Below are 576,716 nucleotides of genomic sequence, written 5' to 3'. Positions count from 1 at the left end.
GCTATAGGGCGAAGTTATGGATAAGCAAAGTTATCCTTAACTTCGCCTGTGCATATTTAATCCTATATAAAGGTCAACTTGGTCAACTGTTTACACATTTTCTCAACCCAGGCGAACTTATCACTCATCAACCTCGGCGAACTTATTTTCTCGAATCAAACCTCATTCTTATTCGTTTTAAACCCGTGTTAAATGTGTGTAGGGTCGATATAACGTTTAATTCTTGTATTTTGGTTCGATTCGGGGCCTCGTTCATGCTAACCGTTATACACCCGCTTGTCAAACTCGTTTTTAACGTGTTCGTAAACAACTTGATCGTCTAGATCTCCATAAAAACATGTTTTTTAGAGTCTACAATCATCAAATTATCCAAAAGATATCTCGTTTGGACGTCTAAACCTTTGCCGTTTCAGTTCAGGCGAAGTTATAGTTTAGGCGAAGTTGTTCTCAACTTTGCCTAAGGCTTAACTTCGCCTGTTACTTTAAATTTTAAATTAATCAGGGGCGAAGTTATTCAAGGGGCGAAGTTATGATTAGGCGAAGTTATCCTTAACTTCGCCTTAGGCTTAACTTCGCCTGATGCTTTAAATATTATTTAAAAGTTAATCTGTTGTCAGGCGAAGTTATTGTATAGGCGAAGTTGTGCTCAACTTCGCCCTATGTCTAACTTCGCTTGCCCACTAATGTTTATCTTAACTTCGCTCATGGTAATAAGCGAAGTTACGATCTGCCTTGACGATTCTCTAACTTAGACCGTTTGTGGTGCAGTTATGGCAGCTGTAGCAGGAGCCGGTGGTGCCGGTGGTGACGAAGGTGGTGATAACAACCGCCAATTCTTTCCGGGGCACAATATGTACATAACACTGGACCCGGATGCTAGCGGTGTTGATGATTATCGCGAGATCATCACTTTTCTGATTCGCTAGCGTATCTTCCATGCTATTACTACAACTCTGCCCGTTTCTCTGCCGAACATAGAAGACTTCTGGCAGACGGTTGAGTATGATTGCAGAGTCGAGCCCTCAGTAATGCGCGCCACCGTTAACAATCAAGTGGTGCAGTTCTCTTCTGAGTAGATAAGGGTTGCCTTGCAGTTCGGGAACGAAACGAGAGATGACCCTACGGACTTTGTTGCTCCATTCAGAGATGGTGCATTTTTAAGAATGGGCTATTCTGGTCCATTGGGTGACACTCAGAGGCGCAAGGGATTTTTGTTGGATCAATGGCGCTTTCTCATGCACGTGATGATCGTGTTCATGTCGGGTAGAAAGGCTGGTACGGACGGTATGGGTGCCACGATGCAATCGGCAATGACAGCACTGACTTACCACAAGCGTTACAGCTTCAGTCAGATGGTGTTCTATGAAATAGACCGTCAGAGACGAGCGGTGGTTCGTGAAAGATTCTTGATGTATCCTCGGTTTTTACAAATGATCTTGAATCATGTAGCTCCTACGCTACCTCAACGCCGTCCGATTCGTTATGTGGAGAGTGTCAGCAAGAGAATTTTTGCACAGTGCAGAGCGTCGAGTGCTAGAAGTAAACCAGAGCTTCGTCCTCGACATACTCCGCTATTTGGGTATTTGATAAATCCAGCGTATGTTGCTCCTAGTGGAGACGAGTTTCGGGATCCGGCACCGCAACAGGCTGCTGTTTCTCAACCACCACCTGTGGTACAGCAAGCACTACCTGCTGCTCCTGTTGTGGCACCGGAGGATCAAGTAGACCTTGAAGCTGCTTTTGGTGGCCAAGGATTTTTCGATATGGAACGTGTTGACCCTGAGGCAGAGGTTCAGATCTCAGTTGCAGAGGTATCTGGTGTTGACGTGTCTTTGGTAGCTACGTCGGTAGCTGATTCTGAAAGAACCGATTCTGACTCCTCAGCTGATGATGTTGCTGAAGCAAGACAAATTCTGGTTGCCCAAGAAAGAATTCACGGAAAGAGAAAAAAAGATACTGATGACAGTGAATCTGATTATGAGGAGGAGTTAGATCAGTTGGTTCGTCGATCGAAACGGGTAAGAACGGGTGAAGGATCGAGAGCTGGTGAAAGCTCGAGGGTGGTACGCTTCTCTCCGCCCGCTCTATCTGGTATGACTATGGTCCCTGCATCGTTGCCTGTGACAGGACCGATCACCTCAGGTGCCCCCGTGTTGACAACATCATCTTCTTTTGGCATTCCACCTACCACATTTCAGCTTTCGGCTCCAGAAATTGTTTCCTTGCCACCTCCTACACTTACTCCATCGGAGGTGGTTGCTAGATTCGTTGAGTCGACGTTGGTTGCCACCGCAGGGTTATCTGTTACAATACCACCTGCGGTTACGTTTCAACCTGTTTCTGATGTCCCGGCTACTTTGGGGATCCCTTCACCATATGCTCAAGACACCTCTCATATGAGTTTTGATTTTGATGCAACCTTATCTGACTCGGACAGAATAGCAGCTCTTGAAAGGGCCGTGGCAGAACAGTCGAGAATAAATATGATCCAGACTCACGCTATTCAGCGCCTTGTTGCAGAGAATCAGATTCAGTCGTCCCTCCTGATTGAGCACGGTAAACTTTTTGACGCCTTGAAACAGTTCTTGGCATCTCAGGGGGAGACGAGCTGCAAAGGGGATAAGTTGAGGACGAAGAAGAGGAATGATCGAGACGATGATCCCAATGCATCGAAAGGTGCAGGTGGTGAGTTGCCAAGAACTGAACAAGCTCTTGGGACTTCCACATCTCAGGGGGAGTCTACTGGTGCAACTGGTGAATCTGGGAGTGATGATGTAGTGGTAGTGGATGATGTGGAAAGTTTGGATGTTGATATTGCAGGTGACGACGATGTGTTACCGATTGAAAAGATAGGGGCTGATATTGTAATTGATAGTGAGATTGAAGAGGGAGAGATTGTGGAAGAAAACGTTGAGCATGAAATTCCCGAAGTTGATAAGTCAGATATGGGCCAAGATATGGGAAGCGATGAGACTGAATGGGAAGAGCAGCCAAGATGGAAAGAAGGCTACGCTCAATGGTTCGTAAAGACAAAGAAACCGGTGGTTCCTACTATGTTCAAGAAGAGTTACAACATCAAAGGATATGTTGAATCGAAGAAGGGGATTATATGCTGGTTATATGATGAGCAGTTGAGGTTGTTTGTGATTAAACGTTTTGACGGAGTTCAGTATTTCAAGAGATTGTTGAGATCGTTGAATACCTTGCCGGAGTGTGAGGTGAAGGACTTAGCCAAGTTGGGGTTGATAAACAGGAGTGATGATAATATGGCTAGGATTATTGGGAAGATCGTTTGGAAAGAAAGTATAAAAGATAAAAAGTTCGAGTTATTAAAGCCGCAGAAAGGAAAGCTCGTTGAAGATAAAGGTAGAGGTATGAGAGCTGATGGCAAACCTTGGATGATAATGAAGTATAAGCCGATCCGGTGTTTAAAAGAAGTGCCGATAAAACAAATGCCCAAGGATGTTTTAAAGAATCTGAAATGGTGGTATGTTGATAGTGAAACAGCTGAAGCGGTGATGGAGGATGAAGATGAACAAGAGTTGCTGAGAGTGTATGATCCAATGCACTTGGTGAATTTGTCTCAAGCTGACTTGCAGGTGCTGAACGAGAAAAAGATATTCTATATTCCGGCATGGAAAGAAGAAGGCAAGAAATATCAGAGAGTAGTTTCCGTTTGTGTCAGAGAAGGAGTTCATGCTTGAAGACGGGTGACTCGAGTTTTGGGGTTACAAGACACGTGATTGAAGTTAGAGATATGAAGCTACTGCCAAGGGGGAGTCTGTTGGTACATGATGTCAGTAGTTCAGTATCTAGTGTCTGTAATCGTGTTAGTTGGTTTTGTTTTGTTTTAGTTAAGTTGTCTCACAAGTTCGCCTGTTATAAGCGAACTTGTGGAACAAGCGAAGTTATTGACAACTTCGCCTAGCATGTTAGGCGAAGTTGTCGAAGGGTATATATGTTTAGGCTACGGCTTGTTTTGGATACAGTAGTTCAGTACGTGTAATTGTGATTTGGCTATCACGTGTTAAAGGAGTTGCAATACAACGTGTCTATTGAGTATTGTAACGTGTCTTTGTACTTGGGTTTAACGTATATCACGTCTAACACTCGTATCGTCTTACGTAGGGATTCCGCACCTACGTAATACGAGATATTTCCGTGTAGATCCGGCTGGGAACCTACAACACCATAACTATGTTTTTTACTCTCCAATCCTAACATCTCAGTATTCTCGTCACATTACCACGTATGTGATAAAGTTCATACGTTCTGATACACTTAAACGGCCTGATACACTTACTATGGCGATATTTGTTTTTGATAACAATGTCCCTACTCCAGAACCGCAAATAGAAGTATCATTTGGATCATCACTAGATGTGTTCATGATTTGGTTCGAAACCGCAAAACTGCCCAAAGTGGTCACTGGTTTGGTTTGGCGGTTAGTTTTTTTTTATCGTAACTTTTAGTCGGCCGGTTTCAAAAATTTCAAACTGTAACCAACGGCAGGGATGGATCATTTAAGGGCCAAAGCGGACCTCGGCTGATCCAACTTTTTCGCTTAGTAAGGTAATTTTTTCCCAAAAAGTAAAAATATATATATATTTATTGAGTCCGACCCATCTATATTATTTGTGTTCGACCCACACTTGAATTATTTTTAAAAATAAATTCCTTAAACCCGAAGAACTAAGAAATTGTTTACCTAATAAATGTAAAGAAACCCCATAAGCCCATTTAAAAAAACAATGCCTATATGATTTTAAAAGAAAAAAAAACAACAATAAGTCCACACTGCCAACCCTACCCTGATCGAACAATTGAAGCAGAAGAGTTTTTGTCTGGATGCTAAGGTGTGAAAATTGAAATCGAACATAAGCAAAAGTAGATATTTCAAATAAGACTAGGCTTCTAGACCAGGAGGTCGAGTTATGAGTGCTCACGCAAAACAATTCATACATTAGGCAAGTAACATGTTTCTCTCTCTCTCTCTACAATTTGGTTTGGTAGTGTTTGGAATTATTGGAAGAATTAGTGCTAAACTTGGTCTCCTTTCATGAATCAGGAATATGCGTGTTCTGATTAAGTGAATTCGGTATTGGAATGTGAATTTGAGGTACCAATATCTCTTCTCGCATCTTGTCTTTTTCAAATACTCATCTTTCCCTTGTATGTTGTCTTTGTTTATTTAAAAAAATGATTTTTATATGTAGGAACGGTAATTAGTGTTTTAGCTGAATAATTGAATATAGAGTTTTTATTGTTTCAATTGACTCGATCCGAACCGGATGGCCCACCGGAAACTTAGAAGTAGAAAAAAATTGTTACGTCTTGTGACATTCGGCTCATCCATACTAGACATTGGAGATCCACTAACCAACGATATGGTTTATGATTTGTGCCGAAAACCAACCGCATAAAACCTGCCAGACCGTATGATTTAACTGTAGTTAATTTTTAAATACATTGTGTTTAAACCAGACACATTGTACTTTGTTTCTAAAAAAACTTTGTGCTTGCTTACCTTAAACAACTTGTGTTTAAACTTGAATGTGGACAACTTGTGTATTAACTTAAATTTTGCAAATTCTTAACAACACTTCTATAAATATATCATACCTTATTATAAACATCTTGTATAAAAACACGCTACCAAGTACATATGATGTTGTTCCTTATCAAGATTTATTAACACACATTCTCATCTTCTGTTGTTGCTCCCGGACACAATTATCGGCTTTGTTGGTTAAATATATAAAATATACGATGAAATGACTGCATAGGTTATGTTTGGATTGATATGTTAAGAATATTATCGCTGAAACCCTAAAATTGTTTGTGTTATTTTGTAGGTCTTGTTGGAAATAATTTCAGACTTCAAGTCACAAGTTGGTGAACTTGAGGGACCAATATTGACAAGTAGGTCATAGTGGTTATGTTTCCTAATTGTATTATAATTATAATAGGTAATGTCTTGGCTAGCAAGTTAGGTTAGTCCTATATAAACCGATGTATGGTTTGACATTAGAGATGGTGTGGTGTGAGATGCAACCGAGTTAGGGTTCATCCAGATACACACCTGATGTAACCGAGTTAGGGTTCATCTAGGGTGAGTTTGGTGTAACCGAGTTAGGGTTCATCAAGAGTTAAACCGAGTTAGGGTTTGAGGGTTTGTAATCAGTTTTTAGAGTGAGATTTTCTGATTAATATAAGCGAGAGTTATTCGTTTAATTCGTGTGTTGATTATCTAGGGTGAGTTTGGTGTAACCGAGTTAGGGTTCATCAAGAGTTAATTTGTGTGGGGATTCAGTACAGCGCCCCGTATACTCCGCAACAAAATGGGTAGCTGAGAGGAAGAATAGAACGCTAATCGAAGGAGCCAGAACCATGCTGGCAGATGCTAAACTTCCCGTGGTGTTCTGGGCTGAAGCTGTTGCCACAGCTTGTTATATCCTTAATCGTGTTTTAACTATTAAAAGATTAAATAAAACCTGTTATGAACTTATGCATGGTAGAAAGCCAAACTTGAATGGTCTCGAACCATTCGGGTCCCCATGTTCGATACTAAAGACAAACTCAAAATTTGGTGAGAAAGCCGACGAAGGTATCTTAGTCGGATATGTTGTTGGGACACCCAACAGAAGAGTCTTTAATTTATCGAACAGCAAGGTTGAGGTGGTATGTAAAACTGACATTACGAGTTACAAATCACCAAAGCCTAGCATGGGACCCGCTGAAGCTTTCGACTATGATAAACTGTTCAAATCTTTTAATATGCCTTACTTGGATTTTGCAGAAGTTGATGAGAAAATTGCTTCACAGATTCTGTATGACGAGGAGGAAAATATTTTGCAACGTCCGCGATATGATGAAAGTCAACCTTCCTCGTCAAGTGCAGTTGATACTCCTGCTGCCTCTACTGAAGAAGAATTCTACAATCCATTTCACTCTCAACATCAATCACCCATTGATGAACTCTCTTCGAATTTAGAAAACAATCTCGAAGTCGGTCCAGTTCAGACTACTGGAATTCACAAAAATCACCCTTTGGAGAACGTGATAGGTAATCTGTCTGACGGTGTTCAAACAAGAAGGAGTTTGGATGAACACACATGTGTTTACGCAAGCATTAAAGACACGGGGATCATAAATGAATGCTTGTACACCTGCTTCATCAGCCAGATTGAACCGAAGAATTATCAAATGGCTCTAAAGGATAGCTCGTGGGTCGAAGCCATGCAAGAAGAGTTAGCATAGTTCGAGAAGATGGAAGTATGGAAATTAGTTGAAAAACCAAAGAATGTAAATGCTATTGGTACAAAGTGGGTTTTTAAATTTAAGAGAGATGAGAAAGGGATAATCATACGGAACAAGGCAAGGCTGGTAGTAAAAGGGTTCAATCAGCAAAAGGAATCAACTACAACGAAGTGTTTGCTCCTGTGGCAAGATTGGAGGCAATTCGACTATTTTTGGCATTTGCTGCACACAAAGAGATGAAAGTGTTCCAGTTAGATGTGAAAAGTGCCTTTCTTAATGGTAAAGTCGATAAGGTGGTGTATGTTGAACAACCTCCAGGATTTCCTGACCCTGATTTTCCTGATCATGTGTACAAACTGAATAAAGCTTTATATGGGCTACATCAGGCACCTCGTGCCTGGTACGCAACCTTGTCCTATTACTTGATTGAGAATGGGTTCGAAAGAGGAAAGATCGACAGCACGCTGTTTTTCAAGAGAAAAGGGGGAGATTTTCTACTAGTGCAAGTCTATGTGGACGACATCATTTTTGCTGCATCAAAAGTCGCCATGTGTCAGGAATTTGAAGCAGTCATGAAAAAGAGGTTTGAAATGAGCGCCATGGGCGAATTAACTTTCTTTTTGGGATTGCAGGTAGATCAGAAGAAAGATGGGATGTTTATTCATCAAACAAAATATGTCCATGATGTGCTCAAGCGCTTCAAGATAGAAGAAACCACCCCATTTGATACTCCAGTTTGCGTCAACCACAAAATGGGTGCTGATTCGGACAGTGATGAAGACGTGGATCCCACCCAATATCGAGCAATCATAGGTTCTTTAATGTATTTAACTGCATCTAGACCTGATATTATGTTTGCAGTTTGTCTTTGTGCTCGTTTTCAGGCAAGCCCGAAGGAATCTCACATGAAGGGAGTGAAGAGAATATTGTGGTATCTCAAAGGCAAGCCTAAGTTGGGATTTTGGTACACGAAAGGGGGAGAACTGGATTTGGTAGCTTACACAGATTCTGACTATGGAGGTTGCAATCAGAACAGGAAGTCAACAACCGGTGGATGTCAGTTTCTGGGAGGAAGATTGGTGTCGTGGCAGTGCAAGAAGCAGACCTCAGTAGCCATTTCCACCTGCGAAGCAGAGTACATGGCAGCATCAAACTGCTGCTCCCAGGTTCTATGGATACAACAACAATTGCGCGACTACGGTCTGAAGTTCACTCAAACTCCTATTTGCATAGATAACACTGCTGCAATCTCAGTAACTAACAATCCCGTCAAACACAGCAAAACTAAACATATTGACATTCGTCATCATTTTATACGGGATTGTGCTGAGAAGAAATTGATTGTGCTTGAAAAGATTGATTCTTTGGATAATTTCGCCGATCTTTTTACTAAAGCGTTTGACCGATCCCGTTTTCAAAATCTTGTTGAGCTTAATGGGATGATCAATCCCGAGTAACCTTGTTTTTCTTTATGATTTAAAAAAAAACATCACTATCGCTTAGAATTATGTCGGTTGCTTCAGTTTGATGGACACATCTTCGGATATGTTTGGTCCTTACTTCTAACAGTAGATTATGAGGATAGCCATTAACCAGATGACTGAAAGTGACCGGGGCGGTTTATGATGGGTTTTTATTCTTTCGCTGAAAATCAGTCGTTCATACTTAGTTATAAGGACACATACTCGTATGTGGTCGGTCCAGCTGATCCACTGGATCTTCAGGATAGCCGTTTACCTGAAGACTTTGACTTGATCGGGGTGATAGAATTTTAAATTTTTTTTAGGGAGATGATATAATTTTTCAAGTCTATAACTTCGTAAGACGTTTCAATACAATGTATAAAAGAAAATTGATCCAACCTTGGAAAGTGATAGAAAAACTAATTATGTGTGCTTAACTAGTGAAGTTATTAGGCCTAAAAGACTCTAGAACAGCCATTGTAAGTTATGGTAGCTTTATATGGTGCGTAAAAGTAGAAGTGATACAAACTAAATCTCCTCGATTTAATGTGGAGAATCATTCTGAGTTGTGCATGTCTCCATATACATCTTTCCGAATGATAGGCAGAAAAGTGATTACCCAGTCATACAAGAGCCCGTGAGTGTTCTGATTCCCGAGAAGATGGTGTGTCAAGTACCTGCAGTGATCCAGATTCGGGACTTGCAGTCGTCTATTATTTGAAGCTGTATTAATATCTTTATTAAAAAAAATGTTGTTAAGCCTTCTGAAGCTTATGTTGTTACAAATATCAATCAAGAGGCAAGAAAGAGAACGGGAAGATGACTCTAAAGATTGATATGTACTTACTGTTTAATCAGACACTACAGGTCGAAGTCAACTCGGGGTGACTTGGGGAAAGCCAAATACGCTTTGAGAATAGATAGGAGGCATCACAATCTCTCATGTGATGTCCATCTAAAGTTTGAGCTTAATTGAACCTAATCCGTATCACACAGGCGATGAAAACCATACTAAGTTTTATACCTGCTTACAACCTGTTTCTTTATGTCATAATACCGCTGAACATGGATCTATGTGACAGCCACTTAATTAGCATGATTCCTGTTCGGATCTTTTCTAAAACATGCAGGTTCTCGTCAAGACTGAAATTTGATCCCGTTTATTTAATTACTAAAATTTTCATTGCATATTTTGTTTTATGGTTTAAAACTTGGTTACTTGGTTCTTTGATCGTAATTTTTAAATCTTTAACGGAGGATATTAAAAGACAGTTGCATTTTGATCAAATTTATAAGGACCTGTTTTGTAAATTAAGTTAGGCGAACTTACTGGCAAGGTTTATGGGCGAAGTTGTTCAGGGGCGAAGTTAAAGGTAAGCGAAGTTAACCTTAACTTCGCCTGAGTATTTTCAAACCTATAAAAGGTGAAACAAGGGTCAACTTGGTCAAACACTTTCCAACATACATACACTCTGCGAACTTATACCTTCGTTTCTAACCCTCGGCGAACTTAATCATTGAATCGAATCTTAGTATTATCTGTTTCTAGTCCGTGTTAAAGGTGTGTAGGATCGGTATAACATGTAATTCATATTAATGGTGATAATCAGAGGTCTTGGTGATCCGATTTGTGACATAGTTTGTGCTAACCTTTAAACTCTCGATAAACTATGTGTTTTTACGGTGTTTGTAACCCATTTGGTCCTCTAGGATCTCGATAGAACTATCCTTTCATGCTTTAATTCTCGAATACTTCTGAAAACACCCTGGTTGGATCAATATAATATGCCGTTTCAGTTGCAGGCGAAGTTAGGGTTAGGCGAAGTTGTTCTCAACTTCGCCCGTTCAAAATTATTTTTTAATCAGGTGTTCTGGTTTGTTCACAGGCGAAGTTATACTCAACTTTGCCATAGGCTTAACTTCGCTTGCTACACCTAATTTTATTTATAAGTTCTGGTTTGTTATCAGGCGAAGTTAGAGTTTAGGGCGAAGTTGTACTCAACTTCGCCATATACTTAACTTCGCCTGCACACTACATGTTATCATAACTTCGCTCATGGTAACAGGCGAAGTTATGATCTGCTACGTCGATGTTCTAACTTGGACCGTTTGTTGTGCAGATATGGCTGCTGTAGCAGGCGCTGGTGGTGATGGTGGTGACGAAGGTGGTGACAACAACCGACAGTTCTTTCCGTGTCACAATATGTATATCACTTTGGATCCGGATGCTAGTGGTGTCGACGACTATCGCGAGATCATCTCCTTCCTCATTCGCTCACGTATTTTTCACGCCATCACTACAACTCTCCCAATTTCTCTACCGAATATTGAAGATTTCTGGCGAACGGTAGAATATAACTGTAGAGTTGATCCTCCGGTTATGCGCGCTACAGTAAACCATCAGGTCGTACAGTTCTCGGCAAATCAAATAAGGGTCGCGTTGCAGTTCGGGGCTGAAACTACAGATGATCCAACAGATTTTCCGGCTCCATTCAGAGATGGTGCATTTCTACGTATGGGCTATTCGGGTCCTTTGGGTGACACTCAAAGGCGAAAGGGATTCTTACTGGATCAGTGGCGTTTTCTGATGCACGTGATGATTGTGTGCATGTCGGGTCGTAAAGCTGGTACTGACGGTATGAGGGCAACGATGCAATCTGCTATGACAGCCCTGACTTACAACAAGCCCTACAGCTTTAGTCAGATGGTGTTTTATGAAATTGATCGTCAGAGACGCGCGGTCGCCAGGGAAAGATTTTTAATGTACCCGAGATTTTTACAGATGATTTTGAATCATGTGGCACCTACGCTACCTCAATGACGTCTCATCCGTTATGTTGAGAGTGTAAGTAAGAGGATCTTTGCGCAATGTAGGTCGTCAAGCGCTCGTAGCAAACCAGAGCTTCGTCCGCGGCACACTCCATTGTTTGGTTATTTGGTGAACCCTGCTTATATTGCTCCTCTTGGAGATGAATTTCGGGACCCGGCATCGCAACAGGCTGATGTTCCTCAACCACCAGTACAGCAAGCACTGCCTGCTGATCCTGTTGCAGCTCCGGAGGAACAGGTCGATCTTGAAGCTGCTTTTGGTGGCCAAGGGTTCTTTGACACGGAACAAATTGATCCAGCTGCTGAGGTTCGAGCCCCAGTAGCTGAAGCATCTGGTGTGAATGTTTCAATGGTAGCTACGTCTGTAGCAGATTCTGGGAGAACCGACTCTGACTCCTCTGCTGATGATATCACTGAAGCACAACAGATTCTGGTCAGACAAGAAAGAATGCATGGAAAGAGAAAGAAAGACTCGGATGACAGTGAATCTGACTTCGAGGAGGAGTTAGACCAGTTGATACGACGATCGAAGAGGGTCAGAACTGGTGAGGGTTCCGGAGTTGGTGAAAGCTCAAGGGTGGTTCGTTTCTCTCCACCCTCTTTATCTGGTATGACTATGATTCCTGCTTCGATGACTGTAACAGTACCGATTACCTCTAGTGTTCCCGTGGTGACAACATCATCATCATTTGGTATTCCACCAACCACGTTTCAGTTTTCGGCTCCGGAGATAGTTTCCTTGCCACCTCCTACTGTTACTCCATCGGAGGTTGTTGCAAGATTTGTTGAGTCAACGCCGGTTGCTACCGTAGGGTTAACTGTCACAATACCACCCGCGGTTACTATTCAGCCTGCTTCTGATACTCCAGCCAGTTTGGGAATACCTCCACCGTATGCTCAAGACGTTTCTCACATGCGTTTTGATTTTGATGCTACCTTATCCGATTATGAAAGGATAGAGGCTCTTGAAAGGGTGGTTGCTGAACAGTCAAGAATCAATCTAATCCAGACTCAAGCTATCCAGCGCCTTGTAGCAGAAAATCAGATCCAATCGTCCCTCCTTGTTGAGCACGGTAAACTTTTTGATGCTTTAAAACAGTTCTTAGCATCTCAGGGGGAGACGAGCTGCAAGTGCGACAAGTTGAGAACCAAGAAAAGACAAGATGGAGACGATGATCCCAATGCATCGAAAGGTGCAGGTGGTGAGTTGCCAAGAACTGAACAAACTCTTAGGACTTCCACATCTCAGGGGGAGTCAACTGGTACGGCAGGTGGATCAGGTGGTGAAGATGTCGTGGTTGTGGATGATGATGATGTGGGTGATGATGATGTGTTACCTGTTGAGGAGATTGAAAAGATAGGAGAACAGATTGTGATTGATAGTGATATTGAAGAGGGAGAGATTGTGGATGACAGTGTAGAACATGATATTCCAGACGTTGATAAGGTGAATGTGAGTCAAGATATGGATGTGTCTGATGAGTCTGAGTGGGAAGAACAGTCGAGATGGAAAGAAGGCTACGCTCAGTGGTTTGTTAAGACAAAGAAGCCAGTGGTTCCAACAATGTTCAAAAAGAGTTACAATATCAAAGGGTATGCTGAGTCGAAGAAGGGTATTATTTGCTGGCTGTATGATGAGCAGTTGAGGTTACTTGTGATTAAACGCTTTGATGGGATTCAGTATTTTAAGAGGATATTGAGATCTCTCAATACCTTGCCTGAATGTGAGGTGAAGGACTTGGCTAAATTGGGTTTGATTAATAGGAGTGATGAAAATATGGCCAGAATAATTGGGAAGATTGTGTGGAAAGAAAGTGTGAAAGAGAAGAAGTTTGAATTGTTAAAGCCGGAGAAAGGGAAGCTAGTTGAAGATAAGGAAAGAGGAATGTGAGCTGATGGCAAACCTTGGATGGTGATGAAATATAAACCTGTTCGGTGTTTGAAAGAAGTGCCGATGAAGACAATGCCCAAGGATGTCTTAAAGAATCTCAAGTGGTGGTACGTTGATAGTCAAACAGCTGAAGCAGTTATGGAAGATGAAGACGAACAGGAGATTCTAAGAGTGTATGATCCCATGCACTTGGTAAATTTGTCTCAAGCTGACTTGCAGGTATTAAACGATAAGAAGATATTCTATATTCCTGCGTGGAAAGATGAAGCCAAGAAGTACCAGAGGGTGGTCTCTGTTTGTGTCAGACAGGGCGTTCATGCTTGAAGACGGGTGACATGAGATTTTTGGGATTACTAGACACGAGAATGAAGATAGAGATATGAAGCTACTGCCAAGGGGGAGTCTGTTGGTGCATAATGTCAGTAGTTCAGTATCTCGTGTTTTGTATGTGTCTGTAATCGTGTTAGATTGTTTGTTTTGGTTTTGAATATTGGTTTACACAAGTTCGCCTGGGATGTAGGCGAACTTGGAGACAAGCGAAGTTATGACAACTTCGCCTAGTATGTTAAGCGAAGTTGTCGAGGCTTATATAACCTCACTTCGGCTTGGTTTTAAAAAAAGTTTTTACGAACGTGTATTTGTGATTATAGAGATCACGTGTTGAAGGGTTGCAATACAAACGTGTTTATTAGTATTGTAACGTGTGTTTGTGTATCGTCTCAACGTATTATATATCTTACGCTCGTATCGTATTACGTGGGGATTCCGCACCCTCGTGTTACGAGATACTCCTGTGTAGATCCGGCTGGGAACCTACAATCTCTTGTAAGTCCCCCCGGGGCGTCGCTGATCGATAAGAGATCCGCACGAGGTCTAGGAGTGCGGAATCCTCCTAGACTCGTTTAATGGTGTGGAAGACGAAGAACACGATCACACACAAACAAATACACGAACAAACACACGAATGGAATAAACGAATATGCAGATCCTTTATATAATAACCAAACCACGTTACAAACCGAACAAAAACAAAGACACGGCCGACCCGAGGTGAGCTCTACCTCGGGCCGTCCCACACGAATCTCCCTCTCTGTTTCTCTCTAGACAATTGAATTAAACACAAAATACTCTAACTTTCTGGATACTAAACCCTAAACAAGACACACATATATATAGATAAACCAACTTCGCGGGCTTGGGCTTGGGCCTGTAGGCGAAGTAACTTCGCCTATGGCGAAGTTGTTCTAACTTCGCCACTTCGTCTCGGCTGGTCAGGATTGCATAGCGACGGTCACAAAATGCACCAACAGACTCCCCTTTGACCGTTGCTCTCAATTCTAACAAACACAAAAGATCATCTGTTACAGAACATGCACCAACAGACTCCCTCTTAACTGATGATCTTATGTTTTCTTCTTCTTGTAGGACTCGATTCACTGTTATCTTCAAGCTTGAACTTCACATATACATGCAACATCCATCCTGTCTTCAACCAGCCGTGTCTGAAACTGTCTTGTAGCTTCACAAATCTACCAATCACCCGGCGTCTTCCATATCAGATCTCCCCTTCAGTGTAAGCTCCTCCGACTATATCGATCGAGATCTTTGACATGCATCCCCGTGCCTAATTGATCATCTCAACCAATCACGTGAAGTTCTTCTAACTTCACCAACAAATGAAGTTGTGCTCCCTTCACAACTTCACCAACACGTGGAATTGTATAGTAAGATAAGGTTCAATCTTCAACTACTTAATATCAAGTGATCAATTTCATCACAAAACCACCTTGACAGAATCTAACACATATGACCATTAATTAATCCGAAGCATCTTCAATCACCAGGGATAACGTTCAAGAACATAAACACTTTAATTCCCGATTAAATCCAACTTGTTCCAAAATTTTCACTTTAATAAATAAGCATCACGTTTCAGGATCCAATTCTCGAACGCCTTGAAAATAACATAAATAATATGCTCTGACCGCAATCCAGTAATGACGAAAACCCGAACAAAATTTGACTTTCTTCAGTTGGTCAACCTTGAACAACAATAATTTCTTTGCCCAAAAACACCCAAATATGTGTCAATATCCAGTTTCAATCAATATCTCATTCACAACTTCAACTCCATATCCAGAGTTGACCCGTATTTGTTCACACGTAAGACCAAGAGATACCAAGTTTCACTCAATGCGGGAACAACGTCTTCGGTCTCACAATAACCGTGTACACCTGGCCATTCGGACGAAAACTCTAAACAATTTTTTATTTATTTTTTTAAAATTTTTTTTTAACTTCGCCTAAAAGTCAACTTCGCCCCTCATTAACTTCGCCTGGCTATAACTTCGCCTGGCTTTAACTTCGCCACCTACTAACTTCGCCAAAACCCTAAAATTTTAGTGACAACTTCGCCTGAACCCAATAACTTCGCCTACGGCGGCTGTTCGGCCAAAAACACATCAGAAACGTGCCAGAAACACCAAAACGCAGATCTCGAACCATAGCATAAGAGCCTAAGGCTCTGATACCACTTGTAAGTCCCCCCGGGGCATCGCTGATCGATACGAGATCCGCACGAGGTCTAGGAGTGCGGAATCCTCCTATACTCGCTTATGGTGTTGGAAAACGAAGAACACGATTACACATAAACAAATACACGAACAAACACACGAATGGAATAAACGAATCTGCAGATCCTTTATATAATAACCAAACCATGTTACAAACCGAACAAAAACAAAGACACGGCCGACTCGAGGTGAGCTCTACCTCGGGCCGTCCCACACGAATCTCCCTTTCAGTTTCTCTCTAGACAATTGAATTGAACACAAAATACTCTAACTTTCTGGATACTAAACCCTAAACAAGACACACATATATATAGATAAACCAACTTCGCAGGCTTGGGCTTGGGCCTGTAGGCGAAGTTGTTCTAACTTCGCCTATGGCGAAGTTGTTCTAACTTCACCACTTCGTCTCGGCTGGTCAGGATTGCATAGCGACGGTCACAAAATGCACCAACAGATACGGGACTTGAATTGGTATCAAGAGCTACGGTTAAGGTTCTGTACCAGCGGCGACGGTGAGGATTACCGATCAAGAAAGCCCGGCAAGAAAGGCAAATCGTTTAGATATTGCAGGTTCTTGCAACGGGTTTTAATAAGCACCGACAATCAAGAGTCAGCGGCAAAGAACCAAATTCCGGTGACTTGCGTGTTGGATATCCGGCGGCTAAGAACAATAATCTGACGACGAGTTCGGAGTCTCTTATCGCACGACAGTAGCATAATCCGATCTGAAGGAGAGTTACGATTTAGTTTGTTTCTCTTTGGCCATAACAATTTTCAAAGTTGTTGAATTGTTTGGGTTATGTGAAAAGTCACGAAAGTTGAAGATAAGAGAAAGGGTTTTAGTTTCTTGAAGTTTTGAAAGAATATTTTGATTCTTGTGAAGGTGGTCTACGAAGAAGCAGATAAGAATAAGAATATTTTCTTATTAATTAAACTTATTATTTGTGTCTTTTACAAATAATTGTCTGGGTTTTTTTTCGTAACAAGATTACAAGGTTTTGAACCGAATAAAATTTTGGTTCAAGAAAAGTGAATCAAGGTTTCGTTTAAAGTATCAACGCACAAGAAAGAAGATGAGTGATCAACCAAATAATCATGTTGGAGGGCCAACTAATCAAGTCGGTTATCCTAAAGAACCAAGTTCCCTCTCGATTCAGTTTCCGATTCTTACGTCCACTAATTATACAATTTGGACGGTAAAAATCAAGGCCATCTTCAAGGTTCAAGGGTTGTTGGAGGCTATCGAACCAAGAACGGGAATGGTAGTTGATCCAAAGATAGATGGGTTGGCGATTGTATATCTTTATCAAGGCATGCCGGAGGCTTTGGTGATGCAAGTGGCTCACCTTTCCACCGCTAAAGAGATATGGGATGCACTTAAGACTCGTTTCGTTGGGGTTGATAGGGTTCGACAAACAACTTATCAATCAATACAATAAAGGTTTAGAACTCTTGTTTTATTTTTATTTCCGATTACTATTGGTGCTAAAAAAAACAAGGGTCATCAAAGTCAAGGTTTGTTTGTGGACAATTTTTGTTTTGCACAGGCCACGAACAAAGAGAAAGCAAAGCAAGGTGCATTAATTATTTTTTTAAGGAATTCAAGAAAATAAAAACAAGCTGGTTCGATTTACTTTCTTGGTTCAATAAGTTCGGGTTTTCTTATTTGGGTTGGATAAGCGGGTTCAATTCGGAGTTCGTTTTTTTTACGGGTTGAGCGAGTTATGTTCTGACCTAAGGGTTTGATATGTTGGATCGAACCGGGTACTCACTAAGAAGATCAAGAAGATTGATGTTCGCTCAATCAGATGACCAGAATCGTAGACAAAGGAGTGTTATGCGAGTTCATACGACTGAGTGAATGGTCGGGGACATGGTTACAGAGGAAGTCGAGTTCGGGGGAGCTGAAGAACACATATATGGATCAAGAAAAGTTCCGGGGAGATCAAAGCCAAGATGGTTGTGAAAACCAAGAAGGTCAAGTTCATGGGTCAAATCAAACAAGGCAAAAGAGACATGCTAGGAGGTGAAGAACCACTTATTTTGAGTCCGAAATTAGGGGGTGATTGTTGGAAATAATTTCAGACTTCAAGTCACAAGTTGGTGAACTTGAGGGACCAATAGTGACAAGTAGGTCATAGTGGTTATGTTTCCTAATTGTATTATAATTATAATAGGTAATGTCTTGGCTAGCAAGTTAGGTTAGTCCTATATAAACCTATGTATGGTTTGACATTAGAGATGGTGTGGTGTGAGATGCAACCGAGTTAGGGTTCATCCAGATACACACATCAGATGTAACCGAGTTAGGGTTCATCTAGGGTGAGTTTGGTGTAACCGAGTTAGGATTCATCAAGAGTTAAACCGAGTTAGGATTTGAGGGTTTGTAATCAGTTTTTTAGAGTGAGATTTTCTGATTAATATAAACGAGAGTTATTCGTTTAATTCGTGTGTTGATTATCGATACGGGACTTGAGGTCTTTTTCATGAAAATAAAAAAGCATGCCCATATTATTATGGTGTCAGCTGGAGTGATTTTAAAATGCAACTAACCTGAATATCCCGAATAACCCGATGCTGGAGTGATTTCAAAATACAACTAACCTGAATAACCCTATTGCAAAAGACACAAGCCACAATTGTCAACTCAGGCTCATAGTTAAAGTAAAGTTTCCAAGAAACATGACGATTATGACCTAAAGAACCATGATACAGCTTATGATCCCCACAAACAAACGGTTTTTAGTAACTCCTTTTGAAAACATTCATTTTATAGGTTTCCTCGCATTAATAACATTGAAAATATGTCAATACAATAGTTAGTAACTTGTTATAGTCAATTCCCAACATAAAATCTAGCATAAGTTGAAATAATTACGTGAGAAAAGACAAAGACGGTTGAATATGAGAGTATTTTTCTCTTTAGTAGCATACACATTAGGTTCATACGGTGAATGTAAAATTTCTCTGCCTCGGAAATTATTTTTATTGAGTACATGAGTTGTTATTATTGAAACGATAAAGGTTTCTGTCTTTGATTCTTTGTAGAGGAAGGAGTGACACATGAGTTGCTGACCAATTTAAGGGTACCGAGATTTATGGATATACAATTAGGAAGTTTCATCTACCAATAATGTTGTAATATTTTGTTGTACAAGATCTTATTAATAATGTGTTAAGAGCTCTGATATGATTAGTTATATATTCATTATATACTAAAGTTAATAAGTTATGGTACACCTTTCTTGGGTAAGACGTGCTCTATGTATCATGTATTAGTTTTACTTATATTATATAAGTTTAATGATTCAATTCATGTCGTTTATAAATAATTAGTGAATTTGTCCCTTTTGCTATCTGAAAATATAAAAATATTTAATCTGGAGATGATTAATATAGTTTATTAATATGATAAATTGGTAACTTTAAAGTTTTCTTAACATATATGTTACTTGTTAGAGAGTACGAGTCACAAGTTTTATAAAGAAAAGGTATGATTTTTGTATTTTAACATTTATTTGTTCTTTTGTTTGAGAAGTTAGTCTTTCTTGTCAAGTTATGGTATGCAAACCAGTGTTCCACTCCATCAACCTTCAAGGACAATGCCATATTTCAAGACAAAAGTTATTGTCTATGGACTACTGTCTTCTGAGGATATAAGAGAGTTTCCATATTAGAAGGCATGTGAGGTCGGTGGAGGGTTTTGGTCCAAACCTGTTCGGGTTGAAACCAGGTGGTTGGATCAAAGCAAGTAAAAAAAAGGTTTGGTGCCAAACCCATTTTTTCGGGGTAAAGGATAGGACATGACCGGTTTGGAATTGTGTAATTGTTTATAGGGCAATCATTCACATAAGTAAATTAAAATAAAGTCCAGCGTTTGACGGTTGCTACTTTATTGGGAGTGGCCCTCCCAAGGCTAGAGTTGTGTTTGTATATTTCACTGTCTTTTAAACAAAAATAGTTGTCGGCTAGTGAGGTAAGGGTTACAAGTCTTGTTCACATTTTAGAACACGTGGTTTTCAAATTAAACCAATGTTTTGGTTGCATCAAAAACCGTCGTAAGTAAATAAACAAAAAAGGGGGGACAAAATAAGGATAAATATGGGAAGAAAGAATACGAGTTACAACCTACTAATGGTTATAAGTGTCGTGCCGTACTAGTAGGAAAATGACGAATCGCCAGAATAGACGGGAAGTCAAAAGAATTATATCATAATAAAGTTGTTCAAATATCTTTGGTGATGAGAGTTAAAGAAACAAGGGAGGTGAGTTAATAAAAAGACAAAAAGTGGTCCTGAAAATGACATGTAACAACCATTATGAAATCGTACCAACAAATATCTCCTGGATAGCGACAGGGGACGGTCCCCTCCAAGACCATTGGAAGTATAATGCATGTATATGTGACATGTATGACTATTTATGTACTGAACGTTTGTAATAAGGTTAGTAGAATGATCTAGTTTGCACCATGACGTTGTTTATTACTCGATTGATAGTTTTCTTGTCAATCGAGTCATCACATTACCACATATTTGATAAGGTTCATATGGTCTGATACACTTAGTATGACGATATTTTCTTTATCACAACAATGTTCCTACTCCGGAATCACAAATAGAAGTATCATTTGGATGATTACTACGGGTGTTCATGATTTGGTTCAAAACCGTAAAAGTGCACAACCGGTCACTGGTTTGATTTGACGGTGAGAATAATTGTGGTGAAAAGTGATGATACTTCATATTGCACAAAGGGAATAAATACAAGTATAAGGATGCAACTAAATCTCCTATTCTATTGGAGATATACACCATATCAATTATACATTAAATGCAATATATTTCAATTAATATCATCTAATACCCCCCTTTAATCTGCATGTTGGAGGACCGAGACGTAGCAGTGTCCGAAAAGACTCAAAAGAGGTACGAGAAAGACTTTTAGTAAAAATATGTGCCACCTGAAGATTGGTCGGAACAAACTTGGTGTAAAGTTTGCCAGAACTAACTAGCTCGCGAATGAGGTGATAATCCAAATCAATACACTTCGCCCGTTTATGAGAAACAGGGTTTTGAGTCATGAACAATGCACTTTTATTATCACAAAGAAGAGTTGGTCTATCTGGAGGTAACACATAGAGCTCACGGAGCAGATAAGTGATCCACACGATCTCGGCTGCAGTATTTGCCATGGCACGATATTATGATTCACAGCTAGATCGCGAAACAGTTGGTTGCTTTTTTGCGCTCCAAGAGACAAGATTCCACCGAGAAAAATAGAGTAACCATAAGTGGAGTATCTGGCTCATTGCATAAACGAAATATGCTACCGATATCTTGAAGAGGGCAGAACTTTTATACTCTAAACCGGCAGCCACACCCCTGGCTCCTCATGCGTCCTTCACAACCGATGGTGATCCCTTCCCGGATACAACCTTATATCGGTATTCAGTGGGTGCCTTGCAGTAGTTGACCATCACAAGACCTAATTTATCCTACGCTGTGAATCAGGTTAGTTAGTTTCTTCATGCTCCAACCGTGATGCATTTTCAGTGAGTTAAGCGGATTATTAGATATGTCAAGGGCACGGTTTTACTTGGCCTCCACTTTACTCGGCCTAAGAAGAATTCGATTCTTTGTTACTAGATGCCGATTGGGCTCATTGCATTGACGGTTGGAGCATGAAGAAACTAACTAACCTGATTCACAGCGTAGGATAAATTAGGTCTTGTGATGGTCAAGTACTGCAAGGCACCCACTGAAGACCGATATAAGGTTGTATCCGGGAAGGGATCACCATCGGCTGTGATGGATGCATGAGGAGCCACGGGTGTGGCTGCCGGTTTAGAGTATAAAAGTTCTGCCCTCTTCAAGATATCGGTAGCATATTTCATTTAAGCCAAAAACAAACCATCATCAGTATAAGCAACTTCCAACCCCAAAAAATAATTCGGGTTACCAAGATCTTTAATTACAAACTCACTATTTAAGCGATCAACAAAACCACGAATCATGTCCTCACAATTACCAGTAACGATAAGATCATCCACATATACGAGAAGCTACATAAGACGTGACCCACGATTATAGACGAACAAAGAAGTGTCTGCCCTACTGCAAATGAAACAGAAAGCAAGAAGAAAGGAGCTCACGCGTTGGAACCATGCTCTAGGGGCTTGTTTTAAACCATAAAGAGCCTTAGAGAGTTTGCAAACATGGTTCGGATGATCCTTGCTCGTAAAATCTGGAGGTTGTTCCATAAACACCGTCTCATTCAAGTGACCATTTAAAAAGGCGTTCTTGACGTCTATTTGGTGAAGACCCCATTTATTAAGTACAACAATAGATAGCACAATACGAACTGTTGAGGCTTTTACAACTGGACTGAACATATAGTACATGAGAGTATCCTTGGGCCACAAGACGCGATTTATAGCGTTTAATAGAGCCATCGGAGTTATACTTGATACGACACACCCATTTGGAACCAACCACATTTGCATTGGAAGGACGAGGAACAAGAGTCCACGTACCATTTTGTTGTAGAGCATCGAGCTCTTCGTTCATTGCCGCTAACCAAGAAGGATTTTTAGCGGTAGTCTTGACCCCTTTTGGAATGAACTCAGCGTAAAGAGCGACGTGAAGTTTATGCTGAGATAATGAAGCAAAATATGCTAAGTGTTTGGGTTTGAAAATACCGGACTTGGCTCGGGTGACCATCGGGTGGTTGTTGGAAGCCGTGGGTATTGGGTCGGGGGCAGTGGGTTAGATTCAGGTGTAAGAGGATTAAGATTGGGTGATTGGGCCGAGGGGTTCGAATGATCTTGTGGAGGGTGGGCTGTGTGAGGAGAATCCGATGGGGATTGGGCTGATGATAGTGGGCTAGTAGATGGAGGTGGATGGGAATTCGAAGGTGTGTGTTGGGCCTGGCTAGGTGGTGGACTGGCTGAGGGAGTGGGTTGGCATAAGTCACAGGGGATGGGTTGGATGTTGGCAGGGATAGTAGGGTGTGATGGAATATTAGTTGGTGAGTGGTATTTCATAGTAGTTGGTGTATCATCAAGGAAACCAGTGAGTTGAAGTGAGGTCGAATGTGGGTGGGATTTAATGCCTTGAAAAGGAAAATCAAGTTCATTAAAACGCGCATGTCGAGTGACATAGACATGTGATGTGGTCGGGTCAAGACATCGATACCCTTTGTGTTGGGTACCATAGCCAATAAAGATGCACAAATACTTCTCGGGGCAAGCTTATGTGGCGAATAGTCTCGAAGATACGGATACACACGACAACCAAAGACACGAAAGTTTTCATATGTTAGTGAGTGTGAATAAATAAGCTCAAAGGGAGTCTTATTTTCGAGAATGGACGTGGGTAGCCGATTGATTATATAAACCGCCGAGGAGAAAGCATCGGTCCAATATGAGACAGGTACATGAGCATTAAAGAGCATGGAAAGTCCAGTTTCGACAATATGTCGATGTTTACACTCAGCTCGTCCGTTTTGCTTTGGTGTGTACGGACACGAAATTCGATGAAATGTACCGTTATCCTCAAAATCTTCCGAACGGTGTGATTAATGAACTCAAAACCACCATCGGATTGAAACACCTTAATTTTTCGGGAACACTGTGTTTTCGCTAGCTTAATAAAAGCACTAATGACCGAATAAAAACCGTTTTTGTCTTCAAGGGATACAACCAAGTAAACTGAGAGTGGTCGTCCACAAAAACCACATAATAACGGTAACCATCAATAGACGTGATCGAGGGATTAAGTCTAATGGATATAGAGACCTTTTATTATTAGACTCAAACGGTAATTTATGTGACTTGGAAAGTTGACAAAACTCACAAACAATTGGTTTAGGTAATAAAGAAGTAACATTCAGCACACCAAGTTTTTGCAACAAAGAAACAATCTCAAAAGAAACATGTCCAAGGCAATTATGCCAAGTCTCAAAAGAAACTTTATTTAAAACACCATGACGCGAAAGTAAGGCTTGAGGTCCTTCTTTTAACACGTATAACCCGTTCTCACAACGTCCGCTAGCTATGACCCGTTTCGTGTGGCAGTCCTGAATAGTAAAAAAAGGTTGAGAACGTAAGACATCAACCGGAAGATCGAACATTAATTTACTAATGGAAAGTAAATTGGTTGTGAGATTAGGCACGAATAAGACATCACGCAAAGGTAAATTCTAATTAATAAATGATGTTCCAGTTTTAGTGACAGGTAAGGTGTGGCCATTTGCAAAAATGACATGTAAATTACCGTGGTTGTGATGATCGGTGTGATGAAGATGACCCAAACCAGAGGTCATGTGAGCTGTGGCACCCGAGTCCACTTTCCAGTCCGGCGTGTCATGGGTAACATGGCACTTGGCATGGAAAGCTTTAGCAATTTCATCCTCAGTGGGAGACGACCGAGCCGTAAAAGTCTATTTTGGTCATTCGGAGGCGTAGTGACCAAAGGTACGACACAATTGACATTTGGGAGTTCGAGAGCCTATTCCTTTACCACAGTTCTGATTGTTTGAACCACCTCAGCCACGGTAAGTGTTGTATCGACCAAGGTTGTGAGCTTCAGTTGGAGAGGACCAATTGTGGTTGGCCTTAAAGGCAGCAACCGGTGGAGAGGAAGCATGAATGGATTTGAGAAACATCTCGTGACTTTCAACCTGAGAAACGAGATTTCGAAAGGCTGGTCCGGGCTTGACCGTTTTGATAGATATGGAAAAGGACTCGAACGAAGGGCCAATGCCACATAAAAACCAGTGTAGTTTGTCTATGTCATGGACAGGTTGGCCGATGGCAGCTAATTGATCACACAACAACTTGAATTGGCGACCATAATCGACAACAGTGGAGTTACCTTTGGTTAATTGTCCAAGCAAGTCATGAAGTGTATAAGCACACTCAATGGAAGTGTTGCTGTAAGCATGTTCTAACGCGACCCAGATTTCCCTCTCTGTGGACAACCCAAGGACTTCACTTGCAGCCTCTTCGGAAAGCGAGGAATTGAGAATGATAACTGCACATTGGTCACGTTTAATCCATGAGAGAAAAGCCGAATTTTCGATGACTTTGTCGATCGAAGGAACCGTGGGATCGGGTTTTGAGGAAGAGCCATCAAGGTGTGAGAGTAGTTTTTAGTATGCAAAAACCGGTGTTACGTGATTCTTCCATACTAGATAGTTGGTCGAGGTTAGTTTGACCAGAATTAAGTGAAGTAGAGTATTCATGGGGAGGGTGTTATCGAATGAGGAAGATGAAGCCATGAAAGAACAGATCAAGAGGAGAGGAACGGTGGTGGGAGAGGAGGAGGATGGCGGACCAAAAAAAGGGTTTAGAAACCTGCTCTGATACCACGAGAATTGCACAAAGGGAATAAATACAAGTATAAGGAGACAACTAAATCTCCTATTCTAGTGGAGATATACACCATATCAATTATAGACAGAATTACATAAATTGTCCTTTATGTTTATACTAAATTTCAGTGGTTGTCCTTTATCTTTAAAAATAACATATTTTATACTTTACGTTTCCAAATGTTACACTGTTTGTCCTTTAGCCCTAACCCAGTTAGTTTTTATCGTTAATTCTGGTCATGTACCTTGCATGTGAGGGTAAATTGGTCATTTTATGCACTTATTAAAAAACATTTTAAAAAATAAAAGAATATAAATGCAAAAATATCTCTCTCTCTCTCTCTTTCTCTCTTCCGTTCATACACCATCACCACCACCGTTTCTCCGGCGAGCCTCCACAGCCACCGAAACCCACCACCAGGTATGGAAAGTTACATATATTTTTAACCAAATTCACCCTCTACCCCCACCAAACTCTCTCCTTCCTTTTAAACGTTGGCCGGAACCACCACCACCGGAAACCGCCGTCGCACCGTCGTCGTACCCACCTCCGCCATGACCTACTTTCATTAAACCAATTTCTTTCTCTCACTCTTTTCGAAAACTTTCACCATCAACAAACCTTATCATCACCATCCATCACCAAACCAATCACAGATCACCTCCACAGATCAAGCCGACCTCCACAAATCACCTCCACAAATCTGGCTGACTTCCATAGATCACCACCCATCGGGTCATCAACCACCACCACCTCCACAGACCTAGTCGACGGCGGTGATTAGGGCTGGCGAGTCAGCCCTATAACGATTACGACTCAGATCTAGACTATGGTGGAGTGTGGAAGATCTAGCGGCGCCGGCGACGGTCTAATTCCCAACGGAGTGAGATTACAAGTGTTGATTGGGACACTGGTGGTGAAGATTGATGTTAACAGTGGTGGTAAGTGTCGATCGTGATGGTGGTACGGTGGTGACGATGGTGTTGTTGTGTGGTTGTGGTGGTGAGTTTGTGGCAGAAGATATAAAAGAAGAGAGAGAGAGGGTGGGGGAGGGATGGAGGGCTTGAGATAGATATCTTAATTTGTTTTATATATTATATATTTACATATTTTTTAGTTTATTTATTATTAATTTTGTTAAGTAAATAGGTTGATTGACTAATTTGCCCTCATGTAAGGCATGTGATCTGAGTTAATGAAAAATACTAACAGAGTTAGGGCCAAAGGACAAACGGTGTAACATTTGGAAACGTAAAGTACAAATTATGTTACTTTTAAAGATAAGGGATAACCACTGAAATTTGGTGTAAACATAAAGGACAATTTCTGTAATTCTATATCAATTATACATTAAATACAATATATTTCAATTAATATCATCTAATAGACGTTTGACTTGTCTTTATCGTAACTTTTAGTCGATCGGTTTCAAAATTTCAAACCTTAACCAACGGTATGGTTTATGGTTTGTGCTGAAAACCAATCGGACCAAACCGTATGATTTACTTGTATTTAATTTTTAAATACTTTGTGTTTAAAGCAGACACATTGTACTTTGTTTATTTCTAAAAAAAACTTTTGTGTTTGCTTATCTTAAACAACTTGCGTTTAAACTTGAATGTGGATAAATTGTGTATTAACTTATCAAATTTTGCAAATTATTGACAACACTACAACACATATATCATGCCTTATTGTAGACATCTTATATAATAACCCAACAAGTCGAACTATCATACCTTATTATTGACAACACTACTACACATATATCATACCTTAATATTTTTTTTATTTTGTGTATTCTCGCTTTCATGTCTTCCTCGTATTAAAAATTATTAACAGTCGATTTTTAATTGGACATATCTTAAGCACAATTAGAATTTTACCAAACACGTTATATTAAATTTACATCCTTTTAACTTTGCTATACATACGTCCTCGTATTCTCCTCAATGGAGATATAATTTGTTTTGCCGATGAAACATTTTTAAATGTAGAAGAATTAAATGAGTCAAGAATCATATTGGTAGCTTAGATACAACAAAATAAAAGGCACACGTCAAAACAAGAAACTACAAGTAAAAAATCAATGTTCTTACGTCTCTTCTATAGCCATTGAAGCCTTCGTATCATCTAGCAGCGTTGGTTAACAATGTCTTAGTCTCTCAGACCCTAACAACCTTTGTTACTAGCAACTTTGCAATTTCTGTGATATATGTCCATGTTGTGTGATTTTTCATTATCACCATGAAAAAAGAGGAAACACGTGTGGGTAGAGGACGGGTAGATTAATGTTATTATTAAAATAAATAAATAAATAAAATTAGGAGAGCGGATATATTATGCGAGAGGATGATTGCACTTCTATTTGCATTCTTTTAGCTTATAAATTTGTCGATAATGATTAATTAACAAGGCTTGTTTTTTTACTTTAGTTTCTTTTTCAATATGTTACACCTAATTAAATACAATAAGTTGATTATTAAAACCTAAAAAGGTTATCCGTTTACAATTATGGTACATTAATTTTTTTATCTCGAGTTTATAATGATATTAGTGGCATGCTGAGTTTATGAAGCTTATAAAGAATGCCACCAACCAATGAGGAATGCCACCTCATATTTATAAAATTCCATGGAGATTATGAAGATTCATTAATTGAGACTATAAAGTATGAAACACACTTGTTCTAACCAATCACAACACACAATAATTTCATTCTTCTTAAACCATTTGGGCTTCTTAAACTAAACGAAGAACCCAATTCACGAGGAATGCCTTGTTGGATTAAGCCAATGAAAACCCGTTTAAATCTAAAGGTGTACTTAACTCATAATTTATCTGTAACACGTGTTAAAACCGTATATTAATTACATATCTTTTCGAATATATCTCTTATCATATCACACACTTAATAACAACGAATTACATTCACATTTCACTCAAAAAAAAATTATTATTTACTTATTAATAATAATAATAATAATAAAGAAGCCCAAATACACCCTCGTCGTCGACGTCTGCATGTCCAGCCCACTACTCACAGACAGACAGACAGACGACGAAATAGTTTTTGCAAATCATAGAGAGAGAAACACACAAGAACCAGAACTACAACATTATATATTTATATATATATACACACAGTCACACACCAATCCAATCCTCACATTCATATCATCTATACACATACACATGCTAATTTAATTTATTTCTAGGGCAAACTCTCGTGTCCTGTATTTTCTAGGGCAAATTTCGCTATTGCTTTCAAAATTCATCCATTTCACACTCGACAACGATCCAATACGATAGGGCAAACGTTTCTAAGCTCCTGATTTTTCCTCTGCTCTCTGCAATTCAGGTATTTCTCAACCAAACCCTAGAAAATGGTATTTGCTATGTAAACCCTAGAATTTGAATTTTTTAATTTGAGTTGGTTATTGGTTTATGAATGCGTGATTGTGTAATTGAAGTGCTGAATTGATGCATTTTGCTTGAATGCATGCTAGAAACTAAGTAAGTGTTGAGTAAATTCAAAACAGTAGGGTTTTTTGTTTGATGGATCATGTTTATGATGGTGATTGCTTATGTGAATTGAACTGCTCTGTTGTGCATGTAGACTTCTTTGACTGAACTTGAACCCTAGATTAGTTGTGATAAACAGGAAACTAGTGCTGATTGGATTCGTGATACGAAACGTATTTACGGTTATGGTAAACAGTTATTATCTGTATATAGATTGTTTCCTTGTACGATTTATTCGTTTATTTTAAAATCAAGGTTGCGCGTGTGCATACCGTAAATATTTTCCTTTTTCATCTTTATAGACGCCGATCCTATCGTTTATTCACTTACAAGTCACAAGACGTAAGTAACTAGTTGGTACAAATGTGTCCTTGAAAAAATAATGCAAAGGCTTCTTTATACCTTCCTAGTATTAATTATGTGTTGTAGTTTCTTGTGGTAAGTATTTGGTCAGATGCTTGATGTTCCTGTGCTACCTTACATAGGTCTTGTGACCTGCTATTATCTTGATAGTTAGGGTATATTTGGTTGTTATAAGAGCTAGTTATATACCATGTGATCTCACCCTACTCTGTTTCAAGCTCTTCTCAGATTTTAGTCTGTGCATTGTTGTTTTTATTAACCAGTTGACTTCTCAGCTTTAGTTTATACCTCATTAAATATTTTGCTCTTTTAAGGAAATCTTGAATTAAATTACAATTGCTTGAGCACCAACAACTTTTATCAGTTATTAGATCACCATGCTACTTCTTTTATTTGGTATATATATTATATAAAGATTCATATTTTTGGCTGTCTTATACTCTAAAATTTTTTGGTATGACTGCTAATCATGCCTTTATATCCTTTTTCCTCTGTCATCAGATTTAGTTTTTGAATCAATGGCACGAACAGACTTATAGGTGCTTTAATTGGTTATGCTTGGATGTACTTCAGGATATATGCCTGTAGTCAATGCTGAACTGGATTCCATGGGAGGAGTTGGGATTCCTTCAACAACGTCTCTTTTGCAATCATCCGATCTTGAGAAAACTCAAGCCGAACTTAGGTAACTTTGGTGCTCTTTTGTATACTGCATATTAATATCACTATCATCGCCGCAATAAAGGATAATTTTGATTCAGGCAATCATTCACTGCTGCTGAGAAGTTTAAAGAGAATTAGAATTTCTACAAAAAGTAAGCCAATGCAATTCTTTTTTGCCATCATCACCATCTTTATTTTACAAAGGATTTTGAGCATAAATATGTGATCAATTGTTTGCTATTTGCAGGGTGGAGATCCATTAGACTTAAAACCTGGGAATGCAGCATCAGTCAGCTTCCAGTCCACATCGTTAAAAGATCGACATCCTGAGCAGTTTGTAACAAGGTCTGTATCTAGTGTGATCTAATGATATCATTGGTTATTATTATTTCTTAATATTATCTATATTAAACTAATCTTTTCTTTGTTTATTATGATTTTCTTACGGTGCTGTAGTGAAGCAAAAGGTAGTTTTGCAATTACTGCTTCACCCCATGGAGATTCTGTTGAAAGTAGTGGTAGATTAGGGGCTCCTTCAGTTTGTGAACCAAACAGTGCAGATAATCTTATGCTGCTGAAAGAATCAGGCGATTCTGCTGGTCTAGAACTGCCCAAAAAGTCATATAAACGCAGAGTTAGATCTCGTCCGAGCCGTGATCTTATTCGACAAGCATCCAGGGATTTTAAAGTTTTAACACATGATGCTGTAAAATATCCCATCAGTCATCTAGAAAAAGAATTAGATGGTGTGCCAGCTGTACAATCAACCCTTGGCCCTGAACATGGTCCGCATTCTGCTGTTTCAGAGACTAATGAGAATCACCATGGTTTACCCACAAAATCTGATGGTGGGGAAACTCCACTTATAACACCTTCAAAGGACCCTGAATCTTTAAAGGGTACAGATCAGGTTCCTTTGACAGATTTCAAGGGTCCCACCAATGGAAATACAGAGGAGATAAAAAGCGTACCTGGCCCCACAAAGGTCTTGGACTCTGAGTCATCATGCACCCAAACTGGTCAACATTTTGAAGACTATAATGGGAATGGTCTTCCGATGGAACATAATTTGGAAAGTGATAAATTTGGTGCAGAAAAGACTGATAAGATATTAAATATTGACCCGATATGCAATGAGAATGGCCCTGCTGTTAAGGAAGAGGAAAGCTTCAAAGAATTCGAATCTGTCAAAGGAGTTGGTTTGGATGGCTGCACTGATGCAGTGGGACCCAAATTTATTTCTGGAGATGGAAATGCTAATGACGCCTCATTACAGGAGTCTACATTGGCTGTTAAGCATTCCACTGATGGTGCAGATCAAAGTACATGTTCCGCTGATAACTTAAAGTTGGCAACCAAAGAGCATGAAGACTCAATTTTAGAAGAGGCTCGAATTATAGAGGCTGGTTTTTCATTTTCATTTATTAATTTAAACCTAGCTGCATTTGATTGGAGCAATATAAAAGTGTCCTCAATAGCTAATTTGAAATTTGTTATGAACAGGCAAAACGCAAGAGAATAGCTGGATTATCTGTTAGAAACTCGCCTTTGGAGAGAGGTGTAAAATCACATTGGGATTTCGTTCTTGTGGAAATGTCATGGTTGGCTAATGATTTTGCTCAGGTTTGTTTTTGTTGATACAAGTCAGAGTCAATACTGTTTTGTATTGTTCTTCCTTGTTAATAAAACATATAATTACACAGGAGCGCCTATGGAAAATAACCGCAGCTTCTCAAGTTTCTAGAAGAGTTGCTTTTGCTTCACGGTTAAGACTCCAACAACAAAGTTTTATGCAGAAGCAAAAGGAAGTATGTCACACTTTAGCAGAAGCTGTCATGCAGTTTTGGCACATAATACAGGTCTTTCACTCCGCAATTTTCAAATGTTCTTATATTTATATGTGAGTAATTTTATATTTTACAAATGTTCGTGTTACATTTGACAGGTGAAATGCAAGGGACCTGAGTTGCAATCCACTGAAAAGGAGCATGCAGTTGGGATTCAGGGATACGCAATGAGATTTATGGAGTATAATAGCTCTCAAGCTCAGTGCAATGCAGTTCAAGCACCTATGACTCATGATGTTATATCTGATTTAGCTGTCATGGATCATTCATGGGAGGATAACTTAACAGAGGTATGGACTCACGACGTGTATCTTAACACATAAGTTTAATCACTATCACACCACATTTAACTTCCTTTTTTATATTTAATACTATAGCTATAGGTGGCAGTTTTGATCTATGAATAATGAATGTGTCAATTCGGGTTATGTGTTGTCAACCTGTTTTTACGAGTTACTTTACCTCTCAACCCATTTTTCCATATTAACAAAAACACTCGGATACTTCAATACAAAGCTAATGGATATAACAATGATATATTTACTTGGATTGGTATCTCTGTTTAAATTTTGATTTTCTTCTTTTCAGGAGAACCTCTTTTATACAGTACCACCTGGTGCAATTGAAGCCTACAGGAAAGCTATTGATTCTCACTTGCAACAGATTAAGGTAAACACATGCAAACGATTATACTATGTTATTTTTGTTAGCATTGTAAAACTTTTCCTGCTTTGTCACTCTCTTAGTTTGCTTTTTATGTGAATTGAGGGATTATTAAAAATATGAGAATTATGAAGCATTCTTATATTATATATCAATCAATCAATCATACCCAGTGAAGTCCCACCAACAGCAAAGCTATAAGTAGGGTCTGGGGAGGGTTGGATGTAGGCACACCGTACCTCTATCCAAAGGGATAAAGAGGTGGCTTCCAGAGAGACCCTCAACTCTAAAGTGCATATGTATAAAGCAATACAAAGGAAATCAAAGTTCAACAGTAATATAAAATACTAATAATAATTATAATAGTAATAATAATAATACTATATATATGTAAAGAGAATATCATTCTGGTGTGTGACCAAAATAAGGAAAATAGAAGCCCTAAGGTATTCCTTTCTCCCTAAAAATTCTTAACTTTAATTCTACTTCTCCAAGAATTCCTATCATCAACCATGTCCTCGGAGAGGTTTAGGTCTATCAAATCATGCCTAATCCTCTCGTCCCAAGTCAATTTAGGTCGTCCTCTACCCCTCCTCCCTTCTATAGTAATGCTTTCTACGGATCTAACAGGATTCGTCGTCTGTCTTCTCTTCACATGTCCAAACCATCTCAATCTCCACTCTCTTATCTTGTCTGCTATGTTCGCTACCCCTAATCTCTCCCGAAACACAACGTTTGTTATTCGGTCTAACCTTGTGTGCCCACACATCCAACGTAGCATTCTCATTTCTGCTACCTCCATCTTCCGCACTTGTGCCTTCTTGATGGCCCAATAATCTGCTCCGTATAGCATTGCAGGTCTAACTGCAATCCTATAAAATTTTCCCTTTAGTTTAGTTGGGAAACTTTTGTCGCACAATATACCTGTGGCTGCTTTCCATCTACACCATCCTACCTGAACTCGATGGGTCACATCACTGTCTAATTCCTCATCACTCTGAACAAATGACCCTAGATACTTGAACTTCTTTACCTGCGGAACCTCCTGCCCTTCAATGGTGATCTGTATGTCCTCATTGTCATTTACCCCCCCAAAATCACAGTGAAGGTACTCCGTCTTAGAGCGACTAATCCTTAAACCTTTTGTCTCTAAGGTTGTTCGCCACTCCTCAAGCCTCATGTTTAGATCTTGTTTCCTCTCAGCAAGTAATACAATATCGTCTGCGAATATCATGCACCACGGGAGCGTCCCCTGAATCGACTTTGACAACTCATCCAAGACTACTGCAAAAAGAAACGGACTCAACGCTGACCCTTGGTGAAGACCTACCTCTACAGGGAAGAAATCAGTATCCCCCACTGGTGCACGGACACTTGTTGCACTCCTGGTATACATATCCATAATTATCTCTATGTATTTCCTGGGTACTCCTCTACCCTCCAAGCACTCCCAAAGCATCTGTCGAGGCACACAGTGTTGTTAGGTTCGGAGTCACACACAAACACGAATACAATAGTAAAACCGAAAGAATAAACGAAAGAGACACAAGGATTTAAGTGGTTCGGTCACGGTGTATGACTTACGTCCACTGTCGATAACTAGGGTTTTCTTATTATTGAGTGATACCAACTTACAAGTACAGGAGAGAATATATAGACTAGACAATTAGGGTTTAACCCTTTAACTAAACTGGGCCTGATTAGAGCTTTTGGGCTTGGCCAAAACTCAAACAGCTTAATCTCCTAATTCTGTCTATTCGTCTAAACCGGACCCGACCCATGATGGATCGGAGACCACAACATAACAATCTCCCACTTGGGCTTCGAGACATCTTCTCTAAACCACCACTTGGATGCGTCAAACAATTCAACCTGCTCCCATTTGGAGACGTAAAATGTCTTCACCTGCATTGCCTTGTACATGTAAAATAAAACCCATCTGGTTTTGCACCTCCTAGTTACCCTTCGCCTTCTCAACATTATTCCTGAAGGCCTGCTGAAGCTCTGCACAGCTTCAGCTTATCCAGCATCACCGGCTTGGTGAACATATCTGCTGGATTCTTAGCACCTGAGATATTTTTCAAACTGAAAACACCATCACTGATCAAATCTCTGACAAAGTGATATCTCCTCCCGATGTGCTTAGTCTTCGAATGATAGACTGGATTCTTCGCAAGTTTCACTGCACTCTCATTGTCACAATATAAGAAGAACTCTGCCTGTTTCTTCCCAACTCTTCAAGAAAAGTTCTCAACCATACTAATTCTTTACTTGCTTCGGCTGCTGCCATATATTCTGCCTCAGTGGTTGATAAAGCAACACTTTTCTGAAGTCTGGACATCCAACATACTGCTGTTCCCCCAACTGTGAAAACATAACCAGTAGTGCTTTTAAACGTCTTCTTACATCCACCCAGATCAGCATCTGAATAACCCCTGAGAATTGTATCCTTCCCCTTAAAACATAACCCCAAACTGGAAGTACCCTTTAAGTATCTGAGTAACCATTTCACCGCTTCCCAATGTTCCTTTCCCGGATCCGACATAAAACGACTAACTACCCCGACAGCATGAGCAATGTCTGGCCGTGTACAAACCATGGCGTACAGAAACTGAAGAAACCACAGTTCCTGAATTTGAAGATGATGATAATGGTGGAAATGAAGAGTCAGAGGGAGTCTCTGACAGTGGGAGTTCAGAGTCTTGAGGATGAACAAGAAGGGAATTGATTATAATGAAATATTCTCTCCAGTTGTGAAGATGACCACCATCAGATTGATCTTAAGTATTGTTGCTGCAGAAAATTTACATCTAGAGCAATTAGATGTTAAGACAGCATTTTTACATGGTGATCTTGACGAGGAGATCTATATGGCACAACCTGAGGGATTTCAGGTTGCCGGGAAAGAAAAATGGGTCTGCAAATTGAAGAAAAGCTTGTATGGTCTGAAGCAGGCACCTAGGCAATGGTACCTAAAGTTTGATGATTTTATGGTGAGAACTGGGTACAAGAAATGCGAGGCCGACCATTGCTGCTACTTAAAGAAGTTTAAAGGCTCATATATCATTCTACTTCTTTATGTAGATGATATGTTAATTGCAGGATCTGATATGAAGGAGATTCGCAAGTTGAAGAAACAGTTGTCTGATGAATTTGAGATGAAAGATCTTGGTCCAGCCAAACAGATTTTGGGGATGAGTATATCCAGAAAGAAAGATGGCTCCATAACACTATCCCAAGAGAAATACATAGGGAAAGTGTTAGAAAGATTCAGGATGAATGATGAGAAGACTAAACCGAGAAACACACCTTTGGGAAGTCATTTCAAACTTACCAAAGACCAGTCTCCCAGAACAGAGGAAGAAAGAACAGAGATGGCTAAAGTTGCATCTGCTGCTGGCAGTCTCATGTACGCCATGGTTTGTACACGGCCAGACATTGCTCATGCTGTCGGGGTAGTTAGTCGTTTTATGTCGGATCCGGGAAAGGAACATTGGGAAGCGGTGAAATGGTTACTCAGATACTTAAAGGGTACTTCCAGTTTGGGGTTATGTTTTAAGGGGAAGGATACAATTCTCAGGGGTTATTCAGATGCTGATCTGGGTGGATGTAAGAAGACGTTTAAAAGCACTACTGGTTATGTTTTCACAGTTGGGGGAACAGCAGTATGTTGGATGTCCAGACTTCAGAAAAGCGTTGCTTTATCAACCACTGAGGCAGAATATATGGCAGCAGCCGAAGCAAGTAAAGAATTAGTATGGTTGAGAACTTTTCTTGAAGAGTTGGGAAGAAACAGGCAGAGTTCTTCTTATATTGTGACAATGAGAGTGCAGTGAAACTTGCGAAGAATCCAGTCTATCATTCGAAGACTAAGCACATCGGGAGGAGATATCACTTTGTCAGAGATTTGATCAGTGATGGTGTTTTCAGTTTGAAAAATATCTCAGGTGCTAAGAATCCAGCAGATATGTTCACCAAGCCGGTGATGCTGGATAAGCTGAAGCTGTGCAGAGCTTCAGCAGGCCTTCAGGAATAATGTTGAGAAGGCGAAGGGTAACTAGGAGGTGCAAAACCAGATGGGTTTTATTTTACATGTACAAGGCAATGCAGGTGAAGACATTTTACGTCTCCAAATGGGAGCAGGTTGAATTGTTTGACGCATCCAAGTGGTGGTTTAGAGAAGATGTCTCGAAGCCCAAGTGGGAGATTGTTATGTTGTGGTCTCCGATCCATCATGGGTCGGGTCCGGTTTAGACGAATAGACAGAATTAGGAGATTAAGCTGTTTGAGTTTTGGCCAAGCCCAAAAGCTCTAATCAGGCCCAGTTTAGTTAAAGGGTTAAACCCTAATTGTCTAGTCTATATATTCTCTCCTGTACTTGTAAGTTGGTATCACTCAATAATAAGAAAACCCTAGTTATCGACAGTGGACGTAAGTCATACACCGTGACCGAACCACTTGTTAGGTTCGGAGTCACACACAAACACGAATACAATAGTAAAACCGAAAGAATAAACGAAAGAGACACAAGGATTTAAGTGGTTCGGTCACGGTGTATGACCTACGTCCACTGTCGATAACTAGGGTTTTCTTATTATTAAGTGATACCAACTTACAAGTACAGAAGAGAATATATAGACTAGACAATTAGGGTTTAACCCTTTAACTAAACTGGGCCTGATTAGAGCTTTTGGGCTTGGCCAAAACTCAAACAGCTTAATCTCCTAATTCTGTCTATTCGTCTAAACCGGACCCGACCCATGATGGATCGGAGACCACAACATAACAACTGAAGGTTTGTAACGTACCGGCTGTTTAGAAACTCTGGTGGACCTCCTAACCCAGTGCTGAGGCGGGTCAGGTTCTTGTGGAGACTGTTCATCCTCAGACTCTGAACTCCCACTGTCAGAGACTCCCTCTGACTCTTCATTTCCACCATTATCATCATCTTCAAATTCAGGAACTGTGGTTTCTTCAGTTTCTGTCTCGGGTTCGGTAGCTGACTCAACTGTCTTTTTCTGAGCATCAATTTCATATTCAACCTGCTCTTTCTGAACCCTTGATTTTGAAGTGTTTCTATCTTTGTATAACTCAGCCTCATTAAAAGTTGCATGCTTGCTTCTGACTACTTTTCTGCTTTCTAAATCCCAAAGCCTGTAGCCCATTTCGTTTGACCCATATCCAATGAAAACATATTTTTTAGCTTTAGCATCAAGCTTGTCATTTTTCACTAGATCATAAGCGCTACACCCAAAGACTTTCAAATGCTTATAATCTGCAGCTTTACCTTTCCACTCTTCTTCTGGTGTCTTGAAACCCAACGGTACTGACAATCCCCGGTTAATTAAATAAGCTGCAGTGTTAACTGCATCTGCCCAGAACGTCTTTGGAAGCCCGGCATTAAGTCTCATACTTCTTGCCCTTTCATTTAACGTCCTGTTCATTCGTTCTGCCACTCCATTTTGTTGAGGAGTGCCAGGGACTGTAAAGATCATCCGAATACCGTACTCTTCACAATAATCACGGAATTCTTTGCTAACGTATTCACCACCGTTATTCGACTTCAAGCATTTCACCTTCAAATCAGTTTCCAATTCAACAGCAGTTTTCCATTTCTTAAAAGTATCAAAAACATCAGATTTATTTTTAAGAAAGTAAACCCATACCTTGCGTGTCGAATCATCAATGAAGGTGACATGATAGTGCGATCCTCCCAAAGAAGAGACTGAAGTTGGTCCATAGACATCAGAGTGAATAAGCTCCAATTTCTGAGCTTTCGGTTGTTTTCCGGTCTTCACAAAAGATACTTTCTTCTTTTTACCGAAAACACATGGTTCACAAAATTCAGATTCAACCTTCTTCAGTTCTGGAATTTTTCCTCTAGCAACGAGCATTTTCATCCCTTTTTCACTCATGTGGCCGAGTCGTTGGTGCCACAAACTAGACTGACTCGGTCCACTGGTCACTGCATTTACCCCATCAGCTGGAATTTCAACCATGTATAAAGTGCCCTTCTTTTTACCTCTGGCGATCACAAGATTCCCTTTCACAACTTTCCATTTACCCCCACCAAACATAACATCATATCCTTGGTCATCTAACTGCCCAACAGAAATTAGCTTTCTTCTAAGGCTAGGAACGACCCGAACATCCTTTAGAGTCCATGAGGTGCCCAATGAAGTTTTTAGTTCAATATCCCCCATCCCCGTGATATCAACAGCATGATTATTAGCCAAACGAACTTTACCAAAATTACCTGTTCGGAGATTCTTCATCTTCTTCGTGCTATAAGTGGCATGAAAAGATGCACCAGAATCCATAATCCATGAATCTGTTGATTCTTCAACACAGCAGATAAGAGTCTCTTCTGAACCTTCTGAATCATCTGAACCGGTGGCCAGATTAACTTCCTTCTTAGATTCTTTCTTTTCTTTTGAAATTGAGGGGTTAGGGCATTGGTTTCTGAAATGCCCCATTTCTTTGCAATTCCAACACTCAATGTCTTTTCTGGGCTTTGACTGACTTCTTCTTCTAGACTTTGACCTACCCCTGCCATTACCTTTCTCTCTTCTCCTACCTCTCCCTTCGGTGCTCAATATAGAACTAGATGTCTCACCAGAATTCCTTCTTCTTATGTCCTCCCCTAAAATCAAATCCCGGACTCCTTCAAAAGTAAGCTTAGTATTCCCAGAAGAACTACTAACTGCAGTAACAGTCCCTGACCAACTTTCGGGTAACGAGGATAACAAGAGTAACGCTTGAACTTCATCATCAAACTTGATATCAACAGAAGACAAACGAGAAATAATAGTGTTGAAGTCATTAACATGAGAGGTAACAGATGCCCCTTCCTTCATTCTGGTGTTAACTAGCTGTCTAATCAGAAATACCTTGTTTGATGCAGAAGGCTTTTCATACATATTTGACAAGGCTTTCATAAGACCATACGTGTAGTTTCATTTACAATATTGAATGCCACATTCTTAGCTAGTGAGAGTCTAATAACAGCTATGGCTTTTCTGTCAAGTACCTTCCACTCATCATCTTTCATACTTTCCGGTTTCCTCTCTTCTAGTGCTTCCATTAAGTCTTTCTGACATAGCAAATCCTCAATTTGCATTTTCCACCATCCAAAATCCTGACCATCAAACTTCTCAATCTTGATCTTTCCGTCCTCAGCCATTATCCAAACTGAATTTTTAATAACAGAAAACAACCAAACTACCCAAGGAATAAAAGGACTGGAAACTGATCAGAAAAAACGAACCAGCAGCTGCGGAACCCTAATCAGCGGCGGCGGAACTGTAGCAGCGGCGGCGGAACTGTAGCGGCGGCGCGGTACTGTAGCGGCGGCGGCGGTACTGTAGCGGCGGAGCAGCGGCGGCGGAACTGTGTGTATAATCGAGAACCAGGCTCTGATGCCAATTGTTAGGTTCGGAGTCACACACAAACACGAATACAATAGTAAAACCGAAAGAATAAACGAAAGAGACACAAGGATTTAAGTGGTTCGGTCACGGTGTATGACTTACGTCCACTGTCGATAACTAGGGTTTTCTTATTATTGAGTGATACCAACTTACAAGTACAGGAGAGAATATATAGACTAGACAATTAGGGTTTAACCCTTTAACTAAACTGGGCCTGATTAGAGCTTTTGGGCTTGGCCAAAACTCAAACAGCTTAATCTCCTAATTCTGTCTATTCGTCTAAACCGGACCCGACCCATGATGGATCGGAGACCACAACATAACAACTGTCGTAGGCCTTTTCTAGGTTAATAAACACCACATGCAGGTCACGCTTCTTCTCCCTATACTTTTCCATCAATCTTCTTAATAGGTGTATTGCCTCTGTGGTGGAACGACCCGGCATGAAGCCAAATTGGTTCACCGTAACCTGAGTTTCTCGTCTAAGTCTAACCTCAATCACTCTTTCCCATAGCTTCATAGTATGGCTTAGTAGTTTGATTCCTCAATAGTTACCACAACATTGGGCGTCTCCTTTGTTCTTATAGATAGGAACTACAACGCTACTCCTCCACTGGTCTGGCATCTTACCAGATTTGAGGATGCTATTGAAGAGAGTAGTTAACCACATGGCTCCTTCCTCTCCCAGGCACTTCCACACCTCGATGGGTATGTTGTCTGGGCCAACCGCCTTAGCCCTTCCCATCCTCCTAAGTGCAGTCTGCACCTCTTCTCGTGTGATTCGTCGGCAGTAGCAGTTATTCGGTTGTTGTCGTTGGTAGGTTGTGTTGTCATGTTCTTCTTGGTAAGCTCTCCCATTGTTATAATAAAATATTATAACAATGTTAATAATAACATTTGCTGTTAATTATAGTAGATTATGTACACTATATATTCATGTTTATTGGTCAATAGTAAAGAGAAGTAATGTTAATACTTGTGAAAATTAATCAAATAACTATTATGGTAATATATTAGTAACAAGTAACATGTTGAAATAGTTTTGTGGGTTATACAGGATCCACTGCCGGAACTAGTGCAAGATGTGCAACCGTACATGGCCTATATATTGAGTCGGTTTTTAATCGACTGCTCACTAATTATCCTTCTCATATTTGTTTCAATTGCACCATTTCTTCAGTACTTCCCTAATGTTGATTCTCAATATAATATTGTTTAATAATCACTTTGCAGCTATTACATTGCTTTTTCTAAATCGCCTTCTTTTTTTTTCTTTCATGTACATTACTAAACAAAAATTATTGATGCCCTAAAAGTGTACGTCACTATATATCTAGTTGTGGCTACAATGAGTATTTTATTATTTACAACTCCGACTATTCTTTGCATCAATATTTTATATGTGATTTTCCTCCCTTCTTTCGAAATCGTTGATTTTGTTGTCGTTTTTTATTTCTCGTATTGACGTTCTTTCTTTTTATGAACGACTAAAATTTTACATTTTATAGTGTTTGAACCTTGACCTCTTATTTCACCTTAATCACCATATCACCCCGCCAAAGTGGGAACGGCCATATTGACGTTCTTTCACTAGTATGGCTTAGTAGTTTGATTCCTCGATAGTTACCACAACATTGGGCGTCTCCTTTGTTCTTATAGATAGGAACTACAACGCTACTCCTCCACTGGTCTGGCATCTTACCAGATTTGAGGATGCTATTGAAGAGAGTAGTTAACCACATGGCTCCTTCCTCTCCCAGGCACTTCCACACCTCGATGGGTATGTTGTCTGGGCCAACCGCCTTAGCCCTTCCCATCCTCCTAAGTGCAGTCTGCACCTCTTCTCGTGTGATTCGTCGGCAGTAGCAGTTATTCGGTTGTTGTCGTTGGTAGGTTGTGTTGTCATGTTCTTCTTGGTAAGCTCTCCCATTGTTAAAAAGATTGTGCTATATCTTGGTAAGCATTCTTATATTATCTTTACCTTTTTTGAACAATAGTTGGAACATTATTACGTGTATATAAACATTGTGGCAATTTAGAAATTTATGCTGACATTGGTAGTATGTGCTAGATCTTATGCATTTAATGGCTTAGATCACATGCATGATAGATCATGCAGATCTTCATTAAATACCGGATCATCATTTAAACGATATGCTATAAGGGTATCTGTAAGCACGTATCTATGAAATTCAAGATATCTAGATACCATAAAATTTTTTGTTCGTTTGAACAAATTTGATGACTACACGCTATATTAGTCATTGAACATGGTTACGTTTTCTTTCATTACCAGCTAACTAAAAGAAACCATATATTATTCTTCCTTGTTCTCTCATGCTTTTCTCTTTGACTTTGGTTGACTAATGGTGTTTTTTACTCTTTTTAGAGAACTGGCACTAGCATGCAAGAGGAAGTGGATACATCTTGCTATGATGCTGTTGCAGGTATTAGTCTGTTATAGACCGGATGTTATTTTTCAGACCCTGTTCAGGAGTTATTCAAATTAAATTATAAGTCTAACTGTGTGTACATCAAATCTTTCAAGATAATGCATTTGATGAGGATGAAGGAGAAACAAACACCTATTACTTTCCAGGTGGATTTGAAGGTAGCAAATCAACAAAAGCCGCTCAGAAAAGAAGGAATAACTTCAAATTATACGGCCCAAGGTCATATGAAACCGGAGCTGATATGTCATTCATGCCATCTGCTGAAAGAACTGTTGGAAATCAACCATCTGTGCTAAGTGGAAAACGACCTGGAAGTAGTTTAAACGTTACATTTCCAACAAAACGTGTGCGCACGGCTTCTTCTAGACAGAGGGTTATAAGTTCATTCAATGCAGGGACTTCTAGCCACATTCAGGCACTGAATAGAACGGATGCTTCAAGTGCTGATACCAATTCCTTTCAGGATGAACAAAGTACTCTACATGGTGGACCCGGCCCCCAAATACCGAACAATATGGAAGCTGAGTCAGCTGGAGACTATGAAAAGCATTTACAGTTTGACTCCATGGAAGTTTCAAATAGACCTAAAAAGAAAAAGAAAGAAAAGCATCCTGTATGTGAACATTACTCGAGTCATTTATGTGTTTTACTTTTTTTGACTAAATTTTGTTATGGTGTTGCAGGGATCCACTTTTGATCATCGTTGGCAACTTGATTCTAATTTTCAGAATGACCAGGTGAAGTTTTTACATTTATTTTAATATAAAATGAAAATACAAGGTTTGAAAATAAAAAAAAAGAAGTCTAATATATTCCACGTTCATGAGTATGCAGAAGGATCACATAAGAAGGAGACTGGATGGACATCAATTTGACTCTAATGGAAGTAGTGGTATGGCTCTTGTACTTCTTGAAAACTAATTAACTTTAAAAAAAAAGGTTTTCCTAATTGACCTAATTACATTTGACAATCTTTATATAAAGATGTATACACTAATGAGTAACTCCCTTGACTGGTCTATTTTCTTTTCCAGTTGCTTCTCAAATGAGTAATATGGCCAACCCAAATAAGTTTATGAAATTATTGGTTCGCGATCACAGTAGAAAAGTCAAAGCACATAAGGTATTGTATGTTAATATAATAGGATTCTTTTTGCATGATGGATTGATGTAAAAACATTTTTGCAGAGCAATGTTGGGCAACCAGGTTCGGGAAGTTCATGGTCATTATTGGTCATTATTTGAAGATCAGGTTAAACTTTTTTACTTTCACCTTTTGGTTGCCATTTTATTTAATATGTTTTTTAAGAAATAGTGTTTGTAAGGTATCATATAGAATTCTCTCCTCCACAGGCCCTTGTTGTGCTGGTACATGATATGGGTCCAAATTGGGAGCTCATAAGTGATGCCATGAACAGCAGTTTGCAGTTTAAGGTATTATTCACCTAGCTTGACTGACTACATCAAACACATTAATGTTTTATTGGTGTAATATATAAATAACTGTTTTAAATATACAACATGTGCAGTGCATCTTTCGAAAGGCTAACGAATGCAAAGAACGCCACAAAATGTTAATGGATATGAATACTGGTGATGGAGCTGATAGTGCTGAGGATTCTGGATCTTCTCAGCCTTATCAATCTACTTTACCTGGAATTCCCGAGGCAATATTCATTTATTATATTTTATTTTATTTTCTGTATTTTAAAATCTATTAACGTCTATAGTAAACTAAATAATAGTTTCTCTCATGCAGGGCAGTGCTAGACAGTTATTTCAGCGGTTGCAGGGACCAATGGAAGAGGAGACTCTCAAATCTCATTTTGAAAAAATTATTATGATTGGACAAAAACAGCATTACAGAAGGTCACATGTGAGTTGTATTCAGTTGGTATAGATTTTAATCTTTTTTGAAATCTGAATGGATATGACTGCTATTTCTATGTTGACTCACATGATCCTTTTCTTTTCCTTTCTTTTTTCCTGAAAGAATGATCATCAGCATCCAAAACAATCGCAGCCGCCTCATAGTTCTCATGCACTTGCTCTTTCTCAAGTCTGCCCAAATAACATCAATGGTGGTCCCGTCCTTACGTGAGTTATCTGTTTTATTCTGATTCAGTTATCACCCTTATTTTTGCTTTCTTCCTGAATCCCTGATACATTTCTTTTTTGCTTATTTTGCCTTTAGGCCTCTTGAACTGTCAGAAGCAATCTCATCTAGCTCAGATGGTCTTCCAGCTGGCTATCAGGGTCCACATAATGGTGGGTTACCCGCTCCGAACCACAGTCCCACAGCATCCATGCTTCCTGGTTCTGGTTCTGGGTCCACCTCATCAGCACCTGGTTCATCCAATTCGGTTCATGCATCTGCTTCACTTAATGCACCTGTTAGGGAGGGAAGACATGGTATCTCTAGAACAGGGTCGTTGTCGGTAGATGAGCAGCAACGAATGCAACAATATAATCGAATGTTGGCAGCAAGGAAAGCCCAGCAGGCCAATTTGCCACCTGGGTCCCACTCGGCAACCGATCGTGGGGTCCGCTTATTACCTGCTGGAAGTGGTATGGGTGCTATGTGTGGGGTTAATAGAAACATGAAGATGACTAGACCAGGCTTTCCAGGTGCTCATCCACCAACTTCAAGTCCTTCCGGCATGCACCCTGGACCCGGGCCTGGAAACTCGATGCTGAGGCTGCGTGATCCTATGCATCTGGTTCGGGTGAGTTTTTATTGGTTCTTGTAATTGTAAGTAGTAACTTTGTGTACTTATTTAATATATATTGTTGCAGGCTAATCAGAACACAGACCAAAAGGTGTCACAAAGTGGGACCGCTCAAGGAGTACCTCCTTTTGGTACTAATATTGTTTCCCCGCAACAGTCGCCACATATGCTTAATCATCCACATCATTTCCAAGGGCCTCCAAATCCAGCTTTTGCAATGAGACTGGCTAAAGAGAGACAGCAACTTCATCAACAACATTTACTGCAACAACAGCAGCAACAGCAGTTTTCTGCATCCAATCCCGGGATGCCACATGCACAACCACAAGAGTCTCAACTTCCTCCTGTTTCATCTCCACAAAGTACTACTGCTGCACATTCTTCATCTCCACCAGTGCCCATTTCACCATCCATGGGTTCAAAACCTCCCGGGCTTGTGAGGAACCCTCAAACGAGTGGAAACCAGTTAGTAAAGCAGCCAAGACCGCGCCCACCTCAGCAGTATCTGCCACATCAGCAGCAGCAGGCTAAGCTTATGAAAGGTGGAAGGGGAAATTTGATGATTCATCAGAATCTTCCCACTGGTTTTCCTGGTTCATCTAGTGGCAAGCAGTCTGTATCGAATTCTTCTTTAACTCAAACTCACTAGCAGAAGGCTTTTTCTGGTCAAACACAAGCTACTTCGTCAAAGAACCCGAACCCTTTTGATTCATCTGATAATAGCAAGAATCAACATCATGGTTCACCAGCTGTTGCTGGTTCACGTAACCACCAACCGCAGCTAAACCAGAAGTTGGTCAATCAAAAACAAGCCACAGCTTCACAAAAACTGTTGCTGCTTAACCGGAAGGTCAACTCATCTGACCAGACGAGCAAGCCAACTGAATCAAGTACACCTGTTGTAAATCCCAATGCACCTTGTAATAATGCAAATAATACCGAAATCCCTGTTTCTTCGTCTGCACCTGCAGATAACACAGGTGCAGCTGTAGTTAAGAACCCTGTGAGGGTGTCTCCACCTAAACTGAGCAGCGTAGGGACAGATAGTGAACAGTCTGGACCACCCATGAACCAGGTTAAGTTTCATAAGAAGTCTCCATCAGACAATTTGGCTAATCCAGTTGAGCATGATGTGGGTGTATAGCAGCAGCTGCAGCAGCAACCACCTTCATAACTACTATTCCTCCTTTACCTGCTAATTTTAGATGGGAAAGTGGTTATGTGCCATACCTTTTGGGTTGAGCTGTCGTTCCCATGTAGGATCAATCTAGAGGTTAGTTTCCGCTTATGATTTCCCTTCCTCATTATCCGTTAATATATTCTGTTCTCTACTTATCTGTCGCAATCTGGAGTATTTTGAACATCTTATAACTAAGGCTGACAAAATAGTCGGGTCGAAACAGGTTTCGACCAAAGTGGCCTCTGGTCAAACAAGTTCTGACCAAAATGTGCCCGGTTGAAACAAGTCGTTTTAGAAAAAAGTTACCAAATTGGAAGAGGTGTTTGCAAATAACATTTGGTTTTAAATATCTTGCAGATGAAGGTCAGTTCCATGATGGGAAGAGGCTGCAATTTGTTATCTAAATGTTAGTTAGCATAGGTTAACTGAAGAGAAGAGAAGTTAAAGTAATGTTGACAGGGGTTATTGTTGGTTGTTTGTCTCATGTGGGTGGGGAGATAAAGAAAGAAAGAGGGAGGTATGTGTACAGACAGACAAATAGACAGGACTTCCATCTCCAGTCTTTTTTTTAGTTCAGACTAGCCCTGTCTGTGTATTATTATTATTATTATTATTATTATTATTATTATTATTATTATTATTAGTACCCTTTTGTAATAGGTGGCTGTTGTTATTGGCTGGGGAAAATTTTGTGAATACTACCCTTTTACTCTATACTTAGATCACCCACCTCTTTTGTTTTATTTTAAAAAAGAACTAAATCTATCTTTAGCTGGTCATTGTGGTTTAGGCCTTTAGGGTGTATAAGCATCTTGCGATATTTTTAACATATGCATAAGTTAATAAAGATGAAAATAAATGATCATTTGATGTTATGTAAAATAGGACTTAATAGCAATAAGAAATCATTTTTCAGCGACTAGGTGGTTGGATACAGTAAACAATTACGAGACTCCTCTCATCATGACGGTTACTGGACGACTTAAGAAAGCCGTGAGTATGCATATGCTGCTGTTAGACTGTATCGATAACCCTGGCAAAATGGTTAATTTATTACAAGATTGAGTAAAACTGGGCTTCGTCAAAACGGACTGTTGTATAAAAGGTATTCCTTTGCATCGAATGAAAAAGGATATGAACTAAAATTCTTTGGTTAATTAGTGATTTTAGGAAGAAAAGGGCATCAAAACAGGTGTATTCCCTATATATATATTTTGTGGTAACTAGCGTTGACTGGCAGTTGCATCAGTGGAGGAGGTGACCATTAGGTGTTGAAATCAATCAATCAATCAATCATGCCCAGTAAAATCCCACCGACAGCAAAGCTATAAGTAGGGTCTGGGGAGGGTGGGATGTAGGCACACCGTACCTCTATCCAAAGGAATAAAGAGGTGGCTTCCAGAGAGACCATCGGCTCTAAGTACATGTGTATGAAGCAAAATAAAGGAAATCAAAGTTTAACAGTTATATAAAAACTACTACTAATTATAATAATATTAATAATAAGATCACAGTTTAACAGCTATATAAGCTAATAATAATTATAATAATAATAATATATCTAAGGGAAATACCATTATGGTATGTGACCTAAATAAGTTAAGTCTAAGCCCTAAGGTATTCAAATCTCTCTAAAAATCCTTGACTTTAATTCTACTTCTCCACGAATTCCTATCCTCAACCATGTCCTCGGAGAGGTTTAGGTCTATCAAATCATGCCTAATCCTCTCATCCCAAGTCAATTTCGGTCGTCCTCTACCCCTCCTCCCCTCTATAGTAATGTTTTCTACGGATCTAACAGGATTCGTCGTCTGTCTTCTCTTTACATGTCCAAACCATCTCAATCTCCACTCTCTTATCTTGTCTGCTATGTTCGCCACCCCTAATCTCTCGCGAAACACAACGTTTCTTATTCGGTCTAGCCTTATGTGCCCACACATCCAACGTAGCATTCTCATTTCTGCTACCTCCATCTTTCGCACTTGTGCCTTCTTGATGGCCCAACAATCTGTTCCATATAGCATTGCAGGTCTAACTGCCACCCTATAGAATTTTCCCTTTAGTTTAGTCGGGAAACTCTTGTCGCACAATATACATGTGGCTGCTTTCCATCTACACCATCCTACCTGAACTCGGTGGGTCACATCACTGTCTAATTCCCCATCGCTCTGTACAAATGATCCTAAATACTTGAACTTCGTTACCTGCGGGACCACCTGCCCTTCAATTGTGATCTGTGTGTCTTCATTGTCGTTTATCCCACCAAAATCACAGTGGAGGTACTCCGTCTTAGATCGGCTAATCTTTAAACCTTTTGTCTCTAAGGTTGTTCGCCACTCCTCAAGCCTCATGTTTAGATCTTGTTTTTTCTCAGCAAGTAGGACAATATCGTCTGCGAACATCATGCACCACGGGAGAGTCCCCTGAATCGACTTTGACAACTCATCCAAGACTACTGCAAAAAGAAACGGGCTCAACGCTGACCCCTGGTGAAGACCTACCTCTACAGGAAAGAAATCAGTATCCCCCACTGGCGCACGGACACTTGTTTCACTCCTGGTATACATATCCATAATTATCTCTATGTATTTCCTGGGCACTCTTCTACCCTCCAAGCACTCCCAGAGCACCTGTCGTGGCACACTGTCGTAGGCCTTTTCTAGGTCAATAAACACCATATGTAGATCACGCTTCTTCTCCCTATACTTTTCCATTAATCTTCTTATAAGGTGTATTGCCTCTGTGGTGGAACGCCCCAGCATGAAGCCAAATTGGTTGACCGTAACCTGAGTTTCTCGTCTAAGTCTAACCTCAATCACTCTTTCCCATAGCTTCATAGTATAACTTAGTAGTTTGATTCCTCGGTAGTTACCACAACATTGGGCGTCTCCTTTGTTCTTATAGATAGAAACTACAACGTTGCTCCTCCACTGGTCTGGCATCTTACCTGATTTGAGAATACTATTGAACAGAGTAGTTAACCACATGACTCCTTCCTCCCCCAGACACTTCCACACCTCAATGGGTATGTTGTCTGGGCCAACCGCCTTAAACCTTCCCATCCTCCTAAGTGCATCCTTCACCTCTTCTCGTGTGATCCGTCGGCAGTAGCAGTTATTCGATTGTTGTCGTTGAAAGTTTGTGTTGTCATGTTCTTCTTGGTAAGCTCTCCCATTGTTAAAAAGATTGTGGAAGTAGGTTTGCCATCTTAGCTTGATTTCCTGCTCCTTGACCAGTACATGCCCATCTGTATCCTTTATGAACTTCACCGGTCCTAGATCTTGCCTTCTACGCTCCCTGGCTTTGGCAATCTTAAACATAGCATGTTCCCCCTCTTTGTTTCTAGACTTTCATACATCCGTTTAAAGGCCGCCTTCTTTGCTTCCGCCACTGCCTTCTTCGCCTCTATCTTGGCCGTTTTGTAGTTGTCCCTCAAATCCACTCGCTCCTCCTCATTCGTGCACCTCATTAGCTCCCTAAAACATCCTTATTTGCCCCTTATCTTGTCTTGCACTGCGTCATTCCACCACCAAGACTCCTTATGCCCACTTGTCTTTCCTGTTGTGACCCCGAGAGTCTCCTTTGCTACTTGGATGATCTTTGTCTCCATAGCTTCCCATATATGAGTTGAGTCCCCATTTAGTCGAGCCCGCGTATGCAGTATGAGTTTATCCTTAAACAGTAGGAGATTTTCGTCCCTCAAATTTCCCCATCGAATTCTCGGTGTACCTTTCTTCTGTCGAACAGTCAGCTTATTTCTGAAGGCTATATCTGTCACTAGTAGTCGATGTTGAGTCACAACTGCCTCCCCAGGTATGACTTTGCAGTCCTTCCACCATTGTCGGTCTCCTTACCTCATCAAAAGGTAGTCAATTTGCGTGTCGCGTCCGCCACTGCTAAAAGTGATTAAATGAGAATCTTGTTTCCTAAAATAAGAATTTATAATACCTAGGTCATGTGCCACCGCGAACTCTAGAAGATCTGTTCCGGTCTCATTCCTATCACCAAAACCGAAACCCCCATGTACGGCTTGAAAACCATCGTTAGCCTTACCAATGTGTCCATTAAAATCACCTCCTATGCAAATCCTCTCCCCCCTAGGTATGCCCCCTACCACTGCGTCTAGGCAATCCCAAAATTCTCTCTTTTCCTGATCCCCTAGGCCTACATGAGGCGCGTAGGCGGAGACTACTGCCACAACTTCCTCTCCTAGTACTAATTTCAACACCATAATCCTGTCATTATGTCTTATCACCTCCACCACACTAGTGTGTATTTCCTTAGCCACTAGAAACCCCACTCCATTCCTAGCTCCATCAGACCCCGAGTACCACAACTTATACCCATTACACTCAGCCCCTCTATGTCCTTTCCACTTAGTCTCCTGGAGGCATGCTATCTGAACCCTACGTCTTTTAAGCACATCTACCAATTCTAGCAACTTACCATTTAATGTTCCTACATTCCAAGAAGCCAAACGTAAAATACGCTCCTTATCTTTACTCTTTCCTACACCCCTCGTTTCAGGACATGGTCTCAAGTAATAGTCATGGTTCCTACGCTCTATGGTTGCAACTAATCACACAAACACAAGCAATAGAGCACCAAATCAATAATAATAATAATAATAATAATAATAATAATAGTAACAAAAACTAATAATAATAATAATAATAATAATAATAATAATAGTGTGTAGCAATAACAATAATAGTCAAGAGATCTTAAAATGAAAATAAACTCCAAAGATCCGGATCACGTATGTTCTAATGATAATAATAATAATAATAATAATAATAATAGTGAGAAAGGAACGAGTATACCGTGAAGATGATGAAGGCAGATACAGCGAAACAACGGGTCAAAAAGGTGACTGGAAACTGTTGGAATAAGAAACAGGTGCAGCTAGTGGCCGGAGACGGATTCCGGCAGGGGCTGGAGGTGGAAGACGGCGAAGACGACGACAAGGACAGGATAGGTAGGTATCCCCGTGGCTGGAGCAGGATGGCTATCACAACGGTTCCGGGGTGAGTCTTCACTTGCCGGAAAAAGGAGCAGATCTGGATATCTCCGTCGGCGCGTGACGGCGAAAGCTAATAAATGTTGATGATAAACGACCGTCGGTTACTCACCTGTTTGGACCCACTTATGTTAGCAAGTGTTTTAACAGTGATCCATTTTGACATGATATCTTTTGTGTGATCTGAGTAGACCCAAATGAATTGGAATGCAATGTTTTCGTAACAGTTCTAAATTTTGTGTCAATTTCAAGTTTATAAAAGCAATAACCATTCTACTTATACTTCTTAAGATCATATAAGACGTGGGTAAATAGCTTCATGTAATTAGACGGATCATGAGTCCGAGTCCCAAACCCATCAAAAGTAAGTCATTCCACAAGTCATTAGTTCATGACCAGTCGACTCTCTTTAACTAAACAGGCAATCACATTCTCCTTCACCCTGGTTCCCTCCCTTATAGGCTACATGATTTGAAGCGGAAACACAAACTATATATACAAAAAACGTGAAACTATTTTATAAAGTTCTTTTTAAAAGCCAAATCTCATTTGTCAGGTCAAATCAAATTATTAAAAATTGAAATTAACCGGCTAGAGATTATATTATTTGCTTAAATAAATGTGTAAACCATTTAAACCGAAACATTCATGTTTCTTTATCAAAGAAAATAGATTTAAAATTTCTAACTTAAATAGTCTTTGATTTTGAAACTGAGGCTCTATACGATATCATACTCTTTAAATTATTTACAACATTCAGAAAACAACATTTTATACATGTAGCAGCTGAAACTCAAGTTACATAAAAGTTTGTGTATCCCATCATGTTCTTGTCACATGTTAAATAGTCTAATATAAGTAATAACAGGACTTAAGGATTTCAAAGTAGTTTTAGATCTACAAAGTCTCAACAATAAACTTATTAACTCAAAGCAATATATAGTTTCAGTGCCTACACAAGGAAAAAAAAAAAGCTTGAAACTTTAACCCTTGCAATCTCCAGTTGCTGTCAATTTGCAGAAAGCTTGTTTGTTTTAAGAGAGCTACTGAAAGCTTTGTTAACAGTCTCCACAAGCATCTGCTGTGATTCAAGTATCATTTGCATCCTCTTATTCTCCATTTCCAATCTGTACCTCTCTACATCTCTTATCATCTCTATCTTCTTATTCTCCATCTTTACAAACTTCTCTGCAAAACCCTTTATTTCCGCAGCCAGTTGCGTCGCCACCCCTTCTTCTCCACCGTTAATGTCACCGCCCTCTTCTTCTTCCTCCTCTTCCTCTTGTTTAAACACTTTACGCTTATGGACCACTGGCGTCCTCAACCCCCGCACCACCCTACTTCCACTATCCACATATCTAAGATTTCTAGCTAAATATCCATTAGGCACATGAGGACTATACTTCTTAGACCCGCTGCTGCTGCGGCTGCGGCTAGTTCTCTTATTAACAACATATTCATCATCCCCATCATCGTTGTTCTCATCATCATTATCATCATCATCATCAATATCATCGTCTTCGCGATAAACAACTTTCCTCTTCTTCCCATTCGAACTGCTCGGTTTCTGATACTCAACCAACGCCATAGACTGCGACGACGAAATCGGCAACGGCCCTTTCTCCAAATTATCCATAAGCTTAAAAAAATTCCACGCATTCGCTTTAGACCTCGGTTTTCCCCGCTCTGCACGGTACCGTTTACGCAGCTTCTCAAGCTTGTGTCGACACTGTTTCGATGTTTTGGTCGGCTCGTCATATCCGCAACGCGCAGCCACGGTAATAGCCACTTCCTCCCACTGACCGGCTTTCAACGGTCCTTTCTTTAACGAGTACCATTTTTCTTGGTAAGCTTGGATTAAGTTTACGGTTTCCTGGTGAGTCCATGGTGAGATTTGTGGTTTGAGTGGCGATGAAGTGGCGGGTGCGGGGAGGAGTGGGATTCCTAGTGGTGGTGTTACGGTGGTGATCGGTTCTAGCGTGTAATCGCCCGGTGGTGATCGGGTTGTTGGTGGTGGTGAAGAGTTTTTGGGTGATTGATTAGGGTTAGGGCTAGGGTTTGATTGAATTGGGGATTTTGCAGGTGAAGATTGAGATGGTGATTGGTGATCTAAATTAGGGTTAGGGTTGGTTTGTGAGGTAGGCTCAGGTTTAATAATAATGGGATAATTAGGGCTTTCTTCTTCTTCTACAGGTGCAGTTGGTGGTGTTGACGGTGATGGTGATGGTGATGGTTGTTGTGTTGGAAGTGGATATTCGTGGTTTTGGATAAAGTTTTCCGGTGGTTGTTCGGTGGCTGTCGGTGGCGGTGATGTGGTTGGTGGTGGTGGTTGATGGTAGAATTTGTGTTCGGGTGGAGATGGAGGTGGGACCGTCGGTTGGTGTTGGTGTTCAATGGCTTCTGGTGGTGGAAATTGGTAGAGGTCAGCTGGGTTTTGTGGAGGTGAAGAAGAAGGTGAGATTGAGGTTGTGAATTGGTGGTTTAAGTATTCAATTGGTGGTGATGGAACGAAGGCCTGAGGCGGTGAATTGGTGATCGGTGGTTGGTGGTTGTCTGGTTGTTGTTCGTGTGATGAAATTGGTGGTGGTGGTGGAGATGGAGTGGTGGTCGCCATACATACGGTGGAAAGCTGTGCGTGAATTAGGTGGAATATGTGGTGGGTGGTGGTTGTAGGTGGTGGTTGATGATAAAAAAACCAAAACCAAGTGATTGGTTGGTGGGTGGTTCTAAAGTGCGCTAGGTAGCAGTAGTGGTGGTGGTGGTGGTAGGTGCTCCTATTTTCTTATATCCACCCTTTTAAATATGTATAAACAAATATAAACTAGTGTTTTTTCTATCGGGCATGTTGGTAAAACCTGACTATGGTAAAACCCAAGGGTTTTCATGTTAATTCAGTTACGTGCGTTATTATACCGAAACCAAGACAAAAAGTAAAACAAAAATTTATAAAATTGGGGTGGACTAATGGTGCGTCGTCGACCGGTAAAACTCGATCATTGACAAAATTCTCTCATTATCGATCCCGGACGTTGATGCGGCGAGTCTACACGAATTCGGGTGGTTTTTTTGTTGTGTTTGTTACGGTATCGAAACCGAAAAACAAATCAGCATTCGGTCGGTTTTCGTTACGGTACTGAAACTAAAACAAAATACGAAGAGTCTACGCGAATTCGTTCAGGTTCTATTCCATTCATCACGGTACCTTAACTAAAACAAAATAATAAAATAATAAAAACAAAATTGACATTCCGTCAATTTCGTTATGTTTAGTACGAGCCAACACTCACAAAACAAAACAAAAACAATAATAAAATACCTCCAATATGATGTCGTAAATTATCCTATGACTTTGGGTCAACAAATTGTTATATATAATAATTATTATATTACAGTATATAATAAAATAATAATTAAATGCTAATTTGATCTCTAAATTAGTTGAGGTTATTAATGATAAAGTAAGAAATTTAAAATTTATTAAAGGTATATTGATTTTTATTAATCTCAATTATCGTCTTTGGTCATTACCGGTCTCATCTAACGAGTCACCGGAAAAACGCTTTTGCCAGGGAAAGTCGCATTTTTTGTCGGAAAACACCACACGAACACTGCCACCACCAACCAACCACCACCACTTGAGCATCACCAACCGATTGACGATGGTTCTAGGGTTCCGGCGAACTCAATAATTGGGTTTTTTTACTAGAAAAGATTCATAAAGGTTAGATACAAAGTTACCAAGATGTTTGGGACGAAAATGTTGAGTTTTTTGGGAAAATGTGAGTTTTCCGGCAAAAATGTTTTTCCGACGAACTACAACTAACAGCGTTATGATTCTGTTAATCACGGACTGTTAGAAACAAATACGTTAAAAGTTGGGACCGTCAGCAACCAATTCGTTAGTTAGAACTGACAATGACCTAAAGATGATTGTTAGAATTAATAAAAACCAATATAAAGAAATTTTTTAAAGGATAAAGCGGAGTTCTATTTTTCTTAAAATTTTAGGGGCATATTTGGACAACTTAATCTCCATAAACTAGTTATGAGTGGGTACTATATTCCTTAACTAAAGTTTTTTAGATTAGGTCAAATACATAAAATAGAATTAGAAAATAAAACTAAAATCTCATAGGAGCTAAGCGTAGTGGCTTTCACAAAATATAATAATTGTTTTATATTGTTTGTTCTAATATTTATTTTTTTTTTGAATTTATATTTTTTTATTGTATGAAAGTTAATAATATATTTATAGTTTGCTTTCACAAAATATAATAATTGTTTTATATTGTTTGTTCTAATATTTATTTATTTTTGAATTCATGAAAGTTAATAATATACTTATAGTTTGATAATAAATTGTTTCACAAATAAATAAAATGTTATAATCTGGCTTAAAAGCCACATGGTTTTGATGAGACCCAAGACCCGTTTATTTTTTTACTATAAAATTGGTTTTCTTAATTATAAATAATATTTATGAAAGTTAATAATATACTTATGGTTTGATGAGACCCAAGACTCGTTTATTTTTTTACTATAAAATTGGTTTTTTAATTTAAATATTAAATATATATCTTTTTTAAAATAAATAAGATATTAATTTTTAGTATATCCTATTTTATAAGATTTTTCATCAATAATTTGGTGAGAATATTTTTTATTTAATGAGATGTTATAACCCATTTAAGGCATATCTGGGTTTGGTAAGACCCATACCCATGAATTCGGGTCAAATGCATGAGAAACATCCATTTAAAAATCAAGCAAATCTGGTAACTCCAAAAAAATGGGGAGCGACCACATCGCGACACGTAGGATTTTTATGTTTTCGTTTATATATATTATAGATAGATATTTTGGATTTTGCTTGCAACAACATTTGACTGTGTTTTCGAGTTCCACACTTAAGTAAAGAAAAAAAAAAGTAATGACTAACAAGTGTGTTTCTGAGATTTTTTATAGAAAGAAAGAGGAGGTATATAAATATTATGTTCTCGAATCCCGAGTTTGAAGAAAATAAAAAGGGAAGGTAAGAATGACAAATGCTTTCATTTCCTTTCCTTAAATGAACTCGAGAACAAATTAAATTGAGGAAGATAAAGAAAGTGCAAGAGAACAACTTGTCTTTACAGTTTTTTATTAAAAATTGATAATCAAATTAAGTTATTGGTTCATTGGTTAGACTTAAAGCTTATAACTTGTACGTCTTAAGTTATAACCTTGCACCCATTTTAATTTCTTATACACAAACCTTTTTTTTCATAATAAAAATTAAATACAAATAAACTGAAAGAAAAAAAAATCCGAGTCATGCTTGTAATTACAATATTACACGGCATGTCATCAATAATAAATGGAGTTAAAGGTATAGAGCTAGACTGTGATTTGTGATTGTTAGTGGCAACATAACTGAAATTTGAGATTTCCACTAATTTGATTGTTAGTAGCGATTAATGCTGACCAATAATTAATAACTAGTATATTTACCTGCGCGCTTTGCGTCGCGTGGCAATGTTTGTCATGCATAAGATGTTTTTTTCCTATGTTTACATCATATAAAATGCCAATCCAAAACCTTCTAATAAATTGACATGTAAAATGAAATCAAACACTTCTCAAGATTATCCATTTGTTTCTAACTATGAGATCCACACAACTTAAGCTTCTCTATTTCTAACTATGAGACATCTAAGGAGAAAACTTTCTAAACCCTGCACCACAAATTTACAACCATATTCAAGTTTATAAATAGATACAATCTTTCAAGTTTTAGGAGAAAAGAAGCCAAATTCAATACCTCTGCAAACGATATGCGCATAGCTCCTCATCATTTTTTGATTTGTTCGTGCGGTATATTGATTTAAATTTGAATTATATCTCCAAGATGTGGGGAAACTTTCCAACGTGTCTGCAATTAATTGAGATACATATCAGTTGTTGTCTATACAATGAATATAAAAAGGGTAAATGTATGAAATATTATTAAAGCATAAATGAATTAGCTACAAATATAAAAACATAATTGGTCGATGATTAGACTGAATGTTCTGGACTAACGTTAGGGGCGTTTGCTAGTCCGACATCACGGAGAAAAAATGCCCAAACATCGCTCCGGAGGGCTGTTACAGGGGCGGTATTGGTTTAACTGTGGAAGGTGCTGATGGGCGGTGTTATAATCAGTGGCCGACGTGGAGGGGGTGTTAACCCACAACAAACAGCCTTACCAGGAGATTTTTTGAAGCATAAACTAAGTTCTAATTGAAGTGATTTTATAACATGATGGGTCAATGTACCGAAAATTAATGATATAGAAGTTTTTTCGCCTTGAACTGCACATAACGGGGCATTGGGTATTATGACAATGTATTGGTTCGACTTGTTTTTGTTAAGTAATCACTATCAACCCTTTGTCTGCCTTTTTTGGAAGTGAACAATAGGTTAATATTAGCTTCTATATAATGTATTGCTATTGTGGTAGTGTTAAGTTTTTGTTGCATAGTTACAGTAGTTACTGCAACTTTTTACATTGTTGCAGACTTGCATCAACCTAATAAGAATGGCATACCTCTTTAATATTTTTTTCTTTTATGTAAACAATGCACACAGTAATCAGATTCAAGATAACCACAACATTTGTAGCGTTTTATGTGGCTTTCCTATCTCGCCCAGCTAGATTAATAAAAATGAAATGTTTTGAGAGTTAATATCTAAACTAAAAAGTAAAAGTTAGACCTGATAACTTAACACTTATGGCTAATAAATTAAGTAAAAACGTAAAATTTAAATTTAAATTTAAATTTGAACAAATAACATAAAGCTAAAGTAAGACTTTAAACAGCTAACAAAGATATTTGTTGAAACTAAAACAAAACTATGTAGTTTGTCTAACAACACCTGTCTGCGATGAACAAAAGTAACAAACCAAATAGCAAGAAAATGTTAATGACTTTGTGATTAAAGATTAGTCCCTATGTAAGTTACCAATTATGTGTGTTGGTATTGATGATTGTAAGATGTTGGTTTTAGTCACGACAGAACACCTACTTTGCAAAACCCATGGCCAATAGTTGGTTAACGATTCTCTTCCCGGTCTTTCCAATGACTCCCCATACAAATATCCTCTTTGTTTTCGCTTGAATTTCACTAATTAAAATTCCCATCTGTAAACACCAAGAAAACACTGAGGTCAATTACAAAACCTAAAATCGAAACCCTAGACATCAAAATCGCAAACTTTGAGAGCAAATCCACCAGCCAAAGTAAAGGCAAATCGAAGAGAAAGATTTTACAAACGAAACTACACAAACCTTGCTTTGTAAGTCAGCTCAACCACTTTCAGTTCTAAGCAGAGACAGTTTTTGTTCCGGCGACTTGGTGTCGAGCTGCAGGAGGGATGTAAGTGATGCCGGAGTTCTGCACTTTATATCGTAGCTATGGCTTGAAATTCACTGTGTAACTGCCGATTTTGAAATCCGTGATGGTTTGCATACGTGTTAAAAAGCGTTTGGCTGAAGTGATGAATAGTAAGAGATAACCGTCAGATGCCTTTTAATATATATATATAATATAATTTAAATTATTAAAATTCATTTGAAAAAAAACAAAAAGTGTTACTTACGACCAAAATAAAGCCCAAATATGATGGACTCAATGGCCCATAACTCCACAAGCATCTAAAGACGAGTCACTCCAAATACTCAAACTCATCATCTCAGACACACTTCCTGTGCACTGCACGGTGACCACCAACCTGTTGGCTGACGTCCGCCACACGCCTTCGTCAATTGCAGTGGTTCTTACCATTGGAAACTTATCATTGCACCACCGTAACCCTTCACAACCGTCCGCCAAGTCCTGCTTCAATAATTTCTCAAACAGTAATATTAATTTGGTCTCGCAAAATGCAAAACTCGGCCTTAACAGTGCGCTAATAATTTTGATCAGCGTTCGAAGTTTCGGTAATTATTATTATTCTGTTGTATAATTTTGTGTGTATATGATAATATTTCTTCATGCTGTTATACAGTACCTTTTGTCAGCATTCTCATTGTTATTAGTCGTTTGTCACGTGATTTGTTGCTAATTAGAGCTGCAGATGCTGAAATTAAGTCACGTGATCTTAATTTTCTCGTATTGTATGGTTTAGAGTCATACTTGAAGACTGTATTAAGAATTAAAGACACAATTAATAGAAAACAGCATTTTATCCTGTTTAATAGTGTAACTGTGTAAACGAACTGAACGTACAGTGAACTATTCGTGAACCGTTCGGCGGGAAGTTCGTTTATTTAATCAACGAACGAACATGAACAAAAAAATTTAATTAAGCGAATGAACATGAACACATGTTCCGTTCGTTCATTTATGTTCGTTTACTTGTTATTTGTTAAATGAAAATATTTAACTATTATCTGGACGAGTCATCTACTTAATGCTTTTATATTTGTTTGTTTGTGTTCATCTAAGTGTGTTCATTAATGTTAGTTTATGTTTGTTTGTGTTCATTTACGTTTGTTCATATATATTCATTACTTCATATATCTTTGTTCGGTTATGTTAGTGAACTGTTCGTTTAGATTTTAAACAAATGATGAAATGAACACGAATATGTTCATTTTTTAAACGAACAAACATGAACACAAATATTTGTTCGATTAAGTGTTCGTGTCCGTTTAAAGTTAAATGAGCAAACACAAACATGCCCTTGTTCGTGTTGGTTTGGTTCGATTCGATTCGATTACAGGCCTACTGTTTAATGCTTGATTGAAATCAGGCCTCTAAACGAACCAAACAGATACTAACAGAGGCATGTTCATTCATTTAACTTTAACCGAACACGGACATATAATTGAAAATCTTTTTTGGTTCATGAACACTTGGTTCGTTTACTGGCCTAGATATGAATTTTGCTTCAACTGATGAGAAGTGAAGAACATATATGATATATATGTTAACCCAATGTATTTTATCTAAAAATTCACAATTGCATTATTTTACTAACCGTTTATGTATACATTTTAACATTTTGTTCTTTATATTTAGTTTTAGAAGCTTTAAGCAAGACGATGAAGAACATTCTGACACTTCAAGCAACATAGATAACTCTGAGAGACGAGATGAAGTCGCTGATGTCATACTTGGGAGTACAGAAACTAAAACCGCTGATACAAGGAGTTCATTTCTGGCAATACTAGCAATACTTTTAGGTATAGCTGCAACGGTTACACTGTTTTCTATATGTCTCAAGCAGCCCAGTCAGGGGCCCATTTCTGGAATTCAAATACTGGCTAAGGGCGCATCTACGTCTTCTATACCTGCTGTTGGTTTTTCTTTCAATGCTTTTGGATACAAAGTCATACTTCCAGAATACACTCCAGGGTATATTAGAATATATATAAATTTCATCTTTCAAATAACCGAGTTCCACTTTGTTGATGATTATATTCCTCAGAACACAATCAGAGATTGTTTTATAATAAATTTCTAAATTTTGCGTGGCAGATGGGTCTATTTTTGGCTGTTAATGGCTGCTGGATGTGGACTTTTCATCAGTGAAGAGGCTTTGAATATATGGGTGCGTGATTTTTCTTCCATATATTTAATCAGACATTTTTAACAATTTCTATTGTTTATAAATATCTGACCTTGAATTTGTAGGTTGGCATTTCCTTAGCACGAATGTTGTCATTAGATGGGACGAGGCAGGCTTCTGTTGAATCATTTTCTAAAAGCGGCCCACACATATTATCCACTGTTTTGTGGGGTATACTGGTTAGTGAGTGCGTATATTTTAGCATAAATCTCACAATTTATTGTTCTCAAACTTATATGGCATTTTTATTGAAAATTGCATAATAACTATAAACGTAAACTTCAGGGGAGTCTGTATTAGTGATATGATTCCGTTTTACCTTGGGAGGCTGTTTAAGAAATCTGGTGCATCTGATGATGTTTATTCAAAGGTTTATTTCTTCCTAGTACCTTTACTATTTTCACATTTATCTTGCTTTGTGTATATTATGAAATATGTTAATTAAAGCTTAACAATGATTGTAGTTAGGAATTAGCAGAGAAAAAGCTGTTGCCCTTGCCCGCCTTGTTCAAAGATATGGGAATCTCATCGGTTTTGGTTAGCTCAGTCCATACATATTTAACATATTGGAGTAATAGTTGTTTATATTTAGATCTCCTTTTTGGTGACTCTTTTCACATTATAATGTGCAGTTGAGCGGTTTTCACTTGGAGTGAGAAATCCAACGGCTTTTATTGCTGGGGCACTGGTTAGTGAACATCTGTTTTTATGCAATGACAATTTACTTTCCAACATCATAAAAACATAGTTGTGTTCATTAACGTATATTACTATTTAAAGCAGAATTTTGTAAAAATAGCTTCTTGTATATTTCAGGATGTATCTCCCGAGTGTTTCTTTGCTGGAGTTTGCTGCGGTGGCTTGATTACTCTTCTGATTCAGGTTATTAAACTTCTTTGTTCACATAATTGACATCTTTTAAACAGTTAGCAAGAATTACACTGTATTCTGTTTTTTCTCTTCATCTCAGCTTGCAATTGGTTTCTTGCTGAGAGGACGCCCTGTATTCGCCCTAGCCACTGTTGCCACAGTAGTGGTAAGAGTTTATCTTTTATCTAGAATTATTGCTTCTTTTCAGTACCAAGTATGCTGATAATTTGTATAATTTAACAGGGAATATGGACAATTTTTCCGTATGCTATAGCAGCTTCAACAGCATTGTTCTTGTACCTGCGAAAACGCTACTCTAGTTAACCCTATCATCATTTCATCTCAATTCATGAGAGGTACCATGGATTAGATAACAAAACTTTATAGTTATATAAAACATCATAATATTAGGAATGTAGAGTATGCTGTAGATAAGAAATCTGGAAAGAAGTAAAAATCAGTGTATAGCTCATTTTTCATATTACAGGAGCTGTAGGTCCTTTGTAATTTTATACTCTTTGAATATTTTATATGAAATGGTAATAGATTCAAGAGACATAATACTGTTATTTTATAACGCTGATTAAATTTCTCTGTTTTTATTTTATATATTGTGCCGATGCTTAGTAAGATATATATCCAATAAATAATACACATGATTCTCTACAAAGTTAATGCTTCTCGTAAATTATTCTCTCTCAAGTGGGAAGTCCAGCAGTTGCAAGATATGAAAGCTGGATGCTGTAGGATTCTTTAAGAACAGAAACTACTTCAGAAATATTTGGTCTCTGTGATGCATCTCTATCTACAGACCTGGATGCTATAGTAGCTGCTTTTCTCATACTTTCCTCATCATATGTTCCTTTTAAGCTCTCGTCTACTATCTCAAATGCACCCGCCTGCAGATAGGGTCTCGCCTGTCAAATTCTCAGTTTAGTCAAACGGGTCAAATTAAAAGTTTGCTAAAATCTGAGCTGGTCAAGCAGGGTGAAAGTCTCCCCAAAGTTTATTTTTATTGCATACAACACCCTAATCATATTTCTTCAAAACTTAGATTGTTATTGTAATGGTATTGTTTTCAGATCCATAGTTAACACATTAATTATTTATATTGTTTTTTCTTTCTATAGCCCTGCTTGTGGTGCGCACATATGATGTATATATGTGTGAACCCTCGGGTGGGCAAAAGTGAAATTGCACTAATTTTGACGTTATTTTACTAATCTCGTGAAAATAACGTTAAAAGTGACGGACGGTTAATCAGGCATCATGTAGTGGCGTTGATAGCCGAAAGACAAGGGTACATGCACCGATCAGCCGGTGTCCCGATGATTGAGTGCTATGTGTCTTATGTCCAAGGCTTGATGCAAAACTACTATCGAGCCGGGGGTCTCACCGAAAGCAGCCTCTCTATCCTTATAGGGTAGAGGTAAGGCTGTCTACATCTTACCCTCCTCAGACCCTACCATAGCTTTGCTATTGGTGGGATATACTGAGTACGATGATGATGATGATGATGATGTTTTTTCTTCTACCCAACCGTAGAAGGCATTGAGAAGAATTTTGAATACCCATAAAACCAAGTTGAATGAGTCTGGTGATCCGGTTCGTGTTAATGGTGCTCTACCGCAAATGAGCTCCAAAAGAACAACTCCAAAACTATAAACATCACTCTTCCCAGTCAATTGCTGGGTTGAATAATATCTGCATAGCTTTAAAATGTCATATTCTTGTTACCGTATAGACTTGGTTGATATGGAGTTTGACAAAAAAGAAAACATACTCGGGATCAAGATAGCCAGTAGTGCCTTTAACCATAATGGTCACATGACTTGCATCTGCCTGAGTTACTTGCTTAGATAGACCAAAGTCACAAACTTTAGCATTTAAATCTCCATCCAACAATATATTGCTAGACTTCACATCACGGTGGATGACCCGGGGCTCACTCCTATTGTGCAGGTAGTCCAAACCTTTTTAAAGAAGTCAACAATATGAGTTTGAACTTTACATGACATACCAGTTGTAATAATGGATAACGAGTTTGTACCTTTTGCAGCATCAATGGCAATCTTGAGTCTACGGGCCCAACTTAATGTTGCTCTTTTGCTTTTTGCTCCTGAAAAAAAGAGCAGCATAAATGATAGGAATGTAGGGCTTATACTTTATAGGCAGAACTTGAATAGTTGATAAGTGGATGGCTTACCATAAAGATTCTCGGTTAAGGATCCACCAGTTAGATATTCATAGACCAGAATTTGCTGCTTTGATTCATTACAGTATCCTTCCAAAGATACAAGATTTTGGTGACGAATTGACGACAAAATGGACACCTAAAACACCAGTCCTTGAATTTGTGAGAATCATGTACAGGTCGTTAATTAACAGTTTCCTGAATAAGTTTAGATAATTAACGGACCTCATTGATGAAAGAATCGGAGCCAAGTTGTGTTTTATCAGATCTAACTTTGACAGCTATCAGTTTGCCATCTGAAAGCTTTCCAAGGTAAACTGACCCGAAGCTACCACGGCCTAAAGCCTGCTTAAAGTTGCGAGTGGCTACTTTGATTTCTCTGTAGGAAAAGACTTTTGCTGTATTACAGTCCATCATCTGCAGGTCAGCTTGCAAACTCTCTTTGTTTTTTAATTCTGCTTTATTTTTATTCCTCCTTGTGTATAAGAAAACAAAAATGAATACAATAATAATAACTAGAAGTACTCCTCCAAGTGCACTAAGTACAACTGCTAAATGACTATGGAGATTTTGCTTCTTCTTGTCAAAGACAGAGACTTTTGGTGCATCAATTGTAGAATTAGCTGTAGCATTATGGCATTTTGACATCGAGAAGCTAAGACATAGATTCCCTGAGGTTCTGCACAAAACCTTCGTGTTAGGTCTAGTTTCTAAATAAAATAGGTGGATTGTGTAACCGGGTCTAACGCGTCATTTGGGTTGGCCTGAACTTGTTAAGAATTTTTAGCTTTCTGTAACAAATGGTTACTGACAAATACACATACAAAATTCATTTTTTTAATAAAACAATTTACGACGTTTTATGCACTAAGCCAATAAATTTACATTTTGGGGAACTTTCAACCCGTTCAACTAGAGGTGTAAGTGAGCCGAGTGTGAGCTCGCCTATGCTCGGCCTTGCTGTTTAATTTACAAAAACTCGATCTTGGCTCTTTTGTTATTATTATTTTTTTTTTGAAAAGGCCAAATATATTAAAAATAAAAAGGGAAACTTCTTGCTAGACGCAAGAAGCCTTGCTGTTTAATTCGGGCTCTTTTGTTATTTGCTAATCAATAAAATCCATTTATAATTATTTTATACACATATATTTATAAAAATAATTTTTATTTATAACATAATATATATAATTAGCTATTTTTATCATAGTTTTATATATAATAATTATTATATGAATGTATTTTAAAAATATTAAATAAACATTATATAAATAATAGCCTCGTTTACGCTCGCGAGTTGGCTTGAGCTCGATAAGTGAAGCGCTAGCTTGGGCTCGTTTATTAAACAAGCTTAGTTTTAGGTGTTAAAGCTCCATACCTTTTTAGTACTCAACTCATATATGGGAAGCTATGGAGACAAAGATCATCCAAGTAGCAAAGGAGACTCTCGGGGTCACAACAGGAAAGTCAAGTGGGCATAAGGAGTCTTGGTGGTGGAATGACGCAGTGCAAGACAAGATAAGGGACAAACAAGGATGTTTTAGGGAGCTAATGAGGTGCACGAATGAGGAGGAGCGAGTGGATTTGAGGGACAACTACAAAACGGCCAAGATAGAGGCAAAGAAGGCAGTGGCGGAAGCAAAGAAGGCGGCCTTTAAACGGATGTATGAAAGTCTAGAAACAAAATAGGGGGAACATGCTATGTTTAAGATTGCCAAAGCCAGGGAGCGTAGAAGGCAAGATCTAGGACCGGTGAAGTTCATAAAGGATACAGATGGGCATGTACTGGTCAAGGAGCAGGACATCAAGCTAAGATGGCAAACCTACTTCCACAATCTTTTTAACAATGGGAGAGCTTACCAAGAAGAACATGACAACACAAACTTTCATCGACAACAATCGAATAACTGCTACTGCCGACGGATCACACGAGAAGAGGTGAAGGACGCACTTAGGAGGATGGGAAGGTCTAAGGCGGTTGGCCCAGACAACATACCCATCGAGGTGTGGAAGTGTCTGGGGGAGGAAGGAGTCATGTGGTTAACTACTCTGTTCAATAGTATTCTCAAATCAGGTAAGATGCCAGACCAGTGGAGGAGCAGCGTTGTAGTTCCTATCTGTAAGAACAAAGGAGACGCCCAATGTTGTGGTAACTACCGAGGAATCAAACTACTAAGTCATACTATGAAGCTATGGGAAAGAGTGATTGAGGTTAGACTTAGACGAGAAACTCAGGTTACGGTCAACCAATTTGGCTTCATGCCGGGGCGTTCCACCACAGAGGCAATACACCTTATAAGAAGATTAATGGAAAAGTATAGGGAGAAGAAGCGTGATCTACATATGGTGTTTATTGACCTAGAAAAGGCCTACGACAGTGTGCCACGACAGGTGCTCTGGGAGTGCTTGGAGGGTAGAAGAGTGCCCAGGAAATACATAGAGATAATTATGGATATGTATACCAGGAGTGAAACAAGTGTCCGTGCGCCAGTGGGGGATACTGATTTCTTTCCTGTAGAGGTAGGTCTTCACCAGGGGTCAGCGTTGAGCCCGTTTCTTTTTGCAGTAGTCTTGGATGAGTTGTCAAAGTCGATTCAGGGGACTCTCCCGTGGTGCATGATGTTCGCAGACGATATTGTGTTACTTGCTGAGAAAAAACAAGATCTAAACATGAGGCTTGAGGAGTGGCGAACAACCTTAGAGACAAAAGGTTCAAAGATTAGCCGATCTAAGACGGAGTACCTCCACTGTGATTTTGGTGAGATAAACGACAGTGAAGACGCACACATCACAATTGAAGGGCAGGTGATCCCGCAGGTAACGAAGTTCAAGTATTTAGGATCATTTGTACAGAGCGATGGGGAATTAGACAGTGATGTGACCCACCGAGTTCAGGTAGGATGGTGTAGATGGAAAGCAGCCACCGGTATATTATGCGACAAGAGTTTCCCGACTAATCTGAAGGGAAAATTCTATAGGGTGGCAGTTAGACCTGCAATGCTATATGGAACAGATTGTTGGGCCATCAAGAAGGCACAAGTGCGGAAGATGGAGGTAGCAGAAATGAGAATGCTACGTTGGATGTGTGGGCACACAAGGCTAGACAGAATAAGAAACGTTGTGCTTCGCGAGAGATTAGGGGTGGCGAACATAGCAGACAAGATAAGAGAGTGGAGATTGAGATGGTTTGGACATGTAAAGAGAAGACAGACGACGAATCCTGTTAGATCCGTAGAAAACATTACTATAGAGGGGAGGAGGGGTAGAGGACGACCGAAATTGACTTGGGATGAGAGGATTAGGCATGATTTGATAGACCTAAACCTCTCCGAGGACATGGTTGAGGATAGGAATTCGTGGAGAAGTAGAATTAAAGTTAAGGATTTTTAGAGAGAATTGAATACCTTAAGGCTTAGACTTAACTTATTTAGGTCACATACCATAATGGTATTTCCCTTACATATTTTATTATTATTATTATTAGCTTTTATATTGCGGTTAAACTGTGACCTTTTTATTAATATTATTATAATTAGTAGTAGTTTTTTATATAACTGTTAAACTTTGATTTCCTTTTTTTTGCTTCATACACATGTTCTTAGAGCCGAGGGTCTCTCTGGAAGCCACCTCTTTATTCCTTTGGATAGAGGTACGGTGTGCCTACATCCCACCCTCCCCAGACCCTACCTATAGCTCTGCTGTCGGTGGGATTTTACTGGGTATGATTGATTGATTGATTGATTGATATCTAAAATATTTTTACTTGTTTGACTCCATAACCCGTTAAAGCTACTATTAAAGAACATACCTTATTTCAAGACTATCTTTATTTAATGCCTTCGGGAGCGTGCCATGTAATTGGTTGTTTTCCAGAACCCTAGTAATCCATAAAAGCTAGTGGAAGTAAGATAGATTTCCTCTTAGTTAATTAATTGAAAAAAACAATACTAATGAGTAATGATTAACTTACAATAGGTGAAGATTCTTCATGCCTCCAAGGCTTGCAGGAACTAAACCTTCTAGACTGTTATTTTTGAGATCCCTACATAAAAATAAAGAAACTAACACTTTAGATAAATGATCATATAAGAACGCTTTATAACCATCCTTTTAGTTAATTTATAATGAAACTTACAGAATTTGAAGGCTAATTAAGCCACCTAGATCAGTGCCAAATGATGTTAGCTTATTGTAGCTCAGATTCCTGCAATTTTTTAGCAAAAAAATTTCTTGATTATTGTTCTTAGATTTAGGAAACAATTAAGAATCAGAACTTAAGTTACGAGCATTACAGATTTTCAAGACTCTTTAAGCTGCCAATGTTTTCTATTTCTCCTGTAAGTGACGTATTATGCAGATTCCTGCCAATATAATGAAATGTTAAAACTTACATATAACAAAACCAAATTATTTACTTGCATACTGTTTTCTAGTTCCTCACAGTGTTTTTAGATCGAATAGGTCGCTAAATGTAGGGCTGATTGACCTCAAATTGATATCAAATAGTTCCCTACATAATAAGTCAAGAGAAAAAAAACATGGGAATTATAAATTACAATGAAAAAGAAAATCCAAATAAAGTCAACTTTGATGTTAATCTTAACACATTTATTTCATACAATGATGTGACTGAACTCCCTTCACATTGTATGTGTTCCCAAGGCGTTGGAGAACACGGGTCATCTTCCCATTCTAGATCCAACCCGGTTGACTGTTGAATTACTTGAAGAGCTGACACTGTTAAAGTAAAAGTACGTTATAATAATTTTATGACATGCTTCATAATGCTGTACTAAACAATAACCGACTGTTTGGTTTTCTGTTTTTGTAAAAACTGAATTCTCGGTTGTAATTGAAACTGTAGTAACTGAACCGAAATATTTTTAGGTTCAAGTGTTAAGTACTTTATAAAATTTAACAAATAGTGCAACCTACATATTTTAGGCCCAAATGTATAATAATTAACTAATCATTAACTAACAAAAAGATTTAGACCCAGCCCATTAATTTGGGCCCAAAATTTTGAACCCCAAATGGTAAAACCGAACCGAACCCAAACTGAAGAATCCAGAACCAACGGTTTCCAAAAACTCAAAAACTGAAAATATTGGAGGATGAGGCTAACCTACGGTTGTAGATGATTCTGGAGGTATGTTAACAATCTCATACACCTCAATTGCATTTACAAGTGGATAGAAGTTAATATCTTTGAAAGTAATATTCAAGTTCTCTATTCCTCTCCTTAAGAAATACAAACTCCTGACTTGCCAGCTTTCTACACTATAGTTTGATTCAACAACTTCCCCATTAATCAACACATCAAATGTAGGAGAAACCGGAAGAATCCCAGCAAAGTATAGGACTAGATAATAATCTCCATTATTCTTGAGGGCAAAGTTGTAACTTAACCCTTCTCTCCTAGCCAAAACTCGGCCCGTTTGAAGAACCGACTGAGGAGGACTCTCGTTTAGACCCCATGTATTAAAAGTCCCCATGTTCTTAAATCCGGTTGATGTGTGAAAAGGCGAAAAATCTTGATCCGGATCCCATATCCTATCATATTGATCCAAAGGGTACCTGAAATTAAGGGTGATCACATTTTAGAAAATTATCAAGAATAATTTGGTTATTAAGGCAATTCAGTCGTATAATATCACCACCGGCTCAAATGGGCCAAATAAAAAAAAGATATGCTATAAGAGGAACAGGTCAAATGAGTTGAACCCTTTAGATCAAGTGAAAGTTATCCAAATGTTAACTCTCTTAATACATACAACCTTCTAAATTTTTTATTTAAAGCTCATCAATGTAACAATTTTGTTCTGCTAATCATGCTTAACATTATAATTGCTGTAAAAAAATGAACAAAATTCTTTTGTGGCTCAAAACAACCCAATTTTGCCTGTTTTTACCCATACTAATAAAATGCTACAAAAAGAGCGATCCAAACGGGTCGGTCCGCACCCTTCAAAATTCAAATAGAGTGAAAGTTGTGCAATGCATAAATCTCCTAAATTGTTATATATAGAGATTTAAACTACAAGTGCAACAATTTACTTCTGTAATCACATATTAATTATCTAAAATACTAAAAACGAACAAAATTGTTTGTGGGGATCTGTTTCACAACCCAAACATATTCTGATCTGTCCAACCGCTCATATTGTCATCTCTAATCATAAGCATAGTAAAGAGATCATACCGAATAGAGCCATTAGTGTAACCACAATTAATCCGGTAGCGTTTCCTAAGCAACTTATTTTCAAAACCCTCCATCCCACTGTAGTAACCTCCTTGTGGGACCGGCCGGATTTCAATGGAAGAAATGATGGGAACCCCACCATTTGGGACCGAGTTTAGACACAACAAAAGAATCTCCTTGTTGTCGGGTTGCCATATGAACTCTTCAACCCATGGATCTTTAACCGCAAGGTTAATATTAGCACCAATGGCTGTTCCTAAAGAAACATAGAACAATGGCGGTTGTTGAAGCCCGTCATAGTTTTTATACACGAAATTAACCCGAATAAGGATCAAAGACGATATGGAGTTGTAGTTTATCGGTAGCTTATAACACTTGCGGGTTCCTGGATCAGGGAAAAACCGAAGAGGTGTTGATGATGTGGCACTGTCGTTGAGGTTAACCGTTGTAGTGTTGCCTTTGGTGATGTAATTGTTGTCGGGTTCCCACGAAATGTTGGATGAATCAATAAAATTCGTAGCTCCTCCGCATGATAAACTCGAAAAACCTGGTTAAAAGTTGCATGATTATGAACAAATACAATAGTTTTAATATTATAAGGTGTAATTGAAATGAAGTGAGCATTACTGCATTAGTGTACCTTCTTGATCACATGAAGTGAGTTTTGAGTATACTAGAAATAGGAAAGCAATGAAGAAACACCTATGGCGGTCCATGAGATTCAAAGGTTTGATTAAGGAGTTGGAGATAACACAGGTTAATAAATGAATGGGCTAAAAAAATATGTGTATGTTATTATGAAATAAATAGAATAACCATATAACTTTGGGTAGAAACATATATATTTTATTGGTTTTATTTTTCTTTTTGGAAGAGTAAAGAAGGGAGAGTGATAATGAAAGCGTGCTAGTGATTTTACTATTTCAATCATCTAACGTTCACTTTATCGTTACAAGAAACGTCTCTCACCTTTTCTTTATGTTAATAAAAAATTAAAAATGATAGTAATTCATCTTCAATAAAAATAGACCATCTGTTCCTTTTTTTTTTTTTTTTTGAAAAACTGAGTTTTAGAGTTTGATTAGTGTTCATTAGAGCATTCTCATTCCCTCCATTAAAATGCCCCCTATCCTTAAAATTTAGAAAAATCAGCCAATAATTCTCTTCATCCCCTTCCCTATCTTTATACCCCAACTCTAAAATATGGAAATATGCTACAGTAACTCTTCATATATAAAAAGCTACTGTAGCACCCCATCTCAACAAAGTCAGTACTTTCACCCGCCCTCTCATTTCTTTCCCGCTCATATTTCTAGGGTTCATCTACCATCTTTAAGCAAATAGAAGAAATCGAAGCAAATAGAAGGCAATTGATTCCCTTTGAAGAAAATCACCGGCCCTCTCTACTGTCTTCATTCCCTTTGAAGCACCAAAATCAAAGAGTTATTGTTCAAATCGAAGCAATTGTGTTCATCGATACAACCTGCAATAGGTACTTTTCTCTCTTTATCTCTCAATTTCGTTATGTTTTAAAAGGTATCTTAAGATCTATGTAAGAGTCTACAAAATATGCACAACATCAAATTTTTCTTGGATCTGCATATTTTTTTATTTTGGGTTATGGGTCATTTATTGTGGTGCCTTGTTTATAAAGATTTCTAAACGGGCCAGGTAGCATAAAGGTTTCGTGTTTGATAAAGATGGGAAATGGATATTACAAGGATGGAAAGGTATGATATTGTATGCGAGTTCATGTTGGGTACTTGCTTAGAAGCTGAAATAGTCATGTTTTGTCATTGTGTTTGCATTGTTATTTTAATATCTTAGTTTCTTTAAAATTGTGATTAGATGTATAAATTATGTAGTTGGTTTTTTTTATGGTGTAGTTAAAGTTGTGTTCATGTGGTTTTTTTGGTTGTTGTTTGCCCTCTCCTGCACTAGTTTTTGAATGACTTTGACTGGGATCAGACGAGCACATACACATGTTTAATTATTATGACCTGTGTTATTTGGTAGGAACACAAAGGGGTTGCAGGTCATGACTCATGAACATGTGACATTCGGTACGGTAACCCATTCTAACCGAATAACATTAACGTATTCAATGGATTAGAGTGTTCCCCTGCTTGCACTATCCTCTTAATGAATATGTGGTGCAAGTTGAATTTGTATTAGTCTTACACAATTATTGATTATATTAATTGATATGTGAATGATGGGATCGGAATTGGAGATGTCAAATGTTGTTTTAGTAATAATTTCTTCATCCACCACCTTATGTGTTTGTTGCATTTCAACTTTTTTTTATTTGTCGTTTGTTTCGCAGGTCATAAGCGGAGGTTCATAAGTATTCGCTCACAAGTTTCAATCAGTGTTTGTTTTATGGTCTTATCAATTAGTTCTTGACATTCAAATGTATGATATTGAGTTCCCTGGAAATACATATACTATTCTGTTTAAATTATGTGAAATCAAAGTACTAATTTGTCCATTTTACTTAGATTTCCTTTGTGTTTCACTTTTTCTTTTTATTGGCAGGTGAAGAAAGGAATGTGTGCCTCTTCTATCTCAATTTTTGCATATTGAAACTGGAAGAAGGTAAACTTTCTATTTTGAAAAAGAGTTAGTTGTGGTGGTAACCATCCAAAACCGGGTTGAAACATTTAAACATAGGTTCGGGTCAATAATGAGCCAGAAGCTAGATTTAAGAAGCAAAATGCATAGAGTGAAGCAAGTGTTCGAGGCTGCATTGTTTGGAAAAGGAGCATATAGAAAACGAGTATAGGAAAAAGGCAAATGGGTGGATGAAATTAAGCAAAGAAATTAAAGCAGTGTTGAAAAATGATTTACTTGCTTTGTTGTATGTAATATTGTTATCCATTCTAATCGAAGCTAGATAACCAAACATGCCCGTGCGCCGCAACGTGCGGGGTATAAAACCTTGTTTATTATTAATTTGAGTCCTTATGGGTCACATTTATAATTATTTTATCTTGCATTATGCAAATGAATATTTCAATTTGGGTTGTTTATTGTTAATATAATAAGATAAAATAGTTAGTAGTTGTGATTGTATGTAGAAGAAAGAGAAAGAATTAATAAAAAAATAATATAGGGATAAATATAGAGAATTGGATGTGGAAAGTTTTTAGAAGATAATCAAATATTAGAGAAAAGTGTGTTTTTAGTTAAATTATAGGGATAGAGATGGTGTATGGAATGAGAATGCTCTTAGAGCATTCCCATTCCATTCCCTATCTCCAAACCAAAAATTACACTAAAACTTATTTTATTTTCTATCTTTATTTCAATTAAATAATACTTTTTATATCTTTTATCATTACTTTTTCTCTTTCCTTCACTCACAATCACTTTCAAAATATATTAAAAAATTATAGGGGATGAACAGTAAATTTTCAAATATACAGAAAAATCACTACTTTTTTTAAAATATAAAAACTGTTCACTCACAACATCCTAAATCACTCTCTAAATTATAAAAACACCCCTCACATAATATGAGGGGTTGGATGAGAATGCTCTTAGGGCTCGTCTTTGAGATTTCGGTGGTCTCATATGACTAGTAATATATAATTTTTGCCACTAATAAGACGGGTCCTTTCGGGTGCTCATTTTTATTTTAACCTCAAAACTTCATATTTACCTATATTTAATTTTTAATACATCTGGTGTAATATAACACAATAAAATCAACATAATCTTAAAAAAAGAAAGTTTTTCAGTTTATCCTATAAAATATTGATGCAAAGAATAGTCGGAGTTGTAAATAATAAAATACTCATTGTAGCCACAACTAGATATATAGTGACGTACACTTTTAGGGCATCAATAATTTTTGTTTAGTAATGTACATGAAAGAAAAAAAAAGAAGGCGATTTAGAAAAACAATGTAATAGCTGCAAAGTGATTATTAAACAATATTATATTGAGAATCAACATTAGGGAAGTACTGAAGAAATGGTGCAATTGAAACAAATATGAGAAGGATAATTAGTGAGTAGTCGATTAAAAACCGACTCAATGTATAGGCCATGTACGGTTGCACATCTTGCACTAGTTCCGGCAGTGATCCTGTATAACCCACAAAACGATTTCAACATGTTACTTGTTACTAATATATTACCATAATAGTTATTTGATTAATTTTCACAAGTATTAACATTACTTCTCTTTACTATTGACCAATAAACATGAATATATAGTGTACATAATCTACTATAATTAACAGCAAATGTTAACAAATAAACATATTATATGTGATTTTCCTCCCTTCTTTCGAAATCGTTGATTTTGTGGTCGTTTTTTATTTCTCGTATTGACGTTCTTTCTTTTTATGAACGACTAAAATTTTACATTTTATAGTGTTTGAACCCAAGGCCTCTTATTTCACCTTAATCACCTTATCACCCCGCCAAAGTGGGAACGGCCATATTGATGTTCTTTCACTTTTTAGCCTTTTAGATGTACACTTTGGTTTGGGCCTTGAGACTGTATAAATCCAATTTAACACTACATGTATATATCTTCACATAATAAATTATTGAAATTGAAAATCGCAATAGTTAAAACACTAACTAACCAAGAAGTATTAAAACCCATTTGATTTTGTTGCTGTTGACGTTTTAGTCATTCTTTTGTAATGTAATTTAAAATGTAAAATTACAAAAACAAATGTTATATCATTGCTAATAAAGTTATTATTTTCACTAATAACCTTTAGTTGTATTAGGGAGATAAGATTGACCATTGATGAATGGGATGGGATGCTTCAATCACCAGCAAATTTCTTTGTGTATGATTGTAGTTTCACTTTTTCACCATTACCTTTTGGATGATAGTTGTAACGGAATTCTTAATTACAAAAGTTAATTGCCCCATTAGATAAATTAACAAATATTTTTTAAAGTGAATTTGGTGTTACGTTTGTTTTTCTTATAATAACGCATTTGAATCGCAGTCAATATCTTATTTCGTAAGCGTGACTCACAAACTTTTAGATTGTGTATTGTGAAATACCGAAAATATAGCAGGGGCGAAGTTTACACTAGATGAGGTCGGAACTGATAGGTACAGGTTGACTAATATTCAATGAGTGCATTTTTAAGTTCATAAATCATAATGATTCTCTTTATATTAATGTTTTATGTTAACCAAAATTCTTAAAATCAAAAAGTTATTTTACCTTTTATAAACTTGAATCATTTTTGGTTGTTCCATTCTCATAATTACTCGGTCCATACAATAATTATGTCTTTACCTCATATAATATAACCACATGTTATCATCTCAATCACTTGCTACAATCATGCCCTCATATCATACAAAATAAGTGCGTCCAATGTATCCGTTAAAATTCATTCACAAAAAAACATGGGAATAACTAATAATTAGAGTGCTACTAAAGCTACTTTGAGATAGTTATTTAATCAACGAATAAAACATGGTTATCAGGGGTAACCTAATTGAAAAAAACGGCCTCATACATTCGCTATTGCAGACAGCGCTGGGTAATCCAAGTCCACCATCTATTGTTCCGGAAAAATCCGCCACCAAAGGCCTACTATGATAAACCCAGTTGGGATCATATTCAAACTTGGGAGAAGCCTAAAGCCTCACTTTCCCTTTAATACCAATTAAGCTAAAGTTCATTGACACTTTGAGTTATTTTATACCTTATTTATAGGGTAATTTTGTTTACATCTAACTTTTTTACTATTTGCATCAATTGATGTGATACTAATTTACTTATATATTTTGGCTTCCTTTTAGAAGTTTTAATATATTGTGTTTTATAAAAAAATAGACATCAGGTTATGATGTGTTTATTTTTATCTACTTTTTAAAATTATAAATATAAAGTCTTATAACTCGTTATATAACTTTATAGTCGACACGGCTCCGTTTTTAACAATATTTTTATCAAAACGTAGCAAAAAGTATTTATATTGTAACGTAATATTAATTTTTTTATAAACCATAATTTGTTAAAACCTTTTAAAGAAAAACAAATTTTCAAAAATTAATCAATGTCATGTCATTTGGTGCAAATAGAAAAAAAGTTATGAGTAAATATATAGGAGGACCCTTATTGATATTACCCTTATTATCTATAATATATATAAACGAAAACATAAAATTCCTACATGTGTCGCGATGTGGTCGCTCCCTCTTTTTTTTTGAGTTACCAGATTTGCTTGATTTTCAAATGGAGGCTTCTCATGCATTTGACCCGAATTCATGGGTACGAGTCTTATCAAACCCAAATATTCCTTAAACGGGTTACATCTCATTAAATTAAAAATTATTCTCACCAAATTATTGATAACATCCTATATAGGATATACTAAAAATTAATATCTTATTTATTTTTAAAAAGATATATATATTATTTAAATTAAAAAACCAATTTTATACTAAAAAATAACGGGTATTGGGTCTCATCAAACCATAAGTATATAATTAACTTTCATAAATATTATTTATAATAAAAAAATCAATTTTATAGTAAAAGAAATAAACGGGTCTTGGGTCTCATCAAAACCATATAGTTGTTTAACCGGGTTATAACATCTCATTTATTTATGAAACAGTTTATCATTAAACAATAAGTGTATTATTAACTTTCATACAATAAAAAAATATAAATTCAAAAATAAATAAATATTAAAACAAATAATATAAAACAACCCCGTAATACAGAGGATAAAAATTAGTGTATCATATTTATCAAATTAAATATTTTATTTTGTATATAACGAGGTATCAACAAATAACTATACCAGAAGTCGAGCACGTTGTTAATAGCTTAGAAATTGAAGTACATTATGATATGGAAAATTCGAAATAAAGTGCATATTCCATTCTAATGTCATGCAAATAAAATTGGAATTTACTTCTACATGTTGAAGACAATTGGGGTGTATAGGTATAAGCACTCGCACTCGGTGGTGAAACCATTGCCATGGTGGCTGTGGGCGCACCCAAGTGAGTCAGTGACGTAGTCCCGACAAAGCGAAGGATTTGGGAGTTCCAATTTTTGTTCCTCATGGTCTAAATTTAACATTATGTAAACACACAAGCACGCCCGCACGTGTGGGTCAAAAAAACTTGTTATTAATTAAGTACAAAATTGATAAAAGGATAGAAATCTCAATAAAAAGTACATGTTGCCCGCTTGTATTAATTAAGGAAAAATACAAAGCTTCAAACTTATGCAATGGCAACAACTACTTTGCATCTTGGGGTTGCTTGAGTTCCGTTTAAACAAAGTGGTAAATAACTTGTTCGACCGAATAAAACAGAAATATAAAACACATGAACATTGAGATAATTTTTTGACTACCTATTCAAAAACAATTGTTAGTACTCAAAACACTACTTAAGAACAAAATTATATCAACAAGATGAAGATCAAAATAATAGCATAATAACAAATTCAAAACCATTTGTTAGTACGTACTCAACAAAATCTTAAAATCAATCTCAAAAACCTCTAAATGCAACTGCCCCAGCACACCACCACTGCGGCCACCACAAATCACCGATCAACAACCCACCGAGTGCCCCCCACCCCCCCCAAGCAAACCTGCCTCTTCCAAACCCAAAACCCATACTAGAAGTTCCGAACCCAAACCCTATACTAGAGCATCTACGAGGTTGAACTACAGGCCGTGGTGTGGATAATAAATGTGCCATGGGTGTTGGTTCTGTTAACCATATCCAGCCGATTGCTCCCTGTAGGTGTAGGGTACGTCAAATCCGGCACGACCTTTTATTTATTATGTTTATTACATTATTATTGTCTACTAATTAGGCCCATTGGGCTCGGGGTTTGTGGAGGTAACCCCTAACCGGGCCTGGCCCAATAAAGGTTAGGGTTTTATGATGGTAGCCATGAGGTTTCTATATAAGGAGCCTTCATCATTCATTTGAAGGACATTCTCTTAGACCCTTGGCCTTCAACATATTTTTGTGTCTGTAAATAAGAGGAAACTCTTAGCAGTTAGTAGTCACCTCCACTCCCCCATTTTTCCATGGCAGATTTCGAGCAACCGGAGAAGAAGATCAAGGCGTTGGTTCGTTCATCTCGAAGACCGGGGGACATCGACTTGGATCCGACCTGGATTCATTCCATGTTTCTTCATTGGAGCCATCCGTTGTCGGATACCCGGAAGCCATCCCTATCGCCATCCCATGAGGAGGATATGCAGACTTCTCCCCAAACTCATACTTGAAACCAATGCTGTAAAAATCGCTAGGCGGTCCCTTAGGCGGCCGACCCCCTTGTAGGGAGTACTCGGCTTGTACTTGGACATGATAATTATAACATAAAATAATTATTAGATATTATATATATGTCAAAATAAGCATAATTCATATGAAAAAAAACATAATTCAAAAAATTCATGTTTTGCTGTTATTTTTAATTTTTTTTACTAAAAAATAAAAATTAAAAAATTAATGAAAATAAAAAAAGTGTGACCGAGTTGACCTTGGAGGCCGAGTAATCCCGAGTACTCCGACTTTTGACCGAATTGGACCTTGGCGAGTAAGGGTGGCCGAGTTGGGAAAAAACGGCATGGCTGATGTCCGAGGACCCTTGAATCGCCGATTCCAAGGACTTGGAATCCGAATTTTACAACACTGCTTGAAACTTAAAACCCCTTTCGGTTTATCGGACGACGTTCTAACTTGATAACTAATAGTCTAAACCTCCTTTCCGTTACCCTTGACCCCTTGAAGAAGCTCCTTAACCGGAACATGAACCTCTCCTAAATTCTTCCCACCGAACATCCCCTCCGCCTTTATCTTCACAACCAGCGTCACACCCGAGACTTCATCGATAAGAAACTGCATGGGAAAGTTCCATGTGGGTTGGAATCATCGTGTTTGTCCATGCTAGTTCTTTGCTTTTGATCTTTGCTGATGGTACCAGAGATGAAAACCACGGCGTAGACGTGCATTTTACCAATGAATCTTCATTATTTGAGGCCTTTTGAAGAGACGAGAGTGAGGCTTAAACTTCGGTACTCCATGAGTGAATTTGTGATCTTGGTGAATAGACTTCGGTGGGGATTTATATTTATAGTGAAACTAAATGACTCTAGGGTTTGTTTCACTTATTTAGCCTATCCTTAACCCACGTGATCACTCAAAAGTTTGAAAGTAAATACCTGGATGAATTATTTTAAATTATAGGGTGTGGATACTGTAGAAAACAACATTTCCCTAAGAAACGTAAGAAACAATCTCATGCGTCCATTTTCCTAATCAAGGGATGGTAATATTGACACATCAACAAATCTAAACTATTGCATTTTCTAAAGAGTCTTAAGGGTATAATTGGCATTGAAATTATTTAAGTGAAAGAACCCCCCACCATTGTTCCTGAAAAACCTCACATTCAATTACTTGGTCTTTGCAATTATTAAGAAAACCAAAATTCAACAAACTATAAGTAAAGTATTATATTAAAAGTTTCAAATATAAAACAAATCTAAATATAATTCGTAAACAATAGCACATTTTTATCTTCTTCTAAAATATCTAATTTCAAGTAAATATATTACGGTAATTATAGTTATAATTATAATTATAATTATAATAACAAATAATTGTAACAAAAATTATATGTGCTTAAACACAAAATACATTGTGTTGTTATGTATAGATACACGAAATTTAATGTGTTGTTATGTGCAAATACACAAAAACACCATGTTGTTATGTGCATATACGCAAATAAGTTGTGCTAGCATGTTGAACGAGTATAAAAAGACACTCATAAACAACATACTCGTTAATAGCACACTAGTTTAAGAATGCACTTGTTAACAACACATTCGTTAACAGCACACTCATAACAACACACCCGTTAACAGCACACTCGTTCAACAATCAACAAAATAGTCAGTCTAGAAAGATGGAGAATTAAACCAACACAAGTTGGGATTGTATTAAACGAGCACAATATGGGCTTATCATGTACATAGGAACAACACCTTGAATGTTGAACGATAATAAATGTCGACGCTTTGATTTTTGATATTGATTATTTTATTGATGCATTAAATTAGGAATTAACAATAATGAATTCACTTAAAGAAATACTGGTCAACGAAATAAATAGGTCTTTAACATAAATAAGATCATGGATGTCAATTACCATAATATTCTTTCTAATTAATTTTTAAACTAAATTTTGATTGGTTCTTACAATTCTCACCAAGAATATAGTTTCAATTTGATCCTATCTCTTAAATTATAATTATCTGAATTATTATGATCAGACTTTGTAAATTACAATAACTTTTTACAGTAACCTGAATGTTTAAATTTTATAAATGTTGATATATATAAGTTAAAATATCCATTCTTCTTCCATACATTCCAAACCTAACTTCTTGAACCGAATCGAGGTTTTGAATTCAATTTAACTTTAGACAGAATTACAAACTTTGTCCTTTAAACAAAGCCAATTTATGGATCGTGCCCCTTTTTTAGTTTGTTTACAGGCGTTGTCTTTTAAACATTTTTCCCTACACGTTATGCCCTTTACGCTAACTGGGTTAAAAAAACTCATTTAAATATCGTCACGTGAGTCGCATGTGAGGGCTTTTTGATCTTTTCATCTATACCTGCAAATTTATAATTCCTCCCCCCTCCTTTTTGCACCATCACCACCACACCTCCCTTTTTCACCCCTCCCCTTTTATTATTTTTTTAACTTGGTTATTTTAGTTAAGCTTTTGTTGCTTTTTCTTTTTTGTTTCTTTTTTTCATTTTTTAACCTAACTAGATTACTTTTTAAGTGTTAAAGTTTTTAAATTGTAATTATATATTAACTAAATAATAAAAGAGAGGGTTAGGCTAAACGTACCCCCTTGTGTATTTGTCATACCCCATCCCCTAGACTTTCAATACCTTTTACAATTTTATTTGGTAAATTACTACCCTCTAATATTTGTTGTTATTTTAAGTCTCTTTTTAAAATATCAAATATAAAACCTTACAATTTATTATTATGTTTTTTTTTTCATTTTCTCTGTTTGTGTGTTTATTGTTCTTTATCATAATAATAATATTTATTATTAAACTCTTTCGTATTTAAAGAATAATGATATAACGTCTTTATAAGAACAATAAAACGTTTTGTATATTTTTATCTTATCATATGTCTTTCACGGACAAAGAAAATCATTTGAATATTTTTTTTGTTAGGTTTGGGTGCATAAAATAAATGTGACATGACATGAGAAACAAACCAACTTGTTGATCAATTCGTATGCTGTTTGATCTCTTTTATTGATTAAAAAATGTGATTTTTATTTAAGAAATAACTATTTTTTAAAAACACTAAAACATAAAAAATATTCTTGTTAATTAAAGAAACGTTTTTTTTGCATAAACAATTATTTTGGTTATTTTTAAAAACTAAAAAAAACCGTTTTATAATATGAAAAGAAAATAATAATAATAATAATAATAATAATAATAATAATAATAATAAATAAAGAAAAAACTCTTTAAAGTATAAAAAAACTATTTTTAAATAATAATGATTATAAAAGATAACAAAATGACAAAGGAAAAACAAAAATATTTAAATCGTATTAATGTAAAACTTTAGGGAGGGGGTATGTTTAGTAAAACTGAATACGTTTAGCAACACCTTTGATGAATGGTGCATTTTTCAAGATAACTGCTATTTCCTCTTAAAATATTAAATTTGGAAAAGTAGGTAGCGTGGCTTAATAACAGCCACAAAATGATGAATAGTTAAGTTATGTGAGTAAACTAGCACTTCCCTATAGAATGAGTATAATGCAAATCCTATCGTTTTTGGATCTTTCTAATTAGGTAAACTGGATCTTTCTAATTAGGTACAATGAATGATCAGATAACTTGATGTGTTAATTTTTAAATGCTTGTAATTTTGTGAGGGGATCAGATCAAAAGCTACGTTATCGAACATGGACTAGAAAAAATGGTAACCGTCTGCTTATCTTTCATGGAGGTATAATGTTGTGAAGTCAAGTGGGTTTCTTTTTGTACCTCTACTCTTACTACTGTTATACCAATACGTTTTAAGTGCATATACGTTTGTTTTTAAAAAGGAGGGGGGTGTTAATTTAAACCTAAAATTAATGAAATCAAATTATTATAAAAACGTGAATTCAAATATTTGAAAACTAATTCCAACACTATGACAATTTCTTGATTCAATTCTAGTTTATGATAACTAACAATTATGATACAATAATTTTTTTATCTGAATGATTTGTATCAATATATACTAGACGTCACACCGTTCGGACATATGCTCTATCTAATGTCAAAGCACAGGTCGTTCGGTGATTAGAGCCAAGCCGCTACTCCAAGCTCACGCAATTCGGATCTTAGTGTGCAGGTTACGTGATAGAAGTATCAATTATAATCAAACACTGACGCCGTTCGGAATGTTTAACTAGATCATGTGACTTTATATCAATCTCTGGTTCATAGACAACAAGAATTATTTGTTCCTTTTATCAAAACTTAAAATTTGGTTAGGGTTTTAAATATTGATGAACTTTATCATAAAAAAATAATAAGGTGATCAAGTTTATTAACAATCTAATATATACCGGAGTGGAATCGAGTTTAAGCACAAGAATCAAACAAACAAATCACATAACCGCTTCACATATGTTTCGAATACGATCAAAGATACCCTAGTGTTTAGCCGTGCATGGTAGCTAAATCAATCGAAGTAACACACAAAACAAAACATTAAAATTTTACTAAAAAAGAACCAAAACTCAAAATCCAAATCGCGTGGTTTCTACCATCAACTCCTTGATGCCGTCAAGATTGTTTCTCCCCCTTAATTACCGAATAATTTCTTTTATATCAACTCCGTGACCTCCTTTTCTTTTGTGTAGGCTTTTTAATAATTAACTAGTAAAATTACCAGCACGATGCGGCAGGGCTCCTCGAAAATGACTTCTTTTAAGAAATTAAGAAAACAAACAGATATACATTTCCATCTCCATTATCTATTTTAATTGCTAGTATGAAAGTAAGATATAATACATGGAACTTGTTTGTATATAATAATATGCTCGAGAAAACACATTTAAAGGGATGAATGACTGTGCTTGGCATTTGTAAAAAAACATTCATTTTCTGTGATACAGTTTCACTCTTCTTTCTATCCTCCTTTACCTGCTTAAAAGTAAGAAAACGAAATTAGTTAGTCCTTACAAACTGCCAACTTTAGAAAACAAACTAACATACTGAATATTTAAAGTTTTAAGTAATACCACCTCAACAGTTTTTTCTCTCAGTCATTTATATAGCAATAGCATTTTGATCTCAATTTGTAATTCACCTAATTCTCGATCCTCACCTGCAGAAATTTCAAAAGAGTTGGTAAAACCTAGATGGTTAACAGCGAAAAGGAACATAAAGTAATTTATTATGGTAAATATTATTCAATGAACACTATTTAGGGAATTATTTTTCCCACTAACACCCTTTTAATTTGGTGGAAAAAATAATTAAAAGGGTGTTGGTGGGAAAAATAATTCCCTAAATAGTGTTCATTGAATAATATTTACCATAATGGTATTATTGAAAGTTTTTTTGGTTTCTCACTTCAAAACTTATTGGATAAACCTAAGATAGGATCAAGACATGTCTTCTTTTTGTAAAAAAAATAATAATAATGTTAATTAAAATCTAAAATAAATAATCAACAGTTATATATTTTCTTCTTTTTTTAATTAATAATCACCTCTTTAAATAAATTCTAAAATATTATATAAAATTGATGGTCAACATTTTTTTTAATTAAACTCACTTCTGTATTAAAATTATTAAAAAAAAGTGGTCGTATACAAAATCTTATTAGAACTTTGTCAAGTTTGTTTTTAGCTATACTAAAAACTAATATTATTTTTTGGTATGCATTAACATAAGTTAATTATAGTTTTGTGCGTTTTGAAAATATAAAATAAATATTTTTAGTTTTAGGAGCACTAGAACGTATCGATTAACTTTATAATTACATAATTTAAATTAGTTTTACTTTAATAATGCATTCTTTACTTTTAATAGATTAAGATAATATGCATGAAGTGTAGATTGAATTAGGGATGAGCTCCGTACCAATACCAAAATTTACAAAAAAATGGGTACCGATTTGGTACCGGTAACAAAGAAAAAAATAAGTAAAATACCGGTATCATACTAAACCGTAGTGTACCGGTACTTTATCGATCCCGGAGCCTCCAAGTACTAGCGGTACCCAATTCGATACTGGTTCGGTTCGATATTTGGTACCATTACTCATCCATGAATCTAAATAAAAAAACAAAAAAAAAGTAAGTGTAAATTGTTTTGGACAAAAATCACTCAAGGATAATGTATCCAAATCTGTAAAGTGAGGTAAGGTACTATGTTGATAATAACGAATATGTAATCGAAATCTTGATGTACACAATGATTTGATCACGAGGGAAAAAGCCCTTAACCAAAATAGTCTTACTTCGGTCAAAACTTATCAAGGTAATCTTTGGTAAAATAACTCGGTCAAGGATTAATAAGATAATCTTTGGTCGAATTACTTTAGTCAATGATTAACAAGGTAACCTTTGGTCAATAAGTATATGATTATCGTGGTCTCCGGCACAAAAAACCCTCGGACGGTGAAAACTATCACCGTCGGTTATATTGATAATAAAAGGTGGTTACAAGTGTTGTAGAGTATATGATCGAGATTACAAAGTAAGCTAGTATGTAGAGAGAATGTTTGCTTCTGCTCTAGTGTGTGTGTTCGTACATGTGTTTACCTACTCGATAAAATCTTGTTTAAATAAGATAATAACAATAACAATATTTCCTATTTTAAGCCGCCAATCAAGCCATTCCTTCCTTGTAACTGTTTCCTTAATTATCCACGCGGTTTGTTGACTTTATTGCGAGATTATAGGTTAGACTTGGTAACTAGCCGTTATATATGCCCAAAATATCAAGATAACAAAGGAAAATCGTTAATAAATAATAAGTACTGAGGATCATTGATCCTGACAGGGTCCGCAACATATTCTAAGGATAATCGATCCATATTATATGCCAGGATAACATATCCACAGTGTCAAATTTCCGTGCACTAACATAAATGATGAATTTTATCTTAATAACTACATAATGGGGGGTGAAAAATATTAAAATTTATTTTTTATTTATATGATAGTGTACAAAATAAAATAGAGATATTGAGTGTAATTATATTTTATTTGCTGTTTGCATACCATTTTTGAGTTTGCATAAAAAGACGGCTATTAATTAAAAAAAAGGAAGAAAAATTATTTAAGAAAATTATTTATTTTAGATTTTAATTAACATTATTATTTTTCTTTTTTTACAAAAAGAAAACATGACTTGGTCCCATCTTAGGTTTATCCAATAAGTTTTGGAGTGAGAAACCAAAAAAATTTTCAACAACATCATTATGGTAAATATTATTCAATGAACACCATTTAAGTAATTATTTTTCCCACCAACACCCTTTTGAGAAAAAACTCAATCACCTCTGACTTCAATTTCCCATAATTATTATAATGTTTAACAAATAAATAAAAAGCACGCAATTGATTACATAAGAAGAACATAAAATTAACCAAGAGAAAGCTGCATAAACGTAAATACTATCCTTCCTCATAAACTCGTTTAATATTCTTTGTAAAATTACAGAAAGAAATATCTATATGTTATTAAAGAAAGTGTGCAAATCTATTAACAACTTAAGACAGTGTCTGAAGATGGGCCTAAAATAATTACTCGAATAGTTGAATCCAGTCTGAAAATAATAGTGGGAAAAACCTTTAGTTAGCAAAATTGAACCAAAAGGCCTGAACATTAGCTTAACTATAATTCGAACCACCGTTGTCCGTCACTTGAAGCATGGCAGGAAGTGTAACATTCGTTATTTTTCAAACCCGAAACCTGACACATTTGTTATTATTATTTTCTTTCTTTTCTTTTGTCTCTTTAATTATTTGAACGTTCAATGCTAAAATTCCCGCGTCGTTTAAACATATGTATATTCTTTTATTGATTTAACTATGAATTATGTGCAAATATACCTCCTACCAAAACTTATGCCCACCTATGTACCCAAACCCATTGTCTAGGGACCAATTGGTAAATTTTGTTCAAAATATGATCTCCCTTCATCCTCACCATCGTCCTCCCCTATCCCACGCCATTACCATCTTTAATCCGTCAATTCCGGCCCGAATCAAGGTAACTGATATCACAAAATCCTTCCTTGACCCACAAACGCGTTAACCGACAACCTAATTATAGTAAACCATAGTGATTTGACAGCTAATTCAAATGATAATGAACCGCGGCTGACTCATCCTCGTTCTTCTATAAATACTCGATTATAATTCAATTAATCCATACCACACCATCATCATAACAGGGTCACTCCAAACCCTAACTCAATTGCGATATCCGAAGACGTCAAGGTCAGCTTGAAAATCAAGCATGGCCGCAAGCCCTAGTTTGTCAATCTATACCCTTTCGTCACCCAATCCGGTAATTAAAACATGCATTTAGTTTGTTTTTAACTTAGGATCATTAACCCTAAACCAGTTTTTAATCATCTTCAGTGTATTGTTAATCCATTGGAACGAAATGGATCTAGGGTTAATTTTGAGATGGGTTATGTTTTTAGCTGTCTTTTTATATATTTTTCTGTTTAAGTATCTTTCACAAGTGAGAACACCTAGTGGTTGGTTTGTGGGTGTTAAAACACTTAGAACCGGTCCAGGCGCTAGTTCAAACCCCCTGGACCCGGTTTTTATTTTTTTTTATTTTTTTGATTAATATTATTTGATAATGTTACAATTAGATATCACTAAATAAACACTATCTTGTTAAACCGAACCTCCGGCTTTGTGTTATTTTGTATTTTTGAACTTCTGACTCCTATCTATACTAAATTATAATACATACGGGCAGTCTTTCAAATTCCTATACTCTCTCCATCATGAGACGCCTGAACATTAAATACCCTCACCTCCTCCTCCTCACGGCGACTTCCAACTCCGACGCCCACTTCAACCAATCCAGTGCCCACTTCAATTAATCCGGCGGAACTTCAATTCTGTCTTTTAATTCCTCTCCTTCTCTCTCCATACGTTACAGCCTATCAATTTCTCAATCAATTTATTATTCAAAACCCAATCAATTCTTCAATCAATCTCTTTTAATTTATGTTAATTTCTATGTAATATAATGCAAACAATAACACCAGATTCCTCACCAGACTCTACATCAGGTATGTTATCTCTTCCTTTGTATTATAATTCCCATGATTCTTCATCATTCATATTCTCTTGATTTAACCCGGGTTTGCACCTAATTCACTTTTTAATTAGGTTTATTTGTGGCTGTTCTTTGCTTTGGTAATCTATATCATTCATATTCTCTTGATTTAACCCGGGTTTGAACCTAATTCACTTTTAAATTAGGTTTAATTGTGGCTTTTTGGTGGATGATTAGGTTAAATTTTCTTAGGTTCTTTGATTTGGTAATTTATACAAGAAAATTGATGTTATAGATTTTGTCTGTATTGTATATGCAGCCTATTCACTTTTAAATTCGATTTAATTGTGGCTTATTGCTGAATAATTAGGTTAAATTTTGTTAGCTTATTTGATTTGGTAATTTATACAATCCAAGCACACACCAGCAGGTCCAACTTCACCTGATGAAACACGGGTATCGGTTATGTTTCATATATCTAAAGTAAACCGACACGTTTTGACCAGTTAAAATGTACAGTTTTGACATTAACCCGTGCCGAAAGTCAACCAGACACAGTTTGACCAGTAAAAACCAGACACATTTTGACCAGTAAAAATATTTTTTAATCTGAACACACTACTAAAGTCAACCTAATCCGTTTTGGCCAGTAAAGTGGTCTGTACGTTGACCAGGGCTCATAACTCAGCAGGCCCGTTTAGCTAACAACATGTTTTAAGTTGGACCCGTGTGTCTGGTTGACTTTAGCTACGGGTTAACGCCAAAACATGTGCTTTATTTACTGGTCAAAACGTGTTCTTGACTTCAGACTTATCGAACGTAACCGCTACCCGGGTTTTATCTGCTTAAGTCAGACCCGTTGGATCCAGTATAAAACTAAATGAACCGAAAGTCGGTTAACTGAAATTAACTGAACTGAACCATTAATATTTTCATATATTTCTTGCTTATATGCCTCCGTTTCATGTAATTCTAAGCAAAAGTTAGCTCAAGTTTGGTTTGGGTTATTAACCGAACCGAAAACCGACTGGTTATTAAACTGAAAACTGACTGGTTATTAAAATCGATTAATTGATGATTTCGGTTTCGGCTAATAACCGAACTGAACTGAACCGTGCACGCCTCAAGTTCGTACATTAAGAAAATGGGTATGTTCTTGTTCGTTCATTTAAAACTTAAACGAACAGTTCATGAACATAAGTGAACAAACAAAACGCGTGTTCATGTTCGTTCGTTTAATTAAATGAACAAACTTTCCGCTGAACGGTTTCCTAAACATTTGGTTCATTTAAAGGCCTAGCGCTAAGAATTAGAAAATGAGATTTGTTTTCATATTCGCAGATCTTCCGATCGTTAAGGATTCAATGGAGACTGCTAATGTATTAAACAGCAAATGGAAGGTAAAACTTGTGAAACATACGTTACTTTTATAATCTGTTATTTAAAACCTTTAATATCAACTAATTTATTGTTCTTTTGGTGGCATAGGCAAGAGGAGTTGTACATAATTATCTATGACATTCTTTTTGGACAGGTAGCATAATCTTTTGTTTTTGTTTTTCAGCATTTGCGGTTGACAAGGTAGAATATGTACCCAAATAATTCATTTCTGTAAATTGATTATTTTGATTTCAATGCTTGATATGATGCATCTCTAACAGGGGACGCAAAAAGGTATCTCTTGCTCAGGAAAAGTCCGTTACAGTCTGCTCTTGCGAAGATTTTAGTGAAAAAGGGAGCAAAACGCATAGAGGATTTGATGGCTCAGTATCAGATTTATGGTCTGTGTTCTAAGTTCTTTAATTTTGCTTACTTGTTTTATATTCTTCGATGTTCATGACATGGGAATTTGGATTTATCACGCTGCAGATGTTAAGAAGCCTCGCTATGTTCGTGTTAATACTCTGAAACCGGATGTTGAAATTGCTATGTTTGAGTTAGGAAAAGAGAATGAGGTAACCTATTTAAATATACGAATATTACGATCATCATTATTTTATTTTCAACTTATTTTGCTTGCTTACATCTTTTGCTTATTCTTAAAGGTTCTGAAGGATGACTTGATTCCCGATTTACTGGTGCTCCCACCAGGCACTGATTTGCGCAATCATCCGTTGGTCACAGATGGGAGTGTATTTATGCAAGTAACATTTCCCAGGTTCTTTTTGCTTATAGCTTTTGATCTATGATTACATAAATTTATTGATATAATTTACGGTGCTTAGGGTAAGGCAAGCTCCATGGTAGCAGCTGCCCTTGGCCCAAACCAGGATGGGAGGTTTGTATTATTTGGATTATATTTATGTATATTAACTAACCGTTAGAAATTCTTCTCTAATTTTAATAATCTGCAAATCTTTAATGTAGTTCCTTGTTAAAGGTTATTGATGCATGTGCTGCACCTGGAAACAAAACAGTACATCTTGCTGCTCTTATGAAAGGAGAGGGAAAAATGGTATAAATACTTATTTTGCTTAGTTATTTATTGCTTTTAAATTTGCTCATCTGTTTATTTAGGATATAAGCAAGCTACTTATGAAATAATGCTTTTTTTTCCCCAATTATAATTAGTAATCGGGCACTTTTAAGTTATCTATACTTGACTTCCACTATGTTGTCTCTACTAATTGAAACGGGTTAAACGGGCCAAAGTCAATTATACACGTACTTAACTGACTCACACCCATTTTGGTATGTTCTTTTTTCATCTTAATTAAAGTTTGTCCATAAAACGAGTTGTACTTGCCCGAACCTGACATGCCCCAATAACCAACATCACCCGAGCTGCCCATCAATCCAAAAGATTTATAGAGCAGGGTATGTTTAAATATTTATCTTTTCACATGCATATGCATCCAATAATATCATGATTCTTTGAATATGATCACTCTCAGTTTATTGTAGTTAAATAAGAACAAAAAGCGCACGCGTTACACACAAAACCACAACATAAAAGTAAACAGCCAAAATAAAAAATAACAGAATTTGGGGGTGTTTGGGTAGGGTCTAAACAAAAAGCACACGGGTCACCAACTATGAGTATTGCTCTTTGTTTTATTGTAATAATGTAATTGATGAGTTACATTTTGTTTGTTATCAAAAAAGGCAAACTTGGCTTGATAGAACTTGCATCAACAATTTCTAGAATAAAAAGTAATGAATGTGAAACACTATGTGGCCCCCCGTGGTTAAAGGTATGTTTTACAAATTTAGCAATGACAATGACGCCATGTTATCGTCACCAGGTTTTGAAAAGCTTGGTCCAAGTTTTTATGAATTTCTAGGCCAAAAACTATTATTAACTTAGTCGAGAGAGTTTTTCAAAAGTCGAATAATGGCAGCCTAAACCGTTACTATTAACTTGTCCTTTTAAGTTGAAACGGGCCAAGATCTGGTGTATTAAAATGAAACAGGCCAGAACATAGTGAATTAAAATGGAAGGAGTCAAAAGTATAGTTAACTGGTATATAAACGATTTCATATATGGTTTATCAAAGTGAAACGGTTCAACATATGAACGGGTAAAATTACAGGGAAACGAAATTAAACAGCTCAAAATAAATTTGTTAAAATGAAACGAGCCAAAATATCCCGTCTTAAGCTGAAACGGGCCAAACTCGGGTGAATTAAACATATCAAAACATAGTGAATTAAATCCCGACTGACCTATTATCAACTGTCGCAACAACTGAGCTCGTGCGACCCTTGAGCATCTTTTTATATAATCAAAACTCACGTTAAAATCCCGACTGACTTATTATCAACAGTCGCAACAGTTGAGTTTATACATGAACCATATCTGTACTAATGATACTGGATTTGTGATCACATTATGATACTTAAATTTAATTTACAAAATACACAAGTATGATCTGGTTCAACTTATCACTCTTGGTATGCTTCCTCTAAACAACCCCTTTTGACCTTCAATCAGGCATATGCTTACAAAAGTTTCTTTTTTAGATTCATCTTCTTTGTTATGGTTAAGACTTTCAATTATTTATACATCTTTTAGTTCAACTACAACCTATAACATGTTCTTTAAACAAATGTTTAATTAAAACAACATTTGATATGTTAATCAAACGCAATCAAACAAAAAAAAAATACAAATGCATGTATAATGCTTTTTTTAACAATTTATTTTGCGCTAATATTGTTGTCTAAAATTATTGGTATCATAAACTATACGGAAACCAAATTTTACTATCGTAAATTACATGGAACAAAATTTTACTAGCGAAAATGTCGGTAACACAACGAGCCCCACACTAACTGAATCACAATTGTGTCCCCGCTGCAATGCGCGGGCACTCTTACTAGTTTATTCTAATACATACATACATACATATTATATACAATATCTATTTTTTTATTTAAGTATCTAACGTAAATAATAATGGTATTAATAACAATAACAATAATAATACTAATCATAAAAATAGTAATAGCGTAAACTATAAAAGACTCTAAAATTCTTTTAAACTGATTTGTAACCATTATGTCGTGTCGTATTATTGTTTTTTTTAACTATTTCTACCCTCTAGTTATATTATTTACAAATTTATGATAATTAAACTAATAATATTAAAAACTTGTATTTAAACCCTATCATATCCCATATCGGTCATATGCCTTGTTATTATTTCTTTAATCTTAATTAATTATATTAATATTAACTAGGAACTTTTGTCGACGTATTCCGAGGACTTTATCTTATTTTCTTACCGCCGTCTCATCATTTATTTCCACTCGTTAAGGTCAGTTTACATATCCCCTTTTTTCGTCTTTATATTTTTGGGGTAGTATGTATACCTTATTCACTTTTACTCATGTTTTATTACCACATCTATTCAAGATGCAATTCAATATATGTTTATGTGTGATTATTGTTTGCTCTATTATTATGCTCTATGCGCTTAAATGCTTATTTTATGTTTGGTGGTTGGTATCTCATTCTCATTTATTCTCATCTAGTATGATCATACATTACCCAAGTACATTGATTTTGTATCAATAGGAACGGGTCCACATCTATTTAGTTATTTACATTTTCATAGAAATTGTAATGCTCAGCATTATAATATATGAATTGTATTATATATATATATATATATATATATATATATATATATATATCTCAACTAAAACTTATGTATTCTCACCAACATTCGTGTTGACAAACTCTATTTTTATACATGCTACAGGTACAAGTAATTTACATTGTTCAAGATCGAAGAAGTTAGTTTTTTCTTAGGATATTATTCAAAATACAAAAGTATGATGTACTTGTTCTGTTTGTTGAATTTGTGTACTTGTTTTAATGTTAATGAAATTAAATAATTATTGTCGCTTTAATTAGTGTCTTTTAAGCTACGCCCCGACATGTTCCACCTTTGATCGGGGTGTGACAGGAAGTTGTGAATAGTTGTTCGCAACCAACGAAACCCTAACCTGAAATATCACCGACCGTCAGAGGAGAATATACAATTGATATGGTCTAAAAGATACATAATTTATATAATTATTTCCTACATTTTCAAGTATTTTGAGCTAGTTTTTTATTGAATATATTTTTATTTAGCTCATAATTGGATTTTAAAGGTTTCATAAGACTACGAGTTAAAATAAAGTATTTTTACTAACTTGAAACCGACAACAAATGAGTGAGTCATATCTATTAGTTTTTACATTAAAACTTAACTTTAGATAAAGAAATGTAATTTATATTTTTATGGTTTGTATAAAAAAATTAATAATAAAAATAAAGAGGTTTAATTAGTTGAAGTTGTTTTAAGTAAAATGCCATAGTTCACGTTATTCCCTGTGTTGACTTTTGAGAATTAGAGCATTATTACTTTACTGACTTTGTTATTTCTATGCTTTAACAGATGTAAACAATTTCAAAAGATGGTGTGTTACAAAATTCAGTTGGGCATTTATGAAGGTTAAAAAAATATATGTTTTAATCTACTAGTGGGCCGAAGGTGGATTTGACATGAAGAGATAGAAGAATATTTTTCTTGTAACCCTACGATATATATATATATATATTAATAGAGAGGGTGCGGTGGAGATGAGAGCAGAACATAAGAAAAGAGATTATTATTATTTTTTTTGGGTGGAGTTTTTGTGTTTGTGATCACGTGAAGCCAGAAGAGAAATATATTTTCTTGGGGTTTTGGTTTTTGGTGAAGTCTACGAGAAGCGGAAGAATATAATTAAGTTTTATTGGCTAGCTACTGTGCTACGACACAAGTCAAACGAAGAAAATTACAAAAAGGCACGTGATTTGTTTGCTCAATTAATTTAAACTTTATTTTATGAACCGTATATTATGTGTGTTTTTTGTTTCGTACTTTATCATGAGTAGCTAAATCTTTAGACTGCCTAAGTTTTGGTTTAACGCTATGTTAGATTTGATGGTTTGACGAACTACTATTGACGTTGGTTGATTTATTATTATAGTAAAGTTTTTAATTGGTTTGTTCACAATATTGTTGAGTAATTCAATCTAGTTTCTTAATTTAATATTTATTCCACTTGTGTTTAATAGTTTTTTTTTGTGATTGTTAGACACATGATTAGGTTGTCTACTTTATGTTTTCAACTTGTTTGCGGTTTATGGTCGAAACAACCGTAGGAGTAATTTATTAAAATTTTATTAGATTTTATTATTCTTTCACTAGAGAGACCGGGAGGTGATCTAGTGTTGTGTCATCTTTGTCTTTTGCGGGTTTGGGTAATAATTGCACGGGAGTGAGTTATCCTAGGTCTCTAAGATTATTGTGATACAAGTTGTGTTCAAGTTAATTAAAAATACCCTCTTTATATTAATATATATTGTATTCGAAGAGACCGGGAGGTGATTTGGGTTTTGGGGTACCATAATATTATTAGGCAAGGTGAGACCGGGAGGTGATCCAAACCTTTAACAATTGAGCTTCACATGTCATTAGAATTCTAGGGTGTCGTTGGTGAGGCCGGGAGGCGATCTAGCGTACTTTAGTGTTTTTTAGTGTCATATTTTTAAGATATTGTTTTTCAACCAAGTCAAATTCGTTAACTATTAATTTAACTAGTGGGATTCCATTACCTAGGTAGTCGTTTCTCATATTTGTTTTAAACCCGATTTTTTATAAAGTTTTATTTTTTGTTAATTTTTAATTAGTTAAGTATTACTAGTATGATAATTATTTTAAAAATTAAAAAAAAATCAAAAGAATGTCTTGATTAGTAATCTTTTAGGTTTAATAATAAGAGTTTACCCATAGTGTCCTAGGTTCAATATCCGTTCTTACTTGCTAGCTACATTGCGTCCGGTACACTTGCCGATTGTGTGTGGTTTTTTAGGTGAATTCGGTAAAACTTGGTTTTTAATATTATATACGATTTTCACACATCAAGTTTTTGGCGCCGTTGCCGGGGGCACTGGCAAATTCTTTGTTTAAGCCGAGTTGATTATCTGATCTGTTTATTTGTTTATTTTCTTTTTATTTGTCAATTTTTCTTTATGTGCCTTACTTGTTATTTGTGCCTTTAGGTTTAGTTTTCCTTAAAAAATAAAAAATAAAAAATAGATATGGGCGACGCCGTTCCGCCACCGAGACAAACCGTATATGCTAGAGCCAACGATGGCATAGTGGGAGCCCGATCTGCAATTGTCCGACCTGCTGCGACTAATACCCAAAACTGGCAAATTCCCTCTCACGTCATGAACTGTATCACCAATTCTGCTCAGTATCACGACTTGGATGACGAAGATGCTCCGGGACACCTGTTCCGATTCGTGCGGATCTGCGAAACATTTAATATAAATAATATCTCGTCCGACGTCATTCATCTTAAGTTATTCCCACTCTCACTTTCCGGTCGTGCTGCTACATGGTTTGACTCTCTTCCGAACGCCTCAATCGCCACATGGGCCGACTTGCAGTCCAAGTTCCTTAGGAAGTATTTCCCTCCATCGAAGGCCGGGCGTCTACGCGAGCAAATCCGTTCTTTTCATATGGACCTCGATGAGTCTTACTATTCCGTGTGGGAGCGTTTCCAAACTCTTATAAGCCGTTGTCCTCAGCATGGCCTAAACGATTGGGCTGTGGTTGAAAATTTTTATAACGGTCTTACTCCCGAAACCCAACAGCGGTTCAATACCGCCGCCGGAGGAAACATGCTCGATAAACTCACCATAGAGGAGGCTGAAGAAATGTTCTAGAGCATTGCATTAGGGGATCAGCATACACCGAGTAGAAGGTCCGTCTCGGTTACCAAGGCCGCAGCCATCTCAGCGTCACGTGAAGTGCATCATGTTGATCAGAATACGAGTGTGTCGGCAGATGTGGAGGCACTGAAGAGGGAAGTCAGAGAGCTTAGGTTGCAAGCTCTTAGGTGTGAGATATGTCGTGGAAATCACGAGACCGCCGATTGTCCCGTTGATTCTCAGGAGGAGGTAGATTTTCTTGCTAATCAAAACTGTACCTTCAATTCTGGGTGGCGAAACAATAATTCTAACTCTAATTGGCGGGCAGGTAACACCGGTTATCAGCAACGCCAGAATCTGTTCCAAGAACCAGCCCCCGAATCTGCTCCTGTACCAAATAGTACTTCTAAGATCGAGGAGATGTTGGCTAACCAATCTCAATTGTTAATCAGCTCTTACAAAATGATGCCAACACCAAATCCACTCTTATGCAGCATGAGACGTTTATGAAGGGACAACAGGTCGCATTTCAGAATCTCGAGGCTAAGTTTGGTGAGTTGTCCGCAAAGATTGATCAACGACCCTCGGGGAGTCTTCCAAGTAACACCGTCCCTAATCCCGGTCCCATCTATTCTAAACCATTTCAAAATGCTCAGGCCAAGGCAGTGACTACCCGAAGTGGGAGAGGGGTCGTTAGAGATACACCAAGAGAGGAAGAGGAAGTTGACGAGGAGCTGGAGTTAGAGGCACCGCCTGATACGGTGAACCAGAGGCGAGGCCCAGCAAGTACCTCACGGTCAGGCGGAACGTCAGGTGAGAAGGAGAAGCAGGTTGAACAGGAACCGGTGCGCGTTTATAAGCCTAAACCGCCATATCCCGGTCGATTGGTGAAGAAGAATGATTCGGAGCAGTACTCTAGGTTTCTCGACATGCTTAAGAAGCTCCATGTGAACATTCCGTTTATTAAAGCTCTCGCGAACATGCCAAAACACACCAAGTTTCTTAAAGATTTACTCACAAATAAGAAGAAACTTGAGGAGCTTTTTACTGTTACTCTTAGTGAGGAGTGTTCTGTTGCCGTACAGAACAATCTTCCTAGGAAGATGACAGATCCGGGAAACTTTACCATTTCTTGCTTGATTGGTAATCTTCATGTTAGCAATGCTTTGGCCGACCTCGGTGCAAGCATTAACCTCATGCCATATTCTGTGTTTGCCAAACTTAACGTGGGAGAGCTGCTTCCCACCCGAATGAGTATCCAGCTGGCAGACCGATCTGTGAAGTTCCCAAGGGGCATTGTGGAGAACATGTTAGTGCAGGTGGACAAATTCATCTTTCCGGTCGACTTTGTTATTCTCGATATGGATGAGGACTCGAATGTTCCGCTCATCCTCGGTCGCCCTTTCTTAGCCACCGCACGCGCTCTCATTGATGTTGCCGATGGCAAATTGACTATTCGAGTTCATGATGACACGGTCACATTCGACGTGCAGAAATCCATAAGGCATACCCAGCAGCAGGATGACACTCTCTACTTCATCGACACTTTCATGATGCATGTAGGCGACTATCTTACGAAGGTCTGCCAGAGAGACACGTCCGACACCCAGATCATCGATGTGGAAAATCAATCATTCGAGATGACAGAATTTGATTTTGAGTTGCAGGAGAAGGAGGAGTTGCAATTACTCGAGACAGGAGGACACGGGCCGATCATGAGTTACCAAATATTTTCTAATGTCCTTGCGGTTGAAGAGCGAGAATTTCCGATTGAAAAACCATCTGTTGAGAACCCCCCATCTTTAGAGCTAAAATATTTACCATCTCATATCGAGTATGCGTTTTTAGGGGAGGGATCTTAACTTCCCATCATCATCTCTTCGAGTTTGGAGACGGAGGAGAAGGAGAAGTTGATGGTTGTTCTGAAATCTCATAAGCATGCCATCGCCTGGAAGCTTATGGATATAAAAGGTATAAACCCGTCGTTCTGCACGCATAAAATTTTATGGAGGACGAGTTTAAACATGTGGTTCAACCACAGAGGAGGCTTAACCCGAACATGCAGGAGGTTGTCAAAAAGGAGGTTATTAAGTTGCTCGATGCTGGTTTGATTTTTCCGATCTCCGACTCCATGTGGGTTAGTCCAGTCCAGGTGGTCCCTAAAAAGGGCGGTATGACAGTTATCACGAATGAAAAGAATGAGCTCATACCGACACGGACTGTTACAGGGTGGCGAGTTTGCATCGACTACCGCAGTATTAAAGCACTCGGATTGAAAGGGAAGCGTTAAGAACCCTTAGATTAATTTTTAATCAACGGTTCTCATCAACCCCAAATCTCGTATAAATCCATTGCTTTTTACACAACGTTCATCACTCACTCACCACAGATCATCCCAATTTCAATCAAAATGTAAAAGGGGAAATCCCCATTTTGTCCATTGTCTTTCCTCATGTCAAAGATTTGTCTACAAGGTGTAAAAACCCCCCAAACTGTCCATGAAAAAACATGCGTTCCCTTCCTTAATATTTCTAAGCCAACAATCAAGCAACATGTATCCGTGTTAGGGGCGAATTTGACGGTAAGTTTTGACAAAAGTGAGACGGCGACCCTTTTGAGATCCATATGTCCCCGTCTGAACCGAAGGTCAGAGACCATGTCTCCGTCGGAACCGAGGGTATCCTTTTTTTGACAATAAACCCTGCTATGCCATGTAAGCAACATTTATCTGTGTTAGGGGCGAATTTGACGGTAAGTTTTGACAAAAGTGAGACGGCGACCCTTTTGAGATCCATATGTCCCCGTCTGAACCGAAGGTCAGAGACCATGTCTCCGTCGGAACCGAGGGTATCCTTTTTTTGACAATAAACCCTGCTATGCCATGTTTTCCGGCGGGGTTGGTTCTTGGTATCTACGTTCATGTTTTCTAATTCCAGTAATAAAGATAACGACCATGTATTCTGGTGGCCTTTCATGTACTCGGGTATGTATTTCAGCGACCATATTTCACAATTAAAAAGGCCGGTGACGGGGCCGTATTCCGCCGTCCCGACTTATTTATAACCTACCCCATGTATTAGTTAGATGTTCCCTCTTTTAGTATTTAAACTTAAAAGAAAGTAGTTACAAAGAGACCGGTCGACGATCGGTAACAGCGCGATCAAGAGGGCTGAGGAAATGTGGTAGGGATTTGAAAGGGAAGCGTTGGGAATTTACTAATTATTTAATTGTGAATTATGATTGGTTAGTAATAAAGCACTAGGATCGAAAAGGAAGCGTTGAGAGCCGTTAGATTAATTTTTAATAATTGTGAATTATGATTGGTTAGTAATAAAGCACTCGGATTGAAAGGGAAGCGTTGAAAACCGTTAGATTAGTTTTTAATCAACGGTTCTCATCAACCCCAAATCTCGTATAAATCCATTGCTTTTTACACGGTGTTCATCTGTCACTCACCATGGATCATCCCAATTTCAATCAAAATGTAAAAGGGGAAATCCCCATTTTGTCCATTGTCTTTCCTCGTGTCAAAGATTTGTCTACAAGGTGTGAAACCCCCCTCCCCCCCCCCCCCTAAAAAAAAATCCTTAGTGAGTAGTGACTAATAACAAAATAGCAGTCAGAGATCAAAGGAGACGATGGAAGAGATAACAGTTTACGATTGAAAAGGGTTGATCGAGGAAAAGGGCGACTATTGAGATTGAAGCTTGATTGTGAGGAACAACTGAGTAACCGGCGATCAAGGGGGCTGAGGAAATGTGGTAGGGATTTGAAAGGGAAGCGTTGAGAATTTACTCATTATTTAATTGTGAATTATGATTGGTTAGAAATATATCACTCGGATCGAAAGGGAAGCGTTGAGAGCCGTTAGATTAATTTTTAATAATTGTGAATTATGATTGGTTAGTAATAAAGCACTCGGATTGAAAGGGAAGCGTTGAAAACCGTTTGATTAATTTTTAATAATTGTGAATTATGATTGGTTAGTTATAAAGCACTCGGATTAAAAGGGAAGCGTTGAAAACCGTTAGATTAATTTTTAATCAACGGTTCTCATCAACCCCAAATCTCGTATGAATCCATTGCTTTTTACACAGTGTTCATCAGTCACTCACCATGGATCATCCCAATTTCAATCAAAATGTAAAAGGGGAAATCCCCATTTTGTCCATTGTTTTTCCTCATGTCAAAGATTTGTCTACAAGGTGTAAAAACCCCCAAAAATTGTCCATGAAAAAACATGCGGTTCCCTTCCTTAATTTCCTTACACCTGAGGGTTTTTCTAAGCCAACAATCAAGCAACACGTATCCGTGTTAGGGGCGAATCCGACGGTAAGTTTTGACAAAAGTGAGACTGCGACCCTTTTGAGATCCATATGTCCGCGTTGGAACCGACGGTCAGAGACTGTGTCTCCGTCGGAACCGACGGTATCCTTTTTCCGGCAAAAAACCCTGCTATGCCATGTTTTCCAGCGGGGTTGGTTCTTGGTATCTACCTTCATGTTTTCTAATTCCAGTAATAAAGATAACGACCATGTATTCCGGTGGCCTTTCATGTACTTTAGTATGTATTTAAGAGACCATATTTCCCAAAAAAAGGCCGGTGACGGTGCCATATTCCGCCATCCCGACTTATTCATAACCTACCCCATGTATTAGTCAGATATTCTCTCTTTTAGTATTTAAACTTAAAAGAAAGTAGTTTCAAAGAGACCAGTCGGCGATCGGTGACAGCGCTATGGTGGTCCGACGGTTAGAACAAGAGAATTGAGAAGGGGAGTGCTTAATTAATTTATTTTTATAACTTCTTTGAAAGCTTAGCTAACCACAACCACTCAATTTTTTTTTGGAAAACTAATGAAATAATAAAAAATCTGAATCAATCTGATAAAATTTGACATATGTTAGTTAATCGTTGATTGACAAAAGGTCGTGTAACATGACATAAGTTAGAGACCTAGGGAATTAAGTGTAGACATTTTTGGAATTTTGGTGAGCTGTAGACATTTTGTTGATATGAGGTGAAAAAAATGGATACTTTTGGGATTGTCCAAATGTAAAAACTAACTGGAAAACCTGACGACTTCCTTGAAACAAAGGTACGCGGCAATTCTGATTTCAATTGCTTGGCTCCATACCCAAAAAATCTCAGGGGCCAATCATATGTTGGCGTTATTTGGTACGATGTTGATTGTGAGCTATTTACTTTGGATTAAGTTATAGTTTAAGATTATGCATGTTTTTGAAGGAAGGTGTGGCTCACTTAGTGATGATAAATCTTTCCAGATAATGTTCTTTGCATGCTTTGGCTTAGCAGTCATGACATTTCTTGGTACCCTTGCATTTCAAGTGTATAATGCGGCCGTTGCTTGGACTTTATATTTAATCATGTTGTTAGTTTTCCTAATATATGTTGGAGGGAAGTTGAAAGATCTTCAAAAACCAAAAATGTTTTCAAGTAGAGCCCCTGCTTAAGGGATAGTATAGGAGCGAAGGGTGTGATTTGCATCGGTTGTTTTTGTTTAGTTACGAGTGTAATGTGAAGAATGCAGAATTGTTTGATGTGTTTTTTTGTTTCACTTTCTATCAATTACACTTTCTAGGGTTTAATGTAGTTGTGGTAAGTAGAAGTTGCATGTGTGTTTGAGAATGCCCAAACTATCTTCATGTAAACAGTACTTAACCTTTGTGGTGTACGAGTTATTCCTCTGCTTACTTCACGAATCAGTATTTTTACGTGTTTTCATTACTGTAATGAGATTCGCTGTTCAATTTACGCTTATTGTGTATTTCTCAATGCGTTATGGTTCGATTAGGTTATTAGGTTAAGTGATGATACAATATTACGATGCCAAACATTTGTTTTTGTGTGTTTTTGTGGTGTACAAGTTAATGTAGGGTTTTAATATATGTATCAATGTATTACATCAATTGTTATGTTTTGATTGAGTTGATTTGTTATTATATTGAGGATCTGGATCTTATGATTCCAATCTAATAGTGCATGTCTAATGAAGATTGATTTTACTCATTTTTCGTGGTTATGACTTATAAACATTGTTTGATTCTGTTTGTAGGTATTGTTTGGTTTAGAGTGTAACGTGAAGAATGCATAGTTGTTTGATTTGTTTTTCTTTTTTTTTCATTTAATTAAGCTTTCTAGGGTCTATACAACGATAAACGTTTTTTCCTCAATATAGTTGGGGTAGGTAAAAGTTGCATGTGTGTTTAAGAAGGCCCAACTTATCTCCATGTTAACTGTACTTCTTTAACCTCATTTGTGGCCATATAAGTATATGTTTCTGATATCTTCATCTTCTTGTTTGCCTTTTGTGTTTCTCAATATGTTGACTTAAGAAATCATGTTGATATTGTAAAAAGATCTGTGGGTTTATAAAACAATGGGTGGAGTGATGTAGTCTGCATCTAATTTTGGCACTGAGCCCTGCAAGATGGTTTGTGGGCCTTAAGTCTGTAATTTGGGCTTGTTTTTGTGTGTACTATTTTGAGTATTAGTTTATTAGTCTCTCACTATTTTGTAGCTTGCTATCTTTTGTAGCCAACATAGCTATAAATACCAGTTGTATTGGAAACTTACTTTGTTGAAATACGCGACAACATTGTTTTTCTAATCACTGTCCTTTTTTAACACACATGAAATTATTTATAACAAGCATTACTGCAGTGGTTGCATCAGTTTTGATCTCCGTCTATCATCTTGTTGAATCTTTTTGTTTTAAGTCTTAAGTTTGCTTCATTGACAATCATGTGCGAGTAAATAATCTTGGCCTTGTAGTGTGTTGTATCCAACTGCATGTTGTTGGTGGTGTTGATAATTTTGTTTGCCATGATTAGCAAAATTTGGCTTTGAAAAGATAAGTTGTCTTGATAAAGATGAAATTTAAGTAGGAAATTATATATTACTGTTAAGCTATGCAGTAATCTCTATATATTGACCTGGTCAGTTGATATTAATGTGTTATAAGCAGTAGGTACATCCTTGCTTATGTACATGGTTATTTAAGTCATTGTCATATTGTTTATGTGAAGAATCTAACTCAGAATGTTACTATAGGAGAGACGTGGGAAAGAGATTGTCTTGAAAGCAATGGGACAAGCTATCAGCACGACAGTAGCGATTGCTGAATTCCTTAAGGTTCACTACTCAAACCACCTGCGTACATTTCATTGCCCTGTTTTTAGTTTTTCATGCGCATAATAAATAAGTTGCGCTAATTTCAAACAGAGAAACATTCCTCGATTGCATCAAGATACTGCCATCAGTTCAGTAAGCATAACTGATATATGGGAGCCGATTGAAGAGGGCCTTTTACCTTAAGCTTCAAAATTGTTACACTACACAAATTAATTATATGGGCTAAAAAACCTGTTAGATCATTTTGTCAAATAAAATGCAAAGCGGAGATGACACGCCATGTGTCCATGATTTCCATTACCTTGTCAACAAAGGAGTTAAACACGACTTCACCAGGGTCAGTTTACAGCTTAACTTGTAATTGATTACTTTTAAAACAGTTAAACAAATATTACAAAGATTATTAGTCTTCTTGGTTTTCTTCCTTTTTTTAATTAATATTTTCTATTACAAATATGCATTTTTCATGGCTCAGGTACCAAGCTCCAGTTTATGTGGAGAGATCAGAACCGCCGTTTAACAGTTATCAGAGGCAACACCCAAGAGTCCAAGACAGACACAACAGTCATACAATGAAGGTGAGGTGTTTCACTACCAAGGTGGCGGCAAAGGATATGGTAATGATAACTGCCGAGGCGGCAGGGGTATGGACCTATGGTTACTACCTAGGCAGCGACAATGTCTGTTACTACCTAGGCAGCTACAATGTCTGGTAATGGAAATGGGAGCTCTGCAAAGTTCAATGAAGATTTTAAGAGGTGACATGTGAATCTTTTCTTTGAATCAAAGTGTTTTATATTTGCTTAGTTTTATACATATTTGATGCAGTTTTGGAAGCAATCAATGGCTCGAGAGACTCATGATTAATCAAAGACGATAAAACGAACCGAGTTCTAAGAACATTGTTCTTTTAATAATAAACTGAATAACAAAGAAACCCTAGCACCCTATTTATACTAAAAGAAAAGGAGATAAACATGGAAACGAGATAAACGTAAAAATAATAAAAGATAAACTAATAATAAAAAAGATTCTCTGATGCTCCTGCATCATACTCTCAGTCTTCGAAAAAAGAAACTCGTCCTCGAGTTTTATCTTCGGACCAAAGCCGTCTGGGTCGAAAGGAACATCAACACGGTTCCTATCCATTATAACCATGACCCGCCCAAACCGTTTAACTTCACGGGTCGTCTCACTCGTTATCTCACCCGCATCTAAATTTATACCAGCTGGATCTATTGGGTTCCCGGGTTTCTTAACCTTCTTCTCCCCGTCTTCGAAAAAGACTCGTCCTCGAGTCTTGAGAACGTTGAAACGATCATTGACAACCCAAAATAAAATATTGAATCCATGTCCAATAGTGTTGTCGCACGAACGACTTGTTGGCATATGTCGAATAGCCTTAGAAAGCTCCTTTGAAACGTAACCATTTTCCAGATTCCTTGATGGCCCGTCATCCTCTACTTGTGGCACCTTTAAATTCAGCCTATCCATCTCAACAACATTTAACCCAGACCATTTTAAGTTTAGCGTTTGCATATTTGTTGATGACCCACCACCTTTAAAATTTAAGTCTTCCACTATACTGATTAACTGTACACCCTCACACGATTTTGTTAGAGAAATATCCTCATGCACACGTGACAATTGAGGATTAATTCCACCTTTTATTTGGGAAGCACAAACTCCAACATTATTCCCATTTAAGTTATAAAATTTAGTTACAAAATCACAATTCCAAAATTATCAATAAAGATTTTAAACGTCCCTTATATATCGGTTTAGAAATTTGACTTACCAAATTAGATTGACAAGAATCCTGATCAACAAAAGTAGGAACTTTATCACTACCATCTACGACCATATCACGATCCATAGCCACTTTATATTCTTCTTCATCACCTTAGTTATCAAACACTGGCGGAGACGCATAGATAAAACCATCGACAAAAGGTTGCTCCTCCTCCCCTCCAGCTTCATCGAATAACCTCAGCTCTTCATCGAACCTCGGCCCGTCTTCTTCCGATAAAAACTTTGGACCATCTTCCGAGACACACTCGTAATAGATCGGTTCGTCGAACCGAGGTGGGTGATAGTAAAACGGATGCTGCTCTCCGTCGCCACCTTCGTCCCAGACGACGGTGCTTGACTCGGTTTCCGCCTTGCGCATCTCCCGTTGTAACTCGAGATCACGAACTCGTTTTCGGAGCCGTTCAATCTCTGTAAGATCGCGGACTCGTTGTCAGAGTCGTTTGATCTTCATAGGATCTCGTGGGTCTGAACAGACTCCATCGCTACCTCGGTCGGCGAATCTGCCAACAGGAGGTCGATCTTCTCCACGAGCACATGAATAGAAACCCCTCTATTTGTTGCCTCTGTCGGCGATTCTACGAGCAAAAAAGTATTCATCTTCATGTCGAGCCATTTGAGAACCAAAAGCTCTGATACCAACTGATGCAGTTTCGAAAGCAATCAATGGCTCGGGAGACTCATGATTAATCAAAGACGATAAAACGAACCGAAGTTCCAAGAACAATGTTCTTTTAATAATAAACTAAATAACAAAGATACCCTAGTACCCTATTTATACTAAAAGAAAAAGAGATAAACATGGAAACGAAATAAACGTAAAATAATAAAAAATAAACTAATAATAAAAAAGATTCTCCGATGCTCCTGCATCAATATTAATTAGGGTTATTCGTTAGATCTAACTAAGGAAATGTATTGCTTCATGGTCTTACTAAGGATATAGGATAGACCTATGGCAATTGGAAAGTTTTATTCGTTTTCCAATCTGTTGATATTATTTTGATATAAGTACAAGAAACAGTAGTCGTCATACAATCTTTTATCAATTTGCCATACAATCCTTTTTTTACTATGGTCATAACTTACATACAATAAAAAATCATAAAGGCCCCAATTAATAAATAGTTTAATCATGATCACTTTCAGCCAATGACCCAAACACTTTAAAGTGATCACCGTGTTTTAAGTTTAAACACGCATTGAACACTTCAATAATGAAAACGTTGTCACAAAAGAGAATATATTCTAGCTTAAGGCGTTAAGCAACTCTTGAGATCATTTCTCAATATACAAGTCTTACCCTTTGTAATAATATTGAAAATGTTGGTGTTGATTTTGTTTAAACTTATTCACTTAATGAACATAATTTGAAAATACGAGTCATGTGGCGATTAAGCAAAGGTTACATCTCAGCAAATGTTAGTTGCTGCAGAATCTTAAACTGGTGATCTCAGGCATTAATTGGAAATATCTAAAAGGTAGTTAATTTGGTGTAACCGGTTTTAGTTCTAAGATTGTTGGTTAATTGTTTTTGCTTTTTCATTAAGAATTGGAAGTATCTAAAAGGTAGTTAATTTGGTGTAATTCTTGTGTAACCGGTTTTATTTCTAACATTGTTAGTTAATTGTTTTTGATTTTTCAGTTAATTTGATTTTCTGAAGCTAATTAGTGTTGGGTGTGGATTTTTATCCTCGGAATTGAGCTTAACTTAAGGATGTCGACTTAAACGGTTATTCTGAGGAAGGTACGTTGACTAATTCAATTGTCAATATATTATCTAACTGTTTTGCATATAAGAGCACGTGTTAAAATATGTTTATAAGAACGTGGATTGCAACGGGATACTACTTGAACTTCGTCAACAAACAACGTGGGCAGTAACGGCTTATTGAAGAAGTAGTCTAGGTTTCCGGAATAATCGGAATAACAGTTGTAATCTTCTTATTATATATTGAGCTGATAATATCGATAGGTCACACATACTTTTACTCATCTAGCTACTAGCATACATTGTAACACTTAGTTTGCGATCACTTGTCAGCTCCAACCTTTGTAATCACCGATTTTGTTATTAATAATATTGACGATGATAGTTTTCACCGTCCGGGGGTTTTTTGTGCCGGAGATCATAATAATCAAGCGTTAATTCGACCAAAAGTTAAGTTCATAATCCTTAACCGAAGCAATTCGACTAAGGATTAAGTTGTAAACTCTTGACCGAAACGAAGATTTTCATAATCAAGGGTTCTTTTTCCCTCGTAATCATATCTTTGTGTTCGATATCACCATCATCAAGCACTCCACCTCACGCACTAATTTGATCAAAAGTTTCTTTGTCAATTTTTGACCGAAACAATTTGGCGCCCACCGTGGGGCAAACGGTGCTTTGATCATTATTCACTCTCAAACTAAACCCTACTCTCAATATCCACAACATGTCTTCACAACCCAAGATTGTTTCATCTTCTGCCGCAACCTTAGAATCCTCAGCGAGGCCGCCCATGCCTCCTCCTGCTGGTGGTATCTCGAAGAAGCCTGATAACATCCAAAAGAAGACTGCTACTCCTGTGTTCTCGGGATCGAAACCATCTTCCCAGGATCCCATCATGGTGTCCAACAACGACCTTTTGTCTCTGTACAGACGGCTACAGGAACAGATGGATTGCCAGAACAAGACCAACCAGATTCTCGTAAGGGAACTAGAAGATTTTAAGAAAGCCAAGAAGCCGGAGGAAGAATTCACACCACTAATCCCGAGATCTTTGGATTTCACTCCTCCAGGATCCTCAGGATTGGTGTATCCATAGCCAACCACGGCGTACAACTCTGGACCCCCATCTTTCCAGCATTTGGGGTCAGCGGGATTGCACTTATCTGGATCTCAAGGATACCCGTATGCATCATTTGCTGGGCCTTTTCAACATGCAGGATCCTCAGGATCGTCGCAGCCGGGAGGACCCTCTGGATTGTTCCAACAGTCTGGATCCTCAGGATTGTTTCAACAATCCGGATCCTCAGGATTGTTCCATTAGGCTGGTCCTTATCAGCAGGCGGTATCTTCAGGATTAGCTCAAGCTCAGCAGCCCTCAGGATCCTCTGATGTGCACCAGAGAGACTTTATCCAGATGCAGGCTAACACTCCAACTGCTCCGCTTACCTACCCTGGAAATACTATGTTTGGGAATACGAGCTACAACACCCAGACCGCTCCTCAGAATATTAATCAGGGTAACTCTTTCAATACGATTCCTTTTAATGCTAATCAAGGATTTTTGCAGGATGCAGGCATAAGTTCGAGTTTTGCCCGAGAATTACAAAAACTTAAGGGCATGATATCGAATGTCCCCGGCGTAATCCGTCCCATAGCTGAAGTCCCCACTGATAGTCACAGGATATCCCGGTTTGTGCCATCAATTAGCAACGTACAGATCCCAAAACGGTTTCAAACCCCAAATATGAAACTATATGATGGCTCAACGGATCCTGAGGAACACGTCGCACAATATAGAAAACATATGGAGATCAATCCAATCCCTATGGAAATCTAAGAGGTATGTCTTTGCAAAGGGTTTGGGTCTACTTTGACCGGAGCAGCCATGAAATGGCTACTGAGTATTCCTCCTAACACTATCAATTCTTTTTCTTATTTAGTTAACATGTTTAATAACCAGTTTTCTTGCAGTAGAACTTTTGAGAAAATGACAGGTGATCTTTATAGGGTTACCCAGAATCCTGGGGAATCCTTGAGAGATTTTATTACCAGGTTTAGTAAGGAGTCGCTGGAAATCCCGAATCTGAACCCAGCTTCAGTAGTGGAAGCTCTCAAGTTGGGGTTAGAAAAAGGCTCATCTTTCTATGATGATCTCGTTATGACTCCATGCAGGTCTTTAGACGAAGCAAGAAGCAGAGCTTTGAGGTTTATCAGGCTAGAAGATGACAAGAAAAACTCTAAGGCCGATATCCCGAAGTATGATCAGACGAACAGGAAATTCGAATCCCCGGGAAAATCATATCGAGCAAAGCCTTACTACAAGCCTGATAACCCTAAGATTAATGCGGTAGATGAGGAAAATGATGAAGAATATCCTAAGATATCTGAATATTGTTTTTCCGTTGATATTGGTGGATTAATGTGTGCCATGCAGGATTTAGGTGAGAAAGCCAGGTGGCCAAGGAAAGTGGAGAAGCCAGGATCCTGGAAGGACAAATCAAAATGGTGTGCTTTCCACAAAGACTTTGGGCACTTGACCGATGACTGCCTTGCACTCAGAAGGGAGATCAACCATCTTCTCAGCAAGAGCCACTTGAAAGAGCTACTTGGCAAGAAGAAGGGAAGAGAGCAGGATCCCGAGAAAATTCCTGAAAAGCCAACTCCTCCACCAATAGATGCAAGAACAATGATGTTCATATCCGGAGGATCCGACATCTGTGGAACCTCTTATTCTGCTGCAAAGAGAAATGCTGACCAAAGAAAGTTAGAAGTGGCTGACAGGCCAACAAAGACATCTATTCTCACTAAAGAGAGGATTATATCCTTTGATGAAAATGATAGAGTCGATGGTCAGGATCCTCACCACGATAGTCTGGTAATAACTTTATATGTGGCTAACCATTATATGCGCAAGATCCTCATAAATGGCGGGAGCTCTATCAACATTATTCAATTAGACGTGCTGAAAAAGATGAATATTCCTGATGATGAGATCGTCCCCAGTTCCTCAGTATTGGTTGGATTCAGTGGAGAAACTAAGAACACTATTGGGGAGATTAAACTCCCAATATATGTCGAAGGGGTAAATAAAATGCAAAAATTTTGTGTTATTGACTGTTTATCTTGTTGCAATATTATATTAGGCAGGCCCTGGATACACGAGATGAAAGCAGTTCCCTCCATTTATCACCAATGTGTGAAACTCCCAAGTCCGTGGGGAGTTATCAAAATCATCAGTGACCAACAAGACGCCAAGAATTGCTACACCTCTTCCATGAAGTGTACTGCCAAACCCCAGCAGGCGTAGCAATTACAGAAACCAGCACGAGGCGTAATGGAGGCCAGGGAAAAAGAAATTAAAAAAGTACCTCTTTATCCCGAGGATCCTGAAGTCAAAGTGCTGATAGGAACTAGCATCCCTGAAGATATCGAGTCGAGATTGCTCGATTTCCTCAAATCAAAGCTGTCAACATTTGCATGGAAACATGAAGATATGATAGGTATTTCCAAAGATATTATAACACATAAACTTGGAATTGATAATTCTTTCAGTCCAATCCATCAAAAAAGAAGAAAATTTGCACCTGAAAGAAACATAATTATTCAAGAAGAAGTAGAAAGACTCTTGAAGGCAAAAATGATTAGGGAAGTTCAATATCCATGATGGTTAGCAAATGTGGTGGTTGTACAGAAAAAGAATGGCAAATGGAGAGTTTGTGTAGATTTCACAGACTTGGATAAAGCTTGTCCTAAAGATCCATTACCTCTACCACACATCGATTCAATGGTGGATGCTACAGCCGGCCACGAGATGCTGACATTTATGGATGCATCCTCAGGATTTCAGCAAATCCAGATGGAGCCCTCAGATCAAGAAGATACGGCCTTCATGACTCCCACATGTATTTATTGTTATATTGCTATGCCCTTTGGACTTAGAAACAGGTGCAACCTATCAGAGGTTAGTTAACATGATGTTCAAAGAGCAACTGCGGGACACAATGGAGGTCTATATTGATGATATGGTGGTGAAGTCCAAGAAAGCTGAAGATCACCTTCAAGATCTCAAGACAGCATTTGATATCCTCGACAAATACAACATGAAGTTGAATCCTTCAAAATGCCAGTTCGGAGTAAAGGCTGGCAAATTCTTGGGATATATGGTCACCAAAAGGGGGATAGAGGCGAGTCCAGAGCAGATACAAGCTATCCTAAATCTGAAATCCCCAGAATCAGTCAAAGATGTTCAAAGGCTAACCGGCAGGATAGCGGCGCTCAACAGATTCATATCCAAATCCTCAGAAAAGTGCAAAGAATTTTATGATATCCTGAAGAAAAATAAGAGGTTCGAATGGACCAGTAAGCATGAGGAAGCTTTAGCATCCTTAAAAGCTTATCTTTCTTCTGCTCCTCTACTGGTTAAACCTGAGGAAGGTGAGTCTCTATCTCTATATCTTGTTGTATCAAATAATGTTATAAGTGTAGTTTTGGCTAAGGATCTCGAAGGTCAACAACATCCAATATATTATGTAAGTAAAAGTCTCTTGGATGCTGAAACCAGGTATTCTTATCTTGAGAAATTAATTTTAGCACTTATTATGGCATCTACTAAACTTAGACATTATTTTGAAACTCACCCTATATGTGTTAAAACTAACTATCCTATTAAGTCTGTTTTGAGAAAACCAGAAATGTCAGGTAGAATGGCAAAATGGGCAGTAAAGTTAAGTGCATATGATATAACATATGAACCTAGGACTGCTATCAAATCCCAGGCATTAGCAGACTTTGTGGCTGATTTCACCAGTGAACTTAAAGAAAAGGCAGACTTGGAAGTCTAAAAACTTGAAGAAACCAAAGATAAGTGGACTCTATACACTGATGGTGCTTCAAATGTTAGAGGAACAGGTCTCGGGATTCTGCTGAAATCCCCACAGGGGGACATTATACCTCAATCCATATCCTGCGGATTTCAAGCCACAAATAATGAGGCAGAATACGAAGCTTTGATAGCAGGATTACAACTTGCAATCGACATGAAAATAAGGTTTATTCAAGTACATGTTGATTCATTATTATTAACTAATCATTTTAAAGGTTCTTACACTGTTAGAGGAGAAAGACTAATGAAATATCTAGAGCTAGTTAAAAAACTAGCAAAGTGTTTCGAAATGTTTGATATTTCGCAGGTACTTAGGGAAGAGAATGTTGAAGCAGACGCCCTAGCATATTTTTGGCTTCATCCTTCAGGATACCAGAAGGTTTCAAGATCCCTATCGTACATATCCTAAGCCCAGCAATAGAAGAGCAAGGTGTCAATAAAATACCAAAAGATGATGAAGATGTGGGAGCCAAGAATCCTGAGAATAGTGAAAATTCTTGGATTATCCCAATCAAAGAATATATTCAGGATGGGGTTATCCCCAAGGATGAAAACCCAAGAGCTTTTCGCACAAAGGTAATCCCATATACTATAATGAATGATATATTATACAGAAAATATCTTGCAGGACCATATCTTAGGTGCTTGGAGAAGGCAGAAGCTCAAGAAGTTCTTCAAGATATCCATGATGGAGATTGTGGGAACCACACTGGGGGCAGAGCTCTATTCTCTAAAATCCTGAGGACGGGGTATTTCTGGCCAACGATGAAGAGGGATGCTATGAATTATTCTCAGAAATGTGATGCATGCCAGAGACATAGCAACATTCTGCACCAGCCAGCAGAACCATTATATCCTATTATCCCCTTGGCCTTTCATAAAGTGGGGAATGGATATTGTGGGGAAACTACCAAGAGCTCCAGGAGGAAAAGTCTTTATGTTGGCTATGACAGATTATTTCTCGAAGTGGATCGAAGCGGAAGCCTTTGTTCAAGTCCGAGAGAAAGAAGTTATCTCATTCATCAAGCGCAATATCCTGACAAGATTTGGGATCCCGGCAGAGATAGTGTGTGACAATGGCTCGCAATTCATCGGTAAGAGGACAACTAACTTTTATGCCAGTTGGGGAATCAAGATGATCACATCAACACCTGTCCACCCTCAGGCTAATGGATAGGCCGAATCAAGCAACAAAATCATCATTAATAACCTGAAGAAAAAGTTGGGGTCTAAAAAAGGAAAGTGGGCCGAGGAACTTCCTTTCGTTCTTTGGGCAGATAGAACCACTTCGAAGAATGCTACTGGTCAGACTCCTTTCTCATTAGTGTTTGGAGCTGAATCAGTTATCCCCACAGAAATGGTTATCCCAACGGCCAGAGTCACTCATCAAAATCCCAAGGATAACACTCGAAGTCTACTTGAAGACTTGGATGCGGTAGAAGAACTCCGGGATTTGGCAAAAATCATAATGGCTTCTTATCAACAGAAGATAGCAAAGTCCTACAACAAGAATATCAGAGTTCGAAGGTTTCAAGAAGGGGATTTGGTTCTTCTTAAAGCTTTTCAGAATACTACCAATCCTACGGATGGCAAGCTCGCACCAAAGTGGGAAGGTCCTTACCTGATCGATTCGGAAGCAGGAAAAGGGGCATACAAATTATCTACTTTTGATGGTGACTTACTACCAAGGGCTTGGAATGCTATACATCTCAAAAAATATTTCATGTAAGATTTCTATTCCGAGGATAACTGTTATACTAAACAGTCAAGGTATGTACTCAAACTTATACTTTTATTCATTTTTAATATTATTATTCTTCACATAAGGTACTGACTTAAGCATCGGAGGGGTGTTAGCAAGGCTAACACCCACCCCTCACTTAGAGTTGACTGTTTTGTAGACATGAGAGAATAAAGTTGAATTCGACCTTCGTCGCCAGTATCTGAAGGCCTCGTCGCCAGGTTATCCTTAAGGTATAAGGGGTTTTCACCTCTCTAAGGTTTAAGGGATCTTCATCTCTTCTTAAGTCGCCTGTAGAGCATGATTATTCAGCCTTAGTTTGAGAGGCGGGGGCAGCACATGAAATATAGTGACTTGTTACCTCGTTATCCTCGGCTAATGGTGTGGATCTTGAGGTTTAAGGGATCATCATCTCTTCTTAAGACGCCTGTAGCGCATGATTTATTCGGCCTTAGTTTGAGAGGCGGGGCCAGCACATGAAATATAGTGACTTGTTACCTCGTTATCATCGGCTATTGGTTTGAATCACAAGTTTATGATAGACATACCATAATCTAAGGTTAAAGAGATTTACATCTCTTCTAAAGGGCCTCGTCGCCATTCATTCTTAAGGTTAAAGAGATTTACATCTCTTCTAAAAGGCCTAGTCGCAAGTTCGTTTATAATGGTTTAAGAGATTTTTCATCTCTTCTAAAGGGCCTTGTCGCCAGTTTATTTGGGCCTTGTTGCCAAAATTTCTAAAATTATTTTCAGGATAATGCTAATGTTAGAATTCTATATCCCCAGGATAAGAAGAATATTCTAAACAATGATCTTATTGCAAGGATAAGGCGATCTGGACAATTTCCAGATTAATTAATACGCGGTTCTAGTATGATTTACTATTTGCAAGTATTATCTTTCATATTATTTTAAGTTTATGACTTGATATTGGTTTATTGATAAAACTTAAACTATTACTTAAAGATTTTTCATAAAACTTAGAATTTTCTAAGAGTGGAAACAGTAAAAGGATGCAAATATAAGTCATAAAAAGCAGTACTAATATTATAATGAACGAAGAGATATTCCGGGTTTCACTCAAAACGAAGCCCATCCACCCGAACTATCATAATTGTTCTAAATGCAGAAAGTAAAAGACAGTTTGGGCTTCGTCCTGAACCAGGATCCCTCCACCCAAACCATTATCCTAAGCATACTACATTATCCATACATAACCAAAATAGAAATTGTTCAGAACAACCAATCAAAACACATAGAAACAACCTGGAAACCAGGTTCAAACCTTCCCACCTTCAGCATTGTCACCTTCCTTCTTCTCCAAATCCGTCGCCTCCCCAGCCTTAGTCTCCTTCACATTCTCACTAGCTCCAGCATCCTTGACCACCTCAGAAGTCCCAGCCATCTCATCCTCTTCAATATTCTCCCCCCTTAGCATCTTGAGCTTTTTCTTCCAAGCTACGGAATTCAAAGACTCCATCACATGACCCTTCACTTGTGCTTCCTCGGACATCTTGATCATCGACTCCAGAATGCTGGCGGCTGCACACTTCTTAGCATCCTCAAGAAACTCAGTCTTCTCTTATTCAAATGAGGCTTTGAGATCCGAAATCTCTTTGTCCTTCTTTTTGAGCAGCTTGTCCTTGGTGTTAATAGCCTGTAGAAGATCGGTGAGCTTGGCTTTGGCCTCTTTCTTGGACAATTCAGCATCTTGGGATATCTGACGGTAACTTTCGGTTTTCTGTTATTCCCAAATTAATATTAGTTTTTCTGCAGATTACTATTTTCAGGATAAGCAAAAAGTACTTACTGTTCCAAGAAAGTTAGAAAGAGCTTGAAGTTTCTCTACAACATCGGAGGTGGTCATATAAGCAAAGGGCTCGGTCTCAGCTGAAGTGGTGGCTTTTCTCTTCTTTTGTGCGGCACTTTTTTGGCGAGTAGTTGGAATTCTCACCGAAGTAGGTGGGTTCGAAGGTTATAAGTTGCGGCAATCTCAGGCACACCTATGGATAGTCCACGGGTTTTGTTCAGACGATCTACTGTTGCCAAAACCCTCCACACCATTGGCATGACTTGTGAGTACGAGAATCCGGTCACGTCAAAGAACTCTTGTATAAGCGGGGGAAACGGATATGAAAGGCCAATCGAAAAGGGGTAATAAAAGAAGCAGGTCCAAGTTTTGGAAGAAAAATCAGCCTTGACATTGGGATCATATGGCCTAATAACAGTTCCGGCAGGTAGCAAACCCGTCTCTTTCAGAAACCTAATATCAAGATCGTTGAAAAGACACTGATCTTCATCGGTAGCCGGAAGGAGATTCTGATCGACGAAGTCATCCGAGGTTGCGAAAGAAAAAGGATTGGGTGCACGAGGGGTTCTTTTCCTCATTTTTTGTCTGGATCGAAAGAAAATGTAGGTTCCCAGCCGGATCTACACGAGATATCGCGTACTACGCAGGTGCGGAATCCCTACGTAAGACGTTACGAGTATAGAAAACAATACGAGCTAACACACGATACGATAACCAAACACACGTTGTATTCCAACCGTAAGCACGTGATACAATGACCACTGAATACAAAACTCTCTAACTCGAATACACGAATAAACTCTTAATCTATTCTATAAGCCATAAACAAATAGCTTATATAGACACGACAACTTCGCCTGGTATGTTCAGGCGAAGTTGTCCCTAACTTCGCTTGTCTAACAAGTTCGCCCATACAAGCGAACTTGTTAGTAACTTCGCTTACATACTAAACTCAAATCTAACTAACACGATTACAGACACTCGACACTGAACTACTGACATCATGCACCAACAGACTCCCCCTTGGCAGTAGCTTCATCTCTTTAGCTTCAAACACGTGTCTTGTAATCTTCAATCTTCTATCTTCAAGCATGCACTCCTTCTCGAACACAAACCAAGACAACTCTTTGATATTTCCTTGCTTCGTCTTTCCAAGCAGGAATATAAAATATCTTTTTGTCATTTAACACCTGCAAATCAGCTTGCGATAAGTTTACCAAGTGCATCGTGTTGGTGCATGTTTTGTGGCCGTCGCTTGGCGAATAGTTTAGAATGTTTATGTTGTATGCTGTACACCTAGATAGTGGTCCACGCCGAAAGTCATCCATTCGAAAGAGCATTTTCAAATGGATACTCATTCGATCGAACCAGTCTCTGATTCGATCGAATGAGTCTGCTATTCGATCGAATAGGACTCATTCGATCGAATGAGTCCTGATCGAATAGCAGTGGGTATAAATACCCAGCTTTCAGGCGTGGTTTGCAGAAAGGATTTGCGTGCCCGGGGCCCAGGTGCTGTCCGGATGAGGGGGGAGGCCATGCTCGACCTCCCCCTGCCATAGATCGTGATTTCAGTGTTTAACAAGCATGTAATCTTTCGTTTTTATCAATGAAATCGTTTGTTTCGTGTTTGTTTCTATCCGTCTTTGGTTTTCAAACCTTCCGTCTCGAACCGGCTCGGATCGTCTCAGTCCCGGCTGAACCAACAATTGGTATCAGAGCCACGGTTACCGCTAGAAGGGTCTAACAACCGATCTAGGAAGCCGAGCTCTTGATTTTATGCGTTCTGGACGTTAAACTGTTGGTGTGTTCTTCGTGTTCTTCGCGTTTTCTGGGCTGGCGATGAAGGAGTCGAATCTGCCATTCGATCGAATAGGCCTATTCGATTGGCTGATTCGATCGAATCAGATTGTATTCGATCGAACTGGTCTTCCCGCTCAAAAGTGTCAAATTCAAACGCCGGTTTTCCCGCCCATTCGATTGACTTCATTCGATCGAATCAGATTGTATTCGATCGAACTGGTTTTCCCGCTCAAAGTGTCAAATTCAAATAGCTGATCGAACCAGTTCTTCATTCGACCGAATGAGCCCTATTCGATCGAACATGTTCCAGACGAAAAAAAAAAAAAAAAAAAAGTCTGGAACGCCCGCTTACACGAAAATTTGCCCAAGCCATTTTTATCAGTCGGGAAGTCTTCTGAAAAAGTTTGGCAAAAATAAAATTTTTTCGACAAAATTTCCGGGAAATTTTCGGTTAATTTTCGGGTCAGTGATGAAGATTTTTCTGGACATCCTCTACAAGTTGATCACATTCCAGAAAAGTTTTGGTGATAGTGAAATTTTTCACTGATATTTGCCGGGAAAGTCAGAGCGTTTAAATGTTTAACGGTTAAAGCGGCAAATTTGGAGATGAACAAAGCACAATCACCTGAAGGAATTATCGTCTACAAGTTTAATGGATAACCCTTGTTCATTGAGCTTCTACAATGGTGATTGCTAGAAGAACACAAAAGAGAGTAGTGAAGAGATCAGCAGTTGGTGCTGATATTGTGGGGTAGTCAGGAGCATCTGACTATTTATGGGCCAATCATTGTTATATTTATCTTCCGCATGTGAGGATTCCGCTTCGTGGAGGGAATCAGTCTGTGATTATCTGGTGATACCTAAGGGTCTGCTTGGAGTGTATTGCTTACGTTAATCTTCTTGCATTCCTCGGTTTTCTCTAAATATTCGGCTTGATCCGCTTCAGAAGGCTGTTCCATATTGTTTGACCTTTCTTCAGCCTTTTTCTGTATTTCTTCCTCTGTTACATTTTGGAAGAAACTTGCAGAGTTAGGAAGATCGTCATTTTGAGACGTATAGTATTCAGGATACTCATCCTTTGACAAGTCTTCCATTTCAACGTCATCAAATTGAGAGGGATCGACGTGTGAGGGATCAGTGGCTGTAGATGATGATGAATCAGGTGTAGCAGCAGAAGAAGACGTTTGTTCTGTTGGAGGCAAAGCCAGATACTTGCCTGTTTCTACGTTGGATAACTCAAACATTTGTTCCAATTCTTCTTCTGTGAAGTTATGAGAAATTTCACCTTCTTCCAAGTCTCCACTTGCGAAGTTTCGCTGCTCATTTGGATTGTCCAGTAGAAACGTGAAAAATTCTGCTGCTGTTTTTGATTGCAGCGGTTGGACATTAAACGGATCATCATCACCTGTTTGATTAAACAAACACAATGTAACAACAATGTTAAGTAAACATATGTAATATCATAAACATTAAATACAATATCATTACATATGAAACTGAGTTTATACAAAAATCATAATTTAACAAGATTTAACATTTAAATCCTCACTACATTCACTCAACTCACTCTTTAGTACCTTCACCTCCATCATCTGAAGAGTCAAGTTCGTCTGTGTCCACATCAACATTTGTTGGACCTTCCAAACGTAGAACATCTCCTTTCAATTCTGTTACTTTCGCCTCAAGGCTTAGATTCGACTCTCGTAGTTCCTTGATAGAAGAGCCCTGTTCGGCGACAGTCGCATTCAGCTGAGTGTTTTCAATTCTGAGCATGTCGTTTTCGGCTTGAAGTTTGGCAATCTGCTCATCTTTCAGTCGATTTTGTTCTTCTTGCCGTCTATTCAGCTCTTCTTGCTCAGTCTTGAACATGAACATCTTCATCATAGCCTTGTGAAGATCAGCTAGTTCTGTTGCAACCTGAGGAGGTATAGACATTTCTGGTTGAGGTTGAGTAGTCGGTTGTGGTGCTGATTGTGGTGCTGGTTGCTGTGTTGGTGGCGGTGTTTGTTGAACGGGAGGAGCAGCAGACGAAGTCCCAACTGATTGTAACGTTGGAGGACGTGGGAGATCAGAAAATAAATTCCGATACTTCCTTGTAACCTTCTTCTTTTGCCTCTTCGCAGGCCTTTCTTCGCCCTCAACATCCTCGGCCCTAACCTCACCAGCAAAGTGCACATCTGATGCACTTGCTTGATCACCAGCATCCAGATCCTCAACGTTAAAGAATGAATCAGCCTCTTTTTCGGCATCTGTTCTGGTGTCTGCCAGTACCGTCTCCTCCTCAGTGTCAGACTCGTCACTGGTTTTCTGATAAGGTAAGTTCTCGACGTCTGAATCACTGGCGGCATTCCTCCACTTCCTCTTCGGAGGAGCCTTGTAAGACGGATTTGCCACGTGCCCAAAACACCTTTTGTGTGGTGGTCTTGTGGGGCGGTCCTTGTATGATTTTAAACGATTGAGGGTTTCGTTCTTCATGTGGTCCAGTTTCACCACATCACCCTCATTTTCTTTCAGTAAACCCGGAGCTTGACTATCGACGATCATTTGCACAAATCTCGGGTACTGTAGAAACTTCTCGCCCGCCCCTTGTTTTATTGTCAGATTTTCCACCATATGGCTGAAGGTCATCTGCGAGAAGTTGTAGGGGCGGTTCATTACTAATGCAGCCATTGTAAACTGCATGCTTTCCCTCAATTTGTCAAAACTTGTTCTTTGAGGCCCTAAGCAGTGCATCACCACGTGTGCCAGATATTTGAACTCTGGACACAGATTGGCTTTATGTAGTAGACCGGCATTCAGGTCACCGTCGTACTTCATTCTGGCAAAACATCCTCTGGTTCCAGCAGGATGTAACACAGTAGGGTCTGAATCAGAATCAACAAACCCACAGACTTCCCTGAGGATTTGGGCAGATACGATAATTTCGTGCCCTCTAACAATGGAGCGAATTACCGACGGCACAACAGTTTTGTCGTGCGAGGCATTCCTCCAGAATTCCTGTTGAACTGACAAGATGGGTTCAACTACCCTAGAGATAGGTCCGTGAATCCTGGACCGTTTCAGGAATTTGATCATGGTTGCAAAGTCTTTCCCATGGCTTGCCTTTTCGTCAAGAAAGGCTACAATGTTGTGCTTGATTGATGTTTTGAAGGGAACGAAAACTTCTGCAACTTCAGCCATTTATCTGCAAACATAAACGTGTTAGAACGAACAGATATCGAAAAGACTGAATGCGTTTAACATTTTCAAACTTTCTGGACTGGTTCAATCGAATGAGCAATGATTCGATCGAATGAGCTACTCATTCGATCGAGTGAGATCTAGTTCGATCACAGACAGTCGAATGAGATAGATATCACCTTTGACCTCTGATTCGATCGAACTACTGATCGAATAAGTCTCATTCGATCGAACAAGAGACTCGTTCGACCGAATAGACTGATTCGACTCCTTCAAATATCAGCCCAGAATGTGAAGAATCCCGATCGACATTTTCGATCGGTTAAAGATACACAACACACAGATAACATCGGTTGAGGTTTGTGAACATGTATCAACATTAAACTACAAGACTTAAACGGTTAAAAACAGTTTAATGTGTGTTTCGTTCTAATGTCCGTTTCTGAGAACAAAAACGACCAAAAACTTGATCAAAACACGGTTAAAATCCAAAAAATCTTACATTTTAGTGATGTACGTGAAAAATCGAATAAGATGAATGGATCAAAACGAGGGTTTCGCGTAAACAATTTTGAGAGAAATTTGCTGGATTTTTTTTTCGAACTAAACTGACAGATCGAATGAGTCTGAGTATTTATACTGTTTCTGGACTCATTCGATCGAATGGACTTGTTCGATTGGACCAATCGATCGAATGAGAGTCTATTCGATCGAATAAGTCTCTCGCAACAATTCTCATTTTTGCAACAACTGACTCGATCGAATCGGCTTATTCGATCAATTTACTCGATCGAATAGCAACATATTCAACCGAATGAGGGAAAACTTTGAAAAAAATAAACTTTTAAACTTTTTATTCCCCGCCATCGATCGTGGTGCCTTTGAACCTGCAAGAAAACATAAACTTTTGACACTTGGTTAGTTTTCTTAGACATTTTCCGATAATGAGAGCTTAGTTCTTACAGAACATATAGACCATAAAACATTAGTAAGCACACGGAAAAATATCAGGCACAACCATCTTTGGGTTTTCTTGTCACATCTTCTTTCTTTCATGCACAGCCGGTTGCGCAGATAAACATTTAGCAACCTGCATGAAATTTTCTTTCATTCCTACACACTGAATAAACATTTAGTAGGAACAGACAGGGATAAGACTGCCTGTCACGATGATTTCTCATCGATTTTCAAACAAACAAAACTAAATAAAATGAAAAATAAATAGAAACAAAATCCTTTTTTTTTTTTAAGTATTTACAGGGAGGGACAGGGATCAGACTACCTGTCACTGGATGATTTCTCATCAACATTAAAGCAGAATAAAAATAAAAATAATTCAGAATAAAAATCTTTTTGAATTTTTATAATATTCAAACTGAAATAAGCAACTGTACAAAATTTAAAGTACAATATTTTTGGTTGAGAAGGAACTATAATAAGAAATCATACAGACTTATTTGACTATCCACTGAGACTTTTCGAGATTTTTCCTATGTTTTTTTTTTTCTTAATAAGAGAGTATATAATATTAAACTAGACATAATGAACATTCTTTTTGTGAGAAAGATCCGAACATGGGATCAGTACTGACATTGTAGCACTCAGTAAGTTCAATATAATTTCTTTTGGTCGATGCATATTACCGATGCGATTATGGGTATATTTGTCCATTTAAACTTATACAAACATCCTCTCGTCTGTCAATGACCATTTGATAATTGCTTGTGATCACAGCTATGTATCCCACCATATTTTGATTGACTCATGTAGGACCTCACAACATATTGAACAGTCAAATCGGCGCATCTTATTTTTGACAAACGACCATAAGCTAATAGGATCCCCTTTGTTCGCTTTTCATCAAATTTTGTTGCTTTTCACATTCTTGCGAATTTAATTAGCAACTTGATGATTTCATCATGTTTTCACATACATGTTCGGTATTCATCTACTTGTCCCAAAATCATTTATTTTATATTTTTTTCAGGAGATATCCAAGTTATCAGCGCTGTCCAGGTCGATACTTACGTATCACAGAGGGAGATAATAACTTTAGATATACCAGTATGGAAGAGCGCTGTCCAGGTCGATACTTACGTATCACAGAGGGAGATCAATCCAAAACCGGTGGAGCATAAGATATTTAATACAGATATTCAAGTTATCAGCGCTGTCCAGGTCGATACTTACGTATCACAGAGGGAGATAATAACTTTAGATATCACAACATGGAAGAGCGCTGTCCAGGTCGATACTTACGTATCAAAGAGGGAGATCATTCCAAAGCCGGTGAAGTATAAAATATTTAATACTCCTCCTTAATCAACGTTTAAAGTATATGATTTAGAAGGGACTTTCGATGAAAGCAGACCTGCAACACGAAGATCTAACATTCTTTAAGCATTTAGCTTTTGGGGGAACCAATTTGGGCCGATGGTAATTCGTGTACGCGTGATAAGACATATCCTCAATTGATATTGGTCTTTAGACAGTGACGTCTCGTCAATTTATCTTAGATGTACACCCATAGTTGACAATCTAAATGATTTAGATAGGTCAAATCCAGACTCAATTCAGTAAGATAAGCCTACCAATATATCACATTAGTACTATGCATGACCAATTTTTCACTTTATATCTTTTTAACATCATGCTACTGTCAGTGTGCCATCACTTCCCAAAGGTTGGATACAATTTCTCATTTTCTGAATATATGAATGTTTTTGGATAAAAAAAAAAAATTTAAATTATTTCGCCCCGATCAAGTCAAAGTCTTCAGGTAAACGGCTATCCAGACGATCCAATGGATCAGCTGGACCGACCACATACGAGTATGTGTCCTTCTAACTAAGTATGAACGACTATTTTTCAGCGAAATAATAAAAACCCATCATAAACCGCCCCGGTCACTTTCAGTCATCTAGTTAATGGTTATCCTCATAATCTACTAGTAGAAGTAAGGACCAAACATATCCGAAGATATGTCCTTCAAACTGAAGCAACCGACATAATTCTAAGCGATAGTGACGGTTTTTTTTTTTTTTTTTTAATATAAGGAAAAATGAGAATAAGCTATACAGAAATAAAAATCTTTTTGACGTCTCAGTATGATAGCGTCTGTGTACTATCATCTTTCTTGTAACAAGATCAACTTCTCAAAATTTTAAAATTTTTGATGTTTTTGGGGTTTTGTATTTTATATTGTTTTTGGTTTTTCTTGAAACCTTTCTCCCCCTAAAAATTATAAAAACAAAATCTTTTTGGATTTTTCAAATTTTTTAAGAAAAGAAAAAATGAAAAACAATTTAAATGATATCTTCAGGAACATCATCTGATTGACGTTTAACGCCGTTGATCTCTAGTAAATATAAAAACCGTGGTTTGTCAAATGCTTTAGTGAAGAGATCATCGCGTTGTTCCTGAGTGGGGATTTTTACCACATCGATTAACTTCTTTTCGTAACAGTCACGAAGGAAGTGATATCGAATTTCGATGTGCTTCGTTTTGCTAAATTGGACAGGATTTTTGGTAATTGAAATTGCAGCAGAATTATCAAGATATATTGGAGTAGTAGAACATTCAATACCGTAGTCACGCATCTGTTGCTGAATCCAAATAACTTGAGAACAGCAACTGGCAGCCGCAATATATTCCGCCTCAGCTGTTGAAGTGGAAACTGACGTCTGCTTTTTGCATTGCCACGTTACTAAACGACTTCCAAAGAACTGACATCCTGCTGTTGCTGATTTGTAATCGAGTTTACAACCACCATAGTCCGAATCACTATACGCATGTAGCTCAAAGTTATCATCGTGAGGATACCAAAGACCCCAATCTGGAGTACCCTTCAGATAACGCAAAATTCTTTTGACTGCAATAAGATGGGAGACCTTCGGCTTTGACTGGTAACGTGCACAGAGACACGTAGCAAACATTATGTCCGGTCGAGAAGCAGTCAGGTACATTAGAGATCCGATGATCCCTCTATAGTGAGTTGGATTGATCAATTCACCCTTCTCGTCAGGATTAATCCCGTGATTAACCGCTAACGGAGTTCCCTGTGAAGAGGAACTCAACATCTCGAACCGTTTCAAGATGTCATTGACGTATTTTGTCTGGTGAATGAAGACACCAGAGTCTGTTTGATCAACCTGAAGTCCTAAGAAGAACTTCATCTCACCCATGGAGCTCATTTCAAAATTTTCTTGCATCACTTGTTCAAACTCCTTGCATAGTGTTTTATTCGTGGACCCGAAAATGATGTCGTCCACGTACACTTGTACCATAATGAGATCTCCTTCTTTCTCCTTTGTAAATAACGTGCAGTCGATCGTTCCTCTTCTGAACCCGTTGTTCAGAAGGTGTTTGGATAGTTCCTTGTACCAAGCTCTCGGGGATTGGTGAAGACCGTACAAAGCCTTGTTGAGCAGATAGGCTTTGTCCTTGTGATTTGGGTCTTCAAAACCTGGAGGTTGTGCCACATATACGGTCTCTTCGATGTGACCGTACAAAAAGGCACTCTTGACGTCCATCTGATATACTTTGAATCTCTTGAAAGACGCATACGCCAAGAACATCCGGATTGCCTCCAAACGCGCAACTGGAGCATACACCTCATTGTAGTCTAGGCCTTCGATTTGCCTAAACCCTTGGACCACCAGGCGGGCTTTGTTGCGAACAATCACTCCACGATCGTCGCGTTTACATTTGAGTACCCACTTAGTGCCAATTTTCTTCTGTCCTTTGGGGAGATCCACCAGCTTCCATACACCAAGTCTCTTGAACTGTAATAATTCTTCTTGCATGGCTGAGACCCAGTTAGCGTCTTTCAACGCATCGGTGATGCTTCTTGGTTCTTCTTGTGCTAAGAAGCATTCATGGGCATTTAGCGCAACTGATCCTGACTCCATCATTTCAGTGTAGAGGCCAAAATTCAGTTGACGATGTGTTTTGACACCCTGTTGAATGTCCCCTATAATGTTGTCTTGTGGATGATCACGTTCAGTCCTAACCACCGGATTGTCAGGAACGACAACATTTTGTTCCAAGTTAGTTAAGTTCGGCTCAGGAACTGGAGCGGTTGGTGCCTCTGAAGTAGACGTTAGAGGCTGATCTGCATTTGGCGCTTCTTGATTTGACGATGAAGGTTGCGGAGTAACCTGTGTCGGTGCCGATTGTACATCATCTGCTGGAGATTCATCTTCAGATTCAGATTCGGATGACTCTTAAACTTGCTCGCTAGACTCTGTGGAGGAAGACGATGATGGACCAGGATGAGGTGAAGATTGCTGTGATTCATCAGGAGGTGCATTTTGCTCCTCATACATCATTTGAATAGCAACCTCATACAGATTGAATGACTTGAACAATTTGTCAAAATCAAACAACCAGTCTTCTCCTGACCCCTTGGCTGGTTCTGTGTAGCGTTGAACGTCGACATGGTACCATTCTTCAACTAATTTTGTTGATCTGTTGAAGACCCTTTTGAGAGGTACGCTGTAACCCAGAAAATAGCCGTTGATGATCTTCTCCTCGAACTTATTATCGACTTGCCTTTTAAGTAACGTGCAAAGAGCTCCAAATGGTTCCAGGTGCTCTAAGTTAGGCCTCCGTCGTTGAAGAAGCTCGAAGCTTGTCTTGCCGTGGCGCTTGACAATGCCTACCCGATTCAATGTGAAACAGGCGTTGGCAATTGCCTCACTCCAAAACGTGACAGGCAACACTGAGTCTGCTAACATTGTTCTAGCTGTCTCGATTAACGTTCGATTTTTCCTTTCAGCAACCCCGTTCATTTGTGGAACGTACGGGGCACTGAACTCCTGAACAATGCCTCTTTCTTTGCAAAAATTTTCAACATTCGCATTCTTAAACTCTGTCCCGTTATCTGAACGCATTCTCCGAACCTTCAGATTGTACTGTGACTCAAGAGTTGTAACCAGCAGATTTATACACCCAAATGTCTCGGACTTTGCTTTCAAGAAAAACACCCAAGAGAATCTCGAATATTCATCAGTAACCACTAGACAGTATGAGTGCCCAGAGATACTTTTGACGCTTATTGGGCCAAAAAGATCCATATGAAGGAGTTCCAATGGAATATCAATCGAGTGGAAACTCTTAGACTTGTGGGACCTTTTTACTTGCTTTCCCGCTTTGCACTGCACACACGAATCAGGGAGACGAAAACTTCTCAGATTAACTCCCTTAACTAGCCTGTTGTGCACAAGCTTATTCATGTTCCTGACATTAATGTGTCCCATCCGTTTATGCCATATGACAGTATCACGTTCGGATGCCTTAGACACAAAACATTATTAAGAGTTTCATCGGAAGCCTCATCGAAGATTGCCCAATACATTATTAAGTCAGCGGAAGACGATATGAGCTTACACGTCTATATATTGGGATACACGCCAACGTCTGAGGGGGAATTTCTATAGTTGGTTGTTTTTAAACAGATTGTTTTGTCTGAAGACGTCAGCAATGGAGAACGCTTTGCATCATTAACTGAGAGTTCAGTCTAAGGGGGAATCAGCTGCAATGATGATATTCTACCACGTGATTATCAAGCCAGAGCAGAGATTGACTGAAGATTGCAAGAGGTGTTTACAGCAATTCGCAAGCAACGTCCAAGGGGGAATATGTTGGTGCATGTTTTGTGGCCGTCGCTTGGCGAATAGTTTAGAATGTTTATGTTGTATGCTGTACACCTAGATAGTGGTCCACGCCGAAAGTCATCCATTCGAAAGAGCATTTTCAAATGGATACTCATTCGATCGAACCAGTCTCTGATTCGATCGAATGAGTCTGCTATTCGATCGAATAGGACTCATTCGATCGAATGAGTCCTGATCGAATAGCAGTGGGTATAAATACCCAGCTTTCAGGCGTGGTTTGTAGAAAGGATTTGCGTGCCCGGGGCCCAGGTGCTGTCGGATGAGGGGGGAGGCCATGCTCGACCTCCCCCTGCCATAGATCGTGATTTCAGTGTTTAACAAGCATGTAATCTTTCGTTTTTATCAATGAAATCGTTTGTTTCGTGTTTGTTTCTATCCGTCTTTGGTTTTCAAACCTTCCGTCTCGAACCGGCTCGGATCGTCTCGGTCCCGGCTGAACCAACACATCGGATCGTACACTCTAAGTAGCTCTTGTTCATCTTTGTCTTCCATCACTGCCTCAGCTGTCTCACAATCTACAAACCACCACTTCAGGTCTTTAAGCACATCCTTGGGCATTAATTTCATCGGTACTTCTTTCAAACACCGGATCGGTTTATACTTCATAATCATCCAAGGCTTTCCATCAGCTCTCAAACCTCTATCCTTGTCTTCAACAAGTTTTCCCTTTTGTGGCTTCAACAGCTCAAATTTCTTCTCTTTTATACTCTCTTTCCACACAATTTTCCCAATGACTCTAGCCATATTATCGTCACTTCTGTTTATCAATCCCAATCTGGCTAAGTCTTTCACTTCACATTCTGGCAGTGTATTCAACGATCTTAACATCCTTCTAAAGTACTGAACACCGTCATACCTTTTAATCACGAAGAGCCTCAACTGCTCATCATATATCCAGCATATAATCCCTTTCTTCGCTTTAGCATAGCCTTTAATGTTGTAACTCTTCTTAAACATTGTAGGGACCGCCGGTTTCTTCGTTTTGACGAACCACTGAGCATAGCCTTCCTTCCACCTAGGCTGCTCTTCCCATTCAGACTCATCATTCCCAATCTGTTGACTCATATCTACGTTCTCGACTTGCGGTATCTCATGCTTCACATTCTCCTCTACTATCTCTCCCTCTTCTATCTCTGTATCAATCACAATATCTTCACCAATCTTCTCTATCACATCACTCGGTAGTACATCAACCAAAACATCATCCATCTCCTCTACATCAACCACCACCACATCATCACCACCAGCTGCAGTTGTCGACTCCCCCTGAGTTGTGGAAGTTCCAAGAGCTTGATCAGTTCTTGGCAACTCACCACCTGCATCTTTCGATGCATTGGGATCATCGTCTCTATCATTTCGTCTCTTGGTCCTCAACTCGTCGCCTTTACAGCTCGTCTCCCCCTGAGATGCCAAGAACTCCTTGAAAGCATCTATGATTTTTCCATGTTGTACCAGCAGGGACGACTGCATCTGATTCTCTGTAACTAGGCGCTGAATAGCCTGGGTCTGGATAAGATTAATCCTTGACTGCTCTGCCATGACCCGTTCCAGTGCTGCTATTCGTTCAGAGTCTGAAAGGGTTGCATCGAAATCGAACCTCATATGCGATAAATCTTGAGTGTACTGAGGAGGGATTTCCGATGTCACCGGGACCTCAGACGTAGAAATAGACGTAACCGCAGGTGGTATCGTCACCGATAGCCCTGCAGTGGCCACAACAGTCGACTCAATAAATTGTGCCACGACCTCCGATGGAGTAACGGTCGGAGGCGGCAATGAAACGATCTCAGGAGTCGAAAGTTGGAAAGTAGTGGGTGGGAGGCTAAAAGTAGACGAGGTAGCCACCACGGGAACACCCGTAGCGCTTGTTCTTGTAACCTGTAGTGATGAGGGAACCATTGTCATACCGGATAGTGCTGGTGGAGTGAAACGTACCACCCTAGAGCTCTCACCGGCTCCTGATCCTGCACCTATCCGTTCCCTTCTTGACCTCCAGATCAACTGTTGTACCTCTTCCTCATAATCAGACTCGCTGTCATCAACAGTTCTCTTTCTCTTCCCATGTAGTCTTTCTCGAGTTACCATAATCCTTCTTGCCTCTGCCACTTCATCATCAGAATCAGAACCAGCCACCGTAGCAGCTGTCCTAGTAACATTCACAGTCGAAGCACGTTCAACCGGGACCTGTACGATTTCCTCTGGATCCACCCGATCCATATCAAAGAAGCCTTGACCACCAAATTCTGCATCAAGGTCCACGTTCTCCTCCGGTGACACAACAGGAGCAGCAGGTATAGCTTGAGGTGCTCCTGCCTGTTGTGGTGCCGGGTCCCTAAACTCGTCCCCTTGAGCAGGCACATACCCCGGGTTGATCAAGTACCCAAAGAGTGGAGTATGTCGAGGACGGAGCTCAGGTTTGCTCCTCGCACTGGAGGATCTACATTGGGCGAAGATCCGTTTGTTCACACTCTCAACGTATCGGATCGGACGACGCTGAGGAAGCGTTAGAGCAACATGATTCAAGATCATTTGTAAGAATCTTGGATACATGATGAATCGCTCACGCGCCATCGCTCTTCTTTGACGATCAATCTCATAAAAGACCATCTGACTAAAGCTGAATCGCTTGTTGTAAGTCAGGGCAGTCATCGCTGACTGCATGGTCGCGCCCATGCCATCAGTGCCCGCCTTTCTTCCTGACATGCAAACGATCAAAACATGCATGAGAAAGCGCCACTGGTCAAGTAAAAAGCCTTTCCTCCTCTGTGTATCCCCCAAGGGACCAGAGTATCCCATCCTCAAAAACGCTCCATCACGGAAAGGAGCTACAAACTCTGTTGGGTCATCCCTTGTCTCATTCCCAAATCGTAAAGCGGCCCGGATTTGTTCAGAAGAGAACTGAACAATCTGATTGTTGACTGTTGCTCGCATCACCGGGGGCTCAACTCTACAGTCGTATTCCACTGTCTGCCAGAAATCCTCAATATTGGGCAAGGATATTGGCAGAGTTGTTGTAATCGCGTGGAATATCCTCGAGCGTAAAAGAAATGTGATGATTTCGCGGAAATCATCAACTCCGCTCGCCTCCGGGTCTAATGTTATGTACATGTTGTGACCCGGGAAGAACTGTCTCTGGTGATCACCTCCGTCATCACCGCCTGCACCACCTGCTCCAGCAACAGCAGCCATATCTGCAACAAACAGGTTAAGTTAGATAAACGTCAAAGCGAATCACAAGTTCGCCTGTTACCATGAGCGAAGTTGTGATCAATTCTGTATAGGCGAAGTTAAAGGTGAGGCGAAGTTGGGAAACAACTTCGCTTCAACTTGAACTTCGTCTGATAATAGTTAAGTAAAATGGTCCAGGCGAAGTTACGGATAACTTCGCCTAATCACAACATCGCCTCATAAACTGTTTCAAAATCAATAATCAGGCGAAGTTAAACCTCAGGAGAAGTTACGGATAACTTCGCCTAAACTGTAACTTCGCTGAATTTGAATCAGCAACAGTTAGGGATTTTGAACGACGTGTAGATGATGATTTCGGAGATCGAGGACTCCGAAATACATGATTTTATGAAGTTTTAGACGTTCAAGTGGTTTACTATCACGTAAAAACAAGTTTGAAATCGGGTGTTTAAGGTTTCGAAAGACGAGGTCGATAATCGAGTCCAAAGGACCGATGATTAACCTCAATAGACAATGATAATATGATAATCAAACCCTACACGCCTTTAATTTGATTTGAATCGAAGTAAGGTTAAAACACAGAAGATCGATAAAAACTGATCGATAACTTCGCTTAGGTTGACAGAGAGTAAGTTCGCTGGTATTTTGGAAAATAATAAATCGTTTGACCTTAAAACTTCTTTATATAGAGTCAAAGTTAGTACAGGCGAAGTTATCGATAACTTCGCCTATTCCAGGCGAAGTTATCAACAAGTTCGCCTGTATTTACAAAACAAACCCCTACACTTTTAACAATTTTCAATAAAGTTTTTAAAAAACATCCTTTAAAGCGTTAAATATTACGATCAAGACCAAGTAACCAGGTATAAAATCAAACAATTACAAAAGTAACAAAAATTTGAAAAATTAAAGTACACGGGATCAAATTTCAGTCTCGACAGGGACTACCATGTTTTAGAAAAGATCCAAACAAGAATCATACTAATTTCGTGACTGTCACACAGATCCGTGTTCAGCTGTATTATGACATAAAGAAACAGGTTGTAAGCAGGTAATCTACTTAAAATGGTTTTCATCGTTTCTGTGATACGAGTTAGGTTCAATTAAGCTCAAAACTTAAGTGGGCAACAACTCAAAGATTATGATGCCTCCTATCTATTCTCAAGGCGTATTTGGCTTTCCCCAAGTCACCCCGAATTGACCTTGACCCGTAGTGTCTGATTAAGTAGTAATTACTCTTCGATCTTAGACTCTGCTTCCTGTTCACCTTCTTGTGTCTTGATTGATAATCATTATCATTATGAACTCTAGAATTTTTTTTTTTTTTAATCTAACATGTATATACACAACTTCAAGTAGAAAATAACTGCAAGTCCCGAATCTGGATCACTGCAGCGTCTTGACACGCTATCTTCACGGGAATCAGAACACTCACGGGCTCGTGTATGACTGGATAATCGCTTTTCTGCCTATCATTCGGAAAGATATGTATGAAGACATGCACAACTCTTAAGGAGTTTCCACAAAAAATCAAGTAGATTTAGTTAGTATCACTTCTACTTTTACGCACCATAGAAAGCTACCATGACATACAATGACTGTTCTAAAGTCTTTTAAGCCTTATAACTTCACTAGTTAAGCACACAGAATCAGTATATCTATCACTTTCCAAGGTTAGATCAATTTTCTGTTAAACATAGTAAAGGTAAGTAGTAGACTTGAAAAATAATTTCATCTCCCTAAAAGAAACAATTTTAACATCAATCTCCCCGACCAAATCAAAGTCTTCAGGTGAACGGCTATCCCGAAGATCCAATGGATCAGCTAGACCGACCACATACTAGTATGTGTCCTTCTAACTAAGTATGATCGACTAATTTTCAGCGAAAGAATGAAAACACATCATAAACCGCCCCGGTCACTTTCAGTCATCTGGTTAATGGCTATCCTCATATTCTACAAGTAGAAATAAGGACCAAACATATCCAAAGATATGTCCTTCAAACTAAGGCAACCGACATAATTCTAAGCGATAGTGACGTTTTTTTTTTATATAACACAAACAAAAAGCATGGTTACTCGGGATTGATCATCCCATTCAGCTCAACAAGGTTTTGAAATCTAGTTTTGTCAAACGCTTTCGTGAACAAGTCAGCGAAATTATCTAACGTGTCAACCTTTTCGAGCTCAATCAGTTTCTTCTCAGCACAATCCCGTATAAAATGATGACGTATGTCAATATGTTTAGTTTTTACTGTGCTTCACGGGATTGTTAGTTACTGAGATAGCAGCAGTGTTATCAATGCAAATAGGAGTAAGTGAGAAATTCATACCATAGTCGCGCAACTGTTGTTGAATCCAAAGAACCTGGGAGCAGCAGTTGGATGCTGCCATGTATTCTGCTTCACAGGTTGAAATTGCGACTAGGGGCTGCTTCTTGCATTGCCACGACACTAGTCTGCCACCAGGAAACTGACATCCACCAGTTGTAGACTTCCGACTCTGATTGCACCCTCCATAATCAGAATCTATGTAAGCGACTAGCTCCAAGTCTCCTCCTCTCGAGTACCACAACCCCAGCTTCGGCTTGCCTTTGAGATACCGCAGTATCCTCTTCGCACCCTTCAAATGAGATTCTTTTGGTTTGCCTGAAAGCGTGCACAAAGACAAACAGCAAACATTATATCAGGCCTAGAAGCAGTTAAGTACATTAAAGAACCTATAATAGCCCGATATTGGGTTGGGTCCACATCTGCATCGTTGTCTGAATCAGCACCCAATTTGTGATTGACGCAGACTGGAGTATCATATGGAGTGCTGTCCTCCATCTTGAAGCGTTTGAGAACATCATGGACATACTTCGTCTGATGAATGAACATCCCGTCTTTCTTCTGATCAACCTGCAATCCTAAAAAGAAAGTTAGTTCACTCATAGCACTCATTTAAAATCTCTTCTTCATGACGGCCTCAAACTCTTGACACATGGCGACCTTTGATGCAGCAAAGATAATGTCGTCCACGTAGACTTGCACCAGCAGAAAGTCGCTACCCTTTCTCTTGAAGAACAATGTGCTATCAATTTTACCTCTTTCAAACTCATTCTCAAGCAAGTAATCTGATAAGGTTGAATACCAGGCACGAGGTGCCTGACGTAGTCCATACAGCGCTTTACTTAGCTTGTACACGTGATCGGGAAAGTCAGGGTCAGGAAAACCCGGAGGTTGCTCAACATACACAACCTCGTCGACTTTACCGTTTAGGAACGCACTCTTCACATCCAACTGAAAAACCTTCATCTCCTTATGAGCAGCAAATGCCAAAAACAGCCGAATGGTTTCCAATCTTGCTACAGGAGCAAACACCTCATTGTAATCAATCCCCTCTTGTTGATTAAAGCCTTTAACAACCAGCCTCGCCTTGTTCCTGATAACAATCCCTTTCTCATCTCTCTTACATTTGAAGACCCATTTCGTGCCTATCGCATGCACATTCCTTGGTTTTGCAACCAAGTTCCATACTTCCATTTTCTTAAACTGAGCTAACTCTTCTTGCATGGCTTCGACCCACGAGCTGTCCTTAAGAGCCATTTGATAGTTCTTTGGTTCAATCTGGCTGATAAAGCAGGTGTACAAGCACTCGTTGATTATGCCTGATTCTTTAATGCTTGTGTAAACACAGGTGTGCTCATTCAAGCTTTGTCTTGTTTGTACACCGGCGGACAGATCACCTATCACATTCTCCAAAGGATGATCTTTGTGAATTCTCGTAGTCGAAACCGAACCGACATTCAGATTATCTTCCAAGTTCGAAGATAGCTCATCAATGGGTGATTGATGTTGAGAGTGAAACGGATTGATGAATTCCTCTTCAGTAGAGGCAGCAGGGGTATTGACAGCATTTGACGAGGAAGGCTGAAATTCATCATACTGTGGTCGTTGCACCAAAGTGTCTTCCTCATCGCATATCATCTTCGTAGCAATTCTTTCCTCAACTTCTGCAAAATCCAGATAAGGTATGTTAAAAGATTTAAAAAGTCTATCATAGTCGAAAACCCCAGCGGGTCCCGAGCTTGGTTTTGGTGATTTGTAACTTGTGATATCAGTGTTACACACCACCTCAACCTTGCTGTTCGATGTATTAAAGACCCGTCTGTTGGGAGTCCCAACAACGTATCCGACTAAGATTCCTTCGTCGGCTACTTCACCAAATTTAGAATTGGTCTTTAATATCGAACATGGGGTCCCGAATGGTTCAAGACCACTCAAGTTGGGCTTTCTCCCATGCATATGTTCATAACAGGTTTTATTTAATCTTTTAACAGTTAACACTCTATTAAGGATATAACAGGCTGTTGCAACAGCTTCAGCCCAGAACACCACGGGAAGTTTCGAATCAGCCAGCATGGTTCTGGCTCCTTCAATTAAGGTTCTGTTCTTCCTCTCAGCCACTCCATTTTGTTGCGGTGTATACGGTGCGCTGTATTGATGTTCTATCCCCTTCTATAAGCAGAAGATCTCCATCTCATAGTTCTTGAACTTAGTTCCATTGTCACTCCTGATGAATTTAACCCGCTTCCCCATGATATTCTCAACCTTGGTAATCAAATTCTTTACCATCTGCACTATTTCATCCTTTGACTTCAGGAAATATACCCAGGAATATCGATAGAAATCATCAGTGATCACCAAGCAATACGATGTTCCTCCTAGACTTCTTACATTCACGGGACCGAAGAGATCCATGTGAAGTAATTCTAGGGTACTGACAATTGAATTGACCTTCTTGGTGTGATGGGATTTCTTGTGTTGCTTTCCCTTTTTGCATGATAAACATTTATCTTCAAAGTTGAAATTCTTCAAGGGAACACCCAGCACAAGCCCATTTTTGACAAGGTAGTTCATTTTCCGAAGATGAATGTGCCCCATTCTCCTATGCCACAACTCGGACTCCGATTCAGTTGCTTTTGACAGAAGACACGATTCTTCTGTGGCCATCTCAGTCGATCTCATATCCATGATATACGTATTCTTCACTCTTGGAGCCTTCATAACAATCCAATCCTCTGGTACCTTAAAACCAGGATACAACACAATCGCTTCATTCTTTGTAAAATGTACGGTGTAGTCTTTGTCACAAATATGCGAAACACTCAGCAGATTGTGCTTCAGTTCTTCAACAAAATTTACTTTCTCCAAAGTCATCTTTCCATTCGACACCGTCCCTATTCCTGTAATTCTTCCACCGCTCTCTCCTGCGAAACTCACTCTTCCTCCTTGAACAGGTTTCAAGTCGTGTAACAATTTCTTGTTACCCGTCATGTGCCGGGAACAGCCGCTATCCACAACCCATTGATTGTTGGCAGCCCTGTTCAACTGTTCCTGCACGATTAAAGCAGATGATTAAAATCTGGGGACCCAAGACTGATTGGTCTTGGGCCGATACATTCCGTACCTTGACTGTCCAAAGTTAGTATCATAATAATTTCTGTGAGTCCTAACAGGATACCTTCTTATGGATTGACGATGAGGCCATCCAAACCTTCGTGAATTAAAAGAATTATTACTTAAGGTTTGGTTGTTAGCAGTGAAAAACTGAGATCTATTTTTTTGAAAACCTGAATTAGTCCATTTTCTGAAAGTTGATGGGTTCTCATTTTTACCATTATATTGATTACCGTTAGTTCTTTTCTCAGATTTTGAAGTCCTCACACCTCTGAATTTCTGCTTCAGAGGGCAATCAGCAACAAGGTGTCCTATTTGATTACATCTAAAACAACTCCTGTGTCCAACATTCTTATCAAAAGTTGTCTTAGATGTTGAGGCTGTATTACTGCCCATTTGTCTCACATATGGTGGGACATACGGGTTTAGTGGAGACTTCTTTTCAGGTGTTTTATTTTTCTCTCCACTTCTCGGTAACACTTCCTCTTGTTTTGTCTCACACGACTCAGAGGACTTGTCTGAGTTAGATGAGACAGGACTCGGAGCAGAAATCTTAACACTTGCAACAGGCTTACTAACTTATGGTTCTTTAGTAGTAACTTGAACTGGAACTGTCTGACCATAGTCAACATCAACATATTTCTGATTACCAGGGTTATAAGTGTAATTATGATTGAAAGGTGGTGGAACTTCATGATAACCAATTCCTCCCCTTTTTGGGGAACCTTGATCACTAACGAGGTGATCAAGTATAGCGGAGGAATTTCTGAATTGCTCCAGTTTCCTGTTAAGTTCCACCACTTTTACCTGGTGATCAGCTATTTGTTTTTCCTTTTCAGCTATTAGTTTGGTTTTCTCTTCTAGAACCTCATAGCTAAGATCAATCACTTGAATTTTTTCAGCAAGCTTTGCTTTAAGACTTTTAATATCTTTCTCACTAGCTTTAATTTTTACTTTGTAACTATTTTCTCTAGCCTTAGTGAAATGATGATCTTCTTTTAAAGTTTTAAATTGCGTATCCAAACTAACAAACTGATCAGTTATGGTTGTCAGTTGTTCAGACAGATGTTCACACTTAGAACAAGGGAGTTCGGTACTTACCTCGGAGAGCTGGTCTGCTACATCTGCCATGTAAGCTTCATTTTCGCCAGTTCCCTTCTCACTATCTGCAGTTTCGATTTTTGCCAAATTGGCCTGTTCAAATACTTCTTCAACATGCAGATTCCAGTTGTACTCCTCGTTCTGTCTGGAAATCATGGCTCTATAGTCATTACCACTACCACTTTGCTGTGTAGATCTGTTTTGACTGCGTTCTACACGTTCATTTTTGCATTCTTTTGCAAAGTGGCCATTCTGCTGACAGTTGTAACAGCGTACCTTCGACTTATCAAACCCTGGCCTCTCTCCGACAAACTTCCTGCCAGTCTTCTTCATGAACCTTTTCACCCTTCTGACAATCATAGCCATCTGCCACTGCAGATCCATCTCCTCCAGATCATCAGCATCGATCTGATCATAATCTTCATCCAAAATTGCAGGATCAACAATCTTACCCTGAATGTAGTTCTCATACGAAGCAATAAAAGATGCATAGAGAGCAAACTGATGTTCAGCAGATTTAACACTCATGGGCATCTTCGAGTAGTTGTTGTTTGAAACACTTGGGGTAAAACTACTCTTAGTCGCTTGAGGTTGAGAAGCATTTGATCCTCCAGCTACAAAGCACACATCACCGTTCATGTTGAGAGATACATGTCCCTCATGTGTTGAGCTCGCGCCTGACTCTCCCTTAGAGTAATAAGCAGATGATTCAGTTTTCGAACTTGATCCAGAGTTAACCTTTGCACCATACATACCCGGATCTTGAACCTGATCGGTAGGTGTCTCCTTTCGTACCATGTTCAGTTCAAACGTTCTTAGCTTGTTAACTGCTGTCTCCAGGTCATAGTCAGCAAAGTCTTTATCTTCTCTCATCAACACAGTATACATCTCCCATTTCGGTGGGAGAGCATCAAGAAGCTTTTCAACTATCTCATATTCTTTGTAAGCAATTGAATAGTTGCTGAGTTCAGTCATCAGATGATAATATCTAGTGATGATATCATCAAGTGATTCATTTTTCAGATACTTGAAGACCGAGAATTGGGTTTTTAGAAGTTTAATTTTCGAGGCACGAATTCCCACATTGCCCTCAAACCGGTTCTCAAGTGCTTCCCAAAGCTCTCTAGCAGTTTTATACTTTCGGAAGGTGTGAAGTATCTCTTGTGGAAGAGCCATTGTAATTGCTGCATGAGCTTTGCTTTCGGCCTCATACATTTTCTTCTCCTCTTCTTCCATCTCTTTGTATTTCTTGATTTGATCACGACCCTCATACTCAGCAGTAGGTGGAATGTAACCATCTTGTATGCACACCCACATCTTGGCATCTTGATACTTGACATATTGTTCAAAACGATCTTTCCATGCTACATAATCAGTTTTCTTAAGCATCTTAGGTGCCTTTGTAGCCGAACCCGCTTCTACTTCCATCTTTACCAGTTCAGTAATGTTTATCGAAGACATCTTTCTCAAAACTCAAAGAAATCCGAAAATCAATAATTTTATTTTCAAACAGCTCTGTAGGCGAAGTTGTGAATAACTTCGCTTAAAACTTAACTTCGCGTGAATTTGTAACTTCGCTCACTTTCTTAAATTCGCCGGATTGGCGAACTTGAGAATAACTTTGCTTAAGTTGAGCGAACTTGGGAGGTAGGCGAAGTTGTGGGTAACTTCGCTTGAGGTAAGCGAACTTGAAGAGGTAGGCGAAGTTGTGGATAACTTCGCTTAACCTTATATCTTCGCCGAAACCCTACTAATAGTGACGGCAACTTCGCCTGATGAACACGAACTTTCTGCAGATTAGATTTCTGGGTTTTTCGAGGTTTGTGAAGGTGTTATGGGTTGTTTAAGATTGTAGGAGGAGAGTATAGCACAAAAGCTCAGAAAACTCGTCCCGCGAATAGTCGAACGGAACGATTTCTATACCCGCGTGATAATCCCGAACCACACAATCGAGCAAATGCTCTGATACCAATTGTAGGTTCCCAGCCGGATCTACACGAGATATCGCGTACTACGCAGGTGCGGAATCCCTACGTAAGACGTTACGAGTATAGAAAACAATACGAGCTAACACACGATACGATAACCAAACACACGTTGTATTCCAACCGTAAGCACGTGATACAATGACCACTGAATACAAAACTCTCTAACTCGAATACACGAATAAACTCTTAATCTATTCTATAAGCCGTAAACAAATAGCTTATATAGACACGACAACTTCGCCTGGTATGTTCAGGCGAAGTTGTCCCTAACTTCGCTTGTCTAACAAGTTCGCCCATATAAGCGAACTTGTTAGTAACTTCACTTACATACTAAACTCAAATCTAACTAACACGATTACAGACACTCGACACTGAACTACTGACATCATGCACCAACAGAAAAATTTCAAGAAATTAAGAAGACGAGAGATAAGAACTAACCTGATTATGATATCGGAGGAAGAGGATTATGGTGTAGAAGATGGGGAATGCTTTAATTATAACCTAGAGGAACAGTTGTAGAGTCTCCTCGATTCCCGCGCACGTCATTTCACATATCAGAGATATTATTGCTTTTGAAATTTAAAATTTTTACAGCTGTCACGCAGTAAAAATTGGGGACAATTGTTGGGTGCGGAATTTTATCCTCGGAATTGAGCTTAACTTAAGGATGTCGACTTAAAAGGTTATTCTGAGGAAGGTACGTTGACTAATTCAATTGTCAATATATTATCTAACTGTTTTGCAGATAAGAGCACCTGTTAAATATGTTTATAAGAACGTGGATTGCAACGGATACTACTTGAACTTCGTCAACAAACAATGTGGGCAGTAACGGCTTATTGAAGAAGTAGTCTAGGATTTCCGGAATAATCGGAATAATAGTTGTAATCTTCTTATTATATATTGAGCTGATAATATCGATAGGTCACACACACTTTCACTCATCTAGCTACTAGCATACATTGTAACACTTAGTTTGCGATCACTTGTCAGCTCCAACCTTTGTAATCACCGATTTTGTTATTAATAATATTGACGATCATAGTTTTCACCGTCCGGGGGGTTTTTTGTGCCGAAGATCATAATAATCAAGCGTTAATTCGACCAAAAGTTAAGTTCATAATCCTTAACCGAAGCAATTCGACTAAAGATTAAGTTGTAACCTCTTGACCGAAACGAAGATTATCATGATCAAGGGTTTTTTCCCTCGTAATCATATCTTTGTGTTCGATATCACCATCATCAAGCACTCCACCTCACGCACTAATTTGATCAAAAGTTGCTTTGTCAATTTTTGACCGAAACAATCGATTGCATTGGATTAACATTAGGTTCAACTTTGCATCATTTTTCCTTTTGTTTCATTACGTCTTCAATATAATCGAGATAACATTACATGTGCTTTTCCCCAATTTTCTTTATCGTTTCAGTTTTCATTTAGCATAGTAAGTATAGGTGTATGAAAATTTTGAAGTTCTATGCTGGTATGACTACAAGTTTTGAAATTTCTTATGTTAAAGGTAGAATCTATGAAATTTCAAAGTGTGATCTAAATATTGCACTGAAACGTGTAAGAAACATTACATACCTTTACCTCATTTGTACAGCTGCAAAAATCAAGACATTTGGACATTTGAAGTTAAGATTGATTACGCATCTGTATCTAATTTGTCCAGCTAAGATCGCTTGCCTTTTTAGGTTAAACAAGTTGTTTTTGAGGCTGATAATTGACATGTCCTAGGATATTATACTACATTGTATAATATACATTAATTCATGTTAGTCTATGTTAAACACCAGTATGTTTGAAGTTGTAGTTTCATCTGTTTTGACTTTAAAAGTCAAAAGTGTATAATATATATTTACTAGTGCTGGTGCATGTATGTATTTTGGCACCTTCTAGAAATCGCTTAGACTGTTAAAAACCAAACCAAACCTTCACAGTTGGTGTAGCCGATTTTTCTTGGTTTATCTACAAGTGTTACACATATAGTAATTAAATATGATACGCCTGCAGATTACATTGGATGCATGCGTTACAAATGACAAAAACAAACCAGCAAAATCAATGAACCTAAGAAAGATAACCATAATAAACGAAAGGATGATGTTAAGGTCAGAAGCGTAGTTGGCTTTAATTTCTTGTAGTGGTGTTTTTTTATACTTATAATTAATGCATTAGTTTTTTTTTATATTTATAAGTGTTGGCAACCTGATCTGATCACCTTAAAAGCACCTTAAAAGCGTTCATGTTTTGCTGTACATTTACTTGTAATAGGTCTAGCAAATGAGTTAGTCGGGTGGGTTCAGATTCAGGTCAAAAGGGTTTGATTCAAAAAAAGTTTATTTTGGTTTGGGACGGGACAGGTTTGGATTGAAAAGTGTCGGGTATGAATGTGTCGGTTTACATGTTTTGGTCGCTTGCGTAGCTGTTTACGCTACTGAAGCCAGGAAACACGCCAGTGCGCCACATAGCGCACTTAACCGAACGATCGATGTGCAACCTGCTCTGCTTGAGTAACCAGGCCCGGTTACACGCGTTCAGGCGTCGGTTGCACGTGTTAAATGCCGGTTAGCGTATTTGTGTGTCGGTTCCAGGAAGTACCATATTATAGGTGTAATTATCCCTTAAATATTGTCCGCGGTTTAAATAATCATCTGATTGCTTTGTTTACTTCAATTTGATCTAGGTACGTCTCATATGATTATTCACAATTAGTTTGGTTGAAACTGAATAACCTAATTAGATATTTTTTTATTCTGTGTTTGATTGTGTCATTGTGAACTGTGGAATCTAGGATTTATATTGGGATATTGTATAGTTTCATGTGCATGTATATAGTATACATCTAATTCATATTAGTTTTTGTGTATAACTGTCTTTAATAAATAAGTGATGGTACAAGTTACATAATCTTTTTCATTATCCAAACAAAGAATTAGATAAAATTTATGCATTAATGTATCGGGCCATCAAAGTTGATGTTATTGAAGCCTTTTAAATTAGCATGATGTTTGAGATGAATACTTCAATTCTTGACAACGGCAGTGACAAACTATATATTTCACAAATCCTAGTGACTAATAAATAAATATAGCAGTCGGAGATTAAATGGAAGAGAGAACAGTTTACGATTGAAAAGGGTTGATTGAGGAAAAAGGCGACGTCATGGTGATTAAAGCTTGATTGTGAGGAACAACCGGCGATCAGGGGGCTGAGGAAATATGGTAGGGATTTCAAAGTGTAATAGCAAATTAGTCATATTACATCCATTTAACTGATTCTTTTAACGTTATATAAATTATAAAATGGACGAGTTTAGTAATCTACTCTAAAGTCTAAAATATTTAGCTCAAAAGTCAAAAGTGTGATGGGCCGTTAAATTGGAATATTGTCAGCCCATATCCCGATATCTTCATACTTCATAATTCCAACTCCCAAGCCTTTATAAATTAATAAATATAATGACAGTTATTTTTTAGCAATTTGAACTGAACGTGTTTTATCTTACCGTACTGTTGTGCCAACATTTTATGGATTTATACTGGGTTCAACATTTTATTTGTGTGGTTCTCCATATTGTTTTGCTTTCTACTGGCCTAGGTTTAGTGCTAAAATAATAACAGCGATTATATGAACGAAATAGATATGAACACCGTGATTTGATCACGAGGGAAAAAGCCCTTAATTACGATAATCTTACTTCAGTCAAAACTTAACAAGGCAATCTTTGATAAAATGACCTCGGTCAAGGATTAACAAGATAATCTTTGGTTGAATCACTTCAGTCAAGGATCAACGAGGTAACCTTTGGTCGGATAGTACATGATTATAGTAATCTCCGGCACAAAAAACCCCCGTACGGTGAAAACTATCACCGTCAAGTATATTGATAAAAAGGTATTACAAGGATTGGAGATTATGATCAGAAATACAATAGTTGCTATGTGTTTGTGTATGTATGCTGCTGGAGAGAATTATGAGAGCTGCTAAAGTGTGTGAGGTGATAAGTGTGTAACCCTAGCTGATCACAATCTCGTTATATACAAAAATAACCATAACTAATGTCCTATTTTTAAGGAACTACTCCACTAGCTACTCCCATAACTTTGACCACGTGCATAAAGGAGTCTTATAGCGAAAATTTAGGTAAACCACGTCTTGGAGCCATTACACTTGATAAATATCAGCCTTTGTATAAGAAACAACCGTAACAACACCAATTGCTGAGGATCCTTGATCCTGGCATAGCTCTGGAACTCTTCAGAAGAATAATTGATCCGGACACGTCTTCAAGAATAACATATCCTCAGCACTCAGTTATTTGTGACACAACAAGAAGTCCTATAAATCCGTCACTTCTCCCACTAAACGTGTTATAGCCATTTGACCATGTGTTTGACAAGTTCAATAGCGAGATATCCGGTGGAATAAGTCTTGGCGCCATTATACTTATTAAATAACAACCTACACACAAGAAATAATTGTTAATAATACCAAGTACCGAGGACCACTGATCCTGACAGGATTTGTCTAAGGATAACTGATCCAAGAACATATGTCAGGATAACGTATCCACAGTGTCAAATTTCCGTGGCCTAACAATTGCCCCCAAAATGGCGGTTGTGATAATATCGCAGCTGTCATTTTGCTTTTGAACTCGAACTTCCTGTAAAAACAGATGAGTTTTGACAAGCTAGATATAATTATCATATATATATAGAGTTTCCTTGAGAACTTCCCTTCAAGATATATATCCGAAACCTCTTATTCTTCCTGCAAATCATGAACAGCTAGTAATACTTGCTTAACCCGGGTAGATGTTCTATCTTTCGAATGGTGAAATCCGGGTTAAGATTTTTGGTAATTGCAAGTAAGTTTAATAAATGCTATCTTTTAACTATCTGTTGATTGTCTGTTATTTTGAAAGTTTGTCTGATATAGCTTTAGACTTGTTGAAAGTTTTGAGAAATATTCTTTAGTAAAAAGTTTTTTAGGATAAAAGATCCTTATGAAAATTGCTTAGGATAGAATATCCTTAAAGAATAAATAGTAGGATAAAATATCCTTAAAAGTTGATAAAAGTTTTATAATAGTATTTCCTTGAAGGATAAATTTTAGGATAGAGTATCCTTAAAATAGGTAAAAATTTTAGAAATCAAACAACTTTAAGAGAATAGCCTTTTAAACTGAAATATCCAAAATTATTGCAAAAAATATCATACATAAGTTAACTAACAGAGATCATACAAGAAGGTCTAGATAGACCTAAGTTACCATAAGTATTGAACTCTCAGTGATCCTTGAAGGAATAGCTTTAGGATTCGGGATCCTTAGAATTTTGATCCTCAGAATCTAATTTATGATACCTGATGCAAATAACTTATGATATTATCTGGGATTAAACCCATTAACTGGGGACAAGCCCATAAAATAAACTGGGGACAAGCCCAAAAAATAAACTGGGGACAAGCCCGTGCAACTGGGGACAAGCCCAAAAAATAAACTGGGGACAAGCCCGTGCAACTGGGGACAAGCCCACGTAACATGGGGACAAGCCCGTGAACTGGTGTTAAACTGGGCTCAAACCCAAAAACTAGGGACAAGCCCAAACTGGGGACAAGCCCAAAACTGGGGACAAGCCCAAACTGGGGACTAGCCCAAATTTACGGATGTTAACTGGGGACTCGCCCAAACCGGGATTTAGCCCAAACGTGAGATAACGTGAAAACGTTATAAACCAGTGGTATGGTACGCCTACCATAAATCGTAGGATCCTCCATATAGCCGAAGACAACGAAATTGTCAGCCACTAAGCGTGTACTGGTCCCGCTGCCCCGGACTATACGTTGGATAGCGTGCGCAACTGGTGATCGTGAGAAATGTGAAAACCTTTAAACCTTAGGGGATATGACCATCGGGGGTCATATCCAAACGTGGGCAAGGCCAAGGGAAATAGTAAAGTACCTTAAATGTAAAGGAGAGGTGGCCAACCTTTTGATCATTGAACCTCTTATTGAAATCTGCATTGTTACTTAAAAACTTGGAAAAGATAAAATGTTAATAATATACTATCCTTAAATTAATAATAAGAATTTAAAAAGAGTAAGTGATCAGATAGATATTACCGATTTTGGGATCCTTGATCCTAATAGATCCTTAAAGGATAATTGATCCTGATTAAAAAAAAAAGTACTTCCTGAGGTGGATAGCATTCCATGCTCTGGGTAACCTGTTGCCTTCCATTGTGAGCAAATGATATGCCCCCTTTCCTGCTTCCGACTCAATCTGATAAGGTCCTTTCCATTTGGGCGCTAGTTTCCCATCAGCCGGATTTGTTGTGTTTTGGAAGGCTTTCCTCAATACTAGATCTCCTTCTTGAAATCTTCTGATTCTGATATTTTTGTTGTATGCCCCAGTTACCCTTTGTTGATAAGCTGCCATTCTGATCTTTTCTAGGTCTCTGAGTTCTTCTATAGTATCCAAGTCTTCAAGGAGGATATCTTCATTGGCTTCAGGATCACGGATGCTCGTTCTCGCAGTAGGAACCACCATCTCTGTAGGAATTACTGCTTCTGATCCAAACACCAATGAGAAGGGTGTATGGCCTGTTGCATTCTTGGGTGTTGTCCTGTCAGCCCAAAGAACAATAAGGAAGTTCCTCAGCCCACTTGCCTTTCTTGGATCCTAGCTTCTTCTTCAAGTTGTTGATGATAATCTTGTTGCTTGACTCTGCTTGACCAGTGGCTTGAGGATGAACCGGAGTGGAAGTAATCATTTTGATGCCTCAACTGTCACAAAAGTTAGTGGATCTATTCCCGATAAACTGGGAACCATTGTCACAAACAATTTCAACAGGAATACCAAATCTAGTTATAATATTTCGTTTAATAAAAGATATTACTTCCCTTTCTCGGACTTGTACAAATGCTTCTACCTCAATCCATTTGGAGAAGTAGTTAGTCACAGAAAGCATAAAAACCTTTCCACCGAGTTCTTTTGGTAGCTTGCCCACAATATCCATACCCCATTTCATGAAAGGCCATGAGGAGGATATAGGATACAGAGGCTCCGCTGGCTGATGAAGGATGTTTGCGTGTCTTTGGCAAGCATCACATTTCCTTGAATACTCCACTGCATCCTTCTTCATTGTTAGCCAGAAGTATCCAGTTCCGAGTATCCTGGAAAATAACGCTCTTCCACCTGTGTGATTTCCGCAATCTCCTTCATGAAAATCCTTGAGTACTTCTTGGGTCTCAGGATCCTCAATGCATCTTAAATATGGACATGCAAGAGATTTCCTATATACCATATCATTTAATAAAATGTATTGGGATACCTTGAGTTTGAAGGACTTGGGATTTTCGGTGACTGGAATTTCTCCAGTTTGAATGTAATTCTTGATAGGATGGATCCATGATCCTTGCTTATAGGTGGATAATGGATCCCAAGGAACGATTTCTTTATCATTCGTTTTCTCCCCAACTTCCTGTTCACCTATCGCTGGCGAGAGAATGTGGATTATTGGGATTTTTAAATCCTCAGGAATCTTCAAAAATGAGGCTAAGTTTGCCAAGGCATATGCCCAACGTTTTCTTCCCTCGGTACATGTGTAATACTAAATATTTCGAAGGATTTTGCTAATTCCTTCACAACATCTAGATATTTGATTAGTTTTTCTCCTTTAACAGCATACGAGCCATTAAAGTGGTTATTTATCAATAAAGAATCTACATAAACTTGAAGATACCTGATCCTCATGCACTTAGCTAATTTCAAACTTGCGATCAAAGCTTCATAATCTGCCTCGTTGTTCGTTGCTTGGAACTCACAGGCTATAGACTGGGGTAATATGTCCCCCTGTGGCGATTTCAGTAGGATACCTAATCCTGTTCCTCTTACATTGGAGGCTCCATTGGTAAAGCGGATCCAAGGATCCTTAGTCTCTTTTAGTTGTTGGACTTCTAGATCAGCTTCCTTTTGTATATCACTGCTGAAATCAGCCACAAAGTCTGCTAGTGCTTGTGACTTGATGGTTGTTCTTGGCTCGTACTGAATATCATATGCACTCAGTTTCACAGCCCACTTGGCCATTCTACCTGACAACTCTGGCTTTCTAAGGACATTCTTAACAGGATAATTAGTTCTTAAAATAATAGTATGAGTATCAAAGTAATGTCTTGATTTAGTGGAAGCCATAATAAGTGCAAGAATTAATTTTTCTAAATGAGAATACCTAGCTTCCGCATTTAAAATACTTTTACTTACATAATTGACGGGGTGTTGTTCACCTTCGTGATCCTTCACAAGGACGGCACTTACGGCATTTCCTGAAACGGCTAGGTATAGATATAAGGATTCTCCTTCCACAGGCTTCATCAGAGCTGGTGCAGAGGATAAGTAATCCTTTAAGGCTTTGAGTGGTTGTTTCTGTACAAGGATCCTTTATTCTAGTCAGGGCTTCGTTTGAGTCCCCCAAATGATCCTGGATACTCTTGTCATCTTCCAACCGTATGAATCTAAGTGCCCTATTTCTGACTTCATCTAGAGACATGCAAGGAGTCATCACAAGATCATCATAAAAGGGGGAGCCCCTATTTAGTCCAATCTTGAAGGCTTCTACAGTCGTAGCCATATCAAGATTAGGGATATCTAGGGCCTCCCTGCCAAACTTCGCGACAAAATCCCTAAGGGATTCATCATTGGGTTGGACAACTCTATATAAGTCACTAGTTAACTTCTCAAATTTCCTACTGCAAGAAAATTGGCTGTTAAACAAGTTAACTAAATGTGTGTGAGAAAGAAATAACAGAAAAGGGAGGAAGACTTAGCAGCCATTTTAATGTAGACCCTGTTAGTGTGGATCCGAAACCCTTGCACAGACAAGCCTCCTTGAGTCTCTCGGGAATTGAATTGATCTCCATTCTTTCCCTGTATTGGGCTACATGTTCTTCAGGATCAGTGGTACCATCGTACACTTTCATGTTGGGGGTTCGAAAGCGTTTTGGGATCTCCGCATCACATATTGGTGGAGCAAATCTGGACAGTTTGTGGCTTCCTTCTGGTATCTCAGGAATTGGACGGATCACCCCTGGTATGATGGATATCATATCTTTGAGTTTCTGTAGTTCCTTAGTCATAGCTTGGTTGATACCTGCATCCCGCATGGAACCACGGTTAGCATCTAAGGATATAGGATCATACAAGTCACCTCTTTGTTGCGTGAAAGTCGGCATTCCAGAAGAGTGGTTGATGTAAGAAGCGTCTGCTACAGGCGTTGGTCCACCAGAAGCTATGGTCTGCATGGGGATTATATCTCCTTCATGGACTTTTGAAGACCGTTGATGATGAACTCCTAAGGATCCTTGACCCTGATAGAAGGATCCTTGAGGCTGGAAGTTGTAAGATCCTTGAAGATATGGTCCGGAGGATCCTGGTTGAAGGATCAATGGTCCTTGTTGAAAGGTTGAGGATCCTTGAGCTGGTTGATCCATGGACCCGTGGTGAAGGATAGATGATCCTTGCTGAAAAGTTGAGGGTCCTTGAGCTGGTTGACCCACGGACCCCTGGTGAAGGATATATGATCCTTGCTGAAAAGTTGAGGGTCCTTGAGCTGGTTGACCATGGACCCCTGTTGAAGGATAGATGATCATGGCTGAAACAGTGAGTATCCTTGAGCCTGTGGACCCATGGACCCATGTTAAAGGATATATGATCCTGGCTGAAACAGTGAGGATCCTTGAGCCTGTGGACCCACGGACCCATGCTGAAGGATAAATGATCCTGGCTGAAACAGTGAGGATCCCTGAGCCTGTGGACCCATGGACCCCTGCTGAAGGAAGATGATCCTTGCGAGAACTGAGCCATGGATCCTGGACTGGTGAAATCCAGCATCCTGGGCATCAGAGGAGTGTGATCCTTCGCTGGCCTCTTAGTCTTCTTGAGATCTTCTATCTCACGAAGGATCCTCTGGTTGGTCTTGTTATGCTGCTCCATATATGCTTTAACTTGCGAAAACATAGATGAAACATCATTGTTAGAGTTTACCACCGAAGTAGCAGCGGTTGTTCTCGAGCTCTGGAAGACTGGTATTTGTGTCTTGCTCCCAGAAGTAGCAGCCTTTGGTGCTCCCGTGATTGGCGGAGGCATCAGCGGCAAGGTCCTTGAGGAGAGAGAAACCGAAGACGGCATAGTTGACGATGCAGAGGTGGATTGAGAGGCCATTGCAAGTGTATAGGGTATGAAAAAATGAAAATTGATGAGAATAATACGGATTATAGCACCAATTGCCCCACGGTGGGCGCCAAATTGTTTTGGACAAAAATCTGCTAAGTATAATGTATCAAAATCTGTTATGTGAGGTTTAGTGCTAAAATGATAACAACGATTATTTGAACGAAATAGATATGAACACCGTGATTTGATCACGAGGGAAAAAACCCTTAATTACGATAATCTTACTTCAGTCAAAACTTAACAAGACAATCTTTGATAAAATGACCTCGGTCAAGGATTAACAAGATAATCTTTGGTTGAATCACTTCAGTCAAGGATCAACGAGGTAACCTTTGGTCGGATAGTACATGGACCATGGTATCTTATTTCATGTTACGTAACATGTATGCTTACACATAGCCCAATAAGAAGATGTGGTTAAACCCATATGCTTCCCCTCGTATAATAAAATAATAACAGAAGGCTCGATAAAAATCGATGTTAAAGCATAATAACTAGGGATAGGATAACGTGTTAGACAAGACACGATTACATGTGGTGCTATATATGAACATGACACGATAACTAATAGTGTCATTTTTTTTCAAACATGAACCTAAACCTCTTTAGAAACATGTTAACATGAGACGACCTGCTTAGGAACTTGTTTAAAAACACGATAAACAAATTGAAACAAGAATTGCTAAAAATTCATACAAGTCTTAGTAAATACAACCTCAATATAGTAATTCTTAACACATTTTAAACAACAATTCAAAAATTCTTCACTAATACATAACATACTTTAATAAAACACAAGACTTTTTAAATTAAAAATATAAACCAGTTGTTAGCAAGTTACTAACAAGTTAACTAGTGTTTGACATATTAAGACACGAATTTAAATAGATTTTAAACAAGTCAAACTATTTAAGATACAAATCTTGCTAAGTTCAATAACCCAAACTTGTTAATATCCGTGTTGTGTCAAATATTACAAGCCCTAATAATAACCGTACGTGTTATTTTGTCAGATCATGTCCAAATGGACTCCCATGAGGTTTGGTGGAAGAGAGGCAGCGACCCCCATACGGAAGGGAGAGCCCATGAGAGAGGATCCATGTTTGTGAACGGGGCCAGAGAGTGAGATATGGTAGTGCGTCGTTGAATAGGAGAGAGAATGTTCGTTTGTGACTGAACGGCAAAGTGTAAGGTCAATGTGGAGACACTCATCGCCATTTTCTGCAATATATACCATAATTAAGCATGCTTGTTATTATGATTAAGAAAATCTCTAACATTAACATGATATAAGAACAAAGTATGACCATTGTAGAGTAAAAAGAAATAACCCTGTAATGATTTTGACAGATCTTTTACCCTTGTAATTGATAACAACTTTTCCGACAAGACACTTACACAAACCAATAAGAAATGTATTTATGTGGCCACTCTCCGGCATGAGACTCAACATTGTTTGTCATAGTAAATTGATTAAGAAATGAGTAACCATACACGCCTCGATTCCCTTATACAACTTGATGGGGAGAATGCGTACATTTATGAACGTATATCTTTTTTACTTGTTAAAAGTTTATATACTTACAAAAACCAAACATAAACCTATAATTGATTGTATAAGGTAAAATGAAAATATGGTATAAAAGTTAATGGTTTTGCATGGGTGGAGTTACCTGATGTAGGTGGTACTAAAGCTAGAGTGAGTCACTGACCAGGCTATATAATGAGTGGGTTGTATGTAGGAATCTAAATCTAAGGCTGAGGGGTGTGGGGCTTCAGCGGGGGCGCGAGCGGAGCTGAGGGGTGTGGGGCTTCAGCGGGGGCGCGAGAGCCCATCCGCTCGCGCCCCGGGGCGCGAGCACCACACCACCGAGGCGCGAGAGGGGCGCGAGAGGGGCGTGAGCACGGGAACCAAGGCGGGCGCAAGGCCGGTAGCGGGAGGAAAATGGCGTAAAGGTGGCTTGGGAATGCGTGAAGGAGCCGTTGGGATGAAGAAAAGAGCCGTTGGGCTCTTTAATTTTATTAAAAAAAAAAGTTTTTCCTCTATATAAACCTTACCACACCCAATATCACATACCACACCCAAAATCACATAAAATAATTACCACAACTTCAAAAAAAACCCAAAATCAACCCATCTTCCAAACCTTCTTTTAAAAACATGGCTGGAAATTGGTACCCAAACCTAGATTCAGATTATATTGACGATTTATGGTCGTCACCGGACCAACCGATGTTTTATTCGGAGCCGCAACAATCATCCGGCTTTCAACCATCCAACATACAACCGTCTCCTAACTTTGTTGTTCCGGAGACACAAGAATCACACGGTGAAGCTGCGGGACAAAGAAGACGCGTCCACCGGAAAAAACAAGTTGCAACGGACGGGTCGGGTTCGGCTTCGACTCCGAGGACGAAACGGAAAACCACTCCGTGGTCATCGGATGAGAAGGAAGCCCTGTGTCGGGCTTGGATAGTCATTTCTGATGATCGGCGTTGCGGTAATTGTTTTAACGTTTTTAAAAATGATTTTTAATAAAAAAGTTAAATAAAAAAGTTAAATAACTTACAAATTTATTTATGCATTTTGCAGCCGACTACCAAAAGAGCAAGGTCTTTTGAACAAAGGTTATGGAGGCGTTCTATTCGCTCGTTGGGAGTACAGAGCGGAACGCCGATATGATTTCGGGTCGGTGGTCCGAAATCAGAAAATTTGTCGGCTTGTTTACTAATCTTTTCAACAGGAACGCCGGTCGTATGAGACCAAGTGGCAGTGATGATTGGCGGTTTACAATTTCACTGTCGAAGAGTGGAAGCAGGAGTGTCTGCGGAGGTATGGGACGGTGAAGACGTGGGACGGTGTAAAGTTGTGGGAGAGGTTGAAAAGGTGTTCCAAGTGGGTTGAGCTGGTGGCGCCGGACCATGATGCGGAAGTAGGGCCGAAACGGACTAAAACTAGTTCGTCTGGAGCGTATAGCACTTCTGCCGCGTCGGATTGCCGCGTTGGATTCGACCTAAATATTGCGGGGGAGGAAACGTCTTCACCGCCGAGGAGGCGGCCATTGGGACGGGACGCCAAGGGGAAAAAACCGGCTGAGGGGGGAGCCGTAAACATCGTCGATCTTGTTGAATCCCTCAATAAATTCAACAAAACCATGGAGGTGGTCTCTAATGACAAAAAGGAAAAAAGTCGAATGAGAGATTTGGACTTCCTTACAAGAGACTTCAGTAACCTAAATCCGGTCGATCAAATGCTGATGGAAAAGCAAAAGGAACGTATCCGAAAGAGGTTGATCGAAGAAGACCAAGCCGAAGAATAAGAATAATGTTTTTTTAGTACTTTAATTTTTATTTTATTTTTAGATATTAATGTTTTTTTTTAATGTGTGTTTTTTTTAATAATTTATGAGTTTTTTTTAATAATACGTTTTTTGAATATATTTATAAAAAAATAAAAAAAAAATCCGCTGGAGCCCCTGCTGGAGCCCCTCCACACCAGGGCCAGGGGCTCCAACACCCACCTTATCCAGTTTCTCTCTCTGCCACACGTCACAATATTATTGGCTGGAGCCCCCACTCGCGCCCCCGTTGGAGCCCCCCACACCCCTCAGCCTAATGTAGTCAAAACTTAATTTCAACACCATCAAGTGAGTACTCTACTGACAACAATTGAATCACATGCTCACTATCTTTTCACCTTTGCAGACTTACATTTCACCATGCTCTTCTCTCTGTCCGGGTTTTATTTTGTGTAAATCAAAATTGAAATAAAATAAACAATTTTATATTACGTGCAAACCAAATTCAACTAATCTGACAGTATAATTTTATGGTTTGAAGTTACAAGTTGTCGACCATATAATGGCGATAAAGATACGATAACAAGTTGCTTACATGCTCACTATCTTTTCAGCTCTGCATACTCGCATTTCAACTTGTTTGATTGTATTATATATAGTATAGATAATTCAAATAAATTTACCAAACACTACAAGCTTTTTTATTTAAACAAGATTACAATAATCAGATAAAGACCTGATATGGATACTTTTCAACAATTAAACCTAGCAATTATTTATGACTTGCAATCTACCCTAAATATGTTAAAAGTGTGTAATTTCATCAGCTCTGTTACCTAGGAGAGATCATTAGATTACACAACTATTTTGTTTGCACTTTACATAAACACTAGAGATCATTAACCAATCCTAGCTATTTTCTCATCTTCAGATTATCATAATGACGCTGTCCCGCAATGTTGTTACATATCCGCTCTCACCCATTCATAACGTCCTTTGAGCGGCTTCTCATTCACAATATCAAAGTTGTACCTGCATTCACAATCCCAAATGAGTATCCGACCTTTGGTCAACAAAGTCAAACATGCTTATGAGACAAAGGTTAAGGTTAATTACTTCTCAGAAAAAAGCCGTTGCTGTTCCTGCGCATGAAGGGCAAAGAATTCCTCAATTTCTTGTGCAGAAGGCATAATTCTCTGTGTCATACGATTAGAAGCGTGTCGGCTTGTAGGCCTTGTACTAGAACCAGGGGTAACAGCGTCATTTGACTCCCTGATAAAGCTACACGGTGTGCTTTCCCTCGTGCCCCTGTTTAATTAATGACAATTAGCATAACTTAACTACTACAGTAGGCAGTAGCAAATTGCATCAAAATACAGACACACAACACTTGCTGATTAAAAACAATTTAGAAAATGAATCTTTACCTAATCTTCGAATCAAGATTCCTTTTTTTCCCATAGTCCCAACAAACACAAGTTTATTCCGTCAAGATACTAGGATCCATCTAACACTTGATGATTTAATACAATTAAGAAAATGAATCTTTACCTAATCTCTAAATCAAGATTCTTATTTGTTTTTGTTTTGTAGTTCTCAAACAACACAAGTAAATTGCATCAAGATACCTAAATCCATCTAACACTTGATAATTTAAACACAGTTTAGATATAAATCTTTACCTAATCTTTAAAACAAGATTCTTTCTTTTGCTATGCCTATAGTCCCAAAAACACAACTTATCTAAACCAGGCCCTACTGAAAAAGATGTAGTAACGTGTGTTACATACAGTTAACAGGATAAAACAAACAATATCAGGCCCAAAAAGAGGGATTTATTTTATAAAAATAATGATGGTGAAAGTGAAACTTTTCACTTTATCCCTACCCCAATTGTTTATGAACTGTTCACTGACACAAGGTAAAAACAACTTATGTGGGCCCCCTTTCATCCTCTGCTAGTCTGCTATGCATGCTAGACTTAACACTGTTGATTGAACTCTAAACTAGAGGTGCACAAATCGGTTTTTTTAAAAAAACCGGTTCGGTTATTAACCGGACCGGTTTTTTTCGACCAGGAAAAAAACCGGTTCGGTTAATAACCGGACCGGTTAATAACCGGTTTTTGTGTATGAAAACCATAACCGGTCAAACCGGTTAGGACCGGGTTGGGAACCGGTTAGAACCGGTTAATAAACCGGTTTTTTTATTAACCGGTTTTTTGATAACCGGTCTAACCGGTTAACCGGTTTTTTTTTTTTTTTTTTTTTTTTTTAAATAACCATTATTTTTTCACAGTATAAACAAACTGGTAACTACAAGGCAAACCGGTAACTACAAGCATTAAATCGTTATCGCATATTCGTAACTCAAAATTACATAACTTTCATTTATAGCTTTTACATTAAAAATACAAACATTAAATCGTTATCGCATATTCGTAACTCAAAAATACAAACATTAAAGAATGCTTAGACACGATTACATTAACAACTTGCTGTTTCTTACTCATTATTTTCATCGCTACCCGATCCCGAGCTATTCCTTAGGTAATCGTCGTACGCGGCTTCTTCATCGGTCATTGGTTGAGTGTGTCCTTGATTGACCTCGTCTTCATACAAGCCCGCCTCATAGTCCATTTCCCCCTCGAGTGAGCGTTGATGTTGTGCCCTATCTAAAGAGTCCAAGTAATCCTTGTAGCAAATAGACATCTCTACAGCTGGTGGAGTGAGTCGAGTCCTCCTAATCGATATAACCCTGCCAGAAACAGAAAAAGCAGACTCCGAAGCTACTGTGGAAGCTTGGACCGTTAGTAAATCTTTGGCCATGGCGGCGAGGATCGGAAACTCATCCTCCTTACCTCTCCACCAAGCCAGCAAATCAAGACTTCTAAATTCATCTGGAGTCATGTGTTTCACAAAGTTGGTACCACCATACCTTCCAAGTTCACTGCTTGGGGTGTTTACCTTTTGACGTTTACCGGCATCTTCCCAAATCATGTAGTACATCCCCATTTCAAGGTCGGTTTGGGATTGGGATTGGGCAACAGCTCTTAACGAGTCATGAATTTGGGAAGACGACCCGTATTTTGTAAGGTAAACATCATACATGTTAGACAAGGTGGTGTTGAAAGCATTCTTTAAAGTTTGGTTATAATAGGGGTTTTGATCGTCGTTTAACTCTAGCTCATCACAAATTTTTTCTATTAAAGCTTCAACACCACCAACATTTATGCAAGGGTTTAACGCAGCAGCACATGTCAAAACAGCGGGTAGTTGTTGAAAATATTTTCTAAATTTTTCTTTCATTTTTACACCCATATCAAAATAAGGTGCACCCCTACAATGAAGTTCACTCAACTTTGTGCACATGACAGCAATTTTTGGTAAAGCAATGGGGCTTGTTGGATAGTAAACCCCGGATAAACTAGTTGTGCAAGATTTAAAAATTTGAAGGACCTCCGTAACGATCTCAATCAATAACCAGTTTCTAGGATCGTACGGTGCACATTTACCCCTACTTGACATTATTTGATGAAACGCAATTAGTGATTCTTTTTGTTGGATGGCTTTCTCAAACATATCACAAGTCGAGTTCCATCTTGTTGGACAATCCCAATTGGGCCCCAACCATTGACAATTAGCTTCATCACAAAATTTTTTGTATCTTGAAAATGTTTTATTGTTGCTAAAAACATCTCGTAACATTCTTTTAAAATTGTTTCTTTGCGTTTCGATCACGTTTAACCCATCTTGCACGGCCAAGTTGATAATATGTGCAATGCATCGGCTATGAAAAAACGCTCCATCACAAATAGGTTTATACTTTAATTTTAAATGGCCAACCGCGGCCGTATTGTTGGACGCGTTATCAAACGAAATTGAAAAGATTTTATCTTCAATCTTGTATTGTCGAATGACTTTATCCAAGAGTTTAAAAATATTTCTACCCGTGTGCGGGTAATCAAACAATTGAAACGCAACGGTTCGTTTCATCATTTGCCACGACCCGGGGTCAACCCAATGAGCCGTCACACAAATGTATGAGTCGGGCGAACCATTAGGTACCGACCACACATCCGTTGTTAAGTTTACACCAGTTTGTAAGTTTGAAAAGTATGAAATTAGTTCGGATTTAGCGTTTTTCCAAGCTTTAAGACAATCTCTTCTAAGGGTCGAACGACTTACGTGTTGGTAGCGTGGTTGAACATACTTTTGCATCATCTCCGTGAATTGTGGGTTGTCGAAGTGGTTGAAAGGAAGTGTATTTTGAATCACAAAGTTTGAAAACTTTTGACGTACCGCTTCAAGGTCGTACGTAAACACCGTTCCTTGATTCGTCATCTCCGGCTGCGAACTACTTCCCGATTCGTCCTTCAAGGCCTTGCAAAAGGGCCTTTGTACATGCGCTCTTAAAGTGGAGTTTGCATCTTTGCCATAAAACTTCAAACAATGTTTGCATCGAGCTTTTTGGGTACCGTTAGACATTTCGCATAGGTCGAAATGTTGCCAAACATCTTGGTTTCGTTTCGTGGGGATGACCCGAACGACCGTTTCTCCCGTGTTCGAGGCACCCATGTTGACGGATGAAGTAGCACTTTGGGAGGCCATGATAATCGACTACGAAATAAGAGCGTATGGAGTGGTAATGTGGTATAATTGAGCGTGAGATAACAAAATAATCGCGTATGTAATAAACGTTTAGAGCGTTTGGAGTTGTATAATCGAGTGTGATCTAACCAATACCCAACCTAAGCTATATATATATGTTTGTGGGGGTAAAATGGGGAAAAAAAAAACGGTCAAAAATTATAAAAAACGGCTATATGGCCGTTACTCAACGGGAAAAAAACCGGTTTTTAACCGGTTAACCGGTTTTTTTATAACGGTCAAAAACCGGTTTATAAAAAAACCGGTTAACCGGTTTTTTAAAAAACCGGTTATTAAAAAAACCGGTTTTTTAATAACCGGTTATTAAAAAAAACCGGTTTTTTTTATAACCGGTTATAAAACCGGTTTTGGCTCCAAATTGTGTAACCGATATATAAACCGCCGGTTTGTAAACCGGTCAAACCGGTTTACAAAAAACCGGTTTTCTTAAAAACCGGTTTCCGGTTTAAACCGGCAAACCGGTTCGAGGACCGGTTTTTTGGACCACCTCTACTCTAAACCATGAAATGGCAATGGTCAACATGTGATGGAAAAAAAATTTGTTTTAGATTTAAAAAAAAATATATATCATCATCAAAATCAATCAATAGATGCTACACAAATATAGCTCACAACAATGTATCCAATAAAGGAGTTGTCTTTATACATAAGGCTGAGGGGTGTGGGGGGCGCGAGTGGGGGCTCCAGCCAATAATATTGTGACGTGTGGCAGAGAGAGAAACTTGATAAGATGGGTGTTGGTTGTGGTGCTCGCGCCCCTGGCCCTGGTGTGGAGGGGCGCGAGAGGGGGCGCTAGCGGTTTTTTTTTTTTATTTTTTTATAAATGTATTAAAAAAACGTATTATTAAAAAAACTCATAAAAAATTTTTTTTATGGTATTGAATATATAAACGTATTATTAATTACTCTTCTTTTATTCACCAATCTAATCATTCTTTTTTTATTTATTTATTTATGGTATGGAATATATAAATTAATTAATTAAAATTATTATCTTTCTGGTGCTTTGGATTCTTGGTGTTCAGATCGTGCCTGCCAGCTTTCCCAAGAATGAAGAAAATGGCTACCATACATATGTACACATTATTAACTCCAACCTGCATCAATGGTGACACAGATCCATCTTCACGCATTCCCAGGCCAACTTTACGCCCATTTTCTCCCGCTAGCCCTCTTGCGCCTGCCTTGGTCTGCGTGCTCGCGCCCCTCTCGCGCCTCGGTGGTGTGGTGCTCGCGTCCCGGGGCGCGAGCGGATGGGCTCACGCGCCCCCTCTCGCGCTCCACACCCCTCAGCCTAACAAATGCCAGCTGATAATAAATGAGACCATGTGACCAATAGTAACAATGTTGGTTATAAACACAGCAACATGTCACAACCCCTGTCTTATAAGTTTTGGTAAAAAGGAAAGGAAAAAAGGAAGTTCAACAAGAGCAAGTGGCCACATTTATGGTCAATGTCTTTTTATTTTATTTTAAAACAAACCACTGCAGTTTTATCTTGAATGGTATAATTAAATGTGTCATGTCAACATAAATTGTACAAGTGTGTGACCACTTATTTGGTGAGTCAGTAATCAAAGACATCAACAAGATGATAAATACTACACTACAAGAATGTACAAATTTGAAATTGTTTTTTAAAAGTTGGACAAATATGAAAGTTTAGAAACACATGATGATGCATTGAAAAAGAAATGAAAGCACTTTTACATATGAGAACAATAAAGTCTACCTCAAAGAGCATTATCAACCAACATTTAAAAAATACTGACACCCACAAAAGACAAAAACTAGTTCTACAAGAATCACCAACAAATTAATAAAAACATAAAATCAAAATATGCATACTCCTTCATGTTATCGAATAACAATAAACTTATTATATAAAACTATATAAAAAATGGTTGAAATCAATGTGGTAATGGCCTCCTTGGAAAAGGTTCAAATAAAAACCATTAACATAAACTCAATGAAAACAAACTTTAAACAATTATTTTTTATATTTTTATTTTTTCATTCTTTTCATATGTTATTACCAAACAAAAGAGAAACAAAAAACTCACGTACCTCGTGAAAATACATGTATGTAGCTCGCGAAAATACATGTATATAGCTCCTAATATACATATATTTATCTTGTATTAGATACATATATGTAATTTCGGAAAATACATATATTTACTTCCGTGATCTACATATATTTATCTCATATAAGATACATACATGTAACTTCACAAAATACACATATGTACTTCTGTGGTCTACATTTCATTTTAATTTCTTTTTGGTTTTGTGAAAGACTAATAACATATAAAAAAAATGAAAAAACAAAATAAAAAAAAAATAGTGTTTAAAAGTGAATTTAACAAGTTTTCAACTCAAATGTGATTTAGAAACACCCCTTCTCCAAAAATAAATAAGAATACAATTTAAAAAAAAAAACAGAGCATTTATGAACAGAAAAATTCAAGTAAAGATTAATAGTAATTAAGGGAATGATAAAAAAAGTTAAAAAATAGTATTTAGAAATGATTTTCACAAGTTTTCAACTCAAATGTGATTTTAGAAACACCCCTTTTCTACAAATAATTAGCACAGTTTTTATATATAAAAAAAAGAGCATTTATGCACAGAAAATGTTAAATAAATTATATAATTCAAGTAAAGATTAATAATATTAATATGTCAAAAGAATGAAAATATAAAATAGTGTTTAAAAAGTTACTATAACAAGTTTTCATCTCAAATGTGATTTTAGAAGCACCCCTTTTCCACAAATAATTAAGAACACAATATTAAATAAATAAATAAAAACAGAGCATTGATGCACAAAAAAATGTTAAATAACAGGAAAAACAAATTATACCTGTCTCTGGCATCAAACTCAATATTATTATTATCAGCAAAAGAAGTTTCTTGAGAACCCAAATCACAATTAGCCTCCAAAACAGTTTGTTGATCCAGACACGTCTTCAAGAATAACATATCCTCAGCACTCAGTTATTTGTGACACAACAAGAAGTCCTATAAATCCGCCACTTCTCCCACTAAATGTGTTACAGCCATTTGACCATGTGTTTGACAAGTTCAATAGCGAGATATCCAGTGGAATAAGTCTTGGCGCCATTATACTTATTAAATAACAACTTACACACAAGAAACAATTGTTAATAATACCAAGTACTGAGGACCACTGATCCTGACATGATCTGTCTAATGATAACTGATCCAAGAACATATGTTAGAATAATGTATCCACAGTGTCAAATTTCTGTGCCCTAACACTAGGGTAGGTCGATAGTTACATCACTACATGGACCATGGTATCTTATTTCATGTTACGTAACATGTATGCTTACACATAGCCCAATAAGAAGATGTGGTTAAACCCATATGCTTCCCCTCGTATAATAAAATAATAACAGAAGGCTCGATAAAAATCGATGTTAAAGCATAATAACTAGGGATAGGATAACGTGTTAGACAAGACACGATTACATGTGGTGCTATATATGAACATGACACGATAACTAATAGTGTCATTTTTTTTCAAACATGAACCTAAACCTCTTTAGAAACATGTTAACATGAGACGACCTGCTTAGGAACTTGTTTAAAAACACGATAAACAAATTGAAACAAGAATTGCTAAAAATTCATACAAGTCTTAGTAAATACAACCTCAATATAGTAATTCTTAACACATTTTAAACAACAATTCAAAAATTCTTCACTAATACATAACATACTTTAATAAAACACAAGACTTTTTAAATTAAAAATATAAACCAGTTGTTAGCAAGTTACTAACAAGTTAACTAGTGTTTGACATATTAAGACACGAATTTAAATAGATTTTAAACAAGTCAAACTATTTAAGATACAAATCCTGCTAAGTTCAATAACCCAAACTTGTTAATATCCGTGTTGTGTCAAATATTACAAGCCCTAATAATAACCGTACGTGTTATTTTGTCAGATCATGTCCAAATGGACTCCCATGAGGTTTGGTGGAAGAGAGGCAGCGACCCCCATACGGAAGGGAGAGCCCATGAGAGAGGATCCATGTTTGTGAACGGGGCCAGAGAGTGAGATATGGTAGTGCGTCGTTGAATAGGAGAGAGAATGTTCGTTTGTGACTGAACGGCAAAGTGTAAGGTCAATGTGGAGACACTCATCGCCATTTTCTGCAATATATACCATAATTAAGCATGCTTGTTATTATGATTAAGAAAATCTCTAACATTAACATGATATAAGAACAAAGTATGACCATTGTAGAGTAAAAAGAAATAACCCTGTAATGATTTTGACAGATCTTTTACCCTTGTAATTGATAACAACTTTTCCGACAAGACACTTACACAAACCAATAAGAAATGTATTTATGTGGCCACTCTCCGGCATGAGACTCAACATTGTTTGTCATAGTAAATTGATTAAGAAATGAGTAACCATACACGCCTCGATTCCCTTATACAACTTGATGGGGAGAATGCGTACATTTATGAACGTATATCTTTTTTACTTGTTAAAAGTTTATATACTTACAAAAACCAAACATAAACTGAAGAAACACTAACCGAACCCCGGACAGATTACTGGTAACCTGGGGGTTAGATAGATGTTTCCCACGAGGGGTTAGACCCTGAGAAGATGGTTCTTCTGATAACCTGCAAAACAGACACCGTGAGCTCGTCACTGAGAAGGGGGGGTTCCTCCTTGTGACCACCCTCCGGCGTGAGAATCAGACTAGATTGCTCTTTAAATATAAAAGTATATTAAGAGATTGCTAGAGCAGATATCAGGTATAATATGATGATAATGTGATAAGATATGATATGATAATACAAGATAAGATCAGATGGTCATACCATTTGTGGTATTTATAGCCGAAGGTAGGTTTCCAAGGAGGTATGGCCGGCTGCAACAGTGTTCCTGTTCACCAACAGTAGTCTACGCACGTGCCCTGCTGGTAGTTGGTGGGTAGGTAGCGGCTGACAGCGACCAGGCCTGCTGTATACTATTCCTTTTCCACCAACTGTCAGCTACGCACGTGGTATGACAAGAGTTGGTGAGTAGGCAGCGGCTAATAGTGACATACAGTGTAGGAGCATGTTGCTCGCCATACTGTTGTCTATAAGCTGTCGTATCTTTAGTCAGATCTTTTTCCCATACCTCGTCAGGTACAGTACAGAAGATCTTTCTGTATCGTACGGACTGGCTTATTTGGGCGGGAGTATTCCCCCTCCCGCCCTTGTGCGGGATTGTTCCCGGCTTCGCTCATTCTCAGGTGACACTGAACGATTGAGAGCTAAGTGCCTTGTGCGTGTAGCCTTGCTGCGCGGGTGGCCTTCCCTAATGGCTTGTATCCGAGGCTGCGGGGTCAGGCGGAGTCCTTCACCATTGGGAGGCATTTCCTGCGGGACCAGCTTGCGTACTGCGCGTAAGGACGTCACGTCTCTGAGCATGGTTGGTCCTGCGGATCCAGTTGGTTTCTGCGCAGACGTCCCTGTTTAAGGTGAGTCTTGCGGGTTCAACTGGGCTCTGCTGGGACCTACCTCTTCAAGTCCCCCCAGTCCAATGTTCTTCTCATGCGTGTTTAATAAAGTGAGGTGAACTTTTGGACTTAAGCAAAGGGTTTTGAAAAGGCTTTTTTAAGGTTTTCCATGGGGATTCTTCCCGCGGAAGTCCTTGTCACTTGCAGAAATTCCCGAGTTTCCTGCTTGGTCTTTGGGTATGATGCGGGTAGGTCTGTAACCTCCTCGCAAGTCAGGAGCGTTGAGTCCCACTTGTGTGGATTCTCCATGAGGTTTTGGTAGTTTTGAACATAGTGATCAATTATGTTAAAACCACCAATTCCATCCTGGAGCTTCAAACAACGTAGTTCTCGACGTTCCCGCTATGCGGGGATGTTATTTCCGCTTCCGCAAGCATTGCCCAGAAGATCCTTCTTGGTTTCAATTCCCAGCGGAGCGCTAGGTATGTGAAGGGTTTTGCCTTAACACTGTACCAGCGCTCGTCTTACGGTTACTTTACTTCCAAGGTATTCCTGACTTCAATTCCCTGCGGGTGCTAGGTATGTGAAGGGTTTTGCCTTTACACTGTACCTGCAGCCGTCTTATAGTTACTTGGTTGCCGAGGAATATTTGGCTTCAATTCCCTGCGGGTGCTAGGTATGTGAAGGGTTTTGCCTTTACACTGTACCCGCATCCGTCTTACGGTTACTTGTTCGCCAAAATTTACTTGGCTTCAATTCCCTGCGGGTGCTAGGTATGTGAAGGGTTTTGCCTTTACACTGTACCCGCATCCGTCTTACAGTTACTTGTTTGCCAAGGTAAGGGGGATTTTCCCGCTTACTTTTTAATATTTTCAAATTTTGAATTTTGAAATTCGAAGGGTTGGTGGAAGGATAGGAACAGTCCAAACTTCTGAAACGTCGTGCGACGGTTTCTTCTGATTGTGTCAGGACGTGCAGGAAGTTATGGTGACGTGACAGTACATGGTCATTCCAGACGCTTTTCAGGCGCGTGGGCGCGATTTTTCGGGCGCGTGGCCGCGAAATTACTGGCACACGTCCTTTCAACAGCTGTTTCCAGCTTGTTTTTTGCCACGTGTCATAGTTTCATTGCACCTTCGATTTCTCTCTCCTCCGCATTAAATTCACCGCATTAATTGCGATTACTATATAAAGGGGGAGAGGGTTCTTTGTAATCCATACTTTCACCTCTCTTCTTCTTAGTGATTTCCGGCAAATACTCCCCTTTTCAGGCAAGCATTTTCCCGAAATCACTTTCTTCTTTCTGCAAAATGTCTTCTCATGATGCTGAAGCTGTAGCCGACGATAGAAGTACTGCTGGCGAGTGCCAGTGTGCTCTACCTGTCGATCAGTACCAGTATATCGTCAGGAAGTTCATGCTTGAGTCTCTCGAGCCTGTGTTTCCTGAATCCCACCAGACTGTGTACGATGCCCCCAGTGGCAAGATCGGGGTATATGCTGCATTCTTTGTTTATGGGAACCTTAGGTTCCCATTGACAAAGTTTGTGTACCGTGTCCTGGAGAGGCACGGTGTGCACCTGACCGAGGTGCATCCGATGGCGATTGCCAAGGTCCGGCACTTCGAGTGGGTGTGCCGGATTCTGGGTATTGAGCCCTACGTGGACCGCCTGATGACCTTCTATACTTGGAGGTGCGTCCAGGGGTGGTACACCCTGACAACCCGTATTAAGGGTTTGAAGATCTGCGTGACCGAGCGCAGTCTACGATCGTGGAAGCGGGAGTTCTTCTACATCTCTGCCCGCGCCATCCCCATTGCTATGAAGTTCAAAAAGGGTCAAGCGCTTCCGAGCCTTCACGCTTCCAGTTACCAGGAGGCGGAATGGTTCGCGAAGATATCCCGGGTCCAATCTCCGGTTTACCGGTTTGCAGAGTCCGGGATGGTGATGTTGGGGATGAGCCGGGTATGGAAGGATGCGTCCCGGTTTCCCATCCTTCTCGAATACGGTTTGAACTCTATTCCTTATGGTATGTCTTGTCTTTCTTGCTGATATAAGTCTGTCTTCTAACTGTTTTTCTTTCAGAGGGGAACAATTTGGAGTCGCTCCTGTACTCGCGGGAAGCTGACGGTCCCGTGCGGGTGGGTACTCGTGCTCTTGACGAGAACGAGTTGCCCATCCTGGAGCAAACGGCGGATCGGTTTGTGGAGGTCTATCCGCTGGGCCACGAGATCCTGAGCCAACGGCGGCCAGGTAAGGCGATACTCTATCCTCAACCCCTCAATGCTGTACCCGCTGCTGGAATTCCTTACATCCTGTCTTCTTCTGAGGAATCCGCAGATGGTCCTCCGCTGGTGCGGAAGAGGAAGGCTGCCGGTGGGAAAGGGAAGGAGGTGGCCTCCACAGCTGATCCGGTGCTCCTATCTGACAGTGAGTCAGATAATGAAGAGGTGGCGGGGCACCCCGGTGGTGAGAAGACCACTGCTCCGGAGGCTACGACTGTTACCTCCGGAGAACCAACGACGCCGACGGTGACCGGCATCAAGAGACCGGCTCCATCGGGTTTGTCCCCGCCTGTCCGTACGTTCAGGCTCAAGAAAACCCGTAAATACAAACATCCTTGTCTTTGTAGATTTAACATACTTCATAAATTTATTGTTTTAACACTTATCTTCTTGTGCAGGCGTGGATGTTGACGCATTCCCGGGTGGAGTGCCTAGTAGTACCTCTCCGCCGATGACGGTAGGCTTGGTCAGCCTACCTGAGGCGTCGACCCAGGCGCCTGCGCCTGGTCCCGCTGGTTCAGTTGCTCACTCTGAGCCGACTGTTCCAGCCGAGTTTATGCCACCGCCGGCCGTGAGTGCGATTTTTACGGCGTCCTTCACCGAGCCGGCGGTTACGATTGCTGCGGATTCTGCGGCAGCGACTGCGGCGGCTGCCACCATGCCCCCGCCACCGGCACCGATGGCCGGCCCATCAGGTACGCATGGGAGTACTCGCCAGTCTTTGCCACCTTCCCATCTGCCTGACCTTTTGGATGGGTTTCCTTTGGGTTCAGGTGATGGGTTCGGCGGTTATCGGCCTGTTATAGACCCTACAGGTGCGTAGGGTTCCTTTGGCCCCTTTTTTTTACTATTTTTATCATCTTTTTCCTAACTGCTTTTTGTTTTTTGCAGTGTCGGATTCCAATGAAGTGTATGTTCCGCGATGGAACATACGCCGAGGAACAACCCTTCGTACCCCTGTGGAGTGCGTGGACTGGGCTCGCCACGCTGCTCCTTATGGTGCGTTGGGGGAAGCCATGGCTAGCTACCAGGAGGGTAGGCTAACCAATGAGCTTCGGGTTCTCCAGGCCCGGATGCAGCCGCGCGTCGAGCTGCTTTGTCGTGAAAACGACAAGTTGAAAGCAGCTCGCGCCAAGGACGTATCTCAGGCGCGTGCTCTTCGGGAGGAGAACCAACGATTGACCGCAGCTGCTGCGGAGAAGGAGAAGGCCTTCAAGGCCCTCGAGGTTGACGTTCAAGCGCGACTCGAGGCCCGCTCCAAGGCTGCCCAAGCTGTTAACGAACAGCTTCGGCTGGCTAAGGAGACTGCGAGGAACGCGACTGAGAGGGCTACCAAGGCTGAAGCCGTTGCTGAGCCTTTACGCATGGAGAACGAGGAGCTCAAGGCCCAATTAGAGGCCCTCCAACGTGCTCATGATGCCTTGGCCATGGAAGATGCCAAGAAGCTCCAAGAGATCCTGGACCAGAGGGGTGTGCTTGACCACACTGAGCGGAAGCTTAAGGGCGTTGAAGAGGCTGCTGCAAAGGAAGTGCTTCTTGCCAATCTTGCTAAGAGCGAAGCCGAACGCGCCTGCACCCAAGCTCTGGTTGCCAAGGAATGGCTTCTTCGAGAAGCGTTGCCTCAGGTATTTTAGCTTTACGTCTTCACGCTTTCTTTTGAACATAGAAAAGGTGTTTTGACACTTGTATATTTTCTTTGTAGGTTGTGCATCGGGTCTTCTCAGAGACTACTTATGATGATGCCATGAGCGCAGCCCTCAACGCTTCTCACGAGGATGGGGAACGGGCCGGCTTCCTGCTTGGTCTAGGGTTCGTTGAGAAAGGCTTCCCGCCTTCCAACTTCCCTTTGTACAATGTTGATACTGAAGCCATATACGACCAAGCAGTAAATCAATACGCCGCCTTCCCGCATCCAGTGGTGGAGAAGGTGAACCAAGTAGCCGCTGCTGATGATGGGCTAGCTATCCTCAAAGCTTTCCTTGAACTGCCACGCTCTACCGATGGGGCTGGTCCAAGTGGAAGTGGCCCTGAAGCCTGATCCTGAAGATCCCTTCCCACTGCTAGGATAGTTTTAGCCTGTATTGATTTTTTTTTTCTTTTCGTAGGCGGGTAGTTACCCGGCCATTCTTGTAATAATTCATTTGTGAAATATTAATCTTTTTGCGTATAAGATTGTTATTTCCTTCTTTGGGTTTCTTGCTTTATAAACTTATGACTTGCATACTTAGTTTAAATTAGCAATTTTCCAAGTGTAGAATAAGTTAACCTGTTGAACGTGGTTGATAATAGGTGTGAAGTTTTGCTTCCTCTGTCGTGATTGTGCGGGTAGAACCGTCACTTGCACTTAGTAGGATGGCGAAACTTTACCTTTATCTGACCTGCGTGTAGGTTTTCCTCATCTTTTGAGGATAAGTTAACCTTTGAACGTGGTTGTTAATAGGTGTGAAGTTTTGCTTCCTCTTTCGTGATTGTGCGGGTAGAACCGTCACTTGCACTTAGTAGGATGGCAAAACTTTACCCATATCTGACCTGCGTGTAGGTTTTCCTCATCTTTTGAGGATAAGTTAACCTTTGAACGTGGTTGATAATAGGTGTGAAGTTTTGCTTCCTCTTTCGTGATTGTGCGGGTAGAACCGTCACTTGCACTTAGTAGGATGGCAAAACTTTACCCATATCTGACCTGCGTGTAGGTTTTCCTCATCTTTTGAGGATAAGTTAACCTTTGAACGTGGTTGTTAATAGGTGTGAAGTTTTGCTTCCTCTTTCGTGATTGTGCGGGTAGAACCGTCACTTGCACTTAGTAGGATGCCAAAACTTTACCCATATCTGACCTGCGTGTAGGTTTTCCTCATCTTTTGAGGATAAGTTAACCTTTGAACGTGGTTGATAATAGGTGTGAAGTTTTGCTTCCTCTTTCGTGATTGTGCGGGTAGAACCGTCACTTGCACTTAGTAGGATGGCAAAACTTTACCCATATCTGACCTGCGTGTAGGTTTTCCTCATCTTTTGAGGATAAGTTAACCTTTGAACGTGGTTGATAATAGGTGTGAAGTTTTGCTTCCTCTTTCGTGATTGTGCGGGTAGAACCGTCACTTGCACTTAGTAGGATGGCAAAACTTTACCCATATCTGACCTGCGTGTAGGTTTTCCTCATCCTTTTGAGAAATTTGTTTTGAACCGTTCGACGCGCGGTTGTCAATAGGTTAGTGTTCAGTTTCCTTTCATGACTCATGCGGATAGACCGGCACTTTCATTTAATGGGATCATTGAACTCTTCCCCTTTGACTGACCTGCGTGAAGGTTTTTTCCTGTTATTGGGTTTGTGCGGGTAGGACCGCCTTCCCACGCAACGACTTCACGTAATGTGAATGCCGTCACCAGTGTTGCATAGTTAACCGTTCGACGCGCGGTTGTTGATAGGTTATTGTTCAGCTTCCTCATTATGATTCGTGCGGATAGACCGGCACTTTCATTTTTGGGTGCTGAACCTTTCCCCTTCAACTGACCTGCGTGAAGGTTTTTTCCTATTATTGGGTTTGTGCGGGTAGGACCGCCTTCCCACGCAACGACTTCACGTTTAGTGAATATCGTCATATTAGTGCAGAAAAGTAAAATCATCAGCTTCGATGTTCTAAAGAGAATCATTTCCATTAGAAGTGGCTCTTGGCCTTCTTTACAAATTGGAATTGATTTACATGTAAACTGTGTAAATGAGCTCCCTTCCATGTTGGGATGGGAGTGCCATCGAGCCGATACGCACCTGGTTCGGGATCTCGTTCTTTACGCAGCATGTAGTCTCGATATTGAAGCTGGAATTTTTATTCGTGTTTTCCCCCGCTGGGGTTCTACACGCACCCGCCTGCTCAGCCTTTATTGCGCCACGAGGTGCGCGAGCGTCCCATCTCTAACAAATGCTTCTACCATGTCTTTTACGTCTATGCATTCTTCAGTGTTGTGGCCTTTTGTCTTGTGAAAGTCACAGTATTTGCTCCGATCAGCATCGTGACGATGTCGGATTATTGGAGGCTTTGGCCACGAGAGCTCTTCAGTGGCGAATATCTCAGTGACGCTTTTGGTGAGTGGCGTCCATCTGGAGTTTCGGTGCGGCTGTACATTATCCCTTCCGCCCAATCGATGTTGCAAGCCGGATGAGGTGTCAAAGTTTACCCTTGAGTGCCAAATGCCTAGCTTCCGCTTTTTGTTTAATCGGGCGGTGAGGACATTGTCTTCTCTCGTCTTCTGAGTGTAGATGTTTGTGCTCTGTGGGAGATCTCTACCCAGTTGCTTCTCCGTTTCCGCATAGCGTTTTGCTGCTGTCATGATGGCATCCCATGTGGATGGCATACCATCTTTACCCGTTAGGGTGCGGATGAGCTCTGGGTCATGCGTGCCCTGGATGAAGGCTGCGCGAACAAGATCTTCGCTGATATTGCCCAAACTTAGCTTCTTTGAGTTGAAGCGAGTGATGAAGTTTGGCAGAGATTCATCTTCTTCTCGTATGCATTTGAGGATTGTCCATTGCTCCTCGGTATACTTCCGTTGCTGGCTGAAGTGTTGGCTAAACTTCTGCTGGAAGTCTGCCCAGTCGTAGATGTGGTTGACCGGTAAACGATCAAACCAAGCTCTAGCAGCCCCAACAAGCGTCATTTGGAACATGTAGCACCACGTGGGTTCCGTCCAATTGCTGACGGTTGCCCCCGCTATGAACCTGTTCAAATGATCGTCTGGATCAGATATACCGTCATATGTGCCTATGTTAGGCATTTGTTTGGCACTCTTTGGGGCGATTGCTTCTGCAATGTCCCTTGCAAACTTGGACGTTCCTGCATTTGCAACGTTTGGTCTGAACGTTTTGGAGAAGTCTCGTGGACTTCCACCTGTGCTTTTTGGTTTGAAGGCTTGTCCAAAATGCCTTTTCGGTTGGGATTCCATTTCCTTATGCTTCCCTTTTGCCCTATGGCGAGGGTTCGCGTCGGAGTCGGATTCCTCCGAGTCATCCTCCCAGTATTCGAATTCTTCGGCCTGTTGTACGGAACGCAAGCGTTCGTTCAACTCGGCCTGGAATTCCTTTTGTCGTGCCTCCGCCCATGCCTTGACTTCATCGAGAGTTTGGCTGGGGAGTCTTCGTTTCTCAATCTGGGTATCCGTGGATCCCAGTAGGCGATCATTTACTGCACTTGCCCCAGCATGAGTAACTGGGGTAGTGTTCGTAAAATTTACTTCACTTGCCCCGGCTTGGGTAACCGGGGTAGTGTTTGTAAAAACTGTGTTACCGGTATTCCCCCCAGTAGCTGGGGTTGTGGTTACCGGAATTTCTCTAACCATCTTTGTAGAAGTTTGAAAAAACTGGAGAAAAATGTAGTTCTAGCTTTATGCACGGATGGCGCCAATGAAGAAACACTAACCGAACCCCGGACAGATTACTGGTAACCTGGGGGTTAGATAGATGTTTCCCACGAGGGGTTAGACCCTGAGAAGATGGTTCTTCTGATAACCTGCAAAACAGACACCGTGAGCTCGTCACTGAGAAGGGGGGGGGGGGGTTCCTCCTTGTGACCACCCTCCGGCGTGAGAATCAGACTAGATTGCTCTTTAAATATAAAAGTATATTAAGAGATTGCTAGAGCAGATATCAGGTATAATATGATGATAATGTGATAAGATATGATATGATAATACAAGATAAGATCAGCTGGTCATACCATTTGTGGTATTTATAGCCGAAGGTAGGTTTCCAAGGAGGTATGGCTGGCTGCAACAGTGTTCCTGTTCACCAACAGTAGTCTACGCACGTGCCCTGCTGGTAGTTGGTGGGTAGGTAGCGGCTGACAGCGACCAGGCCTGCTGTATACTATTCCTTTTCCACCAACTGTCAGCTACGCACGTGGTATGACAAGAGTTGGTGAGTAGGCAGCGGCTAATAGTGACATACAGTGTAGGAGCATGCTGCTCGCCATACTGTTGTCTATAAGCTGTCGTATCTTTAGTCAGATCTTTTTCCCATACCTCGTCAGGTACAGTACAGAAGATCTTTCTGTATCGTACGGACTGACTTATTTGGGCGGGAGTATTCCCCCTCCCGCCCTTGTGCGGGATTGTTCCCGGCTTCGCTCATTCTCAGGTGACACTGAACGATTGAGAGCTAAGTGCCTTGTGCGTGTAGCCTTGCTGCGCGGGTGGCCTTCCCTAATGGCTTGTATCCGAGGCTGCGGGGACAGGCGGAGTCCTTCACCATTGGGAGGCATTTCCTGCGGGACCAGCTTGCGTACTGCGCGTAAGGACGTCACGTCTCTGAGCATGGTTGGTCCTGCGGATCCAGTTGGTTTCTGCGCAGACGTCCCTGTTTAAGGTGAGTCTTGCGGGTTCAACTGGGCTCTGCTGGGACCTACCTCTTCAAGTCCCCCCTTCACATACCTAGCATACCTAGTACCCGCAGGGAATTGAAGTCAGGCAAAACCCTTTAGTAGTAACTTGAACTGGAACTGTCTGACCATAGTCAACATCAACATATTTCTGATTACCAGGGTTATAAGTGTAATTATGATTGAAAGGTGGTGGAACTTCATGATAACCAATTCCTCCCCTTTTTGGGGAACCTTGATCACTAACGAGGTGATCAAGTATAGCGGAGGAATTTCTGAATTGCTCCAGTTTCCTGTTAAGTTCCACCACTTTTACCTGGTGATCAGCTATTTGTTTTTCCTTTTCAGCTATTAGTTTGGTTTTCTCTTCTAGAACCTCATAGCTAAGATCAATCACTTGAATTTTTTCAGCAAGCTTTGCTTTAAGACTTTTAATATCTTTCTCACTAGCTTTAATTTTTACTTTGTAACTATTTTCTCTAGCCTTAGTGAAATGATGATCTTCTTTTAAAGTTTTAAATTGCGTATCCAAACTAACAAACTGATCAGTTATGGTTGTCAGTTGTTCAGACAGATGTTCACACTTAGAACAAGGGAGTTCGGTACTTACCTCGGAGAGCTGGTCTGCTACATCTGCCATGTAAGCTTCATTTTTGCCAGTTCCCTTCTCACTATCTGCAGTTTCGATTTTTGCCAAATTGGCCTGTTCAAATACTTCTTCAACATGCAGATTCCAGTTGTACTCCTCGTTCTGTCTGGAAATCATGGCTCTATAGTCATTACCACTACCACTTTGCTGTGTAGATCTGTTTTGACTGCGTTCTACACGTTCATTTTTGCATTCTTTTGCAAAGTGGCCATTCTGCTGACAGTTGTAACAGCGTACCTTCGACTTATCAAACTCTGGCCTCTCTCCGACAAACTTCCTGCCAGTCTTCTTCATGAACCTTTTCACCCTTCTGACAATCATAGCCATCTGCCACTGCAGATCCATCTCCTCCAGATCATCAGCATCGATCTGATCATAATCTTCATCCAAAATTGCAGGATCAACAATCTTACCCTGAATGTAGTTCTCATACGAAGCAATAAAAGATGCATAGAGAGCAAACTGATGTTCAGCAGATTTAACACTCATGGGCATCTTCGAGTAGTTGTTGTTTGAAACACTTGGGGTAAAACTACTCTTAGTCGCTTGAGGTTGAGAAGCATTTGATCCTCCAGCTACAAAGCACACATCACCGTTCATGTTGAGAGATACATGTCCCTCATGTGTTGAGCTCGCGCCTGACTCTCCCTTAGAGTAATAAGCAGATGATTCAGTTTTCGAACTTGATCCAGAGTTAACCTTTGCACCATACATACCCGGATCTTGAACCTGATCGGTAGGTGTCTCCTTTCGTACCATGTTCAGTTCAAACGTTCTTAGCTTGTTAACTGCTGTCTCCAGGTCATAGTCAGCAAAGTCTTTATCTTCTCTCATCAACACAGTATACATCTCCCATTTCGGTGGGAGAGCATCAAGAAGCTTTTCAACTATCTCATATTCTTTGTAAGCAATTGAATAGTTGCTGAGTTCAGTCATCAGATGATAATATCTAGTGATGATATCATCAAGTGATTCATTTTTCAGATACTTGAAGACCGAGAATTGGGTTTTTAGAAGTTTAATTTTCGAGGCACGAATTCCCACATTGCCCTCAAACCGGTTCTCAAGTGCTTCCCAAAGCTCTCTAGCAGTTTTATACTTTCGGAAGGTGTGAAGTATCTCTTGTGGAAGAGCCATTGTAATTGCTGCATGAGCTTTGCTTTCGGCCTCATACATTTTCTTCTCCTCTTCTTCCATCTCTTTGTATTTCTTGATTTGATCACGACCCTCATACTCAGCAGTAGGTGGAATGTAACCATCTTGTATGCACACCCACATCTTGGCATCTTGATACTTGACATATTGTTCAAAACGATCTTTCCATGATACATAATCAGTTTTCTTAAGCATCTTAGGTGCCTTTGTAGCCGAACCCGCTTCTACTTCCATCTTTACCAGTTCAGTAATGTTTATCGAAGACATCTTTCTCAAAACTCAAAGAAATCCGAAAATCAATAATTTTATTTTCAAACAGCTCTGTAGGCGAAGTTGTGAATAACTTCGCTTAAAACTTAACTTCGCGTGAATTTGTAACTTCGCTCACTTTCTTAAATTCGCCGGATTGGCGAACTTGAGAATAACTTTGCTTAAGTTGAGCGAACTTGGGAGGTAGGCGAAGTTGTGGGTAACTTCGCTTGAGGTAAGCGAACTTGAAGAGGTAGGCGAAGTTGTGGATAACTTCGCTTAACCTTATATCTTCGCCGAAACCCTACTAATAGTGACGGCAACTTCGCCTGATGAACACGAACTTTCTGCAGATTAGATTTCTGGGTTTTTCGAGGTTTGTGAAGGTGTTATGGGTTGTTTAAGATTGTAGGAGGAGAGTATAGCACAAAAGCTCAGAAAACTCGTCCCGCGAATAGTCGAACGGAACGATTTCTATACCCGCGTGATAATCCCGAACCACACAATCGAGCAAATGCTCTGATACCAATTGTAGGTTCCCAGCCGGATCTACACGAGATATCGCGTACTACGCAGGTGCGGAATCCCTACGTAAGACGTTACGAGTATAGAAAACAATACGAGCTAACACACGATACGATAACCAAACACACGTTGTATTCCAACCGTAAGCACGTGATACAATGACCACTGAATACAAAACTCTCTAACTCGAATACACGAATAAACTCTTAATCTATTCTATAAGCCGTAAACAAATAGCTTATATAGACACGACAACTTCGCCTGGTATGTTCAGGCGAAGTTGTCCCTAACTTCGCTTGTCTAACAAGTTCGCCCATATAAGCGAACTTGTTAGTAACTTCGCTTACATACTAAACTCAAATCTAACTAACACGATTACAGACACTCGACACTGAACTACTGACATCATGCACCAACAGAAAAATTTCAAGAAATTAAGAAGACGAGAGATAAGAACTAACCTGATTATGATATCGGAGGAAGAGGATTATGGTGTAGAAGATGGGGAATGCTTTAATTATAACCTAGAGGAACAGTTGTAGAGTCTCCTCGATTCCCGCGCACGTCATTTCACATATCAGAGATATTATTGCTTTTGAAATTTAAAATTTTTACAGCTGTCACGCAGTAAAAATTGGGGACAATTGTTGGGTGCGGAATTTTATCCTCGGAATTGAGCTTAACTTAAGGATGTCGACTTAAAAGGTTATTCTGAGGAAGGTACGTTGACTAATTCAATTGTCAATATATTATCTAACTGTTTTGCAGATAAGAGCACCTGTTAAATATGTTTATAAGAACGTGGATTGCAACGGATACTACTTGAACTTCGTCAACAAACAATGTGGGCAGTAACGGCTTATTGAAGAAGTAGTCTAGGATTTCCGGAATAATCGGAATAATAGTTGTAATCTTCTTATTATATATTGAGCTGATAATATCGATAGGTCACACACACTTTCACTCATCTAGCTACTAGCATACATTGTAACACTTAGTTTGCGATCACTTGTCAGCTCCAACCTTTGTAATCACCGATTTTGTTATTAATAATATTGACGATCATAGTTTTCACCGTCCGGGGGGTTTTTTGTGCCGAAGATCATAATAATCAAGCGTTAATTCGACCAAAAGTTAAGTTCATAATCCTTAACCGAAGCAATTCGACTAAAGATTAAGTTGTAACCTCTTGACCGAAACGAAGATTATCATGATCAAGGGTTTTTTCCCTCGTAATCATATCTTTGTGTTCGATATCACCATCATCAAGCACTCCACCTCACGCACTAATTTGATCAAAAGTTGCTTTGTCAATTTTTGACCGAAACAATCGATTGCATTGGATTAACATTAGGTTCAACTTTGCATCATTTTTCCTTTTGTTTCATTACGTCTTCAATATAATCGAGATAACATTACATGTGCTTTTCCCCAATTTTCTTTATCGTTTCAGTTTTCATTTAGCATAGTAAGTATAGGTGTATGAAAATTTTGAAGTTCTATGCTGGTATGACTACAAGTTTTGAAATTTCTTATGTTAAAGGTAGAATCTATGAAATTTCAAAGTGTGATCTAAATATTGCACTGAAACGTGTAAGAAACATTACATACCTTTACCTCATTTGTACAGCTGCAAAAATCAAGACATTTGGACATTTGAAGTTAAGATTGATTACGCATCTGTATCTAATTTGTCCAGCTAAGATCGCTTGCCTTTTTAGGTTAAACAAGTTGTTTTTGAGGCTGATAATTGACATGTCCTAGGATATTATACTACATTGTATAATATACATTAATTCATGTTAGTCTATGTTAAACACCAGTATGTTTGAAGTTGTAGTTTCATCTGTTTTGACTTTAAAAGTCAAAAGTGTATAATATATATTTACTAGTGCTGGTGCATGTATGTATTTTGGCACCTTCTAGAAATCGCTTAGACTGTTAAAAACCAAACCAAACCTTCACAGTTGGTGTAGCCGATTTTTCTTGGTTTATCTACAAGTGTTACACATATAGTAATTAAATATGATACGCCTGCAGATTACATTGGATGCATGCGTTACAAATGACAAAAACAAACCAGCAAAATCAATGAACCTAAGAAAGATAACCATAATAAACGAAAGGATGATGTTAAGGTCAGAAGCGTAGTTGGCTTTAATTTCTTGTAGTGGTGTTTTTTTATACTTATAATTAATGCATTAGTTTTTTTTTATATTTATAAGTGTTGGCAACCTGATCTGATCACCTTAAAAGCACCTTAAAAGCGTTCATGTTTTGCTGTACATTTACTTGTAATAGGTCTAGCAAATGAGTTAGTCGGGTGGGTTCAGATTCAGGTCAAAAGGGTTTGATTCAAAAAAAGTTTATTTTGGTTTGGGACGGGACAGGTTTGGATTGAAAAGTGTCGGGTATGAATGTGTCGGTTTACATGTTTTGGTCACTTGCGTAGCTGTTTACGCTACTGAAGCCAGGAAACACGCCAGTGCGCCACATAGCGCACTTAACCGAACGATCGATGTGCAACCTGCTCTGCTTGAGTAACCAGGCCCGGTTACACGCGTTCAGGCGTCGGTTGCACGTGTTAAATGCCGGTTAGCGTATTTGTGTGTCGGTTCCAGGAAGTACCATATTATAGGTGTAATTATCCCTTAAATATTGTCCGCGGTTTAAATAATCATCTGATTGCTTTGTTTACTTCAATTTGATCTAGGTACGTCTCATATGATTATTCACAATTAGTTTGGTTGAAACTGAATAACCTAATTAGATATTTTTTTATTCTGTGTTTGATTGTGTCATTGTGAACTGTGGAATCTAGGATTTATATTGGGATATTGTATAGTTTCATGTGCATGTATATAGTATACATCTAATTCATATTAGTTTTTGTGTATAACTGTCTTTAATAAATAAGTGATGGTACAAGTTACATAATCTTTTTCATTATCCAAACAAAGAATTAGATAAAATTTATGCATTAATGTATCGGGCCATCAAAGTTGATGTTATTGAAGCCTTTTAAATTAGCATGATGTTTGAGATGAATACTTCAATTCTTGACAACGGCAGTGACAAACTATATATTTCACAAATCCTAGTGACTAATAAATAAATATAGCAGTCGGAGATTAAATGGAAGAGAGAACAGTTTACGATTGAAAAGGGTTGATTGAGGAAAAAGGCGACGTCATGGTGATTAAAGCTTGATTGTGAGGAACAACCGGCGATCAGGGGGCTGAGGAAATATGGTAGGGATTTCAAAGTGTAATAGCAAATTAGTCATATTACATCCATTTAACTGATTCTTTTAACGTTATATAAATTATAAAATGGACGAGTTTAGTAATCTACTCTAAAGTCTAAAATATTTAGCTCAAAAGTCAAAAGTGTGATGGGCCGTTAAATTGGAATATTGTCAGCCCATATCCCGATATCTTCATACTTCATAATTCCAACTCCCAAGCCTTTATAAATTAATAAATATAATGACAGTTATTTTTTAGCAATTTGAACTGAACGTGTTTTATCTTACCGTACTGTTGTGCCAACATTTTATGGATTTATACTGGGTTCAACATTTTATTTGTGTGGTTCTCCATATTGTTTTGCTTTCTACTGGCCTAGGTTTAGTGCTAAAATGATAACAGCGATTATATGAACGAAATAGATATGAACACCGTGATTTGATCACGAGGGAAAAAGCCCTTAATTACGATAATCTTACTTCAGTCAAAACTTAACAAGGCAATCTTTGATAAAATGACCTCGGTCAAGGATTAACAAGATAATCTTTGGTTGAATCACTTCAGTCAAGGATCAACGAGGTAACCTTTGGTCGGATAGTACATGATTATAGTAATCTCCGGCACAAAAAACCCCCGTACGGTGAAAACTATCACCGTCAAGTATATTGATAAAAAGGTATTACAAGGATTGGAGATTATGATCAGAAATACAATAGTTGCTATGTGTTTGTGTATGTATGCTGCTGGAGAGAATTATGAGAGCTGCTAAAGTGTGTGAGGTGATAAGTGTGTAACCCTAGCTGATCACAATCTCGTTATATACAAAAATAACCATAACTAATGTCCTATTTTTAAGGAACTACTCCACTAGCTACTCCCATAACTTTGACCACGTGCATAAAGGAGTCTTATAGCGAAAATTTAGGTAAACCACGTCTTGGAGCCATTACACTTGATAAATATCAGCCTTTGTATAAGAAACAACCGTAACAACACCAATTGCTGAGGATCCTTGATCCTGGCATAGCTCTGGAACTCTTCAGAAGAATAATTGATCCGGACACGTCTTCAAGAATAACATATCCTCAGCACTCAGTTATTTGTGACACAACAAGAAGTCCTATAAATCCGTCACTTCTCCCACTAAACGTGTTATAGCCATTTGACCATGTGTTTGACAAGTTCAATAGCGAGATATCCGGTGGAATAAGTCTTGGCGCCATTATACTTATTAAATAACAACCTACACACAAGAAATAATTGTTAATAATACCAAGTACCGAGGACCACTGATCCTGACAGGATTTGTCTAAGGATAACTGATCCAAGAACATATGTCAGGATAACGTATCCACAGTGTCAAATTTCCGTGGCCTAACAATTGCCCCCAAAATGGCGGTTGTGATAATATCGCAGCTGTCATTTTGCTTTTGAACTCGAACTTCCTGTAAAAACAGATGAGTTTTGACAAGCTAGATATAATTATCATATATATATAGAGTTTCCTTGAGAACTTCCCTTCAAGATATATATCCGAAACCTCTTATTCTTCCTGCAAATCATGAACAGCTAGTAATACTTGCTTAACCCGGGTAGATGTTCTATCTTTCGAATGGTGAAATCCGGGTTAAGATTTTTGGTAATTGCAAGTAAGTTTAATAAATGCTATCTTTTAACTATCTGTTGATTGTCTGTTATTTTGAAAGTTTGTCTGATATAGCTTTAGACTTGTTGAAAGTTTTGAGAAATATTCTTTAGTAAAAAGTTTTTTAGGATAAAAGATCCTTATGAAAATTGCTTAGGATAGAATATCCTTAAAGAATAAATAGTAGGATAAAATATCCTTAAAAGTTGATAAAAGTTTTATAATAGTATTTCCTTGAAGGATAAATTTTAGGATAGAGTATCCTTAAAATAGGTAAAAATTTTAGAAATCAAACAACTTTAAGAGAATAGCCTTTTAAACTGAAATATCCAAAATTATTGCAAAAAATATCATACATAAGTTAACTAACAGAGATCATACAAGAAGGTCTAGATAGACCTAAGTTACCATAAGTATTGAACTCTCAGTGATCCTTGAAGGAATAGCTTTAGGATTCGGGATCCTTAGAATTTTGATCCTCAGAATCTAATTTATGATACCTGATGCAAATAACTTATGATATTATCTGGGATTAAACCCATTAACTGGGGACAAGCCCATAAAATAAACTGGGGACAAGCCCAAAAAATAAACTGGGGACAAGCCCGTGCAACTGGGGACAAGCCCAAAAAATAAACTGGGGACAAGCCCGTGCAACTGGGGACAAGCCCACGTAACATGGGGACAAGCCCGTGAACTGGTGTTAAACTGGGCTCAAACCCAAAAACTAGGGACAAGCCCAAACTGGGGACAAGCCCAAAACTGGGGACAAGCCCAAACTGGGGACTAGCCCAAAGATACGGATGTTAACTGGGGACTCGCCCAAACCGGGATTTAGCCCAAACGTGAGATAACGTGAAAACGTTATAAACCAGTGGTATGGTACGCCTACCATAAATCGTAGGATCCTCCATATAGCCGAAGACAACGAAATTGTCAGCCACTAAGCGTGTACTGGTCCCGCTGCCCCGGACTATACGTTGGATAGCGTGCGCAACTGGTGATCGTGAGAAATGTGAAAACCTTTAAACCTTAGGGGATATGACCATCGGGGGTCATATCCAAACGTGGGCAAGGCCAAGGGAAATAGTAAAGTACCTTAAATGTAAAGGAGAGGTGGCCAACCTTTTGATCATTGAACCTCTTATTGAAATCTGCATTGTTACTTAAAAACTTGGAAAAGATAAAATGTTAATAATATACTATCCTTAAATTAATAATAAGAATTTAAAAAGAGTAAGTGATCAGATAGATATTACCGATTTTGGGATCCTTGATCCTAATAGATCCTTAAAGGATAATTGATCCTGATTAAAAAAAAAAGTACTTCCTGAGGTGGATAGCATTCCATGCTCTGGGTAACCTGTTGCCTTCCATTGTGAGCAAATGATATGCCCCCTTTCCTGCTTCCGACTCAATCTGATAAGGTCCTTTCCATTTGGGCGCTAGTTTCCCATCAGCCGGATTTGTTGTGTTTTGGAAGGCTTTCCTCAATACTAGATCTCCTTCTTGAAATCTTCTGATTCTGATATTTTTGTTGTATGCCCCAGTTACCCTTTGTTGATAAGCTGCCATTCTGATCTTTTCTAGGTCTCTGAGTTCTTCTATAGTATCCAAGTCTTCAAGGAGGATATCTTCATTGGCTTCAGGATCACGGATGCTCGTTCTCGCAGTAGGAACCACCATCTCTGTAGGAATTACTGCTTCTGATCCAAACACCAATGAGAAGGGTGTATGGCCTGTTGCATTCTTGGGTGTTGTCCTGTCAGCCCAAAGAACAATAAGGAAGTTCCTCAGCCCACTTGCCTTTCTTGGATCCTAGCTTCTTCTTCAAGTTGTTGATGATAATCTTGTTGCTTGACTCTGCTTGACCAGTGGCTTGAGGATGAACCGGAGTGGAAGTAATCATTTTGATGCCTCAACTGTCACAAAAGTTAGTGGATCTATTCCCGATAAACTGGGAACCATTGTCACAAACAATTTCAACAGGAATACCAAATCTAGTTATAATATTTCGTTTAATAAAAGATATTACTTCCCTTTCTCGGACTTGTACAAATGCTTCTACCTCAATCCATTTGGAGAAGTAGTTAGTCACAGAAAGCATAAAAACCTTTCCACCGAGTTCTTTTGGTAGCTTGCCCACAATATCCATACCCCATTTCATGAAAGGCCATGAGGAGGATATAGGATACAGAGGCTCCGCTGGCTGATGAAGGATGTTTGCGTGTCTTTGGCAAGCATCACATTTCCTTGAATACTCCACTGCATCCTTCTTCATTGTTAGCCAGAAGTATCCAGTTCCGAGTATCCTGGAAAATAACGCTCTTCCACCTGTGTGATTTCCGCAATCTCCTTCATGAAAATCCTTGAGTACTTCTTGGGTCTCAGGATCCTCAATGCATCTTAAATATGGACATGCAAGAGATTTCCTATATACCATATCATTTAATAAAATGTATTGGGATACCTTGAGTTTGAAGGACTTGGGATTTTCGGTGACTGGAATTTCTCCAGTTTGAATGTAATTCTTGATAGGATGGATCCATGATCCTTGCTTATAGGTGGATAATGGATCCCAAGGAACGATTTCTTTATCATTCGTTTTCTCCCCAACTTCCTGTTCACCTATCGCTGGCGAGAGAATGTGGATTATTGGGATTTTTAAATCCTCAGGAATCTTCAAAAATGAGGCTAAGTTTGCCAAGGCATATGCCCAACGTTTTCTTCCCTCGGTACATGTGTAATACTAAATATTTCGAAGGATTTTGCTAATTCCTTCACAACATCTAGATATTTGATTAGTTTTTCTCCTTTAACAGCATACGAGCCATTAAAGTGGTTATTTATCAATAAAGAATCTACATAAACTTGAAGATACCTGATCCTCATGCACTTAGCTAATTTCAAACTTGCGATCAAAGCTTCATAATCTGCCTCGTTGTTCGTTGCTTGGAACTCACAGGCTATAGACTGGGGTAATATGTCCCCCTGTGGCGATTTCAGTAGGATACCTAATCCTGTTCCTCTTACATTGGAGGCTCCATTGGTAAAGCGGATCCAAGGATCCTTAGTCTCTTTTAGTTGTTGGACTTCTAGATCAGCTTCCTTTTGTATATCACTGCTGAAATCAGCCACAAAGTCTGCTAGTGCTTGTGACTTGATGGTTGTTCTTGGCTCGTACTGAATATCATATGCACTCAGTTTCACAGCCCACTTGGCCATTCTACCTGACAACTCTGGCTTTCTAAGGACATTCTTAACAGGATAATTAGTTCTTAAAATAATAGTATGAGTATCAAAGTAATGTCTTGATTTAGTGGAAGCCATAATAAGTGCAAGAATTAATTTTTCTAAATGAGAATACCTAGCTTCCGCATTTAAAATACTTTTACTTACATAATTGACGGGGTGTTGTTCACCTTCGTGATCCTTCACAAGGACGGCACTTACGGCATTTCCTGAAACGGCTAGGTATAGATATAAGGATTCTCCTTCCACAGGCTTCATCAGAGCTGGTGCAGAGGATAAGTAATCCTTTAAGGCTTTGAGTGGTTGTTTCTGTACAAGGATCCTTTATTCTAGTCAGGGCTTCGTTTGAGTCCCCCAAATGATCCTGGATACTCTTGTCATCTTCCAACCGTATGAATCTAAGTGCCCTATTTCTGACTTCATCTAGAGACATGCAAGGAGTCATCACAAGATCATCATAAAAGGGGGAGCCCCTATTTAGTCCAATCTTGAAGGCTTCTACAGTCGTAGCCATGTCAAGATTAGGGATATCTAGGGCCTCCCTGCCAAACTTCGCGACAAAATCCCTAAGGGATTCATCATTGGGTTGGACAACTCTATATAAGTCACTAGTTAACTTCTCAAATTTCCTACTGCAAGAAAATTGGCTGTTAAACAAGTTAACTAAATGTGTGTGAGAAAGAAATAACAGAAAAGGGAGGAAGACTTAGCAGCCATTTTAATGTAGACCCTGTTAGTGTGGATCCGAAACCCTTGCACAGACAAGCCTCCTTGAGTCTCTCGGGAATTGAATTGATCTCCATTCTTTCCCTGTATTGGGCTACATGTTCTTCAGGATCAGTGGTACCATCGTACACTTTCATGTTGGGGGTTCGAAAGCGTTTTGGGATCTCCGCATCACATATTGGTGGAGCAAATCTGGACAGTTTGTGGCTTCCTTCTGGTATCTCAGGAATTGGACGGATCACCCCTGGTATGATGGATATCATATCTTTGAGTTTCTGTAGTTCCTTAGTCATAGCTTGGTTGATACCTGCATCCCGCATGGAACCACGGTTAGCATCTAAGGATATAGGATCATACAAGTCACCTCTTTGTTGCGTGAAAGTCGGCATTCCAGAAGAGTGGTTGATGTAAGAAGCGTCTGCTACAGGCGTTGGTCCACCAGAAGCTATGGTCTGCATGGGGATTATATCTCCTTCATGGACTTTTGAAGACCGTTGATGATGAACTCCTAAGGATCCTTGACCCTGATAGAAGGATCCTTGAGGCTGGAAGTTGTAAGATCCTTGAAGATATGGTCCGGAGGATCCTGGTTGAAGGATCAATGGTCCTTGTTGAAAGGTTGAGGATCCTTGAGCTGGTTGATCCATGGACCCGTGGTGAAGGATAGATGATCCTTGCTGAAAAGTTGAGGGTCCTTGAGCTGGTTGACCCACGGACCCCTGGTGAAGGATATATGATCCTTGCTGAAAAGTTGAGGGTCCTTGAGCTGGTTGACCATGGACCCCTGTTGAAGGATAGATGATCATGGCTGAAACAGTGAGTATCCTTGAGCCTGTGGACCCATGGACCCATGTTAAAGGATATATGATCCTGGCTGAAACAGTGAGGATCCTTGAGCCTGTGGACCCACGGACCCATGCTGAAGGATAAATGATCCTGGCTGAAACAGTGAGGATCCCTGAGCCTGTGGACCCATGGACCCCTGCTGAAGGAAGATGATCCTTGCGAGAACTGAGCCATGGATCCTGGACTGGTGAAATCCAGCATCCTGGGCATCAGAGGAGTGTGATCCTTCGCTGGCCTCTTAGTCTTCTTGAGATCTTCTATCTCACGAAGGATCCTCTGGTTGGTCTTGTTATGCTGCTCCATATATGCTTTAACCTGCGAAAACATAGATGAAACATCATTGTTAGAGTTTACCACCGAAGTAGCAGCGGTTGTTCTCGAGCTCTGGAAGACTGGTATTTGTGTCTTGCTCCCAGAAGTAGCAGCCTTTGGTGCTCCCGTGATTGGCGGAGGCATCAGCGGCAAGGTCCTTGAGGAGAGAGAAACCGAAGACGGCATAGTTGACGATGCAGAGGTGGATTGAGAGGCCATTGCAAGTGTATAGGGTATGAAAAAATGAAAATTGATGAGAATAATACGGATTATAGCACCAATTGCCCCACGGTGGGCGCCAAATTGTTTTGGACAAAAATCTGCTAAGTATAATGTATCAAAATCTGTTATGTGAGGTTTAGTGCTAAAATGATAACAACGATTATTTGAACGAAATAGATATGAACACCGTGATTTGATCACGAGGGAAAAAACCCTTAATTACGATAATCTTACTTCAGTCAAAACTTAACAAGACAATCTTTGATAAAATGACCTCGGTCAAGGATTAACAAGATAATCTTTGGTTGAATCACTTCAGTCAAGGATCAACGAGGTAACCTTTGGTCGGATAGTACATGGACCATGGTATCTTATTTCATGTTACGTAACATGTATGCTTACACATAGCCCAATAAGAAGATGTGGTTAAACCCATATGCTTCCCCTCGTATAATAAAATAATAACAGAAGGCTCGATAAAAATCGATGTTAAAGCATAATAACTAGGGATAGGATAACGTGTTAGACAAGACACGATTACATGTGGTGCTATATATGAACATGACACGATAACTAATAGTGTCATTTTTTTTCAAACATGAACCTAAACCTCTTTAGAAACATGTTAACATGAGACGACCTGCTTAGGAACTTGTTTAAAAACACGATAAACAAATTGAAACAAGAATTGCTAAAAATTCATACAAGTCTTAGTAAATACAACCTCAATATAGTAATTCTTAACACATTTTAAACAACAATTCAAAAATTCTTCACTAATACATAACATACTTTAATAAAACACAAGACTTTTTAAATTAAAAATATAAACCAGTTGTTAGCAAGTTACTAACAAGTTAACTAGTGTTTGACATATTAAGACACGAATTTAAATAGATTTTAAACAAGTCAAACTATTTAAGATACAAATCCTGCTAAGTTCAATAACCCAAACTTGTTAATATCCGTGTTGTGTCAAATATTACAAGCCCTAATAATAACCGTACGTGTTATTTTGTCAGATCATGTCCAAATGGACTCCCATGAGGTTTGGTGGAAGAGAGGCAGCGACCCCCATACGGAAGGGAGAGCCCATGAGAGAGGATCCATGTTTGTGAACGGGGCCAGAGAGTGAGATATGGTAGTGCGTCGTTGAATAGGAGAGAGAATGTTCGTTTGTGACTGAACGGCAAAGTGTAAGGTCAATGTGGAGACACTCATCGCCATTTTCTGCAATATATACCATAATTAAGCATGCTTGTTATTATGATTAAGAAAATCTCTAACATTAACATGATATAAGAACAAAGTATGACCATTGTAGAGTAAAAAGAAATAACCCTGTAATGATTTTGACAGATCTTTTACCCTTGTAATTGATAACAACTTTTCCGACAAGACACTTACACAAACCAATAAGAAATGTATTTATGTGGCCACTCTCCGGCATGAGACTCAACATTGTTTGTCATAGTAAATTGATTAAGAAATGAGTAACCATACACGCCTCGATTCCCTTATACAACTTGATGGGGAGAATGCGTACATTTATGAACGTATATCTTTTTTACTTGTTAAAAGTTTATATACTTACAAAAACCAAACATAAACCTATAATTGATTGTATAAGGTAAAATGAAAATATGGTATAAAAGTTAATGGTTTTGCATGGGTGGAGTTACCTGATGTAGGTGGTACTAAAGCTAGAGTGAGTCACTGACCAGGCTATATAATGAGTGGGTTGTATGTAGGAATCTAAATCTAAGGCTGAGGGGTGTGGGGCTTCAGCGGGGGCGCGAGAGCCCATCCGCTCGCGCCCCGGGGCGCGAGCACCACACCACCGAGGCGCGAGAGGGGCGCGAGAGGGGCGCGAGCACGGGAACCAAGGCGGGCGCAAGGCCGGTAGCGGGAGGAAAATGGCGTAAAGGTGGCTTGGGAATGCGTGAAGGAGCCGTTGGGATGAAGAAAAGAGCCGTTGGGCTCTTTAATTTTATTAAAAAAAAAAGTTTTTCCTCTATATAAACCTTACCACACCCAATATCACATACCACACCCAAAATCACATAAAATAATTACCACAACTTCAAAAAAAACCCAAAATCAACCCATCTTCCAAACCTTCTTTTAAAAACATGGCTGGAAATTGGTACCCAAACCTAGATTCAGATTATATTGACGATTTATGGTCGTCACCGGACCAACCGATGTTTTATTCGGAGCCGCAACAATCATCCGGCTTTCAACCATCCAACATACAACCGTCTCCTAACTTTGTTGTTCCGGAGACACAAGAATCACACGGTGAAGCTGCGGGACAAAGAAGACGCGTCCACCGGAAAAAACAAGTTGCAACGGACGGGTCGGGTTCGGCTTCGACTCCGAGGACGAAACGGAAAACCACTCCGTGGTCATCGGATGAGAAGGAAGCCCTGTGTCGGGCTTGGATAGTCATTTCTGAGGATCGGCGTTGCGGTAATTGTTTTAACGTTTTTAAAAATGATTTTTAATAAAAAAGTTAAATAAAAAAGTTAAATGACTTACAAATTTATTTATGCATTTTGCAGCCGACTACCAAAAGAGCAAGGTCTTTTGGACAAAGGTTATGGAGGCGTTCTATTCGCTCGTTGGGAGTACAGAGCGGAACGCCGATATGATTTCGGGTCGGTGGTCCGAAATCAGAAAATTTGTCGGCTTGTTTACTAATCTTTTCAACAGGAACGCCGGTCGTATGAGACCAAGTGGCAGTGATGATTGGCGGTTTACAATTTCACTGTCGAAGAGTGGAAGCAGGAGTGTCTGCGGAGGTATGGGACGGTGAAGACGTGGGACGGTGTAAAGTTGTGGGAGAGGTTGAAAAGGTGTTCCAAGTGGGTTGAGCTGGTGGCGCCGGACCATGATGCGGAAGTAGGGCCGAAACGGACTAAAACTAGTTCGTCTGGAGCGTATAGCACTTCTGCCGCGTCGGATTGCCGCGTTGGATTCGACCTAAATATTGCGGGGGAGGAAACGTCTTCACCGCCGAGGAGGCGGCCATTGGGACGGGACGCCAAGGGGAAAAAACCGGCTGAGGGGGGAGCCGTAAACATCGTCGATCTTGTTGAATCCCTCAATAAATTCAACAAAACCATGGAGGTGGTCTCTAATGACAAAAAGGAAAAAAGTCGAATGAGAGATTTGGACTTCCTTACAAGAGACTTCAGTAACCTAAATCCGGTCGATCAAATGCTGATGGAAAAGCAAAAGGAACGTATCCGAAAGAGGTTGATCGAAGAAGACCAAGCCGAAGAATAAGAATAATGTTTTTTTAGTACTTTAATTTTTATTTTATTTTTAGATATTAATGTTTTTTTTTAATGTGTGTTTTTTTAATAATTTATGAGTTTTTTTTAATAATACGTTTTTTGAATATATTTATAAAAAAATAAAAAAAAAATCCGCTGGAGCCCCTGCTGGAGCCCCTCCACACCAGGGCCAGGGGCTCCAGCGGGGGCTCCAACACCCACCTTATCCAGTTTCTCTCTCTGCCACACGTCACAATATTATTGGCTGGAGCCCCCACTCGCGCCCCCGTTGGAGCCCCCCACACCCCTCAGCCTAATGTAGTCAAAACTTAATTTCAACACCATCAAGTGAGTACTCTACTGACAACAATTGAATCACATGCTCACTATCTTTTCACCTTTGCAGACTTACATTTCACCATGCTCTTCTCTCTGTCCGGGTTTTATTTTGTGTAAATCAAAATTGAAATAAAATAAACAATTTTATATTACGTGCAAACCAAATTCAACTAATCTGACAGTATAATTTTATGGTTTGAAGTTACAAGTTGTCGACCATATAATGGCGATAAAGATACGATAACAAGTTGCTTACATGCTCACTATCTTTTCAGCTCTGCATACTCGCATTTCAACTTGTTTGATTGTATTATATATAGTATAGATAATTCAAATAAATTTACCAAACACTACAAGCTTTTTTATTTAAACAAGATTACAATAATCAGATAAAGACCTGATATGGATACTTTTCAACAATTAAACCTAGCAATTATTTATGACTTGCAATCTACCCTAAATATGTTAAAAGTGTGTAATTTCATCAGCTCTGTTACCTAGGAGAGATCATTAGATTACACAACTATTTTGTTTGCACTTTACATAAACACTAGAGATCATTAACCAATCCTAGCTATTTTCTCATCTTCAGATTATCATAATGACGCTGTCCCGCAATGTTGTTACATATCCGCTCTCACCCATTCATAACGTCCTTTGAGCGGCTTCTCATTCACAATATCAAAGTTGTACCTGCATTCACAATCCCAAATGAGTATCCGACCTTTGGTCAACAAAGTCAAACATGCTTATGAGACAAAGGTTAAGGTTAATTACTTCTCAGAAAAAAGCCGTTGCTGTTCCTGCGCATGAAGGGCAAAGAATTCCTCAATTTCTTGTGCAGAAGGCATAATTCTCTGTGTCATACGATTAGAAGCGTGTCGGCTTGTAGGCCTTGTACTAGAACCAGGGGTAACAGCGTCATTTGACTCCCTGATAAAGCTACACGGTGTGCTTTCCCTCGTGCCCCTGTTTAATTAATGACAATTAGCATAACTTAACTACTACAGTAGGCAGTAGCAAATTGCATCAAAATACAGACACACAACACTTGCTGATTAAAAACAATTTAGAAAATGAATCTTTACCTAATCTTCGAATCAAGATTCCTTTTTTTCCCATAGTCCCAACAAACACAAGTTTATTCCGTCAAGATACTAGGATCCATCTAACACTTGATGATTTAATACAATTAAGAAAATGAATCTTTACCTAATCTCTAAATCAAGATTCTTATTTGTTTTTGTTTTGTAGTTCTCAAACAACACAAGTAAATTGCATCAAGATACCTAAATCCATCTAACACTTGATAATTTAAACACAGTTTAGATATAAATCTTTACCTAATCTTTAAAACAAGATTCTTTCTTTTGCTATGCCTATAGTCCCAAAAACACAACTTATCTAAACCAGGCCCTACTGAAAAAGATGTAGTAACGTGTGTTACATACAGTTAACAGGATAAAACAAACAATATCAGGCCCAAAAAGAGGGATTTATTTTATAAAAATAATGATGGTGAAAGTGAAACTTTTCACTTTATCCCTACCCCAATTGTTTATGAACTGTTCACTGACACAAGGTAAAAACAACTTATGTGGGCCCCCTTTCATCCTCTGCTAGTCTGCTATGCATGCTAGACTTAACACTGTTGATTGAACTCTAAACCATGAAATGGCAATGGTCAACATGTGATGGAAAAAAAATTTGTTTTAGATTTAAAAAAAATATATATCATCATCAAAATCAATCAATAGATGCTACACAAATATAGCTCACAACAATGTATCCAATAAAGGAGTTGTCTTTATACATAACAAATGCCAGCTGATAATAAATGAGACCATGTGACCAATAGTAACAATGTTGGTTATAAACACAGCAACATGTCACAACCCCTGTCTTATAAGTTTTGGTAAAAAGGAAAGGAAAAAAGAAAGTTCAACAAGAGCAAGTGGCCACATTTATGGTCAATGTCTTTTTATTTTATTTTAAAAACAAACCACTGCAGTTTTATCTTGAATGGTATAATCAAATGTGTCATGTCAACATAAATTGTACAAGTGTGTGACCACTTATTTGGTGAGTCAGTAATCAAAGACATCAACAAGATGATAAATACTACACTACAAGAATGTACAAATTTGAAATTGTTTTTTGAAAGTTGGACAAATATGAAAGTTTAGAAACACATGATGATGCATTGAAAAAGAAATGAAAGCACTTTTACATATGAGAACAATAAAGTCTACCTCAAAGAGCATTATCAACCAACATTTAAAAAATACTGACACCCACAAAAGACAAAAACTAGTTCTACAAGAATCACCAACAAATTAATAAAAACATAAAATCAAAATATGCATAGTCCTTCATGTTATCGAATAACAATAAACTTATTATATAAAACTATATAAAAAATGGTTGAAGTCAATGTGGTAATGGCCTCCTTGGAAAAGGTTCAAATAAAAACCATTAACATAAACTCAATGAAAACAAACTTTAAACAATTATTTTTTATATTTTTATTTTTTCATTCTTTTCATATGTTATTACCAAACCAAAGAGAAACAAAAAACTCACGTACCTCGTGAAAATACATGTATGTAGCTCGTGAAAATACATGTATATAGCTCCTAATATACATATATTTATCTTGTATTAGATACATATATGTAATTTCGGAAACTACATATATTTACTTCCGTGATCTACATATATTTATCTCATATAAGATACATACATGTAACTTCACAAAATACACATATGTACTTCTGTGGTCTACATTTCATTTTAATTTCTTTTTGGTTTTGTGAAAGACTAATAACATATAAAAAATGAAAAAACAAAATTAAAAAAAAATAGTGTTTAAAAGTGAATTTAACAAGTTTTCAACTCAAATGTGATTTAGAAACACCCCTTTTCCAAAAATAAATAAGAATACAATTTAAAAAAAAAAAACAGAGCATTTATGAACAGAAAAATTCAAGTAAAGATTAATAGTAATTAAGGGAATGATAAAAAAAGTTAAAAAATAGTATTTAGAAATGATTTTCACAAGTTTTCAACTCAAATGTGATTTTAGAAACACCCCTTTTCTACAAATAATTAGCACAGTTTTTATATATAAAAAAAGAGCATTTATGCACAGAAAATGTTAAATAAATTATATAATTCAAGTAAAGATTAATAATATTAATATGTCAAAAGAATGAAAAAATAAAATAGTGTTTAAAAAGTTACTATAACAAGTTTTCATCTCAAATGTGATTTTAGAAGCACCCCTTTTCCACAAATAATTAAGAACACAATATTAAATAAATAAATAAAAACAGAGCATTGATGCACAAAAAAATGTTAAATAACAGGAAAAACAAATTATACCTGTCTCTGGCATCAAACTCAATATTATTATTATCAGCAAAAGAAGCTTCTTGAGAACCCAAATCACAATTAGCCTCCAAAACAGTTTGTTGTGGTTTTTCCAGCTTACGGCTTCTTAGCTGTAGATACGCCACGTCATCAGTTAATTCCGGTGTTTGGGAAGAAGCTTGAAGCTGTTTCTGTAAAGCTAGGGTTTTGGCGCGTGTTCGGACACCGAGAGACGACGGAGAGACGTCCATGACTGCCACCACGTCGCCGGTTAATTTTGATTTACGAAAGTATTTGCCCATGGGTGTGTAATTGGATGGTGGGTTAATAATGGGGAATTAGGGTTTGTTGAATAATATGTTGTTTGGTTTGGTGAAATTGTGGAGAGTGATGAAAATGAAGAGGTGGAAAAAGAGGGGGGAATATTATGAAACTAGGGTTAAGTTAGGCTGAGGGGTGTGGGGGGCGCGAGAGGGGGCGTGAGTGGGGGCGCCATCCAATAATATTGTGACGTGTGGCAGAGAGAGAAACTTGATAAGATGGGTATTGGTAGTGGTGATAGCGCCCCGGGGCATGGTGTGGAGGGGCGCGAGAGGGGGCGCGAGCGGTTTATTTTTTTATTTTTTTATAAATGTATTAAAAAAACGTATTATTAAAAAAACAAGTAATTATTTAAACAAACACACATTAATTAAAAAAACACATTAATATATAAAAAAAATTAAAGTACTAAAAAATTAAAAAAACACATTAATTAAAAAAAATTAAAAAAACACATTAACATTATTCTTATTCTTCGGCTTCGTCTTCTTCGATCAACCTCTTCCGGATACGTTCCTTTTGTTTTTCCATCAGCATTTGGTCGACCGGATTTAGGTGGCTGAAGTCTCTTGCAAGGAAGTCCAAATCTCTCATTCTTTTTTTTTCCTTTTTGTCAACAGAGACCACCTCCAGGGTTTTGTTGAATTTATTGAGGGATTCAACAAGATCGTTGATGTTTACGGCTTCCCCCTCAGCCGGTTTTTTCCCCCTGGCGTCCCTTCCCAATGGCCGCCTCCTCGGCGGTGAAGACGTTTCCTCCCCCGCAACGTTTAGGTCGAATCCAACCCGGCAATCCGACCCGTCCGTTGTGCTGTACGCTCCAGACGAACTAGTTTTAGTCCGTTTCGGCCCTACTTCCGCATCAAGGTCCGGCGCCACCAGCTCAACCCACTTGGCACACCTTCTCAACCTCTCCCACAACTTTACACCGTCCCACGTCTTCACCGCCCCATACCTCCGCAGGCACTCCTGCTTCCACTCTTCGACAGTGAAATTATAGACCGCCAAATCGTCACTGCCACTTGGTCTCATACGACCGGCGTTCCTGTTGAACAGATTAGTAAACAAGCCGACAAATTTTCTAATTTCGGTCCACCGACCCGAAATCATATCGGGATTCCGCTCTGTACTCCCAACGAGCGAATAGAACGTCTCCCTAACCTTTGTCCAAAAGACCTTGCTCTTTTGGTAGTCGGCTGCAAAATTATGTAAATAAATTTGTAAGCCATTTAACTTTTTTATTTAACTTTTTATTTACAATCATTTTTAAAAACGTTAAAACAATTACCGCAACGCCGATCCTCAGAAATGGCTATCCAAGCCCGACACAGGGCTTCCTTCTCATCCGATGACCACGGAGTGATTTTCCGTTTCGCCCTTCCGGTCGAAGCCGAACCCGACCCGTCCGTTGCAAGTTGTTTTTTCCGGTGGACGCGTCTTCTTTGTCCCGCAGCTTCACCTTCTGGTTCCGGTTCTTGTGTCTCCGGAACTACAAAGTTAGGAGACGGTTGCATGTTGGATGGTTGAAAGCCGGATGATTGTTGCGACCCCGAATAAAACATCGGTTGTTCCGGTGCCGACCATAAATCGTCGTAAGGGTAATCTGAATCTAGGTTTGGGTACCAATTTCCAGACATGTTTTTAAAAAAAGGTTTCGAAGATAGGGTGATTTTGGGTTTTGGGTGTGGTGTGTGATATTCGTTTTGGTTGTAGTATGTGAGAATGGTTGTGTTTGATATGTATTGTGATATATGTATTGTGATATATATAGATGATTTTGTTAAAAAAAAAAAAATATTTTTATTCATTATTAAAGCCTTCCAACGGCTCTTTCCCATTTCCCACAGCCACTCACGCGCGCGAGCCTCCTGGCGCCTGCCTCGTTTTCCGCTCTCGCGCCCCTCTCGCGCCCCTCTCGCGCCCCGGTGGTGTGGCTCTCGCGCCCCGGGGCGCTATCGAAGTCCCTCACGCGCCCTGACTAGCGCTCCGCACCCCTCAGCCTTAAGTTAAGTTAAGTTAAGTTAAGTTAAGTTGGATGAAAGAATGATTTGGTTGTATTTGTATGGTTCTATCTTTTTTTAGGGACTAAATTACCCCTGGTTAGGTAATTAATATGTAAAAATAAAAAAAAAAGTGAAACTTGAATGTTTATGGTTGCGGGCGATAATTCTTGACACGACTCGAACATGAGACGACAAAAAGAAAGGTTTCATCTTATTTTAAAGATAGATTGGGTACCGGTTAACACGTTACCCATTAAAGCATATAAAGAAAATTTTATAGTTCTAATTTCTTTTATTTTTCATTTTATGAATATCCAATACATTTACAAGATTTTCAATATTTTTCAAAAAAAAATTGTTTTACTCATTCAAATATGCTATTGGATCAAATGACAAAGACATTGTTGAGAAAAAGATGGGTTTTCCCAGATGAAATGCAAATTGGATTTCATGGAATAAGAGAAGGATTTCTTATTCCTTAGCCAGAAAGATATGTGGTCATGAAAGGCGAAGGAAGGTTGGAATGCCAACATGCGTCCATTATTGAACCCGACCCGACAGTACCAGTTTGGGGAATGTCCAGTGTCAAAGTTACTAAATGGGTAAGTCGTCAATCCCTAAAGCGGACTATTGTGCTACGTGCGGTCATTTTACTAGAGGTTTATAATCTACCCTTGTGTAATTCCTGTTGAAGCATATACTCGAGAGGCGGGTGTAGGGCTGACGATGTAGAATATTCGTGTGAGATTTTCTCAGATTTTGCCTGTTTGATACATGTTCCTTCGATTTCTCCAAGAAAAACTCTTCGCATCGCAATGCCTATTGTGTCTGCTTGACCTTACATAAGTGGAGACAGAATAAAGTGCCCATATAAAAGGTGCTTACTGTTTGTTGTTGATTCAACACACTTCCACTGTAGTGTCCAAGTAGATACTATTATTTTATCTAGAACCGTAATAATATTATTTGATCTGATCATTGAATAGTTATTTCTCTTGTTTCTATTGTTATTGAAATCTCTTCAGGTTTTTTCTACACACGTCTTTTTTCGGGGGTCTACAACCATTATGTGGCATAGAGTTTACATCCCGTACGAAAACTTAATAGTATACCACTTATGCGAATAGCTCGTAATGTTGCGTATCTTCCGAGACCGAGACCTTTAATCCTGACTTGTGATCGTTGCATACTTGGATCTTATACCTTTGGAGCCACAAGTTCCAGCAGAGGATCAAGAAACCACTCGCCCTCGTACATCTGTAACAGTCACAATGGTATCATCGAAACGTGCTTGAATATGAATAACCCCCTTTGGTATTTTACGTATACTCTTACATGAACTAGTACGTCCATATGAAATCTTTTTTCTGTATAGCTTTTGCCATATTTTATCATATCATAAGTTTGAGTCAAAGATATATGGATACATTCATTTCATGTAACAAAAGAGTCTCCTTATATGTATATTGGGTCTTTAACGAGTCTTATTATCCTTGTATTTGTTTACGTCTTGGGTTGAAACAATTACTATAATTCATGACCACTCTACATTATTCTAGTTTTGTTTTTATAAAAGTATTTTAAAGTCAAACTCTGTAATTAACGTGAGCCCAGCTAAGACAATATAGTTTGACTAGAGTATAACAATATAACTCTTTGAATTAAAGAGTATGACAGTGTGATGAATTAATGTAAAAAAAAGTCATAGTTTTCAAAAGAAAAGAGAGAAAAAGAAAAAGAAAAGGCAGCCACAGTAGATTTGAATGACAAAAGTCAAAAGCTCAATTAATAATAGGGATTTAGTGCACGGGTTTATGATTTTTTTAACTAAATTTTAAAGCGTAAGATAAGATATAATATTATAATAGGGATGTTGCTCAATGCATAATATATCAAAAAATAGATACGGAGTATATTAATACTTTAAGAGCTTATGTAGCCGTTATTCCATTATCTTTGTAGCGTTAATATGAGTGTCAAACTCGATAAATTACATGAATAGGATGAATACAATTATAAGTGGTGATCCCACATATTAGAGCTTGTGGAGAGCGATGAACGAGATAATTTCAACAACAAACACCCGGCTTTCAATCGAATTCTTGAAGAATTTCATATGGGTAAAGTATTGGGGAAATTCATCACGTTGAAATGCGTGAATTGAGTTAAGTTTAATCTTAATGCTTAAATTGTCGTTGTAAGTTTGTACTGTTTTCTAACGTCTTGCCATCACTAAGCTTGTGTTTTAATCAATGCCTTTAAAAAGAAAATGAAATATTTGAATACCATGGCTAGTTTAGATATAGATTATAGTTGATGAGCTAGTGGTAAGTGAGAGACTTGTTGTTTTATATGACGAATGTTCGATTCCTTCTCTCATTATTTAGCTTCAAAGGCACCAGGATGATGATGAGATCCAAGTGAATAGGTGGTTTTCACTAGTTGGATCTTTAAACTGCATGAGTTTTATCTCAACGCATTGTCGTGCCTTCAGGCGAGTGTTCAAGGACGTTAGCCTTAGGTGAAAGTTTTTTCCGGATCGAAAGACGATGTATCTCAACTAATAAATTTAACCAGTAACCTATTTGGAGAATCCGTTAGCCGTTAAAAAAAGGTAGAGACTATAGATCTAATGTTGTAGGTTAACTCATAGAATTTTGGCCCTAATTTATTCTTTTAATACCCTCATTTCCGGCTTTTTCCGTACATGATTATTCCCTTTGGCATTATGTGCACGAACAACAATGGTTTTACTTATAGTTTTGGTTTATTGTAAAAGATGCTATAGTATCATCGGATTTTTTTAGCATGGTGTCGTCCGCAAAAGGATATTTAAGTTACTTGTTAAAAGGTAAATAAAATGCAACCATTTTTTTAAACGACGTAGTTCATTAAAACGGGGTGGGATTTAGCAAGTTGCTATTCTAACTAGACACCATATAAATCAGTCTAAAATAACTATATTTAAGTTATACCTGATTTTTGCAAGTCTTGAAATGATTTGATTTTTAATAACAAACTAGGTTTTATAACCCGCGCGTTGCGCGGGTTTGTGTCTATAATACAGTTTTAGAGTAAATTAAGAAGACTGTAGAGGGTTGTTTAGACCACCTCTCAAATGAAAACGAAAAATATATATATACAACCAAACTATAATAAACTCAAGGCTCACATAAGTCCGACGATTGTAACATACATTGGCGTTATTATACATTGGCGTTCCAAATAATGAAACATAAAGAAACCGTTTTGTCAATCATTTTAAGCTCCAAGCCATATATATAGCATGCAACTTCCTGTCAAACAACACCATATACAAAACATATACATTTAGAACGGATTAAGCTGAGCAAGATGAAAGGTAAATTGTACCTTAGATAAAATTTGCGCTCTCGGTCTTTCATTCTTGTAAATGACCATACAAATCTGTGTCCAAAACATTAAAATTAAGTATATATGCAGACTTTCTAAGTATATATGCTTTTAATTGCATATCTCGAGAGTTCCTTAACATGTATATGTTTTCAATTGCATATTTTTCGTTTTAATTGCATGTGAAGACTTTCTTAATATGTATATATATGTTATTACTATTAGTCATTTCTTTGATGGCCACATAAAAAAGAGTTTTGTATTTGTTTTTTTGTTTTTGTTTACCATCTACCATTTATTTCATAAAAAAAGTTTGTTCACATATAAAGATAAAACCAAAGTGGAAACATGAGTTAGAGTGAAGTTTTCACCTTTTATAATTGCTCCACCGTCCTGGTCAACACTTGAAACAAACAAACAAAATCAGTTTACTAAAATGGTTTGATAATAAGTAGATTTCATCACCCTTCCAATCATGATTCATATATGCAAACCCTTATAAAATTGATCATCATATGAGATTTGCAGGCTTTCAAATTCATTCAGGTAATCAATTTGGAAATCCGATTTATTTATCCAAACACTATCCTACGCACACAGCGCATATTATTACAACTGATTATATTAATACATCATTCTAACTACTAATATCACATAATCACTTTCAAAGCATGCATCCAAAACTTGCTTACCTACATAGCCTGCATAGTAACTAATGTCTTCTTCCTCTGCAATGTTGAAATCCCTTTATCTACAATATAATAAAGATAAATATCGAAATTGGAAAACAATGCAAATACAGATGTGAACATACTATACTATACTTACCATGAAATAAAGAAACCGTAATAAACAAAATCATGTTTAATATATATATATAATAGAGCTTGATTACAACGTTGGTTAACGACATCAAAGTTACATTTTTTTGTGGTTGAATAACAGGAAAAAAAGGTGAGTTTGTATTGGGATAAATGGTGTTGTTTTAATTACGTTAACTTTCCTTTGTAACGTGGCTATCTTCGTTTAGGTTTCTTTGATATGATTCTTTGTTTGTGTTGGTCTCTTTTATTGCTCGAGTTTCCCTTTTAGTAAAATTTTGCACTTAAATTAAAAAAATTGAAGTTACACCAGTTTAACCAAACAAAAATAATAAAAATAAAAATGGGGTTATAATACAAATGTCTACAACACCACTGTACCCATAAAATAAAAATCGTTCATCTGTTGATATGACGTCACATGTCAAAATCTCCCTAATTTTGTAACTCTTCATTACATATAACCCTTATAGGAAAGATAAAGACTTGATGTTATTGAACTTTGCTTGAACAAGTCTCCTTTTCTTTAGAGACCTTCTCATTTCGCACACTCTAAATACAACACAAAATGATCAAAATTTTTACCGTGTAATAACTTATTTTTACCGTGTGATACGTGCCCACGTTTTACATAATAACATCATATTTCTTTATAGTTATTGATAATGTTAATTCCTTTCTATAGTAGTGGGCATACTCGCTTTATAGCATTGTGTGATAGTGTAGTCAGGAGTCTATACTGAGATTAAATACGGAGGATTGTATTGAGTTTTAAAAAAAGTTGACTATGCTAATGTGATCAAAGTATTCAGTTAATATATAAACCACTCACATGATTAAATTAATTTGTAGGTCAGTTAAATATATGTATTTGATTCGTTATACGTGTTATATAATAATCTGGTATACACGCAAAACTAAAGGCACACGATTCAACCTCGTAAAATTTTACATATTCTAATTCCCTCATGAATAATTATGTTACAGTCACACATTTGCATTAACTTCACTTTTCTATAGTACCCGAGGAAAACCTTGAAGCAAACCTCAAATTCTGGAAATTACATCATACAATAGTTTAAACTTCTAAAATTTTGTGATACTAGTATTAAAATTCTTTAACTTTAACGACATAAATAAAAATTTGCAGGGTATTATATTCGAATAATAGATGAGACTTAACTTATTAACTTATAAGTTTAATTATTAGTTTTTTGTTTTGACAAGTTGGGTGATTTAAAGATATGACAGTTTTCTCATAATAGTCGGGATCATTTAAAAGTCGAAAGTCGATTATTATGTGTTGAGCTGAAATGGGAAGTGTTTTGAATAAAAATCTACTAAGGATAATGTATCTAAATCTGTTAAGTGAGGTGTAGTGCTAAGACGATAATATTGAATGTGTAATCGAAATCTTGGTGAACACAATGATTTGATCACGAGGGAAAAAGCCCTTGAATACGATAATCTAACTTCGGTCAAAACTTAACAAGGTAATCTTTGATCGATTGACTTCGGTCAATAATTAACAAGATAATCTTTGGTCGAATCACTTCGGTAAAGGATCAACGAGGTAACCTTTGGTCGGATAGTACATGATTATAGTAATCTCCGGCACAAAAACCCCCCGGACGGTGAAAACTATCACCGTCGATTATATTGATAATAAAAGATGGTTACAAGTGCTGTGGAGCTGATGATCGAGATTACAAAGTAAACTAGTGATTAGAGAGAGTTTATTGCTTCTGCTCTAGTATGTGTGTTGATACATGTGTTTTTCTACTCGATCATAACTCAATTATATAAGAAAATACAAACAACAATATTTCCTAACAATCCGGAAGTCTTCCACTAGCCACTCCCATGACTTTGACCATGTGCCAATAGCCGTTCAGTAGCGAGATAAGCGGAAGAATGAGTCTTGGAGCCGTTATTGATATTTAAACATCAATCTTCAGATGAGTTCGTCCATTAACAGCTATATTGAATAAGGATCCTGGATCCATACTCCAGCTAGGGAATGACCCATGAGGATAGTTGATGCCAACACGTCTTAGATTTGTCATACCTGTCTAACACATCACCATACTAAATGCAATCATTAGTAAACAAATAATACCGAGGATCGTCGATCCTTTATACCCTGATACATATCTCAAGGATAATCTACCGGTAAGATAGTTAAGGATAAAGGATCCTCAGCATAAAATTCATGCCCTAACAATTGCCCCCAAAATGGCGGGTGTTAATGGAATACAGCTGTCATTTTGAGATTCAAAATTACTGTAGATAATAAGACGTGTGTCAGGCGGTTAATATCTACTAACCATTATTATACGCTGCCTATATATGCGATGATTATAACTCTTTTATAACCACATATCCATCTGTCTTTCAGGTATCCTTCTTCTTCTTGTTCATTTTCTTTTAACTTGTTAACTGTTTCCGTATCCTCTTCCTCTTCTTCTTTCGATCATACCGACCCCGATGATCTCTACTGGCAAGGCATTCTTCAATCACCCTCTTTCGAGATCCGTAAATTCACAGATTCAGAAATTGATGAAATTCGATCACATTTTCCAGCCGAGACAGTTTTCCGACCCTTTGACTCTACAGCCCGTAGCGACAACATTTCAAAAAACTGGGTTTGTTTTCCAGCCCAACCGTTTCTCATAGGTTATAAGTACCCTTTTCCCGAGTTTACTCAAAGGTTCTTCACTTTGGCGGAAATCTGTTATATCCAAGCCATGCCGATGTTGTGGAGAGTCCTTCATACCATAGAAAGAATAACCGTAGAGGAGGGTATTGAGTTTGGTTTAGCAGAGTTATCATTCCTGTACAATCTTGTTACCCATGGTTCCAAACGCTTCGTCTTCAAATCGAAACCTCACCAAGTGACTCCCATTTCCAAAGTTACTCTAAATGGTACACTTTGGAGAAACCAATTTTTTTTTTTGTGAAAAGAGATTCCATTCCAGGTGGAACTGATCTCCCCCAAAAATGGATACCAAAGGGTAGGGTATAGGATCCTTAGGTAACCAAGGTAGAATATTTTATTCGTGCGCTAACATTCTTTATTGCTTATGCAGTTGAGAATTTTGATTTGCTGTCTGATCTACCCGGAGTTGAAGATAGAATTGAGAAGCTTCTATCACAGGATCCTGTAATCAGAACTTTTCAATCCAAGTCCATAGAAACCTTTCAAGGATCAAACTTAGAGTCAATCATGTCAAGTAAGAATAACAGTTTTTAATATCAAAAATATAAATATTTAAAAACTTATATGTGAATTGCTGTTTACAGGTGCCTAAAAGTCAGGAAAGTCTGCTTCTAAGTTCTTCCTTGAGGACATCGATTATATGTTTACCAAGAAAGAGACCCCGAAATCAACTCCAATGTCTGAGCCTCGTCCAATCACAACTCATGCCAAGTCAGGGGCTAAGAGGAAGAAGAGTTCAGATCCAGAGAACCCATTTGATGCCGAAAAACAGCTTCTAGAAATGCTTTCTACCGTAAGGATCCTTTCAGACTTCATTACCCAAGTATCCTTCTTAACTTATTCTGTTTCCTCGTTATAGGCTATCAACTCTGCTCGAAGCCATTATGAGAAGACTGTTGGCGAGTATGAAGAGACCCTTGCTGCAATGAGATCCATGGCCACCGCCAAGGACAAGGCCCTCTCCAAGATGACCAAGGAAGAGAAAAAAGCGGAGGATCATGCTTCCACACTTGCAGTCCAAATGCAGAGTGAGATCAGTCGGGCCACTGAAGAGGCAAAGGTCTGGGCAGCCAAGTCGGTCCTCCAAGCTAGAATCAAACTGGTGACTGAAGCCAATGATCCGTCCTTTGACAAATCTTCATGGGAAATCCAGAAGTGGAAGCAAGCCTTGATCGACTTGGGTGGAGGCGAGGATGATGCTGAAGCAGGGATGGCTGATGCCGGTGAAGCAGGGACGAGCGGTGCGAAGGACCAGGATGAAGCTGAAGGAGGAAATGAGGCGATGGTGGAGTTGGAAGCAACCGCATAAACGGGCGATGAAGGATACAGAAGACAAGGCCTAAGCCCGTTTTATTTTGCTTTTATGATGTTTTTCTGAACAATGACTTTGTTTTGTAATAAACAATAGTATTTAGGATAAATGATCCATGATCCTTAAGACAATTGGCGGGGGTGACAAAGGTGGAGGGATCCTCTGTTTGTGGGGATGAAGCCTTTGTTGCCCTTGTTTTTAATTTTCCTGCACTTATGAACTGTTAGTAACTCTTACTTAACCCAGATGGATGGTCCATCTTTTTCATGGTGAAGTCCGGGTTAAGAATTTTGGATAAGTCCTCGTGGCTTATCTTAATTAATATATAAATCTTTTGACTATTTACTTGTTTATTTTTAAAAGATTGTTAGATAACTTTAGCATTATTGATAGTTTTGAAAAATAATCTTAAGTAGACGATTTTTAGGATAAAAGATCCTTATGAAAACTACTCAGAATAAAATATCCTTAAAGAACAAATAGTAGGATAAAATATCTTTAATAGTTGATAAAAATCATATAATAGAATTCCCTCAAAGGGAAAACTTTAGGATAAAGTATCCTTAAAATAGGTAAAATTTTTAGTATTAAAACAATTTTAAGGGAGTTACCTTCTAAACTGAAATATCCAAAATTATTGCAATAAATATGATACATAAGCTAATTAACAGAGATCATACCAGAAGGTCTAGATAGACCTAAGTTACCAGAAGTATTGAACTCTCAATGATAGCTTTAGGATCCGGTATCCTTAGGTTTTTGATCTTCACAAAGAACTTAGAAAATCTGTTGTAAATAATTTATAATGTTAACTGGGATTAAACCCATTAAGCTAGGGACAAGCCCAAACAATATACTGGGGATAAGCCCGTGTAACTGAGGACAAGCCCATGTAATCTGGGGACAAGCCCAAAAACTGGGGCCAAGCCCAAACTGGGGACAAGCCCAAACTGGGGACAAGCCCAAAAACTGGGGACAAGCCCAAACTTGAGATAACGTGAAAACTTTATAAAACGGTGGTATGGTATGTCTACCATAAATCGTAGGATCCTCCATATAGCCGAAAGCAACGAAATTGTCAGCCACTAAGCGTGTACTGGTCCCGCTGCCCCAGACTATACATTGGATAACGTGCGCTCCAGGCGAGAATGTAGAAACTCTATTTATAAGAAATGTGAAAACCTTTAAACCGTAGGGGATATGACCATCGGGGGTCATATCCAATCGTGGGCTAGGCCAAGAGAAATAGGATAGTACCTCAAATATAAAGGAGAGGTGGCCAACCTCAGAGCATCAAATTAATTATTATAATCCTGCATGGTTACTCAAACTTGGAAAAGATAAAATGTTAAGAATATATCATCCTTAAATTAACAATAACAATTCAAAAAGAATAACTGATTAGATAGATGTTACCGATTTTGGGATCCTTGAACCTTTAAGGATAATATATACTCTAAGGATAATAGATCCTGATAAAAAAAATATCTCTTGAGGTGGATGGCATTCCATGCTCTTGGTAACCTGTTGCCTTCCATTGTGAGCAAATGATATGCCCCCTTTCTGTCCTCCGACTCAATTTGATAAGGTCCTTCCCATTTGGGTGCTAACTTTCCATCAGCCGGATTGGTTGTGTTTTGGAAGGCTTTCCTCAACACTAGATCTCCTTATTGAAATCTTCTGATTCTGATATTTTTGTTGTATACCCCAGCTACCCTTTGTTGATATGCTGCCATCCTGATCTTGGCTAGGTCTCTGAGTTCTTCTATAGTATTCAGGTCTTCAAGAAGGATTTCTTTATTGGTTTCAGGATCACGGATGCTCGTTCTTGCCGTAGGAACCACCATTTCTGTGGGAATTACTGCTTCTGATCCAAACACCAATGAGAAGGGTGTTTGGCATGTTGCATTTATATGCGTAGTCCTGTCTGTCCAAAGAACATAAGGAAGTTCTTCAGCCCATTTTCCCTTCTTGGATCCTAGCTTCTTCTTTAGATTGTTGATGATGATCTTATTGCTAGACTCTGCTTGACCATTGTCTTGAGGATGAACCGGAGTGGAAGTAATCATTTTGATGCCCCAACTGTCACAAAAGTTTGTGGTTCTATTCCCGATAAACTGGGAACCATTGTCACAAACAATTTCAGCAGGAAAACCAAATCTAGTTATAATATTTCGTTTAATAAAAGATATCACTTCCCTTTCTCGGACTTGTACCAATGCTTCTGCCTCAATCCATTTGAAGAAGTAGTCAGTCATAGCAAGCATAAAAACCTTTCCACCGGGTGCTTTTGGTAGCTTGCCCACAATATCCATACCCCATTTCATGAAAGGCCATGAGGAGGATATAGGATACAGAGGCTCCGCTGGATGATGAAGGATGTTTGCATGTCTTTGGCAAGCGTCACATTTCTTTGAATACTCCACTACATCCTTCTTCATCGTTGGCCAGAAGTATCCGGTTCTGAGTATTCTGGAAAATAACGCTCTTCCACCTGTGTGATTGCCGCAATCTCCTTCATGAAAATCCTTGAGTACTTCTTGGATCTCAGGATCCTCAATGCATCTGAGATATGGACCTGCAAGATATTTCCTATATACCATATCATTTAACAAAATATATTGGGATACCTTGAGTTTGTAGGACTTGGGATTTTATGTGGCTGGAATTTCTCCAGTCTGAATGTAATTCTTGATAGGATGGATCCATGATCCTTGCTTATAGGAGGATAACAGATCCCAAAGAATGATTTCTTTATCATTCGTTATCTCTCCAACTTCCTGTTCTCTTATTGCTGGCGAGAGAATGTGGATTATTGGAATTTTCAAATCCTCAGAAATCTTCAAAGATGAAGCTAAGTTTGCCAAGGCGTCTGCCCCGGCGTTTTCTTCCCTCGGTACCTGTGTAATACTAAATATTTCGAAGGATTTCGATAACTCCTTCACAACATCTAAATATTTAATTAGTTTCTCACCTTTAACAGCATACGAGCCATTAAAGTGGTTAGTTATCAATAAAGAATCTACATAAACTTGAAGATACCTGATCCTCATGCTTTTGGCTAATTGCAAACCTGCGATTAGAGCCTCATATTCATCTTCATTATTTTTTGCTTGGAACTCACAGGCTATGGACTGGGGTAATATGCCCCCCTGTGGCGATTTCAGTAGGATCCCCAATCCTGTTCCTCTTACATTAGAAGCACCATCGGTGAAGAGTATCCAAGGATACTTGGTCTTTTCCAGTTGTTGGACCTCCAAGTCAGCTTCTTTTTGTAGATCACTAGTGAAATCAGCCACAAAGTCCGCTAGTGCTTGAGACTTGATTGTTGTTCTTGGCTCGTATTGGATATCATATGCACTTAATTTTACAGCCCACTTGGCCATTCTACCTGATAACTCTGGTTTTCTAAGAACATTCTTTACAGGATAGTTAGTTCTCAAAATAATAGGATGAGTTTCAAAATAATGTCTCAATTTAGTAGAAGCCATAATGAGTGCAAGAATTAACTTTTCTAAATGAGAATACCTGTCTTCCGCATCTAGAAGACTTTTACTTACATAGTAAACGGGATGCTGTTCACCTTCATTATCCTTTACCAAGACGGCACTTACTGCGTTTCCTGAGACAGCTAAATACAAATATAAGGATTCTCCATCCACAGGCTTCATTAGAGCTGGAGCTGAGGATAAGTAATCATTCAAGGCTGTAAGCGCAGCCTCATGCTTTTCCGTCCATTCAAACTTCTTATTCTTCCTAAGGATGTCATAGAAGTCCTTGCACTTCTCAAAGGATCTTCAGATGAACCTATTGAGAGCAGCTATTCTTCCTGTGAGCCTTTGGACATCCTTTGCGTTTGCAGGAGATTTCAAATTGAGGATGGCTTCAATTTTCTCGGGGCTTGCCTCAATTCCTCTTTTAGTCACCATATATCCCAGAAATTTTCCAGCCTTAACACCAAAGTGGCATTTTGACGGGTTCAATTTCATGTTATATTGGTCGAGGATATTGAATGCTTCCTCGAGGTCTCTAAGGTGATCCTCAGCTTTCTTTGACTTCACTACCATATCATCTATGTAGACCTCCATAGTCTTACCCAACTGATCCTTGGATATCATGTTGACTAATCTTTGGTATGTTGCCCCTGCATTTCTTAGTCCAAACGGCATAGCGGTATAAAAGTATATGCCGGTAGGAGTCATGAATGTTGTATCCTCTTGATCAGATGGTTCCATCTGAATTTGTTGAAATCCAGAGGAAGCATCCATAAAGGTAAGCATTTCATGTCCTGCCGTCACATCCACCATGGAATCTATATGTGGTATTGGGAAGGATCCTTGGGGCATGCCTTGTTTAAATTGGTAAAATCGACACACACCCTCCATTTTCCATTCTTTTTTGAAACAACGACCACATTAGCTAGCCATTGAGGATATTGAACCTCTCTGATCATACCGGCCTTAAGAAGTTTTTCAACTTCTTCTCGTATGATCTTGTTCCTCTCAGGAGCGAATTTCCTTCGCTTCTGATGGACGGTTTTAACAGATAAATCAAGGCTGAGTTTATGAGTGATTACTTCCTTTGAAATACCTGTCATGTCCGAGTGCTTGAAGGGATAGGTAGATCTTCTTTGCCCTAAGAAGGATATTATATCTTCCTTGATCTTACAGGGGATATTGGATCCTAGGAACACCTTTATTTTTGGATCCTCGGGGTCCAATGATACTTCTTTGAGATCTTTCTTCCAAGCTTCCAGCACGTCCCTAGGATGTTGCCGTAGTTGCTATGCTATAGTTTGCTTGGCTGTTGGCTTCATTGACGATGAATAATAGTTCTTGGCCTCCGCTTGGTCACCCACTATCTTTACAACTCCTCAAGGAGTAGGTAGCTTGATGCATTGGTGATAAGTTGACTCTACAACCTTCATTCCATGGAGCCAAGGCCTACCTAAAATAACCTTGCAACAGGAAAGGTTATCTATAACACAAAATTTTTGGTATGAATTTAACCCTTCGATATAAATTGGGAGGTTGATGTCCCCTAATGTCTTCTTGGTTTCGCCACTGAAACCGACTAGCACCGAAGTTCTTGGAATGATTTCTGAATCCGGGATATTCATCTTCTTGAGGACATCATGTTGGATAATGTTGACCGAGCTGCCACCGTCCACCAGGATCCTGCGTACATAATGGTTAGAGATAAATAAAGTAATAATCAAACCGTCGTGATGAGGATCCTGAATGTTCATCTTGTCTTCCTCATCAAAGAAGATTCTCTTGTCTGTTGTTAAGGTGGTTGACACTATTGGTCGATCTCCGTTATCCATCTTTATTTCTTTGGCAAGTATTTTTGCTGCAGAGAAAGAAGTTCCACATATGTCTGAACCTCCAGAGATGAAATTGACCGTTTGCACATCCAGCTTGTCCAGATGAGGATACTGGATCCTTGAATTGAAAAAGATTCTCTGACCAGTCACTCGAGTAGTGGGGATGAGCGGTCTTCTCTCATCGTCCAACTCGAATTCTACTATAGGATTGTATTTTATAGCACAAGAATCTTGAAATAATAGTCTCTGGAGACAAAGTTGATCACCTGAGCATCTGGCGGTGGTGGTGTTGCTTTCTGCGGAAGGCCTTCAGGACCCTGGATCTTGGATTTTTTTCTTCTCAAGAGTTCTTTAAAGTGACCCTTGCTCAGGAGGTATCCAATTTCCCTCCTTAAGCCGATGCACTCGTCTTTCGTGTGGCCAAAGTCTACGTGGAAGGCGCACCACTTAGACTTGTCCTTGAAGCCGACAGTCTTCTCATTCTTTCGGGGCCACCTTGCTTTTTCTCCCAGCTCCTTCTTGGCACAGATCAAGCCATGAGTATCCACAGAGAAACAATAGTCGGAGATGCAAGGATAGTCTTCTTCGTCATCTCCTTCTTCAACAGCATTGTTGAACTTGGCGTGCGGTTTCGAATTGTTGTTCCTGTTCCAGGATCCTTTATTCTTTTCGGGGGTTTCTTGTTTTGTTTGTCCCCCAAGACGATCCTGGATTCTTCTGTCTTCTTCCAATCGGATGTTTCTCAATGCCCTTAGACTTGTCCTTGAAGCCGACAGTCTTCTCATTCTTTCGGGGCTACCTTGCTTTTTCTCCCAGATCCTTCATGGCACAGATCAAGCCATGAGTATCCACAGAGAAACAATAGTCGGAGATGCAAGGATAGTCTTCATCGTCATCTCCTTCTTCAACAGCCCGTACGTTATGATTGTTGAACTTGGCGTACGGTTTCGAATTGTTGTTCCTGTTCCAGGATCCTTTATTCTTTTCGGGGGTTTCTTGTTTTGTTTGTCCCCCAAGACGATCCTAGATTCTTCTGTCTTCTTCCAATCGGATGTTTCTCAATGCCCTGCTTCTGACTCGTCTAATGTCCTGCACGGGGTCATCACTAAATCATCATAAAAGGGGGAGCTCTTATGAATTCCCATCTTGAATGCTTCAACAGCAGTAGTCATGTCAAGATTTGGGATTTCCAGAGCTTCCTTGCCGAACCTGGTAACGAAGTCCCTAAGGGATTCATCACTAGGTTGGATAACACGATATAAATCACTGGCTAACCTCTCAAATTTCCGACTACAGGAAAATTGATTGCTAAATAAGTTAACCAAGTGAGAGAAAGAAGTAATCAAAAAAGGAGGAAGACTTAGCAGCCATTTTAGTGCGGTTCCCTTTAGTGTGGATCCAAAGCCTTTGCATAGGCAAGCTTCTTTGAGTCTTTCCGGAATAGGATTGATCTCCATCCTTTCTCTATATTGTGCCACATGTTTTTCAGGATCAGTGGTCCCATCGTAAGTCTTCATATTCGGAGTCTGGAACCACTTCGGGATTTCAGCATCACAGATAGGCGGAGCGAATCTGGATAACTTGTGGCTTCCCTCAGGTATCTTGGGGATTGGTCTTATAACCCCGGGAACACTGGATATCATATCCTTGAGCTTCTGTAGCTCCCTGGCCATAGATTGGTTGATACCTGCATTCTGCATGGAACCACGGTTAGCATCTAAGGATAAAAGATCGTACAAGTTACCTCTTTACTGGGTGAAGGTTGGTGTCTCGGATGAATATCTGAGATAAGATGAGTCAGCGACAGGAGTGGGACCACCCGGCGCGATCGTCTGCATGGGAATGAAATCTCCTTCATGGATTTCGGAGGATAGTAGATGTTGGATTCCTGAGGATCCTTGATTCTGAAATAAGGATCCTTGAGGTTGGGAATTATAGGACCCTTGAATATATAATCCAGAGGATCCTGGTGGAATGAAGGATGATCCATGCTGGAATAAAGAGGATCCTTGAGCCTGTTGACCCACGGACCCTTGTTGAAGGATGGACGATCCTGATTGAAATAGTGAGGATCCTTGAGCATGCTGACCCATGGACCCTTGTTGAAGGATGTATGATCCTGGCTGAAACAGTGAGGATCCTTGAGATTGTTGACCCATGGATCCCTGTTGAAGGATGGATGATCCTAGATGAAACAGTGAGGATCCTTGAGCTTGTTGACCCATGGATCCCTGTTGAAGGATGGATGATCCTTGCGAGAGCTGAGCCATGGATCCTGGAGTGGTGAAATCCAGCATCCTGGGCATCAGGGGAGTGAGATCCTCTGCTGGCCTCTTAGCCTTCTTGAGATCTTCTATCTCACGAAGGATCCTTTGGTTGGTCTTGTTCTGCTGCTCCATATATGCCTTAACCTGCGAAAACATAAATGAAACATCATTGTTAGTGTTAGGACATGAATTTTATACCGAGGATCCTTTATCCTTGACTATCTTATGATAGTTTATCCTTGAAATATGTATCAGGTTATAAAGGATCGACGATCCTCGGTATTACTTGTTTACTAATGATTGCGTTTAGTATGGTGATGTGTTAGACAGGTGTGGAAACCTTAAGACGTATTTGCATCAATTATCCTCACAGATTACTTTATAGCTGGAGCATGGATCCAGGATCCTAATTCAACGTAGCTGTTAATAGATGAACTCATGTGAATATGGATGTTTAAATATCAACAACGGCTACAAGACTCGTTCTCCCGCTTATCTCGCTACTGGACGGCTATTGGCACGTGGTCAAAGGTCGTGGAGCGGCTAGTGGAAGACTTCCGGATAGTTAGGGAATATTGTTAGTGATATTTTCTTATTTAATTGAGATATGATCGACTAGAAAACACACATGTACTATCACACACTAGAGCAGAAACAAACATTCTATTCACTAGCTTACTTCTGTAATCTCGATCATATACTCCACAACGATTGTAACACCCTTTTTATCTAATATAAAAAACGGTGATAGTTTTCACCATCCGGGGGTTTTTTGTGCCGGAGATCACGATAATCACATACTCATCAACCAAAGGTTACCTTGTTGATCCTTGACCGAAGAGATTCGACCAACGATTACTTAGTTAATCCTTGGCCGAAGAGATTCGACCAAAGATTACCTTGATAAGTTTTGACCGAAGTAAGACTATCTTGGTTAAGGGCTTTTTCCCTCGTAATCACATCGCCGAGTTCAACAAGATTTCACTTATACATTAGTTATTATCGAGTTAGCACCTTATCTCACATTTACAAATTTGGATACTAGATCCTTAGCAGATTTTTGTCCAAAACAATTTGGCGCCCACCGTGGGGTAATTGGTGCTATAATCCGTATTATTCTCATCAATTTTCATTTATTCATACCCTATACACTTGCAATGGCCTCTCAATCCACCTCTGCATCGTCAACTATGCCGTCTTCGGTTTCTTTCTCCTCAAGGACCTTGCCGCCGATGCCTCCGCCAATCACGGGAGCACCAAAGGCTGCTACTTCTGGGAGCAAGACTTAATACCAGTCTTCTAGAGCTCAAGAACAACCGTTGCTACTTCGGCGGTAAATTCAAACAATGACGTTTCCTCTATGTTTTTGCAGGTGAAAGCATATATGAAACAGTAGAACAAGACCAACCAAAGGATCCTGCGTGAGATCGAAGACATCAAAAAGTCCAAGAGGCCATCAGAGGATCTCATCCCCTGATGCCTAGGATGCTGGATTTCACCAGTCCAGGATCCCTGGCTCAGCTTTAGCAAGGATCATCCATCCTTCAACCAGGATCCATGGGTCCTCAGACTCAAGGATCCTCAGCTTTTCAGCAAGGATCATCCATCCTTCAACAAGGATCCAAGGATACTCGGATTTCCAGCAAGGACCATCTAGCTTCAACCATATGTCGATGGGTCAACCAATGCAGAGTTCCTTGATGTTCCAAATGGGATCAGGGATGCTTCCGCCAGGATCCTCCGAGATTCCTTATTAAGGATCCTTCTTTCAGGATCAAGGATCCTTTGGATCCCATCATCAACGGTCTTCCGAAGTCCAAGATGGGGACATAATCCCCATGCAGACCATAACTTCTGGAGGACCCACTCCGATTGCTGACTCCTCTTATCCCAGATACTCGTCTGAAATACCAAACTCCACCCAGTAGAAAGGTAACTGGTACGATCCTATATCTTTAGATACTAACCATGTTCCCATGCAGGATTCATGTATCAACCATGCCATGGCCACGGAGTTACAAAAGCTAAAGGATATGATATCTAGTGTCTCGGGAGTGATACGTCCAATTTCTGAGATACCGGAGGGGAGTCACAAATTATCCAGATTCGCTCCGCCCATATGTGATGCTGAAATCCCGAAGCGTTTCCAAATTCCCAACATGAAGACATATGATGGGAGCACCGATCCTGAGGAACATGTTGCCCAATATAGGGAAAGGATGGAAATTAATCATGTTCCTGAAAGACTCAAGGAGGCTTGCCTTTGCAAAGGATTTGGAGCCACACTAACGGGAGCTGCACTGAAATGGCTGCTAAGTCTCCCCCCTTTCTCGGTTACATCTTTCTCTCATTTAGTTAATTTGTTTAACACTCAATTTTCCTGTAGTCAGAAATTTGAGAGGTTAACCAGTGATTTATATCGTGTTATCCAACCTAGTGATGAATCCTGTTTTGGACAAAAATCCGCTAAGGATAATGTATCCAAATTCGTTATGTGAGGTTTAGTGCTAGATTGATAATAACGATTATGAAACAGTTGCAAAAACAAACACAAGGATTTGTTACGAGGAAAAGCCCTTGATCTTGGTCGGATCGCCGGCACAAAAACCCCGGGTGATGACAATTGTTTATCACCACTTTATTAATATCAAAAATGAGGATACAAGGTTTGGAGAATATGATCAGTATTACAAGAGAGCTATGTGTGTGTGTGTATTGCTGTTGTATTCGCAGTGGATTGTGTTTCTTCCTAGCTGATCATAGTCTCTATTATACATAAAAGATAATAACTCAATGGAGTTATGAATAATAAAGACTATTAACTAATAATCCCTAAAAATCCGCCATTACCTTCAATATAACTCTTTCCTTCATTATCCACGCGTTTTATTAATCTGATGGCGAGATTATAGCTTTGACTTGGTCATTAGCCGTTTGCACCTACCAAAAATATCAACATAACAAAGGAAAATCGTTAATAAGTAATAAGTACTGAGGATCACTGATCCTGACAGGATCTGCAACATATTCTAAGGATAATTGATCCAGATTATATGTCAGGATAACATATCCACAGTGTCAAATTTCTGTGCACTAACAATTGCCCCCAAAATGGCGGTTGTGATAAGATCACAGCTGTCATTTTTCCTTTGAAATCAAGCTTCCTGCAAAACAGATGAGATTTGACAAGCTGGGTATAATTATCATATATCAATGGAGTTTCCTTGGGAACTTCCCTTCCGGCTGTATATCCAACACCATTAAGTTACCATAAGTGTTGATCCTTTTGTGATCCTTGTAATTGAACTTAGGATACTTGATGCAAATAACTTATGATATTAACTGGGATTAAACCTAACAAACTGGGGACAAGCCCAAATAAACTGGGGACAAGCCCGTGCAACTGGGGACAAGCCCGTGTAACTGGGGACAAGTCCGTGAACTGGGGACAAGCCCAAAAAACTGGGGACAAGCCCAAAAACTGGGGACAAGCCCATACTGGGGACTGGCCCAAAGATACGGATGTTAACTGGGGACTCACCCAAACTGGGATTTAGCCCAAACTTGAGATAACGTGAAAACGTTATAAACCGGTGGTATGGTACGTCTACCTTAAATCGTAGGATCCTCCATATAGCCGAAGACAACGAAATTGTCAGCCACTAAGCGTGTACTGGTCCCGCTGCCCCGGACTATACATTGGATAGCGTGCGCTCCAGGTAAGAGTGTAGAAACTCTAATTTATAAGAAAGGTGAAAACCTTTAAACCTTAGGGGATATGACCATCGGGGGTCGTATCCAATCGTGGGCTAGGCCAAGGAAATAGTAAAGTACCTTAAGTGTGAGGGAGAGGTGGCTAACCTCTTAGACATTGAACATCTTATTGAAATTTGCATTGTTATTTAAAACTTGGAAAAAGACAAACGTTAAAAATATATTATCCTTAAATTAATAAGAATCTGAAATGAATAACTGATCGGATAGATATTACCAATTTCAGGATCCTTGATCCTTTTGAGGATACTTGATCCTGATTAGAAAAAGTATTTCTTGAGATGAATAGCATTCCATGCTTTAGGTAACCTGTTGCCTTCCATAGTCAGCAGGTGATATGCCCCCTTTCCGGCTTCTGACTCGATCAAGTAGGGGCCTTACCACTTGGGTGCTAGCTTTCCATCTGCTGGATTGGTTGTGTTTTGGAAATCTTTCCTCAAAACTAGATCTCCTTCTTGAAATCTTCGAATCCTGATACTCTTGTTGTATGCCCCAGCTACCCTTTGTTGATATGCTGCAATTCTGATTTTAGCTAGGTCTCTAAGCTCATCAACAGTATCCAGGTCTTGGAGAAGGATTTCGTTGTTGGCTTGAGGATCATGGATGCTTATTTTGGCAGTAGGAACCACCATCTCCGTAGGGATTACAGCTTCTGAGCCAAACACCAATGAGAAGGGTGTTTGACCTGTTGCATTCTTTGGTGTTGTTCTATCAGCCCAAAGAACATATGGTAGCTCTTCGGCCCACTTGCCTTTCTTGGATCCTAGTTTCTTCTTCAAGTTGTTGATAATAATCTTGTTACTTGATTCTGCTTGACCATTAGCTTTAGGATGAATTGGTGTGGAGGTAATCATCTTAATGCCCCAACTGTCACAAAAGTTAGTGGTTCTTTTCCCGATAAACTGGGAACCATTGTCACAAATAATTTCTGAAGGGATACCAAATCTAGTAATAATATTTCTTTTAATGAAGGATATCTCATCTTTTTCGCGGACTTGAACAAAAGCTTCTGCTTCTATCCACTTTGAAAAGTAATCAGTCATTGCAAGCATTAATACTTTTCCTCCTGGCGCTTTAGGTAGCTTACCCACGATATCCATGCCCCACTTCATGAAAGGCCATGATGAGGATATAGGATACATAGGCTCTGCTGGCTGATGCAGAATATTGCCATGTCTTTGACATGAATCACACTTCTTTGAGTACTCCATGGCTTCTCTGTTCATGGTAGGCCAGAAGTATCCTGTTCTCAGAATCCTAGAGAATAGGACTCTACCTTCAGTATGATTACCGCAATCTCCTTCGTGAAAGTCTTTGAGCACTCTTGAATTTCAGGATCTTCGATACATCTCAAGTATGGACCTGCAAGAGATTTCCTATACAGAATATTATTTAATAAAATGTATTGTGATACCTTAAGTTTGAAGGACTTAGGTTTCTCTGTGGCTGGAATCTCTCCATTTTGAATGAACTTCTTGATCAGGAGGATCCAAGATCCTTGATTATTCGAGGATAATAGATCCAAAGACACAATATCTTTGTCAGTTGTTATCTCCCCAACTTCTTGTTCTCCTATTGGTGGTGAGAGTATATGGATGATTGGGATCTTCGTATCTTCTGGAATCTTCAATGATGAAGCTAAATTTGCTAAGGCATCTGCCCCAGCATTCTCTTCTCTTGGTACATGTATAATACTAAAATAATCGAAGGACTTTGATAGTACCTTCACAACATCTAGATATTTGATTAGTTTCTCGCATTTAACAGCATATGAGTCATTAAAGTGGTTAGCCATCAATAAAGAATCTACATATACATGAAGATACCTGATCCTCATATGTTTAGCTAATTGCAAACCTGCGATCAGAGCTTCGTATTCCGCTTCATTATTGGTGGCTTGGAATGCACACGCAATGGACTGGGGTATTATGTCCCCCTGTGGCGATTTTAGTAGGACACCCAATCCTGTTCCTCTTACGTTGGTGGCTTCGTATTCCGCTTCATTATTTGTGACTTCAGCATCACAAATAGGTGGAGCAAATCTGGACAACTTATGGCTCCCTTTTGGTATTTCAGGAATTGGACGGACCACTCCTGGCACGCTGGATATCATATCCTTTAGCTTCTGAAGTTCCTTAGCCATAGCCAGGTTGAAACCTGTATCCTGCATAGAGCCAAGGTTAGTGTTTAAGGATATATGATTATACATGTTACCTCTCGGTTGATTGAATGTTGGTATCCTAGAAGTGTAGCCAAGATAAGAAGCATCTGCTATAGGAGTTGGTCCACCAAAGGCAATGGTTTGCATGGGGATTATGTCTCCTTCATGAACCTCTGAGGATCTTTGATGTTGCACCCCTGAGGATCCTTGATTCTGCCATAAGGATCCTTGAGGTTGGGAGCTGAAGGATCCTTGGTGATACATCCCAGAGGACCCTGGTTGAAGGAACGAGGATCCTTGAGTTTGCTGACCATGGATCCCTGTTGAAGGATAGATGATCCTTGTTGAAGGAACGAGGATCCTTGAGTTTTCTGACCCATAGATCCTGGTTGAAGGATAGATGATCTTTGCAAGAAGATAGAGGATCCTTGAGTCTGTTGAGCCACAGATCCTGGAGTAGTGAAATCCAGAATCCTTGGCATCAAAGGAGTCTCATCCTCCAGTGGCCTCTTTCTTTTCTTGAGATCTTCAATTTCACGAAGGATCTTCTGATTAGTCTTGTTCTGCTGCTTCGTGTATGCTTTAACCTGTGAAAACATAGCAGAAACATCATTGTTAGAGTTAACCACCGATGTGGCAGCAGTGGTCTTTGAGCTTTGGAAGACTGGAATTTATGTCTTGTTTCCAGCAGCAGCAGCCCGTGATGCTCCCGTGATTGGAGGAGGCATCGGCGGCAAAGTCTTTGATGAGAGAGAAACCGAAGATGGCATGGTTGATGAAGCAGAGGTCGATTGAGAGGCCATTGATAGTAATATGGGTAAGAAAGGTTGAATATTGATATGGTATTTTCTGGATTATAGCATCAATTGCCCCACGGTGGGCGCCTAATTGTTTTGGACAAAAATCCGCTAAGGATAATGTATCCAAATTCGTTATGTGAGGTTTAGTGCTAGATTGATAATAACGATTATGAAATAGTTTCAAACACAAACACAAGGATTTGTTACGAGGAAAAGTCCTTGATCTTGGTCGGATCGCCGGCACAAAAACCCCGGGTGATGATAATTGTCTATCACCACTTTATTAATATCAAAATGAGGATACAAGGTTTGGAGAATATGATCGGTATTACAAGAGAGCTATGTGTGTGTGTGTATTGCTTTTGTATTCACAGTGGATTGTGTGTCTTCCTAGCTGATCATAGTCTCTATTTATACATAAAAGATAATAACTCAATGGAGTTATGAATAATAAAGACTATTAACTAATAATCCCTAAAAATCCGCCATTTCCTTCAATATAACTCTTTCCTTCATTATCCACGCGTTTTATTAATCTGATGGCGAGATTATAGCTTTGACTTGGTCATTAGCCGTTTGCACCTACCAAAAATATCAACATAACAAAGGAAAATCGTTAATAAGTAATAAGTACTGAGGATCACTGATCCTGACAGGATCTGCAACATATTCTAAGGATAATTGATCCAGATTATATGTCAGGATAACATATCCACATTGCAAATTTCCGTGCACTAACAAATCCCTTAGGGATTTCGTTACCATGTTCGACAAGGAAGCTCTAGAAATCCCAAACCTTGATATGACTACTGCTGTTGTAGCATTCAAGATGGGAATTCAAAAGAGCTCCCCTATTTATGATGATATAGTGATGACTCCGTACAGGACATTAGATGAAGTCAGAAATAGGGCATTAAGATACATTCGATTAGAAGAAGATAAAAAGATCCAGGATCGTCTCGGGGGACAAACGAAACAAGAAACTCCCGAAAAGAATAAAGGATCCTGGAATAGGAACAACAATTCGAAGCCGTACGCTAAGTTCAACAATCAGAACGTACGTGTAAGGCCCCGTTACCGGTGCCCTACATTTGGTGTTGGATTTACTCATAAACACAGTTCTAAATATCAGAGTTAACTAAAACTTTCGCGGAATAACATAAAACATCAATAGTCATTACAAACATTCATAACTTGTCTTTAAAACATAACTTAAACATGTCTTTTAGTTCAAAACATAACAAATAGATCTTTAGATGCCAACTTCTTTATTCTACCGTCATGTGTCCCCGCTCAAGCCAGTTGCCTCATTCTACTCACCTGCGTGCATACTAAAAGTCAGCTACGCTGAGTGAGTTCTAGTTAATCACATAATATACAATACGTACACTTACCTTCATTATACACCCAAAGACACATAATAATTACGTTACTATTTTACTTTCAGTACATAACTTCATACATACATACATACTTTATTACTTTCATACTATATATTTACTGTCCATTCTATCTCAGATATTATTAGGGTCTGATCCTTTCCTTTTCTATCTCAGATATTATTAGGGTCTGATCCCTCTTTCCTTTGTCTATCTCAGATATTATTAGGGTCTTATCCTTTTCTTATCTATCTCAGATATTATTAGGGTCTGATCCCTCTTTACTTCTCTATCTCAGATATTATTAGGGTCTGATCCCTTTCTTCTCTATCTCAGATATTATTAGGGTCTGATCCCTTACTTATTCATCTTCGTACATTCTGTCTTTACGTACTCGTAACATACATAACATTCTTTACTCTTTCATACATATATCTATCATACACATCCATCTATCATATATATACCTCCCTTGTCAATACGTGCAATATCCGAAGATTGTTCACGTACCGACAAGCTTTCGATCACATTCAAGATATACATAATTAACATATAAATTATACATGGCATACACTTACCATTTAAGGTAAGTGTATTAACTATCACATCGAGTATGCACACAGCCCCGAAAACATAACAAGGAAATGGGGCTAGAAACTCACTTGACGAATAGCGAATCCTCATGATTTGTCATCTTATCATAACAAATTGGCATATAACGAACGACCTGATTCGCTATCTTATTTAGCGAATGGATAGGTAACGAATTTAGGGTTCATTTGTTATCAAGGCATGCAAATGTGTCCCATTCGTCATGGCTGCTTAACGAATTGATAGGGATTCGTCTGTTCTTATCCAAACTTTGACCTAGGGTCAAAGTCAAAATCGTCAAGAACACCCAGCAGTCAAACTATATTAAATCTGCGATTAAACCTTCGTTTCTTAACCAATTAACACGATTTTGGTATCCATGAACTCGTAATCATAGCGCTAACAAACCCCAATCATCAAATCGGCCAAACGTTCACGTTTAAAGGGTGCGATTTGGGCATATTATACGGGTTTATTTAGGTTAACAATTAACCCATCAAATGTTAATCAATTTCCACAAGATTTGTTGTTTTGGATTCGTTTATAACAAACTAACACAGATCTATGATTTCCCTAATCAAACCGAACCTATATGAACGATTTCTAAATATAAACATACCTTAAACGAGTCGAACTGCGAACACGAGCTGGTCTTTGATGTTGTTTTGGCCCGTCACGACGTTCCAGCACCAACATGCTCGGGTTTTCGCCTTTGGATCTTGGTTCGGGTTTGTGTGTGTTTTCCAAGGTGTAGGCTATGGTGTAGAGATGGATAAAATGGAGAGGTTTAGGGTTTAAGGGGTATTTATACTCCCTTAAGCCCATGGACCTAAGGCCCATTCCATTTCTTATTCCATCTTCTAAAGTCCAAGACCGCCTTCTATTAGTTTATTTACTTAAACCGATACACGTCACATTATAAAATAAACGAAATTTATTTTATTAATTCTTTATAAAAAGTAGGATGTTACAGTACGGGCAGTTGAAGAAGGAGATGACGATGAAGACTATCCTTGCATCTCCGACTATTGTTTCTCTGTGGATACTCATGGCTTGATCTGTGCCATGAAGGATCTGGGAGAAAAAGCAAGGTGGCCCCGAAAGAATGAGAAGGTTGTCGGCTTCAAGGACAAGTCTAAGTGGAGCGCCTTCCACGAAGATTTTGGCCACGCGACAGACGAGTGCATCGGCCGAAAGGAGGGAAATTGGATACCTTCTGAGCAAGGGTCACTTTAAAGAAATCTTGGGAAGGAAGAAATCCAAGATCTAGGATCCTGAAGATCTTCCACAGAAAGCAACACCACCACCGCCAGATGCTCATGTGATCAAATTTGTCTCCAGAGACTACGAATTATTTAAAGATTCTTGTGCCATAGAAGTAAGTCCCGTAGAAAAATTCGAGTTAGATAATGAGAGAAGACCGCTCATCCGCACTACTCGAGTGACTGATCAGAGAATCTTTTTCATTCAAGGATCCAGGATCCTCATCAGAACAAGCTGGATGTGCAAGCGGTAAATTTCATCTCTGGAGGTTCAGACATATATGGAACTTCTTTCTCTGCAGCAAAAAGACTCGCCAAAGAGATCAAAATGGATAACGGTGATCATCCAATAGTGTCAACCACATTAACAACAGACAAGAGAATCTTCTTCGATGACGAAAACTAGTTGAACATTCAGGATCCTCATCATGACAGTTTGATTATTACTTTATTTATCTCTAACCATTATGTGCGCAGGATCCTAGTGAACGGTGGCAGCTCAGTCAACATTACCCAACATGATGTTCTCAAGAAGATAAACATCCCAGATTCAGAAATCATTCCAAGAACATCGGTGATAGTCGGTTTCAGTGGTGAAACCAAGAAGACATTGGGGGACATAAACCTCCCAATTTACATCGAAGGGTTAAATTCATACCAAAAATTTTGTGTTATAGATAACCTTTCCTGTTGCAATGTTATTTTAGGTAGGCCCTGGCTCCATGGGATGAAGGCATTAGCTTCAACTTATCACCAATGCATCAAGTTACCTACTCCTTGGGGAGTTGTAAAGATAGTTGGTGACCAAGAGGAGGCCAAGAATTATTATTCTTCATCAATGAAGCCAACAACCAAGCAAACTATAGCATAGAAACTACAGCAACATCCTAGGGACGTGCTGGAAGCTCGGGAGAAAGACCTTAAAGAAGTATCATTGGACCCCGAGGATCCCGAAATAAAGTTGTTCCTAGGATCCAGTATCCCGAGTAATATTGAAGAGAATATAATATCCTTCTTAGGGCGAAGAAGATCTACCTTTGCTGTAACATCACGAAAATATCGGGACAAAAATGTCAATTTTCTAAAGTATAGGGACCAATTCTGCCAAATTCCAAACTCCAGGGGCTTAAATGAAAATTTTGTTTTCTTGACCCATCGCGCTACGCGACAGGTCAAGAGAGACACCCATCGCGTACCGCGATGGGGTGTCTGACAGATTGTGACACGTGTGCCACGTGTCGCCATGTGTCACACGTGGCAGGTCTACTGTGTGACTCAGCAGACCTATATCGCGGTACGCGATAGGCCTGCCAAGTGACCCATCGCGTACCGCGATGGGGTCCAAATGTGGCTATAAATAGGAGGGCCGCGGATTCATTCCAACTCACACCAAAAACACACACATTACTCTCTCTCTCTCTAACTTCTCACTACACCTTGTAAAGCGTGCCATCGATCCCTCTCGAAATACGTGCCCGTTACCTCGTTTTCCGTGCCCATCATCTCGATATACGTACCACTTTCCGAAAACGTTCCAAGTGAAGAGTAGGTGCTGCCCCGACGTCCCGACAATTTTCTCGAAGTACGTGCCGAGAAGTGTTGGTGTTTCGAGAAGCGTGCCAAGGGTGGAAAAGGTGATTGATTAAGCGACGACGAAGTGCTGTCCAAGTGTCTAAGGTATTTCTAAGCCAAGCAAGGTAGGCATAATGCCCGACCAAAGTAATAATAAAATATTATAAAGGCTTAATACCCCAAGTCGATATTATTCTCGATAAACAAAGAAAGATATAACAAAGAAAATAAAGAAAAGAAAGATAATATATATATATATGTGAATATATATAAGTATATAAGATTATTCTTTGTTATGAAATATATTATTTAAGTGTAATGAGTATACTTAAATAATAAAGAAACAAAAATACGTTTCTTAATGAAGAAGAAACGTCGGGTTTTATAAATAAACTAAAGATTTATTAATATTACTTTCAACTAAAGGTTTTAAAATAAAAAGAGATTATGAACTAAAGGTTCATCGAAATAAATAAGACTAAAGGTCTTAAGCCGGATCGTGTATCTGACTAACAAAGGTTATACTCGTACTATAGGTGCGAGATAGCAAGGAAAGATTCACGGACGGTGTTGGAAGCCGATCCTATTGAAAAGGTGAATACGCCACACTTTTACAAACTTGTTTTCAAACAAACAAACGTGTTATGTGTAAAACTTTACATGAGGCTACGTGTCTCTAAAAACATTGTAAATAAGAGTATAAACCTAGCCCTCAGGCTTTGGTATATGTTTGTCTGGATCCTTACATATGTGGTATGCGCTGGGTATATCGCACCACGCCTGGTCACGACCTCCAGCCACGATGAGCCGAACCAAAGTATGTTCGAGTGAGAATGACCTTGTGTATACTTATGGTACCTAAGTACGTCGAAATGCTGCGGTGTTTTGCTGAGGTGACCTAGTATAGAGACTCGAGTTTATAATGATTGTTTAACTTGATTATTCCTAAGACAAGATGGGCCAAGGCTTACGTGGTCTCGAGGGGTAGTTAAGTAAAGAAAATATTTTAGCGTCAACATATTCACCAGCATTCGTTGCTGACGTATTTTATAACATTTTGCAGGTAATCAAGAATTGAGCTTGAGAAGACGAAGAAGCTCAAGAATCCGATGGCTCGGATAATTTTGTTTAAATATTAAAATATGATGGTTTTGTAAAACATATAAACAAGTAAAACCAAGCGAGACTTTCGTCTCTTCTTTTGTATTGTAAATATTTATAAATTCGATCCTTATGTTTTTATAAGTCTTCCGCTAATAACCCGCTACTCTGATTTATTTACAAACATGATACCAACTGTTAGGCCACGATTTTTATACTGAGGATCCTTTATCCTTGACTGTCTTATGGATAGTTTATTCTTGAAATATACGTCAGGATATAAAGGATCGACGATCCTCGATATTATTTGTTTACTAATGATTGCGTTTAGTATGGTGACGTGTTAGACAAGTATAGCAACTTTAAAATGTACTTGTACGAGTTATCCTTACGAGACATCCTATGGAACGTGGATCCAGGATCCTAATTCAACATAGCTGATTATGGACGAACTCTCTAGAAGATTGATGTTTAAATATCAACAACGGCTGTGTTACTTCTTCCGCTTATTTCGCTAATGGGTGGCTTTTGGCACGTGGTCAAAGGTCGTGGAGTGGCTAGGTGGAAGACTTCCGGATAAATAAGAAAGATCGTTATTGTTATTATCTTTTTTAAATGAGATATGATCGAGTATGAAAAAGACACATGTACTTACACACACTAGAGCAGAACTAAACACTCTCTCTACACTAGCTTTCTTTGTAATCTCGATCATATACTCCATAAACACTTGTAATCACTTATTGTTCATTAATAAACTCGACGGTGATAGTTTTCACCATCTGGGGTTTTTTTTTTGCCGGAGACCACGATAACCATATACTCATCGACCAAAGGTTACCTTGTTGATCATTGACTAAAGTGCTTCGACCAAAGATTATCCTATTAATCCTTGACCGGGGTTATTTTACCAACATTATCTCGATAAGTTTTGACCGAAGTAAGACTATCGTGATTAAGGGCTTTTTCCCTCGTGATCAAACCATTGTGTTCACCGATATCACACTTATACACTTGTTACTATCAAGTTAGCACCTTACCTCACATAACAGATTTGGATACTTGATCCTTAGCTGATTTTTGTCCAAAACAATTTGGCGCCCACCATGGGGCAATTGATGCTATAATCCATATTATTCTCGTCAACCTTCATTTTTCCATACCCTAAACACTCGAAATGGCCTCTCAATCAACCTCTGCGTCATCAACCATGCCATCGTCGGTTTCTCTCTCATCAAGGACCTTGCCACCGATGCCTCCGCCAATCACGAGAGCACAACGAACTGCTGCTGCTGGAAGCAGGATGCAACTACCAGTCTTCCAGAGCTCGAAAACCGCTGCTGCTGCCCCGGTGGTTAATACTGACAGTGATGTTTCATCTATGTTTTCGCAGGTTAAAGCATATATGGAGCAGTAGAACAAGACCAACCAAAGGATCCTTCGTGAGATAGAAGATCTCAGGAAGAATAAGAGGCCAGCAGAAGATCTCACTCCCTTGGTACCCAGGATGCTGGATTTCACGAGTCCAGGATCCATGGCTCAGCCTTCGCAGGGATCTTCACTGTTTCAGCCAGGATCCTCTATCCTGCAACCGGGGTCCATGGGTCAACAGGTTCAAGGATCCTCAGTGTTTCAGCCAGGATCCTCTATCCTGTATCAAGGGTCCATGGGTCAGCAGGCTCAAGGATCCTTAACCTTTCAGCCAGGATCATCCATCCTTCAACAGGGGTCCATGGGTCAGCAGGCTCAAGGATCCTCACTCTTTCAGTCAGAATCACATATCCTTCAACAAGGGTCCGTGGGTCAATACGCTCAAGGATCCTCGTCATTTCAGTAGGGGTCGTCGGTCATTCCACCAGGGTCCTCTGGGTTATATGTTCAAGGGTCCTATAATTCTCAACCTCAAGGGTTCTTCTTTCAGAATCAAAGATCCTCAGGAGTCCAGCACCTACGATCTTCCGAAGTCCATGATGGGGATATAATCCCCATGCAGACCATTGCTTCTGGAGGACCCACTCCGATTGCTGACTCCTCTTTTCCCAGATACTCTTCTGGAATACCAAATTCCACCCAACAGAGAGGTAACTGGTACGATCCTATATCTTTAGATACTAACCATGTTCCCATGCAGGATTCAGGCATCAACCAGGCCATGGACAGGGAGTTACAGAAGCTAAAGGATATGATATCCAGTGTCCCGGGGGTGATACGTCCAATTCCTGAGATACCGGAGGGAAGTCACAAATTATCCAGATTCGCTCCGCCCATATGTGATGCTGAAATTCCAAAGCGGTTCCAAACTCCCAACATGAAGACATATGATGGGAGCATCGATCCTGAGGAACATGTTGCCCAATATAGGGAAATGATGGAGATTAATCCTATTCCTGAAAGACTCAAAGAGGCTTGCCTTTGTAAAGGATTTGGAGCCACACTGACGGGAGCTGCACTAAAATGGCTGCTAAGCCTCCCCCCTTTCTCGGTTACATCTTTCTCTCATTTAGTTAATTTGTTTAACACTCAATTTTCCTGTAGTCGGAAATTTGAGAGGTTAACCAGTGATTTATATCGTGTTATCTAGCCTAGTGATGAATCCCTTAGGGAATTCGTTACCAGGTTCGGCAAGGAAGCTCTAGAAATCCCAAACCTTGATATGACTACTGCTGTTGAAGCATTCAAGATGGGAATTCAAAGAGCTCCCCTTTTTATGATGATTTAGTAATGACTCCGTGCAGGACATTAAATGAAGTCAGAAGCAGGGCATTAAGGTACATCCGCTTGGAAGAAGATAAAAAGATCCAAGATCGTCTCGGGGGACAAACGAAACAATAAACTCCTGAGAAGAATAAAGAATCCTGGAATAGGAACAACAATTCGAAGCCATACGCCAAGTTCAACAATCAGAACGTACGGGCAGTTAAAGAAGGAGATGACGATGAAGACTATCCTTGCATCTCCGACTATTGTTTCTCTGTAGATACTCATGGATTGATTTGTGCCATGAAGGATCTGGGAGAAAAAGCAAGGTGGCCCAGAAAGAATGAGAGGGTTGTCGGCTTCAAGGACAAGTCTAAGTGGTGCGCCTTCCACGAAGATTTTGGCCACGCGACAGACGAGTGTATCGGCTTAAGGAAAGAAATTGGGTACCTCCTGAGCAAGGGTCACTTTAAAGAACTCTTGGGAAGAAAGAAATCCAAGACCCAGGATCCTGAAGATCTTCCATAGAAAGCAACACCACCGCCGCCAGCTGCCCATGTGATCAACTTTGTCTCCAGAGACTACAAATTATTTAGAGACTCTTGCGCTATAGAAGAAAGCCCCATAGAGGAATTCGAGCTGGACAATGAGAGAAGACCACTCATCCCCACTACTCGGGTGACTGATCAGAGTGTCTTTTTCAATTCAAGGATCCAGGATCCTCAACAAAACAAGCCAGATATGCCAGCAGTTAATTTCATCTCGGGAGGTTCTGACATATGTGGAACTTCTTTCTTCGTAGCAAAAAGATTCGCCAAGGAGATCAAGATGGATAATGGAGATCATCCAATAGTGTCAACCACATTAACAACAGACAATAGAATCTTCTTCGATGAGGAAGATAAGCTGAACATTCAGGATCATTGTTTCGGTCAAAAATTGACAAAGCAGTGTTGGTGCATGATGTCAGTAGTTTAGTATCTTGTGTTTTGTCTGTGTCTGTAATCGTTTTAGTTTGTTTAGTGTTGAATGTTGTTTTACATGTTCGCTTAGGATGTAGGCGAACTTATGGATGTAGCGAAGTTGTGACAACTTCGCCTAGCATGTTAGGCAAAGTTGTCGAGGTCTATTTAAGCCTCAACTTCTGGTTTTAGGAAAAAGGTTTTTTGAAGTAAAGTGTTTTTTGGTGATCTTGTGTATCACGTGTTGGCAATATTAATACATCAAGTCTTCAAGTATTATCTCGTGTGTTTACCTATTTATTTAACGTATTGCTTATCTTACACTCGTATCGTATTACGTGGGGATTCCGCACCCTCGTGTTACGAGATACTCCTGTGTAGATCCGGCTGGGAACCTACAATTGGTATCAGAGCATTTTGCTCATGAATGTGTGGTTCGGGATTATCACACGGGTGTTAAGATCGTTCCGTTTGACCATTCCGGAACGAGTTTACGTTGAAATACCTCGTTTTTATCTTTTGCCCATCTTCCCCCATCAAATATACCCTCGAAACACCCTCGCGTCCATCGCAATTAACCTAACAAAACCTGCTCATAATCTTGTTCTTGAGGCGAAGTTGCCGTCTCCTACTCTAGGGTTTTTGGCGAACTTATAGGGTTCCTGCGAAGTTGTGAAAGGGCGAAGTTGTGAAGGTGCGAATTTAAGGGATAGGCGAAGTAAATAGTCAGGCTAAGTTACCATCTAGCGAAGTTGTGAAGGTGCGAAGTTAAGGGATAGGCGAAGTTAATAGTCAGCGAAGTTACCATCTAGCGAAGTTAACTTAACTTCGCTATTACTGATTTTAAACCAGAATCTCATTTCTGATCTTTAAATTACAATTCTTTCAAAAATGACTTCAATAAACATCACATAACTCGTAAAGATGGAGGTTGAAGTTGGGTCTGCAACTAAAGCTCCAAAACTGCTAAAGGATACTGATTTCGTTGCATGGAAAGATCAGTTTGAACAGTATGTGAAGTATCAAGATGCTAAGATGTGGGTTTGCATTCAAGACGTACATTCCACCAACATCCATGTTTGAAGGTCGTGAACAGATTAAGAAGTACAGTAAGATGGAAGAGGATGAAAAGAAAATGTATGAGGCAGAGAGTAAAGCTCATGCAGCTATAACAATGGCTCTTCCACAAGAGATTCTTCATACCTTCAAGAAATACAAAACTGCTAGAGAGCTATGGGAAGCACTAGAAAATAGATATGAAGGTAATGTAGGGATACGTACTTCCAAGATAAAGCTGCTAAAAACCCAATTCTCTGTATTCAAGTAATTGAAAAATGAATCACTTGATGATATCATCACACGATATTATCATTTGATGACCGAACTAAATAATTATTCCATTGAATACAAGGAAGAAGAGGTAGTAGAGAAACTTCCTGATGCTCTCCCACCGAAATGGGAAATGTACACTGTTCTGATGAGAGAAGATAAAGATTTTGACAAGATTGATTTGGAAACTGTGGTCAATAAGTTACGAAATTTTGAACTTAACATGGTTCGAAAGGAGACACCAACTGATCAGGTTCAGGATCCGAGAATGTATGGTGCGAAAGTCACTCCAAGCTCAAGTTCAAAATCAGAATCCACTGCCTACAACTCTAAGGGGGAATCAAACTCCAGATGGTCATGTGACCCTCAATATGGATGGTGACATATGTTTCGTAGCAGGTGGTAGTACTCCCTCAAAACCTCATACTACAACTGGTAATTGCTCAACCAAGGCTTCGAACAAGAACTACTCACAGATGCCTATGAGTGTGAAATCATCTGAACAACAGTTTGCCCTCTATGCATCTTATGAGAACTATATCAAAGGTAAAATAGTCGACCCTGCAACTTTGGATGAAGACTATGATTAGATCGATGCTGATGATTTGGAAGAGATGGATCTGCAGTGGCAGATGGCTATGATAGTAAGAAGGGTAAAGAGATTCATGAAGAAAACGGGTAGAAAGTTCGTTGGAGAAAGACCAGGGTTTGATAAATCAAAGGTTCGATGTTACAACTGTCAACAAAATGGTCACTTTGCTAAGGAATGTACAAATGAGAGAGTCGAACGAAGTCAGAACAGGCCTGCACAACAGAATGGGGGTGATAGTGAAAATAGGGCTATGGTATCTCAACAAAATGGTGGATACAATTGGAATATACAAGTTGAACGATCAGCTCAACAGGCTAATTTGGTAAACATCGAAAATGGAGGAAGTGGGAGAGAGACGGGAGAAGATCAAGCATACATGGCAGAAGTGAACGATCAGCTCTCTGAGGTAAGTTCTGAACTTCATTGTGAACAATGTGAAAATCTGTCTGATCAATTGAAAACATTAACTGATCAGTTTGTTAGTTTGGACACACAATTTAAAACCTTAAAAGAAGATCATCACTATTCTAAAACTAAAGAAAATAGTTACTCGGTAAAAATAAAAGCTAGTGAAAAGGATATAGAGTCTTAAAGCCAGTCTAGCTGAAAAAATACAAGTAATTGATCTTAGTTATGAAGTGTTAGAAGAAAAGACCGAACTAATTGCTGAAAAAGATAAACAGATAGCTGATTACCAGGTAAAAGTGGTGGAACTAAACAGAAAAATTGAACAATTTAGAAATTCTTCGGCAATGCTAGATCACATCATAAGTGTTCAACGTTCCCTGGTTAACAAAGGGGGAATTGGATTTTCTGAAGTTCCACCACCGTACAACAATAACTATACTTATGATCCTAGTGATCAACAATCTGCGAATGTTGAGATTAGTCAGACAGTTCCAATTAAAGTATCTACTAAAGAAACTGAAGTTAATAAGAGCGAAATGAGTAAGTCAAGTTCTAATGTTACGAGTTCTGTCCCTAGCTCTGTCTCATCAAACTCGGACAAGTCGTCCGAATTGGGTGAGATAAAAGAAGAGGTTGTGTTACTAAAACGAGGGGAGGACTATAAGTTTGATGAAAAGAAATCTTCTCTAAATCCGTTCGTCCCACCATATGTGAGACAAACGGATAGTAACGCTACCTCAACATCTGCAACAACTTCTGAGACGAAATTTCAATAAAAACAGAAGAACAGAAGTTGTTTTAGATGCAACAGGATAGGACATCTTGTCGCTGAATGTCCTCTGAAACAGAGAAAAGCTAGAAATATGAGGCCTACTAAAACTGAGTATAAAACGAGTACTAACGGTGATGCTGGTAATAACACTAACATACCAAATTACAATCATTGGCCTAAACCAAGATTTTAGAGAAATCAGTCTCGTTTTCTCCCAGTAAATTACCAAAACAATAATTATAGTCCAATTAACTCACGAAGGTTTGGATGGTCTCATCGCCAGTCATCTAGAAATTTCTCCTACAGAACTAATAGAAACTTTCCTCAAACTGACTTTGGGCAACCAAGGTACTGGATGCCGGATAACAGGTTTACCCAACCCAAGACCAGAAGGTCTTGGGTCCCTAGATTTTAATCTATTTCTTTAATTATGCAGGAACAGTCAAACAGGGCTGTAAACAATATGTGGGTTGTTGACAGTGGCTGTTCCTGGCACATGACTGGTAACAAGAAATTGTTACGTGACTGGAATCCTGTTCAAGGAGGAAGAGTAAATTTCGCTGGAGAAAGTTGGGGAAGAATTAGCGGTATTGGGACCGTGACAAATGGGAGAATAAAGTTGGAAAAGGTGAATTTTGTAGAAGAGTTGAAGCATAACTTGTTGAGTGTTTCTCAGATCTGTGATAAAGAATACACTGTTCATTTCACTAAAGATAAGGCACTCGTACTTCATCCTGGTTTCAAGATACCAGAGACATGGGTTGTAATGAGAGCTCCAAGAGAGAGAAACACGTATGTGATGGATATGAGATCAACCGAGATGACAACAGAAGAATCATGCCTTCTGTCAAAAGCAACTGAATCTGAGTCAGAACTGTGGCACCGAAGATTGGGTCATATACATCTTCGTAAGATGAACTACATAGTCAAGAATGGGTTGGTGATAGGGGTTCCTTTGAAGAACTTCAATTTTGAAGACCAATGCGTATCGTGCAAGAAAGAAAAACAGCACAAGAAGCCTCATCACTCCAAGAAATTTAACTCAACTGTGAGCACCTTGGACCTACTTCACATGGATCTCTTTGGTCCTGTGAATGTAAAGAGTCTAGGAGGAACTTCATATTGTCTGGTGGTAACCGATGATTACTCTCGATACTCTTGGGTCTATTTTCTGAAGGCAAAAGATGAGACAGTTCAGTTGGTAATTAACTTGATTACCCAGGTTGAGAATATTGTTGGAAGAAAGGTTAAGTACATCAGGAGTGATAATGGTACAGAGTTCAAGAACTATCAGATGGAGATGTTCTGCTTACAGAAAGGGATAGAGCATCAGTACAGCGCCCCATATACTCCGCAACAAAATGGAGTAGCTGAGAGGAAGAATAGAACGCTAATCGAAGGCGCTAGGACCATGCTGGCAGATGCTAAACTTCATGTGGTGTTCTGGGCTGAGGCTGTTGCTACAGCCTGTTATATCCTTAATCGTGTTTTAATTGTTAAAAGATTAAATAAAACATGTTATGAACTTATGCATGGTAGAAAGCCAAACTTGAAGGGTCTCGAACCTTTCGGGTCCCCATTTTCGATATTATAGACTAACTCTAAATTTGGTGAGAAAGCCAACGAAGGTATCTTAGTCGGCTATGTTGTTGGGACACCCAACAGATGAGTCTTTAATCTATCGAACAGCAAGGTTGAGGTGGTCTGTAACACTGACATTACTAGTTACAAATCACCAAAGCCTAACATGGGACCAGCAGAGGCTTTCGACTATGATAAGCTTTTCAAATCTTTTAATGTGCCCTACTTGGATTTTGCAGACATTGATGAGAAAACAGCCTCGCAGATACTGTATGACAACGAGGAGACCATTGTGCAACGTCCACAATATGATGAAAATCAACCAACCTCATCCAATGCGGTTGAATCTCATGCTGTCTCGAATGATGATGAGTTCTATAATCCATTTCACACTCAACCTCAGACTCACACTGATGAACTTTCTTCAAATCTTGAGAATGATATGGAAGTTGGCCCGATTCAGACTACTAGAGTTCACAAGAATCATCCTTTGGAGAATGTGATCGGTAATCCTTCTGACGGTGTTCGTACAAGAAGAAGTTTGGATGAACACACATGCGTTTATGCAAGCATTAAAGAGACGGGTATAATAAATGAATGCTTATACACCTGCTTCATCAGCCAGATTGAACCAAAGAATTATCAAATGGCACTGAAGGATAGCTCGTGGGTTGAAGCCATGCAGGAAGAACTGGCACAGTTTGAAAAGATGGAAGTATGACAATTAGTTGAAAAACCGCAAGAAGTAACTGCTATCGGTACAACGTGGGTATTTAAATGTAAGAGAGATGAGAAGGGGATAATCATACGGAACAAGGAAAGATTGGTAGTGAAAGGGTTTAATCAGCAGGAAGGAGTCGATTACAATGAAGTGTTTGCTCTTGTAGCGAGATTGGAGGCAATCCGACTGTTTTTGGCGTATGCTGCACACAAAGAAATGAAAGTGTTCCAGTTAGATGTGAAAAGCGCATTTCTTTATGGTAAAGTCGATGAGGTGGTATATGTTGAACAACCCCCGGGTTTCCCTGACCCAGATTTTCCTGATCATGTGTACAAACTGAGCAAAGCGTTAAATGGGTTACATCAGGCTCCTCGTGCCTGGTACGCAACATTGTCAGACTACTTGCTCTAGAATGGGTTCGAGAGAGGAAATATTGATAGTACGCTGTTTGTCAAGAGAAAAAGAGAAGATTTTCTACTCGTTTAGGTTTATGTGGACGACATTATTTTTGCTGCATCAAAAGTCACTATGTGTCAGGATTTTGAAGCGGTCATGAAGAAGAGATTTGAGATGAGCGCCATGGGCGAATTAACTTTCTTTTTGGGATTGCAGGTAGATCAGAAGAAAGATGGCATGTTTATTCATCAAACGAAATATGTCCATGATGTGCTCAAACGCTTCAAGATGGATGATAGTACCCCATTTGACACTCCAATCTGCGTCAACCACAAACTGGGTGCTGATTCTGACAGTGGTGATGATGTGGATCCCACTCAATATCGGGCAATCATAGATTCTTTAATGTATTTAACAGCATCTCGACCTGACATTATGTTTGCAGTTTGTCTTTGTGCTCGTTTTCAGGCAAACCCGAAGGAATCTCACATGAAGGGAGTGAAGAGAATCTTGCGGTATCTCAAAGGCAACCCTAAGTTGGGTTTATGGTACACGAAAGGGGGAGAATTGGATTTGGTAGCTTACACCGACTCTGACTATGGAGGTTGCAATCAGAACAGGAAGTCAACAACCGGTGGATGTCAGTTTCTCGGAGGAAGATTGGTGTCGTTGCAGTGCAAGAAGCATACTTCAGTAGCCATTTCCACCTGCGAAGCAGAGTACATGGCAGCATCAAACTGCTGCTCCCAGGTTTTATGGATACAACAACAATTGCGCGATTATGGTCTGAATTTCACTCAAACTCCTATTTGCATTGATAACACTGCTGCAATCTCAGTAACTAACAATCCCGTTAAACACAATAAAACTAAACATATTGACATTCGTCATCATTTTATATGGGATTGTGCGGAGAAGAAATTAATTGTGCTTGAAAAGGTTGATTCTTTGGATAATTTTGCCGATCTTTTTACTAAAGCGTTTGACCGATCCCGTTTTCAAAATCTTGTTGAGCTTAATGGGATGATCAATCCCGAGTTACCTTGTTTTCAGTAAAAAAAAAAACCCATCACTATCGCTTAAAATTTTATCGGTTGCTTAAGTTTGAAGGACATATCTTCGGATATGTTTGTTCCTTACTTCTACTTGTAGATTATGAGGATAGCCATTAACCAGATGACTGAAAGTGACCGGGGCGGTTTATGATGGGTTTTATTCTTTCGCTGAAACATAGTCGTTCATACTTAGTTAAAAGGACACATACTCGTATGTGGTCGGTCCAGCTGATCCATTGGATCTTCAGGATAGCCGTTTACCTGAAGACTTTGACTTGATTGGGGCGATAGAATTTAAATTTTTTTATGGGAGATGATATAATTTTTCAAGTCTATAACTTCGTAAGAAGTATCAATACAATGTTTAAAAGAAAATTGATCCAACCTTGGAAAGTGATTGAAAAACTGATTTTGTGTGCTTCATTGGTGAAGTTATTAGGCCTAAAAGACTCTAGAACAGTCATTGTATGTTATGGTAGCTTTCTATGGTACGTAAAAATAAAAGTGATACAAACTAAATCTTCTCGATTTAATGTGGAGTATCATTTTGAGTTGTGCATGTCTCCATATAAATCTTTCCGAATGATAGGCAGAAAAGTGATTACCCAGTTATACATGAGCCCGTGAGTGTTCTGATTCCCGAGAAGATAGTGTTAAGTACCTGCAATGATCCAGATTCGGGACTTGCAGATTGTCTTCAATTTGAAGCAGTATTAATGTCTTTATTTGTATCAGTTAAAAAAAAATCTTTCTCAAGTTATTATTATTAAGTCTTCTGAAGCTTATGTTATTACAAATATCTAGAAAGAGGCTAGACAAAATTTTTAAAGTATAAGATAGAACGGGAAGAAGACTCCGAAGATAGACGTGTGCTCATTGTTTAATCAGACAATACGGGTCGAAGTCAACTCGGGGTGACTTGGGGAAAGCCAAATACGCTTTGAGAATAGATAGGAGGCATCACAATCTCTCATGTGATGTCCATCTAAATTTTGAGCTTAATTGAACCTAATCCGTATCACAGAAGCGATGAAAACCATACTAAGTTTTATACCTGCTTACAACCTGTTTCTTTATGTCATAATACCGCTGAACACCGATCTTTGTGACAACCACTTAATTAGTATGATTCCTGTTCGGATCTTTTCTAAAACGTGCAGGTTATCGTCAAGACTGAAATTTGATCCCGTTTATTCTTTTCTTCAAATTTTCGTTATCTATTTTGTTTTATGGTTTAAAACTTGGTTACTTGGTTCTTTGATCGTCAAGTTTAAATCTTTTACGGAAAATTTTAAAACCAAGTTGCCCTTTGATCAACTTTATAAGGTTCTGTTTGTAAGTTATTACGGGAAAAGATAACTAAATGGCGAAGTTAACTGGAAAGCTACATAGGCGAAGTTGACCACAAGGTTGACTATAGGCGATGTTAATTTTGGGCGAAGTTAACACATCTTCGCCCCTGGGGTTCCTTTAAACTTTATAAGGGGTTTTCGGTGGTCAAACAAGTCAAATTTTCTTCAAATACTAATCCTCGGCGAACTTATACACTTGAATCGAACCTCATTCCAATCTGTTTCGTGTTCGTGATTAAGGTTTGTAGGATCCAAGTGACCCGTAATTTGTTATATATGGTGATAACCGGTGTCACGATGATTCGTTTTGTGTTCTCGCTAACTGCAATCCATTAAACCCTCGTTTAACAATTCGTTTTTACAGTGCTTAGTAACAAATTTGGTCATCTGGATCTCAATCGAACTACCTCTTTCTTGTTTTTATCCTCAAATCGGCCAAACCAAACCACAAATGGGTCATCATGATACGCCGATTACGAGGCGAAGTTAGGGTTTAGGCGAAGTTGTACTCAACTTCGCCATATGACTAACTTCGCCTGCTCAAGAAAATATTACCAAAGTGTTCTGGTTTGTTACTCTCTGTGTTGATACTCTCAGGCGAAGTTGGTTAAGTATACTGGTCTGTTACTCAGGCGAAGTTGGAACTTTTAAAATTTCTCATAAGGTTATATCATAACTTCGCTCCTGGTAATGGTGAAGTTATGACCTGCTAAATCAAAAACCTAACTTAGACCGTTTGTTGTGCAGATATGGCTGCGGTGGCAGGTGCTGGTGGTGATGAAGGTGGTGATAATAACCGATAGTTCTTTCCGGGCCACAACATGTATATCACCCTGGATCCAGATGCTCGTGGTATAGATGATTATCGTGAGATCATTTCATTTCTCGTTCGCTCACGTATTTTTAAAGCCATCACGACTACTCTTCCTATTTCACTACCAAATATTGAAGACTTTTGGCGAACAGTTGAATATGACTGTAGGGTTGATCCTCCGGTTATGCGCGCTACAGTGAACAATCAAGCGATACAGTTCTCGGCTAATCAGATAAGAGAAGCCTTACAGTTTGGGAATGAGACGACTGATGACCCAACAGACTTTCCGGCATTCTTCAGAGATGGTGCATTTCTACGTATGGGGTATTCGGGTCCGTTGGGAGACTCACAGAGGAGGAAAGGTTTTTTGTTAGATCAGTGGCAGTTTCTTATGCATGTGATGATAGTGTGCATGTCCGGTAGGAAAGCTGGTACAGATGGTATGGGTGCAACAATGCAATCGGCAATGACTGCCTTGACCTACAACAAGCCTTACAGCTTTGGTCAGATGATTTTTTATGAGATTGACCGTCAGAGACGTGCTGTTGCGCGGGAAAGATTTTTGATGTATCCGAGATTCCTACAGATGATTCTGAATCATGTAGCTCCTAATCTGCCACAAAGATGCCCTATTTCATATGCGGAAAGTGTGTCCAAGAGGATCTTCACGCAGTGTAAGTCGTCAAGTGCTCGAAGTAATCCTGAACTCCGTCCGAGGCACACTGCCTTGCTTGGTTATCTAGTGAATCATGCGTATGTTGCTCCACCTGGTGATGAATTTCTTGATACGGCCCCGCAACAGAGAAATGTTCCTCAACCACCTCCTGTGGTTCATCCACCACCCGTGGTACAGCAAGCACCGCCTGCTGATCCTGTTGTTGCTCCGGAGCAACATGTTGATCTTGAAGTTGCTTTTGGAGGGCAAGGTTTCTTTGACATGGACCGGGTTGATCCAGCGGCTGAAATTTAAGCCTCCGTAGCTGAGGCGTATGGGGTAAATATGTCCATGGTCGCTACTTCGGTGGCTCATTCAGACTCAGACTCTGACTCCTCCACTGACGATATCGTTGAGGCACAACAAATCCTTGCCAGACAAGAACGAATCCACGGCAAGCGACAGAAAGACTCAGACGATAGTGAATCTGATTATGAGGAGGACTTATATTGGATGGTACGATGATCAAAGAAAGCGAGAGTTGGTGAAAGCTCAAGAGTTGGTGAAAGTTCAAGGGTTGTTCGTTTTTCTCCACCCTCATTATATGGTATGACTATGGTTCCTGCATCTGTGACTGTAACAGTACCGATTACCACTGGTGTTTCTTTGGTGACAACGTCATCATCTTTTGGTACTCCTCCAACCTCGTTTCAGTTTCTTGCTCCTGAAATAGTTTCCTTGCCACCTCCTACTCTTACTCCATCGGAGGTTGTTGCACGGTTTGTTGAGTCAACGTTGGTTGCTACTGCGGGTTTGTCTGTTTCGATACCACCTGCGGTCACTATTCAGTCTACATCGGATATACCAGCTAGTTTGGGAATTCCTCCACCGCATGCTCAAGATATTTCTCACATGCGTTTTGATTTTGATGCTACTTTGTCTGATTCTGAAAAGATAGCGGCTCTTGAACGTGTAGTTGCTGAACAGTCAAGAATCAATCTCATCCAAACTCAATCTATCCAGAGACTTGTGGCAGAGAATCAGTTACAGTCGTCCCTCCTTGTTGAACACGGTAAACTATTTGATGCTCTAAAACAGTTCTTAGTATCTCAGGGGGAGACGAGGTGCAAGGGTGATAAGTTGAGAACCAAAAAGTGGCAAGACAGAGACGATGATCCCAATGCATCGGAAGATGCAGGTGGTGAGTTGCCAAGAACTGAACAAACTCTTGGGACTTCCACATCTCAGGGGGAGTCTGCTGGTCAGTCAGGCGGTACGGGTGGTGAGAATGTGGTAGTTGTAGATGATGAGGAAGTGTTGGGAAATGATGATGATGAGTCAGCTAATGATGTGTTAACGACTGATGAGATTGGAAAGATTGGGGAACAGATAGAGATTGATAGTGATTTAGAAGAAGGGGGGATCGTTGATGATGGTGTAGAACACGATATTCCAAATGTTGATAAAGTGAACTTGAGTCAGGATGCAAATATGTCAGATGAGTCCGAGTGGGAAGAACAGCCGAGATGGAAAGAAGGCTGTGCTCAGTGGTTCTTCAAGAAAAAGAAGCATGCAGTTCCAACAATGTTTAAGAAGAGTTACAACATCAAGGGGTACGCTGAGTCCAAGAATGGTATCATATGCTGGTTGTATGACGAGCAGTTGAAGTTGTTTGTGATTAAGCGTTATGATGGAATTCAGTATTTTAAGAAGGCATTGAGATCGCTCAACACCTTGCCTGAGTGTGAGGTTAAAGATTTAGCTCGTTTGAGATTGATTAATAGGAGTGATGATGATATTGCAAGAATAATTGGAAAGATAGTATGGAAGGAAGCTATTAAGGAGAAAAAGTTAGAACTTCTAAAGCCTCAGAAAGGAAGGTTGGTTGAAGATAAGGAACGGGGAATGAGGGCTGATGATAAGCCTTGGTTGGTGATGAAGTATAAGCCGATTCGGTGTTTAAAAGAGGTGCCGATGAAGATGATGCCCAAGGATGTGTTAAAAGATCTCAAGTGGTGGTACGTTGATTGTCAGACAGCTGAAGCTGTTATGGAAGATGAGGACGAACAGGAGATTCTCAGAGTGTATGATCTAATGCACCTGGTTAATTTGTCCAAGCTGATTTGCAGGTACTAAACGATAAGAAGATATTCTACATTCCTGCGTGGAAGGATGAAGCCAAGAAGTACCAGAGGGTGGTCTCTGTCTGTGTAAGGCAGGGCATCCATGCTTGAAGACGAGTGGTATGAAACTTTTGGGATTAAAAGACACGAGAAAGAAGATAGAGATATGAAGCTACTGCCAAGGGGGAGTCTGTTGGTGCATGATGTCAGTAGTTCAGTATCTTGTGTTTTGTCTGTGTCTGTAATCGTTTTAGTTTGTTTAGTGCTGAATATTGTTTTACATGTTCGCTTAGGATGTAGGCGAACTTATGGATGTAGCGAAGTTGTGACAACTTCGCCTAGCATGTTAGGCGAAGTTGTCGAGGTCTATTTAAACCTCAACTTCGGGTTTTAGGAAAAAGGTTTTTTGACGTAAAGTGTTTTTTGGTGATCTTGTGTATCACGTGTTGGCAATAGTAATACATCAAGTCTTCAAGTATTATCTCGTGTGTTTACCTATTTATTTAACGTATTGCTTATCTTACACTCGTATCGAATTACTTGGGGATTCCGCACCCTCGTGTTACGAGATACTCCTGTGTAGATCCGGCTGGGAACCTACAAGCAGCTTTTGATCAAATTAGTGCATGAGGTGAAGTGCTTATCGATAATATGGTTGAACACAAAGATATGATTACGAGGGAAAAAACCCTTGATTATGATAATCTTCGTTTCGGTCAAGTGTTTACAATTTAATCTTTAGCCGAATACCTTCGGTTAAAGATTATGAGCTTAACTTTTGGTCGAATTACGCTTGATTATTATGATCTCCGGCACAAAAAACCCCCGACGGTGAAAACTATCACCGTCGAGTTTATTAATATCAAAAACAAGTGATTACAAAGGTTGGAGCTGATAGAATATCGAAAGCTAAGTGTTACAGTGATTGCTAGTAAGCTAGATCGTGAAAATGTGTGTGACCTATTGATATTATCAGCTCAATATATAATAAGAAGATTACAACTGTTATTCCGATTATTCCGGAAACCCTAGACTACTTCTTCAACAAGCCGTTACTGCCCACGTTTTTAGTTGACGATGTTCAAATAGCATTCCATTGTACTCCACGTTCTTATAAACATATTTAACACGTGATCTTATCTGCAAAACAGTTAGATAATATAGGACAATTGAATTAGTCAACGTACCTTCCTCAGAATAACCGCTTGAGTCAACATCCTTAAGTTAAGCTCAATTCCGAGGATAAAAATCCACAATCAACAATTGCCCCCAATTTTTACTGCATGACAGCTGTAAAAATTTTAAATTTCAAAAGCAATAATATCTCTGATATGTGAAATGACGTGCGCGGGAATCGAGGAGACTCTACAACCGTCCCTCTAGGTTATAATTAAAGCATTTTCCTTCTTCTACACCACAATCCTCTTCCACTGATTCATAACCAGGTTAGTTCTCATCTTTCATCTTCTTAATTTCTTGAAGTTTTTCTTTCGATCCATACTGATGATGAGGAAAAGAACCCCTCGTGCACCCAATCCTTTCTGTTTCGCAACCTCAGACGATTTCGTTGACCAAGGTCTCATTCCGGTGACCGATGAAGATCAATGCCTTTTCAAAGATTTAGATATTAGGTTTCTAAAAAGAAAAAGGGTTTATTACCTGCCGAAACCGTCATTATGCCATACGATCCCAAAGTCAAGGCTGACTTTTCTTCTAAAACCTGGACCTGCTTCTTTTATTTTCCCTTTTCGATTGGCCTTTCATATCCGTTTCCCCCGCTTATACAAGAGTTCTATGACATGACCGGATTCTCATACTCACAAGTTATGCCAATGGTGTGGAGGGTTTTGGCAACAGTAGACCATCTGAACAAAATTCATGGACTATCCATTGGTGTGCCTGAGATCGCCGCAACTTATAACCTTCGAACCAACGAATCCTTTCGCTATTGCCTTCAATCTAAGTCCAGTCGTCTTTACATGATTCCCAAGGTGTCTGGTAGCGACCCTGATTGGAAAAAACACTTCTTTTTCGTTCGTCGGGATTCTATTTTTGATGGGATGAGCTTGCCTACTAAATGGGTTCATAAGGGTAGCAGATTTGTAGGATAAAGTATCTTTTTGCAAACGATTCATTTTGATATGGTTTGTTTTTTGACAGTTGTGTTTGAGGATTTGATAAAGCTTAGGAAGGATACGAAGAAAAGGCTCAAGGCATTGTTCAAGATTCCAGCAGAGGAAAGGGAGTTTTGGTTAGAGGAAGAAACGGGAGAGACAAGTGTGATTGCCGCAAAACCTGCTGAAAGCATGAATTCCAGTAAGTGTTTTGGGGATTTTAGGTTTTCTAGGAATTTTGTTATCTTGAAAATAACTTGATGAATCATTGTGTAGGGATGCCGAAGTCAAAGTCTTTTAGCTTGGTGGATTTGGATGATCTTATTGAGGATAGACCAGTGGTGAAACAAGAACATTCGAAGACACTTTCCTCTTCGGTGAGAATTCCAACGACCCGCCAGAAAAGTGCTGCACAGAAGAAGAGGAAAGCTACTACTTTAGCTGAGACCGAGCCTTTTGCTGATATGACCACTACTGATGCTGTGGAGAAGCTTCAAGCTCTTGCTAACTTTCTCGGAACAGTAAATACGTTTTTGCTTATCCTGAAAATAATAATCTGCAGAAAAACTAATATTAATTTTGGAATAACAGAAAACCGAAAGTTACCGTCAGATATCCCAAGATGCTGAATTGTCCAAGAAGGAGGCCGAAGCCAAGCTCTCCGATCTTCTACAGGCTATTAACATCAAGGACAAGCTGCTCAAAAAGAAGGATAAAGAGATTTCGAATCTCAAAGCCTCATTTGAGTCAGAGAAGACTGAGTTTCTTGAGGATGCTAAGAAGTGTGCAGCCGCCAGCATTCTGGAGTCGATGATCAAGATGTCCGAGGAAGTACAAGCGAAGGGTCATGTGATGGAGTCTTGGAATTATGGAGCTTGGAAGAAAAAGCTCAAGGTGCTAAAGGGGGGGGGGGGGATTGAAGAGGGTGAGACGGCTAGGACTTCCCAGGTGATCAAGGATGCTGGAGCTGGTGAGGATGTGAAGGAGACTAAGGCTGGGGAGATGACAGATTTGGATAAGAAGGAAGGTGATGATGCTGAGGGTGGAAAGGTCTAAACCTGGTTTCCAGGTGGTTTTTATGTGTTTTGAATGGTTGTTTTGAACAATTTCTATTTTGGTTATGTATAGATAATGTAGTATGCTTAGGATAATGGTTTGGGTGGAGGGATCCTTGTTCAGGACGAAGCCCAAACTGTCTTTTACTTTCTGCACTTAGAACAATTATGATAGTTCGGGTGGATGGGCTCCGTTTTGAGTGAAACCCGGACTATCTTTTTCTGCATTATAATATTAGCACAACTTATTATGACTTATATTGGCATGATTTCACTTTTTCTGTTTTTAGAAAAATCTAAGTTTCAATAAAAATCTTTTAGTAAAAAGTTTAAGTTTTACCAATAAACCAATACCAAGTCATCAATTTTATATAATATGAAAGATAAAATACTTGCAAATAGTAAACCATACCAGAACCGTGTATCAATTAACCTGGAAATTGTCCAGACCGTCTTATCCTTGCAATAAGAGCATTGTTTAGAATATTCCTCTAATCCTGGGAATATAGAATCATGACATTAGCATTAACCTGAAAATATTTTTAGAAATTCTGGTGACAAGGCCTTTTAGAAGAGATGAAAAATCTCTTAAACCATTAGAAACGAACTTGCGACTAGGCCTTTTAGAAGAGATGTAAATCTCTTAACCCTTAAGAATGGACTGGCGACAAGGCCCTTTAGAAGAGATGTAAATCTCTTTAGCCTTAGATTATGGTACGTCTACCATAAACTTATGATTCAAACCAATAGTCGAGGATAACGAGGTAACAAGTCACTATATTTCATGTGCTTGCCCCGCCTCTCAAACTAAGGCCGAATAAATCATGCGCTACAGGCGTCTTAAGAAGAGATGAAGATCCCTTAAACATCAAGATCCACACCATTACCGAGGATAACGAGGTAACAAGTCACTATATTTCATGTGCTGCCCCCGCCTCTTTAACTAAAGCTGAATAATCGTGCTCTACAGGCGACTTAAGAAGAGATGAAGATCCCTTAAACCTTAGAAGAGGTGAAAACCCCTTATACCTTAAGGATAAGCTGGCGACAAAGCCCTTAGAAACTGGCGACGAAGGCCCAAGCTGACTAAATTTCCTCATATCTACAAAACAGTTAACTCTAAGTGAGGGGTGGGTGTTAGCCTTGCTAACACCCCTCCGATGCTTAAGTCAGTACCTTGTTGAAGAATAATAATAATGAAAATGAATAAAAGTTTAAGTTTGAATACATACCTTGACTGCTTAGTATAACAGTTATCCTCGGGATAGAAGTCTTACATGAAATATTTTTTGAGATGTATAGCATTCCAAGCCCTTGGTAGTAAGTCACCATCCAAAGTAGATAATTTGTATGCCCCCTTTCCTGCTTCCGAGTCAATCAGGTAAGGAACTTCCCACTTTGGTGCGAGCTTCCCATCCGTAGGATTGGTAGTATTTTGAAAAGCTTTTCAGAAAACCAAATCCCCTTCTCGAAACTTTCGAACTCTGATATTCTTGTTGTAGGACTTTACTATCTTCTGTTGATAAGAAGCCATTCTGATCTTTGCCAAATCCCGGAGTTCTTCTACCGCATCTAGATCTTCAAGTAGGCTTCGAGTGTTATCTTCGGGATTTTGATGAGTGACTCTGGCTGTTGGGATAACCATCTCTGTGGGGATAACTCCTTCAGCTCCAAACACTAATGAGAAAGGAGTCTGACCAGTATCATTCTTCGAAGTGGTTCTATCTGTCCAAAGAACGAAAGGAAGTTCCTCGGCCCATTTTCCTTTTTTAGACCCCAACTTTTTCTTCAGGTTATTGATGATGATTTTGTTGCTTGATCCGGCCTGTCCATTAGCCTGAGGGTGGACAGGTGTTGATGTGATCATCTTGATTCCCAAACTGGCACAAAAGTTGGTTGTTCTCTTGCCGATGAATCGTGAGCCATTGTCACACACTATCTCTGCTGGAATCCCAAATCTGGTCAGGATATTGTGCTTGATGAATGAGATGACTTCTTTTTCTCTGACTTGAACAAAGGCTTCCGCTTCGATCCACTTCGAGAAATAATCTGTCATAGCCAGCATAAAGACTTTTCCTCCTGGAGCTCTTGGTAGTTTCCCCACGATATCCATTCCCCACTTCATGAAAGGCCAAGGGGATATAATGGTTCTGCTGGCTGGTGTAGAATGTTGCTATGTCTCTGGCATGCATCACATTTCTGAGAATAATTCATAGCATCCCTCTTCATAGTTGGCCAGAAATACCCCGTCCTCAGGATTTTGGAGAATAGAACACTACCCCCAGTGTGGTTCCCACAATCTCCATCATGGATATCTTGAAGAACTTCTTGAGCTTCTGCCTTCTCCAAGCACCTAAGATATGGTCTTGCAAGAGATTTTCTGTATAATATATCATTCATTATAGTGTATGGGATTACCTTTGTGCGAAAAGCTCTTGGGTTTTCATCTTTGGGGATAACCCCATCCTTAATATATTCTTTGATTGGGATAATCCAGGAGTTTTCACTATTCTCAGGATTCTTGGCTCCCATATCTTCGCCATCTTTTGATATTTCATTGACACCTTGCTCTTCTATTGCTGGGCTCAGGATATATACGATAGGGATCTTGACACCTTCTGGTATCCTGAAGGATGAAGCTAAATATGCTAGGGCGTCTGCTTCAACATTCCCTTCCCTAGGTACCTACGAAATATCAAACATTTCGAAACACTTTGCTAGTTTTTTAACTAGCTCTAGATATTTCATTAGTCTTTCTCCTCTAACAGCGTAAGAACCATTAAAATGATTAGTTAATAATAATGAATCAACATGTACTTGAATAAACCTGATTTTCATGTCGATTGCTAGTTGTAATCCTGCTATCAAAGCTTCGTATTCTGCCTCATTATTTGTGGCTTGAAATTCGCAGGATATGGATTGAGGTATAATGTCCCCCGTGGCGATTTCAGCAGAATACCGAGACCTGTTCCTCTAACATTTGAAGCACCATCAGTGTATAGAGTCCACTTATCTTTGGTTCTTCAAGTTGTTGGACTTCCAAGTCTGCCTTTTCTTTAAGTTCACTGGTGAAATCAGCCACAAAGTCTTGTAGGTTCCCAGCCGGATCTACACGAGATATCTCGTTCTACGTAGGTGCGGAATCCCTACGTAAGACGTTACGAGCGTAGAAGACGATACGAGTTAACACAATCGAACACACGTTACAATAAACAAATACTCGTTATATTGCAACCTTAAACACGTGATATCAATCACTGATTACAGGACTCTCTGATTCGTAAACTCGAATAATGAAACTTTTTCTCTTTTTCTCTAAGCCGTAACCTAGGACATATATATCACGACAACTTCGCCTGGCATGTTCAGGCGAAGTTGTCCCTAACTTCGCTTAGTTCATAAGTTCGCCTGTATCAGCGAACTTGTGAGCTAACTTCGCTTACATACAAAAACACAAATCTAACAAACTCGATTACAGACACTTGACACTGAACCACTGACATCATGCACCAACAGACTCCCCCTTGGCAGTAGCTTCATCTCTTTATCTTCAAACACGTGTCTTGTAATCTTCAAAAATCTTGCATCTTCATCTTTAAGAATGAACTCCTTCGCGTACACAAACTGATACAATTCTTTGATATTTCTTCGCTTCGTCTTTCCAAGCAGGAATATAAAATATCTTATTCTCATTCAGCACCTGCAGATCAGCTTGTGACAAGTTCACTAGATGCATCGGATCATAGACTCTCAGCAGCTCTTGTTCATCTTCGTCTTCCATTACTGCTTCAGCTGTCTCACAATCTACATACCACCACTTCAGATTCTTCAGCACATTCTTGGGCAATTGTTTCATCGGCACTTCTTTCAAACACCGGATCGGCTTATACTTCATAATCATCCAAGGCTTGCCATCTGCTCTCAACCCTCTATCTTTATCTTCGATAAGTTTTCCCTTTTGTGGTTTCAACAGCTCGAACTTCTTTTCCTTTATACTCTCCTTCCATACTATTTTCCCGATGACTCTAGCCATATTATCATCACTTGGATTTATTAATCCCAATCTGGCTAAGTCTTTCACTTCACATTCAGGCAATGTATTCAACGATCTCAGCAGCCTTTTTGAAGGTTCCTGGACGGATCGTACACGGGATGTTCTCTAACAACGCAGGTGCGGAATCCCTGCGTAGGTAGGTTACGAGTGTAGATAAAGAATAACACAAGCAATGAATCAAACACGTAATATTATTAACCGAACACGTGACTCGTAGTCACTATTACAGACACTGGAACTAGCAAACACGTCTGCTTACACTCGAACACTTGACTGAAACCCTAAAACCAACTTAAACTGTTTCGTCTGAAACAGTATATAAACACGACAACTTCGCCACAGGCGAAGTTGTCAATAACTTCGCTGATTCAACAAGTTCGCCATAGCGAACTTGTTGACAACTTCGCGCATTACAAAACAAACATAAACAAAACATAATTACATTACAGACTCGATTACAAATGCTAGACTATGAACTACTGACATACATGTACCAACAGACTCCCCCTTGGCAGTAGCTTCATATCTTGATCTTCAAATCTTGAGTCTTGTAATCTTTACCTCTACGCGTGCGCCCCTTCTCTCACACATACCGACACTACTCTTTGATATTTCCTAGCTTGATCCTTCCAAGCAGGAATGTAGAAGATCTTCTTGTTGTTGAGTACTTCCAGATCAGCTTGTGACAGGTTAACAAGATGCATCGGGTCGTAAACCCGAAGCAGTTCTTGTTCATCCTCGTCCTCCATTACTGCCTCTGCAGTCTCACAGTCCACAAACCACCATTTCAAATCTTTCAGCACATCTCGAGGCATAGCTTTCATGGGTACCTCCTTGATACATCGGACTGGTTTGTACTTCATCACCATCCACGGTTTACCATCTGCTCTCATACCTCTCTCTGTATCCTTCACTAATTTTCCCTTTTGTGGCTTTAGCAACTCAAACTTCTTTTCTTTTACTCCTTCTTTCCACATTATCTTCTCAATCATTCTAGCCATATTGTCGTTGTTTCGGTTTATCAGGCCCAACCTGGCCAAATCTTTTACTTCGCATTCAGGCAATGTGTTGAACGATCTCAACATTCTTTTGAAATATTGAACGCCATCATAACGCTTCACCACAAACAACTTGAGCTGTTCATCATAGATCCAACAAATAATCCCCTTTTTCGCCTCTGCATACCCTTTAATGTTGTAGCTCTTTCTGAACATGGTTGGAACAGCAGGCTTCTTGGTCTTGACAAACCAATGAGCATATTCTTCCTTCCATCTAGGCTGCTCTTCCCACACCGTCTCATCCAACACCGTTTCATCACCAACACCCGACTTTTCCACTTCGGGAATGTCATGCTCAACATCATCATCCATTATCTCACCTTCTTCTAACACATTTTCCACATTAATCTTTTCCCCAATCCTCTCAATCTCATCCACGGGCAACACGTCGTCATCATCCATAAACTCATCGTCTTCCTCATCATCCAACTCCTTTAAAGCATCGATAACGTCCTCAACATCAGCATCATCACCCATATCAACAACAACATCACCAGCTACATCTGTAGACTCCCCCTCAGTTGTGGAAGCCCCAAGAGCCTGAGAGGTTCTTGGCAGCTCACCACCTGCACCCGAAGGTGCATTGGGATCATCGTCATGATCTTCTCGTCTTTTCGTTCTCAACTCATCGCCCCTACACGTCTTCTCCCCCTGAGATGCCAAGTAATCCTTGAAGGCATCTATTATTCGTCCATGTTCTACCAGGAGGGCAGCTTGTAGTTGATTGGATTCCACTAGGCGTTCAATAGTCTTAGACTGTTCGGCAACAATACGCTCTAGTGATGTAATCCGTTCAGCATCTGAAGTAGGCAATGGAGTTGGTGGAACATCAGCAGAAGTGACCGCAGGTGGTACACTTGGTAACCCTGCAGTAGAGGTGATTGTCGACTCCACAAACCGTGCAACTACCACCGGTGGGTTAAGCGGTTGAGGTGGTAGGGACACAATTGTTGGTGCCGACGTATCGATCGCTGAAACCTGTGCAGTAGTAGGAATAAGAGACATACCAGATAAGGCAGGTGGAGCAAAACGTACTAGTCTTGAAGATTCTCCAGCTCCCGAACCTATCCCTCTCTGTTCTCTTCTTGAGCGTCTTAGCACAATCTGTACTGCCTCCTCTTCATCCACTTCATCCTCATCCTCCCCCACCGTTCTCGGCCTCTTTCCCGTAGTCCGTTCACGAGACACCATAAGTCTTCTTGCCTCAGCAAACGTCTCGTCTAGATCAGAGTCAGCTACCGAAGTAGCTGCTCTGGTAACATCCATAAACTGAGGACCCGAGACATCCATATCAAACAAACCATGTCCACTAAAAGCAGCATCTAGATCAACGTTTTCAGCAGTGGACACAGCCTGAGATATAGTAGCTGGCACAGCAGCAGAAGATACAACAGGCGCAGCTGATACAGCATGAGGTGCTGCCGCCTGATGTGGTTGCGGATCCCTGAACTCGTCCCCTCCTGCAGGAACATACTCCGGGTTAATGAGATACCCGAAAAGTGGAGTATGCCTGGGACGCCGTTCAGGGTTGCTACGAGTGCTCGACGTCCTACATTGAGCAAAAATACGCTTTGTTACACACTCAACATATCGAATAGGGCGCCGTTGCGGTAGAGACGGAGCGACATGATTAATAATCATTTGAAGAAATCGCGGATACATGATAAATCGTTCTCGCGCCGTCGCCCGTCTCTGACGATCAATCTCATAGAAAATCATCTGACCAAACGAGTAACGACGATTGTAAGTCAGGGCCGTCATGGCAGATTGCATCGTCGCACCCATCCCGTCTGTTCCTGCTTTCCTGCCGGACATGCACACAATTAACACGTGCATCAGAAAGCGCCATTGGTCCAGCAGAAAGCCTTTCCTCCTCTGCGAGTCCCCCAGCGGACCCGAATAACCCATTCTCAAGTATGCTCCGTCACGGAAAGGAGCTACGAACTCCGTTGGGTCGTCTCGTGTCTCATCGCCGAACTGCAGAGCCAACCGAATGTCTTCCGAAGAAAACTGTATGTCTTGACCATTGACGGTTGCTCGCATCACAGGAGGCTCCGGTCTGCAATCATAATACACCGTCTGCCAGAAATCTTGAATGTTGGGCAGAGATATGGGTAGTGTATTAGTGATCGCGTGAAAAACTCGTGATCGTTGGAGAAATGTGATAATCTCCCTATAGTCTTCAACGCCTCGTGCATCTGGATCCAAAGTAATGTATTGGTTATGAGCTGGAAAGAATTGTCGTTGCTCATCACCATCATCACCACCAGTTCCTCCAACTGCAGCCATATCTGCACAAAACAAATCAAGTTAGAGACGTTTTATGTAACTCACAAGTTCGCAGTGTAGCAAGTGCGAAGTTGTGATGTACAGGCGAATTTAAAGGTGAGGCGAAGTTGAGAACAACTTCGCTTCATCTGTAAGTTCGTCTATAAACTTATAAAAAATTTGAAATAGGCGAAGTTGTGTTCAAGGCGAAGTTATGGATAACTTCGCCATAGGCGAAATTAAGCTTCAAGCGAAGTTGTGGATAACTTCGCTGAAAGCGAACTTAAGCCACTGGCGAAGTTGAGAATAACTTCGCGTAAACCTTAACTTCGCCTGAATCTGAAACGGCGACTGTTCAGATTCAAACAAGGTTTATCCGATGTTTCGGACCGATTTAACGATCTAACAATGAAGTCCAACATATTTCAATGGTGTTAGGACGAAAAGGTCGTCCATGAACACGTAACACAAATGTGAAAAACTTGGTTTCGAAGGTTCGACGACCCGAGGTCTCGAACCGGGTTAAACTATAACGAGAAAGATAGGATGTTATTGACTACACATACCACTAGTATAATAGAAACAAGGAACACAAGATCGAAATTGAATGTTAACACGAGATCGCCGGAAAAAATTGATAATTGGTTATATGTTCGCCGGAAAGTTTGAAATAATTGTTACTGTTCCAGAAAAAAAAAATTATTATATAGGGCAGAGTTGTGTCAGGCGAAGTTACGCATAACTTCGCCAAGGCGAAGTTAAGCACAACTTCGCCGAATTCAACAACTTCGCCCGTAATTTCAGAAACAGTCCTTTAAGTTTTGAATAATCCTGAATTGAACCTTATAAATTACCAAAAAGAGTTAAACAAATATGAACAAGACCTAGTAACCAACAATAAAATAATATAAAAACAAAGAAAACTTAGAAAAATTTTAACGAAATAAGGGATCAAATTTCAGTCTAGTCAGGGACCACTACGTTTTAGAAAAGATCCTAACAGGAATCATACTAACGATGTGACTGTCACTTAGATCCGTGTTTGGCTGTATTATGACATAGAGAAACAGGTTGTAAGCATGTAAATAACGTAAATGGTTCTCATCGTTTCTGTGATACGGATTAAGGTTCAGTTAAGCTCAAAAATTTAAGTTGGCAACATCTCAGAGATAATGATGTCTTCTATCTATTCTCAAAGCGTATTTGGCTATACCCAAGTCACCCCGAATTGACTTCGACCCATAGTGTCTGATTAACTTGTAGATACTCGTTGTCTGCTTCCCGTTTTCTTCTTACTCCAAACTTGAGAAATCTTGAGAAGTTTCGGTTCTCGTGTTTATTGTCACTATTTCTCATAAGTACAAAAATTATACATGTATTTTTTTTTTTTTTTTTTTTTTTTTTTTTTTTTTTTTTTTTTTTTTGTAATCAAACATAAGAATTTTCATCGGAGTACTAAACTACTGCAAGTCCCTAATCTGGATCACTGCAGTGTCTTGAAATGCTTTCTTCACGGGAATCAGAACACTCACGGGCTCGTGTATGACTGGGTAGTTGCTTTTCTGCCTATCCTTCGAAAAGATATGTATGAAGACATACAAAACTCTTAAGAGGTTTCCACATAAATTCGAGTAAATTTAAGTTAGTATCACATCTACTTTTACGCACCATTAGAATTACCATGACATACAATGACTGTTCTAAAGCCTTTTAAGCTTAATAACTTCACTAGTTAGGCACACATAGTCAGTATATATATCATTTTCCAAGGTTGGATCAATTTTCTTTTAAACACAGCAAAGAACTTCTTACGAAGTAATAGACTTGAAAAGTAATTTCATTTCCCTAAAAATTTTGAATTCAATTGCCCCAATCATGTCAAAGTCATCAGGTAAACGGCTATCCTGAAGATCCATTGGATCAGCTGGACCGACCACATACAAGTATGTGTCCTTCTTACTAAGAATGACCGACTAATTTTCAGCAACTGAAAGAAAAACATGTCAACACTGCCCCAGTTACTTTCAGTCTTCCGGTTAATGGCTATTCTCATTTCCTAAGTCGAAAACAAGGACCAAAACATATCCGAGGAGATGTCCATCAGACTGAGGTAACCGACTAATTTTAAGCAATAAAGACTCATTTTTTTTTTTTTTTTTTTTTTTTTTTTTTTTTTTTGAATCAAAAACAAAGACATGGTTACTCGGGATTGATCATCCCATTTAGCTCAATTAGGTTTTGAAATCTGGATTTATCAAACGCTTTTGTAAACAAGTCAGCAAAATTTTCAAGTGTATCAACCTTTTCGATCTTGATCAGTTTCTTCTCAGCACAATCCCGTATGAAGTGATGACGAATGTCAATATGCTTAGTTTTACTGTGCTTCACGGGATTGTTAATTACTGAGATGGCGGCAGTGTTATCAATTAAAATAGGAGTGAGTAAGAAATTCAGACCATAGTCGCGCAATTGTTGCTGAATCCATAAAACCTGAGAGCAGCAGTTGGATGCTGCCATGTATTCAGCTTCGCAAGTTGAAATTGCAACTGATGTCTGTTTCTTGCACTGCCAGGAAACTAATCTTCCTCCAAGAAACTGACAGCCTCCTGTTGTTGACTTCCGACTCTGATTACAACCTCCATAATCAGAATCAGTATATGCCACCAGTTCAACGTCTCCTCCCTTTGGGTACCACAATCCTAGTTTCGGCTTGCCCTTGAGATACCGCAAAATCCTCTTCACACCTTTCATGTGAGATTCCTTTGGGTTTGCCTGAAAGCGAGCACAAAGACAAACAGAAAACATTATATCAGGCCTAGAAGCAGTTAAATACATTAAAGAACCTATTATCGCCCGATACAGAGTAGGGTCCACATCTGCGTCACCATCTGATTCAGCTCCCAATTTGTGATTGACGCAGATTGGAGTGTCATATGGAGAACTGTCCTCCATCTTGAATCTTTTCAGCACATCATGGACATACTTTGTTTGATGAATGAACATCCCATCTTTCTTCTGATCAACCTGCAATCCTAGAAAGAAAGTTAGTTCACCCATAGCACTCATCTCGAATCGTTTCTTCATGACAGCCTCAAAATCTTGACACATGGATACTCTTGATGCAGCAAAAATGATGTCATCCACGTAGACTTGAACCAGTAAGAAGTCACATCCTTCTCTCTTCACAAACAGCGTACTGTCGATCAAACCCCTTTCAAAACCATTTTCCAGCAAGTAGTCCGATAACGTTGAATACCAGGCACGAGGTGCCTGATGTAAACCATATAACGCCTTGCTCAACCTGTATACATGATCAGGAAAGTCTGGGTCAGGAAAACCCGGTGGTTGCTCAACATACACAACCTCGTCAACTTTCCCGTTAAGAAACGCACTCTTTACATCCAACTGAAACACCTTCATCTTTTTGAAAGCAGCAAACGCCAAAAACAATCGAATCGCTTCTAACCGGGCAACAGGAGCGAAAACCTCATTGTAGTCAATACCCTCTTGCTGATTAAAACCTTTAACAACCAGCCTCGCCTTATTTCTCACAATAATCCCCTTTTCATCTCTCTTGCACTTGAACACCCATTTCGTGCCTATAGCATGCACATTCTTTGGTTTTTCGACCAAAGTCCAAACTTCCATTTTCTCGAACTGAGCCAACTCTTCTTGCATAGCTTCGACCCACGAGCTGTCCTTCAAAGCCATTTGATAATTCTTCGGTTCAATTTGGCTTATGAAGCAAGAGTACAAACATTCATTCATAATACCTGTATCTTTAATGCTTGTATAAACACAGGTGTGCTCATTCAAGCTACTTCTGGTTTGTACACCAGAGGACACATCACCTATAATATTCTCCAATGGGTGATCTTTGTGAATTCTCGTGGTCGGAACAGCACCGACATGTAAATTGTCTTCCAAGTTTGAAGAGATCTCATCTATGGTTGTTTCTGGCTGAGAGTGAAAAGGATTAATAAATTCATCTTCAGTTGAGGCCGCAGGGGTATCGATTGTGTTTGATGTGGAAGGTTGAGATTTCTCAAAAATCTGATGTTGCAATATATTCTCTTCCTCATCAAGTATCATCTTCGTCACAGCTCTTTCGTCTTCTTCAGAAATTTCCAAATTAGGTACGTTAAACGACTTAAAAAGTTTAACATAGTCAAACAGCTCAGCAGGTCCATTGCTTGGTTTTGGCGGTTGGTAACTAGTAATGTCGGTGTTACAAACCACCTCCACCTTGCAAGTTGTCGTATTGAAGACCCGTCTGTTGGGAGTCCCAACAACATAACCGACTAGGATTCCCTCATCGGCTACTTCACCAAATTTCGAGTTAGTCTTCAAAATCGAACAAGGAGAACCAAATGGTTCAAGACCGCACAAGTTGGGCTTCCTACCGTGCATAAGCTCGTAACAAGTTTTTCCAAGTCTCTTAACAGTTAACACCCGATTCAGAACATAGCAGGCTGTAGCCACTGCTTCAGCCCAGAACATCACAGGAAGCTTTGAGTCTGCCAGCATAGTTCTGGCTCCTTCAATCAACGTTCGGTTCTTCCTTTCAGCTACTCCGTTCTGTTGTGGCGTATACGGAGCGCTGTATTGATGCTCAATACCCTTCTGTAGACAAAAGATTTCCATCTCAAAGTTCTTGAACTCTGTCCCATTGTCGCTTCTGATGAATTTAACTGATTTACTCATGACATTCTCGACTTTTGTAATGAGATTCTTTACCATCTGAGTCGTCTCGTCTTTCGTTTTCAGAAAATATACCCACGAGTATCGCGAGTAATCATCAGTTATCACCAAGCAGTAAGAAGTACCGCCTAGACTTTGTACATTCACCGGACCAAAGAGATCCATATGAAGTAGTTCTAGAGTACCAGCAATTGAGTTGATCGTCTTGGTGAGATGGCTTTTCTTGTGTTGTTTTCCCTTCTTGCACGCTATGCATTTATCTTCAAAGTTAAAACTCTTTAAGGGAACGCCCATCACAAGCCCATTTTTGACAATGTAGTTCATCTTACGAAGATGAATATGTCCCATTCTCCTGTGCCATAATTCTGATTCAGATTCGCTTGCCTTTGTCATTAAGCATGATTCTCCGGTGGCCATTTCAGTAGACCTCATATCCATCACGTATGTATTCGTTTCACGTGGAGCTTTCATTACTATCCATTCTTCTGGTATATGAAAACCAGGCTTCAATACAATCGCTTCATTCTTAGTGAAATGGACAGTGTATTCTTTATCACAGATCTGCGACACACTCAGCAGATTGTGCTTTAATTCCTCCACAAAGTTTACATTTTCAAGTGTCATTCTCCCATTCGACACACTTCCTCTCCCAGTTATTCTTCCTCCGCTTTCACCAGCAAAACTAACTCTAGCTCCCTGAACAGGTTTTAAGTCTTGCAACAAGTGTTTGTTGCCTGTCATGTGCCTGGAACAGCCGCTATCTACAATCCAAAGATTGTTTGCAGCCCTGTTCAACTGTTCCTGCACCATAAAACAGAGAGTTAGAATCTTGGGACCCAAGACCAATTGGTCTTGGATCGATACGTCCCGTACCCTGGCTTTCTTAAGTTAGCATCAGGATAATTTCTGTAAGTCCTGTTGGGGAATCTCCCTGCAGATTATGTGTAATGCCTTCCAAACCTTTGAGAATTGAAGGTTTTATATCTTGAGGTTTGGTTGTAAAACTGAGGTTGGTTTTTATGAAAACTTGAATTCGTTACATTTTGGCATTTTTTAAAGTTTTCATTTTTAGCAGTAACAAAATGACGCTTATACTCAGTTTTATTTGGCTTCACACCTCTTAATCTTGGCTCGAGAGGGCAATCAGCAACTAAATGCCCTAATTTGTTACATCTAAAGCAACACCGACTCTCCAATTTCTTGTCAAATGTTGGTTTGGATGTAGAGGTAGTGTTACCAGCCGTTCGTCTCACATAAGGTGGGACGTACGGATTGAGTGGAGAACTCTTTTTAGAAACTTTATTTTTATCTCCATCGGTGGGTAACCCTACCTTCTCTTTTGTCTGATCAGATTCAGACAACTTATCCGAATCCGATGAGACTGGACTCAAAACAGAATTATTCACATTAGAAACTTTCGAGCTTGTTTCTCCACAGCTAACACTTGGTTTTGTAATCTTGATTGGAGTTGTCTGAGGAACTTCGAAATCAACAGATTTCTGAACACTCGAATTATAAGTATAGTTGTGGTTAAAGGGTGGTGGAACTTCATTATATCCGATTCCTCCCCTCTTTGCAGAGGTACCTGGATCACTCACGAGGTGATCAAGGATGGCTGAGGAATTCCTGAACTGCTCAAGTTTGCGGTTCAGTTCCACCACCTTTACCTGGTGGTCAGCAATCTGTTTATCTCGATCAGCAATCACTTTAGTTTTTTCCTCCAAAACTTCATAACTAAGATCAATTATTTCAATTTTCTCAGCAAGTTTAATTTTTAAGCTTTGAACGTCTTTTTCACATGCTTTTATTTTAATTTTATAACTCGTTTCTCTTGCTTTCGTAAAATGGTGATCTTCTTTAATAGTTTTAAAGTCAGCATCTAAATGGACATACTGATCAGTTATTGTTTTAAGTTGCTCAGACAAATTCTCACAACTAGTACAAATAGTTTTAGGACTTACCTCGGAGCGATTATCTTTGTCATTTGCCATGAAAGCGGTTTCTTCTTCATTTGCTTTCTCCATTTCTTCAACCTTCTCACATTTTTCAGCTTCAGACTCAGCCATGTTTGCTTGCTCACCAGAACCACTTGAGCGTTGATTCCAGTTGTACTCTCCTGCCTCTCTGGTTAACATGGCATTTATCTCTCTGTTAACTCCTGAGTGTTGTGTAGGTCGACCTTGTCCTCGTTCAACCCTCTCATTTCGGCATTCCTTGGCAAAGTGCCCGTACTGTTGACAATTATAGCACCTTACCTTGGACTTGTCGAACCCGGGCCGACCACCAACAAACTTTCTCCCCGTCTTATTCATGAAACGCTTGACTCGCCTCACTATCATGGCCATTTGCCATTGCAAATCCATCTCCTCCAGATCATCAGCATCGATCTGGTCGTAGTCCTCATCCAGAACAGCAGGGTCCACAATCTTCCCCTGGATGTAGTTTTCATAGGAAGCAATAAATGATGCATAGACTGCAAACTGCTCTTCAGCAGATTTTACACTCATAGGCATCTTGGAATAACTATTGCTAGATGCATTTGCAGAAAAACTACTTGTGGATGCTTGAGGCTTTGAAGTACTAGATCCTCCAGCAACGAAACATACATCACCATTCGTGTTTACAGAAACTTTTCCTTCATGAGACGAGTCAGAGCCTGACTCCCCTTTCGAGTAAAAAGCAGCAGATTCAGGCCTTGAACTTGAGCCTGAGTTAACCTTAGCACCATACATACCAGGGTCTTGTATCTGATCTGTTGGTGTTTCCTTTCGAACCATATTAAGCTCATAAGTTCTGAGCTTGTTTACTGCCGTTTCAAGATCACAATTTGGAAAGTCTCTGTCTTCCCTCATAAGGACGGTGTACATTTCCCACTTCGGTGGGAGAGCATCGAGAAGCTTTTCAACGATCTCTTCTTCTCGGTAAGCGATTGAATAATTGCTGAGCTCTGTCATTAGATGATAGTATCTGGTGATAATATCATCCAGCGATTCGTTCTTCAAAAATTTGAAGACGGAGAACTGGGTCTTCAAAAGTTTTACCTTCGATGCACGGATACCCACATTCCCCTCGAATCTATTTTCAAGAGCATCCCAAAGCTCTCTTGCAGAAGTGTACTTTCGGAACGTATGGAGAACCTCTTGAGGAAGTGCCATTGTTATCGCAGCATGGGCCTTGCTTTCGGCCTCGTACATTTTCTTTTCTTCCTCCTCCATTTTGCTGTACTTCTTAACCACATCGCGACCTTCGTATTGCGCAGTTGGAGGGATATATCCATCCTGGATGCACACCCACATTTTGGCATCCTGGTATTTGATGTATTGGATGAATCTGTCCTTCCATGCCACGAAGTCAGTTCCCTTCATCAGCCTCGGGGCCTTAGTGGCAGACCCCGCTTCTACTTCCATCTTGACCAAGTCGGAGATATTGATCGACGACATCCTTGCAAAAACCTGAAAAAAAAAAAAAAAACTGGAAAAACAAAAAAAATAATAAAACAGCTCAGTTGGCGAAGTTAAGAATAACTTCGCTTGAAGGTTAACTTCGCTGAAAGAGAACTTCGCTGAGACCTTAAATTCGCTTGATTTGGGCGAAGTTAAGAATAACTTCGCTTAGCTCTGGCGAACTTATGAGTTGAGCGAACTTGGGTTTGAAGCGAAGTTGCGGATAACTTCGCTAAGGCGAACTTATGAAGTGAGCGAAGTTGTAGTTAACTTCGCTAATCCTTATATCTTCGCCAAAAAACCCTAATTCCAGCGACGGCAACTTCGCCTGAAGAATGGTAACTTCGCCCGATGAACGGTAACTTCGCCCGATGAACAGGGAAGTTTGTTCAGATCTGTTTTCGTCAATCCAGCAGCTCCCGATCAATGCAAAGGCTTGAAAATGACTGTCAAGCACTAGCAAAACTCAATCCCAACAAAAACACGTCCCGCGAATAGGTCAAACGAGACGTTTTCTACACCCGCGTGAAATCCCGAACCTCACAATCGAGCCGATTGGCTCTGATACCAATTGAAGGTTCCTGGACGGATCGTACACGGGATGTTCTCTAACAACGCAGGTGCGGAATCCCTGCGTAGGTAGGTTACGAGTGTAGATAAAGAATAACACAAGCAATGAATCAAACACGTAATATTATTAACCGAACACGTGACTCGTAGTCACTATTACAGACACTGGAACTAGCAAACACGTCTGCTTACACTCGAACACTTGACTGAAACCCTAAAACCAACTTAAACTGTTTCGTCTGAAACAGTATATAAACACGACAACTTCGCCACAGGCGAAGTTGTCAATAACTTCGCTGATTCAACAAGTTCGCCATAGCGAACTTGTTGACAACTTCGCGCATTACAAAACAAACATAAACAAAACATAATTACATTACAGACTCGATTACAAATGCTAGACTATGAACTACTGACATACATGTACCAACACTTTTGAAGTACTGAACACCATCATATCTCTTAATCACAAAGAGCCTCAACTGCTCATCATATATCCAGCAAATAATCCCTTTTCTCGCTTCAGCATAGCCTCTAATGTTGTAAGTCTTCTTAAACATAGTAGGGACCGCCGGTTTCTTCGTTTTGACAAACCATTGAGCATAGCCTTCTTTCCATCTAGGCTGCTCTTCCCATTCAGTCTCATCACTTCCAATCTCTTGACTCATATCTGCGTTATCTACTTCCGGTATCTCATGCTCCACATTCTCTTCTACTATCTCTCCCTTTTCTATCTCATCATCAATCACAATCTCTTCTCCAATCTTCTCAATCTCATCACTCGGTAATACATCATCATCACCTATGAAGTCATCATCCATCTCCTCAACCTCCACCACCACCACATCATCACCACCAGCTGCACTTGTCGACTCCCCCTGAGTTGTGGAAGTCCCAAGAGCCTGTACAGTTCTTGGAAACTCACCACCTGCACCTTTCGATGCATTGGGATCATCGTCTCTATCATTGCGCTTCTTCGTCCTCAACTCATCGCCTTTACAGCTCGTCTCCCCCTGAGATGCCAAGAACTCCTTTAAAGCATCTATGATTTTACCATGTTCTACCAGCAGGGACGACTGCATCTGATTTTCTGCAACTAGGCGTTGAATAGCCTGGGTCTGGATAAGATTAATCCTTGACTGTTCTGCCACGACCCGTTCAAGTGCTGCTATTCGTTCTGAGTCTGATAAGGTTGCATCGAAATCAAACCTCAGATGTGATATATCTTGAGTGTACTGAGGAGGGATTTCCGATGTAACCGGGACCTCAGAAGTAGACGTAACCGCAGGTGGTATCGTCACCGATAACCCTTCAGTGGCCACAACCGTCGACTCAATAAATCGTGCCACGACCTCCGTTGGAGTAAGAGTTGGAGGTGGCAACGATACAATCTCCGGAGCCAATAGTTGGAATGTAGTTGGTGGGAGGCCAAAGGCAGATGAGGTAGCCACCACGGGAACATCCGTGGCGCTTGGCCTTGTGACCTGTAATGATGAAGGGACCATTGTCATACCGGACAGTGCGGGTGGGGTGAAACGTACCACCCTCGAGCTCTCACCGGCTCCCGAACCTGCACCTGCCCGTTCCTTTCTTGATCTCCGAATCAACTGATGTACCTCTTCTTCATAGTCTGACTCGCTGTCATCATCAGTTCTCTTTCTTTTCCCATGAACTCGTTCTTGGTTAACTAGAATTCGTCTCGCTACAGCCAACTCATCATCAGAATCAGAGTCAGCCACCGTTGTAGCTGCCCTAGTCACGTTCACACTCGACACCCTCTCAACTGAGACTTGCACATTCTCTTTAGGGTCTACCCTCTCCATGTCAAAGAATCCTTGACCGCCAAACTCTGCGTCAAGATCTACATTCTCCTCCGGTGACACAACAGGAGCAGCAGGTATAGCTTGAGGTGCTCCTGCCTGTTGTGGTGCCGGGTGCTGAAACTCGTCCCCACTAGCAGGCACATACTCCGGGTTGATCAAGTACCCAAATAGTGGAGTATGCCGAGGACGGAGCTCAGGTTTGCTCCTCGCACTGGAGGATCTGCATTGGGCGAAGATCCTTTTGCTCACACTTTCAACGTATCTGATCGGGCGGCGCTGAGGTAGCGTTGGAGCAACATGATTCAAGATCATTTGGAGGAATCTTGGATACATGATAAATCTCTCACGCGCCACCGCTCTTCTTTGTCGATCAATCTCGTAGAAGACCATCTGACTAAAGCTGTAACGCTTATTATAAGTCAGAGCAGTCATCGCCGACTGCATGGTCGCGCCCATGCCATCACTGCCCGCCTTTCTCCTTGACATGCATACTATCATGACATGCATGAGAAAGCGCCACTGGTCAAGCAAAAACCCCTTCCTTCTCTGAGTATCTCCCAAGGGACCAGAGTATCCCATCCTCAGAAACGCTCCATCACGGAAAGGAGCCACAAAATCTGTCGGGTCATCCCTCGTCTCATCTCCAAATCGTAAAGCCGCCCGGATCTGTTCAGATGAGAACTGAACAATGTGATTGTTGACTGTTGCTCGCATCACCGGGGGTTCGACCCTACAGTCATATTCCACAGTCTGCCAAAAATCTTCAATGTTTGGCAAGGATATTGGCAGTGTTGTCCTAATCGCGTGGAATATACGCGAGCGTAGTAAGAATGTGATGATTTCGCGGAAATCATCAACTCCGCTCGCCTCCGGGTCTAATGTTATGTACATGTTATGACCCGGGAAGAACCGTCTTTGGTTATCACCACCGTCATCACTGCCTGTACCACCTACAGCAGCCATATCTGCATCAAACAGACTAAGTTAGATAAACGTCAAAGCAAATCACAAGTTCGCCTGTTACCATGAGAGAAGTTGTGATTTATTCTGTATAGGCGAAGTTAGAGGTGGGGCGAAGTTGGGAACAACTTCGCCTCAACTTGAACTTCATCTAATGAATGTTAAGTAAAAAGGTCCAGGCGAAGTTAATGGTAACTTCGCCTAACCACAACATCGCCTCAAAACTGTTTCAAAAATAACTATCAGGCGAAGTTAAACCTCAGGCGAAGTTACGGATAACTTCGCCTAAACTGCAACTTCGCCGAATATGAAACGGCATCAGTTAGGTTTTCGAACGACGTGATTTGGTCAATTTTGAGCTTGCGGATTTCGGAAAACCAGATATTAAGATGATCTATACGATTAAGTTGATTATGAACACGTAAAGAGACGTTTTAAAATCGGGTGTTAAGGGTTCGAAAAACGAGGACGTGAATCGGGTCTAATCAACCGATGATAAACGTTAATGAACATGATTAATCGATTCGATTACCCCACACACCTTTAAACACGGATTAGAACTCGAGAAAATTGAACACAGATGATTCGAGATTAAGTTCGCTGAGGTTACGATAAGTTCTCTCAGGATATGAAAGATAAGTTCGCTGGGTTTTGAAATAATGAACTGTTTGACCTTTAGTTTCCTTTATATAGGGTCAAAATTTTACAGGCGAAGTTGTGGATAACTTCGCCTATTGCAGGCGAAGTTAAGCACAACTTCGCCGATATCAATATTTTCAAAACAAACCCCTATAATTTGAACAATTTGCAATCAAGTTTTAAAACATCCTTTAAGGCGTTAAATGATATGATCAAGACCAAGTAACCAGGTATAAAATCATACAACTATATAAGTAGAAAAATTTTAAAAATAAAGTACACGGGATCAAATTTCAGTCTCGATAGGGACTACCATGTTTTAGAAAAGATCCGAACAGGAATCATACTAACTACGTGACTGTCACACAGATCCGTGTTCAGCTGTATTATGACATAAAGAAACAGGTTGTAAGCAGGTAAATAACTTAGAATGGTTTTCATCGTTTCTGTGATACGGGTTAGGTTCAATTAAGCTCAAAACTTAAGTGGGCAACAACGCAGAGATTATGATACCTCCTATCTATTCTCAAAGCGTATTTGGCTTTCCCCAAGTCACCCCGAGTTGACCTCGACCCGTAGTGTCTGATTAAATAGAAATTACTCTTCGATCTTCAGACTCATCTTCCCGTTCTCTATCTTGCATCTTGATTGAGACGTCTTATCATTATGAACTCTATAATGTCTCAATAACTCACACATTTTTTTTAAGTATTTACACAACTTCAGATAAACTACTGCAAGTCCCGAATCTGGATCACTGCAGTATCTTGACACGCTATCTTTACGGGAATCAGAACACTCACGGGCTCGTGTATGACTGGGTAATCGCTTTTCTGCCTATCATTCGGAAAGATATCTATGGAGACATGCACAACTCATAAGGAGTTTCCACGTAAAATCGAGTAGATTTAGTTAGTATCACTTATACTTTTACGCACCATAAAAAGCTACCATGACATACAATGACTGTTCTAAAGTCTTTTAGGCCTAATAACTTCACTAGTTAAGCACACAGAATCAGTATATGTATCACTTTCCAAGGTTGGATCAATTTTCTGTTAAACATAGTAAAGGAACTTTTACGAAGTAGTAGACTTGAAAAATAATTTCATCTCCCGTAAAAAAAAATTTTTTTTAACTTCAATCGCTCCGATCAAATTGAAGTTTTCAAGTAAACGGCTATCCTGAAGATCCAATGGATCAGCCGGACCGACCACATACAGGTATGTGTCCTTCTAACTAAGTATGATCGACTAATTTTCAGCGAAAGAATAAAAACACATCATAAACCACCCCCGTCACTTTCAGTCATCTGGTTAATGGCTATCCTCATATTCTACAAGTAGAAATGAGGACCAAACATATCCGAAGATATGTCCTTCAAACTGAGGCAACCGACATAATTCTAAGCGATAGTGACGTGGGTGTTTTTTTTTTATTTTTTTTTTTATTTTTTTTTTGGATAAAGTCACAAAACACGGTTACTCGGGATTGATCATCCCATTCAGCTCAACAAGGTTTTGAAAACGATTTTAGTTAAACGCTTTAGTAAACAAGTCAGCGAAATTATCTAACGTATCAACCTTTTCGAGCACAATCAGTTTCTTTTCAGCACAATCCCGTATAAAATGATGACGAATGTCAATATGTTTAGTTTTACTGTGTTTTACGGGATTGTTAGTTACTGAGATAGCAGCAGTATTATCAATGCAAATAGGAGTATGAGTGAAATTCAGACCATAATCGCGCAACTGTTGTTGAATCCAAAGAACCTGGGAGCAGCAGTTTGATGCTGCAATGTATTCTGCTTCACAGGTTGAAATTGCGACTGAGGTCTGCTTCTTGCATTGCCATGACACTAATCTGCCACCAAGAAACTGACATCCACCTGTCGTTGACTTCCTACTCTGATTGCAACCTCCATAATCAGAATCTGTGTAGGCGACCAACTCCAAGTCTCCTCCTCTCGTGTACCACAACCCCAGCTTAGGTTTGCCTTTGAGATAGCGCAATATCCTCTTCGCACCCTTCAAGTGAGATTCCTTTGGGTTTGCCTGAAAGCGTGCACAAAGACAAACTGCAAACATAATATCAGGTCTAGAAGCAGTTAAGTACATTAAAGAACCTATTATTGCCCGATATTGGGTTGGGTCCACGTCTGCATCGTTGTCTGAATCAGCACCCAATTTATGGTTAACGCAGACTGGAGTATCAAATGGAGTGCTGTCCTCCATCTTGAAGCGTTTAAGAACATCATGGACATACTTAGTCTGATGAATGAACATCCCATCTCTCTTTTGATCAACCTGCAATCCTAAAAAGAAAGTTAGTTCACCCATAGCACTCATTTCAAATCTCTTTTTCATGACGGCCTCAAACTCCTGACACATGGCGACTTTTGATGCAGCAGAGATGATGTCGTCCACGTAGACTTGCACCAGTAGAAAGTCGCTCCCTTTTCTCTTGAAGAACAAAGTGCTATCAATCTTTCCCCGTTCAAACTCATTCTCAAGCAAGTAGTCGGATAGTGTTGAGTACCAGGCTCGAGGGGCCTGATGTAGCCCATACAGTGCTTTACTTAGCTTGTATACGTGATCAGGAAAGTCTGGGTCAGGAAAGCCCGGTGGTTGCTCAACGTACACGACCTCATCGACTTTACCGTTTAGGAACGCACTCTTCACATCTAACTGAAATACCTTCATCTCCTTATGTGCAGCAAATGCCAAAAACAATCGAATGGCTTCCAATCTTGCCACAGGAGCAAACACCTCATTGTAATCAATCCCCTCTTGCTGATTAAAACCTTTTACAACCAGCCTCGCCTTGTTCCTGATAATAATCCCTTTCTCATCTCTCTTGCATTTGAAGACCCATTTTGTGCCAATCGCATGCACATTCTTTGGTTTTGCAACCAAGTTCCATACCTCCATCTTTTTGAACTGGGCTAATTCTTCTTGCATGGCTTCGACTCACGAGTTGTCCTTGAGAGCCATTTGATAGTTCTTTGGTTCAATCTGGCTGATGAAGCAGGTGTACAAGCATTCGTTGATTATGCCTGAATCTTTAATGCTTGTATAAACACAGGTGTGCTCATTCAAGCTTTGTCTTGTTTGTACACCGTCGGACAGATCACCTATCACATTCTCCAATGGGTGATTTTTGTGAACTCTCGTAGTCGGAACCTGTTGATGCATAAATGTCAGTAGTTCATATGTCTAATGTCTGTAATCGAGTCTGTAATATTGTTTATGTATTTGTTGTTTAAAGCGAAGTTGTTGACAAGTTCGCTTAGGCGAACTTGTTAACCAAGCGAAGTTGTTGACAAGTTCGCCTAGGCGAACTTGTTGAACAAGCGAAGTTAAGGACAACTTCGCGTGAGGCGAAGTTGTCGTGTATTTATATAGTGTACGGCTGATCGTTTTAGATTGATTTGTGAGTGGTTAAGTTACGTGTAATTCAGTGAGTCGAGTGACGTGAGGTCGAGAGTCTGTAAGTATCACGGTTTGAGTTATTAATATAACGTGAGTTTTGTTCGTATCGTGTTCGTGTGTTCGTGTGATTGTATTCTACGTCCGTAATGATCTACACAGGGATTCCGCACATGTGTATATCGGGATATCTCGTGTGATCCGTCTAAGGAACCTACAATTGGTATCAGAGCATTTGCTCGATTGTGTGGTTCGGGATATTCACGCGGGTGTAGAATTCGTCTCATTTCGACTATTCACGGGACGAGTTTTTGGTGTTTTTGCTCATTCTAGCCTCCTACCAGTGTGTTCAAGCTTTTAAACCGTCAAAAACGTCGTTAAAATCCGAGTTTCAGATCTGCAGAAAGTTTAAGTTCGTCAGGCGAAGTTGCCGTCAGGATACGTAGGGTTTCGGCGAAGATATAAGGAGAAGCGAAGTTATTTACAACTTCGCCTACCTCCTCAACTTCGCCTAACTCAGCGAAGTTCTCATCAAGTTCGCCTTGTTCAGCGAATTTGTCTTCAAGTTCGCTTACTTTCTAAGTTCGCTTACCCTAAGCGAAGTTATTCTCAACTTCGCCTAGTCACGCGAATTTAAGAAAGGTCCAGCGAAGTTATTACTTAAGCGAAGTTATCCTTAACTTCGCCTACAGTACTGTTCAGAGGAAATTTTTTTTAACTTCGCATTTTCAGAATTTTTCGGGTTTCCTAGTCTTCAAGAAGGATGTCGTCGATCAACATTTCGGAGCTTGTAAAGATGGAAGTTGAAGCGGAGTCAGCTACGAAGGCCCCAAGGTTGCTGAAGGGAACCGATTTTGTCGCGTGGAAAGATCGGTTCATACAATACGTTAAGTACCAGGATGCGAAAATGTGGGTATGCATCCAAGATGGATATATTCCACCAGTCATGGAGTATGAGGGTCGAGACCAAATCAAGAAATACAGTAAAATGGAAGAGGAGGAGAAAAAGATGTATGAAGCCGAAAGCAAGGCTCATGCTGCAATCTCAATGGCTCTTCCACAGGAGATCCTCCATACGTTCAGAAAGTATACATCAGCTAGAGAGCTTTGGGAAGCTCTTGAGAACAGATTTGAGGGGAATATAGGTATTCGAGCTTCAAAGATAAAGTTGCTCAAAACTCAATTTTCAGTCTTTAAGTACTTAAAGAACGAATCTCTTGATGATATTATCACTCGATATTATCATCTAATGACTGAATTGAGTAACTACTCCATTTCCTACCGAGAAGAAGAGATTGTGGAAAAGCTTCTCGATGCCCTCCCACCAAAATGGGAGATGTATACTGTGCTGATGAGGGAAGACAAGGACTTCCCTACTTATGATCTTGAAACCACTGTCAACAAGCTCAGAACTTTTGAGCTTAATATGGTAAGAAAATAAACATCTATGGATCAGGTTCAAGATCCAGGCATGTACGGTGCTAAAGTAAACTCCAATTCAAGTTCAAAGACTGATTCTGCCGCCTACTACTCGAAGAGCGAGTCGGGTGCCAAGTCTTCACAGGAGGGGCATGTGTCAGTAAACTCAAATGGGGATGTTTGCTTTGTTGCGGGTGGATCAAGTGGTACTCAACAGACAGCAAGCAAGAGTAGTGGATCTTCAAGTTCCTCAAGCAATAATTACACTAAGATGCCAATGAGCGTCAAATCTGCTGAAGAGCAGTTTGGCCTCTATGCTTCGTTTATTGCTTCATATGAAAACTATATTCAAGGAAAGGTTGTTGATCCAGCGATGCTGGATGAAGACTATGACCAGATCGATGCTGATGATCTGGAGGAAATGGATTTACAATGGCAGATGGCCATGATAGTGAGGAGAGTAAAGAAGTTTATGAGAAAGACGGGGAGAAAGTTTGTTGGTGGCAGGCCAGGGTTCGACAAGTCTAAGGTGAGGTGCTATAACTGTCAACAAAACGGGCACTTTGCCAAAGAATGCAGAAACAAGCGAGTTGAACGTGGTCATGGCCGGTCTGCACAGCACACTGGGAGTAGTAAAGAAGTCAATGCCATGATGTCCAGAGAAGCAGGTGAATACAACTGGAACCTGCATTCGAATGAAACTAATGAGCAGGCAAATATGGCTAAGGTTGAGAATGAAGAACGAGAGAAGATTACCGGAGAAGAGAAAGCTACTGGTAAGGAAAAAGCTTTCATGACAGATAACAAGGATCAACTCTCCGAGGTAAGTTCTAAATCTATTTGTACTAAATGTGAGAATTTGTCTGAGCAACTTGCTACCATAACTGATCAGTATGTTCGTTTAGATGCTGAATTTAAAACTCTTAAAGAAGATCATCACTTTATGAAAACAAGAGAAAACAGTTATAAAGTTAAAATAAAAGCGAGTGAAAAAGATGTTAAAAGCTTAAAAACAAAACTTGCTGAAAAAATTGAAGTAATTGATCTAAGTTATGAGGTTTTAGAAGAAAAGACTAAACTGATTGCTGAACGAGAAAAGCAGATTGCTGACCACCAGGTGAAAGTGGTGGAACTGAACCGAAAACTTGAACAGTTCAGAAATTCCTCAGCTATTCTTGATCACCTTGTTAGTGATCAAGGTACCTCTACAAAGAGAGGAGGAATTGGTTATCACGAGGTTCCACCACCTTATAACCACAATTACACTTTTAACTCTAGTGTTCAGAAATCTGTTGATTTTGAAGTTCCTCAGACAGTTCCAATCAAGGTTACGAGTAAAGAACCAAGTGTTAGTAGTGGCGAAACGAGTTCGCCTGTTTCAAGTGAGAAAATTTCTGTTACGAGTCCAGTCTCATCAGATTCGGATAAGTTGTCCGAATCGGGTAAGACAAAAGAGAAGGTAGTGTTACCCACTGGTGGAGAAAAAGATAAAACTTATAAAAAGAGTACTCCACTCAACCCGTATGTCCCACCTTATGTGAGACGAACGGCCGGTAACACAGCCTCAACATCCAAAACAACCTTTGAAAAGAAAATGGAGCATAGGTGTTGTTTTAGGTGTAATAAGTTAGGACATCTTGTTGCAGATTGCCCTCTGACGCCGAAATTCAGAGGAGTGAGGCCTATTAAAACTGAGCGTAAGCCTAATGGTAATTTTAATACTGCTAAAAATGAAAACCCTTCAAAGTTCCGAAATGTAACTAATTCTGGTTTTCACAGAAACAAACCTCAGTTTAACAATGCTAATAACCAAACCACAAGATATAATACTTTCAATATACATAGGTTTGGAAGGCCTCACACTCAATTTCCAAGGAGATTTCCTAATAGGACAGACAGGAATTATCCAGATGCTAACTTTGGAAAGCAGAAGTACGGGATGTATAGATCCAAGACCAATTGGTCTTGGGTCCCTAGATTCTAATCCTTTGCTTTATTGTGCAGGAACAGTTGAACAGGGCTGCCCACAGTCTTTGGATTGTAGATAGCGGCTGTTCCCGGCACATGACGGGTAACAAATACTTGTTGCACGACTTAAAACCTGTTCAAGGAGCGAGAGTTAGTTTTGCGGGTGAAAGTGGAGGAAGAATTACTGGAAGAGGAACGGTGTCCAATGGGAAAATGACTCTTGAGAATGTGAACTTTGTAGAAGAGTTGAAGCACAATCTGCTGAGTGTGTCGCAGATTTGTGATAAGGAGTACACTGTTCATTTCACGAAGAATGAGGCGATCGTGTTGAAGCCTGTTTTCAGATACCAGACGAGTGGATAGTGATGAAAGCTCCACGTGATACAAATACTTATGTGATGGATATGAGGTCTACTGAAATGGCCACAGGAGAATCATGTTTAATGACGAAAGCAAGCGAATCGGAATCCGAACTATGGCACAGGAGGATGGGGCACATTCATCTTCGGAAGATGAACCACATTGTCAGGAATGGACTTGTGATGGGCGTTCCCTTGAAAAGTTTTAACTTTGAAGACAAATGTATTGCATGCAAGAAGGGAAAGCAACACAAGAAATCCCATCTCACCAAGAAGGTCAACTCTATTGCCAGTACTCTAGAACTGCTTCACATGGATCTCTTCGGTCCCGTGAATGTATAAAGTCTAGGAGGTACTTCTTACTGCTTGGTGATCACTGATGACTACTCGCGATATTCGTGAGTATATTTTCTGAAATCGAAAGATGAGACGGCTCAAATGGTGAAGAATTTGATTACCAAAGTTGAGAACGTCATGAGTAAAACAGTTAAGTTCATCAGAAGTGACAATGGAACGGAGTTCAAAAATTTTGAAATGGAGATCTTCTATCTTCAGAAAGGAATTGAACACCAATACAGCGCTCCGTATACTCCGCAACAGAATGGAGTGGCTGAAAGGAAGAACCGAACTTTAATTGAAGGAGCCAGAACTATGCTGGCAGATTCGAAGCTTCCTGTGATGTTCTGGGCTGAAGCAGTTGCTACAGCCTGCTATGTTCTGAATAGAGTGTTAACTGTTAAGAGACTTGGTAAAACATGTGTCTTCAACAGACGTGTCTTCAATACTTCGACCTGCAAGGTGGAGGTGGTGTGTAACACCGACATCACAAGTTACCAACCGCCAAAACCAAGCAATGGACCTGCTGAGCTTTTCGACTATGTTAAGCTTTTTAAGTCTTTTAACATACCGGATTTGGAAATCTCTGAAGAAGAAGAAAGAGCTGCGACGAAGATGATACTTGATGAGGAAGAAAATCTATTGCAAAGACAGCTGATTGATAAATGTCAACCTTCCTCATCAAACACTATCGGTACCCCTGCTGCCTCTGCTGAAGAAGAGTTTATCAATCCTTTTCACTCTCAGCATGAAACAACCATTGATGAGATCTCTTCTAATTTGGAAGATAATTTGCATGTCGGTTCTGTTCTGACCACGAGAATTCATAAAGATCACCCTTTGGATAATGTGATTGGTGATGTGTCCTCAGGTGTACAAACGAGAAGTAGCTTGAATGAACACAACTGTGTTTATACAAGCATTAAGGAGACAGGAATAATCAATGAATGCCTGTATACCTGCTTCATAAGCCAGATTGAACCGAAGAATTATCAAATGGCTTTAAAGGACAGCTCGTGGGTCGAGGCCATGCAAGAAGAGTTGGCTCAATTCGAGAAGATGGAGGTTTGGACTTTGGTTGAAAAACCAAAGAATGTGCATGCGATAGGCACAAAATGGGTGTTTAAGTGCAAGAGAGATGATAAGGGGATTATTATAAGAAACAAGGTGAGGCTAGTCGTTAAAGGTTTTAATCAACAAGAGGGGATTGATTATAATGAAGTGTTCGCTCCTGTCGCTAGGTTGGAAGCCATAAGATTGTTTTTAGCGTTTGCTGCTTATGAAAAGATGAAGGTGTTTCAGCTAGATGTGAAGAGTGCGTTTTTGAATGGGAAAGTTGATGAGGTTGTGTATGTTGAGCAACCTCCGGGTTTTCCTGACCCAGACTTTCCAGATCACGTGTACAGGTTGAGCAAGGCGTTGTATGGATAACATCAGGCACCTCGTGCCTGGTATTCAACTTTATCGGATTACTTGCTCGAGAATGGTTTTGAAAGAGGGAAAATTGATAGCACGTTGTTCTTCAAAATAGATGGAAGCGACTTCCTGCTGGTACAAGTCTACGTGGATGACATTATATTTGCTGCGTCAAAAGTCTCCATGTGTCAGGAGTTTGAAGCCGTCATGAAGAAAAGGTTTGAAATGAGTGCTATGGGTGAACTAACTTTCTTTCTAGGATTGCAGGTTGATCAGAAGAAGAACGGGATGTTCATTCATCAGACGAAGTATGTTCATGATGTGCTCAAGCGCTTCAAGATGGAGGACAGTTCTCCATATGATACTCCAATCTGCGTCAATCACAAATTGAGTGCTGAAGTAGACGGTGATGCAGACGTGGACCCAACTCAATATAGGGTAATAATAGGTTCTTTAATGTACTTAACTGCATCTAGGCCTGATATAATGTTTGCTGTTTGTCTTTGTGCACGTTTTCAGGCAAATCCAAAAGAATCTCATTTGAAAGGTGCAAAGAGGATACTGCGGTATCTCAAGGGCAAGCCGAAGCTGGGGTTGTGGTACCCGAGAGGAGGAGACTTGGAGCTGGTCGCTTACACAGATTCTGATTATGGAGGATGCAATCAGAGTCGGAAGTCAACAACTGGAGGATGTCAGTTTCTTGGTGGCAGATTGGTGTCGTGGCAATGCAAGAAGCAGACTTCAGTCGCAATTTCAACCTGTGAGGCAGAATACATGGCAGCATCCAACTGCTGCTCTCAGGTTCTTTGGATTCAACAATAGTTGCGCGACTATGGTCTGAATTTCTTACTTACTCCTATTTGCATTGATAACACAGCTGCTATCTCAGTAACTAACAATCCCGTGAAACATAGTAAAACTAAACACATTGACATACGTCATCATTTCATACGGGATTGTGCTGAGAAGAAACTGATATTACTTGAAAAGGTGGATACGCTTGATAATTTCGCTGATTTATATACTAAAGCGTTTGACAATCCAGATTTCAAAACCTTATTGAACTGAACGGGATGATCAATCCCGAGTAACCATGCTTTTCTTGTGATATTTAAAAAAAAAAAAAAAAAAAAACGTCACTAATCGCTTAAAAATATGTCGGTTACATCAGTTTGAAGGAGTTGTCTTCGGATATGTGTTGGTCCTCATTTTCTACTTGTAGATTTTAAGGATAGCCATTAACCAGATTACTGATAGTGACCGGAGCGGTTTATGATGAGTTTTTCATTCTTTCGTTTAAAATTAGTCGATCATACTTAGTTAGAAGGACACATACTAGCATGTGGTTGGTCCAGCCGATCCATTGGATCTTCGGGATAGCCGTTTACCTGAAGACTTTGTTTTGGTCGGGGCGATTAATGTTAAAATTTTGAAAGAAAAAGGGGAAATGAAATTATTTTTCAAGTCTGTTACTTCGTAAGAAGTTCGTTAGCTATGTTAAACAGAAAATTGATCCAACCTTGGAAAATGATAGTATACTAATTCTGTGTGCTTAACTAGTGAAGTTATTAGGCTTAAAAGGCTTTAGGACAGTCATTGTATGTCAATGTAACTTTTTATGGTGCGTAAAAGTAGATGTGATACAAACTAAATTTACTTGATTTTACGTGGAAACTCCTTAAGAGTTTTGCATGTCTTCATATATATCTTTCCGAATGATAGGCAGAAAAGCGATTACCCAGTCATACACGAACCCATGTGTGTTCTGATTCCCGTGAAGATAGCGTCTCAAGATACTGCAGTGATCCAGATTCGGGACTTGCAGTTAATTTCTACTTTGAAGTCTATGTTTATTCGAAAAAAAAAAATATTTGGAGTTATTGAAACATTTTAGAGATGACAAAATCAAGACTTCACAATCATTGAGTAAGAGAGAAGAACGGGAACCAGAAGAAGAGTACTTACGACTTTATCAGACACTATGGGTCGAAGTCAATTCGAGGTGACTTGGGGAAAGCCAAATACGCTTTGAGGATAGATAGGAGGCATCAAAATCTCTGAGTTGTTGCCCACTTAAATTTTGAGACTTAATCGAAACTAACTCGTATCACAGACACGATGAAAACCACTTTAAGTTATACCTGCTTACAACCTGTCTATATATGTCATAATACAGCTAAACACGGATCTATGTGACAGTCACGTAGTTAGTATGATTCCTGTTCGGATCTTTTCTAAAACATGGTAGTCCTAACTAGACTGAAATTTGATCCCTTATACTGTAAACTTTTAAAGTTTTTGTACTTAGATAGTGTTATGATTTTTTAACTGGTTACTTAGAATTGATCATGTTATTTATTTCTTAAAGGAAAATTTATAACTTAATTGATAACTGTTAACGTTTTAAGGGTTAAATTTTGAAATTTTAGGCGATGTTATTGAACAGGCGAAGTTAAGGATAACTTCGCCTAGGCGAAGTTATCTGTAACTTCGCCTGTACAACAGATCCCCTATATAAGGGATACTTAACGTCGAATCTGGTCCTTATTTTCAATCAGCGAACTTACTTTATCCTAGTTATCCGGCGAACTTATCGTTTATTCCGTATCCTTGTTCTTTTTTCCCAGATTCCACTCAGATTCAAAGGTTCGAGATGTCGTTTAATCATATATTACAAGTTCTTTCATGCTAATCAAGGGTCGTTTCGACCCGGTTATTAACCTCGAATCGTCGGACATTCAACCGATTTTCAAAACTTGTTGTTACGTGTTAATAAACATACTGATCGTCAACATGTCCTTAAAACTTGTGTTTAAGAGTACTTAATCGTCTAAACTAGCCGAATCATCAACTGCACGTTGTTCCATAATCCTTACTGTCGCCGATTTAGATTCAGGCGAAGTTAGGGTTTAGGCGAAGTTATCCGTAACTTCGCCTGAAACTTAAGTTCGCCTGAGGCGAAGTTATCCGTAACTTCGCCCGAAGCTTAAGTTCGCCTGAGGCGAAGTTATCCGTAACTTCGCCTGAAACTTAATTTCGCCTGAGGCGATGTTGTGATGAGGCGAAGTTACCATCAACTTCGCCTAAGATCATTTTTACTTAATATTAATTAGACGAACTTAAAGCTGAAGCGAAGTTGTTCCCAACTTCGCCTCAACTTTAACTTCGCCTATACAGAGTTTATCACAACTTCGCTCATGGTAACCAGCGAACTTGTGTTATCCATTAACGTTTATCTAACTTGTTTAGTTTGTTGCAGATATGGCTGCGATAGCAGGTGCTGGAGGTGCAGGAGGAGACGATGGTGATAACCAACGTCAATTCTTCCCGGGTCACAATATGTACATTACACTTGACCCGGAGGCGAGCGGCGTGGAAGATTACCGCGAGATCATAACTTTCCTCCTACGCTCGAGGATTTTTCATGCCATCACAAACACTCTGCCGATATCTCTACCAAATATCGAAGACTTCTGGCAGACGGTCGAATACGACTGTCGTGTTGAGCCCCCGGTCATGCGAGCGACTGTGAACAATCAACAAGTTCAGTTCAATTCTGAACAGATACGGGTGGCATTACGGTTTGGAGAAGAGATGAGGGACGACCCAACTGAGTTCGTAGCTCCGTTTCGTGATGGAGCGTTTCTCCGAATGGGCTACTCTGGTCCATTAGGTGATACCCAAAGGAGGAAGGGTTTCCTTCTAGATCAGTGGCGCTTCCTCATGCACGTTATGATAGTTTGCATGTCTGGGAGGAAGGCGGGCACGGATGGTATGGGTGCGACCATGCAGTCTGCAATGACTGCACTGACCTATAACAAACGTTATAGCTTCAGTCAAATGGTCTTCTACGAGATTGATAGACAAAGAATGGCGATGTCTCGAAAGCGGTTCATTATGTACCCACGTTTTATCCAGATGATATTGAACCATGTGGCTCCGAGTCTACCTCAGAGACGCCCGATAAGATACGTGGAATCTGTGGGCAAACGTATCTTTGCTCAATGCCGCACTTCAAGTGCGAGGAGCAACCCTGAACGTTGTCCTAGGCATACTCCACTGTTTGGGTTTTTAATCAACCCAGAGTATGTTCCTGCTGGTGGGGATGAGTTCAGAGATCCTCAACCGTGACAGGCAAGAGCAACTCAAGCTCCACCTGCTGTGCCTGTTGTGTAGGCTGCAGAGGATATAGATCTTGATGCTGTTTTTGGAGGTCAAGGCTATTTTGATATGGATCAAGTTGAAGAGGTGCAGGTCTCTGCTGCACAGGGTTCGAGTGTGAGTGCTACTAGAGCAGCTACATCGATGGCTGACTCCGATTTGGATGAGATCATGGATGAGGGGAGACGGTTGATGGTGTCTCGAGAGAGAACTGTTGGGAAGAGAAAGAGAACGGAGGATGATGATGAGTCGGAAGAGGAAGAAGACATACATAAGCTGATAAGACGATCAAGAAGGGAAATGACAGGTGTTGGTATGGGAGCTGGAGAGACTTCAAGGACGGTACGTTTTGCTCCGGCCGCACTGTCTGGTATGTCTATCGTTCCTACTTCTGTACAGGTTACAGGTATAAGCGCTGCGGATGTTCCCGTGGTGGCTACATCATCTGCTGGCATTCCATCCATCACTGCTATCCAGACGTCAACTCCGGAGATCGTGTCTCTACCACCTCCAATGCTTACTCAGTCGGTGGTAGCTACACGATTTGTAGAGTCAACGGTCATCACTACTGCAGGGTTAACAGGTATGGTACCACATGCGGTTACGCCTGCTTCTGATGTCTCGCCTACGCCTATGTCAGACTCAGAGAGAATAGCTTCACTAGAGCGGATCGTGGCAGAGCAATCGAAGACTATTCAAAGCCTAGTGGAAGCAAATCAACTACAGTCATCCCTCCTGGTTGAGCATGGGAAAATTATAGATGCCTTGAAGGAGTTCTTGGCATCTCAGGGGGAGATGAGCTGTAAGGGCGACGAGCTCAGGACGAAAAGAAGAAATGACCGAGACGATGATCCTAATGCATCGAAAGATGCAGGTGGTGAGCTGCCAAGAACTTCTCAAATTCTTGGTACTTCCACAGCTGAGGGGGAGTCTACCAACGCGGCTGGTGGTGATGATGTGGTGTTGGTGGAGGATGACGTGATTGATGCGCTGAAGGAACTTGACGATGATATGTTCAGCGATGATGTGTTGTTTGATGAAGATGTGCTACCGAGTGATGTGATTGAGAAGATCGATGAGCAGATTGAGATTGAGAGTGAGATTGAGGAAGGAGAGATAGTGGTAGAAGACGTTGAACACGAGATCCCTGATGTTGAGAAAGCCGACATGGGTACTGAGATGGATGAGACTGAGTGGGAGGAGCAGCCTAGGTGGAAGGAAGGCTGTGCTCATTGGTTTATTAAGACCAAGAAGCCTGCTGTTCCAGCCATGTTCAAGAAGAGTTATAACATCAAATGCTATGCTGAGTCGAAGAAGGGAATTATCTGTTGGATATATGATGAACAGATAAAGTTGTTTGTGGTGAAGCGTTATGATGGTATTCAATACTTCAAAAGAATGTTGAGATCTCTCAATACGTTGCCGGAATGTGAGGTGAAGGATTTGGCCAGGTTGGGCTTGATAAATAGAAGTGACGACAACATGGCAAGAGTGATTGGGAAGATCGTGTGGAAAGAAAGCATAAAAGAGAAGAAGTTTGAATTATTAAAGCCACAGAAGGGAAAGCTCGTGGAGGATACAGAAAGGGGAATGAGAGCAGATGGCAAGCCATGGATGGTGATGAAGTACAAACCGATCCGATGCATCAAGGAGGTTCCAATGAAGACTATGCCTCAAGATGTGTTGAAGAATCTAAAATGGTGGTACGTTGATTGCCAGACTGCTGAAGCCGTGATGGAAGACGAAGATGAACAAGAAGTGCTGAGGGTGTATGATCCGTGCATCTTGTTAACTTATCGAAAGCTGATCTGCAAGTGTTGAATGAAAAGAAGATATTCTATATTCCTGCTTGGAAGGATGAAGCAAGGAAATATCAGCGAGTAGTCACGGTGTGTGTTAGAGAAGGAGTGCACGCATGAAGATACAGGATTACGAGACAAGAGCTGAAAGATCAAGATATGAAGCTACTGCCAAGGGGGCGTCTGTTGATGCATAAATGTCAGTAGTTCATATGTCTAATGTCTGTAATCGAGTCTGTAATATTGTTTATGTATTTTTTGTTTAAAGCGAAGTTGTTGACAAGTTCGCTTAGGCGAACTTGTTAACCAAGCGAAGTTGTTGACAAGTTCGCCTAGGCGAACTTGTTGAACAAGCGAAGTTAAGGACAACTTCGCCTGAGGCGAAGTTGTCGTGTATTTATATAGTGTACGGCTGATCGTTTTAGATTGATTTGTGAGTGGTTAAGTTACGTGTAATTCAGTGAGTCGAGTGACGTGAGGTCGAGAGTCTGTAAGTATCACGGTTTGAGTTATTAATATAACGTGAGTTTTGTTCGTATCGTGTTCGTGTGTTCGTGTGATTGTATTCTACGTCCGTAACGATCTACACAGGGATTCTGCACCTGTGTATATCGGGATATCTCGTGTGATCCGTCTAGGGAACCTACAGAACCGCACTGACTTGCAGATTGTCTTCCAGATTCGAAGATAGCTCATCAGTGGGTGATTGTTGTTGAGAGTGAAACGGATTGAAGAATTCCTCTTCTGTAGAGGCAGCAGGGGTGTTGACAGCATTTGACGAGGAAGGCTGACATTCATCATACTTCGATCGTTGCACATAATTGTCTTCCTCATCATAAATCATCTTCGAAGCAATTCTTTCATCTACTTCTGCACAATCCAAGTAAGGTATGTTAAAAGATTTGAAAAGTCTATCATAGTCGAAAACCCCAGCGGGTCCCGTGCTTGGTTTTGGTGATTTGTAACTTGTGATATCAGTGTTACACACCACCTCAACCTTGCTGGTCGATGTATTAAAGACTCGTCTGTTGGGAGTCCCAACAACGTATCCGACTAAAATTCCTTCGTCGGCTACTTCACCAAATTTAGAATTTGTCTTTAATATCGAACACGGGGACCCGAATGGTTCAAGACCACTCAAGTTGGGCTTTCTCCCATGCATAAGTTCATAACATGTTTTATTTAATCTTTTAACGATTAACACTCGATTAAGGATATAACAGGCTGTTGCAACAGCTTCAGCCCAGAACACCACAGGAAGTTTCGAATCAGCCAGCATGGTTCTGGCTCCTTCAATTAACGTTCTGTTCTTCCTCTCAGCCACTCCATTTTGTTGCGGAGTATATGTTGCGCTGTACTGGTGTTCGATTCCTTTCTGTAAGCAGAAGAGCTCCATCTGATAGTTCTTGAACTCAGTCCCATTGTCACTCCTGATGTATTTAACTCTTTTTCCCATAATGTTCTCAACTTTGGTAATCAAATTTATTACCATCTGAACAGTTTCATCCTTTGACTTCAGGAAATATACCCAAGAGTATCGAGAGAAATCATCAGTGACCACCAAGCAGTAAGATGTTCCTCCTAGGCTTTTTGCATTCACGGGACCAAAGAGATCCGTGTGAAGTAGTTCTAGGGTACTGACTATTGAGTTAACCTTCTTGGTGCGATGGGATTTCTTGTGTTGCTTTCCCTTTTTGCATGATAAACATTGGTCTTCAAAGTTAAAATTCTTCAAGGGAACACCCAGCACAAGCCCATTCTTGACAATGTAGTTCATTTTCCGAAGATGAATATGCCCCATTCTCCTATGCCATAACTCGGACTCCGATTCAGTTGCTTTCAACAGAAGACACGATTCTTCTGTGGCCATCTCAGTCGACCTCATGTCCATAATATACGTATTCTTTTCTCTTGGAGCCCTCATAACTATCCAATCCTCTGGTATCTTGAAACCAGGATATAGCACAATTGCTTCATTCTTGGTAAAATGTACGGTGTAGTCTTTGTCACAGATCTGTGAAACACTCAGCAGATTGTGCTTCAGTTTTCTTGGTAAAATATAACGATTTCTACACCCGCGTGATAATCCCGAACCACACAATCGAGCAAAAGCTCTGATACCAATTGTAGGTTCCCAGCCGGATCTACACGAGATATCTCGTTCTACGTAGGTGCGGAATCCCTACGTAAGACGTTACGAGCGTAGAAGACGATACGAGTTAACACAATCGAACACACGTTACAATAAACAAATACTCGTTATATTGCAACCTTAAACACGTGATATCAATCACTGATTACAGGACTCTCTGACTCGTAAACTCGAATAATGAAACTTTTTCTCTTTTTCTCTAAGCCGTAACCTAGGACATATATATCACGACAACTTCGCCTGGCATGTTCAGGCGAAGTTGTCCCTAACTTCGCTTAGTTCACAAGTTCTTTAACAAAATTTACTTTTTCTAACGTCATATTTCCGTTAGTCACAGTCCCAATTCCTGTGATCCTTCCACCGCTCTCTCCAGCGAAACTCACTCTTCCTCCCTGAACAGGTTTCCATTCGTGTAACAAACTCTTGTTACCCGTCATGTGCCGGGAACAGCCGCTATCCACAACCCATTGATTGTTTGCAGCCCTGTTCAACTGTTCCTGCACGATTAAAGCAGATGATTAAAATCTGGGGACCCAAGACCTATTGGTCTTGGGTCGATACATCCCGTACCTTGGCTGTCCAAAGTTAGTATCAGAATAATTTCTGTAAGTCCTAAAAGGATACCTTCTTGGAGATTGACTATGAGACCATCCAAACCTTCTTGAATTAAATGAATTATTACTTATGGTTTGGTTGTTAGGAGTGAAAAACTGAGATCCTTTTCTTTGAAAACTTGAATTAGTCCAATTTCTGAACTTTGATGAGTTTTCAGTTTTACCACTATTGTAGTTACAGTTAGTTCTGTTTTCAGTTTTTGAAGGCCTCACACCTCTGAATCTCTGCTTCAGAGGGCAATCATCAATTAGGTGTCCTAATTGATTACATCTGAAACAACTCATGTGTTCAACTTTCTTTTCAATAGTTGTTTTAGATGATGAGGCTGCATTACTGCCCGTTTGTCTCACATATGGTGGGACATACGGGTTTAGTGGAGATTTCTTTTCAGTTGTTTTATGTTTCTCTCCACTTTTTGGTAACACTGCCTTTTCTTTTGTCTCACTCGACTCGGATGACTTATCCGAGTTTGATGAGACAGGACTAGGAACAGAAATCTTCACATTAGACACAGGCTTACTCGTTTCGCCTTTACTAACTTCTGGATCTTTAATAGTTACCTTAACCGGAACTGTCTGACTATAATCAACATCAACAGATTTCTGATTACTAGGATCATAAGTGTAATTATGATTGTAAGGTGGTGGAACTTCATGATAACCAATTCCTCCCCTTTTAACTGGGGAACCTTGATCACTAACGAGGTGATCAAGTATAGCGGTGGAATTTCTGAATTTCTCAAGTTTCCTGTTTAGTTCCACCACTTTCACCTGGTGATCAGCTATCTGTTTATCCCTTTCAGCTATTAGTTTGGTTTTCTCTTCTAACACTTCATAGCTAAGATCAATTACTTGAATTTTCTCAGCTAGATTTGCTTTAAGACTTCTAATATCTTTTTCACTAGCTTTTATTTTTACCTTGTAACTATTTTCTCTAGCTTTAGTGAAATGATGATCTTCTTTTAAGGTTTTAAATTGAGCATCCAAACTAACATACTGATCAGTTATAGTTGACAATTGTTCAGACAGATTTTCACATTTAGTGCAAGGGAGTTTAGTACTTACCTCGGTGAGCTGGTCTTTCACATCTGCCATGTAAGCTTCATTTTGAGCTTCTGCCATCTAAGCTTCACTTTCGCCAGTCACTTTTTCAGTATCTGTAGTTTCGATGTTCGCCAAATTGGCCTGTTCGAACACTTCTTCAACATGCAGATTCCAGTTATACTCCCCGTCTTGTCTGGAAATCATGGCTCTAGTCTCATTACCACCCCCATTCTGGTGTGTCGACCTGTTCTGACTACGTTCAACTCTCTCATTCGTGCACTCCTTCGCAAAGTGGCCATTCTATTGACAGTTGTAACAGCGCACCTTTGACTTGTCAAAACCCGGTCTCTCACCAACAAACTTTCTACCTGTCTTCTTCATAAATCTCTTAACCCTTCTCACAATCATCGCCATCTGCCATTGCAGATCCATCTCTTCCAGATCATCAGCATCGATCTGATCATAATCTTCATCCAATGTTGCAGGATCAACAATCTTACCCTGAATGTAATTTTCATACGAAGCAATGAAAAATGCATAGAGAGCAAACTGCTGTTCAGCAGATTTAACACTCATGGGCATCCTTGAGTAGTTGTTGTTCGAAACACTTGGGGTAAAACTACTCTTGGTTGCTTGAGGGTTAGAAGCATTTGATCCTCCAGCTACAAAGCACACATCACCATTCATGTTGAGAGATACATGACCTTCATGTGTTGAGTTAGCGCCCGACTCTCCCTTTGAGTAGTAAGCAGACGAATCAGACTTCGAACTTGAACTTGTATTAACCTTTGCACCATACATTCCTGAATCTTGAACCTGATCAGTAGGTGTCTCTTTTCGAACCATGTTTAGTTCAAAAGTTCGTAGCTTGTTAACTGCTGTTTCCAGGTCATAGTCGGCAAAGTCTTTGTCTTCTCTCATCAACACAGTGTACATCTCCCATTTCGGTGGGAGAGCATCAAGAAGCTTTTCAACAATTTCATCTTCTTTGTAAGCAATTGAATAATTGCCGAGTTCGGTCATCAGATGATAATATCTAGTGATGATATCATCAAGCGATTCATTCTTCAAATACTTGAAGACCGAGAACTGGGTTTTGAGAAGTTTAATCTTTGAAGCACGAATTCCCACATTACCCTCAAAACGGTTTTCAAGTGCTTCCCAAAACTCTCTAGCATTTTTATACTTTCTGAAGGTGTGTAGAATCTCTTGTGGAAGAGCCATTGTAATCGCTGCATGAGCCTTGCTTTCAGCCTCATACATTTTCTTTTCTTCTTCTTCCATCTCTTTGTATTTCTTGATCTGATCACGACCCTCATACTCAGCAGTTGGTGGAATGTAACCATCTTGTATGCACTCCTACATTTTAGCATCTTGGTACTTGACATATTGTTCAAAACGATCTTTCCACGCTACATAATCGGTTTTCTTAAGCATCTTCGGTGCCTTTGTAGCTGACCCCGCTTCCACTTCCATCTTTACCAGTTCAGTAATGTTAATTGAAGACATCTTTCTCAAGACACAATGAAATCCGGAAAAAAAAATTTATTTTTCACAGTACTGTAGGCGAAGTTGTGGATAACTTCGCTTAAGTCTGAACTTCGCTTCTTTTTAAATTCGCCTTTTTCGGCGAAGTTGTGTATAACTTCGCTTAAGGTAAGCGAACTTGTGAAGTAGGCGAAGTTGTGGGTAACTTCGCTTGAGATAGGCGAACTTGAGAAGGTAAGCGAAGTTGTGGATAACTTCGCTTAACCTTATATCTTCGCCGAAACCCTACGAACAGTGACGGCAACTTCGCCTGATGAACACGATGGTTTTGCAGGTTTGATTTCTGGATTTTACGAGGTTTGTGAAGGTGTTATGGGTTGTTTATGATTGTAGGAGGTGAGTAGGACACAAAAACTCAATAAACACGTCCCGCGAATAGTCGAACGGAACGATTTCTACACCCGCGTGATAATCCCGAACCACACAATCGAGCAAAAGCTCTGATACCAATTGTAGGTTCCCAGCCGGATCTACACGAGATATCTCTAGGTGCGGAATCCCTACGTAAGACGTTACGAGCGTAGAAGACGATACGAGTTAACACAATCGAACACACGTTACAATAAACAAATACTCGTTATATTGCAACCTTAAACACGTGATATCAATCACTGATTACAGGACTCTCTGACTCGTAAACTCGAATAATGAAACTTTTTCTCTTTTTCTCTAAGCCGTAACCTAGGACATATATATCACGACAACTTCACCTGGCATGTTCAGGCGAAGTTGTCCCTAACTTCGCTTAGTTCACAAGTTCGCCTGTATCAGCGAACTTGTGAGCTAACTTCGCTTACATACAAAAACACAAATCTAACAAACTCGATTACAGACACTTGACACTGAACTACTGATATCATGCACCAACAAGTATGCTAATGCATGGGATTTGATAGCAGTCCTAGGTTCATATGTTATATCATATGCACTTAGCTTTACTGCCCATTTTGCCATCCTACCTGACATTTCTGGTTTTCTCAAAACAGACTTAATAGGATAGTTAGTTTTAACACATATAGGGTGAGTTTCAAAATAATGTCTAAGTTTAGTAGACGCCATAATAAGTGCTAAAATTAATTTCTCAAGATAAGAATACCTGGTCTCAGCATCCAAAAGGCTTTTACTTACATAATATATAGGATGTTGTTGTCCTTCGAGATCCTTAGCCAAGACTACACTTATAGCATTATTTGATACAGCAAGATATAGAGATAGAGATTCACCTTCCTCGGGTTTTACCAGTAGAGGAGCAGAAGAAAGATAAGCTTTTAAGGATGCTAAAGCTTCCTCATGCTTACTGGTCCATTCGAACTTTTTGTTTTTCTTCAGGATATCGTAAAATTCTTTGCACTTTTCTGAGGATTTGGATATGAATCTGTTGAGCGCCGCTATCCTGTCGGTTATCCTTTGAACATCTTTGACTGACTCTGGAGATTTCAGATTTAGGATAGCTTGTATCTGCTCTGGAATCGCCTCTATCCCCCTTTTGGTGACCATATATCCCAAAAATTTGCCATCCTTTACTCCGAAATGGCATTTCGAAGGATTCAGCTTCATATTGTATTTGTCGAGGATATCAAACGCTGTCTTGAGATCTTGAAGGTGATCTTCAGCTTTCTTGGACTTCACCACCATATCATCAATATAGACCTCCATTGTGTCCCCCAGTTGCTCTTTGAACATCATGTTAACTAACCTCTGATAGGTTGCACCTGCATTTCTAAGTCCAAAGGGCATAGCGATATAACAATAAATACATGTGGGAGTCATGAAGGCCGTATCTTCTTGATCTGAGGGCTCCATCTGGATTTGCTGAAATCCTAAGGATGTGTCCATAAAAGTCAGCATCTCGTGGCCGGCTGTAGCATCCACCATTGAATCGATGTGTGGTAGAGGGAATGGATCTTTATGACAAGCCTTATTCAAGTCTGTGAAATCTACACAAACTCTCCATTTGCCATTCTTCTTCTGTACAACCACCACATTTGCTAACCATCGGGGATATTGAACTTCCCTAATCATTTTTGCCTTCAAGAGTATTTCTACTTCTTCTTGAATAATTATGTTTCTTTCAGGTGCAAATTTTCTTCTTTTTGATGGATTGGCCTGAAAGAATTATCAATTCCAAGTTTATGTGTTATAATATCTTTAGAAATACCTGTCATATCTTCATGTTTCCATGCAAATGTTGACAGCCTTGATTTGTGGAAATCGAGCAATTTTGACTCAATATCCTCAGGAATGCTAGTTCCTATCAGCACTTTGACTTCAGGATCCTCGGGATAAAGAGGTACTTCTTTAATTTCTTTTTCCCTAGCCTCCATTACGCCTCGTGCTGGCTTCTGTAATTGCTACGCCTGCTGGGGTTTGGCAGTACACTTCATGGAAGAGGTGTAGCAATTCTTTGCGTCTTGTTGGTCACTGATGATTTTGATAACCCCCCACGGACTTGGGAGTTTCACACATTGGTGATAAGTGGAGGGAACTGCTTTCATCTCGTGTATCTAGGGCCTGCCTAATATAATATTGCAACAAGATAAACAGTCAATAACACAAAATTTTTGCATTTTATTTACCCCTTCGACATATATTGGGAGCTTAATTTCCCCAAATAGTGTTCTTAGTTTCTCCACTGAATCCAACCAATACTGAGGAACTGGGGACGATCTCATCCTCAGGAATATTCATCTTTTTCAGCATGTCTAATTGAATAATGTTGACAGAGCTTCCGCCATCTATGAGGATCCTGTGAACATAATGGTTAGCCACATATAAAGTTAATACCAAACTATCATGATGAGGATCCTGAACGTCGATCCTATCACTTTCATCGAAGGATATAATCCTTTCTTTAGTGAGAATAGATGTCTTTGTTGGCCTGTCAGCCACTTCTAACTTTCTTTGGTCAGCATTTCTCTTTGCAGTAGAATAAGAGGTTCCACAAATGTCGGATCCTCCCGATATGAACATGATTATTCTTGCATCTGTTGGTGGAGGAGTCTGCTTTTCAGGAATTTTCTCGGGATCCTGCTCTCTTCCCTTCTTCTTGCCAAGTAGCTCTTCAAGTGGCCCTTGCTGAGAAGATAGCTGATCTCCCTTCTAAGTGCAATGCAATCATCAGTCAAGTGCCCAAAGTCTTCGTGGAAAGGACACCATTTTGATTTGTCTTTCCAGGATCCTGGCTTCTCCACTTTTCTTGGCCACCTCGCTTTCTCACATAAATCCTGCATGGCATACATTAATCCACCAATGTCAACAGAAAAACAATATTCAGAGATCTTAGGATATTCTTCATCATTTTCCTCATCTACTGAATTAATCTTGGGGTTATCAGGCTTGTAGTAAGGCTTTGCTCGATATGATTTTTCCAGGGATTCGAATTTCCTGTTCGTCTGATCATACTTCTGGATATCGACTTTAGAATTCTTCTTGTCGTCTTCTAGCCTGATAAACCTCAGAGCTCTGCTTCTTGCTTCGTCTAATGACCTGCATGGAGTCATAACGAGATCATCATAGAAAGAGGAGCCTTTTTCTAATCCCAACTTGAGAGCTTCCACTGCTGAAGCTGGGTTTAGATTCGGGATCTACAACGACTCCTTACTAAACCTGGTAATAAAATCTCTTAAGGATTCCCCAGGATTTTGGGTAACCCTATAAAGATCACCTGTCATTTTCTCAAAAGTTCTACTGCAAGAAAACTGGTTATTAAACAGGTTAACTAAATGAGAAAAATAATTGAGAGTGTTAGGAGGAATACTCAGTAGCCATTTCATGGCTGCTCCGGTCAAGGTAGATCCGAACCATTTGCAAAGACATGCCTCTTTGATTTCCATAGGGATGGGATTGATCTCCATATGTTCTCTGTATTGTGCGACGTGTTCCTCAGGATCCGTTGAGCCAGCTTCATATTTGGAGTTTGAAACCGTTTTGGGATCTGTACGTCGCTAATCGATGGCACAAACCGGGATATCCTGTGACTATCAGTGGGAACTTCAGCTATGGGACGGATTATGCCGGGGACATTCGATATCATGTCCTTAAGTTTCTGCAATTCTCGGGCTAAGCCCGGACTTATGCCTGCATTCTGCAAAAATCCTTGATTAGCATTAAATGGAATCGTATTGAAAGAGTTACCCTGATTAACATTCTGAGGAGCGGTCTGGGCGTTATAGCTCATATTTCCAAACATAGTATTCCCAGGGTAGGCAAGCGGAGCAGCCGGAGTGTTGGCCTGCATCGGGATAAAGTCTCCCTGGTGCACATTAGAGGATCCTGAGGGCTGCTGTGCTTGAGCTACTCCTGAAGATGCCACCTGCTGATAAGGACCAGCCTGATGGAACAATCCTGAGGATCCAGACTGTTGGAACAATCCTGAGGATCCAGCCTGTTGAAACAATCCTGAGGATCCAGACTGTTGAAACAATCCTGAGGATCCAGACTGTTGGAACAATCCAGAGGGTCCTCCCGGGTGCGACAATCCTGACGATCCTGCATATCGAAAAGGCCCAACAGATGATGAATACGGGTATCCTTGAGATCCGGATAAGTGCAATCCCGCAGACCCCAAATGCTGGAAAGATGGGGGTCCAGAGTTGTACGCCGTGGTTGGCTCTGGGTGCACCAATCCTGAGGATCCTGGAGGGGTGAAGTCCAGAGATCTCGGGATTAGTGGTGTGAATTCTTCCGCCGGCTTCTTGGCTTTCTTGAAATCTTCCAGTTCTCTCACGAGCATCTGGTTGGTCTTGTTCTGGCGATCCACCTGTTCCTGTAGCCATCTGTACAGAGACAGAAGGTCGTTGTTGGACACCATGATGGGATCCTGGGAAGATGGTTTGGATCCCGAGAACACAAGAGTAGCAGTCTTTTTTTGGACGTTATCAGGCTTCTTCGGGATACCACCAGCAGGAGGAGGCATGGGCGGCCTCGCTGAGGATTCTGAGGCTGCGGCAGAAGATGAAACAATCTTGGGTTGTGAAGACATGTTGTGGATATTGAGAGTAGGGTTTCGTTTGAGAATGAATAATGATCAAAGCACTGTTTTCCCCAAGGTGGGCGCCAAATTGTTTCGGTCAAAAATTGACAAAGCAGCTTTTGATCAAATTAGTGCGTGAGGTGAAGTGCTTATCGATAATAAGGTTGAACACAAAGATATGATTACGAGGGAAAAAACCCTTGATTATGATAATCTTCGTTTCGGTCAAGAGTTTACAACTTAATCTTTAGTCGAATACCTTCGGTTAAAGATTATGAGCTTAACTTTTGGTCGAATTACGCTTGATTATTGATGTGATGTAAACACATGTTTTCCTAATAGTTTTTATGTTATTTTATGCTTAAACGTTAACGATTATTTTGTTATTCTTGCATTAAATTCCATGTTTGTGTATGTGATAGGTCCGATGTTGAAGAGAGCAATAAAACGAGTCAAATGAAAAAATAATCAGCTAGAACGGAGCTCAGATGATGCCGGTACGCAAAAACGAAGATAAACGTGCTGAAAGTCGAAAAACGTCAGTAAATGTCATGTTCGAGCTACCCGACCAGGTCATACAATTCAAGAAGCATGTGGTAGATTCCAACATGTCCCAAGGCTGCCAAGAATGTTTAAGAATCAGCTACCACGTCTATTTTGTCTTCTAGTGGGCCTAGTGGGCTTGTTTTAATTTATTTTATATTAGGAAGGAGGTGATTAAACATATATATAAACCCTAAAACCCTATGAACGATTTTATTCAAGTTTCCAGCCATCCCACACCTGCTCTAGAGGAGAAACCAAGGAGGACAAGCTTACGGTTCTATCTTTTATCCTTCGGTTGTCGGTTTTGACTATTTTAACGTTTGTGAGTTCGTTTTTGGTTTTTAAGCATTCAAACCTTTTGTAATCAGATTTATATGAACATGTTTATCATTTATATCTATTTCATCTATTGTTCATTGATTATGATCGGCTAAACGTGTTAGTTCTACCTAGGTTAGATGTTTATTGTTAGGTTTTAATGAGTAATATGGATTGTTGATTATCATGACTTGAATTGTTAATGAAAAGTTTGGTTTAACATTGAATTAGGTTGTGTTTAGTGGATGTGAATTTATTAGTTATACTCATATACCTCTTTCTTTGATTAATTAAATAAGTTTTGATTGATTGTTGCTTGTTAGAACTCCTTACTTTGTGTTTAGGGTTTGTTTGCGGGGTGATCAACCGTAGGGTTTAAGTGAGTGTATTAATTGAATATAATCAGCGGGTGAACACCTTCTTAGAGGCCGAGAGGTGATAGGAATTAAGGTCGTCTCATAGCTTTTACTTGTTAGGATTAGGACCGCGCGAGAGCGGGTTCGGTTCTTGTCGGGTTTGGGTTTTTGAGCGATTAGTTGATCTAATTTAAGTTAAACTAAATTGTTCCTATATCCTTGGTTGCGTAGTATTCGTCTCCATTAGGGTAGTGTGTCGGTGAGACCGAGAGGAGAGTCGACATTAGAGCACTTTAACAATTTGTTTCCCGGTTTGTTCTTAAAATCAACTAAGTGTAGGTTAGAGTTTGTTAGTGAGACTGAGAGGTGATCTAGCTTTCTTGAGTGAACCTTAGTTGTGTCATCCTTAGGAACCGGTGTCGTGAGAATCCTCAATCCATTAGCTTATTATACCTTCAATATGACTCTTACCTAGGTAGACGTTTTCTCCGATTGCAGTTAAGTTTCTAAGTTTCAAGTGTTTAGTTAAGTTAAGTTAAGTTAAGTCTAGCTAATTAATTTAGTTAAAGTAAGTTAGGTTAAGTAGTTAATTATTAAAAATCATTTAAATATTCTTAGGTGAGTCTTGGTTAGGGTTAAGTATCATTAACGTTTTCAAGTGTCCTTGTGTTCGATACTCGGACTTCCATAGTGCTATACTATTAGTGATCGGTACACTTACCGGTTTTGTGTGGTTTCTTTAGGAGTCTTGTTTAATAAATTTAAAGCTTAGTTGTGAGAGCATCATTATACCCACATCAATTATTATGATCTCCGGCACAAAAAAATCCCCTAACGGTGAAAACTATCACCGTCGAGTTTATTAATATCGAAAACAAGTGATACAAAGGTTGGAGCTGATAGAATATCGAAAGCTAAGTGTTACAGTGATTGCTAGTAAGCTAGATCGTGAAAATGTGTGTGACCTATTGATATTATCAGCTCAATATATAATAAGAAGATTACAACTGTTATTCCGATTATTCCGGAAACCCTAGACTACTTCTTCAACAAGCCGTTACTGCCCACGTTGTTAGTTGACGAAGTTCAAATAGCATTCCGTTGTACTCCATGTTCTTATAAACATATTTAACACGTTATCTTATCTGCAAAACAGTTAGATAATATAGGACAATTGAATTAGTCAACGTACCTTCCTCGGAATAACCGCTTGAATCAACATCCTTAAGTTAAGCTCAATTCCGAGGATAAAAATCCACACCCAACAATCCTCATCATGACGGTTTGATTATTAATTTATTTATCTCTAACCATTATGTACGCAGGATCCTGGTGGACGGGGGCAGCTCAGTCAACATTATCCAGCATGACGTCCTCAAAAAGATGAACATCCCGGATTCAGAAATCATCCCTAGAACAACGGTGCTAGTCGGTTTCAGTGGCGAAACCAAGAAGACATTGGGGGACATCAACCTCCCAATTTATATCGAAGGGTTAAATTCATACAAAAAATTTTGTGTTATAGATAACCTTTCCTGTTGCAATGTTATTTTAGGTTGGCCTTGGCTCCAGGGAATGAAGGCCGTAGCTTCAACTTATCACCAATGCATCAAGCTACCTACTCCTTGGGGAGTTGTGAAGATAGTGGGTGACCAAGCGGAGGCTAGGGACTATTATTCGTCATCGATGAAACCAGCAGCCAAGCAAACTATAGCATAGCAACTACAGCAACATCCTTGGAACGTGCTGGAAGCTCGGGAGAAAGACCTCAAAGAAGTATCATTGGACTTCGAAGATCCAGAGATAAAAATGTTCCTAGGATCCAATATCCCCAGCAAAATCGAGGAGGATATAATATCCTTCTTAGGGCAAAGAAGATCTACTTTTGCCTTCAAGCACTCCGACATAACAGGTATTTCAAAAGAGGTAATCACTCATAAGCTCGGCCTTGATTTATCTGTAAAACCCGTCCATCAGAAGCGAAGGAAATTCGTTCCTGAAAGGAACAAGATCATACAAGAAGAAGTTGAAAAACTTCTTAAGGCCGGTATGATCAGAGAGGTTCAATATCCTCGATGGCTGGCTAATGTGGTCGTTGTTTTAAAAAAGAATGGAAAGTGGAGGGTGTGTGTCGATTTCATGGATTTAAACAAGTCATGCCCCAAGGATCCTTTCCCATTACCATATATAGATGCCATGGTGGATGCAACGGCCATACATGAAATGCTCAACTTTATGGATGCTTCCTCTGGATTCCAACAAATTCAGATGGAACCATCTGATCAAGAGGATACAGCGTTCATGAATCCAACCGGCATATATTGTTATACTGCTATGCCATTCGGACTAAGAAATGCAGGAGCGACGTACCAAAGACTAGTCAACATGTTGTTCAAGGACCAATTGGGCAAGACTATGGAGGTATACATAGATGATATGGTGGTGAAGTCAAAGAAGGCAGAGGATCACCTTAGAGACCTTGAGGAAGCATTCAATATCCTTGAGCATTATAACATGAAACTAAATCCGTCCAAATGCCACTTCGGTGTTAAGGCCGGAAAGTTTCTGGGATATATGGTCACAAAAGGAGGAATTGAAGCAAGCCCGGAGCAGATCGAAGCCATTTTCAATCACAAGTCTCCTGCGAATGCCAAAGACGTCCAGAGACTCACCGGAAGAATAGCAGCCTTGAATAGGTTCATCACAAGATCCTCCAAGAAGTGCAAAGACTTCTTTGATATCCTTAGAAAAAACAAGAAGTTTGAGTGGACTAAAAAACATGAAGCTGCGCTTACAGCCCTGAATGATTATTTATCCTCGGCTCCAACTCTGATGAAGCCTATGGATGGAGAATCCTTGTATCTATATCTTGCTGTATCAGGAAGTGCAGTGAGTGCAGTCTTGGTAAAAGATCATGAAGGTGAACAACATCCTGTATACTATGTAAGTAAAAGTCTTTTAGATGAGGAGTCCAGGTATTCTCATTTAGAAAAGATAATTTTTGCACTTATTATGGCTTCTACTAAACTGAGACATTATTTTGAAACTCACCCTGTTAAAGGTGAGAAACTAATGAAATATTTAGATGTTGTGAAGGAATTATCGAAATCCTTCGAAATATTTAGTATTACACAGGTACCGAGGGAAGAAAACGTTGGGGCAGATGCCTTAGCAAACTTAGCCTCATCTATCCCAATAATCCACATTCTCGCGCCAAAAATAGGAGAACAAGAAGTTGGGGAGATAACAAAAGATAAAGAAATCGTGCTCTGGGATCCTTTATCCTCAAATAACAAAGGATCATGGATCCATCCTATCAAGAACTATATTCAGACTGGAGAAATTCCAGCCACAGAAAATCCCAAGTCCTTCAAGCTCAAGGTATCCCAATATATTTTATTAGATAATATGGTATATAGAAAATCTCTTGCAGGTCCATATCTGAGATGCATCGAGGATCCTGAGATCCAAGAAGTACTTAAGGATTTTCACGAAGGAGATTGCGGCAATCACACAGGTGGAAGAGCGTTATTTTCCAGGATACTCAGAACTGGATACTTCTGGCCAACAATGAAGAAGGATGCAGTGGAGTATTCAAAGAAGTGTGATGCTTGCCAAAGACACGCGAACATCCTTCATCAACCAGCGGAGCCTCTATATCCTATATCCTCCTCATGGCCTTTCATGAAATGGGGTATGGATATTGTAGGCAAACTGCCAAAAGCACCAGGTGGAAAAGTCTTTATGCTTGCTATGACTGACTACTTCTCCAAATGGATTGAGGCAGAAGCATTTGTACAAGTCCGAGAAAGGGAAGTAATATCTTTTATTAAACGAAATATTATAACTAAATTTGGTATTCCTGCTGAAATTGTTTGTGACAATGGTTCCCAGTTTATCGGGAAGAGAACCACTAACTTTTGTGACAGTTGGGGCATCAAAATGATTACTTCGACTCCGGTTCATCCTCAAGCCAATGGTCAAGCAGAGTCTAGCAACAAGATCATCATCAACAATCTAAAGAAGAAGCTAGGATCCAAGAAGGGAAAATGGGCTGAAGAACTTCCTTATGTTCTCTGGGCAGACAGAACTATACCCAAAAATGTGACAGGCCAGACACCCTCTCTTTAGTGTTTGGATCAGAAGCAGTAATTCACATAGAAATGGTGGTTCCTACTGCGAGAACTAGCATCCGTGATCCTGAATCCAATGAAGAAATCCTTCTTGAAGACTTGGATACTGTAGAAGAACTCAGAGATCTAGCAAAAATCAGAATGGCAGCTTATCAACAAAGGGTAGCTGGGACATATAACAAAAATATCAGAATCAGAAGATTTCAAGAAGGAGATCTAGTATTGAGGAAAGCCTTCCAAAACACAACAAATCCGGCTGATGGGAAGCTAGCGTCCAAATGGGAAGGACCTTATCAGATTGAGTCGGAAGCAGGAAAGGGGGCATATCATTTGCACACAATGGAAGACAACATGTTACCAAGAGCATGGAAAGCCATCCACCTCAAGAAATATTTTTTCTAATCAGGATCCACTATCCTGAGAGGATATATTAACCGGAAAAAGGATCTAGGACTCTTAAATCGGTAACATCTTTCTGATCTGTTATTCCTTTTTAATTATTATTAATTTAAGGATAATATATTCTTAACACTTTATCTTTTCCAAGTTTTGAGTAACCATGCAGGATTGTAATGATTCATTTGATGTTCAAGAGGTTGGCCACCTCTCCTTTGCATTTAAGGTACTTTACTATTTCCCTTGGCCTAGCCCACATTTGGATATGACCCCCGATGGTCATATCCCTTAAGGTTTAAAGGTTTTCACCTTTCTCATGATCGCCAGTTGCACGCTAACCAACATATAGTTCGGGGCAGCGGGACCAGTACACGCTTAGTGGCTAACAATTTCGTTGTCTCCGGCTATATGGAGGATCCTACGAATTATGGTAGACGTACCATACCTCCGGTTTATAACGTTTTCACGTTATCTCACATTTGGGCTAAATCCCGGTTCGGGCGAGACCCCAGTTAACATCCGTATCTTTGGGCCAGTCCCCAGTTTGGGCTTGTCCCCAGTTTGTTGGGCTTGTCCCCGGTTACACGGGCTTGTCCCCAGATTACACGGGCTTGTCCCCAGTTGCACGGGCTTGTCCCCTGAATATTTGTTGGGCTTGTCCCCAGTTTAACGGGTTTGATCCCAGTTAATAATATGAATTATTTGCAGCGAATTTTCTAAGTTCTTACTGAAGATCAAGAAACTAAGGATCCCGGATCCTAAAGCTACACTTGTAAGGGACATTAAGAGTTAAATACTTCTGGTAACTTAGGTCTATCTAGACCTTCTGGTATGATCTTTATTGATTAACTTAAGTTTGATATTTATTGCAATAACTTTGGATATTTCGGTTAGAAAGGCTATTCTTTTAAAAGTTATTTGATTACTAAAGTCTTTAGCTATTTTCGGGATACTTTATCCTAAAATTGGTCCTTTGGGAAAATTTTTCTTGTATAAATTTTATTAGTTAATAAAAATGTCTTATCCTAAGATTTATGATTTAAGGATATTCTTTTCTAAATATATTTTTAAGGATATTCTATTCTAAAAGATTTTTAAAGATCTTTTATCCTAAAAATCTTTTACTCAAGATTATTTATCAAATTATTAACAATGCTAAACTTATATGCAACAAGTTTTTGAAAGTTAATAACAAGTAAATAGTCAAAAGATTTATATATTAATTAAAATAAGCCACAAGGACTTATCCAAAATTCTTAACCCGGATTTCACCATACGAAAAGATGGACCATCCATCTGGGTTAAGTAAGAGTTACTAACAGTTCAAAAGTGCAGGAAAATTAAAAACAGGGGCAACAAAGGTTTCATCCCCATAAACAGAGGATCCCTCCACCTTTGTCACCCCCGCACATTGTCTTAAGGATCATAGATCATTTATCCTAAATACTTTTGTTTATTACAGACCACAAAATTTGTTCATAAAAGCATCATAAAGACAAAATAAAACAGGCTCGGGCCTTATCTTTTGTATCCTTCATTGCCCATCGTTGCCTCATTTCTACCTTCAGTTTTATCCAGAGCCTTCACCCTGCTAGTTCCTGTTTCGCCCACATCAACCATCACAACCTCGGTTTCCTCCTCGCCTCCACCTAAGTCGATCAAGGCCTGCTTCCATTCTTTGATTTCCCATGAAGACTTATCAAAGGATGGATCATTAGCTTCGGTAATTAATTTAATTCTAGACTCTAAGATCGACTTAGCTGCCCATACTTTCGCCTCTTCGGCTACCCGGTTGATTTCGTCCTGCATCTGGACGGCCAGGGCAGCAGCATGCGCCTCTATTTCTCTTTTCTCTTTGGTCATCTTAGCGAGGGCCTTCTCCTTAGCAGCAGCTGCTGATCTCAGCATGGCGAGGGTCTTAATAATGATGTCGGGCAGAATCAATGGCCTATGAATGAAAGTAGGATAAGCCAGGGAAAATGTTTGAAATAATGGAAATTGGTGAAGATAAAGGATCCTTACAGAATAAAGCATGTCCAAGATCTGCTTTTCGGCATCAAAGGGGTTCTCTGTGTTTGAGCTTTTCTTTCTCTTGGACCCAGACTTTGTTCGGGTTGTGATTGGACGAGGCTCGGATGTAGGAGTCGAGTTCGAAGTCTTTTTCTTGTTAAGCATGCAATCGATATCTTTGAGGGAGAACTTGGAAGCAGACTTTCCTTATTTTGGGGCACCTGTAAATAGCAGATAGCAGATAAGTTTTCAACTTTTAACACTTTTTACTGAGAATTATTATTCTTACTTGACATGATTGATTCTGGCTTTGGTCTTGAAAGGCTTCAACAGACTTTGCTTGAAAAGTCCTGATTGCAGGATCCAATGACAAAAACCTCCTTACTCTGTCCTCAACTCCTGGAAGATCAGTTAGTAGATCGAAGTTTTCAACTACACAAGTAATAGAAGTTGTTAGCGAAAGAATAAAGTATCTTATTCATGTTACCTAAGGATCCTGGATCCTACCCTTTGGTATCCACTTTTTGGGAAGATCAGTTCCACCCGGAATAAAGTCTCTTCTTACAAAGAAAAATTGATTTTTCCAGAGGGTACTCTTAAGGGTGACTTTGAAAATGGGGTTCTCTTGGTTAGGTTTCGGTTTAAAGACGAAATGTTTGGAACCATGGGTTGTACAGATATGCTAATTCCGCTAAGCCAAACTCGACTCCCTCCTCCACGGTTATCCTTTCTATGTTCTGAAGGACTCGCCACAACATTGGCATGGCCTGAATATAAAAAATTCCCACCAAGTTGAAGAACCTTTGAGTAAAATTGGGGAAAGGATACTTATAACCTATGAGAAACGGTTGGGCCGGAAAGCAAACCTAGGTTTTCGAGATGCTGTCGCTACGAGCTGTGGAATCGAAGGGTCAGAAAACTGTGTTGATTGGAAAACATGATCGAATTTCATCAATTTCCGAGTCTGTGAATTTACAGACTTCGGAAGAAGGTGATTGAAGGATATTTTATGAATAAAGTTCATCATGAAGGAAAAATGAGGAGGAAGAAGATGTAGAGACAGTCGACATATCGAATGAAGATGAAAAAAATAAGATAGAAGGGTACCTGAGAGACGCTTAGATGTGTGATTATAAAAGGATTATAATTATCACATATATAGGCGGCACGTAATTATGGTTTGTGGATATCGACCGCCTGACACACGTCTAATCATCTTCTATTTTGCAAGGTTTTGAATTTCAAAATGACAGCTGTGTTCCATTGTCTTCGGCCATTTTGGGGGCAATTGTTAGGCCACGATTTTTATACTGAGGATCCTTTATCCTTGACTGTCTTATGGATAGTTTATTCTTGAAATATACGCCAGGATATAAAGGATCGACGATCTTCGATATTATTTGTTTACTAATGATTACATTTGGTATGGTGATGTGTTAGACATGTATAGCAACTTTAAAATGTACTTGTATGAGTTATCCTCACGAGACATCCTATAGTTGGAACGTGGATCCAGGATCCTAATTCAACATAGCTGATTATGGACGAACTCTCTAGAAGATTGATGTTTAAATATCAACAACGGCTGTGTGACTCATTCTTCCGCTTATTTCGCTAATGGGTGGCTATTGGCACGTGGTCAAAGGTCGTAGAGCGGCTAGGTGGAAGACTTCCGGATAAATAAGAAAGATCGTTATTGTTATTATCTTATTTAAATGAGATATGGTCGAGTAGGAAAAAGACACATGTACTAACACACACTAGAGCAGAACTAAACACACTCTCTACACTAGCTTTCTTTGTAATCTCGATCATATACTCCATAAACACTTGTAATCACTTATTGTTCATTAATAAACTCGACGGTGATAGTTTTCACCGTCCGGGGGTTTTTTGTGCTGGAGACCACGATAACCATATACTCATCGACCAAAGGTTACCTTGTTGATCATTGACTAAAGTGCTTCGACCAAAGATTATCCTATTAATCCTTGACCGAAGTTATTTTACCAACGATTACCTCGATAAGTTTTGACCGAAGTAAGACTATCGTGATTAAGGGCTTTTTCCCTCGTGATCAAACCATTGTGTTCACCGATATCACGCTTATACACTTGTTACTATCAAGTTAGCACCTTACCTCACATAACAGATTTGGATACTTGATCCTTAGCTGGTTTTTGTCCAAAACACCAACTATTGATCACACGCCTAGGCCTAGAATGGGGGTGTGACATTTGCCTTAAGCATTCTGACATGACAGGTATTTCAAAAGAGGTAATCACCTATAAACTCGACCTTGATTTATTTGTTAAACCCGTCCATCAAAAGCGAAGGAAATTCGCTCCTAAGAGGAACAAGATCATACAAGAAGAAGTTGAAAAACTTCTTAAGGTCGGTATGATCAGAGAGTTCAATATCCTCGATGGCTAGTGTTAGTGCACAGCAATTTGACACTGTGGATACGTTATCCTGGCATAAGTTTCTGGATCAGTGATCCTTAGTCAGATCACGTCAGGATCAAGGATCCTCAATACTTATTATTTACTAACGATTGTTTCCTGTGTATAACATTATATATAACAGATGTAACGGCTAGAAGACCTGGTCTACCACCTATTTCGCAGCCTGAATGATGGAGCACGTGGTCAAAGTGGCTGTTACAAGTATATTCAAGATAAAGGCGGATTTTTAGGAAATATAGTTAATTGTATTTATTACTAATAACTCCATTGAGTTATTATCTTTGATTTATATTGAGATGATGATCAGTTAAGAAACACATGTAATAACACACACACTAGAGCAGAAACTAGCATTCTCTCTACACTCTAGCTTCCTTTGTAATCTCGATCATATACTCCACCGCACTTGTAACTATCTTTTATTTATCAATATAATTGACGGTGAAAGTTTTCACCGTCAGGGGGTTTTTTGTGCCGGAGACCACGAAAATCATATACTCATCGACCAAAGGTTACCTTGTTGATCATTGACTAAAGTAATTCGACCAAAGATGATCTTATTAATCCTTGACCGAAGTTATTTTCCAAATATTACATTGATAAGTTTTGACCGAAGTAAGACTATCTTGGTTAAGGGCTTTTTCCCTCGTGATCAAGCCTTTGTGTTCACCAATACTACGCTTATACATTTTCCATTATCGAGTTAGCACCTTACCTCACATTATGAATTTGGATACATTATCCTTGAGTGATTTTTGTCCAAAACAGCTAGCTAATGTGGTCGTTGTTTCAAAAAAGAATGGAAAGTGGAGGGTGTGTGTCGATTTAAACAAGGCATGCCCTAAGGATCCTTTCCCATTACCACATATAGATTCCATGGTGGATGCAACGGCAGGACTTGAAATGCTTACTTTTATGGATGCTTCCTCTGGATTTCAACAAATTCAGATGGAACCATCTGATCAAGAGGATACAGCATTCATGACTCCTACCGGCATATACTGTTATACTTCTATGCCGTTTGGGCTAAGAAATGCAGGATCAACGTACCAAAGACTAGTCAACATGATGTTTAAGGAACAGTTGGGCAAGACAATGGAGGTATACATAGATGATATGGTGGTGAAGTCGAAGAAAGCTGAGGATCACCTCAGGGATCTCGAGGAAGCATTCAATATCCTTGACCAATATAACATGAAACTGAATCCATCCAAATGCCACTTTGGTGTTAAGGCTAGAAAGTTTCTGGGATATATGGTCACAAAGAGAGGAATTGAAGCAAGCCCGGAACAGATCGAAGCCATTATCAAACTGAAATCTCCTACAAATGCCAAAGATGTCCAGAGACTCACTGGAAGAATAGCGGTTTTGAATAGATTCATTTCAAGATCCTCCGAGAAGTGCAAAGACTTCTATGATATTCTCAGGAAAAACAAGAAATTTGAGTGGACTGAAAGGCATGAGGCTGCACTCAAGGCCTTGAAGGATTGCTTATCCTCAGCACCAGCCTTGATGAAGCCTATAGATGGAGAACCTTTATTTCTCTACCTCGCAGTGTCAGGTATTGCAGTAAGTGCCGTCTTGGTAAAGGACCATGATGGTGAACAACACCCTGTGTATTATGTAAGTAAGAGTCTTTTGGATGCAGAATCTAGGTACTCCCATTTAGAGAAATTAATTCTTGCACTAATTATGGCCTCCACTAAGTTAAGGCATTATTTTGAAACTCACACTATTATCTTAAGAACTAATACCCTGTTAAGAATGTACTCAGAAAACCAGAGCTATCAGGGAGAATGGCCAAATCGTCTGTAAAGCTGAGCGCATATGATATCCAATACGAGCCAAGAACAGCAATCAAATCTCAAGCAATAGCAGACTTTGTGGCTGATTTCACTAGTGATCTACAAAAAGAAGCTGACTTGGAGGTCCAACAACTGGAAAAGACCAAGGATCCTTGGATACTATTCACCGATGGTGCTTCCAATATAAGAGGTACAGGATTGGGGATCCTACTGAAATCGCCACAGGGGGACATATTACCCCAGTACATAGCTTGCGAATTCCAAGCAACAAACAATGAAGCAGAGTACGAAGCTCTAATTGCAGGTTTGCAATTAGCCAAAAGTATGAGGATCAGGTATCTTCAAGTTTATGTAGATTCTAACTAACCACTTTAATGGCTTGTATGTTGTTAAAGGTGAGAAACTAATGAAATATTTAGATGTTGTGAAGGAGTTATCGAAATCCTTCCAAATATTTAGTATTACACAACTACCGAGGGAAGAAAACGCTGGGGCAGACGCCTTGGCAAACTTAGCCTCATCTTTGAAGATTCCTGAGGATTTGAAAATCCCAATAATCCACATTCTCTCGCCAGCAATAGGAGAACAGGAAGTTAGAGAGATAACGAATGATCAAGAAATCGTACTCTGGGATCCTTTATCCTCAGATAACAAAGGATCATGGATCCATCCTATCAAGAATTACATTCAAACTGGAGAAATTCCAGTCACCGAAAATCCCAAGTCCTTCAAACTCAAGGTATCCCAATATATTTTGTTAGATGATATGGTATATAGAAAATCTCTTGCGGGTCCATATCTGAGGTGCATCGAGGATCCTGAGATCCAAGAAGTACTCAAGGATTTTCACGAAGGAGATTGCGGCAATCACACAGGTGGAAGAGCGTTATTTTCCAGGATACTCAGAACTGGATACTTCTGGCCAACAATGAAGAAGGATGCAGTGGAGTATTCAAGGAAATGTGATGCTTGTCAAAGACACGCGAACATCCTTCATCAGCCAGCGGAGCCTCTATATCCTATATCCTCCTCGTGGCCTTTCATGAAATGGGGTATGGATATTGTAGGCAAGCTATCAAAAGCACCCGATGGAAAGGTCTTTATGCTTGCTATGACTGACTACTTCTCCAAATGGATTGAGGCAGAAGCATTCGTACAAGTCCGAGAAAGGGAAGTAATATCTTTTATTAAACGAAATATTATAACTAGATTTTGGTATTCCTGCTGAAATTGTTTGTGACAATGGTTCCCAATTTATCGGGAAGAGAACCACTAACTTTTGTGACAGTTGGGGCATCAAAATGATTACTTCGACTCCGGTTCATCCTCAAGCCAATGGTCAAGCAGAGTCTAGCAATAAGATCATCATCAACAATCTAAAGAAGAAGCTAGGATCCAAGAAGGGAAAATGGGCTGAAGAACTTCCTTATGTTCTTTGGACAGACAGGACTACGCCTATAAATGCAACATGCCAAACACCCTTCTCATTGGTGTTTGGATCAGAAGCAGTAATTCCCACAGAAATGGTGGTTCCTACGGCAAGAACGAGCATCCGTGATTCTGAAGCCAACGAAGAAATCCTTCTTGAAGACTTGGATACTGTAGAAGAACTCAGAGACCTGGCCAAGATCAGGATGGCAGCCTATCAACAGAGGGTAGCTGGGACATACAACAAAAATATCAGAATCAGAAGATTTCAAGAAGGAGATCTAGTATTGAGGAAAGCCTTCCAAAACACAACAAATCCGGCTGATGGAAAGCTAGCTCCCAAATGGGAAGGACCTTATCAGATTGACTCAGAAGCAGGAAAGGGGGAATATCATTTGCTCACAGTGGAAGGCAACAGCTTACTAAGAGCATGGAATGCCATGCACCTCAAGAAATATTTTTTCTGATCAGGATCCACTATCCTGAGAGGATATATTATCCAAAAAAGGATCTAGGATCCTTAAATCGGTAACATCTTTCTGATCAGTTATTCTTTTTTGGATTATTACTGTTAATTTAAGGATAATATATTCTTAACACTTTATATTTTCCAAGTTTTGAATAACCATGCAGGATTATAATAATTCAGTCGATGTTCAAGAGGTTGGCCACCTCTCCTTTACATTTGAGGTACTATCTTATTTCCCTTGGCCTAGCCCACGTTTGGATATGACCCCCGATGGTCATATCCCCTACGGTTTAAAGGTTTTCACCTTTCTCACGATCGCCAGTAGCGCACGCTATCCAACATATAGTTCGGGGCAGCGGGACCAGTACACGCTTAGTGGCTGACAATTTCGTTGTCTTCGGCTATATAGAGGATCCTACGATTTATGGTAGACGTACCATACCACCAGTTTATAACGTTTTCACGTTATCTCACGTTTGGGCTTGTCCCCAGTTTTGGGCTTATCCCCAGTTTTGGGCTTGTCCCCAGTTGCACGGGCTTGTCCCCAGTTACACGGGCTTGTCCCCAGATTACACAGGCTTGTCCTCAATTGCACGGGCTTGTCCCCAGATTATTTGGGCTTGTCCCCAGCTTAATGGGCTTGATCCCAATTAATATTACGAATTATTTGCAGCAGATTGTCTAAGTTCTTTCTGAAGATCAAGAAACTAAGGATCCCGGATCCTAAAGCTATTCCTTTAAGGATCATTAAGAGTTCAATACTTTTGGTAAATTAGGTCTATTTAAGACCTTCTGGTATGATCTCTGTTAGTTAACTTATGTATGATATTTGTTGCAATAATTTTGGATATTTCAGTTTAAAAGGCTATTCTCTTAAAGTTGTTTGATTACTAAAATTTTTATCTATTTTAAGGATACTTTATCCTAAAATTTGCTCTTTGAGAGAATTTCTTATATAAATTTTATCAACTATTAAAGATATTTTATCCTAATATTTATTATTTAAGGATATCTTATACTGAGTTATTTTCTTAAGGATCTTTTATCCTATACATCTTTTACTTGAAATTATTTTTCGAAACTAGTAAATATGCTAAAGTTATATCTAACAAAATTTTGAAAGTAAATAACAAGTAAATAGTCAAAATGTTTATATATTAGTTAAGATAAGCCACAAGGACTTATCCAAAATTCTTAATCCGGACTTCACCATACGAAAGATGGACCATCCATCCGGGTTAAGTGGGAGTTACTAACGGTTCATAAGTGCAGGAAATTTAAAAACAGGGGCAACAAAGGATTCATCCCCACAAACAGAGGCACCTTTTTCACCCCCGCCAATTGTCTTAAGGATCATGGATCCTATATCCTAAGTACTATTGTTTATTACAGACCATAGTAATTGTTCATAAAAAATATCATAAAAGCAAAATAAAACGGGCTTGAGCCTTGTCTTTTGTATCCTTCATCGCCCGTTCATACGTTTGCTTCCACCTCCACCGTTGCCTCATTCCCACCTTCAGCTTCATCCAGACCCTTCACACCGCTTGTCCCTACTTCACCCGCTTCAACCATCATAACTTCAGCCTCATCCTCGCCTCCACCCAAGTCGATCAAGGCTTGCTTCCATTCTTTGATTTCCCATGAAGACTTATCAAAGGATGGATCATTGGCCTCAGTCACCAATTTGATCCTAGCCTCGAGGACCGACTTGGCTGCCCAGACTTTCGCCTCTTCAGTAGCCCGATTGATTTCGTCCTGCATCTAGACGGACATGGCAGCAGCATGCTCCTCTATCTGTTTCTTCTCTTTGGTCATCTTCGAGAGGGCCTTATCCTTAGCAGTAGCCATTGATCTCATCGCGGAAAGAGTCTCTTCATGCTCTGCGACAGTCTTCTCATAGTGGCTTCGGGCAGAATTCAATGCCTATAAGTGAAAGCAAGATAAGCTTGGGAAGATACTTGAATAATAAAAATTGACAAGAATAAAGGATCCTTACAGTAGAAAGCATTTCCAGAATCTGCTTTTCGGCATCAAAGGGGTTCTCTGGATATGAACCTTTCTTTCTCTTAGATCCTGACTTTGCTCGAGTTGTGATCGGACGAGGCTCGGACGTAGGGGTTGATTTCGGGGTCTCTTTCTTGGTAAACATGCAATCGATATCCTTGAGTGAGAACTTGGAAGCAATCAAAGAACACTACTGCCACTTCGGTGGTTAACTCTAACAATGATGTTTCTGCTATGTTTTCACAGGTTAAGGCGTACATGGAGCAGCAGAACAAAACCAACCAGAAGATCCTACGTGAAATTGAAGATCTCAAGAAGAATAAGAGGCCACTGGAGGATCAGACTCCTTTAATGCCAAGGATCCTGGATTTCACTACTCCAGGATCTGTGGCTCAACAGACTCAAGGATCCTCCATCTTCCAGCAAGGATCATCTATCCTTCAACCAGGATCTATGGGTCAGCACGCTCAAGGATCCTCGATTTTCCAACGAGGATCATATATCCTTCAACAGGGTCCATAGGTCAGCAAACTCAAGGATCCTCGTTCCCTCAACAAGGATCATCTATCCTTAAACAAGGATCCATGGGTCAGCAAACTCAAGGATCCTCGTTCCTTCAGCCAGGATCCTCTGGGATTTATCACCAAGGATCCTTCAACTCCCAACTTCAAGGATCCTTCTTCCAGAATCAAGGATCCTCAGGACTTCAACATCAGAGGTCTTTGGAGGTTCATAAAGGAGACATCATCCCCATGCAAACCATTGCCTCTGGTGGACCAGCTACCATAGCAAATGCTACTTATCTTGGCTACACTTCTGGGATACCAACGTTCAATCAACCGAGAGGTAACATGTATAATCATATATCCTTAGACACTAACCTTGGCTCTATGCAGGATACATGCATCAACCAAGCTATGGCTAAGGAACTTCAGAAGCTTAAGGATATGATATCCAGCGTGCCAGGAGTGGTCTGTCCAATCCCTGAAATACCAGAAGGAAGTCACAAGTTGTCCAGATTTGCTCCACCTATTTGTGATGCTGAAGTCCCAAAACGATTTCAGACCCCCAACATGAATGTGTATGATGGAACAACTGATCCTGAAGAGCACGTGGCTCAATATAGGGAGAGGATGGAGATCAATCCAATTCCTGAAACTCAAGGAAACATGTCAATGCAAGGGTTTCGGATCCACACTAACAGGATCTGCACTTAAATGGCTGCTAAGTCTTCCTCCCTATTCTGTTACTTCTTTTTCGCATTTAGTTAACTTGTTCAACAGCCAATTTTCTTGTAGTAGAAAATTTGAGAAGTTAACTAGTGATTTGTATAGAGTTTTCCAACCTTATAATGAATCCCTTAGGGATTTTGTTACAAGGTTTGGCAGGGAGGCCCTAGAGATCCCTAGTCTTGATATGGCTACGGCTGTTGAAGCATTCAAGATGGGACTTCAAAGGGGCTCCCCATTTTATGACGATCTTGTGATGACTCCATGCAGAACTTTAGATGAAGTCAGAAACAGGGCACTCAGATTTATAAGACTAGAAGATGACAAGAAGATCCAAAAGCGGTTAGGAGCTCCAACGAAACAAGAGTCACCTAACCAGAAACAAGGATCCTCATTCAGGAACAACGAATCAAAGCCGTATTCCAAATTCAACAATCAAAATGTTCGGGTAGTTGAAGAAGGAGAAGATGATGAGGACTACCCAAGTATTTCCGAGTATTGCTTCTCTGTTGATACCCATGGTTTGATTTGTGACATGAAGGATCTCGGAGAGAAAGCAAGGTGGCCTCGAAAATATGAGAAAACAACACCCTTCAAAGACAAGTTCAAGTGGTGTGCATTCCATGAAGACTTTGGCCATCAGACAGAAGGTTGTATTGGTTTAAGGAGGGAAATTGGATACCTCCTGAGCAAGGGTCATTTCAAAGAGCTCTTGGGAAGAAATTATTTGTGACAATGGTTCCCAGTTTATTTGTGAAGGGATACTAGATTTGGTATCCCTTCAGAAATTATTTGTGACAATGGTTCCCAGTTTATCAGGAAAAGAACCACTAACTTTTGTGACAGTTGGGGCATTAAGATGATTACCTCCACACCAATTCATCCTCAAGCTAATGGTCAAGCAGAATCAAGTAACAAGATTATTATCAACAACTTGAAGAAGAAACTAGGATCCAAGAAAGGCAAGTGGGCCGAAGAGCTACCATATGTTCTTTGGGCTGATAGAACAACACCAAAGAATGCAACAGGTCAAACACCCTTCTCATTGGTGTTTGGCTCAGAAGCTGTAATCCCTACGGAGATGGTGGTTCCTACTGCCAGAACAAACATCCATGATCCTCAAGCCAACAATGAAATCCTTCTCCAAGACCTGGATACTGTTGATGAGCTCAGAGACCTAGCTAAAATCAGAATGGCAGCATATCAACAAAGGGTAGCTGGGGCATACAACAAAAATATCAGGATTTGAAGATTTCAAGAAGGAGATCTAGTTTTGAGGAAAGCCTTCCAAAACACAACTAATCCAGCAGATGGAAAGCTAGCGCCTAAGTGGGAAGGTCCCTACTTGATCGAATCAGAAGCCGGAAAGGGGGCATATCACCTGTTGACTATGGAAGGAAACAGGTTACCTAGAGCATGGAATGCTATTCATCTCAAGAAATACTTTTTCTAATCATGATCAAGTATCCTCAGAAGGATCAGGGATCCTGAAATTGGTAATATCTATCCGATCACTTATTCATTTCAGATTCTTATTAATTTAAGGATAATATATTTTTAACGTTTGTCTTTTTCCAAGTTTTAAATAACAATGCATATTTCAAACAAGAGGTTCAATGTCTAAGAGGTTGGCCACCTCTCCTTTACATTTAAGGTACTTTACTATTTTCCTTAGCCTAGCCCACGATTGGATATGACCCCCGATGGTCATATCCCCCAAGGTTTAAAGGTTTTCACTTTTCTTATAAATTAGAGTTTCTACACTCTCGCCTGGAGCGCACGCTATCCAACATATAGTCCGGGGCAGCGGGACCAGTACACGCTTAGTGGCTGACAATTTCGTTGCTTTCGGCTATATGGAGGATCCTACGATTTATGGTAGACGTACCATACCACCGGTTTATAACGTTTTCACGTTATCTCAAGACAAAGGTTTCTAACATTTTCATGTTAGCTAAGGTTTATAACGTTTTCACATCATCTCACGTTTGGGCTAAATCCCGGTTTGGGCGAGTCCCCAGTTAACATCCGTATCCTTGGGCCAGTCCCCAGTTTTTGGGCTTGTCCCCAGTTTAACACCAGTTCACGGGCTTGTCCCCAGATTACACGGGCTTGTCTCCAGTTTATTTTATGGGCTTGTCCCCGGTTTATTGGGTTTAATCCCAGAAAATATCATAAATTATTTGCATCATGTATCATAAATTAGATTCCGAGGATCACCGAAGGATCAATACTTATGGATTCAAAATCCTTTAATTCAGTTTTATAAGGATTGCAAAAGGATCAATACTTATGGGAGAAGGATATACAGCCGGAAGTGAAGTTTCCATGGAAACTCCATTGATATGTGATAGTTATATCCAGCTTGTCAAATCTCATATGTTTTTGCATAAAGTTTGAATTCAAAGGCAAAATGACAGCTGTGATCTTATCACAACCGCCATTTTGGGGGAAACTGTTGGTGCACAGAAATTTGACACTGTGGATATGTTATCCTGGCATATGTTTTGGATCATTTATCCTTAGCGTGTGTTCCAGATCTCGTCAGGATCAAGAATCCACAGTACTTATTATTTATTAACGGTTGTTCTCATGTGTAGTCTTATATTTAGCAGGTATAACGGTTAGAAGACTCAGTCTATCCACTAACTTGCAGTCAAGAAGATATTGACGTGTCTGGATCAATTATCCTTCTGAAGAGTTCCAGAGCTACGTCAGGATCAGTGATCCTTAGTACTTATTGCTTATTAACGATTTTCCTTTGTTATGTTGATATTTTTGGCAGGTATAACGGCTAATGACCAAGTCAAAGCTATAATCTCGCAATCTAATTAATATACCGAGTGGATAATGAAGGAAACAATCACAATTAAGGAATGGCTTGATTGGCGGCTTAAATTAGGGATATTTGGTATTCTTTTCTTGTATATAATGAAGATATGATCAGCTAGGTAAAACACATGTACGAACACACACACTAGAGCAGAAGCAAACATTTTCTCTACACACTAGCTTACTTTGTAATCTCGATCATATACTCCACAACACTTGTAACCACCTTTTATTATCAATATAATCGACGGTGATAGTTTTCACCGTCCGGGGGTTTTTTGTGCCGGAGACCACGATAATCATATACTTATCGACCAAAGGTTACCTTGTTGATCATTGACTAAAGTAATTCGACCAAAGATTATCTTATTAATCCTTGACCGAAGTTATTGTACCATAGATTACCTTGATAAGTTTTGACCAAAGTAAGACTATCGTATTCAAGGGCTTTTTCCCTCGTGATCAAATCATTGTGTACATCAAGATTTCGATTACATATTCGTTATTATCAACATAGCACTATACCTCACTTTACAGATTTGGATATTTGATCCTTAGCTGATTTTTATCCAAAACAGTTAGTATTAACTACCGGCGCAGCAGCGGCGGCTTTTGAGCTCTGGAATAAAGTATCATATCTAGATTACCTAAGGATCCTAGATCCTACCCTTTGGTATCCACTTTTTGGGAAGGTTAGTTCCACCTGGAATAAAATCTCGCCTTACGAAGAAAAATTGGTTTTTCCAGAGGGTACCGTTAAGGGTGAATTTGAAAATGGGAATTTCCTTGTGAGGTTTCGATTTGAAGACGAAACGTTTGGAACCATGGGTAACAAGATTGTACAGGTATGCTAGTTCTGCTAGGCCGAACTCGACTCCTTCCTCTTCGGTTACCCTCTCTATGGTATGAAGGATTCTCCATAACATCGGCATGGTCTGTATATAACTGATTCCCGTAAGGGTGAAGAACCTTTGGGTGAAATCGGGAAAAGGATACTTGTAACCTATCAGAAACGGTTGGGGCGGAAAGCAAACCCAGTTTTTCGAGATACTATCGCTAAGGGCTGTAGAATCAAAGGGTCGGAAAACTGTATCGGCTGGGAAGTGTGATCGGATTTCATCGTTTCCGGGTCTGTGAATTTACAGATCTCGGATGAGGGGGCTTGGAGCATACCTTGTGGATAAAGATCATCCGGGTCGATATGATTGAAAGAAGAAGACGAAGAGGGTACAGGAGTGGTCGACATGTTAAAAGAAAATAAACAAAGAGAAAGAAGGATACCTGAGAGACGCCTGGATCTATGATTATAAGAAGATTATAATTATCGCATATATAGGCGGCATGTAATTATGGTTTGTAGATATTAAACCGCCTGACACACGTCTAATCACCTTCTTTTTTGCAGGGATTTGAAATTCAAAATGACAGTTGTATTCCACTGTCACCCGCCATTTTGGGGGCAATTGCTAGGCCATGAATTTTATACTGAGGATCCTTTATCCTTGACTATCTTATGATAGTTTATCCTTGAAATATGTATCAGGATATAAAGGATCGACGATCCTCGGTATTACTTGTTTACTAAAGATTGCGTTTAGTATGGTGATGTGTTAGACAGGTGTGGCAACCTTAAGACGTATTTGCATCAATTATCCTCACAGAGTACTCTATAGCTGGAGCATGGATCAAGGATCCTAATTCAACGTAGCTGTTAATGGACGAACTCATGTGAAGATGGATGTTTAAATTTCAACAACGGCTACAAGACTCGTTCTCCCGCTTATCTCGCTACTGGACTGCTATTGGCATGTGGTCAAAGGTCGTGGAGCGGCTAGTAGAAGACTTCCGGATAGTTAGGGAATATTGTTAGTGATATTTTCTTATTTAATTGAAATATGATCGACTAGAAAACACACATGTACTATCACACACTAGAGCAGAAACAAACATTCTCTATTCACTAGCTTACTTCTGTAATCTCGATCATATACTCCACAACGATTGTAACACCCTTTTTATCTAATATAAACGACGGTGATAGTTTTCACCGTCCGGGGGTTTTTTGTGCCGGAGAACACGATAATCACATACTCATCGACCAAAGGTTACCTTGTTGATCCTTGACCGAAGAGATTCGACCAACGATTACTTAGTTAATCCTTGACCGAAGAGATTCGACCAAAGATTACCTTGATAAGTTTTGACCGAAGTAAGACTATCTTGGTTAAGGGCTTTTTCCCTCGTAATCACATCGCCGAGTTCAACAAGATTTCACTTAAACATTAGTTATTATCGAGTTAGCACCTTACCTCACATTTACAAATTTGGATACTAGATCCTTAGCAGATTTTTTTCCAAAACAGTTAGCATTAACTACTGGCGCAGCAGCAACGGCTTTTGAGCTCTGGAAGACTGGTAGTTGCTTCTTGCTCCCAGCAACAGGTTTTTGTGCTCCCGTGATTGGCGGAGGCATCGGTGGCAAAGTCATTGATGAGAGAGGAATTGATGAGGGCATGGTTGACGAAGCAGAGGTTGATTGAGAGGCCATTGATAGTGATATGGGTATGAAAAAATCGAAAATTGATAGGAGTAATATGGATTATAGCACCAATTGCTCCACGGTGGGCGCCAAATTGTTTTGGATAAAAATCTACTAAGGATAATGTATCCAAAATCTGTTAAGTGAGGTGTAGTACTAAGACGATAATATTGAATGTGTAATCGAAATCTTGGTGAACACAATGATTTGATCACGAGGGAAAAAGCCCTTGAATACGATAATCTAACTTCGGTCAAAACTTAACAAGGTAATCTTTGGTCGAATCACTTCGATCAAGGATCAACGAGGTAACCTTTTGTCGGATAGTACGTGATTATAGTAATCTCCGGCACAAAAAACCCCCGGACGGTGAAAACTATCACCGTCGATTATATTGATAATAAAAGGTGGTTACAAGTGTTGTGGAGCTGATGATCGAGATTACAAAGTAAACTAGTGATTAGAGAGAGTTTAGTGCTTCTGCTCTAGTGTGTGTGTTGATACATGTGTTTTTCTACTCGATCATAACTCGATTATATAAGAAAATACAAACAACAATATTTCCTAACAATCTGGAAGTCTTCCACTAGCCACTCCCATGACTTTGACCACGTGCCACCGTTCAGTAGCGAGATAAGCGGAAGAATGAGTCTTGGAGCCGTTATTGATATTTAAAAATCAATCTTCAGATGAATTCGTCCATTAACAGCTATATTGAATAAGGATCCTGGATCCATACTCCAACTAGGGAATGACCCATTAGGATAGTTTATGCCAGCACGTCTTAGATTTGTCATACCTGTCTAACACATCACCATACTAAATGCAATCATTAGTAAACAAATAATACCGAGGATCGTCGATCCTTTATACCCTGATACATATCTCAAGGATAATCTATCAGTAAGATAGTTAAGGATAAAGGATCCTCAGCATAAAATTCATGTCCTAACAAGAAGATTTTAATTCAAGAGGCTTTGTCTCTCATATATATAAGGCTTGACAATGGTACATGCCCAATTTGATATCAATATTGCGCTAGTGTCGACGAATCATGTTTTAAAGTCATGTCCTTGAGCTAAAACAATTTTATGGCAAATCTGTGTGTTTGGTCAAAAACGCCACATGCGTCATATGCTAGCGCGGTCCAAGAAATCTTGGACTTAGGGTACCAACATGGAGAGCATAATGAGATCAAGAAAGTTTTGGGTTGCTATCTTCATGGCAACACTTTGGAGAATCAATAAGGCGGTCTCAAGTTTCAAGGTTGCGGAAGAAATTAAGGAAAAGTCTTTTCACTGGGTGGTGAACACATCAAAATTATAATGTATAATTTGAGATAGCTTGTCCAAATTTCTATCTCTCCGTTACCATTTGCTTGTTTTTGGGCTCCGCTTTGTTAGGATATCGGTGATGCAAATACTCACACAATCATATTTAGATGGTTTGGTATAAGATGTCATACGTCCACAAATTACAACCAAGAAGTTTTATTAATCGCTTATACTCTCTACTCTTGTGATAAGAGATTACAAATTTACAAGTACAATATAAACATATATACTAGTACATGGTTTACATCTTGTAAAACCAAAAACATAAAATAAGCTAAGAACCCAAACATGAATGTCCTCTACCAAACCCAAACGACTTAATATCTTGCTTAGCATGTTTTGGTGAGCGAGAGCCATTGAAATTGTTAGAATCGATTTATCCACAAATAAATGCATGTATTTACCGATAAATAACCGTTTTTACAAGTGGATGCTCACTATTAAACATATATATAGCAAATAAAAACCTTAATAAGGTCAATATAAGAAAGGATAAAAATATAGCATCACATGTTAATAGATGTTAAAATTTAAATATATAACATTGACTTTTATTAAGTTGATAAACAAGAAACCTAATTATTTTATATTCCTATTTCAAAATTTACAAGTAGCCTAATATTGAAAATAAAAAAACAATGCAAAATATCAAATTATGTATGCATAAAGGGCCAAAAAGGTAATATCACGAGGGCAGCAAGCAAGGTTTCATTGGTAGGAGCATCTTCTTAAAACCGATGCGTAATTCAAGAACCGAATCTTTTACATCCATTTTCCCGCTAAAAACCTTCTCTCACATTATTAGTTATTTATTTACCTTTTATAGTAAAAGAAAAAGTTTTTTTATAATTCCCACTTATACATTTTGTTGCTATTAAACTAAAACGTGAATAATTTTTCATATGTAATTAAATTATAATGAAACCTGATTATTGTTAGGTGACATTGCAGGTACCAAATCGTTAAAATGGCATATCTTCTTTTCATGTTAAACGTGAAACAAAAAGATGAGAAAATTCTTAAACTAGTCCATTTTAAGAGAAATTTTCCTAATCCAGGCCACAAGTTTTGAAAAATCCGATGATGATTCATTGAAAACTCACAAGCCGTGACATTTGTGTTGGTACCATGAATTTTCGCTAGCCACTAATATTATGTCATGTGTTGTATGTCTAACCCCACTCGTGAGATTTCAAAGGAAATCTGTCTAACTCGTAAATTTTGATACCAAAACCGCTCCTTGAAAACCATCTCATCCGTGATGTTTCCAGTGGTGTACCTACTCTTTGAGTAGGGGGGTCGTCCGACCCCTGTGAAAAAAAAAATTTTATGGTATATCTGTGTTAAAATCTCGACCGACCCCTGGGAAATTTTGATACCAATCTCTGTGGAATTTTGAAAACGACAAAAAGACTGTGCAAATTCGAAAACGCCTCCATGAAATTTCGAGACTAGCCATAATAAAAAATAAAATTTACATTTACAATTATATAAATGTATATAATTAATTAAATTTGAGTTTAACTGATATGAATTTAATACAAATTTAAGCTTAAATGCCCAATCATTCTTATTCCTAAGTTTTAAGTCCAAGCCCAAAACTCTCAACCCAATATGCATTTAACTTATTAAAAAATGTTACAATGGCGCAAGTAATTTATTAGGTGAGTTCAACGGATTATAAGAGCCTTAATCTTCAAAGAAAATGTTTTGACTTTCTACATACGTTGGTTTGCTCACCAACTTCATTTGTATTGGTTTATCGTTTATTGAGGCTAGCTCTCGTATTACCTGTCGCAACCGCAAACGTTGAAAATACTTTTACGTGAAGTCTATTTTGCGTAATCAAATGGGTGATGAGAATTTAAACGATAGTTGTATTTGTTTTATTGAAAAAGAGATGCGTACTATATGATGTTTTTGTTAAGTTTCAAAAAATGAAAACCTGTAAAGAACACTTTTAAGCATATGACATTTTATTTATGCATTTCTAATGAAGTTTTATGTATTTTTATTTGTTTGATCACCTTTTTTTTATATTACTAGAGCTGACCCAATTCTAGCCGATCGAAGGGGCCCAACTGGACCAGAATAATTATATACCGATTACTTGACATGACCGGCCGGACGAGATCGGAAAAAAATTATGTAGCGATGGTCAACTGAATACCGACTAAAAGGTTTTCCGACCCCTATAGGAAAACTTCCTGGATCCGCTACTGGATGTTTCACCGTTCTTTTGTCTCTTCCGTGATTTTTGAAAAAAGTTGAATCCACCTCATTTCCTAGCTTTGAAACATCACGGACGATTACACACAAAATAATTTGTTTGACTATATTTAGTTGAAACGCATCGTACTTCATTGTTAAACGCTTCCCATACAAAACAAAAATTATTTAAAAAAAACCGTGAATATATATTCATACGTCTTGAATACACACGTAACACTCAAAACAACTAACTATGAAACTAAAATTTATCAATAACCCCAGCATTTAGGATGATTTGCAATAAAGTTAATAATTAATCAATGAACAAATTGTAATTAACTAAAACAAACAAGAGGCCACATTTAACCCATGCATGCATGCTTTCCATACGTCCAGTCATTTTAAAATATATAAATGATATTAAATCCCCCAAAACTTCTATTCTTTTGTCTTTAGATCATTTGCATACTTTGGTTCAAAATTTCTTCCGAAAGAAAGTAACCGATCATCTATTTGTCTTTCAAATGTGTTATATTACATTGTAAGCATTCATGTATGTATGTTTTCATAATCTGTATGTGATTTTTTCGTCAAAGATTCATGGTATTTTAAATCAAGTTATGATTTACAGAATACGCCGGATTATTTTTATACTAATAACAGTTCTTTTTGTGTAATTTGGTTTTGTTTCGACAGGATTAATTATCGTTCATATCAGAAAAGATATTAAAGACAGGGCATCTTAGCACCTCAAACCTTTATTTATATCTGGTTGTTGAGAGATGGCCCAGGTACGAGGTTTTAACTATTCTTCTAACTTCTTTTTTTTCCCCGCATTCATAAGGAATGCCCACCTCAAATATGACGTCTCAAACGTATTGTTTGTGGATGAGATGAGAACTAAGTACTTAAACGGGCTTAAGATGGAGCAACCCCTGATAGGTGACCTCGTATGAAGTTTCCATTCACACGATTAAAAAAATAAAGTCGTGAGCTTGGTTGGTATGAGGGACCTTAAATGTAACAAATGGTATTTTGAGCCATTGTTGTGTTTATGGCGGCGATGACAGGGCAAACCTTATTAGGACGATGAGTTTCATGGGGGTGTTTGTGGCACGATAGGTGAATCCAGTGGCGGATCCAGAAATATTCGCTACGGTGGGCATAAAATAAATCAGGTTAAAATGGGCGGGGTCAGTGAGACTAAGACCGGCCATTATTTTTGAAGGCACGGAGCGGAATAAATTTTCGGTTCACATGAGAAGATAAATTTCGTCTTTTTTACACACCCATCTTTAGAAATTAAAAATGCATACTATATCTTATATAATATGTACATATAATAATTAACTTGCATTTTGGCTCACCTCTTTAATTATTATATACCATCACCAAGCCACGTTTATTATTATGAACTTCAATGACGAAACCAGAAACTTTTAATTGGAATGTCACATTATACATTTTCTGTATATGTGCTTCACGAACTTATTGATGATAGTTGATAATATTAAAAGAGTTACAAATTATATTTCCAAAAACAACTTTTTATATATATTAATATATTTTTAACAAACTAAAATTATATATCTAATTAAATAACAAAATTGTTAGGTAAAACATAAAAATAGTGTATTCACAAATGCTATTAATATATGAAACATAAAATAAATAAAATGATAAAAATAAACTATTAACTTCACAATCTTAAAAACAAAAGAGATGGTAAGCTTTATAAAAAAAATAATACTATAAAATGATGTTGGGGATTTTAACTAGATAATGTATACAGGTTTACGATTAATATTTCCACAACTCAAAAGTCAAACAAATAAAAAAAAGCATTCAAGTCTTTACTCTTCTTCTTCCCTATTCTCTTTCATTTCTTTACCTTCTTCAACAACTGTATCATCGCACCACCGCAAGCTCAAAACCTCCATGTAAATCCAACGATGACAATAACCAACGGTGGGCACGAACTGATGTCGGACGGTGGGCACGGACTGATTGTTGAGTCAAAATATACTAACGCGTACGTGCAAACGCGACATACCGGTAGCCGGACGGTGGGCACCGGCCCACCCTAGTTGTAAGCTGGATCCGCCCCTGGGTGAATCATACATCATTCTATAATGTCAACAGGATATCTCATCTTAAACATCACCAACACGTTGTTGACGCATTGGCTGTGGATGAAAGCAGAATTCCATAGTTAAACGTGTTCGAGTAAGAGCAATCCATAATGGTTGAACTTCTGAGAAGTTTTCACTCAACCAACCAAAAACATACAAACGCTAAAATATTTTTGTGTGCAAAATAGACAATGTTAATATGCGAGCTAAATGCTACAAATGATATTTGATTTACGATAGTCGGACAAACAAAATCGATGAAGATAAGTCTCAGGGGTGTTTGTGACACCTTATGCAAATCCATTTGTTCTGTTGTATATGTTCATAGGAGAGATACTAGGCATTAAGAAATATGTGTACCATGTTTTGTGTGTCAATTTGGAATATTATTAACATAGCCACTTCTGAAATCCATTCATAGGAAGGCCAAAAGGTGAGCTTGCATGTGTATGATTTAAGCCAAGGTCTAGCTAAGCAGGTCTCAAGTTCCTTTTGGGGGAAGCCAATTGAAGGAATATGGTATACTCTTGCAAGGATTTGAACAATTGAACCCGTGTTAATTTTGTAAAGGGCAAACACGGTGAAGAATCTAACACATATTTTTGAAAACACAGGCACACGGGAGTAGTTGTATATGGTAATGAATATTATCTCGCTGGTGGCATACAAATAACTCCTATTGGGACGGCGCCATATGGGCCTCCACTCCGAGTGATTGATCTTGGTGTCACCAAGGTTCAAAAGGATGCGTTCGAATCATATTTAAAAGAGATAAGTCCACACTACACTCAAGAAACATATGATATATGGAAGCACAACTGCAATAACTTTAGCAATGAAGTTGTCAAGTATCTTGTTGGAACCACCATTCCAGAATACATTATCAACCTCCCTAATGAAGTCCAAGACAGCCCTCTAGCACCACTTATGAGTAAGTTATATATTATTATTCTCTTTCTTTATTTCTTATATATTTGGTTATGATTCAAACTGATAGAATAAGAAACGAAACCGCAATCTTGTTTTGCATTGCAGTGCCACTAATACATAATATGGAGGATACATTGAGGGAAGGTGGAGTCCCACAAGGTCTTCAGTTCCTACCATCAAGCACCAAAAGTCAACCCTCCGAGTCAAAGGCACTGCAACCGGCAGTTGATGCTCAGGGAAAACCTAGAAGCGTGGTGCAAGAAGAGATCGCCAAGGAGTATGCTGCGATCAGGGCGGAGGGAACTTTGGGCCCGAATGAGGCTGCAACACTTGCAATCAAGAACGTGATGCAAAGATACGACCCGTTGAACCCACCTAAAAGCTGTTAACTTGCTGCTGTCTTCTGAAAAAAATTATTGGTCTTGTTAATTTGTGTTGTTTTGGAATCATTTGTGTTGATTTGTGTTGTACATGAAAATAAGAACATGTTAATGTTAAATCTATACCTTTTGTTCTGTTCTTGTGGGATGATGAAATTTCATATTTTGATTGAAAAAACCCATTTTCTAAAATGATTATATCAAGATAAACATTATATTATGTCGTATCGTTACTTATTAAAATACACTTATAAAGAAAGCCATATTTTTCATATCCATCTAGTTTCTACAAAATCATCAAATAAAGTATTGTAGCAGGAAGATGACCATCCCATAATTTACAAATTTTGATTTAGGGGACATAATTAATCATCAAATAGTCAAATACCAATGACCCAAAACAGTATTCCTGTTAAAATAACATGCTACCAACAATGTAGCTTACTAGCTTAGTGTAAATGCGCTTAAATTTTATCAACTACAGCATAAATTGTTAACATATGCAATAACATATACAAAAATCTCTTTCGATATATCAAACTTTTAAAACCATCTAATGTGCATCGACAAACAAATAAGCTGTTTCTAGGATGCTGGTTTTCTGACATAATTTTCAACAAAAACTGAGTAACCACAAACGGACTATCAAAAGCTTATTCTAACGACTAAACAAACATTTTTTCCAAAACCAGAGATTCCGCAGCCACCTCAATCATACAGCTCAATCAAGAGTACTTACTCGAGAGAAACACTAACTTCTACAAAAGATTCTGTCAAAATTATGTCTTTAGAATTCTCCGCTTTCGGGTGATCACGAGAATTAATCTTCAACCTCACATGTAAAGACCTCAAAAACACAAACTCCTCAGGCAGTTTCTTTGATGTTGATAGAATCTGTGCACACGCGTCTGTTTGCAAACTATCTTTCCCGCTCGGGTTTAAGATGTTGACTAATCTAGTCAACTGTTGCTCCTTAGAAGCATTGGTTGCATTTTGTAATCTTAAGTACAATGCAGCATTGATAATAACCTGTGAAAACACAAAACATTTCAACTAAGAAAATATATATTTAGGTAAACCAGAAACCGTTAAGACGGACAAGCATGTTACCTCACTTGTTCCCGGGCTAGTATTGACAGCACAGTCTATGATTATTTTTCCATCTTGCACTTTTGTGTTAGAAGCCTTATCTTCTTCGGTGCTGACTTCTTTTTGAGTCAGTGATGCCAGGTCATCCAACTCATCATACCACTGTTGAGCAACACCAACTTTTTCTGTAGATTCAGCTTTATTACTCGCTACTAGAGTTTCAGTAGAGGTGCCTCTTGTCTGCCGCCATATACAGTCATCGTCTAGTGGTTCAACAAGCTCGGTATCTTCTGGAATCTCTACATTAATCTTTATGTCTATTCTACCTGTTTTATATAGTCAAATCACAGTGTTATTAGTATTATAACTCAATACTCATTTATTGGTTATATGATCGTACTAAAATTACCTGGTAACAAAGTGAAATGTTGAATATGGTCAATGTGAACTCCCGGGACACCAAAACCACTGTGACATCAGACGCAAATTTACATGAGTGCCCTTGTGAAAACCTCATATTTACAGAAATGGGAATGAAACGAGAGAAAAGAATAATACTCACGCAGCATAAGTTGATTCCATAGGGGAAACCAACCAGTATGGTAATCCGAGTACTCCAAAGTTTGAAAAGTCAAAGCTACTCATTGACTTGCATTTTTTGTTGTATTTCAGTACCACCTGACCATCTAAGTATTCCCGTTGTTTAGAAAATTATTAAGGTATAGTTCTTCAATAAAAGAAAAGGCATTGCTTAAACTTTAAAGTATATTCTAGATGTGGCATAATGGATATGTTGAGTATATACACGGATCTAATCACTGTTTTAAGGTAAATACTTATTTTGAGAAAAAACTTAACAAGTAAACATTTTGATATAAGGTGCTGCGTCCACGTTAAAGAACAGTCAACATGGTCAAAAGTGTGTCGACATAAGCTGCCACGTAATCATTTTCATCAGTTAAGTCAGTTCAATTCAAAACAACTGTTTATAGAAAAACAGGTAAAATATGCCACCTCTAGTATATATTGAAGTTATCTACCATATATTTTACCTGAGTCACAAATTACTATATTATCCTGAAAAGCTGCCACTGAAGAGAAATCATTGGCAATATTTTGTGGAAGGTTGTTAGATGGTATTTCCTTCAGAAGTGAAGACTTCTCCGAGATCAACGGTCCACAAATCTCTAAAATATTTGCAGAACCTTCATGGTGCAAACAAATAGTCATCACCAAAAGCTAATTATTAATTGGTAAAATTTGAAATATAAAAAGAGCATTACAAAGATGAAGAAGAACCTTTGACAACTTCTTTAATAAGACCGGATGACAGATCCATGATCCATAAAGTATCCAAACTGCATTAAAAGTTGAAGGTAACATTTTAACACATGGAACTTGAAATTTGAACAAAGATTCAAATCCAAATTCAGATATGAGTAGACGGTAAAGTTTAAGAAAGTGACCACCTGCGGTTGAGGATAAAGAGATCATTTTCCAATGACTTAAGCAGATGCCAGGGGCAAAAAAGTAAATTAGGATCAACTTCCTCAGAATTTGAAGAATCAGCTTTTGTACTCCAGAGTTTATCGATGATCCGGCTCAGCATGCCACCTTTTGTCTTGTAACCATTGGGTTTGGGATAGAATGTCTCAACGGTCCTACTCTCCATATCAGCCCGCCTTATAGCATGGTTCTAAATGAATAAAATGGGTTAGCACATACAAGCAAAATCAGTATATACAGCTAAAACTTAAAATATAACTCTTGAACATCCTATTGTAACACATACCTCTGAGTCAACAAAATACAGGCAGTTCTCAGAATCATGATAAAACAAAGCAGCAGGGCGCATTATCTTACAAGATTCAAATTCTCCATCCTCAAATCCGGGAGACGATCCAATCTGAAAAGAAGCATTGTTAATAAAAGGTTTCAGCAGATAATGTCAAATCGGCATGCAAGTTGCACATGAAATTCCTTACATACAGAATCTAAGATATTTCCGTTGCCATCAAACACAATTATACGATGGTGATTAATGTCAGAAAGAAACAATTGTTCATCAACTTCATCAACCTCGATGCACCCTGCAAATTGTATCATTAAAACATAAGCCAACAATTCTTTAAGTAGATTTAATATGAATTTAAATTTTAAATAGTATTCACTGTACAAAATTGTGATAAAATTAAAACTATTTGTAGAAGAATATTATGCTTCAACTACCATACCTGGGAAATAAAGCAATAAATTCTGTAACGGAGAGCATAGATGCGGTTCCTTGAAAGCATCAAGTGGCTTTACCCATGTGCCTCTGAGACTATGCAACAATCCTGGCTTTTCTTTCGGTTGCACAATTAAATCCTTGATGGCTGCAGGTGTTGTTTCACAGAAATATAAATAAGAAAAATGACAAACATGATTCATAAGATTAATTCACTGATCTTTGTATTAAATATCCAAAAAAAGTAGCATTTATGGGTGATGGACTGACGGGCATCATTACTTCCTAGTTTACGTGCATTTGGATTGGTGTACACAGAGTAATACAACAGATAATATGATATGAACACAAATAATGATACGGGAAAATAGTAATAACAAACATGGAAGAGCAGAGGAGTAGGCTTACATGTCTCAAGAATTTCCAATTCTACATCCTTTTCATGCAAGAGTAAAGAACCATCCGTGCCTTTAAATAAGATATATCCCACTTTATCTGATATCTACAAAAAAACACAAGCATTGATGTAAACAAATCAAAATCTTGCAACTGCTAATGGTGTCATGAACAGGTGGTAGTTTAACTCATTTATTTCAAAATGGGTTAGTTCGGGTCACATTTGATTGATAATTGATCAAATAGTAGAATCTTTAATATTAGCTAAAAAGAAAGCAGATTGAACGGTTTACATTTTAAAAGCCACCAAAAGTATACTCATGTGTTTACAACCTCCTAAGCTAACTTTTCAGAAGCACCTGATCATTATTTGAATAATAGTCTTGTAATCCTTTTAATATATTGAGTATTTACGAGAGTAAAAATATGAACAAAAACGTATTGGCAGGTCAAACTCAAACCAAATTTTTTACAACCTACACAAGCACCTACTTCAAGATCTGTCAAGTGGTGTTTCAAACGAAGAAGCACCAAGAATCAATTAGTTTGTTTTATTATCTTCAAAATATAAAATAAAACTGGACAATAGGCATAACACGCTATAGGGGGCTTAACTCAAATATTTACTATACTAAAACAGAAAGAGCACTAAACTACTACATTCACAAACGTTAAAGACCCATGTGACAATATAAAACTCACCTCAGAAGGAGACTTGTTCGACACCAATACAGGAAACGTGATGTATTCATTCATGATTATCTTCGCTAAACGAGAACGAACAACATCACTGCTAAACTCTTTGCAGAGCTGAAATCCCATAACGTTGAGTGAAGAGTACCTAAATCCATAGATATACGCACAAATAATTAAACGAAAACATATCAACTGAAACAAAGAAGCTAATGGTAACTACATATGCATATGCTATACCTTTGCTGAAGTGATTTTACTTTTTCCAACATAAAGGCAGAGTCTTCAACAAAAGCACCAACAACAACTAAAAAGACTCCATCTTTTCCACTTAAATCCTTTGTGACAGCGCTTCCATTTAACCAGCAATGAGAGGGGCCTATACATTAAGTCAAACTATAAGTTTATTATCACAAAAAAACTAGTGGTGTGCATGGTACGGTTCAGTGCGGTTTTGGGCTAAAACCGAACCGAAAACCAAGGTTTCGCCTTCTTTGTTTTTTTCAAAACTGTTCGGTTTCGGTTTATCCAGTTTTCGGGTTTAATACTGTTTTAGATTCGGTTTTTTCTGGTTTTGCTAATCGGGCTAGTAATTTTCGGGCCAAAGAAACTTGACTAATGATATTTTGAAATTGGGTCTAATATTTAAAAGAAAATAATAATTAATATAATATTGTACATTTTGATCTAGAATATCTGATACTTACATTTAAAATGATCTAATCTCATCCAAATCATCAAAACATAACCGATTAACATTAAAAATAAAACACATATCCGACACTAAAAATCAAAACCGAACCGTCTGTTTCTAATTTTGTTTGGTTTTTCGGTTTTGTGCACACCCCTAAATAAAAAACCCTCAACTGCATATCTACAGTTCATTATTATACCTTGAATCTCATTGAGAGTGGACCGAAATAACGTCGAAAAAGAATGAACCTCTGGTTTACATGATGATGTTGAAAACCTGATAGAAACTGTGACTGGTGAATTAGGAAAGTAATAATTAAAGCAGAGACGACAGTGAATGGAAAGAAAAGACAAACAACAGGGTTACCTATGAATAATATTATTATGATTATGTTGTTTATATCTTACAACACTTGAATATATAGCAATCCGTCTGGATGTTTGATGGGTTCTTCTTAATATCTGACCTGCTGCTCGTATCAACAACATAGCTCAACTCCAAATCGAAATCAAAGGTGTAGGTAACCAAAATAAATTCAAAGAAAGAATTGGAGAAATGTTAATTAATATGTATGCATATGATTCACTAAACCCATTTGGCCATTTCCACATAAACCCTAGAAAAGAAGGCAAATAACCCAGATGAAAAAAAAAGAATAAAAAAACAAACCCTTTATATAAAAAAATGTATGGGGTGAGAGAGGCTCGAACTCTCGACCTCAGGATTACTCAACATTTTGCTATGAGACCTACGCGCTAGCCGACTGCGCCACCACCCCATGTGATTCTTGTTTACAAGCAACACTATTTATTACTTAATAATTTCAGTTATGGGATTTAATTATTACAAGCTACACTATTTAAGACCTAGTGAGAGAAAGGAGAAGTGGGGAGAACCCCCCCTCCTCTTCAGGAATTATTTAAGACTTTATTAAAGCCACTACTTGGAATGAAGATTTACATGGGGAAGATTTTTTTATCAAATAATCAACGTCATGTATATTATGTTTTTAGGTCTTGATTTTCTCACGAACAAAAACCAAGAAAATCAAAAATTGCTTGAAAAAGCAAGACAAAATCTTACAAAAGCACAATTATGTGATATATGCCTTTTAGATGATTTTACATGCCTATTTGAGCAAAACTTATACAAGTTAAGTACGGGTGAATATCATTCCTGGATAGAAGCCTACTTAATGAAAATCCCCATTGTGGGAGAAAAAGCCAAAGAAATATGGAATAAAAAGAAAAATCATTTAACTATGCATTCTCTATGATTTGCTACAAGGATTGTCAAAGAAGAAATTATCGTTTATTGTGATTTCTCCAACAAATAAAAACAGTTAAAATGATTTAACAAAATATGTTGCTGTACTTTAACTGAAATACCTCGATTATCCTTTGAATGTGACCCACCCAAAGATAAAAATTACTTCGAAAGAAGTACAAAAGAAGGTATATTAAAGTTTCTTTATAGTTTTATATATTGAAGTTGCATTAAGCTATTGTTGGTGTGGTTTCATATTGTTAATAGAAACAAGGGACTTGTTAATTGCATTAATTGTCATGTTTTATAACACTTTAAACACTCAATTTTCGTTATATATAATGCATTTATCATACATATGTCACGTTAATGTATGAAACATTTGTTTTGTGAAGCGGAATCTACTTTGGATCGCTTTATTGTTTTTTTGTAGGTGTGGAGAGGTTGGGAGTGACAACAAGGGGTCTTAGAAAGAATTGAAAGCTTTCAAGAGTTGACGAGCCAAAACGTTGTGATCGGTTTCAAGAAACGAGTATTACACGATGCAGTTTAAATGGAAAATCAATATTCTGAATTAGAGTTTTCAGATTTGGTTAGATGGTCATGTGTTGAAAAATCAATAGATGTCATGTGTGGAAAAAGAAAAGAAAAGAAATGAAGAGGGAAACAAGATGGTGGCAATGGACTTATCTTTTCATAACAAACTCAACAAAATAAGAAGGCCATTATTTCATGCTTATCATCCCGTGGACATCAAGTTCTAGATCGTTTATATACTTCAAAAATGTTTAAACCAAAACGGGTAAATTTACACAACGAATAAAAATTTCCAGATGAAAATGCATACATCATAACTACTTAGCAAAATAATGAGTGAGTCGGGGTCACTCCGGGCTTTACTTTTTTGTTTTATTTTATGTAAACTTGTGTGCAATAGCATTCTTATTTTTATGCTCCAATTAATTATATGCTACTTTTAGAGAAGGCGACTTGACATTGATCCACAACAATTCGATGTGAGTTTTCACGAAGGGACAAAGTTTTCACTGATATGGTTTCTTTATACTTTTTTATATGAAAGTTGCATTAAGCTGTTCTCGGTGTGGTTGCATATTGTTAATAGGAACATAAGGGACTGCACTCCTGCAGGCTTGTGCATTTTGATTCAGGACCGATCGAGCTGACCCGGTGATCAGGTCCCGAAGGATGGAACTAAACTGCATCCTTGGTCCATGGGTTGGATCAGAATACGCCATTGGTTAAGTAAATTAAAGCTTTAGCTACGTACATAGATACAGATACAGATACAGATCATGCATGTTTATTTCATTTCATAAAAAATATGTTTATGTGAAAACAGTGAAGCTTAGTTAACTATGTTCCTGGTTAATTAATTCGTTTCTTCTTTCCATATCCACCGCCACCAATATGGCAATACCGCGCCATGGCCAACCCCTCCGTCCACCAATATTAACCCGGCCACCCCAAGCCAGAATACAAACTGCCATATTGCACTTTTTTTTTCACATTTCACCCTTGCTGCAACGGACGAACTTATGCTTTTTTTTTCGTCAAAAGAATCGAAGGAAATAGAAATTTTGATTGGAAACTATAGATGCATCTATGGATATTGCAAAAACATGAAAAATCCTACCACACAGAAAGCAACTAAAAACAAAAACAAACACTATAGAGCATATAGAGAAAGCTAGGGTTACAATATTAATCACTTTGATATATATATATATATATATATATATATTTGTATTTCTTCATAATACCATGGAAACCATACAAAACCATACTAAATAATGCACCCTTGTTAGTTTATATAGAAACAAATTAAATATGTGATTCTTGATCCACAACCTATGCATATTCTTGAATGTTACTAACCATTTGAGCAAACCAACAATTCGTCTCCAGGCTATGCCGATTTAATTGGAAATAGGGTTTGGTCCACTTGGAACCTCATGCTCTCCAACTTTAAACTCCCCACCGGATTTCTTTCGGGTTGAAGATGATTCAGAGCGATGGTTTACGCCTGTTTCGGGTTGAAAATGATTGGTTTTGGGATGATCCATGGTGGGTGTGACTGTGGGAAGTGAAGCACTAGAAGCCGTGAAAGAAGTGATCAAGAAATTAAAAATCATCAAGAGGAAACAAGAAGCAAGTACTTTGATGAGGCTAGCCATCTTTGAAGTTCAACAAACCACCAACACATGTGTTAAACATATGAAGCAACCAGATTATATATAGATAGGTGACTACATACACACGGATCACGTGTTATATACGATTTCACATATGTTTATTTTTATTGGGTGATTCAGAATATAAACATTAGAAAAATATTTTTTTAATCGCTGCAAAAAAGGTTATAGCCACCCCAGATATTAATATAGGTATAGAATCAAGCAATTAATCAAAGCTATAAAGCTAGCATTGTTATATTATTACCAAATAGTTAGAAGATAACTTTGTTATCAGTTGATAATTAATAAAAGAGAAGCAAAAGCCATGACGAATGCCTTTTCTCATAAAAACCTAAAACCCATTTTGTTCAAATTTCACATTCTATATGTTCATTATTAAGAAATACAGTCCGGTGTACTGGTCATTGATCTTAGATTTTATAGAAGTATGCTATACTGGTTTTCGGTCAAGCTAGCCCATTCAAGAACCGGGCATGAATGAATTCAAACGAGGTTGAGCTTAAGCTTAAAAGTAAGCATGTTTAATAAACAAGCCCGAGTACATGCTTCACGTATATATCGAGCTTGAGTTGCTCGCAAGGCTAAAGGAACCTATTATTATATAAATTTATTCAGTTTATTTAAAAAACTATTATATTTAAAATTATATATAAACAACTAAATACTATATATGAATATAAATTAATTCCGCTGAAATAGACCACTTTGCCCAATGATATCGTCCGGTCTAGTTTGAAGACAAAACCAACCAACCAAATCATGATTGGTTTGTATAAACCACTAACGGTCTTCAACTCCTCTTCACTGGTTTCAAGTCAGTACTAGACACGCCCGCTCTAATCTTGATACACAACCATACAATATAACAATAGCGTACAACAATCTCACTCCCACCATAGATGAAAGTATAATAATTTTGTGAATAACAAATATCATAAAAACCTTTTCATGGTATAAGATATGAATTATTGGTTACCTTATATTAAAAAAAATCCCAACTTTAAAAGGAAAAAGGGTTTACCTGCCAAACTATATTGGCCCTACGTAGATTTCCTAAAAGAACAAACCTCATGATTACACCTTTAAATTGCTTCTCATATTTCATTTTCAACTGGCTTATAAATAAAAAATCCTCATAGAAGTGGCTAACTTTTGCGGGTAGATGTGACTTAAAGACTAAAATCAACACATTAAGCAAAAAGATTGAACAAAAATAGCACCAAATAAATGAATAATAAACCAAAACAAGGTCTACATTTGCTAAGAATGATACATCAATTCTTTTTCTTGCTCGTGGTCCACCTCCCTTGTCAAATCCATTTACCATTTTCAAGGTGTAACAGGAAGCATTGAACGTAGCCTACCCTTTACTATAACAAGAAAAAAATACTAAAAAGAATAATTGATTTTATATTTAAATTAAGGTTTATGATGAAATAATTACAACCTTACTACGTAGTGGAGGCCCTTAATTCTCACACGTATACTCCCTACTTTATATAGAAATTAAATTGTTTTCAGAGATTGTTTAAAATTGTATTCTAACTTTTTATATAATCGCAAAAGGGGAAGGTTAACGTACAAATAAAATTAACGTGCTAAATATGATAATCAAGTAGAGTAATTATATATACAAGTAGAGTAATTATATAATTACTCTATAGTATAATTACATAATTACTCTACTTGTATATATAATTACTCTATTTGATTCTCACGTTTAGCACGTTAATTTCATTTGTATTTGATCCAAACCAATGTTGTAAAAGTAGGTCTACAAGACCGAGTACTCTCCGAGTACTCGCTCCAAGGTATGGTGCCGAGGGGAGTTTCTTTAACTCCGCCTAGTTCGAAGGTGGTAAACATCAGCCGAAAATACATCTAGTCGGTTAACTTGGGCCTGCTTTGACTTAAAAATACAACATATTCGTATTTTAATAATATTAAAGAACGAATATCATTTTTTAATAACATTTTTTAGAATAATTTTGTATTTAAAAAAATGTATTTTTCTTATTTATATTGATATTCACTTATTTTGTTATAAATATTAGTAAACTTATAATATTTGAAATATGTATATTACCCAAAAAAAAATATTTTTCTTTATATTTTTCATGTCCGAGTACTCCCTCCAAGGGGGTCGGCCGCCTAGCGACTTTTGCAACATTGATCCAAACCCATCGCAAAAATCGTAAAAAGATATCTAAATAACGATGCGAATACGCAAAACCATATACACAAACATATAATGATATTTAAAGGAAAATGGATTAAAAATCTATTTCGCTGTGTAAACAAAATGTCACACATTAACCCATGAGCATTCTGTCATAAACATTGGTTTTAGGTACAATATGGTAATATGGATGTATATACACCGAAAGCATAGTGTCTAACCAAACTATTGTTGAAGAGTGACTCGGAACTTAACAACCAAATTGCAAAGGAGTCAAGTATAAGTCATACAATGGCTCAGAATTTAGGAATCGAACGCTCAGGCGGCCTGAGTCAGTCCAAATCCTATAATCTAGAATTTAAAATCGATATTTTTTTCCAGTTCTATTTTGTTCATGTTTATTAACTAAATCACACAAAATCAGCCGCTAATAATTTTTCAGTGTCTATTTTGTTTTATTATGTTATATTTATTTGGTATTTTAATCAATGGTTAATTTTTTTTTTTACATTAACTGTAAAAAATTTAACATACGAAAGGTGAAATTTCACCTCAGTGTCACCACGCTTAGGACTACACTATACGCACACCACTAACATACTATCTATACACTACTGACAAGTCATATGGGTCATTAGTGGTTTACATCTTTTTCAAATTATGCGGTCCGTATAATGTGTTAAGGTGGTGGGAGTGGTTTCACCATCCCGAAAATCTTGCTTTGGCCCCGAATGTGGCGGGGTAGTGTTCACTACACCCCATTTCAAAAGTCTTCTCTATCCCAAAATTCCTTACCATACGCTTTCATTTCTTCTTTGATATTCGGTGGCTATCCCAAAAGGGGTGGATTTTTTGGGGGCCTGAACCACCCGGGTGGTGTTCCTAGGCTGAAGCCTTCCCGAGCACCCCTTGTGACCACCCCGTGCACCCTTATACGGGCTTGTATAACTTTACTAAAGATGATCAGTTTTAGTAAACTAATACCGATGTGACAATTGTGTTATCGTATGATGTAAAAGTTATACGACTCGTATGACGTAACAATTATGTAGTTTGCAAAAGTCATACATGCCGTATAATTAATGGGACACAACTGTATGAAGTGATATGCGTCAGATTTAGAGCTGGTGTGTGCATAACATTACCAATAACCTTATCAATAGATCTCATTAGAGATGGTAACAATTACTTATGAATGAGTAGATTTAGGGTATGCATTAACTCAAACGGGTGGTCAAATAAGACATTAGCTAACAAGGGAATATGTCAAACCAGTCATATTAATGGTAAGTCAAGCCAAAATATATTTTTAGAACACACAACCTCCAGAATCGCTTTACTCAAAACTTAATATTTGCTTAAACAGTGTCGTAGTTCATATTGCTAGTCAACATAACCTAACTCAAGTACTCAACAACCAGCCCATTTTGGCATTTTGCCACCTCTAATAATTGAGTTATTGGCCACATGCCTTTTACTACTTTGTCAAGCTAGTGGGTCCTACATTTGAGTCAACGGAGGTATTTGACTAAAGTCAAACATCTAAAATTTCATATGTAAGAACTAGTTGTAACTTGTATATATCTTTTTTCTTAATCGTGAGACACATTTTTGAATTGTAATGTACAAGTGGTTTTGTAGCTCAGAAGGTAGCATAAACTGATGTTCAAAAGCTAAAAGTTAATTTTTGTTCACCTGAATCTTTTTATTAAAGCTTTATGCATACCCTTTACATTTCCACCTGAAAAATGTTTGCTAATGTCATAAGTGGGAAGCTTTTCTTTATACAAGCAAGTCACTCATCTTCTAGAATGATCAATAATTAACTACAAATTGTGGAATAATGAAGCATTCATTTCAGCAAGCATACACTGTCCTTCATCTGAATCATTAAAAACCTCCAAAAAGAGTCATATATAAGATCTTACTTCTACCTCAATGACTGCATTATGCGGTTATACCATTGCAAACGAGTTCAAACGACCGGTCACTCAGACAAACCGGAAAGAAGAGAGAATCACTGGCTTTCTTTGATCATTTAACTCTCGTAGTTGGCCTTTTCATATATTACTCCATTTTTTGGGAAATTCGTTGTATAATGGTAAGTGACACAAGTCCGATGCATATTGTTGTTCAACAGAACGCTGGGCGCAACTTGCTTTAATTAAAGATAAATATTAGTCGTCTTCAAGCAATATAAGTTGTAGTTTCATTGCCGTTTATGGACCTTAGCTATAATTAATTTGAAGCACCATAACCAACATGAATTTTTGAACGAATGAACATTAACAAAAAAAAAAAGAGAGAGTCTCTTAATCATCATTCGGCTTGTTTGGAACGTTAGCTTTCGTTTAGGGTCATACTAGAGTGTGAAAATAATATGGAGATCAATAGCTGCATGTGATGTGTCTACAAACCAAGACCAAAAATTCTATGGGGTGAGATAGGCTCGAACTCTCGTCCTCAGGATCACTCTATATTGCTATGAGACCTACGCGCTAGCCAACTGCGCCACCACCCCATATGCCTTTTGTTCATGTAATAATGAAAATCACTTAATCAGGATTTATTTTTTTAATATAATGGTTTTGTTATTTGGTTTCATAAAAAAGTCAGTTATAAACGCACACTTTATGATTATTTACATAAAATTTAAATAACCAAGTAATTAAAGTAATACAAGCTAATGTTGTCGAGTTGACCTAAGGATGCAATATAACCTAAACTTTAATTAACCCAAATCAATGCTCATTCAACTCAAAATGTTTAGGAAACAATCAAATTGTAATGTCTCACAATAATCAAATTGTTAACACAACAAGCTGATAAAAGAAATAGAATAACAAAAAATACTCTTTACAAGAACATAATCATCAACGTGATGAAAGTGATAACAAGAACAAGAAAAATCGTTGATGAAACAAAAACCTGACACACGTTAATACAATAAGAGATTGATTTAAATATAGAACCCCTAGAGTTCTCTTTGATGTTTCTGATAGAGGCTTTGACGCATCGATATTTAGACGATAGTGATTAAGACATTGACAATCAAGACAATGATGAACAAGATGATAAACGAGACTAGATGAAAACTCTTTTTCGAAGATGTAAGAGATATCCATCGATCCCTTCTGTGTTTTTTCGGCTATAAGCACACCTGACTCTGGATATAAGCATCCTTATGCCCACGAAAAAACAAACTGCTACAAGCCCCTAACCCTCTCACTTGCATCTAATCCCATTAATCACCAAATAAGCCCATATGCAAAATACTAAAAATACATATAAACACAATTATATTTTTTGATACAATGCATAATCTACTATGTACATTACACACCGTAGATAGTTTCACAGAAATACATAAAAAGTAATCTTACAATACTAATAAACAAAAATAATGATGCCTAGGTGTTCTAACCACATTCATTCTTAGATTAAAATTTCATACTAATATTCTAATCTCTCTTCTCCTTAATCCATGCTATCCATGGGTCATTGGTGAAAATGGTTTGACCCATGAATTACATCTCAAGATATAATGCATACATTAATGACTATTTACAATAATATAAAACCTAAAACATAATTTTGCTCAATGTATACATTACTTTTTATTAAAAATGTCAACACATGTTTTAACAATAAGGACTCGTGAATTCAGTTTGAATTATGCGAGACTTCTCACTTCATATATATAAATTTTAATTATTCTATTTAACTTATATTTCTAATTAATGTGATTATTAATTTTGTATCTTTAATTTAATATTCTAAACGTAGTCATGCTAAAAAAAATTTAAGCATTAAAACAATGATCAGTTATACCTAAAGAAATTTGGAGTTCTGTAATTGTAATTCAGATTTTTTTCTAAAAACTTATAAAACCGAATTCTTTGTTTTTTAGAAACTATAAAATTTCGTTTTTTTATTTTATAAACATTTATTACATAATCAATTTCAACAAAACAAATCTTATGTTACTCTACTAATAAAAAATGTTGTTGCTTAGGTGTCAAGCGTACATTCACTCATAGCTTAATTTTTTATTATAATTCCTAATATCTCATCTCATTTATCCTAAGTATCCATAGTCAAAACCATTTTATCAATTGGGTTATAGCATAGTTAAATGGATTTTATTAACTATTTAAAGGTGTATAAATTTCACGTTTATAATCACCATTCAAGAAGAATGATGCTAAATATAATCAATTATTGGGTTGGTTGTGGTTTTTCAACATCACATAAAGTATATATTTAGATGTGCATATATGTAATCTGATGACATTATACTCAAGATTATTGTCTATATGCACATTAATCATTATCTTTTAAACATTGTTACACGAAAAATTACATTAAGTTTGTACACGTAGTGAAACATGAAGAAGATACATTTTATAAGTCATGAAACATGAAAATTTTATAATTCATAAATCGTATAATTTGTCTAATACATTAATTTACATGGTAAATGAGACCTTAATGTGATGATTACAAATTCGAAAATACTTCTTTGTATACAGAATTTGTATCATATGTTGCGTTTAATATGAAGACACATTTCGGACATGCAATCCTATTACCAAATTGTGTTTGTCGCATTTCGAACTACAACTGTATCACATGTTTCGTTCTGATTTGACATGAGACAATCATCGAATACGTATGGGTCATTTTAAAAAATGGTGACTTTGGTTCATTTCAAAACAACTTCAATAAAAACTAATATAGCCTCAAAGGCTTGTGGAGGACATTGCATTTAAATTAAGCAACTCGGTTTATCATCATCAATGAATCTTTTAGATTTATTATATGGTATGTTAAGCTACACTTAATATCAATCATGAGAAGTATTTTAAGAATCACAATTAAAATATTATACCTGATTTATTTAATTTATTTTTACCTTTCATTTTGTTTATTTTTTTAAATAACAGAATTTATTTATTTTTGTCAATTGGCAAATCCCGTGTAATACACGGGTTCAAAAGCTAGTACAAAATAAACATATTTGTCAGGTAAACTAGAATCTATATTCACAAAGTTGATTAAATAAATACAATGCATGGTCTCCTTAGCCCTATAGAGGAGTCTCGAAGAAGAGTTTAAAGAGACTCTTAAGTCAACACAACCTATTGAAGTATATACGTGTTTAAATTCAATGGCAAATTAATATTAAAAATATTAATGCATGAGTTATCTACAAATATTAATGCATTTGTTTGTGTATGTTTAAATGAGATGGGCTTCAGTTGATCAAAATGGGCTTGAAGATTTGAAGTTGCTTCAATGGAATGTAGCAGGCCTTCAGTTGGACCTCATATGTTTCAGCCCATGTTTCAGTTTCAGCTCAGTCCTGTTGATGGTGTTTTACTTTTAACTGCCAAGGGGTAAAAACGTATTCAATTAACGCCCAAAAATTATCTTTGATCTTATCTTTTAAAAGTCAAAATAGCCCTCAGTATTCGTCTTCATCTGATTTAGGGGGTGTTTGGGTGAGCTTTTAAAACTTGCTTATTTTCTATTTGTTTGTTGAAAAGCAAAAGGGTGTTTGGTAAAGCAATTCCAAAAGCTTCAAAATTATGGAGCTTTTGAAAAGTTGCTTTTGTTTTTCAAAAAGAAAATAAGCAAAAAAGCAATTCTAAAAGCTCACCCAAACACCCCCTTAAAGTTTCATCATATTCGTGATTCTTGTCTAGTTATTTAGTGATTCTAATTGTATTCGTTGATTTGTCAAAGCGTCGTTTTAATGATCAGAACTTTGTCGTTTGTTTGATCCAGTTTGTATTTCTTAGTTCTTGTATTGTTCTTGGGTAAACCATTGTGGTTTAGGATTAATTAGATAAGATTCGTTGTTTGTGAGTAACGCAACCTCTAATAGATTCATAGCAAAATATGTATCAACATGACATAAACGCCATTGCACGGCTGCACACATACACCATAAAGTTGTCTTAACACTTTTTTTTTTTCATTTTAGTACGAGGTCACATACCCATGTTACTTGTCCTGTGAATAATTCACATTCCTCATATTCGACGACATAAGCTCCAGTGTTGAATCAGTTTTAAAGAAAAGAAACGAATAAACGGCAAATAACTAAATGTAATGAGTTTTCAAACTTAACAGTACTTGATGGGAGCGGTATCATTCAAAACATAAAAGTAACATATATAAACCAAACATCCTTAGCTAATTAATATAAGTATCCTTGTAAGGCCGTGCGTTGTAGTTTAACGCCGGTGATCGATGGGTAGAGTCTTAGTCAGCAATGCTTTAACAGGTTTACGGGTAGGGGCTTGAAGGGTAGAGGCACTAGCCAGTTAACGCTTGAAGGGGCGAAGGAGGGTGAAACTAAGAGGCTTTGCCGATGTGGCCCCGATGTGGACGGTGGTGCATTAATTGACAACATGTGGCCTTATATAAGCTATGTATTTAAAAAAACACATTTTAATACGTGTCATTTAGGAGCGCGCGTAACTTACCTTGCTTTCATATAAGACTATGCATAGTGGAGGGGTTACAGAATGAGGCGTTTAGCGCCATGAGGCAAATGATGAGTTTTTGTTTTTGATGTGTAGTGGTGTTGTAGCCTAATATATATATATCATATAATAATATAATAATAATATTTCTCACAAACAAGCCGGCGACAAAAACATCTCCCCACCCCATTTTTGCCCCTTTTGTCGCCCACGGGGGCGGTGTTGTCGCTCAATTTCGCCCCTATTTTCCGCCCACTACACATAGCCTAAGTAGCAATCTAGTTTGATCATCATCTAAAATCTAATGACCATACACTATCAAATATTGATTATATATCCTAAATATGCAATGATTTGTTAATGATCTAAAATGGGTAAAGTTAAAATAGAAAGGGAGACAAAAATGAGATGTGTGGGAAGGATTTATAACCACACAAAAAACCCCTTAAGAATAAATTCAAAAAAATAAAAAATCATAATTAAAAACATAAATAAAAACGGAAAATAAAAAAAAACTAAAATGTTTCCGCCATCATTCCCGTTTAAAAAAATAAAAAAATTGACGAAAAACACAATGCCGAGATCAAAGACACAATGACGAAATAAAAAAAATACACAATTATAACTAAAAAAACACAATAAATCGCAAAATATAACACACTGCCGAACAAAATATAGTGCAATGTTAATAATATAACACAATATAAGAAAAAAAGACACAATGTCAAGGAAAAAAGACACAATCAATGACGAAAATAAACACAAAACACAATGATAAACAAAAAAAATACAATGATGTTTTTCGCTCACCGTTGTGTTTTTTAGAATGAGAAAGACGGTAGAAACATTTTTGTCTTTTTACTTTTTTCGTTTTTCTATTAAATTTTGAGTTATGATGTTTTTATTATTTATTATTATTATTATTATTATTTGAGGGTTTTTTTGTGTGGTTAAAAATCCTTCTCATCATTCTCATTTTTGTTCTCATTTGTAGAATAACGTGACCCTCTAAAAATAAGACAATAACATAATTGATAGTTGATACGATTTGTACGTCAATATTGTGATGACATCATCAACATATAGCGGAAAATGTATTTTAATTTTTAAATTACAAATGATACAATAATAATAGAAAAACAAACAATAACTTGTTCAGACTAATTAAAAGCTAGAACTTTGGGCACTTATCTTCCTTATCGCCATAATCTCCTCCTCTCTTCCTCATGAAAGTACCTGCATCCGCAACCTCCCCGGCCACCTTCTCGACCTCTGCCGGAACCAGATCAGCCTCCCATAGCACCTTCTTGACTTCTGCAGGCACCAGCTCTACTTCCACTCGGTCTCCCCCCGACCTGCTCTACCTCCCCCGCATAATGGGGAACAAAATCGTTGGGCACAACAGCAAACAAGGTGCTCTCACCCAACCCAAGGTCCACAGAACTAGGGTCACCCGGCCCGTAAAAGCCCCAACTAAAACTGCCCTACCGAAGCATCGAACCCCTGGTCTGAGGAGCCACCACTATCCACAAAAGCGACGTAGCCTGTAGATGACCCTGAACCCTTTTCGAAGGAGCCGGTGTCCAAAGGGGCAAGACCAGAAGACCCTCCCTACACCTCAAGCGGGACCGGACCCGAACTCCCACACGACACCTCAAGCGGGACCGGGCTCGAAGTCTCTAGCGTCACCTCAAGCGGGACTATACCCAAAGTCACTGGACCCGAGGTCCCTCCGAATACCCCAAGTGGAACCGAGGCCAAGTGCCCCCGATATGTCCATTATAACCGGGGCCGAATGTCCCCGTGTTACATCCATGAAAGTCGGCCCAGAAGTTTTTCACGATTGAATTTAAACAACTAACTTTAATTTGTTGTTTTAAAATGTATCAAGATTCAACTGCATATTACTCAAATTATCATGAAATCGTACGATCGGTCAATGAATCAAATATCACAGTTAACTTTTGAAAAATAGAAATTGAGACGATTAATTACCTTTGGATGACGTTCGTTCATTTTTGAGTGAGGATGGTTGTGCCTGTTGAGTGATCGAACAAACATATTGATGAGTAAATTAACAAGTATTAATGCGTTTGAAATGAACATATATAATAGAGAGAGGGGGGAGGGAGAGAGATTTTACCAGCTGTGAGATAGTAAGCAATAGGAAGAAGGTGGTTAATTTGTTGAATAATTTTTAAGAGAGAGAAGTTTGTTAAAAATGCGTTCTAAGGAGGATGAATAATACAATCTCATTGGTGCATTATGGACAAATGATTTAGAAACTGCGATACCTCCGTTCCATAGCCCGCTAAAACCTAACATGAAAACTCAACCACATATTACTCGAATTATCATGAAAGCGTACGATCGATCAATGAATCAAATATCACAGTCAACTCTTGAAATAAATAAATCGAGGCGATTAATTACCTTTAGATGACGATCGTTCGTTCGTTCTTGAGTGAGGATGGTTGGTTGCGTTCCTGCTGAGTGATCAAACGAACAGATTGATGAGTAAATTAACAAGTATTAATGCATTCGAAATGAACATACACAAGAGAGAGAGGGGGGGGGGGGGGTTTACCAGCTGTGAGATCGAGTGAGCATTAGGATGAAGGTGGTTAATTTGTTGAAATACAGTAGAATATTTTTTATGAGAGAAGTCTGCTAGAAATGAGAGTCCATTATAGTGGAAACGGAGGAGGAATATTACAATCTCATTGGTGCATGAGGTACGTATGCGTACGGACAAATGTTCTAGAAACTGCGATACCTCCATTCAACAAGCAAAAACCTAACATGAAGATTCAACTGCATATTACTCAAATTATCATGAAAGCGTACAATCAATCAATGAATCAAATATCACAGTCAACTCTTGAAAAATAGAAACGAGATGATTAGTTACCTTTTGGATGACGTTCGTTCGTTTTTGAATGAGAATGGCCGGCTACGTGCCTATTGAGGGATCGAACGAACAGGTTGATGAGTAAATTAATAAGTATTAATGTATTTGAAATGAACATATACAAAAGGCGGCTCGCGGAGATGCGAGCGTGCGAAGTGCGCCATCAAAGTGCGCCCAAAGCCCTTCGCCGTCGCCATCTTCCTCGCCCGAGCCCGTGTGCTTCGCACCCTCCGCTAGGACCACTAGGTGCATACTTGGTATAAAAAAATATTACTATGGAAACTCTACTCCTTATAAAGAGCTTCCATTTCTTTACCACTTTCCATGTGAGATGGATTTCATTTTCCTTATTTATACCCAAGTGGAATGCTTCCACTTTCTTGCATCCTTCCATGTGGGATGGAGTTTCCTTTTTTCTTATTTCCTTCATGTGGGAAGACTTGCCTTAGGAAATATATTTATTTCTTATGCATCCTTATTTTAAATTTTTCTCATTACTTGTCTTTGAGATTATTATTGATCCTTTAAATTTATTAATTTGTCAAATTTGGACTGAAATTTTTGGGATGTTGCACAAATTGATGAGTAAATTAATAGGTATTAATGCATTCGAAATGTACATATACACTAGAGAGAGAGAGAGAAAGAGAGAGAGGTTTTACTAGCACTGAGATCGAGTGAGCATTAGGATGAAGGTGGTTAATTTGTTGAGATATAGTAAAATATTTTTTAAGAGAGAGAAGTTTGTTTGGAATGAGAGACCATTATAGTGGAAACGAAGGAGGAATATTACCATCTCATTGGTGCATGAGGTACGTATGCATATAGACAAATGTTCTAGAAACCGTGTTCCCTCCGTTCCATAGCAAGCAAAAACCTAACATGAAGATTCAATTGCATGTTACTCAAATTATCATGAAAGCGTACAATCGATCAACGAATCAAGTATCACAGTCAACTCTTGAAAAATAGAAACTGAGATGATTAATTACCTTTGGATGACGTTCGTTCATTCTTTAGTGGGGATGGTTGGCTACATGCTTGTTGAGTGATCGAACGAACATATAGATGAGTAAAATAACAAGTATTAATGTATTTGAAATGAACATATACAAAAGAGAGAAAGAGAGAGAGAGAGAGAGATTTTACCAGTTGTGAGATCGAGTAAGCATTAGGATGAAGGTGCTTAGTTTGTTGAAATACAGTAGAATGTTTTTCAAGAGAGAATTTTGTTAGAAATGCGAGTCCATTATAGTGGCCACGGAGGAGGAATAATACAATCTCATTGGTGCATGAGATACGTATGCGTACAGACAAATGTTCTTGAAACTGCGATACCTCCGTTCCATAGCAAGCAAAAACCTAACATTAAGATTCAACTACATATTACTCAAATTTCATGAAAGCGTACAATTGATTAATGAATCAAATATCACTACCAACTCTTGAAAAATAGAAATCGAGACGATTAATTACCTTCGGATGACGTTCGTTTGTTCTTGATTGAGGATGGTTGGCTAATTGAACATACATGTTGATGAGTAAATTGACAAGTATTGTGACATTCGTCAACTTTCAATATTTGAAACCCGATTCATATTGTATTTCCAGTCTTTTTTTTCAACTAATAAAAAGATGGATGTTATGTTATATTGTGTGTTTTTATGTTTATTCATGATAAATCAACTCAATCATATATTATAATCAAGCTTATTCAAGTATATTTGTTATTCAACAAGTCCAGGGACTGAAACTGCCAAATTTTATACTTCATGACACTCAAACACGTGGTCGTGCTTCCCTTAACACGCCCAGTGTCAATCTTCCATTAATAAGACAAAAATGCGGTCCTCACACATAAAACACGGGGCCGTGCTTCCCTTAACACGCCCCATGTCCAGCTGTCATTAATAAGACAAAAATGTGGTCCTCACACATGAAACACGGGACTGTGCTTCCCTTAACACGCCCCTTGTCTAGTTGGCATAGATAAAACAAAATGTGGTCCTCACACATGAAACACGGGGTTGTGCTTCCCTTAACACGCCCCCCTGTCTAGTTGGCATAGATAAGACAAAATGTGGTCCTAACACATGAAACACAGAGCCATGTTTGGTGTAACACGGGGGTGTATCAGACTACCAGCTTAGCCTATAAATAAAGGGATTTGTTTCATTACTTAGACGGGAATTCCACTCAAACACACACACACACACACTTTGCACTTATAATCAAGAATTTTGGAGATGATTAGAAGGCTTCGAAGGTCTCTACTCAATTAGGAAGAAGGATTATCATCTTTATGGTTAGATTATCCTAATTCTATCTTCTTCTTTATCTAAGATTCATAGCTAATTGGGGATTTACAAAATTGATAATCAAATTGATATTTTATAAACTTTGCTATTCATATTAACCAACAATCAAGATTCTTTTAGTTTTAACATGCATACAATAAGTTGTTTGAATTTATCAATCAGCTAACATACTTTAAATTCTTGTTTTAATATATAAATGGGTATTAAATTCATATAATAAACTTTATAGAATTTTCATAAGCAATTATAGACATAGTTTTGTTATTTTGGATATGTTCTTTAAAATGTCACAACAATTATATATTCATATTCTTATGATTTTTGGTTAATATAAATAATTGTTCACAAACATGCTTTTTACAAAGTCTTAAGAAACTCTTAAACATTTTATTAATTATCATTTATTATAGTGAATTTATAAATCATATCTATTTTTGATAAAAACATAGTTTCATACTTTTACACATACATAAATACTTGCATACATATACATATTAATAATGTATGCGCACACACACACATATATATACATACATATTTTTATAAATATATGTGCATATCTTATTAATACATTTGTATAAGTATTTTAAGACATAACTCAATATTATATTTTATTATATTTAACTCATTTATACCTTTAAATATAAACAAAGTCCCCGAGACTATGATGAACTTAGAAACTATAAGTTTAACATATTCGTTTGAATATTCATACTTATGGTATTCAAATTAGGATAAACCGTTGTAGTTTTCACGTGTCAATCATCCAACTCGATTTTAGGCTTTGTCATTATCGCTCTCATATCCAAGTGAGTAATAATACCCTTTTTTTTCTTTTAAACACTTTGGGTGTATCATGTACCGTATTAAACAATCATGATTTTGTTATTCTTACAAGCCATCGGTAATGTTGATAGATCTATTTGGGTGACGCCCATCTGAATTTGACCGGGTTTGGCATTTGGACGATCGAAACTGACTCTTAGCACCTTCGGGTTATGGACACAAGTCAGCAAGGTTTGATCTCACATGTTATTCAATAATATGTGTTATTCAATCATACGAGCTTAGATAAGCATTTGACATGTTGAATTGAGTTTTCAGTCTATTAAGTGAAGTCAATTTAACAACGGATAATTCGCCCGTACAATAGAACAAGGATAATTCGTCCCTTCTCAAAGAGACTGCCCTTAGGACCCTATTAAGTGAAGTCATTTAACAGCGGATATACACAAGTTATGAACCCTCACACGAGGGCCAAAAAGAAAGCTTTCGTTAAGATAATTTGCCCATAAAATAGAACAAGGAGAGCAATCAACGTTATGGCTACTTTAGGACAATTCCCGCCTTAGGGACCCCTACCGTGACAACAGCTACTACGCATCCCACATCAGATAATGCTATCGACGAAACAACCCTTTATCCAATCCAGTCGATTCCGAATCGACCAATGCCGGGATCTTTTGCAGACAGACCTTCGCTGCAAACCTGGGGCATGTCGATCCTGAATGAAACTAAAGATCATTGATCCTACTATCAAGAAATCTGTCATACAAAGGCCTAACTCTGGCTCTCTCTAAGGGTGGAAGGAAGGGCAACAACCTTGTCAAGGTGCGGGCCAAGCCCACTCAAAGTGAAGTGATTTATACCGAGCAAGAACCTGCACTAAAATAGGAAAAGCCAGACATTCCTTCTTTTCAGAATTCCAGTCCTACGGGCCTGCCCGAACTGCCAGTGATTTAAACAAAGACGCGGGTGCGAGTCTTCCTCGGTTGAAGTAAAAAAAGACCTCCTCCTTTATCTTATTCCTACCATCTGGGGCGAAAGGATGAGACGGAATAGCGTGTCATTTCGGAACCGTTTATATATGTGTGTCTCTATCTATGTTTGCTAACTAACTATTCATATAGTTAATCGTCTTATTTTATACATGATGCAAGTACACAAGTTGATGTTTGCTTTGATGTCAAAACATAGTACCACTATGGACCTAGGCTAATAAAACAATAAATAGTGTTATCTTTATGTTATGTTATTACCATGAAGTTACTTGTAATGTGTGACATGTTTTAATGTGATGGATAAATATTATAACTTTAATTAGTGTCATGTGCTATGAACCATCATCGTTTATGCCCCGACGTATAATCTGCCGTCGGTTAGGGTGTGACAGTTATTAATGCATTCGAAATGAACATATACAATAGAGAGAGAGAAAAATTTTACCAGCTGTGAGATCGAGTGAGCAATAGGAAGAAGGTGGTAAATTTGTTGAAATACAATAAAATAATTTTTAAGAAAGAGAAGTTTGTTAGAAATATGAAGCCATTATAGTGGCAACAAAGGAGGAATATTACTATCTCATTGGTGTATGAGGTACGAATGCGTACGGACAAATGTTCTAGGGTGTTTCATGCAACATGGTTGTTCAAAAGTTAATTAAAGTGTTTAAACGTGTGTTAGATTTTGGTTTGGTCTTTGACTCGGTATAAGACCAAGGACGGTTACCACATGTCCAAAACAATAGAACTAAAATAAAGTAAAAACTTCCAGATCTAAACTCAAACAAGAAAGTTAAGCGAGTAAATTTCCCTAAAATGACCCAAACGATCCTAAAATGCATAAATGTGTGTTTGATTGTCCACAAGTCTTAAATAAAGATAAACATGCTTTTCCTAACATAAAATAACTTAGAACAACTGAAAATATTAAAAACATATACCCTAAACGGATTGAAATGCAAGATTCGGTTCCGTTGACTTTTAAAGTCAAACTTAAGCAAAGCTAGCTAGAATAATTTGCAAGTTCAAACAATTAGGGAGAAGAAGGTGAAGATGAGCAAGTGAAAATGGTTGAGATAGAGGGGATTTATGGGGGAGGATAAGGGTTTGAGGGATTCGATAAAACATTTATCCGGTTGATAAACCAGTACATTTTGATTCTTTTGTTTAAATGATTTTTTGTTTAAATAAATTATATCCAAAGATAATATCAAGTTTGGAGGGTTATGGAATGAATAATCATGGGTCCTATGTGTCGCGCATCATTTCTCAATAACTGTTATGCTATTGTCACACCCCAACTGTTGTACGTGACGACCGAATATCAATCAAAACACAACGGAATTAAGGTAATCAAATGTATATTAAGGCGCTAGGTCAAGGTAACAATCAAAAGTCAAATACAACTACTGTCTAATTAGGTGAAAAATCTCTACTATCCATCATGGCTTTTTCGGGTTAAGCTCTACGGTTCGACATAAGTCTTCTAAAAGGATCTTCTATCTCCAATCGAGCTCTTGTCTAAGACTCTAAATCTCCATATCTGGATAAAAAGTACCTGAACACATGCTTAAAAATAACTGGGTCAACTGAAAAGTTGGTGAGTTCTTGAGTTTAATTTGTAAAAACATATATATAAAAATGATCTAAATAGTATGGTGCACATTAAGCAAGTTCACAATCAAACATGCGTCCACGACTTGTGAACATCTAAAATATATAAACCCCCTTACCCATACCCCTTATTGTTATGACTCAAATTTACTTATGTCCGCCAACATAAGATACAAAACTACGCCGATATATGTCACAAGATAATCATTATATCATTCAGTGGGAGATTGTCCATGATATATGCTCACTGTGTGCGGAGGTCTTCCCCATATGGTACTACCCATATATCCCGTCGCTCTTAGTGGAGTTAATGATTGTGCTACAAAGCCGGGATTATTTATGACAGCTAAATTGGTCTTGATTAATAATACACCAATAATTTTAAAAACATATATAGTAGTGCATGAACTCACTTGGATGTATGTATAAAAAGAAAATGTATTAAAGAAAACTCGTATGCTATGCTGATAAGGCTCAAAATGATAGGTATTCCTAAATCAATATAACAAGTCACTAAAAGTAATACGTCTCATATCATATATGCTCGTGACCTAAGTAGGTTAAGGTTATGTGTTTTCTTATGTTATTGATTTTAGTGTCTTTAGTTATGAAATTTACTTACAATACTTAGTAATATCATATACTAGTAAAGTCACATAGGTTCTGATCGATATATCCAAAAGTTTTTAAAAAAATAAAATTTTCTATAGAAAGCTTTGCTATCATGTGTTTTAGACTTAGTTTATAGTACTATATAACAATTAGATAAATGATGTCTTGCCGCGCTAAAGGTTGTAAAATTAAGAAGGTTCTGGTTTTCTACTTAGTGTAGTTAGGTTAGTTATTCAAAACAATATTTAAGGTTCAGTTATAGTTTATATGGCATAAACCATAATATGAGTGTTCCAGAATATAAAGTTCTATAGAATAATTAAGTCTTACTTTTAAAATTCTAAAACACATTTTCATACAATTAGTATAATAAGTGTTGTTATAACTTTTGGTCTTTTAGCTATTTTAAGTGATTTAAGGGCATTTAGAGGATATTAGATAATACTTCTAGATGTATTTTGTCGTGTTATACTTGGTGTATTACATTGCCGAAGTTGTTTTTAATTATTGGTTTTATTTTCTTGCTTAGTATTTTTGTGAGCTTTGGTGGCTATTTCAATACCAGTTTTTGTAAAAGAAAAAAACCTGCACATATTAATTTTAATTTTATAAACACTAAGTTTAAGTTTCTGAAAACTGTTACAAATTGTTACAGACTTATAAGTTTATAGATTTCCTTAGTTTATAAACACTAAGTTTAAGTTTCTGAAAACCGTTACAAACTTTTGATACTTTAAACTATTTTACCAAACATTAGGGACTTTACGAGTTTTAAACTCGTCCATCCAACATGAGAGACATTCTTAAGTGACCTTTCTTGCTAAGTCCTTTATTTGGACTCAAACATTATGTGGAAATCTTGTTTTGTAATTTTCTTTGTTAAAATATTGGTTTCGAATAAATGAATTTGTGTCTATTGGGTTAACGTATCTAAATGGGTAAAATGGGTATTAATACAAGGGATCATTCCTAGACAGGTTAGTATGGTTATGTTCAATGGAATTCAAGTATTTATTATGTTTAGTTTGCTTCAGATAACATATGTGCCTATATGATGTGTAAAACTCAAAATAAACGAACTTAATGAATGTTTACAGGTTAGAGTTTGTGTACCTTTTGGTAGGGCTGGAACACATGACTCTTAGGCACTTCAAATATGTGCAAGTGACATGTGAAATTGGCGGTCCATGTTGGACTATTAATGTGGATAAAAGGTTTGTGAGAACCAGGGCTTCATATGCGAACCCATATGAATTAGAGGGGGTTTTCGTGTTTGCCTTATTGGAATTAAACTAAGGACTTTGTGTGGAGCTGGACTATATTACTATCTTCTGTGGAATCAGTTGGTGAAAGATCAAAACCGAATTCAAAGACGTATTCAAGAAAACTTGAAATATGTGACTAGGGATTGTCTTATCTAACCGTACATGATGAAGGAACGATCTTGATAGGTTCAATCAGGGCTGCTGTAAGTCGAGGATGGTTGTAACATTCAATCAATGATTTATGCATGTATCCTTCATGATTTCCATCAGCAACAAAACAGAATGCTAGGAGGTTCCTAGGATGATTAAAGGCTGGTTTGGTGTGACTGCATATTTAAGAAATAGAATCAAGGTTAATAGGGGTGAACTCACATGAATAAATATTGTTCTTGATTACTGAAACTTAGCAGATTGATGATCTTGTTGTGGTTCTTCTTGGTACTGAATAAGAGGCTGTTGGGAGTAGATTTTGGGGCTTCAATAGCTGGAACAAGATAGTATCAGGAGGGTTTGAGAGGGACGAATAGAGAGGGAGATATTTTTGTAACTATCAAGTTTTAGGGTTTGATTATAAGGTTTACTAGTTATAGAATTAGGAAATTTTATAATCAGTTTATATAATATTTAAGATGAGAATGTGAAGTTATATGGACATTAAGTACTATGCATGTGTGTGAACGTAGATATATTTAAGGTTATTAGATAATTTTGTGTTATAATTATTAATTCTGGATTTTTTTTAGATGAATAATTTTTCATTTCATTATAATTTACTATAAAACGATTACAATAGAGTGGCAGGAAAACGGGCAACAAGCTGCGCCGCAACCCCCTTTTGAATAGCAAAGCCAATCCTGCTAAAAACGAAGTTTTGGGACCTAGAAGCTGAAGAGGTTCCGTGTACGACGCGCTGAACCCTACTCAAAAATTTCACAGCCTCTGGGGCCAGGAAACCAAATGTATCGTGTGTGAGTGTATGCGTCGTGTGTGAGTGTATGCGTCTATGTGTGTACTCGTTATGTGCGTCTATGTTGGTGCGTTTACACATGAGAAGTGATTTTTGTACATAAATTAAATTTCCGTGGGTCTAGTAGATCGGATCAGGTCCGTGATCTATAGTTGGGCCGAGACCATTATGTATGGCTAGATTGTATCAGATCCCAAAACGATAGTTTCATAGATTATATATCTAACTAGACAATGACATAAGAAAATTGAATATCACTAAGCTAACATATGAATGAATGGAGAAAAACACAATAAAAAATTCATGCCTTAAAAATGGGGTTGTTACAGCTATTTTACATTTTTGGTTCTAAAGACAGAGTGAGCAAATATAATAACATTTAAGATGGCGGGAATATTAATCAATTGTATGCAGTTGATTTGTGTTTCTTAAAATTTGATCTTTTTCACCTCAAAGAGTATATTCATCAGACATTTCTCCAAACACCAAGTTTGATTAAAAATCTATTAGATTCCAATTTATTCCGATTTAAGTAATTTATTCTCATTTTTGAAATTAAAGTCAAACAAATTGACTCTTAAAAAGTGAAGCTGTGTTAGTTGCAAGACAACTTATTCCATGGAAACCTTGATTAGTTTCTATTATATCAATTTAGGCTAAAATATTGTGTTAATTGCAAATCACAAAATTCACCGTCATCCACTCTATGCACATAAGTTTGATCAAAATACATTATTTCTAATCAATCAATCATATCCAGTGAAGTCCCACCAATAGCAAAGCTATAAGTAGGGTCTGAAGAGGGTGGGATGTAGGCACATCGTACCTCTATCCAAAGGGATAAAGAGATGGCTTTCAGAGAGACCCTCAGCTCTAGAATATATATATGTGGGGCAATATAAGGAAATCAAAGTTCAACAGTAAAAAAATAATAATAATAATAATAATAATAATAATACTATATATATGGAAAGAAAACACCATTATTGTGTGTGACCATAATAAGGTAAATAGACGCCCTAAAGTATTCATTTCTCCCTAAAAATTCTTAACTTTAGTTCTACTTCTCCAAGAATTCATATTCTCAACCATGTCCTCTGAGAAGTTTAGGTCTATCAGATCATTCCTAATCCTCTCATCCCAAGTCAAGTTAGGTCGTCCTCTACCCCTCCCCCCTCTATAGTAATGCTACGGATCTAACAGGATTCGTCGTCTGTCTTCTCTTCACATGTCCAAACCATCACAATCTCCACTCTCTTATCTTGTCCGATATATTCGCTACCCATAATATTTCCCGAAACACAACGTTTGTTATTCGGTCTAACCTTGTGTTCCCACACATCTAGCGTAGCATTCTCATTTCTGCTACCTCAATCTTCCGCACTTGTGCCTTCTTGATGGCCCAACAATCTGTTCCATATAGCATTGCAGGTCTAACTGCGACCCTATAAAATTTTCCCTTTAGTTTAGTTGGGAAACTCTTGTCGCACAATATACATGTGGCTGCTTTCCATCTACACCATCCTACCTGAACTCGATGGGTCACATCATTGTCTAATTCCCCATCGCTCTAAACAAATTATCCTAGATACTTGAACTTCGTTACCCGCGGAAGCACCTGCCCTTCAATGGTGATCTGTGCATCTTCATTGTCATTTACCCCACCAAAATCACAGTGTAGGTACTCTTTCTTAGAGCGACTAATCCTTAAACCTTTTGTAACGCCCCAACCTGGAACAGGCTGACGTATCACTATTACAGATATCAAATCAACGCCACAATCCAAAAAAAATAAAATCAAAGCAACCTAAGTCATATTATTAAAACAAAATGAATTAACTTTTATAAGCTTGAACTTCATTAGTCTCTCTCATCACTAACTTTCCCGAGTCCCATATTACCTGTAAACAAATAAGAAAACACAACAAAGAAAATACGGCTGAGCCAAAAATTGTCCAGTAACGGAAAGAACAATAGTATGTGTAAAGACGAACAAACGTAAACAAAACATATATTGAACTGAAACTGAAACTAAGCTGACACTAAAACCGATTCGAATATAAACTCATAACCGACACCAAAACAGAAACAGATGCTTACCAAAATCTGATACACGATCGGAACATAATCAGAGGTATATATATATATATATATTAAAACATATCAGAAGTATAACAGAAACATCCAGAGCCAGAAACAGAAACAGAGGGGTACACAGTTAGCTAATCTATGCACCAATGAGATGGCACGTGTGGCGTACACGCGTTGTTCCATCCCCCAGAAATCAGAAGTCAGAATAGAACTAGGATCGATCCATACGCCCCTAAGTGACCCTAATACTTCACAAGTACTAGTTAGAGACGCCGTGAACTTTAATTGCGCACCATCACGACAAGTGCCATGTCGTTGACGCCCCAACGACAAGTCAGAAAATGCTCGGGTAACAGAGTACTAAAACTAAAAACATATAACTAAAATATATTATATTAAAATAACTGAACTCAAAATATAACTGACGCGTAACAAAAATCCGTACTACAAAATAACAGAATAGAGTCAATACTGTAAGTAAACGAAAACGGAAACCGTACTACGAAGTAACAGAATATAATTTATACTATGAGTGACAGAAACCAGAATTCGTACCTTAGTAGTCGTTTAGGAAGCAAGTATTTACTTTGTGCTATGTTACGCTGTCCAATTTACTTGTTGACTGATGATCCCGGCAACTTTAACACAACTCTTTCCGCTAGTCGTTTTAAAAAAACGCTCAAACATAACTAATATCTTTTACCCAAGATTATGTAGTTGGCCTATGGCCATTTTAAGCAAAACAGATTTGTTACCCACGAACCTTGATTAATTTACTTTCATATTTTAAATTTAATTACATATTAAATATAGCATACTCATATATAAGTTATATTTCATCTAATTTATGTTAGCATCTTGAGATAATCATATTCTGTTTAGAATAAGAAGGTGGCCCACATAACAATTAGTTTAACAAATTATTTTACTGGTTGTTTGACCATTGAAGAAACAACTAGCATGAGTATTAATACATGGGATAAGATTATAATAATTATATGAACGCGCATGACCAAAGCAAGTCAGGCAAACAGAACTATAAGTTATTTGTGTGACCATTTTCTTTGTAAACGAAAATCCCATATTTATTAGATGTGTTAGTCGCCGGAACACGCCATACTGGAGCACGTTAAAACCTATTCAAACAAGAAGCGGAGGATCGGAACTATTACCTCACTTGCCGAGTAACATCGAATGTATAAGTACAAAAGAGAACACAGATGCGTGTTGGCGGCTGAAAAGCGGAACAAGACATCAGGTGGTTAGAAACAGTGACGTTACGCGGCGGATGTAGTGGTTGTGGCTGGCGGCGGTGAGGGTTGTGGTATGGGTCTTTGAACGGGGACGGTGGGTGGGTGAATGAGCAGAGAGAAACGGTGATTTAGGGTTTTGAAAGAAAAAGGTTCAATGTATGATATTTAAAGGAACAATAATGAAGACCACAAGTTTCGGTTTAATCGATTAACTTTGAGATTAGGATAACTCAATAGAAATAATAATTAGTTCCGGATACGTAGATGACTAGATGATGTGCATGTCTCAAATTTGGTTTTTAAGAAACATCAACTATGGTCCTTAGTTTATTTCCATATTTACACAACAAACCTTTTACTTTATTATTTGTTTTAACTAACCCCTGAACTCATAACTACTGTTACTAAGTTATATATTAAAATAATATATATATATATATATGAAAACATTAGATTGTTTACCATTAACGTTCTACCAGTTTAACAAGACGCTAACACTTTTAATTATTTTCGTACTCGACAATTATTATTTTATTGTTTAAGAAAATTTCGAGTATTACACCTTTTGTCTTTAAGGTTGTTCGTCACTCCTCTAGCCTCATGTTTAGATCTTGTTTTCTCTCAGCAAGTAAGACAATATCGTCTGCGAACATCATGCACCACGGAAGCGTCCCCTGAATCGACTTTGACAACTCATCCAAGACTACTGCAAAAAGAAACGGACCCAACGCTGACTCTTGTGAAGACCTACCTCTACGAGGTTGAAATCAGTATCCCCCACGGGCGCACGGACACTTGTTGCACTCCTGGTATACATATTCATAATTATCTCTTTATATGTCCTCGGTATTCCTCTACCCTCCAAGCACTCTCAAAGCACCTATCGTGGCACACTGTCGTATGCCTTTTCTAGGTCAATAAAGACCATATGCAGGTCACGCTTCTTTTCCCTATACTTTTCCATCAATCTTCTTATAAGGTGTATTGCCTCTGTGGTGGAACGCCCCGGCATGAAGCCAAATTGGTTCACTGTAACCTGAGTTTCCCGTCTAAGTCTAACATCAATCACTCTTTCCTATAGCTTCATAGTATGGCTTAGTAGTTTGATTCCTTGGTAGTTATCACAATATTGGGCGTCTCCTTTGTTCTTATAGTTAGGTATTACAACGTTGCTCCTCCACTGGTCTGGCATCTTACCAGATTTGAGGATAATATTGAACAGAGAAGTTAACCACATAACTCCTTCCTCTCCCAGACACTTCCACACCTCAAAGGGTATGTTGTCAGGCTAACCGCCTTAGCCCTTCCCATCCTTCTAAATGCAGTATGCACCTCTTCTCGTGTGATCCGTCTGCAGTAGCAGTTATTCGGTTGTTGTCGTTAGAAGGTTGTGTTGGCATATTCTTCTTGGTGAGCTCTCCCAAGATAAATTACATTATTTCTAATATTAGTTAATATTTCATATCGATGGGAAAGATAAACTAACATTTATTTATGGGAAAATTCCCTAAATAATTCAAATGAAGAGAGAGAGAAAAAAATAATCCAAAAACTTTCAACATTCTCAAAATGATCCAACTAATTTGTACTGAGGAGACACCTTAGAAATATAATCGACGAGATAGCTGGACCTATCAAAAGGTGACACGTGGCAAAAGGCTGACATACCAGACGATATTTTTGAAAATGTTAGGATTGTCGTACAAATTTTTCTTTAAATCTTTTTGTAAAAAACAGTCTTTTCAGACGGTTTTTTTATGTTTCTTACCTTGTTCGTACAAATTCTATTTTTATTAAAAAAAGAGTTTTTTAAATTACTTCTATCAAGATACATTTTAAATGAATTTGTTCCAAGAAGTTCATATTAAATTTTAACCCTTTTTCGGTGTGAACTTCTACGGAGGCACATACAATACACACGTACACACATATATACATACAAATATAGATGATAGATGATGATACTATGACAGTGATATATGTTCACCTTTAGTTCATGGGTGTTTGCAAGCTGGCACCATTGCATGCTTCTGCCCTAAATCCCCAATTTAATTTTCTTGATTTAAATCAGATCTCATCATACATGTGACCTCAATCCACACCCACAATGAAACTAATCCAACCAAATTCAGACAAACTCAAATGGGTTCAAATGAGACTCAACCCGCAACAACCCATTTTCTCAAACCAGAGAATTTACTCTGCATCTCATCATCTTCGTTTCTGCAACCTACTTAATCTACACTCTCAAGCTTCTCAACACTTCAAAGTTATGGTGGAATAAGGGTTTAAAAATGAGGGGTATTGTGTGGTTGGATAATCCGATGGGTAATTATTCCGGCGATGATTTAACGCCGGTGAAAATTCCCGGCGAGACTTTAAACTTTGCTTATAAGAACAAGCATACATTATCCACCAAAACAATATGATCTCCTTGGAACAAATTCAATCAAAATGCGTTTTGAAAGACGAAATTCAAAAAGCTATTTCTTCAAGAAAAAATTAATTTGAACGGACCAGATAAGAAATATAAAAAACCCGTTTGGGGAGACTGTTTTTTACCAAATGATTTAAAGTAGAAATATGGACGAAAACCCCAATATTTTAAAAATATGGTCGGAAATGTCAGAAACTTTACAAGTGCCAAGTTTTCATTGGTTGAAAAATCTCGTCGGTTATACTACCAATGTGTCGCCCCATTACAAATTCTAGGGTTATTTTGAGAATTTGGATTCATTTTAGATCATTTTTTCTCTCTCTCTCTCTTATTTTAGGTCATTTTAGGAATTTTCTCTTTATTTATTTATTGGATTCTTGAACATGTATGGGTCTATTTGTTGGTGAATATGTGCAAATATGTTCCCATCAACCCGTATGTGCACAAATGCATATTTGAGCTATATGTTTAACCAACAGGCTACGAGAGTAATTTTCCGTAATACCATACCCATGTCTTAAATTGATAATTTAAAATTTCAGTATTGAAATGGGCCTAAACGAGCTCTAGACTTGAGCTTTAAATATCAAGCCTGACCTGGTTAGTGAATTTAGATGACTCTAACCGAGCTCATTATTTAAATACATTTGGTTCATTTTACATTTATATGATATTATAATTTTTAAAATTTTGATAAGAAATGTTTTTTCATTTCCTTTTGACCAATAATTTTATCTTAAATGAAACTTTAATTATATAATATTTTCTTTTACTAAAACTTAGACTTTTTATATACGTGAATATGAAAATCCGTTTGAATTTAAGGTTTTTTAAATCATTTGAAACTATTAATATGTTTTTTATACATGTTAGTAAACTTCATTTTCATATTGTTTTGTTTAGGATTATCATCATGTTCATGTTCTTAAATGTTAAAATGAAATCATCACCTCATGATACAAAACCCAAAATTAATCGTTAATATTGAGTTTTGTTTTTTCTATGGTTTTATAAGCAATGTGATGTTTACTAAACAACTGAAAAAAATGAGTAACTTTATAAAATAGTAACATAGTTTAAAAATGTTCTAATTAAGTCACTTAAGTTTAAAAAGTGTTCTATTAAAAATCCCTTAACGTTCATATTTTATTATATTAAAGGTTTTAACTTGTTTTTCTAGCATGTTATGTTTTGGTGTCAATGAGTAAATCCTTTTATCTTTTTTAGTATTATTATTGATGTGGAGTGGTGACGTGAATTTTATTTTTGATTTATAATATAATTAATGTTTTAATTAATTTTTAAAATATAAGTACATATATTGCAAATCTCAACCCTCACATCTTCTCCTCCATTGCTTTCTTGACGCACAAAAAAACCAATGACGTTCGATTTAAAGGTTTAGTGATCCGACTTGAAAAAAATATTGTATGAGTGACCTAATTATAACACTTTTGAAACTTGGTTACTATTTTATGAGTCGTGACATAATCCCTTTTTTATAAATGTTTTTTTTTTAAAAGACGTTTTACCTTTTCATAATTATTAACACATAATTGTTTCAAACACTTTTTTTAAAAAATTAATATGTTTTACTTATTTATCAAAATCAAATACTTATTTTGTATTAATTATATTTAATTAGGTTTTGTCATTTCCTTAAAACAGTTATTCCATTTGTTTGTATATCATTTTTTTAAAGATAAGTAGTTAGTGAGTACCATCCATTTACATTTATTTTTCTTCTCTAAATAATTACTTTGCAATTTTTGACATATAAAGAATGTATGTTTGCTTTGTTTATTCTTATAGATTGCGGTATGGGTTGCTGAGTACAAACTGTTTTTTTTATTTAATTAAGTATTGTATTTTAATATATGATGCTCAGGTAACTTTTAGTAACGATTTGGTAAATCATACATGTAACCAAATCTAAATAATTACTTTGCAAATTTTAACATGTAAAGAATGTTTGCTTTGTTTATTCTTATTATTTTAGTTTATTGAGTGGTCATAACAAAACATAAAAATGATGGTTGGTCAATTCTTTTATTTATGTTGAGACATCGGTTCAATGTTTACTTTGTTTACCCTGCTTCATGTTTGATACATTAATGATTTTTTGAACACTTGAACTGATCATGTTTATGGTTAGGCTGCATTGCACGATTCATGACATAACTTTTCATCAATTGTCATTTTTTTCAGTTTGACATATTTATGTAAAATAATTCGTTACATTTCTTCAAATATAGATGTATATGTATGCATAATTGACTATTTTTTATATTTTCATTTGTGTAGTACACGGGTTAATAACCTAGTTTATGATGTTACATAAAATGATGAGGCAATCTTGTTTTTAAAAATCAAGAATGCAGGTTTATTGGGATATAAGCTTGAATTTGAATCCCGTGTGAATCGGGATATTTCAAAGAGCCAGTTGAAAGTAAATCAATCTAGTTTCTTTTATTTAACGATTTCCCTAAATTCAGTTTATCATGTTTGCTTAATAGACTAGCTAGATATATAGATAACTAACTGATTTATGTGCGTTTTATATATTTACTTGTATACTTACTCTCTTAGTTAAATGATTTTAGTATTTTACTCACAACGTTATATTGTGTAATTCTCAGCAAAACTGCAAAGACCATTTGTCATGAATTCGAAGAAAATCGCAAGGATAGACCCTATGGTTTGTATATATATGTTTATGAACTTGGTCACTAAACTTATATATATATACAAATTTAGTCTCCAATTCTTTGCTTTCAAAGATGATACCTAAGTCTTAATTTTAGTTAGTTCTATGTATAGGGCCGGCTCCGAAAAGATGAAATTTTTTCTGGGCCAAAGGCGAACTTTTTTTTTTTGCCTTAAGTAAAAGAAACATTTTGTTGGGTTTAAACAATTTAATTATAAATGGGCTTATTTGATTATGATTTAAGTTGTGTAAAAAACTTTTGTATAAAAATAAACTTAAAAATTCTCTCAAATAAAACTAGACACCCACAACCTTTTGGTTAGATATCATACCCCTTCACCATTAGACCAAGCTAGTTGTTATGTAATTGTGTTGAAACATTGATTATACACATGTTTTTAATAAAAATACATATAGTTCTTTTTGAATAAAAAAATTTCGGGCCTAGCGGGGTGTCGGGCCTATGGCCGTCGACTACCCTGCCATGCCTCAAAGACTGCGTCGTCTATGTAGTTATGAGCAAATGTACCGGGTATCGGTGCCGAAGTACCCATGGGTACTTCGGTACAATTCAGTACCCACTTTTTAAGGTTTCAGGATCAATACACAATACCTGCATTTTACCCACTTTTTTTTTGTTTCGGTACTGATGCTCATTTTTGGCAATTTTTGGGTATTGGTATTTTCGGTATCGGTACCGAGGTAATCCCTAATAGTGACATTTTGATCATTTTAAACTTACAAATAGAAAAACCAAAGCAACAAATACTAGAATTACTTACACAGATAGCCCTGTGATTTGGCTCAAATAACTCATTTGTGCACTAATGTTTAAAAGTAACAAATTTGTGGTCTCGATTTTGTAACAAGTTCATGATCTGAGACAACTTTTGTTAGTTTCTCTATTATGTTTGGGTAGAATGACTAGATACCATCTATAAACAAAGGTACCATTATGTAACTAACTCTCTATTTTGAACTTTTGGTTGCATATACTTGCATGATCATTTGTGTAAATTATTATTAACTGACAAAAATCTTATTGTACACACCACACGCATATTTTTATTAGTACCGGTACCACGTAACATCTACATCTTGAACAATGAATTTTGGTTCACAAAATGTCAGCCCCGGCCATTAGTTATACTTATAATTAACTCACAGAATTATATACACTTTCACAACATGCATAATTAGGGAATAACCTTATACCTTTGGTTCCATGATTAAACGTTGGACCAGGATCGAATTAACATCCGCCCAATATCAAGAGCACTAAGGTTTAAGTTCAGGCATTTACTTCCAGGCTTGATTCCCCAAAACCACTAGTTGGTTGTGATAACAACTTGTGACATCAATTTTCAGAAGACTCAAATTATAAAAGTTTAATGCGGAATTTAGGTCCAACTTTTCATATAAAATTAATAAATCAAAATCATGTTGAGTTTAAGTATAAAAAGTTATTATATGATTACAACAGACAATCCAACTTATTCTTTTGCATAATATGTACAGACCTAATAACTATATGCTGGCATGTCCAAGCATGTACAAAAGAGCCATCCTTTACAAAAGAGTGCGTTGTATCCTCGTTTCTTAACTTATTGATCACATATGGGTATATGACCTTCGTTTTTCATATCCTGAAAATATAAGACACGCGTGCTATTAGCTAGCGAAATTTAAGTGAATGTTGACTGCAGAAAACCCAAGCCATAAAAAACAATAATCAAATCAACTCGCACAAAAAAGGCACAGAATACCCCAGGGTCGCCCACTATAAGTTTTGGTTTCCATTTTGTCACGTTAAACACGCTCACGATTATTCCAATAGGATCTTCTGATATAATTAACATAATAACATCCATGGCATTATCAACAATCAATCAAGCTTTTACCATTAAACCATCTTTAGTATATCTATGATCATGTTATAAGATTATTGGGTCACACAACTTAGGATTTCATCATCAACGCATATGCGTCACACCGCCTATGACTCCCAACACACAGACAAGTAACACTACTTTTAACTACCATTAGCACAAATAAAGGCCATTTGTGACTACTTTTAACTATCATTTACACAAAACAGGTTACAATACATGTGACTCCAAGCAATTACACAAACATATGTCACACTATGTCACGAAACTAGTTCGTTTTAGTTAGAGGGTCATCAGAAGGCTATTTTCTCATTTGAGTACAACTAAGGGGGCCCACCTCTTGTTTTTATTATAAATACCAACTTATATATATATATATATAAGTATAACAAACTGTTGTGATCGGATGGTCAATGGACCACCCTCATGACCCTCCATTGGTTCCGCCCCTGGTCACACTAGTTATAACTTGTAAGTACATCACACACTATATGAATTTAACAAAGTCTTTAAGATTCACATGTTGGAAATCTTGTATTAAAGAATCCAAAAATAAGAAAAGAAATAATCAAGAAACGGTGAACCGGGCTTGTGTTTGACACAATTCCCTTAAACAGATTCGCGGTCTGTTCTCAGGGTACTCCGGTTCGAAGCAGAAGCTTAGTACTGCCGGACTTGATCACTTGCCCGAAACGAAAACCGTAACAATGTTGTTGTAACAAAGAGGAAGAAGATGAAGTGTGTATGTTGGTGTATTTTCGGGTTGTTTTTCAACTCAAGAGATGGTCCGTTTATATAACCATAGAATCATAATCAATAATGATAATGACCATTAAATATCAAATAATGGCCATTAGTGCATTACAAAACCGAAATTAATAACCATTATCATAATGATTATTATTATTATTATAATAATGGTCATTAGTGTAGAGTTGAAACCGAAAATAATCATTATCATCATAATGATTATTAATAAAATTGACCAACAATTTCAGTTTATGAAATGAATCTCTAACGAATTCGAATCTCAAACGAATTCAAAATTTTCCTCACGCGGACCTGGGTTTTAATTGAGACTTCATTCACACACTTTACTTAAAACTTCCAACATCACATAAAGTTAAAAATCATTAAAATATATATATTATGCATACATATTCTTTCCTAAATAAGTTAAGATTCACTTACATTTGCTTGATGTTCTTTCTAGTTTCTACTGCTTGTGATGTTGCTCCTTGATGCTAACCACAAAGTCTTCATTTTTAACCAACGACGATACTGATAGCCTGCAGACCAACTTTTTAGATTTCCTAGGCCCAATTTTGGCAAAGTTGGATAGTTATTTATATAAACCGACTACGTATGGAAAGTAAGAAGGATGATGTAGAAGTGACAAAGAGATTCATACAAAGTCGACTATATATACAGAAGAAAAAAAAAAGAATCTGTTTGAATTATCGATACAGTTACATATCATATTTCTATTGGATAAAATTTCAATCTTCAAAATTTTTCTTTCTTTAACATTTAAGTCTGCTACTGGCCCTGGATATATAACTTGGTCATTTAGCAAGAAAATAATGAATAGGTCAAGCTGACCAACAAACTTTTTAACTGAAAATATTCATACAAGTGGTCAAATGTGAGACCGAACACGAAAAATGACCCATGAATTTTACAAACAAAAAAATTTCCAGTACCACTTAACTTTATGATTATATGGCTGTTGATGGCTGCATTTCACATTATATAAAAAGTAATTCTATAAACGTGTTCGTAGTTACAAGAGCCATATTTTAGAAATTATACTCCATTAAAAGACTCGGTATCAACATCACCCATAGGTTTGGTACATGTGTTAATGAATTGAATGTTATACAAAGCATTCACCAGTAAGGTATAAACATCACGTATAGTTTACTGTTTCCAGGCGAGTAATCTATATTTTTAAATGAACTTCTCTCTCCACACTGTTGACCATTCAACAGGAATGTATAAACTTCACCAATGCTATCCGCTTCTTCGTTATATCATGGTATTAATTCAACATAAACTCGATGCATGTTGTTCAATTAAACGGTGGGACAAAATGCTGCAAGGATAAAACTTGTTCGTCTTGAAGCTATAAGTTATAGTTTCGACTATTGCTATGGTTTACTTTAACTAATTAAGAACCCCATAACTAGCATAAACAAACATGTTTTTTTAACGAGTGTACAAGAATAAGAAAATAAGTTCGTTTAAGTGTACTTGTCTCGGTGTTTGTTTGGATAAACTTAAACGAACGAACGAACGAACAAACAAACAAACATTTATTTTACGGACGAATTAACAAGAACAAAAAAAAAGGAGTTCGTTTGACTGTCATTGTCCATTTGTTTACGGTTAAGCTTAGGCGAACAAGCAAATGTTTGGTTTTACAACATTAAGTTTAGCTTAGCCGGTTAGGGCAATAACAGAGTGAAACTATTCTCAAACTAAATATATTTAACGAGTCCTCATGCTTGAATTTGGGTCCATAAAATATGAAAATCAGCTTTTCATATGTATAGCTTAGTAGAAAAAAAGTGTGGGGTGAGAGAGGCTCGAACTCTCGACCTCAGGATCACTCAACATTTTGCTATGAGACCTACGCGCTAGCCAACTGCGCCACCACCCCATATGTTAGTATTTTACAAACTGTATTTTTTATAAGCTAATAACTTCATTCATGAACTAAAAGATATAACTTGAAACACGTTTTTACTTTTTTGAAATATATGAGAAGCTAAGACCATGTAGTCATAAACTCCACTACCAGGGGTTATGCGTCACGTGGCGCCCAGTCAGAGTTATGGTTTTGTACAAAAACATGTTGTAGTCATAACTTTCCACTACCAGGGGTTATGCGCCACGTGACGCTCAGTCATTATTAATTTTATTTGTTTTTTTAAATACTAAATCATTTAAATAAATTAACATAAAATTAAAAATTACATTAAACTTCCAAATAAAAAATACATTAAACTAAATTAAAAAAAATACATCAAATTAAAATAAGAAAACATAAATAATACTAATAAAACTAAAACTCATTTATATTTTTCTAAAATTTTCGCTCGTCGATTGGCTTTTAGAGATTGGACTATCGGGTCGTCTTCGGATAGCTCGTTTGATAAAATCTCGATGTCTTTGTCCATCTCATTCCTTCGAATTAGGTCGACGGCGTCCAAATTTACTTGAAGTCGTTGGGTTCCAAGTTGGTGTAAATCTTGGAGTCGAGAGTTCATTAATTGGAATTGGCTTTCCAATTCGGGATTCGAACCCGTTGCCGACGACGAACCGGCCCCTTTCCCCTTTCCTTTGCCTTTGGTTCTTCTACCCCCCGGCCGAGGCATGTCGGTAGTATTCACGGGGTCATTATCGCTTAAGTTGAAGTTTCGAGCGTCGGAACGGGGCGTGTCTGGATCAACCGAAGATGATGTTTTAGACTTTTTTTTACGCGGACCACCTTCGGCTTCGGCTTCGGCTTCGGCATCCAACACCATGCCCCATTTTGGGTGATGCCTCAATAGGTCTTTCCAAATGCCAAAGTAGTTGAAGGTCCCGCCGACCTTATGTTGAAACTCAACCAACGCGTTATCCATGACTTCCGCGTCCGAGACACCGCTACTCCTAGTTCGATTCATCCGAGAGAAAACCGTATGGAAAGCCATGCATTTGGTGTTTATGTCGCCCCATTTCGACAGTAACGAATCTTTTTCTCGACGCGAGTTCCCGCCAAGGTTGTGAAACCTCTCTATAATTTTGTGCCAAAATACCCCCGTTTTTTGATAGTTCGCTAAAAAAATAAAAACATTACAAGTTTAATGTTTGTTATAAGAAATTTTAAAAAATATATATGCATTTTAAAAACCTACCGCATTTGGCATCTTCCGATATTTGGCACCAAGCACGAGCACATAGTACGCACTCGTCGATACTCCACGCTATCACCGTCTTTTTAACCCGAGGTTCGCCGGCGGACTTCTTTGCGTGTTTTTTCGAACGTCCGCGTTGGCTCGAACCGCCCTCGGGTTGTGTCTCCGGCACGAACTCGACCTCGGGTTGGGTCTCCTGGGCGGGTTGGGAACCCGAACCCGCAAAAATGTTTGTCATTGGGTTTTGGAAATCGGGCAACGCATTTGGCATAGAGTTTTGTAGAAGTGCAAAGTACGCGGCCATTTGCGGGACGGATACGGTTGGCGTCGGGGCAGTAGATTGGTTCGGTTGTGGATTTTGGTTGGCTTGACGGGCATATTGACCGAAACCGAGAATATTTTGATTGTTGTTTGGAAACATGATGGTAGAAATATTAGTGTAAAAGATATAAATATTTGTGTAAATTGGTAGATTGGAAGGAATGTGTTAAAAAATATGAGTTTGGTTTGTTTATATAGTATAAATATAATTAATTAATTTTTTTTTAAAAAACCCCAACGGCTCCAAGCCAACGGCTCCAAGACCAACGGTATTTTTTTTGGATGTGTGTGTCATTCTCGCGTTGTATCTAAAACGCACAAAAAAACATTTCAACATAACGCGGGGGCGGAGGGGGGGGTGCGGAGGGGGCGGTGTACCCCTGCGTTTTCACCCACAACGTAGCCATTACACATGGTCTAAATGAAAACTTCTAAATAGATGATACTTGTAAGTGCATTGCGTAGGGTCATTTACCTTTTATTATGATGTCATTTTATACCACATGTGATGGGCAATCACATGTGTCAACTAGTCGTTTTTAATAGGATTATAGGAATGAGATTTTTGGTTTTGATAGTGGACAATTAAATCCTCAACATTTTATGACTTCCCTGATAGCGCGTTTACATTTTTAATTTGCGCTTATGACATTGGGTACATCGAGTTACTTTTTCGGCATGCATGCCCACATTTTTCAACGATATTCCCATTAGTGGTATTTATTTGAAATATTATGATGTGAGTGTGTTAGTCAGTGTATGTCGTGGTCTACCCTCGTACCTTATGGTGACAACTCTCTTGATATTTCTAGTATGCCTAATATGGTTCTTTAATATATGTCGTAACATTGTTGGTGTATTGAAGCATCTTATCATGATTCGTTCAAAAATAACGTATGCGTTCAACGCTAAAGTGAAGATATATCTTGAGTGGACATATTAGAACAATAATCTAGAGCTCTTTTATGTCATTTTAAGAACGACAAACTTTTTCACAGGTCTCCTATTCGCATACTCTAAAATAATACGCCGGCCAAGTATTGAACGTGGGTTTCCACCTGCGCTACAATCTTGAGGCCACTAATCCATCGACCATGACCAAATCCATAACGAGGATCTATAAAAGAATCTACAACCTGGTTACAAGAGTGTTGAATGAGAGCCATGGGTTAAGGTAAGTCAAGTCTGTTAGATAATATTGTAGAAGAATATATTATTAGAGTTTTAGTATTATAGCGTTACTATAATTACGAGATTGTATTTGATTATGTTTTCTTGTATTTATCTACTTGTAACCCTATATACGAGTAGAACCCAACTGGATTTCTTATTTAATCTTTATTTGTTTTTTCTTTTAATATTCTTTCTTTTTCCTTCTTTTACTATCTATCCTTTCCTGTTTTAAAGTTATTTGTTTTGTTTATTTATTATTTAAAAAAAAAAGAACGAACGAGACATAAACATAGAGGCTTTGTTTTTAATTATTGAAATTTTTATTTATATTTGTTTTTAGTTTTTATTTTTTAGTTTTATTCTTCGGAATATATATTTTTTTTCTTTGCCGTCAAGTCGTTGCTTCGGCCGACTCAATCATAGCTCCTGCCATTGCAGTCGAAGCTCCTGTCATTATGCTTAGCCGCCTGACCACGGTCACGCCATCAGTGATCTTCTTAGATCCTATAACCGATCGAGTTCCTGCTCTACGTGACAGCCGATCGAGTATCTTCACAAGCTTTGCGCTCCAGTCTGAGCGTCCGATTTCCTATCGCTCTGACTACGGGGGAATGTTAGAGAATATTGTAGAAGAATATATTATTAGAGTTTTAGTATTATAGCGTTACTATAATTACGAGATTGTATTTGATTATGTTTCCTTGTATTTATCTACTTGTAACCCTTATATAGTTGATCAATAATACATTACACCTTACAGGGTTTTCATTATTCTACAAAGTCAAGTCAGAGATGAATAAATCAAGGGTTCAACAACTGACTCCATAACTGTCGCCTATTATACTAGCCTTATCTTTAATGCATGTAGATTCCTTTAGTATTTATAATAATCTTGTAATAAGAATTAGATAAAGAATGGAAGAATAAAAATGTCGTAAGTCTCTTCTTTAATCTATTATTTTCTTAGAGAGTGATTATCTCGAATCAACTTATACCCATATCATCTTACCACCTGCCAGGTAGTTTGTTTTCTCTTTTCGTTTTCCTCTTTCCGAAAGAGTGTTCTTATATGATCATTAGTTAATTATTTGTTAGACCGGGTTTTAGTTTGCAAACAAAAATTTGTACTTTTCTAGATTGATGAAAGTCTGGTACGTTTCTTGTTGGTAAACAAGCTTTGACTTGGAATAATAAAATTTGAGAAACAAGTTCTAATCTTTTATTTTTTATTATTTATTTTACATTTACATTAATATATTCTTATCCTTTTTCATTTGGTAGGAATAAATCAGACTATATAATAAATATTTTATTATGGATCCGTAAGTATGAAAAATTCAAACTGCAGATTGTCAACTAAACACCGCGTGACATTCCCATTATTTCCTTTAATTAACCTTCCTTGTACCCAGCAGCAGCCATTTGCCCATTTCCATAATCTCTATATTCCTCCATCTTCATATTTGGTGCATTAGTTATTGATCTTGTACTCATAAATAAAGTAGGTTATTATGGGACAACAGTCGTTGATATACAGTTTTGTTGCAAGAGGAACGCTGATTCTATCCGAATACACGGACTTCACTGGTAATTTTACCGAAATCGCTCATCAATGTCTTCAGAAGCTTCCTGCAACTAATAACAAGTTCACGTACAACTGCGATGGTCACACGTTTAACTATCTTGTGGAAGATGGATATAGTGAGTTATGATCTGTGTCTTTTGTTGATCAGATTATGAGAATTACTATTAGGTTGTGATTTTGAAGTGTTAGTCGATTTAGTTCTTCATATTTTGTTATGTTATATGTTGATTCTGTTAATAGGTTTAATAAGCAGTCTACGTCAAGGGATTATGACCAAAATGTCATTTGGTCAACCAATTTTCGTAATGCCTTGTCGATCTGATCACTTTTTATTCATTACTCGATTGGACTTTTAAACAACCAGATTCTGCCGCTTGTCCAAATAATCTATGTCGGAAGCCAAAATAATATGTTTGTTAAAAGCCAGGCACCTAAATAACCCCTCGGCAACGACGATATAAAATAATTAATAAATAAAAAAAGAGAAAGAAACCAGCGACCCTATCACGCGTGACAGAATCTTGTTGGTTAAAAATCATGTTGATTAATGATTCAAAGGAGATTGGGTCAAATAGGTCGACGTGTTTTAGTGTGGACGTTTTGGGAATTGGTTGAAGAGTAGGAAATATTGTCAACAATGACTGGTCAAATGGACATTTTGGTCATTATCCGTTACATAAATACTAGGTAAGTTTGGCTTTACGCATATGTAGTACGATGATCCTGCTACCTGATTTGCTTCCTGTTGATGAAATTAATTGTAATGTGTGTTTGCTGTATTGTTGTTGATTGAATGTTTCATAATTTATATATGGATTATTAGATTATCAGCCTAAACTTGGAGGTAAATGATATTTTTTTCTATATTTTCATATTGCACTAGTAAATTACTGAGATTTTGTGTTTATATTTTTTGAATCGAAAGCACTTATAGCTTGTAAAACTATTCAAGATTTGCTTCAAATTGTTTACATGTGCTAACATGTAAATCTTACTTAGCATGGTTTTGGAGTTCTCTGGCATGTAGTTATTGTAGGATTATAACATTTAACATTTAGAAGATATTAATACCGCTGTATGCAGTATGCTACTGGTTCAAACATGTAGAAATATGTTATTGCTAAATACATCCGTTTGTGGTTTAACTAATATTATCTTCTCTATTTACGAAGCATACTGCGTTGTTGCGGTTGAGTCCATTGGCAGACAGGTTCCAATTGCTTTTCTTGAGCGCATCAAGGACGACTTCACCAAGAAATATGGTGGCGGTAAAGCTGCAACAGCCACAGCCAAAAGCCTCAACAAAGAATTTGGGTATTAAATATTAATAATAGTCGTCTTCTTTCGCATGTATTAACTATCAACCTTTTAGTTCTCATCTAATCACACAAACCTTTATTGTTACTAGCGCCAAGCTAAAAGAACAGATGCTGTATTGTGTGGACCATCAAGAAGAGATCAGTAAGCTTTCAAAGGTGAAGGCTCAGGTTACAGAAGTCAAAGGGGTCATGATGGAAAACATTGTGAAGGTAAGGTTTTTGTGAAATGCACAAAATTAACTCGTTGTTTGAAGAACGGGTCATGATTGGCACCCCTGTTGTATTGTAGGTTCTTGACCGTGGAGAGAATATTGATATTCTGGTGGATAAAACCGAGGACCTTCGCACTCAGGTAAGTGAATGCAAATGTTATTATGCAAGTTGATATTGAACTTGATGTTATAAATTTTTATGATTGCAGGCACAAGGTTTTAGAGAAAATGGTGAACAGTTGAGGAGGAAAATGTGGTGGCAGAATATGAAGATAAAGCTGATAGTTCTCGGGATTATTTTCGCCTTGATTCTCATTATTGTTTTATCAGTATGCGGTGGCTTCAACTGTGGCAACTAAATCACGCTCATGAATTGAAAACATCTTGTCCTCTATTCATTATTTCATATTAATTTCTTGTTTTATTTTTTGCTTGATTGCACTTATCTACTACTGAAGAGGTAGGTCCCAGCAGAGCCCAGTTGGACCCGCAAGACTCACCTTAAACAGGGACGTCTGCGCAGAGACCAACTGGATCCGCAGGACCAACCATGCTCAGAGAAGTGACGTCCTTACGCGCAGTATGCAAGCTGGTCCCGCAGGAAATGCCTCCCATGGTGAAGGACTCCGCCTGTTCCCGCAGCCTCGGATACAAGCCATGAGTGAAGGCCACCCGCGCAGCATGGCTACACGCACTAGGCACTTAACTCTCCCCAGTGTCACCTGAAGGAATGAGCAAAGGCGGGAGGGGGAAAACTCCCGCCTAAATGAGCCAGTCCGTATGATGGAGGATCTTTTGTGTGATACCTGACGAGGTACAGACAAAAGATCTGACCAAGAATGCGACAGCTCACTGACAGCAGCATGGCAGACAGCACGCCACAGCACTGTGACCAATAGCCGCCGCCTACCCACCAACTCCTGCCATACCACGTGCCTAGCCTGTTGTTGGCAGAAGAGGAAGAGTGCACGACACGCCTGCTCTGTGTCAGCCGCTACCTATCCACCACTCACAGGCAGGGCACGTGCATAGGTTACAGTTGGTAGCGTGTTGGGCCGGCTAAACCCCTTGGAAACCTACCTTCGGCTATAAATACCCCAAATGGTATGACCATCTCATCTCATCATATTATCATCATATATACCTGATATCTGCTCTAGCAATCTCTTAATATACTTTTATATTTAAAGAGCAATCTAGTCTGATTCTCACGCCGGAGGGTGGTCACAAGGAGGAACCCCCCCCCTTCTCAGTGACGAGCTCACGGTGTCTGTTTTGCAGGTAATCAGAAGAACCATCTTCCAAGGGTCTAACCCCTCGTGGGAAACAGCTCTCCAACCCCTAGGTTACCAGTAATCGGTCGGGGTTCGACTGGTGTTTCTTCATTGGCGCCATCCGTGCATAAAGCTAGAACTTCATTTTTCTCCAGTTTTTTCAAACTTCTAGAAAGATGGTTAAAGAGACTCCGGTAACCACAACCCCAGCTACTGGAGGGAATACCGGCAACACAGTTTTTACAAACACTACCCCGGTTACCCAAGCCGGGGCAAGTGAAGTAAATTTTACGAACACTACCCCAGTTACCCAAGCTGGGGCAAGTGCAGTAAATAATCGCCCACTGGGATTCACCGATACCCAGTTTAAAAAACGAACAAGACTCCCCCGCCAAACTCTCGAGGAAGTTAAGGCATGGGCGGAGGCACGACAAAAGGAATTCCAAGCTGAGTTGGACGAACGCTTGCGTTCCGTCCAACAGGCCGACGAATTCGAAGAATACTTGGACAATGACTCGGAGGAATCCGACTCCGACGCGAACCCTCGCCATAGGGCAAAAGGGAAGCGTAAGGAAACGGATTCCCAACCGAGAAGGCATTTTGGACAAGCCTTCAAACCAAAAAGCACAGGTGGAAGTCCACGAGACTTCTCCAAAACGTACAGACCGAACGTTGCAAATGCGGGAACGTCCAAATTTGCAAGGGACATTGCGGAAGCAATTGCCCCAAAAAGTGCCAAACAAATGCCCAACATAGGCACTTATGATGGTATGTCCGACCCAGACGACCATTTGAACAGGTTCATAGCAGGGGCAACCGTCAGCAACTGGACGGAACCCACGTGGTGTTACATGTTTCAAATGACGCTGGTGGGGGCTGCTAGGGTTTGGTTTGATCGTTTACCGGTTAACCACATTTACGACTGGGCAGACTTCCAGCAGAAGTTTAGCCAACACTTCAGCCAGCAGCGAAAGTATACCGAGGAGCAATGGACAATCCTCAAATGCATACGGGAAGAAGATGAATCTCTACCAAACTTCATCACTCGCTTCAACTCAAAGAAGTTAAGTTTGGGCAATATCAGCGAGGATCTTGTTCGCGCAGCCTTCATCCAGGGCGCGCAGGACCCAGAGCTTATCCGCACCCTAACGGGTAAAGATGGAATGCCATCCACATGGGATGGCATCATGACAGCAGCTAAACGCTATGCGGAAACGGAGAAGCAACTGGGTAGAGACCTTCCGCAGAGCACAAACCTGTACACCCAGAGGACGAGAGAGGACAACATCCTCACCGCCCGATTGAACAAAAAACGGAAGCAAGGCATTTGGCAGTCAAGGGTAAACTTTGACACCTCATCCGGCTTACAGCATCGATTGGGTGAAAGGGATAATGTAAAGCTGCACCGGAACTCCAGATGGACGCCACTTACCAAAAGCGTCACTGACATATTTGCTACTGAAGAGCTCCCATGGCCAAAGCCTCCAGTAATCCGACATCGTCACGATGCTGATCGGAGCAAGTACTGTGACTATCACAGAACAAAAGGCCACAACACTGAAGAATGCATAGACGTAAAAGACATGGTCGAAACATTCGTCAGAGATGGGACGCTCGCACACCTCGTGGCGAAATAAAAGCTAAGCAGGCAGGTGCGTGTGGAACCATGGCTGGGGTAAACATGAATAAAAAATCAGCTTCAATATGGAGACTACATGCTGCATAAAGAACGAGATCCCGAAACAGGTGCGTGTCGGCTCGATGGCACTCCTGTCCCAACATGTAAGGGAGTTCAATTACACAGTTTGCATGTAATCAATTCCAATTTGTACAGAAAAGGCCAAGAGCCACTTCTAATGGAAATGATTCTCTTTCAAACGTCGAAGCTGATGATTTACATTTATACTTTTGTACACACTAATATGCCGGTTTTCACCGCATAATTACAAAAAACGTCATTGCATGGGAAGGCGGTCCTACCCGCACGAACCCAAAAAGCATGATAAACCTTCACGCAGGTCAGTTGAAGGAGAAAAAAGTTACCATATGAAAGTGCTGGCCTATCCGCATGAATCATTCGAGGGAACTGCACCAACCTATCAACAACCGCGCGTGGGACAGTTCAAAGTTCTTAAGAGGAAAAGGTAAACCTATACGCAGGTCAGATATGGGTAAAGTTATGCCATCCTACTAAGTGCAAGTGACGGGTCTACCCGCACAATCACGAAAGAGGAAGCAAAACTTCACACCTATTATCAGCCACGTTCAAAGGTTAACTTATCCTCAACAGGCAAACCTTCACGCAGGTCAGTTGAAGGAGTTCAATTATTCCATTAAATGAAAGTGCCGGTCTATCCGCACGAATCATGAAAGGAAGATGAACACTAACCTATCAACAACCGCGCGTCGAACGGTTAAAACTATCCAACACTGGTGACGGCATTCACATTACGTGAAGTCGTTGCATGGGAAGGCGGTCTTACCCGCACGAACCCAATAACGTGGCAAACCTTCACGCAGGTCAGTTGAAGGAGTTCAATTATTCCATTAAATGAAAGTGCCGGTCTATCCGCACGAATCATGAAAGGAAGATGAACACTAACCTATCGACAGCCGCGCGTCGAACGGTTCAAAACAAAATTCTTAAAAAGGTAAGAAAAACCTACACGCAGGTCAGGAATGGGTAAAAGTTTTGCCATCCTACCAAGTGCAAGTGACGGTTCTACCCGCGCTATCACGAAAGAGGAAGCAAAACTTCACACCTATTATCAACCACGTTCAAAGGTTAACTTATCCTCAAAAAGTAAGAAAAACCTACACGCAGGTTAGATAAAAGTTAAAGTTTAGCCATCCTACCAAGTGCAAGTGACGGTTCTACCCGCACAATCACGAAGGAGGAAGCGAAACTTTAACCCACTATCAACCACGTTCGAAGGTTCTTATTCTAAACACTTGGAAAATTGCTATTTTAAACTAAGTATGCAAGTCATAAGTTTATAAAGCAAAGAATCCAATGAAAGGAATAACAATCGTATATTTCAATGATATATTACAACAGTGGCCGGGTAACTACCCGCCTAAAAGAAATCTATACAAAGCTAAGTCTATCCTAGCAGTGGGAAGGGATCTTCAGGATCAGGCTTCAGGGCCACCTCCGCTTGGACCAGCACCGTCAGAGCGCGGCTGCCCAAGGAAAGCCTTAAGGATGTTTAGCCCATCATCAGCAGCAGCAGCTTCGTTCACCTTCTCCACCACTGGATGCGGGAAGGCAGCGTACTGGTTCACAGCTTGGTCATAAGCAGCTTCAGTATTAACATTGAATAAAGGGAAGTTGGAGGGCGGAAAGCCTCTCTCAGCAAACCCTAGACCAAGCAGGAAGCCAGTCTTCTCCCCATCCTCATGAGAAGCGTTGAGGGCTGTGCTCATCGCATCGTCATAAGAGGTCTCCGAAAAGACCCGACGCACAACCTACAAGAGAATACAAGTTAGAACATTTTCTAATTACGAGCAGAAAGCGTAAAGAAAAAGTTAAAGATACCTGAGGCAACGCTTCTCGAAGCAGCCATTGGAGGGTAGCTTGACTTTCTTTGTAAGCACGTTCGGCTCCGCTCTTATCAAGGTTGGCAAGTTGAACTTCCTTGGCGGCAGCCTCTTCGACGCTTTTGAGTTTCCTTTCAGTGCGGTCAAGCACCCCCCTCTGGTCAAGGATCTCCTGCAGCTTCTTGGCATCTTCCATTGCCAAGGCGTCATGAGCATGCTGAAGAGCCTTTAATTTGCATTTAAGCTGCTCATTCTCTTCGCGAAGCGGCTCAGCAACAGCTTCAGCCTTGGCAGCCCTCTCAGTTGAGTTTCGCGCAGTCTCCTTGGCCAGCCGAAGCTGTTCATTCACAGCTTGGGCAGCCTTGGAGCGGGCCTCGAGTCGCGCCTGGACTTCAACCTCGAGGGCCTTGAATGCCTTCTCCTTCTCGGCTGCGGCAGCGGCCAACTGCCGGTTCTCCTCCCGAAGAGCCCGCGCTTCAGATACATCTTTGGCGCGAGCTGCTTTTAACTTGTCGTTTTCACGACAAAGCAGCTCGACGCGGGGCTGCGTCCGGGCCTGGAGAACCCGAAGCTCATTGGTTAGCCTACCCTCCTGGTAGCTAGCCATGGCTTCCCCCAACGCACCATGAGGAGCAGCGTGGCGAGCCCAATCCACGCACTCCACAGGGGTGCGAAGGGTTGTTCCTCGGCGTATGTTCCATCTTGGAACATACACTTCATTGGAATCCGACACTGCAAAAGAAACAAAGGCAGTTAGGAAAAGATGACAAAAATATACAAAGGAAAAAGAACCCTACGTACCTGTAGGGTCAATAACAGGCCGATAGCCGCCAAACCCATCACCTGAACCTAAAGGAAATCCATCCAACAGGTCAGGCAGACGGGAAGGTGGCATAGATCGGCGGGAAGCCCGGCGCGTACCTGATGGTCCGGCCGTCGCTGCCGGTGGCGCAGGTATAGTGGCAGCCGCTGTGGTAGCCATTGTTGGCGTCGCCTCCTCAGCAACAGTAACCGCCGGCTCCGTGAAAGATGCTGTAAAAATTGCACTCACGGCCGGCGGAGACACCTTCTCAGCTGGAACAGCCTTAGGAAGGCTGGAACCAACGGAAGCAGGCGCAGACGCCTGGGTCGACGCCTCGGGAAGGCTGACCGAGCCTTCCCTCATTGGCGGAGGAATACTTGCTCCAACTCCACCCTGGAATGCGTCAACATCCACACCTGCACAAGCAAAAGTGTTAGAAAAATTTATTTGAAACAACAAATCTAGACAAGAATTATGGAGGCACTTACGGGGTTTCTTGAGCTTGAACGTACGGACGAGCGGGGGCGAACCCGATGGAGCCGGCCTCTTGACACCGGTAACCGTCGTCGTCGCTACAGCCTCCGGAGCGGTGGTCTCCTCACCACCGGGCTCCCCCGCCACCTCTGCACTATCTGACTCCGAGTCAGATAGGACTACCGGGTCGGCCGTAGAGGCCACCTTCTCCTTGCCTTTCCCGACGGCAGCCTTTTTCTTCCGCACCAGTGGAGGACCTTCTGCGGATTCCTCAGAAGAAGAAATGTCAACTCCAGCAGCAGGCACAGCATTGAGAGGTTCAGGGTAGAAGATAGGCTTACCTGGCCGTCGGTGGCTCAGGATCTCTTGGCCTGGCGGGTAAACCTCCACGAACCGACCCGCGGTCTGCTCTAAGATGGGCAACTCGTTCTCGTCCAGAGCACGAGTACCCATCCGCGCGGGACCATCTTCCTCCCGCGGGGTCAGGAGCGACTGAAGATCGTTCCCCTCTGAAATCAACAAGAAAGTTAGAAAAAATCGAAGTCAGCAAAATGAAACAAGACGTACCATAAGGGACAGAGTTCGAACCATATTCAAGGACGATCGGAACCTTATCCGCATTCGCCGCCTTCCACACCCGGCTCATCCCCAGCATCACCATCGCCGACTCCGGAAAACGGAAAACCGGGGAATGGACCCGGGATATCTTCGAGAACCATTCCGCCTCCTCGTAGTTGAGGGCGGGAAGGTTCGGAAGCGCCTGGCCATTCTTGAACTTCATGGCGATGGGGATGGCGCGAGCGGATATGAAGAAGAACTCTCTTCTCCACGAGCGAAGACTCCGCTCGGTGGTACAAATCTTTAAACCCTTGATACGGGTTGTAAGAGTGTACCACCCCTGGATGCACCTCCAAGTGTAGAAGGTCATCAGACGGTCAACGAGGGGCTCAAGGCCCAGTATCCGGCACACCCACTCAAAGTGCCGGACCTTGGCAATGGCCATGGGGTGCACCTCTGTCAGGTGCACACCGTGCCTCTCCAGAACACGGTACACAAACTTTGTCAACGGAAACCTAAGGTTTCCGTAGACAAAGAATGCAGCATAAACCCCGATCTTGCCACTAGGGGCATCGTACACAGTATGGTGGGGTTCAGGAAACTCAGGCTCGAGAGACTCGAGCATGAACTTCCTGACGATATACTGGTACAGATCGACAGGAAGAGAGCACTGGCATTCGCCAGCAGTCTTCTGGTCATCAGCATCATGAGAAGGCATAGTGGAAGAAAGATGAAAAGAGATTTCAGGGTAATGCTTTACTGAACAGAAAAATTCACCGGAAATTACTTAAGAGATGAAAGTGAAAAGTGTGAATTGCAAATAACCCTCTCCCCCTTTATATACTAATCGCAATTAATGCGGTGAATTTAATGCGAAGGAGAGAGAAATCGAAGGTGCAATGAAACTATGACACGTGGCAAAAAGCAGACTGGCAACAGCTGTTGACAGGACGTGTGCCAGTAATTTCGCGGCCACGCGCCCGAAAAATCGCGCCCACGCGCCTGAAAAAGCGTCTGGAATGACCATATAATGTCACGTCACCATAACTTCCTGCACGTCCTGACAGTCAGAAGAAACCGTCGCGCGACGTTTCAGAGGTTTGGACTGTTCCTATCTTTCCACCAACCTTTCGAATTTCAAAATTCAAAATTTAAAAAGAAGCGGGAAAATACCCCCTTACCTTGGCGAACAAGTAACCATAAGACGGATGCGGGTACAGTGTAAAGGCAAAACCCTTCACATACCTAGCACCCGCAGGGAATTGAAGCCAAGAAAACCTTGGCGAACAAGTAACCATAAGACGGATGCGGGTACAGTGTTAAGGCAAAACCCTTCACATACCTAGCACCCGCAGGGAATTGAAGCCAAGTACCTCGGCAACCAAGTAACTATAAGACAGGTGCGGATACAGTGTAAAGGCAAAACCCTTCACATACCTAGCACCCGCAGGGAATTGACGCCAGGAATACCTTGGAAGTAAAGTAACCGTAAGACGAGCGCAGGTACAGTGTTAAGGCAAAACCCTTCACATACCTAGCGCTCCGCTGGGAATTGAAACCAAGAAGGATCTTCTGGGCAATGCTTGCGGAAAAGGAAATAACATCCCCGCATAGCGGGAACGTCGAGAACTACGTTGTTTAAAGCTCCAGGATGGAATTGGTGGTTTTAACATAATTGATCACTATGTTCAAAACTACCAAAACCTCATGGAGAATCCACAACTGGGACTCAATGCTCCTGACTTGCGAGGAGGTTACAGACCTACCCGCATCATACCCAAAGACCAAGCAGGAAACTCGGGCATTTCTGCAAGTGACAAGGACTTCCCATGGAAAACCTTACAAAACCCTTTTCAAAACCCCTTTTAAGTCCAAAAGTTCACCTCACTTTATTAAACACGCATGAGAAGAACATTGGACTGGGGGGACTTGAAGAGGTAGGTCCCAGCAGAGCCCAGTTGGACCCGCAAGACTCACCTTAAACAGGGACGTCTGCGCAGAGACCAACTGGATCCGCAGGACCAACCATGCTCAGAGAAGTGACGTCCTTACGCGCAGTATGCAAGCTGGTCCCGCAGGAAATGCCTCCCATGGTGAAGGACTCCGCCTGTTCCCGCAGCCTCGGATACAAGCCATGAGTGAAGGCCACCCGCGCAGCATGGCTACACGCACTAGGCACTTAACTCTCCCCAGTGTCACCTGAAGGAATGAGCAAAGGCGGGAGGGGGAAAACTCCCGCCTAAATGAGCCAGTCCGTATGATGGAGGATCTTTTGTGTGATACCTGACGAGGTACAGACAAAAGATCTGACCAAGAATGCGACAGCTCACTGACAGCAGCATGGCAGACAGCACGCCACAGCACTGTGACCAATAGCCGCCGCCTACCCACCAACTCCTGCCATACCACGTGCCTAGCCTGTTGTTGGCAGAAGAGGAAGAGTGCACGACACGCCTGCTCTGTGTCAGCCGCTACCTATCCACCACTCACAGGCAGGGCACGTGCATAGGTTACAGTTGGTAGCGTGTTGGGCCGGCTAAACCCCTTGGAAACCTACCTTCGGCTATAAATACCCCAAATGGTATGACCATCTCATCTCATCATATTATCATCATATATACCTGATATCTGCTCTAGCAATCTCTTAATATACTTTTATATTTAAAGAGCAATCTAGTCTGATTCTCACGCCGGAGGGTGGTCACAAGGAGGAACCCCCCCCTTCTCAGTGACGAGCTCACGGTGTCTGTTTTGCAGGTAATCAGAAGAACCATCTTCCAAGGGTCTAACCCCTCGTGGGAAACAGCTCTCCAACCCCTAGGTTACCAGTAATCGGTCGGGGTTCGACTGGTGTTTCTTCAACTACATTCTATGTACGGAGACTATTGTATAGCTTGTACTTATATGACCTTTTGATATACATAGTAGGAAAATTCATTTGATTGATTTTTGGGTTTAATTTTGGCTAAATGCATGCAGCACTTTATATAAATTGTCATTGTATGCAATAACCTTTCAAACATATGTTATAATGTGATATACTTATCATACAAAAATGTTATAATGTGATATACTTATCATACAAAACTGTTTGATTCAAGATACTTGTTGTAACATGGTATCGGTCTTCTAGGTGCTTTGATCACATTGCAGGGACTAAAAAACCATTAAGATAGTATGTTACATTCAAAATTGTTTTTAAAAAGTTTAATATTTTAATTAAAACAAATTGTACTATCTTGATGCACATTTGTCCCTTGTTTTCTTTCTTTCTTTTTTTTTTCTTTCGAAGTATTGTTAAGAGGCTGCATTTTGATGAAAGGTAATCATTTATAGTCTCCAACTTTTGCCAGGAGATGTGTGGAATCTTTTTGTTTCCCTTCACCTGATATCAGAAGAATTCTTAAAAGTGGTCAAATATGAGACTGTCAAATACTTAGACAAAAATCAGCTTCCATTTTCATGCAAAAAAAGTATGGGGTGTGAGAGGCTCGAACTCTCGACCTCAGGATCACTCTTTTGCTGTGAGACCTACGCCCTAGCCAACTGCGCCACCACATACGTTTATACTTTACAAACTACGTTATGTATTGGCTAACAACTTCAGTTATGAACTAAAAGATATACCACTAGAAACAAGTTCTTAGTTTTTTGAAATATATGAAAAGCTAAATGCAAAAAAAAATGATATTCGTAAGTACATTGAGTAGGCTCTTCTTTCTTAATTTCGTTGTCTTTTTATTCCAAAGCTTAATAGAAAATAATATAATAATACGATATAAATAGTAGTGAACCAATCTTGAGTGGTTAAATATTTTTTATTTTAAGGTTTACACTAAAAGATGCCTATGAGAAAATGAGTTTTTTTTTTATGAAAATGGGAATGGCATATATTCTTTTTATTAATTTTAACGATTTAACTTAATTTACGCATATAAGTGAATCATAACTCAAAGTTTGGGTTGGGGTAATAACATCAATGATAGATTTTGATAGAGCTATAGGAATGCGATATTTGGTCTTGATAGTAGACAACAAAATCCTCGACATTTTATGGTCGACTTGAAAGGGTGTTTACATCCTCAATTTACGCTTATGGACTTGGGTACATTGAGTTACTTTTTAGGCATAGATATCCACATTTTATAACTATGCTTCCCAACTATGTTATTTATATGATATATTACCACTGGTAGGAGTTTTGGTAGGAGTTTTGTTTATATCTTTTCTTTATTCAAAACAGTGTTTTTATATGATTATTACTTATTAGTTAACTAGGTTAGGAACCCGTGTATTACACGGATTGGATAATAAAAACGGTATAATTGATAAATCTTTTTAAATGCGTTATATGATTAAACTTACATATTACATATAATAATGAAAAATGAAAAGTTTTATATATACAAATAAATTTGTATAGCAACAAAGCATGTACAAATTATATACAATTTATTTTATTTGAACTAATTGCTAGTTTCTCTAACCATTAATGAGACCATCTGATTCTCAATTATTGCTTCTACTATTACCTGCAATTCACAACAAAAAATAACCAAATTAACCAAGATTTAATACCCAACACTTGTCTCATTCATTCAGTCCAATTTGTACATTCATAATTAGTCAAATAGATCGAAAGAGAGCGAAAAAAAAGGAAAGAAAGATTGGCTAAATTCATTTCAGCTCGATTTCAAAATAATAAGGTTTTTTATTCATATGTGACACTCATATTGCTAATCAAAATACTGGACAATGAGTGTTCAATTTCCAACCAGTCCACGAAATTAGTCACTTTGACCTTCTACTCGACCCGCTTATGTTTTTGATCTTGTAAATAAGGTTTTTTTTGTTCAAAATAACCTAAAATAATATGATCAGTTGGTTTCTATCAAACTCACTAATGTTTCCGATCATGTTTTTATTATGGTAACATCCAAATTTATCATTGACAAATGGGATCTATTGCACGCAACTTGGAACAAAATATAAACCAAGAGTTAATATACTTCAGGTTTGTAGAAGAGTAAATAAGTCATTTGGGCAATCATAATCAATAAAAGTGGTGGTGCAATGAATATGACTTTATAATATGAATTAAACTCTCTTAGTTGTAATCCACAATAAGGCTAGATAAGGAATGGATGAGATAATGATAAGGCTAGATAAGGAATGTTTTAAATTTTAATTAAATTTTAGTTTTAAATTAATAAATTTAATTAGAAATTATATGTTAATACATGAGAGTGCGACTTGGCAAACTATTAAGCCAACTAAAGAGGTTGTGATTCAACTAATATTTTATTATAAATGTATATAATTGTGGTTATCAATACCTAATATAGATTAGGCTTCTTCTTCAAGTTATAGTCTCCTATATATACATATTATTGTACCTCATTGTAACACACACCTTATTAATAAAATCTCTCTATTTCTCCTTACATGTCTTCTCTTATTCTTTTGCTATTAGGCTTGTTTCACAACACGTTATCAGCACGAGTCTCTCAAGTCGGATGCTAATCCCTTACCGCGGTTCTCAACACTCAAGTCATCCTTAATTGGTCCTAATGGGGTAATCTGCAAATCAGGTCAGCATATTGAATCCATGATTTTATTACTGTCTATTGAGCGTTAATATATTGTGTTGAGTTGATTTATTGAACTATCTTTTAAACGGTGAAACTAAGTTTTTAGAAAGGCCAATCTTGATTTGAATATTTATGTTTTTAATTAAGCAAACAACTTATTTTTTAGCACTTCCGATTATCCCATATTTTTTTGTTTTCAGTATCATAATTAAGCCAAACATAACTGATTATAATACATTTTTCTTTTAGTTCAATGCATGAGAATAATTTCTTTTATAACAAACTGATTACTATGCATTGGCCATATAAATTATTAATGACTATAATTATTTCAATATTAAACGTGCTAAATTGAAAGGTTGTTTGGTTCCATATGCATTAACTCAGATTTATATTAAGTTTATATATGATTTTACATAAGTTTATAATTATCTAAAAGAGTATATTTGACTTTGGAGATATTATATGTAAACATCTACTATTTTTAAGAACGTGATTTATGTTATTCCGGTTCCATGCATTTTTATTAGCTGTTTATTTATTATAGAGTTAACATAATAACATTAATATTTTATTAGATAGATGATAATCTATTAAAGGCATTAATTTATACTATATATAGTTTTATATGCATAAATTATTTGAATCCAAAATAAATTGATATCATTTTACATCCAAGTAACTGAATTATTACAGGTTGAAGAGGTATGTACCCGCCTTAACATCGAGCGGGGCGTGTCAACCCACAAGATATAGACAAGAGGCTTGAAATCAAGATATCATGAAGGCACAAAGCCAAAACCTATGCGCACGGCGCATATCACATATGCTCACGCATCACATATGCTCACGCATATCATATATGCTCACGCATCACATATGCTCACGCGTATCACATGCTCGCGCACCATATATGCTCACGCATATCACATCTGCGCGTGGCGCATCTGCGCGTGGCGCATATCGCATGCTCACGCATCATATATGCTCACACATATCACATCTGCGCGTGGCGCATATTACATATGCTTGCGCATATCACATCTGCGCATGAAACATCTGCGCGTGAGAATAAAGAGAAGACTTCGCGCATCCTCAGGATATGCGCATATCACACGTGCACATAATCAACCTCGTCCTTATCCAAATCAGGATAAGGACAACCTTGATTGTGCTCGTCAGACAACCTTCCAGAAGGTATCCTTTAAGGAATAAGAATATGCTAATGTTGACAGCTGCCAATGAAAGGTGGACAACTCAGCAAAACCCATGTGCTACCACGTGATTGCACATGGGTCAGATAAAATGCCTGGGTCAGAGAATAATCAATGAAAAAGCACCAGGTGTCCTAAGGACACGTGGCGCAAAGCAATAGGAGGAGGCCAAAAAGGCCCTAATGGGATCTGAGCCCAATCATTGGAAACCCTAACACTATAAATACCACACCACCTCCACAAGGGGAGGTAAGCAGGAAAATACATTCCAATTCCTTACTCACTCTCAGATTATTATTATCTTCTCCTACAATCTCTTATTCTCACACCGGAGGGTTACCCCAAAGAGGACCCCTCTGTCCCTTTCTGAGGGGTAAGTTCACGGTGCTGCTCGTTTTGTAGGTGGAAGAACTCATACTCCGGAGAACCATCGGTGAAATAGCATACTCATACCTGAGGAAAGTTGATCGTCTACCAGTGAGCCGATCCACGTTTCTTCACATGTGTTTGTCGCAAACATCATGATTTTTTCTTATGTTTTACTATATGTACTTGCAATAAGTATTAAGCTCGTTATAATTATGTAATTATTTTGGTAGAAGTTCTATGCTAGTCAAACACATATGCTTGTTTTGGTTTTTGTCTTAGTAATAAGATAGTAAATTATTAATAAAATATTTTCCTTTTATATAGAAGAATCATATAAGAAAATAGTTGTTTACGAGATTTTCTATTAATCTTTTGAAAAGGAAATTAATGTTTTATTCTATATTGATTTATAATTAATAAATGGTTTAGCTTATTATTATGATTATTTTGTTTCTAAAATTCTATCATTTATGATCAATATATGAGATTTTATCGCCATACTTATAATTATATTAGACCAAAATTGGATTGACTAGTTCAATCGGTTAAAACTTTTATTGATATATATTTGTATTTAAATGTTTGGTTAGTCAAAAATACCTTTACATGTTTAATATATTTGACTTACATGGTTAATAAGTTAATGTCAAACTAATTGAAGTCAAGAAAATTATGGCTCCAAAGTTTCTTTAGATATAAATTTTAATAAATATACTAATATAGTAAAGGTGATACAATAGTTGGTTAGCGAGGTTAGATCTTGTATTGTACCATATATATAAATGTTTACAATCATGAATGCGATATAGTTATTTTTGGAGCTTTACATGTCTGTTTCGCTATACACAATGCAATATAATGAGTGCAAATTGTAAATGTGTTTGTATGCATGTAATATAAGTTGTGTTATATATAACACCGTAGTATTTTTGTCATAACTAGTTACACTGTAGATTGATTTGATGATATAATTTTTTTCTAAATATTTTAGTCTCTTTATATGGATGGTGTTGAATAGACCAAGTAAATCAAAGTTATGGTTTATTATCTATCACTCTCATGAAAGTGTAAATGTGATTAAAAATGACACATGAAGTGCCATGCTCCCTAATCTCATTATCGAAAGTTATAAATAGTAGCTTCGATATCATATTTGAATCAAACATTTAGTTAATTCTCAATCGATGTTATGAGAAGATTATTTTTGAGGAAAAACTGGATAAGACAATTTGTTTTTCGTTCCTCAATAATGCTCCTGAAGTAGCAATACTATTAAAAGAGTATAACATGTTTGATGAGAGCGTGAAAGATTCAATGATTTTATATATGTACGTCCGAGAAAGTAATGGAAAGCTACGACACCTGTATGGTTATACTCCATTCCCTGAAGTGAATGTAATTATATAATGATCATGGACGTAACTGAGAACATCGTAATGACGATCATGTTAAGGATGAGATTGTCCATAAGAATTATAATGATGGTCATGCTAATAATTAGTTTGACCACGAGAACTTTAATTATATTCATGTTAATTTTGAGATCGACCACCATAAGTGGCAAAGAGATTGATCATATATGAGAACAAAATCTGGAAATACAAAAGTGAAATCACATGATCGTTTGAAACAAATGTTCAATCATATTTACAATCTTGTACTAAAGAAGCATGATACGTATACGATCATAAACCTGAAGTTTATGGATCATGAGTATCTTATGGTGTGACCGGTTAGGCCACACCGAGTCAATGATGTGAAATTTATTGAGGAACCAAAAGATTCTTCATTATACATGTAATATTACTCTCAAAGGAAATCATTTATTTACCAACTGAAGGAGGGTGTGAATCCCTCGATGTTATAGAATTGAGAAAGGATACACATATCCTAACATGATACCATTTAGTGTTTTGAAAATCGATGCATCGTCTAAATGGTTATCAAGATCGCAGCTTCATGTTTGCATGATCTATGGCTTAGCTAATAAGTTAGCAAGCATATTATTCCAGATTGGTATATTATATTCGGTTTAATAATGAATTTGATTTCCAAGTTAATAATGATCATTGGAATAAGTGTTGAACTTCATAACAGAGTATGTTATTTCATAAATTGTTTTGTTAACAACGCTTACTCAGCGTCTATAATTAGTTGCAAAGGCAATTATCACAAAAACAAAGGTTCATGTTTGTATTTGAGTACATATGATTTTACATGTCTTTAAAACTAATTCACATCAAGCCAAGAAGTTATGATACTTCCTCCCCATTGTAATTGGTTTTGGTCAGTAACCAAGTATTTCTCATCTAATGTGTGTTATATACTGAAGTTAATCCACCACAAGACATAAATATGAGGCCACAAAGGAAGTTGAGAATTTATGTCGATATCTAAGATTATATACTTAGAGCCGTTAATGTAATTTTTGTTTATAGCTCATTAGTTTTCACTTCAGTGAATCAGCATTCCCAACATTAGGGGGAGAAATAAAGCAGTTGGAAAACGAATTTAGTTGGAATGAATTATCATTGATCCTCATACTAGATTATATGAACTAAAAGTTCAGAGGATAATTCATGTATAAAGATTAGCGAATCAATTACCGGACGATTCACTGACCAAAAGAGAGTGTCTAGCTAAGACACCTATACAAACTGCTAATGCTCCAATTAATAAATGTCCCATAAGGACAAACGCATATTGATAATTAGTCTAATGCACACATGTGGCATGGTAGACCGGTCGGTTCTAAAGGTAAAATTTCCTCGAAAATTGGAGCAAGTAATAAAGATGGTCAAGTCGAGGTGTAGTAAAGGTATCTTGAAAGACATTAAACATGATGTTTAGTGAAGAACCTTAGGTACCTGAAAATAAAGAGCTCTCAATAAATTATATTTTATCATGTCTACAAGATATATGGAATCGAAATAAAGTTGACGTCTTTATAATTTTATATATAATATAGCGCTTGAAAATGATGAGGATCAAGATTTAAGATCTGCCTATGAAACATAATTGGCCAAAGTGGGAAGACACAAACAGGCAGAGTTGAATTCTCTAAATAATGGAAAGTTTGTTGGACCAGCAGTCCGTACAACTAAAGTTGTAAAACGTATTAGATACAAACGGGTATTTTATATAAGTTATGAAAATTCAATTAAGTGATATAAGGCATAATTGGTGGCACAAGGATTTTGCAAACACCCATGATTGATTATAAGGAGACACATTCTCCAATGGTGGAATCATTGACTTTCCGATACATAAATAGTCTGGTAATATAAAGAGAGAATTTATATGCGTCCAATAAATATTGTTATTCAGTTTATAAGAAAATCTATGAAGGATTTGAATTATGAAATCATGTAAAGTAAATTCTCGAGAACACAATGATTGTTGTGCATAGAGTCATATTTGAATACACTACAATTATTGAATTTTTTGAATATATATGGAACTCCTGAAGAGTTTCCTAAGGTAGTTGAATAATTGAAAGATTAATTGATACATCTTAATGATGAAATTCTTGTGCATCAATATGCATACACATAGAAGATAATGTACATGATGAGTACAATATCTCAATAAACAAAAAAATGGTATAATATGGATTTTTGATATGTGATACAAAACCTGATGTGTTAAATGAGCAAGTTTGAGGAGCAAAAATCTAGAAAAGAGAATGCACATGCATAATTCGTCAAGATGAAAATAAATCCATGATTGATTGAAAAATGCATAGAGTTATGCATATTACGTATGGACTAATATAGTCGGACTGAACGTGATACAATCAAGGAATATTTTGATAAGGAAGGAGATAAGTTAGATGTAATTAGCAACACTTTTATCAAAATTTTACTCTTAAAAGTTCATATAATCACAGTTTACAGTGATGATGTACACATCATCGAGGGAAACTGTAGAAGTTTTATAAGGAGAATTTCTGAAATACCTTGACATGATGTGATTATTACTCAACTTGCAGTTTAAAGATATATGTAATTATATGTTTATCAATCCATCAAAGTTATCTAGAAGATGTTGAGACATTTTACCATGGATATATATAATCCTTTGAGTATGTTAAATGTTGTCCAACATTGCCCACTATATCATTTCTTCTCATCGAATGAAATATTATTTGTTCGGAAGTACCATAATTAAATGTATATGTGCATTAACATGTCCTCTAGTTATACATTATTTTATTTTCTTTATTTACATTTATCAGCATTTGTCTAACAAAGAGACATCAGAACGGGTTAACACGTATATTTCAGGTATGAAAGGTATGTGTTATAACTTACTAACCCATTAAAACAAGTTTTGTTAGTCTTGTTGATGCAGAGAAACACAAAAGGATCATGGATACAATTGATATGTTTACCGGATGAAGCAATAGAAGTTTTCACGTGAAGATCATGCAACACTGTTTAACTTAAGTATCCGTATATCAAGGAACCAAGACGCACATGATTGACTACAAAAGTTTTGAGCAATTTTCGCAGAAGATTGATACTTACTGATTTAAAGGATATATAAATCAGGGGGAGACAATACGCGTTGCACTCTTTTTCCTTTAGCTATGGTTTTGTCCCACTGGGTTTTCCTAGCAAGGTTTTTAACGAGGCAGCATCTTCAAGCGTATGAAGTTGATAACCAAGGGGGAGTATTATAAATGTATATTATTGTGGTTATCAATACCTAATATAGATTAGGCTTCTTCTTCTTCAAGTTATAGTCTCCTATATATACATATTATTGTACCTCATTGTAACACACACCTTATTAATAAAATCTCTCTATTTCTCCTTACATGTCTTCTCTTATTCTTTTGCTATTAGGCTTGTTTCACAACACATTTTTATTTATTATAATAGTAGATTATTTGTCAGACTTGGTTTCAAGTTTGCAAACAAATGTTGTACCTTTCTAGATTGATGAAACTATGGTAAGTTTCTAGTTGGTAGACAACCTTAATTTGACTTGGAATATTTCATATGACATTACTTTATTTAATATTTTACTATTGTTACGTATAAGTCTGAAATTTTTAAATTGCTGATTGTCAACTAAACAATGCATGGCATTTGACACGCATCCTCCGATTTGGTGCATAATTAGCTAGGTATCGTCCACACGCAGCAGTGCTCGGTTTTCTAGTTGCCCAAGTCGGAAACTATGGGACAACAGTCGTTGATCTACAGTTTTGTAGCAAGAGGAACCCTGATTCTATCGGAACATACAGAGTTCACTGGTAACTTTACTGAAATCGCTTATCAATGTCTTCAGAAGCTTCCGGCCACGAATAACAAGTTCACGTACAACTGCGATGGTCACACGTTTAACTATCTTGTGGAAGATGGATTCAGTGAGTTTTTTTTTTATTTTTCTAATATGATTATGAGAATTAGGTTGTGATTTGAAGTGTTAGTCGATTCCGTTCTTAATATTTTGTTATGTTATATGCTGATTCTATACTTTTAGAAATTTTCGTAAACGAGGTTCAATCATGTAGAAATCTGTTTTGGCGAAATACATCTGTTTATAGTTTAATTAATATTATCTTCTCTATTTATGAAGCGTACTGTGTTGTTGCGGTTGAACCCATTGGCAGACAGGTTCCAATTGCTTTTCTTGAGCGCATCAAGGACGACTTCACCAAGAAATATGGTGGCGGGAAAACTGCAGCGGCTGCAGTTAACAGCCTCAACAAAGAATTTGGGTACTGAATATTAATAACGGTCGTCTTCTTTCGCATGTATTACCTATCAAGCTTTTAGTTCTTATGTAATCACAAAAAACCTATATTGTTATTACTCCCAAGCTAAAGGAACAGATGCAGTATTGTGTGGACCATCAAGAAGCTATCAATAAGCTTTCAAAGGTCAAGGCTCAGATTACAGAACTCAAATGGGTCATGACGGAAACCATTGATAAGGTAAGGTCTACATGAAATGCACAAATTAACTCGTTTTTCGAATAATGGGTCATGATTGACACCCTTGTTGTACTGTAGATTCTTGACCGTGAAGATATTCTGGTGGATAAAAACGTGGACCTTCGCTCTGTAGTAAGTGAATGCAAATGTTATTATGTATATTGTGATTGATGTTAAAGCTATAAATCCTTGTGTTTGCAGGCACAAGAGTTTATGGAGACTGCAGAACAGTTGAGGAGGAAAATGTGGTGGAAGAAAATGAAGATAACGCTGATGGTTCTTGGGATTATTATCGCCTTGATTCTCGTTATTGTTCTATCAGTATGCAAAGGCTTCAACTGTGGCAACTGAAGCACATTCACAAATTGAAAACACCTTGTCCTCTGTGGTGTTTGTATAGCTTGTACTTATATGGGCCCTTTGGTGTACATAACAGGAAAACAACGCATTTGATTGGTTTCTGGTTTTCTTTTTTGGCAAAATGCATAAAAAGTTATATAAATTGTCATTGTATGTAAATATACTTTCAAACATATGTTTTAATGTAATATACTTGTAATACAAAACTGTTTGATGCAAGGTACTTGTACGGTGTACCATGGTATCGGGCGTCTAGGTGATTTGGTCACACTGCACTGACTAAAAAAACCTGTTACCTGTTGTAGTTTGTAAAGTTACATTAAACTGGTATCAATATGTTGCATTCAAAAATGTGTTTGAAAAGTTTATTATACATCAAAGCAAATTGTATCATCTTGGTGCACATTTGTCCCTTCATTTTTTATATTAATAATCGACGCCTCGACAAGTAGTTAATAGTTTATTTGCTAGATATCCTGTGGTGGTGTAGTGATACTTTGAAACAAATGATCAAATAGTATGCATTGAGATGAAGATAATATCATTAATAGCCAGGAGATGTGTGGAATGGAAATATCATTTATTTTCTATTTCATTTCAAATGATATCACATATTTCTCTCACTTTACAATTGGAAAACCGAACCGAGGAAACCAAAACCCGAACCGACAATGTTCACAATCAAATTACAACACATCAATTTCCATGTTGTCAATCAACCTCACTTTCCCAAACCATGCGGCAACACACACCACAACTCCGTTCTTAATCTCTTCAACTGCTTCTAGACTTTCTTGATCCACAATCTGCAACAAACATAAATCCATGAGCTCAGCTAATTGTATGCAGTGTTTACAAAATAATAATTGCAGCACAAGTAAAAAAAATGTATTAAACAATATAACTGATAAATGAGAATGATTTAAGTTCACTTTGAATTTAAAATTGAAATCTCACCTCAACATAATCAATTTTTCCACCTGCTGCTTCTATACTTTCGATCACTGATCGCCTCAAACCCCCAACAATCTTTTCACCTTTATTAGCAGCCGATTTTGCTTCAAATAAAGCCCGGCTAATAGACAAAGCCTGCAATTTTTGGAAGAAAACAGCTTAGCTTTCATTTTAATTTTTGTTATGACACGGGGCCCACATAATCAACATATAAAACAATAAAAATGAATGGGGCCCAAACCTGATCCCTCTCTTGAGGTGAAAGATGCACGTTGCGGGAGCTCATCGCTAGACCATCCTCTTCTCGCGTCAACTCGGAACCAATCACTTTAACAGCAAAATCAAGATCTCGAACCTAAATGTACATTGTTCATTTAAAAATCATAATTTTATCATAAAAAGATTCTAGAACTAGGATGATAATCGTGTCCACCCCGAACCTAAATGTACATTGTTCATTTTAAATAATCCAACCCAAACCCATATTTTTTTCGCATAACCTTACCCCCACACGTAACACGAGCATGACCCGTTTGACTAATTTATCTAATGTCAAACGAGTTGATGGGTAATACTCAAGTTGTAATTAGGGGTGTAAACGAGCCATCCGCTCATGAGCTACTCGAGATCGGCTCGCAAAAATCTTGAACCGAGCGAGCTTAAACAGTTAAACGTGCTCGAGCTTGAGTCTAAGAACATATTTGCTAAATAAACGAGCCCAAGCCCGCTTGCAAAAAACTTTGACCGATCCTAGCTTAAACGAGCTCAAATCTAAAAACAAATTTGGTAATAACTGAGCCAGCTCGCGAGCCTAAATGTACGTAGGTACTCTTTATAGATATCGTTCCATATATATATATTTAAAAACTAAAATAGCATATATAATTATCATAACAATAACTAAATAATACATATAATGTTATATATAAATTAACTAGTAAACAAAAAACTAGCCTAGTCCGAGCCAAGCTCAACCTTAAAAATTCATTAACAAGCCAAACTCGAGCTTTAGAAATCTACTCGACCTTAAAACTAAAAAGCTACTTGGGCTCGGCTCGCTTTGTTTACATCCCTATTTAACCAAACAACAGAGAGGTGGGTTGACCTGTTTAACCCGTTGAATCAAAAAGACCACTGACCATTCGTTGAATAACCCGCCATTGCTGATAATCCTTCTTACCAAAAACCGCAACATCTGGCTCAACAATATTAAGCAACTTCGCCACCACAGTAGCCACCCCTCTAAAAAACACCGGCCTACTCTTCCCACATAATCCCTTCTCCAAACCCTCAACCCGGACCCACGTCTCGTGCCTTGTTTCACCCTCCAAACACGACACCGTTTCACCTCTATTATTATTATTATTATTATTAATATTAATATCCTCTGTTGTTGTTGTATTTACACCATAATCGTATAAATCGTGTGGGTTAAAAACAACATCAACGCCACCGATGGATTTGAGTTTCTGAATGTCGCCGTGGAAGTCGGTAGGGTAGGTTGAGAGGTCTTCGGTGACGGCGAACTGGCCTGGGTTGACGTAGATTGAAACGACGACGTGGTGGGTGTGTTTTTGAGCTTGGGTGATGAGGGAGAGGTGGCCGTGGTGGAGGTAGCCCATGGTTGGGACCAGTCCGATTGTTTTGCCTTGGGATCGGATTGACCGGGACCAGGCTCGCATTTCGTCTTTGGTTTTGATGATTTTGGGTTCCATTTTTGGTGGAAATTGATATTGAAATTTTGCAGGTGAAGATGATGGTGAGAATTTGGATTGGGTGGTGTTCTGAAAGGCTGCGTGATAGTTGTGATGTAATGGATAGGAGTTCGGTTTTTAAAACAAAGCGGTGAGAGTTTAAGTTAAGGATCTAGGTAGTAAAATTCTACTCTACTTTTCACCAAAACTTATTTTTTTGTCCCCATGTAATTTTCTTTTTTTATTGTTAATTTTAATTAATTAGTATAATTTCAAATCTGTTAATTCTCTCTCTTTCTTCAATCTCAATTGCTTTGATAAATATCCTCTAACCCTAATGATTTCATAACGACGCGGCCGCTGATCTTTAATCATGCATTCGTCATCAATAAATCAGGTTTTTTTTGAACGGCCAACTAAGTAACGCCGGGTACTCCGTACGCGGCCCCCATTGGCTAAAGGTAGCCCGAGCCGGCCACTAGTACGGACGGACGGAGCTCTAGCGGTTCACCTATTGAGGAATTCACCGGATAAAACCCGACCCCCACGCCCGCCAAACGGCACGACAGCGAGGAGCCGGTAAAACCGGGTGAGATCAGGACTCGAACCCTGGCAAGCTAGGGTCATCCTCATATCTCCCATATAAATTGGTGATAGTGAGGTTTGAACCCCCTATCTCTCACTTATAATCATCTACATATTCAGTTGTCTTCAACATTAGAAGAAATGGGTTATTTTTAAAACCCAAATATTTTGTTATATTTCATCTGTTATTGGGTTTTCAGATATGTCGTTCCTCCTTCAATTCGGATTTCTAGGAATCTCCTTCATTTCTAATTGTTCTACAATCATCAATCTACTTCATCTGTGTTTCATCTGGTTAGGTTTTGTTAGATTATTTTTTATTTTTGATTGTTTCTTGCTCTATGTGCTGAATTGGGTTGACCTGAACAATTCATGATCGTTCTAAATTCATCTTCTATGTTTTTGTTGTCTGTTGCACTGTTCGATTGTGGAGCAATATCACTTATCAATACTTTGTGTCTCCGTCAATTTTAGTATTCAAAGGTAGAGGTGGACAACAAAACCGGTTCCTGGAACCGGTTCGGTGGAACCGAACCGGTTCCTACCCGTTTTTCGTAGGAACCGGTTTGGTTCCGTTTCAACCCGACGATCCGGGACCGGTTTGACATTTTTGGAGGTGGACCGGGTAGGAACCGGAACCGGTTCTGGAACCGGTTCGACCGGAACCGGTTCGGAACCGGTTCTAGCCGTTGGAGTAGTTCTAGCCGTTGGGAAACGGTTTTATGGCCGTTTTTTGACCGTTGGGGTCAAAAATGGCCGTTTTTTGGCTCCCCAAACACCCCACTACTAGTATAAATAGGTATTTGGTGTAATGGGTTCATCACAACACTCAAAACGCAAACCCGAACGCAAAAAAATACAAAAAAACGCTATTACAACGTTCTGAGTTCTCTAATCTCTTGTTTTCTCTTCTTTTATATTCATATTTGTTGTTATGGCTGCCTCACAATCATCGGTTGGTCAAGGTTCCACCGCCGGACCAAGTTTCGTTCGTATTGTACCTCATAATCGTAATCAAGAGATTTGGTGCAATTGGGATTTGGTTGAATTGAGTGACCATTCATTGAAGGCTCGGTGCAAGTTTTGTGGGATTTATTTAAACCTACTTTCGAATTCAAATTTGAAGAAACACATCGAAAGACCGTATTGCAAGGCGTTGAAACAGAACGTCGAGTCGCAACAAACGCAAATGGATAGTGAAGGCGGAATATTTACATACCAAATTGATCGAGTTCAAGATCGTATAGCGAAGTTTATGATTCAAGAAGCTTTGCCGTTTAGCCACTTCGACAACCATCGCTTAACCCCATGATTCGAGATACGCTTCAACCACAATACACTCACGTAAGTCGTCATACTCTTAAACGTTATTGTTTAAAATTGTGGAAGAAGGCCAAAGAGGTACTAATTGCATATTTTGAAAATATAAATACGGGAATAAACTTAACTAGTGATGTTTGGTCGGCTCCACATGGTCTACCTGAATCTTATCTTTGTGTCACCGCTCATTGGGTAGACCCGTCATCGTGGGAAATGATGAAACGCACCATTGCTTTCGAACTCTTTGAGTATCCACATACGGGAGATAATTTGTTTGAAATTTTAGATTATGTTATAAAAACTTATAAACTAGAAAATAAAATATTTTCAATTGCATTTGATAACGCGTCGAATAATACATCGGCGGTTGATAAATTAAAATTAAAATATACGCCGATTTGCAATGGTGTATTTTTTCACTCAAGGTGTGTTGCACATATCATTAATTTAATCGTGCAAGACGGACTTGCTTCGGATGAGGTTACATCGGTTATAAACGATTTTAGAGTAATGCTACATGAAGTTTTTAAGAAAAGTAAAAAAAGACAAATGGATTATAGAAAATTTTGTAAAGATACGGGAAGAAAAGCTTTGGGAGCTAATTGGGATGTACCTCATCGATGGAATTCCACTTGCATAATGTTTCAAAGTGCTTTGAAACAAAGAGAAACTTTACAAATGTTTCATTCTAGTCTTGCCGAGAATGATTTAGCAATCCCCTTTTCAAATGAGAAATGGGAAATTATCAATGACTTATCGACTTTTCTTGAAGTTTTTAAAACATCAACTACGAAACTATCGGGAACGTATTATCCGACAAGTCCCTTGGTTCTTTCGGAGTTATTTTTAATCGTTAACAATCTTAAAGAATTTGAAAATAAAAGTCCAATGTTTTCAAACATCATATTACCAATGAAGTTTAAATTAAAAAAATACTTTCTTGAATTGCCACCGATTTTTACTTGCGCCGCCGCTTTAAACCCAATGTTAAATGTTACGGGGGTTGAATGTGTGATAGACGAAATTTTTTCAGCCTTAGATATGCATGAAGTTGACCCAAACTTTTCAACAGAGGCACAAAATGATTTTAACTTGAATTTTATATTTATGTATGACTTTTATATAAATAAATATGGGTCAAACATACACATGCCTACGCCGGGGGGGTCTTCATCAAGTTCAAGTGCTACTAGAGTACGAGACCCCATGATTAGCCTTATGAACACCGTTCGCAACGTAACGGCTAAAAAACAAAGGGGTAACACCCCTTCAAGCGAACTAGGAAGGTATAGTGCATATGATTTCTCTACCGGTTTATCCGAAGAGGAATATGGCACTTTTGATGTTTTGGCTTGGTGGAAGGTAAAGGAAACCGAGTTTCCGATTCTTGCCACCATGGCCCGTGATTTACTAACCGCCCAAGCTTCTACGGTAGCTTCGGAATCTGCCTTTTCTCTTAGTGGCAGGGTAATATCGGTGAGAAGAACAAGACTGAATTCGGAGTCGGTGGAGATGTGCATTTGCTTGAAGGATCACTTGGACTCAATCGATCGTGTTCAACACGTAACCACTCTGGAAGACGAAACACCACTTGATGTTCGAGTGCACGACGAACAAGAAGGCGTTTCTACAAGTAATTCTGATGAATAAGTCGCCACTCAATAATTACGACGAACAAGAAGGCTTTTCTAGAAATAATATGTCACAACTTTATATTTATAAGTTTAATGTTTTGTTATTTTGTTTTTGAATATTTTAAAACATGTAACCTTTTTTTTTGAACTTCTTAAAGTAAATAAAATGAATTTTATGTTAATTGTTTTTTTTATTTAACATGTTATACAAATACGAATCGTATAACACCGCTCTTGATTATAATTCAGCATTTGACTTGCGTAAGCCAAAAGACTATAATACATAGCAAACTCAACAAATGTAACACGATACAGATTTAAGTTCACCATTACACGATACACGATACAGACTAATCAATTCAAACACGCTGACACTCATAGCATTAAGTTCAATATGTTGTTTACCATTGCTCTGTGGGTGAACAACAAAAGTAGCATGAGCCTCTTCAGAAATCAGAAGAACACAAATCATCACCTGCACAAGCAGCGGAAACGAAAAACGAAAAAAAAATAATATTTTACACTGTAACCGGTTGGAACCGGTTACAGTGTAAGAACCGGTTTAGGAACCGGTCAGAACCGGTTCCACCGGTTCCGGGTCCGAGGGTTGGGGAACCGGTTCGGTTCCCTAACCGGTTCGACCATGGAACCGGTTTAAATTGTGATGTTGACTAATGGAACCGGTTCTGAACCGGTTCCGGTTCCTTTGACCTACCCGATTTGATCACCTATATTCAAAGGTATGTTATGTTCCAACTCTAAATTAGTTTTCTTGATTGAGTAATTTTATTAGGTTACCTGAAATTTATTGTTTGATGATATTCGATTTGGTAAACTGTTTGTTTGGTAAGGCTCGATTGGGTGTTTGATGAATGAACTATTTGGAGATGAACCATCTAAAAATTATAGTTGAGAATAAAATTTATCTTTCAGAATCTGAGATGGACCATCTAAAAATTATCTTTGGAAATGAACCATTAGAAAAGTGTTCTTATGATATGAAAGCTAACAAGTTGAGAATTTTGCTATTTTGTTATCTTCGATTTTTTGCTGGGAAAGATACATATATGCCTCTATTGATATACTAGGGGTGTTCATCGGTTCAGGTTATTCCGTTTGGGTTTGTTTTCGTTGTACTGAGACGATATCGTTGTAGATTTTTTAGTAGAAGTTAGAAATAAAAATGAAGCTGTGATTACAACATTGGAATGAATTACTCATGTAGTCTGTGTTCTTCAGAATGTGAGAATATTGAGGCGGTTTTGATGATTGTTGTGAATTTAATTTCAAAATAAAGGTTGTCCTCAAAAGATTTTAAAGACTAGTAAGCATGTATTCATGATACTTGATTGTTGTCGGTGTATTAACTAAGAAAGTTTCATACTTGACCTTCTGCTAACATTATTAACCTCATTTCATGTTGCCAAGTTGCATTTCAAAAACATGTAACTGTTTTATATTGAAATCTTTTGTGGCTAGGATTGTAGCATGGTTTACTGGATATTTACTTCTCAGGTTAGTTATTTTTTAATTTTATTTTTTTTTCCTTTTGATGATTTTGGCAACTTTTTTTTAAATTGGCCCGTTTTGATCCAAACCTATTTTGATCAAATCAATATTTTTTTTAACACATATTGGATTTCCAAGGTCCTTTTTGTAGTAAAACTTAAGTTGTTATGCCATTGTATTAATGCTATTATAGTGTTGTAGATTTTTTTACTAAAATGTAGATTTTTTAACAAATTGATTTCATATGCATTATTTACAACGATATACATTGTGGATTGTGGGCGAATAATGATTTGTTTCTCTTCAGGTCAGAATTGAGGCCTTAAGTGGGTGTGGTTTGTATTGAAGAAAAGATCTTGAATCCATAGGTTCTGTGTGCCAAATAATATAACTTCCTTCCACTTATTTTTCGTGGATCTACCAAGTATTACTCAGTTTTCATCTTATTAACTTTAAATTATTATTGTAACACATGAAAGTTAACAGCTTAAATGGAATGCTATTTTTTAACACTTTAGAATATATTTGTTGATTACATAATTCAACCTGTGTGTGATATCGCTTTGCCAATTTTATTTTATTTATTTCTTTATTTATTTTGGTTAAAGGAGAGCACTCCACTTTGTCAGTTATCGAACACAGAAAAGTGTATGATCTTGGTGGGTCAGAAATCTATACAAAGCTTCAAAGGTGTTAATATGGTTATGGAAGCTGTAGAGTGATCATTGTTTATAAATGAGATTTTAGAACAGATTTTCGAAGAAACTGCATGCCGAAGGAGAAACTTATTATGGCTAGCATTCCCCACCAAATGATATGAAAACATAGACTTAAGGGAAGCTTTCAATTTTCCAGTTACTTATGAATATTTCCGTTTAAATCATATTTAGAAGATTGAAATCCTAATCATCACCATAAGACAGGGAAATAAAGGTTTCATGAAAACTTAGCCTTACAAAAAAAAGTAGATATGAAATTATTATATCGATCATTCTTTTATGTCATTATAAAAATCTAACAATTTCAATAACCAAAGACTATTCATTCATGTTTTTATTGGTGGTTCTTTATTTCATACTCACAATTTATAATTTTTGTTGAAATTTATGTTTTTAACATGTATTACTGAATGCTTTGACAACAAAACCTCTAATTTGTGCCTTTTATGTATTAATATGTATTTGAATTGTCACTTACACTTTCTTATAGATGTTAAACAAGCATGATAATAAATACATGCATACTCACCAAGAATTTCTTAATTTAAAATGTGCCTAAAAGAAGAGATATCGATGAATTTGGGTATAGATAGAAAAAGAATCACTTATATTTTGACTTAATATAAATTTGGCTTTTCAATATTAATTTAATGAAGATACAAAGTATAGCGTATGTGATAATCCCAAATACTTGTAAACTGTTTTCGGATGTTATAGATGACATTAATAGCATGCGGTCAATTTAACGACAACTTTTTTCCTTCACTTTATCAAATGCTTTTTATTCATATATTATAGCCTTTAATTATGTATTATTCGATCCTGTTATTTGATGGTGTTCTTTTGTCAATATACGATAAGCATAATTGATGGTGTTAAGTTAAAAGTTTTTGTACCTAGCCTCGTGTAGTACACGGGTTATAACCTAGTTATTTACCAGTTTAGTCTGAACCTAAATCACTTACTCTTATAATTTTTCATCATTACCCCGTGTATATAAAATTAAATTTTAGGGACATGAATCAAACTTAAATTACATTAAGCTCCAAGTCTCTCTCATAACACTTCATTACAAGCTTATTGGTTGACTAGTTTGAGGCCCGTGTATTACCCGGATAATTGTGGAAAATTTTGTACATTAAGTGAAATATAATTAACAAAATGATCATATATTTTATACAGTTACAATTTACATTAAAATTACAGAAATTACATAAATAAGATTACACAAATATGTTACAAATAAGTAAAACAGTTCTTGTACACTACATTTATGATTGTATTGGTTGGTACTCACAAATCAAATCTTTAGTACATGCATGCTTATAACTCTTGATAAGGTAACATACAAGCATGTTTATAACTCTTGATATAGCCACGTATAATTGTCCGTGTGATAAATAAGATTCTTTAAATACATACCAACCTAAGATAAATGATAATATATCCATGAAACTAACAAAAAAAATATTCTTACAAATAAAATATCATGCTTGTTAATCAATTAATATATATAATGTCATTTAAGATCATGTACTTATGTTTATCCAAAACATGATTATCCAAAAAAACCAGATTACCTTAACTTTGATGATATAGTCATTCTTATAATTTTTAGAATTTGAAATTGATTGGTCATGATAAATTGGGTGTCATTAATATTATGTGTATGACAAATATTTACTTGATTTTATATTTTACAATTAACAATTGTATAATCAAGCAACATATAAAATCGGAAATTAAAATGTAACAAAATGTTTTTTTCATTTCATATTAATGGAAAATGACAAAGACATATTAACCTTAAAGTCATGATCAAACAAAAGTGATTATTCTGAGTTAGTAGAATAATAGAATATTTAAAGTTGCATGAAGGTAGTGATTCCTATTTATAATAGTTGGAAGTACTGGATAAGAAATGTTTAAATTTTGAATACTAATCCCCTGTCATTTGTTAATATTATTAGAGTTGTTGGAATATTTAATTAATCAATATATATATTTTAAAAACTTATAGGAAAAAAAAGCAAAGATTTCGGATTTGTTGGAAGCATGGTAGATAACTTTTAACCGGATTAACTATTTTTTATAAATTAATGTGAAAATATATGTTCTGAAGCATTTTTGTCTAAATTATAAAAGAAAATATTGAAAACTAAATATTGATTTCTTATTGCTAAAACTCTTTATACTATAAAAAAATCATATAAATAAATGACTTATACTTCATATAGTAAATCGGTATACATATAGATTATAAATATATAATTCAACTTCAATAATTTAATGCTAAACACCAAGATATATAATAGGTAGTCTCTATGTTTGCAATACCTATACAAAGCGTTTGGAGAAAATTAAGAAAATACACATTTTCCCGAGTTTAAATGCATATGAGAAGATTTTAAATCCAAATTTGAAACCAATCTTAAATAAAAAATTATGCACTGTTGCTCGAATCCCAGTTTAAAAAACAATTTGTAGTTTACCATACAAATCCAAATTCTTCGACAATAATGCATCTTTATTTGCTTTAATTTGCAATTACCTGTGACTTTAAAATTATATTCTAACAAAACGTCAATTTTAATATTTTCTTATTTCACCATTAATGTTAATGAATGAATCGATTAGGATTTACATATAATAAAAACAAACTTAAATTCATATATTGACATGACTTAAAAGATATGGAACATATATTAAAATAAGTGAAAAAAATATGAGGAAGACTATGAGGATGACAAGTGGCAAAAATAGGTAGTCTTTTATTATAATAGATTTTGTATATTAGAAAACTAAAATTAAAAAATTTTAAATTTTGTTTTGTATATATTTTATCTAAATTACATGTCTTTTATCTTTTTTTTTAAATGCCAATAATATTAAAAAACAAAAGGCCATTACAAGAAGCAAAGGCCAAAGACATACAAGGAATGTAATAAAAGACAAACAATTATAATGGGAAATTAACAAAATCAAACTTGCACCACTTCTTCCATTCAAGGGTGACACTTTTGCTTCTATACTTCACCCATAAATAGGAAGTCGATTTTATGTCGTTCACCACTTTAGATACCAAAAATGGGACATTATCAAAAATGAGATCATTCCTAGATTTCCAAATCATCCAACATGTAACCGCCAAGATGGATTGCACTGCCAGGCACTCCGCTTTGTTTAGTTTTTGCTTTCTCGGGAATTTAAGCAACTCCTTTACTGAATCCAAATTAGTCAAGTTCGATAGCTTGACCCAATTATATATGATCGACCATACCCATTTAGACGCCCTACAGTGAACAAAGAGATGCTCGGATGATTCCGCAACTAATCCACAAAAGCTACAATTCCGATCTCCGAAAACAACGCCCCTATGTGACAGTGTCGTTTTCGTTGCAATGCAATCCATTAATAGTTTCCAAATAAAACAATTTTTTATCTTTTATAAAAAGAAAATTATATTTCAATAATTCAAGCTATCAATTGTTGACCACGGGAAAATGAAAGATTAATGTGGGCTCGGTGGTACGTGGGTTATGTGAAGAAGAAGAAGAAGAAGAAGAGTGTGAGCATCTCCTAGTCTTGTGTCATTTTGCCACTTTGATTTGGCAATTCATAAGCAATTGGTGTTAAGTCCTTTGCCAATCCTTGCTTTCTCAATGTGGGACCTTCTTACAGTGCACGAGTCTAGCAACCTTGGACATTGAAAGAAAAATGTTTTTCACGGGATTGTCCTCTCACGGCTTGTTGGTGTATTTGGAAATCAATAAATGAAGTTATCTTCGAAAACAAATTAGAAAGCTTGAGTAAAACATTGGACGGCATGAATCTTTGGGTTACCTTTGGATCAAGAGCCACTCTCTTTTAATTAGTATTTCATGGCATGATTGTGTTAAGTTTTTGTTGTAATTTTCGGTTCTTCTTTGTTGTTTGTTTTTGTTCCTAGCGTCTCGACAGCGGTTTAATGAAACTTGTCGTTTCAAAAAAGAAAAACCGGTGACCACTATAAATCCCTACTAGCAATTTGACTATTGACAATCTTAATTTTCAGTTTTGTTACCAATAACAAATCGTTAACTTTGTTAAAGAAAGGTGAACACATCACGTGAGCAAGGAAATATATCACTTCAATACCCTAACTTGACATACATAAATTACACCACTTAGAGCATTGTTGACGGAATCAATCTTAAAGGCCTATGGTCTCTGGGAAACAATTGACATCGGGGAGAGAGAGAGAGAGAGAGATGAAAAGAAAGTACCCACGACAAAAGCAATGATCTTACAAATATTACCACAAGACGTGTTAATTAATGCAAAATTGCACTATACTCAACCGCAAAGGAAGTTTAGGACTCGATTGAAGTTCAATAAAAACCCGTCTACAAGCGAATTTGAGACTCTAAAAAAGAACGATTATGAAACTTTGACAAGCTAGTTATGTAGCATAAGATCCAAGATCAAAAGTCTTGGTACTTTCTTGAAAGATAAGACGGTAGTAAAAAAAATTACTTACTACGGTTCCAAAGAAGTTCCTTTCGATTGTAGCAACTATCGAACAATAATCTGAAATATATAAAATGTCATTTGAAGAAGCAGTAAGAAGAGTAATAACATTTGAACAACTCAATAGTAAAGACGATATAGATAACAATGATCATAACAAATTCCTAATGGCAAGTTCTAATAATCATTCTGCAAGTTGGCATTTTGGAAAATGGAAATGGAATAGTTAACCATGTTTCCAATCTTACTAAACAGATCTGCAAATTTTTTAAAGTAATATTGATAGTCAGATTAATAGTTATTTTCATAAGTACCATTTGAAACAATTCTTACTTGCTTCTTTGAATATGATAAATTATACTTAATAATAACTTCAAAATCAGAACTAATTTCAATCCAGTAATTTAAACCAAAAAAACTAGCACACAAATATTTATTGCAACTTAATTGTTATTTTGTTTGCAATCAAATATATAAGCAAGTTGTTGTAGTATAGTGGTAAGTATTCCCGCCTGTCACGCGGGTGACCCGGGTTCGATCCCCCGCAACGGCGTTTATTTTTTTACTCACTTGAATGTCATTATCATTAAACCAACTTCAGTTTGAAACTAACCAAAACAGTTGATCTTAACAAAACATTAAGCATCAGAGATGTAAAGCATCATCTACTTTCTATCATTCTATGTTATTATATGTATGATGTATCCAACCAATATACTTGATCAAGCTCTCACATATCATATATTCATATTTGATGTACGAGGCTATGATCGAGCTCTTTGTAGCTTGGTTCGGTTCACTGTTTAGTAGACTGTAGTAAGTGACATGTAAACTATCTGATTGCTTTTGGCATATTATTACTTGAACTTCCAAGTAATTTCATTGTGTTAATTTCACTGTAATTTGACAATCGCTTGACTATTTAATCTATTTCGGCACCCACCCTCACCTTTCTTCTTCGAACACCAACATTGTAAGTCTAAAAAAATGTTATTATCATATTCAGCATTGATTTTAAAAAGCATCTTGATTTTTGAAAACTATATCACCTCTAAATCTTCTATTAGAAAAAATTGTATACTTATCAGAAACATGTGTCAAGTTATGTTGGTTGGGGATTTGATATCCGAAGGTGACGTCAGATCATCAGTTATCACCTAGCCGGCTAGCCCTTTCAAAAGCCAAAATTATAAATTAGCTGGACGTGTTAAAACATTTTGATTAGCTTATAAAATTGGAGTATATTCCTATTTTCAAATACTATGTCTGGCAATATCATGGTGTTTTGAATAATGTGTTCTTTTTATGATACAGGATATCCAAGTCTCATGCTGAAGAAAATTGTGAATTTAGAAGTAAATTAATAGTGTACGTGTTAGCAAAAGCTGTTAAAAAACTAAAAATTAAAAAATATGCTTACTATAAGGCTTTGTTTCATTCAAACGTCATCGACTAAATTTTGATCGATACACTCCAACATCCATAGGTGATGTATGTATGTTGGAGTGCCAATATGATATTATCCAAGTGTTAGCCTTAAAATACTATCTAGTAACAATTTTAAATCAGCTCAATCCGCTTAGCCAACTTAATTGGTACCTCAAAGACTGATCGGCCAACAAACCAAATCTTTCAAGATAAAAAAGAAACAAGATCAAAGAGACAGAAAAAAAAAAAAGAAAGAAAGAAACGTTATATGACCATATACAAGAAAAGGCATAGTCCAGAATATACCAAAATAAACTGCACCTAATATAATAAACTTGCTTCTTTTGCTATACCAATAGCATATATAATAATATCAGCTCACCCAAAAACCAAAATAGGGAAAAAAAGACATTAGGAGTTAAGTTCTAAATCACTACTTACTGGATGAAATAATAGCCCCAATCCTTCTTAACTTCTTTAAACAAACTCCCAACATTAAGGCAAGCATGCATATTATATATAGCAGCAATATAGCAACACCCCTACTCTGCCCCGCCCATCCTTCCCCTACCACCTCTTCCATTCAACCCGCCACCCCTACTGCCACCACCACCTCTCATGTACCCACCTCCTGTTTGTCATTAACACATATAAACCCCATTAGAAAACAGAAAAATATTGAAGGGTAAAATAACAAAGAAACCACTAACCACGATAGCCTGCATTTCCGCCACGACCTCCGCCTCGACCGCGGTTTGAATAGCCATTGTTATCTATTGAAAACAGAATAATAGTGAAAACAGAAATGATAGTGTTAATGTTGATGCAAAAGATAAAAGCCTAACATACCTTGATAGTTTCGGTATTCACCACCTCCTTGGTAGTTGTTACCGTACTCACCACCACCTCCATGGTAGTTACCATACCCCCTGCCGCCTCGGTAGTTACCATTCCCATTCCCATACCCTCTGCCGCCGACAAGGTAGTTACCATTCCCATACCCTCTGCCAAAACCTTGGTGGCTACCATTCCCATATCCTCTGCTGCCACCTTGGTAGTTGTTGCCATTCCCATACCCTCTGCTGCCACCTTGGTAGTTGTTACCGCCATATCCATTGTCTCCTTGGTAGTTCCTGTACCCATCCCCGCCTTGATAGCCACCAAACCTGTTGTTCCAGCCTCGACCTCTTACCCCACCACCACCTTGACCACGGCCCCTATAGTTACCGCCATATGGCTCTACACATGCAAATAATACTATTTTTATCACCAAAATAAAATTTAAAAAAAGTAAAATTCACCCATTTGGACAAGTGAAAAACTCACCTTCATTGTATAACTGCTGCTTGTGTCTTGGTTGTTGTCTCTGATTACTGTTATACTGCGGTTTTGATCTCTCCACATAAACTGGAGCTTGGTACCTGAGCCATGAAAAATGCATATTTGTAAAAGAAAATATTAATTAAAGAAAAGGAAGAGAACCAAGAAGGCTAATAATCTTTGTAATATTTGCTTAACTGTTTTAAAAGTAATCAATTATAAGTTAAGCTGTAAACTGACCCTGGTGAATTCGTGTTTAGCTCCTTTGTGGACAAGGTAATGGAAATCATGGACACCTGGCGTGTCATCTCCACTCTGCATTTTATTTGACAAAATGTAAAACATCTAACAGGTATTTTAGCCCATATTATTAATTTTGTGTAGAGTAACAATTTTGAAGCTTACGGTAAAAGACCCTCTTCAATCGGCTCCCATATATCAGTTATGCTTACGGAACTGATGGCAGTATCTTGATGCAATCGAGGAATGTTTCTCTGTTTGAAATTAAAGCATCTTATTAGTTATGCACATGAAAAACTAAAAACAGAGCAACGAAATGTACACAAGTTGTTTGAGTAGTGAACCTTAAGGAATTCAGCAATTGCTACTGTCTTGCTTATAGCTTGTCCCATTGCTTTCAAGACAATTTCTTTCCCACGTCTCTCCTACAGTAACAATCTGAGTTAGACTCTTCACATAAACAATATGACAATGACTTAAATAAGCAGGTGCATAAGCAAGGATGTACCAACTGCTTATAACACATTAGTATCAACCGGCCAAGTCAATACATAGCTGAATTAATGCATAGCTGAACAGTACTCTATAATTGGCTACTGAAATTTCATCTTCATCAAGACAATTTAACTTTTCAAAACCAAATATTGCTAATCATATTGCTCAACTATGCAAACAAAAATTATTAACAACATGCAGTTGGATACAACACACTACAAGGCCAAGATTATTTACTCGCACATGATTGTCAATGAAGCAAACTTAAGACTTAAAACAAAAAGATTCAACGATATGATAGACCAAGCTCAACTGATGCAACTACTGTACTAATGCTTGTTATAAATAACTTCATATGTGAAAAAAGAATGGTGATTAGAATAACAACGCTGTCGCATATTTCAACAAAGTAGGTTTACAATACAAATAGTATTTCTAGCTATATTGGCTATAAAAGATAACAAGCTATAAATTAGTGAGAGACAAATAATCAAAACAGTACACACAAAGATAACTTCAATTATAAACAAGCCCAAATTACAGATTTAAGGCCCAAGCCATCTTGCAGGCCTCAATCACTCCACCCATTGTTTTATAAACCAACAGATGTTTTTACGATATCAACATAATTTCTTAAGTCAAGACATTAAGATACAGCCTAGAGAAGAAACACAAAATGCAAACAGGAAGATGAATAAATCACAAAACATACAACTACAGAGCCACAAATGAAGATATACACATTAACATGTAGGTGACAAATTTAAGATGTACAGTTAACATGCAACTTTTACCTACCACAACTATATTAAACCCTAAAAAGCCTAATTGAGTTGAAAATGAAACAAAAAACACATCAAACATTTCTGTATTCTTCGCATTACACTCTTAACCAAACAAAACCTACAAAACAAAAACAAACGATGCTCGTATCCATCGAAAACGAGTAAAATCAATCTTCATAAAGCTATGCACCAATATATTATAATCATAAGATCCAGATCCTCAATATAATAACAACAATAACAATTAACAAATCAAAACGTAACAATTACTGTTATACACTTAATACACATACTAAAACCCTACATTACCTAATACACCACAAAAACGCACAATATCAAACGATCCGCGTCGTAATACTGTACCATCACCTAACCTAATAACCTAATCGCACCATAACGCAACGAGAACTACAACTAAACAGCGAATCTAATAACCGTAACGAAAACACGTAATAATATCGATTCGTAAAGTAAACGGAACAATGAGGGTGAATATACCTGAATACGAGTGGTAACGTAGCTGAGGTAGTTACGAACCAAGCCTTGAGAGGTGATTCTGATCTCATTTTCGTTGATCGGAATGTTAGGTTTCTTCTGATCGACCTTCGTGTACCGGTCCATGGCGTAACAAACCCTAAGAGAGAGATTAAAAGTGTGAGAGAGATGAAGAAAAGAAGTTAAAACTAAAACCCAGTGGGAATTTGCGTAACGAGTAATCGGGTCGGTTAGTTTTTTATGCCCCGTTTTACGGGGCTGACCCGAATTTTAGTTCTTTGGGTATGACCCACGCGCGTGCTCAGGCGAGGGGATCGTACGTGGAGTTTTTATTGGTTGTTTGACGAGACCACAACTTTTCGTATTTTCCGTATATTATAATTGCCTAATTGGACTATTGAAACGTTTTTTTAACACAATGGATACTTTCACACCACCATGGATCTTTATATACCATTTTTTGTCTTATACGGCTCGTATAGGGCTATACGGTCGTATAGGACTTGAATCATGTCAGAGGTTGTCTGTCATCGTTTATTGTGCCTCGTATAGGCCTATACGGTCGTATAGACACTTTTTTTAAAAAAATGATGACCATATATACAATATATGTGATTTATACGGGTCGTATTTGGCTTGTTTATAGACACTTTTTTTTAAATGATGACCATATATACAATATATGTGATTTATACGGGTCGTATTTGGTTCATTTATCTTAGCGATTAAGGCAGTCTGAATGTTTCTGCAAATGTTTTCTATAAGGTCGTATAGCCCTATACGACCGTATAGCTTTTATGGTTTTGTCTGAATGCAATACGAGACATTTAATGCCTATACTGTCGTATGGGCTGCAAAAAGCTGTTTTTTGTCCCATTGTCAGGCATGTGTACCATATACGAGCCGTATAGACATGTGGGGGTGGTGTGGAAGGATCACATCCCTTTTTTAATGCTATAGCTATTTTATTTTTTTATTTCTGTAACGGCTAATTTGGATATTGATGGATCACTGGCTTGTTTATTATCTTCATATCTTGAGTACTAGAGATCACTCTTGGGTCATACGTAGTGGGCGAATTCCGGCGATTTGGTGTGCGAACACCGCCCCCTGTGCGAATTGTGGGGTGAATGTGTGGGGGGGTGAGGACTGCTTGTCCCCTTGCTTCACTTTGGTTATATTAATATTATATTAGTATGTATGTGGGTTATATATATACATATATATATATTATATTGGGCTACAACATCATTACACCCCAAAACAGAAACTCACACTTTGTTGATTGTGCGCCACATGGCGCAAAACGCCACATTTTGTAGCCCCTGCACTACATATAGCCTTAGGATGAAACTTATCATAGGTGAGGAACAGGGCCGACCCTGAGGATTTAAATATCTCGGCCGAGCCGAAATAAAAAAGCTCGCATAGCTTAAAAGAGCTATGGGTAAAAAAAATTTGCATCAAATGTATTTAAAATGCTAGATCCGTATCTAAAGTGGCAGAACTTTAACATTTTAATTGAGGGGCTGAAAATATTAAAAAAATCAAACAAAGAACATAAATCCAAAAAAAATCCAACTCTTACATGGTTAATAATACAAAGAACGAAAAGCTTTTTTACGCCAAAAAAAACATGGTTAATTTGGTTTGGGCTATGAAAGAATGTATAATTAATTTGGGATGTTCACTTTTAAAATTTTTGAGAGCATAACTGATCAACTAAATACACATAATATTACTGAAACTAAATACGCTATAGTCTACGTCAATGACAGAACTAAAACATTTTAACTAGAGGGTCACAAATTGATTTTTTTGCATCCACATGTCAACATCAAGGCTATATGATCAAGTATTGCCTCCTTACTTTCTCTGGTTTATTAGATAAATAATCATTAATCGGCTTACGCAAAATAAGAACACCAACAATTTTTATTTTTTTTAAAGTTCAACCTTTCTAGTCCTTTTTATATATTGATTTCATAGGTATTATTAAAAGATAGGATCGAACCTTTCTATTGTTTAATATTTTTCTTACAAACATATTCTTGTAGAGAAATATTTCAAAAAATGTAAATATGTTTTGTTAATTATATAATAGAGTAAATCATATAAATTTATAGCCTTAATAAACTGATGTAGAAAATAAAATAATTAGATAGAATTGGATGAAAAAAGTCAACAGTCATATTAAATCATTTAGTATTAAATAAACTAAAAGTTTTGAACCTTTAGTAATAAAAACAAACTAAAAAATGACTGTTGGCAAGTGAGTTGTGTCAGAGAACATGTTTCATTTAATGATAAAATATTAATTTTCTCGCCAAGCAGTCATCTTCTTCTTTCTTGTCTTTGCAACTAATTTTATTTAATGATAAAATATTAATTTTCTCGCCAAGCAGTCATCTTCTTCTTTCTTGTCTTTGCAACTAATTTTAGCAAACTTCTAACCATTGTAAAATATAAAGAAACTAAAGCATATAAAATTTTTTAGGCCCCTAAAATTACGTGCCCCGGCCGGTTGTCCGGCTCGCCCTACCCTAGAGCTGGCCCTGGTGAGGAAACCCTCTTACCAAACTTGAAACCCTTTATTTTCCCTTTATTTTCTTTTTGTCACAACTTAAACTTGAACTCAAGCTATTTCTTTTAATATGCATTTAAAGAAAAATGTTGTTATTGTGGTTAAATTTGTTTACATAATAATATTCATGTTATACACTTCATTGATATTTAGTTACATAAGTAGTGAAAAAAAAACTAATTTTGTGAACAATGAATATTTCATAATTGATATGGATTTCACTTAACATGTAACACTAGCATTAGTAATATTTCACAAGAACCCTTTGAACCCTATCAATTTTGGGGAAGCGTTCTTATGTTTCAGCAAACCCTAACCCAGTGGTAGTGATTAGGGTTTATTCAAATACTTTTTTATTGTATATATAATTTGCTTTGGAAACCATTGATAATTCTATTCCACCCATCTATGTATTATTAAAAAGTTTTATAAAATTTTAATTGTTGTGTAGTTATAAGTTTAGGCTTGTGATGCTATGTTATTGGGTTTTTTTCACTTGAAGCACATGCAATCTTCAAGTGTCTTCTATAACTTGTTGAAACATGATCAGTTGTGAGGGATCGGGTTTTTTTAGTGAAATTGGTGGCTTTAGAGAGATTAATGAAAAATTAATATATGATTTAGTTATATGGTTATCATAGAGTGTTGTTAATGTGTGTGGATGATTGTAGTGTTTGACATGATATTTTCATTCTTGCTTTTGAGATTAGGTTGTAGTTGTTATGAGCATTTCTGATTTTAGCCTTTTGGTTTACTTGTGTGTAGGCCCTAACTATTTCATAGGTAGATGTGATTAAAAAAGATTCGCACAATGTAGAAAATAAGCAAGTTTAGCATAACTAGGAACTATGGTTTGACTTTTAAAGTCCAAAGGATACATTGTGCTACACTTCGACATTATAGGTCAAACAACATATTTCATGCCAAATCGACATGCAGTTTAGTAAACGGGTCAAATTACACACGAACTCGGCCTATTGAATTAATGATGGTTTTTTCACACCATCATACACATGAACCAGACATGCAAACTTGCTCAAATACGACCTTTAAATAACAAATTACACACGAACTCGGCCTATTAAATTAATGATGGCCCGTCTGCAAGACATGGGTTGGCTATTTTGTGTGTATTTCTGTTTAATTATTAAATGTACAATTTGTTGGTCTCTTATTTGTTTGGATTTTAGAATCAGGAATAATTATTTTTTTGTGTTACGAGAAGTGTTAAAATAAATTATTATTATGAGGTGTCTTTATAACCTATCATCATGTTTTAATATCTAGATTGGAATATTCGAAGCTTCATACAAACTAATTGATTGCTCTTAAGAATTGCTAGATGAATAAGAAATTCCACAAATAAAGGCTCTCCAATCCATCTTTGTAAGGCCCCGTTACCGGTGCCTCACTTTGGACGTTGGATTTACTCAAAAACACAGTTCTAAATGACACAGTTAATTAAAACTTTGCGCGGAATTTAAAACTTCAACCATAAAACATTACATAACTTTCAAATCTTATCTTATCAAACATTCATAGTCATTCTAAAACAAAACACTGTCTTTAAAATATCATAACATTTCCTTGAGATGCCACTATCTTCAATTCCATGCCATGTGTCCTCATCAAGCGAGCTGTCTCATCCTACTCACCTGCGTGCATACTAAAAGTCAGCTACGTTGAGTGAGTTCTAGTTAATCAAGTAACATACAATACATCCATACACATTCTTATATACGCACCCGAATGTACATAAACATACATAGTTCTTTACCTTTCTTCGTACGTTCATACTATCATACTTTCCTTCTTTCCTTTTTATACATACACATATACATATACCTCGTCTTAAAACATTCGCATATATTATTAGGGTCTGTTCCCTACATTCGCAGATATTATTAGGGCTTGTTCCCTACATTCGCGGATATTATTAGGGTCTGTTCCCTACATTCGCGGATATTATTATGGTCTGTTCCCTATATTCGAGGATATCATTAGGGTCCGTTCCCTTTCTAACCATACCTTCCATACCTTTCCATACATTCATAATATAACTTTCATACGTACATACATCATTTATATATCATATATATATATATATCGTATCTTTAAACTATCCCTTGAATCCTTGATGGTACATGCAATATCCGAAGATCGTTCATGCATCAGCAAACATTCATTCATACATAAATCATATCATACACTTACCACTTAAGGTAAGTGTATTAACTAATCACATCGAGTATGCATACAGCCCAAAAAACATAACAATGAAGTGGGGCCAGAAACTCACCTGAATGCGGTTACGTTCAGAGTTAATGGTAATCCCTTTCTTTAGTTGTGCATGGCTAATTGTATAATATTTACATGTATCAGTTAACTATCACTATTCATATCTTATTTCTAGTTTAATTATAACCCTCGACGGACGGGGGTCAGGGGGCAGCGCCCCTGGCAGCGGGTTTCTAGGGGCAGCCCCTAGCGGGGTCCAAGGGGCAGAGCCCCTGGCTGGGGTTAAGCTGACCTGGATTTTAAATTAGGATTTTAAATGTCTTAACACATTTTCCATTAGGATTTTAAGTAATCATCTAATTCACTAACTCGTTTGCTATAACGAATTAAGCCTGATTCGTTAACTGATTCGTTATCTTTCATGATCTGATTCGTTATTCTGGTTCGTTATCTTAACATTTCGAATGGTGAGTAACGAATCACCTAATTCGTTATCTTAACATGGTCTGGTTCATTATCCTAGTTCGTTAGCCTAATTCGTTGACGTGACCTGATTCGTTTTCTTAATATAACGAATGGATAGATATCGAATTAAAGGTTCATTCATTATCAAGTCGCACGAATGAGTCCCATTCGTTATGTCCACGTAACGAATTACCGGTGATTCGTTTATCATAGCGAATGAGCATCTGTTCTTATCCAACTTTGACTAAAGGTGTCAAAGTCAAAATTGATAAGAACATACGCAGTCAACCTTCATCAGATCTGCAATTGGACCTCAAATTTTAACGAAATAACACGAATTTGGTATCATTGAACTCGGATTAGCAACGCCTACAAACCCTAACCACCCAAACATCCAAACATTTGCGTTTAATGGGGTATTTGGTTCACGTTTATATACGGTTCTTTAGACTAACGATTAACCTATCAAATTGTAATGGATTGCACTGTGGATTAGTTTTTTTGATTTGTTTTCATCACATTCATACATATCTAGGATTACCTAAACGAATCCGGACCTAAATGAACGATTTCTAATTATAAACGTACCTTAAACGAGTCGGTTTACGAACACGGTCTAGTCTCGATGTTGTTTTGGTTCGTCACACCGTTCAAGCACCAACGGGTTCGGGTATTCACCTTCGGATCTTGGCTCGAGTTATAGGATGGTGTTTGTGTGTGTTTTCAAGGTGTAGGCTATGGTGTAGAGATGGATAAAAATGGAAAGAATTAGGGTTTATGGGGTATTTATACTTTCTTAAGCCCATGGACCTAAAGTCCAAGCCCACCTTCTATTAGTTTATTTATTTAAACTGATAGACGACACACTATTAAATAAACGAAATTTATTTTATTAATTCTTATCGAAAACAGGATGTTACAATCTTTTGTCTCCAGGATGGATTTACACTAAATATATGGTGAATATCATGCATTAGATATTTGTTAAAATGTGATTACTTTTCTATGGTCTATCTATGTCATTATTTTCAAAGTAAAGGTGATGATTTAGATGTATCTTAAATGTTTGAAATTGAGCGTCTAAGTTATTAAACTTCTATTATTATTATTTCATATTGTATCAATTAATGGGTACCTAACCTAGTTTATCTTCATATATCGAGTACTAGAGATCACTTTTAGATGAAACTTATCATAGATGAGGAAACCCTTTGACCAAAAACCCTTTATTTTCCCTTTATTTTCTTTTTGTCACATATTAAACTTGAACTCAAGCTATTTCTTTTAATATGTATTTAAGAAAAAACTGTTATTGTGGTTAAATTTGTTTACATGATAATATTCATGTTATACACTTCATTGATATTTGGTTACATAAGTAGTGAAAAAAAAAGTAATTTTGTGAACAATGTATATTTCATAATTGATATGAATTTCACTTAACATGTAACACTAGCATTAGTAATATTTCACAAGAACCCTTTGAACCCTAGCAATTTTGGGGAAGCGCTTTTATGTTTCAGCAAACCCTTACCCAGTGGTAGTGGTTTTCTAGGACAAACATGCAAACTAGGGTTGTTCACGAATCGACTCGAACTGAAAGCGACCTTGCTCATATTTGGTTTGATTTGAAAGCTAGCCGAATCGAGCAAATTGAATTTAAAGAAAGAGTGACATTTTAATGCTTAACTCTGTACAGTTTTTTTAATTTTAAATTTCTAAAGCTCCAAACTATCATTAATTCAAAACTTACAACTCTATAATGCCTAAACTTCCAACTTTGAAATGTCTAAAACTCAATGTTAACAAGCAAATATATATAAATGAGTGGCTAGGGTTTAAATTTGAACTTTAAAGTTTAAAAACTTTGAAAAACAATATATTTTTGTACATATACATAAAAAAATATATAAAATTAATAAATAATAAGACAATTTGAGCAAAAACAAACCGAACTTAGCGAGACTTTGCTTGTGCTTGGCTTGCTTTCTAACCGAAACGAGCCAGGCAACTCATTTTCAAACCGAGCCGAAATCGAACGAACATTTTTCAAGATATTTTCGAGCGAGCGGAGAACGAGCGGAATAATTGTAAAATATTGTATGACACAAGTTTTTTAAATTAAATAATAATAATAATAATTGAAATACTTAAGATTTTTAACATTTTGTTTTTTATATATTTTTATAAAAGATAACATAAAAATTATAAGGGATTACGTAATATATTTATATATTTTTCAAATACATAGGCTTGTCACTAAAACGAGTAGCCACAAGTAGATTGTAATGTCAAAATAGTTGTGACGAGTTAACTGATAACAAACTGCTCGTATTTGACATGCATACCGGAAGAATCAGTCGTTGACCAAGAGTTATCCGTATTGACTAATTGAACTTGCAAACTAACAGATCCAGTTAGTCTTTTGTAAAACTAATTGGTCCGATGAGTTTCGTGAGCCAAACTACTAGCGTCGGTTAGTTTTTGAATTACTCGTCCTTCCGAAAATTCAAGATCTACTTGTCGCGATGAAAACATTTATGTAGTAGTCGTGGGCGTTGATTATGAGGCATGCATCTTCTTTATTCGTGGCGACTAAACGAGTGTTGAACGTGCTCTCCCGGTTGGTTTATGGTCACGCGACATATCTTAAGTGGTTCTGTAAGCTACTCGTTTGGTAACACATACTACTCGTCCCGACTAGTTTTAAACACATATTTCTGGAATTATATGCAAGTGATATCTATAAACTAGAAACTTGTTTATGAAAATACCTATTTTGAGAATTTTCTCAAATTAAAGTCGAACGAGTCATCGGAATTTTGTTTTTTCTTATTTTATTAAGTCATTCGTAGTAGAGCGTTTTGGTGTCCAAAACTCTCTGGAAAAACTATGACCCCCCCCTCTACAATCATAGGTGTGTACATGTGTCGCAAAATGAAGAGTTTTGTCGCAAAAGCTAAAACGTTTAACTTGTTTGTTGAAAAAGTAAAAAAAAAATTATACTTGTGACCAGGAATTTAAAAGAATAAAGGAATGCCTGATAACTAATGAAAAAAATTATAAAAAAACATACCGTGTGTTATGGTTATGTGAGTGTGAAAAAAAATGTTGTTGCGTATTCATGTTGACAGAAGCGGTTCACAAAGAGTTTGGTCGACGCACGGCTTGTATGCACCTCTAACTTGAGGTTAAATTTGTACAAAAGTTTGTAGGCAAAACATAGTTTCATAAGGAAGAAATATAGCTAAGATAGCTAGTTTCGTTTAGTTTGTAAAGTTACGTATATTTTTGTTTTGTATATAAACAATTTTATTTGAAGCTATTGAATCAATCAGAAAATTTTCCTGAGGGTTCTCTTTTTACATATAAAGTATTTATCTATTCTAATAAAAGACTATCAATTTTATCACTTGTCAATCTTGTAGTCATCCTCACATTTTTTTCAACCAATTTTAATATATAGTATTTATCTTTTAAGTCATTTCAATATATGAATAAAAGTTTATTTTTATATAATGTAAATACTAGCTTATTCATTCATCAACATTAATGGTGCAATAAGGAAATATTAAAACTGAAGTTGTAGGCCTGTTAGAAAAAAATTTGAAATTCACGGGTAATTGCAAATTAAAAAAAATAAAAGTGCATCGTTGTCGAAGAATTTGGATTTGTATGGTAAACTACAGATTGATTTTAAGTTGAGATTCGAGCTGCAGTGCATAATTTTTTATATAAGATTGGTTTCAAATTTGTATTTAAAATTTTCTCATATGCTTTTAAACTCAGGAAATGTGTATTTTCTTAATTTTACATACATTTGTATAAATATTACAAACATAGAGAGTACCTATTATATATATCTTGGTGTTTAACATTAAACCATTAAAGTTGAATATTATAATTATAATTCATATGTATAAGGATTTACTATATGAACTGTCTGTCATCTATTTATATAACTTTTTTGTGTAGTATAAAGGGTTATAGCAATAAGATCAATATTTAGTTTTTAATTCCATAACCCAAACAAAAATGCTTCGAAAACATATATTTTATTACTTGATTTTTACTTTTTTATACATTTAAATATATATAATTAACTTAATATTCCTTATAATATAAATTACTTAACTAAAAGCATTTAATATTTTAAACCAAATTTTTTTTTCAATCCCATTCCATTATTTTCGTTTTTCAAAAATCATTTAGGATATTGAAACATAGAATATCATTTTCATCAGTTATTTACATAATTCTAATATTATATTAACTTATTAATTTTATTTATATACAAATATAACGATTTGAGGTCATGTTAGTGTTACATGTTGGTTAGTACATAATTAAAGTGTTACGCCCTACTATTATTATATTTAATAATAACAAAATACAACGGAAAACGGTTCCAAACCAAAGCTTTAAACACAAATATAATGAAAACAACCATTACTTTGTTTGAGGTGACAACATAAGTTTGTCATTTCTTTTATTTTAAACCCCTCCACATTTTAAAACATCTATTCATACTCTCAAAACATTTACATAATTTACCGTCTTATGTTGACCCAAAACAATTTAAAAAACCTTAAACACGAACTTCTCTACCGCGTAAAGATTTGACAAGACTCAATGAAAGATTTATATGAACCATGTTGATTCCTCATGTTCGTTGCTCAAAAGCTTATAAATATATTAATTTGATATTCACCTCCAACTTCGCTAAACGGAATCTCTTCATTTGCTTGTCACTCAAAAATAGTTAATCCTTCGACATCCAATGATCCATAGCCTTAACCATGAGAGTTCATCATTTCGTAGTCTTACCTATGCACCATTACACAAAGTAAGCATTAGTTTAATAGTGCCAATTAGGTAGAACATTTAGGTGTGAAAGATGAACAAAATTATCAAACAAAAACAAGTCTCGACATAATCTACACCACTTTTGGCATATAGGATTTATGACACACCGAGTCAAGCACACATGATTTAATCCTCCCCTTTTTCCTAATTACAATTTCGACTCATAACTCAAGTCACACAAAGAATCCGATAAGGACTAATGATTATAAAATCATTTCTTATATATCCTTTCCCAAACTATACCAAACATGAAATTCTAAGTCTTAGTAATTTAAGTACTCAATGAATCCCATGAGACTATGCGTCTTTATATTCATGCTTCTCATATTAATGCATTTAAATTCCTAGATGCATATATTATTGAAAATCACAAAGATCAAGGTAGGTACTTACATTCTTAAGTTTATATTCCTTGAGGATGACAAACCTCAAAACTCATTAACACGTTAAGTAAAAACTCAAGGCTTCGCATATTAACGCCTTTCTTAACTACTACATCCTTAGTAGATGTGTATAACGTCCCTTTTAAGACTCCATATATATTTATATAAATATATGTATAATCCATCGCACCTGCAAAGATCTTCTCAGAATATTACAATTATATTATGATTGTGTAAGAAGCACTTACCTCGATTTCCTCAAAGCTTGCACCTTGCATTTCTTGTTCGCCTTTAGTTAATCTTCTAAACTCAAACTAGCCAATAAGCATGGAATTAGACAAAACCACACATTTATTCATTTTTACATATGGGTTGAGACTCCTAAGATCTCAATTCCACAAATGTAAAAGAATATGAACCTTTTGCCTAATATTTAACCCATTTCAAAAGTTTATATTGCATACTTTATATGTTTGCCACTCTTCTTGATCCCCAACAATCTTAACATGTGTTTATAAACATATTTGGTCTATCAGATCTAATTTCCCAAGTTCTATTTTAAATCAGAAAATAATATGTCTTTTCTAAAGGTTACTTGAACTCAACATTTTACACAGCTATGTATAGCCTATAGTATTTCACAGTTTTGACAAACTTAAAAACCATGTATTCTCCTGTTCTAAAATTATCTAGAAACTAGACTCCATGAGGTTTCCAAAAATATAGAGAACACCCAAAACAAACACTTGATTGATTTTATATGATTATTTTAAAACGACCTAAAATCAGTGTAAAAGCTATGAAAATTCAGGTTTAGGTTCCTATTCATTTCGACCCAACTCTTTGCATACACCCCTTTTCATGGCTCAAACACAAATTAAACTCTTACATTATGTTAGAAACATCGAACTTAGTAATCATGAAACAAAAGATATTTATAATCCATTCATAAATCATATTGACACAAACTCACCACAACCTATTCAAAAACCCCAAATTATTCAAGAACCCTAATTTTTATGATTCATCCATGACTAGACGAAGTTACTAAACATGATAGCATAACAAATAATCCAATTTCATTTAAATCATCATAACCCACCTACAACTCCAAATACTAGAATCTTTAGAGATGAATAAGGATTTGTACTTACATGAGAGATGATGATGCTAGAAATCAGATTATGAACTTGCATTAACAAGATTTGCACTTCAGATATCAAGCTTTAAGAGGGTGTTTGGGATTCCTTATTTTGCCTCCTTATAACTTTCTATTAAGTTAATAAGTTACAAAAGTGTAACTTATGAAACATTTTCCTCTCAAAATATAAGCACTCCCAAACACCTTATTACTTTTTAAAAAGTTTATAAGTTATAAGTTGGTGAAAATAAGCAATCCCAAACACCCCCTAAATCTACTTCTCTTGGTCTCTGTTTGTCCCTCGTCTAACACCACCCCAGGTACACCAATCTGGATTTTATTTTCCCTCCTTGACTTATTTAGTCAATAAACCAATATTTTCACATTAGTTCATTCTTTATTATATACTAACACATATAATTTCATAACCTTTATCATCTATTGAATAAATAATACTCAAATGAATAGAAAGTTAAACTATAAAGTTTTTACATTATAATTTTATTTATCATAATTCAATATATCAAGTTTAGGAGGATTTGCAAGTTCTTAAAATGGAGAAAAATAAAGATGTTATGTAAAGTGTTTCTTATGGTTTATATTCAATATAACAAACAATACAAATTCGATTCATAATATGTGTAATGGAAATAGTCGACTTGGATTAAATCATGATAACGTCAGTGGCTAAGGCTTAGCCTTCCATACCTAAAAATATATATGATTTTAAGACTAAAAGTTTATTCGGGTTGACCCGAAACCTAGAATTTGGACCCAAGAACCAACTCGAATTACTTCGGTTCAGGTTCGGGTTAGTATATTCTTGTGTTTGAGTTTCTCGGGTGGGGCTAGTTTGGGTTTGGGTACGAGTTTTCTTGGATTGGGTTAGCCCTATTTCAACTATTATAAATAAGAATCACTACATTTACTTTATTCAACTTTAAATCTTCTAATATTCTTTTAACTCAGAATAATCACTATTATTTGAACATGGTTTTAAGGTTAGTATGCATTTGTCATTTTTCTGGCAATACATTCATATGAAATGAAACACATCATTTCATATGTAATCGTTTTATAGTAAATTATAAATGAAACAAATCATTTTGTTGTATTTTAATTTTTGGTTTTATGTTGCTTGATTGTACAATTTTTAATTGTAAAATATAAAGTTAATTAAAAATTTGTCATATACAGAATACTAATGACAATAAATTTATCAAGATCAATCAATTTCAAATTCTAAAGATTTTAAGAATGATTATATCATCAAGGTTCAGGTAATATTGTTTTTGGGATAATCATGTTTTTTTTTATAAACATGAGCAGATGTTCTCAAATGACATCATATTAATTGATTAAAAGGTATGATATTATATGTGTATTAATATTTTTTTATTAGTTTCATGGATATGTTATTATTTATCTAGAGTTGGTATGTACTTGGAGAATCTTTTTTGTCACATGGACAACTATACGTGGATATATCAAGAGTTATAAGCAGACCTATATGTTACCTTATTAAGAGTTATAAGCAGACATGGACTAAAAATTTTGATTTTTGATAAATGATAAACTATTGTGAAACAAGCCTAATAGGTAAACATATGAGAAAGAGATGTAGGGAGAAAGATGGAGATTTCATTAATATGGTGTAAAATACATGAGATACAATGAGATATTTATATAAGAAAAGATAACTTGGAGAAAAAGCTTAATCTATATTAGGTGTTGATAATCATAATAATAATATATATTTATAACACTCCCCCTTGGTTATCAATTTAATACGCTTGTAGATGCTGCCTCATTAAAAACCTTGCTAGGAAAACCCAGTGGGACAAAACCATAGATAAGAGAAAAAGAGTGCAGCGCGTATTGTCTCCCCCTGATATATATATATATATATATATATCCGTTAAAATGCTAAATATGGATCTTCTGTGAAAGTTACCCAAAAATTTTGTAGTCAATCGTTTGCGTCTTCGTCTCTTGACATTTGAATTCTTAAGTTGAATAATGTTGTATGATCTTCACGTGAAAACTTCTATTGCTTCATCTAGTAAACAGTAGATCTTGTTGTGTTTATCTACATCAACAAGACTAACCAAACTTGTTTTGATGGGTTAGTAAAATATAAATACATATCTTTCATACCTGAAATACATGTTTTAACCCAATCTGATGTCTCCTAGCTATACATATACTGATAAATATAAATAAAAGATATAGAAATAATGTATAGTTAGCAATAAATATTAATGTGTATATGCATTTAATTATGATACTTTTAAACCCATAATATTTCATATTGTGATAGGAAATGATATAGAGTGCATTGTTGGACATCCTTTAACGTACTCAAAGAATGAATCTTGTCTTTAGTAAATTGTCTCAACATTTTCAGATGTACTTTGATACATATAACCACACATATACTCAAACCGTAGGTGGAGCAATAATCACATCGTGTTAAGGTATTTCAAAAATTCTCCTTCTAAAATTTCTGCAGTTTCTCTCGATGATGTGTATATCATCACTGTAAACTATGATTATATGAACTTTTAAGAATAAATTTTTTGATAAAAGTATGACTAATGACATCCAACTTATCTCCCTCCTTATCAAATTTATCTCCCTCCTTATCAAAATAATTGTTGATTGTACCATACTCAATCCGACTATATTAGTCCATACGCAATGCATTTTCCAATATATCATGAACTTCTTTCCAACTTGACAAATTTTGCATGTGTATTCACTTTTTAGGATTTTTGCTGCATAAACTTGCTCATTTAACACATCAATTTTGTACCACATATCAAAAATCCATATTGTACCATTTCTTTGTTTATTGAAATATTGTACTCATCATATAGATTCTCTTCTATGTGTATGCTTATTGATGCACAAGAATTTCATCATTAAGATGTATTAGTTATCCATTCAGGTATTCAACTACCTTAGGAAATTCTTTAGGAGTTCCATTTATGTTCAACATATTCAATAATCGTAACATATTCAAATATGAATCCGTATACAACATGAGTCATAGTGTTCTCGAGAATTTAATTTACATGATTTGATAATTCAAATCCTTCGAAGAATTTCTTGTTAACTTTCAATCAACTGAATCACAATATTTATTAGACGCATATCAATTCTCTCTTTTTATTACCAGACTGTTTAGTTATCGAAAAATCATTGCTTCCGCCATTGGAGAATGTGTCTCCTCGTATTTAATCATGGGTCTTTGCAAAATCCTCGTGCCATCAGTTTTGCCTTATATCACTTGATGAATTTTCATATCTCATATACAAGACCCGATTTTACAACTTTAGTTGTACGGACTGCAGGTCCAACAAACTTTCCGTTATTTAGAGAATTCAACTCTGCCCTGTTTGCGTCTTTCCACTTTGGCCAATCAATTTTTTTAGGCAGATTTAGAATCTTGATCCTCATAATCATTTCAAGCGCATTATAACGACGTCGACTTTATTTCGATTCCATATATCTTTATAGACATGATACAATATAATTTACTAAGAGCTCTTTGTTTTTAGGTACCTGAGGTTTTTCAAGAACCATCATGTCTAATGTCTTTTAAGAGACCTTTTTATTGTACCTCGACTTGACCATCTTTATTACTTGCTCCAATTTGTGAGGAAATTTTATCTTTGGAATCAATTGGTCTACCATGTTACACGTGTGTATTAGACACATTATCAATATGTTTTTGTCCTTCTTAGACAACTTTAATTGGAGCATTAGCAGTTGGTATATGTGTCTTAGATAGACACTCTATTTTGGTCAGTGAATTGTCTGGTAATTGATTCGTCAAGTTGTATACCTGAATTATCTTTTAAACTTTTAGTTCATATAATTTAGTTTGAGGATCAATGATAATTCATTCCAATTAAATTCGTTTTTCAACTGCTTTATATCTCCCACTGATGTTGGGAACATCGATTCACTAAAGTGAAAACCAATGAGCCATAAGCAAATATCTCATTAATGACTCTAAGTATTTAATCATATATAATATTTAATACCGACATCCAACTTCCTTTGTGGTCTCATCTTTGTGTCTTGTGGTGGATTAATTTCAGTATATAACACACACGAAATATTAGATGAGAATTATTTGGCTACTGACAAAAAACCAATTGCAATGGGGAGGAAATATCATAACTTGTTGGCTTGATGTGAATTAGTTTAAAGACATGTAAAATCATATGTACTCAAATACAAACATGAACCTTTGCTCTTGTGATAATTGCTTGGCAACCAATTACAGACGTTGAGTAATCGTCTTTCTCGAAACAATTTTTGTAAGAACATAATCTGTTATGACGTTTAACACTTATTCCAATGATCATTATTAACTTGGGAATCAAATTCATTATCATAACCCAATGTAAATATACCAATATGGAATAATATGCTTGTTATCTTATAGCTAAGCCATAGATCATGCAAACATAAAATTGCGATGTTGATAACCATTTAGACGATGCATCGATTTTCAAAACACTAAATGGTATCATGTTAAGATGTGTGTATCCTTTTCTCAATTCCATAACATCTAGGGATTCACACCCTCCTTCAGTTGGTAAATAAATGATTTCCCTTGAGAGCAATAATACATGTATAAGAAGAATCATTTGGTTCCTCAAAATATTTCACATCATTGACTCGGTGTGGTCTAACCGGCCATGCCATTAGATAATTGATGTATATAAAAATATACATCTTTTTAGCATCAAATAATCTCTAAAAACTGCAATTTCTATCATATAATATAGTTAAAATAACTACTTATCATGTTAAAATGTATTTTCAGGTGAATCCAAGCCTCAAACGAAGAAACGAATGAAAAAACAAAGAAAAACCAAAGAAAACAGCAAAACATGGGGCTGTGCTTTCAGGAAACATGGGGCTGTGCTTTCAGGAAACACGGGGCTGTGCTTTTGGAAACACGGGGCTGTGCTTTTAGGAAACACGGGGCTGTGCTATTGGAAGCATGGGGCCGTGCTTCTGGTCACTTTTCAGAAAAGACAAAAAAATCTACAAGAAAAGACAAAATAGTGAACAGCTGGACACGGGGCCGTGCTTTTGGAAGCACGGGGCCGTGCTTACCTTTCAGAAACGACAAAAAGAAATAACACATGTCACTAAAAAGCACGGGGGCGTGCCTCAGGAAGCACGGGGCCGTGCTTACCTCTCAGAAACGACAAAAAGAAATAGCACATGTCACTAAAAAGCACGGGGGCGTGCCTCAGGAAGCACGGGGCCGTGCTTACCTCTCAGAAACGACAAAAAGAAATAGCACATGTCACTAAAAAGCACGGGGGCATGCCTCAGGAAGCACAGGGCCGTGCCTACCTTCCAGAAACGACAAAAATAATTAGCACATGTCACTAAAAAGCACGGGGCGTGCCTACGAAAGCACGGGGCCGTGCTTCTCACTCCAGATTGCCTATAAATAGTGGCTCATGTTTCACTCATTTGGTGTGCCTTGAAAAGAGTTCTATCCGGTTTTCACTTATAAAAACACGCACTAACACTCACATAGAAGACTTAGTGAAGAGTTTGAAGGCTTGAAGGTCATCACCATCAACCATCATCATCATCCTTCATCATCACCATTAAGGAGGAAGATTCATCTACATTTGGTTAGATTGTTCCAAGTTTAATCATGTATTTATTATCATCATTCATCTTAATGTTCATCATCATGCTCATTATGAGCTAAATTCCTTTTACCATCTAAAATCTATGAAGAAGCTTTGTTTTACTTGATAATTAATCAAAGCATGTGGTGTAGTCTAGTAAAGTACATGGTTATATTGCAATTATCTTTTGATGAGAATGTTTCACCATCTTAAATCACTAATTCAAAGTTGGTGGTTGTCAATCCAATTGGCAATCGTTCATGATCGATTCATGTTCTTGAAAGATAGAAATACTTTGATGCATTATCGAAACATGGATCCTTATATTGTACTTAGAAATGATGAGATATAAGTTATGATGTATTTTTCCAAGTCTTGGTAATTCGAAAATAGCTTTGCTTAGGATATCATTTTAGCTAAAGAAATCATATGTTAATTGAATGTGTAATTATAACCTACATAAATCAACCAAGGGGAGGTTGTGTGACTAAACTACAACCACCCGAAGTTGTTAGATTTGGTATTTGAGAAATCGGAGTCAATCCTAATCTTTCTACTTTACGAAACTACTTGCCAACTTAAATTGACATCATTGAGGTGGCGTGACATTAGGAAAGGGTGGACTTTAAAATGCGCACGTTACCTCCTTAGTGCCAAAGATGCTCACTTAAGGTTTAAGGAGCTATCTATCATATATTGCTACGACAAGTTTATCACATGTTTAAATATTAATTATCAATGCTAAAATGGAGTGGATTCTTGATCTTAGATGGTAACCTTCGCATAATTGAACAACTCGTTTAGAATCTCTTGTCTTGGTCACCTATATATTATACATAAGTATTTATATTTTATAAAAAGTTCAAAAAATTAACCAAAAATGATTAAAACCTTCGATTAAAGTAAAACAACGATTTATTATTAGAAACATTTGTGTCCACGGATCGATACTTGGTTCTTACCAATACTATTCTACATATACGATAGGTACACTTGCCTATTTTGTGTGTGTTTAGTCTTTGTATAAATCACTTTTATAAATTTAAAACATGATCTTGTGCAAAAGCTAAATCATTCCATCCTTCTATATTTTACGCCACGCGCAACACACATCAATAATCATGATCCATTAACTTTAGGTTTATGATCGTATATGTAGTATGCTTCTTCAATGCAATACTATAAATATGAGAGAACATTGTATTATCGTTTCAAACGATCATGTGATTTCATTTTTGTATTTCCACATTTTGTTCTCATATATGACCAATCTCTTTGCCACATGTGGTGGTCGATCTCATTATTAGCATGACCAACATTATAATTCCGATAGTCGATCTCATTATTAATATAATCATTCTTACAAATTTTCTATTATGTCCATGATCGCAACAATCAGTGCGTATTCACATTCACTTCGGGGAATGATATCAAACCAAACACTTTTCATGATTTATTCATAATTTTCTCGGACATAGATACAAAATCACTTCAAACCACCCTTCATACATTTTAATGATATGCTACTTCATGAGCATATTTGAGGTTTGACAAATGAATAATGGTCTTAATCTTCTATTAACTGGCCATTCTTACAATCTTCTCAATTATGCCCATGATCACATTCACTTCAGTGAATTGAGTAAAACCGAACAAGTTGTATTGCATTATTACTTTCATATGAAGTTAGCTCAAAGACTTCATATTATGTGTATATTATTGCTAATTTAGGAGCATAATTAAGACGTGACAATAAAATTGTCTTAACGAATTTTCTTTCTCATAACTAATATTCTCTTCGAATAATGTTGTATGAGAAGTAATTATATGACTGAGTCATATGCCATTTTATTGGCCTAAAAACTTTTGATCTTTTATAATTTGATAATGAGATTTGGGGAATATGACACTTCTAACGTCATATATAAGCACAGTGAAGGAATCCACACATTTGATTTAAGTAATATGTTTGGTACTACTTCTATGCATAAACAATAACACGTAAAATACAAGGTAATACATAAAGTCAAATATACATACAATATATGATGTAATAGCATATCACCATATAAATGAGTTATATTAAAACTATATGAATAAGATTTTTCTTCATCACTTTGACATATATAATTTATATAATATTTAACCATGCATAATTTTAGATAAACGTATATATGTGTTAGCAAACGAACAAATAAATAGATAACCATCGTTGCCAGATTTTTTTTTCATGTTCATCTTACTGGATTCCAATGTATTTTTCTTTATGTTAAACTAATTAGATAGCAATCTACATATATGATATAACTTATCAATTATCATTAAACTTAGTAAGTTTAAATTTCTGTCGCTCCGGAACACATGCAACCACTATTTAAAACAAGAATGATAATACTTAAATCGTTAAATATATATACATCACATTAATCAGTCTAACTCTAACTGATTAATAGCTCAAGAAAGTCACCAAGTATAAATACATACTACGATGATGAATATATATTATTTATTAGAACACTCCATTTTTTAACTTTTATAAAACTAACATCAAATAGTACATAATATGTTAGTGCACGGTTTTGTGTCTAGAGTCTTTGTATTTATTATTTATGTTTATTTGATATTTAAATGTAATATTAAATGTTTATATTTATCTAATTCGTTAAAGTTATGTCTAGTTCGCTAGGAATGTTAGCGAACTAAGACTAGTTCGCTAGGAATGTTAGCGAACTAAGACTAGTTCGTTAAGATTGAGTCTAGTTCGCTAGGGATGTTAGCGAACTAGGACATTATAATGTATTCCCTCCTGATTCGTTAGGGGATGTTAACGAATCAGGGGGTGGTTCGTTAAGTTAAATTATGTAACGAAGGGGAAGCTGGTTCGCTAGGGGATGTTAGCGAACCAGGTCACCTTCTATATATAGTGAACCACTGTTCACTTGTAAATAGTCGAAGTTTTTGAGAGAATTAAGATTATTCAGAAAAGTTTAAAGTATTTTCTCTCTCTCAAGCTTCACGTTAAATTTATTGATAATATATATACATACGTAGGACACCGAATCAAGTGGTATTGATTATGAGATCGATCTATATTATTATAACTGACAGATCTGAGATCTGTGTTAATAGCTATTGACTGTTGGTTATTGTTAAAGTACGTGATCAAACAAGTGGTATCAGAGCTTTCGGTGCTCTTTACGCTTGATTTGGTGTACTAATTGTTATTTTTATTGAGTTTTCTGTTTTTATTTGAATTTGAATCAATTCATTGTTGATTTGATTGAATTATGGATGAATTAGATTGAATTTGTGATGGTTAAGATATTGATAATGTTCAATTGAGTGGAATTGGATTGAGGATTGGATTTAGTAAGGTTATTGTGTTTTCGGTTTGAGTCCGTAAACAGGGGATTGGTTTTGGTTGAAATTGGTTAGTGTATTGTGATAATCGGTTACGAGATGTGTTGAGCTGAATTCGCTTTGTGATTACGAAGATTTTGGTATATTATTTGTTAGATTTGGTTGACAATTGAGTGGGTATTACGGATCTGGCATTACTAAGTTTCTGGGTTTGATCTTCATAAATCTGGAAAAACACGTTGAATGTTTGAAGATATGAAGATGCATGCGATTCGCTATAAATTTCCAGGCGATTCGCTATGTTATTTAATTTGATTCGCTATCAGTTCTTGCCATTCGCTGATCAGTTCGCTAACTGATTCGTGTGAGTTAATCAATTCGTGTTATCTAGTTCGTTAAACTAGATAACTGATTCGTTTGACACGTGTTTGTCTTGGAATTTGTGTCATAACAACCTTTGCCACGTGGCTTAAGGTGTCAGAGTTTGTTACAAACGGTTGTAACAACCTGATTCGCTATAGTGTTGATTCGTTATCAACTGTAGCTGATTCGTTATCTTAATTCGCTAAGCACTCCTTAGTGATTCGCTAAGTTTATTTTGGCGATTCGTTACTGATTATTATCTGATTCGTTGAACTGATTCGTTATATTTCGTTTGGTCAATTCGTTAAGTTGACTTGGTCAATTCGTTTGGTCAATTCGTTAAGTTGACTTGTGATTCGTTAAACCTTCATCACATTCGTTATCTGTTTCGCCATTTGGGTGATTCGTTAACCTTATTTGTGATTCGTTAAGTTGACTTTTGATTCGTTAAGATACTCCATTATTGATCAGTCTTAACTTCGTTAAGGATTAATTCGTTACAACTGTTCACAGTTCGCTACAACTGTTCACAGTTCGCTATAGCTGTTCACTGATTCATTAAGATATTTCATTATTTGATTCGTTTTCAAAGATGGCTGGTATGTATGCATTGGCGTCTCAAAATATGTTGATGCAACAGATGTTGCAACTTGATACAGAGATAAGTTCACATTCTAAATGTCCAAGATTGATGAAGTTTAGTGATTTCGCCAAATGGGAACCTCGGTTTCGTGCACATTTGGGATCGGTTCATCCTGACTGTTCATATTGTCTTGATGAGGTTTATTTTGCACCAATGATTGGTGATGATACTATTGGGTATACTCCTAAAGCTGTCTCTCAATACTCACAAGAAGAGAAGAAAGCTTTAGAAATCGAGATAAAAGCATATTCTACTTTGACTATGGCTTTACCAGAGAATATCTTTCATCAAGTTGGAAGTATCAAGAGATGTGCATCTTTGTTTCAACATCTGCGTATGAGAAGCATGAGAAACACAGCTGAGAGTAAGAAAGTGATGCTCAAGTTTCAATTTCGAAACTTTAATTTATTGAAAGGAGAAACAGTTGAAGAGATGACTACAAGATTTAGTCATTTAATTGCTGAAATGGACAAAATGAAATGGAAATTTCTGAAAGAGATAAAATTGACACTATCAAGAGTGTGCTTCCAAGTTCCTACTCAACATTTCTCATGGTTTTGAAAGAGAATGATTATTTTTCTGAATGAAGATTTGACAGCACTTGAATTTCTACAAAAGATCGAAGCTAGAGAATATGATCTTAAGTGTCAAAAATCTTCCAAAGAAATCAAGATCCAGCTTTCTATGGTGGAAGTATGCCTCTCAGTTCAACAATCTCACCAATCACTGCTTTTCTTACTCATGTCGCAAGTGAAAAAGAATCTGCTATATTTAGTGATCCAAAAGTTTGTTTTTACTCTGCTGGTAATTCAGGTGGTTCTGGAAGTTCTACTAGTACCAATCCATTTGCTACACCACCTAGTGTGAATATAAAGGAAGCTGAGCAAAACTTTGCTTTTCTGACGGCATTTATGTCTTCATATGAAAACTTGGTGAGTAGTAAAATTGCCACAAGTAAGTTAACTGATGAGGATTATGATCAGATAGATCCGGATGATCTAGAGATCATGGATTTGAAATGGAATATGGCCATGATCGTTCGTAAAGTTAAAAGATTCATGCAGAGAACTAGAAAAGATCTTCCAGCATTAAACAAGAAGTTGGGTTTTGATAAATTAAAGGTGAAGTGTTATAATTGTCAAGAATTTGGGCATTTCGCGAAGGAATGTGACAAACCAAGAAAAGAATACACTGGACCTCGTGGTCAAAGTCAAAATGCTTCTTCACCACGAGGAAGTGATGCTGAAAAAAAACTATCTTCTTCTACAACACAAGCAATGTTAGCAGACGGAACTGATTGGTCACAACGGCTACTATGCAATGATGTTCAAGCAAATTTAGCTATGTTTGGGTTACATGAAGATTGTCAAGATGCTACTGGTAGTGTGATGTCTTCAGATAATGATTCTGGATCTGATTCTGACGACTCTTTCGACAAGACTTCTGAATCAATGTTTGCTTGCATGGCTAAGATCAATGAGGTTAGTAATTCTATTTCTTCTACTTCATTTGGTAAAACATCATGTGTTGACTGTGAATCTAACAACTCTAAGTTAGAAGCTTTGAAAAATCAAAATGATAATCTTATAAGAGAAATTGCTTCTCTTAAGGATACTTATCGACAATCTCTTGAGTCTCAAATGAAATCTCGAGAAAAGATTGAAGCATTGTCGACAAGTAATCACGATCTCAAAGCCGAGTTATCTGTGAAAATGACCATTAATGACCAAAAGTTTCAGGAAATCTTGAAACATCTTTCTAAGATAACTGAGCTTGAGAATGAGGTTCTTGAGTTGAAGAACAAATTGGGTAAATTTCGAAATTCTTCATTTTTATTGAATGAAATTATTGAAGTTTCTGGAAAACAAAAGGACTCTAAAAAGGGTATAGGTTTTGTAGAAATTCCTCCACCATTTCACAACGACTATAAAATGAATCCTTTTGCTAGAAAGGAAGAAGAGGTAATTTTGAAAGAATCTGTAATTTCAAAAAATGTTGAATCTGTTAAATCTAAAGATGTTAAAACCCAATCTGTTCCTCAAAAATCTCATGTCCAAAGCAAAAAGGTGTTTGTTGAACACAATGACGAGGTCATTATCGAGGATGTGTTTGAACCAGAGATTATACACAAGAATAAGAACATTCCTAGTTCTAATCATATTCTGTGCGAACCTCACGAATTTGAGGAAGCAGTGTATGGTTCACACAAACCTCAAGAGACAAAGGAAAATTCAAAGAAAGTGAACTCTATGAAGGCAAAGAAGTCAGTTAAATCAAAAATTTCTGATGAGGATTTAATGCATTTCATTAATCCTTCTAGTTCTAAGCCATCTACTGCTAGAGTTTTTAAGTTAAAGGGAATGGACACAATGTTCACTGAAAAAGATATTCCAATTAGTATCATTAAGCCTGAGCTAATTGAGAGTGTGTTTTACAATGAAACTTCCAAGGTTCGTGAACTGGAACGTGTGTATGCTCAAGCGAAAACATCAGTCTCATCTGATCCATTAACTAAGGCAAAACAATTTTTAAAACAAGCTAAGAAGATTAATTTTGTGAAATCAACCGGAACAGATACACTAAAAAGCTTTTCAAACCATTCTAATTTAGATTTTTATTTAAAGAAGAAAGCTGAATTGACTGATGAGTTTGCTAACTGCATGACTAAAAATGTGAGTCATCATCAATCATCTATTCCAATTTCTTCTAAACATCATCATGTGGACATGCGAATGTGTTTTTTATGCGGTCAACAAGGTCATGTTGTGAGGAATTGTAGTCAGCAAAACTTTCAGAATCTTCATCCTTTTATCAAGGACAAATCTAAGCCAATTCCAGTGGTTAAGGAGATTCTGAAACGACTTGTGTCATATGCTGATGATACTCATATTTTATTCTCTAATGTGAATCCTCGGAAGGTGTTTCATATCAATGAGACACACGGTCAAGTGAAACCAAAATTCATTCCAACTGAACCTATATGTCAAAACAGGAATTCAAACATTGTTCAGGAAGCATACTTAAGACGAAAGTCTAAGAAGCCTGTAACTTATTCACAAGTGGCTGAACAACAATTGAAAACTGTTAAAATTAATGATCAAAGAGAAAACCAAAAGGTGCCCAAGACTGAGGCATGGGCTGCCTTTTTGAACTAATCACTTTTGTTTATGTGTAGGGTCCATCCAAGACCATTTCTGGTGAAAACTGGATCATGGATAGCGGATGTTCTCGTCATATAACTGGAAATCTCGACCTATTAACCAACGTAAGAAATATTCAAGGGGGTTATGTAGCGTTTGCTGGGAATTCTGGGGGCATGATCACACAAGAGGGTGACGTTTCAAATGGTCATATTACATTTGAAAAAGTAAATTATTGTGACAAGGTTGATCATAACTTATTGAGTGTATCGCAGATTTGTGATAAAAAGTACACTACAATATTTACTGACAAAGAGTGTCTTATCTTGAAACCGGGTTTTATTATTCCCGAGGACATGGTTGTCATGCGATCACCACGATCAAATGATATTTATGTCTTAAACATGAGTTCTAAGATATCAACATCGATCGAAACATGTTTTGTCTCGAAAGCAACTGAGAAAGACTCGATTCTATGGCATCGAAGAATGGGTCACATTCATGTTAGAAAGATAAATTATTTAATGGCAAATAATTTAGTTGAGGGTGTTTCGTTAAAGAACTTTAAGTTATCTGATCACTGTGTTGCATGCAAAAAGGGCAAGCAGAAGAAGAAGACACATCTTTCTAAGTTATTGAATTCCATTAATACTCCTCTTGAACGACTTCATATGGATTTGTTTGGTCCAGTGAATCGTGCGAGTATTTCTGGAGACTGGTATTGTCTGGTAGTGATAGATGATTATTCAAGATATTCATGGGTGTTATTTATAAGTTCAAAAGATCAAACACCTGTTTTGGTACAAAACCTTATTACTAAGATAGAATCACTGTACAAACAAAAGGTGAGGAGAATCCGAAGTGATAATGGTACTGAATTCAAAAACACTATTTTGGATTTCTTTTGTATTCAAAAGGGAATTCACCGAGAATATAGTGCACCTTATGTACCACAACAAAACGGTGTTGCTGAAAGGAAAAATAGAACTTTGATTGAAGCTGCACGTACAATGCTTGCTGATTCAAAGCTTCCTATTCAATTTTGGAATGAAGCAGTGAACACAGCTTGTTATACATTTAATCGGGTTCTAACAGTAAAACGACTCAAGAAGACAAGCTATGAAATATTAAATAACAGAAAACCTAATTTAAAGTACTTGGAACCATTTGGGTGTCCGTGTACAATGTTGAAGAAGGAATCAGGTAAATTTGATGAAAAGGCTATCGAAGGGTATTTCTTGGGATACGCGTCTCCAAAGAAAAGAGTATTTAATTTTACATTTGGCTGTGTTGAAGAATGGTACCATGTGGACTGTCAAAAGTACACAACTCCTCCTCAAGGGAAAGGTCCAGACTGGATGTTTGACTACGATAGTTTATTTAATTCTTTTACTCCTTGGCTGAACACATCGATGAAGATCTGGTTAGAGCATACTTTGAAGAACATTTGAACATTCCAAGGTCTTCAAGTTCTAATGCAGTTGAAGTTCAACCAGATGCTCCAACTGAAGAATCTCAAGTTGTTCCTCCAGTGGTTATTGACAGTGCTTCTACTTCTTCCAATGATGATCAAGCTGAAATTCAAGTTATTGATCTTGATAGTGATAATGATTCATCTCCCGAATTGGGTGAACATTACACTAATTTATTTGATAATGTTGTTGTTCCTGAAAATCCTACTCTTCGGATTCATGGATATCATCCACAGGACAATATCATTGGAGAACTTGATGTGGGCATTCGTACACGTCATCAAGTTGCTTCGTCAAGCGACAATAACGTATTGTGTGCTTACACTAATTTACACTCTTCGGGAATTGTGAATATTGCTAAATTCAATTGCTTTCTATCTCAAGTTGAGCCAACGACAGCTCGTAAGGCACTTGATGATCCTTCTTGGGTAGAAGCTATGCAAGAGGAATTACAGCAATTTGCACGATTGGGTGTTTGGGATATAATAGACAAGCCTGCTAGAGTCAAGAAAGCTATTCCGACTAAGTGGGTCTTTAAATGTAAAAAGGACGATCGAGGAGTGATTGTCAGAAACAAAGCACGTCTAGTGGTGCAAGGTTTTCATCAGCAAGAGGGTATTGATTATACTGAGGTATATGCTCCAGTTGCAAGATTAGAGTCGATTCGAATCTTCCTGGCTTATGCTGCTTACAAGAATATCAAGGTCTATCAAATGGATGTTAAAAGTGCTTTTCTCAATGGTGAACTACATGAGGAAGTGTTTGTTCAACAACCACCTGGTTTTGAAGATTCTGATTATCCAGACCGTGTTTACCGTTTAAACAAGGCCCTGTATGGTCTACATCAAGCCCCGAGAGCTTGGTATGGCACGCTTGCCGACCATCTGACTGATAATGGATTCAAACGAGGAACTGTTGACTGCACTTTATTTCATAAAACTGTTGGTAATGATCTTCTTCTAGTCCAGATTTATGTTGACGATATTATTTTTGGGTCTACAAACGACACTTTATGTAAGGAGTTCGAGAAGTCCATGCAAACCAAGTTCGAAATGAGCTCGATGGGAGAGATGAATTTCTTTTTAGGGCTGCAGGTTCATCAGTCTGATAAGGGAATCTTCATTCATCAGACTAAATATGTGAACGACGTCTTGAGCCGATTCAAGATAACTGCCGGAAAAATCCCTTCAACTCCTCTTCCAGTGGGTCACAATTTATCACCGGATGAATTGGAGGATACCGTTGATCCGACCCTTTATCGTGCTATGATTGGTTCTCTAATGTATTTAACTGCTTCTCGACCCGACATAATGTTTGCTGTTTGTGTGTGTGCTAGGTACCAAGCTAGTCCCCGAGTGACTCACCTGGCAGCGGTCAAGCGTATTTTGCAATATCTATGGGGAAATCCTGACATCGGGTTATGGTACCCCAAAGATAATACTTTCGATTTTACCGCCTACTCAGACTCAGATTATGGAGGATGCAAGATCAACTTCAAATCAACGACTACAGGATGACAATTCTTAGGAAACCGGCTTGTTTCATGGCAGTGTAAGAAGCAGACAACGGTCTCTACTTCAACCGCCGAAGCTGAATATGTTGCAGCCTCGAGTTGCTGTTCCCAGGTTCTGTGGATACAACAACATCTTCGCGACTACGGTTTGAAGTTTCTTACTACTCCCATCTTGATTGATAATTCTGCTGCTATTAGTATCACCAAAAATCCCGTACAACATTCTAAAACGAAACATATCGAGATTCGATATCATTTTATACGGGATTTTTATGAAAAGAAATTAATTGATCTTGTGAAAGTACACACAGATTTTCAAAAAGTCGATCTATTTACCAAAGCGTTTGATAAAACACGTTTTATTTTTTTGCTTGGTTTAAATGGATTGAAGACCCTTGCTGAGATCCTAAAATTAGGATAATTATCTTTTAATTGCTTTATAGATTTAGTCTTATTTTTTATGTTTTAGGTTTTAGGGGGTGAAAATCTAGAAAATACAAAAAGAATGTGTTTTTAGCTTGTATAGATAAAAACCAAAAACATTTTGAATTTTTCAAAAACCAAAAAGAATGTGATTTATGTTTTTGTACAGACAAATCTGAAAATCCAAAAAGATTGTGAAGTTTATTTTGTTTATAAGAAATTTGAAAAAGACAAACATATTGTGTTTTAAAGTTTGTATAGAGAAAATTAAAAAAAAAATTTAGATTATTTTCTCGCTGAAAATTACGTCGGTTATTTAAGTTTATGAAGCATGCTTGCATGTCTTGGTCCTATGATTCACTCGTGAATTGTTGGTTAGCCATTTATTTATACTCTTAAGTTGACTGGGGCGATTAAATTTATCTTTTCTTTATTTTTTATGCTCCTCAAAATTTTGAGTTTTTGAAGCAAAAAGGGAAAATGATAGTACATTGATTATCTTGACCCCAAATTCAGTAAAATGTAAGCTTAAAAGACTGCGTGCTTAATTGCATTGGTGCATTGGTAGGTCTTAAAACAACCCAGTAGAGTAAAGTATGTGATATAAACATAAAGAAATGTCAAATTGAAAGGGGTGTTAGTCTCTAGCAAAAGTCTTGGTGAGGATGGTAGAAATGTAATAACCAGTCATACTCAAGCCTTATATTTGTTGATCACTCAAAAATCAAATAAAGCAAATAACAAGCTTTAAGATTCTGGACACTTTGAGTCTTTATGCGGCTTAACCATCTGGGTATTCATATGCATGAATATTTCACTCGCTTTCTAGAGCAAACCCAAAGTCATTAAACTTGATCACCGCTGTACTTCGTACAATTTAAATTACCGACTTGATCAAAATCCGCTGTTAGTCATACAATTGTTCCTCCCTTGCGTGCGTCTTAATACCATTAAGAAATGGACCCCAGGGGATACAATGTATGTAAGCTGACAGATGGACTCGTGCATACTCACTCACAGTAAAGGAAACTTGATGCATTGATCAAAATTTCTACAATTGGTATCAAAATTTTGATCAACAATATAATGGTTTAAGTCAAGTTGGGGTGATTTGGCAAAAATCAAATTAAGCTTGAACCGAGATTAGAGGCTGATAGTTTCTGATATTCTGTGCTTTAATTGAACTATTTAATCATATCACAAAAATACTTGAATGTGTGTTATTAGATTTATGTGGACAACAATACCAATGACCGACTTATCGCCAGTCATAATATCGATGAAATATAAAACTGTGATGGAAGGGCATTTTGGTCAATATGATTCTCTGCTCAAACTCAACAAAATTACAAAAATATGTACTGCTTTTGATAAAATCATTGAAAAATACAAAAAGATTGTCTTTTTTTAATAGTTCGGATATTCTTCTGTAAATACATTCTTTTATTCTTTTAAATTTTCTCAAAATACCAAAAATATTTTCGTCTTCTTTATACAAAATATTTTTAAGTTAAGTTTCGGAAATCTGAAACAAGTTTAATGTATTTGGTTGTCGGAATATAAGGGTTTCTCGATAATTTATTTAATTTTCATTATTTAATTCCTTAATTTATTCATTTAATAATTTATTTTAAAATTAAATAAAAGAGTTTAATTCGCTAAACTCCCATTCGTTATCTATGGATAACGAACTAGGTGATTCTTTAGCGAACTAGCTTCTGATTCGCTAACCCAATTCGCTTCCGCACTCTGTAACGAATCATCCCTTCGTTATACATATTTAACGAATCATGACACGAGTCATGTCTTGATTCGCTATCTTTAATTTAACGAATCACATTGTGATTCGCTAACATAAGGTAACGAATTGAGTTAGCGAATGGGCTAATTCGCTAACTTTAAATTAAACGAATCGTCTGATTCGTACAAGTTGTGCCTAGGGTTTCGTGCACTGCTATATAAGACAAGAAAACGAATAGTATTCCACTGTTCGTCTTCTTTCTTCATCTTTAAGAAACTATTCAAATTCTCTCTGATATTTTCGATCTTTAAGTTTGAATAATTCAAAGATTATTTTGAGTTTCTAAGGTATAACTGATCTTGGCGATATCAATTTCGTCAAAAATGGTCATGTATTGACTGCTAAATTATGAAATTTTAGGGGTTTAAGGGTTCTGAACCTTTGAAATTTTTTTTTTGTGTATAATTTATGTTATTAATTGTATGATTTTGATATCAGTATGATCGGAATCACTTTCTGATACCCTTGGTGGACTCTAATCAATATTTGATTATTGTTTGCTAGGTTAATTATTGTTGTGTGTTCTTGATGTTCACTGTTGGTTCGTTTGATTATTAGCACATTTGGGTATTGAGTCTCAATCTCTTTCACCTACATTCACTAGTGTGTTTCCGAGCTCAACGAGCTGATTATATTGTTGATTCGACGATAGTTATGGTCTAATTGAATCTGAGTTTACGATGTTGACTATTGTTGTTCATGTTAATTTTGACCTTGACTTTGTGAAGTCAAAGAACAAGTCTTAATTTTGACCATTCGTTAGTCTTAGCGAATTGGAACTGTTTCGTGTCCGATTGGTTAAGATTTTACACGAACTAGCTTAGCGAATAATATGTTACACGAATCAGAGGTTGATTCGCTTAAGTATAACGAACTAGAGTTTAGTTCGTTAAAATTAATTAGTGATTCGCTAGGTCCAGTTCGTTAAGATATTTACTTGATAGCGAATCACCTGATTCGTTATCTTTGTATAACGAATCAGTGTGATTCTTAACGAATGACATTAAAAAAAAAATTTAAATTGGTTAACTAATTTTAATATTCATTTAATTTAATTAAAGGATTTAAATCGTCTAATACGCGTAACTAGATTAATTACACATATCTTTTGATCATATATAGTGATATCTATTCTCATACTAGGTTTTTCTTTATTTAGTTAAACATGGCTGAACAAGAACAACAACATCAACCGCCACAGGAACAACTTCCACAAGCACAACCACAACAACAGGATCAACAAGCTGACATGATTTTATTACCGTCTGATAAAAAACACAACATCTGTGCTTATGTTGATCACGACGTGACTGATTTGAGAACGTTCGGAGCTATGTTGACTTTCTTACGCCGTTCGAAGATACATTATGCAATCACTGTTAAACCTAAGGTGTATCTTAGTATAATCAGGCAGTTTTGGAACACGGCGGTATATGTTGAAGAAAATAATTGGGTTCCAGCTACAATTAATCAGATCCCTATTACAATTGATGTTGAGGTCATTCGTCGAGTACTTCAATTTGCTGATAGTGATGATTACCCGAGTGAATTTGACAGGACGTTGGTTAGGGGTCTATTCACAAGATTAAATTATGGGGGTGATATTCGTCGGTCTATGTTGAACAAGAATGGTTTGTGTCCACCTTACAAGTATTTGTTGCATGTCTTGCTTCACTGTATGAGTGGACGTCGCGGTGGTTTCGATGAATGCAGACTAAGCTTGCAATCGGCATTTGTAGCTTTAATCCTAAACAAGCCCTTCAACTATTCAGAACTCATCTTTGATCATCTGAAAGAGCAAGTTCAGCAAACTCTACCGTCAAAGAAGTTCTTAATGTATCCTCGCTTTCTACAACTAATCATTCAGGATTTGATACCGAATTTGGTGATTGATCGTTCATTGGTGAACGATGTTCTTGATATGGAACATATGAAAGCGGAAACGGTGCATCGGATGTTGATTTTTTTAGAAAAGACAAGCCACAGGACAAACGGATGATTGGTCATATAATCAATCCGGATTATGTATGTCCTCCTAATGAGCGCTGGATCCATGATGATTCGGATTCCGAGCGTGAAGGGGGAGAAGGTGGGAACAATGATGGTGGAGATGGTGATGGTAACAATGGTGATGGTGATGATGGAGCTGGTGAGCGAGCTCTGAAAGAACAACAAGATGCAGTCGATGCTGCTCTAGCTGCCACCATGAAAGCTCAGCAAGAAAGAAAACGAAAGGGTAAAGCTGTAGCTACTGGTGAGCCACCAAAGAAGCCCCGTGTGTCTGCTGGGGCTGGAGTGATTATTGGAACACCACCACCACGTCAAACAACTACTCAAAGCTCGGCAGTGCCGCTAACTACTAGCACTCTGATGCTTACTTTGACCACGACGATGGTGTCACATGAGAGGCTAACTTTAATTCCTCAAATGGCGTTGACCGAGATACCGAGGCCTCCTGCTGTGCTGTCAACTGTTTCTTCCACCACTTCAATGAGACCTCCTCCACTGCCAACAACTACTCTTCCTCCACCTCCGCCTAGTGATGTCTCATTCATGAAAATCACTCGGCCTCAAGGACCTGTTCAACCTGTTCATCCATCTGTATACAACTTGCCACCAGGTCGACAAACGAAAATGCTGCTTAATCTGCTACATTTATATGAAAATCAAATGGCAGCTGACCGACAAACTCAAGAACGACTCATGGAGAATCAACGAAAGATGATGAGTTATATTTCTTTCTATCAAAAGGAGACCAAGGCGTTACGTACGATTGTTGAGTCTCAGGGGGTGAAATTAAAAGAACAAGATGAGTTAATTTTACAATTAACTTGTAAAGAAGATGCCCTCAAGAAACTCAAAAATGATGATGATGATCCTGACGAGTCTGATGCAGGAGGTGAGCCTAAACAATCGCACGGTTCATCTTCTGGTGCTAATGTTAGTGGCGCTGATGATTCGAACAAGCAGATAATTTCATATCAAGATCCAACAGCTGCCAAGCCAATAGAAATGATTGAGGCTAACACGGTGATATTTATTGATGAATTGGGGATGGTTAGAAGTGTGGTGAACAGAGATGAGATACAGATCGGTGAGTTTGTGATTAGATCTTTGACAAGGGAGCAGATCTCGATTCTACTTGGGCTAAATGACGATCAGTTGACTGCATTAGAGACTGAGCTCGATGTCGAAGTGATCAATGAGGATGAAATGGAAGTTGATCCATTATTTATGAATACAGATTTTATTTATGAGAATGAGGAGATTGAGATAGAGGATGTTACAGCTGAAGAGTACCCGGACTTGTATCAACAAGCAAATGTTGATCAAGGTGCTCCGGTATTTCATGAAGACGTAATTAAAGAGACTGAGGATGATTTGGAGAAGATTGTGCAGCGAACTGTTCATTCACTCAAAGAAGTGACTGATGATGACATTGAAAGATGGTTCAAACGCCAGAAAGTGGGTAAGATCATCAGTGCTTTTCGGTATGTAGATAAAGAAAGAAAGGATACCGCTGTTGCTTGGATTGAGGCAAACCAGATGACTACCTTCAAGACTGTTTCTAAGGTACATGGTGATATTGTCTCCTGGCTCTATGATTCAGACCTTAAGGTATGTATTGTTAAATGGGAAAAAGGTGTCCAATATTACGAGAGGATAATGGATGTTTTAACACTACCGCGTTGGGATGTACGCACCCTCGCGAGACGTCCATTTATCAATCGTGGGGGTAACCGAACTGCTGAGTGGTTTCATCAACAATTACTGTTCGAAGTCAATCATGGCTTCAAATTCTTCAAGCCCCAGGTCCCAAGACGTAAACGTACTGATGAGATTGATCCAAGGACCGGCTGGAAGAAACTTGTCTTGAAAGTGAAGCCACCAAAGACAATGAAAAGGGTTCTTGTGAAGACAATGCCTCAAGATATTTATCTGTCTTTCAACCGTTGGTACTATGACAATCGTACTGGCGATGCCGTTATTGTTCGTGGTCAAGGACTACAGACTGAGCTCATCAAGATAATCGATCCGATGTGGTTGGTTAATTTATCAGAGACAGACAATGAAGTGCTACACAGGAAGCAGATTTTGTTTGAACGCCAAGAAGATTACGACCTGGCTATGCAATTCCAACGTGTCGTCCGTGTATGCCATGAACATGGGATTCATAGTTGCAGAGATTGGCAGACAAAGCGTTTCAAATAAGTTAAAGACAAAGAGCTCAAGACGAGGGGGTGTCTGTTAGTGCACGGTTTTGCGTCTAGAGTCTTTGTATTTATCATTTATGTTTATTTGATATTTAAATGTAATATTAAATGTTTATATTTATCTAATTCGTTAAAGTTATGTCTAGTTCGCTAGGAATGTTAGCGAACTAAGACTAGTTCGTTAAGATTGAGTCTAGTTCGCTAGGGATGTTAGCGAACTAGGACATTATAATGTATTCCCTCCTGATTCGTTAGGGGATGTTAACGAATCAGGGGGTGGTTCGTTAAGTTAAATTATGTAACGAAGGGGAAGCTGGTTCGCTAGGGGATGTTAGCGAACCAGGTCACCTTCTATATATAGTGAACCACTGTTCACTTGTAAATAGTCGAAGTTTTTGAGAGAATTAAGATTATTCAGAAAAGTTTAAAGTATTTTCTCTCTCTCAAGCTTCACGTTAAACTTATTGATAATATTTATACATACGTAGAACACCGAATCAAGTGGTATTGATTATGAGATCGATCTATATTATTATAACTGACAGATCTGAGATCTGTGTTAATAGCTATTGACTGTTGGTTATTGTTAAAGTACGGGATCAAACATAATATCAATCTTATTTCATAATATATAAACACCATGTATGTTATCATAAATATTTATCATAATCCTTTCATAGGCATAATACATCCTTCACGAATATCCGTATTATAACTACATATATCTATTATGGATACAATTAGCTACATAATGCACTTAAATAAAGTTTTGAACTATAAGTTACATATATAATAAAAATATTTATATTATAAGAGTTATATATGTACATAAAATTATTAAATAATCAATAATATAAAGTGATGTTCTACAACCAAAATTGCTCGAGAAACACATATTCTTTTCGTTTTAATGATTTCAGACTTTAAACTATTATTCTAACTCTGTTTAAAAATAACAATAATTACAGGAAAATTGAAAATATCTATTTAGATAATAAACTCAAACATTAAATACCAAGTATCATTATGTAAATTTCTTTTATCTAATCAACGGAGATTACTAATTAACAATTATAAATCATATGGTACTTAGCACACCAATCTTTTCCTTAGATTAAAACGGCATAAATTTTTAAATTTAATTATTATAAAACAAAAACACAGGGTCTTACTATAAGAATTGATTTTGCCACCAGCAAACATATAAAGTAACACATTTATTTATCTTATGAAATAAATTTAGATCCTTCTTTAACACAAACTAAATATATAATTTAGAAACATATCTATTTCTAACTAAAGATTTTTATAATCATAACTAAATTTTGACATGATACTATTATCAAGATATCGTATTGTAAACCTATATGGTGTTTCGTTACAATTAAAATAACTAGAATTGATTAAACATAATCACCATTATGCTTTATAAAAGAATTATAATAAATCAACAAAAATATCAAATAAACTTGAAAACACCAAAACTTTCCAGAAACCAAGAAACGGATTGGTGGTTTTTATTTTTTATTTTACTACGTAATACATAAATATAAATGTCTATCTAATCCATAATTATATAAATTACAACATGAATTATTTTAAGAGATATAAGAAAAAAAACCCACAGAACTAATCTCTAACACAACCCAAAATTGTACACGATATGATTTATGTTGAGATATTAAAAACAAATAATTAAAAGTTAATTAGACAATACTTACCTCATGATGATGTGATCCGGCTTCAAAGACAACTCGTGCTGATAACGTGTTGTGAAACAAGCCTAATAGCTAAACATATGAGAAAGAGATGTAGGGAGAAAAATGAAGATTTCATTAATATGATGTAAAATACATGAGATACAATGAGATATTTATATAGGAAAAGATAACTTGGAGAAAAAGCTTAATCTATATTAGGTGTTGATAACCATAATAATAATATATATTTATAACATAAACAATGTATATCTACCAATACAATCACAAGTGTAGTGTAAAATGGAGTTTTTACTTATTTATAACATATTTGTGTAATTTTAATGTATATTGTAATTGTATTAATAATATATGATCAATTTGTTGACTGTATTTCACTTAATGGTTAAATTTTAAAATTTTTATCAATTACTTGTGAAATACACGGGCCTCAAACTATTTCTTACATATAAAGCTTAAAGTGATAATTTTAGAAATGGATATTGGATTTTAATACTTCAAACTTGGCCTATTGGCCGATAGTAATCCCAACTTAAAAAATTTCGCACATTAATCTCAACTTTCACAATATTGGCCTCCGCTGAGCCTTTTCTTAAAGGGAACTAACCCGGTTAGTTTTAGAGCAAAATACGTCATTTATCCAAGTTGATAGTGACAGATGACAATTGTAATTTAACTTAAAACTGACTACTACGGCCGTCGCCACTGCCACCACCGACACCGGCACCACCGCCTCCACCATGACTGCCGACGCCACAACCTCGACCGCCGCTGCCGCCCGCTACCACCACTGCTGCCACCACCACTATCGTCACCACCTCCGTCGCCGCCACCACCACCTGTTTATGAAGGGAGAGTTTGAAAATGGGATATTGGATTTTAGTAATCCAAACTTTGGTCTTTTGGTCAGCAAAATTAATTATATAAATTTACTTTTTCTTAAGTTAGGCTAGTGGTGGTGGTGGTGGCAGTGTTGGTGGCGGTGGTGGAGATTTCGGCTTTGGCAGCCGCGGTGTCGGCGGCGGAGGTGTCGGTAGTGGTGGTGGCAACAGCGGTGGCGGCTGTGGTGGTGAGTTTTTAAGTTAAATTATATTTTTTTCATTTGTCTCTTTCTACCTGAAGAAATGATATATTAATTTTGCTTTAAAACTAATCGGGTTAGTTTTCATTAAAAAAAATTCAGTGGAGGCCAATAAAATAAGAGTTAAAGAATAATATAAGGAAATTATTATTAATATCGGCGTAAAAGTTGAATTATTAAAGTCCAAGAAAATGTGGTTTATAAAATAAAGTTTAAGTGTTGAGTGGACAAATAAAAAAATTTGTAGGATTAAACTCTTTCAGCATTTTCTTATTAACGATAAGTATACTCATTCATACTCATACTAAGATAAGAATTTCATGATAGTTTTTTCAAAGAAAACAAATATAGTAATGATAATGAGCCAACAGTTTTAAATTGACTAACTGGTAACATGGAGTCATTGAGACAAGAAAAATATATAATAAAGGTGGCCGGTGTGGCGGTACGCAGAAAATTTCCATGACACGTGAGGGTTTTTGCATTTGGGTAATATTAAAGAACACTAGTTGTCCACTTTTCATCTCCAAATTTGAATCATCTCAGAATTCAGATCTATCCAACTTCAATGGCAATATCAATTGATTCTTCTAGTGATCATATAGCTTGCAACTTTGATGTTTTTATTAGCTTTAGAGGCGAAGACACTAGACATTCTTTTACGGATCATCTTTACGAATGGTTAAAGCGAGCCGGAATTAGTACTTTCAAGGATGATGAAGAAATCAACAGAGGTGAAACATTGAGATCTGAATTTGAAAGAGCAATCAAAGCATCCAGCGCTTCAATAATCGTATTGTCAGAGAACTATGCAACTTCCACTTAGTGCCTTGATGAGCTTTTACTTATCCTTAAGCAAAGGAAGGAGTGCAATCATTTTGTTTTACCTGTTTTTTATCATGTTGAGCCCACAAATGTTAGGAAACAAACAGGAAGTTTCGCCCTTGAAGTTAAACCTTCTTCTAGGTGGACACCGGACAACGTGTGCCTGTGGAAGAGAGCGCTTTTGGAGGTTGCTGATTTGTCGGGCTTCACTCTTTCCGGGTATGGGTCTTTTCTTATTCAATCACTATTGAAGTGAGTTGACGATTATTAACAACGTTGACTTGCATCCAAGTTTCGGTCTTTAATACTAGTCTTAACTCTATCAGACTATCAGTGAATTTTTTGGTCCGAGAAAAAAAAAAGGCAAACCCCAGTTATGGGGGTGTCCGACGTAAGTAGCTTGGATCAACAAGTATGTTGTGGACTTAACAACGTTGACTTGCATCCAAGTTTCGATCTAGTGTATATATCTTTATTGTGTGTTTTTCGTTTGTCTTGGTGTCGATTTGGACTTGAATATATTTAGAAACCTAATATAATTTTAATATAAATTTAGTACTATTCTCATATACAGTCTATCATTGATACTATAACTGGTGTAAATTACCAAGTATTTATACAACTTTCAATCTGTCATCACGTATAAACGTTCAACTTCTCACCGGTAACGCCTTGTGCCCTGGCCAGACTAGCAAGATTAGTTAAAAGCATCTATGTTATTAATTGTTATAGACCAAACAGAACAACTCAAACCAAAAAACTAGTCTGATGGGTGAGGAAACCCCATTTGACCTATAAATCTCACATCAATTGCCTATACAACCGATGTAAGACCCCGACTCCCGGTGGCCCCACAGTTGGTACTCATACACGATATTTACAAAAATACTTAAACTTAAACAGCTCGTTCCATTAAAGTAATAATTCAGAGTATAGGTTCAGCGGAAAATTATTAAAACAAATTCCCAAAATCTAATTGAAATGTATTTAATAAAACATTAAAAGATAATGTTCAATTTTATTGAAACTTCCGACTAAGTATGCTTTCAACCGACCGAGTAGTCTCGAGCAAGTCCAAGCGGTAAGCATCCTCCTCTTAACCTGAAACTCACACTAACATGTACAAAAAGTCAGCTTAAGCTGAGTGAGTTCAAGCTTAAATAAATAACATCTTTAATAATAATAGATTTTCATTCCTCAGATTCCACAGTATTCTACGGTGGCTACCGTAAGCTACGGTAGCCCCTGCAGAAAAAAACCATATCGGCAATAATAATAGGTAGTCATTCTTATATATAAACATCTCTATACATGCTTTCCTGTATAATATATATATATATATATATATATATATATATATATATATTTATTTATTTATTTATTTATATATAACATCCAATAATAACATTCAGGGCCGAGAAAACGTACAACCCCAACATGTAACATTCCATCAACGCGTGCAAACACGAAGTAGGCCTACGTAACATCCGTAGTCGATAATGACTACAAAATTCGCCAAATATTGGCCATTCAATAATATATATCCATACACATCCATACATCATCCAATATTATCATCTCAAGGTCTATCCTATATAAATAAGCCTATGCAAAATAATTTAAACAGTTCTTCAAGCAAAATCGTTTAAGTGTACATGCTAGCCTAAAACTTAAAAAAATAAATAAAAAGGGCATCATGAACTCACCTGACACAAGGCACGAATTCACCACGAGCTAGAGAATTCCTAAGTATCCCCACAACTCAAACGCTTGTCGGTTTATATACAATCATTACTAACGACACCGAAAGGACTCGTTTATCCTATGTGAGATTCTAACACGGTTCGAGTACCTAAGGCCTCGCCCTCATCAATCTCATTCATAACAGCTCCCGGGCCTTAATTATACCCACACGACTCTTAGATACTCCGGGAACAAAGAATTCCCAATTTGCCCCCGGAAGCACTATATGATACTAACAAGCGCGTTTAAGAGTCGGTTAGGCTATTAACATCCAACTCAGCCCCATGTGGACCCGATATGATGAATTCACATTCAACTAGTCCACACGACGCTACACGAGTCAAATTGGTCGGTAACTCTTAAGTTCAAAGTATCAACTATTTAATAAACGTGGATTAACGTTGTACCGACCCGTTTGATTAACCGACAACCAATTCATCCCCATCACTTTTAAGATCAATTTCTTACAGTCCACAATTTGTATCGAGGCTATAATATTCGAATTGGTTGTTGTTTTCTTCCTATTAACGCGGTAGACATCACAAATCACAAACTAGTCAACCGAATACAAGTTTTCAATTACAATTAGTTGACCAGTTAAACGAACACCGAAAGACATAATCTTAAAGTATGATACACTAGCCATACCTAGGAAGATTATGGAGTAAAGGCCTCAATCACTTCAGTCCCGAAACTGCTCAAGTAAATAGGTACCTAGTAAAATATTACACTACTTACTTTAGCTACTTGAACACACAAACGTTTCCAAAGGAAAATAAATTCAAAATGGTAAATTATAATGACGTATTGGGAAAAGTACCCGAAACAACGTCCGCATCATCCTTTGCCTCTTTCTTGGTGATATTGAGGGCCCTCACCCTGACCTTTGGCTTTTCTTCCAGTTTCCCCCTCGAGGAAGTTCCTGGGTCGGGCCCCCCAGTCTTGATAGTAGGGCAGTTTGATGGCAAGTGGCCAGCTCCCTTACAGCGGAAACAAGTCATCGTCAGACACTCGAAATGGGGGTGTCCAACCTTATCACAACGAAAACAGGAACTAGACCCATGCTTACATTCCCCTTTGTGCTTTTTCCCGCACTTCTTGCACTTTACAACCGCCACATCCTTCTTAAAATCTGAATTCTCAATCTTAACCCTCTTCTCGGCCGAATTAAAGTTGTTTCCACCGGGCCGTTTACCGTACGAATTTGAATTCCACGTCTTCCTAGTCTCGGTTGGCGGTAACTTCTCCCTCTGATCGTATAACGTGTCGGCTAGGGTAACCGCTGAATGAAACGAGTTCATGTTGGTGGTCATCACACCCCTTCGAATATCCGCCGGAAGACCCTTCACATACTTTTTAATCCTCTTGGCTTCAGGAGTAACCAAATCGGGACATAAGCGAGCCATCTTATTAAACTACTCCCGATGCGTCATACTGCCAGCCTCCAAGGTCAAGAAATCTTGTTCAATCTTATCCAATTCATGTGGAGGACAAAACTGATCAAGAACCAACTTCTTCAACTCAACCCAAGTCATCCTCCTAATAGAACGATCACCCATAGCTTGCACCAGATTATCCCACCAACATAGCGCTTCAGAACGAAACGAGGCAGTCGCGAAGGTCACCATGTCCTCCCCCTTACACTTACTAACCCTCAATACGACCTCCATTTCTCTCACCCACTGATGTGCTGCCAACGCATCCTTAGTACCGTCGAAGGAAGGAGAGTCACACTTCTTAAAATCTCCATACGAACAACCTCAGGTAGATACACTACAGGTGCGGACCTCGTCTTCATCCTCACTCGGCACAAACACCTCTTCCTCCCCGGCTGGCATCTCCTTACCCATCCCTTCCTTATCCAAACTCTTACCCAGCAGTGATTTTTCCATGGCCCTGACAGCCTCAGTAACGATTTCGGGAATGGCGCTATGGAGAACCTGGTAAACCTCATCCGCGATAGCCGCGCGCATAGCAGGATCTAGGGCAGGGTTACCCTCTTCCTCATGGATAGGGGTTTCTTCCTGTTGCGGGGCTGGATCACCTCCTCGTCCTCGGCACGTGGCTTATGACCACGACCACGACCACGAACATTAGGACGTCCTCTCTTAGTTGCACGATTAATAACCATGTCTTATCCCTACAAATACAGAATTGTAACACGATCAATGAACTTTAACGCTAACGCCATGAGAGTTAGCCATATCCTATCCATACAAAGACAGAACCCTAACATAGTCAGACACAAGTAGTATTTAGAACATGGAAGGTAAAGGTAAACTGCTAATAACGTTGATCAAGTGTTATAAGTCGTTTACTTCACCGACCCGTCGTAAGCACCCCTTGCTCCTAACCATATTAGCATCCCATCTAACACTTAAACATTTAATCATATTCTGGAAACTATAAAATTCAAGGAATGACTAAACAATTAAAGTTACCTCTTGGCGTGCAGCTACTCGCGGTTGGCATACTAGTCTTTTCCCTTACAGTTCGAGTCCAAGCATTCGGGGATGCTCGGATCCCTAGAACCATGGCTCTGATACCAACTTGTAAGACCCCGACTCCCGGTGGCCCCACAGTTGGTACTCATACACGATATTTACAAAAATACTTAAACTTAAACAACACGTTCCATTAAAGTAATAATTTAGAGTATAGGTTCAGTGGAAAATTATTAAAACAAATTCCTAAAATCAAATTGAAATGTATTTAATAAAACATTAAAAGAGAATGTTTAATTTTATTGAAACTTCCGACTAAGTATGCCTTCAACCGACCGAGTAGTCTCGAGCACGTCCAAGCGGTAAGCATCCTCCTCTTAACCTGAAACTCACACTAACATGTACACAAAGTCAGCTTAAGCTGAGTGAGTTCAAGTTTAAATAAATAACAAATAATAGATTTTCATTCCTTAGAAGCCACAATATGCTACGGTGGCTACCGTAAGCTACAATAGCCCCTGCAGAAAAAAACCATATCGGCAATAATAATAGGTAATCATTCTTATATATAAACATCTCTATACATGCTTTCCTATATATATATATATTTATATATAACATCCAATAATAACATTCAGGGCCGAGAAAACGTACAACCCCAACACGTAACATTCCATCAACACGTGCAAACACGAAGTAGGCATACGTAACATCCGTAGTCGATAACGTTACAAAATTCGCCAAATATTGGCCATCCAATAATATATATACATACACATTCATACATCATCCAATATTATCATCTCAAGGCCTATCCTATATAAATAAGCTTATGCAAAATAATTTAAACGGTTCTTCAAGCAAAATCGTTTAAGTGTACATGCTAGCCCAAAACTTAAAAAAAGTAATAAGGGCATCATGAACTCACCTGACACAAGGCACGAATTCACCACGAGCTAGAGAATCCCTAAGTATCCCCACAACTCAAACGCCTGTCGGTTTATAAACAATCATTACAAACGACACCGAAAGGACTCGTTTATCCTACGGGACATTCTAACACGGTTCGAGTACCTAAGGCCTCGACCTCAACAATCTCATTCATAACATCTCCCGGGCCTTAATTATACTCACATGACTCTTAGATACTCTCGGGAACAAAGAATTCCCAATTTGCCCCCGAAAGCACTATGTGATACTAACACGCGCGTTTAAGTGTCGGTTAGGCTATTAACATCCAACTCAGCCCCAAGTGGACCCGATATGTTGAATTCACAGTGAAAAAGTCCACACGACGCTACAAGAGTCAAATGGGTCGGTAACTCTTAAGTACAAAGTACCAACTATTCAATAAACGTGGATTAACGTTGTACCGACCCGTTTGATTAACCGACAACCAATTCATCCCAATCACTTTTAAGATCAATTTCTTACAGTCCACAATTTGTATCGAGGCTATAATATTCGAATTGGTTGTTGATTTCTTCCTATTAACGCGTTAGACATCACAAATCACAAACTAGTCAACCGTATACTAGTTTTCAATTACAATTAGTTGACGAGTCAAACGAACACCAAAAGACATAATCTTAAAGTATGATACACTAGCCACACCTAGGAAGATTATGGAGTAAAGGCCTCAATCACTTCAGTCCCGAAACTGCTCAAGCGGACAGCCACCCGGTAAGACTAAAACAAGAAGTTTATGATTAATACGTGAGACATAAAGATGGATTATGGTGTAATAGACCTGGGGAAACATAGAGCTCACCTTCAATAGAAGTTTTATGCCCACACCCTGGCTGTAAACAAGATGATTGCAGGGGTGAGCTACATCTTTGCTGGCCGTTCAATTTAAGAAAGAAAAAAAAGTGAAGCATGTGGGGAACATGATGAGTGGATGAGTAGTTCAATAATGGTGAGCTGCTCTGGATGTCTTGGTCGGCTAAAGGAGGAAGAAGGTAAGAAGAGTAGTTTGGAGAACATGGTGAGTGCAAGAGTGGTTGAATGATTCAACTTGAATCATCTCTTCTGTATGATATAATATCAAAGTTACACCATGGCCCCTCCTACTTAAAGAATATGGCATTTGAGAGGAAAGCTAAATAATTTAACGGACCGGGATAACGAGAAGGAAATTAACGGGTGTTACAACCGATACCTTGCAATGATTTCAGTCCGGAACAATAATTTATGCAGTTAAGAAAAGGATCAGTCTATTAAGGACTAAAGGAGTTTGATTTTCATAAATTTTGTTTAATCTACTAACATTTACTCCTTGATCTTTGAAAGTTTAACTTTAATATAATACTTTTAATTCAAAATATCAATAAGGAATCTTTACATGTCCTCCCATGATCTTTGTTCTTGCAGGCCTGAAACAAGCATTTTGAAGAAAATTGTTGATACAATTTACAATAAGTTAGGTCCCAAAGATGTTCATCTTCCACTCAATATAATAGGGATGACCACTCGTTATAACGAGATCAGTTCTTGGTTCAATTCATACAACCTTAATTTTTTAGCAATTTACGGTATGGGTGGAAATGGCAAGACAACGTTGGCCAAATACATTTACGATTCAAATAGGAAACGTTTTGAGTATGCGAGTTTCGTTGAAGACATTGGTGGTAGATGTGAAGGACCCAATGGTTTACTTGAACTACAGGAACAACTTCCTAAAGATATTTTAGGGGGGTCAAAGAGAAAAATACCTGGTGTTTCTCGAGGGATGTGTATGATTGAGGACGTTTTGCGAAAGAAAAGGACTCTCATTGTTCTTGATGACATTTTTCAGCATAGTCTGTTAATTGGTTTACTTGGGACTGGGAGTAGGATTCATGCAGAAAGCAAGATTATAATTACAACAAGGGAAATTACTACCAGTAAGTGGTTTGAATGGCCATGTTACTGGTGTCAAAAGTATGAAATGAGATTACTGAAACACGACGAATCGCTAGAGCTTTTAATTCGTCATGCATTTGGATCCAAACTTCCTATGGCCGGCTTTGAGAAGCTTGCACAACAAGCAGTATAATATTGTGAAGGAAATCCACTGGCCATTGAAGTGTTGGGCTCATCTATGTTCATGAACAATACCATCCCAAATTGGGAAAGCCAACTAAGTTTATTGGGAAGAGATATTGGTTCCCGTATTCGAGATGTACTGATAAGGAGCTACACTTCATTGCCATATAACTCCGAGAAAGAGTTGTTTTTGCATATCGCTTGTTTCTTTATTGGCAAAGACATAGATTATGTGGTTAAGATATTGGAGCCTGATTACTCAGCAGTATCTGGGATCAAAACCCTAATTAATAGATGTCTTCTTTCCGATTTACCAAAAAAAAAGCTCGTGATGCATAGGCTTATTCAGGAGATGGGAAAAAACATATATAGTTTGTCAAGAATCACCAAAATTCCCTGCAGAGCGTAGTAGAGTTTGGCTTAGTAGTGATTCATATAAGATACTAAGAAAAGGAGTGGTAATCTTTTTTTCACTTTTATTTTGTGTCCTCCTAATCCTGTTTCATCTAATTTTATATAGTTTCATGTATTTTCCTTTCAGGGTTCAAGAAGGGTAGAAGGTTTAGCACTAGACATGAAAAAACTGAGAGAATATAATTATGCATTCAAGGTAATATAGGATAATTAATAATCTAAATTTTGGTATTTAAATTTTCAATCAATTTTTACCCAAGGGTATAAATTTATTATAACAAGATAAATGTTAAATAAGTAGCACATGACATGTTGAAGAATCCCGAGTCGTCTTATGGAAATTGCGTGGAGCGGCTTGGGAAAGAAGAAATCGATTAACTTGGTGTGCAAGTAACCGGGTTATTATTTATGGATAATTATTTTATGGAAAATCTATTTAAGTTTAGATGGAGATAATTATCGTGTTAAATTTATTCATCCTAAATATATTCCAACGCGTTTAGGTTAGTTTATATATACCGTGTTTAAAGGGTAGGGACATAGTATCAAGTTTTTTGAGTCAGATTTTCTTGATAATAAAGTTTGGAAGTTAAGCCAAATTCTATCGTTCGTTTATTTTCTTTGTTTGTCCGGTTCATCACCTGAAATACTCTGCATACCAGATGACATGCTCGTGTGCTAGTTATGAAATTATTAAGGGAAAATCACAAATATAGGCGTTGTTGAACAAAAATTTGCTCAAACAGGCATTGCAAATCCAAAACAAACTAACCAAACAAACAGACAAGCAGAGACGACATCAAAATCGCTAGCACCGCAATCCTGAGAAAGTGAAATAGGTCCACACAACCGGCACACTAAACTTACTGTCACACGAGAGCCACTAGTGCCACGTTAAAAGCATCGACTAACACCGCCCACTGTCTCCAAAAAACTCACTTTTACAGCCTATTCGGAACCGGCTAAAACAAATCCTTGTTGTATAATATTCAGTAGTGTTGTAGGCGAGCTGGCTCAACTAGAGGGAGCGAAGCCAACTAAATATTTAAGTGTGTTGTGGCTTATTGTTATGTATGCCCCAGCTCGTCCTTTTGACTTGACACCACTGGATCTCATGTAGCCGTTCTTAGCCATCAATGACACCTGTTCTCTGGTGGTTTGATGTTGTGTGGACCTCATGGCCCTTTCACAAGATTTAGGTGTTGGCTAATTCGTTGTTGCCTCTGCTGCTTGTGCTTATTTCTCCTCATCTAGTTGGTTTGTTTGGATTTGCCTATTTTAACAAATCAAACATTCAATGGCTATTTAAAAAAAAAAATTGGTCAAAATAACTGTTTTGGTGATTTTCCCAAATTCTAATGTATGAATGAAATTTATTCAAATTGTAACACATAGCATGTCCCTTGTGCATCAGCCTTTACCAACTCTTCATTAAAGGATTTATTTATATAGGTAAAGTTAAAATACATTGAAAAAAAAATGAGATGGGTGAGAAAGAATCTAATCCATTGATCTAAGATTTGAATGGTTGAGATTAATTTAATAAATAAAATTTGATGGGAAAGGTATGAATGTAATAACCCAACTTTGTTGACTTTCTTTCTCCACATGCAAGGCACATGTCAATCCCCCGTCATTTTAAAATGTTCATAACTTTTTCGTACGACATGTTTAAAAAAAATTCACCATAATAACAAGCGTTTTTTATCTTTAATATGAGTATCATATTGTTATATAAAAATAAAAAAAAATTAATGGGTTTTTTTAGTTGTGTTTTTTTTGTTCATTGTGTCTTTTAATTGAGTTTTCATATGCATTGTATTATAGATATCAATTAGTACTCATATTAAAAACAAAAATTAAAACAAAGATTACGTCATTGTGTCTTTTTGTTCGTCATTATGTTTTAGTCATTGTGTAATACGTTCATTGTTTTTTATTCGGATTGACGTATGATATTCACTTAATTTGAGAAAAAATAGTATTATGTTCATTGTGTATTACGTTCAAGTCATTGTGTAATATGTTGTTTCCATTGTGTTTTACGTTTTAAGTCATTGTGTTATATGTATTCACAATTGTGTCTTATGTTTTAGGTCATTGTGTTATACGTATTCACCATTTTGTTTTACGTTTCAAGTTATTGTGTAACATGTATTCATCATTGTGTTTTATGTATCAGATAATTTGTTGTTAGTTTATCATTATTTTTGATGGAAGTTTTTTAAAGTGTGTGAATGAAGTCTCAATTAAAACCCGAGCCCGTGTGAGACAATTTTGGAATTCGGTTTTGAAATTCAAAATATGTTGGCCTTGTCAAGATAATTAATAATCATTATGATAATGATTATTGTTTTTGGTTTTTAATTATGCACTAATGACCATTATTTATTTGAATATTATTATTCTTTAATGGTCATCAATTAGAATTGATTATGTTTAATGGCCATTATTTGAATATTATTATTCTTTAATTGTCATCAATTGGAAATTGATGATGGTTATGATTCCTTGGTTATAAAACCATGATGAGTGCATCATTTTGACTACACCGAAAATACACCAACATACACACTTCTTCTTCTTCCTTTTTCTACAACAACATTGTTACGGTTTTCGTTTCGGGCAAGTGATCAAGTCCGGCAGTACTACGCTTCTGCTTCGAACCGGAGTACCCTGGGAACAAATCGCGAATCTGTTTAAGGGAATTGTGTCAAACACAAGCCCGGTTCACCGTTTCTTGATTATTTCTTTTCTTATTTTTGGATTCTATGCTTATTATTAATACAAGATTTCCAACAATTTTTACATATTATTATTACACAACGGTGTTATTAATATTTAAAAAAACATAATGATGAGTTGAAAGACACAATGACGAAAAAAACACAATGACAAAAAAAGACACAATGATAAGCGAAAAGACACAATGACGTACGAAAACACACAATGACGTAATTTTTATTTTAAATTTTATATAACATAATCATACTCATATTCAAGGTAAAAAACGCTTGTTATTATGATGATTTTTTTTAAATATCATACGAAAAAGTTATAGACGTTCTAAAATAACGGGGGTATTAATATGTGACTTGCATGTATAGAGAGAAACTATGCACTATTAGTTTTATACCCTTTTTCTTTTGGTCCCCACATGAAACATGTCAATTATTTATGTCTTCACACACTTCTTATTTTTGTTATCCTTTATAGAATAACTTGACCCTTATTTATATTAGGATACATTTGATATGGAATACATCTTTAGAAATTGTTAGAGTTATATATTATTTGTAATTATCTCTTTGTATTTCTTCCCCTATATAATGGGATTTGGCTTTCATTAATCAATATCAAATATTTGAACATCATAAATACTTTTACTCTCATGCTAAACTTGCAGCCATCAGGCCTTAAAACGGACATATTTAAAACGATGGATCATCTAAAGTTGCTCCAACTAAATTTTGTTGAACTCGAGGGATCCTATGAGGATTTTTCTGAAGATTTAAGATGGCTCTGTTGGCTTGGATTTGGTTTAAGAACCATACCCTCCGACTTATGCATGGAAAAACTGGTGGCTCTAGATATGAGCTATAGCAAGTTGGAAGAATTTGAGCCGCCAATGGTAGTGAATCCAATATCTTCTGTTGCTCCATGATTTTTAATGATCTTTATGAAACTATATGGTGCTAAAAATTTGTCTAATGTTTGCAACAGTGTGTTCCATCATTGCAGATTCTAAATCTTAAAGACTCACAAAATCTTACTGAGATCCGCAATTTCTTCTTGATCCCTCATCTTGAGACTTTGGTTCTTTGGAACTGTTACCGTTTGGTCAAGGTTTGTGAAACTATTGGAGACCTTACAAATCTTGCATCACTGAACATGACAGGGTGTAGAGATCTAATCAATAAGGAGCGGACAAATCTGAAAGTAGATTGTACTTGTTGGTTTAATGTTGACTAGATTCTCTGGAAATAACCGTTGTATTTGATGACCAAGTAAACAGGAGAATAACATATTTATTTGTTTGGAGAGCCAAAAAATAAAGAAGCAGATGAAGACCTAGTTATCTGCAAATTAAGTTTGTTATTTTTATTTTCTATTTAAGCATTCCAGTATGTGTGTTTTATTTCGTCACTTTTCAATTCCAATTAGTCAAAAATACTGTAATCATTTGGCTATTATTATCTATAAGCATTCGATTATTAATAAAGAGATTACATTTGACTATTATACTTCGTTTCTTGATCATCTAGTACCTAAAACCCTGATCCAAATCTAACATTTGGTATCAGAGCTTCCAAGTTCTGATCCTAGTATTTATGCCAAAATTTCCACGCTTCAACAATATGTCAATCGTCACAAACCCTAGTTCCCCAAAAGGTACCTCTGTCCCATTCCAATGTCCGATCCTCACACCTACAAACTACAACACATGGTTAATAAAGATGGAAGCAATCATGGATGCCCACTGGTTGTGGGATGCCATCGAGCCACCAACCGGCACGGTTGCGGATGAACGAATGGTTAAACAGGCTCGAGCTTTCATCTTTCAGGCGATTCCTGAAGAAATTCTCTCACAGGCGGCGAAGAAGAAGACGGCCAAAGAAGTTCGGGATTCGCTAAAATCCCGGTATGTGGGTGCTGAACGTGTTCAGAAAGCTCGCTTACGAATTATAAAAAGTGAGTTTGAAGGGCTGCAGATGAAGGATGGAGATTCTATTGATGAGTATGCAGTAAAGCTGTCGGGTATGGTCTCAAAATTTAACAGTGTTGGAGCAAAGTTGGAAGACGAGGAGCTGGTACGTAAGTTGTTCGACACGGTCCCTGAGAGGTTTATAAACCTGGTGGCTTCAATTGAGCAAAGTTCAGATGTTGAAACTATGCCATTTGAAGAAGCGATTGCACACTTGAAAGCTTATGAAGATAGAGTAAAGCTTCGTCAATCGAAACAAGCAACCGAAAACAGCTTGTTATTCACCAAAACGAAGGTTCAGACGAGTTCGAAGGGACAAGTGAAGAACCAACAGTTAATGGGCCAGAAGTCGGGTGGACGAGGAAAAGCTAAACGGGGTGGTCGGGGTGGTTTTCGGGGACGTGGTCGCGGTAGGGGTAACCGTGGTGGACACGCCGGGAACCAAGATCAAAGGAACGGGTCGAGAAACAAGGATAAGAGGCATATTGAGTGTTTCAATTGCCATGAACTCGGGCACTACGCATCAGAGTGTAAAGAATCTAAAGAGAAAAGGGAAGAAGTCAATTTAGCAGATGCCAAGGAGGAAGAACTAGCACTGTACTTGACTTTACATGATGAAGACGCGCCATCAATGGTGTTGTTGAACGAAGATAGAGTTTTCCCAAAAACAAGTGATACCAAGGATGTTTGGTATGTCGATAATGGCGCGAGCAATCATATGACGGGTATGAGAGAGGCGTTTGCAGAGTTGGATTGTAAAGTAATGGGCCAAGTTCGGTTTGGCAATGGGTCAAAAGTTCAAATTGAAGGTAAAGGCCCGCTAGTGTTTGAAAGCAAGACAGGTGAACACATACTCATCCAAGATGTTTATTATATTCCAGCTCTCACGAGCAATATTCTTAGTTTGGGGCAACTCACGGAAGAAGGGTATGATGTAATGCGGGGTAACACGTTAAAGCTCTATGATGACCATGAGAGATTGATTTTGAAGATCCAAAGGTCTGTTAATAGATTGTATAAAATCAACCTGAGAACTACTAAACCCGTTTGTTTGGCGGCACATGTACATGATGGAGCATGGTTATGGCATGCAAGGTTGGGGCATGTCAACTTTGCATCGCTAGAATCGATGGCTCGGAATGAGTTAGTGTCGGGAATGCCTCATATAACAAATCCTAAGCAAGTATGTGAAGGGTGTGTCGTTGCTAAACAGACTCGAAAGGCTGTCCCGAAAGAAGCACTTTGGAGAGCAAGTGAGCCACTTGGTCTGGTCCATGCAGATCTATGCTGTCCGATAACTCCGCAAACGGCAGGAGGTAATCAATACTTTCTATTAATTGTTGACGATTTTACCAGATACATGTGGATTTATTTGATTGAAACAAAGGACCAAGCCTTTGAAAGGTTCAAAATGTTTAAAAAACAGGTTGAAAAGGAAAGTAAATACAAGGTTAGAATGCTACGAACTGATCGAGGGGGTGAGTTCACCTCAAAGGCATTCAATGATTATTGCAAAGATGAAGGAATAAAATGATAGCTAACAACACCATACACTCCTGAGCAAAATGGAGTGGTGGAGCGTCGAAACCGAACGATCATAGAGATGACTCGTTCACTGTTAAAGTCAATGGAGGTTCCGGAGGTGTTGTGGGGCGAAGCAGTAAGGCATTCGGTACATATTCTCAACAGAATAACCACAAAGGCGGTGAAGCGAACTACCCCGTATCAGTTATGGAAACCAAATCTCAATCATATTTGAGTTTTTGGTTGTGTCGGTTATGTGAGACAGATGAAGAATTATCTTGCAAAACTCGATGACAGAGGGCATGCAATGGTGCATCTTGGGATTGAAGAAGGAACTAAAGGGTATCGTATGTTTGATCCGGTAAAGAACAATGTGGTTATTGCAAGAACAGTTGAGTTCATCGAAAACAAGAAGTGGAATTGGGGTAAACCCAATGTCGAAAGGCCCATGTCTGAATGGGCTAAGTTACCGGTACAGGGGCTAGATGTGGCTGGTCCATCACAAGTTCAAGAAGACTTCGAAATCGGAAGCACTGGTACACCCATTAATAACTACTCACCTTTGTCTAATGTTTCAGTTTCAGGTAATCTGAATACATGTTCGGGTAATCAAAGATCACAATCTTCCTCACATACAGCTCCATTTGATCATACACCCTTTCGAGGGTTCAGGTCTATGGAGGGGTTGTATGAAGACACCACAGCCTTAAACGAAGAACAAGTTCAAGACCTATATGACAGAAACCAAGAGCTAATGTTGATTGATGAAGAACCAGTATCATATGAAGAGGCTGCAACTAAAAGTGAATGAATAGATGCTATGAGGGCAGAACTTGACTCGATTAATCGAAACAAGACCTGGACTTTGACTCGGTTACCACATGGTCATAGAGCAATTGGGTTGAAGTGGGTGTTTAAGGTTAAAAGGGATGCAAGCGGAGCAGTCACAAAACATAAGGCTCGTGTGGTGGCAAAAGGTTATGTACAAAGAAAGGGAGTGGACTTTGAAGAAGCTTTCGCACCCGTGGCCCGTTTAGAAACCATTCGGCTGCTTCTAGCAATTGCAGCTAATGGGAACTGGCTTGTGCATCATTTAGATGTCAAGTCGGCTTTCCTAAACGGTAATCTCAAAGAAGAAGTGTATGTGACACAGCCGAGTGGGTTCGAAGTAAAAGGGAAAGAAGATAGGGTATATCGGCTTCATAAAGCTCTCTACGGCTTACGACAAGCCCCGAGGGCTTGGAATGCAAAGTTAGATGAAGTACTCAAAAACCTTGGTTTCAGCAAGTGTGTGCATGACCAAGCAGTCTATAAGGTACATGAGCCCGATTTTATTCTCATAGTTGGTGTATATGTTGATGATTTAATTGTGACGGGTCCAGTGAGGAAAGAATTTATGAGTTCAAAAGAAAGATGAAATCTGTCTTTGATATGAGTGATATGGGGAAGCTATCCTACTACCTTGATATGGAAGTAGAACAATCCAAGGTGGGAATAACCATAAGACAAGAAGCATACCCAAAGAAGATACTGGAATTGGCAGGTATGTCAAAGTGTAATGCCACAAGCTTTCCTATGATATCTAAGTTGCAGTTAACGAAGGATGAAGAAGGCGAAGATACTGATCCAACCATGTATCGGAAGTTAATTGGATGTCTTCGTTACTTGGTTCACACTCGTCCAGATCTGAGCTACTCGGTTGGAATTGTAAGCAGGTTAATGCAAACCCCGAAACAAAGTCATTACGCTGCAGTGAAGCAAATACTCAGGTACATCCGCGGTACTTTAGGATATGGGCTGAAGTATAACCGCGGTGAAGATGGTAAATTGATCGGGTTTAGTGACAGTAGCTATGGTACTGATGTTGAAGACCGAAGGGGCACAACATGTACGGCATTTTACTATTCAAACAATCTGATTACTTGGTGCTCACAGAAACAAAAGACATTGGCCCTAAGCTCTTGTTAAGCTGAATTCATGGCAGTAACGTCGGCAGCGTGCCAGGCGTTGTGGTTGAGAAATCTGATATGTGATCTGTTGGGTAAGAAACCGGAAGTGGTGAAGCTGTTTGTTGATAATGAATCCGCACTTGCATTGATGAGAAATCCCGTGTTTCATGGGAGGAGCAAACACATTGACATGAAGTATCACTTTATTCGTCAATGTGTGGAACGAGAACAAGTGTATGTGGAGCATGTCAGTGGCAATCTGCAGAAAGCCGACATTTTAACTAAACCGCTGGCCCGTATTAAGTTTGCTGAAATGAGAAAACTTGTTGGTATGGTGGACCTGCAGAAAGTCAACACTACGGGGGAGAATGTTGGTTTAATGTTGACTAGATTCTCTGGAAATAACCGTTGTATTTGATGACCAAGTAAACAGGAGAATAACGTATTTATTTGTTTGGAGATCCAAAAATAAAGGAGCAGATGAAGACCTAGTTATCTGCAAATTAAGTTTGTTATTTTTATTTTCTATTTAAGCATTCCAGTATGCGTGTTTTATTTCATCACTTTTCAATTCCAATTAGTCGAAAATACTGTAATCATTTGGCTATTATTATCTGTAAGCATTCGATTATTAATAAAGAGATTACATTCGACTATTATACTTCGTTTCTTGATCATACAGTACCTAAAACCCTGATCCAAATCTAACAGTACTTCTGGTGTACTTGTTACCGAACAAACTACATTTCCCTTCCCGTTATCATTGCGACGGTTATTCCTGAAAGACTGCCATCTTACATGTACCAACACTTTTCCTTTGATTTTCAGGGTTCAATTAGATTTGCAGTATTTGAATTTAGCCAACAGTTTGTTTGAGTCCTTGCCTTGCTATAATCATCTTGAAAAACTTCGGGTTCTTGACCTGAGTTTTTGCTCTAAACTCAAATGCCTTATACGCCTCCCTAGTACACTTGCAGAATTGTATATATATGGTTGTGAGTTACTTGAGAGCGTAACTTTCCAATCACCTCGATTCACGTTGCAAGAGTTTGGCTATTTAGGTTGTATTCATTTGTATGAAGTTGAAGGCTTTATCAAATTGGTACCAGTAGCCAAGCTCGGTGAAACTGATTTGGGGCACATGAAGTGGTTAAAAGAATATCAAAACCACCAGGTGTGCCTTGTTGGTGATGATGAGCTCACAGAAGGTAGAAGTTGGCATATCCAGGTTAGTTGGTTTACTTTGAAATACAATATTCATACTAACTAATCGATTAATGTATATAGAATGATTGAGCCATTTGGTTTGTGTGGCACAGATGTTGTATGAATTTGGTATAATAAGCACATCTCTACCAGATCATATAAAGGATCCAAACATGACATCCGAGTATATATCAAAATCATGTGTTTTGCACTTTGTTGTCCCGCCGTGTCCCAAAAATAAGACGCTTAAAGGAATTAATGTAACTTTCAAGTATAGCATATTTAGTGAAGATTGGACATGGTTTTGTAAAATCAAAACGGCCAAAGGTGTTGATTATATGTACAACCCTAAAGTCTTTGGCAAACCCGAATTTGGTAAAGAATGTACATGGTTAAGCTATTGGCCAATTGGAGATAAACTGAACACTGGAGACACAATTCATGTCTATGTTGTTGTGATGAGCGGGTTGAAGGCACATGAATGTGGTGTGAGCCTTGTGTACTCTGATCAGGAAGCCTTGGAAAATAACATGGGATGGGAAGAAACTCTGGACGGAGATTTGTCTGTATTTCAACTAAGCACAGGGGCTTACTATCTTTGTCGGCGTGATTTCTTTGAGTTAATGGAGGTTGGTAGGTTGATGTTGGGTTCCAGTGGTGATCAGTCAACGGTTTAACTTTTAAACCCGGTTTAAAAGTTTAGTTTCATAATTATTAATCATATTAATAACAGAATACGCAGCGGAATATAAAAACGAGTAATCACCATTTAACGAAACCGTACAGGATCCGGTTATAGACGATACGAGTACGAGTCTAAACAACCAAAGTAAATAATAATATTCACGACATTATTTAATTTTACCTCAGTTAATGATTAACCGGTTGAGACACCGAGGTTCAACGAACGATGCTAGGTGGCGAACAAGTAACCGGACAGCGGCAGCGACAACCTTTAATGGTAGCAGCGACGGTTTCCGATCAGCAGCAGCAAGAAACAATAACAGCAAGCGGCGGCGCGTGAAACGGCGACGGTGGTTGTGTTTCTTTGGAGCTTGGGGGCGGTTCGTGTGGGCTGGACACTTGTTTCCGTGAAACAGAGAGAACGAGGAAAATGTTTTTCTCACCTCTCTAAAACTTGGTTGATCTCCTATAAATATTATTTGTAAATAAAAAAGCTTGGAGTGTCATCCAAGATATCACGAAATTAGGAGATCTCATATATTCAGTTATTATAAGATTATATTATGATAATCTTTTTCATAACCGGTTCAAAAGTTTTGCTCGCTTCAAAATTTTGTTCAAAGCCCAAACACGTTTATTTAACCACTAAATAAACAATATAATTTATAACAATTATAAATTATAATGATGTCACACCTATATTCGTCATTTACCGGTTAAACAATCTAAACGGATTTTAGTTCGTTGCCCAATGTGTAACTCTCATGGGTCACAACCCGGTCGACCACGTTGACTTATCCGAATCGGTCCATAATTCCAACAGTCTCCCACTTGGACGGATTCGGTTAAGTTTCTCAACGCTGACAACCAGCGGTGCTCTAGCTACACATGGCTGCCCCCAACATGTTATGACATTTTAAATTCATTAACCAAAAGATCTTGGAATACACTATTGCAAGATAATGAAAATATAGTAATCGTTGTCATCTATCATTTCCGTATAAGACACCAATTGAACAATGAGACATGGATCAAATGAATCTCATATGTCGTTCAATCATTATCGTTTTCGTTCTCGAGTCAAAGTTGTTAGTCCCGGTGCTGATCGATACGAGATCCGCACGAGGTCTAGGAGTGCGGAATCCTCCTAGACTCGTTTATTGGTGTATAGACGAAGAACACAAACACGTACACGATCAAATACACAAACAAATACAAGAATGGATAATCAAATCTGCAGATTCATATATAAAATAATCACGTTACATACCGTAACAAAAACAGAAAAACACGACTGACCCGAGGTGAGCTCTACCTCGGGTCGTCTCACACGACTCTAGTCTCTTACTCTCTCTCAATAAACAAGCTGCTCAAACACACACTGATTTCTGGATACCTAAAACTAAACAAGACACAACTATATATAGACAAACATTCACGGGCCTGGGCTTCAGTAGGCGAAGTTGTGCTAACTTCGCCTATGGCGAAGTTGTGATAACTTCGCCTAAGGCAGAAGTTGTTACAACTTCGCCGTTGGCGAAGTTGCTCTAATTTCGCCTAAGGCGAAGTTGTGCTAACTTCGCCTGTGGCGTTCCGCTGGTCAGAATTGCATAGCGACGGTCACAAAATGCACCAACAGTCTCCCCTTTGACCGTTGCTCTCAATTCTAACAAACACGAAAGATCATCTGTTACAAAACATGCACTAACAGACTCCCTCTTAACTGATGATCTTCTGTTTTGTTCATCAACCAGCCGTGTCTGAATCTGTCCTGTAGCTTCACAAATCTACCAATCACCCAGCGTCTTCCATATCAGATCTCCCCTTCAGTGTAAGCTTCTCCGACCATAACGATTGAGGTCTTTGAAATGCATGCATCCTCGTGCCAATAGATCATCTCAACCAATCACGTGAGTCCATCTGACTTCACCAACACATGAAGTTGGGCTTCCTCCACAACTTCACCAACTCGTCGGCATACGATAAGGTTTAATCTTCAACTACTCAACATCAGGTGATCAATTTCATCACAAAACCACCTTGACAGAAACTAACACATGACCATTAATTAATCCGAAGCATCTTCAATCACCAGGGATAACAATCAAGAACATAGACACTTTAATTCCCGGTTAAATCCAACTTGTTCCAGAATCTTCACTCGTATAAATAAGCATCACGTTTCAGGATCCAATTCTCGAACGCCTTGAAAATAACATAAATAATATGCTCTGACCGCAATCCAGTAATGACGAAAACCTTCAGTTCAATTTGACTTTCTTCGGTTGGTCAACCACGAACAACAACAATTTCATTGCCCACAAACACCCGAATATGTGTCAATATCCAGTTTCAAACAATATCCCATTCACAACCTCAACTCCAAATCCAGAGTTGACACGTATTTGTTCACACGTAAGACCAAGAGATAACAAGATCACTCGTTGACGGAACAACATCTTTGGTCTCACAATAATCGTGTACACCCGGCCATACAGACGAAAACTCCAAACAATTTTTTTTTTTTTTTTTTTTTTTTTTTTTTTTTTTTAACTTCACCTGGCCATAACTTCGCCTGGCCATAACTTCGCCTGTTCATAACTTCGCCTGGCCATAACTTCACCTGGCCATAACTTCGCCTGGCCATAACTTCGCCTGTTCATAACTTCGCCTGGCCATAACTTCGCCTGTTCATAACTTCGCCTGGCCATAACTTCACCTGTTCATAACTTCGCCTGGCTGCTAACTTCGCCTAAACCCTAAAATTTAAGCGACAACTTCGCCTGAACCCAATAACTTCGCCTGCGGCGGCTGTTCGGCCGAAAACGCACAGAAACATGCCAGAAACACCAAAAACGCAGATCTCGAACCATAGCGTAAGAGCCTAAGGCTCTGATACCACTTGTTAGTCCCGGTGCTGATCGATACGAGATCCGCACGAGGTCTAGGAGTGCGGAATCCTCCTAGACTCGTTTATTGGTGTATAGACGAAGAACACAAACACGTACACGATCAAATACACAAACAAATACAAGAATGGATAATCAAATCTGCAGATTCATATATAAAATAATCACGTTACATACCGTAACAAAAACAGAAAAACACGACTGACCCGAGGTGAGCTCTACCTCGGGTCGTCTCACACGACTCTAGTCTCTTACTCTCTCTCAATAAACAAGCTGCTCAAACACACACTGATTTCTGGATACCTAAAACTAAACAAGACACAACTATATATAGACAAACATTCACGGGCCTGGGCTTCAGTAGGCGAAGTTGTGCTAACTTCGCCTATGGCGAAGTTGTGATAACTTCGCCTAAGGCAGAAGTTGTTACAACTTCGCCGTTGGCGAAGTTGCTCTAACTTCGCCTAAGGCGAAGTTGTGCTAACTTCGCCTGTGGCGTTCCGCTGGTCAGAATTGCATAGCGACGGTCACAAAATGCACCAACAGTCTCCCCTTTGACCGTTGCTCTCAATTCTAACAAACACGAAAGATCATCTGTTACAAAACATGCACTAACAAAAGTGGTCCAATCAAACACACAGTAAGTTTGGGTGAGGCCTCACACTTTACCAGTTTGAATCAACGAAGGCGCCATGATGTCTAACTATTACATTTCATGTAAGAGTACAAAATCCCATCTTGATTACATACAACTCCCACTGAACTTCAAAATACTCCCAACCAATGCCTTTATGACTGGCAGTTACGCGACAGCGTTTGACACTGATCAAAGAATACCTTTAGGAAACGAAAGTTCTAATATGTATCTCAGGTCTAAGGATACTAAATGAGCATACTAATATCAAATGCATCTTATTACTAAGATCCATGAAGATGATTTGATGCGAGTTACATCCAACGTCATTCATAATGAGGTCTGTGAGTTTGGAAGTCAACCCTTTGAGTCCAAAGTCAGAATAGTCTTAATTCAGATGCGCTCCCACGAGTCTGACCGACTACGGATAATTTAGAATACAATATCTATGGATTAAACGTATTAAAACGAACACAGTTATAGTATTCAACATTTGCATTTAACCATTAAATTAAAAGTGAACTTAAAAGTATAAATGTTTAAATGTTCATACATCCAAATACTAAATCAAAACAAATTACTAGCTAATCTAAGACCGATAGCCTCCCTGTGTTGGTCATGCTTGTCCTGAGTCATCGGCTTAATGAACGGGTCTGCTAGGTTTTGATCTGTGTCTATTTTTCTTATTATGATGTCACCTCGTTCCAGTATCTCCCATATGAGGTGGAACTTCCTTAGAATGTGCTTGGCTATGTGATGAGATCTGGGCTCTTTGGCCTGAGCAATAACACCTGTGTTATCACAGAACACCTCGATTGGTTTGTGAATACTCGGAACCACATCGAGATCGGTGATGAACTTCTTCATCCAAGCAGTCTCTTTAGCAGCATCAGATGCAGCTATATATTCGGATTCAGTGGTAGAATCCGCCACTACACTATGCTTGGAGCTCTTCCAATAAATGGCTCCTCCATTAGAGTGAAAACGAAACCTGACTGTGAGCGAGAATCATCTCGGTCAGTCTGGAAGCTAGCATCAGTGTAACACCTTACAGTGAGCTCCTCTTCCAATCCCCAAACACCAAGAACATATCTTAGGTCCTATTCAAGTACCTTAGAATATTCTTTACAGCAGTCCAATGGGCCATGCCAGGGCTATGTTGAAAACGAATGGTCATGCTCAAGGCATATGAGACGTCTGGTCTAGTACACAACATAACATACATGATAGAGCCAACCGTAAAAGCATATGGAATTGCTTGCATATGCTCAGACTCAATGTCCGTTGCCGGAGATTGTGATTTGCTCAACACGGTTCCTTTAGTCATTGGAACAGCTCCTTTCTTGGAGTTTTCCATTGAGAAGCGTGTCATTACTTTGTCTATGTACGTACTTTGACTTAGCCCTAGAATCCACTTAGATCTATCTCTATAGATCTTTATTCCCAGAATATAAGCGGCTTCTCCAAGATCTTTCATTGCAAAACAAGATTCCAACCAGTGCTTAACTTCCTTAAGCATAGGAATGTTGTTTCCAATTATCAGTATATCATCCACATACAATATGAGGAATGATATAGTGCTCCCACTAGCCTTTCTGTAAACACAAGGCTCATCTTCATTTTTGACAAAACCAAACTCTTTGATTTTCTCATCAAAGTGAAGATTCCAGCTTCGAGATGATTGCTTAAGTCCATAAATGGACTTGTTCAATTTGCAAACCCTATTAGGATATTTAGGATCGACAAAACCTTCAGGCTGAACCATATAAACATCTTCAGAAAGATGTCCATTAAGAAAAGCGGTTTTGACATCCATTTGCCATATCTCGTAGTCATAGTACGCGGCTATGGCAAGTAATATCCTTATTGACTTAGTCATAGCAACGGGCGAGAAGGTTTCATCATAGTCAACACCTTGAGTTTGAGTAAAACCTTTCGCGACTAGCCGTGCCTTATAGGTTTGTACATTTCCATGCATGTCGGTTTTTCTCTTGAAAATCCATTTGCTCCCTATTGCCCTACTATCGGGGGGGGGGGGGGTAGCTCAACCAAGTTCCAAACATAGTTATCCTGCATGGATTGCATCTCGGCGTTCATGGCATCTTGCCATTTCTCGGATTCCGGATTCAAGATAGCAGATTTGTAGTTAGTAGGCTCGTCGCCAGACTCGGCTACTAATAAGACTTCGGGACCACCTAGATGCCATAAGTATCTAGAATTTGGTATGGGATTCCTACTACTTCTGCGAACGCTCGTGTTCACGTCAGATGTATCAGCAACAACAACTTGTTGATCAGACGCTCCAACTTCCTCAGCGGTTGTTTGTGGTTCTTGAATTTCTTCAAGATTGACAATGTTATCTCCAGTTCCTCGATTGAGAAATTTCTTCTCAAGGAAGTGGCCTTTCCTCTTGATAGAAATCGTATTTGTATCAGGATGAAAGAAATAATAACCGCTTTGGTTATAGTATCCGACGAAAACAACTTTTACGCCGCGGGGATCAAGTTTGTCATCAGACTCACTTGAGATGTAAGCATCACATCCCCATACTCTAAGGTAAGACAATTTGGGCTTCTTTCCCTTATGCCATATCTCATATGGGGTTTTGTCCATCTTCTTAGTTGGAGCTAGATTGACAATGCGGGCGGCGGTCATAAGGGCATAACCCCAAAAGGAGTGAGGTAAGTTAGTTCTACACATCATCGATCGAACCATGTTTAGCAAAGTTCGATTTATCCTCTCGCTCACGCCATTATGTTGGGGTGTGCCAGGTGGAGTAGCTGTGAAACAATTCCATGCTCTTTTAGATTAGTGATGAACTCTGAGCTAAGATATTCTCCACCTCAATCTGATCGAAGCATTTTAATGGTTTTACCAAGTTGTTTTTCCACTTCGTTTTGAAACTCTTTGAACCTTTCAAAAGTTTCGTGCTTGTGTTTCATAAGATACAGATAAGCGTATCGACTATAATCGTCGATAAAAGAAACGAAGTATCTTTCATGGTTTCTAGTCATGGTTCTGAAAGGTCCACATACATCAGTATGTATGAGTCCTAACAGATCACTTGCTCGTTCACTTTTATGAGTGAAGGAGTCTTTGGCGAGTTTGCCAGCTAAGCAAGATTCGCAATCATCAAACGAGTCCGATCCTGTGGATTCAATAATCTCTTCGGATTGGAGTCTTTTAACTCTTGCCTTGCTTATGTGGCCAAGTCGGCAATGTCATAGAAAAGATCATTGATGCTAGTCTTGATACGTTTTGAAAGATGATATACGTTATTTTCAGTTTGAACATCAATCTCATAAATACCATTTCGAGGTTTAGCCTCAAAATAAAAGATATCATTTAAGTAAGCAGAAATAGCCATGCCATTAAAAACGTACTTAATACCTTGTTCAAGCAACAATGAAAATGAAATGATGTTTCTGGTCAAACCAGGAGCATACAAACAATTATTCAAAGGAAAAACTAGGCCAGATGGACAAGTAAAATGAAAAACTCCAGTTGCCAGAACTGGTACTCTCTTCCCATCTCCAACGATGAGTTCCATGCTGCCTTTATTCAGTTTCTTCCACTTCTCAGGCTCCTGCAAGACATTAACAATGTGGAAACCACATCTGGTATCAAATACCCATGTGTTGCTAGAGACAGTGAAAAGTTCAATAACGTATATGGAAATACCTCGAGAAGAGCCTTCACCATTGGCCTTCCTCTTTGCTAGCTAAGCTAGATGCTCGGGGCAGTTACGCATCAAGTGCCCCATCTTGTTGCACTTGTAGCACTAGTGCTCCTCAGGAGGCGGCGGTGGTGCATTTGCAACTTTCTTATTAGTGTTGGTGGCAGATTTGGCAGCAACAGTAACTTTCTTCTTGCCTTTTCCATTATAACCCTGATTCTTGGGTTTAGGCTTCTTTACACCAGCAGATCGGATCATCAGAACTTGATTGGTCCTAAAAGGAATGTTCATCTCAGCCGTTTTGAGCATGTTGTGCAGCTCCGGCACTGTCTTTACCCAGCCGTTCATGTTGAAATTCATTACGAACTGGTCGTAAGAGCTGGGGAGAGAGTTGAGGATGAAATCCGATGCCATCTCATCAAGCATGGGATAATCAAGTTTCTTAAGCTGATCGATGTGCCCCTTCATCTTAAGAACATGCGCACTGACAGGAGACCCTTATGCCATCTTGCAACTTATGAGTTGTTTCATGGTATCGAACCGTTCCTGACGGGCTTGTTTCTGGAACATGCCCTTGAGTTGTTCCAGCATCTCATAGGCACCAAAGTCTTCTAAGCCTTTAGCAAGCTTAGAAGTCATGGTGGCTAGCATAATACAGGAGACCTCAGCCGAGTCATCCCTATGCTTGTCAAGAGCTTTTCGAGCAGCGGCTGTGTTGTTTTCAGGCTCGTTTGGAACTGGTCCATCGAGAACGTACAGGCGCTTTGCCATTGTAAGAACTAGTCTTATGATGAATAGGAACAAGAGAATCCGGCTTCCAGTTATTAAAGGCAGCTGTAGCACACAACATTAATAAGTGGTTAGGTAGACTGACAACGATTGCCAATTGTGAATAGAGCACAACTCTCGGTTATGAGACCTATAGAGACAACGATTGTCTGTATAGAAACGTTTAGCCTCATCTTTGCCCACTTTAAGTCTCCAGACAGCTTTAGCACGTAACAGGAGAGTAAAGTAATAGTTGTCCTAGTACAGTGACGTGTGAAAGGGCCGGATGTGTCAACGAAGCGCTTTCACCTTGATGGGATAAGCTAGAAAACAAGTGTGGTGCTTTAGCTCCAAACACTCAAAATTTTGCAGTATGCCTCAAGTGTGACTTGTAGTAGGATTGACACAAACTATTGGTTTTATATTGGGATTAATTTTAGAATTACCAAATAGAGTAAAAGTCAAATTTTACTGTATTTATTATCGGGACAATAATGATGAACCCTTTCATCTCTCAGGACGCTTAGTTTTAAATAACCTATTAAAAACTAAGTTTGTCGCGATACGTCTAACCAATTTTAAGTTAATAGAGAACTATTAAGTTATAAGGTTTTGGAAAATCAAATTTAGTTTAATTTTGCAAAAACTTTATTGGTTAATTAAAATTTATTTTAATATATTTGATATTAGGTCGGTGGTATTATAACCTATTATAATAAAGCAAGTAACCACAATAGAAAACAAGAATATATAAATCTTAAATGGCCAAAAAGGTGATTGGTCTTGCTAGAGCCTATTAGCAAGACCAATCGGGTCAAAGGGTCACAACACAAACAACCACAAGGATGGACTCCTGGTGCATCCGGTCATCTTTGCTAACTCCCACTGACTTCAAGAACCCCACGAGCTCGTCCTCGGTTTTCCTTCGGGTCTTCTTCATTACAATATTAAAAATACATATAATGAAAAACCAAACCCTAACTATTACAATTTTGAACCATCAAAAGTGGCCAAAAACCATAAAATAAAACCGAAAAATAAATACAACTTTTGAACCATCCATATGACCAGAAACCAAAAACCATTCAACCAAACAAACAAGGTAGGGCCAGATTTACATATTCGATAAAAATAAAATTGAGCAATATTTTGGTCAAATAAAATAAACAAAAATTGACCAAACCAAGATTGCTCAAAAACTTGTCTAGATCAAAAACTTCAACTAGTTTGAAGTTTATGATGTAGATCCAGTGAAAAGACCAGATTCGACTCGTATGTTGTAACCAAGGCTCTGATACCACTGTTGGGTTCCAGTGGTGATCAGTCAACGGTTTAACTTTTAAACCCGGTTTAAAAGTTTAGTTTCATAATTATTAATCTTATTAATAACAGAATACGCAGCGAAATATAAAAACGAGTAATCACCATTTAACGAAACTGTACAGGATCCGGTTACAGACGATACGAGTACGAGTCTAAACAAACAAAGTAAATAATAATATTCACGACATTATTTAATTTTACCTCGGTTAATGATTAACCGGTTGAGACACCGAGGTTCAACGAACGATGCTAGGTGGCGAACAAGTAACCGGACAGCGGCGGCGACAACCTTTGATGGTAGCAGCGACGGTTTCCGATCAGCAGCAGCAAGAAACAATAACAGCAAGCGGCGGCGCGTGAAACGGCGACGGTGGTTGTGTTTCTTTGGAGCTTGGTGGCGGTTCGTGTGGGCTGGACACTTGTTTCCGTGAAACAGAGAGAACGAGGAAAAGGATTTTCTCACCTCTCTAAAACTTGGTTGATCTCCTATAAATATTATTTGTAAATAAAAAAGCTTGGAGTGTCATCCAAGATATCACGAAATTAGATCTCATATATTCAGTTATTATAAGATTATATTATGATAATCTTTTTCATAACCGGTTCAAAAGTTTTGCTCGCTTCAAAATTTTGTTTAAAGCCCAAACACCTTTATTTAACCACTAAATAAACAATATAATTTATAACAATTATAAATTATAATTATGTCACACCTATATTCGTCATTTACCGGTTAAACAATCTAAGCGGATTTTAGTTCGTTGCCCAAGGTGTAACTCTCACGGGTCACAACCCGGTCGGCCACGTTGACTTATCCGAATCGGTCCATAATTCCAACAGTTGACTCGTTATTGGCTTAGGTTTTTAGTTGGTGATACCGTTGACGACACTGGTATGTCCTTTGATATTCGCAAGCTAGCTAATTCTTTGTGACGTTTGTATTCAAGCTGAAAATAGAGAAAGTTACTCGTATCTTTTCCTTTTTATGTTACAGAGGTCAGAGGATGGAGAAAGATTGGTCGACCGAAGCAAGTGAATCCATCATTTGAAGAGTTGAAAGCTGTTAGATGTATCATCGGTGGTCCTGAATTGGTAAGCCTGTGGTGCAATACTTGTCTTTTTTTGTATCAAGTTCTTACATGAATAATGATGAAGGGAAAAATAGTAGTAATTTACCTTGATATGCAGTTTGCGCTAGTGGAATAGAACCTTTGGGATTTAAGTATATCATAATGATTCTCATTTCTCTCCATAATATGTCAACAATATTTTTAAAAATGGTTTGACAAACGGGAAAAGATCACTAACCAACTAGATGGTTTAACCTTTTGGTACATGATGATGTTATTGATGTTAATTTGGTTTCGATTAGTATCAAATTGAGCTTTTCTAATACATGCTTGGTTGTTTCCCATAAACTAACAGGAGGACGTTTACAAGATCGCAGAGATGTCCAAATTTAGCTGGCGTGGTGGGAGGGCAATGAACCTTGACACTATAATGGCAAAGAAAAAGAAAACTTGAAATTCTTCTTCCAGAAACCATGAAACTTTGCTTTCAAATCTGAATTTCATATGTTCCCAATTTGTATTCTCTCTCATCCTCATTCTTCAAATCAGAATCCTTGAACTTCACAATCTTTCGAACCTTTCTTTATTTGTATGTAAGTAGTTTAAAAATTTAAGGTCATCATTTACCGGGATTTGAAGTACGAAATTTGAATCAACCCCAAGCTTTATGCACCCTCAATCTGTTAATCATCTCTTAACTGCTTTCAGTTTTTAGAAATGGTCGTGATCAAGCAAATTTTTCCATAGCCACACCCATGTGGAACAACTATGGAATGGAAGTTGCTAGGTAGGACTGGCGGGAAATAATTATATATAAATTTTGATATGTATGGTGGAACATGTTTTTGCTTAGAGCTATGTATTGTTTTACTTAATCTATGAGTCAAATCACCGTTTTCCTGCTTCTCAACTTTTACTTTGTCTGTTTCCGAAGAGGGAAATGCAATTATTTTTTTAAAAACTTTTTCTCTTATGATTAAAGTTTGTTCTTGTTAAGTTTTTTTTTTCATTTTGTTTCTACTTATTATAAGAGTTTTAAGTGACATGTTGCAAAGAATGATAAAAAGGGTTATTATTATATATATATATATATATATATATATATATATATATATATATATATATATATAAGGGAGGGTTATTTTAAGAACCATAGTGAGTTTTAAAAACTATAAGAATTCAATTTTGAACCACACATTTAATTAAATGATATGAAATATGTGGCTAAGATTAAATTTAATTAAAAAATGAAGCAGGAGAGAGAATAAGTATTATTTTTTATAATTACACAAGTTTAAACGTTAGTTACACATGTGTAAAAAGTCGATTCGGTGTGTAAAAAAATACCGCATTTTTTTGTATATCACTTACACTTACGTATTACACATGTGTAAAAAAATTCGAAAAAAAAATTGTTACGTTTTGTTCTTTCGAGTTCTTAAAACTCAAAGTGGTTCTCAAAAGAAATCAATCATATATATATATATATATATATATACTAGTTTGATCCTCCCGTGTTACGGGAGTTTATTCAAGTTTTTGTTTTTAATCGTTTTGCTATTTTATGATGATTTATTTTATTTTTTAACGTAATTTTGTTTTAGTTTTATACATATATATTAGTTTGTTATTATATATTTAGCATTTGGGTTTTTTCAATTGAGATGTGTATGTTTTTTAATTTTAACGAACAAACATAAACTAATACAGGCATGTTGATTTTTTTAAATGAACAAACATGAACACAAATGTTTTTCTAATGAAAAAGGGGACGTTGATGTAGTTGACGATGGTGGGTAGTATCAGAAGTTAATAGATGAACGAGATGATACACCAGCTCCAGAGAACATGTAAAAGAGATGAATTAAATTAGGGTTTAACGATGAAAGTGTATACTAATAAATGAGATCTTATAACCCATTTAAGGGATTTTAGAGTTTGGTAAGACCTATAACCCGTGGAAATTATTCTGGATGATTAAGGGGTTATTTTACAAATAAATGAGATGTTATAACTCGTTTAAGGTTTATCCGGGTTTGGTGAGACCTATAGCCCGCAAAAATTATTGTTTGATTATGAAAGAGTTTTCAAATATAAATGAGATGTTATAACCCATTTAAAGACTATCCAGGTTTGGTAAGACCCATACCCGCGAATTCGGATCAAATGCATGAGAAACCTCCATTTAGAAATCAAACAATATGGTGGCTCTAGAGAATTGGGGGAGCAACCTGAGAGTGACACATAGGATTTATTGGTAGACAATTATATAGATAGTTAGATATATATATATACATATATATATACTAGTTTATATCCCCCGTATTACGGGGGTTGTTTTATATTATTTAACTAATATTTATTTATTTTTTCAGTTTGTATTTTTTTATTATATGAAAATTAATAATATACTTATGGTTTGATGATAAATTGTTTCATAAATAAATGAGATGTTATAATCCGGTTTAAAAGCTATATGGTTTTGATGAGACCAAAGACCCGTTTATTTCTTTTACTATAAAATTGGTTTTTTAATTATAAATAATATTTATAAAAGTTAATAATATACTTATGGTTTGATGAGACCCAAGACCCGTTTATTTTTTTACTATAAAATTGGTTTTAATTTAAATAATACATATATATATATATTTTAAAATAAATAAGATCTTAATTTTTACTATATTATATTTTTTAGGATTTTTACATCAATAATTTGATGAGAATAATTTTTAATTTAATGAGATGTTATAACCCATTTAAGGAATGTCTGGGTTTGGTAAGACTCATACCCATGAATTCGGGTCAAATGCATGAGAAGTCTCCATTTAAAAATCAAGCAAATCTAGTGACTCCAAAAAAAAAGGGGAGCGACCACATCGCGACACGTAGGATTTTTATGTTTTCGTTTATATATATTATAGATAGATGTGTCGTTGGAGACAAAGGAGAGGACCAGGAGTGGGGGCGAGATCTTCCGCGACAATCATATTCGAGCCCCATGTAAGAACCCTCGGCCTCTCTATAATTTTCATTCGTTGGATGATTGAAGGATAATAAATCAAGTCAATCTATCTAGGGATAAGCAGGCAATGGATGAGATTCCAGCAGGCCACGATTGATCCGTAAGTAGGAAACAGGTTGAGATTTTGTTTCCAAGACAATAGTCGGCATGCTTTTGTGTTATGTACCAAACCCACGTAATCATGAATAAAATGCTTCATCGTATTACTAGTCCCATGTTGCCATTTTACTTGGTGTATTTCTTTTCTTTTATTTACGTGTTTAGTTGAAACAGTGGGATTACTGGTTAGTTTATTTCATGTTCTTTTAATTCAAGGGTAAAGGCCATGATAAAGCCTAAATCCTATTAGTTGTATTATGATGATTACGAATGAAAATCAGAATCAACTAAAAACTTATGATTTCTAGTCTGGATTCTTTCTTATTTCTTGGAATATCAATTTGATTCACATCATTTTGCATCAGAAAGATTATGGTGATCGACCAATTAGGTTTCAAGGGTAATTCCATAACTTGATGTTTGAAGAGGGCGGTTAGCGACATTGTTTCGTAAGAAAGAAAGACATCTAAGATAGCTAGTCTCGTTAAGATTGCAAAGTTACGTATATTTTTGTTTTGTACGTATATAAACAATTTTGTTTGTTTATCTCTGTTGGTAATTTCCATATTATAATAGACCCGTCATGTGTATGTGATCGGATTGGACATATTGGGCAAATGAAATTCATTAATTATGTAATGGTTTTATGGGGTTGCAATTGGGCTTTTATATTTGGTAATTACTTGTTGGCCAAGTTAGGGTCACTCTATACATACATAGTCATGTTAGGGTTATTGTATTAGTGAGAGAGATTATTGTATTCAAGTTTTGTGCTAGTTTCTTGATTATAATAATATGAGAGGTTTACCTAAATACCGTGTGCTTGTTTGTGTTTCCGTTATCAATTCGTTCTTGAATTGGCATCAGAGCCAGGAAGACCAAAATTTGAAGATCGGCGATTGAGTCCGCGAGTTGAATTGGAATTGTTTTATTTGCTAAATAAAGGAGTTGTGGAAGAACTTTTTCGGTGCCCATGTCCACGTCAAGTTGAAAAAAAAGAGGATTATAGTTACGTGCAAATAAAGCGAAGGTCCTGTATTATATTTTTTTTGTTCTGATGAGAAGGAAGGGCAGAAAAAAAAAGGAATAAGCATACTGGTTTTATTCTTTTTGTTTTTTCTTGCTTCAACAAAGTTTAATCAATTTGTTTTTGCTGATAGAGTTTGACGAAGAACGATGGGTGATAAGGAAGCAGTGTAGACGAGCGGTATGAGCGGGAGCGGGAACCCAAATGTGTTTCAAAGTCCCATGCTTACCTCTACCAATTATACGGAATGAAGGTACTTTTGAACATTCATGAGTTTTGGGATACCATTGATCTGGTGTAAAAACAACATCGTGATTTGGTTGATTTATCAGTCGATCCCGGAAGCAACAATCATGTAAGTGGGTAATCTTGAGTCGGCCAAGGAGATTTGGAACGCGATTAAGACGCGTAATCTGGGGGCTGATCGGGTTAATGAGGCAAGAATGCAAACCCTCATGAACGAGTTTGATGGTATGAGGATGAAAAAGACGGAGACCATTGATGAGTTTGTGGCGAAACTCTCGTGTACGGCGTCGAAGGTGGCGAGTTTAGGAGAGATGATCGAGGAAACTAAGATGGTCAAGAAGTTCCTTTCAAGTCTACCCCGAACTAAGTTTATTCAAATTGTTGTCTCTCTTTAACAAGGTTTGGATCTCAAAACTGTTGGGTTTGAAGACGTGGTGAGACGTTTAAAAGCATACGCGGAGCGGATTCGGGAAGAAGACAAACATTCTGAAATCCAAGGTAAGAATATGTTTCAAAGTTTTGAATCCTCAAGTAGTCGGTACAATGATCGTGAGTCCACTCGTGGAGGTCGTGGATGTGGAGGAGGGTGAGGACGAGGTGGTTGTGGGTCAGTTCAAAACCGTGGTCATCAAGAAAACGCCATGAACCGGGAAAATCGTGAACATAAGAGCAATACCCGGGACCTCTCAAAGGTTCAACGTTATCGATGTGATGAGTTTGGACACTTTGTCCATAAGTGTCCCAACCGAAAACATAAAGTTTAAGGCGAAGCAAAGTTAGCTGAAGCACCGAAGACAAGGGATGCATCATTGTTTATGATTAAGAGTGTTCATGAAATAGTGTTCTTGAACGAAAAGAAGGTTATACCCGGAAACTACGAATCTAAAGATGGTGATGAATGGTATTTAGGCAATGGCGCGAGTAACCACATGACTGGTAACTAGTCTTTCTTTTCTAAACTTAACAATCGTGTCACGGAAAAGGTTAAGTTTGGGGATGACTCTTATGTTGATATAAGCGATAAGGGGTCGATCTTATTTGAGGCTAAAAGTGGTGAACATCATTTGCTTACGGATGTTTATTTTATACCGAATAATAGAAGCAATATTATTAGTCTCTGTCAAGCCTCAAAACACGGGTGTGATATTCATATAAAAGATAACTACCTTACGATGCATGATGGGCAAGGTAGGTTATTGATGAAGGTGACTCGTTCCCCTAATCGGTTATACCTGATACAATTAAAGATTGGTAAACCGGCTAGTTTACTTAGCCGAATTGAAGAAACAAGTTGGTTGTGGCATGCTAGGCTTGGTCACTTGAACTTTGAGTCAATAAAGCTAATGGCTAGGATGGAGATGGTTGAAGGGATGTGTGGCGTTACCCATGAAAACAAGTTATGTGAATCTTTTTTGTTCGGGAAGCAAACAGGACAATCCTTTCCTAATTTGGCGGCATTTAGGGTGACTCGATCCCTAGAACTTGTGCACGGTGAGCTGTGTGGACCGATTACCCCTCCAACAATAGCAGGTAACATGTATGTTTTTGTTTTAATCGATGATTACTCACGATTTGTTTTGGACGTATTTGTTGAAGGTTAAAGAAGAGGCGTTTGAAGCTTTCAAGAAGTTTAAGGAATTGGTTGAAAGTGATGTTGGGAAAAAGATAAAGACGTTTTATACCGACCGAGATGGTGAGTTTACCTTACATGAGTTCAATCAGTTTTTTGACATGGAAGGCATTCAAAGACATCTAACGGCACCATACACAACTCAACAAAACGAGGTGGATGATAGACGGAACCGAACCTTATTGGAGATGACACAGAGTATGTTAAAAGCAATGGGTGTTCCGAATTTCTTATGGGGTGAGGCAATCCGACATGCAACGTACATCAAGAATCGGATGCCTACTCGTGCACTAAAGGAGAAAACTCCATACGAGATGTTAAAAGAAAATAAACCGAATATTGTCCATCTAAAAGTATTCGGTTGTGTGGCGTCTACAAAGATAGTGGGCACTCACTTGAAAAGGCTCGATGCCCGTTCGAGGATTTTAGTGCATATAGGAGTCGAGACCGGGTCCAAAGCTTATCGGTTGTTCGATCCAAAGACCCAGATGGTTGTGATAGCTCGTGATGTGGTTTTTTTGACGTGAAGAAGACGTGGGTTTGGTCTAATTCGGGTCAAACCAATGAAGAAACAGAGCTAGAACCGAGTTTATTTTGGGTTGATTGGAACGAGGTTATTGATACCGGAATTGGGCAAGTTGTAATCGAGCCTACGGGAAGCAACAACATTAGCGACGAAAATTCAGCTTTGTTGCCAAATTCAGCAACATAATCAACTACAGCTTCTGTCGCTAATTCAGACAGCTCATCAGCACCATTAGCGATAAATTCTGACACTCTGGTCACTAATTCCAACAACTCCGCATCCAGTTTAGCGACACCAGCTGCAAATGGTTTAGCGATAGCAGCATATAATGAACCAGAAAGTAACCTGAGAAGATTTACCCTTGTTCTGATCGCACGGTTAAGTTCAATAATTATGTCGTATGTTCAGAAGTTGAGGGCATTGAACTTCTTTTGTTAGAAGATGGTGAACCGAGGAATTTTGGTGAAGCAAAATCCAAACCATATTGGATAAAGGTAATGCTAACGGAACTCAAATCCATTAAATGAAACGACACATGGAAGTTAACTGAGTTACCGAGAGGGGATAAAGTTATCGGATTGAAGTGGGGTTTCAAGGTAAAAAGAAATGCAGATGGTTCGATTAATAAATATAAAAGCAAGACTCATGGTAAAGGGTTGCGTGCAACAACCTGAAGTCGATTTTGACAAGGTCTTTGCTCCGGTTGCGAGACTTGAAACTGTACATATGCTCATTGCCATTGCAGCTACTGAAGGATGGAAATTACATCATTTGGATGTAAAGTCGGCATTTTTACATGGGGAGCTACAAGAAGAGGTCTATGTTTCTCAACCAGATGGGTTTGTTAAACTCGGGGAGGAAAACAAAGTCTACAAGCTAACCAAGGCTTTATGCGGGTTGAGGAAAGCACCACGGGCGTGGAATACAAAGCTTGAAGGTATTCTAACGGATTTGAAATTTGTGAGGTGCTTGAAAGAACAAGTGGTGTATCGGAGATTTATTGGAACCGATATTATTATTGTCGACGTATATGTCGATGAATTGGTCGTTACGGGTTCGAACAACGATCACATTAATCAGTTCAAACTTGTGATGTCTAAGAAGTTTGAAATGTCTGATTTGGGAATGCTCACTTGCTATCACGAAATCGAAATCTCATAGTTGGAGAATGAGATTCAAATCCATCAAAGTGCTTATGCTCGACGGTTATTGAAAGAAGCCGGGGTGGATGATGTTGGAAATATGGACCGATTTGCTTAAGTCAACGTAACCGACCGGGCTGTGACCCTTGAGAGTTACACCTTGGGTAACGAACATAAGCCGCTTATGCTAGTTAACATGTATTGACTTACGAACGAGATATGGACATTTAAAAAGATTGGGCTTAATATGGGCTTGGTGGCCCGACATGATTAACTAGTTATATTAACTAGTTAATATGTCATTAGGGATAAGGAAGGTAAAAACACAACACCCTAGATACCGCCGCTCAGCCAGCCGTTGCAGGTCTATTTGTGCACCGCTATCGTTGGTTGTTAATCTCGTTCGGTCACTAGCGTCATCCTTTAGCCCACGGTGTCTTAACCGACTAATTTATTAACCGAGGTAAACTTAAATAATGTCGTGATTATTTTTATTTACTTTGGTTATTTGACTCGTACCCGTATTGGTTCCTAAAAGTGATGATTACTTGATTTTATTCCATTGCGTTTTCTTGTTTATTATTAATTTGATTAATAATTATGAAACAAATTAAAAACCGGTTTGTTAAACCGTTGACTGATCACCACTGGAACCTAAAATTGGTATCAGAGCATTGGTTACAACATATGAGTCGAATCCTGTCTTTTCACTGGATCTACATCATAAACTTTAAGCTAGTTGAATTTTTTGATCTAGATAAGTTATTAGGGCAATCTTGGTTTGGTCAATATTTATTTATTTTATTTGACCAAAATATTGCCCGATTTTATTTTTATTGAATATGTAAATCTGGCATGACCATTGTGTGTTTGGTTGTTAGGTTTTTGATTTTGGCCATATGGATGGTTCAAAGTTGTATTTAATTTTTTAGTTTTTGGCCACTTTGATGGTTCAAAATTGTAATAGACAGGGTTTGGTTTTTCATTATATGAATTTTATAATTTTGTAATGAAGAAGACCCGAAGGAAAACCGAGGACGAGCTCACAGAGTTCTTGAAGTCAGTGGGAGTTAACAAAGATGACGGGATGCACCTAGAGTTCATCCTTGTGGTTGTTTTGTGTTGTGACCCCTTGACCCGATTGGTCTTGCTAATAGGCTCTAGCAATACCAATCACCTATATTCGCCATTTAAGATTTACGTTTTCTTGTTTGCTATTGTGGTTGCTTGCTCTATTATAATAGGATACAATACCACCAACCTAATACTAAATATATTAAAATAAATTTTAATTAACCAATTATGTTTTTGCAAATTAAAAATTCCAAAGGCTTATAACTTAATAGTTTATCTATTAACTTAAAATTGGTTAGACGTATCCCGACAAACTTAGCATTAATAGGTTATTTAAAACTAAGTGTCATGAGAGATGAAATGGTTCATCAAGTTGTCCCGAATGATACAATAAACTGGACTTTTACTCTATTCGGTAAATTCTAAAATTAATCCCAATTTTAAAATCAATGGTCTATGCCATCCTACTATAAGCCACACTTGAGGCATACTGCGAAATTTCAAGTGTTTGGAGCTACAGCACCGCACTTGATTTCTAGCATATCCCTTCAAGGTGAAAGGGTTTCATGAAACATCCGGCCCTTTCACACGTGACTATACTAGGGTGACTATTACTTTACTCTTCTGTTACGTGCTACAGCTATCTGAAGACTAAAGTGGGCATAGATGAGGCTAAACGTATCAACTTAGGCAATTGTTGTCTTAATAGTCCTCATAACCGAGAGTTGTGCTTTATTCACAATGGGCAATCGTTTTCAGTCTGCCTAACCACTTACTAATGTTGTGTGCTACATCTACCATTACTAACTAGAAGCCAGATTCTCAAGTCCCTATTTTATTAATGTTAATTGGGTCATTAATAATAGGATTAAAACATCAAAAATACTAATTAAATTACTTTTGCTTATTTAACATATGTCAACTGATAATAACTCCTCATTCATCTTCAAGACTATTCTTGAGAAAGAAATTTAAATGGCACCAACTTTGTTGAATGGCATAACAATTTGAGACTTGTTCTCAAAATGGCAAAGAAGCTCTATGTTCTCGATGGACTGGTTCCATTAGAGCCTGGAAACAATACAGTTGCTGCCATAAAGGTTCTTGAGAAGCATAATGACGACTCTGCTGAAGTCGCTTGCATTATGCTAGCCACCATGTCTTACGAGTTTGGTAAAGGCTTGGTGCCTTTGAGATGTTTGATAAACTCAAGGGCATGTTCCGGAAACAAGCCCGTCAAGAACGCTATGACACCATGAAACAGCTTCTCGATCAGCTGCAGAATGGAAAAGGGATCCTCTGTTAGTGCGCATGTCGTCAAAATGAAAGGGTACATCAAACAATTGAAGAAACTTGATTATCCCCTGTCGGATGAAATGGCAGCGGACTTCATCTTGAACTCTCTCTCCCCAGCTCTTACGACTAGTTCATAATGAATTTCAATATGAATGCATGGGTGAAGACGGTGCCGGAGCTTCATGGTATGCTCAAGACGGCCGATATGAATATTCTAACTAAAACTAATCAAGTTCTGATGGTTTGATCTCTAGTGTCAAGAAGCCTAATCCCAAGAACTGGGGTTATAACGGTAAAGGCAAGAAGAAGGTTAATGTTGCTGCCAAGCATGCCACCAACACTAACAAGGGTGTTGCAAAGGTACCATCGCCACCTCCTGAGGAGCGCTAGTGCTATAAATGCAACAAGATGGGACACTAGAAGCGTAACTGTCCTGACTATCTTGTTGAGCTGCAGAAACATAGGACCAATGGTGAAAGATCCTCTAAACGTATTTCCATATACGTTATTGAACTTTTCACTGTTTCTAGCAACACATGGGTATTTGATATCGGATGTGATTACCACATCGTTAATGTCTTGCAGGAGCCTGAAAACTGGAAGAAATTGAAACAAGGCAGCATGGAATTCGTTGTTGGAGATGGGATATCGTTTTGCTTGTCCGTCTGGCCTTGTAGTTACTTTGAGTAACTGTTTGTTTGCACCTAGTTTGACCAAAAACATTATTTCAGTTTCTTTACTTTTTGAACAAGGATTTAAGTGCGCTTTTAATGGTATTGCTATTTCTTCCTACTTAAATGATGACTTTTATTTTGAGGCTAAACCTCGAAATGGTATTTATGAGATTGATATTCAAATTAACAATAATGTATTTAATATTTCTAAACGTATCAGATCTGGGATTAATGATACATATCTATGGCATTACCGACTTGGTCACATAAGTAAGACACGAGTTAAAAGACTCCAATCCGAAGGGATTCTTGAATACACAAGACCATACTCTTTTGAAGACTGTGAGTCTTGTTTAACCGGAAAACTCGCCAAGGACTCCTTCACTCATAAAAGTGAACGAGCAAAGGATCTTTTAGGACTCATACATACTGATATGTGTGGCCCTTTCAGAACTATGTTTAGAAATCATGAAAGATACTCTGTTTCTTTTATTGACGATTATAGTCGATATGCTTAAGCGTATCTTATGAAACACAAACATGAAACTTTTGAAAAGTTCAAAGAGTTTCAAAATGAAGTGGAAAACCAACTCGGAAAAACAATTAAAATGCTTCAATCAGATCGAGGTGGAGAGTATCTCAGCTCAGAATTCATCAATCATCTGAAAGAGCATGGAATTGTTTCCGAGCTCACTCCATCAGGCACACCCCAACATAATGGCGTGAGCGAGAGGAGAAATCGAACCTTGCTAAACATGGTCCGATCGATGATGTGTAGAACTAACTTGCCTCACTCCTTTTGGAGTTTTGCCCTTATGACCGCCGCCCGCATTGTCAATCTGGCTCCAACAAAAAAGGTAAGCAAAACCCCATATGAGATATGGCATGGGCGAAAGCCAAATTTTTCTTTCCTTAGAGTATGTTATGTGGGCCCAAGTATTGAAGACCGGGCTATTATGTATTTGGAGGCCCAAGATCGCGCTATAAAAGGTGGCCCACGAAAACGGGCATAACTTTCCCCACGAAGCTCCGTTTTAGGCCTATTACCAGTCAAATCGAAGCTTGAGACGAGGAGCACATTGTGGCAAACCGAGTTCTGATGTGCCTACGGTGGTTTGGCCCCTGTACGAAGCCCAAAAACGCCTTCTAAATAAAGTTTTGGGCCTTTTTATTTTCAGCACTTTTTATGTTTTTGTTTTTGGGTTTGTGTTTGGACCATGGCCCATTTTAGTCCCATTTCGTATTTGGAAGTCTTTTTATATGCTTGTAATGTAATTCCAAAAGTTAGACTTGAATATGAAAATAATTACTTTTTCTCTTCAATTTCCCTGACCTTTGGGTGGGATTTTTAGGGTTTGGAAGTTCGTCACGGGTATTCGTTGAATCAACGTGACTCGATCTTCAATTTCGTTTTACCGCTGCATCAGTTGGTATCAGAGTCGAATTCCTGGCTCGAAAATGCCTCCAAGGAGACAATAGAGACCGCTCGATGAGGTTTACGAACGAGAGTTGGAACAACGATTTATGGCGTGGGTGGAGCAACGATTGGATAAAGTGGTCGATCAACTCACTGATCGAATGGCTGACTTGGTGAATCGTAGAAGGCCGGCCCCAAAAAACAGGGAGTTTGATTATCCGTTTTTTGGTAATGACAGTTCGTCTTTCGAAGAAGGTTACGAGAGGGGATCAAGACAAGAACGTGGAGATGGAAACCGGCGTTGGGATGCTGGGATCCGTACAGACATCCCAGAATGTGATGGGACTAGTTTGGATCCGAAAGGGTTCATCGATTGGTTGGTTATTGTAGAAGAGGTGTTTGAGTTCCGAGAGGTCCCTGAAAATAAGCGGGTCTCTTTGATCGCTACCAGGCTACGTGGGAGGGCGTCAGCATGGTGGCAACAGTTGAAGATGACACGAAATAGACTTGGGAAGTCACGGATCGTGACATGGGCCAAGATGAGAAAGTGTTTGCGGGACACTTTTTTACCTCACAACTTTCAACGGTTGATGTATCAACGTCTGCAGAATCTGAAACAGGGATCCAGGTCGGTTGATGAATATACGACCGAGTTATATCATTTGATTTCTCGTAATGATATTCAAGAAACCGATGAACAACTCGTTGCTCAGTATATTGGGGGTTTAAGGGTTCAGATCATAGACTCTGTAAATCTTTTTGATCCATTAACGGTCGCCGAGGCATACCAAAGGGCGTTGGCTTTTGAAAAACAAAACCGTCGGGCTGGCGGTTCGTATTCACCAGCCCCTGCTGGAGGAAATTCGGGGTTGGGTAGTGGAGGACCTCGTGTCGTGCCAAGTCAGCAGAGGTCGAGGGCCAACAACACTGGGTCGATTTCTAAGGGGGCTAGTAGTAGCGGGGCGAAGTGTTTTAAATGTGGTGAGACAGGTCATCGACAACTTGACTGTAAACAGGCGGATAAGAGGCATTTGTTTGTTGAATCTGATGATGAACAATATGAAGAATATGAAAAGGCCCCAGATTATGATGAAGAACCCGAGTATGAGGAGGAGTTTGTGACCGGTGATGTGGGGGTGAACTTGGTGGTTAGGCGTTCTTGCTATACACCAAAGGCCGATGGAGACGGATGGCTTAAGCATAACATCTTCCACTCCACATGTACCATTCTGGGGAAGGTTTGCACGTTTGTTATTGATTCTGGAAGTTGTGACAATCTGATTTCTGAAAAGACAGTCCAAAAGTTGGCCTTGAAGACGGAGAGTCACCACAAGCCTTATAAGCTTCAATGGCTTAAAAAGGGGGGAGAGGTAACGGTCTCAAAAAAGGCCCTTGTTTCTTTTTCTATCGGGACCACATATAAAGATGATGTTGTTTGTGATGTGGTTCCTATGGATGCGTGTCACTTGTTGTTGGGTAGACCTTGGGAGTATGATCGAAGTATAGAACATGACGGACGGTCAAATTCTTATAGCTTCATGTTTGGTGGGGTAAAGATAACGCTTGTTCCTAGCAAGCCACAAAGCAGCCGGGTAACCTGTTGACCATTAGTCAGTTTGAAGATGAGTTGGTGGAGGCAGACAATGTGTTTGTTTTGATAGGGAAACCGGTACCCGAGGAAGTTGAGATTCCTGAAGCTATGATTCCTTTACTTGAGGAATTTTCTGATGTTTTCCCTGATGACTTGTCGGATGGGCTGCCACCTTTGCATGACATCCAACATCATATTGATTTGGAGCCTGGTTCACAATTGCCCAATAAGCCACATTATAGGATGAGCCCGAGAGAGCATGAAGAGTCGCGTAGACAGGTTGAGGTGTTGATTTCTAAGGGTCATGTTCGTGAAAGTATGAGCCCTTGTGTTGTTCCTGCTTTGTTAACTCCAAAGAAGGATGGTACCTTGCGGATGTGTGTCGATAGTCGAGCCATCAACAAGATTACTGTGAGGTACAGGTTTCCTATTCCTCGACTTGATGATTTGCTTGACCAGATTAGTGGTGCCACTATTTTCACAAAGTTGGATTTGAAAAGTGGTTATTACCAGATTCGTCTTAGACCTGGGGATGAGTGGAAAACAGCCTTCAAGACTCGTGAAGGGTTGTATGAGTGGTTGGTGATGCCTTTTGGTTTATCAAACGCGCCTAGTACTTTTATGCGTGTGATGAATCAGTTGCTCAGGCCTTTTATTGGGAAGTTTGTGGTGGTACATTTTAATGATATTATTATTTATAGTGCTTCTTTCAGTGAGCATGTAGTGCATGTCAAGAAGGTTTTGGCCTTACTTCGCAGAGACAGTTTCTATGCAGCAACAAAGAAATGTGTTTATGACCCCTAAAGTTTTGTTCTTAGGGTATGTTATTTCAGGTGATGGGATACAGGTGGATGAATCTAAAGTTGCAGCTGTTCAAAACTGGCCAACTCCTACCACCATTACTGAAGTCCGCATTTTTCATGGGCTTGCTTCTTTTTATAGGCGGTTCATTCCACACTTCAGTCCCATTATGGCCCCTATGACAGATTGCATGAAGGGAAAGACGTTTCTATGGACAGAGGGAGCAGAGCTAGCTTTTCAGGTTATCAAGGAAAAGCTCACTACTGCACCAATTCTGATATTGCCTAACTTTTCACAAGTTTTTGAACTTCATACTAATGCCTCGAAGGTTGGGATTGGCGGGGTCCTTAGTCAAGGGGGTCGACCAATTGCTTATTTGAGTGAGAAGTTAACAGGGGCAAAGTTGAGATATAGTACTTATGACCTGGAGTTTTATGCAGTGGTCCAAGCTGTAAAGCATTGGCGTCACTATTTGTTTCATAAAGAGTTTGTTTTATTCACTGATCATGATTCTCTAAGGCATATTCGCGCGCAAGACAAGATATCTCATAAGCACGGGCGTTGGTTAGCTTTTCTTGAAAAGTTCACTTTTGTGGTCAAACATAAAACTAGTGTTTCAAACCGTGTTGCTGATGCCTTGAGCAGGAGGGGAAATCTGCTTGTTTCCGTGAGAATCAATGTGATGGGGTTGGATGTTATTCGTGAGCAGTGAACCACTGACCCGTATTTTTCAGATGTGTTGCAGGATGTGCAAGCGGGTCAGAAGTCTGACTTTCTTTTGCATGACGGGTTTTTGTTCAAAGGGAATCAGCTATGTATTCCTGACTCTAGTCTTCGGTTGAAGATTATTCAGGAATTACATGGGGAGGGTCATGTTGGTCGTGACCGTACTTTACATTTGGTGCAGTCTTCCTACTTCTGGCCTACTATGAGGAAAGAGGTAGATCGTTATGTTAAAAGGTGTCGAGTTTGTCAAGTCTCAAAGGGCACGGCTACTAATGCGGGTCTTTATATGCCTTTGCCAGTCCCTTCACAGCCTTGGAATGATATTAGTATGGATTTTGTGTTGGGGTTTCCACGGACTCAGAGGGGAAACGATTCGATCTTTGTTGTGGTTGATCGGTTTTCTAAGATAGTGCACTTTATTCCTTGCAAGAAGACGACAGATGCAGTTAATGTGGCTCAGTTATTCTTTCGAGATGTCTATCGTTTGCATGGGTTACCATCTTCTATTGAATCTGATCGGGACACTCGTTTATTGAGTCATTTTTGGCGCAGCCTGTGGAAGATGGTGAACACTCAGCTTAACTTCAGTAGTGCCTACCACCCTCAAACAGATGGGCAAACGGAGGTTGTTAATCGGTCCCTTGGTAATCTTTTACGATGTCTTGTGGGTGATCATGTGAAGTCTTGGGATCAAAAGCTATGTCAAGCTGAGTTTGCTCATAATCATGCTGTCAATCGAAGTACCGGGTTTAGTCCTTTTTAGGTGGTTTATTCTGCTCAGCCACAGGGACCCCTTGATCTGATGTCACTTCCTGTTCCTGGTTCTGTACCCAAGAAGGTGAAAGATTTTGTTGAAGGGCTACATGAGATTCATAAAGATGTGCATGACAACCTGTTCGAGCCAATTCAAAGTATAAGCAAGCTGCGGATCAAAAGCGAAGACATGTTGAATTTGAAGAAGGTGATTTTGTCTGGGCTGTTTTGACAAAAGATCGTTTTTTTGTTGGGGAATATAACAAATTATCAGCTAAGAAGATTGAACCCGTGGAAATTGTGGAGAAGATAAACTCAAATGCTTATCGTCTAAAGCTGTCGAGTCACGTTCGTTGTTCTGATGTGTTTAATGTGAAGCATTTACTACCTTATTACGGGGACACTTCTGATGACGAAGATGCTATGGATTCGAGGTCGAATTTTTTCTATCCTGTGGGGAATGATGTGGGCCCAAGTATTGAATACCGGACTATTATGTATTTGGAGGCCCAAGATCGCGCTATAAAAGGTGGCCCACGAAAACGGGCATAACTTGCCCCACGAAGCTCCGTTTCAGGCCTATTACCAGTCAAATCGAAGCTTGAGACGAGGAGCACATTGTGGCAAACCGCCTAGCCCCTGTCCAAAGCCCAAAAACGCCTCCTAAATAAAGTTTTGGGCCTTTTTATCTTTTTTAGCACGTTATGTTTTTGTTTTTAGGTTTGTGTTTGGCCCATTTTAGGCCCATTTCGTATATGGAAGTCTTTTTTTATGCTTGTAATGTAATTCCAAAAGTTAGACTTGAATTTGATAATAATTACTTTTTCTCTTCAATTTCCCTGACCTTTGGGTGTGATTTTTAGAGTTTGGAAGTTCGTCACGGGTATTCGTTGAATCAACATGACTCGATCTTCAATTTCGTTTTACCGCTGCATCAGTATGGGGATGTGATGCATATGTCACCAGTGATTTTGATGACAAACTCGATCCCCGTGGCATAAAAGTTGTTTTCGTTGAGTACTATAACCAAATCGGATATTATTTCTTCCACCCTTATACAAACTTGATTTCATCAAAAGGAAGGGCCACTTCCTCGAGAAAGAAATTCTAGATCGAGGAACTGGAAATAATATTGTCGATCTTGAAGAAATTCAAGAACTACAAACAACCGCTGAGGAAGTTGGAGCGTCTGATCAACAAGATGTTGTTGCTAATACGTCAGACATATACACGAGCGTTCTCAGAAGTAGTAGGACTCGCGTACCAAAATTCTAAATACCTATGGCATCTAGATGGTCCCGAAGTCCTATTGGTAGCCGAGTCAAATGAAGAACCTACTAACTACAAATCTGCTATCTTAGATCCGGAATCTGAGAAATGGCAAGAAGCTATGAACATCTAGATGAAAGATATGCACGACAATCAAGTATAGAACTTGGTTGAGCTACCCCCTGAAGGTCGGGCAATAGGGAGCAAGTGGATTTCCAAAATAAAAACCGACATTCATTGAAATATACAAACCTATAAAGCAAGGCTAGTCGCGAAAGGTTTTACTCAAACTCAGGGTATTGACTATGATGAAACCTTCCCGCCCGTTGCTATGACTAAGTCAATAAGGATATTACTTTCCATAGCCGTGTATTATGACTATATGGTTGATGGATGTCAAAACCGCTTTTCTTAATGGACATCTTTATGAAGATGTCTATATGGTTCAACATGAAGGTTTTGTTGATCCCAAATATCCTAATAGGGTGAGCAAACTGAATAAGTCCATTTATGGACTCAAACAAGCATCTCGCAGCTGGAATCTACATTTTGATGAGAAAATTAAAGAGTTTGGTTTTATCAAAAATGAAGATGAGCCTTCTAAGCGACTTCTAGGGCTAAGTCAAAGTACATACATAGACATAGTTATGGCAGTCAAAGTCCATTTATGGACTCAAACAAGCATCTCGCAGCTGGAATCTACATTTTGATGAGAAAATTAAAGAGTTTGGTTTTATCAAAAATGAAGATGAGCCTTCTAAGCGACTTCTAGGGCTAAGTCAAAGTACATACATAGACATAGTTATGGCAGTCAAAGTCCATTTATGGACTCAAACAAGCATCTCGCAGCTGGAATCTACATTTTGATGAGAAAATTAAAGAGTTTGGTTTTATCAAAAATGAAGATGAGCCTTCTAAGCGACTTCTAGGGCTAAGTCAAAGTACATACATAGACATAGTTATGGCACGCTTCTCAATGGATAAATCTAAGTGTTATGCCTCGATTATAACTCGTATCCTATAACCGGTATCGTACAGTTAATACTAGTACAGTGTTTAAACCAAATTGGGCTGTATAACTAGTCTGGTTATAGCTGTTAGGCCCAAAACATGACCATAGTCTTAGATTGTGACATTGTATATTGTGAAATACTTAAAACCAGATTTGGCTCAGTTTCACCGTTTTTCGAGTTTAGCCAAGTTGATCGTTTACGCGTTTCGGAAATAGGTAAGATCACATAAACTTAAGTAAACATATTGATTGATAAAATGATTTGATTTATGAAAGAATTTGGAAGTTTCGGTATCTGGATTGATCGCAGGGTTCGTTTCCGTTTTCACACGGGTTTGATTATACAAAACGCGTACAATCCACCCGAATTGTCCGGAATTCTCGTAGAAAGTTCGTTTTTATCAAATTCATCCAAAAATACCCTTCTCCGGTGACGAACATTGAAACTAATCACAATCTCCGGTGACGAACATTGAAACTAAGCACATGCAAGCAATTCCATACGCTTCAACGATTGATTCTATAATGTAAGCTATGTTATGCACTAGACCCGACATCTTGTATTCTCTAAGCATGACTAGTTGTTTTCAGTAATGTCCTGGTGTTGCCCATTGGACTGCAGTGAAGAACATTCTAAGGTACTTGAAAAGAATCAAGGATATGTTCTTAATGTTTGGAGGAGTGGAAGAAAAGCTTACCGTAAGGTGTTACACTGATGCTAGCTTACAGACTGACCGAGATGATTCTCGCTCATGATCAGGATTTGTATTCACTCTCAATGGAGGAGCTATTTACTGGAAAAGCTCCAAGCAGAGTGTGGTGGCAGATTCCACCACTGAATCTGAATACATAGTTGCATCAGATGCTGCTACGGAGGCTGCTTGGATGAAGAAATTCATCACTGACCTCGATGTTGTTCCGACTACTCATAAACCAATCGAGATGTTCTGTGATAAATAATGCTATTGCTCAGGCCAAAGAGCCCAAATCTCATCACAGAGCCAAGCACATTCTAAGGAAATTCCACCTTATACGGGAAATATTGGAATGAGGTGACATCATAATAAGCAAAGTAGACACAAATCAAAACCTAGCAGACACGTTCACTAAGCCGATGACTCAGGACAAGCATGACCAACGCAGGAATGCTATCGGTCTTAGATTAGTTAGTCATTTGTTTGACTTAGTATTTGGATGTATGAACATTTAAACAGTTAAACTTTTGAGTTCACTTTTGATTTAATGGTTAAATGCAAACATTGAATATTATAACTGTGTTCATTTTAATACGTTTAATCCATGAATATTGTATTCTAAATTATCCGTAGTCGCTCAGACTCGTGGGAACGATTCTAAAATAAGACTATTCTGAATTTGGACTTAAGGAGTTGACTTCCAAACTCACATACCTCATTATGAATGACGTTGGATGTAACTCGTATCAAATCATCTTCATGGATCTTAGTCATAAGATGTACTTGATATTGGTATACTCATTTAGTATCCTTAGACCTGAGATACATATTAGAACTCTCATTTACCAAAGGATATTCTTTTATCAGTGTCAACCGCTGACGCATAACTGCCAGTCATAAAGGCATTGGTTGGGAATATTCTGAAGTTCAGTGGGAGTTGTATGTAATCAAGATGGGATTTTGTACTCTTACATCATATGTAACAGTTAGAAATCTTGGTGCCTTCGTTGATTCAAACTGGTGAAGTATGGGCCTCACCCAAACTTATTGTGCGTTTAATTGGACCACTTTGACTCGAGAATGAAAACAATAATGATTGACCACCATATGAGATTGAATAAGATTCATGTCTCATTGTTTAGTTGGTGTCTTATACAGAAAGGATAGATGACAACGATTACTATAAGTTATCTTGCAATAGTGTATTCCAAAATACTTTGGTTAATGAATTTTAAAATGTCATAACCTTTTAGGAGCAACCATGTGTAGCTAGAGCACCATTGGTTGTCATCGTTGAGAACCTTAACCTGAATCCGTCCAAGTGGGAGATTGTTGGAAATATGGACCGGTTCACTTAAGTCGATGTGATGGACCGGTTTGTGACCCGTGAGAGTTACACCTTGGGTAACAAACATAAGCCTCTTGTGCTAGTTAACCGGTATTGACTAACGAACGAGATATGGACCTTTAAAAGGATTGGGCTTGGTGGCCCGACATGATTAACTAGTTATATTAACTAGTTAATATGTCATCAGGGATAAGGAAGGTAAAAACACAAAACCCTAGCCACCATTTTCTCTCTATCTCTCCCTCTCGGCTCCTCCTTGCTGCCGCCGCCCAGCCACCTCCGGCCACCCAGCCAGCCGCAAGCTGTCGCCGCCTGTGCCATCACTGTTGCCGGTCCATTCGTGCACCGCCATTGTTGGTCGTTAATCTCGTTCGGTCACCTAGCGTCATCTGTTATCCCTTGGTGTCTCAACCGGCTAATTTATTAACCGAGGTAAACATAAATAATGTCGTGATTATTTTTATTTACTTTGGTTATTTGACTCATACTTGTATTGTTTGTAACCAGATCCTGTACGGTTCCTAAAATTGATGATTACTCGATTTTATTCCGATGCGTTTTCAATTTGATTAATAATTATGCAACAAATTAAAACCGGGTTTAATTGTTAAACCGTTGACTGATCACCACTGGAACTCAACAGAGGATTGTTATCCTAAAGGTGTACCCATGGATCCTAATGTTAAATTGTCAAAATCCGTGGATGATTTTGATGCAGATGCAACAGAGTACCGAAAGTTGGTTGGGTGTCTTCGTTACTTGTTAAACACTCGACCTAATTTGGCGTTTCGGTTGGCATGGTTAGTAGATACATGCAAAATCCAAAGAAGTCTCACTTGGCAACAATTAAACAAATTTTTCAGTTTTTTCAAGGAACTGTTGGATGGGGGATCGGGTATAAACGAGGTAGATCAAAGGAGTTGATCGGGTATAGTGATAGTAGCATAACATTAATGAAGACGATGGAAGAAGCACTACCGGTCATGTGTTTTATTATGGGGGAGCCCCGATTTCTTGGTGCTCACAAAAGCAATGCACCATAACGCTTTCATCATGCGAGGTGGAATACATGGCGGCGAGCTTAGCTGCGGGACAAGCCGTATGGTTAGGTGAATTGTTGGCCGAATTGACCGGAAGAAAATTTCAAGATGCGGTGTTAAAGATTGATAACACGTCGGCGATTGCCTTGGTTAAAAATCCCGTTTTTCATAGTCGGAGCAAGCACATAAAGTCTCGTTTTCATTATATACGGGAATGTGTGGAGCGGAAGGATTTAGCGATGGAGCATATTAGTGTCAAGGAACAGCAAGCTGACATTCTTACCAAAGCACTTGCGAGAATAAAGTTTGACGAGATGAGAAGATTGCTCGGTGTTGAAAATCTCCTAGTTTCGAGTCGGAAATTAGGGGGTGATTGTTGGTAATTTCCATATTATAATAGACCCGTCACGTGTAGGTGACCGGATTGGACCAATTGGGCCTATGAAATTCATTAATGATGTACTGAGTTTATGGGGTTGCAATTGGGTAGGAAATTAAGGGTGATTGTTGGTAATTTACATATTATAATAGACCCGTCACGTGTAGGTGACTGGGTTGGACCTATTGGGCATGTGAAATTCATTAATGATGTAATGGGTTTATGAGGTTGCAATTTTTATACTTGGTAATTACTTGTTGGCCAAGTTATGGTCACCCTATAAATGCATAGCCATGTTAGGGTTGTTGTATTAGTGAGATGGATTATTGTGTTCAAGTTTTGTGCTAGTTTCTTGATTATAATAATACGAGAGGTTTACCTAAATATTGTGTGCTCGTTTGTGTTTCCGTTATCAATTCGTTCATGAATCTCAAGCTAGAGAAAAATTTTCAATGGGTTCTCTATTCTTACGTATAAAGCTTAAAGTGATAATTTTAGAAAATATGTTTTATAAAAGAGTAAACTGCGGTTTTCGTCTATGTGGTTTATCCAAATCTTCGATTTTAGTTCAATAGCTTCAAATATGTGATTTCTGTCTATCTGGTTTCATTTCACTTGCAATTAAACCCAACCCCTTAGGTCTGTTTGTTAAACACATCATAGTGCCCCTCACGTGAGGGGCACGTTGATGGGTTTAACGACTACACATAACGGGTTTAGTGGGATCAGGTTTAATTGCAAGTGAAATAAAACCATATGGACGAAAATCACATATTTAAAACGATTTGACTAAAACTATATATTTGAACAAACTATAGAAACGAAAACTACAGTTCACTCTTTATCAAATATGTTTAAGAGTTGAGTGGACAAATACAAATACTTGTAGGATTAAACTCTTTCAACATTTTCTTATAACTTAATAGTAACGATAAGTCTACTCTATTCATACTCATACTAAAATAAGAATTTCATGATAATTTTTTAAAGAAAACAAATACAGTAATGATAATGAGCCAATAGTTATAAATTGACCACCTCGTAACATGGAGTCACTGAGACAAGAAAAATATATATTAAAGGTGGCCGGTGTGGCTGTACGCAGAAAATTTCCATGGCCACGTGATGGTTTTTGCTATTGGGTATATTAAAAGAACAACACTATATATATATATATATATATATATATATATATATATATATTCGTAGACTTTTCATCTTTAAACTTGAATCCGCTCAGAATTCAGATCTATCTAACTTCAATGGCAATATCAATTGATTCTTCTAGTGATCATATAGCTTGCAACTTTGATGTTTTTATTAGCTTTAGAGGCGAAGACACTAGACATTCTTTTACGATACATTTGGTTTCCTGGCCCCAGAGGCTGTGAAATTTTTGAGTAGGGTTCAGCGCGTTGTGCACGGAGCCTCTTCGGCTTCTAGGTCACAAAACTTCATTTTTAGCAGGATTGGCTTTGCTATTCAAAAGGGGGTTGCGGTGCAGGCCCGTTTGCCTGCCACTCTATTGTAATCGTTTTATAGTAAATTATAATGAAGTTTAACAAGGATGATGAAGAAATCAACAGAGGTGAAACATTGAGATCTGAATTTGAAAGAGCAATTAAAGCATCCAGCGCTTCAATAATCGTATTGTCAGAGAACTATGCAACTTCCACTTGGTGCCTTGATGAGCTTTTACTTATCCTTAAGCAAAGAAAGGAGTGCAATCATTTTGTTTTACCTGTTTTTTATCATGTTGAGCCCACAAATGGTAGGAAACAAACAGGAAGTTTCACCCTTGAAGTTAAACCTTCTTCTAGGTGGACACCGGACAACGTGTGCCTGTGGAAGAGAGCGCTTTTGGAGGTTGCTGATTTATCGGGCTTCACTCTTTCCGGGTATGGGTCTTTTCTTATTCAATCACTATTGAAGTGAGTTGATGATTATCAACGATGTTGACTTGCATCCAAGTATCGGTCTTTAATGCTAGTCTTAACTCTATCTATAAATTTTTTGGTCCGAGAAAAAAAAAAGGCAAACCCCAGTTATGGGGGTGTCCGGGCTTGAATCAACAAGTAGGTTGTGGACTTCACAACGTTGACTTGCATCCAAGTTTCGATCTAGTGTATATATCTTTATTGTGTGCTTTTCGTTTGCGTTGGTGTTGACTTGGACTTGAATATATTTAGAAACCTAATATAAGTTTAATATTTAGTACGTAATATTCTCATATACAGTCTATCATTGGTGGTATAACTAGTGTAAATAACCAAGTATTTTTACAACTTTCAATATGTCATCACGTATAAACATTAAACTTTGCACCGGTACCGCCTTGTGCCCTGGCCAGACTAGCAAGATTAGTTAAAAGCTTCTATGTTATTAATTGTTATAGACTAAACAGAACAACTCAAACCAAAAGACTAGTATGATAGGTGAGGGAACCCCATTTGGCCTATAAACCTCACATCAATTCCCTATACAACCGATACCTTGCAATGATTTCGGTCCGGAACAATAATTTATGCAGTTAAGAAAAAGATCAGTCTATAAAGGACTAAAGGAGTTTGATTTTCATAAATTCTGTTTAATCTACTAACACTTTTCCTTGATCTTTGAAAGTTTAACTTTAATATAATACTTTTTATTCAAAATATCAATAAGGAATCTTTACATATCCTCCCATGATCTTTGTTCTTGCAGGCCTGAAACAAGCATTTTGAAGAAAATTGTTGATACAATTTACAATAAGTTAGGTCCCAAAGATGTTCATCTTCCACTCAATATAACAGGGATGAACACTCGTTATAACGAGATCAGTTCTTGGTTCAATCGATACAATCTTCAATTTTTAGCAATTTACGGTATGGGTGGAAGTGGCAAGACAACGTTGGCCAAATACATTTACGATTCAAATAGGAAACGTTTTGAGTATGCGAGTTTCGTTGAAGACATTGGTGGTAGATGTGAAGGACCCAATGGTTTACTTGAACTACAGGAACAACTTCTTAAAGATATTTTAGGGGGTCAAAGAGAAAAATACCTGGTGTTTCTCGAGGTACGTGCATGATTGAGGACGTTTTGCGAAAGAAAAGGACTCTCATTGTTCTTGATGACATTGTTCAGCATAGTCAGTTAATTGGTTTACTTGGGACTGGGAATAAGATTCATGCAGAAAGCAAGATTATAATTACAACCAGGGAAATTACTACCAATAAGTGGTTTGAATGGCCATGTTGCAGGTGTCAAGACTATGAAATGAGATTACTGAAACACGACGAATCGTTAGAGCTTTTAAGTCGTCATGCATTTGGATCCAAAGTTCCTATGGCCGGCTTTGAGAAGCTTGCACAACAAGCAGTGCAATATTGTGAAGGAAATCCACTGGCCATTGAAGTGTTGGGATCATCTATGTTCATGAACAATACCATCCCAAATTGGGAAAGTCAACTAAGTTTATTGGGAAGAGATATTGATTCTCGTATTTGAGATGTACTGATAAGGAGCTACACTTCATTGCCATATAACTCTGAGAAAGAGTTGTTTTTGCATATCTCTTGTTTCTTTATTGGCAAAGACATAGATTATGTGGTTAAGATATTGGAGCCTGATTACTCAGCAGTATCTGGGATCAAAACACTAATTAATAGATGTCTTCTTTCTGTTTCACCAAACAAAAAGCTCGTGATGCACAGACTGATTCAGGAGATGGGAAAAAACATAGTTTGTCAAGAATCACCAAAATTCCCTGCAGAGCGTAGTAGAGTTTGGCTTAGTAGTGATTCATATAACATACTAAGAAAAGGAGTGGTAATCTTTTTTTTTTTTGCTTTCCCTTTCACTTTCGTGTCCTCCTAATCCTGTTTCATCTAATTTTATATAGTTTCATGTATTTTACTTTCAGGGTTCAAGAAGGGTAGAAGGTTTAGCACTAGACATGAAAAAACTGATAGAAGATAATTGTGCACTCAAGGTAATATTGGATAAGTAATAATAATGTGTTTTTACCAAAAGTTATGGATTTATTTTAACAAGATAAATGTTAAATAAGTAGCACATGACATGCCCGTGTGCTAGTTATGAAATTATTAAGGGAAAATCACAAAAATAGGCATTGTTGACCAGCATTTGCTCAAACAGGCATTGCAAATCCAAAAAAACCTACCAGACAATAACAGATAAGCAGAGGCGACAACGAAATAGCTAGCACCGAAATCCTGAGAAAGTGCAACGGGTCCACACAACCGGCACACTAAACTTACTGTCGCACGGGAGCCACTAGTGCCATGTTAAAAGCATCGACTAACACCACCGGCTCTCATGTAGTTGTTCGTAGCCGTCAATGACACATGTTCTCTGGTGGTTTGATGTTGTGTGGACCCCATGGACCTTTCACAAGATATAGGTGCAGGCTAGTCCGTTGTCGTCTCTGCTCCTTGTGCTTATTTCTCCTCATCTAGTTGGTTTGTTTGGATTTGCCTATTTTAACAAAAGTTTAAAATACAATGCCTATTTGAAAAAACTTTTTTGGTAAACATAATTATTTTGGTGATTTTCCCAAATTCTAATGTGTGGATGAATTTTGTTCATTGGATGTAAAACATGGCATGCCCCTTGTGCATCAGCCTTTACCAACTCTCATGCTAATCTTGCAGTCATTAGGCCTTAAAACAGACACATTTAAAAAGATGGATCATCTAAAATTGCTCCAACTAAATTATGTTGAACTCGAGGGACCCTATGAGGATTTTTCTGAAGATTTAAGATGGCTCTGTTGGCTTGGATTTGGTTTAAGAACCATACCCTCCGACTTATGCATGGAAAAACTGGTGGCTCTAGATATGAGCTATAGCAACTTGGAAGTATTTGAGCCGCCTACGGTAGTGAATCCAATATCTTCTGTTGGTCCTTGATTTTTAATGATCTTTATGAAACTATATGGTGCTAAAATTTTCTTTAATGTTTGCAACAGTTGCTTCTGTCATTGCAGATTCTAAATCTAAAAGGCTCAAAATATCTTATTGAAATCCGCAATTTCTTCTTGATCCCACATCTTGAGACTTTAGTTCTTTGGAACTGTTACCGTTTGGTTAAGGTTTGTGAAACTATTGGAGACCTTACACATCTTGCAATACTGAACATGACAGGGTGTAGAGATCTAATCAATAAGGAGCGGACAAATCTGAAAGTAGCTTGTACTTCTGGTGTACTTGTTACCGAACAAACTACATTTCCCTTCCCGTTATCATTGTGTCGGTTATTCCTGAAAGACTGCCATCTTACATGTACCAACACTTTTCCTTTGAGTTTCAAGGTTCAATTAGATTTGCAGTATTTGAATTTAGCCAACAGTTTGTTTGAGTCCTTGCCTTGCTATAATCATCTTGAAAAACTTCGGGTTCTTGACCTGAGTTTTTGCTCTAAACTCAAATGCCTTATACGCCTCCCTAGTACACTTGCAGAATTGTATATATATGGTTGTGAGTTACTTGAGAGCGTAACTTTCCAATCACCTCGATTCACGTTGCAAGAGTTTGGCTATTTAGGTTGTATTCATTTGTATGAAGTTGAAGGCTTTATCAAATTGGTACCAGTAGCCAAGCTCGGTGAAACTGATTTGGGGCACATGAAGTGGTTAAAAGAATATCAAAACCACCAGGTGTGCCTTGTTGGTGATGATGAGCTCACAGAAGGCAGAAGTTGGCATATCCAGGTTAGTTGGTTTACTTTGAAATACAATATTCATACTAACTAATCGATTAATGTATATAGAATGATTGAGCCATTTGGTTTGTGTGGCACAGATGTTGTATGAATTTGGTATAATAAGCACATCTCTACCAGATCATATAAAGGATCCAAACATGACATCCGAGTATATATCAAAATCATGTGTTTTGCACTTTGTTGTCCCGCCGTGTCCCAAAAATAAGACGCTTAAAGGAATTAATGTAACTTTCAAGTATAGCATATTTAGCGAAGATTGGACATGGTTTTGTAAAATCAAAACGGCCAATGGTGTTGATTATATGTACAACCCTAAAGTCTTTGGCAAACCCAAATTTGGTAAAGAATGTACATGGTTAAGCTACTGGCCAATTGGAGATAAACTGAACACTGGAGACACTGTTCATGTCTATGTTGTTGTGATGAGCGGGTTGAAGGCACATGAATGTGGCGTGAGCCTTGTGTACTCTGATCAGGAAGCCTTGGAAAATAACATGGGATGGGAAGAAACTCTGGACGGAGATTTGTCTGAATTTCAACTAAGCACAGGGGCTTACTATCTTTGTCGGCGTGATTTCTCTGAGTTAATGGAGGTTGGTAGGTTGAATCGTTATTGGTTTAGGTTTTTAGTTGGTGATACCGTTGACGACACTGGTATGTCCTTTGTTATTCGCAAGCTAGCTAATTCTTTGTGACGTTTGTATTCAAGCTGAAAATAGAGAAAGCTACTCGTATCTTTTCCTTTTTATGTTACAGAGGTCAGAGGATGGAGAAAGACTGGTCGACCAAAGCAGGTGAATCCATCATTTACAGAGTTGAAATTCGTTAGATGTATCATAGATGGTCCTAAATTGGTAAGCTTGTGGTGTAACACTTATCTTTTTTGCATCAAGTTCTTATATGAATAATGATGAAGGGAAAAATAGTTGTAATTTACCTTGATATGCAGTTTGCGCTAGAGGAATAGAACCTTTGGGATTAAAGTATATCATAATGATTCTTATATCTCTCCATAATATGTAAACGATTTTTTGAAGTTTGATAAGACATTTTTTGTTGTCATTTTTAAAAATGGTTTGACAAACAGGAAAATACTAATTAACTAACTAGATGGTTTATCCTTTTGGTACATGATGATGTTAATTTTTGGTTTTGATTAGTATCAATCTGAGCTTTGCTAATACAGATTTGGGTGTTTGCCATAAACTAACAGGAGGACGTTTACAAGATCACAGAGATGTCCAAATTTAGCGCGCGTGGTAGGAGGGCAAGGAACCCTGACACTATAAAGGCAAGGAAAAAGAAAACTTGAATTTCTTCTTCCAGAAACCATGAAACTTTGCTTTCAAATCTGAATTTCATATGTTGCCAATTTGTATTCTCTCTCGTCTTCATCTTCAAAGCAGAATCCTTGAACTTCACAATCTTTCGAACCTTTCGTTATTTGTATGTAAGAAATTTAAAATTTTAAAGGTCATTATTTACTGGGATTTGAAGTACGAAATTTAAATCAACCCCAAGCTTTATGCAGCCTCAATCTGTTTATCTCTCAACTGCTTTCAGTTTTTAGAAATTATTCCGTAGCCACACCCATGCGGAACAACTATGGAATGGAAGTTGCCAGGCGGGAAATAATTATATATAAATTTTGATATGTATGGTGGAACATGGTTTTGCTTAGAGCTATGTATTGTTTTACTTAATCTATGAGTCAAAGCACCGTTTTCCTGCTTCCCAACTTTTACTTTGTCTGTTTCCGTTTGTTTTCTCTCAAGACCACGCCACATCGCTTCTTTGTTGTAGTTTAACATCATCATTATCATCTTACTCAGTAAATTTCACAAATAGTAAAATTATGGTAAAAAGGGTAATTACACATTATTTCTTTTAACTTTTTATCCCATGATTAAAGTTTGTTTTTCGTTAACTTTTTTACATTTTGTTTTCAACGTATAAGTGGCTAAGTGACATGTTGCAAAGAATGATAAAAAGGTTTATTGCAAATATATATATATATATATATATATAGGGTTAGTATCATTTGAGAACTCCAAAAAAGTTAAGAACTTCTAGGAACTCATAAGAACCAAACATTTTTTTTAATTTTTTTCATATAGTAACATTGTTTGAGACTAGTTTTATCATATTTTATATATAAATTTTTGATTACATATATAAATCACAAGTTTACATATGCGTAAAATTTATGTAATAACATTTACATATATGCAAAAAAAAAATTAGATATGTGTAAAAACTAATTTTTTATAATTGTAATCGTAAATATAGATATAAATAGTGATAAAACTACACTCAAATAACACTAACATACAAAAAAATTTATAAAAAACGTTAGTTTTCAAGAGTTCTTTCAAGTTCTTAAATAATTTAAGGGTTCTGTAATGATACTCATCATATATATATATATATGTATGTATATATTGGATCATTTCAGAAGTTTTTTTACAGCGAGAAGTGTGAAAAGTGAATGTGTAACTCCATTAATCCCTAATTTCACTCCCTTTCTTATGTGTAGGTGCATATGTATGTGTGTAGGTAAGTATGTTTGTATATGTGTATGTATGTGTGTAGGTGCATAGGTTTGAATGTGGCTCGATACAATTATATGTTTGTAGGTAGGTTTGAATGTGTAATTAAGACATAATACAACCAACCTACATATATGTATGTAACATCATATGAAAGGGAGTGAAATTAAGGATTAATGAAGTTATACATTCACTTCTCGTACTTCTCGCTGTAATATCACTTCTCGAAGATCCATCCCCTATGTATATATAGGGAAATGTTAAAATAAAAACTCACTCCAGTTGCGAAACCCCAGAAAACCCTATACTAGCCATTGATCTTGATGAATAGATGGTTGAGATTGGACGATTTAAAAAAGTCTAATTTTGCAATTAAATTGTAACATCCTAAAATATTCTAATATTAAATAAAGAAAGTCGCGTTTAGTTATCGCGTGTTAATAGTTAACTTATGCCTAATAAAGAAAGGACCATGGACTTGGATTAATTAAGATGGATTAAGGGTAATGGGCCTTAGGTCCATGGGTTTTAGGGGATATAAATATTCCCTTAAACCATCCTAAAACCCTAACTATCATTTCCATCTTTCATAAATAAACACACACACCACACACCACCGTATACACGGCCGAGAGAGACGAGAGGGGCTTGAGGCCAAACGAACGTTAGTTGGTATTAGATCTTTATTACACGATATCTAAAGTGCATAAACAAGTTAAACGAGATCCAAACGAGCACTAAAGGTATGTTCTTGACCCTTTAAAGTTTACGTTTTATTAGCGTTTAGCATTGAAACTTAGAACGAGAGTAGATCGGGTATAAACGAAACATAAAGTTGTAAACTTGATGATAAATACAAGTGTAATGAACCCGAAAATGGAAACGGCTCGATTAATGAACCCTAAACACTAGTATTGAACGTTTTTGAACTCAAAGGTCCAAACTTTACGTGTTTTCGGGTCAAACCATATCCAAAAACGACCATAGGAATGATCGCGGGTTAGTCAAATACCATACCCATGGATTTCTCGGTAAAACGATGATGATTTTGGGGATTAAGGACGAACAGCGGCGGCTGCTGCACAACTTCGCCTACAAGCGAACTTCGCCTGCAAGCAAGTTCGCTTGCAGGCAAGTTCGCCTAACTGATCAACTTCGCTGATTGACTAAGTTCGCTGCAGCAAGTTCGCCGTAGACAAGTTCGCTGTAAGCAAGTTTGCCGTAGATAACTTCGCCTATCCATATGTTCGCTGGATGATAAGTTCGCTGATGTTAAGTTCGCTACTAGCTAAGTTCGCTGATATTAACTTCGCCAGTAGCTAAGTTTGCTTAAGTTAAGTTCGGTAACGAATCAGATAGCGAATCAGACTTAATACGTTATGACGAATGAGTTAACAAATTAGAAAGTAAATTAAAATCCTAATGGAAAATGTGTTAAGACAGTTAATGGAAATAAAATTTTTTCCAAGCTGACCTGGCAGCTCGACCCCAGCTAGGGGCTGCCGCCCCTAGACCCCGCTGCCAGGGGCGCTGCCCCCGGACCCCTGTTCGTTGTGGGTTATATAAAGATAGAAATACAACATGAGTAGTAGTAGTTAATTGATACATGTAAATATTATACAGTTAGCCGTGCACAGCTCAAGAAGGGAATAACGATTAACGGAGAGCGTAACAGGATTCAGGTGAGTTTCTAGCCCCATTTATGTGTTATGTTTTCGGGGCTGTGTGCATACTCAATATGCTTGTTAATACACTTATCCTAAGAGATAAGTGTATGCCTTATGTGAATAATGTGAGATGTATGAATGATTGCTTGATGGTACGTGAACGATCTTCGGATATTGCACGTACTGTCAGGTTGTAACGCTATGTATAAGGTAAGTATTATATGTATGCTTATGTGAATGAACGTGATAAAGTTAATAAAAGAAGGTGATGTGTAGTAAAACACACTTACTTTCCTTATGATTTTATCATGGTTTTTATGCTTAATTGTTTATTTTATGAAAGTATTAGGGGTTAAGTGCAATAATTTACAAAGTTTAAATGTTAATTGTAGGTTTATGAAAGATGGTGAAAAAAGAGTTAATTTGGAAGATTCTAGAGGCCTTGTTGGTCAAGTTTTGAAGCTACAACTCAAGGCCCAACCCAAGCCCACAAGTTAGAAGCCTTGTATAATATTATATGAAGATAATTAATTAAGAAATCAGCCATTATCCAGCCAAGAACCCGAAATCAAAATAAAAAACCCTAAACCCTAACTCCTTGCGATCGGAACAGCAGAAAAAGGAAGAAAAAAAAGAAAAGGCGGCGGCTGTGGTGGCTGTGACGGCTGGAGAGGAAGAAGAACATCAAAGGGCATCTTGGCACAGCTGCTAGGCATCAAATACATCCATAAACTCAGCCATATAACCCTAAGTAATCATCTTTAAACTTTGTTTATTGTTCAAGAACCCTAACTAGTTGAATTGATCTTTTTCTTTGGATTGTTTTGCAAGTAATTGATTGTTTGACTTTGATTTAGTTATTCTTGGATCTTGAATGAGTTTGATTATGTTTATGTTGATGTTTATGATGATTTACTTGAGTATACATGGCTGTCCAAAATCTATGAGTAGCTAAACTTGCTTGTTCTGCCTAGGATAGATGATTGTTGAGTAGTTTAGACTTGTATAATGGATTGTTAATGTTCAAGACTTGAATTATTGATGTAAAGTTTAACTAAACCATAAATTAGATTGTGTATGATGGCTGTATTTTATGTGATATTACTTATAATCCTCTTGCATTAGTTAATTGAATTAGTTTTGATTAATTGATTGCTTGTTAGACTCTTGACTTGGTGTTTAGGGTTTATTTGCGGGGTGTACAACCGTAGGGATAAGTGGGTAATATAAATCATCTAAAATCAGTTAAAATACACCTTCTTTGAGACCGAGAGGTGATAAGAAGTAATATTGTCTCGTTGCTTTTACTTGTTAGAATTAAGACCGCGCGAGAGCGGGTTTTTGTCGTGTCGAGTTTGAGTGTTTATGTGCAATTAGTTGGTTTAATTTGGGTTAAGTTAAATTGTTCCTCTATCCTTGGTGACATAGTATTTGTCTCCATTAGGATAGTGTGTCGATAAGACCGAGAGGAGAGTCGACATTTGAACACGTTAATAATTGTTTTTCCGGTTTATTCTTTAAAATCAACTAAGATAAGTTAGAGATTGTTAGAGAGACTGAGAGGTAATTTGACTTTCTTAAACAAGTTTTAGTTGTGTCATCTTTTATAACCGGCGTCATGAATATTTTCAATCCGTTTTCTTGTTATTTCTGTCAACATGATTCATTCCTAGGTAGACGTCTTTATATATTGAATTTAAACCAAAGTTTTGAAAGTTTTGTCAAAAGTTTTCATTCAGTTAAGTTAAGTAGTTAAATTAAGTTCTAAAATAAATCAATTAAATATTTTGGTGAGTCTTGGTTAGAGTTTAGTAATTATAAACGTTTTCACGTGTCTTCGAGTTCGATATCAGGACTTTCCTCATCTTTGCTATACGCGACCGGTACACTTGCCGTTTGTGTGAACTAGAATAGATTGTTTGGTTTTTAAAGCTTAGTTGCTACTTGTGTTTTATTTATATATATATTTTTTCGCACATCAAGTTTTTGGCGCCGTTGCCGGGGACACGGTTTGAGGCGTATTAAGAACGACTCGAGTTAGGACTTGCCTTGTTTACTACTTGTCTTTCTTATTTGTTTTGTTTGTTAGTTTAAAATAGTTTAGCTAATTATAGTTTCTTTTAATTATTTTAATAGTTTTATGCGACGTACTCGATTTCTAGGACCACCAGAAGTTGATGGATTTCCCGAACCAGAGAGAGAGCTTCTTGAGAGACGTCGTACAAAACCGTCTTCCAGTGCATCTACATCCGTCGGTAATACGTTCTCTTCTCCTACTTTTTCTGAACCCGTCATTAGGGATAGGATTATGGGCGACGCGAATCCACCACCAAGGAGGACAGTTGCAGACCGGGCCCGTCCGGTCGATGCTGGCGCGAGATCCAGCATTGCTCCACCAGCTATAGGAGTTCAAACGACTTGGCAAATTCCATCTAATGTTCTGAACACGATTGCTCATTCTGCTCAATTTCACGGGTTGCTCCACGAGAACCCGCATTCTCATCTCACTCGTATTACACGTATCTGCGACACGTTTCATCTTGCCGGCGTATCCGAAGACGCAATAAAACTCCGAAACTTTCCGTTCTCACTCGTTGATCATGCGAGTCTGTGGCATGAGTCCCTCCCACAGGGATCCATTGCTACTTGGGCTGCCATGCAGACCCAATTTCTTAAAAAATACGATCCTCCGGCTAAGGCCGCTCGTTTGCGTAACCAAATTCATTCTTTCCAGATGGAGGACACCGAGAGCTTCTACGAGGCGTGGGAAAGGTTCAAAAATCTACTTGCTTTATGTCCGAACCACGGCCTACAAGACTGGGCGGTTGTTGAGAAGTTCTACAATGGAGTGACGTACGCGACTCAAGGTATGCTCGACACAGCTGCAGGAGGTAACCTACTGACAACGAAGGATACGGATGAGTGCATTGCCTTGTTTAACGGTTTAGCCATGAGTGGATACCAGCGACCACCAGTTAAGAGTACCAAAACCGTCGATTCCCTATCACGCGGCATGCATTCGGTCGACACGAGCACCGCACTTGCGGCACAAGTTGAAGCGTTAGCAAAGTTCGTGAAGGACTTGCAGGTGAAAAGTAAGTTATGCAAGATCTGTAGAGGGGGACATGATACTGTTCAGTGTCCCGTAGGTTTCCAGGAGGAGGCAGTCGACTTCGTTAATAATCCAAACCGAAATCAACATTCGTTCAATTCTTATAATTCGGGGTGGAGAGGTAACCAAAATTCCAACTGGAGGAACGGAAATCAGTCCGGCTTCCAGCAACTTCAGAGCCTATTCCAGGATTCCGGTGAGGGACCGAGTAGTGGGGGGAAGAAGCCCACGTTAGAGGAGATGATGGCACAGCAGACACAGATGCTGTCGCAACTCATGACTCGAGAGGACTCCCGTCACAAAGAAACTCAAGAGAAATTCCGGGAGCACGAGTCATTCATGAGAAATCAAGGAGCGTCAATTCAAAATCTTGAGCGTCAGATGGGAGAGATAGCAAGTCGTCTAAATGAGAGGTCGCCAGGTACACTTCCAAGTAACACTGAACAAAATCCGAAGGCGTTCGCGAAGGCTGTGACGACAAGGAGCGGTGCGGGGGCACGTAGCGAGCCCGTGATTCAAGAGGCGACGAGAGGAGTCGTTAACGAGCCTGCGGTAGATGTAGAGGAGCAGGTAGACGAGGAGATTCAGTTGGAATCTCTACCGGCCAAGGTGCATCAGAGGCACAGCCCCGGAAGTTCAGCACAGGCTGAACCATTACCCAGCACACCACCGAGAGTCTACAAACCTAGACTCCCATTTCCCGGGAGAGTCCGTAGGGATAGAGACGAGGAGCAGAACTCCAAATTTCTCGATCTTCTGAAGCAACTTCATCTTAATATTCCTTTCCTTGAGGCACTTACGCAAATGCCCAAATACGCAAAGTTTCTTAAGGATATTCTTTCGAACAAAGAGAAGTTAGCCGAAGTCTCTTCCATTCCTCTGAGTGCTGGTTGCTCTGCAGTCTTGCAGAGAAAGTTACCAGAAAAGATGTCCGATCCTGGGAGTTTCACAATTCCCTGCATCTTGAGTGATAATACGGTCGTCCATGCGCTGGCAGATCTTGGTGCCAGTATTAATCTTATGCCGTATTCCGTGTATCGCAAGTTGGGACTAGGCGAACCGAGGCCTACCCGTATAAGTATCCAGCTTGCTGATCGTTCTGTAAAATACCCCCGAGGGGTATTCGAGAACATGCTTGTTCGTGTCGACAAGTTCATCTTTCCGGTGGACTTTGTCATCCTGGACATGAACGATGACGATAGTGTCCCACTCATCTTAGGCCGACCATTCCTTGCCACTGCACAGGCATTGATCGATGTCTGCGAGGGTAAATTAATCTTAAGAGTTGGGGATGAGAACGTCACCTTTGACGTTTGACAGTCACTGAAACACCCCAAGTCTGCTTATGACTCCTTATACTTCATTGATACCATCATGGAGCATGTTGGGGAGTTTCTTAGCGAAATTTGTGGAGGATCTGCCTTTGACACCCAGATTCTCGATAGGGAGATTCCGGAGATTGAAATGGTTGCCGTAACCAATCAGTCCTTAGATGACGACACCGAGTCGCATACCCCTGAATCTGGCGTGTCTGCTGAGATCGTACGAGACAATCCGATGGACCGACCTTCGGTCGAGGGTCCTCCTCTTTCCTTAGAGCTTAAGGATTTACCTTCCCACCTTGAGTATGCATTTTCAGATGAGGAGAGGAAGCTTCCGGTTATCATTGCATCTGCGTTGACCGAGGTCGAGAAGGAGAAGTTGTTGAGGGTGCTACGAGAGCACAAGGAGGCTATTGCTTGGAAGATTATCGACATCAAGGGTATCAACCCTTCGTTTTGCACTCATAAAATCCTCATGGAGGAAAATTTCAAAACTGTTGTCCAGCCGCAACGGCGGCTTAATCCGAAAATGCAAGAGGTCGTAAAGAAGGAGATCATTAAACTCCTTGATGCAGGGATCATTTTCCCCATTTCTGATAGTGCTTGGGTGAGTCCAGTCCAAGTGGTTCCTAAAAAGGGTGGCATGACTGTCGTCACCAACGAGAGGAACGAGCTTATTCCCACGAGGACTGTGATAAGATGGCGAGTCTGCATCGACTATCGCCGACTGAATGATGCCACCATGAAAGACCACTTTCCTCTCCCATTCATTGATCAGATGTTAGAGCGTTTAGCAGGTCAGCAGTACTACTGCTTCCTAGATGGTTTCTCCGGGTACTTCTAGGTTCCGATAGCTCCCGAAGACCAGGAGAAAACCACTTTCACTTGCCCTTACGGAACGTTTGCTTACAAACGTATGCCGTTCGGACTTTGTAACGCTCCGGCCACATTCCAGAGGTGTATGGTGGCCATTTTCCATGATATGATCGAGGACTCCATGGAGGTGTTCATGGACGATTTTTTCGTATTTGGGAGTTCCTTCGATCATTGTTTATCAAATCTCGAGAGGATGATGTCCCGCTGCGTTGACACCAACCTAGTCCTTAACTGGGAGAAATGTCATTTTATGGTTCGCGAGGGCATTGTTCTAGGTCATCGAATCTCAAGTGCGGGGATAGAGGTTGACCGGGCAAAGGTCGAGACCATTTCTAATCTTCCCCCGCCTACTTCTATGAGATCAATTCGTAGCTTTCTAGGTGTAGGTTCCTGGACGGATCGTACACGGGATATCGCTATCTACGCAGGTGCGGAATCCCTGCGTGGGTAGATACGAGCGTAGAATACGTAAAACACGAACACACGATACAAACGAAACCACGTTATATTATAACTCGAACCACGTCTATTACAGACACTTGACACGTGAAATGATCACAGCTATCACGAACTCTGAAACAAAACTCTCTAAAAACCAACCTTTAAACAGTAACCCGTAGGTTACTTATATACACGACAACTTCGCCTCAGGCGAAGTTGTCAATAACTTCGCTCGTTGAACAAGTTCGCCTAGGCGAACTTGTCAACAACTTCGCTTGGTTAACAAGTTCGCCTAAGCGAACTTGTCAACTTCGCTGTTACACAAACAATTACATAAACAATATTACAGACTTTATACATATGAACTACTGACATCTATGTACCAACAGACTCCCCCTTGGCAGTAGCTTCATATCTTGATCTTTCAGCTCTTGTCTTGTAATCCTGTATCTTCATGCGTGCACTCCTTCTCTAACACACACCGTGACTACTCGCTGATATTTCCTTGCTTCATCCTTCCAAGCAGGAATATAGAATATCTTCTTTTCGTTCAACGCTTGCAAATCAGCTTTCGATAAGTTAACAAGATGCATCGGGTCATACACCCTCAGCACTTCTTGTTCATCTTCGTCTTCCATCACGGCTTCAGCAGTCTGGCAGTCAACGTACCACCATTTTAGATTCATCAACACATCTTGAGGCATATTCTTCATTGGAACCTCCTTGATGCATCGGATCGGCTTGTACTTCATCACCATCCATGGCTTGCCATCTGCTCTCAATCCCCTCTCTGTATCTTCCACTAACTTCCCTTTCTGAGGCTTCAGAAGTTCAAACTTTTTATCTTTTACGCCTTCTTTCCACACAATCTTCTCAATCATTCTCGCCATATTGTTGTCACTTCTGTTTATCAGGCCTAATCTGCCCAAATCTTTCACCTCGCATTCCGGCAACGTGTTGAAAGATCTCAACATTCTCCTGAAGTATTGAATGCCATCATAACGTTTTACCACAAATAACTTGATCTGTTCATCATAAATCCAACAGATGATCCCCTTCTTCGCCTCAGCATAGCCTTTAATGTTATAGCTCTTCTTGAACATGGCTGGAACAGCAGGCTTCTTGGTCTTGATAAACCAATGAGCACAGCCTTCCTTCCACCTAGGCTGCTCCTCCCACTCAGTAGTCTCATCCATCTCAGCCCTCACATCGGCTTTCTCAACCTCAGGGATCTCGTGCTCGATATTTTCTTCAACAATCTCTCCTTCCTCTATCACATTCTCAATCATAATTTCTGCACCAATCTTTTCAATCTCACTGATTGGCAGAACATCTTCATCAAATAACACATCGTCGCTGAACATGTCATCATCAAGTTCCTTCAGCGCATCGATCACGTCATCCTCCACCATCACTACATCATCACCACCAGCCGCTTCGGTAGACTCCCCCTCAGCTGTGAAAGCCCCAAGAGCTTGAGAGGTTCTTGGCAGCTCACCACCTGCACCTTCCGGTGCATTGGGATCATCGTCTCGGTCTTCTCGACGCTTGGTCCTCAACTCATCTCCTCTACAGCTCATCTCCCCCTGAGATGCCAAGAACACCTTCAAGGCATCTATTATTTTCCCGTGCTCAGCCAGGAGGGATGCCTGCAGTTGATTTGCTTCCACTAGGCTTTGAATAGTCTTTGACTGCTCAGCCGGAAAAGCTCTGATTAAGTTCGCTGGATTTTTTGAAAATAATGAAAGTCACTGTTTAAAAAATCCTTATATAGGGTCAGTGAAGTTCAGGCGAAGTTACGGATAACTTCGCCTAGGCGAAGTTAAGCACAAGTTCGCCTGATTCAACTACTTCGCCTATAATTTCAAAATCAAACCTTTAAGTTTGAACATTTTGCAATTAACATTTGAAACTTCCAAAAAGAGTTAAACAAAAATGATCATGTCTAAGTAACCAGTTATAAAATAATACAACTACAAAAATAGGAAAAACTTATAAAAATTTAACGAATAAGGGATCAAATTTCAGTCTAGTCAGGGACACCACGTTTCAGAAAAGATCCTAACAGGAATCATACTAACTACGTGACTGTTACATAGATCCGTGTTTAGCTGTATTATGACATATAGAGACAGGTTGTAAGCAGGTAATATACTTAAGATGGTTTTCATCGTTTCTGTGATACGAGTTAGGTTCAATTAATCCTTAAAATTTAAATGGGCAACAACTCAGAAATATTGATGCCTCCTATCTATCCTCAAAGCGTATTTGGCTTTCCCCAAGTCACCCCGAGTTGACTTCGACCCATAGTGTCTGATTAATTTGTATGTATTCTCCTTCTGGTTCCCGTTCTTCTTCTTGCTCTAAGATAGAGAAGTCTTGATTTTATGATTACTAATATGTACAATAACTCCAAATATATATATATATATATATATATATATATATATATATATATATATATATATATATATATATATATATATATATATATATATATATATTTTAACAACATATTGCTTCAAAGTAAAAATTAACTGCAAGTCCCGAATCTGGATCACTGCAGTGTCTTGAAACGTTTTCTTCACGGGAATCAGAACACACATGGGCTCGTGTATGACTGGGTAATCGCTTTTCTGCCTATCATTCGAAAAGATATATATGAAGACACGCAAAACTCTTAAGGAGTTTCCACGTAAAATCAAGTAAAATTAGTTTGTATCACATCTACTTTTACGCACCATAAAAAGTTACCATGACATACAATGATTGTCCTAAAGCCTTTTAAGCCTAATAACTTCACTAGTTAAGCACACACAATCAGTATATATATCATTTTCCAAGGTTAGATCAATTTTCCGTTTAACATAGCTAACGAACTTCTTACGAAGTAACAGACTTGAAAAGTAATTTCATTTCCCTCAAAAAAAAATTTTTTGACTTCAATCGCCCCGATCACGTCAAAGTCTTCAGGTAAACGGCAATCCTGAAGATCCAATGGATCAACTGGACCAACCACATACAAGTATGTGTCCTTCTAACTAAGTATGACCGACTAATTTTCAGCGACAGAAAGAAAACACATCATAACCGCCCCGGTCACTTTCAGTCGTCTGGTTAATGGCGACCCTCATTCTCTACAAGTAGAAACGAGGACCAAAACATATCCGAGGATATGTCCATCAAACTGAGGTAACCGACTAATTTTCAGCAATAGTGACGTTTTTTTTTTTTTTTTTTTTTTTTTTTTTAAACACAAAAACATGGTTACTCGGGATTGATCGTCCCGTTCAGCTCAATTAGGTTTTGAAATCTGGATTTATCAAACGCTTTTGTAAATAAATCAGCGAAATTTTCTAGCGTATCGACCTTTTCGACCTTAATCAGTTTCTTCTCAGCACAATCCCGTATGAAATGATGACGAATGTCAATATGTTTAGTGTTACTATGTTTCACGGGATTGTTAATTACTGAGATGGCAGCAGTGTTATCAATTAAAATAGGAGTGAGTAAGAAATTCAGACCATAGTCGCGCAATTGTTGCTGAATCCACAAAACCTGAGAACAGCAGTTGGATGCTGCCATATATTCAGCTTCGCACGTTGAGATTGCGACTGACGTCTGTTTCTTGCACTGCCATGAAACTAATCTTCCACCGAGAAACTGACATCCTCCTGTAGTCGACTTCCGACTCTGATTGCACCCTCCATAATCAGAATCCGTATAAGCAACCAGTTCCACGTCTCCTCCCTTCGGGTACCACAACCCTAGCTTCGGCTTGCCTTTGAGATACCGCAAAATCCTCTTCACACCCTTCATGTGAGATTCCTTTGGGTTTGCCTGAAAACGAGCAGAAAGACAAACAGAAAACATTATATCAGGCCTAGAAGCAGTTAAATACATCAAAGAACCTATTATAGCCCGATACTGAGTTGGGTCCACATCTGCGTCACCATCTACTTCAACTCCCAACTTGTGGTTGACGCAAATTGGAGTGTCATATGGAGAAGAGTCCTCCATCTTGAAGCGCTTGAGGACATCATGAACATATTTTGTTTGATGAATGAACATCCCATCCTTCTTTTGATTAACCTGCAATCCTAAAAAGAACGTTAGTTCACCCATAGCACTCATCTCGAATCTTTTCTTCATAACGGCCTCAAAATCCTGACACATGGAGACTCTTGATGCAGCAAATATGATGTCATCCACGTAGACTTGAACTAGCAGGAAGTCACTTCCTTCTCTCTTCACAAACAAAGTACTGTCGATCAAACCCCTTTCAAAACCATTCTCTAGCAAGTAGTCCGATAACGTTGAATACCAGGCACGAGGTGCCTGATGTAATCCATATAGCGCCTTGCTCAACTTGTATACATGATCAGGAAAGTCTGGGTCAGGAAAATCCGGAGGTTGCTCAACATACACAACCTCATCAACTTTCCCATTGAGGAACGCACTCTTTACGTCCAACTGAAACACTTTCATCTTCCAACCTGGCCACCGGAGCAAACACTTCATTATAATCTATCCCCTCTTGCTGATTAAATCCTTTAACGACCAGCCTCGCCTTATTTCTTATAATAATTCCCTTTTCATCTCTCTTGCACTTGAACACCCATTTTGTGCCTATCGCATGCACATGCCTTGGTTTTTCAACCAAAGTCCAAACTTCCATCTTCTTAAATTGAGCCAACTCTTCTTGCATGGCCTCGACCCACGAGCTGTCCTTAAGAGCCATTTGATAATTTTTCGGTTCAATCTGGCTAATAAAGCATGAGTACAAACATTCGTTCATTATACCCGTTTCCTTAATGCTTGTATAAACACAGGTGTGCTCATTCAAGCTACTTCTGGTTTGTACACTGGAGGACACATCACCTATAACATTCTCCAGAGGGTGATCTTTGTGAATTCTCGTGGTCGGCACAGCACCGACATGCAAATTATCTTCTAAATTAGTAGAGAGCTCATCAATGGTTGTTTCTGGCTGAGAGTGAAAAGGATTGATAAAATCTTCTTCAGGAGAGACAGCAGGGGAAACGATAGAATTTGATGAGGAAGGTTGACAATCATCAAATAGCTGTCTATGTGCCAAATTTTCCTCCTCATCTAGAATCATCTTCGTAGCAACACGTTCTTCTTCTTCTGTACGAACCAAATCAGGTATGTTAAAAGACTTGAAGAGCCTATCATAGTCGAAAATCCCAGGAGGTCCGATGCTCGGTCTTGGCGATCTGTAACTCGTAATGTCGGTGTTACATACCACTTCAACCTTGCCGTTCGTTGTATTAAAGACACGCCTGTTGGGAGTCCCAACTTCATAGCCGACTAAGATTCCTTCATCGGCTGCTTCACCAAACTTTGAATGTGCCTTTAAAATTGAACACGGGGACCCGAAAGCTTCAAGTCCACACAAATTGGGCTTTCTTCCATGCATCAGCTCGTAGCATGTTTTATTAAGTCTTTTTACCGTTAAAACTCTATTCAGGACATAGCAAGCTGTAGAAACAGATAAAGCCCAGAACACCACCGGAAGTTTCGAATCAGCCAGCATCGTCCTGGCTCCTTCAATTAAAGTTCTATTCTTCCTTTCAGCCACTCCATTCTGTTGCGGAGTATACGGAGCGCTGAATTGGTGTTCAATTCCTCTTGACAGACAGAAGATCTCCATTTCAAAATTTTTAAACTCAGAACCATTGTCACTTCTGATGAACTTCACTCGTTTATCCATAATGTTCTCAACTTTGGTAATCAGATTCTTCACCAGTTGAGCTGTTTCGTCCTTTGATTTCAGGAAGTATACCCACGAGTATCGTGAGTAGTCATCAGTAATCACCAAGCAATAAGTTGTACCACCTAGACTTCTTACATTCACAGGACCGAAGAGATCCATGTGAAGCAGCTCTAGTGTACTAGCAATTGAGTTTACTTTCTTGGTGAGATGGGACTTCTTGTGCTGCTTTCCCTTTTTGCATGCAAGACATTTGTCTTCAAAATTGAAACTTTTTAAGGGAACACCCAACACAAGCCCATGTCTGACAATATGGTTCATCTTCCGAAGATGAATGTGCCCCATTCTCCTGTGCCTCAGTTCAGATTCTGATTCGCTTGCTTTCGTTAAAAGGCACGACTCTTCCGTTGACATTTCAGTTGAACTTAAATCCATCATATACGTATTTCGTTCACGTGGAGCCTTCATTACTATCCACTCCTCTGGTATTTGAAAACCAGGCTTCAACACAATCGCATCAGTCTTCGTGAAGTGTACGGTATAATCTTTATCACAAATCTGCGACACACTCAGCAGATTGTGCTTCAGCTCTTCAACAAAGTTCACATTTTCTAACGTCATCTTCCCGTTAGTGACCGTACCCCTTCCAGTTATTCTGCCACCACTCTCACCGGCAAAACTGACTCTTGCTCCCTGAACAGGTTTTAAATCTTGTAACAAATTCTTGTTACCAGTCATGTGCCGGGAACAGCCGCTGTCCACAACCCAAAGATTCTTGGACGCCCTGTTCAACTGTTCCTGCACAAACAAAAAGATTATTAAAATTTGGGGACCCAAGACCTCTTGGTCTTGGGTCGACTAACCTTCTTATCAGAACTCACACACCTTGACTGACCATAGTTAGCATTAGGAAAATTTTCACGAGTCCTAACAGGATACCTCCTTGGAGACGGATAGTGAGGCCAACCAAACCGACGATCATTAATAGAATCAAAAGAATTATAGCATTTGGTTTGGTTATTAGTGGTATAAAAACGAGATGTGTTTCTTTGAAAACCTGTATTATATTTCAAATTTGAATGGGTTTCATTTTTAACATTTAAACGATTTCCAGAAACCTTAGTCTCAGTTTTCGACGGCCTCACCTCTCTGAAACGCTGCTTCAGAGGGCAATCAGCAACAAGGTGCCCTGTTTGATTACATCTAAAACAACATCTATATTCAGCTTTCTTTTCAGCAGATGTTTTAGATGTGGAGGCAGTATTACCACCCGTACGTCTCACATAAGGTGGGACATATGGGTTGAGTGGAGTACTCTTTTGAGTTGATTTAACCTTTTCTCCACTAGTGGGTAATACTTCCTTCTCTTTTGTCTTACCCGACTCGGATGACTTATCCGAATCAGATGAGACTGGACTTGAAATTTTAATTTTTGAGACAGGCGAACTTGTTTCGCCTTTACTAACTTCCGGTACTTTACCAGTTTCCTTAGCAGTACCTGTCTGATCAGCTACAAAATTAACAGATTCATGAACACTAGGATTGAAAGTATAATTATGGTTATATGGTGGTGGAACCTCATGGTAACCAATTCCTCCCCTCTTAGGTGAGGAACCTTGATCACTGACAAGGTGATCAAGAATAGCAGAGGAATTCCGGAATTGCTCCAGTTTCCTATTTAGTTCCACCACTTTTACCTGGTGGTCAGCAATCTGTTTTTCTTTTTCAGCGATTAATTTGGTTTTCTCTTCTAAAACCTCGTAGCTTAGATCGATCACATCAATTTTTTCAGCTAATTTTGTTTTTAAACTTTTAACGTCTTTTTCACAAGCTTTAATCTTTATTTTATAATTATTTTCTCTTGTCTTTGTGAAGTGATGATCTTCTTTCAAGGTTTTAAATTCGGCATCCAATTTAACATACTGATCAGTAATTGTAGCAAGCTGTTCAGACAAGTTTTCACACTTAGTACAGATAGGTTTAGTACATACCTCGGTGTTCTGATCATCAGCCATGAAGGCTTTTTCATTTTCTGCAGCTTTCACACATTCTTCAGCTGCAACCTTCGCCATGTGAGCTTGCTCAAAGAGTTCTCCAGAGAACATATTCCAGTTGTATTCACCAGCATTAGACATCATGGCTCTATTTCCATTGTTATTTCCACTTTGCTGTGTAGTCCTCCCCTGACTACGTTCTACCCGTGCATTAGTGCAATCTTTTGCAAAGTGTCCGTTCTGATACCAATTGTAGGTTCCTGGACTGATCGTACACGGGATATCGCTATCTACGCAGGTGCGGAATCCCTGCGTGGGTAGATACGAGCGTAGAATACGTAAAACACGAACACACGATACAAACGAAACCACGTTATATTATAACTCGAACCACGTCTATTACAGACACTTGACACGTGAAATGATCACAGCTATCACGAACTCTGAAACAAAACTCTCTAAAAACCAACCTTTAAACAGTAACCCGTAGGTTACTTATATACACGACAACTTCGCCTCAGGCGAAGTTGTCAATAACTTCGCTCGTTGAACAAGTTCGCCTAGGCGAACTTGTCAACAACTTCGCTTGGTTAACAAGTTCGCCTAAGCGAACTTGTCAACTTCGCTGTTACACAAACAATTACATAAACAATATTACAGACTCGATTACAGACTTTATACATATGAACTACTGACATCTATGTACCAACACTAGGTCATGCTGGGTTCTACCGCCGGTTCATCAAAGATTTTTCTAAAATCGCGAGACCCATGACCAAACTTTTGGAGAAGGATGCTCCATTTGTTTTTCTGAGCAGTGTATCGAGGCGTTTGATCTTCTAAAAGACAAACTAGTTAACGCCCCAATCATGGTTGCTCCCGACTGGTCGTTACCATTCGAGTTGATGTGTGACGCGAGCGACTTCGCAGTCGGAGCGGTTCTTGGACAACCGAATGATAAACGTTTCCATCCGATCTATTATGTGAGCCGGACCTTAAATGGCGCACAGGAAAGCTATACCACCACCGAAAAAGAGCTTTTAGCTGTGGTGTTCGCTTTCGACAAATTTAGGTCCTATCTGGTTTTGTCCAAAACGATTGTTTATACGGATCATGCCGCTATTAGATATCTTTTCAGCAAGCAGGATGCTAAGCCTCGTTTTATCCGATGGATCCTGTTGCTTCAAGAGTTCGATATAGAGATCCGTGATAAAAAGGGGTCCGAGAATGTGGCGGCTGATCATCTTTCACGACTAGAGGGAGTTGATTCAGGAGATTCGGGAGTTAGGATCGACGATCGTTTTTCTACGGAGAGTCTGATGTTCGTTACTGCACAAGAGGAAGGTTTTCCATGGTTTGCTGATTTCGCGAACTATCTCGCTGACGGATACCTCCCAAAGATGCCTTACCAGCAAAAGAAGAAATTCTTTGCTGACATCAAATTTTACCTTTGGGACGATCCATATCTTTTCCGCATTGATGCTGATCAGCTTATTAGAAGGTGTGTGGATATCAAGGAAGGATGGCAAATTTTGAGCCATTGTCATGTGGGACCGACTGGAGGTCACCACGATGTGAATTCTACGGCAAAGAAAGTCTTTGATTCTGGTTTTTACTGGCCGTCTATCTTTAAGGATGCTCACCTATTCGTTAAGAGTCGCGATCGTTGCCAGCGTGTCGGCAACATTTCTTCGCGAAACGAAATGCCCCAGAATGCCATTCAAGTTTGTGAGGTTTTTGATATTTGAGGTATTGATTTCATGGGACCGTTTCCATCTTCGCGTGGAAACAAATACATACTCGTGGCCATCGATTACGTGTCTAAGTGGGTTGAGGCCAAAGCTCTACCCACCAATGATGCCCGAGTGGTAGTCCATTTTCTGAAAAGTCTATTTGCTCGTTTTGGAGTCCCGAAAGCCTTGATCAGTGATCGAGGTACTCACTTTTGCAACTCGCAGATGGATAAGGCGTTGAAGCGTTATGGGGTCACCCATCGGCTTGCGACCGCCTACCACCCACAGACTAGTGGGCAAGTGGAAGTGAGTAATCGGGGAATCAAACGTATTCTTGAGAAAACGGTTGGTTCAAATCGTCGGGATTGGTCCGACAAATTAGATGACGCTCTGTGGGCCTTCCGTACAGCCTACAAGACTCCGACTGGTTCCACACCATTTCGGATGATTTATGGGAAGGCTTGTCATCTTCTTGTTGAATTGGAACACCGCACTTCATGGGCCCTTCAAAGGGTTAATCTGGATTTACCCGCCGCAGAAGGTAATCGTTTCCATCAATTACACGAATTAGAGGAGCTCCGGGATCACGCATATGCACAATCATTTCGGTATAAGGAGCATACGAAGGAACTGCATGACAGGAAATTGAAGGGTAATAAGCAGTTCAAGTGTGGGGATAAGGTTTTACTGTATAACTCACGGTTGAGGTTATTCCCGGGAAAGTTGAAATCCCGATGGTCGGGACCGTTCACTGTCACTGAGGTTTTCCCGTATGGCACGATTGAGATACAAGATCGAAGCGGGAAGTTCAAGGTGAATGGCCATAGATTGAAGCACTACATAGGAGAGCCGATAACTGATCAGACAGTCGAGGTGTTCTACCTTGACTCATTCACCGAGGAATAGTCGTGATGGATGCATCATTCGGGAGACAGCCCGAGTTGTAGAGTTTGTATTATGATTCTATTTATTATTTGTTTTATTTTTATATTTATAAAATAAAAACATAAAAATACAAAAAAATAAATATTTAATAAAAATAAAAAAAAATTAATTAAAAAATTCTAAAACACAAAAATATGTTTATTTCTTATGTTTCTGTTTTCTGTTTTGTACGCCGCTACATGCGAGCGAGTTTGAGTTGTTACAGGTATTATTATGTGCATGGTAGCTCTGATGGCGTTTTGGAACTGGTTCACCCGTGGTTGCGGCCGCGAATGAAATGCTATACGGTCGTTCGTTTGAGTCATACACAGCTGATGAAGAATTTGCATCTAAACCAGGGGAGTAACCCGTTCTCTATTTTAATTTCTGTTCTTTCAAGTTTTAATTTTATGCTTTATGTTTTATTTTTATTTTATTTCTTTTCCTTGTTCTCATCGAGGACGATTTCGTTCTAAGTGTGGAGATGGGAATTTATTTTACTTAGTTGTAGAAAAAAAATTAGAAAAAAATTTAAAAATAAAAAGTTTTCACTTGTTTTTCGTTTCCGTACGTTGTTTAAGTTAAAAAAAATGTCCCTTGTTTTTAGTTTCTTTTGCATTAAAGTGGGAGATGATGATATTTATCGGAAATCGGTTTTTCAAACTACTAATAATATGAGATAAATAAAAGAAAACGCACTTAACTTGGGATGTGTCGGTAGGCTCAGCCTTGAAAATGAAAGGGCAAATTTGATAAAACGGTTAAACGGAAATCTTTTGTGGATAAAGCGTTTTGTCCGTGGAAAATAAGCAATGAAAGGTCGGGCCATACTCAAGCCTCAAATTTTGGTATGAAAAAGTGGAAATATCATGAGTTTTTAAAAAATTGGAATACGTTATCGTATGATGCATGGGTAGGTTTAACGTTAGAGTATGCCGTGTAGCCTGTGATATAAATCTTAAACTGCTAGTTTAGTGTTTTACACCTCATTGGTGTATGGTTTTATAACCTTAAATCCTGTATTGATGGTTTGCTTTGGGTCCGGAGACCATGGGTCTGTATGCAATCTATTTATCTGAGTATTCACAATTCCTAAGTGGGGTTGTGTATATTTAAAATAAAGCCAAAGAGCAAACCTTTATAAGTCTATAAACATGATCACAAAAAGTACAAAAGTACAAATACACTACAGACTTGATCATCCACGCTGTTAGCCATGTGGGGTCCCCTTGCTCGCGTCTCATTACCATTAAGAAACGGACCACAAGGGACACGCTACATGTAAGCCCTACAGATGAAAATTTTGCATACTCACCTATGGTGATGGATTTGGGGTATTGCTTGATAACGGGGGTATGTCATGTTGTGGGGAACACTAGCTACAATTAATTGAACCTTAACATATCTAATGGTTGCTTGGTAGACTTTGATGCTTAAGCTTAGGTGGATAAACAATACCCTTGATCGTCTTAACTATTCATAAATATTGAGCAACAAAGTTTTAATTCTGCTAATTTTGAGGTTTAAGTCAAGTTGGGGTGGTCTGGTCCGGTAAAATCAGAAAATAAGCGGGTCTTAATTGTGTAAACCACTAAGTATTATTATTGTCGGATCTTATTTGTCCCGGTAAAGATTAAGGCATGGGTTTAGGTGGACAACAATATCGATGATCGCGGTTTTTGCGTTTTTCTGAGCTTTAAAATATAACCTATATGTTTGATTTAACTTTGATTTTCCGATTCTGATCCAACTGCAGTCAAATCTTTTTCAGGAACGAAAAAGTCTTAAGTGTGGGGATGTTTGATGTGTAGTAAAACACACTTACTTTCCTTATGATTTTATCATGGTTTTTATGCTTAATTGTTTATTTTATGAAAGTATTGGGGGTTAAGTGCAATAATTTACAAAGTTTAAATGTTAATTGTAGGTTTATGAAAGATGGTGAAAAAAGAGTTAATTTGGAAGATTCTAGAGGCCTTGTTGGTCAAGTTTTGAAGCTACAACTCAAGGCCCAACCCAAGCCCACAAGTTAGAAGCCTTGTATAATATTATATGAAGATAATTAATTAAGAAATCAGCCATTATCCAGCCAAGAACCCGAAATCAAAATAAAAAACCCTAAACCCTAACTCCTTGCGATCGGAACAGCAGAAAAAGGAAGAAAAAAGAGAAAAGGCGGCGGCTGTGGTGGCTGTGACGGCTGGAGAGGAAGAAGAACATCAAAGGGCATCTTGGCACAGCTGCTAGGCATCAAATACATCCATAAACTCAGCCATATAACCCTAAGTAATCATCTTTAAACTTTGTTTATTGTTCAAGAACCCTAACTAGTTGAATTGATCTTTTTCTTTGGATTGTTTTGCAAGTAATTGATTGTTTGACTTTGATTTAGTTATTCTTGGATCTTGAATGAGTTTGATTATGTTTATGTTGATGTTTATGATGATTTACTTGAGTATACATGGCTGTCCAAAATCTATGAGTAGCTAAACTTGCTTGTTCTGCCTAGGATAGATGATTGTTGAGTAGTTTAGACTTGTATAATGGATTGTTAATGTTCAAGACTTGAATTATTGATGTAAAGTTTAACTAAACCATAAATTAGATTGTGTATGATGGCTGTGTTTTATGTGATATTACTTATAATCCTCTTGCATTAGTTAGTTGAATTAGTTTTGATTAATTGATTGCTTGTTAGACTCTTGACTTGGTGTTTAGGGTTTATTTGCGGGGTGTACAACCGTAGGGATAAGTGGGTAATATAAATCATCTAAAATCAGTTAAAATACACCTTCTTTGAGACCGAGAGGTGATAAGAAGTAATATTGTCTCGTTGCTTTTACTTGTTAGAATTAAGACCGCGCGAGAGCGGGTTTTTGTCGTGTCGAGTTTGAGTGTTTATGTGCAATTAGTTGGTTTAATTTGGGTTAAGTTAAATTGTTCCTCTATCCTTGGTGACATAGTATTTGTCTCCATTAGGATAGTGTGTCGATAAGACCGAGAGGAGAGTCGACATTTGAACACGTTAATAATTGTTTTTCAGGTTTATTCTTTAAAATCAACTAAGATAAGTTAGAGATTGTTAGAGAGACTGAGGGTAATTTGACTTTCTTAAACAAGTTTTAGTTGTGTCATCTTTTATAACCGGCGTCATGAATATTTTCAATCCGTTTTCTTGTTATTTCTGTCAACATGATTCATTCCTAGGTAGACGTCTTTATATATTGAATTTAAACCAAAGTTTTGAAAGTTTTGTCAAAAGTTTTCATTCAGTTAAGTTAAGTAGTTAAATTAAGTTCTAAAATAAATCAATTAAATATTTTGGTGAGTCTTGGTTAGAGTTTAGTAATTATAAACGTTTTCACGTGTCTTCGAGTTCGATATCAGGACTTTCCTCATCTTTGCTATACGCGACCGGTACACTTGCTGCTTGTGTGAACTAGGATAGATTGTTTGGTTTTTAAAGCTTAGTTGCGACTTGTGTTTTATTTATATATATATTTTTTCGCACATCAGAAGGAAAGGATGGTTGTATGGTTGCATGGTTACGAAAAGGGTACCGAGCCCTAATAATATTCGAGGTATGATGTATGGTTGTATGGTAACGAAGAAGGAATCGAACCCTACTAATATTCGAGAACTAGGGAACCGAACCCTACTAATATTCGAGGAAAGAGGGTACCGAGCCCTAATAATACTCGAGGAATGAGGGTACCGAGCCCTAATAATACTCGAGGAAGGAGGGTACCGAGCCCTAATAATACTCGAGGAAGGAGGGTACCGAGCCCTAATAATACTCGAGGAATGTAGGGCGTAATGCTCTTTATAACGTAAGATATGAAAGCAAGTTAGTACAAAAGAAAGTATGAAAGTATGATTGAAAGAATATAAGTTTGTGTGTATTGTATAATGTATGATTAACTAGAACTCACTCAGCGTAGCTGACTTTTAGTATGCACGCAGGTGAGTAGGATGAGGCAGCTCGCTTGAGGGGACACGTGGCGTTGAATAAGAGACTGGCATCAGAAGGCTCAGGGCGTGTTATGTTTTAATTACTTAGTTTTTGAAAGACAAGTTGGTTGTTTAAGACAAGTTTTAAATTGTTATGAAATGTTTTATTAAAGTTTTTATATTCCGCGAATGTTTTTAATTAACTCTGATATTAGAACTGCGTTTATGAGTAAATCCAACACGAAAGTAGGGCTACCGATAACGGGGCCTTACATAAATAAAACATGAAAATGGTACAAAAGGGCAATCTGGACAATTTACATTTTTTGTTTTATGTCACTAATCAGAAACATAGAAACATGCGGATCAAGGGCCTCTCTCTCTCTCTCTCTTTTCATTATTCAAAACCAAGACTCCATCTCTCTTCCTGCATCTTTCATTCACACAACAAATAAGAATCCAAATATGGTGATGATGTTAATCAAATCCACCCCTCCATATCCTTCCCCCACACCCTACCACTACCTGACCTCGATCCTTTACTCTCGTTCCTCCGGTATGACCACCAGAATTTCTCCGACTGCAACTGCTGCTGCGGACTCACAAATCGTGAAAACGGAATCACGACCACCGCCGTTGTCGGATGTTGCGGATGTGGACATTTTGTCGTAGATATGGAAAAAATGGATTCACGGCCACCACTTGATCCGGTGATTTTCCTCTACAAAAGGTTCAGATCTCCGGATGTCGCAGATCTGGACAACATTTTATATTGACAAAGTTCTTAACAAGAATTTATGGATGAAAGCTGCAAGGATCTTGTCGTTTTTAGTTTTTTTCTTTTTAATGTACCATGTTGACAAAGTTCAGATCTGGTCGTTTTAGTATTTTTTAAGATATTCTTGGAAATTTTGTTTATTTGGATCTTGTTTTACATCTTTTGCAATTTGTTATTTTAGAGTAGAAAATGAGCTTCATTCTTCTTTTTATTGTTGGCCCTTAAAAATATTTAAATTGTTTTTGGGTTTTGTTGCGATTCTTGAAGAAATTTTGAATTTTGTACTATATCTTCAACTTATTGTACCGAAAAAAAAGATGGCGGGGTGGAGTGGTCTTTAGAGTTTGTTTTTTTAAACGTATGTTAATGTTGTCTAGAAACATATGTTTTTAACATGCGAAAACGTATGTTACGCCTATCTTCAGATTTTTAAATATGCAAAAACGTATTACTAATAAATTAAAATTTTAAATCCTAATAAATTACTAATAATTTAAAATTTTATCTATATAATTTTCAACTTAAAACAAAATGTCAACTAATTTACTAATGATTATTATTACACAAACTTTTTAAAAAAATTAAATCTTTTATCTCCAACTTAAAGCAAAATGTCAAACAATTTATCAATGATTGTTTTTACATAAACAATTTTAAAAGAACTTTTAAATGAATTAAAAAATGTGTATCATAATAATTTACAGTTGTTTACTTTATGTCACAATTGTTTATTTTATGTCACAATCACTTTCTCTCTCTTACGCATGTCCTCACACACACACAAAATATTTTTCTTTCAAACTTTTTTTTCTTCTATTCTCTCTTGTTTACTTTATGTCACATCACTTTCTCTCTCTTGCAAATTGTTTACTTTATGTCACAATCTCTTTCTCTCTCTCTTCACAAGCTCCAGTCAGCTTTTAAATAAGTCTGTATTTTTTGGCACTATTTTGAAATTTATCGCACCACAAGTTTATTGCTTAGCAGGTTTCCGATCTGGAAGTAATATAAACATATGTTAATTGTATAAACAAAACATATGTTAATTGTTTAAAACATATGTTAAATTGTATAAAAAAACGTATGTTAGTTGTTTAAAACATATGTTATGATTACTTGATGGGTTAGACATTGATCGAAATGGTTGTCTAGAAATAAATGCTTCACAGCCTGATGAACGGTTGACTAGAAACATATGTTAAACCAACTGTGAAACCGAAGTAATGAACGGTTTGGGCGGTTTCACGGTTTCGTACCGAATCGTTAACACCCCTATTTAATATACTACGAATTCAACATCTTTAATATAATAAGCTTACGTCCAATAATTATTTTGCATATACACAAATCAATACAAAAATGTATTCATATGAATTCTTATTAATAAAAAAAAAGAAAAAAACTAATGAAAAAAACAAAATTACAATCCTTTAAATCTTGAAAAGGAAAAAAAGAAAAAAAAAACATCATATCTTCAAAAAACAGTTAAAAAGCCAACCAAAAGAATCACAACAGATCTTGAAAAAAATATCAGATCTTGAAAAAAAGAAAAAACATCAAAAAAAAAAAGCCTACCGAAGGAAAAAACATCATATCTTGAGAAAAAAAAAAGAAAATACATCAAATCTCAAGAATCCTCACATTTGCAAGAAACTTCATTTTAGAAAAAACTAAAAACACACCAATTATTAGGATCTCGAACATCCTACCCCCACTTTAATTCTTCAAAATCAAGGATCTTGAACATCGAAATCGAGACATTCAATCGAGATCTCGACTCATGAGAGCTTGACTAGAAGACCGAAAGGGTTTCCAAAAACTAGTCACCATCATCGGAGGCGGTATTTAGGTCTTTGAACTTCTAGTTAGCAAGGATAAATAAATTGATTGTTTGATTAATTAAAAAAGAAGATAGAGATAGATGAAGATGAAGAAGATATGGAAAGAACAAAAAAGAAAAGAAATAAATATATATATTTGTTTGTCATTAGAGAGAAACACTTGATGTCAAAAAGACTAATATGCCCCTTACGAATTTTGAATTAAAATAACAAAAGTATAGATGCGGCATGCTTAGAACAACACAATTAAGTTTCCATGGTTTTCTCAACTCAACCAAGTTTTCAATCTATACTTTCCCTATCCCTATATATATATATAGAGAGAGAGAGAGAGATAAATAGATAGATAAAGGATCCTATACATTAATCTCTTATCGTACATTACGTACGCGACACCCTCAACCCTATATTTCTAAAAACACGTGGTGGCAAATTTATAAATTATTTCAAATCGTTTCCATCCTAATTAACCGTTGCGTCGATTCAACCATCGTCACCGACGCCATTTGCAGACACACACTTCAATTGAATTGAACTGAAATATGCCATTTGCATAAACCCAGTTGCAGACGTTCCATATTTGTTCATATGATGGAATCGATGATAAAATTGACGGTCAATTGATGATTGTTTGATGATTACGAGATTATATGAAGTGATTTCAGTGTTTAATTTCATGTTACAAATGCTTAATTTGAGATCCGAGCTTCTGAACGTTTAAAGGTTTGTTCAAGTTTTATGTTACTGAACGTTTAAAGTTCTGAATGTATAAGCTGAATTTCTAAACTTTTTTTGTTAACCTTGAATGTATAGGCTGAACATCAAAACTTTTTTGTTAAACTTGAATGTATAAGCTGAACTTCTAAAATTTTTTAATCGATCAATTTTAAGTTTTGAGTGATGGGTTTTAACCTTGAATGTATCAGTATTTAAGCTTGAACATTTAAGTTTTTTTTGCCTGAAAGTAAGTTTTTTGCCTGAACTTCTTAACTTTTTGAATATAAATTCTAAACTTTTTGAATAGAACTTCTAAACTTTTTTCCAGAACTTTTAAAGTTTTTTGAATAGAACTTCTAAACTTTTCATCTAAACGTCTAAATTTTTTGAATTGAACTTTTAACCTTTTTTGTTCAGAACTTCTTAACTATTTGTTATGATGTTCTTGGATTTTTGTTCTGAACTTCTAAACATGAACGTTTAAAGGTGCTCGTTTTGTCCAGAACATTTAAATGTACAAAGTTTCTTCAGTTTAGTTGAGAATGTTTAAACTTGATATATTGAATCCTAATCAGAGCTCAACTGAGTGTATTATTTCTGCAATTTCATAATTGTTTGATGAATCTTAATCCTTCTACACATTTAATCCTTCTACACATCAAATCGATTAATTAAATCCTTAATTTTTTTTTATCAATTTGAAGATTTTTTTGAACTTCGATGTCGTTTTTTTTATTTTGGTTTTTAAATTTTGATATTTCATACTTTAAGCTTTGATTAGAGTTTTGAAATCGGACGAGATAGAGCGAGAAGTTTAGAATTTGCATCAGAATCATTTTGTAATCTGTTAATCTGATCATGAACTAGTTTTTGGGTTATTTGCGAAACTGCCACCGCGTGTTTTTGTAATCTAACGCTCTGGAAGGTCGCACACTTAACGATAAGCCATTATTGTACAATAACTCAACTCTATATATATATATACATATATATGTTGGTGCATGTTTTGTAACAGATGATCTTTTGTGTTTGTTAGAATTGAGAGCAACGGTCAAAGGGGAGTCTGTTGGTACATTTTGTGACCGTCATTATGCAATTATGACAAGCGGAGACGTTAGAACAACTTCACCATAGGCGAAGTTAGGACAACTTCGCCTACAGGCCCAAGCCCAAGCCCAAGCCCGCGAAGTTGGTTTTTCTATATATACGTGTGTCATGTATAGGGTTTAGTATCCAGAAAAGTGAGAGTGTTTTGTGTAGCTGTCATTGTCTAGAGAGAAACAAATAGAGAGTGTCGTGTGGGCAGACCCGAGGTAGAGCTCACCTCGGGTCGGCCGTGTTTTTTGTTTTTTGTTCGGTATGTAACGTGGTTTGGTTATTATATAAAGGATCTGCATATTCGTGTTATCCCATTCGTGTATTTGTTTGTGTGTAATCGTGTTCTTCGTCTATAACATCGTAGACGAGTCTAGGAGGATTCCGTACTCGTAGACATCGTGCGGATCTCGTATCGATCAGCGACGCCCCGGGGGGACTTACAAGTGGTATCAGAGCCTTAGGCTCTTATGCTATGGTTCGAGATTTGCGTTTTGGTGTTTCTGGCCCGTTTCTGATATGTTTTTGGCCGAACAGACGTCGTCGGTGAAGTTATAGGGTTCAGGCGAAGTTGTCGCTAAAATTTTAGGGTTTTGGCGAAGTTGACTTTTTTGGGGAAGTTGACTTTTTTGACAAAGTTGACTTTTTGGCGAAGTTGACTTTTGGCGAAGTTAAAAAAAAATAAAAAAATTTGTTTGGAGTTTTCGTTCGTATGGCCAGGTGTACACGATTATTGTGAGACCAAAAATGTTGTTCTAACGAAGGGAGACAGTTGGTATCTCTTGGTCTTACGTGTGAACAAATACGGGTCAACTCTGGATATGCAGTTGAAGTTGCGAATGGGATATTGTTTGAAACTGGATATTGACACATATTTGGGTGTTTTTGGGCCAAAAAATAAGTGTTGTTCGAGGTTGACCAACTGAAGAAAGTCAAATTTTGTTCGGGTTTTCGTCATTACTGGATTGCGGCCAGAGCATATTATTTATATTATTTTCAAGGTGTTCGAGAATTGGATCCTGAAAACGTGGGATACGAGCATCCGGGATGTTTATTTATTAAGGTGAAAAATTTGGAACAAGTTGGATTTAATCGGGAATTAAATTGTTTAAGTTCTTGATCGTTATCCCTGGTGATTGAAGATGCTTCGGATTTATTAATGGTCATGTGTGTTAGATTCTGTCAAGGTGGTTTTGTGATGAAACTGATCACTTGATGTTGAGTAGTTGAAGATTGAACCTTATCTTACTATGCAATTCCGACTAGTTGGGTGAAGTTGTGGAGGGAGCACAACTTCACGTGTTGGTGAAGTTAGAAGAACTTCACGTGTTGGTGAAGTTAGGAACAACTTCACGTGCTGGTTGAGATGATCGATTAGGCACGGGGATGCAGGTCAAAGATCTCGATCGATATAGTTCGGAAGAGCTTACACTGAAGGGAAGATCTGATATGGAAGACGCGGGGTGATTGGTAGATTTGTGGAGCTACAAGACAGTTTCAGACACGGCTGGTTGAAGACAGGATGGATGTTGCATGTATATGTGTAGTTCAAGTTTGAAGATCACAGTGCAATCGAGTCCTACCAGAAGAAGAAAACAGAATATCATCAGTTAAGGGGGTGTTTGTTGGTGCATGTTTTGTAACAGATGATCTTTTGTGTTTGTTAGAATTGAGAGCAACGGTCAAAGGGGAGTCTGTTGGTGCATTTTGTGACCGTCGCTATGCAATTCTGACCAGCGAATACGAAGTGGTGAAGTTAGAACAACTTCACCATAGGCGAAGTTAGAACAACTTCGCCATTGGCGAAGTTAGGACAACTTCTCCTACAGGCCCAAGCCCAAGCCCGCGAAGTTGGTTTGTCTATATATATGTGTGTCATGTTTAGGGTTTAGTATCCAGAAAAGTGAGAGTGTTTTGTGTAGCTGTCATTGTCTAGAGAGAAACAGATAGAGAGTGTCGTGTGGGCAGAACCGAGGTAGAGCTCACCTCGGGTCGGCCGTGTTTTTTGTTTTTTGTTCGGTATGTAACGTGGTTTGGTTATTATATAAAGGATCTGCAGATTCGTGTTATCCCATTCGTGTATTTGTTTGTGTGTAATCATGTTCTTCGTCTATAACATCGTAAACGAGTCTAGGAGGATTCCGCACTCCTAGACATCGTGCGGATCTCGTATCGATCAGCGATGCCCCGGGGGGGCTTACAATATATATATATATATAGGGGAAGGCTAAGGTACAAATGAAATTAACGTGCTAAACGTGAGAATCAAGTAGAGTAATTATGTATACAAGTAGAGTAATTATCATAGAGTAATTATGTAATTACTCTATGATAATTACTCTACTTGTATACATAATTACTCTACTTGATTCTCACGTTTAGCACGTTAATTTCATTTGTATTTGATCCAAACCCTATATATATATATATGAGTTATTCTAAAAACAAGTAGTTTCCTATGAAGACTAGAAATAAATCATAACCATTGGATCATATTAATCAATGATTGAGATTTAAAAATACCAAAACCTGACATAGTTTCCTAAAATTACTTTTTGACCACTATAACCGACATAATTTCTTAGAATTATTCTTTCACCGTAGGTTGTGATGCCACATGTCAAGAATCTGTTGGTTCTAACCATTTTTAGAAAACTCTTTATTTTTATTTGAACCCTTTTATATATATTGTGTTGGAGACAAATAAGAGGACCAAGAATGGGTCGAGATCTTCCACGACAATCATATTTGAGCCCCATGTAAGAACCCTCGGCCTCTCTATGTTCATTCGTTGGATATGAGTGAAGAATAATAAATCAAGTCAATTTATATATGTATAAGCAAACAATGGATGAGATTCCGGCAGGCCACGATTGATCCATAAGTAGGAAACAGGTTGAGATTTTTTTCCAAGACAACAGTCGACATGCTTTTATGTTATGTACCAAACCCAAGTAATAATGAATAAGACGCTTCATCGTATTACTAGTCCCATGTTGCCATTTTACTCAAGTCCCGGATCGATAATCAAACACGATGTAAACAAATAACTCTTTTTTAATAATAAGAAAATATAACCCAAAAAACTAATTACAAACCTGGAAACCCTAACTCGGTTTGATTCTTGATGAACTCTGACTCGGTTACATCATGTTCACCATCTATAATGTCTAACCATAACTCGGTTTATATAGACTAACCTACATTGCTAGCCAAGACATTACCAAATATAATAAAACCCTAATTGCAACACCATAAACCCATTACATCATTAATTAATCCCATATGCCCTATAGGTCTAACACAGTCACCTACACGTGACTGGTCAATTAAGTTGGAAATTATGTCCAACAATCACCCCCTAATTTCCGACTTGAAACAGGTGGCTTTGATTTAAACTTATTTCCTTTGATTTGTATGACTTGACCCATGATCTTGACCATCTCGGCTTTCACGGCTCTCTTGGTCCTCATCGTCTTGGTCTTCATCATATCAGCCTTGACATCTAGGAACTCCTCTTGATCCATAGATGTGTTCTTTCGGCTCTCCCGAAATTGACTACTTCTGTGACCCTGTCCTCAACCTTTCACGGGTCGTATGAACTCGCATATCCACTCCTCTGGCTACGATTCCGGTCATCTAATCGAGCGAACAACAATCTTCCTTGATCTTCTTTTGTTCATGAAGCAAAACACAAGTACATCGTTTAAATCAATACCTTTATTAAATATAACTCGTTTAACCCGTATATAAAACGAACCTTGAATCAGCTTGTACAACCCAAATTCAAAGTTTAATAGCGAGACCCGGCGTACCTTCTAGAACCAAAAACTTTTTTTTTCTTGATTTCCTCGTGGGTCACAAAAAAAGAAAGGCACAAATATCAAATAAAAGAAATTTTATGATCTTTTGTTATTTGTAACATCCTACCTTTTAATAAAAATATATATAAAATAAAAGAAATTTCTTTTACTTAAGGGTGTTATTATTTGGTTAAGTTAAATAAATAATAGGGCGTGGGCTTGGACAATGGAAGATATAATAAGGGATGGTGATGGGCCTTAGCTCCATGGGCTTAAGGGTATATATACCCCTTAAACCTCCCTAAACCCCTAAAACTCTCATTCTTATCTTCTAGCCTCCATACACACTCAAAAACACACACACTCCCAAATCTCTTAGAGATTTCGGACCTCATCAAGAAAGATAAAGTTTGCTTATTATCACTACAATAACAAAAGATCATAAAAGCTTAACTCGGACAAACGTTAAGCCTAAGAATCGGTTCGTTTAAGGTACGTGTTATCCTAAAGATCATTCATTTGGTATTGGTTTTCTATGAAAATTTGTAGAACCTTAGATCGGGGTCTAAGAGGTAATAAAAATATAAACTTGACATTAAAATGTGAACTTTAGTCGGATTCATTCAACTCATTAGTTAAGTTCGGCTCGTTTAGTATTCTAGATCTAGCTAAACCGGGTTTTGAAATCAATAAAGGTTCAAACTTTATACCAAAAACGAGTTAGATCTTGATGATAATAATAATAATAAGAGTAATATGGATAAGAATAATAACAATATGCTAATATTAATAATAATAATAATAATAGAGGCAGCAGCGACGTAGCAAAATAAGAGAAGAAAGAAAGAGGAGAAAAGAATCAGATTTGAGTTCTCTGTTTTGAGTTCTCTGTCTTGAGTTCCCTGTTTTGAGTTCTCTATCTTGAGTTCTCTGTCTTGAGTTCTCGGTTTTGAGTTCTCTATTTTGAGGTCTCTATTTTGAGTTCTCTGTTTTGAATTCTCTGTTTTGAGTTCTCTGTCTTGAGTTCTCTGTTTTGAGTTCTCAGTTTTGGGCTCTCTGTTTTGAGTTCTATGCCTTGATTTCTCGCTACACGGTTTTCGGTTTTGGCTTTGGGCCTGATTTCCAGTTGGGCCAGATGCCATTATTGACTGTTGGGTCTGATCTAACTAAGCCCACGAGCTTACTAAGCCTATATTCTAATTAAAACAAAGCTAGCCCATCCGTATAAACTAAACGAACGAGCCTAACTAATCAAGTACGTTGGTTAACTAAAATACCAACTTAATTAATTAGACGGTTACTTAACAAATATATATATATATATATATATATATATATATATATATATGCTTAGTAGTTAACCATGCACAATTAAGGAAATGGATTACTATTAAATCTGAAAGGAATTGGACCCAGATGAGTTTCTTGCCCCAATTCCTTGTTATGTATTCGGGGATGTGTGCATACTCGATGTGATTAGTTAATACACTTACCTTAAGTGGTAAGTGTATGATATGTGAATGTGTTATTAATGATGTATGAATGATATATATATATATATATATATATATGTTGTATGAATGATCTATGAATGATTTAGGAAATGTTAAAATTATGTATGAAATTACATAAATATGAAAGTAATGAAATGAATGTATGATGGTATGGTTACATGGACAGAAGGGCGCCGGACCCTGATGATTTCTGAGGATGGAGGGCACCAGACCCTTATAATATTCAAGGATGGAGGGTACCGGACCCTAATAATATCCGAGGATGAATGGCACCGGACTATAATAATATCCGAGGTATGTAGAGCGAAATGCTCTTTATAATGTAAGAATAGTTATGAATGTAAAGTGTATGTTAAAGAATGAAAGTATGTATATATGGAAGAATGATAAACATGTTAAGTATGTAATACGTACCTTTGGGCACGTATATGTGAATGTAAAGTATGTTATTGGATTAACTAGAACTCACTTAGGGTAGCTGACTTTTAATATGCACACAGGTAAATAGGCTAAGGCAACTAGCTTGAGCGAAGACACATGGCATTGAACTGAAGAGGCTGGCATCTTTAGAAGAACGTTGTGATGTTTTAATCTGAATTTTTATATTATGTTTAAAGACAAAGGCTTTATTGTTATGAAAATACTGAATGATTATGTAATATAAGCCGAAGTTTTATGTTCCGCGAAAAGTTTTAATTCACTCTGATATTTAGAACTGTGTTTATGGGTAAATCCAATGTCCAAAGTAGGGCACAGAGATCGGGGCCTTACAAAATTCCTTTTGACTTTTGTGACGGTTTTGTGATTCTTGAAATACAAATCTTGAACCAAAATTACCTTACGTACTTTGTTTAATCACAAAAGGACAAAAACACAAAAACCATGTCAACGCAACCTTCGCATGCTACAAAATCCCGATCAACAAAACCTCTTGTTCTTTTGATCGTTGCCTCTAAACAATAAGAGCACCGCCGCAAGTCCGACTTACCTGACGTCACTTGTTGATAAGCAAAAAAGATAGAATAGAGAAACAGAGAAGAAGTATTCCAACTAATCATTGTGTTTATTATCGTTACTCACGGTTAAGTACAACTAATTCTCAACTAACAGTTCGTTAGCTAGATTACAAGAGCATCCCTAATAATTACAAGTATTACAAACTAGTCCCTCTATTACTATTGTTTACACTTAGACCCCTATACTTTCCTATACGTAACAATACATTCTCCTTATTTAGAATCCTTGACCCAAGGATTCTACAACTAAAAATCAGGAAATCAATACCGGAACTCATCTCTAAACTCCCACGTAGCACCACATGTGTCAGACCCCAACCTAAGGCAGAAATGTCAGGGCGTGAGCTGATTGCTCACAGCTCTTAAGGTACTATCATGCAATAATTTGTAAATAACATTATCTATTAATTTCAATTAATATTCAAACAATACAAACAATTCCACAAGACAAGTACAAACCATCAAAATAAAATAAGATAAGTTGGCTTGATGATATTCTTCTAACTTAATGCATCAGTTAAATCTCTTCCAAAGCTTTCAATCAGCTAAATCTAAACCTGCATATGCGTAAAAAATAAAATAGATTTTTGTCAACTCTAGGTTAAGTGAGTAAAATACCATTTAATTGAGATACAGTATAATATTTTAAGGAAAACGCAAATTGTCCTGTGAGATAACAATTAAGCCATAGCATATACACAATTCAAACACATAATAAAGAAAGGGCTAAACCATTGTCATGCGAATCGGGCATTGGTTATCAAAAATGAGTTGTCGATGAAACCATTTTCATGCAATTGGGCGTAGGCCACTACGACTGTCGTATGATCATACTGTTATGTCAAGGGAGTGCACTGAGGGTAAAGCTGGAGGAAGTGGGAAGAAGGATGGTGACCAGGCTAGGCCAAGGACTAGGGCCTACATGCTGACTCAGGAGCAAGCTAAGCAGATCTCAGATGTTGTGACAAGTACAATTCTAGTAAATGGTATTTCTGCTTCTGTGTTGTTTGATTCAGGTGCCAATAGAATTTTTATAGCTATGACATTTAGTGAGTTAGCAAAAATGAAATGTTTTCGTGTGCCTGAAACTTTTACCGTAGAAATTGCTAGTGAAACCTCGGTTAGGATAATGAGAATGGTTAAGGATTGTAAGATAGAGTTAGAGGGACGTGAGTTCCCTGTTACCTTGTATGTTATGACCTTAGGAGGGTTCGACGTGGTTCTGGGAATGGACTGGCTATCTGAGTTTGAAGCTCAGATAGTGTGTAGGAGTAGGATTATAAGGCTAAAACTTTGGATGGTGTTATGGTAACGATTTATGGTGATAAAGAAAGTTCAGGGCTTAATGTCATTTCGATGATAAAAGGTGAAGTATTGTTAAAGCGAGGGTGTGGTGCCTACTTGGCGTATGTTGTCAAAGCTACTGCCGAGACGAAAGAAGTGAAAGATGCTCCTGTCATGCGTGACTACCCAGAAGTGTTCAATGAGGATCTTCTGGGGTTGCCACCGGAGCGTGAGATAGAATTTCAGATAGACTTAATACCAGAAGCACGACCCGTTGCGAAAGCACCTTACCGCCTGGCGCCTTCCGATATGAAAGAATATGTCCTAACTACAAGAACTCCTCGACAAAGTTTTCATTAGGCCGAGTGTTTCCGTGTGGGGTGCACCAGTGTTGTTTGTTAAGAAGAAGTATGGAAGTATGAGAATGTGTATAGGCTATCGTGAGTTGAATAAGTTTATGGTGAAGAACAAATATCCGTTGCCAATGATTGATGATTTGTTCGACCAACTACAAGGATCGAGTTGGTTCTCATGAATAGACCTTAGATCAGGTTATCATTAGCTGAATGTGAAGGAGGCAGACATCTCTAAGACAACATTTCGGACTCGGTATGGGCACTACAAGTTCCTCGTGATGTCGTTCGGTCTCACGAATGCTCCAGCAGCATTTATGGATATGATGAATAGGGTATATCGGCCGATGTTAGACGAGTCAGTCATCGTTTTCATTGATGATATATTGATTTATTCAAAGAGCGAGTCTGACCATGTTGAGCATCTAAGAGAAGTATTTGAGACCTTGAACCAAGAAAAGTTGAATGCTAAGTTTTCGAAGTGCGCATTCTGGTTGTGTGAAGTACAGTTTTTAGGTCACGTAATCAATCTGGAATGGATTACCGTAGACCCAGCTAAGATTGAGGCGATAATGATTTGGAAGACTCCGCAGAACTCGAATGATATACGCAGCTTCTTAGGGTTGTCTGGCTATTATAGGAGATTCATCGAAGGCTTCTCAAAGATAGCCGCACCGTTGACCGGTATAACCCGAAAATCTGTAGTATTCAATTAGGGAAAGTTCCAGGAAGAATTAGATTTTGAGGAATTAAAGAAAAGACTTACACAAGCTCCAATCCTTGCTCTACCCGATGGTGACGAGGATTTGGTTGTTTGTACTAATGCCTCGCATCGAGGGTTAGGTTGCGTGTTAATGCAACGAGGAAAGGTGATAGCTTATACGTCTAGACAGTTGAAGGTTCACGAAAGTACCTATCTGATGCATGACTTAGAGCTAGCAGCAGTAGTGCATGCTTTCAAGATTTTGAGACACTACTTATATAGTACTAAGTGTACCATCTACACCGATCATAAAAGTTTGAAGTATTTCTTCGAGCAGAAAGAGCTGAGTATGAGACAGAGGAGATGGTTAGAGCTGATAAAGGACTACGACTATGATATCAAATACTATCCTGGTAAGGCTAATGTGGTCGCCGACGTGCTAAGCCTTAAGAATGAGGAAGTCCTTCCAACAGTGAAATCTTATAAGTTGATCATTAACTCAGATCTCTTTGAAAAAATTATCAAGGTGTGGTCGGAGGTGCTCATAGATGAACGGCTAATGAAAAAGGAAAGAACTTTTGGACAGCAAAACGATTTGATGGATAACCTCATGGTGTGAAAACTAGGTTTGACCGTATGTGGACTCCACGCCATGGAAATCTTAGTGGTCAAATCTTAGATGAAGCACACAAGTAGAGATACTCGATTCATCCGGGATCCACATGTATCAGGATCTGAAGAGAGACTGCTAGTGGCCGAGTATGAAAAATGATGTAGAAGATTATGTCAGTAAGTGCTTAACTTGCTTACAAGTCAAATCAAAGCACCAGAAACCCTTATGGGAAGATGCCGCCTTTAGAAATACCGGAATGGAAATGGGAACACATCACCATGGTTTTCATAACTAAGCTACCACGTATAGCTAAACATCATGATACCATTTGGGTGATAGTAGACCGTTTAACGAAAAGTGCTCACTTTTTTCCTATACGAGAGGCCATCTCGTCAGAAACGTTAGCAAGTGTGTTCATAAAAGAGGTTGTGGCTAAACATGGAGTACCACTATCAATCGTGTATGATAGATATACTCTGTATACTTCAAGATTCTAGAAGAAGTTCCATGAAGCTATGAGAACAATATTGAACGTCAGTATGGCGTATCATCCTCAAACATATGGGCAATCTAAAAGGACTATCCAAAACCTTGAGGATATGCTGCGTGCTTGTGTGTTAGATTTTGGAGGAAGTTGGGATGACCATTTGCATCTTGCAGAATTCTCTTATAACAACAGCTATCATTCGAGTATTGGCATGCCACCGTTTGAGATGTTGTATGGAAGACGTTGTGTAACCCCTGTATGTTGGGGAGAGATTGGAAGTTTGGAAGTTGTGCAAGAAACCTCTTCAAGGTTTGATCATATCAAGGCAAGAATGAAAGATGCTCAAGACCGTTATAAGTCATATGCTGATAAGCGGCAACGACCAATCGAGTTTAACGTTGGTGACAATGTGATGCTCAAAGTCTCACCTTGAAAGTAATTATTCGTTTCAGAAAGAGAGGGAAGTTAAGTCAAAGATCATTGGACCATTTAAGATCATAAATCGTGTTAGTGAAGTGGCTTACAAGCTGGGTTTTCATGAAAAGTTAGAAGGGATTCACTCTACATTTCATGTTTCTCACTTGAAGAAGTGCTTAGCTGATGACACTTGTCACGTGCCATTAGTAGACATCGAGGTTGAGAACAGTTAAACTACATCGAGCAGCCTGTAGGATAGTTGACCGTAAAGAAAAGCAGCTTCGTAATAAGGTTATTTCTTTAGTAAAGGTGATATGGAAGCATCGTAAAGGATCGGACGCTTTTGGGAAGTTGAAGAGGATATGCGCAAGTTTTACCAAGATCTATTTAAGTAAAAGTTAGGTTTCGGGGACAAAACCTCTTTTAAGGAGGGTAGACTTGTAACATCCCGAGATTTCTAAGAGTAATATTAAATATTTATTTCGCCAGAAGAGTTAATTTAAGTTAGTAGAATAATAATAATAATATAATCAAGATGAAAGGATGGTGGACTAAAGATGAAGGTGGGCCTAAGGTCCATTGGCTTAAGGAGTATAAATACCCCTTAAACCCTAAATCCTTTCCATTTCCATCATTCTACACCTTAGCCTCCATCATCAAAAACACACACTTAAGCCAAACACTCTCTACTCTATTCCATTTAACGATCCAAGACCAACCGAAGGTAAGAAATCATTTGTCTCAGCTGACCCAACCATTTAGAACCCGACACCGCAGCCCTGGGATGCTGAATGAGCCGTTTAAATCTAGATCTAGCTTATTTCGGGTGTTTAATCAACCGAAAACGAGCTTAAGGGCCACCTTAACTCGGATACGGACACCCCGAAGCTACCTAGCTCATAAACGATCAAACTCCGGCCAACCATGGTGGTTAAAAGCGACTGACGGTTCCAGAATCTAAGAAAAACCCTAAAAACATGAAATAAGAAAGCTGAACTGAACACAGGACATATAAATTTATGAGCCGTATAAGTATAGACCGTATAAGTAAGTATAGGACGTGTAAGTATGTGTAGCGCATATGTATATGTAACGTGTAAGTATATGCAGCGTATATGGACATGTAGCGTGTAAGTATATGCATCGTATATGTACATGTAGCATGTAAGTATATGTAGTGTATATGTATATGTAATGTGTAAGTATGTGCAGCACGTAGCGTGTATGTATGCTCTGTATATGTACATGCAATGTATATGTATACGCATACATATACGTCGTCTATATGTATATATGTAACGTGTATGTATGTAGAACGTATATGTATGTTGTATATGTATAACTTATAAGCTGGAACAACTTATACGTTGGAGATAGCTTACACGCCCTAAAACTTATACGAGCTTGAATGGTTTTCCAAGTAAACAAAAGATAAACAGCGTATATGTACGTAAGCGATAGATATGGACTTATATGATGGTTAAGATAAGAATAAGTATATAATTAATAATGAAAGGTAACGTTTAAAATGAAGATTTGATTTGATTAAATAATTGAACTTCAGTTTTTCTGATGAGGTTTTTGGTAAAGGCTTATTAAGAAAAATAAAATTTTTCCAAGCTGGCCTAGCAGCTTAACCCCAGCCAGAGGCTCTGCCCCTTGGACCCCGTTAGGGAAGCCGCCCCTAGGACCCCGCTGCCAGGAGCGCTGCCCCCGGACCCCGTAGCTAGGGATTACATAACCAAGAAATATGATATGGATAGGGCTAGTTATTGATACATGTAATTGTGTTACTGTTAGTCGCGCCCAATTAAGGAAAGGAGTTACCATTAACTCTGAAAGGAATCGGACCCAGGTGAGTTTCTAGCATCACTTCCTTGTTATGTTTTCGGGGCTGTGTGCATACTCGATGTGATTAGTTAATACACTTAAGTGGTAAGTGTATGTTATGTGAATGTTTTATAAAGTATGTATGTATGTTTTATAAAGTATGTATGAATGATAGTATGAAGAAATGTATGAAGGTATGAGTAAATGGAGAGGATAGGGACCAGAATCTCATAATATCTTAGAGGATAGGACCAGACCCTCATAATATATGAGAGGATAGGGACCAAACCCTTATAATATCTGAGAGGATAGGGACCAGACCCTTATACATATGAGAGTTTATAGGACGAAAGTCTCTTTAAAACGTAAAACACCAGTTAAGTAAGATGTAATATAATATATAAAAGAAAACGCAAACTGTTCATGTGAGATAACAATTAAACCATAGCATGTACACAATTCAAACTATACAATAAATAAATGGCTAAATCGTTGTCATGAGAATCGAACATTGGTTACTAAAAATGAGTTGTCGGTGAAACCATTGTCATGCGGTTGGACGCCGGCCACTACGACAGTCATATGATCATACTATTATGATGGACCTCTCCGAATGCGGTAAAATAAAGCAAGTAAGCAAATAACAAGTTAGGCATAAACTGATATACACACAAGGATAACATTTGCTAATGTGGATAATAATAATAAGAAGACGAAAGTACTGTAAATACGCATATGTCCCCAAAATATTAAAATGAGTAAAATAGGGGAGTAAGATACTCACCTTAACGGATGAACAAAGTATCAAGCGATAATGTGAAAAAGTAAACAATTAAACCCTCGAGATGCACCGACAATGATTCCTAGTTAAATATAATAACATAGATTAATTATAAAAGATATAACATGATTTAATAAATTAAGATTTCGATGTGAATTGAATTATGTTGTGATTAGAATAGTTATTGATTGATCGATTGATCTCTACGGTTATTGTTATTGCGAAATCATTATTATTAGTTTAAATAAATAAATATAAGTTGAATATAATAAAATTATATAATATTTAAATAATATTTAATTAAATGTAATGCAATTATAAATGTGTACATAAATAAATATAATTTGTAATATATTAAATAATTTAATACAAACGTTAAAATATATATTTATCATACAATATATATCTTGGAATCTTTAACGAAAATCTAATTTTATAAATATAATTAATACGTTTAAAATACGTTTGTTATAATTTTTGTTTAAAGAATAATACATATATATCATTCATATATACATATATATATATAATGAATATAAGCAAATTTATAAAGACGTTCAACGAAAAGAAAACATAAATAATGGTTTCGGGTTTTGATAAAATAATGTTTACTTATTATTAATGAATACTTAAAAATACATACATATTGTAAGTCCCGAATCTGGATCACTACAATATGATATCAACTAAACGAGTATTGGTGCGGAATACCAACACTCGGTGATTCAAGAACACGAATATTAACAAGTAAAATAACAAACGATTGCTTCAAAACACACGTATATTATTGAATACGTCGGGTGCTTAAGCACTTAAAATACTTGATCACAATACCAGGAATGAACAACATTTAACCCTATACATAACATGACTATATATAGGTATAGAAACTAACCAAGCCGGCCCAACCAACCAAAGGCCCACCGAGAACACATAACTGTTCTCGGCTTACACACAGACCCAAAACCCAAGCCCAAACATTTCTATATTAAGTACAAACCACAAAACTAGGCCAAACAATCTCCCCCTTGGTTTGTAGCTTTATCTTTACTCCTGCCATGTAATCAATATTTGCATCCTTCAACCCTCCAGCCCAAAACTTGTTATTTATGATAGACGCTACCATGCTTGTGTATTCTTTGGCGGCTGTTTCAAAAATACCATCAGCAACAATCTGAAACGTGCTGAGCGTCTTGATATCCTTCTCATGGAATTTCAACAAATCCTTAGGGTCAACAAAACGGTATTGACCTTTCCCTTTTTGTAGTTTGACAACAACTATGGCAGTAAAAGAATCATAGAACCAGAATCTCATGTTATCCAACGTACCATCGGGAATGGCATCTGGTACGGGAATGTAAGTAGCTTTCTTTGTGGGAGGCCACATTAAATTCTCCAATGTTTTTCCTTTCCTTGGATCTTGAACACCTTTAGCTTTCTTCAAAAATGACTCGCAGTCTTCATATTTGGGAAGCCTCGATCAACTTGTCTTTTCAAAAATTCCCAAAAATCTGAGCACCGCTTGTCATTTGATGGATTTGTAAATGGAGCATTTATTAAGTCACTCAAATCAACTTTAGTCCAAGAACCAAAGTCTTTCATCTTTTTATAGTACTCCATTGTTCCTGACTTTCTCTTAACCCACCACATGTTCTTATCTGCATCGAAACCCCAGGATAAAACTCCAGATCGATCACCGTATTTATCAGAGAACCCCTTTTGAAGCGTAACAACATATCTCTCTGGGTGATATGAAGATACAACATTCTGATCTGAGTTCCTCATTACCAGCAACTTCTTCTTTCCCTTTTCAAGTAGTTTCTTTTTAATTATGTCAGATTTTTCTTTTATGACAGATGGTGCATCCAAGTATTGCTTTAGAGACTCTGATTCCTCTTGTCGACTAACACCAGTGTTATCGTCTGGACGAACATTAGAATTTTTGTCTTGATCAGCAGCGGGAGTTTGATATACCATATCTTCATTACTTTTGAACTCATCTCCAAATTTCTGAACTAGCTTTTGTTGGAGATCGAGATACATAGTTGTTAAACCTCCCATGCCGGACTGCAGCTCTTTAATCTTGGAGTCTTTATCTGAGTAGCTAGCCTCAAGTTTCTGGATACGGACATCCTTAATCACAGAATCCTGCTCGAGTTCAAAGACTCGACGTTGTAGTGCCTGAACATCCATAGGAGCATTCTCAAAAACCACTCCGTTTCCCTTGTTCTGAAAATAATTTTCCTGCATAGCAAAGATTTTAGCAACCTTTTCTGAAACACCTGAACTTGACTGGCCTTGATCAGTTTGACTAGATGACCCAGAGGGAATATCTGCAGTATCAGTGTATGGAATATCTGTTTCAAAATCGAAATCATCACCGAAATCGTTGGACAACAACTCCATAAATGATGGCTCAGTAATGGATGCAACTGGTTCAGTTTGCGATTCTGGAGCATGCGATTCTGGTTGATCGGTGTGTTGTTGAGGGCTGGTGGTTTATTCTGGTCCTGGTGCGAGTGTTGGTGTTGGTGTAACTATGGTTGTTTCGACTTCACTGTCCAACTCGCTAGATCTCGAATCATCCCTTTTTCGTTTACGATGGATGAGATCAGCAGTTGGTTCTTCAACATAGTCTTCCTTAGTGTTTTCAGTAACTGTCTGAGGAGGCTTCAGAGCAGTTGACTGAAATAAGACTTTAGCAGCTTCGAGGGCTCTTAATCTTTCATCATCTGTAAGAGTACTTGGCTGACGGTGCTCTTCTTCATCTTCCTCATCATCAGAAATCTCAAATGTAGCAGCACTTGGTTGAGCGGGTTTCCACATGTTCGTCAGCAACCTGAGCTACGACAGGCTCAGCTTCGGTCTCAGCAAAATGACCAAATTTTACCAGGGGTTTCAATCCCCTAAAAACCACTTTGGCTCCTTTTCTTGACTGCTTCATTAAACCAAAGGAATTTGGTCCCATAGACTTCATATCCAAGGTCTTAACAGATTTAACCAAGTCGGTGTAATGAGAATCAAAAATCATCTGTAAAAACCTTGGATACATCAAGAACATCTCCTTCTTCTTTTCCCTTAGATTGCTCATCATTTCATTGAAAACGAACTTGGAATAGTTGTAATTCCAACCCATGATCAGAGCAGCAATGGCAGACATTTGGGTGTGACTGATTTCATCTGAACCTCCCTTTATTCCCGAGATACATGAAAAAAACGTGTGCAGTAGGTATCTCCAGTAAGGGTGAAACAACTTCTTGATTGCCGGTGGATAAGTGCCTTCATAACCCATTCTTGTAAGAACTTCAGTAATTTCGGCTGCAGGGTACTCAGTTGGGTAGTCGGGTTGATCCCCAAACAAAAGTACCTCTCTGATAATGGCTTCAATAACAGTAACCGGCTTCGTCTGTATTTTGGAGTCGATTGAAATAACTCCATCTGCCCCTTGAGAATTGATCTTTGCATTGTTCCAGAAATCAGTAATCATCTTCTTGCAAATGACAGGATTCTCCCGAAGAGCATGAGAGATCCTGCAGGTATTGAGTCCGACTATCATTGACTTGAATTCCTTGTGAGTCATAGGTGGATCATACAAGTGACCAGCTATTTTATGAGTATCAACATACTTTAACGAGTTCTGATCAGCCATATCTGCACCAGACTTATCGAGTTAGATAATAGTAATTGACATTTGAACCATGATTAAACAAACACTTGGATTATTAAGCATAGGAAGGCCCAAATAAAACTTATGTGACGGTCCAAACTACATTGGAGTGGCCCAAAATTACACCACTGAAGGTCTGGGCCCAAACAGTGAGAATTGGGCCCGGCAGGAGGGATCTCGGTCAAAATAGAGGTCAATGAAAGTCAACCGAGAACTAAGGTGAGTTCTCGGTCAACAGAGGTCAATGAAAGTCAACCGAGAACTAAGGTTCTCGGTCAACACAGTTAACCGTGAACAGAGGAGTTCTCGGTCAAGAAGTGACCAAGAAAGAGATTATCTGTCAAAATAGGGGAGTTCTCGGTCAACAAAAGTCAAACCGAGAACTCCTTGCCAGCTGGGGCAGAGAACCCCTTTGAATTCCACCTAGAGATGCGTGTAATCATCTCTAATCCACCGAGATCCCTAAAAATCACCATTAAACCTGCAACATCTTGTTAAAACATCAGCCGAAAACCTCAAATCAAAACTAATATTCCCATCAAGGCCCCAATAACACATAAATCCAATTTCGAATTCAAGTTACCCATGAAATCAGTTCATGACAACATAATCCTCAGTAGCATATGGATCTTATTAAGCCTTGTCCAGTATTTGATACACAAAGAACACCCTAAATAATGATTTCGGCAAAGAGGACTTAGAGAGTGGATCTCGGCTGAGATGATTAGAGAGATTTTGACTTTGTAGAGTAATAAAAGTGAAAAATAACATTTTTAGGAATACTTATACCAAGATCAGCGAGCCGAAAACCCTTAATGGGCTAAGGCCGATAACAATCAAAAGCCCAATTAGGTTCATGATCCAACAGTAGAGTGACCCAAATCTTTCAACCCAAAGTTAAGAAAACTTAATTTACACAAACATTTCGAGGAGAGTAATTTCGAGGTAAAACAATGGATTAGACAAGAGAAAACAAAATAACATAATATAAAATCAAAATAAAAATAAAAATAATTATTTATCCACACACAAGCAAGACAACTCCCTTTATTTTTAACGTCGGGATCAAATTTCAGTTCTTAGTAAAATTGCCGCCCTTTTTATGAAAAGATCCGAACATGGAATCATATCGTTTAAGGTACAGTCACAAGAATTCATGTTCAGCGTTATTATGACAACAGGAGACAGGTTGATAGCGTGCATCCCATACTTAGCATGATTTTTCATCGCATCAGTGATATGATTAAGGTTCAGTTAGGCATAAAGCTTAGATGGACATCACTCATGGACCTGTGATGCCTCCTATCTTTTCTCAAAGCGTATTTGGCTTTCCCCAGATCACTCCAATTTGACTTCAACCCCCTAGTGCTTGATCAAAAGAATATTATACACAGCAGGCTTAGTTTTAAGGTTGAACGTTGGACTTAGTGCCAGTAAACTGACAAGCCTTTCATTCGAGACATGACAGGACTTACTTGAGTGCCCCCCATCTCTGTAGTTCTAGTTTGACCCTTTAAGCCTTGATTATGAAATAACTTTAATAGAGATAATTATTATTATTATTATTATTATTTGTGCACTAATAATAATAATAATAATAGCTTGACGATACAATATTTTTGGTGATCAAGACACTAACGAGCACGTGTATGATTGGGTAATTGCTTTTCTGCCTATCATTCGGAGAGATGTATCTGGAGACATGCACATGTCTTCAAAATGACTCTCCACATTAAGTTTAGCAAATTTAGTTTATATCACTTTAACTTTTACGTATCATGGAAAGTCACCATACACATCAATGACCGTTCTAGAGCCTTTTAAGCTTAATAACTTCACCCGTTAGGCACACAGAAACAATTTATCTATCACTTTCCAAAGGTTGGATCAATTTTCATTTGAAAAAATTTTAAAGCTTCTGAAAAGCCGTTAACTGAATATTAATATCACTTCCCAGGGAGTTAAGTAAAACACACGTGTTAAGCATTCAGTCACCACCGTCATTTTAAGCCTTCAGGTAAATGGCTATCCATTATAACCATAAGTGGTTAACCGGACCAAACATGCATGAAAACACATGTCCCTCCAACTCAGATTTACCGACATAATTTTAAGTGAAAGAACACGAAACACAAAAAAAACACATCATAATCGCCCCGGGTGCTTTCAGTCGTTAGGTAAATGGCTATCCTGTGAAACTACAAGTAGAACACCGGACCAACCATATACAAGTATATGCCTTCAAACTTGAGCAACCGACATAATTTTAAGCGAAAATGAATCTTAAAAGGTTTTTTTTAATAGAGACAACGCACACACACACTGTTTTTGTCTTTTTGATATTTCAAAAAATAGAGACGACGCACACACACTGTCTTTGTATTTTTGATATTTCTCCCCCTAAATTTGTGCAAAAAAAAAAACAAAACTGTACAAATTTATCCCCAAAAAGACTCAATCCTCGAAATGAAGCATTTTAAGAAAACTCACAAGCACATTAAATTTTGCTGTTCCGACCGGTTTTGTAAATAAATCCGCCACGTTGTTGTCGGTGTGAACTTGTTCAAGATGAATCAATTTCCGATCGAAACAGTCACGAATAAAATGTATTTTAATATCGATGTGCTTGGTTTTAGAATGTTGGACAGGATTTTTCACAATAGCAATAGCCGCATCATTATCACAGAAAATAGGAGTGTCAAGAAATTCCAAACCGAAATCCAGCAACTGATTTTGCATCCAGATAACCTGAGAGCAGCAAGCGGATACGGAAACATACTCTGCTTCGGCTGTCGAGGTGGACACTGTTTGTTGTTTCTTACACTGCCATGAGATGAGCCGATCTCCGAGAAACTGGCAACCGGCTGACGTGGATTTCCTGTCAATGTCATCTCCACCATAATTGCTATCAGCAAAAGCATAAAGATCAAATTCTGATTGTTTGGGATACCAAAGACCTAACTTCGGTTGTCCCTTCAGATATCTAAAAATAAATTTAACAGCAATTAAGTGAGAGAGTTTAGGATTAGCCTGGAAGCGAGCACATTAGCAGACTGCAAACATTATATCGGGACGGCTAGCTGTGAGATACATCAGAGACTCGATCATCGATCGATAGTATGTTTGATCTACTGGACTCCCTTCAGGATTAGATGACAATAGCGGTCTTTCTGCCATGGGAGTGTTAGCACTCTTGGAATCCTGAAGCTCAAACTTAGCCAGCATATCTTCAACATACTTTCCTTGATGCAACAAAATTCCCATCGGACTCTGGCGAACCTGTAAACCCAGAAATGTTGTCATTTCACCCAATGAGCTCATCTCAAATCTTTTCTTCATAACACCCTCAAATTCTTTGCACAAATCAGCACTGGTAGAACCGAAAATGATGTCATCAACATATATCAGGACCAGAATCAAATCCTTCCCGACAGTCTTCCGGAACAAGGTTTGATCAATCGTCCCACGCTTATAGCCATGATCAAGAAGATGTGCAGTCAGCGTAGCATACCACGCTCGAGGAGCTTGATGTAGCCCATACAATGCCTTGTCTAGTTTGTAAACATGATGTGGTTTCTTGGAATCAACGAAACCCAGTGGCTGATCAACATAAATCTCCTCTTTAACCTCTCCATACAAGAATGTTGTTTTAACATCCATCTGATAAACTGTGAACCCCATATACGATGCATATGCTAGAAAGATTCTGATTGCCTCAAGTCTAGCTACTGGAGCATAGACTTCTGTGTAATCTAACCCTTCTACCTGTCGAAACCCGCGAACTACTAGTCGTGCCTTATTACGAACAATAACCCCGGTGTCATCTTGCTTGTTCCTAAACACCCATCTTGTATCAAGAGCTTTCTTTCCTTCCGGCAGTTTAACCAATCTCCATACCTTCAACTTATCAAACTGATTCAGTTCTTCATGCATAGCATCAACCCAACTAGGTTCTTGAAGAGCCATTTCAACATTCTTTGGCTCGATTTGAGATATGAAACAGGAAAACATACAACTGTTTATGTGTCCGGTCTGACTTCTGGTGGACACACGTGCTTCAATGGGACCTATGATGTTTTCAATCGGATGATTCTTTTGGGTTCTTGAGGGAATTAACTGATCAGAAACATCACTGTTAGGTTGAAGATTTTTTATGTTCTCCCCGGAATCAATAAAGGGGTTTTTCCATCCACACGTAGTTGTACTAAGAGAGTACAAGGTGCCGGCAACGTATTCATCTGGAATGGCATTGGGAAACAGTGTGCTCCCGAATATCTGACGAACGGAATTCTCCCCCTCAACATTTGCAGTATTCTCAGACGAGATTGGTGAACAATCGGTCTCTTAAGATTGTCTAGGTTGATTATCGGTTGTGGTCGAAACACTGGTCTGCTCGGTAGCTTCATCATCCAGTAGCAGAGAAATATGGGACAGTGACTGAGAACTGTCTTGTGTAACTTCCACTGTGGGACCACCTTGAGAATCTGTGTTGATGAATGGAAATACATTGAAGGGCTTGAAGAATTCATTGTAGTCGAATAACCAATCGGGACCAACACGGGCGTCAGTCTCATTTTCTTCTAACCAACGAACTTCATAAGACTCTAGAATCTACTTAGTTGACTTGTTGTAGACCCTATATGTTGTATTTCCCGCATATCCAACAAAGTAACACTCATCCGCTGCGGCCCCAAACTTTTGAGTGGTTTCTAAATTTAGTAACATGCACGGACACCCGAAAGCTCTGAAATGTGTGACAGTGGGTTGATGACCATATACAATCTCATAAGGAGTCTTCATCTTGGACTTATTGATTATCACTCGATTCTGAACATAACATGTCGTATTAATGGCCTCTGCCCAGAAAAACAGTGGCAGTTTGGAGTCACATAACATCGTCTTGATATTTTACATACTATTCAAATCTATCTTTCCATGCAACGAAATCAGTACCTTTAAGCAGTTTTGGAGCTTTAGTTGCTGAACCAGCTTCCACCTCCATCTTTACCAGTTCAGTGATGTTTATCGAAATCATACTTGAACGAAATGAGACTTAGAACTTAAAAACAAGATTCTGTGTGCAGTAAGAAGCGAAGTTAATACAACTTCGCTTGCAACTTCTCGAGGACAACTTCGCAGATTATAAACTTCGCTACTAAACAACTTCGCTAGTCACACAACTTCGCTGAAACCCTATATCTTCGCTAAAACCCTAGTTTGGGTGACGGCAACTTCGCCAGAAGAGCAAAGGAGTTTTGCAGGTCTGTCTGGTCGATTTCGAAGGTTGCGAGGGTGATTGGAAGGTGTAATTGATGAGTGTTGAGGAGCGACTGACAAAAAAGAGGTATTTCAACGTAAAATAGTTCCGTGAATTGTCTAAGGGAACAATCTTAACACCCGTGTGATAATCCCAAACCACACAATCATGAGCAAAATGCTCTGATACCAATTGTAGGTTCCCAGCCCGATTTACATAGGAGTATCTCGTAACACGAGGGTGCGGAATCCCCACGTATACGATAAGAGTGTTGAGACGATTAACAAGTAAATCACACACAAAGAACACGAGTAAGTAAGATAATACTTGTTATACTGCAAAGATAAACCAAACACGTAACACTGAGGTGTTACAAAACAGCCGTCCAAGTTATATCTACATATGCTGAAGTTAGGAATATATATCAAGACAACTTCGCCTAACATGCTAGGCGAAGTTTTCCTAACTTCGCTACCTACTCAAGTTCGCTTAAACACAAACAAAAACTAACAAGTTCAATACAATCAGAACAAATTAAACAATTACAGACACAGATAAACACGAGATACTGAACTACTGGCATCATGCACCAACAGACTCCCTCTTGGCAGTAGCTTCGTATCTCTATCTTCTTTCTCGTGTCTTGTAATCCAAAAATCATGTATCCACAGTCTTCAAGCATGAATGCCCTGTCTCACACAGACAGAGACCACCCTCTGGTACTTCTTAGCTTCATCCTTCCACGCAGGAATATAGAAAATCTTCTTATCATTAAGTACCTGCAAATCAGCTTGAGACAAATTAACCAAGTGCAATGGATCACAAACTCTCAGGATCTCCTTTTCATCCTCATCTTCCATCACGGCTTTAGCAGTCTGGCAGTCAACATACCACCACTTGAAATCCTTCAGCATATCCTTGGGCATCAGCTTCATCGAAACCTCTTTCAAACATCGAATCGGCTTGTATTTCATCACCATCCAAGGCTTACCATCAGCCCTCATGCCTCGTTCCTTGTCTTCGACCAGCTTCCTTTCTGAGGCTTCAACAATTCAAACTTTTTCTCTTTCACACTTTCCTTCCACACAATCTTTCCAACCCATTTCGCAAAGTTGTCGTCACTTCGATTAATCAATCTCAAATGTGCCAAATCTTTCACCTCACACTCAGGCAAGGTGTTGAGCGATCTCAAAGCCTTCTTAAAGTACTGAACCCCATCATATCGCTTTATAACAAACAATTTTAGCTGCTCATCATACAACTAACAGATAATACCTTTCTTTGATTCAGCATAGCCCTTGATATTGTAACTTTTCTTGAAAATTTTTGGTACCGCAGGCTTCTTTGTCTTGAAGAACCACTGTGCACAGCCTTCTTTCCATATTGGTTGTTCTTCCCACTCAGACTCACCCGATACATTTTCATCTTGAGCCAGCTTTTCCTCATCAACACTTGGAATATCATGCTATACACCATCATCAACTATCTCCCCTTCTTCTAACTCACTATCAATTTCTATCTGTTCCCCAATCTCACTAGCCGTCAATACATCATCAACAAAATCATCTTCATCATTACCCAACACCTCCTCATCGTCTACAACCACCACTGTGTCACCACCTGTACTGCTTGACGGACCAGCAGACTCCCCCAGAGATGTGGAAGTCCCAAGATTTTGTTCAGTTCTTGGCAACTCACCACCTGCATCTTTCGATGCACTGGGATCATCGTCTCTGTCTTGCCTCTTCTTTGTTCTCAATTCATCACCCTTGCAGCTCGTCTCCCCCTGAGATGCTAAGAAATGTTTAAGAGCATCAAAAAGTTTACCATGTTCAATGAGAAGTGATGATTGTATGATTTTCTACCACAAGCCGCTGAATAGCTTGCGTCTGAATGAGATTGATCCGCGACTGTTCAGCAACTACCCGTTCAAGAGCCGCAATCCTTTCAGAGTCAGACAGAGTAGCATCAAAGTCAAACCGCATATGAGAAATATCTTGAGCATATGGCGGTGGAATTCCCAAACTCGCTGGAATATCAAAGGTAGGCTGAAAAGCAACCGTGGGTGGTATAGAGACAGGTAACCCAGCAGTCGCTACCAGCGTCGACTCAACAAATCTAGCGACTACCTCTGATGGAGTAACGATAGGAAGCGGTAAGGAAACAATCTCCGGTGCTGTAAACTGGAACGTGGTTGGAGGAATACCAAAGGATGATGATACAGTCACCAAGGGTACACTTGAGGTGACTGGTAAAGAAACTGCCGAAGAGACCGATAACATAGACATACCCGATAATGATGGTGGAGTAAAATGAACAACCCTTGAACTTTCACCAACCTTTGCCTTCTTTGATCTTCGTACCAAATGATACAAATCCTCCTCAAAATCTGATTCACTATCGTCTGAGTCTTTCTTTCGTTTGCCATGAATACTTTCTTGTCTGGCAAGAATATGCTGTGCTTTGACTATATCGTCAATGGAGGAATCAGAGACAGTTCCCTCATAATCCGCCACAGATGTACCGACCAAGGAAACATTTACACCAGACACCTCAACGACTGAGGCTTGAACTTCAGCAGCTGGATCAAGTCTTTCCACATCAAAGAACCCTTGCCCTCCAAAGGCAACTTCAAGTTCAACCTGTTCTTCCGGAGCTGCAACAGGATCAGCAGGTGGTGCTTGTTGTACCACGGGTGGTGGTTGAACCACAGGAGGTGGTTGAGGGATATTAGTTTATTGCGGTGCCGGATCAAGAAATTCATCACCTGGAGGAGCAACATAGGCAGGATTCACTAAGTACCCAAACAAAGCAGTGTGCCTTGGACGTAGCTTTTCCCTGCTACGTGCACTCGATGATCGACGGGCAAAAATTTTCTTAGAAACACTCTCCACATAAGAAATAGGACGTCATTGTGGCAGATTGGGAGCTACATGATTTAGAATCATCTGTAAGAATCTTGGGTACATCAAAAATCTTTCCCGTGCCACTGCACGCCGCTGTCGATCAATCTTATAGAATATCATCTGACTGAAAATGTAAGGCTTGTTTTAAGTCAAAGCAGTCATCGCCGATTGCATTGTCGCACCCATACCATCTGTACCAGCTTTGCGACCAGACATACACACAATCATTACATGCATCAGAAATCTTCACTGATCTAATAAGAACCCCTTCCTTCTCTGAGAGTCTGCCAATGGTCCTGAATACCCCATACGAACAAAAGCACCATTTCGGAAAGTAGCCGAAAAGTCAGTAGGGTCGTCAGTAGTCTCAAACCCAAACTATAAACCTTCCCGGATCTGATTGGCTGAGAACTGTACCACTTGATTGTTAATAGTAGCACGCATCACAGGTGGGTCAACACGACAGTCATACTCAACGGTTCTCCAAAAGTCTTCAATATTTGGTAGTGAAATCGGAAGAGTTGTAGTAATGGCATGAAAAATACGTGAGCGAATGAGAAACATAATGATCTCACGGAAGTCATTAGTTCCATGACCATCCGAATCCAAGGTGATATACATGTTGTGACCCGGAAAGAATTGTCTCTTATCACCTCTGCCTTCGTCACCACCAGTACCTCCTACACCAGCCACTGTAGCCATATCTGCAAAACAAACAAGCTAAATCAGATCTCTGCATCAACAGGTCATAACTTTGTTGTGTACCAGTAGCGAAGTTATGCTGTAGCGAAGTTGTTAACTTCGTTAGGTAAAGAACTTCGCTGGGTAAAGAACGTCAAACACAGATTGTACCAGGTTTGTAACACCTAAGCATAATTGCAAAACCCAGCCTAAGTTAGTACATTGGCGAAGTTGCATATAACTTCGCTGAAACCCTAACTTCGCCGCCGTAATCGGTGTATCAACAATACCCAGTTAAGACGAAGAATGACTGATCAGAGTGTGATAACATGAATATGGTAATCCGATTAAGATTCCGAAACACATATTTTCACCAAAACAATCTTAACACGGATTGACAAAAGAGGGTTAAGGGTTTACTAAAATCGAATTCAAACGAACATTCTATAACACGTTGATACCCGAGTGACACGAATTATGTATCAAGAGAACATTAGAAACCTTAAAAGAAGATGAAAAATGGATTCGGAAGACGTTGATTCAAAGATAAGTTCGCCGAGGGTTTGTTGTTTGAAAAGTTTGACCAGGTTTGACCAACCCTTCGCGTTATATAGTTTTGAAAACCCCCAGGGGCGAAGTTACGATAACTTCGCCCATAGGTAACATCGCCTGATCATTAACTTCGCCATAGGGAAATTAATAAAATAATAATTAAAGAAGATAAGGCTATCAAAAACAAGTAACCCATATTGAAACCAGAAAACAACAGACATAACATAAGTTAACTAAAAAGGACGAGATCAAATTTCAATCTTGTAGAAACCCAGCATATTTTTTAGAAAAGATTCGAACAGGAATCATACTAATTAAGAGGCTGTCACACAGATCCATGTTCAGCGGTATTATGATATAGAGAAACAGGTTGTAGGCAGGTATAAAACTTGGTATGGTTTTCATTGCTTCTGTGATACGGATTAGGTTCAATTAAGCTCAAAATTTAGATGGACATCACGTGAGAGATTGTGATGCCTCCTATCTATTCTCAAGGCGAGTTGGCTTTCCCCAAGTCACCCCGAGTTGACTTCGACCCGTAGTGTCTGATTAATCAATATTCACATGTCGACCTTCCGATTCGTCTTCCCGAACTTTCTTATACTTTGAAATATATTTTTTTTTCTTGCCTCTTTCTTGATATTTGTAATCAGATAATCTTCATAAGGCTTAATGATAATAATGAAAGCAAAAAAAAATTTTATTTATTATTATTATTATTATTATTATTATTATTATTATTATTATTATTATTATTTTATGACAATAATACAACTGCAAGTCTATTACAACTGCAAGTCCCGAATTTGGATCACTGCATATACATAACACTATCTTCGCAAAAATCAGAACACTTACGGGCTCGTGTATGACTGGGTAATCACTTTTCTGCCTATCATTCGGAAAGATGTATGTGGAGACATGCACAGCTCAAAATGACTCTCCACAGTAAATCGAGAAGATTTAGTTTGTATCACTTCTACTTTTACGCACCATAGAAAGCTACCATAACATACAATGACTATTCTAGAGTCTTTTAGGCCTAATAACTTCACCGGTTAAGCATCCAAAATCAGTTTATCTATCACTTTCCAAGGTTGGATCAATTTTCATTTTAACATCAATATTAAAACTTCTTGCGAAGTTATAGACTGAAAAATTATATCATTTCCCCTAAAAACTTTAAATTCAGACGCCCCGATCAAGTCAAAGTCTTTAGGTAAATGGCTATCCTGAAGATCCAGTGGATCAGCCGGACCGACCACATACGAATATGTGTCCCTCTGACTAAGTATGAGCGACTAATTTTAAGCGAAAGAATAAAAACCCATCATAAACCGCCCCGGTCGCTTTCATTCATCTGGCTAATGGCTATCCTTATAGTCTACACGTAGATGTAAGGACCAAACATATTCATGGAATATGTCCTTCAAACTTGAGCAACCGACATAATTTTAAGCGATAGTGATGTTTCTTTTAAGATAATAAATTGGAAAACCAGGTTACTCGGGATTGATCATCCCATTAAGCTCAACAAGATTTTGAAAATGGGATGGGGTCAAACGCTTTAGTAAAAAGATCGGCAAAATTATCCAGTGAATCAACCTTTTCAAGCATAATTAATTTCTTCTCAGCACAATCCCGTATAAAATGATGACGAATGTCAATATGTTTAGTTTTACTGTGTTTAACGGGATTGTTAGTTACTGAGATAGAAGCAGTGTTATCAATGCAAATAGGAGTTTGAATGAAATTCAGACCATAATCGCGCATTTGTTGTTGTATCCATAAAACCTGGGAGCAGCAGTTCGATGCTGCCATGTATTCTGCTTCGCATGTGGAAATGGCTACTAAGGTATGCTTCTTGCACTGCCACGACACCAATCTTCCTCCGAGAAACTGACATCCACCGGTTGTTGACTTCCTGTTCTGATTGCAACCTCCATAGTCAGAATCGGTGTATGCTACCAAATCCAGTTCTCCCCCTTTCGAGTACCATAGTCCCAACTTAGGCTTTCCTTTAAGATACCGCAAGATTCTCTTCACTCCCTTCATGGTTGATTCCTTCGGGTTTGCCTGAAAACGAGCACAAAGACAAACTGCAAACATAATGTCAGGTCTAGACGCAGTTAAGTACATTAAAGAACCTATGATTGCCCGATATTGAGTGGGATCCACATCTTCATCACTGTCAGAATCAGCACCCAGTTTGTGGTTGACGCAGATTGGAGTGTCAAATGGGGTACTATCATCCATCTTAAAGCATTTAAGCACATCATGAACGTACTTAGTTTGATGAATGAACATGCCATCCTTCTTTTGATCTACCTGTAAACCCAGAAAAAACGTTAATTCACCCATGGCACTCATCTCAAACCGTTACTTCATGACTGCTTCAAACTCCTGACACATCTAAACTCTTGAGGCAGCAAAGATGATATCGTCCATATAACCTGAACGAGTAGAAAATCAACCCCTTTCCGTTTGACAAACAAGGTACTATCGATCTTCCCTCTCTCAAACCCATTCTCTAGCAAGTAGTCTGACAAAATTGCATACCAGGCTCGAGGTGCCTGATGTAGCCCATATAATTCTTTGCTCAGTTTGTACACATGATCAGGAAAATCTGGGTCAGGGAAACCCGGGGGTTGTTCGACATATACCACCTCATCAACTTTTCCATTCAGAAACGCACTCTACACATCCAACTGGAAAACTTTCATCTCTTTGTGTGCAGCAAAGGCCAGAAATAGTCGAATTGCCTCCAATCTTGCCACAGGATCAAACACTTCATTGTAATCAATCCATTCATGTTGATTAAACCCTTTGACTACCAATCTTTCCTTGTTGCGAATGATTACCCCCTTCTCATCTCTCTTACACTTGAACACCCACTTTGTACCGATAGCGTTCACTTCTTGTGGTTTTTCAACTAACTGTCATACTTCCATCTTTTCAAACTGTGCCAGTTCTTCCTACATGGCTTCAACCCACGAGCTATCCTTCAGTGCCATTTGATAATTCTTTAGTTCTATCTGACTGATGAAGCAGGCATACAAGCATTCATTATAATACCAGTGTCTTTTATGCTTGCATACACACATGTGTTTTCATCCAGACTTCTTCTAGTACGCACACCATCCGAAGGATTACCGATCACATTTTCTAAAGGGTGATTCTTGTGAATTTTGGTGGTCTGTACTGGACCGACTTCCAGCTCATTCTCAAGATTTGAAGAGAGTTCATCAGAGTGAGGCTGAGTGTGAAATGGATTGTAGAATCCATCTTCATTCGAAACAGCTGGAGTTTCAACCGCACTTGACGAGGTTGGTTGATTTTCATTATAGTGCGGACGTTGTACAATGGTCTCCTCTTCATCATACAGCATCTGTGTGGCCATTTTCTCATCAATGTGGGAAGTTTAGCATCTGTCAGCATGGTCCTGGCGCCTTCGATTAGAGTTCTATTCTTCCTTTCAGCTACTCCATTTTGTTGCGGAGTATATGGGGCGCTGTACTGATGTTCTATCCCTTTCTGCAAACAAAACATCTCCATCTGGTAGTTCTTGAACTCTGTACCATTATCACTCCTGATGTACTTAACCTTTCTCCCAACAATATTTTCCACCTTGGTAATCAAGTTAATTACCAACTGAACTGTCTCATATTTTGCCTTCAGAAAATAGACCCAAGAGTATCGTGAGTAATCATCGGTTACCACCAAACAGTATGAAGTTCCTCCTAGACTTTTTACATTCACAGGACCAAAGAGATCCATGTGAAGCAGGTCCAAGGTGCTGACAATTGAGTTAACCTTCTTGGAGTGATGAAACTTCTTGTGTTGTTTTCCTTTCTTGCATGACACACATTGGTCTTCAAAATTGAAGTTCTTCAAGGGAACCCCAAGTACCAGCCCATTTTTAACAATGTAATTCATCTTGCGAAGATGAATATGACCCATTCTTCGGTGCCACAACTCTAACTCAGATTCCGTTGCTTTTGACAGAAGACATGACCCTTCTGTTGCCATCTCGGTTGATCTCATATCCATTACATATGTGTTCTTTTCTCTTGGAGCCTTCATCACGACCCAGGTCTCTGGTATCTTGAAACCAGGATAGAGTACGAGTGCCTCATCTTTAGTAAAATGAACAGTGTATTCTTTGTCACAAATCTGAGAGACACTTAACAGGTTGTGCTTCAATTCTTCCATAAAATTCACTTTTTCCAACTTTATTCTTCCATTCTTGACATTCCCAATACCAGTAATTCTTCCTCCATTTTCTCCTGCAAAACTAACCCTTCCTCCTTGAACAGGCTTACAATCACGTAACAATTTCTTGTTACCAGTCATGTGCCGGGAACAGCCACTGTCAACAACCCACATATTGTTTACAGCCCTGTTCGACTGTTCCTGCACAATTAAAGAAATAGACTAAAATCTGGGGACCCAAGACCTTCTGGTCTTGGGTTGATTAAACCTGTTATCCGGCATCCAGTACCTTGGTTGCCCAAAGTTAGTTTGAGAAGAGTTTCTATAAGTTCTAAAAGGAAAATTTCTAGATAACTAGCTATGAGGCCATCCAAACCTTCGAGAATTTCTAGCATTAATGGAATTATAATTGTTGGCTTGATGATTCACTGGGAAAAAACGAGACTGGTTTCTTTGAAATCTTGGATCAGTCCAATGATTAAAATTTGATGTATTAGCATTCTTACCAGCATCATATTTAGTATTCGTTTTATTCTCAGTTTCAGTTGGCCTCATATTTCTAGATTTCCTTTGTTTCAGAGGACAGTCACTGACAAAGTGTCCTATCCTGTTGCATCTAAAACAACTTCTGTTCGATTTATACTTGTTGTTTTGAGCATTCGTCTCAGAAGTTGCTGTAGATGATGAGGTTGTGTTACTATCAGTTTGCCTCACATACGGTGGAACAAACGGATTTAGGGAGGATTTCTTTTCATCAAACTTATAGTCCTCCCCTCGTTTTAGTAACACAACCTCTTCTTTTATCTCACCCGATTCAGACGATTTATCCGAATTTGACGAGACAGAATTCGAGACAGAACTTGTGACATTAGAACTTGTCTTACTTGCTTCACTCTTATTTACTTTAGTTTCTTTAGCAGAGACTTTGATTGGAACTGTCTGACTAACTTCAACATTCACAGATTGTTGATTACTAGGATTATATGTATAGTTATTATTGTATAGTGGTGGGACTTCTGAGAATCCAATTCCCCATTTGTTAAGCGGGGAACGTTGAACACTTATGATGTGATCTAGCATCGCAGAATAATTTCTAAATTGTTCAATTTTTCTGTTCAGTTCCACCACTTTTACCTGGTAATCAGCTATCTGTTTATCTTTTTCAGCGATTAGTTTGGTCTTTTCTTCTAACACTTCATAACTAAGATCAATCACTTGTATTTTTTTCAGCTAGGGTGGCTTTAAGACTTCTGATATCCTTTTCACTAGCTTTTATTTTTACCGAGTAGCTATTTTCTTTAGTTTTAGAATAGTGTTGTTCTTCTTTTAAAATTTTAAATTGAGTGTCTAAACTAACAAACTGATCAGTTAATGCTTTCAATTGATCAGACAATTTTTCACATTGTTCACAATGAAATTCAGAACATACCTCTGAGAGTTGATCATTCACTTCTGCCATGTATGCTTGATCTTCCCCCATCTCTTTGTCACTTCCTCCAGTTTCGATATTTACCAGATTTGCTTGTTCGAACACCTCCTCAACTTGTATATTCCAGTTGTATCCACCGTTTTGCTGAGATACCATAGCCTTGTTTTCACTTCCACTCCCATTCTATTGAGCAGGCCTGTTTTGACTTCATTCGACTCTCTCATTTGTACACTCTTTAGCAAAGTGACCATTTTGTTGACAATTATAACAACGAACTTTTGACTTGTCAAACCCCGGTCTTTCTCCCAGTTTTCTTCATAAATCTTTTTACCCTTATTACTATCATAGCCATCTGCCACTGCAGATCCATTTCTTCCAGATCATCAGCGTCGATCTGATCATAGTCCTCATCCAAGGTTGCAGGGTCGACTATTTTTCCTTTGATGTAATTCTCATAAGAGGCAATGAAAGAGGCATAGAGAGCAAACTTTTGTTCTGCTGACTTCACACTCATAGGCATCTGTGAGTAGTTCTTGTTAGAAGCATTGGTTGAGAAATTACCAGCTGTGGTTTGAGGTTTTGAGGAACTACTATCTCCTGCTATAAAACATACGTCACCATCCATATTGAGTACCACATGACCATCTGGAGTGGCGTTTGGTTCCCCCTTTTAGTAGTAGGCAGTGGATTCTGTTTTTGAACTTGAGTTTGGAGTGACTTTAGCACCATACATTCCCGGATCCTGAACCTGATCAGTAGGAGTCTCCTTTAGAGCCATGTTAAGTTCAAAATTACGTAACTTATTTACCACCGTCTCCAAGTCAATCTTCTCAAGTCTTTATCTTCTCTCATCAGAACAGTGTACATCTCCCATTTTGGTGGGAGAGCATCAAGAAGCTTTTCTACTATCTCTTATTCCTTGCATTCAATGGAGTAGTTATTTAGCTCGGTCATCAGATGATAATATCGTGTGATGATGTCATCAAGTGATTCATTTTTCAGATACTTGAATACGGAGAATTGAGTTTTCAGTAGCTTTGTCTTGGAGGTATGTATCCAAACATTTCCTTCATATCGATTCTCTAGTGCTTCCCATAGCTCTCTAGCAGTTTTGTATTTTTTGAAAGTATGAAGTATCTCTTGGGGAAGAGCCATTGTTATAGCTGCATGTGCTTTACTTTCTGCCTCATACATTTTCTTTTCATCATCCTCCATCTTACTGTACTTTTTAATCTGTTCACGACCTTCAAACATGGATGTTGGTGGAATGTATCCATCTTGAATGCAGACCCACATCTTTGCATCTTGATACTTTACATACTGTTCAAATCTATCTTTCCATGCAACGAAATCAGTACCTTTAAGCAGTTTTGGAGCTTTAGTTGCTGAACCAGCTTCCACCTCCATTTTACCAGTTCAGTGATGTATATCGAAGTCATACTTGAACGAAACGAGACTTAGAACTTAAAAACAAGATTCTGTGTGCATTAAGAAGTGAAGTTAATACAACTTCGCTTGCAACTTCGCGAGGACAACTTCGCATATTATAAACTTCAATACTAAACAACTTCGCTAGTCACACAACTTCGCTGAAACCCTATATCTTCGCTAAAACCCTAGTTTGGGTGACGGCAACTTTGCCAGAAGAGCAAAGGAGTTTTGCAGGTCTGTCTGGTCGATTTCGAAGGTTGCGAGGGTGATTGGAAGGTGTAATTGATGAGTGTTGAGGAGCGACTGGCAAAAAAGAGGTATTTCAAAGTAAAATAGTTCTGCGTATTGTCTAACGGAACAATCGTAACACCCGTGTGATAATCCCGAACCACACAATCACGAGCAAAACGCTCTGATACCAATTGTAGGTTCCCAGCCCGATCTACACAGGAGTATCTCATAACACGAGGGTGCGGAATCCCCACATATACGATACGAGTGTTGAGACGATTAACAAGTAAATCACACGCAAAGAACACGAGTAACTAAGATAATACTTGTTATATTGCAAAGATAAACCAAACACGTAACACTGAGGTGTTACAAAACAGCCGTCCAAGTTATATCTACATATGCTGAAGTTAGGAATATATTTCAAGACAACTTCGCCTAACATGCTAGGCGAAGTTGTCCTAACTTCGCTACCTACTCAAGTTCGCTTAAACACAAACACAAACTAACAAGTTCAATACAATCAGAACAAATTAAAGGATTATAGACACAGATAAACACGAGATACTGAACTACTGGCATCATGCACCAACAGTTCTGTTTCTTCTTTCAGCGACACCATTTTGTTGAGGTGTCCGTGGAGCGCTGTACTGATGAGGCACCCCCTTTTCTGAGCAAAAATGATTCAGAACTGCATTCTTGAATTCCGTTCCATTATCACACCGGATTCCTTTCAGCTTTAGATTCAGTTGATTCTCCATTAACACCACAAACTTTTTAATCAGATCTGCAGTTTCACTCTTATTTGACAAGAAAAATACCCAGGTAAAACGTGAGTAGTCATCAGTAATAACAAGACAGTAAGAGCTACGAGGCAGACTTAAAACATGGACCGGCCCAAAGAGATCCATATGAAGTAATTGAAAAACTGATGAGATGGTATTAATTAACTTAGGCTTATGAGATTTTCGATGATGTTTACCCAAAGCACAAGCAACACATTTTTCAACAGTTACAAAATCCTTGATTGGTAAGCCACGTACTAAATTGTTTTTCGCAAGACGATTTAGATTCTTTGTATTAGCATGACCAAGCCGACGATGCCAAAGCATCGCATTATGTTCTGACACTTTCGAAAACAAACAGGTTATTTCGTCAGGAACATTTTTGTTCATGTCGATCACATAAGCATGCATTATCTTTTCGTTGTGATCGAACAGGAATCCATTCTTCTAGTATGATTATACCAGGTTTCAGAATCAAGCACTCATTTTTAGTAAAATGAGTTGAAAAATCTTTGTTATAAATTTGTGACATGCTCAAAAGACTATGCTTCAATTCTGGAACAAAATTAACATTTTCAAACTTTAGCACACCATTACTTACAGTACCCTTTTGAGTGATCTTTCCTTTCTCTCCTCCCACAAAGGACACATACCCACCATTAAATGTTTGGATGTCGTGTAGCTGGGTGATGTCTCATGTCATGTGCCTGGAACAGCCACTATCAACATACCAAGGTCTGATGATATTCCTCCATAGATGTCCCTGCACGAACTGCGGGACTAGTTAGTCTTTGGTACACAGTCCATACTTACACTGGGTGACCCTGATTAGTCTATAGTTGTCACGGATTGCCATGACATATCCTTTTGATCATCAAAAACAGATTTTGTTGAATCTTTCGCCGGAGATTTAGGCAACCATCTATGTCTGTGTGACTTGGAGTTATATATACGAATGGTTGTCGTAACCTTCGGTGATTTGGACGTGGGAGGAGACGAATCCGCCCTTTTCTCCTGTTTGGGCTTAATCTTAGTATTTATATTGGAGTTTAAATTTGAGATATCTTTTCTCACCATTCTTTTGGATCTATTAGGTTTGGTCTGATGAGGACTAAACCTGCCAGATTTGTTTCGATTCCAATCATCGTCAAGGGAACTAGCTGAACAATGCCTGAATCCTTGTCTATACGTATTACGAGGCACATATGGCATATTTCTTTGATAAAATCCGTAGTAGGGAATGTACAGACGATGTGGACAGTTTCTGGCAATATGACCAAGAGTGCCACAGTTAAAACATGTCTGACGTTTTATGAAAAATTCATTATGGGCAACTCCTTGTCTGAACTGATTGTGTGGACCAGTTTGCTTAGATTTGCGAAAATTCATGTCGCCCCCTTTTAACTTATCACTTTGTTTGTCATTAGAGCATCCCTCCTTGACAAACTTAGGTGCAACATATTTTTCTGATTTCTTGGAATTTTTTGAATTTTTGTTTTTACTAGAAACCACATTATTAGAGTTTAAAGTTTCAACCGAATCAACCACACAAGTATCCTTGCTCTTTAAAACAGATCCCACACAAACAGTCGGAATAACAGAATTCAAAACAGGAAGTTCTAAAGAAACATTAGAAATAAAATTATTATCAAAATCAAAGCTAGGGTCGTCATCCTCATCAGTCCACTCCTTCACAATTACTTTTTCTGCACATGAAGTAGACACATTAGAATCGTTCATACTTGAAGTGGATGGACCAGTATTCGCAGAGCCGGTCCCATCACCCTTATCTTGTTTACCATATTTCATGTCCTTTATCTTGCCTTCCTGTTCTTTAGTAACAGGAGTGGGGACATAATTGTGGTTGTATGGTGGGGGAACTTGACTGAATCCTATCCCCTCACCTTCATTTTCTTTCCGCCATAGTTGATTTTCAATCATTGAGTTGACAACTTTACTGAACCCATCGAATTTCTTAAAATCAAGTTCAGCCTTTTCAAACTTGCTGGTTAGATTTATAATTTCTGACTTAGAGGCCTCCAATTTAGCAGTTAACTCAGCGATTTCCATTTTGGCATCTAGATGGTGACAGTTCTTTATGCTAAACTCAGACATAAGTTTTTTAACGTCTTTGTTAAGAGATTCTATTTTGTCTAGAAAACCCTTTTCATTTTTCTTAAGTTTAAAATTTTCTGATTTTATTCTTTCCATATCTCTGTTAGACTGTCATTATGAAGTTTATGCATTTCTATTTTCTCACCACAATTTAAAGAACATGGTTGAAAACGTACCTCAGATGAATCCGGAGAAGTGAACGCCATGTATGCAAAATGGAGCTCATTGATGTGACACTCGTCAATTTCAGGTTAACTCCGTTAACTCAAACTCCGTCAATTCAAACTTAAGATCACTTGATCTAGAACGCACATCTCATTACATTTAAAATAAGGTTTTAAATGACGCTTGACAATTACTACATGCGTAGTCTTTCGGGATTTGCACCGAAACGCAAACGAGTTGACGCAAACCATTGGTGAATAAACGAAAAACATCAAAACAAAAATTATGTGATAATTATGTGTTAGACTTATGTGTTATGTGATAACATTGTATGAAACGTTAACTCAAGATGCAAACAAGTTACTTAGGGCTAGAAAAGTAATAATTAGAAGTTGAGGGGCCTTGATGTAACATATTATTATTAATAATATTAAAAACCATAACCCCTCCCTCTCTCCCTCTAACCCGATCGGCCAGCCCCCCCCCCCCCCACCCTCCCCTCTCTTTGCGATCGGCAGCCACACACACACACATATCACACCAGTTTTGATCTTATTCTTCATAATCGGAGCATCCCACACTCGTTTCTAAGCACCTCTCACGTTTCTCTTGGTTGTCTTTGCGTTTTTAAGGTATAAATATGAAACCCTAATTATTGAATATCATGTATTAAGTGTTCTTATGATTGATTATTGCTAGAGGATGATTGATTATGTGTTGGTTATTGATATTGATGATCATATGTGATTTGAATGGTGAAAGATTGATGAATCATTGATTGATTGTAAACCCTAGAGGTTTACTACTGATTTTTATGATTAATAAAGTTTATTACATGTTTTGAGTTATGTCGTATGCTTAGGATGCATGTTAGACGATTGTTTGTGCTTGCTGAGTTTTGGATAGCAGAGATTGTTAAACTTGAACGACATGTAACTTGTTATGAAATTATATATCACTTGTAAAGGCTAAGTGGCAAACGAAACAACTGAAGTCCTACACATCGAACCGTTTAGTATTTGATAATATCGAGTCACTGTTGAGTAGTACTACTGGGTTTGACAAACCCCACCCAACGCTAAGCTCGACTGGAGGTCGAGTGGGTGTAATTTTGGCTAACACATTACCATGGTCGGGATAGACCTGGTGGCAAGGTACATGATAAACAGTCAGCTTCGGTGTCGAACACTTAGTAATACTTGCTTTATAGGCTAGCTACCTATAGATATATAATCGATTTAACACTATCTGGTAACGCAAAAAGCTAAACGCTTTATTTTATATAAACTTGTGAACTCACCAACCCCGTGTTGACACTTTTAGTATGTTATTCTCAGGTAGCCGAGGCGGGCGCGTGGTATAGGATCATGCATTAATTTGAACGTTACCGTTTATGCAAACTTGTTTTAAACTATTGTTATTGGGTTTTAAGTCGTCCTGCGTGACGCAACGCTTGGCTTATGGTTTTACGTTTCCGCACTTATTTACACTTAAATGTTTTTGTGTTTTGAAAACTTTATATATGGCTTGATTATAACTAATGATTCCGATCCTGTTAGTTCACACCCTCTGACGGTAAAACTCCGTTAGTGGATTTTGAGGGTGTGACAGATTGGTATCAGAGCCATTGGTTATAGCGAACTAGAAACTGCATGCATACTAGACTATAACCGCAACGACCCATTAGTTATAATTATACGCACTGCATATATTTGGTGTAGTCTTTCGTTATCTCTATCTCCTTACCTCATTCACTCATACGCGCGCATACACGGCTTACCTGTAGGGATGTCGACGCTACCATCATCATCATCTGACCAGATGACTCATGCTCATGGAAAGGAACCGCAGTTACCTACCTCATCGCCACCCTGAGTAGTCCCGGAAATAGAAGCCCTTGCACCGAAGAGGTATCGCCTGTCCGGAGGCATGTACGAAGACGAAGTTAGCTGGGATTGGTACCCGAATATGATCAGGCGTATGGTCTATCGCGAACAAGTTCCCCCACTACCTCACCCGAGTCGTCCTGCTTACCCCAACACCCTACCACCCATAACCGAACCTGTAGAGCGTGTTCTCGCAGCTGTTGTCTCTTGCTTAGAGCGTGACGTGGGTTTTATGCGCTCGACGAGAGCGAACGTTTCCGGACTGTTAAGAGATGGAACTGAAACTAAGGAGGAAATTTCCCGCCTGACAGCGGCTATGAAGGGAATGCAAGATGCTAGCGATCAGCAGATGAAGATTATGAGAAAAATGCAAGCAGAGATGATAGACTTGCAAGAGCAACTCCAAGTGGCAAGAACCAGGACAGAGATAGCTCTAGAGCGTTGCGATCTCCTACATATGCAAATTGCTCAGAACGCAGCAGAACCTGAGGCAGAACCCGCGGAAGAACCCGAGGAAGGTCCCGAAGAGGAACCTGAGGAGGATCCCGAGGAGGAACCCGAAGAGGAACCGGAGGAAGAACCAGCTGAGCCAGAGGCACACTTAGAGGTGTCCTCAGACAATGACGTCTAAGAATGGTAACACCTAGATGGAAGGGAGATGTCTGGAAGAAACGCTGGACGTGGTCGCGGTAGCTCTAGCTCAACTTAACCGCAGCAGAACTCCAAACCTTACTGAATGACCATTCGACGGCAGCTCTAGCTGCACATGTTCAGAATCAAGCTGGAGGTCCAACTGGAATGTGTACTTTCAAGAACTACCTGGATTGCAAGCCCAATTCGTTTAAGGGCACTGAGGGAGCCATAGGTTTCCTGCGTTGGGCTGAGAAGGCCGAATCAGCTTTCGAGAGGTGTAATTGTCCACCTGCCAGTAGGGTCAAATTTGCTGCTGGAACACTGGAAGATTCTGCTCTCACTTGGTGGAATTCAAATGTGCAAATTCTTGGATTGGAATTGGCAAACGCTATGAACTGGGAAGAGTTCAAGAACATAATGCGGGAAGAGTATTGTCCTAGAGAGGAGATCGCGAAGCTGGAATCCGAGTTTTGGTCATTGAAGATGGTGGGTTCCGAAATCGAAGCCTACACCACTCGTTCTCACGAGCTAGCAGTAATGTGTCCACGGATGGTAGACCCGCCGAGTAAAAGGATCGAGATGTACCTCGATGGGTTGGTACCGCAAATTCAGGGTATGGTGACGTCTTCTAAACCGGCTACTATTCAACAAGCGATCCGGTTAGCTCACAAACTGACGGATCAAGCAGTGACCCAAGGTGCGTTACCACCTAGGGGTTCAACCACTAAAACCCGTGACAACCCGAGCACTGACAACAACAACAACAACCCGAGTAATGGAAAGAGAAAGTTCGACAACACCAGATCCTCATCCTCGAACCTCCCACCGCAACAACACTACCGTAAGCCCGAACTCACTCGGATCTTCAATAATCAAGGTCCCAACAATAACAACGGTAGCGGGCAGGGTTCGAGCGGCTATGCTGGGAAACACCCGAAATGCAACAGGTGCAACTATCACCATGCTGGCCCGTGTGATCGCGTCAAGTGTCTGAGATGCGGAAATATGGGTCATCAGGCCAAGGAATGTAGGGGAGACCTAGCGGCAAAGGGTGCTCCTAAACCACCTATGACGACTAATGGGTGTTTCGAGTGTGGTCAAGAGGGTCATTTCAGGAAGGATTGTCCCAAACTAAAACAGAACGAGAACAATGGAGGCAGCAGCGGTGGCGGAAGTAATGGTAAAGGAAGAGCTTTCGTCATCGGGTCGGGTCAAGCCCGTAGCGACCCGTATGTGGTGACCGGTAAGTTTCCTGTGAACGACTGTTTTGCTTCTGTTTTGTTTGACACTGGAGCTGATAGGAGTTTTGTGTCGAAGGCCTTTAGTAAACTCTTAGACTTAACTCCAACCCCGTTAGATGCTAAGTTTCCTGTTGAATTAGCTGACGGAAAGTCTATAGAAACAACTCATGTACTTGCGGGATGTAAGTTGAAACTGTCAGGTCATACTTTTGATATCGACCTCATACCTTTTACGCTTGGTAGTTTCGATGTCGTTGTCGGCATGGACTGGTTATCCGAGAACCGAGCGGAGATTATATGTCACGACAAGATAGTCCACATCACTACCCCTTCCGGCGAGAACATTTCGGTCCAGGGCGAGAAGCGCGGCATGACCACCAGCGTCATCACCCTCATGAAGGCGCAGAAGTATCTACGAAAGGGTCATCCGGCAATTTTAGCCCATATTGTTGAGAAACCCGCGGAGGAGAAGCAAATCGAAGACATACCGATTGTGCGAGATTTTCCGGAAGTTTTCCCAGAGGATTTGCCTGGACTCCCTCCTATTCGACAAGTCGAGTTCCAAATCGAATTGACACCCGGTGCAGCACCCATAGCACGAGCCCCGTATCGGCTCGCACCGGCAGAGCTTCAAGAGTTGTCCACTCAACTGCAAGATTTGTTGGATAAAGGTTTTATCCGACCTAGCTCATCGCCATGGGGAGCCCCTGTCTTATTTGTCCGAAAGAAGGACGGGACTTTCCGCATGTGCATCGACTACCGGGAGCTGAACAAGGTGACGATCAAGAACCGTTATCCCTTACCCCGAATTGATGATCTGTTTGACCAACTTCAAGGATCGAGTTACTACTTGAAGATCGATCTGAGATCTGGTTACCATCAACTAAGAGTGCGCGAAGAAGATATTTCAAAGACGGCTTTCAGAACTCGGTATGGTCACTTCGAGTTTTCAGTTATGCCTTTTGGCTTAACCAACGCACCAGCCGTTTTTATGGATCTCATGAATCGAGTATGCAAGGCGTACCTCGACAAGTTTGTGATTGTTTTTATTGATGATATCCTCGTCTACTCCAAGGACAAGACCGACCACGAAGAACACTTGAGGTTAATTCTGGAATTACTAAAGAAGGAACAACTGTACGCTAAACTCTCGAAATGCGAATTTTGGCTTCGCGAGGTTCACTTCTTAGGACATGTGATCAACGAGAATGGTATCCATGTCGATCCCGGTAAGGTAGAGGCCATCAAAAACTGGGAAGCACCTAAGACTCCGACTGAGGTGCGACAATTCCTAGGACTGGCCGGCTACTACCGGCGTTTTATCGAGGGATTTTCAAAGATTGCTCAACCCCTCACCGCTTTGACTCACAAGGGTACTAAGTACAATTGGGGTGACGCGCAAGAATCCGCTTTTAAACTGTTGAAAACCAAACTTTGTAGCGCCCCTATTCTAGCCCTTCCCGAGGGAACGAAGAATTTTGAGGTGCATTGTGACGCATCGATACAAGGTCTCGGTTGCGTGTTGATGCAACTCGAGAAGGTTATAGCCTATGCCTCTCGACAACTAAGGATTCACGAGAAGAACTACACGACCCATGACTTGGAACTCGGAGCTGTGGTATTTGCTCTTAAGATATGGAGGCATTACTTGTACGGTACCAAGTTTACCATTTACACCGACCACAAGAGTCTCCAACATATCTACGATCAGAAGGAGCAGAACTTGCGACAGCGTCGTTGGGTCGAGCTGCTTAAGGATTATGATTATGCCATCAAGTACCACCCTGGAAAGGCCAATGTAGTGGCCGACGCTCTCAGCAGGAAAGAAAACGATAAACCCAGGCGAGTGCGAGCATTTCAACTCACGATTCATGCCAACTTACCCGATCAGATTCGCGATGCGCAAATCGAAGCTTTGAAAGATGATAATCTTCCATCAGAACTCATGCGGGGCATGAACAAGCAACTCAAAACCAAATCGGACGGGGTCCGATATTTTGAGAACCGGATTTGGGTTCCACGATACGGAGAGTTGAGAACTCTAGTGACGGACGAAGCACACAAGTCCCGATATTCTATCCACCCTGGCTCAGATAAAATGTACCATGACTTAAAGGCACTTTACTGGTGGCCAAACATGAAAGCCGACATTGCCACCTACGTGAGCAAATGATTGACTTGTGCAAGAGTCAAAATAGAATATCAGAAACCATCTGGCCTGCTACAGCAACCGAAACTTCCAACGTGGAAATGGGAACACATTTCAATGGATTTCATCACGGGATTACCCAAAACACCGACGGGATGCGATACCATCTGGGTGATCGTTGACCGATTGACTAAGTCTGCACACTTCTTAGCGATTAAGGAATCGGACAAAATGGAAAGACTGACTCGCATCTACATGAAAGAAGTAGTGTCTAGACACGGGGTGCCTGTCTCAATCATTTCTGATCGAGTTTCCAGTTTCACTTCGCACTTTTGGAAGTCACTACAAAGCGCACTAGGTACCCGCCTGGATATGAGTACAGCATACCATCCTCAGACGGATGGGCAAAGTGAGCGCACTATTCAAACCTTGGAGGACATGTTACGTGCATGCGTGTTGGATTTCGGAAAAAGTTGGGAACCTCACTTACCCTTGGTAGAGTTTTCGTATAATAACAGCTACCACGCAAGTATTAAAGCAGCGCCGTTTGAAGCGTTGTACGGACGGAAGTGTCGATCACCTCTCTGCTGGGCAGAGGTGGGTGACAGCCAAATCACTGGTCCAGAACTGGTACTTGAAACCTCTGAAAAGATTGTTCAAATCCGCAACCGTATGGCAGCAGCACGAGATCGCCAAAAGAGTTACGCCGACAAGCGCCGAAAGCCTCTCAAATTTCAAGTGAACGACCAAGTATTACTCAAAGTCTCACCTTGGAAAGGTGTGGTTCGCTTTGGAAAGCGAAACAAACTCAATCCACGATACGTTGGCCCTTACCGGATAACTAAGCGCATTGGTCCGGTGGCGTACCGACTGGACTTACCAACGGAACTCAGCAGTGTACACAATGTATTCCACGTATCCAATTTGAAGAAATGCCTATCCGATGAAACCCAAGCAGTCCCTTTGGACGAATTGCAAGTTGATGAACAGTTACGCTTCATTGAAGAACCAGTCGAAGTTTTGGATTTGGAAACCAAAACACTCAAGCACAGCAAAATTCCAATCGTTAAGGTTCGTTGGAACTCGAGACGTGGACCGGAGTTCACGTGTGAACGCGAGGATAAAATGATGAAAAAGTATCCCCACCTTTTTGAATGGTTGACCAAACACAGAAAACCGCGAAACCCGTCGAACCGTCAGAAATCACCGGAGGTATGAATTAAATTTCGGGACGAAATTTCTTTCTACTAGGGGATGATATGACAAACTGAAAATTTTTCTTACTTTTTCAGACACTCATCACGACTTGACTCAAATTTTCGGGACGAAAATTCTTTAACATGGGAATGATGTGACACTCGTCAATTTCAGGTTAACTCCGTTAACTCAAACTCCGTCAATTCAAACTTAAGATCACTTGATCTAGAACGCACATCTCATTACATTTAAAATAAGGTTTTAAATGACGCTTGACAATTACTACATGTGTAGTCTTTCGGGATTTGCACCGAAACACAAACGAGTTGACGCAAACCATTGGTGAATAAACGAAAAACATCAAAACAACAATTATGTGATAATTATGAGTTAGACTTATGTGTTATGTGATAACATTGTATGAAACGTTAACTCAAGATGCAAACAAGTTACTTAGGGCTAGAAAAGTAATAATTAGAAGTTGAGGGGCCTTGATGTAACATATTATTATTAATAATATTAAAAACCCTAACCCCTCCCTCTCTCCCTCTAACCCGATCGGCCAGGTCCCCCCCCCTCCCCTCTCTTTGCGATCGGCAGCCACACACACACACATATCACACCCGTTTTGATCTTATTCTTCATAATCGGAGCATCCCACACTCGTTTCTAAGCACCTCTCACGTTTCTCTTGGTTGTCTCTGCGTTTTTAAGGTATAAATATGAAACCCTAATTATTGAATATCATGTATTAAGTGTTCTTATGATTGATTATTGCTAGAGGATGATTGATTATGTGTTGGTTATTGATATTGATGATCATATGTGATTTGAATGGTGAAAGATTGATGAATCATTGATTGATTGTAAACCCTAGAGGGTTACTACAGATTTTCATGATTAATAATGTTTATTACATGTTTTGAGTTATGTCGTATGCTTAGGATGCATGTTAGACGATTGTTTGTGCTTGCTGAGTTTTGGACAGCAGAGATTATTAAACTTGAACGACATGTAACTTGTTGAATATAAATGAAAACTGAGCTATTTATGAGTCTACAAGGTAGTACTCTGGGTCTAGTTTTCAGAAAGTCCAACCACGCCTAATTTGGAGGTGTTTTGGTTGCTCAAACGATTTAAATGTGATTAAAGGTCAAAACTGGTACTGGACAGATTGTAAGTTATGTTTAGACAACTGTAACTAAATGTTAATGTGAAAATTGGTCGAGGTTGTTAAGACTACAGGGTACTATGATGAGTCTAGTTTCAATAAAGTCCAAGTTTGTAATTTTTGGACGAGTAAAAGTTAACTTTTATTATTTTACAAAACTGAAGTGCAAATCTGAATTGTGAGACCTGCTGTTAGGTTGTTTTGTAAATATCATATCTCATGAACTACAAGACCAAATGGGTTGGTTCCACTTCTGAAAGTTAACTTGTTGAGTTAAGAACCTAACCCAATTGGTCTTGCATTAATTGGATTTTTCATTTAACGGGGATAACAAATAACATTCTGTTGCGCATGAATTTGACTGCTGTGAGTTTGTTGTAATGTTTTGATCATTATGAGTAAACTATGTAGAATAAAAATACAATAAAATATGTTCTGGAAACCTAACTCATGTATGCTTTTGTGACGATTTTTGGTAAATTAATTGAGATGCTATGATCTGTTGGATAGAATAATCTTTCAAGTAGAATTCTGTATTGATGAAACTAGCTGCTGAACATTGTGAAAATACATGAAACGTGCTAATTGCTAGATAATTGTTATGTTTTGACCAAATTGCCCTTGCGGGAAATTATTGCTAGAAATGTACACTATTAATACTTGACACGTAAATAACTGTTCACACATGTAACGTATCACAAATGTGTTTGTTGAGACACACACGATTCACAAACGAAACACGAAACGTATCTTGTGCATAGGTATTATGTGCCGAGTCTAGAGACTCGATAATAGTTCCGACACTTAGAAAATCTCCTTGTTGTTTTAGAACGCTAGCGAGAGTTTTTCTGTGACGCGCATCACTTGGGTGATTTGTTTTGGAATTCTTCGCAAACAGTGAGTTTCACTTTCCCCTTTTAAACTTTTTAAACGCTTTTCACTTGGGGGAGATAACATACTCCGAAACGCTTTTAGATTTTGTTATGAAATTATATATCACTTGTAAAGGCTAAGTGGCAAACGAAACAACTGAAGTCCTACACATCGAACCGTTTAGTATTTGATAATATCGAGTCACTGTTGAGTAGTACTACTGGGTTTGACAAACCCCACCCAACGCTAAGCTCGACTGGAGGTCGAGTGGGTGTAATTTTGGCTAACACATTACCATGGTCGGGATAGACCTGGTGGCAAGGCACATGATAAACAGTCAGCTTCGGTGTCGAACACTTAGTAATACTTGCTTTATAGGCTAGCTACCTATAGATATATAATCGATTTAACACTATCTGGTAACGCAAAACGCTAAACGTTTTATTTTATATAAACTTGTGAACTCACCAACCCCGTGTTGACACTTTTAGTATGTTATTCTCAGGTAGCCGAGGCGGGCGCGCGGTATAGGATCATGCATTAATTTGAACGTTACCGTTTATGCAAACTTGTTTTAAACTATTGTTATTGGGTTTTAAGTCGTCATGCGTGACGCAACGCTTGGCTTATGGTTTTACGTTTCCGCACTTATTTACACTTAAATGTTTTCGTGTTTTGAAAACTTTAGTTATGGCTTGATTATAACTAATGATTCTGATCCTGTTAGTTCACACCCTCTGACGGTAAAACTCCGTTAGTGGATTTTGAGGGTGTGACAATTGACCTTCTCCTCAGTAGTGTTTTCCTCTTCAGAGTCCTCAACCGTTGCAAAATTTGCAGTTTGATTTCCAATGTTCAGCGCAACCATCTGACCTTCCCACGAGAACGTTTGAGCAACCATACCTCTTTCACCATTTCCCGAACTGCCTCCAACTTCACCCCAAGCATTCCCAACTGGAACCAATGCCCTTTCCGTATTTCCATCTTTAGCTGGATTAGTGCATTCACGAGCAAAATGTCCCGGCTCGTGACAGTTGTAGCACCTGAGGGTCTCTTTGTTAAAACCCACCTTTTGGTTATTAGGCATGTTCCAATTATTTCTACCCGTTCTCTTAGTAAACTTTTTGGCACGAAAAACTGCCATGGCAATTTTCCACGAGATGTCCATTTCTTCAACATCGTTGGGATGAATTTGATCTAATTCAGCAGTAACCACTGGTTGAACCAAGTCTCCAGCCATAAAGGCATGATAACAATTCATGAATCCCGCCATTAGAGCGATATTCTCTTGAGTTTCTTTGGGTATGGTGGGAATCTGACTGGGGTTTAGACTGGGAGTGTTTTTACCAAAATCATTTGTAGAATGACCAGATTTGGTAAAGAATACAGGAGCTGGATTAGGTGAATTTGATGACGATGATTGACCGAGGGTGGATGAAAACATATGGAGGTTTCCCTGTGGTAGTTGTTGAGTGGGTTTGAACAGTGAAAAACTATCTTGAGACATGAGAGCACTGTTAGAAGCAACGTTATAACCAGCAGCACTGTAAGAGCTAGCATGATTTATTGCCCGTTGTTTATCATCCATATCGCAGGCTTTAATGGTGGCAATCATTTCAGTCATGCTCATTCTGTTAAGATCTTTGGTCTTTTTGATGACTGCAACATTCATGTCCCAATTTTTTGGCAAAGAATTCACTAGCTTGTTGTTAATTTCTAAGGTTTTTAGAAAGATTCCAGCAGTTCTCATTTCAGTTACAAGTGATATGAACCTTTGAAGTTGGGATTACAGTGTCTCTCCCAGAACATGATTAAACATATTAAACTTTTGTCGCAGCAAATCTTGGCGACTTCTCTTCATATCCTCATCTCCCTCATATACTTCTATCAGTGCGGCCCACAACTCCTTAGCTGATTGGAGTTCTCTAAAGTGGAGGGCAATCTCGGGTGAGAGTGCCATAGTTAGAGTTGATAAAGCTTTCTCATCTTCTTCAACTTTTGCAAAGTCATCATCATCGTATAAAGCAACTGGTTTCACAAGAACCTCGGTTGAACCATCCCTTTGATAGGTGATCCTTTGAGGTCCCCTCACAATACTTTTCCAAATCTTTGAATCTTTCATTTTGGCATAATGTTCGAAATGGAATTTCCACTCACTGAACCCCTCATGGGAAAATAAGCGGGGTATACGAGTAGCAGTGCCCATGATGGAATCAAGTTCTTGGTGAAGAGACGAGTTGATGGAGTTGCTGCCATTTGTTAATTATGCCATTACAATTTGATTACTGATGGTTTTGGGTCCAATTAAGAATAAGTCCAATAACCAAGTCCAAAGAGAACAAACCCAGACCAACAGACTGGGCTGAGTACACTGAAACACGTTGACTGAGAACCTTTAAAAGTTGACTGAGAACCCAGAGTCAACCGAGAACTAAATGTTGACCAGATAGTTTACCGAGAACTACAGTTTACCGAGAACTACAGTTGACCAGACAGTTTACCGAGAACTAAAGTATTGACCAAGGTTTGACCGAGAACACCAATTTGGCCGAGAACTATAATATTGACCAGTTCTTTGACCGATAACACGAACAAGCCGAGAACTATGAGAGCCGAGAACAACGATGAGCCGAGAACTACTGACTTTGAGAACTGATAGTTGCCGAAAACCAACAGTGACCGAAAACCAGAAAATTCTTCAACTAACTTGTAACAAACTCCCGAGAAAGTGGGATTCTGATTTGTTTCCAAACTAAAGTCAGTCTGTTCACAAAAATATTTTCTTCCTCTTCTCCGGTCACTATTTCACTGGAAAACACAATAACCACCGTAAAGACTATTCTCAAATCGTTGATATCACAATAACGAGCCTGAATTCATCCAAGGCTCTGATACCAATTGTAAGTCCCGAATCTGGATCACTACAATATGATATCAACTAAACGAGTATTGGTGCGGAATACCAACACTCGGTGATTCAAGAACACGAATAATAACAAGTAAAATAACAAACGATTGCTTCAAAACACACGTATATTATTGAATACGTCGGGTGCTTAAGCACTTACAATACTTGATAACAATACTAGGAATGAACAACATGTAACCCTATACATAACATGACTATATATAGGTATAGCAACCAACCAAGCCGGCCCACCGAGAACACATAAATGTTCTCGGCTTACACACATACCCAAAACCCAAGCCCAAACATTTCTATATTAAGTAAAAACCACAAAACTAGGCCCAACACACACACACACACAGACATATATATATATATATATACAAAAACTTGTAACGAGATTAGTTGAAGAGAAACATGAGCTTAAGGATGTCGGTCTAATAAAATAACATGTATTTAATATTTAATACTAATTATAATAATTTAACAAACCTTTAAACTATTAAAAACAATAAAAGAAATAAAAAAGCAAAAACCGCGTCCAAGGGGCTTGAACCCGCACCCCGGCCGGTTCTAAGGTCTGAACACACACACACACCATCAATCCAACTGCGCTGGGATACCAGTTGTTTAAAATACAAGAACAATAATTTATATACATATACTGGAAAAAACCCCAAATTGTTATAAACCCTAAAATTTTAAATTGATCAATCCGATATATGTTGGTTTAATTAACCTAGGGTTAATGTTACTGGATCAAAAACGAATTTGTTGCATATAATTATTACTTGTGGATATGTGTAATTGATGATGAACCATGATCCAGTAGCAACAGCCAAAACTCGATTATAAACTACATTAGCAAACCATGATAACACAATTAACCATGGGGATATTAATCTCGAGGTCCAGGTGATGGTGTATGCAAGATTAATTGTAATAATATGAACTCTAGATGGTACATTGCTATATCGTATTAAGACAATTCGTTTAAATTGTAAAGCTATATCAAATTGATCTTATTCCTTAATTATGATGTCGGTGTAGGTCTTTTTGGACATAAAAACAATCTTATGAAATTAATTTCATTTATAATACGAAGATTTAGGATCAAGCAATCTAACGGGTTACGTTTTGGTACATAAACGGGTTTGGGTACTGGGTTAATGGGTTTGAATATGGGTTTGGGTTAAGGTAAACGGGTTATATTAGCATTATAAATCAGATTTTGCAATATGGTTCTTCTAAGTATTTTGGGTGGATACAAAATGGTTTAAACTAGCGTTTAGGGGGTATTTTGCTTATAAATAAAAGTTATAAGAATATTAATAGAATATATATTTAAATAATATAATATATAAAAAGAAAAGATATAATATAATAATTTAAATATTTTATTAATTAAAATTACCCGGAAATGAAAACGGGTCAGGTATTGGATACTAATATAATAAATGAAAAACCCGAGCTGTTACAACATATGTCTGCACATATGGTTGCAGCTTAACCTACACCCAAGTTCCTGTATCAAAACTTCTTTCACTTCTTTTCTTGTTAGTATATTGCCTCATTCGATTTTGAGCCTTATGTAAAGCTTCTTTAAGCAACCTTACAGTCCCTTCTCTATCACACAATATATCATCCACTTCAGCCACATTAGAGTCTCTATGGATGTAAGGAACATGCAGAGGTGGAGCATATCCATATAAAGCCTGAAAGGGTGTTGTCTGAATAGAAGTATGAAAGTTTGTGTTGTACCAATACTCGGCTAATGATAACCACCTATCCCAAGATGTAGGCTTTTGTAATACCATACATCTAAGATAAGACTCCACACATCTATTTACCACTTCTGTTGGACCGTCAGTTTGTGGATGGTAAGCATTTGACATGTTGACTGAAATGCCTTGAATTCTAGTGAATTCTTTCCAAAAAACACTCAGAAAAATGGTATCCCAGTCTGATACAATTGTGGATAGCCATCCATGTAGCTTATAGACATTGTCCACAAAAGCTTGAGCTACAGTGCTTGCAGTATATGGATGAGCCAAGGCTATGAAATGAGAATATTTGGTAAGTTTGTCGACAGCCACAAAAATTACTTCTTTACCCCTGGATCTAGGTAATCATGTAATGAAATCCATACTAATGTCGGAGAAAACAAAAGCTTGTACAGGTAATGGCTGCAATAGACCAGGGTATGCCACGGTTTCAGACTTTACTTGTTGGCAAACAGTGCACTTTCTAACAAATTCTCTAACTTCTTCGGATATTGATATGGGCTTAATTATATCTATTTATTATAACTATTTCCTACACTCTTTGGTAACTTTTGGAGTGTTTTAATTAAATAATTGGCTTAATTCGTTATATTTAAATTTTATTGGTTTCAAGAGACAACGAGTTAAAAATATTGTACTTTTACTATAGTTGAGACAAACGAGTAAATCGATTCATTTTATTTAACTCGTATCTACATTCTAAATAATGCAATATAATATTATTATATAATTAAGTAAAACGAAAAAAAAGAGTTACGTATGGTGGATTTTAAAGAATTAAGTTAAATTTGTTTATTAATTAATTTGAATTAATCCATTTTATTATATCTTTAATTAATTTAATTTATAAAGTCAACTAATAATAATGTGATGGGTAAATTGGCAGGAACTTCGATGTGATCTTGATAAATATTAATCTTGTCAGTTATTGGGGCCCACAAAGAAAAAAACAAAATGTGTGAAGATATATTTGGGCTTACGAAAAAAACCCAAGAGTGGAAAAACCCTACAGCCACAAATAAATTGAGAAGAGGTCAAAAGTTCAGAAGGGGGCGCCCCTGTTGGGGTTTTAACGAGAAGAAGCAAAAGAAAAGCTAGTAGGCAAGCACGTCATAAAATAATTCAACGCCATATCTTCACAAGTGAATTATTTAAGCAAGCAGGCAACCAGGCAACTCAATTAATTTAAACTCACAGGCTAGTAGCTCAATCATATTTATTTCCTTTTACGATGAACTACAATATATATTTTATCTTTGTTTCATTCGTAATTATGATTGGCTAAACTATTAGACTGCCTGGGTTTGGATGAATACTTTTTAGACTCGTTTTATTTTTGGTTTTGGATTAATATTGATTGGTTCATGTTTTGATAAAGTTTTTATTGTATTTGGTTGTGATGCATATGCTTATTTGGTATTAATTTATAATCAGTTTTTGTTCCATATGCGTCTTTGTGAATGTCTTTCATGTATAGATGCATATTAGGTTGTTTACTGTGGGTTTACAACTAGTTTATGGTTTATAGTTAACGTATTCCATAGGAGCGGTAATTGGGAGTTTAGAGATACCTTATATTCTGTCACTTGAGAGACCGGGAGGTAACTAAGTGTCGCCTGTTTTGGTCTTTTGTGGGTTTGGGTAGTGATTGCACGGTAGTGAGTTGCCCTAGATTCCTTTAGATTCTTATAGATCCGAATTATAACCAAATTCAATAAAAATACCCCTTGACGCCTTAGGGTGTTTTGTGATTAGAGAGACCAGGAGGTCATTTATTCTTTGTGTACCTTAGCATAGTTAGGTAAGGTGATACCGGGAGGTGATCCGAACCATTTAACCGTTGAGCTTTACATGATATTTAGGGTTCTTAGGTATTGTTGGTGAGACCGGGAGGTGATCTAGCTTACTATAGTTATTCCTTAAATTTCATATTTTAGAATACGGTACCAATCATATATCCAGTTTCGAGAGTTTACGAATTAACTAGTAAGATTCCTTGCCTAGGTAGTTGTTTCCCCTATTTGAGTTCTAGTTCTATTTGTCTGTGTCTAGTTTAGAGTAAGTATTATTTATTTTATATTATTTAATATTTAATAATAATAAAACACAAAAATCAATTTATTTAAGTTATTAGTCAGAGTCTAGTTTAGGTGTCGCTAATGTCCTTTGGGTTCGATATCCGGACTTCATTAGGCTTTACTACAGTTGATAGGTACACTTGCCTGTCTAGTGGTCTAGCATTAGGATAGTCTAGATTTATAAATTTAAAACTAGAGTGTCTAAGTTAGGTTAGTTTTTTTTATAGACCGTTTCGCACATCAGATACCCCTTCCAATAAAACATACTTTTTAACCTCTGATGGGTAGCATGAACACCTTAGTGACCACCCATAGCAGTAGAATGGCATTCTTTAAATATATCTTGTCTCAAAATTAAATCTTGACCCACCACCAATTTATTCTTTCTTCGGAAAAGCTCATCTTCCCATGTAAAATGTTTTGATGATTTACCTTGCTGCAGATCTAAGATATGTGTTTGAACTTCAAGGTCAGTTGTCCAGGAGTTCTTAATTCTTTCCAAAAACAGTGGTTGGAAAGAAAGGAGTATTAATTGGAACAATGACACTCCGTGTACTCTAGAAAGAGCATCAACAGCCACATTTTCACTACCCTTTTTATATTGTATCTCAAAGTCATAACCCATAAGTTTCACAAACCAAAAGAATGTTGTAAACGAGTGGTGATCTTCTGGTCAATCAAGTATTTCAAGATTTTTTGATCAGTTTTAATAATGAAATGACCACCTATGAGATAATAATGTCATTGCTTAGTTGCTAAAATAAAGGCCAAAAGTTCTTTATCATAGATAGACAAGGTCTGATGTTTAGGAGATAGAGCTCTGCTGATGAAAGCTAGTGGGTGCTTTCCTTGCATCACACAGCACCAATACCTTTGTTGGACGCATCGGTCTCCACTACAAAAGGTTGATCAAGGTCAGGAAGTGCTAATACTGGTGCAGAACTTAGTGCACCTTTGAGTTGTTCAAACGAATCTTGTGCATCCATATACCATGTGAATCCATCCCTCTTTAATAACTCATTCAGTGGTTTCGTAATTACCCCAAAATTCCTGATGAATCTCCTGTAGTACCCTGCTAAACCTAAGAATCCCCTTAACTGTTTAACAGAGCCTAGTGTTGGCCATTGTACCACAGCATCTATTTTTGATGGATCAGTGGAAACTCCTTCTTTAGTGATTATGTGACCCAAAGACTCTACTGATTGACCACCAAAAGTGCATTTATATTTCTTAGCATATAATTGATTATACCTCATTTTCTCCAATACAGTTTGTAAATGAATCAAATGTTGTTGCATATCCTTGTTATAAAGAGGGATATCATTAAAAAAACACGCATTTCCTTAATAAATCTTTAAAGGTCAGATTTTTTAAAGACTGAAAGGTAGCTGGAGCATTTGTTAGCCCAAATGGCATCACAAGGAGCTCAAATAATCCATGATGTGTTCTAAAAGCAGTCTTTGAGATGTCAGATTCAAACATCCGAATCTGATGATAACCTGAGCTAAGATCTAACTTAGAAAATATAGTGGCCCCTCCCAATTCTTCTAGCAATTCATCAATTCTAGGTATTGGAAACCTGTTTTTAATTGTTGCATCATTTAGTTGCCTATAATCCACACACCACCATGTAGCATCTTTTTTCTTGACAAGGACATCATGTGAGGCAAAAGAACTGTTACTGTTCCTGACAACCCCATAATCGAATAATTCCTGAGTCATTCTTTCAGTCACATATTTTTCTACTGATTGGTATCTATAAGGTTTCAGATTAATGGGTTTAGTTTCATCTTTTAAGACAATTTTGTGATCACATTGTCTATTAGGTGGTAAGGCTTTAGGAATAGTAAAAACATCTGCATATAGTATCAACAGATCTTGTAAAGCTTTATCTTCAATGGTATTGCCAACCTTGGATCCAGACTCATCTGTGTAGGCTGGAGGAATTAACTGCAGACCATAAAACTATGACTGAATAATTTTTGTAGGAGACTATAGCATGTTGGACATCTTCTCAACAGAACACAAACTAATCTTGTTAGTTTCAATTCCTTTCAGTTTGTAAGGAACACCCTCCACTTGAAACTCCATAGTCATTTTACCAAAATCCCATGTAATATTCCCCAAAGGTGTTAACCACTAGATTCCTAATACCATATCATAACTTTCCAAAGGAATAACTAAAACATCTGCACGAAACCATGTACCCTGCATCATCCATTTAAAATCCTTACACATATTCTGACAAGTTAACTGGTTGCCATTAGCTACAATTACTTTCATGGACTTAACTTCTTGAGTGGTAATTTTGAGTTTAGTAGCTAAGTTTTGATCAATGAAGTTGTGAGTTGTAACTGAATCAACCAAGATGTGTAAAGTTCTTGTTCCCATAGAGCCAATAATTTTAATAGTGAATAAGAGGGAATTCCAGTCAACGCATGAATGGAAATCCTAGGTTCTTCAACTTCTTGCACCTCTTCTTGGACAAAAAGTTACATCTGAATCATCAACTAACTCTATGGAAAACAGTTGTTTGGGCATTTATAACCAGGAGAAAACTTCTCATAACACCAGAAGCATTCTCCTTTGGCTCTCTTATCTTCTAACTCTTTGGTGGTTAGTCTCCTAGAATTTAAAGGTTTTTGGGTAGGAGTGGGTAACAAAGGAAGTTTAGTTGCATTAGTAGGGCCTGCAATCTTGGAGTTATAGGTACTGATGGGAGTAGGTTTGAAATAGTTGGAAGTAGTTTTCTTGGTAGTGAACAGGGTATGGTGAGCAATATCTTGCTGTTTAGCAATTGCATATGGTTCTCTTAAAGTCCTAGGCCTAAACATCTTAACCATACATTTTAACTCTTGTTTCAAACTCCCACAAACAAGCTCACGTTATATTCTTCACATATTACAACTTTATTAATAAAGCATCAAAAGCTAAAC

The 576,716-nt window shown here is 38.3% G+C and overlaps 12 protein-coding genes, 2 long non-coding RNA genes, 3 other non-coding genes and 4 pseudogenes across 21 annotated transcripts; 10 read left to right on the top strand and 11 right to left on the bottom strand.

Annotated features, from left to right (window-relative positions):
* Positions 1-28,401: 28,401 nt before the first annotated feature.
* On the top strand, positions 28,402-46,336 carry LOC143634446 (chromatin modification-related protein EAF1 A-like; annotated as a pseudogene). The gene is made up of 21 exons (XR_013153856.1): positions 28,402-28,753; positions 29,782-29,965; positions 30,042-30,095; positions 30,191-30,288; positions 30,400-31,345; positions 31,447-31,566; positions 31,647-31,802; positions 31,889-32,080; positions 32,379-32,459; positions 42,273-42,330; positions 42,432-42,949; positions 43,020-43,073; positions 43,171-43,228; positions 43,371-43,459; positions 43,525-43,588; positions 43,690-43,770; positions 43,866-44,003; positions 44,096-44,212; positions 44,330-44,433; positions 44,531-45,062; positions 45,133-46,336. The product of XR_013153856.1 is annotated as a chromatin modification-related protein EAF1 A-like (transcript).
* Positions 46,337-52,006: 5,670 nt separating this feature from the next.
* Positions 52,007-53,897, bottom strand: LOC143634445 (uncharacterized). Its single transcript, XM_077102531.1, has one exon. The coding sequence runs from the start codon at positions 53,877-53,879 to the stop codon at positions 52,275-52,277; it is 1,605 nt and encodes a 534-aa protein (XP_076958646.1). The 5' UTR covers positions 53,880-53,897; the 3' UTR covers positions 52,007-52,274.
* Positions 53,898-60,281: 6,384 nt separating this feature from the next.
* Positions 60,282-62,339, top strand: LOC143634444 (uncharacterized). Of its 2 annotated transcripts, none has more exons than XM_077102530.1 (8): positions 60,282-60,646; positions 60,770-60,842; positions 60,926-61,230; positions 61,325-61,397; positions 61,493-61,548; positions 61,677-61,742; positions 61,831-61,893; positions 61,974-62,339. In XM_077102530.1, the coding sequence occupies exons 3-8, from the start codon at positions 61,165-61,167 to the stop codon at positions 62,052-62,054; spliced, it is 405 nt and encodes a 134-aa protein (XP_076958645.1). In that variant the 5' UTR covers positions 60,282-60,646; positions 60,770-60,842; positions 60,926-61,164; the 3' UTR covers positions 62,055-62,339. The 2 variants fall into 2 exon arrangements, with proteins under 2 accessions (XP_076958645.1, XP_076958644.1); XM_077102529.1 differs by having other exon boundaries at positions 61,831-61,896.
* Positions 62,319-70,839, bottom strand: LOC143634443 (putative LRR receptor-like serine/threonine-protein kinase At5g48740). Its single transcript, XM_077102528.1, has 15 exons — positions 70,764-70,839; positions 70,124-70,670; positions 69,047-69,498; positions 68,541-68,658; positions 68,363-68,431; positions 68,214-68,282; positions 68,057-68,125; positions 67,892-67,963; positions 67,730-67,798; positions 64,150-64,603; positions 63,937-64,063; positions 63,781-63,849; positions 63,514-63,703; positions 63,302-63,434; positions 62,319-62,647 (listed from the first exon to the last, which is right to left on the bottom strand). Exons 1-15 carry the CDS (start codon positions 70,837-70,839, stop codon positions 62,429-62,431), a joined length of 2,733 nt encoding a protein of 910 aa, XP_076958643.1. The 3' UTR covers positions 62,319-62,428.
* An 18,194-nt stretch (positions 70,840-89,033) lies between these two features.
* LOC143634428 (25S rRNA (cytosine-C(5))-methyltransferase NSUN5-like) lies at positions 89,034-89,911 on the top strand. Its single transcript, XM_077102515.1, has 5 exons — positions 89,034-89,247; positions 89,336-89,421; positions 89,512-89,610; positions 89,692-89,744; positions 89,847-89,911. The coding sequence occupies exons 1-5, from the start codon at positions 89,226-89,228 to the stop codon at positions 89,902-89,904; spliced, it is 318 nt and encodes a 105-aa protein (XP_076958630.1). The 5' UTR covers positions 89,034-89,225; the 3' UTR covers positions 89,905-89,911.
* A 62,498-nt stretch (positions 89,912-152,409) lies between these two features.
* LOC143634459 (cyclin-dependent kinase inhibitor 3-like) lies at positions 152,410-159,432 on the bottom strand. Its single transcript, XM_077102540.1, has 4 exons — positions 159,427-159,432; positions 159,233-159,336; positions 152,813-153,004; positions 152,410-152,728 (listed from the first exon to the last, which is right to left on the bottom strand). The coding sequence occupies exons 1-4, from the start codon at positions 159,430-159,432 to the stop codon at positions 152,659-152,661; spliced, it is 372 nt and encodes a 123-aa protein (XP_076958655.1). The 3' UTR covers positions 152,410-152,658.
* A 27,894-nt stretch (positions 159,433-187,326) lies between these two features.
* LOC143634427 (cyclin-dependent kinase inhibitor 3-like) lies at positions 187,327-190,710 on the bottom strand. The gene is made up of 3 exons (XM_077102514.1): positions 190,343-190,710; positions 187,736-187,927; positions 187,327-187,651 (listed from the first exon to the last, which is right to left on the bottom strand). The coding sequence occupies exons 1-3, from the start codon at positions 190,630-190,632 to the stop codon at positions 187,582-187,584; spliced, it is 552 nt and encodes a 183-aa protein (XP_076958629.1). The 5' UTR covers positions 190,633-190,710; the 3' UTR covers positions 187,327-187,581.
* Positions 190,711-311,329: 120,619 nt separating this feature from the next.
* LOC143634426 (uncharacterized) lies at positions 311,330-559,517 on the top strand. Its single transcript, XM_077102513.1, has 5 exons — positions 311,330-311,338; positions 313,101-313,198; positions 313,294-313,610; positions 313,715-314,061; positions 559,506-559,517. The coding sequence occupies exons 1-4, from the start codon at positions 311,330-311,332 to the stop codon at positions 313,996-313,998; spliced, it is 708 nt and encodes a 235-aa protein (XP_076958628.1). The 3' UTR covers positions 313,999-314,061; positions 559,506-559,517.
* LOC143634425 (uncharacterized) lies at positions 314,373-319,398 on the bottom strand. Its single transcript, XM_077102511.1, has 14 exons — positions 319,288-319,398; positions 318,635-318,773; positions 318,404-318,542; positions 317,714-317,807; positions 317,313-317,453; positions 317,068-317,168; positions 316,871-316,984; positions 316,548-316,774; positions 316,378-316,436; positions 316,131-316,283; positions 315,641-315,764; positions 315,488-315,546; positions 315,100-315,404; positions 314,373-315,018 (listed from the first exon to the last, which is right to left on the bottom strand). Exons 2-14 carry the CDS (start codon positions 318,664-318,666, stop codon positions 314,725-314,727), a joined length of 1,842 nt encoding a protein of 613 aa, XP_076958626.1. The 5' UTR covers positions 318,667-318,773; positions 319,288-319,398; the 3' UTR covers positions 314,373-314,724.
* Positions 319,778-319,866, bottom strand: TRNAM-CAU (transfer RNA methionine (anticodon CAU)). Its single transcript is given in 2 exon segments — positions 319,778-319,813; positions 319,829-319,866. It is a non-coding gene; the product is annotated as a tRNA-Met (tRNA).
* On the bottom strand, positions 355,662-355,750 carry TRNAM-CAU (transfer RNA methionine (anticodon CAU)). Its single transcript is given in 2 exon segments — positions 355,662-355,697; positions 355,713-355,750. It is a non-coding gene; the product is annotated as a tRNA-Met (tRNA).
* Positions 359,893-361,959, top strand: LOC143634424 (vesicle-associated membrane protein 722-like). Its single transcript, XM_077102510.1, has 5 exons — positions 359,893-360,185; positions 361,242-361,383; positions 361,478-361,598; positions 361,678-361,740; positions 361,810-361,959. The coding sequence occupies exons 1-5, from the start codon at positions 359,996-359,998 to the stop codon at positions 361,957-361,959; spliced, it is 666 nt and encodes a 221-aa protein (XP_076958625.1). The 5' UTR covers positions 359,893-359,995.
* LOC143634423 (vesicle-associated membrane protein 721-like) lies at positions 380,598-381,609 on the top strand. The gene is made up of 2 exons (XM_077102509.1): positions 380,598-380,799; positions 381,012-381,609. The coding sequence occupies exons 1-2, from the start codon at positions 380,610-380,612 to the stop codon at positions 381,158-381,160; spliced, it is 339 nt and encodes a 112-aa protein (XP_076958624.1). The 5' UTR covers positions 380,598-380,609; the 3' UTR covers positions 381,161-381,609.
* LOC143634458 (vesicle-associated membrane protein 722 pseudogene) lies at positions 381,268-381,720 on the top strand (annotated as a pseudogene).
* LOC143634421 (pantoate--beta-alanine ligase-like) lies at positions 382,275-384,504 on the bottom strand. The gene is made up of 4 exons (XM_077102508.1): positions 383,823-384,504; positions 382,925-383,038; positions 382,687-382,818; positions 382,275-382,535 (listed from the first exon to the last, which is right to left on the bottom strand). Exons 1-4 carry the CDS (start codon positions 384,396-384,398, stop codon positions 382,416-382,418), a joined length of 942 nt encoding a protein of 313 aa, XP_076958623.1. The 5' UTR covers positions 384,399-384,504; the 3' UTR covers positions 382,275-382,415.
* TRNAD-GUC (transfer RNA aspartic acid (anticodon GUC)) lies at positions 395,135-395,206 on the top strand. The gene has a single exon. It is a non-coding gene; the product is annotated as a tRNA-Asp (tRNA).
* On the bottom strand, positions 396,163-399,568 carry LOC143634420 (uncharacterized). The gene is made up of 8 exons (XM_077102507.1): positions 399,420-399,568; positions 397,986-398,066; positions 397,807-397,895; positions 397,642-397,716; positions 397,408-397,502; positions 396,931-397,320; positions 396,792-396,854; positions 396,163-396,712 (listed from the first exon to the last, which is right to left on the bottom strand). The coding sequence occupies exons 1-8, from the start codon at positions 399,540-399,542 to the stop codon at positions 396,624-396,626; spliced, it is 1,005 nt and encodes a 334-aa protein (XP_076958622.1). The 5' UTR covers positions 399,543-399,568; the 3' UTR covers positions 396,163-396,623.
* On the bottom strand, positions 409,412-411,168 carry LOC143634419 (uncharacterized). Its single transcript, XR_013153851.1, has 3 exons — positions 411,107-411,168; positions 410,201-410,266; positions 409,412-409,530 (listed from the first exon to the last, which is right to left on the bottom strand). It is a non-coding gene; the product is annotated as an uncharacterized LOC143634419 (long non-coding RNA).
* LOC143634457 (disease resistance protein RUN1-like) lies at positions 437,009-465,851 on the top strand (annotated as a pseudogene). The gene is made up of 11 exons (XR_013153860.1): positions 437,009-437,540; positions 443,882-444,993; positions 445,077-445,145; positions 448,356-448,580; positions 448,673-448,905; positions 453,839-454,355; positions 454,447-454,962; positions 460,907-460,915; positions 465,168-465,219; positions 465,322-465,419; positions 465,753-465,851. The product of XR_013153860.1 is annotated as a disease resistance protein RUN1-like (transcript).
* On the bottom strand, positions 441,750-443,605 carry LOC143634418 (uncharacterized). Its single transcript, XR_013153850.1, has 4 exons — positions 443,280-443,605; positions 443,123-443,197; positions 442,437-442,500; positions 441,750-441,902 (listed from the first exon to the last, which is right to left on the bottom strand). It is a non-coding gene; the product is annotated as an uncharacterized LOC143634418 (long non-coding RNA).
* LOC143634456 (disease resistance protein RUN1-like) lies at positions 488,719-493,861 on the top strand (annotated as a pseudogene). Its single transcript, XR_013153859.1, has 8 exons — positions 488,719-489,065; positions 489,871-490,977; positions 491,072-491,140; positions 491,823-492,047; positions 492,140-492,880; positions 492,972-493,548; positions 493,651-493,748; positions 493,811-493,861. The product of XR_013153859.1 is annotated as a disease resistance protein RUN1-like (transcript).
* Positions 559,518-576,716: the final 17,199 nt, after the last annotated feature.

Source organism: Bidens hawaiensis, unplaced genomic scaffold (assembly GCF_021521415.1).
Source record: "Bidens hawaiensis isolate Kalapana, Puna unplaced genomic scaffold, B.hawaiensis_p1.1 tig00007049_1, whole genome shotgun sequence".
Classification (NCBI taxonomy): domain Eukaryota; kingdom Viridiplantae; phylum Streptophyta; class Magnoliopsida; order Asterales; family Asteraceae; genus Bidens; species Bidens hawaiensis.
This window is presented reverse-complemented; position numbering and strand designations above follow the sequence as displayed.

Coding starts and splice junctions, on each gene's coding strand:
- LOC143634445 (XM_077102531.1), bottom strand. CDS start 53,879: ATGGCGACCACCACTCCATCTCCACCACCACCACCAATTTCATCACAC.
- LOC143634444 (XM_077102529.1), top strand. CDS start 61,165: ATGATTCCGTTTTACCTTGGGAGGCTGTTTAAGAAATCTGGTGCATCT. Junction 61,231..61,324: donor CTGATGATGTTTATTCAAAG/GTTTATTTCTTC, acceptor CAATGATTGTAG/TTAGGAATTAGCAGAGAAAA. Junction 61,549..61,676: donor CTTTTATTGCTGGGGCACTG/GTTAGTGAACAT, acceptor TGTATATTTCAG/GATGTATCTCCCGAGTGTTT.
- LOC143634443 (XM_077102528.1), bottom strand. CDS start 70,839: ATGGACCGCCATAGGTGTTTCTTCATTGCTTTCCTATTTCTAGTATAC. Junction 63,850..63,936: donor CTTAACCGAGAATCTTTATG/GTAAGCCATCCA, acceptor TCTTTTTTTCAG/GAGCAAAAAGCAAAAGAGCA. Junction 62,648..63,301: donor CATTCAACTTGGTTTTATGG/GTATTCAAAATT, acceptor AGAATTTGACAG/GCGAGACCCTATCTGCAGGC.
- LOC143634428 (XM_077102515.1), top strand. CDS start 89,226: ATGGCTCAGTATCAGATTTATG. Junction 89,422..89,511: donor AGTTAGGAAAAGAGAATGAG/GTAACCTATTTA, acceptor TTATTCTTAAAG/GTTCTGAAGGATGACTTGAT. Junction 89,745..89,846: donor GGCCCAAACCAGGATGGGAG/GTTTGTATTATT, acceptor TCCTTGTTAAAG/GTTATTGATGCATGTGCTGC.
- LOC143634459 (XM_077102540.1), bottom strand. Junction 153,005..159,232: donor GAGTTTGATGCCAGAGACAG/GTATAATTTGTT, acceptor TTAATTAAACAG/GGGCACGAGGGAAAGCACAC. Junction 152,729..152,812: donor CAACGGCTTTTTTCTGAGAA/GTAATTAACCTT, acceptor TTGTGAATGCAG/GTACAACTTTGATATTGTGA.
- LOC143634427 (XM_077102514.1), bottom strand. CDS start 190,632: ATGGGCAAATACTTTCGTAAATCAAAATTAACCGGCGACGTGGTGGCA. Junction 187,928..190,342: donor GAGTTTGATGCCAGAGACAG/GTATAATTTGTT, acceptor TTAATTAAACAG/GGGCACGAGGGAAAGCACAC. Junction 187,652..187,735: donor CAACGGCTTTTTTCTGAGAA/GTAATTAACCTT, acceptor TTGTGAATGCAG/GTACAACTTTGATATTGTGA.
- LOC143634426 (XM_077102513.1), top strand. Junction 313,199..313,293: donor AAGCCAATTGAAGGAATATG/GTATACTCTTGC, acceptor TTGAAAACACAG/GCACACGGGAGTAGTTGTAT. Junction 313,611..313,714: donor CCCTCTAGCACCACTTATGA/GTAAGTTATATA, acceptor TTTGCATTGCAG/TGCCACTAATACATAATATG.
- LOC143634425 (XM_077102511.1), bottom strand. CDS start 318,666: ATGTTGGAAAAAGTAAAATCACTTCAGCAAAG. Junction 316,284..316,377: donor TATTAAAGAAGTTGTCAAAG/GTTCTTCTTCAT, acceptor TGCACCATGAAG/GTTCTGCAAATATTTTAGAG. Junction 315,765..316,130: donor TATAGTAATTTGTGACTCAG/GTAAAATATATG, acceptor GGGAATACTTAG/ATGGTCAGGTGGTACTGAAA.
- LOC143634424 (XM_077102510.1), top strand. CDS start 359,996: ATGGGACAACAGTCGTTGATATACAGTTTTGTTGCAAGAGGAACGCTG. Junction 360,186..361,241: donor TCTTGTGGAAGATGGATATA/GTGAGTTATGAT, acceptor CTATTTACGAAG/CATACTGCGTTGTTGCGGTT. Junction 361,741..361,809: donor CCGAGGACCTTCGCACTCAG/GTAAGTGAATGC, acceptor TTATGATTGCAG/GCACAAGGTTTTAGAGAAAA.
- LOC143634423 (XM_077102509.1), top strand. CDS start 380,610: ATGGGACAACAGTCGTTGATCTACAGTTTTGTAGCAAGAGGAACCCTG. Junction 380,800..381,011: donor TCTTGTGGAAGATGGATTCA/GTGAGTTTTTTT, acceptor CTATTTATGAAG/CGTACTGTGTTGTTGCGGTT.
- LOC143634421 (XM_077102508.1), bottom strand. CDS start 384,398: ATGGAACCCAAAATCATCAAAACCAAAGACGAAATGCGAGCCTGGTCC. Junction 383,039..383,822: donor GGCGGGTTATTCAACGAATG/GTCAGTGGTCTT, acceptor ATGTACATTTAG/GTTCGAGATCTTGATTTTGC. Junction 382,819..382,924: donor CACCTCAAGAGAGGGATCAG/GTTTGGGCCCCA, acceptor CAAAAATTGCAG/GCTTTGTCTATTAGCCGGGC.
- LOC143634420 (XM_077102507.1), bottom strand. CDS start 399,542: ATGGACCGGTACACGAAGGTCGATCAGAAGAAACCTAACATTCCGATC. Junction 397,503..397,641: donor CTAAACACGAATTCACCAGG/GTCAGTTTACAG, acceptor TTCATGGCTCAG/GTACCAAGCTCCAGTTTATG. Junction 397,321..397,407: donor GCAGCAGTTATACAATGAAG/GTGAGTTTTTCA, acceptor TTGCATGTGTAG/AGCCATATGGCGGTAACTAT.